Source organism: Xiphophorus couchianus, chromosome 2 (assembly GCF_001444195.1).
Source record: "Xiphophorus couchianus chromosome 2, X_couchianus-1.0, whole genome shotgun sequence".
NCBI classification, from domain to species: Eukaryota; Metazoa; Chordata; class Actinopteri; order Cyprinodontiformes; family Poeciliidae; genus Xiphophorus; species Xiphophorus couchianus.
In genome coordinates, this window is record NC_040229.1 from 22,821,207 (window position 1) to 23,289,710 (window position 468,504).

The 468,504-nt window shown below is 37.3% G+C and overlaps 15 protein-coding genes and 3 long non-coding RNA genes across 47 annotated transcripts; 10 read left to right on the forward strand and 8 right to left on the reverse strand.

Annotated features, from left to right (window-relative positions):
* Positions 1-1,723: 1,723 nt before the first annotated feature.
* parvaa (parvin, alpha a) lies at positions 1,724-22,867 on the reverse strand. The gene is made up of 13 exons (XM_028043190.1): positions 22,610-22,867; positions 15,517-15,606; positions 14,334-14,404; positions 13,734-13,836; positions 13,020-13,160; positions 10,643-10,758; positions 10,367-10,425; positions 8,652-8,671; positions 8,494-8,555; positions 7,335-7,403; positions 6,818-6,919; positions 3,433-3,505; positions 1,724-2,613 (listed from the first exon to the last, which is right to left on the reverse strand). Exons 1-13 carry the CDS (start codon positions 22,743-22,745, stop codon positions 2,537-2,539), a joined length of 1,119 nt encoding a protein of 372 aa, XP_027898991.1. The 5' UTR covers positions 22,746-22,867; the 3' UTR covers positions 1,724-2,536.
* Positions 22,868-23,838: 971 nt separating this feature from the next.
* Positions 23,839-24,873, forward strand: LOC114156134 (uncharacterized). Its single transcript, XR_003597911.1, has 2 exons — positions 23,839-24,359; positions 24,390-24,873. It is a non-coding gene; the product is annotated as an uncharacterized LOC114156134 (long non-coding RNA).
* Positions 24,343-75,518, reverse strand: mical2b (microtubule associated monooxygenase, calponin and LIM domain containing 2b). 10 transcript variants are annotated; one of them, XM_028036334.1, is made up of 38 exons: positions 75,393-75,504; positions 74,752-74,823; positions 59,747-60,149; positions 57,394-57,601; positions 56,053-56,169; positions 55,168-55,269; positions 54,049-54,204; positions 53,864-53,964; positions 49,162-49,419; positions 48,945-49,060; positions 48,499-48,625; positions 47,981-48,065; positions 45,536-45,683; positions 44,926-45,125; positions 42,536-42,630; positions 42,153-42,221; positions 41,908-42,036; positions 41,135-41,299; positions 40,761-41,027; positions 40,539-40,661; positions 39,692-40,057; positions 39,388-39,489; positions 39,178-39,270; positions 38,145-38,331; positions 37,948-38,021; positions 37,573-37,648; positions 31,626-31,781; positions 30,993-31,043; positions 29,891-29,991; positions 28,148-28,372; positions 27,826-27,995; positions 27,355-27,734; positions 26,832-26,905; positions 26,659-26,748; positions 25,939-26,029; positions 25,404-25,512; positions 25,238-25,311; positions 24,343-25,153 (listed from the first exon to the last, which is right to left on the reverse strand). In XM_028036334.1, exons 3-38 carry the CDS (start codon positions 60,008-60,010, stop codon positions 24,933-24,935), a joined length of 5,370 nt encoding a protein of 1,789 aa, XP_027892135.1. In that variant the 5' UTR covers positions 60,011-60,149; positions 74,752-74,823; positions 75,393-75,504; the 3' UTR covers positions 24,343-24,932. The 10 variants fall into 10 exon arrangements, 9 of the variants coding, with proteins under 9 accessions (XP_027892135.1, XP_027892127.1, XP_027892110.1 ...); XM_028036326.1 differs by lacking the exon at positions 74,752-74,823 and adding an exon at positions 65,222-65,341 and having other exon boundaries at positions 75,393-75,503; XM_028036309.1 differs by lacking the exon at positions 74,752-74,823 and having other exon boundaries at positions 75,393-75,518.
* Positions 75,519-78,289: 2,771 nt separating this feature from the next.
* dkk3b (dickkopf WNT signaling pathway inhibitor 3b) lies at positions 78,290-83,476 on the forward strand. Its single transcript, XM_028025717.1, has 7 exons — positions 78,290-78,542; positions 78,997-79,122; positions 79,259-79,339; positions 81,748-81,840; positions 82,491-82,635; positions 83,073-83,223; positions 83,312-83,476. Exons 1-7 carry the CDS (start codon positions 78,384-78,386, stop codon positions 83,334-83,336), a joined length of 780 nt encoding a protein of 259 aa, XP_027881518.1. The 5' UTR covers positions 78,290-78,383; the 3' UTR covers positions 83,337-83,476.
* A 3,052-nt stretch (positions 83,477-86,528) lies between these two features.
* On the forward strand, positions 86,529-111,706 carry far1 (fatty acyl CoA reductase 1). Of its 2 annotated transcripts, none has more exons than XM_028001557.1 (13): positions 86,529-86,683; positions 96,030-96,146; positions 96,931-97,047; positions 98,639-98,814; positions 99,980-100,159; positions 101,152-101,329; positions 101,993-102,037; positions 102,589-102,716; positions 102,802-102,869; positions 104,467-104,638; positions 108,140-108,269; positions 109,122-109,249; positions 109,519-111,706. In XM_028001557.1, the coding sequence occupies exons 2-13, from the start codon at positions 96,075-96,077 to the stop codon at positions 109,676-109,678; spliced, it is 1,554 nt and encodes a 517-aa protein (XP_027857358.1). In that variant the 5' UTR covers positions 86,529-86,683; positions 96,030-96,074; the 3' UTR covers positions 109,679-111,706. The 2 variants fall into 2 exon arrangements, with proteins under 2 accessions (XP_027857358.1, XP_027857349.1); XM_028001548.1 differs by lacking the exon at positions 104,467-104,638 and adding an exon at positions 105,157-105,328.
* A 3,100-nt stretch (positions 111,707-114,806) lies between these two features.
* LOC114134724 (ovochymase-2) lies at positions 114,807-127,042 on the forward strand. 5 transcript variants are annotated; one of them, XM_028001517.1, is made up of 15 exons: positions 114,830-115,258; positions 116,650-116,844; positions 116,915-117,012; positions 117,807-117,904; positions 117,998-118,170; positions 118,260-118,355; positions 119,008-119,186; positions 119,323-119,524; positions 119,802-119,828; positions 119,910-120,000; positions 120,161-120,294; positions 120,995-121,138; positions 122,368-122,492; positions 122,570-122,663; positions 123,400-127,042. In XM_028001517.1, exons 2-15 carry the CDS (start codon positions 116,775-116,777, stop codon positions 123,585-123,587), a joined length of 1,719 nt encoding a protein of 572 aa, XP_027857318.1. In that variant the 5' UTR covers positions 114,830-115,258; positions 116,650-116,774; the 3' UTR covers positions 123,588-127,042. The 5 variants fall into 5 exon arrangements, with proteins under 5 accessions (XP_027857326.1, XP_027857294.1, XP_027857318.1 ...); XM_028001511.1 differs by having other exon boundaries at positions 114,835-115,258; positions 116,650-117,012; positions 123,400-123,531; positions 126,641-127,042; XM_028001525.1 differs by having other exon boundaries at positions 114,807-115,258; positions 116,650-117,012; positions 126,641-127,042.
* Positions 127,043-127,174: 132 nt separating this feature from the next.
* On the forward strand, positions 127,175-132,323 carry cyb5r2 (cytochrome b5 reductase 2). Its single transcript, XM_028001570.1, has 9 exons — positions 127,175-128,077; positions 128,296-128,442; positions 129,335-129,407; positions 129,682-129,788; positions 130,243-130,372; positions 130,518-130,601; positions 130,835-130,920; positions 131,011-131,110; positions 131,790-132,323. The coding sequence occupies exons 1-9, from the start codon at positions 128,063-128,065 to the stop codon at positions 131,960-131,962; spliced, it is 915 nt and encodes a 304-aa protein (XP_027857371.1). The 5' UTR covers positions 127,175-128,062; the 3' UTR covers positions 131,963-132,323.
* Positions 132,324-132,651: 328 nt separating this feature from the next.
* On the forward strand, positions 132,652-138,030 carry poglut3 (protein O-glucosyltransferase 3). Its single transcript, XM_028001537.1, has 6 exons — positions 132,652-133,098; positions 133,885-134,082; positions 135,122-135,405; positions 135,488-135,692; positions 136,761-136,957; positions 137,106-138,030. The coding sequence occupies exons 1-6, from the start codon at positions 132,834-132,836 to the stop codon at positions 137,541-137,543; spliced, it is 1,587 nt and encodes a 528-aa protein (XP_027857338.1). The 5' UTR covers positions 132,652-132,833; the 3' UTR covers positions 137,544-138,030.
* Positions 138,031-139,693: 1,663 nt separating this feature from the next.
* rep15 (RAB15 effector protein) lies at positions 139,694-142,752 on the reverse strand. Its single transcript, XM_028026302.1, has 2 exons — positions 142,420-142,752; positions 139,694-142,329 (listed from the first exon to the last, which is right to left on the reverse strand). The coding sequence occupies exons 1-2, from the start codon at positions 142,717-142,719 to the stop codon at positions 141,784-141,786; spliced, it is 846 nt and encodes a 281-aa protein (XP_027882103.1). The 5' UTR covers positions 142,720-142,752; the 3' UTR covers positions 139,694-141,783.
* Positions 142,641-216,914, reverse strand: ppfibp2b (PPFIA binding protein 2b). Of its 12 annotated transcripts, none has more exons than XM_028026225.1 (32): positions 216,766-216,914; positions 199,106-199,202; positions 194,567-194,775; positions 183,672-183,758; positions 180,707-180,820; positions 173,679-173,828; positions 167,822-168,034; positions 166,383-166,475; positions 162,259-162,370; positions 162,043-162,075; positions 160,691-160,752; positions 160,523-160,598; positions 160,361-160,443; positions 160,201-160,268; positions 160,052-160,117; positions 159,912-159,972; positions 158,704-158,751; positions 157,566-157,728; positions 156,694-156,726; positions 155,938-155,970; positions 155,220-155,355; positions 155,022-155,141; positions 153,889-154,039; positions 153,451-153,562; positions 153,273-153,361; positions 153,038-153,160; positions 152,412-152,537; positions 152,145-152,333; positions 149,327-149,521; positions 146,829-146,894; positions 142,899-142,967; positions 142,641-142,770 (listed from the first exon to the last, which is right to left on the reverse strand). In XM_028026225.1, the coding sequence occupies exons 2-32, from the start codon at positions 199,185-199,187 to the stop codon at positions 142,747-142,749; spliced, it is 3,186 nt and encodes a 1,061-aa protein (XP_027882026.1). In that variant the 5' UTR covers positions 199,188-199,202; positions 216,766-216,914; the 3' UTR covers positions 142,641-142,746. The 12 variants fall into 12 exon arrangements, with proteins under 12 accessions (XP_027882026.1, XP_027882004.1, XP_027882058.1 ...); XM_028026203.1 differs by having other exon boundaries at positions 142,899-142,983; XM_028026257.1 differs by lacking the exon at positions 167,822-168,034 and having other exon boundaries at positions 142,899-142,983.
* LOC114150098 (uncharacterized) lies at positions 206,837-212,422 on the forward strand. The gene is made up of 2 exons (XR_003596667.1): positions 206,837-211,954; positions 212,273-212,422. It is a non-coding gene; the product is annotated as an uncharacterized LOC114150098 (long non-coding RNA).
* Positions 216,915-219,097: 2,183 nt separating the features above from the next.
* On the forward strand, positions 219,098-245,863 carry bmal1a (basic helix-loop-helix ARNT like 1a). 2 transcript variants are annotated; one of them, XM_028041470.1, is made up of 20 exons: positions 219,098-219,242; positions 227,140-227,321; positions 228,196-228,291; positions 229,877-230,024; positions 230,246-230,266; positions 230,422-230,454; positions 231,057-231,086; positions 231,485-231,642; positions 232,585-232,664; positions 232,762-232,854; positions 233,801-233,918; positions 234,294-234,443; positions 236,926-237,172; positions 238,119-238,225; positions 238,305-238,455; positions 238,551-238,630; positions 238,746-238,854; positions 241,083-241,176; positions 241,868-241,952; positions 242,044-245,863. In XM_028041470.1, the coding sequence occupies exons 3-20, from the start codon at positions 228,246-228,248 to the stop codon at positions 242,199-242,201; spliced, it is 1,908 nt and encodes a 635-aa protein (XP_027897271.1). In that variant the 5' UTR covers positions 219,098-219,242; positions 227,140-227,321; positions 228,196-228,245; the 3' UTR covers positions 242,202-245,863. The 2 variants fall into 2 exon arrangements, with proteins under 2 accessions (XP_027897271.1, XP_027897264.1); XM_028041463.1 differs by having other exon boundaries at positions 228,228-228,291.
* A 1,832-nt stretch (positions 245,864-247,695) lies between these two features.
* On the reverse strand, positions 247,696-262,811 carry LOC114160296 (BTB/POZ domain-containing protein 10-like). Of its 2 annotated transcripts, none has more exons than XM_028042846.1 (8): positions 262,631-262,811; positions 256,187-256,455; positions 255,782-256,097; positions 255,395-255,497; positions 252,360-252,480; positions 250,349-250,546; positions 249,472-249,582; positions 247,696-248,769 (listed from the first exon to the last, which is right to left on the reverse strand). In XM_028042846.1, exons 2-8 carry the CDS (start codon positions 256,389-256,391, stop codon positions 248,315-248,317), a joined length of 1,509 nt encoding a protein of 502 aa, XP_027898647.1. In that variant the 5' UTR covers positions 256,392-256,455; positions 262,631-262,811; the 3' UTR covers positions 247,696-248,314. The 2 variants fall into 2 exon arrangements, with proteins under 2 accessions (XP_027898647.1, XP_027898639.1); XM_028042838.1 differs by lacking the exon at positions 262,631-262,811 and adding an exon at positions 259,801-260,090.
* A 10,398-nt stretch (positions 262,812-273,209) lies between these two features.
* Positions 273,210-277,537, forward strand: LOC114134497 (uncharacterized). 2 transcript variants are annotated; one of them, XM_028001138.1, is made up of 3 exons: positions 273,210-273,438; positions 274,153-275,437; positions 276,644-277,537. In XM_028001138.1, the coding sequence occupies exons 2-3, from the start codon at positions 274,157-274,159 to the stop codon at positions 276,788-276,790; spliced, it is 1,428 nt and encodes a 475-aa protein (XP_027856939.1). In that variant the 5' UTR covers positions 273,210-273,438; positions 274,153-274,156; the 3' UTR covers positions 276,791-277,537. The 2 variants fall into 2 exon arrangements, with proteins under 2 accessions (XP_027856939.1, XP_027856948.1); XM_028001147.1 differs by having other exon boundaries at positions 274,153-275,428.
* LOC114134514 (phosphatidylinositol N-acetylglucosaminyltransferase subunit Y) lies at positions 277,208-277,738 on the reverse strand. The gene has a single exon (XM_028001174.1). It carries the CDS (start codon positions 277,700-277,702, stop codon positions 277,490-277,492), a length of 213 nt encoding a protein of 70 aa, XP_027856975.1. The 5' UTR covers positions 277,703-277,738; the 3' UTR covers positions 277,208-277,489.
* Positions 277,739-277,765: 27 nt separating this feature from the next.
* On the reverse strand, positions 277,766-279,174 carry pyurf (PIGY upstream open reading frame). The gene is made up of 2 exons (XM_028001160.1): positions 278,896-279,174; positions 277,766-277,937 (listed from the first exon to the last, which is right to left on the reverse strand). The coding sequence occupies exons 1-2, from the start codon at positions 279,096-279,098 to the stop codon at positions 277,796-277,798; spliced, it is 345 nt and encodes a 114-aa protein (XP_027856961.1). The 5' UTR covers positions 279,099-279,174; the 3' UTR covers positions 277,766-277,795.
* A 10,492-nt stretch (positions 279,175-289,666) lies between these two features.
* LOC114136575 (uncharacterized) lies at positions 289,667-306,812 on the forward strand. The gene is made up of 4 exons (XR_003593840.1): positions 289,667-289,744; positions 295,228-295,233; positions 299,111-299,117; positions 306,803-306,812. It is a non-coding gene; the product is annotated as an uncharacterized LOC114136575 (long non-coding RNA).
* Positions 289,743-423,560, reverse strand: LOC114136560 (polypeptide N-acetylgalactosaminyltransferase 18-like). Of its 2 annotated transcripts, none has more exons than XM_028004612.1 (11): positions 423,069-423,560; positions 350,744-350,951; positions 350,506-350,672; positions 345,836-346,022; positions 339,493-339,690; positions 337,646-337,760; positions 330,153-330,338; positions 328,481-328,618; positions 320,253-320,348; positions 304,285-304,452; positions 289,743-291,347 (listed from the first exon to the last, which is right to left on the reverse strand). In XM_028004612.1, the coding sequence occupies exons 1-11, from the start codon at positions 423,313-423,315 to the stop codon at positions 291,201-291,203; spliced, it is 1,857 nt and encodes a 618-aa protein (XP_027860413.1). In that variant the 5' UTR covers positions 423,316-423,560; the 3' UTR covers positions 289,743-291,200. The 2 variants fall into 2 exon arrangements, with proteins under 2 accessions (XP_027860413.1, XP_027860422.1); XM_028004621.1 differs by having other exon boundaries at positions 304,285-304,449; positions 423,069-423,559.
* Between the last annotated feature and the right edge of the window lie 44,944 nt (positions 423,561-468,504).

Sequence of the window (468,504 nt, forward strand, 5' to 3'; positions counted from 1 at the left end):
AAACTTTAGAGCTGCATTATAGGAAAAGTCCGCCTTCGTTTCTTGAGGTCTTCAATCAGGGGAATGTGGGCGTGTGTCCATGTGACTCCATTGCATAGAGCAACAATATTAACAATAATGCAATAACAATAATGTAACGGGTAATAACAAGAGGAGCTCAATTGTTCCCTGGGCGAGCTGGAGCGGAGAGGAAGCGATCATAACATGCTTTCAGAGCCTCTAGCAGCAGTTGTGAAATGAAAGCATCGGAGATGGAAATCAGCGCAGGATAATGTTACTTTTAGTATATTCTTCGACTCAAAGGCTACACTTGATACACACTCACTCTGACAAATGCTTTCTTTTCTGAAATATTTTATAGAGGCTTGAGGGTGTAATATTGCAATATCAGAGGGGTGCTGCCAGAAATGTCAATAAAAGCAGAATGTAGTGTGTGCTCTGTTTTTTTTTAATTCGATTTCAGATTATTTATAATTCTAAAAGTAAGAAATTTGGTTTCCTGTTAGGACGCTGATTCATTCAGGTCAAAACGATCTAAAGTGAGATTCTATGGAATAGATATGAGCAGTCAATATCCTATCATACACAGTTGTCTAGAGAACTCAGTGAGAAGTTTAACTTCCAGGAACTTCTATGGGAGGATATCTTTGATCTGTAAGAAAAATACAAAGAGCTGATTGAATGTTTGGCAATTAAGACAAAGACCAGGACTTCTGGAATGCTATGAAACACGTAGGTGAAAGTGTCACGGTTTTGGTTGGTGGTTGCTCAATACCGCCACAGAATCTTTTATAAATGCTACCTAAGATCGGAGGGTGGTTGAGGAAAATGTGAAACAAGCCGAGAAGTGGATCAAACTTCCCTTAAGTTGATATGAAAGACTGGTAGACGACGTTGTGTATCCCAATATTTTTCTCGGCTATGACAGTTTTGGGTTTACCTGTAGTTAACTTGACCTGCATTGAACATTTCTAAAACAAAAGGGGTGTTCACATTTTTGTCATGACAAGTATATGACACTAACTTGACATATTTACACATCCATCTATGTTTTAAAATTTTATTCTGTTCATATTACTGTTTCATTCAATTTCTCTAGGAACAAAGGCTGAACTTTTGCAGCACAGCGATGCTGAAGCAGACACTTCAGCCCTACCTTTAAAACTGAGTAGAAAATTTAATTACCAACTGCACAATGCAACAGTCCAAAAGCATTTCTCGCTTTTGTTTAGTATATTTTTGATTTTTTTTATTTTTTTAAATGGCTGTACAGCGGACACACAATGGACACCAAATTAATTGAAAAGCAACACAGAATCCTAAAAATCTCAATTCGAATGCCTGTGCAGCTCGCGTTGGCCCGTGCAATGCCACGGCGGCATCATCAATTATACATCAACACGCGCGCGTACACACCCAATTCCCCCCCTACCTTTTCAAAGGCTATTGTGCAATGTGTGAGGAGAAATGAACCTTTTCATCCATTCAGTGACTCCTCTATCTATTTCGGTCTGCGATGGGGTCAGCTCCAATTCAGAAAGCTTTTACACCACTTCTCTAACAGTCTCTCAATTTAGTGAAAAGAAAATTGTTGTGGAGGTTCACTTGTCGTTCTGTGCTCAGAAAATTTGAAGCATTTTGACCCCAATTTTTTTTTTTTTCTTTGTTTTCAATGGAAACGCATTCCTCTTTATTTCTGTAGAGGGCAGAAAGTTTAAGCACGTTCAGACACTGAAATGTTTATTGAATGTAGAGCATAAGAGCATAAACAGAAACATTACAGAGTGTTAAAACCATGACAGAGTTGTCTTTAGCAGAAAGCTGTCTTTAACATCTGATGCACATATATATATATATAGTATAAAGGTTTTTTAGATGCTTATGCACCTCAGTTAAAAAGAAAACAAATTTTATGGAATAAAATACAAAAAGGTAAGGAGTTGCTTAGCAAAGCTTTGGTCAAAAATCTTTAGGGTTTTACTTTGTCTGCAACGGAAATCTGGAGCATTAAGACAGCTGGAGCACATTCCTCCCAGTATCAAGCTGATAGTATTCACAGGTTTAAATAAAGGCACTTATGAGAACATAAACAAACCTGGAGGACATTTTTTAACAGCTGGAAAAGGGGTATCAAAATGCACAATAAATACGCACAAACGTTCTTTTCTTTCTTTTGCTTTCCAGATAAAATATAAAGATAATCTGAAATGTGGTCATGATATTTATTTGTGGTAACACACCAATGGACTTAACTAAGCTTTGATAATATGTCTGAATGTTTTTCAGCTCTAAATCTGCAAGACTTTCTTGCAATTTTTCACAAAAAGTTTTATTTTATTTATTTATTTATTTATTTTTTGAAAAGCTGCATGTCTCTGCATTAGTGAAAATAGATACAGATTTATGTGATTTCTTATCTAGCAGACTGAATGCGATTCATGCATTTGTTAAAAAATAAAATATTAAAAACACACAGAGGATACAAAACATTGATAAGAATGTTGTGGTTGCTATAACGTGTTCCCACTTGTAACGCTCAGTCCACGTTTCTGTACCTGGAGAAAAGGTTATACAGGACACGCAGAGTTGATTTAAGGTCGCAGTTCACAATATCTGAGGAAAAAGACAAGAGAGAATTAAAGATTAGGCAAATATAAGCATTTTTTGTTATCTGAAAACCAACCAGGCAAATATTTTGTTTTGCAAAAAGAAATAAAGAAAAACCTAATGTGAAGCCTGGCTGATTATAACAAATATCATTAACAGAGAAATAATCAAATAAATGCCAGAAACCTAATCAATTACTCATATTCCATCCAGTCCATGTTTTTTGAATACAATTTTAAAATATTTCAAAACTTTTTCCATTTCTAATGTGGCATATGCATAGCTTGCACAATTCAACTGAAAAGCAAGGAACTGTTAGAAAGAAAAATTTAATAACTAAATGGAAAAATCTGCAAAAAGGTGGTTTCAGAAGCAAGGACAACCTTAAAGCAATACTTTTCACTGCATTTTAAAATGATGATCTCTCTGGTCTGACCACATCTTGACCTAATTTCTGTTTCTGCCCACTTTACTTTCCATAAGTTCAGATTGCAAGGACTTCTCTTGTCCACAGAACTCTCCATGTAGCCGAACAGATTTCCATTCTAATTTAGTTCTGAACTTTGGCTCGGCTGTTCCAAAAAAATTTATTTCTTTCTTTTCTAGAGTTCCAGAAAAAAAATTGCTAGAATGAATGCATGAAAAGAGAATATAATAGATGGATACATCGCTTAAAGAAAGTCTTTTAACATGACCCAATTTAGGCATAAGATATTACTTAGAGTTAAGACAAGTACTGTCTCAGTCATTGTTTCCTTTTCAGGACACGGTGCAATTTAAAAAAGCAAATGTGGAAAGCATAAAAGTGATGAACAGGCATCTCACCCTCAGGTCGGGGCTTTGGTCGCTCCAGGCCTCCGTCCTGCATCAGCTCAAAGGAGAACGACACGTTGTGAACCTGCAGGGAGAAAGATGATGCCGTCACACTTTCTAACAGGGGAACACACACCTCAGGTGGGTTTATTCATGCACAGCTGTGCTCTGCAAGTACTTTAGCCTTTAAGAGCAGCACAAAAAAGCCAGCAGCTTAAATTATTAATGTCCACATGTCCCCATCACCAGCATCAAAAAAGGTCCAAGGTCCAGACAGTGATTCCATCTATATAGATCGCTAGGGGAGTCGGTTATGACGTCACATAGCTGGGGAAGCCTATAATAATCCCTCAACATGAATACTTTCAACAACTTATTTTAGTGAATTTAGCTTAGGGGTCATAATTATTTACTTATTTAAAATAAAAGCATTCAAAATATCATCCTAAAAAAATACAAAATGTGTCAATCTGCTTCAGCTACATTTGCTGGATTGCCAGTTTTTTTTTTTACCATTCTTTATCGAGGCCATTCAAAATTATTCAAAGCTACTGTATGAACAGCCGGTCTGATACATTTTCCCCTGAATAAATGTTTGATGATAAGTTGTACAGCTCACTGATTAATGCTGAGCTTGCATGTATTAAGGTGCAAACTTTGTGCAGCCCACCAAATCAATTTCACTTACTTCCCACTTAGTCATACTTGTGTAGAAAAATTTATGAAATCTAATTAATTAAATTGAACTGCACTCAAAAATATTGAGTACAGTTTAAAATGCAGTAGTTGGTAAGTAATTGCCTTAATTTTAATACTTATTTACAGGGAGAAATGGAAATTTATTCCTTCGCCTTTAAAGTCGTACTTATGGCTAAACAATTTCAACCACTCACACTTTTTATTTGTACATATGTATAAATATATATATTGTATTTATTGCTGTCAGTGGCACTTATACATCTAATTTACATTTTAAAAGGGCAAATCTTTGTTTGCATTGTATTTTTTAGTGTATGAGAAATGCAAAGGTTTACTGTAAAAAATAATATAAATCTTCTACAGGAAAACAATATTTGTACAAAACTGTTGAATTTAGCTTTGTTTAATAGTTATTAATCTGCAAATAACTAGAGGAAAGAAGGAAGGAAGGTCACAACAGAGGAAGGAAAGGAGTAAGAAACTGAGGGCACAAAGAAGAAAAGAAGGAAGTACCCCAGGAGGAAAAAGAGGTAATAACATAAAGCAGAAAACTGAGAAAAGACGACAGGACAGAAGTGAATTAGGACACAATGATGGAAGGACAGAACCAAGGCAACAAAGAAACAAGGAGGGAAAGACGTACAAGCAGGAGGGAGGAAAGACAAAGGAGAACAGGAAAAAAAGGACAAGAGGAAAAACACAACATTTACAAAATAGGTAAGGAAAGCAAATGTGGAAAAAAAAAAATTTCTACTTTATTTTTGTCTTTTTCCATTTGCTTCTGGACATGAAAAACACTGAAATTAAATTAGTTCCTCTTCCAGATTGTCTGGGAGCCCTGGGTGATGTGCAGACAAATTATGTCATAATTATGATGTTTGAAGTATGAGAATGATATTTTTTTTAGTCTGCCATTTTCTAAGGTTGCTGACAGACCTACAGTGTCGGATGAGCAGAGATCCAGTTGTGTTCAGGAAACCAAAAAAAGGACTTTTACAGCAATCTCTAGAGGGTAAAAAGATCTGTAGGGGAAGAGGAAGACCAATCAGGGAGAAGAGGCTAACAGTTGAAAGATGTTTTCTATTCCCTGCCCATCATTTGTGTGTGCGTGGGTGTGTGTGTGTGTGCTCTTAGTATATGTGTGTATACCCTTCCTGCTGTGAAGTACTAAAAGCTTTGCCCAACAAAGGCTTATTGTGTGAAAAGCGTGACCTAAGCCCATCTAATACAAAAAAGCAGAAAGGAAGAGCCTGAAGAAGAGATCCACTGAGCAGGAGCAGGAGTGATTTCTTGATGCCTTGTGCTACTTTTCAGCCCACCCCTGGTGTATCGTTGATAGGCCTCGAACACACACACGGAAACAGAGCCGAGCCCCTGAGCCACTCCACTGTTTCCCTGTGCAATAGGAGATTACAGATGCTGTGGGGCCGGTGCCTGTTCTTCTGGGCCAGGAAAGGCTGTGTGCATTGTAGCACCGATGCCCATTCTGCTCCGCAGCTTGGCAGGGGCTGCTGGCTAAAACCCAAACAAAAGGCTACTGTGGTGTCCGCAGATTGCCTGTTCAGAATACCGTAGTACTACGGAGGCCAGCGGCTGAGCCGAATGGGCTCCTGGGAGAACGAGCGACATTTATCAAGCTATTGAGAGGAGAGTCCTGGCTCCGAGCACAGAAGGCTCCTCCGAAATGGAGTATTGATTTAAGAGTGTTGCTTAAACTGTGGGTCAGGATGAAGATGAGCTCAGAAAGAAAAAAAATAGGAGTAACAAAGCAGCAGAGTGGGCAACAACACTTCACAAAATACAGAGGGAAGAAAGTGGTGTTATAGAGTTGTTTTGGGGAGATTTCAAGTTTGTGTCTGGCAGGAGAGACAGGTTCAGAATAGACAGGTTAGCACTCTGCAGTGTAGTGAAAATGAGTATTGCATCAGAGTTCAAAGAAATAGGATTTAATCATGTATGTAACTCTACATGTCAAATAAGCTTTCAGTCATTTAAATCAGATTATGATGGTAAACAAAAAAAAATGAATGCAACAGATGTACAGTTCAGCCAAAAAATAGTAATTCCCTTGGCAGATTTCAATCTAAAGTACTGTAATCTTTTTTTATTATATCTTCTGATTTGGAATAATATTAAGATTTTGTAGGAGCCCAGCCAGATTACCGATTTGAATCTTATAGCGACTCAGTGAAAGGAGCTAAACATTAGAATGGCAAGGAAAAGTGTATAAATTATTTCAACGTTGCAATTTAATATACATATATATATTTTTTCTTTAACAATGTATTTTGGTTCTATTGGCCTGTACTTGACAGTTAGTCGACAGCAAAGTGGTTTGTGAAAGAGGGGGAAGATATACGGCCAAGTTCAACAGGCCAGGACTCTAACCTGTAACGGCCGCCTAGAGCACTGAGGCATCCTTACATCCTTACATCCTAACCTCCTAACCTCCTTTCTGGTTATTAGCCTCTTACAACTTCTGAGTTTAGTCTAACTTCATAAAATGATTCTACGAACAGCTACGGTGAGATTCATTTTCCACACTTCCCTACCGAAGATGCGGTCTCCGTTTCAAACGGTTCTCATTCCAAATTGGATGACTCTTTAATTAATAATATACTTAAAAAGGAAACCCATTTGATGCCTTCAACTTGCTCATTGAAGGTATTTAAGTAGAAAGACAATCAAGACGTTGTACCTTTTGGTCAAAATTCTCAGGTGTGAGGAAGAAGTTGTAGAGTGGCACAAAGTATCCTTCCAACAGACCCATCAGCAACACCAGATAAACCCCATCTGCAAACTAAACAAAAACAAATGCACAAATTCATGAAGACAAATTTGACACAACTAGAAAAATAATATTGTTTAAAGAATCTAGTCAACTGTTTTGCCATCACAGTAATCAGTTGGACAGACTCAGTTTCATTGGAACAAAGGTTGTAAGAAACTAAAAGAAGCTATTCATTTCCTGTATGGCATGAGAAATAAATTCCTAATTTGTCTAGTAAAACCTTCCACATATATATATACATATATATATATGTGTTCCCACATAGTTCCCTCAGTTCCCACATAGGTGTCTGTTGATGAGATAAAGAACCCTTTGAAATAAAGATAGATCCAAAGCAGCTAGACGTAGCCCAGATCAACAAGGACAAGTCAACTCCTGAATCTTAAATGACATTTTAGCTGTGAGGGTAAAATATGTGACTCACCTGTGTGTCCAGTTCAGACACTTCTAGATTGAGCTTGTTTAGGTGTTTGTTCACAAAAGTGATCAAAGTCTAAAACACAACAAAGAAACAAAAAATCATGGATATAAGCAATAAAATGTTTAATGATAATGGCAAAAATGATATTAATTGCTATTTAAAAACAAAATAGCTTTCAATATAAAGTAAGCATAATTGGAATACATTGATTTGTAAATTATTGTACCACTAACTAATTAAAAGTTGACACCGCTATCCATTACTTTAAACAAAAATCATTTGGAATGCAAAAAAATTAGACCTCGTTGAAATTTGGAATTTGAATGTAAAACAATTAAGAATGGTGATGAAATAGAGAAAAATAACATTTAATTCTCCGAATTTCATACAACATCAGGATTCTTCAAGATCACTCAGGTCATCTTAGTATTTATCTGAATCGGGTCAAAACTGCACTAAAATAGAGTCAGAATAGAAAACTATCCTATTAAATTGTTTATTGAAACTATAGAAAATGCATCATCTGGAGATAAGAATCCCAGGGCCAGCTTCTCTGACTGGTCAGCCTGCAGCTCATATTTCAGTGATAGACTAGATGTAAACAACCGCAGACTGTTAAGTAGCTTAAATCTTATAAACAGCAAGAACAAACAAATTTCTCTAAATACCACCCTCAGTTCCCAAACAAAGAAAATGAGAGTAAAATGATCGATGATGTAACAAAAAGTTAAACATATCTCCTATCAAACATTTTTGAGAGCTTTGATGGAAGTTATCTTTAAAAGGCATTATATAACCTACTCATTTCTCATGTCAAAGTTCATACTTCCCTAGAATGACATCCTTAAATCCATTTTTAGATACATTTTAAAATCTAAAAAAGATATTAACTTGAGTCACACTTTTTTACAGTGACCAGGATGGATAGATGGATGGATGCTCCAACCTTAAGACAACAGCAAAGGCTAGTAATACCAACATTTTATATATTCTAGTTTACTATCCCACACTTATTGAGATACTGAAAATATTAAAGTTTCAGAGCGTTCAGGATTGTGTGTGAGCGCTGGGTCTCTTTGTTTCATTATAAAATGTCACACTTCTGCATGACTGTGTCAGAGATGACAGATAAATCTGTGATGTTGCTGTGAAGCCTCGCTACCTTTTTGACAACATTCAGCTTATCTGGAGCGTGGTCGAACAGGGTGTCAAAAGCATCGCGCTCTGAGGAGGATAAAGAAAATATATTAATAAATACAAAATAACAAAAGGATGCAAGAAGGGGAAAATTTTAAAATATATATTTATATAAATGCCTACCATGTCTGCCAGAAAAAGCCCTGGGAAAAAAAAGAATCAGAAATCAGAAGCAGTTTTTTTCATATTGAGAATTTCACACTTGAATGTTCATAATAAACAGGAATGTTTAAGATGCTTCAGGTTCAATCACAGAGGAATGCAAAGAATGGAGGGATTATGTTAAACAAATGACAATACAATAATAATAAAGCCAGCTCTAATAATATGATTAACAATGGACACAGATTGTTACCCTAGGTGTTTTAATAACTAGGGATTGTTATAAACAGCCACATGTTACAGTACAATGCAATCACCTCAAATACTGCAGGGTATTAAAACAATAAATGAAGACATGTCTGTGCAGAACATCCTGCTTTTCTGTGGGAATGAAGGGCCTCTTGTCTGTTATTATACCGTCCGCACTTTGGAGGAGGCTTTTGTTGGAAAGGCTCAGGTGGTTCTGGAGGGTAGGGATCACTGCAGCATGAGTGTCCCCGAAGGCAAAGATATCGCAGCGGGCAGGCCAGCGAGAAATGGCAGCCGCACAGACAAACAAACACACAAAAATCACACACACGCATGTTCACGGTGTAATCTCTGATGGCAAACGCGGGCAGGTCCGGGCAACAGTCCTGGTGGTGTGGTAATAACCCATTTCCACTGTGACCACCATTGTGTGTGTGCATGTGTGTGTTATTAGCAGTCTATCCATCCACCACAACCAAATGTGAGTGTGTGTGAGTGTTGGCCTGCTGTTATCTCCCTCGTTGGTGCTGTCAGGCTGCAGGACTCCCTCACAGGGGAGACAAAAAGACCGAGAGAGGCTCTGCTTGGTTAAAATTGTCTAATTCTTCAGCTGAGGGTGCCATCACAGTGCTTGTTTAGATACAATGGTCGTCATTTCACCTGTGCACATTTGTTCCACTGGCTCAGGGAAAGAGGGGGCTGCAAACTTCAAATTCTCAGAAAGTGAAATATATATTTAAACGAGAGAAGATAATTTTTTAGGTGGCACATGTTAGGTTATTAAGTACTAAATATAGGTATTATTTATTTTAAATTAAGCTAACACTTCCATAAAACTGATCTGCATAGCTTCCATGTTCCAATGTTTTCTTTTCATCAATGTGCACAAATGAAAAACCTTTTCATGATATGTCATAAATGCAACATATGCTATAACGATATATTTTTATGATACTATTAAGGTAAATTTTTTTATATCTTGTGTAGTAAATCTTTTTTAATCTCTAGCTGCATCCATCAGAGATTCTTCTGTTGATTTCCCAGGCACACATTAAACTACAAAAATTTTAAATTTAACATTTGTTTTGGTATCTGAATTATTTAACTAGGACAACAAAGTAAAAACAGAACAAATTCTTAACACGTACCTTTTTTCAGACCTGGACGTTTAAGTGTTAGGGCAAAACTTAAGCGACACCATGCACAAAAATCAGACATTTTGTGTCCGTTAAACCGTTTTATCTCTGGTTGGTTGTCTTGTGTCAACACAACAGTGGTTGGCAGTTCAGAGTTACGTGACCTAACACCACCCAAACATTTTTCTGAAAAGGTACAAAGGCTGAGCTATTTGCACTTCAAGAGTACAATGTGTTTTGCAAAAAGTTATTATTGGGAGGTTTCTTTGAAGCACCAACTCTAATATCTTTCAGCGGTGCTGAAGTGTGCGGTGAGGTGTAAGAATGGCCAACACAAAGGCATGTACTCACTCTGTGTTACCAGTGATTTCTTCTTGGATCTGCCGGGACTGAAGGATGCCCTCTCTCTTCTGAAAGACACAAAGGGACTCATTGTATACATGTTATGCAAACTGTGCTGCCAAATATGAGAGGAAAAAGTACAAAAAGAAGAAAAGGAAACAAGGTGTTGAAAATTAAAAGACTAAGTAAAAAAAAAAATCCAGGAGTATTAATATAAAAAGGCACCAGCTTCAGTAATCATGGTAAAATAGTGCACAATTTAGCAAACACAAAAAAGACACCAACCTGAACCACCACTACTTGAATAGAAACATGGTCTGGCAATCTGATTGGTGCTCTGAAGTGTTGTGACAGCGCCACCAGCAGGTGCAGGATGGCGACTATACTCTTAGCATGGACCGCTGATATGGGAAGAAGAACCACAGGAAGAAATAGTCAAACTTCAAGCATTAGCATGTGTAATGATGGAATAGAAAAAGTCTTCTTCCTTACATATAGACAATAAGTAATTGTTGATGTAGAGACTGTGCGAGTTTGTGTTAGTTTGTTGATGTTAGCTGAGTTACCAATTTCCACATTGTGTGAGGTGGAAAGACAAACAGCCTCATTTGGTGTAGTTCCAGTTGTTATAAACTTTCATTATTGCTCCTGGTTAAGTTGACGTGAGAAGTCAATTCTTGTAGCTATTGCCAGATTGATGAAGATGGGATGTTCTCCGGTCTTCCCCATTTTTAAGAGTAGCTTAGAGAATTTGGCCACTGTGTTTGAATCAAAAGATGCAGATTTTTACTGATATTCGGCGTGAGATTATGTTACTGAAACAGGAGATTAAGTAATTGGACTGTTTTTTACCTTGTCTTATGTTATCATTGATTTGTTAATGACAACAATATGAATAATATGAAAAAAAAATTGCCACTCTATTTTTTTGTTGTTTTTGTCTGTTCCAAGTAATCAAACAAATACTAAAAGTAGATAAAAAAACTAAGTGAATAAAAAAATGATAATCTCTTTTATTGAGGGGAAAGGTCCACAAAAAACTGAAGTTTTCTTACACAGTAAACTAACAAACTGTTATGGCAAATGGTTGTTGGCAGCTGTTTAATAGGGCAATATTTTTTTTCCACATCGGGTCAGGTGAGTTCCCACTTATTAAATGAAATCAACCTTAGAAAACTGCACTTGGTTGGCCTTTCCTCCGGTTATCTGTGTCTACTGTTTATTTTTTGGGTGATCTGACACATAAAAAAACAAAAACAGTAGAAATCCATAAGGGATCAAACACTTTTTCATGGCGTTTTGTGTATAAAATTTAAAAGCTGAGTGCACGATTTGCTCCATCACAAACAGACCTTTTAGTTTCATCTTGTGAGGCACAAACAAGCAAGCAAATAGGGTTTATAATCCAGAAAACAATCAAAGAATCAATTAAGTCTAAAGCTTCCGATCGAAGTCAGTGGCATTACTGCATCACAAAGTGAGCGTTAAAAGGGCGTTCTTTACATCGTCCCTGCACGTAAGGATCTGAACAGGCTAATTCAGGAATGAGAGTATTTCTACAACATCAAATGAGAGATCAAAGGAAAACAAACAAAACAACATTGATTAGGAAAAAGCTCTTCAAATAAAAGGACAGCGAAATCAATTACATTCCATGTTATTGACTGTGCTCCTTAGCATTTCTGAGGACATTTCACAACAATAGCTTTTCAAGGACACAGCCTCCACCAGAAGCCCAAGTAAGAATGTCAAAGTATTTTTTTATTATGAAAGAAATGCATTTAGTACTGTCCTTCTGTGGTGCACTGCTCTCACTTTATCGATTTTTTTTCTTTTCTTTGTGTTTGCAAGTTTCTTCCTGAAACAGAAAATCGGTTCATTAGTTTTCTTTTTCTCTTGACATTTTCGTTTTGGTCGAGTAAAACGGCTGTTCTCACCATTGAGGAATTCATGTGGTAGCTTAAATCTAAAGCATATGCAGTCTTCCTACAAATTTTCCATTTGAAAATTAAATAATTTCCATACATTTTCCAGATTTTTCCCAAAGATCTTTCTGATGGGGATATTTGAGTTTTAAAGACTTGCATAGTTGGGTTTTATTTTCCTTTACTAATTATAAAACAACATAAGACGGACGCTTGCCTACAATTCAGCAGTGTGTTAGGATGTTATTTTACTGTTTTTCTTTTTTCTGGAAATGCAAAAATCTGACATTAGTTTATTGTCAGATAATAGATTTGGACAAGGTTATCTTTTTAAATCTTAACCAAAGCTCAATGGAGAACCTTGGGGACGGCTTAAAATACAGAAGTAAGAGGATTTACAGGGCAAATAAAAACTGAAATCTCTTTTTGTGGAGTTTTAAATAAGTGTGTATTATTTTGAAACAAAAAAAAAAAATTCTAGTCGTGATGTTGCAAACCAAATATAAATCAAATCCAAATAATAATAAAAATAATTCTGATCTTTATTTTTTTTATGAAGGAATACTAATTTATCTTTTTTCAACACTTAAGCAGACTTGAAAGAGGACAAGATCCAATTTCACACTTTTCCAGGCCGTCCAAATAAAAACAAACTGCTCAGAAATGTTTAGAAATTGAGAGAAGACACTGAAAAGGGTTTACTAAAACTCAAATAAAATGTTATATTTCTTTCTTACAGTCGACATTCCAGCGGATGTTTCTGGTGGACAGCTTGAGCGATTCGTTGATGCGCTCCAAAACAGTCTGCAGCTTCTGCTTCTGGGCGATCTCAGATTGAGTCACCTCTGCAACGTTCAGTTTCTCACCTTCCAACTTTTCTATAACACAAATGAATGAGATAACACTCAGCAGGTGAGTCTAAAATGGGCTTAAATGAGTATTTGGAGTATTTGGTTAGTTTGATTTAGTTTTTTTAATGTCAACAATGTCAGGAGCACTAGACAAACAAATTGACACAATATCTTCATCTTTGGTTATAGAAAGAAATCTAGACTAACACAATACCCCACAGCTTGCAAGAATTTTGTTTTAGTCCTGAATGAGTCAGATGGCTGCAATGACTGCAATTTAATTTTACAAACAGTCACTTCCTTCAACCAATTTTGGCAATAACAGGAGCTTGTCTATGGCAAAAATTAGGAATCTTGTCATTATTTTATAAAGTCTTTTGAAAAAACTCAACCTCCATTGCCTGCATTTCTTATGCTTTGGGATTATTGTAGGGTTATTGTTCATTACCGAACAACTCCACAGATTTTATTAATTTGATTAATCAGAATCTTTAGAGACAGAGAACAAATAAAAAACAAATTTTAATATAACATGAAAAGATGTGTGATTTGGTACACTAAAATAGTCCAGCCAGATTCTGTGAGGGTTCAAGTTCTCACCAAATAACTTCTGCAGAACCTGCCCATCATACAGATCTTCAGTCAGGTCCTTCACAATGATCCTCTCGCCCACCAGGACGTCATTTATCCAGTCGATCAACACCTACATCACAGACAAACGGGGAAATGTTTGAGCAAATGTCTAAGTGAAAGTTACAATATTTTAAATATATAATTTATACAAGAAATGTAGAAATAATGGGGTTAGTAGCTGGAAAAGCAAGCACAAAGCAGTGAAGCTTCCACAATAGAAAACAGGTCCAAAGTTTATGTAAGATTTAATTTCTAAACCATAAAGAAAACACATTTGTGCATATCTGAAAATGACAGAACAGCATGCTATCTGCCTGAATTTGTTTTATTTCCCTGTGCATTATTGCCCAGACACCTGTGCTTGTTTCTTTACCTGTAAAATATATGTAATGCTGTAAAACAAAAAATTCCCAAGATTGTATCAGAAGAAAAAAATGTAAAGATGAAATGATCAAAGATAACAAAAAGTGATTGAATACTAATTAAAAATTTCTACATGTTGAAACATGTACATACTAAAACAAGTACTTTCACAAACAGCTTAATACAGAGTTTAAAAACTCAGACCTTTATGAGCTCCTGCAGTTTGCAATCGTTCTTGGAGTTGGGGTCCACCATGGTGCGCACTTCATTCTCCTCTGATGAATAAATAAATGTTACAAGCAAAAAAAAACTCATGAGTTGTTTCTTATCTAAAGAGTTTCTCAATTTTTTATCAAGCCATTTTATTTGTCAAATCACAGAGCTCCAAACATTTTATATTTGGAGATGAACCAATCAAACTGTCGAAGACGACTTCTGATATTTGGTTCTTTGACTGAATAACAAATTTTAATCGATTTTTATTGTTCCTTTAAGTTCTACAAAACAAACAATGAAAATATTTGTTGAAGTATTTCTGCTGATAGCCTTGGTCACTAGTTTACATTAGAGGCATCATGCATAACTAAAACTTTAAAATAATGACGAAATACTTACAAAGTTCAAATTGAAGACTTAAGCAGCTTATATCAGAATTTAGAACAAGTGTGGATAGCTAATTAACTATAAACAATGCTTCTTTGTCTATTCCCTAGAGAATAACTCTGAGATAACCACGACCGTCAACATTTCTAAATTTAGCACTATCCGTGAGAGAAACAAGTTAAAATATTAAAAAGACGATAAAAACAAACTTCTTTGACTTATTGAAAGTGCTTTCACTTTCCTGCAGCATGAAGGAACAGCAGAAATGTCTCCACAGGCTGTAGAAAATACAGTTGCTTTTCAAACTGCTTCGTTTGAACTGCTTTCCGTTTCTGCAAATGGCTAACTTTGAGTGTTTTCCACTCAGTACCGTCTACCCTTGAAGCTGTGGGGATACTTTTACTGCTGAGAATATCTTGAGCACCACGGGAATGTTGTGTCGTCTGTTGCAAAAATGAGCATTTTCAGGACAAGCTGAAACAAATAAAATACCCTCCCAACAGTGCGAGCATGTGCTTAACTAGAGTCATACCATTTGTGAAGACAGAGACAGCAGGCATACAAAAAAGATCAAAATTTTGACATTTAGAAAGATGGTCAAACTGAAACCTTATTCAACTTACTTTAATCTATAAAAAACAGCACAGTAACGTGATAAGTAAATAATCTACATGCTTAATCTGAATCTGCATCTTAATCTTATATCTGAACACAAAATATCATCTGTTTACATGTGTAGGTGTGTGTATGTGCGTGTCGGTGTGTGTGTGTGACAGAGGGTTACCTAGCATGGTGTCCTCAGGATCAAGCTCATAGTGTGAAGGACTGAGAGGAAGATTGATGGCATTTATCCCCTCCTCCTGAAGCTCGGATACTGTAAAAAAGAGAATATAAAAGAAATCAGATTAATGAACCTTGATCATAAAGTGGATAATAAACATGCTATTAAGAGGCTCAATTTACTTTTGTAAAGCTTTCCATTGTATAAATAATTTGTTATGGTTTGTTTGCCTGTTTGTGCATAACACTACACAAGACGTTACATATTTAATTAGTCAGTTTAAAATGAGAAATTAATTAGCTATTTTCTAAGCTGAATCATGTAAAATCAGATGGTTATTGTCTCTTTTCATACTCTTTATTTAGAAAAACAAAATATATCTCAATGTGTTTAGAGCTTATTTTATGGTTTCTTATTGTCCCAGTGCAACTGCAGTTGCAACATGGCAAACAAAGTGGGCCCTCCAAATAATAGTGAGGGGACAAACGGAAAATGAAATGTTAAAGTGGATAAACAATGACGACCGAAGCATTTGTTGGATATAATCTGATTACATAATGGAATAGCAAAGCGGTTCCGAAAGAATCAATCACATTACCTAGAATCATTTATTTCCCTCTCTCCATTTTCCTTGGCATTAATTCGAGATTGAGCAAATCTCACCAGTTTTCTGAACGTTAATGGTATATGTAGGGTTTGATGTTATTCCCAGATCCCAGTGCTGACTTCACGAAATGTAGACTAAGAAGCCTCAAGCACTTACTCTCACCTCTCTGTCACCTGCTTTAGTTTCTACTGGGCTTTTGGTACTTACAGTAACAATTGGTGCTAAACTCTCCTGTAAGTAACACTAAAAGCAGCTGAAGTACCACCAGATATACTATTGTCACAGTTTGATACTAATGAGGATAGGGACTAAAATATGTTTCCATATCTTGTTTTGAAAATTCCATGTACATCTAAGCTTTTCTATTCTTCCTAGGAATCATGAAATAATCCAGGAAAACACTTCAAACACATCTTCAACAAAGAACTCCTTTAGTCAAAAAAAAAAGTTCTTTTTATTATCTCTCAAGTACTTCAGCAACAGTTTGGACAACTCCCTAAACATTTCCTCGATTCCATAAACAGCCTTCAGCAGCAGCGCTCCACCAATAGCCACTTGACATCAGACAAACACAGAGAGCCTGCTTCCTGCTTCTCAGCGTGGTCTACAGAAGCCCAGCACGCCTTTCTTCTCAGTGTGTCGGATACCTTAGGAGGTTTGATTGGGGGAGATCTATTTCTGCTTTTTATGTGTGAGAGAGTGTTATAGGAGCATGAAGTGAACATCCTGCGAATTTCTCTGCCCTCACTTGAACAACATCCTCCCAATCAACACCACCCACAAGTGATTGCATGCACCCCGCATATCTGCATGAATACACACACACACACACACACATCACATCATACAGAGGAGTGTGTGAATGTTCTTGCAGAGTGATATGTGCCTAATACGGTTTATTTTCTGAATTACCACCTTAGCGGGGCTGCACAGTGGCGCAGTTGGTAGCACTGTTGCCTTGCAGCAAGAAGGTCCTGGGTTCGATTCCCGGCCGGGGTCTTTCTGCATGGAGTTTGCATGTTCTCCCTGTGCATGCGTGGGTTCTCTCCGGGTACTCCGGCTTCCTCCCACAGTCCAAAAACATGACTGTCAGGTCAATTGGTTTCTCTAAATTCTCCCTAGGTGTGAGTGTGTGTGTGCATGGTTGTTTGTCCTGTTTGTCTCTGTGTTGCCCTGCGACAGACTGGCGACCTGTCCAGGGTGTACCCCGCCTCTCGCCCGGAACGTAGCTGGAGATAGGCACCAGCAACCCTCCCGACCCCATTAGGGACAAAGGGTGAACGGAAAATGGATGGATGGATGGATTACCACCTTAGCCACCTGACATCACCATGATGATGCTCAACCAGACAGACCACATGGATATGTTAATATGCAACACAACCCCATCTATTTCTTGATAACTTTCTGGTTTCTCAAAGCAAAGACAACAGCTGGCTGGTTTCACAGATATATTTCAGAAAATTTAGATGGCGTGGACGTCATACTCCTCTGCGATGCCAAAGGCAAAAAAACATAACCAATCCCAAACATGATTTCAGTGTGCAAAAAAACATTACTGAATGGACGAAAGGGCTGACAAAAGGAAAGGAAGAAGAGTCACAGTAAGGTGAGTGTCAGTCATGTCACTTTTAAATTTTTAAAACGTAAGGTGGAAATACAGCAAATGCTATTTCTATAATATAATAATGTTATATCAAATAATTCAGTTTCTCAGACTTTCTTTCTTGCTCAGTCATTCACTGTTTTCATACTGCAGCCAGTTAAACTTTCTCTTTTTTACTTCCTGTGTTCAGTCTCCCAGCAGCTAGTCAGAGAGTAGTAATGAAGAATGAATGGAAATCAGTATGCTCTATTTTGCCCATTAAAATTTTAATCTTTGACACGGGCATATTAAATATTCTGTTAATGGACACTCCATGGCCTCTTAATTAGTTACACCTGCTGAACTGCTTGTAAGGCTAGCCACATGGCAGCAGCTCAATGCATTTAGAAGTCCAGATGTGCTGAAGATGTCTTGGTTAAATTTCAGCTCAGCATCAGAGTGGGGTATGGGGGGTATTTAAGTAATTTTAAATATGGCATGGTTGTTGGTGCCAGACGGGTTGTTCTGAGTATGTCAGAGACTTCTGGTCTATACATCCTGCTAATAAAAAACATATCTTGGGTAAGGTTAGCAGTGAGCAGCAGTTTTGTAGATGAAAATGCCTTGTTGTAAGGCAGGACTATATGGGTGAAATACTTTTTATGATATAAGCATTTCCTATCAGTCAATATTGATAATTGTCGATATCAATAATTATTTAATAGTTTTTTGTTTTAAATATCTGGAATACTCCAAAACCGGCGGCATGACCCTTCCCGTTTCATCCATAGTCTTCATTTCACTTATATTTAAGCAGCTATGGGGCACAATGGCAAAATCTAAACCTGCTGCTGAGCAAGTTACTCAACTGGTTGTTACTAGGTAACCAAAGAGTGAGTGAGACTGATGATGCCACCTACCTTGCTTAGCTTGCTGTGGGAGGTTGAGAGGCTAAAGCCTTTCCTCTGCCTACATCTCCCAGAATGCTGTTCTGAATTGAAGTTCAGTGATTATTCTATAGAATATTGAATGGTCTATCGGATGTATGATCTATTGATATTGATCATGTGTCTATTGAGTCAATATACAGGGTGGGCCATAAGTTTCAATACTTAAGATAATGTAAAATGTATATTTCTTTTATATGTCAGACACCCAAAAAGATGTGCTTGACAAAAGAGCAAAGAATTGAAATTATACTGATGGCTGGATCAGGAAGGAGTCGCATGGCTGCACAAAACTTTAACAGAAAACATGGAGCGAGCAACACACACGACACTGTGGCAAAACGTATTTGCAAGTTTCAGAAAATTGGAAATGTTGCAGAACAACCATGAAGTGGTCCAAGACGTGCAGGGATTACAGAGTCCACAAAAATAAAAACGGTTGTCCAATATACGTAAAATGTTTATTTTTTCTATGTATGGAAACTTTTGGCCCACCCTGTACATTGTTGTTGTTTTATTGTCCAACCCTACCTTGTTGATATCGGAGGTCAGAGAAGAACAGACAGACCGGTTTTGAGATGACAGAAAGGAAGCAGTAGCTTGAATAACCAGTTGTTATAACTAATGGACGTAGAATACTAACTCTGAATGCTCAACACATTGAACCCTGAAGAACATGAGCTACAGCAGCAGAGGATCATCTGGAGCTCCTCCTGTTGGCTGAGAACAGAAAACTAAGGCTACATTTCATGCAGGCACACCATAATTGCACAATAACAGATTGGGAAAAAATGCCTGCAGCTTCAGGCAAATGTAGTATAGCAAATATTTTCTTGACACGCTTTGGGCCCCTCTCAGTACCAGACAAGTATGGTTTAATCTGGTTGCTGAGGGTCTTTAACTTTCTGACCACAGTGCAGCCATGTCTGATGACTACTTCCAACAGGATAATGCACAATGTCATAAAGTTCAAATCATCTTAAACTAGATTTTTGAACATTACTGAGTTCACCGTATTACAATAGTCACCAGATCTAAACCCAACAAAGCACCTTTTGGATAAAATGGGGAATTCCCATTATGTATGTGCACCTCAGAACTCCAAATAAACCATGTGATGCTATTACATGAATGTGAACCACAATAGATGTTTCCAAATTTTTAAGGAACATTTAAAAATTTTTAAGTATCTCCAGAAGCCTTGTTGTAAATCTGTCACCTTTATTTAAATAAAAGACATATGCATTGCGTAAATTCAATTTCAATCCAGATTGAAAGGAATTGAAATGCACAAAGTGTGTCTTCGCGGTGCATCGCTCCTCCCTCCTTGCTCCAACATAAAACAAAAGGATCCATCAAACTGCTTGAATAAAGATTACAATAAAATAAAGCTACCAGTGTCCCCTACAATAGAAAACACTAACATAATGCATGCTGAGTGATGTCGTGTCCTACCTGGAGGGCAGAACGCTCCACAGCCCATGTCTCTGTTTCAAGCATCCTCTCCTGGCTACCAGGACCAGTTTTCTCCCCTGCAGCTCACTGTCCACAGACTGTGCTCTAAAATTGCCTCTGGTTTAACATCTAAACCCAGAAGTAAGTTTGACATTTGCTCAATATTCAATGAGGATTAAGAATTGTGTATTTCTTCTTCAGATTTATGAGCTGTCCTTTCAGTTTGCACCAACGTTAAATGCACAAGGCTGCACTCGTGCTCTGAAAGCCTCCTGACCTTCTCTTCTTTCATATCATCCAGTCCCAGTCGTATAGTTTCCCTCCTGTTTCTCATCCTCTACCTCCGCTCTAACATTTTCCTTTTTTTTTCTGCTTTCATCCAGTCATTACTGCCCGCTGCAGCCAGCGGCCCCTCTCTCCGAGGCACACTCAACCACTGCCATAAACGTCGCATGGACTTAAATTTATTCAATCATCAGCACAAGAGAGACCGGCCCACATTTTCCATCAAATCATTGAAACACTTTGCAGACATCCCACACGCTGCTCTGTGCGTATATAAAAGAGAGTAGGGGTGTGTGTGTGTGTGTGTGTGGAGTGAATATGAACGAGCTGAAATATAATGTAATTGCTTGAATGACCAATGAAAAAAGGCAACATAAATACTGGGCTCAGCTGTGCAACAGTATCCTGACTGACACAAAGTAATCATCTGGCTGAAGGAGACCTTTTTCATAAAGTGATAAAACCTTCAGCCTTCAGCAGTGAATGACATCTGAACCAGGCTCTAGTGTCAAAGCAGCACTCCGTAAAAAATATAAATAGCAAAACTAAATGTCTAAAATAGGCTTTTTCAAATATTCTTACCACATTTTCTATAGTTGAAATCCAACATGTTTGGTAACTGTTGCAAATACAGGTGAAGCAAAGGGAAACATCCACAACCAGAAGAGGCTCATCATCAAGAGCTACAGTTGAGTATATCTCACCACTAACACACAATGATGCTGTAAAACCAGCAAGTGAGCATGATACACAACTTTATGAGACTCTCAACACGTCTCAAGTTACCTGCATTGAGTACAGTAGTTAAGTAGTGGACACATCTCCTCAGTCTGAAATGATTTCAACAATAGAAACTTAATGTAAAAACAATACCCCCCAATTAAATCGTTATTATTTTTCGACCTCTTAACAAATTCAGTATTCAGCTGAATCCTTCCTATCAACCCCAACTTGCTTCTCTGTCTCTGCTGGTGGTGGCAGCACAATTCCCACAGCATCATGTTGCTACCACCATGTTTTACGATGGCGGCACTGCAGCATGTTTACGGTGATGTGCAAAAATATCACCACTGCAATATTAATGTCTTCAACGCTAGAGTGCAAACATTTTTATTTTTGTGGAGTTATGAACTTGCATTCGCAGCTAATGTAATATTCAGCCAGTTGGACAGCAGATACTCACAAAATGCTAAAGGTCAGAGCGTTATGGAGGCACAGGTAACAGGGAAAAGAAAGCAGCTACTCACTACTTTGTCACATACCAGTAATAAAATAAGGGTGCTGTATTTTTTCTATTTTCTGTGATAAAAATATGTCTTCTTGCTTCACAAACCCAGGCCAAAGATATCCAAAAAGATTAGGGTCTTATCCAGGTAACTACACATCCTCATTATAAAAGGTAGTTGATGGCAATCTGATATAAGGTAAAGCAAAAAAGTCTGTCTCTTAGCTTTTTGTCCATCAAGATGTGAAACATGTCTCCTTTTTGGAAAGCTAATTGTTTTCTTAAAAGGCAGAGTATTCATAATAAATAAACAAATAATCAAAACCCACGTAAATAAGTCATAGACGTAGTAACATGAAATTTACCGGACATGAACAAATACATTTAGTGTAGTGAGGATTTTGAACAGCAAACCAAAAATAATTGTAAATATTTTATAGTATAAACATTTAATCAAACCATGGGGTACCTAATAAAAACAGGGAGGTGATTATGTAAATGAAAGATGGATACTTCTGTAAATTGAGTATAAACACCCACTTTAAAATCAATGCCAATAAGCAGATTTTTGATAATTAAAAGTATATTTATAAAACTACAAGTGGCGTGGTGCTGCTGGCCTCAGCTTGCAGTAGTAGGGAGACGGAGCCTGTGTTTACTCATGCCTCATTCCTCACATATTACAGTAATGGAGGATTTACTACCATACATGGGCACAGACATAGCCTCCGGCTATAAAAACAAGCACAAGGCGCTACAGGTTGTATTTTCAGGTGTTACATCTCAGTTGACTCCAAAATCAAGGCGTTAAAAGTCTTGGGTCAGCTTTGTAAACTTTGTTGCGTAGTATCCTTTAGTTTGTGAGGGTTTGGCCTGCGAGACTCGCCAATTTTTGTTGCAAAACGTATGTCCTTGTTGCAAGATACTTTTACAAACTGGGTTGTTAAAACAATAAAATAAAAAAATATATTGTTTTTTAGCTAAATGTTTACCTTCTTTAGCTTTTTTCCTTCTCGCCAAAGTTCCACCAAGTTTTCCTAGAAACGAGTCATCTTTCTTTCTGGAGGAGGGAGACTTGGGCGTCGGGGACTTTGGAGAAGACGGAGACTTCTGAGGCGAAGAAGCCATCGTCGAGACCAGAGATTACACAGCTGACAGAAATCTGTCCGAGTTGACGTGGAAATTAAAGTTGAGCAGAAAGTATGGTCATAAAAAAAAAAAAAAAAAAAAAATCTCCGTCCCCTCCCTAAAGCGGAAACGGAATTCCAGACATTTACACCAGAGGTTGGCTGGAGTAGAAAGCTCCTCCTCTCCCGAGGAAGAGGGCTGGAAGCAGGGCGGCGGGAGAGTGTCAACACTCCGGCTTCATAGCAGGGGTCTGAGGGGCACCAGAGGGATATAGGAAGAATAAATAAGGACATAACAAAAGGTCAGGAAGGGTTAAAAGGTAACAGGGATGAAAACAAAAACAACAGGAAGGCTTTGTTATAACAAATAAAAAAAGAGATAAAATGGTAACAGCTACTTTATTTTGATTGTATCAATTATTTTACTCATTTAAACTTGCGAGTTGAAATTGTAGAAGAAAGAAATGTGAAAATAAAATTACGTAGCCTGGTAAAAACCAGTCCCTTTGTGATTTGTGAGTTACTCTTACAGTTGTTACGCAGCTTAAACAATACAAACGCTGTATAATCTACCCACTTTCAGTAACTTCACTGAATAAAAAAATTAAAATAAAAACTTTTTTGTGGTTCATAGAAAGCATTACCTTGTCTCACTATTAACAGCTGGCAAAAATGCACAAGATGCAGACACACGGGTCAGTGGTCCTCAATCATGGTCCTTGGGACTGACTCCTAATCTTTTAGATGTTATACTCTTGCCATGAATATGACAAGTTCAGGAGAAAACGAAGAGATTCCACACCTCTGTGACGTTCTGAAAGGTCCTTCAAGACGACCTAAGGTGTTTAAGGCTAGACAAAATATACAGTCTGTTTTGTGAGCCCATGGAGTTGTCCAGGCGGTATCCTAATCAGATGCCCAAACCACCTCGCCTGACACTTTTTGATGGAGAACCGCAGCAGCTCTACTCTTTTTGTTCAACTTTTTTGCAAAGGGAATGTTGCAAAAGACAATCAAGAATATACCCCTCACCTTACACACCCACAACAAAATTACTGCCACCGAGACTGAGTCATTTCAACAGTATTCAAACTGTATTTTTATTGAAGAAATGTCACCCATTTGACCCACTCAAAACAAAACAAAGAGCCCTGACACACAACTTTAATTAGACACGAAATAAAGATTAATTATTTAATTCACAGCACATGAAAAATATTTCTCAAAAAAACATGAAATAATACCAGTGTCACGACTTGTTCCAGGACTAAAAGTGTAAACATACCACTCATATTCCTATATGTATACTTGTAGCTCTTTAAGAGTGTGATGAAGCCATTGGCAAACAAAAAGTAGTAGCAGTAGATAAAAACAGCAAATCTCACTGCTGATAGAGAAGGGGAGACGGTGAATATCTAAATTTAAGACACATGAGCTCCTTCTGCAAAGTTGGCTGGTGGACTTTGATTTAGAGGATGGCAGTACAGTTTCATCCAGTAGTGTATCGGTTTCACACTCTGAGACTTTACCTCAGAGGTTTAGGGAGAAGCCATACCTCTTGTGTCATTGTCAGGGTGCAAATACTATTCTGTTTTTTTGGGGGGGGTTTTACAATGTAAAAAAAACCAAAAGAAAATAAGAAAAGAAAAACAAAAGAAAATAACAGGATCACGTTTTCACAAGAAATTACAGTCGGGTGCACAGCAGCACACAAAGTGACCAAAAGTAATTTGTACACAAGGTATTTCTGAAATCAACATATCCATTTTAAACTATTTACACAGTGCAAATTATAAAAACCTCAGTAAAGTGTCAAGTCTTGTGGTCTCCACTGAAGTTATGCATTCATAGTTGGCCTTTTACAGCAAGGCCAACCTTAAGGCTGGAAGCAGCCTAAAGTAGTCATCCAGGCAGCCATATTATTAGAAGTTTATTCTATATCTATTTATAGATAAATGTAAAACAACCTCATTGGCAGAGATGTTTTTAGCTGAATGTTGTTCCTTATTAGTCTCAAAATTAAACACAGAAACAAAACCAAATAAAATTAAGCTTTCTTATGCTGAAAAAATGTCCTCAGCTGTCAAAATATGTGCATCTACGCCACATCCAGATTTAAACCGTAAAAATAGAGTAGATGCAAACTAGAAATTCACACGGTTGGCTCAACATCATCGACAACCAGTAATCATTCAAGCTTCTCCTGCCCCCAGGTGTCGCTCCCTTGAGCCCAGTGAAACTCGTAGCCCCTGGACAGCACCAGGCTTTCCAGGTCCTTGTCTTCCGCCCTCTCCTTCAATCTCTGCTCCTCCAAAATGGAGACCAGCATATCCCGTTTCTCTACCGTCCTCATGATTTCAGCCAGGATCTCCATCTCCTTTTGCAGCTCGGAGGCGCTTTTATTTGTATCTAAAAGAACATCAATAAGTACAGAGAAATATTAAGTATGTATTTCTTGTCCCTGACCATAAAACCATCTGATGAAGGACTTACCTTCAACTGACATTCGGCGTCTTAGATCTTGTTGCAGCCGGCTTTGTGTGTCTTCCAGCGCGAGACCCTGGGCACTAAGATAAAAGAGTTGTAGTTCTTTAATGTCAAGCAATCTTAACTGTACAGTATATTTTTACATGCAGGTGGTCTCTATGCTGCCACTCACAAGATTATGAGTTCCGACTCGTAGCGCGCCAATCGATTCTTTTCCAGAACAAGCTCAAACCAGGCCTGATAGAGCTGGGCTTCGTCACGGTCGTCAGTCTGATGAGAATCTGTGAAGGGAGGAAATACAGTAAGAAAGAGGGAAGACTTGGAGTTGTGTGAGTGATTCTATGTCAGCTCCACAAGGCCATTGCTGGGAGAAATACATCAGACTTTGACCACTCACAAAGGCAAGTCTTCACTGAAAACTCCACTGAAGCACAAAGCTCTCTACTGTGAAAACATGAATCAATAATGAAGTCTTGGTGTCTGCTGTGAATAAAACCATTAACTACATTGAGGCTTTTAACCAGACAGACGTTACAAGAGAATTCTTCCTTCTAAACAGTCTGAGGAGGACTGTGCAGGCGGTGCAATTACAGAGAAGAAAAGCAAAGCTTTGATTGGAATTCCTGTTTAAAGCTGGATGGCTTAAAGCTTCCAGGCTTTAAAGGAAGTTAGGAGGGATTGATCTGAATCTCTGCACAAGTAAGTACCTTCTCCTCTGATGATCTTCTCTATTCTCACTCCTTTTTCCTCCAGGTCGCGTTGTTTCTCTTCCACCTCCTCCAGTTGTCTCTGGATTATCTGCACAAAAAGAAACACATGAGGGTTAGAAACAATGTAGGTAAATAATGGAGATAGGGTTTTAGTTTTCAGAAGATAAAATTTCTACCAATACTTTTTTAAAATAGTAATTCCTATGCCTATCTTCAGAATTCAGGAAAATACTGGCAAGAAAGAAAAAGAAACTGACATGAGAACATAATGATTTGTTTACAAATTAGCAAAGAGGTGAATTAACAGAGCCAATTCATATGTTTTAAAAAAAACTTAATATGTTAAAAAAAAAAATTCTGTCAAGTAATGACATCTACAAACCATTTTTTTTATTACCAATACAATTAAAAAAGGTTAAAGTGCATTGCCTTTCTTCTGCAAACATTGGTGCTACAAGTGTTATTTAAATTCATGTACATGCAAATATGAGAAAATAACTGCAAGTACAACAAAAAAGGGAAAAAAAGAAAACATTTCACCTCACTGAAACTCAGTCATCAAAATAAACACTGTGTTAAGAAATACTCATCCAACACAAAAAGCTCTACAGTCTGACAGATACCAGTCATATTCACACTTTTATAAGGTCACACTTTAGATGGAGTGCTTTGAAGCAATGCCACAAATATCTCTATATAGAGGAAATAAAGGAGCACCTGAGCTTGGTGAAGTCTCTTCAGTTGTTCTTGTTTAGCCTGTTGGGCCGCAGTCTTTTCTTGCTTTTTCTTTAATCTCTCTGAGGACAGCTGGAACATGACCAACAACACCTCTCAAACACAGTCCACTGGATTCGGATGTCTGCCTGAATGTAGAAATCATTTGTACAAACCTTGTTGGTGGACGTCAGGTTTTCACTTTCATCACCACTTGAGGACAGTTCTTCCAAACTCTGTTCACTAGAGGCTAGACATATATATATAAAAAAAAAAAAATCTGAAAAATTTATTATTTTCTGGAGGGATCTGAAAATAGCTGCACAGACGTCTCCATCTGACCTGATGGAGCTGGAAGAGCACCGCAAAAAAGAACAGGCAAAACTGCCTAAAGATGAGCTAAGCTTGTAGTATCAGATTCAAAAAGACTTGAGGCTGTAATTGCTGCCGAAGATGGATTAACAAAATTTTAAGCAAAGGCTGTGAATACTTATGTAAACGTGTCTTCCTGGTTTTCTATTTATAATACATTTGCCAAAATCTCAAACCTTTTCCCATATTGTCATAATGGGGTAAATGTGTGTAGAATTTTGAGGAAAAATATTAAGTTAATATAATTTGGAACAAGGCCGTAATACAACAAAACATAGAAATTGTGAAGCGCCGTGAATACTTTCCAGTTGCGCAGTGTAGACTCACCTTTGTTTTTCAGGTTGGACAGAAATGTCCTAATTTCCTTTTGAGCTTCCTGCTCCTTCCCTTCACTCTCCGATAGGCCCCTCTTCCTGAGCCTAAGAGATGAAAACAAATCTACCCTTTTACGGGGCAGCGAACAAAGTTCGTCCGGCACCCCTTCAGAGTCTCTTCGACTTTTTAGGGACACCTGCTGTAATAAGGACGGCAAGTCTCGCCCCTCCCCCCACGGATCTGTCCCTACAGAAGCCCATTCGACACCACACATGCTTGTTCTCCTCTCCGCTGTCGATGACCCTGAGTCTACATGGCTGAATAGTGAGCAGTAATTAGATGCTCCTTCAGACATGGGCCTTTGTTTACGTGGAACGTTACATTTGGGTCTCCTATTAAGACAGAAAGAACAGAAATTTCAAATGATGTTCCAGTTAAAAGTTTTTAGGTGTCGAAATAAAGTCAGAAAAAAAAAATACAAACATTATAACAGCAGCCTTGGAGCTGCTGGGTTCACTGCTCCCACTAAAGGTCCTCCTAAAGGCATTAGCCATGACCTGGATAACAGAGGAAGAAGACGCTGGCGTCTGGCACCGACTTGCTGTTCCGATCTGGCTCGAGTTTGACGGAGGCTTATCTGCTTCTGCTTGTACCTGATAAAACATCAGAAGAAAGAAAAAATGTGACCAACATGATGTGAAATTAATTTCTCTCACATTTTTAAGTCTCGATCACTGAAGGATCATATGGGAAAAAATATTAAAAGCATGAAACAAGTTTAATCTTTACTTTGTGAAATCCTCACCTGATCTTTATGCTGAGAAGTGTTTGTTTTGCTGCTATTAATGGGAGTTTCTTCTGGATTCAGACCCTCTTCCCAATTCAGAAGCCTCTCTTTGTCAGGCTGGGATAGTAACAGCCGCCTCCTAGGAGCCGATGTGCTGGAACCTGATTTCATTGCAGCCAGTGGCTCATCACTCTTCTTACTTTCCTCAGACAGAGTCTGTGTATCTGTTTTTGGTTTTGGATCCTAAAAAACCCCAAGGAAACTAGTTAAAATTAAATCATGTTCATTTTACGTCATGATCTTGAATTGCTTAAGTTTTTCTTTCCACTTTCTATTATTTCCTTATAAGCTATTCCTTTAGCTCAGTGTTTTTAGAACTTTCAGGCTAACATTGTAAATAAGAAAGTGTTCTTAATGTTTTGCCTGGTGAAATAAAATTGTTACAAGTTTTCCTTGGTTATTCTTTACTTTTTCATCATCTCCCTTCTTGTTCCTTAACCTTCTTTCCTCAACCTGCCTGCTTGGTCTCCCCTCACAGCTGAACTCTTAATTTTGATCTTTAATTTCTCATTTAAAGATCAAATTAAAAATGTAAAAATTGTATGCAGTATAGTTCTAGTCCGTTAATCTGTACTTTCCAATACATCCATTAGATTTTATTACTTGAAACAAATATTTCTGATTTACAAACAAACTTTTTATATCCCTCAATAGAAATTGCTTCTCATTCTTCATATGCAAATGCCACAAGCTCAGGGATGTTTGAGGGCTCTTGTGTTGCAATTGTCTTCCTCAAATTCCACCAAAGATTTTAAATCAGATTTAAAAGCCATTCTAAGATGTTCTTCTTAAGTTTTGGTTGACTAAAATGCTTGCTTGAGGTCATTTTGTTTTTCTAGAAAATCCAATGATCACCCAGGTTTAACTTGTCCAAAGACAGCATCCCATTCTTAATGTTCTGGCATTTCTGGGAAGCCAAGAAGCACAATAGAAAATAAGGACCATCAGATGACTTTTAGCAATTTCTTCCACAGCCTAGCATGTTGTTAGGTATTTCATGGGGCTTAAACATGACAATGATGCAGCAAATACCGTCTCTTGGCATCTTCATTTCTGGAACTCTTTACGTAACGCTCTTTGGCTGTGATAAAATTAGCTCTCTTTTTTGGACTTTGTTTGCAGGGTGGCATTACAGTCTCCAAAGGCTTGATTATGTTTTAGCTCTAATTTGGGACATAAACTGACAACTTTAAAAGCAATACACAAGGGTTTGACAAAACCAAGCAGACAACTGCTTTTTGAAACATTGCTTGCAATGCTTTGGGAATTGAATGTTTATGTTTAAGGCTATAAAATAAAATAAAATAAAAACATAAGCCTTTAAAAATAATTTAAAAATCTTCAGTTAATACAGCTGGGACAGTACTGCTGGGAACATTTTGTTTAGAGAGGAAAATGGTTTTGTTTGTCTGCTTTTACACAGCCGTCTTACCAGATTTCCTACTGTCCATCATTGTCATCTTGGACCAGACCAAATCATGTGGTGTCATCAGTTTATTTATTTATTTTTTTTAACTAGTTCTTTGGAAAAGAAAGCAGTTTTTTAAAAATAATTTAAAAATTGGTCCTTTGAAGAGCTAAAGGGTACTAGCAGTTATGATTGCAACCCTTACATAGAAAACCAGTGCCTTGCTTCACATCCTCACACTACATTCAAGTAACCTGGATGCAAAAAAAAAGATCTTTTTAAATGCTACCCACACTACGTGTCTCAGTTGAGGTGATTTCTTCAAAGTCAGAATCAACTTCATCAACAGTTTCTGGTCTTGAGCGGAAGTGTTTGATGAAGATCAGAGGGAATGCTGTGCACAAAAACAACAGAAAACACAACATTGTCAAAAGTTCAGCAAATAATTAGATGTTTTTGGCTCTACTTCTACAGTGAGCCATTTTAAACAAATCATATAATGTAAAATGCACATACACATGCGTGCACACACAAGAACTCTCAAAGATTGGGAGCAGGGTGGTGCTGTGGTTCTCCCCCAGTGACCAGACACGTGTACTTTATATCAAAGTCACATTTGTGAGAGAAGATGGTGAAGGGCACAAACAATGAAATCAAGTAATAGAAGAAGAAAAACAAACTGAAATAGGAGCTAAAGTAAAGTAAGGTTAACCAAATTAATGCTGAGAGACTAAAAGAAAAATTTTTAAAAGTTGAGCTATGGCGACATCTAGAGTTGAATATGTAGCACAACAGTTTTTTAGTACTATTGGTTCAATCTTCTTCAATCACTAAAGTGTGTTTTTAAACATCATATGCTTAAACATCAGCATCATAATAATTTGGAATATCATTGAAAAAAGGTTTGAGTAATTAAAATCCAAAATGGTAAACTGCCATTATGTAGAGCCATATAATGATTGATCTTTAGTGTTTAATAATTTGGATAATTGGGGGGTATTACCTAAGACTAATAAATAAATAAAGTCTTCCAGGACATGTAAACTATGAGCACTTAGTAGCACAATGCATCTGTATTACTTTTGGTCTTTTACTTAACACTGGATTCAAGGAATGCTTGTTAGTTATGGTTCTACCAAAAAAAAAAAAAAAATAAATCAGATCAGCATTAATTCACTCTGCAGCTTTACAAGCCACATAACACAGCCAGCTGTTAATAGTGAAACAAGGTAATACTTTCTATGAACCACAAAGACATCAAGCAAAACAAATAGTTTACATAAAATAAGATAGAGGTTAGTAACAAATCATAGGAATCAAAGGTTTAAGCTGTTTAACTTTGAAAGCAAAGAGAAGTAGGGCAGAGTCAGTAGAAACATTCATAGGAACACTCACTTGCTCGAATCTTTCGTTTCCATCGATTATTATGTTTTGTGTTAGAGTGACCTGCAGACCAAATGCAATCAAATGACCCGTGAGGAAATGTTAGGATCCCCCCACCATCGAGAACAGATCAACAATCCAATAAATACATGTATGAAAACAAAATTAAGGTCTCACTGTGTGACTGTAGACCCAATCTTTAATAATGTGTCATTCTCTGAACCACGGTTGATTCAGAAAATCCAAAAAAGATATTCTGAACGACGGAAGGTCTTTAACATAAGTCTATTTGCCTTCTACTCGAGCAGTGAGGGTTTTCTAAAGCCAAAGTCTTTGTCTTCAATTGGTAAGACAGAGATTTAAGGAAATGTGGGACAGTTTTGTCAGAACATTTTTAGCCCAGAGAAGTCAACAATAAACACTTGTTGAAACACCTGATTAGTTCCAGACCCACAGACAAAATGACAGAAAGACACAGGGTTAGGGACGTTGCACTAAGTGGATATGTTGCGAAACTTTCTCAACAGAACAACCTATAAATATTAAAACCTAGATTCTCCGTCAGAGAGGCCAGAAAAATTGGATTTAAACAGTTTCTTCAGTTTCACAAAGTTAAATGTTGGACCACATTAATGGTGTACTGACCTTTAAGGCCATCCTGGTTTCTGACTGTGGCACCTTCTCCCTTTTTAGGTCCGATGATGCAGGAAGCCTCCAGAGCATCAACGCCCATTTCTGTATCGTCAGGAAATCGTTTCACATCTTTTTTCAGCTGATTTGACTTCATGCTGGATGCCTCACCTGTAAATAATTACAGTGTGTGGGCAAATTTTTTTCCTGACTCCAAACAAACATTAGTTGTTGCTGGACTGACAAGTAGAGTGAAAGTAAGACAGTACACCCTGTTAATTCAAGAGTCATATGCATCAGGACTACATAAAAACAATCTGGGCCTGTATTCTGAAAGCTTATAATGCCATCATTTTAGTAAAATTCTGAGTATTTGTGGAATTTTAAGATTTTTCTTCAGTCTTAAGAGAGTTCACAGCATGACACAATGTTAGAAGTAGTTAGGAGGATTTTTAGTGAGCCAAGAGTGTCATAAGTAGTGACAATTCTAGAGCTGTTCAAACAGGAAGTACCGCTTCTGTCCTGTTTATTTTTCACGTCTTTTTCTTGATTTTATTTTGGTTATGCTGCCAGACCAAACAAATTTACTCAAGCAGATAATCTCATTGAATTACTGACAACCGAGCATTACATTAATACAAAATCAATGAGGTAGTGAAATTACTAGCATGACTAGAAGCTGTGAAAAATCACAAAAATGATGATGTGCATAAGGTGCAATCGAACAAGTTGATCCTGTGTGGCAATTAATTGTCATGACAAACTTTTCATAATTTATTGGATGGTTTGTACTTTTGAAATTATATTTCAAACCTAAAGTTTCATTTTTATTATGTTCTGATGTAAAACCTTAAAATTAAAAGAGGGTGTACTTTCTTCTTACCGTGTATGGCATGCATTCTGACATATATTCACAGTTACTCTGATATATTTAACAACATTTTTTCAAGATTTCACAAGTACTTTCAATCTAGGTATGTAATCCACATAACACATGAACATCTTCTCATCTAAAAGTCACACAGGCTTATTAACAACTGTAGGTACAGAAAAACAATCTGCAGAGTCTACTTTACAAAATCACAGTGATATAATTTCATGTACAAGCACCAGAAAGTTACACACATTTATATATATGTATATATCATGTGTACTCACAGAGTAATGAAGTCAACAATGTACAGAATCTTTGCAGAGGTGATTCCACTCGGCCACAGCAAAAAAATTAAAAACATGTTGGCATAAACATTATCCCGGTAGGAATACTAGACAACGCCTTGTTTTGTTAATGAAGAGGTGTTTACCGAGTGTTCTCAATTTGGTTAGATTTTTTTTTCTGTTTTATTTATGAGGAAAAAACAGAGAAAAGGACAGAAAAGACCCATTAGTAAAGCCCACAAGGAAACCGATAGAAGCAGACTGATGAGATTCACTTCAGTCCTGTTCAGATTGGTTGGGGTCAAATTCTATAGCTGAACTCTTTTTTTATATACTAATTACGCTTTTGCATGACGGCCAGCCTTTCTCTCAAGCTGTTGCATTTAAGAAATCTTCAATTTTGTAACATTTTGTCATAAGATGGATAGAATTATATCCACTTAAGTTACTGCAAAGCTCAAGCATCTGTGTCCTCTTAAAAAATAATAACAATAAAGCACGCGTTAATTGTTAAAGGCTGTGATCATGAGCATGATTTGTGTGGGTGATGTTAGGTCAACTCAAAGAGTTGGAAGAAGAATTTACATTAAACAGCTTACAAAATGTGTTAATTTTGCTGGTATAGAGAATAAGTTGTGTGAATGAACCCCATTGTGAATATTTGGTATTTTGGAAATAATGCAGTTTAACTGATGGGTAACAAATAACACTGCAAATGAATATTGCAATCAAATACATTTATTTGTCAATAGTTATATACACAGCTTCTAAATGTCATAAATTAAGCAATTTTACAAAATTTGTGTATAATAGGCAAAACAAAAATTGACTGACAGGCTGCAATGATACAACTGTGAGATAGAAATCGTACCGCTAACATGAGTTTTCAGGCAGGGTTAGACAAAAAAAGCTGCTGTCTAATTATTTCCTGACCAAAGACTAGGAGGTACATGAGAGAGATCTGGAGAGGGGTGCAGGAGTGGGAAGGTTTCCTTCTGAAACAGAGGGAACCACAGACAGACCACACACATGTGGAGACATGTTACTGTCAAATGGGCAGAAGAGAAGGGGATGCTGCTGATACACGAGTGGCAGGAAAGACATTCAAAAGCTGTTTGGACAGATGGTCAGGGTAAAGACGACATGGACAAGCATGGCACAATATCAGTGTTAGAAAGGTTGTTCTGGATAACACAACAGCAAATGAATTACTGAAAAAGTGCCTGTATGTTCATCAACAACTTTGGAAAATGGTCTGATATATATAGTGCACTTCTTACATTTTTTGATTAAGTCACATGAAAAGATCAAAACTGTGAAAGACCTGATGAGAAATCAATTCTGTGTCTCCAAAGCAGAATTAACTTTTAGATACAATTATCCCAGAGCTTAAATGCTGCTGTAGGCAGACTTAAATTATAACCAGAATAGGTACTTAATCAAAGGCATAATGGTGTGTTATCTTTGTACCCTGAAGTAGGAAATACAACTAAAACAGCTCCTTAAGTCAGAATCCCTATGAATGTTGTAGGCGCTTGAGATGCACACAAAGTATTAAAATTGCCTTCTGTTTATTTTATTAACTGATTTAAATACTGATTTAAGTGTTTGAACTAGAACAGGTAAGTATTATGGACAAATCTAAGTTTGTCCAGATGCCAACAGAGAGGACAGATTGCTACTAGGAAATGCAGCGTTGTCAAATATTTTTAATGTGTTAAAAACAACAGAAAAATTAGGAAAACTGAGTTTGTAAAAGTATGACATTTTGAAATTTAGGAACACTAACTTTGACTTCTGCAACAAGTTGAACGGCACATTATTGTCTATAAACTCATATCAAGAATAGTTTTTTTTGTAAATACAACAACTGCTCCAGAAAGAAGGTTTTGTGGTGTTGTTGCTGATCTCAAACTAAGTTATGGCCAAGCAACATAAGCAAACCGTTTTCAAGGAAATTTTTACACAAATCTTTGCACTTTTTTTCATTTAAACTGTCCTAAATTACTTTAACTTAAGAATGGCAATAGTAGTGTAGCAAGCGTATCTATGAAACTAACTGACCACACTGATAGCACAGCAGCATTTTATTTAGCTTTGGTTTATTAATGTGATTTGACAATAATTTAAAAGTAGTGACAACTACATACATTGCTGAAACATTTAGAAATACTGTAGGAAATGGCATCAAGTAGTTTATTTAGCAGCTAAGTGATTGCGGCAATTCAACACAGGCACAGTATTAGATTTGGTGTTCTACTCAACAGTGCACAATGCTACAAATACTATTTATAGTCTTCAACATGCCAGGCTTGAGGTTCATGCTGGTTTGTGATTCGTTATTTTGGTTAGTTAGAAAAAAAAAAATCAGATGGAGCTACAAAAGGCAGCCAATGCAAAAGCATTGGCTGCAATGCATACTGCAATGCAAGTACAACAAGATCTTATGACCAAATCTGGCCAATCGTCACCTTCACTGCTGGCAGGAATCAGCCAATCAGAATGTGCAGCATTGGAAAGTTGAAACAGACTGAACAAAATGAAGTGAAACAGAAGCTGGAAGACAAATTTTGGATTGGAAAATAAATGAGAGGTGGAAAAAGACGGAAAAGGGGAAACAAAATGTTCAAAGGTTTTGAGAAAAACATTAATAATACTGTAAGATTTAGTACAATAAAACATATACAACAATAAACCAAACATAAAAGTAGCCATCAGTTACAGTGCGTCACTTAAAAAAAGAATATCACTTAACAAAATAATTATGAAATAATTAAATTATATGTCGCCTATTATGTAAATAGGCTTTTTAGCTACATGAGAACATCCATGTTAAAGATAAGGCTCATTGTTTTGGTTTGCATTTATTCTTATTAAGCATTATCTGAAATATAACTGGAAATGACTATTTACTAATTTAAGAAAAAAAGAATTACTTCAAAAAGAAAGTTAAAAAAATGACAAATTAAATGTTCACAATAAAAAAAAAAATAATAGTACCATGTTGTTGCTAATAAATTTGTAAAATTCTAAAAAACAATTGTTCTAAACAGCCTACCATAAACAATGAGCCTTCAATCTTAAAAAGTAAGAAAAGTATCTTTATAAACACATTGTGTAAATACTAGAGCTTTTGATTACTTAAAATCCTTCCACATTTGATAATGAAAAAATAAAATACTGTTTTGGCATTTCCATTGCACAACTCTGGTGGGCAGTGTTAGAAAGCAGACAATTGAAACAAGTTCTCGCACATCACTGCCAGAAAATCAAAATCAAAACAGAAACCACACTCTTTACAGAATTTTCTTGATAAGAATTAGGACATGTTCCAGGTTACAATCTCGTAATTCAGGAAAACTAACATTTTAGGCAACTATAAGCCCTGACTAGACAACAAAATTAAGTGAATCTACTTCCTGGATCCACATCACCCAAGACTTATGGAGTCACACTATGGAGTGAAAGTTTCCTGGAGCATGCCCACAAATCAGATATTAATTAAGCAGGGGAGAAAACTCAGGCCAAACGAGTTATTGTTTTGACATGCGTCTAGCAGGTTCTATAATAGCTAAGCTAGCTTATCTATGTCCAGAGTCTTTAATAGAAGTTTTGAAGCACCTGGATGGGTCTCAAGTAGTTAGTATCTTAGCACAGAAGTCAACAGTCCAAACAACCTCAGTTTTGGGGATTGAGGAAAAATGTAAATTCGCTTCTAAGCTAACCTGCCTTAAGCTAACATCAGTTAATAAGCTAGCTACTTTTTTTATTTTGGGGGGGGAAAGATCAAATATCCCCTATCCAAAATTAACACTCAATTTCCAAGCTCTACGCTCAATGCTTTTCATCTCATCACTTTTCATGTCTCTATACTTAGTCACTTAGTCTATAAAAATTGCTGTGTTAGCTGCAAAGCAACCCCTGGGGCTGAGCTCTACAACCAAAAAGGGTGTTTTTACTTTCATATTTGCCTCCAAATATGGAGGCAAATTAGAAATACTGTAGACTTTATTTTTTCCACTTCACGGATGGAACAAATAAAGTTGTTCCACAGCATGGTCAGCGGACCCAGTGATTTGTAGCACCACATTTCTTTAGTAGAGAAAGCCCCAGTGTATGTCAATTTGTCTAAATCATAAAAGTAAGTAAGAGAATTTGCTCAAACTAATAGGAAAGTTCAGAGAATGAGTCATCTCAGACTTTTTCCATTCTCTCTAGTTGTTAGCAAGAATCCTAAATTTCCTGTTAATTCAAGCTGCAACTGTTGCTGTCTACTGCGGGTAAGATACTGACTGCTCAAAACTATTCAAAAAAGCCACATTTATTATCCACTCAACAGAAGCAGTGTGTCTCAATAAAGTAGGTTTTTGAGATCAATAGTTTACAAAAAGTCTAAATAACTGAGGAGATTTTAAACGTAGAAAGTGAAGGTAATAATTGGAGCTTTGACTTAAATGAACCGCTACTGATTAGGCTGCAAAGAGGTAAATATCCACCTATTAGCCACATATCAGTACATCATTCCTCTCCTAGGCAAGCCATTGGTTGACGATTTGCTGCTGAGCCAGTTGGGACTCCTGGTAGATCTGTCCCAACATCTCATGCATCATGCAGAGCAGAGGACAGCCAAGGCTAAGCAGCTCAAACAGGAATATATAGTCCTGTGAGTAGCTCCTGACGTGGGATCCCACAGCTGTGATAGACTCACACACACTTCCCAACAGCTGTTGAGGCAACACACACATAGCCCGACCAGCACGCCTCGGCCAGCTCAGACCGCGCTTAATCAAGGAAACCAGGGTACCTGCGGGTTGGACGGCGCCTGTGGCTGAACAGATCCCGCTGTCCATAGACGAGGGTTTCAGGTGGCTTAGGTTTTCCTGTAAAAATCCAGATAAAAATGCAAAAAAAATCAGTGCACATGCCTCTACAGAGTAGTAGTAAAATAATAATTTGGGTTTATTTTTTTCTTCTCAATTTCCAGTTATGTTTGTGAAATAAATTTAGTGGAAAGGTTTTTAGCAACTTTGCAAATCTATATAATAAGAATTTTAATTGTTTTGTTTGAGCTTAAGAATTTTTCACTTAATGGATATTGTTCCATATTTATATTATCAATATCTTATTTTCTGCACTTGAATAGCCGTAAAAGCGTGAAGTACTTGAAAAGCCATCTTACCGTTGTTCTTCTGAACCTGCCCCAGCTGGTGCTGTATTGGCGCTGGGCATAGTGAATCTTGCAATAAAACTTTCCTGTAATGAAATAACAAAACCAATAAAAACAAACATTTTTATAAAAAAAAGTCTGTAGGGGTTTTTTTTTTACAAATGCTCTTTATTTTGATATAAAAATCAGCTATGATGACTCAGACGTACTCTCCTGTGAATCAAATGTGTGTCCACCCAGACGGAGGGTGCAGTTACAGACGTCACAGCGGAAGCACTCGCGATGGAAGAAGTAGCCTTCAGCGCTGAGCCTCTCCATCACGTATACCCGTTTGGAGCAGAAGTGGCAGATGTCGCTGCCACCGAGTCCAGGAGGGAAATCTTTACGTACCACACACTGAGGGGAAAAGACCAGGCAAAGGTGAAGTAATAAGAAAAATGCTCTACTGAGAAGTTGCTTGGTGTTTCTCTCCAGAAACCTTTAGAAAATGAAAATGAATATTTAAAAACACTGATTCATATATCAAATGTCAAAAACAAGTGTTATATGGGGGGAGGGGGAGAATTCAATTAGTCAAAAAAGGTAAAATATGCATCAGTACTAGGTGAGAAAAGCAGCACAGCACACCAACAGCTGATAAAAAAAAAAGAAAAAAAATACAAAGGCAGAAACAGGTCACTACAAATTCCAAAATTAGTGATACATTTGGTCTTAACTTTTTAGGTCAGAAGTATTTTGCAATTGTATGAATACATGGAGACATGTTGAAAGTAAGGTTTAGTGTCAGAAGACTGTATTTGACAACCACACACACAACCAGAATGAAAGGGTATGAAAAGTCACAATGAAATAGAAAAAAAAACAAAACATGAATGTTGGATATCTAGGTAAACCAGACTCCAGGGTAGAATTGTACCATTCTTATCTTCAGATATTTGCAGCTTCTTGAGCTTTTAGCAATATGGAGATTAACTGCGTCTGTGGTTTACCTCGCAAAAAGAAAGTTAAAATTTGGGCTTTAAGGTATGCAAGTAAACATTTGCAATAAATTCTTGAATTTGTTTAGACTGTGTACACATCTAAAACCATGTGTACACTCATGCAACTGGAATGTATTCCTAGCTTTTAAATTCCCTGGTCAGAAAACTAAGGTTGAGAAATATTTGTTAGCACGCCAAATTTTCACAAATCACATTAGTATAAAGTCTGGATTAGTTTTTTAACCATTTACATGCATCTTACCAGTGAGGCATTGGGCCTGTGGTCTGTCTCATAAAGGACGGCCAGTTTCTGAGCTTTAGCATCTATTGCTGATGATACCTTTCCAACTACTCGCTAATATTTATACACAGAAGAAAGAAAAGACAAATGGGAGTGGAAAAAGCAGAATTTATCAAAGGTTATAGTGATGTGCTGTTGAATTGTGTTTGGACTTAGGTTTAGGACTTGCACCTCTTTATTGCAACTAGGAGCTCCAGAGGGACAGCTCTCAGAGCGAACAATTGATTTTGGATTACTTCTTCTGGTGCGTTCACCATCACAGGCTGCAGTGCACTAAATGAACACCACATGGTAAAGCTTCTGTAAACTACATGATCATAAATGTTGGTAAACTACCAGTATATATATAGTAGACATTATTGAATATAAAACTAAAAAGGAACACATGGCTGATTTAAGGTGAAACTAATGTATTTATCTAATAAATATTCAGGAAACAAAAGTATTTATGTAAAATAACCAAGAAACCTGTTACCTTAGAGGGATCCTTCTCAGCTAGTTTTAAACTACATCCATGAACTTTCTGTTGCTCATTTTCCACATTTTTTATCCTCTCGAGATTAGTGAAGACATTCTGACTTTTACCAATGCAAGACGAAGAGACAGAAGAACATGTTTTGTTGCTGGATGTGAATGTATCAGGATGAGAAGAAGAGTTTTGCTCAGTTTTTTCAGATTCAGAGCAGGACAGAAGAGAGGAGGTCATTTTAGGTTCAGAGGTAAAACAGGTCTGAGCGACGGGATCGGGAACAGGGTGGACCACAGGGAACATGGTGGAGCTTTTAGATGGAGACAGAGGAGGAGATGGTGTGGAAGGAAAGGAGGAAGTACATGACTCCACCTACAGAGGCAAAGAAACATGGATATTACAGACCAAGGAAAACATCAATAACTTGTTAATGTAAGGTAATTATCAACACTTTCAGTCCATCGCTACACTTAAAGGATTTCGGTAAAAAAAAAATATATTTCTAATTATTTGGAGAAAACTTCAAAATGATGATTCTGTAAGGATGTACTTAAGGTAAATCTCTATCTTAAGTACATCCTAAACTCTACACAGGAGTAAGAATATTAAAATTAACTTGTCTGGATTATGTCGTTTTACAGATTTCCTTATTTCCCTGCTTTTGATGCATTTTTCTGCCACAGCAGTTATTTATTTTGATATTTGTATATTCCTACATTTATTGTTGATGTTAATATTCTCCTCCACAGACATCCACTCTAATTTTAGAGAGCCTAAAAAATTCAAAAACGGGCAAAGAAGTCATGCTTTTTTTGGATTATTTTAAATACCAGCATCTGATCTGATACAGAACCTGTGAAACAGATAGAGAAGCAGGTGGTTTGTTGGACCCATGAAACATGGTGGACAGGAGGACAGCTCTCTCTTTTATACTCCTGCGTGAAAATTCTCTAGTCGACAACCTCTGATTTTTAGTCTATGGAGAAAGCAAGAGGTAATCAAAGCAGGAAGAAATAGAGAGTGAGATAGCGCATACGGGGTAATTTAATGTATTTAAAGGTAGGATTAAATTCACCTTCTGCTCAGATGCATCACATGACGGATCAGAGTCCGAAGCGGACAGATCAGACACACAGGTAGGACGGTTTGGGGAGTCTTCTGTGTTTGGGGTGTGCTCTGTGTGACAAAGTTCAGAGCCAAGAACACTTACAGGGATCTGAAAGTGTGAGGGCGATGGAGAACGACTTTGGCTTCTCTGATCAAAATATGAGTTAGAAGAGAGGAAACTGGTCTGCTGAGAAACAGAACTGGGATTCTCCAGCAACCGAAGGTAGATTGAAGGCTGGAAACAGGAGGATGAGGAGGGGACAGACAGGAGGACAAAGGATGAGTTCACAGAAGTTAAATGAACCCTTTTCTTTTAAAATACAGGGAAATACGAGACAATACCTGCCATTTGGGACAAGATGGAGGAAGAGGAGAAAGAGGTTGGATATATTTGGGTTTAGCAAAACGGGGGTTTTCTTCCTCCTCCTCCTCCTCCTCATCTGAAGATGGAAAGGTGGTGGAAGGAGACAAAGGAAGAGAAAAGGAAGGACTAGATGGGTCCTTGGACTGTTTCAAGGATAGAAAAGCAATAAAAATGTTATAAAAGGTAGAATAAAGGAAATTAAAACATTACTAGAGACCATAACTAGCACAAAAAAGAAAATATAGGTGCTAAAGTTAGATGTCATATATTAAGAAACATGTCATTAACTATATTGATGAAAATTTGCACAAATTAAACACAGAAGGTTGACAAAATAATTTTATATAAAAGCAGAATTACATGAAAGTGAAAGAAGCCACTTATTCCAGTTACTGGCTTCGCTTCAAAAGTTTAAACTTCTACCCAGCAAAATTTATTTGACCTTGTTTATCAATTAAGGCCCATCAGTAATTGTTTTACTATTTAGAAAGTCTTGGTCTCGTTGCCAACACAGCATACAGCAACAAAGATAACACACACACACACACACACACACACACACAAAAAGACCAAAACAAATAGTGCCAAAAATCCAGTCTGGAAGTTCACCTACTTATCATACTTTTTATCACCTTGGATATTTGAGCGTCAGGTAGTTCTTTGGTTATAAATGTTTGCCTGGCACTTTTGTTCCAGTTTTGTTGTTTTAAAAGTGTAACTGAATAAACTTGACCTCTAATGTTATTCTCACCTTAGTGTGCACCTTTGCTGTTGAGGAGTTCTCCTCAAACTTGGCCAGCAGCTGAGTTGCCATGGAGCGAACCTTGTTCTCCCGCAGCTCTCCATCTTCACCAGCAGGTGGCGCACTATGGCAGGACAACTGAGGCCAGAGAGGAGTCAGATTTAGAGCAGAGCTGGCTGATGAGTTGCTTTGTTAACCTAAACCCTTCAAGTTTTATTAGTGCTTTAATCCAAAAGACTTTTCCAGATGAATACCTCTGTGAGGTAGCCGCTTCCTTTCCGTCTCCGTTTGTTCACAGAATCATCCTCTGCTTTCTTCTCATCCTAGAGGAGCCCATATTACAGTTTAACTCACAGAGGAACTAATACACCTTGTATTTAAATAATCCTAGCATAAAAAATCAAGCATACCATCCATTGATTACTTCAAAAACAACTTTACTGTCTTTCAGGAAAATGGATACTAAACTTTAAACAGAGATTGCACTGAGATTGTATTGCACAACTTCTCTACCTATGGCTTCTCTAATCAAATGCTGAGATTTGAAGGAGTACATAGATGTAATGGCAAACTGCTACACTGTTGGGATAAAAGATAATGCCTTGCATGCACTTCAAGGAAATGTTAAAAATTTTACCCTGGGTATCCTCTTCCTGGGCAGAGGCAAGTTCAGCACTTTGTGGTTGGATTTAGGTGGATATTCTTCACCATTTTCATCTGGCTCCTTGGGGACTGTAGAACAAACAAACAGCAATTATTGGTTATCAGTTTCAGGAAGCATTAATGTTGCAAGAGAACATGGGACTAAAGTTAAAGTCTCATAATATATAAAACATACTATGATACGTGTACATTCAAAGCGAGTGAATGGGTGAATCTAGTGTGAAGTGTGATACTAACATTTACCATTTACCATTACAGGTCAATTGCCTGAATTTTTTGTAAAATTTATTATTAAAACATATAAAGCTGAGACATCTACACCAGCTTTAGTGTGTAGATGTCTACACACTAAATGTGCGCAACAGATGTTGCACACCTGTTGCACAAAGTTCTTCCAACCTTTGTGCAACACCTGTGAGGTTTGACAAGTGGTCTTGTCTTAAGCCCCAAAAATTGTCTCTCCATTGGAGAAGACTTTTGGGTCATTATGAAACAATGGAGACATTGAACTCAAGAGAAGAGCAATTCAAAGACCTGGGAAAAGTTTTTGCAGTGTCAGAAGCCTAAACAAACGCAAGCATTTATTGCTATGGCCACTACTGATAACTCAAGCAGAGCTAATAGCCAGGCTGCTGCAGTGACAGTCATAATTAGTTGTGGTAGCATGATTTTGAGCCAAATTGACAAAACCAAAGTAATGAACATTACTTTGAACATACAATGAACATTACGGCAGATGCCGTTTGAGTTTTTCATCTTTCTTTCCATCCTTCAGGCAGTATTTGCCTGAAGTGACATTTTAAAGCCAAATGACATGAGGGCCAAACTCTAGATTGACTCAAATTTTACATTGAATTAATTGCAGGGTATGTAATTAATGAATCACATTTTAATTGAAAACCATAAATAGACAAAATAACTAATATTTTCAACTAAAAAACACCTTTGCTACTAAATTATTGAATAAATAGACATTTGAGCTCAACAACAAATATTTATTGTTTTACATAGGTTGTTGAAGTTATTCAACCATCAGATTGGTGCAAAGGGCTATTATACCCATTCAGCTTTTAAATGCTCCAGGAACCCCTGATCACTCATGCAACCTCTTTGAAACAAAAACTTTTTGGAAATGTAGAATGTGGACACTGACATTGGTACTGGGGACATCTGTGCTTGCTTTGGACTAATATGTAAACAAAAATGCAATTAATTGTGTTAAAACCTTTAGCAAGTTAAAATCTATATTATTAATTAATCAAAATTAATGCAATAAAGTCCCAGCCCTAGTTCTGACAGAATGTTTATTTGAAGTAATGTTTTACTGGATTGATTATTTTACTGTGGTTCAAGTCTCTGGAGTAAAATACTGTCTGATTGGAGAAGGGTGAGACTTTCACTTAGCAACTGAAGTCAACTACTGCAAGACTGTTTCGTATAAAATTGGTGACTTTATAATAGCCACTGTATGTAGAAATTTGATAGCTGAAGCCCGCACAAGTACTTTCAAAAGAACCGATAGCAATATTGCTGAAGTAGCAGTTTTTAGAGGCGGCATCTGAATTCTTACTGAACATCTGAGAGTAAACTAATATTTACAGTGGAAATTATTTGAAAATAATGTTTTTTTAAAATAGAAATCAAAAACATGCAAACCTCATTCATGTCCTAATATAACCAACCAACCTCCTCAATAATCTGGGAGTAACATCCTACCAAACGGACTGTGAGAATGCTCATTTACAGTCTGTAATTTTTCCTGGCTTTCAGAGGTTTGAATTACAGGGGTGATACAGAAGTCTGCTGAACATTTAGAGCTACATGTGAAAACTGAAGCTGAGGCAGTCGCCAGCAGTGGTGGAGGGGGCAGAGAGGAAAGCCTCTGGAGTTACATGGATGTGACTGGATAGGCTTCCACAGACATAGCATGCATACCAGTATGGTTTCTGGCAGGGACCAACCTGACCACAGTTGTGTAACATGCAACTGAAGCCTGTGTGGCAGATAGAAAGGAAAACGTGCTCACAGTCCTTCAGGCTCTAAAGTGTTTTGATAAGGTGCTGCATTTGTCATTTGCGCTGGCTAGATAGGAACGTCTATCATTCAACAGGAAAAAGGAGAACAAGCCGGAGCAAATTTTTCTCTGTTAAGTCAACAGGATTTGACTTCCTCCTCAGACACTAGACTTAGAAATTCTGACTGTTATTTTAAACAAGTGTTAGAAAACAAGTCAAAAATTTCTGAGATCTTTTGTAAATAGTTTGAAATTACTTTAGTAAAATTTGCCTCAAGCATTTCAAGAAGATTGTCCTAACATCTCTGAAAAACTTCATGAATCAACACACAACTGTTAAAAAGACGGACCATTGTTGTTCAGCGACGACTTCCTGAAGGCCTCAAAGAATCTGGAGAGGTAGAGGACCATCAGCAGCTTGTCTGGTTCAGCTCTGGCAGCCATCTCCTTTCCTGTAGTCACTGGCTGGATGCCGAACTCGCGCTCAGCCACGTCAAACGCCAGCTGGTTGTTCCTCGCCACATCCTCCTCGTTCAAGGAGTCAAAGTCACTGAAACAGACCCAATTAGTTTTGAGCTTTTTTCACTTAAAGAAGCAATTTTCTTAGCTCTTAATAAGGAACAGACCCAACAAACAAGAAGTGTCAAGTCAGCCTGTTTATGACTGAGATTTATTTCCGATATGATCTGAACAGAGAATTTGCAAATTCACATTCAACTTTAAGGTTTGGCAAACTGATAAATGTTTCAGAAAAGGTGACTTTACAAAACCTCAGGGATTCTTCATACTTAAAGACTCGTTTTATTTGAAATAAAAGTTCAGAACGCTAAATACTGTTTGCATTACGTTTCGTAAAGGATGGGTATCATCCTGCACATTCAAGCAGACCTTGAACCACAGCTCATCATTTCCACACGCGCTTCCTTAATGTGCCGAGTGTCCGTTTGTGTGCATCCTTACATGAGTTCAGGCCTCTGCCGGTGAATGAGGGCGCACAAGGCCAGACCGTTCCTCCAGGATGATGTGAGGTTGGTGACATCCACTCCCCTATATCCCCGAGTTTGATTCTGACACCAGGTTAGGAGTCGACTAGGTCGCACCTCAGATTCTGCAAGAAATAAATTACATGTTGGTACATATGCGTCAAAGGAAGGAACAACATTTTCATGGCAAAAAATGTCCCTGTATTGCTTTCCCCCAGTGGGTTTTATTTTTGTCCGGACTGGAAAGTTTTCTGAAATGGTGCCAACACTGTAATGTTCAAACTCTGTGTTCTTTTGGACTTGAGCCAAGCGAGCTGGTCCACTTTCTGAAGCTAAAGCAGGACTAACCTTGGCAATAGAGCAGAAACTTATCCCGATATGTCCTACTTAGAAAACAACCAGAACTTGCACACTTTCATGCAATTTGACAAGCCAAACAAGTTTTCCATCCCATATCAGAATTTGTTTACAGAAGAGGTGGCCCCATTATTAATGTAGTGTATGAAAATCTAAAGACTTTTGCTTATTGTAACAGGAACAATGATGTGCTTATCTGTTGTTGCAGTAGTGTGCAGACAAAAGTAGTACAAAAAACCCCAAAGAAATTTTATTTACCAATAATAAAGCTATGAATAAAAGACATTCTGAAGCACTAAGATATCCCATAACTATAAAATAAATGCCATTTCCAGTCACTGATACTGGAAGATTTCTAGTGACAGCAGGACATTTAGGTCAGGTTGGTTTTCTGCTGGTTACTTTCAAATTGACCACATCAATCTGCCATTAGTCCAGTTACTTTAGAATGATGTCAGATGGTCCTGAAGTAGGTTTATCTCACAGAGAGTTTTCAGAAAGTGAAATTGGGACTGTTTTTTTCTGATCAGACAGCTTGTGCTGTGAAGTTCTTGGATACGTTTGTGCTCAAGAACCTGAGGTTTACAACATCTCCTGTTTTCAATTTATCACCAGGTAAATGATATAACTACTCCTTCCGGAGGCTCCGCTCACAGTGAGCCCACACTTGTCAGGACAGGCCCTTGAACAGTTTCAAAATTGGTACCAAAGCACATCACGCCAGCACACGTCTGTAAAAGGCATCAGTTCTGACCCTCATATGAGTGTAATGTTATCCGGCAGTATTGTCTGACGAGGTGCGCCAAGCCTGTGACTCAGACAAAGGTAAAGTTTCAGCAGAGAGATTGCTGGGGAAACGTTCACTCTAATGTTCATTATTTTCCCCAACACAACGTAAAAGGTTAGTCAGACTTTTCACTCAGATATTAATTAAATATAAACACAAAGCAAAGAGGCGGTGATCGTAAACATTAGACAGAACGCGAAGTCAACATGTCACAAGCTGCCAGTGACTAACTTCATGAATTAGCTTCCAGCACTGACTCAGACAGTCCATCAAATAATAAACCTTAGAGATGATGTCGTGAAGTCAAACATTTGTCCAGAGGTACATCACTCTGGGTGACTAAGCTTCCAGACTTATTCAAAGCTTAAATCACCCTGAAATGTTTATTAATATGCACAACGTTTAATAAAGTACACAGCTGCAGTTCGCCATGTCTGATTTGGATGAATTTATTTCTAAATTTGAAATTCTGAGCCCTTTGGGGTTTTTTCTACAGTATAAACACACTTTACATTTTTATTTTTTTCCTTTTTGTTACGACTGGCTCAAGGTCATAACAATAACGGGAGACCATGCAGGGATTAAAGTGCATAAAAAGGAATATTTATTAACACAAACAACAATGGATTGAGGATGTCAGTATCAGTGGTGTAATGCAAATGTTTGGATGTGGTGTATGAGTGCATATGGAGTTGTTGAAGTGCAAAAACAAAGACAAACTCAAATGTGCAAAAGGAGGGGAGCTGAGGCCTGGCAACAAAACACCGCAAGCATCAAGGCAGAGTGGACGCTCAAGGCGACCCAGAAGGTGGAGACAGCCAGGTTTAAATGCTCTGTGCTCCAAATGAATAAAATCAGCAGCACCTGTAAAGGGGAGGAGCACAAAGACAGACAACAAGACACCTGCAACCCAGCCCATAAGGGCCAGGGCCGTAACACTTTTCATCCTCAATTTTTCCTCTCAGAATGCTAAAATTCTGAGAGGAATTTGACGCCACGTACAGCTTCAAATATATCGTCTGAGCTAATTCAGACGATATTAGCTCAGACATATTTATAACCTATTTATAATAGGTTATAAATATGTTATAACCTATTTATAACATTTAGCTGCTATAGGATAATTCATGGAGCTTCTCTTTCAACAGGAACCAAAAAAAGAAAAACTCCACCACATCTTAAGAAAACCCTAATTCCTTGAAGTCTTTTTTTAAAAAGTAAATTGGTTCTAGGACTTTGGCTTATGAATGCATTTTTTTTATTTTTAGAAATGTTTACCTTTTCTAGGGAGGTTAACTGGTCTTTGTGACAGCCCTCCTTTTTCAACCAGACCTGAATGACCATCAATGAATAAGTGGCGAACCTGAAAGAAACATACAGGCATGGGAGAAAAAATATTTCTAGTTTAAAAAACTAATTTAAACACGTTTTTGAACCACTTCAGTGATTTAAGGCAGTCCCAACAAACTAATATTTCACAATAGCTGAACAAAAGCCTGCTCCGTCAGAAATCTCTTTAAAAAAAGATGTGAAATCAAAGTTTCTTTTAACAGCTTTCATTTTAACACAAACATTTCCATGCTATTATATAATGGGTGCACAGGCACTTCTTGTTTTCATCTGGAAATGCAGAGGAATGGGAGATTTGATCTCAGTTTGTGCCAATTGTTGCTGAACTCAGCTAAAACATGTCCAATCTTGCTAATAGATAAGGACGCAATTACTTTTTGCTTGAACAGGTTTTTTTGGGGGAAAAGAAGTTCCCTTGAATACAAGTTTGGAAAATAATCACCAACCTGGTGTGGACGTACACAGCTGGAGTTCAGGTTCGGGTAGCGGGTAGCAGGATCAATTGTATACTGTTCAAAGTTTTTACTGATGTTTTCCGGTGTGGTCTGAGGCAGCAGACGGTAGATGCTCTCCCTGATAGAGAAGGGTGACACATTTTAAACACAGCAGGTTAGTAGTTTATTTGCGTCTATCAAAATAATATCCTCAAATGCTACTTCCTTTCTTACTTCGAAATAAGAGACAGACAAGATTTCAAATTCAAAGCATTGGATTCTTATCCACCAGAAGTCACATGCGGACTAATCAACTCCACAAGTTGCGCAAGAATTAAACTAGATATACTAGACAGATTACACATGCATCGTGTCATTTTAACATCACTATATGTCCTTATTCAACAGAGTGATAAAACTACACTAATTTCAATCTGCGGGAAGTAACACATCTTCACCTCTCTGCCAGTATCTCCAAGGAGCCCTTTCCCTGTGCCCAGCCCCTCACCATCCAAGCAGTGTCGAAAGCAGCTAGAAAGCCTCTAGCACAACCAGTACCCATCGGCCAGAAGGGCTGCAATAAAAAAAAAAACATGTGTCAAAGAAGAAGTAAAGGGACAATGATTATTCCTGCCCTGACAAAACACACACACAAGCAAAAACAGTGCCTCTTACCTCGAGAAGACTGTCTCCCACCAGTGCAACCAGTAGCTCATGTCCATGTTTCTCCCTTATCAGGGCGGCATTCTCTGATGCATACATGCATGTAAAGTCAAACATGGTTACGTCTGGCTCCCCATAGTGATTGATGGCGTAGTCCAGCGATGGCAGCTGGTAGTTTGTGCCAAAGTCCGCAGCCTCACGAGCGTACGACAGCAACGCTTCCTGGTTAACGTTGTCAGAATTCAGCAGTCTCTCTGTTTCTATGTAGTCCTGGAACAAGAAGAGGAGCCCTAAAACTTAAGGCAAATATTTAAAAATATTACACAAGTACATAAACTGTTTCCAAAAATAACCTATTTATACCATTTAACTGCTATAGGATAATTCATGGAGCTTCTCTTTCAACAGAAAACATTTCTGATCTGATTTTTTTGTGCAAAAAGTGTTACATGCAATCTTTGCAGGAGTGTCATAATGACAAAAAGCAATGGCGCCGTTATAGGTCAGCCATGTGGCCTCTGACGCTTGTGCTGTGTGCGTGGGTTTTGACCCAGCAGTCGGACGGAGATTTCACTCAGCACCAACAGCCAATGTAAGATGAGAGGGAGACCACAGGGGGCTCAGCAGCGCAACACTTCAGGACCTGCGTATGTGCCTGGATAATGCATATGGAAAAAGTTTGTATTGTGGATTATTTCCAAAACTACATAATAAGAATGTGTGTTATTGACAAAAGGTTTTCAAATAACAATTGCAAGTCTACTCTGAAAACATTTGTTAATTGCAAATAACTATTTCTGCTGTCTGATCTCTTCCATGCAAGGAACATTTTTTTTTTATTTGCCAAGTGAGAAATGGAATAAAGGTGAGAGGTGTAATGCTTTAATTAGAGCCCTGTTTATCATCATCCACTGTGAAGTGCTATCACTCACTACCAAGGTCAGCACACAAACCTTTTTCTGTTCCCAGAAAGCCATCTGACTCCCAGCTTTGGGACTTCACTTTAAATGTTGCGATTTTCTGGCCCGTAAAAGGATGTCATTAGAAAATAGACATTTTTATTAAAAAACAAAGCAGAATAGACGAGCTTCATTCACTTTTATTAACACTAAGGTCGCAAAACAAACTTTAAGGCATATCACAGCAGTGACACTTTTGAAATAAAGCTGCATGACATAAAACAATGAGCTGCCTGTTTCCTTAAACAGTATGCTTCTACCAGTGCTGTTGGTGTGCCACCACTTAACAGGAAGAAATTAAGAGATTTATACACCACATTCTCCTCTAATCCCTGTGAAAATTATGCAAGAAGCTAAAGAAAACACAACAGCAAAAAAACAAAAAAACTCAACCACAGCTGGGCAGAAACATGTCAGATTATTATCCACAAACACTTAGGAGCCACTTCACAGGAATTACGCAACAAATGTCCCCAATCAAAACATTAAAAAGAAACGTATGTTCTTTTGAAACATAAGATTCATTTGAAACATAAGATTTATGGTTTATAAACAATAATATTGCTTGTTATTAATTTGGTATTAAGAGTTGAGTGTTTTTTTTAACAAACTGCCATGAAGTATAACTCAGATTTTTACTTTTTTGTTGAATGTCTGCTTTATAATATATTTACCACCAATGGCAAAAAATGAAATCCCTTTTCTGCAAAATTCCTAAGTAGTATAATATTAGTAGTATTTCAAAAGAGCAGAGGAAGACATGTTTTTGAACACCAACAAAATTTGTTGTTAATCTGTTGCTAAGAGATGAGCGTGTCTTCTGGTAACCAAGTGTCACAAAATAAACATCTGATTTTTACTTTTGCAAAATTGACCAACTGTAAATTTCTTGTGTCTAAGCAGATAGACAGTATTTCAAAAGAGCATATGTTTTATAAACAACAATATTGTTTATAAAACATATGGTGATATAAAACAATTTGGTGATAAGAGATTAGCTTTTTTTTCTGGTAATGAACTGCCACGAAGTATAAAACAGATTTTTACTTTTGTGTTCAATGTCTGTTTTATAATGTATTTACCACCAAAGGCAAAAAAAAAACCCCAAAAAACTTTGGAAAATTTACAAACTGCAGAATTCTTTAGTATAAGTAGTATTTCAAAAGAGCAGAGGAAATCTTATGTTTTTTGAACAATAACAATATTTGTTGTTAATCTGTTGCTAAGAGATGAGCGCATTTTCTGGTAACTAAGTGCCAAGAAGTAAACATCTGATTTTTACTTTTGCAAAATTTATCAACTCTACATACGTTGTCTATGTAGATCAGCAGTATTCCAAAAGAGTTTCTGTTTTATAAACAATAATATTACGTGTTATTAATTTGGTGTTAAGAGATGAGCATTTTTTTTCTGGTAACGAACTTCCACGAAGTATAAATCAGATTTTTACTTTTGTGTTTTAATGTCTGTTCTATAATATATTTACCACCAAAGGCAAAAAAGAGAGAAAAAAAACACTTTTCTGTAAAATTCACTAACTGCAGAATTCTTAGATAGTGTAAGATTAGTAGCATTTCAAAAGAGCAGAGGAAATGTTATGTTTTTTGAACAATGACAATATTTGTTGGTAATCTGTTGCTAAGAGATGAGTGCGTTTTCTGGTAACCAAGTGCCACGAAGTAAACATCTGATTTTTACTTTTGCAAAATTGACCAACTGTAAATTTGTTGTGTCTAAGCAGATAAACAATATTTCAAAAGAGCTTATGTTTTATAAACAATAATATTACGTGTTATTAATTTGGTGTCAAGAGATGAGCATGTTTTTTTTTTTTTTCTGGTAACTGCCACGAAGTATGAATTAAAATTTTAATTTTGTGTTTAATGTCTGTTTTATAATATATTTACCACCAATAGCAAAAAAAATAATCACTTTTCTGCAAAATTCACCAACTGCAATATTCTTTAGTATAAGATAAGTTGTATTTCAAAAGAGCAGAGGAAATCTTATGATTTTTGAACAATAATACTTGTTAATCTGTTGCTAAGAAATGAGCGCATTTTCTGGTAGCGAAGTGCCACGAAGTAAACAAGGGAGTGCATTAAAATTAGCACAAACATTAGCAGGCAGTGCCTTTTCCCTAAAATAAGCTATTAGCTATTTTTTCATTTATTAACCTTGTTTAGCACACTGAATAGAGGAAGTAAATGTAAGACAACATGCTAGTGATGTCCCACATGCCACTGGGAGCATTTAGGCTAACATTAGCATTTAGGCTAATTTTAGCTCATGCACTAATTTTAACATACTGAATGGAGTAAGTCCATGTTACTCAACATGCTTGTGACTCTCCACATGGTATTGAGTACATTGTAGCTTATGTTAAGGAAATATGGCTATTTTTTGATTGTTTAATATAGTTAATCTAATGCCATGTGCGTTTAAGTAGATCAACATTCCTATTTGGACAAAGGATAAGCTGAGGCAAGGTAAAGGGTCAGAGATAAACATTCTCCTGGCAAGGCTGTAACTTAGAGCAGCCATAAAATACTATGCTCTTGAAAGGCTTTAAATTAGTAGGCCATAAAGAATATCTTCCCCGGCTCACAGGTCAGAGGTCGGGGGTTTCCCAGGAGCTCAGAGTTGCATCTGGAGTTGATCACAACTTAGGAATCTTGGAAACACTTAGGTTTAATTTCTGATACACCTTTTAAATATTGGTAGCAATAGTGTGTTAGATTAAAGTATATTACCCAAGCTACAAGTACTAATCTAGTAAATGGAATGTATTTGAAAATGTACTAACTATGACAATATCGGAATCAAAAGGGAATGATTTGAATGTTATGTTTCACAGGTTGAAAAAGACTTCTATCTCATTATTGTTTGTGATAAGGCAAAGATTCAAATCTTTGGAGAAGCTGAGTGCAGAGGAGTAAGATAGGTTTTGTGAAAATAACTTATAACTTTAATAACTAAAATGACTCTTGATATTTGTCATTAAAACTCAGGGGAAGGTCTAAGTTTTTTCCAAGGTAGCTCTTGGTTGGTCAAAACAGGGGTACGCCCTATTTGCATATATTAACAAAGAGAAACGCCTTCACTAGAAAAGGGAATGCGCAACAATAAGAATTCAGACAACTGCCCTGTTTTGCTTTTAAGCAACAGCTGTCTCCAAAGGCGCCTTTGTTCTTTTCTTTTAATGCTTTTGTCTCAGGTAAAGAATGTACTTCTTTGTACTCTGAAGTTTCTTGTTAAATTCATACGGTGTTTTCTATTGAATTAAACTCTGTATCTCTGTGACGTCATCGCGCCTCGCCGTCTGCTGTCCAGCCGTGACGACATCCGCTCGGGACCCGGGCTAACAGGAGGAAAAGAGAGCCATGCTTTTTCCAAAATTTAAGCTAACCTAATAAATTTCCTCCTTAATACTTACTTTAGCATTGATGCTAATTTTTGGCATCAGAATACTGGGTTCCAACCAGCAGGCACACTTTGCAGGTCCCGTTTAAATTTCTTCAGAAATCTTCTAGTTATCACTTATTATGGATGTATGGATTTACTGTACAATAACTTATTAATAGAATTCCAATAGTCCATTATTTTAAATATCATTGCCTTTTTAATCCATTTTCATAAAATTTGTAGAATATTTTTTATTCAAACTGTTTTGTCACTGGCAGAATCAGCTGGTAAAGAAAGCTTAAATATTGATGCATCAACACAATACGTAGATTACTGCTAGCTAAACTCACATTTATGATGACCCCTTTGTCCAGCAGGCTCTGCTTCTTTGCAGTCATCACAAAGTAGTGGGTGTTGTCTTTGTAGTAAACAATGTTTTCCAAATCAATTCCTAAAAATGTGAGCATGTTGTTTAACACAGATCCCTTTACAGCTGCAGATCATCCATAAAATTTGACACATTTACACAATTTACCTGTATCCTCTTTAAGTTCCAGAAAAAATTTCTGGTTAAAGATGAAGGCAACGCCGCTAATTTCCTCGACTTTAGCTTCTGCTGTGGTGTTCCTGTTGACGAAGTTGGCTGTTATAGCGATTGCCAACTTTCCTCTGAACTCCTTGCGACTGAAACCTGCCAAGTAGGGATTAGGAATTAAAGGGGGAAGGATGCAAATTCATATTCGTTTCTAGTTAACACATGCGTAACCATGCAGGGAGCTATTCGCTTATCCCTCTAAATCACAGAATTTTATGTTTTCTAATAATTTCCAAGGCTAGGATGTATAGGAGAAATTTGCCGGACTACACTGTGCTGTGTTTTGGTGCGCAGCAGATCATGTGGGGGCGTTTTTCTGGACGTGATCTAAGCGCCATAGTTCAAGTGAAAGCAACTCATAATGCTTCTGCATACCAAGACATTTTGGACAATATTACTAAACAAACTTTGAAGGTCTGGTCTGGGGACTGCAGCTTCCTGTTCCAAGTCATTACACACCAGTGCAAAATAATGTCCATAAACATCTCAAAAGGTTGCACAAATCTCTGACCTCAACCCAACTGATCACCATTAGGGATGAATTAGAGCACAAACTCTGAGCCTTGTCCAAGACTGACCTCGTAAATTTGTTTCTGAAAAGAAATGGCCAAATACCCCCAAAGATAAAGTTGTACACTTTGAGGAGAGATTTCCTAGAAAAAATTGAAGCCACTAAAACTGCAAAGGGTGATCAGACATCATATTAAACCTTAGAATGGGTCAAGTCCATGTGTGTGAAGAAAGACATGCAAATACTTTTGCCAACATGACTATATATTTAGAATACAGATTCTTGAACAAACAAGCATGAGACTTATTTATTATTCTCGGACAGAAGGGTAACAGCTCTCATCCAGTTCATGAACCTTCATACACACACAACTGCATAAAAATACATTCACACGTTGAAACTATGTCAACAGGAAATGCTTCAGTGCCAGAAAGAGCTTCCTCAATGTGGGTCAGTAGCAAAACTTTCTTTGTCTCTCATGTTGAACCAGTTGTCAGCACTTACTCCCCCACAATGCTTCACAGTTCTGAGTTAAGGTCAACCCTCACCATCTAATGTGCTTCTGCGACCGTCTGCACCAATCACCACATCAAAGTCAAAATCAGAGACTGGATGATTGGAGGGCCGGAGTTCTGCTCGCCAACCAGGACCTAAGAAAACAAAAAAAAAGTGAGATTAGTGGAATACTTAGGACAAATTTAAAGTTAAAATAAGTTGGTTTCCATTCCTATCTTATTAGAATAGACGCAACCTTTATTGTCCCGCAAAGGGGAAATTCAGATGTAGCAGCGACAGATATAAAGGTTCACACACAATAAGTTTACACAATAAGTGTTAAATAAATATATATATGCATAAATAAATAAAGTAAGATTAGCAAAAATGAGTGCTGCTGTTTTAAAGTAAATGCCCTAAATATGCATGCTTATGTTTTGCCTGATTTAGGGCGGCTTATTAATAAAGTCTATAAAATTATTCTGTTGTGTTCTTTGGAGAGCTAAAATATGACTGTCTCTTAGGAATTGCTTTGGAAAACAGAGCAGAGTCTATCAATAGCTTTATTTTCCACTCTGCAAGAACTTATCTGTTCACTTCAACATATGTGACATCAAGGGAGCTTTCCTTATATAGCTGACATATGCAAGCAAGTGCCATGATATCACTGCTGGTCATGACCCTTTTAAACAGGGATAACCCTGTTTAAACATACAGAGTTCTGTTTCTGTACTTGTTGAGAACTTGTATTAGAGATCAATCTGACATTCTTAACTTAATTTAGAGATGTGAAAATACTCTCTTAAGAGTGGATTCTCAAAAGATTTGTGCCCAAGACCTTCATGGAATAAAGGTGCTTTCTTCTCCCAAAAACAAACAAAACAATGTCATCTCATAGAACTGTACAGAGAAGGTAACATTCAACGCATAGGACTCACCATCTTCCGTTTGCTGCTCCGGAGGCTCCAGAAGTTTTACAAACTCCACATTGACATGAATCTCCACTCCCAGGATCAGGCTCACCTTCAGCAGCATCAGCTGCAGCTGGCGGATACCTGGAGAGGGAGAAAACGGTGCTAAGAAAACGGGTTGTTCAGTCACATTATAGCCACAAGCGTCAATGTACTTTAGTGGGATCGTATGTCTTTTGCCAACACAGAGAAGTGCAAAACTGCTAAGTGGAATGAAACATCATCTTTTTTTTTTTTAAATAAATGCAATATGAAAAGTGTGGCATATATTTGTATTCGGCCATTTTTACATTGATACCCATTAATAAAACCCTGTGCTACCTGCTGCTCTCAGACCTCTGTCATGTATAATTTAATCTCAATATAAATACAGCTGCTCTGAGCGACATGAGAGGTTTGTTAAAGAACTCTAATAAGGATGCATTGTCTTGAAAACATAAGAATGTAGCAGACAGGTTGAAGATGGAGTTAAAGGGCTTTAACTCTAACTGAAGCCCTACCAAAATATGACCATTCAAATAAACATGCAAGGAGAGCATTTATCATAAAAGCACATAATATGCACATGGTAACTTTGATGGAGCAGAAGCAATTAACAGGACGAAGATATCCAATGTTGAAATTAGTCCAGAAAATCCTCTAGTTGCAGTTTTCCATGAATTCTGTATCCAGAATTCAGAATTTGTGGAGCATCTTTTTCTACACATGGCAAATGTGTAGAAAAAGATGCTCCACAATTTTTTTGTTTTTCATGTAAGCACTATGTGGCAGAAAACGGACACTGAAAATGATCCTGCACACGCCGTTCCCATAGTGAAACATGGTGGTGGCAGCATCATGGTGTGGAGAATCTTTTTTAGCGTATCAGCGTAGACTGCTAGATTGGTGGAGCAAAATACCGGGGTGCGAAGATGCTCAAAATCTGCTATTTTCAGGAACAAAGTCAGTTTGTCCCTTAAAAGAAATCAGAGGTAAACCTGCTGTCATATACTCAGCCAAAGATAATAATAAATAACAGTTGCTGCAGATAAGGGCAGCAATACTGACAAAAAAAATCTGGCCTGGAAGATAAGATAAGCACTCCTCTCAGAGACACAAACACGGCATCTACTATTACAGGACAAACACACAGAGATAAACTTTTTATCTCTCTGTATGTAGAAGTAGAAGTAGAAGTCTACACACACAGTAAAAACAAATCCTTTTCCTGTTGTTGACATTCATTCAGCTTTTTATTCTTTACGACTTACTTAAAGACAGCTCTATTTTTGGAATTGAAATAAAGCAACAAAAAGAGAGGACACTCACTGATGTGGTCGATGGCGCCGGCGCAGAACTTTCCATAGAACTTCTTGGCCCCGAGAGCCCTGAGGTCATGAATGGTGTAGGGCCAGAGGTGGAGCACATTGTTCCTGGAGAAAGTGTCCCTCTTCTCGATCACCACCACTTTGCAGCCGAGCAGGGCCAACTCGATGGCCGTTCGCAGACCGCAGGGGCCGCCACCGATGATCAGACACTGGGAGTAACAGAAGGTATGAAATGAGTGAGGATGAGATACAGTCTGAGCAGGTTTGTACACAGAAACTGTCCTGAGATGACGGTGTGTAAATACATATACAGTGCAGTCATATTTGTTTGAACATTTTTTTTTTTTGTTCGCCTAAAAACATATGGAGTGTAAGTACAGTAGGTGCACACCATCAGTGTGTATTAAAGATTTCTGCTCCCTGTTGCATGGAATGAGGAACAGAGGAACAAAATGCCAAACAAAAAGTTTGGCATTAGCGCTTAGCAAGTGTTTTGAGGAGCATGGTCTGATGCATGATAGTCCCCCCTTGCATGTAACACAACCAAATATGGAGACAATCGAGTTGCAGGGATTAAAGAATGCTGTCCTCTCATTTGGATTTTAGATTTTGTTTCAGAGAACACCCACCCAGCTCCATGTCCACCATCCTTCATCTCCAAATAGTCATTTCTCCAGAAAAAATGTCTGGAATAATAGCTGAGCTGTTATTTCTGGCTAGCCCTCTACCCAGCCCTTCTGTGTTAATCTCCCTTCTGCAAGTCTCTGGCCTGTTTCCCCCGCCCTCACTTAAAGTCTTATCTCTTCCTTGAGATATGAAGTCTTTCCAATACAACGTCAAAAGTGCTGCCTAAACATGCCTACACGCATAGTCAAACAACAACGCAGCACATGAAATGCCAAATTTGAGAGCTTAGTATCCAAACTGTGTTTTGAGCCTTGTTAGAAGTTATGCAGTACAGTTAAACCAGCAAATATTTCATTGCTTTGTCTGTTTGTACCACAAACCAGTGTATCCTGCTCTTGTCGCTTGGGGCTAATTGCCCTGCAAGCTCCAACCCTGTAAGACTTGATGCTAAGCTGTTGAGGTTATTCAGGAAAGCATCTAAAACATACAAAACATGGTGGCTTGCAGATCAGGACCCAGAAGCTCTGCTGTAACAAACCTATTTGATGCCTCTGCATATAAATATTGGAATCTATAAATTCCGGTTATAAATGATGCTCTGAATTAAGGCTGCATATACAATACTGTGCAAAAGTCATAGGAGCCTTGCTCCATTTAGTTGGACTTTTGTAAAATACCACATAACAGAGTTTGACAGAAAAACATACTAAGATGATCGAAGAGTTAAGTGAAAACTGGGGATAAGTGTCTAAAGTAGTCAAAAGAACTTCAATACAATCCTCCATGTGTTTATTAAGACACCTGCACATTACATCCATTATTGTTTCCTCCATTGCTTCTGCAAACAAGCTACCTTTATTTTTTCAAATGCAGAAAAGACAAGAAGTCGCTGACCAGTTTTCAGCTTTTATTTTGCAAACTTCATTGAGGCTGACGTTTCAACAGCATCATCTTCTGTTGGTCTCCATGAAGACTCCATAGACGTTTGCACTATAAAGCTGAACACTGATCAACACCTGATTTCAGCCTGATTACATATTGATTGGGTTTGACAAGGCCGCATATAGCTGCTATCAAAGACCGCTACCAAATTGGGGCACCTTTTAAAGAAGAAGGTATGCAAGTTTGTTTTTTTACCCCTCCAGGGGGTCTTTTGTGGGCTGTAGTGTACCTTATATGACAGTAGGCTGACAGGAAAGGGGGAAGGATAGGGGGGAAGACATGCGGCAAATATCGTCGGGTCCGGGAGTTGAACTTGCGACAGCCACGTCGAGGACTCAAGGCCTCCAAACATGGGTCGCGCTAACCCCTACGCCACCACAGCACGCCCAAGAAGAAGGTATGCAAGTTATCTCTGTTACAAAAGCTTGTTGAAGTGCTTAATTTTATGTGGTTGTATTACCCATTGCAAATATTTGTTGTTTTTTTCCATAATTTTTTGTCTGCAGCAAAGGGGTTAAATATAACCAAACTAGGACATCTTCAACAACTGAACAACTGGGAATACTGGTGGATCAGTTTGCTGTGATTAGTCACATCTCTGTTAACCTGTTTGTTTAACCCTTCTGAATGGGTTAAAATCAAGAAGGGTTATTTTTTTCTAATTTTACTTTACCTTCCCAAAACCAAAAACACATAGTAAAAGAGCTCAAACAAGTAATTTGACAAAACCTTTTGAAGTAAAATTTAACTGAGTTTTTAAGAATTTCTCAGCAACATGGTCTTACCCTTGTTCCTTGGCAGGCTTTATTCTGATTGTACACTTTCTGCTGTGCCCGTTTGTCTAATTTTGTCCACAAGGCCTTGACTTTCCAGGAGCTGACTGCTGCCTTCAAGGAACTGAAGAAGTTACTGTGGTCCAAAGGATCCAGCTCCAGTTGTCTGCAGAGGATGCTGAAGGCCTGCAGGGTTCCTTTACATGTGGACGCCTGGACAAAGTTCTCAAAGAGCTGGCTGGCCTGAGCCGTTCGCTCATCCTCCGTCTCACCCATCTGCTCTGATTGCAACAGAGTCCCAGTTCCTTGAAAACTTTGCCTCCTCCGTCCCTTTGTGACTCGTCCCGAGTTTCTCTTGTTCCCCACTGTTAGAAGTGAAGTTTTAGCTGCGGTATCCTTTCACGCTTAAATGTCTCTGGGGCAAGAAAAAAAAATACAGTCAGAGAAAATACAAGGCAAGTAGCATTGTTGTGTATGGGACAAATAGGTTTTAACTGCAACTATTAAGATTTGCGAACTTATGTCTGATGCTTAGTACCTTTATAACTTGGAGTGCTAATAAAAGTCAAAAGTAAAACTTACTGATAGCTGCATTTTGTAAATAAAATTAAGTAATCCCTAGGATTTTGTGTTTACTGCTACAGTTTTGAACTTTTATCAATTAGTCGCAGAAAGATTCAAACAAAAATAATAACCAGTTGTGAAAAATATATTTTATTCTAAATATTTTTGATCTTTTTAAATATAAAAACATTTAAAAAAGGATTTTACTAAAATCATTTTTCTGAGCCAATGTTTGTGGCTCACAATTACAAACCTTCACTGTCCAATGTTTTGCTGCTTTGACCAATTTTATATCCCAACTTTTTCACCTGACATCAACAAACCTGCTGCTTTAAGACAGTAATTATGGTCAACATACTTTCCTCTGGAACTAAGAAATGTTTTCCTTCTGCAGCTCCACTGAATGCCTGACAGGATTAGGACAGATTTATGCTCTCGGTGGAGATCAGCTGAGCGGTCATGGGAGAAGCTCAAACACTCTAATAATACAGAAAGAAATAATCATTTTCACAGTCACAATTTTACACCAGCAGCAAATAGTCGAACTAAATATATAAACAGATAATACTAACTGTTCCCTTCAAAGACTAGATGCTTTGTTTCTTCAAGGAAAAACAGTTTAATTCTCACAAACATGAGATTTTTATTTCCCCAATCTACCATAAATATTTTCCTGATTCTTATCCTTTTTGCCTAACTAAGTCATCTATGTAACAAACTGGCAAACATTCACATTAAAGTTTTTTTTGTAATTTCAGCTGCAAAATTATGTCTTTACAACCATACAAGTAAATCACAAATATGTAAATCAATACAAAAAGCACAAGGTTTATTTCTTAAAAAGTATTTTAAAGAACAGAGTCTGAAAATTCAAGCATTACTTTATGTCCAGTTTCTATTTCCCAAAAGTATCCAGACATGAAAACTGATAAAAGCAAACTTAATATTTCCCTCAGGCTTTTCAGGCCTGACTCGGAACATGTAATAAGGGACTATTTTCCACTCCCAAACTCCACCCAACAACAGGCATGAATTATCCACAGCCAGAGTCAAACATTTCCTGAATGACGTCTCACTCGGAGGTGAGCACCAGGTCACATTTGCTGGAAGCCTCCCGGCATTATTCTTTTACACTCATGGAAGCTGCTTCATAGTACAAGGGTATAGAGCCCAAGTTTCTCTCAGACGACACAGATAACACTGCTGGTAATCGCGTCAGACTTGTGATCATGAAGAATGTCCAAGGTCCCCTTGTGGTAGATTGTGCGTGCAGAAGGAAAACAACACCTGGTCGGTTCTTTTATTCTGCGGTGATCAGAGAGCAACCTACACTTTCTCAGAGTCCCTGAGTGGCTCTCAGGTCTCAACTTCCTAACAGTTTGGCAGCACACAGCAGCGTCTCAGTTACTATCACTCTCTTTACAAACTGACACGCCTCAGACCTTTCATGTAAGTCCAAGCCCTGCCAAGATAAAAAGCTTCCACATCTTTCCTCTTTGTATTCCCAAATGCTGACTGAAATTTGTTGTCTAGCATTTAATTCCTTTGAAAAAATTAAATATAATTTTTAAAGATTTCTGGTGCTCAGGGACATGCCACCCTATATTTGGCCATCTCTGATCATCAGACTTAATATAAGTAACCGTAATCAACTAGTCTATGTAGAAAAAATAATAATATGTGCATCTACAGTAGAGGCTAGAAGGCTATGGGAAAGAGCACAATCTTGGGAGCTTTTTTTTGTTTACATTTCAACAACTGGGAGGGTGTGCGCTGGGAGTTTTCAACAGGAAGTGGTTAAATGTATTATCTTCTTCCACATTTGTTGGTGCATCAAGTTCTCTTCACTTTAGTCTGAGTCAGGGACCAACTAAATATGATTATGCTTGGGTCCATTGTGCATTTTCTGCATGAAAATAAGAGCCTTTGGAGTCATTAGGAGTAACTGACCTACTTTTGGAGGAATGCGTTACCTTGATACACTACTTTGTGTGAATTGTTAAGTGTATCAGTTAAAAATAATTTCAGTTGATTTAATGAGACTAAATGAAAACATACTGGGCTATCCATTTAGCTTAGGTAACAAATGACTTTCTAATTTGAAAGCAAAAAAATAAATAAACAAGTAAATCAATGGTAATCAGTGTAATCTGTTCTAACTGGTGATCAAAAGTTAAAGTATTGCATGTATTGCCAGTGTAAAATATTTAAATGCATTGAAACTGAAAACTTCCACGATTTCCAGTCCAACAAATAGTGAGTTGTTTGATTTATCATTTGGCTTTGAATTTGGTAAAATAAAAATTAAAACAAAACAAAAACACACAAAAAACAGTTTTATGCATCATACTCCTTGCAAATGTTTTTATTAAAACAAATTGCTCCGTCACATAACTTTTACTTTAGTTTTATATTTCAGATATTCAGATCAAATTAATATTAGAGAACATAACATAAGGAAATACAAAAGACAATTTTTACATTATGATTTCAGTTATTATGGCCCTATGTGTCCTTTATATTTATTTATATTTACATACAGCATAGAAACAGCTTTTTTCCTCAAATTAAATAATAAAAACAATGTTGCATTTGATTTTAAAATATATTTTGATGATCTGAAAGGAATAAATAGAGAGACAAAAAGGAAGAAAGTCTAAGGGGGCAGAGGTATTTTGAAGTAGGCCACTTTGTGTCACTAATGCAGGCCAATTACTAAGTGTTCTTTCAATGCAGATCTTTCGCAAGTGACTGATATTATTTAATATAATGAAGACCAAATCATTTTCCCAGCACAAAAATACTTCAGCCAATAGATAACAGCTGCTATGCAATATCAGGAAAGAAGATATTGACATCATTTGAGGATATATATTTATACATAGCATGTTAGGGATACCAAAAGGTATCGGGTGTCAGTGCATGCATACAAGGAGGTTTGCATAATGCAGCTTGCACATTAAGCCTCTTTTAAATAGGACAAAACAGCCACCAATTCCCACAAGCATCAAATGCTTTTCAGCATTGAAGATTATTATATTATGTTAGCCAAGAAGAAATCGTTTTTCAGATAAATGTCCCTACAAGGTCTTTAGGACACTTTCTTTGCATTAACACTTTTACCATTCACCAGTCATACAGCTACTTGTCTACAGTCCAGAAAAAAGACAAAAAAAACCCCAAAGGATTCTCAAAATGATGTTTTTTGGAGATATTGTCAACAGGTAGTGAATTGTTTTTCAATTTTGTAGTTAATAGCATCTTAAAAACAATTGCTTCTTATTAAATATTCTTTTTTATGCAATATAAGTTAGTTTAGCTCATTCACCAGAAGAGAAAAGTGCAACATGTTGGCACATAGTTTTGGCATCAAATTTAAAACTTCTCTTTGCACAATGCTGTATTAATTAATCCATCATCATCTTAGAAAGTCTATATTTGAGACTTTTTAAAAAAATATTCAACTTGTAAATACTCCATGATGAAAAATGAGTAATGGGATTTATATTTACTAAACCAGGTTTTAAAAGGCAACAAAGGAAAGCTTAAACCACTTCTCACCTGAAGCAGCTTCCAGTCTCACTCATGTTTAAAGAAAGTCTGGCAGCACACCACATCAACGGTGGAAAAGAAAGAAAAACGTCCCAGTGCACAAGGAAAACTTAAAGAAGCTTTGAGGACATCTGAAATCAGGTTGTTAAAGATGCAGTCTGTCATGACCAGTTTCAGAAAGCCCAAGGCACAAATAACTGAAGCGTAGAAGTGGCAAATAGAGCAGGAAAATGGTGTCCTTGGATCACAAACAAAGAGACAATTCACTTGTAATGACTCCACAATTTAATCAATTTTTTCACAGCATGGGAAGCTGCCAGAAACAAGGTGTGAACTGTAACACGTCTCTCATTTAATACTACGAGTAACATTCAACATGATGCCAGCGAACATGTTGACAATCTGCCAAAGCAGAGATAATGTACAGGTAGGGCGCTGTCATTTCTGTATGGTGGAAAACAGTCTAAATGTTTAAATGGGAGTTTAACCATTAAAACAAAATCTACTATAAAAGCAGAGTAGTATCTTTATTTCCACCCTTTACACTGGGTGGAAATAAATGTGGAAGATCCAATGTTTGCTCTTCCATATTGGAAGATCAAATATTGGATGAGAAGAGCAAAGTCTGAAGGGCTGGCATAATAACTACCAGGATGTAAAAGCACTTTGTTTATGAGCCAAATGACCAACATGTTATATCAAAAAAGGGAAGAAGCAAGCTAGCATTAGCACACCTTCAGCAAATTGCAAAGATTGTCAACAGAGAAAGATGCATATGAACCAAAGATTAGCTATATGTGACAAGTTAGCAAGTTGTTTAGGACATAATAATAAAGATGATATGTTGTTAGAAAAACATTAAGGTAAATACTAATCCCTTTAAATTAGATTTTTTTTCTATTGTGCTTCTAATGTGACAATGGAAAAGGGTAATTTTGTAAACAAAAAACACATTTCATAGAGCTCTGACAAAGACTGAATCAGACTTATTTTCCTTCTTTTCCCATTCCATCAAGATGACAGCCTGCATGAACTTAGGTAACCCTTTCCAAAAATGTTTTTGGGCCTAATTTGTCTGTTGTCTGTCTTTTAACTTTCTATGAGAAAACTACAAAAAGAAACTTGACAGAATATAATTTTTTGCCCCCAATCATTTTAGATTATTTTTTTTATTTATATTTTGGCTCTTATTACTATATTATAAATGAGCTGCTTATTGGTCACAAATTCAGAATTGATTGCACAAACAGAAAAAAAATATTCAGCTTAACTAATAAATCTTTAACAACATTTAGTAAACATTAGAGATTGTACATAGTATGGCACTCGGTTGAAATGATTAATAATTTTCATCGTAGGTTAATCACTCACAGCAACTCAGAGCCGTCGACAGCCTGTTTTTAGAGCACTGAGAGGAAGATCAAAGCTGAGTCAACAAGTTCCTCCCCAGATTGACGGGATTTCCCAGAGAGAGGAAAAATACAGACCCAACTGCAAGAAGGAATGACAACAGGAAAACTGAAACAAACGGGAAATATTACATTCACATATTAACATCACAAGCTTAAATTCCAAGAATTTAAGCTTTGAGTGACCAGAGAGTTCAGGTCTTGGCCCATACATGCTTTTGCTTTAGTCCTGATTTATTCTGGACTGAATTCAATAAGTAAGAAAATGTGAAAGTTTGAAGTACGAGCCTCCTCGTCTCAGAAAGAAATGCAGCACACAACCAACTTTAACCTATGAATGAACTACTGTTTAATATTTAACATCAGCCATTGACAAGGTCAAAACACATATGAACAAAAAATAGGCATAATGATCATTATGATCAGGGAACAAAAAACAACAACATGCTTTTAGGGTAATTTCAGATAACTAAAGCTGTATATTAGGCCATTCACTTTCTGCTTCACTTTTCTGCTCTCTTTCAATTTAGTTTGTTGGACTGCTCCTCCAACAAACTGCAGCCATGATTCCAAAAAGAAATGAAGAATCTATTAAACCATTGATTCAGGGTTGCTTAGGTGGCGCAGGGGTTAAGCACAACCCACATATGGAGGCCTTAGTCCTTGACGCGGCTGTCGCAGGTTCGATTCCCAGACTGGCGACCTTTGCTGCACGTCTTCCCCCTTCTCTAATTACAAAAATTAGAGAAGGGGGAAACAGGAAATTACCCACTTTCCTGTCAATTTACTATCAAATAAAGGCCACTAGAGCCAAAAAAACCTTAAAAAAACATTGATTCAAGTTGATTCCTATCCTAAGCCCATAAGAAAATAAATCAAGTATTTCAATCTCAACTTTTAACTAAAAAGCCAAGAATGTCCTGCATACAAACTTTGTAAGTCAGACTGAAGGTTTGCAGAACCTCTGAACAAAGCATGTACGTCACAATGTAAACACAATCTGCACAGTCAAGCCTAGTTGGGGCACCACAATCTTCTGGGATGCTGCTCTTCAACATGGACAGGGAAGTTTGTCAGAGTTAATGGAAAGATGGATGGAGCTAGTAGCAAACCCATAAGAGACTGCAAAAGATTTCATACTGTAGTGGAGGTTCAAGTTCCAGCAAAACTATCAGTACTCATATAACTAGAACTACAAATTGTCTCTCTTTAGATGTGGAAAGCTGGGACAGACATCCTGTATTCCCAAAGAGTTGCAAAAGCAGGACTGAATACAAATGCATGGCAGACTTTTGGGAAATTTATTTGAAACAAAGAAAACTGCATATACATTTCGATACACTTCCCAATATCGCATTACTTTGTGTTGGTCTATCAGAAAATCTGAACACATCGATTGTTGTAGTTGTAATGTGACAAAGGTTCATTGTATAAACACTTTTGCAAAGTACTTTATAAAGCAACAACATATTGTGATTTTTGAATGAGTCAGAAAAGGAATGAATCTGCAATACTGGTAAAGTTTTTCAATATTTTAAGATTGCAATTTCCAATCAATTTCAAGTTAAAACACTTAACAGTTCAATATTTTCTGCTCTAATTACTGTTTGTAATTAGAGCAGAAAATTACAGAAATACCCGTGTATCTTGTAAATCCTCCCATGTCATAAAAAAAAAATAAAAATCTTGTTTTTGGCAGCACTGAAAAGCATTTCTGGAAAAGAAGCAAAAATTGTTTTTCTGAATATCTTTAAACCAAATCGCCTGGTCCACAGCTGAAAGAGACGCACCCATACTTAACCTTCAGATAAGGGGCTGTAAGAGGGACCACACTCCCATCTTCTACATATTTGTTTTTCCTCAGGGGACAAACCACAGCACAGAAATGTGGGTCATTAATGTGAGAGAATATAAAAACATGAACTTAGCCCTCTGTGACTGCAAGTAAACTGAAAAGATTGATCTAAAATTCCTATGGAACAGTGTTTAAGACACACACAAAAAAAGGAATTCAAAAACGTGAAGGTAACATATTTCATTAAAGTGGCCCAATAATGGGTTTTCATATTTTGGTTGACAAATAATATTAAAAAATGCATCTGTTTCCTTGATGCATTTAACATTTGCATTTTAACACTTTTATTTTAAGCAATAATTTTATACTTGCTATTTCCTTTTTGTCTCTCGTTTGATGCTCTCTAAAGCTCTATGAATGGTATGAATGGTGGCATGTAAAAAATGATGCCTTGCCTTGCCATGCCTTAACATTTGGAGCGTCTGTTGTTACACATTATTAGACAACTCTAGTAAGAGATGCTACAAGTCATAAAACAAAAAAACTTTAGCAGGACCCTTGAAACAGTCTGTGCCTGGAATCAAAATAAAACTTTTGGGTTAAAACTTCACATACCATGTGTATGGTCTTGGCCAGCCAGCCAGCAATCAGTGATCAAGTAGGATCCATTTCAAAGCCATCAGAGAGACACAACTACTATGCACATTCTTATGTCTGAGGACAAATTGAAGAGCTCAACTAACTAATCTTATTAATCTAGTGAATTTAAAGAGTACAGGATGAATCTTGAGCACTCCCAGAAACTCCAGATGTGGCAATCTATGCAAAATCCAAAGATCCTCCAAAGATTTTCACCTTGGATCTGCTTACTGGGCAGCAGCAGTAATAACCACCTCACCACTAAGCAGTCTACGCAAATAGCTTTACGGTATAAGGTGCATAGAGATGATCTTGATTACAATCTTTCCTCCTCACTTTTAAAATCAAGAAAGCAGGAATAGGACAGGAATATTTCCATTGAGTTCAATTCATCAGATGCAAAAAAGGTAGGTGACTCTTGCAGACCACAACAATTCAAATGTGCAGGTAGGAGTAGTTACACAAGAACCAATTCACACGACAAGTGACTCAAATTCAGATGCTGGGAAGAATCATGGCATAGCCAACCACAAACAAGAGTAAGTCAGAGCTGCAGATATTCTAATCACCAATCCAACCTTGTGCTCTTATTTTAGTTTTAAATCTATATATCATACATTTTGATATTTACCTGACAACTGAGCAGTCGCTTCTTGTCTGAACAAGCAGCTTACATGAACATCCTTGCCACCAAAACACTAGGTAAGAAAATAAGCAATACTCAAAAGTTTAAACATTTAACTACGTATATGTTGGCTTTCAAACAACCTGTGCAAGTCACTGAGATCTCTGAATGAAGTATGCAACAAAAACGCCTCTTAAATATCCAAGAGGCAAGATAACATTTGTATTCAACAGCTAATCAACTCAAGAGACAGAGTTCGGGCAATCCTTTTATGGATTTTGTCATATCTCAGCAACTATTTCTTTGAAAACAGTTTTACAATTAAGGCCATGGTGTGGATTGTCATCACTGGTACAAAGGTTGCATCTTTCACAAGGGCGTTCAAACACACAAGGCTGTAAATGACTGTAAAAGGAAAGTCTTTTTATTTTAATTGGTGCTGACCATATAAGGCATAATCTAAGGCTGGTCCAAGCCTTTTAAGGACATATACGAGACTATGCAAAAATTCTGCATCATTTTTATTTGCATTTTGTTTTCAATTGGCCAGAATTTCTTGAAATGACTAAAAATGGTCTTGATTCTTTACTTTGCCAACAGCTTTATTTGGCAAGTTTGAGCACAAACATTGAATTTGATTTCAGTTCCACTTTGGACTCAAGGACGACATTTTAAATATGAATATATTAAAATATGTTCTTCACAAGTATGTTCACATACCTATGGTGTTCTTACCAAAGAGAAAGACAAGGTTCAATTAGTGCAAACTAACAAATATAGTTTTTAATTTAAAAAAAATTAAAAACATTTAACTGAAAATTAGTCAAGTACTGGACTGAAAATGAGTGAAAAAGTGGCCAATATTCAAAGAAATTCTTTGAAAGGCTCTTCAAAAACCTGACAAAGTGCTGGTCAAGTGCTGACCACTGGATGCTTAGATACAAAATTTGAAAGAAACTAAGTCCTGTTTGCATCCTTCAAAAGTCCTTATAAGTTGACATAAGGCAGAACCTCTCTGGGGCAAGCTTTGTCTTTTAGTTGACCCAAGACTCTGCACCTCTGATTGCACAGATCACATAAGGCCATATGTCTGGTTGTGTTGAAAGAGGCTTTAATTGGTTCATGTGAGCCCTGAAATCAGACCCTTAATCCTCACAGCATTAACACCGCACAGTGCAGAAGTTTGAGGTTGGATTACATCTTCATCCTGCCAACAGTTGTGACACTAAATGCCACAGAGCTCACAGAACCATTGCACGGAAATTAGTCCACAAAAATACAGTGGGGTTAAGGATTTCTTGACCTTAAGTGACCAGTTTGATCAGCAGGTACAAAAGATTAGCTGCTTGTAACATTTAACCACTTCAAATGACCTAAGTCAGTGCTTTCAAAGTTTCAATACTGTGTAAAGTCTAGACTTCCATGTTGGTTCAGATTCAATTTCAGACCAATTTGAGGAGCAGGTTTGGACCTTCCTGTGCCCTAATGAGTATTAGACCCCCGGGGTGACTGTGTCTCATGTTTACTTCGCTACGTTTGTCACAAGAATCAAGATTTCCAGAGGAAAACCAAAACACACCAAACATAAACATCTGAAGACGGATGAGAATTTCACCTTGACGTAAACAAATTCTAAAAATCTATAAATCTGTAGGATGAATAAACTTTGACAGCAGCTAAAGGTTAGCTGAAAGGCTGCAAATTTACTGTTCAAAATGTTTTGCTCTAATTTCAAGGCTGCATCACTCCATCCTCAATAAGTAAGAGGTATATGGATTAAACAAGACAGATCTGCCTTGATTAGAGCTCAGTGAAACATTCTCCCCTTTCAGAGGACAGTTCCAGATGAACCCAACAGCAGCTATACTACTAGTTTTTCTGGACTATTATTAAACTACTTTATTTAATTTGGCCAGCATTTGTTTTTTAACCTGGATCTGAATGGGTATAAAACCTCTTTGTGCTAATAGGCTGTTAATTAAATCTTTTTGTCACAATTAACCTAAAATATTTAAAGCTTGTTCCTTGAGCTGGACTGAAAATATCCATTTCAGGGTCACTAAGCCCCTTCCAAAGTTGGTCAATCCAATGCAAAAATACAGCATCTACTCAGCTTTAGCTGTACAATATCTTTAATGGTATCATAAAATTAACTAATTGAGTCTCACATTAAAAGTTAAATGGGTAAATCCACAGATTCCATATGGAAATTTCCATTCTGCTGTTGGATCTCAACCTTTAGAAAATCCTCTGACACCCTGAAACTCAACTTGGCCTTTCTCATTTGACAGCAGCCCATCTGGTCAGCCAGTGGCGGTGAAGCCTGGCTCCCTGGTGTATTTTTGTCTTGCTGCTTCTCCCCCCACCCCTGAGCTCATATATGCAGCGACACCCCCTTATAAGTCAAAAGCTTATTCCAGGAAGTGACAGCTTGTGCAACTAGTCATTTTCTCCCCCTCAAGCCACCGATAAGGAGTAAACACCAGCATGAAACAGTCCGAGATTAAAATCGAGAGGGTCGGCAGCAGAGCTACAGGAAAAGATGAAAGCAAAGAAGCATTCCATGAATGAGTGGAGAAAGATTTGGTGCCAATTTGATTTCAAATGTCAAGGCAACTGAAAAAAACAGTAGCAGCACTAAGACAACATTCACATTGAGACTAATCAGAACTGATTAGGATGTACTGTGCTTATGCCTGTCTCCAGTAGTCACTTGAGCAAGAGGCGGAGCCCACCCTGGACAGGTCACCAGTCCATTACTTCCGGGCAGCTTAGAAGACTAATTAACCTAACCGTCATGTTTCTGGACTGTAGGAGGAAGCAAGAGGACCTGGACAAAACCCATTCACACACGGGGAGAACATGCAAGCTCTATGGAAAAAGACTGCAGGCCAGAATTCAAACCTGGGACCTTATTGGTGGATGGCAGCAGTGCTACCATCTGATTAACCATGTAGCCCATCAAAATTACATTTATTGTACAATTTAATCATTTACAAAAAATTCTAGAATTAATTGAAAAGAAGAAAAATCAAACTTTTCAAACATTATAACAAACCAATCACTGACCCAAGCCAATCAAAGGTAAAATGGCAGACATTAATCTCTGTCTGATTAATTAGTGCATCTTTGTTTTTGTTTTTTTTTGTGCGAGTCTTCAACAAGTGAAATAAGATGTGCAAATAATTTTGATGACCTGGTTAGTTAGTCAGGGATTTCCTATTCCAAATTGTTTTTAATTCTAGATGGTCAAAGAGACTGCTGCTTCCGGTCTGTGTCGGGTGAATGGCTCCGTACGCCGCAGTCAGATCATATGGCTCAGAAATCCTCAGCTGTCCCAGAAAACCTGTCCACAGCACTACTGACACACTTCAGTTTACAACCTCTACAGCAAAGCGCCAAGTTTCTCATGCAGGAGGCCAAACGCTTTCTGAAAATTGTCTGGTGGAGATGATGAGCTAGGACACATAATGATCAACAAGTCAGACAAAACTTGCTAGCAATAGCCAAGCACTAAAGAAGTTTTTTTTTTTCTGCATGAAAACATCAACCGAGATAATAAGTAAATATTATGTAGACTGTAGCTGATTGCAACACCAATCAGTTTAGGCTTAAAAGTCTATCCTTAATATCTGATAAATTAAGAATTAAAAAAAAATTTGTTCAGGATGATGCAATTTTCAAAGTCTAATTTCAAATTTGGCTCAGGTTCAGAAGCTTTATTGTTGTGAATGCCATCTTAAAAATAATAAAATAAAAGCTCAACTTCTCCTGAGTGAAATTTGAAAGTTCTTAGTTTTCAATATTTATTTTTGCACTTAAACTCAAACTTTCTTTTGCCTTTAGGCCAGACCCAAATAGAGAATTCTTGAAATATTTTTGTCAGTTTTCTGTTTTAGGAAAGGAAAGCAACCCAAATTGCCTAAGGGTCACAAACATGACCAACCAAAATAATTTCTGATGATGGAGGACACAGAAAATTAACCAAATTCTCTGGATTTTTACAAGCAGGTTTCAGCTGAAACATTTTACATGTTTGCAAGGTCAGCTCTTACCTAAATAAAGTGGATTGGCAGGGCTTACCAGCAACTAATGTTATTTCTGTTGAATGCTGTTACTGTCAGTAACAGTGTTTTAACTCAGAGGTTTCTTTAAGTTTGTTGCAAGATTGACTGCTACCATAAATCTTTCCTGCCCACAGCCTCATGATCCACAACAACTCTTTGAAGATACTTGGATAATATGAGTTATGACGACACTTAAATTTCTTTTTGGGATAAAATTTTATGTGTTAAATTGAATTGAAGTTTGTGTCACATGTGCAGACACAAGCCACTATTAAACTTTGCAACAAAGCAAACAAACGTAATTTTAAAATGAAATTTAGCGTCCTGACTTCCTGGAAAGGAAAAAGTTATCTGCTAAAACGGATGTTTTCTGATTGCAGCACTGATCAGTTCCTGCTTGGTAGTAAACAAGGCTACAGTAGTTACAACTAATGGTATCAAATCAACAGCAACCCATTAGTTAGTCTCTTACTGTTAGGAACGCCATTTAATAAGGATTTATCCAATCCGACCTATGACCTGTAAGCCGTTTGCGCTGAGCAAGCTGCTTCTGACTGACACGTTCATTCAGGAACTATAATGTCCTTGTGACAGCTGCTGCTCATTTACATCTCATCAATAACCTTATCAATTACAGACATAATTTTTAGAGCATAAACCTTATTTTAATAATAGAAGGACAGAAGCAGCAAATGTGGAGTACCGCTCCACTCTGTTCAGCGGTACTGAACTGAGTGGAGGTTTTCCCAACAAACACATTAAGCCATAACAGCGGGGGAGTGAGGATGGTACGATATGCTTGTTCTGCCTGACTGGATTTCAGCTGTCCGGAGACATGAAGCTACCTGTGGCACACACAGGAGCCGACTCCATGCAGTGCCGATCGGAGAGACTGATCCTGGGCATGAAAACCAGATTAACTCATGTACTGATACACTTAAACTTTTCCGATCACAGGATGAAGTGATCATCCAAAATGAAACTTTGATGGTTTTTAAAAACTAAAATTCGGTGCACAAAATTTTGTTTATTGTGGATTTTCTCCATTTCCAACAAGGTCAAGATTAGGCATACAGGGTCAAGTAATTCCATACACCTTAAGGAATATTTGGTCAAATGTCTCTCGGCACCTGGGATTCAAGCATTTTTCTTCAACAACTTTTCTTAACTGAATTATTATTTTAAAGTTGGTTGATTGTTTCTTTGCCATTAAAATTGATTTGAAGCATATTTCCTATGTCTTCAACAAGACTGAAGTCTGTTTAGGAAAGACCATTCAGAAAGCTTAATGTATACTTTCTTCAAAAGCTGTTTTGATGTCTTTTTCAGAAAGTTGTCCTGTTGGAACAACCAAGTGGGTTCAGGTTTTGGTCATCTACCTGATTTGAGGCAAGAACTTGAAGGTACTTTTCCTTGTTTGTCATTTGACTCAAGCACTGATAGCAAAATATTTACCCAACATCATGTTTCCCCCACCATGCTTGACAGTTGTCATAGTGTTCTATAGTTTGAAAGCTATACTGCAGGTATTTTAAAACTTTTGTCAATGCAGCCAAATAATAACCTAAACTCTATTGGAAATGTATGGACAATACTTTGAATGAAACCAAACAATTTAAATGAACTCCACCAATTACGATACAATGCAAAGACAGCTGAGACCAGAATTATGGCTGAATCTTAATGGCTACAAAACAAGTGGGTTGTTACTTGCTAATTTGACCTTATTCAAATATTACTGTGGATGTAGGCATTGCAATTAACCTGCATGTCTAATTTTGACTCAAGTAAACCCTTCATAAAATCAATGCATCTTGTTTGTTTAAAAAAAAAAAAACATCTGGAGAAACAACGCTGAAGTTGTTTGTTAGAACACCATAAAACCTTGGAAAAAGGACAGCTCAAATCAATTAATGAAACCTTTAAAATAAGATAATTTCTGACCCATAGTTGCATAAAACTGCTGATACTTCACAAGACTGTCACAAGCTAGTGACTGAATTACAGATTTCTCCTCTAAGGCAGTGGTGTCAAAACTTCTAGTCATGTTGGCTAAACTCACAACGCTGACTAATAAAAAGGCTTTATAACTATATTTACTTGGGTCTTTGGCGGAGATACAGGCCCACAGCATCACAGACCCTTAACTGTACTGAACAGCATGAGGAATTGTCTACGTATTCTTACTTTGTTTAATTCCAGACCTGACAGCTGTAATTTTGTGCCTATAGCTTTCTAACTTTTTGGGTCAAACGTTTTATCTACTGAAGAAAATAAATTTGTCAGTGAAATTCTTGTAGTAAAAAATTACAAAGGATGTCCATCTGCATCAGCTCCATTTGCTGGAGGGCCAAATTTGTGCCTACCTTGAACTATGGACAGGGGCCACACAAACCTGTTCAAAGGGCTGCAAATGGCCCCCGCGCGACACCCTCTCTCTTCGGTAATTTTTATAAGAACAAGAAAACAAAAACAGTGGAATAAAATGACAATAAGCATATGTCTGAGAGACCATTCCTTGAAACAGTAGTCAGATTCCACATTCACATATAAAATCAAAGCATATGGTGGTTTAGATGTATTCAAGTTTTTCTGTTTGTTTATTATTATTATTTTGGAAGCGTTTTCTAAAACTGAAAAATGAAATGAAGAAATGTGTTTGGGAGGAATGGTGTCGTGTTTTATAATCACATCACCCTGGCCGACTATGATTGAAGCAGCTTTCTATACAGCCTTCTCACTCAATTCCCAGAGCAGACAGTTGCGTCTAAATACAAACAAATTAATTTACATTCATGTGATTAAAGGTCATAGTCAGCGTGGCATTAATTGCCAAGCAGGGAGGCAGTCAGTCAGTTAGGAGGGATTTCAAAGAAGCATTCCTGATAAGCGTTCAGTCGTGCACTGACGTTCAGTCAAAGTGCGGCTTTTCGTCTGCTTCCATTGAAACAAAGCAGCACCAACCCGCAGTTCTACACCAAACTCCGCTGAAAACCAAAAAACTAACCTCTAGGAGCGATGAACACAGCCGCCCACCAGCAGCAGCAGCAGCAAGGGTTTCCTTTATGCGACCTGTTCTCCTTCTGACAGCCGCAGTTTCTGCACAGACACCGAGACCAACTCCGACTTCAACTCTTCTGTCAAGACCAGAAAATCAACTTCCGCTTGCTGGTTTCCACAATAAAAGTCTGCTGTAGTTAAATAATTTAGGGTAAGAACTACTGGGTCTCCTATTTCCAGACAGATATATGTTTAAAATACTTACAATAATACATACAATTCCAATGAAAAGCTTTTCATAAGTAATTAAATAACATCATAGAGCACAAAATACTGAAATGCTAAATAAAACAACTTTTCTATATAAGGGGGACTGTTTGTAACCATTAAATAAATATATTATTTACAAAAGAAAATATTAAGTTATTGGAACTCCATATAAAGTGAAAAAAGCCAGAAAACAAATCAATGTTTTATTCCAGTAGCATTAACTCACAATACAAACCTTCAGATAAATCCAACCTTTAATTTTAATTAAATCTCTCTAGATCATCTGCTTGGGTCTTTGGAGGAGATACAGCATCACAGACTGTAATTAACAGCATGAGGAAGTGTCTATTTATTCTTACTTTGTTTAATTCCAAACCTGACAGCTGTAATTTTGTGCCTAAAATCTCAATTTTAGTCTAATCTGACTGTCTACTAAACTCCACATGTGTGCTTGTGATGGTAATAGCTTTTATTAAGTGACTGATTGTTGTTACAGAAAATTATGCCACTCTTTGCTGCCGCTCTGTAACGGCGAGCTTTGGATATTTTTCCTCTCTTACTGTTTGTTTGTGTGCAGGCGTGTGTGTGTGCGTGTGTATGGGTGTGTAGGCAATATAGTATATGCCATACTATTTGTATCCCCTGATGAACAGAAGGTAATTGGCTGTGGTTCTGCTGTACCTTCTAATCAACTTGAAAAAGTGAAGTATAATTTTTTTTAAAAGTACTCCAGTTCCATTTATTTGATATGAATTGTTAGAAGCAGCCTACCAATACTCATACTAATGTTAAATCTATTGCAATAAGATAATTTATGAAAAATTTTAAATTAATGACAAGATTATGTTTGTTTCAAAACACACTGAAGTTTATGGATTATATTTTGCTTTTGTTTAAAGTGAAATATGTGTTTGTCTTCAATGTGATGCTCTAAAGAGATTTATGGCTGCACCATTTAAACAATGTTTGAGACTTTTATTTTGAAATGCGGCAAGCCACCTGTTCGGAACTGGTTTTGTGTTTGTTTCTATGCAACTTTACACAACCAGTGAGAAGTTACAACGGGTGACTACCCCACCTTTATCACAAAGCGCGTTTGCTCTGCTTTCTTTGTCACAGATTAAAAAGACACACAAAGTGGCTCCTTTAGTATTTGCAACAGTTAAATAAATTTTAAAAAACTTATTTTTAGTTTTTTTTTATATATCAAAAATTGTACTTCTAAATACTAAAAGGAAATATAGTGATGTATATGCACTTACCTGCGACAGACTGGCGACCTGTCCAGGATGAACCCCGCCTCTCGCCCGGAACGTTAGCTGGAGATCGGCACCAGCACCTCCCGACCCCACTAGGGACAAGGGTGTAAGAAAATGGGTGGATTTGCACTTACTCTAAATTATTTAAATTTCAAATTGAACACTCGGTTCTAATTAGATTTTGCTGAAGTTATTGGTCTTACGGTGCCCTCTGGTGGTGAAACGTTGCTACAACCTCTTGAAAGACATTTTCTGATTAGGTCTCAGATTTAAATGCTACCTACCATGATGTCCTTGAAGTTCATTGAAGTAATCCGGATTACATAATTCTATTTTAATCATATTCCTCATCTTTTAAAATGAAGAATATGATGAGTATCATGTTTGATATGTGTCAAGGAGGGCTCAAATTGCAACAATGCATCAGCAGACACATGGTGCAGATCTTATCATGGAAATTGGAGAAATAAGAAAAGAAGCACAGGACACAGGTTTAGAGCAACAGTAGACTCCAATAGTGGCAGACAGAAACCAAGGAGCGTAAACAGTGTAGAGATGCTGTTGTGCTGCCAGATGAGGACAATAAACAGAATGCAGACCAGCTGGTGGAGAACCTAAAGAGGAAATTGAGAGAAGGTGGAGATAGGATAAAGAGAAAGGACACAAAGAGAGTCCAATTAATCAAAAGCTAACTGCTAATAGACTAAATCAGCTGGTCATCAACTTCAGTCCTTGAAGGCTGGTGTCCTAACTTCAATTAATAAGGTTAGCAGGGCTCTGGAGAATCTGACTGCATACTGAGGAGACAATGCACCCATTTGATTTGGGTGTGTTGGACAAAGTACACATGAAAATGTTTCAGGACACCAACCACTGGACTACACGGAATTACATAGAACAGAGCAAAGGATGGAGCTAAGAAACTTGGTACAAAAAAAAGAACATGTGGAGAGGCACTAATGAAGGGAGATATTTAGCACAAAGGGAGCTAAGATACTCAAAAGAATTACAAACCAAGAATGAAGACTAACACTCATCTAGGAAAACTAAATGCAAATGAAAGAACAAGAATAAACAAACCAAACACAAAGACATAAAGTATCACGGCATCTTGTTGCTAGCAAAAATGAACTCAGAATTGAACTGAATGAGGAAAGACCTACAGCACATAAAAACCCCATAAGGTAATTATCAAAAACAGTTTTATTAACTTCAGTTTATCTACTATAGATTATGTGTTGTCTTTTTAAATCCCACAAAGTAACTAGTAGCTTGATTTTGGCATTTCCTCTTTCCAAGTGCAATCTGAAGCTTTCCCACCCCATTAAACCCTCCCACCTGCCCACCACTTTTTTGCCCCCTCCTCCTTTTTCTCTTCCTCCTCATACTTTCCAAATAAAACGGAGCCAGCTGTGCGTCGTCTGCTGCTCAGACGCTGAGCTGAGTCTGTGTAGTGGAAGGAAGCAGAGATGTCCGGTACCATGCTGCTGTTGGGGTTCTGGGCTCTGTGTTTACTGTGGACGGCCGGCGCCATGGAACGAGGTCCGGTTAGTCTAAACGAGATGTTCAGGGAGGTGGAGGAGCTGATGGAGGACACTCAGCATATGCTGGACGAGGCGGTGCACAAGGTCTGCGTCACATTTTATCCATTCATATCAGAGAAAAATTTTATCATTGAAATCCATGCTAGTCTTTTATTATTATTATTATTAATTTAGAATATAGAACGTTTAGAGTCAAAAGGGTAAAAATCTAAGTGGGTGGTATTTAGTTTGTGAAGTTTCTGCCAGGTCTGCTTTTGGCAGATTACACAGATTTTTCCATGGCTGGATGTTTGGGGAAGGTCTGTCTGACGCAGCCTGTGGAAGTCTGTTTTGGGCTCAAAATAGACACCGACAAATTTACTTGGATGAAGAATTGTCTCTGAGGTTCAGACCCACTTAGTTTTGTTCTATAAAGTCTTATAGAAATTCTTTTTAGGGCCTTCCTTTGGATTTCTTGTTTTGTCTTTAATTTCATTGATCCATTGAGTCATTGTCTGGTTTGGACAATGGCATAATATCATTACACTGTCTCCAACAGATTACTAATGAAAGTGCAAAATTCTCCTCATCCCCTTTGGATCTGTCTCCCGACTACCACAATGAAACCAGGAAGACTGTAAGGGGCAACAATGGGGAAACTCGGATCCTGGATCGAACTGACAAGGTGGGTTCTTTTCAGACAAACTCATTTGAAAGCTCGAGTCTGTAAAGTATCAAATCAGAAGCAATATGCTTGTCAACGCTGTTTTGTTGTTCAACCTCTGCAAAGCTGTCTCTCGTATATTGCTCTTTATTTGCAGGAAACTGACAACAGAACAGGAGAGACTTATACTTCACATGTGCATGTGGAAGTCTCTGGCCAGTGGAACGGTGTGGCGCATGTGAGTTTTTTGCTTTTAGAGTTTGTTTTGTGAGTGTTTATTGAAGAAGACTGATTACAATAAACCTCTCACAGATGAGACTAATGGTCAGTAATGCTAAAAAATAAAATGTGTAAAAGAACAGCAGATGGCCAGTTAAGAGGACTGCAGTCAGTAATGGGTGGAAACTTGGAGGTAGAAATTCAGATAATATAAATTTATTAACACATCAGTTGTTTGTACCAAAAACAAACAACTGATGGATAAAAGTTTTTAAGAAACTATTGGTATGGCTAACATCTAAAACAGTTTCTAAAATCCTAACACTTTTTCTTTCTTTTTTTTTCCCTGAAGGATTGCTCACCGTCATTGTAGCAGTATAATCTGTATTTTTTTCCCATGCTGTGTAAAATGAGGTCATCCAGGAAATAAACTCACTGTATATTTTTTTTAAATGTTTTTCAACAGCAGACAGCTTACTTATTGGAAACTGAGATCATTGCTGCAGTTTGCTGCATTACAAAGGTGGTTTTGCTCTCCGGCTTTCCTGGCAGCCATACAGATGGTGGTTATTTTAATAGTCCCCGCTGCTTAATGCCAGGAAAGCTTAGAAAAGGGGGGGAGTCAGCAGAAGCATAACGAAGTAAGCTCAGTTTTCCTAAAGTTGGTTAAAATGTTCTGCATCACTGTGCAGTTATTGTAAAGTAGAAACTTGTAAATCAACAAGAATGTTAGTGAATGTGTTTTGTCAACGGTGGGGAACATCTGGCTGTTTGAGAGTTTAATCTGGTTGTAAAAGTCTGTTAGTTTATGAAAGACAGACATAAAATTACCTGCCAAAACATTTTTAAATGTGCAGAAATGGTGCCAGTCACAGTTCATGGTGCTCCTTGTAAAGCTGATGCAGCCTTAAAACTGATCTCTTTGCTGGAGCCTGTTCCTTTTAATACTCTGGAACATGCATATATTCTACCTAAAAACTGTTATGAGAATAGAGGAACGTAGATTTTATTCCTGGTTAACATCTGTGATGATTTGGCCATATGTTTTGTATAGAAAAGGTCCTTTGTTTTGGTTTACAGGTGCGGTTTTTTGGGGTTTTTTTTTTATTTTTATCTTAGACAGTTCAGACGTCATGATCTAATTACAAGGCTGCCTGGTTATATGAAAGAGAAACGAACCCCCCTCCTTAATGCAACCACCCACCAGCAGTGGTGCAGCAGTCAGTTGCCAAATCTCTTGAGTCAAGACTGCAAGTGCAGGTCACCAGACACTCAGACTATTGTAAACATAACAAACTAACCTTGAGTGACCTCATCTGATTAAAGCACATGTTTCCCCTAAAATTCCCAGTAGAGCTAAGCTAAGTACAACATGTACAAACTTTTTAAAGTTTTTTTTATTATTATTATTATTATATTTTTTTATTTTAATGATTATTTCTTTTGCAGTAACTCAAATGAAAATGGGCAATGAATCTGGACAAAAATGCAACTTGTGATATAGCAAATAAATGTCTTACAAATATGGGTGAGTTCAAAAAGACACATTTTTATGTTGCGTATTCTGTCCAGATAAGATTTTTAAAAAATTAACAGTCTAGTATGTTGGATGCAAATTGAGTTGATTTATAACTTTGCACAACGGCTGTGAACTGTGCATGTCACTATATTTTGTGGAACTACAATTGAAATTTTCAAAATGCAAGCAAATTAAACTTGGATAATATTTAAAACCGTCCATGAAAGTTCTTTGCTACTGTGGGGTTGGGTAGTAGATTTATGTACAATAACTGTATAAATTACTGACAATAGAATTATTAATAATTTCATTAGTGAAACTGCTTTTGTGTATTATCTGTGCATTTTATTTTTATGTACACAGGAATTTTGGTACTGATGACTTGATTCTGATAAAGTTATCAGTATGATGTACTCATACTTATCAGCTTAAATATGAATATGAACAAATGACTAGAATAACAAGCTCTAGTTTAAGCTAGAATTAAATCCCAAAACCAGTCTTTTGCACAATCTGCCTTCCTTTTATAAAGGCATGAAATCTCCTCAGAACTGAACTGAAGACGCACTAAAATTAACGTTATGTAATTATTTATTTAAAAGGAAAACAAAGTGCACCTTACAAATTCTCTATTTGGAACTTTTATATACTTTGATTTTTTTATTTTATTTCATGCAGTCTGAAATGACATGTTTTAGTTGCATTGCTTGTCTTGTATCATGCATGGGACAGCAGTTTAGCTGTCTCATTGACGTGTAAACATTGTCTGGACATCTACAAATAAATAACATGAAAATATAAGAGGTGTCAAATGTTAAAATCAAATGAGGTAACATGAATGAACAATCGATCCACGGGGTCTTTAATCTTGCTGAAATCTGTTGACTTTCTGTCATTTGAACCTTCAGGAGTGCATGGTGGATGAGGACTGTGGGGACCTAAAATACTGTTTGTATGAGATTGAGAACTCAAGGTGCCTTCCCTGCATAGCAACAGATATGGTGAGAGCTCAGTCATCATTTTGTTCTACATTTGCTTCAACTCCATGTGCAATCAGTCATAACAGGAGCTAAAACACTGTTAACAGCTGACATTTTACAGTGTTGATACAAAGTACAAGAACAATGCCTTGTACCCTTTTTTGTGTTGTTTTTTTTTTGTTTGTTTTTGTATTATTGTTCTTTACAAGAACAAAAAAATTCAAAGACTGAATGGAAAGTATCTGTGAAAGGCAATTATCAAGTACAGATTCCCATCTGAACATAGGACTAGACTCTGACTGGACCATTCTAACACATTGATATGCTTTTCCCTAAATCCCTCCAGTCAAGCGCTGGCACTTTGTCTAGCGGTAAGCTGGTGCTGTCCAGCTGGAAGATGAATATCCATCAGTCTTTGGTAGCCAGGTTTTCTTCTGAACTGTTCCTGTATTTATCTTTCTCAACCTTCCTATTCCAAGTTCCTTTTGAAAAGCGTCACCCTGCCACCTCCAGCATTATATTTCCTCCACCATATTTTGATGCGGCTCATCATATTTCTGAAGTGACGTGGGAGAGAATTGTGTAAATGATCTAATAAAAGTTGTCATAATGTCTGCCTTTTTTTTTGTAAAGTAGTGAAACTGTTACTAAAAAGTGTGCTTCCCTTACAGCCATGCTCAAAGGATGAAGAGTGCTGCTCAGATCAGATGTGTGTTTGGGGTCAGTGTACAGTGAACGCCACCCAGGGGACAGCGGGGACTATCTGTCAGGGTCAGAGCGACTGCAGGCCAGATCTCTGCTGTGCATTTCAACGAGGTGATGTGGAATATATGTAACAAGTCTGAATTTGCATCAGATACCATAGAGTGTACACTTTGAATGCAAAAATCTGTTTAAATCTTCATTAAAAAAATTCATTTGATAGGTCCCTATTTACTGATTGTAGCAATACAATTTGTAATGTTGAGGTTTAAAAAAAAACAGGTTTCCTATACAGTGGTATTTTAGTCGGCACACATTCAAAAGTATATCAAACAAATGTGGATAAACGCACAAAATTCAAGTCAGGTGTGCATTATTCAGTCAATAGTCTACTGAATGGCAGGTTTTCTGCTATGGACTCTATGAATAATTGTCAACTATCTTTATCTTGTACATAATGAAAAGAACTAATGTGAACATTAAAGATGCTCTATGATACAGGTGGGCAATTAAAATAATGCCAGACTGACTTCCTTCTTCTGCCCCATCAGAGTTTTTGTTTCCAGTATGCAGTCCCAAACCTTTGAAGGGAGAGTCCTGCCTGAACCACCCCAACCTTCTCATGGACATGCTGGAATGGGACCAGGAGGGCCCCAGAGATCACTGTCCATGTGTGGCCAACCTACATTGTCAACCCCATGGGTGAGAACAAATACCGAACCGCAAATTTGTTGGGTACCTCTAACAACAGAAGTGACAAAGTTTTACTCCGAACTCTTTCTTTTTGCAGTCGTGGATCCGTGTGTGGAGAGTAGGACTGACGGAGTAGAGGTTTAAAAAGACTTCAGTTCAGTGCAGTGTCCCATCTGGACATCACCTGCATTCTTTATGCTATTTATGCTTAACTACAAGTCTGTACTGAAAGGCAAAAAGTAAATAAATGACTTTAATTTAGTTTTGACAGTTTCATGTTTGTTATTTGCTGGATCCCTTAAAGGTAGGAAATCTTGTCCTGGATGTTTCATTGAATTTCCAACATAAATGTCCAATCAGATTGCATGTTTTTCCAGGTCGGTGAACTGCTGAGCTAGATAATGTATCTAGCTTTATTGCTAGGTACATTATCTTCCCGGAAAAAAAACAACCTTATTGCTTGACCTGCTTCCAATTTATTTTTCTTCTTTGGCCTGGCATGTTCTCTAAACTGTTTAACCTGAGCTATCCCTCTTGGATACTTTTTTTCTTCTTCTTCTTCTTGCTGGTGTCTGCAAACCATACATCACAGCATGTGTCACTAACTTTTGCCTATTATCATAGTTATCTCATGTCTTTTACCTGATGTGGAATACCACATGGATGGCTTAAAGGTTAAATAACTTTTTTTTTAGTTTTATGCCTCTGGACAAAATACAACCTAATTTTTATCAGATTAATTCGAATCACGTAAATCCAACCTCACATGTCAGAGGTGATGACAAAATTACACAATAGATTCCAGATGGACATAATTAAAGAAGAAAAAAAGGTACATTTAAGGTGGTTGGTAAAACTAGGTGCACCCTATTCTGTGTTCTTGAGATTTAAGGAGGGAAAGAATTGGCCAGAGGTTGTTAGTTGAAACACTTAATTTGTCTTGTACAGCGAAACCTCAGAAGAAGGAGGTCTGGCAGTTTAACACACTGGAGTGTGTGGGAGTGTTTTAGCATTACTCGCCCCCATCAGGCCCATTTTTTCGTACAACTACTACATTGTGAGAACCCATTGCACCTCATGGGGCCCAAAAATACTGCTTTTGCATAGGGGATTCGGTTTAGGACTAAGGTTTGACTTGCGTTTAGATTATGATTAAGTCTGTAATGATTGGGCTACATAAATGAATGGAAGTCAGTGCAAAGTTATTGTGAATAAAGGTGTGTTGACACAGTAAAAACACATTAGAAATGACATTGGTGTAAAAGCTGTCATTGCTGTCCTCAATATGGAAAATGTTATGAGCCATTTACAACAAAGTGAAGCCCCATCATTGAACAGTGGGGGAGGGAAATGTAAGATGGCCAACCAATCTGTTCAGGAGTGCGAGCAAATTCACTCACATTAAAATGCTCAGATGTTTGTGAGGTGGGGGTCCATTTACCAAGACTCGGTATTCAGGACAGGATAACGGTTCTCAAGAGAGACTGCTTCCTAATAAAGTAGTTGGCTGACTCGGAGATGCAAAGTTGCACCTGAATGTTCCACAATAATTTACAGGTGAGACAAAAGTAAAGATTGCCCATAATGCACAGCCCCATGTGTGGAGAAATCCAATCTTGGATTGGTGGGTGGGCATCAATGATGTGGTCTTGTTTGGCAGCCACAGATGAACTTGGCACCTGTCATTAAGTTGACTATAACTTCTCTGTATAAGAATGCCTTCTTGGATCAAAAGTTAGGCAGTCTGCTGAACAGCTAAAGACTGGCCCAGAATGACTCATGTGAAACATAACAATTATACAAATGCATAATTGCACTTGCAATTGCAAACAGAAAATAGTGTTTACTTTTTTCACCCAGTGATTTCTAGATTTTTTTAAATTTCCCAATAATTTAACTTCTTACATCCCCACCAAAAAAAGATGGTGACTTTTCAAAAAAATTTAAAAAAGTCATACAGTGCTAGACTGCTACATCATTCAATATTGTTTTTCAATGATTTTTTGCTGATAATCCTCATTTGTCATTTGATAAATTGATAAATCTATATCAATTTAACATCTCTGAACACTAGGGGGCACTAAACGGCAGAAAGGGAAAGATGACTGGCTGATACCCGCATGATCATTACGTGGTCAGATACAGATCTCTGTCTTGCAGCAAGCTCTGCTGCAGAAAACAAAAGACCTTTGTCAGAAGTTTGGATTTGATCTGTTTTAAGTCACACTTTCATGTTTGACTGTGTTAGAGAAATCTAAAGATTTTCTTTGAATTTGCCTAACTGCAATGGAGCCTTTCTGTGATTAATAAAATATATTTTTGAAAAGTAATTGTGTTCAACGCTGCATGGACAGTGTTTTTTCATCAATAACAGTGTTATTGGATACAATCTGCATATTTTCCCCAAAGATGATACATGTCTGTCAGCATAGCAGTGTACACAACACAATCAAGAATTAAAACAAAGATAAAAGTGAGAATCTGCATTATGCAAGATCCATCAACAACGTTTAACTAAAAAAATGCACAAGCACCTACAGGAGAATGTAAAAAGTGGTAGTGTCTGAGCTTTCAAAAATTCCATCCCTTTTATTCACTTTGAAGACTGGCCTTCATTACACATTGATATTTATAGTACATGTATTGATTACTTTAAGCATTAATATAAGTTTCACAAATACCATCTTTAAAACAAAAAGTCAAAAATGTGTTGCATGAAAGGTCAAACAACACATACAACCTATGTATTAGTTTCTTCTATACGGTTTCAAACATTAAATTTTTTGATTTTGTTTATGTATTTAATCAGCCAGCCCTCAGTCGAGGGTATTTTACTAACAATATGTATTTTTTGTGAGTACTTGTGGCATCCCTCTTTCCTTCATTTTGTTATATGGTCTCAGTTCTTAACTGCGTTTCTAAACTAGTGGGCTTTAAGACATCAGGTTGTCCCTAACCATGTCTCCTGGCGCTTAATTCAGGCAATGTTATCATTTGCAGGATTAAGGGATACGAATGGGCTGGGGGACTGGTTGGAATTTCGTCTTAAATCCTGATGTTTTCTATTTTTCAGTGCAACCACCTGTTTGGTTATTTTTAAGATATTTGAAATAAAGGTTTTAGCTTAAAAAAAAACAACGTGGTTATGTAATTAACTTTTTGTTCATCGCATTTCTGTCTAAGATAGTAAATCAAACTTCAGTTGAAGATGCTGAGGCCTTTGTAGTTTTATTTCGTAGAAACAGATTGTGAATAAAACAAACAGGAGTGAGACATCTTCTTTTTAACATCTACGTCGGACACCGCTGCCGGGTGACGTCACGGCGGTTTATTTATGCTGCAAGCTTCCTGCCGAGTCTGGTTACTCTATCTGCCTCTTAGCGGTGCTCGTTGTTACTCCGCCTCTTCGCGGATCACACCACGTTTCCAACCGGAGGAAAAGAAAAGTCGACCTCCCGTTTTTTTCTGGGTACGTACATGGTTTACACGTCGCCGCCATCAGCTTCGGCTTCATCGGGGGCTGAAACACTTGTTACCGGTTTTCAGGGGGCTAAATGCCTGGCGCCGCTGCTACCAGAGCGTGTTTAATGGAAGAAGATGCGCCAGGAGGAAAAGGAGGGAGGGGCGGCTAAAATACTACACTGTGGGAAATACGCAAATATGTGGAGCAATTTGGAGTTCCTTTTATTAGGGTCGACCTCACATTAGCAGAAGTCGCAGCTGCTCTGGCTTTAAGCAATGTTCTCAATTTTCAGTTGTTTTTTTCCACTCTTACTATTTTTTTTCCCACCGAAATGAGGAAGATATAATTGGTTTCGATGTTTCGGTGCTCATTTAATTAGCTTCAGCTCATCGAGTTTTCTTCGCCACTCCCGAGTTTGGTGTAATGTGATTACAGGCTGTTAAAAGCGGTAGAAATGGGACAACGAGTTTTGGTCGTGATGAGGATGTTGCGTAGCTGTATGTAATGAGAATCACGGGATCCGTTGTTTGCAGTTTGCAGTTTTTGCGTGTTTTTTTTTTTTTTTTTCGAATTTACAATTTGAAATTTTAGTAAATTTTTATCCTGTAGTGCGTAAGTAAAGTCCTCCTTTTATACATCGAGAATGATTCCATCATTTACCAAGGTGCTGAAAAGATGCCAGATTTCTGAAGCATCAACTCTAAAATGCTGTGAGAGGCATGTCGACTAAATTGGCCCACATTTGAATACAGCCACTTTCAGTCAAAAATCTGTAGAATCAGCTTTTGGTTGCAGGTCTTTTTGGGGTACGACTCTTACCACATTGTCACATCTAGAGAACATTTTTTTGTGCAAAATATCTTTCTTTTTATCAAACCTGTTGAGGTATAGCCATCCTCTCAGACTGGCTTTCCTGTCTCCCCTGAGGAGAAGTTTCCCCCACAGCAAGAGGCTGCTACCACAATTTCACGAACACAATGGTGTGTTTTGCATGTATGCCAGATAATTAGATTTAGGACTCGCCTGACTGTGGCACACTACTCAGTTATTAGTTAAAACGCATAGAAAAACCTTGCACCTTTGTCATTCTACTTCAGTTAAGAGCTGCTTTGTGTTTGTCAGTCACATTAAGTTAAATTCATTGAAATCAATGGCAGTATGTTGAAAAGCAAACGGATGAGCACCGTGAGACAAGATAAGGCAATCAAACTGCTTAAGAAATACAGAATTTCTGATTGCCATCATGAGGGCGATTTGACCTGTAGTGCAAGTCTGCTCCAGTCATCTGGAAAGATGTGCTGTTGTAGCAGGAACCAGGGAGAGTAGGTTGACATTCGTGACTGAGATGAAAAATGCTGTTGCACAGGGAACATGCCATTCTCTGTATTGCTCAATCAGTGATCAATTGGCTGTGATGGGACAGCTTTTAGTTTTTTGGTTTTTTGTGTGTGGCATCACAAAGAACTGAAGTAGATGGATGTGTTATCAGTTGGGAGATTTTCACCTTGTGATACCCCTGAGTAAAAATAAATGTTTATTTTAAGTAAAAGCAGAACCTAATGCCACTGCGTCTTAAATGTAACACATTAACGTTAAAGTCGTTTCATTTTCATACAAGAGCCCAGGCAAATTTGTATTTCTAAAGTTTAGTAGTTTTGAAATGCTCACACATCAGAATTTTGCATCTTTTTACCATTCTGAAAATATAATAAGTTGTATATTGGAAGGTTAAATGAAGAAGGCTGAGTTAAAGGCAATGCAGATCTGCAGCGTAATATACATTTTATTATTAAACACTCCTCACCAGCCGCGCCTGCAACCAGATGGTGGTGGCACTCTGAATCGTGGTTTCTGACAAGCCTTGTCAAACTGGTTCTGTTTAAATGCGGAGATGATTTTAATACAACTGTTACCATCAAAGATCCTGTACTGCACACATCAACACACTGCCTCGTGTGACAGTTTTGCTTGAAATCAGCTTTCCGTTTTACTCCATAGAGCTGGAGAAAAGTCCGGTTTGTATGTCAGTTTCTTTGGTCCATCTTAAAGCGCTTAAAATTATTCTTAATATTGAACCTAAAATTCAAAGTGCTTTTTAATGAGACTCCAAAGTTTTAAAACTTTGGTCCATCTTTTTTGTGCCTGTAACTGGCCTAGCTGTCACTGCTCTGTTTTTCAAAGCGGAACATTCCCTGTTTTAAAATGGCACATTGAGATTTCCTGCATTTATTTTTCAAATTAAAACAATCATTCGGTATTTTTTTTTCTTTGTAGTGGTGGAATCACTCTCCTGAGACTACTTGTGGAACCTCTCATCTATTTACAAACTCTTTATTCCACACGTGGCCACTTTAGGCATTATACCACATCAATTATTTATCCATAAAGCATCAGGGATCAATTTGCTGCCTGACTGTAAGCTACTGTAGCTCTTTCACAGACACTTGATCAAAGGGCACAAAGGTTTCTGGCTGGGTCCTGGGCTGGCCTAAGATTACAGATTACAGCTTTGTTTGATATATCTATGTATATATATCTCTATGTATATATATGTATATGTGTATATATATATATGCATGTATATCTAAGTAAATGTAGAGAGAGAGAGATCTATCTATATAATATGTAAATACAAATTCTATATGCACAAGCTGGTGTTTACAGGTTTACAGAGTCATGCAAAAATTCTGTGACGATGAGATCTCTGTTCTAACAGGTTGACACAGTTTCTTCTGTCAATGCTATAGTTAAAATTCTTGAAGATTACAAGGAAGTGTTTTCAGAAGGGTTTGGTTAGGAACTTGGCCCCGCTCCCATCTTTCTTCCTCAATGTTTTAGAGATAATTGTACATGTGCCAAGTATCCTTAACCTTAAAGAGAAACAGCAGTTTTTAAGAGTCAGTGTTTGAAATCGTACCTAATTTATGACTTTTAAACAGTGATCAATTACTGTTTTCTGTAAAGTTAAAACTTTTGAGCGCTGAAAAAAGCTCTAGCTGTAACCGTAATGTTTTGCATTGAGAGTGAGAGTTACAACTGCACAGTATAACAATAGTCTTTGCCACAGACGCATTACACGTTAGTTTATTACAGATGAGTACACACCCACAGTGGAATGCTTGACAAAAAAAAAACTACACAGTATACTAATAATGCACAAATGCTGTATTTCTACAACTCTGATTTGCAAAGATCTTGTGATATCTGAGGGAATGTTTTCCAGAAGGCATATTCAATCCCAGTAATAGCTGAGAAGGGGTTATCATAGTGGAGAAAAGTCTGAAAATCTTATGTATCTTCTACAAATGATCTTTAACAGACATGAACTGGATTTTGGTTAATACTTTGGAAAAATGACTGTGTCCTCCTCAGTTCTCTGACTTACTATACAAGGAAATGAAAGCCTTCATGTCCTCCCATATTCTCTCCAGTGTTTTGAAGCTATTATTGACATTTGTCAAAGATCTCTCTCTTCAGATGTACTTCTTTAGCTAGAGAATGTGTCGCCGATTTCAGATGGTCATAAAGATCCTGAATGTTTGCTGAAAGCTGTTTATTCCATTATCTTTAAATAATCTATAAATGAATGTTCATAATCATCCAACAAATGGTGCAGGCAGAAAATTCCTAACTTTCGTTGATCAAACTATACAGTTAACATTTAACCTGACCTCTGCTACAGCGACGGCTCCCACTGAGGATAGAGAACTTTTCTAGCGTCGCATACAACTTGCTTTGTTAAAATATTCTGTCTTTTGTTAATGGAGAACTGGGTTGCATGGAGGGACAGTAGTTCTTCTCTCCGGTTCCCTCATGTTCACTAATGTGAAATTGTCAGCTAAGCAAACAGGTTGAACACGATGGAGAGCATTGAAGGCAGGAAAACTAAAGTGTTACTTTCTTTCACTACCTATTAATAGATAATACTATAGTGTGTCACCTCCTCTCTTACAGCTGCATATTTATATCTTTGTTTATGAAACTCTAAAACATGATTTTTATTTGCCCAATTTTACCCGTTATTCCAGGTATTGTCTGTATGTGTTTAGATGACTGTGGATTATTCAAACTATCAAAATAACTATCATAGTGATGAGTGTAGCAGAAAAAAAGATATGCAGAGGAAAAGCATGTCTTGAAGCATAAAAAATGAAGGATATCATTAAAATGATCCAAACATTTAAAAATTTGAGCTTCAAGGTTAAAAAGATGTTTTCTAATGAGCTTTATTTATAAAATTTCAATAGAAACCTCATTGTGTGAATGGTTTAACTAGAGCATAGTCTTAAAGAATCTGCTATAAAATGCTGAAATGCATATATATATATATCAGTGGTAGTATCATGCTGTGGGACTTTTTTTTCACTGGTGCTGGTGAGTTGCACAAACTGGGTGGAATACAGTAACAAAGGACTGACTTCAAATTGTATCATTTCCCCAAATCTCCAGAATCATCCTAAAAACAGCAGGGATTACAATCAAAACTCTTCTTATACAGTTGAATTGTGTACCTAATTGGATCAAACTACTCACCTTTTAGTTTATTCTTGCCAGTTTAGCAGTTTGTGTAGCTTTTCACAAACTCTCTTGCACAGACTCACTTCCCACGACAAGTCGAGTTTGTTTGCATCAAGTAGAACCAACAAAGAATGTCGGAGTTATTTTACTTTACTAACATGTCGCCGAACTATTAACCCATCAGTTGACGCTGAAAACACAGGATTTCTTGCTTGTCTGTTCTGCATTGCCTTTTTTCCAAAACTCAATCAACAGTCCCTACGCTCTGGAATTTTCCTCATTTCATGAGAAGGGGACAAGTGATGCATTCAGGAGCACTAACAGCAACTGAGCTTTCAGAAAATTGGATGCAGACGGGTAGAGGATGCTATGGAAATTTATAACATGGCACATGACACATATTCAGTATGTCGCCTCACCTAAGGAGGGCCGGGTGACTACTTTTGAGATTTAAAAAAAAAAAAAAATTATTTAATTGCTCTACCCTGTAAGAATCACTTGTGGCAACATGGTGGTGTTTGCTGAAAGGCTTGCTGCACCATGAATAAAACCAAGGAAACATTTATTGCTAAGCTCCTAAAAGTAAGGCTCTATGGTCAAACTGTTTTAAGTGAAAACGTTTCTAATATTGGCCCAACATCTGCCGTTTTTGGTTTTTTTATTTTTGTTATTTGCCAAACAAAAAGTATCTGTTGTGATTCAGGCCTGCTGTCTAGCTTGTTTCGACTGAGTGTTGTGTTTTCAGCTTGGCTGTGGTCACAGCGGCGCTCTGACAGGCGCTCAGCTGGAGCGAGACGCTTGGCACTCGATGCGATGCAGCAAACGATTCATCCACAGCTTTCAACTGTGCTGGGGACCACGGAGCCGTTTCTCGCTTTGCTCCGCAAGAGTCACCAAGCCTACGCAGCCCGTAGTAGAGCTGTTGTCATAGCAGCATGAAATACTCCGTTAATGTCCCCTCTTTCTCTAATAATTAATGTTTGTTGGGTAATTATAATCAACTGTTGTTCAGGAGCAGAAGCGGTGCATACAGAGCAATGGAGGAAACTTGCACAAAATGTATCTAGTTTCAAAACTGTTTCCTATGTAATTAATAATTTAAATCTCAGATGTTACGAACTCTGGAAGGTTGCATCAGTTGCCTTAGCTTTTTGAAGATACTGTGAAAAAGGGGAAATTGCTCAAATATAAAAATCAAAAAAAGGTGGGATGGGATTTTGGCATGCCTTGTAGTGATGTTTTACATAGTCTAGTGGATTTTTATGGTTGGTTGGCAGACAAAATGTCCTATTCAAAATGTACTTAACTGTTTAAAGGAAACTGTCTAACTTGAGTCTGAGTAAAGGTTAGTATTTATAGCTCTTATTTAGGAGGTTGTAGTATAGAAAACATTTACAACTGTTACAGTAAAAATTACAAAACAAATTACAGACAAATTAGACAAAATGAGAACACCTTTTCAACTATTATTATGATGTATTAACGTTACACTACAGACTTGACATGAGACCTTTTCTTAGAACCACCAAAAATGTCTTTATTATTTTAAACTGTAAATAAAAACAAAATGTGTTTTCGTGTGGTGTGGTGTTCTCCTGCTTTATGAATCCAGCCATTCATTTTCTAACACCCTTGTCCCTAGTGGGGTTAGGAGGGGTGCTGGTGCCGATCTCCAGCTACGTTCTGGGTGAGAGGCGGGGTTCACCCTGGACAGGTCACCAGTCTGTCGCAGGGCAACACAAAGACAGACAGGATGAACAACCATGAACACACACACTCACACCTAGGGAGAATTTAGAGAGACCAATTAACCTGACAGTCATGTTTTTGGACTGTGGGAGGAAGCCGGAGTACCCGGAGAGAACCCATGAATGCACAGGGAGAACATGCAAACTCCATGCAGAAAGACCCTGGGCCGGGAATCGAACCCAGGACCTTCTTGCTGCAAGGCAACAGTGCTGCTTTATGAATCAAGTTCTGTAAATAAATGTAATTCTTAAAACCGAATGCAATAGCAGAGTGCTAACCGTTTAACTATAACCACTGGAGTTGAAAAACCAATCTCATGTCACAGTCACTTATCAGACACAATTTGCTTAGTTTTATCTCCCACTGCTCTGCAGGCTGTCATGCTGGATGTATACAGGACAAACGCTCATAGTGCTTTAAAAATGATGGATGGTAGATAAAAGTGAAAAGATTTGGTATTCAAAAGGGAATTAAATGCGGAAATTCAGACCTGCGTCAAATGGAGAAGTCGACGCACTCGTTTTAGAACAGAGTAGCATACTTATGTTGGCGAGAACTGTGACAAGAGAGCTTGAACTGTGAAGAGGAAGCTATTATAACCCAACCTCCTTCAAATGAGTGTGGTGGTGGGAAAATGTTCTCCTTTTTTATTCAGTTCTAATTTGTTGGATTTAGGACTTCAGATATCCCTTTAAAGTCCAAATTTTCCCAAAATTGTTGTAGGTACTTTGCTTTTCAATCATCTCAGGGCTGCAGTTTTAGCCTTTGTTTCAGCTTCTTTTTTACCACCTCTTTTCTCCCCTTCCACATAACTACTTGAATTAAATGACTACGTCAATGCTTTGATGATCTTCCATTTTAAGACGCATGTGCATTGTTGAATTTAAACAGACTAGTAAATCGTTTCAGGCTCATGAAAATCTTCTATGTAGAATTTTTTTTACATAGAAATATTTTTACATTTCTATAGTTTAGGATTTCAATTGGAGTCATTTTTTTCTGTATTTGTTATTTTTGGTCATTATCTTTGATACTGGATTTGGTGAATTTCTGCAGATTAACCCTTAAAAAAAAAACTTCTCTGCAAAGTAGTTGGCAAAAGGTTGTGTCAAATTGGAGTTCAGGAGATACAGCCACAGGAGGGTTTGGAAGCACGTCAACTGTTGCAAATAAACCTTGAGCATTGTTAATGCTTTTGTTATGATTTCCTCAAAGAACTTTTCCCTTGCATGTTTTAGTGTGGCGTGATAGCTTTGCAGTCTTTCTTTGTAGATTTCTTAATAGACATGAAGTTGAGTTTCCACAGAGACTATCTAATAAAAAGGTCAATAGAACCTAAAAATAAACAAAGTTTTTAGATAAAGTAAAATTTCAGAGCCAGACTGGAGACATGTTTCTTTCTGGAAACAAGGACTCCATGAATCCGTGTGGTCGTACTTTGGTTTCGAAGGTTTGCCTTACCTTTTGTTTGAACACATGCTGTGGCACACTTTCAGCCCCACCAATTTGCACAAGGCAGTCTCCTCAGTAAATGATTAGATGTCTTATCTCCAGAATAACCTGTAATTGTACATACGAAGTGGTTGTGTTTTAAATCCAATGTAATCCCACTGATAAGCCTTTTCATATTTACATTTAATGTCAGAGCGGGCTCCAAGCTTGACTGCCAGTGTTCAGCTGCTGTGATAAGCTTTATGATGAGCTTTTTCTTTTTCTTTTTTTAAAGTTTTGATGAAACTGTAGTGTCTTTTTTTTTAACTTTGAAAAAAGTTTATTTGCTGTTGTTTTTGTCTTTTGATAAACATGTTGGATAAAAATGTGGCAAGCACACGATTTGTTTCCAGACTTTGAAAGAAATTATTTTGAGTGGAGTTTCTGGTGTAGTCATGAAGAAAATCGGAACACTCTAAAGTTGTTTTTTTTAAAAGAAATGTTCCTTCATTGATGTCTATTTTGTTTATATCTTTAACTATAATTAAAATTTCTTTTTTTACTTAATACTCAAAACTAATGCTGCTCAACAAACAAGAAATCGAAACTTTGTACTGAGGAAAAAGTTGAGGCACCCTGTCTCTTAATGTATGCTCTTACCCATTTGGTTTGAATTACTTCAGAGAGAAACTTCTAGTAGCTATTTATCAGTTTGTGACATTTGTCTGAGGAAAACTTGTCTTTCTCCTAATTTTCAGCTTTAATATATGTTTAGCTCAGTTCAAGTTGTCCCACAGAATCTCAATGAGTTCAAGTTCTGATCTTTGATTCTGGTTCAATCTGACTGCTCATCTATAGCAAGAGCCTAACACAAGTCCAGTGACGGTGTTGTAGAGTTTCTGAAAACTTCTTTTATCATTTTCTGGTCTACTTTCTGGAAGAACTTGCTTGGATATACAAATCTGGGCATCCAGTGGTTTGAGGTTCCTCCAACTGTTGACTAGTTTCTGTACATTGGAATTGCTAATGCCAAATTATTTTGATACCTAATTAATTCCCTCTTTAAACTCATTGCCTTCGACATTTGATATCACCAAAGTGTTTATACCCACTTTAACAGGGCAAATTGCCTTCAAAATGCTGAGCAACAATGTTCCAAACATGTGCAACTAAAGTGTTTTTACTTTTAAAGAATAAATTTTAGTGCAGACTAAATTATTCTACACCAGAAACTGCATATTTTAACTGTCTTAAAATGTCTTTTTGTTGAGTTTTTTGGGGGTTCAAACAATGTAATACTAAATGTCCATATACAGATATGTTTGAAAACACGTCTGTACATGAATGCAATGTCAGTCACATGTTTTGTTTTGTAATATTCTTGATTTAGGGAAGGATTGGGGGGGGAAATTCAGGCTTTTTTTTCAGATATGAAGCTTGACTGAAAAATTTGTCCCTAATCCAGCTATGTGTTGCTGACAGAGTGTAGCAGGTTCATATAAAAATAACTCCACTCTCTGCAACCTTTGACAACCTTCAGCAATCCCTCGAAGCCTTATGTTTGACATTGGGTCCACAAAGCAGTGGGTTACCTCTCTGTTCTCTACTAAGAAGTGCTTTCTTGAGGTGTTTATCTGTTCATTTCATCGTGTAGGTGGAGTGTCATTGAGGAAGTCGCCAAGGCAGCTTTCCCGTCATCATGGTGAACATCCCAGAATACTATGCAGGGAAAAATGTGCTGATATCTGGAGCAACAGGCTTCATGGGAAAGGTACGGCAGTTGTTTAGCTGGCTTGTGAAATGTGGCTGAACTTTGTGAACTACTGCTTGGAAGTCCTGTTTTTTGTCTCTCCAGCATCAGTAAAATAAAGCATGTTTTTTGTTTCTTCTGCTTTTTGCCAGCTGAACAGTGCATGTGCGCGAAGTTGCAAGAACATAATGTTAATGATGTCAGGAAGTTTTTCTTTTTTCTTTTTTTTTTAATCCTTTGACAAATGTTTTTAAGTGGTTTGGTCTACTTTTAGCTGAATAATGTCAACTAAACAAAAAAAAATGGGATCAGTACTGACTTACGCAATGCTCCAATAGGCCAGGAACAACTTCAGTCAGTTTATGCACGTTATCTTATAAATCATGAAAATGACTCTTATGTTATAGGAATGGAGTTGTAAAAGGTTTTTCGTTTTATAACACAAACTTTTTAAGAACCTTTTACTAAATGGTGGACTAAATATCCCATGTCTGCTGCTAGAGAAGGGCATCAGCTGCCTGAACAAGATTAAACTAATAGAAAATAGAGTATTAAAAAAGGCACAGAAAATAAAAATGATCTATACGTCATATGGCGACCCTTTATTCAGGATTGTAGCTGTGATCCAGTCAGAGTTTAGCGCTTAAAGTCTAGCTAATCACTGTTGATTGTTGTAATTATTTTTCATTAAAATTCCAACAATTGCATAAATGTTACTGGATAAAATCTGAACAACGCAGAGTAAATTCTTGTTCTAAATTCAGTTTGAAGATAAATAAATGCATTTTCTTGTTTGTTGTCAAAGGTTCTGCTGGAGAAGCTGCTGAGGTCCTGCCCTGGGGTCAAAACCGTTTACGTAATGGTTAGGTCAAAAGCTGGGCAGAGCCCTCAAGCCCGCGTAGCCGACATGATTAACTGCAAGGTGAGAGCTGGATGCTCAGGAGCGATAATGAATGGCTGTCACAGAGGTGTGGAAGTTGAGGAGCTTCTGAAAAGCCTGTTACACTTGTTTGTGTCCAAATACATGAACACAGTCTTACTGAGTTTAAGATTATAGTGGAAACTTCACCTTGAACTGCTTCATAGTTTATATAGTCTATTATTACTCATCTCCTCTGTTTATGTACTTTAAATAATCAGAATGTAAAACCTTATAACAGAACTGTGGCATTGCACATCTCATAAGTCGGGATAGAAATTTAGAGGTCAGCTTTGAATGCACTTTTGTAAGTTGCTTAAAGTGAAGGTTGAGGGTAATTCTGCTGAGTCTTCCTCTTTCTTAAGAAGATGGCCGACACTGATGAGGTTGGCCGCATCACAGGATCAGGAGTACCGTAGAAAGATGACTTTAGATGTTTTCATCAAAAGTTTCGCAATATCTAGCAAGACTTGCTTAAGGAGAAAGGTACATGCACCTAAAATTAACACTCAGAAAAGTGGATAAATTCAGAAGAACAGTAAATTATTTGAAACCGAGTCAACACCAGTGGCAACATGCATTTTTTATTAATATTGTTGGAAACTTTTTTTATTTCAGAAATTTAATTCAAGAAATGTCTACATCATGTGGTTTCATTAAGGAAAAGGTTTCAAGTATTTATTTTTCTAATTTATAATTAATTAATATTATTTTTAATTAATTATTGTGGATTACAGCTAATACAATTCTCAGAATGCATCTCAATTTAAAATATTACACAAGACTAAGAAATAATACAGAAATGTACAGGCCCCAGACTGCTGGTTCACTGATGCCCTGCACATAGTGAGTAATCCACTGGGAGATACGATATTCACAGAGCACAATAAAGGAAAGTTGAGTGGAAGGAAAAAGTGTGGTAGGAAAGAAATGACCAAGCAGTGGGGGAAACTGTAGCCTTGAGAACATTATAATGCAAAGTCCTTGTATGAATATGATTTAATTTTAAAGCAGGATTTGGCATGTCACAACACTGCATAAAGGATTAATGACTCCATTAGGGACAAACTTCCAGACTTAAACTTTATAGAGTATTATCAAGTGAAATGCCAAAGCCAACAACAAAATGAGCTAAAAAACATTTGAAGCAACTTAGTGCTACAAGCTGACTCATGCAAAAGGAGCGGCAACCAAATACTGTATGCATATACTTGAGAATGTGTTTATTTTTACATGAACATTGAAATTTTCTGAGAAACCAACTTTTGGGTTTGAGCCAATGCCATAAAAATGAACAAATGTACATAAAATATACATATTTTATCTGTAAGTGTTCCACATTTCGGAGCTTGAAATGGGTACATGTAGGTCAAATATTGTCCTTTCATTCAGTATAAATATTTGTTTGCAATGTCTCTTTAAGGACATTTGCTCTACTTTTTTTTTTCATTTACCACAGTATACATTTAAAATGCAGTTTTGTCATTATAATCTGTTTTGCCTTAAGCTTTTTATTTTTTGTTTTGTTTGATGACATAATAAACTTTATTTATTGTAACGCATTTCATTTCTAACATTTCATTGTTTGTCTCAGTTGTTTGAAAAATTGCAAGCAGAGCAGCCAGACTTTGCAGAGAAGATCACAGCAGTGAACAGTGACCTCACAGTACTGGAGCTCGATCTCAGCAAAGAGGATCAGAGCATCCTGGTTGAAAACATCAACATCGTCTTCCACTGTGCCGCAACAATCCGCTTCAATGAACCACTCAAGTGAGTGATTTTTTTTTTTTTTTACCCTTTCATGAGGCAAATACTCTGTGTAATTTTCGACTGTTTTCTAGGCTTGGCTCTTTTCAGCCCAGTGTTGATAGAGCATACCTTCTGTTTGCAGTATACAGAAACAGAACACCTGGCATGCCTTGCTTTTTCTGCTGAATTTAAGACACAGCTGCTTATTGAGCTCTATTTCCCATACAGTCTTTAGAAGAAACTGAGTGTATACCTATTTAAAGACATTTCCTCCAATTAGTGGTCTCAAAAAGCTGATTTTTTGCTAACAATTGTTTGTACTATGTTTTGATTTTTGCAAACCAGACACAATGACACATTAGTTTGTGACTTCACATATATATTTTTTTCGTTTAGCTATTATAGTTATAAGATATCTAATTCTGTGTTTCCATCAAATAAGAATGCTCCATTTTTTTTGAAGAATCTTTTAGCGTGTAGCTTAGTGCATGTTATAGCGTTTTTACTACAATCATAATTGTATAATATCTGGCCTCAAGCCCCCTGGCTGATCCTCAGTAAGGTGACACTCTAACATGTTAAGGATGCACAGATGTGAATATTGTTACAGATTTTAGATTGTGATCAGTTTAAAAGCTCATGCATATTTTGTCAATTTCAGATTTCTCTCTTATAAACTAAAAACACTACAACATTTAGGAAGATGTCAGCATTCAGTATATATATATATATATATATTTGCCTTTGTGTCATAAGTGGTGATTTAATTACTATTTTAGGAACAGAGGCGACATCACATTGTGTTTGTGTAAAACAATTCCACATCTATTTTGGACATAAATAAACCTTGAAGAGGAGTGGTGTTCTATATTCAGACTCTAAATATGTTTGGTTGGCATGAATGGACAATGTCATCAAAACAAAGCAACAATGAAAAGCTGGCCATTACAAATCTTACATCTTTTTACTTTCTCAGTGTTTATTTTTAAAGCCTGAGCAGATCTTGAATGATGTTGGTATAGCTGACTATTCCTTTGTATGGTGAAGTCTCTATTTGGAAAACTGACTTTTCATAATATAAAAATTTTTTTATTTATTTATTTTTTTGCAAATGTTCTATTTTTCAGTCAGTCTTCCCGGTCTTTAAACTAAATCTCAGTGAAAATGCTTGTTTTCTGTGTCTTAGAGATGCAATCCAGCTGAATGTCCTGGCCACACAAAAGATGCTGGCGCTGGCCCACAGGATGAAGCACCTGGAGATCTTTCTTCACGTCTCCACAGCTTACGCCCACTGTGACAGAGAGGTCATCGAGGAAGTCGTGTACCCGCCTCCTGTAAACTACCGCAAACTCCTTGACACTCTTGAGTAAGTTTCCAAACAGCAGATTTATGCACAATTTTGCAGATTTAAGCAAAATGGAATGTACTGTGTGACTGTCAAAAGTCCATGATGCTGTGAACACGGCAGCTTTATCTTTGTTTTACTTTGTAGCACCAAAGTTGACGGTACTACAAACTGCTTTTCAGATATATTAGTGCAACTTTAAGATTAAATTTGATGAATGGAGAGAGAATGGTGTCATTAGTAAACCTATACTATGTAGATACGCTGAGTTACTTTATGATGGCATTCAGGATGGATATGCCAAAACTGTACAGAATACTATCAAATGCCTTTTTCTCCATTTTTGTCCCATCTTCTGTTCCGGTGTTTATTTTTAGAGTGGTGCAAAGTGGCTTTCTTTGCATGTTTAAAGTACCTCATAACTCAAACCGTTTTATTTTCTCCATGCTAAGCTTATTTATAAGCTCTCAACCCATTTCTGTCCAATGCAGATGTTTTAAAAGCAACTTTGCTCATTGCATTGAAGCATTTAATAATAATTTTAAGAACCTGTTTAGCAGGTCAAGTTAGATTTTAAGCTAAGATAAATTAGCTTTTTATAAAGTTTGACTGTTGAGTCAAAGGTAACATTGCTGTTATTAACTTAGGTACAAGGGCATGGGATATTGGATAATTATTCATAATGAATCTTGTATGTAAACAGGGTTCATGTTTACATACATGAATCCAGTGTGTTTGCATCTATTTTAGAGCAACAGTGTACATAATCTTCTCTGTAGAGTAGACCAAGGCATAGAGGATTAGATTTAACTTGTAAAACGTGTAAAGTTAATAATCAAACCAAAGAAGCATTTTTGATTTTCCTTTTGTTTAAGAAAAATATAACTCTCCTCATAATTCTGGTAGTTGAGCTTAATCCCCCATTACTATTCTTAGTGCGTTTAGCATTCCTAGATGTTAGAAACTGAAACTCAATACGTCATCCCAGGTAAGTCTTGTTTCTCTGCCTTCAGCTGGATGGACGACGATTTGGTAGCAACACTAACCCCCAAGCTTATTGGCGAGCGCCCCAACACTTACACCTACACCAAAGCCTTGGCTGAGTATCTGGTGCAGCAGGAGGCTGGAGACCTCAATGTTGCCATCATCAGACCCTCAATTGTTGGCGCCAGCTGGAAAGAGCCGTTCCCCGTGAGTCATTCGAGACGCTCGTTCTGCTTTAAATTTAAATACATTATGAAAACCTCTTAACCTACTAGAGTAATGTATAAATTAAGGCTAAAAAGGAGCCATGTATAAGTTATCAAAGGAGATGATTAGCATCAATCAGAAGAACTCTTAATTTGTGTCAAAAAACAAGTAAATGCTAAAAACTCTTGTCAGAAAAGCTAATATGCAGTTTAAAAAAAGCTTTTTGGTAGCTTAAACATAATGTTGTCCATTGATGTCACTTGTGGATAAAGAAGGTATCGGTGTCAGTTCTGGCCTGACTTTTCCTCAGAGCTTTGTCAAGATCTTGGTGATCAAGCCTTTGTTGTCTATACACACATGCAGTGAGTCCAAGCAGGGATCATCCTGATGGCCGCTGCTGGTAGAATGTGAGACCTCCAGTAAAAAAGCATTATTTAATGACTCAAGAGCAAAGGTTTAAGGATTTGTCACTCAAGCAGTTCCCAGATCTTTTTTGTTTTAAAGGGGATGTATTCAGCTTCCTCCTATATTATCTTTTATTTCCCCAACATGAAATGGTTTTCATATAAAAAGACAATATCCATAATTCCTATTGTAGATTAGTTGCATATAAAGAACTTTAGTTACTTAATTATCTCAGTTCTAATACTGTCCATTTCACAGGGCTGGATTGACAACTTTAATGGACCCAGTGGAATATTCATCGCCGTAAGTAATAAAATCAATGCTCTTATTAAATAATAAGGCATCAATAAAGCTTTTTGCAAAAGCACTTGCTGGATTAAAACATGATGTAATGTCAAAATTCAGTTGTGTGATTGGTTACATCAGACTAGTATAGGGCTTCATTAGGACACTGAAAGACACTTTGCAATGAAATCCATCATTACTGTTCATGTAAACATTAATGCTCTGATGAAATCAAGCTACTGGATTGTAGACACAGCCTCCGTGGGGCAGTCTGACAGAAGCAAGACAAATAGGACTTAGTACTTCAAACAACTTTTGTGGTCGTACTTCATTCTGGTGAATTACAATGAATCCTGCCAATGTGGCAAGCTCAGAGTGCTTGTCACGCTATTCCTGGAAAGTGTCTGCCTGTTGGGAGGAACGAATGAGCCGACGTTTGGAGTCCTGACTTTCACCTTCTCAAATTGCCGCATCAACTTTCTTCATTAATCTGCAAAGCAATAATTTATCATATTTTTTAACTATACCTTTTTCTTTCGCATTAAGATCAGTTCATCTCATTGTTTCAGGCTGGAAAGGGGATTCTGCGTACGATGAGAGCATCTAATGATGCCGTGGCTGACCTGGTCCCTGTAGATGTGGTCATTAATGCAACTCTAGCGGCAGCTTGGTTCTCTGGATCACAACGAGTCAACAGGTTTAAAATCATCCACTTCTATTGTATAATCTGATTAGGTTGTTAGTCACATGAATTACAATAAAGTAGTTGCTTCCTTTTGCAGGCCTAGAAGCATCCTGGTGTATAACTGCACAACTGGTGGGATCAACCCGTTTCGCTGGGGCGAAGTCGGTATGATGTGTTTACATACCATTTTACTTCTAATGCAGCCTGTGTGAAGCCTTAAATAATGAAGCTGTCATTAAATATGGCCTCTAATGGCATAACCTTATTGTAATTTGTAATCCACTGCCTTCCACACCTAAACCAGAAGCTTATGCTAATCCATTACTAGATTGGTGAGTTGCACAGAAAGTGCATGTTAGCATTGCATGTCCACAACCTTTTCCCATGTGTTTGAGAATATGCTGACATAGATTTAGTTTCAAATGTTTAAACACTGGACTGTTCAGTGAGGAATATAAACTAAAGTACTAAATTAAATTCATGTTGAATTCCAAACAGAGGAAACCTAAATGGGAAAAAAATATTTTGCTCATCATTAAAAAAAAAACAAGTTTCAGAACAGATTAATATAAACTTATGGGTCTGGATGAAATCTGGTGTTTTCTATATATGTCATAACTACACTTTTGCATCATCAAACACAACGAGGAGAAAATGTAAAACTTTCTTTTATTTATTTATATATATATATATGTGTATATATATATCTCAATCTCTTATAGAAGGCCCAGAAAGTAGGGGTCATAAAAGCTTGGTTTTTTTTCTAGAGGTCAGTTTATGAATCTTTACCTGCAGTATAGATTTGATTCTGATTCTTGGCTTATCAAACTGATATACACATTTTCTATCCATCATGTATGAGGTTACATTGTGCTAGACATAGTAAGGAATAGGGGGAAAAAAATGAAAGCTATTTTTTGAACAGTCTCCTTTTACTAAGAAGGCTGCTGGGTTATGGGATCCTAATTATTCAGAGTTTTTAAGAGTCACATTAATCTTCTATGAGATAATGTAAAATCCAAAGTGCATCCAAATTCTTGCTCCTATTGAAAACACTTCGTGCTCCACTGAGTATTGTCAAATATTCTATAAAGAACAATAAAGCGAAGGACAAAAAATGTTTCTTTTTTGTTTATTTGCTTTGTTTTTTGGCAGTTGTGTACAGCAGCAAAAACAGTCGTCAACCCAGAAAATTATTGCTAATTATTTCAAGATCCTCACAAAAATATTCATACATGTTGCCTCCACAAGCTGCAGAGCATTTTACTGATATTCAGTCCATCACAGCTCTGGCTGTAGGTAGAGGGCTGTGGTCTATGGTATGATGTTGCCACCACAAGCAGTGTGGTGTGTATTTTATTTTTGTTTTCCTGTCACACAGAGGTTTTTGTGTGTTGGCAAAGAGTTACATTTTGAGCTCTCCTAACTAGAGAACCTTTTTCCACATGTCTGTTGGATGTAATGTTAAATTAAACATAGGTTGAACCTCTTCACTAACAAGGCTGACTTTTGAATGCAAATGGTTGCACTGAATTTTATTTAGGGGTATTAGATATAGGGTATATTTGTAAAATATTAGTGTCTTTTAAAAATAAACTAATATATTAGCAGCTTAATATTGTTTTCGTTCAGATCAGAATGAACTTGAATCAAGTCTTGTTCATTTAGCGTATATCTTTTTGTTCAGGTCTGAAGCCAAAATGCGTGAAACACATTAACGCTGGTCCTTGTTCACTTGTGTTGAACAACCTTCTCTTCTTAGAGTACCATGTAATATCCACATTCAAGAGGAACCCCCTCGAACAGGCCTTCCGTCGGCCCAATGTTAATCTCACATCCAATCACCTAATCAATCAGTACTGGATTGCCGTGAGCCACAAGGCTCCGGCCTTCCTGTATGATATGTACCTCAGACTGATTGGACGAGAGCCCAGGTAATCTCGTCATAGTCGCCTGCTCGGATGTGCCATAGCTGTGCTTTTCTAACGGTCATAGTAACTTCACGTACACACACCTTTTGCTGCTTTATTCTGTCACTTTCTTCCTAGTGTAGATGCCTAACATCGTAGCTGCAGTGTTGATGTGTGTGTTATTGCTTCTGTGAAGTTCAGTTGCCGTCAAGGAATGTATAACCCATGGCTCTCGGGGACAGAAGAGGCTGCCTGTGGGTTCTGCACTCTTTGCATTTTGGTGCTCAAGTTTGTTTTCATCAGCGTCTAAAATATTAGCTCTGCTCAGTTTGAGTTGTAAAACGGGCAGAGATGCTGTTAGTGTTGCAGATTCACGTTGGAACTAGATCAAGTCTCATGTGATGGTGCAAAAAGTGGCAGGCTGGCATAGACCAACCTGACAATCAGGACTGGCTTTTATTTCTAAAAGGAGGAAATGCGTCTTCTTCATCTCATCCTCTGTGTCCTCCATGTCCCGTCATGTGTGTATCTCTCTCCTACAGAGAACTGTATAAACATGACCTTCAAGAACAATCCCCTAGAGCAGGCCTTCAGAAGGCCCAATGTCAATCTGCGCTCCAACTCTTTTACTAATCAGTACTGGACAACAGTCAGCCACACCCTGCCGGCCCTGCTGTATGACGGCTATCTCACACTGATGGGCCACAAGCCCCGGTAAGATCACATCTGCCACAAACCCCTCCCACACTTTATAGTCCTCTTCCTGCTGCCAATCAACTCCCCACTTCACCTCAGGTTCTCTTCACATTCCTTCCTGATTTCTCTAACTTGGATTATAGAGAATATAAAACTTCTAAAGCGTCTTCTTCACCTGATCTCAGGGTGTCATCTGAACGTCGTCATGACAACATAATTTGGGTTCTATGCAAGCCTACCCTTCATTCAAAGATGGTTTCATTTATTATGGCTATCAATTCGCACTTCTTTCACCCAATCTGTCTCCAAAATTAAATTATTTTTGACTAATCCAAAAAGCGGACAGCTCCACAGTGCCACTGAACGGCAACGTCAGCACATGGAAATTGACTCCTTACAATCTGAAGTGTGCTTTGGTGTCTGAAATGAGTTTAGCTTGTACCAGCAGTGGGCTTCAATTCTGGAAGTGCGTCTTGACTCTGATTTGCTTTGTCATTAGTGGCAAATAATGCTCTCCTTTCCACTGTTTGCTGGTCATTCATGCATGTTTAAAGCTTCCTTCCAATCAATCGCATGCACTGACAGAATCTGAGTCATTTCAGTCAGCCTCCATTAGTTAAATTGATTGAACTGACAGCACTTCAGTGAAAATTATACACGCCTAACTTCAGATCTAATTCAACACTGGCTGAATCGGAATGAATCAGATTCAATTAAGGCTCTTTTCTGCACATTTCCTATTTAAATGATCATTGCTTGAATTGTGATCGCTTAATTAACACAGAATGAAGTTGGAGTAAGTCAACTGGATTTACTACACTTACCAGGAAGATAATGATGCATAAAGTGTTAATCGTTTATTGGGTTTGACGCATTGACGTTTATTTAGAGGAGTGAATCAGCATAAGGCCAATCTAATTATTGCTATTTAAGGAGATGCAAGCTGTCTTCCTGTTCTGTGCAGAATAAATCCAGTAGGCCGCTTCTGATTTTTTATGTCAACTGGGAAGAAATCTTGCCAATCACATTACCATTATGATTATTATTTGTATTTTTTTTATTATCATTAAGCTCTCCTGTATTTTTAAGTAAAGGCAGAATACGCAACTTATAAGTTACAACTGATAATTTAACAAAAATCCAGCTGAAATAGCAGTATCTTGAGTTTGATCAGTAATGCAGGTAAGATCAAATGAAAAATGTAAAGTCTTTTTTTAAAAGCATTTATCTACTTTTAATTTGTCAATTTTTATAATTTAAAAATCTAATTTCTAAAAGTGTTCACATTGTTGCTGTTTGAAAAGGTTTTATTTTATACAAGCCATCCAGGTTGAGTTAATTTTTATTCCATTTCTTCCAAAACTCAAGATTATTAAAACTGAGCTCATGTTTGAAGGGGCTGAGAATTTTTCTTAAATGCTTCTAATTCTGGAGTATTTTACAGAGCAGCAACAAAGTTGAAATCCTACAGCTTGTGTATGTTGACAGGCTCATGGCACTTTATATCTTACAGTGGCCTCCACTCTTAGTTGCACTCCTGGGAAAGATGCATAAAAACCTTTTTTTTTTTTTTTACCTCTTAAATGTAGGATTTTATATAGAACTAAAAAAAAAACAGAGTAAGTAAATCAAACTTTTTAATTTGAGAAGATTTACGCAGTTTGAGGAAACATGCTAAGGAATAGTTTTCCTCTCTGTGCTAATTTAAAGACAAAGAAATATTGTAAATTATTTTCATTATGCATTTTTAAATTTTCGGTTGCTTTTGGAATGTCTTGGAAAATTATGTGGTAATTTCCTATTCTGGTGTGTTTAACTTTGGAGGCCTGTTTCTGCCTGCCACGCCCCAAAACAGGAAAGAGGAGAAAACATTGTCTTAATTTATGATGGATGCATATTAATTTATTTTAGACGTCTCTCAAGTAAAACTGAATGTCCTCATGTCTTCTGTTGGAGAAATACCTTTATTTGAAGCTTCTGGAACTGTGACAAACAAGACTAAATGAGAATTAAGTGCATCACATCCCCATACAATGACCAGGATGTTATGGAAAGTTAAAAATTCTCCACAGCTTACGGTTGGAGAACTCTGTCTATATCAGCCAATAGAGTCTTTCTTCACACGTTGTTTGACATGGTAGTGAAAGCATTTTCTGTCATACAGTCAGAGATATGTGAACATATGAAGTTAAACCTAAATGACCTTTTTCCTCAAAGTGTTTCAGACAAAGAAGGAATATGTGGACAAGCACCTCATGTCTGCTGTTAAGCATGGTGTCGTAATATTATGCTGTGGGCCTGTGTCTGTTCCAAGGCACCTGAAAACATTGTTGGAATCCATGGTTGCATTTTTGAGAAGTTCAGAAAACTGAACAGACAGAAATGCTTGTATGGTTCACCAGATGAAAAGCCTTCCCTTTTCCCCCCAGACCAAACTGCTGTAGAAAAGCTTTGAGGTGAGCTGAAGAGTGAGGACTCCAGATGAGCCATTTCTAGGAGTGCAGTAAAGCATGGAGGGCACTGTATATTTTCTCCTAACAGCTTATTTGGTGAAGGGCTGCCCTTGGTATATTCTGAATAAATCTTTTGTTTATTTGGAAGCACTTGTAAAATTACTCGGTCAAATCAATGCAGTAAACTGCTCTCTACATCTGGTTTCTCATGTTAAATATTTGAAGTTGGAACTTTTGCCTCTGCACCTCAACAGCCATACGTGTGCTCTGTCCCGTCTCTTTAAATTTCTTTAACTGTCCTTTTCGTTCATTTATCGCTCTCATTCTTTTTTTTTTTTTTTAATCCCCTTTTTCACTGACGCATTGTTTATCACAGGATGATGAAGACAATCACTCGGCTGCACAAAGCCATGATGGTCCTGGAGTATTTCACCAGCCATTCATGGGTTTGGAACACAGACAACGTGGCCATGCTGCTGTCCCATATGAGCCCTGAGGATAAGAAGGTAATCTTAGCTAAACGCAACATGAGCGGTACATGAATGTATTTTCTCCATCAATGTGATTGTTACAGGATTCAATTGTGCTTTAGTTTGAATTTCTTTTCTTATATATAATTGGTCTCATTTTTCTTTTAGCACCCTCTGACAGTTGAATTCATGAAGGATTCTTTGATTATGAGTTTTCCAGGTCATGTTGTCGCAAAACATTACCAAACCATGACTCTTCCAGCTCAGTTTCACAGTTGGTATGAGGTTCTGTCCTGGAATGCTGTATCTGGTTTGACAAACCTGTCTTCTCAATAACTCCGTTTTTGACACATTATGTGCAAACACATGGTGCAAAGAAAATGATTCCTGAAGTCCTGGTTGTCATACTCCGTGGTAAAACTCAATCTGGCCTTCATGGTTTCATCCTTCAACACCTCTGACCATGGCATGATGACAGATCTCTTAAATTCATTGTTGCAGATTGAAGTGCGAGAGCTTTTAGAATGACATACCTTACTCATGCGTTGCTTCAGTCCTCTATCTGAAGGCCTGAGGCACGTCTGTAGATTTTATCATGGTGTTCACTCTCATTCGACAGCCAGGAGAACCAAACTAAATGTCTCGCGGTTTTAACGAAGTAACCCACCCTCAAAATATTGGGTAATAATGTTGCAAGCATTTAGCACATTGTCACAAGCCTTTGTGGTCTTTAGACATTTATAAGTTGGAATAAGTGTGGATATGTCCTATTTATCCCCCACCAGTCTGCATCGTTGAAATTTTTTTTTTCACTTTGTGTATTTATATTACATAAATTTCTCTATTATACATAATAAGAATTTTTTTTTTTTTTCTGTTCCTGAATAGGTGTTCAACTTTGATGTGCGCCAGCTGCACTGGGCAGAGTACATGGAAAATTACTGCATGGGCACAAAAAAATATGTCCTCAATGAAGAGCTGTCAGGGCTGCCTGCTGCACGCAAACACCTCAACAAGTAAGGTGGATGTGGATCTGCCTGCATCTGCAGACAGATATCTTCTTCTGTACGCAGCTTAATTTAGTTCCTGGAAAGTGTTGTGTGTCATGATTGAAAATTTGCATATTTGTTCACCTTCCAAAAATTTGAAACGGATCAGGGGAGAGTTTTTCCTGGTAGATTAGCTCAAATCAGCATGAGATTTGGGGAAAAAAAAGATGTTGTGGACGATGAGGGTTATGTGGTTAGCTGAATGAAGTCTTATGTTTCTGTGACCGTTCCCTCAGGCTGAGGAACATCCGCTACACCTTCAACACCGTCCTGGTGGTTCTCATCTGGCGCATCTTCATCGCCCGGTCCCAAATGGCCCGCAACATCTGGTACTTTGTGGTGAGCCTCTGTTTCAAATTCCTCTCGTACTTCAGAGCTTCCTCCACCATGAGATAATGAACCACGGACTCTGAGCAAGGCGGCGGCGAGTTGGAGGTGCGAAGAACGCGGCGCCTGTGGACGATGAGCGCTCTGAGCGAGGAGTGGAATGAGCTGGAGTCTGCAGTGACTTAAGAGCTTTAAATATCCAACTCTTCAACAAGTCCTCGCTATACGAAACACAGGACTTGTCTCAGATCATCAGAGATTGGGCTAATCGTTAAGAAGACCTCATCCTGTTTCCTTTTGGTCCTGCTTCGCATTCTGCAAAGCTATGCATTGAACAATGCTTTGCTCCAAAGCATTGTGTTTTGAGTCCTGCCAGGCCAAAACTTACTCTGCAAGAACAGAGAAACTAGCTCTCTCAGCCAGAGCTGCAAGAACAAAACCACATCATTCTGTTCCTGTTATTTGTGCTTGATCCATATTCTGGGGAACTCCTTTTTTTTTTTCTTGTCGTATGAAATATGAACCGAGTGTGAGACGGCGCTGGGGATCTATAAAGACTTCCAAAGAGTTTTGTTGTGGAGTTCTTGTAAAGCTTGAAATGTTCTGGCCCAAAAGAGATGTATTCTTGTTCTTGCAGACTTGAGTAAAATAAATTTCTCTGTTCTTGTGTTGTATGAACACGCCTTTATTAAGCATAGACAAATCAACCCACATTTCTTTAAGCTTTGTTCCACTGAGCTTTCACCTGACTGCATCATTTCTACTTGGAGCATCAAACATTTCTGTGGTTTTTAGTAGACCTTTTAAAGGAATGTTTATGTGAGGGCGGCGTTTGTGCTGAATCATGCCTCACTGGACTTTCTTGCTCGACTTATCCCGGCATGTTCCTGCAGGGCGGAAAATAAACTGTCAACAAGAAAGAACTGCTGCATGTCGTCAGACTGCAGCGGCTCACCTCTAAATCACAGCCAAATACAATGCAGATTGTGATGGTTTTACTCAGTGCCTATACTGACTTTTCTTTTTTGCATCAGCAAATTTTACAAAAACCTTGTTGTTTTTTTCCTCTTCTGGTTCCTTTTTCTGTCAAATAAGTGTCCAAGTTGCAGCTTTGCCAAATTCCTTTTGTGCCAGTAGCTTAGGTTGAGGTGGGAGGAGAAACTGTCCTCTTTTCAGCTCTTCTTATTCCAGTTTGTCTGGAAAAGAAATGCCTTCAGGTTCATATTATACCCTGGGTGATGCCCTATAGATCACTTTTAAATGTGGGTCTTTGCTTTTGTTGTTCTATTCCTCTAGAATTAACTTGAACTCAAACTTTGTCAAAGATTTTGCTGCTGCCATTTTGTTGAGTCTGTGTGGAATATTCTGTTACACTTTGGAGCCATTTGTTCAGCGTCTATAAAAATCTAAATGTGCTTTTTCATTTTTTTGTGTGTTTTTTTTCCCCTCATTCTCAAGTCTCGCGTTTCTCTCGGCCTTAACTGCTAGCGTCATAGAAAGTCTCAATACTGAAAACACCTTCTCCTGTTTATCCTCTGTTACCTTTCTTATTTATTTAACCCGCCACGAGTTGGTAATTGCATGCGTCTTCTAAAAGTGTCTTCATGTCTGTCGTGTCGTCATACCAGCATCTTTAAGGAATGTGATTCTCTCAGCATTAGCAAATGTACGTAAACCCCAAAATCCTGTGCCTGAACTCTTGTTAATATCTGAATGTGGAAAAGACAAAAAAAAGAGTAACCAGATGTGTTTTCTAACTCTATTGTGTACAGCTCTATTTAGATAGATTTGAAGAGATGAACAGATGTATTTTTCTGCTTGTCATCACATGCCTACTTTATGAAAGCTTACTGAAGTAGCCTCAGCTTATGTAAATAAAAGCTGCTGAAATCCACAGTTTAGTGCCATTTTAGCTTAAATTTGTAGTCTGTTTATGTGAATGTACTTGTGTCCTTCTGTCTGTTTAAAAAAAATAAACACTTTGTAAAGTCAGATGTTTTTTTTTCAGGCTTTAACGTCTGGTGTTGGCTGTAAGAGGATGAGATTTGAGTTATTGTCTGGTTGAGTGAATAAATTGTAGCTGCTGTGCCTAATTTCCTTCAGTGGTTTAAGTGACTTGGTGTGTTTTGGGATTGTGGGTTCTCTCCAGGTACTCAGACTTCTCTCCACTGCCCAAAAAACACATCTGCTGTGTTATTTACCCTCTAAATTGTCCTTGGGTGCGGGCGTGTGCATGGTTAGTTGTGGCATATTGACCTATGATAGATTGATGTCCACCACAGTTCATCAGTCCTGTGATGGACAGTGTTTTTAACATTGGGTTTTGTTTTGTTTTTTTTTAACATTAACAAATGTTCCATTAAAAAGTAAGTCATTTTTTCCCCCTATCATTTTAAAATATAAAGGTGGATTTTTTTTTCCTTTTTTGGCTATTTTAGCCTTCACTATTGTAATGAGGTTTTTGTTTTAACAAGGTTGCGAATGAAAATGTCTTTGGATTGTAAAAGTTACTCATCTTCTCTTGACAAGAGAATTTAGTTTGCCACAGGCCTAGCAAATGTAGAAGGTCTGGTAAGAAATAAAATGTAACTTTTTGACCTAAATGTAAAATGCTACTTGGTGCAAAGAGCTGACTGCATGATTCCTGAAAGCACCATCTTTACTGTAAAATATAGTGCTAGTGCCCATTGTTGGAAAGATGTTCATAAATAGAAAGCAATCCTGGAAGAAAACCTGTTGGGGAAACTGCAGAAAACTTTGTGGAAGTTTCCCATCCATGAATTGACTAAAGCTAAAGTTATGATTGATTGGTTTAAATCTGGGGTCTTCAAATCCAGGCTTCCTGCAACTTTCCTTCCATCTGTAAAAACAGACAGAAATAAAGAGGTCATCGGATGGACTGACTGCATACTGAGGAGGTAAATCAACCATTTGATTCAGGAGTGTCGAAGCAGAGACGCATCTAAAAATTGCAGGACACCGGCCCTCGATTTAAGAGCCCCTAGTTTAAATCAAACGTTTTGTCAGAATGGCCCAGACACTTGCATAAAGTGGTGTTGCTTACATTTGTTTTATTCAATGCAAAATTCTTCTCAGCCATACCCTTTGCTCAATAAAATGTGCTTAATTGACTTTTTGTTCCACATACAGGTTTGTGCTTCTGTAGATGAGACCAGCATGATTGACAGTGGAATAGATGAACCATTAGTCTCAATCTGTCTTGCTGACCTGTTTCCTGTGGTGCATAACAGATCTGTCCTCCTCTTCCGACACTGTATCTGGAAGGCAGATTAAAGTGGCATATTGAACAGCTCCATTAAGACTTAATGCTGCCTTTCAGGATTAAACCTGATGCCATGAATGGACGGAGGGGTGGCCTGCCCTCATTTTGGATGACTAAAGTCATGATTTGCTATAAATATCTATTTAAATGCCCTCTTTTGACTTATTTGCCTTTACAGATTTATTTTTTACTCTTCTTTACTAATGGGTTTTAAAGGACTAGCCATCTATAAGGATGGGTGGCATGATATGAGTGGAGCCTGGCTATTGGTTATGGAGTACTTCTACATTTTAGAGATTCTCTTAAAATGCCTGAGTTGGTTCATACTTATCTGAAAGTGTTATGAATTGGTTTTCCATCATCAGGTTGTGGCTTTCCACATCTAGACAAGTATGGCTAAAGTAAACTGTATGGAAAATGGTGCATTTTCAGATGATACTCCTTATATTAAATGTTACTTCTCCTTCTGTGTCCTTTCTTTGCTGGCTACTTTTGGCCTTCGTTCATTCCTTGTATTCTTCCCTTCAGGCTCTGGATTTGTTCTTTACAAAAGTAACTGCAGATATTAACGTAACAATAATTTGAGTATTTTGGATTTTAAACCAGAGATGACTCTTATTCTAAAAAGAACAGTAAAACAGGCACAACCATCATGCAAGGCACAAGAGGTGGCTGCTTCCTTTTGAATGGATGCCCCAAAACTTTGTTTGCGATACAATGGAAAGTTTTTTTAATGTTTTATTATCACTGACGACCCCTTGGGTGACGGCACCCTGGACAAAGAGCCACATAGGTCTCGTCAAAAACCTTATCTGCCGAAACGTTTTCAGGCCAGATGTAGTTTTCCAGTTTTACTGTTCTCTGGTCAACATAAGCATCTGAGATTCTTTGAGTATTGTACAATACTGAGGTAATTCTTATGAGATACCCCCTACTGTACTCAAATTAACTATTAAATTTAACTTGTATTAACTTTTGTTTATTTAATGAAATCAGATGACTTTTATCATATTCTGATATTTAAAACCCTGGATTTGAGAAGATCCACGTTTGTTCTTAGCACTTGTTGAAAGGCCTATAAAGGGGCTTTGCAACTTTGAATATCTGTGAAATGTGAATATCCCATTTGGATAAGTGTTTAACACAGAAGAGCAATAAAAAAAAATCTGATACTTAAGAATAAAACTGAACACAAACGATTAATCAAAAAACTAGCCAGACTTGTTTTATGGAAGACTCATATTGTTCCTCCAGGAGAAAAAAGAAACTTGGTGCGAACACCGTAAATATGACGAGCAGTGCTTCTGTGAAGCAAAGATTTTGTGCGGCAAACAATCAGCAGTTGTTTCTCCTTCCAGCAAAGCGTGGCAACAAATCCCTGACAACTGTGACCCAGCAACCATGCCAAGCAGTGAGTCACGTCTAACCATGTGAGGTCTGGGCCACTGGGCAGCATAAACAGGAACCAGTGGGCTTAGAGGGCTTAAAGTGAAATCATAGAGGCAAAGAAAACAACAGAATAATTGACTAGATCTTTGTGCTGTTTTTTAATGCATACACTGAATTTAAATGTTTATGCTTTGCAGTAATAAAGGAGCCAATTGCATAAAATGTTCTTGTAAAACACTGAGCTAGTCTCTTACCAGGTTAAGGACGGCTGCTGATCTTTGCTTACATGAGCCCCCCATAATGGTATTAATATGCTGAGTAGAGCAGAAACTAAATTGACTGAAAGTAATAAATCTACTCTTTAAAGATGCTACAACCTTGCGAACCATTTTGAAACATTCCCATTTTCTTTTTGTAATCAAAACTGTTCGTTTTCATGGGATTTTATGTGACATAGAGCAACATACTGTAGTTGTGCATAGGAGGTGGAAGGAACATGATGCACCACAGGATTGTGTTCTTTTATATTTATCCCTTTTATTTTAGAACCTTTAAAAGAAATCAAGTGTGAAGTATCGCACCATAAAGACTGAGAAATACACCAGACAGGTCAGGGATATTGCTGTGGAGAATCGTTTAGAACAATATCTCAAACTCGACATCAGTTAAGTAGCACTGTCATTAACGGAAAAGTGCAACTGCTCATCGTTGTGCAGGTTGTATTATAAAGTTACCACTACAACTTTATAAGCAGTTCTTATAACTGTAACAGAAAATGAAGTACAGTTTCTAAAGGATTTTGTCATTTTTGTTCCAGTAAAAAAAACAGAAACAGAATAGCGGGTATTTATCTTCCTTCTCCTCCCAACTTCTCCCACATTTTCTTGTTTAACTGGACAAGACAAGAAGCTTGCTCTTTTTTGCAGTAACTACGAAGACATTTCTCAAAGGATTTGATGCTTCCTTTTGGGCTGCAGGTAAGATTTAAACTTTTTGTGCTCAGTTTGTAACACAAACTGAGCACAAAATTCCCTCTTTTTTCTAACCTGCGTGAAAAGTAAGTGTGGTGTAGTCTCAGTTTTCAGTACTCACTTGTAAATCCTTGCCTCAAAGGTCAGACTTAATAAGCTGGGCAGGAACTGCTGTAAACCAGAGACAACCAAAGGTACCAGAAAAAAAAACCTGGTTTATGACCTTTGATAGCAGTGTCCAGTTCCAGTCAGTCCTTGAGTGTCAGTGTCCTGCCTGTTTGAGGACAAAGACCTTTGGCTCCTCAGGTTTTATCATGTCCACATGCCCTATTTAAAAAGTACAATATATTTATTTTTGGATTCTGATCAGAACATCTAACTTTAAATATTTGCCAATACTGGCTTTCTATGATCCAGAACACCTTTACTTAAACATTTGTTTGTTTTTTATATACAGATCTACATTGTTATTAAGCTATTGAATGATATAGTTAACAAGCTGTGGGAAATCTTACCTACAAGTTCCTGAAGTTTGATAAGTAGGTCAAAAACATTTGGCACTGATGTTTATAAAAGATTACTCTTGTTATTAGCAATTAGTGTAAGTAGCACAGTACAAGGTTCTTGCTTCAGCTAATGCTCGCTTGTTTCTCTTTACAGGGAAGTTAACATGTAAAATCGACTTTTTGAACTTTTTTGAAATCCTATAATCTACCGTGGCAACCATTTGTGTCTAAGCGCTTGCTCTCACAGAGTGGCGCTTTTTTTTCATGCAGTTCCTCCTTGGTTTAACAGTCTCCAAACTGAGCTTCCTCCTCAAGAGCACCCCTCCCCTACCACTCCCTCACCGAGCTCCTCCAAACTAGTGGCAGCAGCAATTAGAGAACACCTGGTGGAACTCAGCATCTGCTGAGATCATCATAGGAATTTCTTCTCAGCGCAATGCTCCTAAGGACGTTGTTAAAAACTCAATGGAGAAACAGTGATTTCCTGCAGGAAGTGTGCCAGAAAGAGCAGGAGCTTCTTAAAGACAGAGATTTCTTTTGGATTTTAAAGTTTCAGCCTAATCAATGAAATACATGAAGGTGTCTTGTATTTTAACAATTTAAGAACTGATACATTTTCAAATAATTCATGAGAATGTGTCTTGTGATTTTATTTTTAAAAACTACATTTTGTCCTGGTAATTTTTTTTATTTACTATGTTTTCAGCAACATCTTCAGTGTGTGAGGTGTTTCACATTATCTTTAAATATATCTACCATGACAAACTAAGAATAAGGAACATTTTATTGCATGAAAACTGATTCACACCAACAACAACTTGATCCTTTTTTCATGTCTGTTTGTTCTTCCTGACTCTTTTAACAACAGCTGTCCTGTTCTCCTTTTAACAGAACACAACCAACATTGGGAGTCAAACGTCTCATCTCTGCAGCTTGGGCTCAATCACAACCAGCGCCGCCATTTACCAGCCTAGTAACGACGCTCCACAAACTGATTCTGCACATCTGTGTCCGTGATGAGGGTCACCACTGCTCTGCTGTTTGTCTGTTTTTGGATGAACGCTGGCATCCATGCTGTTCAGAAAGGCGAGTTTTACGATTCAGTCCAAACTGAGAGATGCAAATGAAGAACTGCATGTCTCCTTTTTCTCTGTAGATCAAAAATGTGGCTCTACTCCAGCGGTGAACCCAAGGCGTCGATTCGTGAGGGTGGTCGGAGGAACCCAAGCTACATATGGATCCCACCCATGGCTGGTCAGTTGTTTAACCTTAGGTTTTCTATTTAGAAGGTGTTTATAGTTAAATATGTTCCTCAGAGATGTGTCTTAGTCATTCTTTGATAAGTAACAAAATGTTTTTGTCTCTTAAAATCTCTCAAACGTAATCAAATAATCTAATTAGTATCATATTTTTGAAAAATGTAATACTGCAAAGGAAAGAAAACAGAACCAAATCTCTGTATGGTTACTGTTTCTGTACCAGTTATAGCTTGCCTCGTAACACAACTAACTGTAGTAGGAAGTAAGAAAAGCATTGGTTTGTAACTTTACTGACAAATTTCTTAAGCTGTTGTGGGATTGTTTATGGTGTCTTCATTAATTTAATCCATTTAGGAGCCAATTGGGTGAACAATTATTGTAGTGGATGCATTCAGTAGGAGGACATTGCTGAGTGGTGCTTTTTTTTCGTGCAGTTCCTCCTTGGTTTAACAGTCTCCAAACTGAGCTTCCTCCCTAAGAGCACCCCTCCCCTACCACTCACTCACTGAGCTCCTCCAAAATAGTGGCAGCACCATTAAGCTGCTGTAATAATGATTATTAATAGACAACATGATAAAGTGGTTGTTTAGCAATGCCAGAAACAATTTCATAGGTCTGTGATTTGCCCTAAACTTGCATAGAAAATCGAGATACATCCAGATTATCCCAGTTTTAACTGGTTTATTTCAAGTCATTTTAATTTATGTTCACAGCAGCATTTTATGTTGGACAAAAATGTTGTAGCAAATGTTTTAATCTGTTGTGTGTGTGTGTGTGCTTTATATTAAGGTATCATTACAGAATAAAGGCTCTCATTTCTGTGGAGGGGCCATTCTGACTGACAGCTGGATACTGACTGCGGCTCACTGCTTCCCATCCTTATCAAAGTACCAAGATCCAGTGGTACCTGTGATCAGTCCCATAATGACATGACACACACTGAGCATTCAACAAAAGGGAGTTGTTGTTTTTCTGCCTAGAGTCTTTCTGAGTGGTGTGACCGTTCTGGTGGGAGAGTTTGACCTACGAGTAGAAGATAAAGATGAGCAAGTCTTCACAGTCAAGTCTCTGTTAATCCATGAAAACTACAACCACGCATGTCCAATGAATTATGACATCGCTCTGGTGGAACTGCATCGTCACATCGCAATGGGCAGGTTTTCATTCTTTTGAGTCGCATACTTTAAATAACATTACCAGTGGTCTCTTTGTTTGTTGCTGACATGTGACTGTGTTTAACAGGAGCTCGTGTCAGGCCAATATGTCTGCCTCTGCCTGATTTTAAAATCCCGCCATCGACTAAATGTGTTGTTGCTGGATGGGGAAAAACATGGGAAAGTCTGTATTTTTTTTCTCTTACAGTGCTTTGCAAACATATTGGAATCCCTGGACATTTTATTTTATTGTGGTTGTAGAAGGGATTTTATAAAATAGACAAATATTTGTGGAGTGGAATGAAAATGATCCATGATTTCTAAATTAGCTGACTAAATTATAAAGGCTTTCTGTGCATACATGCATGTAGCTCCTCTGAGTCATTGCTTTACACAAACGCAGGTCTGCAGGTCTTTTGGCACAATATCTTTATCAGCTTTGCAAATCTATAATTTGAATTTTGAAATTTTGAGATACAGTTGGATTGGATTGAGAGCGTCGGTGAAAAGCAATTATCAAGTCTTTCTACAAATTGTCAGTTGGATTAATTTGTTGCCCAGGCTTTTATTTAGGTTTATCAAAATAAAGGGGGCTTATTAGATACAGACTTCCCAATTTTTATGTTTTATTTTTTAATCAAATTGGAAGTTGCGTATTGTATTCATTCCAGTTTACAATTAAACGCCACATTGCATTAAAATATGTGGTTGCTATGTGACAAAATGTGAAAAAGTTCAAGGAGTTTGAATGCTTCTGTACAAGTTAGTGTGTAACAAATGATTTACAGGCCATCTGTAGCTTATTTTTCTGCTAAATATCTTCTTCTGTTTTGAAGGAGGACACATTCCTGCAGTCCTGCGAGAAGTCCACCTGGGTTTGGTGGATCAAGCCAAGTGTAAATATGTCCAACTGATGATCAAAAGCTCATTTCCAAAACAGAAACAAAAGTTCCTTGATCCAGCCATGACGATTCTGTGTGCTGGAGCTGAGGGAGGAGGCAGAGACGCTTGCCAGGTAGAAGTGATTCATTCTGCTTCTAACATCTGAACATCTGCTCAACCTTCATCATATGCCTCGTTACCCTGGAACAGTTTGAATCAGTTGTCTCATTCTGAATATCTTCCCTTCTCTTCCTTGGTGTTTCCCCAAGGGAGACTCTGGCGGTCCTCTGGTATGTCAGGCAGGGGCCGGAAGCGACCACTGGATTGTGCTGGGAATAACTTCCTGGGGTCAAGGATGTGGTCGGAGCTGGGGAATAAAAGGCAACCGGCATCCGTCAAAGAAAGGGTCTCCAGGAATTTTCACTGACGTCAAGCTGCTACTGCCCTGGATCAAGCAGAAGATGAGGGAGGGTAGGCCAAGATGGTAGTGATATGATGGAGTATAGTAGAGTTATAACAACACATTAATTCATATAGAACACTTTTGCCCTCTTGATGGAAATACGTTTGCTTTGATGATCTCACTTGATACACCACCAGGACAGCAACCATTAAAAATGCTTAAGATAAATGTAGGAACAATTGTCTTTTTGTTTTTTCAATAGAAAAAAATTTACAAAAGTATTATATATTTGCCAAATAAAATCTTCTCTTGTCATACCATTTTCGTCTTTGTGTTTTGCTTTAGCTGAGCAGCAACGACAATCAACTTCAGGTGAGTTTTTCGCTCATCACTCCAATTTTTATTCATGCTTATTTTACAACATCTACAAATCTTATCGATTGTATATATCAGGACTGTGTAGTGTGACAGATGGCCCAGTATCGGATAGTGAAGGGGTGATCAGGAACCCCACTTTCCCTGACACCTACTACGACAATAACCAGTGAGTGAAACCTTTCAGAAGAAACGCTAATAGTTGTCACATTGAAGCGACAATTGTAAACTGACGAAGGGTTGGTGTTGTCAGAAACTGATATCAAGAATGGGAAAGATAAATTAATCAGTCAACACCAAAATGAAATATCTTGTGTTTCCTTCTGCAGGTTGTGTTTGTGGAGCATCGAGGCTCATCCAGGTCACAGCATTTTGCTAGAGTTTGATCATTTTGATGTGGAAAACAGCTCGTATTGTCAGTTCGACCGACTCACAGTTTCAGGGTCAAAGAACAGGCCTGTTGGTGAGTGCTGTTACTGTATTATAGACTAAATAAAAAATAACAACAACCTTTTACGTTTTGCTCAATATGTCAAGCACTTAAAAGCATTGCATAGAAAGAAACAAATATTAAAATGCTGCAGCTAGCAAAAATGTTCTCAGGCGGAAAGGAACCAACAGTTTCTGCACAACTCAGGTTTTCAGGGAATTTGTTAAACAAGTGGGGAGCGTAACACCTAATTGCTCCCATTTTGTTCCATTCTGGTCCTGGAACCTCTTGGTAGGCAGGTATCTTATGACATGCTTCATTCTTGACAAGGTACTCAGAAATGTATCTAGGATGAGATCATTCAGTATTTTCAAAATCTATTCTTTTGACCAAATGACAGTATATGTTTGTGTGTGCCAAATGAGATCTGAGCCAGTTTAGCACAGAACTAGAGTCCCAATCAATCTCAGTCTACCAATTGGTATGAAATGATCGACTGTGTTATTTAATGAAAAACTTTTGCCATCTGTAGCAATGAGGGGCTGGAAAGCATTGAAGAACTAAACACTGAATGTGACACAATAACTTATTTCTAGTCCTAGTCCTTAGACTTACTTCTCTGTTTTGATTTGAGGAACCATTTATTCTCAATAATAAAAAAAAAAACAGGTGAAACAATTTCAACATAGAATGAAATGCCATTTAATTTTGTGCCCTGCGTTTTTGTTTACAGCAATATTCTGCGGTAAATTACTACCATCTCGAGTGCTTCTACAGAATTCCCAGAATGCAATGCTGCTCTTCTCCTCTGACATCAGTCGAGCAGGGCGTGGATTTGCAGTCAGGTACCGTGGCTTCAAGGGACCCTTTCCTCCAGGTGAGAAACATGCTGCAGACTCTAAGAATCATCAGAACAGTATTATTGTATAACTCTCTATAAAAATTAGACTAAAGTTGAAATGTTTGGCAGTAATTCGATGTTTCAAGAAAACCTTACAGTCGCATAACAGCATAAGTCCTAATACGCTGTGGTGGTGTTGATTATTTGGGGTTATTTTGTAGCCATGGGACCGGAGAAAGGTTTCAAACATGGAGCCAGTGAAGGAAGTTGTGATAGTACACATTATCAGAAAGAGACATAAAAAGTGGCACAAAAACACCTATATGTGACCATTAGGCACATTGTGGCATGTAGAGGCAGAAATTAGAAGAAGTTTCAATCTTTTTCTGCCTTCCTTCCTTGAAAGCATGTGAGCGATAGAGCACCACACTGCACCCCTGTTTACTTGTGGTATTACTCAATTTGTTGCTTTTTGATGCACTTATGCAAAATTCTTGATGATGGTCTAAAATGCACATGGAAACAGCATGGTCCCTTCGTATTAACCTTGAGAATTAAGGAGCCTAAATGTCAGGCCATTTGCCTGACAGCTGAATTTTGGCCCAAAATAGATAATCAACAGGACATTTATCACAAACGTAGCTGCAAATCTCCAACAGAATGAGTGAAAAAAGACTGAAGTCCAAACTTCCCACTTAAATGAAATGGGACCTTGAGAAGGCCGTTCAGAAACGACAAACTTCAATGAACTGAGACAGTATTGTAAATATGATGGGGGCAAATTTCACTCACAGTGACTGGAGGCTGAGAAAGTCAGATGGAAACCAACTACATAGTTATTGATATTAAAGATTAGATTAGAAAAAGAAATGACAACAATTTAAGCAAACTCCAAAGAAGCCTTTGGAAATCCTAGATAACTACCATTCAAGACTATTTTAAAAAAGATTACAAGAAGCAAAATATAATGAAACGACGGGTGAGAAGTGTTTGCACAATGTTGCGCAAGTTGAGTACAGTCTTTCCTTCTCCTCTGTTAACTGCGGTTCCTATGGCAACATATTATGTAAGCAGACTTCCCATGACGTGATAATAAGCAAAAACACAACAATCTACCACTTTATTTGAGGCAGTGAAGATGATGAATCCACTTAGTTATGAAACTTTGTTCTTGTAAAGGTGTTTAATTTTATTGCCGCCCTTGAGGTTAATAACACAAGTTAACCTCTGTAGTGTTTTTTTCCCCACCATATTTGCCCAATAAGCATGCGGGACTATTGTTCTGGTGGAGGATCAGATTTCACTCCACACCCCAAATTACCCACAGTCCTACAGTAATGACTGTGTACTCCGCTGGGTCATCTACGCTCCTCCGGGACATCTAGTTAAGGTAATAATAACCTCAATAAACACACCTTTAAAATTAAAGGCATGTAGATTTTCTTGTAATCTAAAGTTTGATTACAGCTGACGTTTGCTGATTTTGACCTGGAGGAGTCGGAGAGATGTTTGCCTGATTCACTGACAGTTCTGGGAGACGTTGAAGGAAACAAAGAGATTGGTAAGATTAAAGAATTGGATTAAAATAAATCTGATTACAAGATAAAAAAAAAACTGGAATACCGTAGGATCTCATTCAAATGTTTATGTTCAACATATGTTTATGTCTTATTAGTATAAAGCTGATAAAACCCAAAACTTAAGTTTTTCAGAAAAGTAGAATATTACACTAGAGCAATGAAAAAACTAGGTTTCTTTTCTAATACAAAAATGCTACGACCTTGTTTCAAGAGTTCTCCTTGAAACAAGGCAGACAATCATTGACACCCAAAGTACCAACGTTCAATTCTGTGCAAAAGGTGACCCTTTATTTCCTTCTAGTTTCTAGTTTGCTCCCAAGCAGCCAGAGTTTCTCTTTAACAATGACTTTGATCAATGGTTCTTCAGGTCTTCTGAAAGTATTTCACAAGTTTTTCGTGAGTTCTCAAAGGAGCATTTACTTTAAAGCCAATTTAGTCTCACCTATGAATCACTTTAAACTCTCGAATTTCAAAATAAAAACTTAAGAAAGCATGTGTACCACTTTAAAAATGGCCCGCTGTTTGTGAAGCAAAGTACTGCATAAAGAAATTAGAGACAGCTTAAAGCTTTTGCACTGCACAGTACATGGAAAGACTTGGAAACAAAAATGCAGAGCTCTTTTTGTTTTGGAACAAAAGATTTTGTAATAATGCAGAATAAAAAAGAGCAGTGATCATTAGTTTATTTGCTTCGTTTTCATTTTGATTTTTTCATAGCTGTGTTGTGTGGCGGCAGCATTCCCCCTCCGGTCCTCTCCTTCAGCAGCATCATGGTGCTTCATTTCACCTCAGACAGCCGTATCACTCACAGGGGCTTCAGCGCAGGACTGACCTTCATCAGGAAGGAAGGTGTGGTTATATCCATAAAACAATTCCCCTCACAAGTGTACATAACACCAACATGAATGCAGTATGTGGTTTGATCTGTCTTTACTCTTTACCTGCATGACAGAAAGTACATGTGTATTTAATGGCGTCTTTCTCAATCAAGAGCTCTTTAGTAAGATATTATAGCCTCTGTTGAGGAGCTGCTCTCTGGTCAGCTGTATTTCTGCAGAGGCAATCTTTCTTAAACAAGGCTGAACTTGTGGCATTTAGAGTGACTGTTGCGCATTTAACACTGAGGTGACCAATGGGACGTTGGTGTGCCTTTAAAAAATTAAGGAAGCAACAAAGTTTGCAATCAAAATATAAGGAAAAGTCAGTTATCTGTTTCCATAACATAGAAGATGGAGAGACGTCTCAGGCAAATTGAGATTGAGAAACAAAAATAATAATCTGAAAGGAAAATTAAAATCATGACACTTTTATTGCATTCTTCATCTTTTCAACACTTCAGTAAAAAGACCAGAACACCGCTAAAATGTTGTTGAAATAAAAATAATAATGAAAAGTAATGGTCTAATTGAGGGAGCGGAAAATATTTTCATTGCATTTATATATATAGTATACTTAAGAGGTTGCTGCTTTGGCTCCTGTTTCAGATGGAACCATTAAGATCAAAACAAGAATAGTGAATCATGGATCCATAAAAGCTTCATTTTTTCTTCTCCTTGCTTCTGGTTTCCTTTATTTTTGAAAGGGACACTGTGTGCATGTGAAAAGCACAGGCATGTAGGAAGACCTTGAACTGTCTTAACAATATAGTAAAAATTTCAATGATTTAGTACAGCCTCACTTTCAAAGAAGCTGGGATGTTGTATAAAATGTACATTAAAAACAGAGCACAAGATTGACAAATTACATAAACCCAAATTTTTCTCAAAACAAAATGTAGTTTACATTTCCAGAGAAACCCCTCAGTTTATACATTACGGACTACTTATTCTTATTAAACATGGGGAACCAATATGTAGTTTTATACTTTTTTTTGCTCTTTCCTTTGTTTTATTGTTTTGTTTGTATTTCCTTCTAATTCGTGTAAAGCACTTTGAACTGCCTTGTTGCAGGAAATGTGCTACATAAATACAATTTATACCATACCGTATCAATTGTTTAGGCTAAGAAGTTAAAATATGAATGTGTTAGTTTTGATGGCATTAAACAACATGAAAGCAAGTTAAATAGGGGCAATAGGGGCAATAACAAATGTTAAAAGAACAGGGTAAAAAACAGCTGGAGGGTTTTTTTTGGATCAAATTTTTATATATAATTTTCCAGAAAAACTACGTCTTACAAAAGTGGAGCAATTTTAGAATGGAGATCCTTAATAAAAAATTTGAAAGGTTTTGAACGATTTATAATCTACAGTTTGTAATTTAACAAAAGATGGAACCTGACTGGTGTAGCAGGCACCCCATGTACAGAGGCCTTCATTTCTTGATACAGCAATCGGGGGTATGACTCCTGACCTCTGGACCTTTCTTTTGAGGAACTGTAAATTTTAAAAATTTAAATATTTCTTCTAATTCTTTTAGATTAAATGTGTGTGGCAGTGTTTTTTATCACCCTTATAAGTTTTAATGGACACAAATGACTTTTCCTTTTCTTGTCTGATAAATCTTCTTTATACCAAAACAATCATTCCTCTTTCAGTTGTTTTTTAGTTTTTCTTGTTTCCTTTGTCTCTCAGCTCTCCTTTCTGAATGTCTCCAGTGTAAACTCTCACCACACCCAGAGGCTTGGAGACCTTGGTCTTGCTTTTCCCCTGGCTGTATGTCTTTCTTCTCCCAGTTTGTGAAAGTGGAACTCCACCCACTGAGATTTGCAGTGACTCATACAAGGTGTAGGTAGCAGGTGTGGTTGATGTGGTCCCTTATAGAAGCAATTCGAAATTTTGAGATTTCTTAGATTATGGACATTGTTTTTAATGCAGATATTCTGACAAAAACCAGCTAAGACATTTACAATGTATGTTTTAGTAACAGTGAAGCTTTTGGTTTAGAATGTGTGTAAGCTACTAGTATTCATAATGCACAAGGAGCAGGAGGTACTTTCTAAATGCTTCCTCACTCTTATTTTTTTTTAAATGTATTTATTTATTTTTTGGCTTTCATGTGATTTTGGTTTGTCTGCCCACAGCAGTGCTGTTTGTCAGCCAAATGATATTCTGTTTTGCTAGCTTCTCTGGAAACCAGTGAGCGCAGTGCTTGCTAAGGATAACTTGGCAGAAATAGTGACCACTTCAGGCAACAGCACATCCGTGTTGCAACTACAAAGTCTGTGTGTTTCCAAACATTTTCTGTCTGGCATTCCAGAATATTTTATTATATTTCCTACGTTTCTGTGGATGTAAGATGCCTACGCATACCTAAAAATGTTATAAATGGGTATTTGCAATTTGTTTGTAGTAAAGAAAGAGATGAGCTTAGTTTTTTTCAGTGACTCTGTATTAGGAAATAATCATATCTTGACAAAGCAATAACTCGAAACTTAAACTTAAAGCTTTAACATCTGACCTCAAGTTTTGGTGCTGAGGTAAGAAGAAAACTTTGTTTTACGGCTCCCTCTACTGGCACATCTGAGAAACTACAGTGCTAGTTTTGAAGAATTTCCTAAACAAATGCATTCTATTTTTTCAAAAAATATTTTTTGTGTTAAAATATAATAAAAAATAGACTTTTATTCATTTTCAGCTGAAGTTATAGTAAAATTTATTTCCTCTTTGCCTCAATGATGGGTGTAAGATTTTCTAGGTTCAGATCAGGACAAACCTAACAGCGTCATCTTCCCTCCTGCTCTGTTTCTTTTCCTGCTCATTTTACCATCTAAAACAACTGGTTGTGCTGGTTATAAGCAGTCTCACCATGTGCCTGCATGCCTTGCTCAACAGACCTGGTGCCATTTCTTCACAAATTAACTAAGAGTTGTGCATAAGTTGTTTGAGACTTATTTATAACTGTATCATTGTTTTTCTTAAGATAAATATGTGTTGAATGTCACGTTCTTTAGGGAATAGTAACTTAATTTAAAAAAAAAAATCTTCATCTCTTTGCTTAAAGGAACTTTTGTCTTGCAGATTCATTCAAGCAGCAGTCCAGAAGCAAAGCTCTCACCCATTAGGTGTTGAGAAACAAGAGTCCAAGAGCGGATCAAAGATTTCATGCTGGAAGGAAATCAGATCACGAAGAGCACAGGGGTGAATCCTCAGGAAATTGACACCTGTTGCTGCAATGAGACTCATCTTCATTTAGAAAGGGAGAAACTTGATTGATCAACCACTTTCTGTTCAATCGCTGCTTGGTATTTCAGGGGAAGCATAAAAAACATTGTTTACATGTTGATGTACCTGTGTAAAAATAATCTGGTGTCAAGACTTGTTAAAAACGAAATGCAACTTTTGTTGAAATAGAGTTTTCACAATGTTCATAGTCACATTTCTATTAATTGCAATAAAGGATATTAGTTGATTCCACCATTATAGCAGTATGTAAACTTTATTTCTTTCCATCTTACTTTTAAGGAGTATTTTTTTTATCTATTTGAGGAAACGATTAACAGTTTTTCAGATTTTCAGTATTTAAAAGTTTAACTTTGGGCTTTAATTTTCTGTATGATAGTGGACCTTTTGTAAAAGAACATTTTAGCGTACATCAATCTGAACTCTTTTGATTGACACAAATAATTTAGGTATTAAAAAGGAATTAAACAGCGTTGTGTCAGTGACAGACAACTTGGCAACCAACGATTTAAGTGAATCTTTTAATGTCTTTCTTTGAAAAATGCCAAGAAAGATAGTTAAACTTAAACTAATATTTGAGAACGAAGGAGGTGAGACCCCAAAGAGCAAAGTTTAAAAGAAGTAAATGATCTCTGGTCCTTCTTGGATATTATTCCTGTTTCTGAAAGACATGACTTTCAGATCCCGTAAATCTGAAAAAGATGGCATCTGAGCCTGGAAATTGTTCTAAACTGAAACTTCTCAAAATATGAAGAAATAAGAGGTGGTGCACAAGTTTGTTGCAATCAAAAACATGTTTGATGTTCAACTTTCTTGCTCAACCACTGAGCAGATCCCCTCATGCAGAGCTATTGGTCACCTGGTTGTTGCACGGCAGCAGGTTTGTTAACTTTTAGAATAAAAAAAGAAATGCACTATCTTCCTCTCTGTGGATCACAGTGTTGATACTGAGTCTCTCTCCTCCCCCGCAGTCAGTGGTGTGATTTCAAGGGTCTTCTCGCTGTCATAGTACCACCTCTGCACCATGTGACATGATCAGATCTGTGTTTCCATTGGTGCTCTGGACCTGTCACCTTTCTCCCCAGACAGGAAGCCACGCCCCATTGTAGAGACTGTGTGTGTGTGCTGCTGTGGTAGGTTAACAAGGATGCGTGTGTGGGACGGGAGAGGAAGCTATGGTTGGCTGAACTGTGTGTGGACTCTGGTCTCAGACTGTTGGAAGACGAGGGCATTCTGGTTCACTTTAGTACACATAAAGCCATGGACTCAACCTGGGTGAGAATACAGCTTTTTTTTTTTTTTTTTTAATAAAGCAACTTCTCTGTGCATTAAATGTTATGTTCACTCACATTACTGTATGCATTTTATGTTGCATATGACCCGCTTAAATGCAGGTTAATATGGCAAAATCCTAATGAGTGATGTGGGAAGCTGCAAGTTTTCTTTCTTTTTGTTGACTGTGGTCACATTAAATGTAACGTATTATCTTGCAGACGATCCCGGTGGTGTTGGCGGTGTCTGTAGTGGTCATAACAATGCTGTTCTTCCTTCTTGGAAACTCTGCAGATGGAAAAGGGAAGGGCCCTGTAACCCTAAAGGATCCTACGATCAAATACTCACTACCACTCATTAGCAAACAGGTGGGATGAACAAAATAACTTTAAATGTGTTCCCAACTCACACTGGGATAAAAAAAAAAAATGCTTACGCCAAATAAATCAGTTCAATTCATTCCAATACAGCTTACAAAACAAGACTAACGTTAGTAGCAGCAGTTATTGGCTTTTTCTTGGATAAATTACCAATTTTAGAGCTTCGTTCACCTCAAGTGTTTAAATGCAAGACAAAACATCAACGGGGATTCTCACTGCTGATCTCAGTTTTGTCGCCAACAAAGAGTTGTCGTCTTGCTATTGGAAGATTGTAAGTTCAATTCCAGCTTCTTCTTATCACATGCTGATGTGCACCTGAGCAAGGCACTTAACCTCAAGTTGTCTGCGTGGCTGTGTATGAATGGGTGTGCATTTGTGAGTGCGATTGGGTGAATTTGGCTTTATCGAGTCAGCATGACTGGAAAAACGCAATTTAAGATCAGTCCAGTTATATTCTGTTTAATAATACATGTGGAATAATATGTCTATAAAAATACGTTTAGTAAACTTAAGGGACTTCAAAGTAAGCTGCATGTCTTGTTTAAGGTTGGCTTAGCGTTAATGTCGAGTAAATGGTTTATACAAAGACAAAAAAATATGCATACGGCACAAGGATTCTTTGATTCTGTTCAAAAATACTTTGCCAATAGTTTTGTTTTAATCAGACTGTGAACAAAGATACACTAACTTCTCTTAGGTGTATAAGTGTGTTACATGAATGCAAGGAAAAATCTCTTTTTTACACCAGAAGTGCTCCTACAGTAGAAATGTTAAAGATGAGCACAATCTTAAACTGAAGTTTTTTTGTTTTTTTTATTAGCAGTCTAGTTAAAGTCGTATCGTTTGGCTGTTTCACACTCTTGTCTGCGTCCTTGTGCAGAAAATCAGTCATGACACAAAGAAATTCCGGTTTGGCCTTCCATCTGAGTCTCATATCCTTGGACTGCCAGTAGGTAATGAAATATCTCTGATAAATCTGTCCCAAAGTGTTTTGTTTAGAAGCAAGAATGTAGAAACATCTGAGCCAGTTTCACATCATTTTTTTCAACCACTGAACAGCAATGTTTTGATTTTAAAAACATCTAAATACTTGTAACTGTAAAGAAGCAAACACCTGATTAATATCGGATGAGCTGCATGGAAAAAAAAAAAGCTTAATCTTTTCCCATTTTTGCTAAACATTTATCTTTCTTTTGGTCACATTTAGTCATCTGTTTTATGCTCCAGGTCAGCATGTTTACCTGTCGGCCAAGGTAAAAGGCAACCTGGTTGTCAAGCCTTACACTCCAGTGTCCAGCGATGAAGACCAGGGATTTGTTGACCTTGTGGTTAAGGTGGGGAACCTTGAATCAACAGAGTTGGTGTATTTTATGTGACTGGAAATGTCCCAGTGTCCAACAATAGTATTGAAATCAAACGTCTTATTTATATTATGCTACCTTATACACCACCAGCTTGTCTAAAGCTGACTTACATGTAATTAATTTCTTACCCACTGTTTTACAAGGCATTTAGGAATCGCTTTGTACATTTAAAATGCTCTCATTTGCCAACACATTTTTATGTATGCATATGAATTTATTTTTAAGTAAGTTTTCTAAAGGTTAATAAATCACAGGGAACTCCTTAAATATCAAGTAATTTTTACGTGTGCATGATTGTTCCCAAGACCCATCTCCAGTTCTCCAGAGCAACAAGGTTAACCAGAGGTCCTAACACTTCCTGATAAGCAGTACATCAAGTGCATTTGATAAGCAATACATTTATGGTACTCTGCCTTTGCTTCAGATATACTACAAAGGGACCCACCCAAACTACCCAGATGGGGGGCAGATGTCTCAGTACCTGGACAACATGGCTATTGGAGACTCTATTGACTTCAGGGGACCCAACGGACTTCTCATCTACAAAGGCAAAAGTATGGAGTCTGTTGCATCTCAAAGAAGTAAAAGACACTGCTGCGTATTGACTGTTTTTACCAGCAGATGGCACTGTGTTGCAATAGGAGGATGAAACTCTTTGATTTCCACTCTCCAAGCTTGTTTTCTGTCTCTTCTTATTAGGTATGTTTTCTATCCAAGCCAACAAGAAGACGGAGCCAGTTGTTCAGAAGTTTAAACATGTTGGAATGATCGCTGGTGGAACAGGTATGTATGTTCATTACAAACTATTTCAGTTTTATCCTATTCATGCAGGCACTTTATTCAAATAAGTGGCTGAAATTATTGTAACACGTGTCTACCTATCACACTTAAATAACTCCACAGTAGGTAAAATAATTTTTAGCTGTGCATCAGCTGATATTTTTACAAAACAAGATTTATTTTAACCTTTGTATCTCATCAGCCGGGTACTAACTTTCTGGCTCTGATTGCCTCAGGTATCACCCCAATGCTGCAGCTGATCCGACGGATCACATCAGATCCTTCCGACAACACCAAGTGCTCTCTCATATTTGCCAACCAGGTCATTTGTTTTTGGTTTTTATTGTTTTAGCAAACATTGTGAGTGTGGCTGCATGTTGAACATTCCTGTGTTTATTATTGTCTATCTCAGACTGAGAAAGATATTTTACTGTGGGATGAGCTGAAGGATGTGCAGAAGAATCACCCTGAGAAGGTTAAAGTCTGGTACACTTTGGACAAGCCTTCAAAAGGTGAGACTGCAGGAAACAAAATGTTGGTCAGAGTTTCGCTGTAAAATCCCTTTGCATCTTCAACAGAACCAGGAACCAAGTAAAAGTCTTTTCCCCAAAGCACTAGAAGAGAAGATGTCTACTAAGGTTTTATTGTTATTTTTATTTTATTTTTTTCCAGAGTTCTATGTTCAGTTTTGAAAAGGCTTTGGATCACAAAAATAAAATAATTATCTTATCCCTTTACTAAATTTTGCTTAAAATGTATCAGATTTGTGAGTTTGTATTTTGTCTGTATTAGTTCCTCACATAAAGGCAACACATAGCCGCTGAGGTTTGGTCCGCTAGAGAGACACACTTGGTCTTCAGTGGGGTTGTTGTTTGGACTTCTCAGAAGAAGAGATGTGTGGTTGGAAGGATAAATAAAGAAGAAGAAAAAACAGTCGTGTTCACTGGCCTCTCTCACGCTGCCAAAAATATTTTTTATCTTTCACGACAAGATGGGTTAAAAATGACATACAGAGGAAGTGTTTAATCTTGAAAGAGAAGAAGCTAGCGGAAGCCAAAATTATCTTCTGGTTTAGATTTGCATTTTTAGTAGCATCATTTCAATGCTTAAGCTAAATATAAATAAGTACATTTCTTGATTAAAGCTGATCAAACAAGTTTCTCTAATTATTCTTTTCATCTGTATTTGCAGACTGGAACTACAGTTCAGGGTATGTGACCCTTGAGATGATCAAGGATCACATCCCTGCTGCGTCCAGAGATGTACTGATTGTCCTCTGCGGACCTGCACCGATGATCCGTAATGCTTGTCTGCCAAATCTGGAAAAACTGGGACACACAAAAGAAAATATCTTTGCATACTAGACATGTTCAACAAATGGTTATTGTTTTGTTTTTTTTAAAGGTAAAAAAAAAAAAATAAAATCTTAACAGCATGCAATTTTATTAAATGCTCAACAACCACCTAATCCAAGAGAGATTTAAAATAAAGTGTTGCTACGCTTCACTTGTGCATTGGTTTTGTGTAGCTCGTTTGTCCTACTCCTGTTCTGTAGCTTACCATTACAATCACTGTGTTCTCTATAAAACTCACTCTGAGCCACTATGCTTTAAATAAGCGAAACTGCATTTCATAAGAAATTAACTTTCTTTTGTTTGTTAATGTTATTTAATTCTGAAGTTACTATAAAGATGCATGAAGTGCAATAAAACAAACTTGAAGTTTCTGGCTTTTAATGTCGTTAAGAACAGGAAAATCTGGTATAGCGTGAGCTCAAGAATACCGTTTAACATGGGAGTCTTGCTTTTGTGTTCCTTTACTTGCACTGACAGATTTGTCATAATTTGTCAGAAACACGTGTTATTTGTTCTCAATTCACTGAAAAATAGTGTATTTTTTATAATGACTTATTTTACTGTATTTCACTCTCTATTTTGAATGCGTCATATTTAATGTCAAGTTTGTTTTTTTTGTGTGTTTTTTTTTTTTTACAAATGTCCTCCTAAATGCATAAAGTGGAAACTCTTTTGCTGCTTTTTTTTTTTTTTTTTTTTAGAACATCCGTTTTTTTCGGTCCTACAGATAAAAAAAAAACACTTCGTTTTACACGAAAGAGTTAATGACTATATATCCGACAACCCTGAACACATCACGAGTAATGCTTGCACTTTTCTGCGAACATGTCGCCGTAGGACTTTGCGTCCAAACTTTAGCGTTTATTTTGCAACTTTTTGCATGTTCGCTTATGGCATTGGGGTGATTATGCCGTGTAAGGGAAGCGCAGACTTAGTCGCAGCTATGCAGAGGATTTTAATCAGCAACTGTGTCATTTTAGTTGTGTTATTCGGCCCAAACTTGCCGGTTTCTGAGAGTGAAGGAATCAGTCCGGAGAGATGTATCGTTTGGGGTCCAGGGCTGGATCCCGACGCAGTCTTACCAGTCCGATACTTCTTCATTCAGGCTGTTAGCCCTGAAGGAAGAAACCTGACTTTATCACCAGGTAAACATCCCGAATACCCTCCACTTTGCTTGCTGTGCTTGTGTTAAACTATGCTAGCCCACCGAACTAAAATTATGGACGCCTGACTCTGAAGTTAGCATCTGATTCGCAGTGTCCAGTTCAGTGCGAGGGAAAAATAAATTATTTAAAATATTCTACTTTACCAGGTATATTCTCTTTAATTGGTTTTTGTGAGAATGTATACATTCCTTTAACTAAATATTTCCACCAGGTTACCCGATTTTATTAATGCACTACTTGAATGTAAACTCTGCAAACCACTGTGGTATTTAGCAATTTAGCATGGCTCTTCTTTTTTTAAGAAAAAAAAGTGATATAAACATTTTTAGTGTCAATGCTGCCTCATTTCTAAAGTTTTCACTAACAACCCTGGTTTTATTAATATGCATCTTATTCGGGCTATATGACCCTCAATCAAAATTCAGTTCCTTACAGCCACTCTAAGGTTCTGAAAAAAAAAACAAAGACAAAGGAATTTTCATCAATAAAACACCTTTATTCTGAGCTGAAATAAGGACAATAAAAAAAACATCTTAGTAGATAAAACTTGCTGAACCCTAACTTTACCACCCAATATCAGGATTTTGGTTAAACTTTACATCCTTACTTTAACTCTTCCAGACATGACCAAAAGAAACACAGTGCTGTCAGAAATCAGATGTCCCATTTTAAGAGAATCTTCTTCAGTTTAGAATAATTAAGATCAGGATTGGGTTGTCTAACTAAGCCAATTTAAATAACATGAAATCTGTTTGTGTTCTTTAGGTAAAGGGACATTTAAAGTGAAGATAAGTCCTCTCAACAAGGAGGAGTACATCCGCATCCACGTTCCTCCACCTCTGGACAGAGGAGACGGGTCGTTTCTGATGAGGTATCGCCTTTATGGATCTGCAGTCGAAGGTCTGAAGGTTGAAGTCCTCCACCTAGATGTTGCTGTGGCCAAGTCTCCATACATTGTCAAGGGTGCGTTTCAGCAGGTTTTAATCTTCTTTTATTTTTTGAATATCTTAATCAGTCAGGTTCTATTTAGTTTAAAATAAACCAGAAGTTATATTTTGAAGTGTTTTTTGTTGAAGGGATTTTTCTGTTTGCATTTTTTTTTTTTACAATGAAAAAATATATATATATCGATAAAGGTAACAAAATGCACAGGATACAGTCATGGTCAGTGGCAAGGAATGTACAAAAAAAGTAAAAAAAATAAATAAAATAAAGTAAATTTAAATATGGCGTGTATAACCAAATCACCACACCATGTTACAAATCTAATGGAGGGACAGGGATGTCATCTTTGGCAGATACTGGAATTCATTTGACTTTAAATGTTTTAAGCCTGCAAAAAAAAAAAAAAACCCAGCTAAAGCAGAATAATTTGACACCTTACTGTCAAAGTGTTTTCACAGACTTCAAGCACTCCCTCAGATAAACACTATCACACCTCTAAACCATCAGAGGCGATAACTTTAGAGCCCTTTACTAATAACAACTGGTATGGTGTTGAATCTATACAAATGTCAATGTCTAAACTTGGCTAAACAAAGAACATGTCATGCAGAAATTTTAAGCTTTTGCAACAAATTTTACAGTTTCCTAAAATCCATGCGTCAATATTCATGAAGTTTCTGTGTAGCACCTTAAAGTTGAAGAGCTTCCAGTGACGCCTTTTGGCACTGAGATATTGACCTTAATGCTTGAATTTTCTCCCTATTTTGATTCCGAAAAATTTGCTGAAGAGAATGCTATCTTTGCTTACACTCTGGCTTGTCAGTGAAGTCAAACCTCGATAGAAATATATGCAGCAAACGAATGGTCAACTCTTAGACATATTAAAAAACGTACTGAAGTCCCACTCAGTTAACAAAAGTTAACTTTTCTTAACTTTTGTTAAGAAAAGTTTGCACTTTAGCATAATCTGGATTGAATTTCTGTTCATATCTAGTTGATATTAATTTTTTCTTTTCACTTGAACGTAACTTTTGTCTCATTTCTTGTTGATGCCCAGGCCCAGTCTATCATGAATACTGTGTCTGCCCCGAATCTGACGCCTCTGTCTGGCAGAGCGTCCTGCAGTGTCCTGCGAATGAGCCCCAGATTCTGGCCGACTTCAAGTCCTTTCCTACCATCGACTTGCAGCATCTTAGACAGGAAGTGCCACTCAAATTTTCTAACAGAGGAGGGCTCGTTCATTACGCCATCATTGACAACAAGGTGTACCGGCGCACGCTGGGAAAATACACAGACTTCAAGATGTTCTCTGACGAAATGTTGCTGTCGCTGACAAGAAAGGTATAATTGTGCGGATTGATTGGCTTTTAAGGCCTAATTATCAGAATATTGAGTTGCCATCTAATATATTTTGTTACTTAAGGTGAGAGTGCCCGATGTGGAGTTTTTCATCAATGTGGGCGACTGGCCTTTGGAGACGAGGACGGAGGGAGCTCTTCCGATCCTCTCCTGGTGTGGCTCTACGGATACGCGCGATATCGTCCTCCCCACCTATGAGGTGACGCACTCCACCCTGGAGGCAATGAGAGGAGTCACTAATGACCTACTGTCTGTCCAAGGCAACACAGGTAGCTGGAGCACCATATTTGTGATGACTTGTTTAGAGAAAGCTCTCATTTTACTTTGTCTTAACTCTGGAGGAGCTAGGGAGATTACCGCTCTAGTAGACTTTGCCAATAGGACAGATATTAGTTATGCATCCACAGATAAAAATGTAGCAAGAAAGCCATTGTTAGACTTAACAGTCATAGCAAAAGGCAAAGCATTTTGGTGTGAATCGTTACTTTCACTCATTCACATTGTGCCTCAATGGATCTGTAACATGGTAGGAGTCGGAAGTGAATGATATTTCATAGGTTTAAATTAAGCTCTTTCAGCTGTTGTCTGAAGTTGTCGCACAATGTTTCTAAATCATTTGCCAATATATGAAATTTAGGGTTCTGCTGATGTCATTGATGACCACCAGGGGGCATCAGCATGCAAGCAACAATGTCAACTATCACCTAGTAAACAGCCATTTCCTGTAGTGTGAACTTCAACTTGTAAAAATATTTTTGGGGGAAGGCTCAATGAGGGAAGTAAACGAGCAGCAGACATAAGAACTTGTCAAATAGTTGAAAATGCAAAAAGAACTGAAAACTTTGTGCTTCCTTTGGTATGGAACAACACAGGATCTTTCACAAAATAAAAATGTCATCCTCCCACTTAGCTTTAAAAAAGTATGTTTTAAAATGATTCACTGAGTCTTCAACCAACCCTATTTAAATTTATCTAAGTTAATATTGGTCATTATTGGGGACTTTGAGCTGCAGAAATTCACACTTTATGTGCACCATTTTCTTTTTGGTCTTTGTCTTATTTTCTTATCCACGCCTTAAATGTTTCTTCTTTTACTAATTACAGAATTAAGAAAAGCCCGTCAGAACTTTAAAATCGACCCAAATCACAGAAGAAGAGCGTTTTTCTCAATTTCTCTTCATGAAATTAGGAAAGTGTAGCAATGGAAGGAGGATGGGAGTTTTTCTAATTTCTTTGTAAAAGTTTATGCAAAGATGATAATGGGGGTATATATAGTGTACTTGTCTTTTGCGGATTTTTGTTTCGTTTTTTGTAATAATGCCCAGTTTTCCTGCCAGGTCCCCCGTGGGTTAATAAAACTGCTCAGGGTTTTTTCCGTGGACGAGACAGTCGGGAAGAGCGCCTCCAGCTCGTGTCTCTGTCCAAGAAATCCCCGGAGCTGCTGGACGCCGGCATCACAGGGTGGTTCTTCTTTAGAGACAGGGAGAAACAGGTGGGCAAAGCACCACTTGTGGGATTCTTCGACTTCTTCAAGGTGAGAAAATGTAGAAGTACACATTAGTTAATCCAACTTTTGGTTAACAGATAAAAATCTAAGTTGGTTTTTCTTCTTTAAATTTAAAATGTGAAAGCAGATTTGGGACTGTGTTGCATGTAGTGAAACTTTGTACCTCCTCTTTCAGTACAAATACCAGGTAAATGTGGACGGAACCGTTGCAGCGTATCGGTTTCCTTACCTGATGCTGGGAAATAGCTTGGTTCTGAAACAGAACTCGCAGTACTACGAACACTTCTACGGACATCTAAAGGCAGGTGCTCACTACGTTTCTGTGCAGAGAAACCTGTCAGACCTTTTAGAGAAAATCAAGTGGGCCAAAGAGAACGATGCCGAGGCGGCTGAGATCGCCCGAGCGGGACAGGCAGCAGCCAGAGATCTGCTGCAGCCCAGCCGGCTGTACTGCTACTACCACAGAGTGCTGCTGACGTACGCCGAGCGCCAGGCAGGGCGGCCGACGCAACAAGCCGACATGGAGCTGGTGACTCAGCCGGACGATCACACAGCCGCATGTACATGCAGGCAGGAAGGTAACAAGACAGGACCCAGTAAGAATGAACTATGACTGCTCAACCATTGTTAGTTACAGCTTCATTCAATGGACTTTTTTTTAGGAAAAATCCTTGCTGACAAAGCGAGAAGCTGATGAGTGTTACTGATGTTTATAGGAAACTTCTCATACTTTTATAAAAAAAAAAAAACAACCTTTTTTTATCTTTGCATCTACAGGAAGTTGTGTATGTAAATAAAGAGGTTACTCTTCTAACTGTGCCTTTAAGTTAAAATATAGAACTTTTTTAAGTTTACTTGAAATACAGCTAAGTACAACAATTTTTATGCCTGTGGGAGAATTGTGTATGAGATAATCTTTTTATTTTACCATATTTCTGACTAAAAGTTGTATTCATGGTTCAAAGTGGCCCAGCCAGAGTCCTGACTGAAATCTGGGGAGGGAGCTAAAAATTAGGGTGATGGAAACGAGGCCTTCCATCTTCACAGACAGTAGAGAGATGTAATCAAAATATCAGTGGAAACATGGAAGGAGATGCTCAGCTAATAATAATGTTTTGATGGCAGCAATGCCAAAAAAGATTTTTTCAATCATTGAGAAGGATATAATTTTTTTTCCAGTGCCATTTTTAAAAAATAAAATCCAAATGAAAACTCTTTTTGCCTCCAAATTTTTAAGAAATGCCTGTCTCAGTTCCTGTATGAAACGGTTTTCCTGGTCGAAGGAAAATAATTTCAATTTGAAATCTGCCCAATAAGTTTGGACTTAACCATATAGTAGATAAAATACAATTAAATAAAAGTTGTTTTCATTGCTTTCAAAATGGTAACCATGCACAGAATTTAAACGATGAGTCCAAATTAATGCTTAATATTCAATAAATATACAGCCTAGCAGAAGGACACCTACACAGTATGCTACGCTTTTGGAAACTTGAAGTTTAATTGAAAAACAAAATCAAAGTAACAGTTTGAACATTTTTAAATGTCATTTTAGTTCCATCTATGCAGACCCCTTTCTACCTGTCCTGATGTTGGATGGCAACTTTGTCACAAAATGCGAACTTTATTAATGAATTGGTTTCTGAAGACTAGGTTCAGTTTTACGATATGGAGTCTGGACTTAAACTGGATATACTGCATTTGAAATAAATTCAAAACTGAATAGGTCATGTGTGCATTTGTTTTAACCACTACATTAAAGTAAAATGTAGATCATTTTAAGTACATACTTTAAATCTTACACAAGGTCAATTTGTTAAGTTCTTACTCAGACCTACCTTACTGTAAATTTTACTTCAATTTAATTTAAAATGCCAGAGACAGTTCCTAATATTTTTAAACTGACACACTGTCAGGGGAGCTTGACACTTGGGGGGCCATTGGCGGAAGAGCTAAAAGTCCAACAGGTTCGGTCGGTTCGTGTGTCCAGCCACACGGCAGGAGCAACACACCACAACACGAACCGATTCCAGAAGAAAATCCCGTAAAAACACCCAACATACGTGAATTTATAATAATCAAACACGGATGACGATGTAGAAGCAATAGTGATAGTTTTTGGACTCATTTTAAGCGATAAAAGATGGCGGGAGCAGCCGCTCTATTTGCTGCACTATATAATTTAGTTATGTTTTTTCGTAGTTAACATATTTAACTGAATAAACATAACCACATATAATAATGACCTTTACATAAAATAATAAACATTTCCACATATCACCTCTGATGTCCACCCATGTCAGCTGTTTGGGATTCCCCTCCGTTCTTACGTCACCGCGCTTTCTGATTGGCTACCTGTCGCATTCAACAGGCTGAGTTCTCGCTCCCAGTCAGGGAAAGCCCCACAGGCTGCGATAATCGGGCAAAGACAATATTGAATATGCCTGATTTTAGATCGGGCATATTCAACACACCACCAAGTAACACACCACACACTGCAGGACGTTGTAAGATTGTCCTAAAAGGAAAATCGGGACACAAAAGGGGAAAAAAAGGCTTTAGCCAGAACACCAACATGCAGAAGCATTATCTGACGGTTTTCCTTCACCCGCCCCCTCGGGCCGCAGCAGTCTTTACCGGTCCGCGGTAATAAAAAGGCTGGGGACCACTGCTTACATCAGATATGCTTCATATTCACACAAACTGCTAATGCAGCCTTCAGCTGGACCTGTTGCAGTCTAAACTATTTAAAACAAGAGCCTCTTTAATATTAGGATTAACATTTATTAAGCACTTGTGCATACAAAAGCAGTAATTGTAAATTAATTGGGCTTGGCTGCAGTGTTATGCTGCAGTCTTACTATGCATTGTTGAAATAATACACATTTCCTGGACAAGCAATGCAATTACCTTAATATGTATTCCACTGTACAAAGCCTGTTATGGTCGTATAGGTGCTTCATTGTACTCCTGAAGTATGTAAACTGCGAACATTGTTGCTGTTGGTCACACAGTGGCGTGATAAGACATGGAAACTAAACAAAATACATTTTGAGTAACACCAGGTAGTTCAGTGGAAGAGTCAGTCCGCGACACGCTATGCCAGGTTCGATGTCCTCCATGTCCTCCCATATCTCTCTGTCCTTCCTGTCAAGCTACTGATGAATAAATGCTACAAGTGACATTTTTTTCTAAAGAAACATTTTGTGACCAACTTATCAGCAAACCATATATTGCAAGACTAAGGACAACCAAAAGCCATGTTAAATAATCTCTTGTAAAAGCGTCTCGTGAGACAGACTGTAATTCTATCTGCAGCTGGTAAACATAAAAAGTTACCAAACCACTTCCTGTAACCTGTCTTTGCATACTGCAGTAGGGGATTCTTGACTGTGTATGGTTTTCAGTTGCTTTTTATTTTAAATATATTAACAAAAACAGACTATTTACATATTTGAAAAGAGTTACTGTATGTTTTACTAGAACAATTTTGGGACAAATGTAAGGAGTGCCTTCATTTGTAATGGGTAAAATAGATAGTCGTTTGTGCTCAATTAGGACTTTTGGGATGCAGTTAATTCATAATTTTACATACATCTTAAAGTTTAGGACAAAGTAAAGCTCAAAATTGTTGAACATCAGAACCCTAGAAATCTGCTTTCTTCTTTCTTGAGTATGCATACCATGATTATTTACTACTTTTCCTCTACTTGATCATAAGAAAAAATGTTACAGCAATTATTTTTTGTTTTAAAAGCTGTTTTAATTTTTTCATTTGATATCATTTCCAATGCAGGAATTAAGTCCACAATGATAAGTTTGAGTTTTCTGCTAGTTTATGCAGCCAGCATCAGATATTTTGTTGTCATATTTTTATTTTGAGCCTAAACTGTAAATGAGTAGACTTTTTTCTTAGCACTATAAAAACTCAAATTTGTGTCAGTTTGGCAATCATAACCTCCTTTGTTATCATTTTCTCCACTCTAAACCGTTTTATACGCTGAATATTTGTAAATCCATGGACTCATAAAATATTTAGTGAGTTAACTGAGAATTAGCATCATGTTTGTCCTACACACCATTGACTGAGAGGTTTTACTTCACATATGGGATTTAGTTTAGTTTGTTTTTATTTAGCTCTGAATTACAACAAATGTCATCTCAAGAAACTTTACAAGATGAGGTCAAGTTTATATACTTTTATGTAGGTTTAAATTAAATATAAATCCATCCAATGGATAATCCAGTCATATTCAGATTCATTTACAGTCCAATATGGCCTCAATCATAGAACAGAAGTTCAAATAAATAGTTTATTCCTGTAGCTATTATGACTTTATACTCATAGCAGCCATATCTAATGTCATGGTTGGGAAGGACCCACAAAATTATGATGTTGGAAATCAATTTGTCGCTCTAGCGTGTTTTACAGAATTGAAGAATGAATGGAATGCACCATAGAGTGGATTTCCAAACTGAATCAGGGAAAACCAATATGGTGTAATTTGCAGTGTCTTTGTTTTAGACTAAGTCAGCTGTTATTAGGAATACAAGGTGTTAGCTGTCGATTTACATATATTTTATGCATTTAAGTAGTAAATAACATGCTCACTTCTTCTTGACCAATTTTAAAACCCATTTCTACTCGTTAATTAATTTGGCCAAAAGCTATGGATGTGATCTAATGCAGCATTATACTTGGTGTCCCATAACCCTCACGATTCCATCAGAAATTATCTATTTTATAGTGTATGTTTAACCTATGACAAGAACCTTCTCAGTGGCCATCTACTTTTATTGGCCGATAAACTTCCTACATTAGTCTTAACAGTATATGTTAGTACCTCAAGTCTTCAGCTAAATTTAATCATTAGAGTGAGCGCTTCATCTGTTTTCTTTGTGAAAATGGCCTGGATCATTCCTAAGGGTGTATGGAAATACCTCGAACCTTTAAAGAAGTTCTCAAGTAGAGCTCTGTCTATTTTGTCACATTTTCCAAAAGCTGCCGCAAAGTTGTTGCTCAGGACACCATAGATATTTTCCTTGTCATCCCTTTTTCCAAAGAACAAGAAGAGGGCGTAGCAGTCCTTGCCAATGGAAGTGCAAAACTCCACCATGCGCTGGTACACGTTCTTGTTCCTGGACTCCACCCTGGCCATCTGGATGGACTCGCTGACGGGTTTTCCGGTGGTTGCTCTTTCTTCAGCTTCCTCTCTTTCAGGCAGGTGAAGGACCTGCACTGCGATCTGTATTTTCGGGTTCTTGGTGGGTTTCTCCAGGATGGCCCAAACCCAGTCAGCTCCCAGGAGAATGCGCTGCTCGGGTGTCATGGCTGTGCAGTTGAAGGTGTCGGTGAAGTCGAGGTTAACGCTTTGAGTGATGTAAGTCATCAGAAAGACCTGTTGGAGAAGGACACGTTCAATACCTGCATTCAACAAAAGTGTATTTCTTGAGATTTTGACCAAATATCTACGCGATCTGTGTGTGACCTGAGTTAATGCCAGAGGACTCGGCTGCAACTTTCCCTCTGGATCTTTGAAGACAAGGTACTCCTGGGTTCTGGTTGATGCAAAAGAGATGCAGTTGCTAATAAGACGTGTGAAATCATTGGGGTTGATTGCAGATGGTGGTGTCAGCTTGGCAAAGATGCCTGTCCTTGGCGACATGCCTGTCCTTGGTGACATGCTGCTGTCCAAAGAGGGTTCTTGGGGCGAGAAGCGTTTTAGAAAGGAGAGGAAACTTGAGTTCTTCTTTTTGTTAGAAGTTGTGCTGCTAATTTTCTGGCCCATGTTCGAAGCTCAGATGAGGACAGAAGATCAGAGGCTGGTCTCTCTGATACACTGAAAGAAGGAATTTGTTTAAACTACAAGTAGTTACCCCTTTATATGTTCCTATGAAAAAAAGACTTATATGCTGAGCACTAAATATTTGCTATAATTTGATCTACCCGTGAAATATCTTTACTCACCAGGATGGGTCTTGAGTTTCCTCCAGTATGGATTGCTGTGCCTGTTTTTGACTCCTGTCTGCTGCCCTGCTGAGATAGACAACGTCTATATGTGTGTCAGTCTGTGTGCTGTTTAATGTAAAGCTCAGGCACAGGGATGACCTTAGGTGCTCAAGTTTTAGACGAATACAGACGATTCACGGGAGGAAGAGTTAAAACTCTGGCAGCTTGGGTGTGGTGTTTGCAGCTTGGTAAGTCAACAAAAGATTCTTGTTACGAGTTAACTGCCATCGGCTTTAGAAGTTTTTGATCAGCAAACAAAATGCTTAGCTGTCCCATTTAAAGGAAACACAACTGAAGACATTTAGGTCGGAACACCAGTTTTCCTCTAAATGCAGATGAGCTGAGACTCTCCCATTTCTAAGCATATAAGAATTCTTATTCGCTTGAGTTTGTCTATAACTTTTTTGTCATTTTTGCCTTTATTTCTTAGTACTTTACCCTCAATAAGATCTTAATTGTTAAAAGGTGGCCTGTATCAATAGTTCTGTAACATTCACATGAACTCATACCATCTTGATTCCTTTGGTTTTCAGCTGTTCTCTGGACCTTTGAGCTTCAGATTGACTGAGTTTATGTGGCTGCAATTGAGCTCAAATTGTTACCCCTCCACTGCTGTGCCCTGATTTTTGAGGTTATATGCAGTCTGTAGCTATTGCCTTATCCATGGTTCTAGCCTTATCTTCAATTCCCGTTAGTTTTTTCACAGAAGCACATTTGCACAGATCCACAAATAATCGACAAGAGAATGGTAAAATTTTGTCTAGTTCAATGACTCAAGATCATCTACAACCTTCAGGTCAAAATATGGAGTAAACATCTTGGAAGCGTGTGTCCATCCTGTTTTGTATCAATGGTTTAGGCTGATGGTGTTGGTGCCATGGTGTGGGGATCATTTCTTTGCACACTTTAAGGCCCTTTGCACCAATTAAACATTGTTTAAACACAAGTATTGTCTTCCCCTTTCATGTAGCTGTCCTCTGAGGGATATTTCATGAGTCTGCTGTTACCAGATTTAATCCAACAGACCTCTTTAGGGATGTGGTTAATTAAAGCACTTATGAAGGGTGTTTCACTCTGTTGTAGCAAATTGCATCTAGCTGTAACCAGTGAATACAGAGCAACGTCTTAAGAAAAACTCCTCATTTGCAGATAGTGCTAAAATGTTCAGAAAAGTATGTTTGTGGTCATTAGAACAAAGCAAGATGTATAGTCAAATTTCAACAAATTGATGTTTATTTTGGGTGGTTTTAGGCATTGAGTCTTTGTTTTAATTGAAATCTGCTTTTTGTCTTCATGATTTATATTAATTTCATCAGATTACCCTTTAACTGATCTTTATTTCCTCTAATGAACCAACAAAAAATTTACACATCACAGTGGTCAGTATAAATAACACAATATATATATGTTAATAACGGCTGCATTGCATAGTCAAAATCGGAAAGTGGCTAAAAATCTTTTAAATGTTTGTAAGAAGCCATGACTCTTCACTGTCATCCAAAGTGTTTGAGTCAGCTTGTGTTTCCAGTTTCTCTGTGTCCACAGAAGGACTGCAGGTGTTACATGAGGTAGCAGTGGTTACAGGAAGTGAGTGGGACTGGCTCCACGCTGCAGTGTTAGGCCCGCGGGGCTGAGCTGGCTGCAGGTCTAGTAAGCCGATGACGCCGGAGCATCCGTCCCTCACACCAGCGCTGTTTGTGACCGCCTCAGCTCCTTCCGCAGCTCGTCCTGGCTCAGCAGGTACTGCAGGCAAAGCATCATGGGTGTGGGAATGTGTCAGAGAGGTTGGGCTTAGCGTTTGCACTGCGAACTGAGTTGGGATCGGTTTATGGTTACAAACGTGCACTGATCAAATGAGAAGGCAAGGTCTTTTTTCTTTTTTTAATGCTAGTTCATTTATTTGACAAAACATTTGTAAAGAGAAAGATTTGAAGGAGGAAACCTGATGCATGAAAGTGACTTGGAGTTAAATATATGAATATTTACTATACTGTTCAAAACTCTTGAAGTTTGTCTATTTTTCTTCGCTTGTAAGGCAATAATATTTTGTAATCTTGCTCAATGATTCTCCAGGCTTTTTGAAAGCATTTTAAAGTTTGTCTTTGAACTTTCTTGCTTATTTTTATTTCACTATTTTCTAAGCAACGCGTTTTTTGTAAGGTAAAACACTGAATTGAGGAACTAATGATATTTTAGCAAATAAGGCAACATAGCAACATACTTTTAATTGGATATTTTTGATTTGTTCTTGTTGCTTTAGTTGAATCATAAAAAACAAATAAATTAAACTCAAAGACAACGCTTTACCAGAAATAACACGGGGTGTTTGGACTATGGAGGTAATTTATTTTTCTATTTTTTTCTCCCATCCAGGGTCTTTTGTGGGCTCGAGTGTCCCATATATGAAAGTAGGCTGACATGAAAGGGGAAAGGAGAGGGGGAAGGAGAGGGGAGAAGACATGCGGCAAATAATGCCGGACCCGGGAATCGAACCCGCGACGGCCGTGTCGAGAACTCAAGGCCTCCAAACGTGGGTCGCACTATCCCCTACGCCACCACAGCACACCCTGTAGGTAATTTTCAAATGATTATTAGCTGAAAACTTGCAATTAGTAGTTCTCAGACTTTCAATAACAAATGCTACAGCAGGACTCAAAAAATATTTTTGAATTAAAATAAAATTATATTCCCTTTTTTGCAATCAGGCTGTCGAGACATTTCACTGAGACTGCAAAAGAAGCAACTACCATCTTTGGACAAGTTCATGGTTCCTCACTGATATGCATTTCTCTTTCTATTTTGTAAAGAAAAGCCAATTGTCGTCTTTTTCTGGTTGCAAGTCAGAAAATCAGTGGAATTCGCTACTTGTTGAGGTAAGTTAACAAGGTAAGTACAATTAGAAAAATAACTGGCATTGTTTGCATTCAGATTGTACAGCTGTCCCAATGTTCACTTATCTTGGTGTTTTTAAACACCAACATTTTTGATGGTGTTTAAAAACACTTCTATTTGGGTTTCGGTATGAACAAAGGAAGCACATTTAGACTGTTTTCAAACTGGATAAACAAAATCCAGCCATCTCCTGCCATCACTGTCACATTAAGCATTTGGCGTGATATGGTGAGTTAATATTCATCAGTACAAACAGAGTATCTGCATAGAACAGCATGAGATTAAGTAATATTATTAGATTAATGTTGCAACATTTGCACTGCATTTACAGAAATTTCATAGAAGTGGAGTATATGTTCAGTGCCTAAACAAAACATTTCAACATGTAACCCTCAAAATATTGTGAATATGTCTGAAAGAAATCTGTGACTCTCCTTCGTCTGGAGACCACATGATCTATTCTGTTCTATTTTATGAATAGTGTTTCTTTCTTAAAGGCACACCAGTCAACATGCTGTAAAAAGTGGCCAAAATCCAATGAAAAACTGGAGAATTGTTGATCAAGATCACTTAAGATAGTGAGAAAGTCTAATAAATTTGAACTGATCCCAAATCAGTCACACAAATAAAATTATTTTAGCAATGATCTAATTTTTTACCAAAATTTGAAATGTTGTTGTGGTAATTGCTCAAATTTTTAAGATGTCAAGGCTTCATTATGGCTGTTATCTAAAGCAACATGTTGATGATCCAAACAGAACCACAGGTGACTTGGCAGTTAACGAAAAGTACCACATTGTTTTCCAGACTTGTAGAAATAGAGCTACAGTCTTATTTTCACACAGATATCCAGTGTTTTATTGTTATCCTGCTGATCATTTTTTCAAATAATCAGCAGAAGTTTCCATCTGAAAGATTTGAGCTTCTGTTACTGCAGACAATAAGCAGCGAGCTGCAGAAGTCATTAACCAGCAGCTTGTGTGTGTTGGGGCTTACTGTGAGGTTGTTGATGCTTTCAGACAAAGCTTCTATTTGTAAAATGGTGCTCTCTGCTTTCACCATCTGCAACACACACACACACGCACACCTGTAACAAGTCATTATTGTAGACATGGATGGCTTCCAATAAAAATACTGAATTGTAATGCATGAATGCAGTTCCAGACAGAAGTCTATGTCCTTTCATCATTGACATACTGTATATATCACATTCGTTTAGAATTTTTAACTATACGGTTAAACTCCTGTTTACTCTGGGTGCTGATGATACAAACATGTCCAGTGATTTTTAATAAAAACAGATTCGGTGCCTTCGTTGCAGATTTTCTCAAATTCCCACAGCAGAGTCAAGTAACTCATATCGACTCAAACCTGTACATAAATGCCCACCAGTATTTGGATTAAAAATCCATTTGAGAGTTGCACCTCGACCACATGCTTTTTGTAGCCGTCAAAAACTTTCAGCACATTTATGTCTGGATATTTAAATGCTTTTTGTGGTAGAATTGTTGAGGTTTATTTGCATCGCTTGGTTTCATGAGTCCAAAGTTTAGCAGTCTAGTTGATTAGAGATTAATTTATGTCCTTCTCCATTTTTCCACTCACTTGGTACAAAACAGACCATCCTGATACTACCACCATATACGTAGTTTTACTGTTGTAATTTTGAAAAACCTTGCAAAGATGGCCCAAAATGCTCAGTCTTCACTCCGTTTGACCATAAAATGTTTTCTCCAAAAACATTTTGCATAACCAAATGGTCAGCTGCAAATTTTTTGAGCTTGAAAGCATAGAGTTTAGCTGAAGGTTGTTTTATTTTTTTTTAGGTCAGCACATTCCCACTCGCTGTGTATTTTAAAATTGCTTCACCGGTGCACCAATGTCACTGGTCATTGACAAAGTCTCAAGCCAGTTCATCTCAGGCTTGAGTCTTTGTGGTTCTTGAGAATCCTAACCAATTTCTTTTTTGTTTTGTTCCAGTGATTCTTTGGATCAGACGATTAGAATTTTGGCTCAGTTGAGTATTCCACATGGATCAAAAAATTCTTTCAAAACTGATTTTGCAAATGATGAGCCAAAGTGTCATTAAAGTCCTGGAAATCCAGAAGCTTTTTAATAATTATGAACAATATGTAAAAGCCAGATCTATGCCTGGATATGAAACAATTTCAATGAGCACTGCCATTTCTAAAAGAAACCTCGCTGATGACGGCAGACAACGTGCCTTTGATGTACATGTATATATTTGAGCTGGTGGGCTTGGTTTTGACCCTCCTTGAATTAGATCAAACAAAATTCAGTCTTGTGCATGTCATTCTAGTTTTTACAAGTCACTAGGGTTGTCCAGTTGTGTATTATCAGGCTCATGTGGAACAAATTGTTCAATACAACCTTAAAAACCCAAAATGAATGGCATTCATGCCGATGAGTCTTGTGTAAGCTTTTGGCTGAAACTGCATGTGCAATCTAAAATGGAGGTAAAACCCTACTTTGCTGACTAGAGTCAGGATTTTTGTACCTGCAGCCATGCAGATATTCTGAGCCATGCTCATGCACTTCCATGTCACCTCTAGCAGGTATGCCATGGTGTTCAGGGTTCTGATTGGTTAGTGGAGGCTGCGACGATGAGGATGATAAAGATGAAAGCAGGTTAGTGGTTGATGCAGATTACTGAAGCATGCTGCCACAGTAAATTTGTCTTTTTCTTCATTTGATGGTGAAAATATATAATACAATGTAATTCATGAAGAAATACAACGCATACTAGAAAAATGAGATATCAATGTAGAAAGAAGAAACAAATTTTACACAAGATTCATTTTACTTGATTTTTATAAATCTTGACATTTACAATTTTATCTTAGCAAAATTTCTTTGCTATAAAAATACTATTACACTCAGTTATGAAAATAATGGTATAAAAATCAACAATCAAGGTATCAAACTAAATATGCTGTAGTATCATTAGTCTTGTAGTGACATAAATATTAAATAAAATCCCTCCATATATATGTTATGCAAATATTGCAAAAGTTCCTCTCAGACTGATCAAAAAAAAAAAAAAAATCATGCAGAGGCCAACTTCTATTAAAATAACATCTACTGGTGGCACATGACAGTCTCAAAGTGTTCAGTAAGGCTGTCCATGTGTGTTGCATGAATTTTTGGAGTTGATGCAACAGGAGTCCAAAGAAAGGCCTTGCTCTCTTGCGATGGGTTAGGTTATTAGGCAAATGTCTGAGGTTGAGTTAGTGAGGCTTATTGTGAATCAGATGTTTATCAGAGCGTTTCCAGGTTTCTGGAAGTGTGAGGCACAGGGTCGGGGTGATGGATGGAGTCTAAGGGAGCAGGGAGAGGTCGGGCTGCAGTCAAAGGAAGCAAAGCAGCAGCAGTAGGGGATATCTGATTGGATGATGGACAGCTTGAGAGTGTCCATGGCGTTATCACCGGGGTTATCATGGTGACGAGTCAGCTTTGTTCTCCTTGTGCCCCACCTGGTCCCGGGTGGGTTCTCGGTCCAGAATGGGACTCAGACCTCTAAAGCCGGCGTATGGACACATCTGCACCCCGTTGGCCACAGACTGTCCTGACTCGGGTGACGAAGTCTCTATGGGACAGACGTAGTCTGTGGACTCGTCCTGCCGTCTCCTCCTCAGGTTTGTCAAGTGAGAAAAGCCCAACTTCTTTGGCTGTGGAAAGGAGAGAAACATTTAGCCTTCAAGTTAAATTTCACAATGAAAAACTTTAGAAAAATCAAACCTTTAATTTGAGTGCGTTTATTCAGAGGACAAAATTTATTGGGAAATAAGTTTCTAACAAAGCACTGGTCCAACAATTAAGGGTACATCTGCTTTTACAACTTTTACTATTAGGACACCTCTTGATCTTCTATGAGATTCCAGATCAGTGAAAATTAATCTTTAACTATTTCTTCCTTTGACAAATTCCTAGACTGTCCAGAGTCCTTAAGTTTAACTATCCACTCCAACAAGATTTTAAAAAGTAGTCCATTAGAGACCCAGGGCTCATGGATTCAGTCTAGTTAATTTCTACACGCATTTGTTATAGATGTAACTTTTTAAATTACTGATAACAGATTTGGGCTAATTTATTACTTTGTAGTCATTTCCTTATGAAAACCAATATACATTATGCCTACTCTGACTGGTTCAACGGGAGGCATAATATATGCTATGGAGAAGATAATTCATATTTATACCTCAATGAAGACGTTGTGGATTCCTAATTCATTTAAATAAGTTTGGTTAAAAAAATTTACTTTATTTTATTAGCCAGTAATTTGCGCACCTTTTGATTAGGAAGGAATAAAAATAAAATATGAAAATCCAACCAAAAGGATTTATTTCAGTGCTAAATTATAGGTGTTATAAGAAGAATAAAACCTAAATTCACTTTAAAGCTTTTTTTCTTGCAAAAAAAAGCTTTAAAGCGAATTTAGGTTTTATTCTTTTTATTCTAGGTTTTATGCTTTTAAAGCATTTTTTTTGAAGCTTTAAAAATGCTTTAAAAAGCAGAAAATAAAATACAACAATATCTGTAGAAGTTTCATCTAAGCTACTGCAGACAGAAACCCTGTAGCATAAAATGCAACTACTTGGACTAGAGGAGACAAAACATACATTCTCCCTCTGACAAATCTATTTTGGGGTGATTTCAGTCTGTGGTTTATTTAGCATACAGGCTTGTATTTAATATGGCTTTAGCATGGAGCTTTAAAAATGCCCAACTGTTTAAGACCTTAAATCAGGGGTGTCCAAACTTTTTGCAAAGAGGGCCAGATTTGATCAAGTGAAGATGCCCGGGGGCCAATAGTTTGTTCGGACATTTTTTAACTACAAAAGTTTCACACACTGTTATAAAACAATTTTCATTGTCACAATTATCTTTATTTTTCAAATGACAAAAAAACAAAACAAATATAAGCCACTCAGGCAAATGAGAACAACTCTAAAAACCCAAATTCTGCCTTTCTTTCATATCTGGAGAGTCAGATAACGTTGAACAAACTGTATGAAATACCTTAAATTTACATGAGTTTAAAAATATCTTTGCCTCAAGAACATTTTAAACAGGAGTTAAAGTAATGCAAAGTTGTCTGTTATTATTAAATCTTAAAACAAGTGAATTTTGCTCGTCATTTACTACATCTACAGGTTCATAACCAAATGTTACTCAAGAGTTTAATAAAAATAAGTGCCATAAATCCAGGTGCATAAATGTTCTTTTGGCTCTTCACTGTTGATAGTGACAGATGTTGCCGTTCAAAACACTCAGTTTCATGTCCTCAACTCTCAGTGCCACACTGTTACTGCCAGGCAAACATTTTTCTCAAATTCTTGCTTCTTCTCAGGGCAAAATGTTCTCCACCATTTTCATAACACAGTCTTTGATAAATGTACCTCCAGTAAAAGGTTTGCCATGTTTAGCTATTAACATTAACTTCGTAGCTGCTTTGGTGGTATTTTCTTTTGACTCACAGACCCGCGTGAAGAATCGCTGTTGTGATGCCAGTGCAGCTTGGAGCTGCTTTAGTTTTTCAGCACGGTCACTTCCTGTTAGCTTGTTGTATGTGTTAGCATGTTTAGTCTGGTAGTGTCTCTTTACGTTGAAATCCTTAAACAAAGCAACCGTCTCATTACAAATTAGACAAGCACAATTGGCTTGATTTCCAGTGAAGAAGTGTTATAATTCCCATCTCTTGAAAGCGGCGGCCCTCACTGTAAACTCGTTTTCTTTGCAGTGGCCATGGCAGAAATGAGTGGAGAGCGGTTCGCTGCATGGAGGCAGACTGATAGTATTAAAGTGGTGCTGCCACCATTTGGTGAAAGGAGGAATTACAGTTTCAAGTTTTATGATTTATTTATTCTGTTTCACGGTGCAGGCGGGCCATAAATAATACATTATAAGACCGAAGCTGCGGGCCGTATGAAATCTGACAGCGGGCCGTGATTGGCCCCCGGGCCGGACTTTGGACATGCCTGCCTTAAATGGTTCAAATGCAAGTTTTCTAGTAGATTACTATTGCATTTTTATTGGAGTACTGAAGGACTTGGAGCTGAGGCTGCAGCATCTTAGAGCTTTTAGAAAAAAGCAGAGGATCCTGCATTCATGCCACAGTCAGAGGATTAAACTGAGAAGAGCTCAGAGATTAAACTGAGCTGACATACCAACGTCTCACCACAGATTAAGGTGTTTTTCTTCATGCACAAAAACGGAGACGGGTTACCTGTGTGTGTTTTCTTGAATATGGGTTTTTTGATTTTCAAAAAGAGTATTTCCTCATTTTCTTACCTTGACTTTAGCTGTGATGCTGAGTGGGGAATATCCTGCTGCTTCAATGTACTCCCTCTTCTCCTGCTGAGCCTGTACTCCCACCAGGTTATTGAAATTGGTGTTTAAGTGGCGCCTCAGCAGTGTTTTTTGAGGAGAGATGTTCAACAGCATGGCCATTGTGTCGGAGTTAAACCGAGGTTCCAACATCTATCGGAGGATAAAAAAAATGTAAGATGCTTTCTTTCTTTATTTTCTGTTTGATCTCCAGTACCGACAGATGCTCACTATTAACCCTCCGTGCACACCGCTGCCCCTCAGGTTGGGAGCGTACTCTGCCAGGTCCACAGATCTCAGCCACTCCATGACCCGGTGGTTGGACCACTGCACCACTTCGCTGGGGCTGAACTCATTCTGAGAGACAGAGGAACAAGAATGAAACAGCTCAGGTTGGAATGAAAGTTTGTGTTTTTTTTAAACGTCATAATAAAAACGCATAAGTTAAAGCCTGATTTGAGTGTATGTTAACTATCACTTTAATAGAGGATGTCATGATATTCTTATATATTCACCAACAGAGTGGTGCAACCATGCTGATCCAATTCAAACACACATTGAACGTTGTGCTGTGGGTCTGCTGTGCCAAAGCTAAAGCCAAATTATTATTTTTAAGATAAACAAATCTCAATAGTGCATTATAAAAGTTGCCTCTTATGTGTCCATGAAATTTGTTATGCAAGCCAAGTACATGTTTGCAACACATGGAGGATTTTGATTTTTACACAGTATAGTTTGGAAAAAGCACAGAGACATTTATCTAATCTCAAAAATATATACATATATATTTTTACATAAGGAAACAAATTAAGCTTTATAATCTTGAAAGACTTCTTGCGCACATGGGAATCAAATACCTCGTTTCCAGGTCTGCGTTTAAGGCAGTTTGGGTTAAATTTGTTGACATGAAGAACATGAATGGCACACTTGATGCTGAGATGATGCAGCTGGCTGGTAACTTTGAGAAACAACAGATCATTCTAAGATGGAAAAGAAGAAAACAGAGCAGTGTGTTCATCCTGTAAAAGCAAATTAAATGTTCCCCATGCTGCTTTATGCCCTAAGCTAGCTGCGAAACAAAAAAAAACTCACCACAGTGAGGTACTGCAGCATCTTTCCATCCACTCTCCCATCATTAAACTGATCTTTGTACTGAGGGAGGCCGATGTCATCAAGCCAACCTGGAACAAATAAAACAAAGTGGATTTATAAAGGAAACTCTTCAGGAAACAACTTAACGCAACAAAGTATTTTGGAATTGGTTACATACGAGTGACCCAAACATAATCGAGCTCTGCAGATTTTTCTGGCTGTTTGCTACAGATGCTCTTTAAGGACAGCTGGAGCTTCTTCCTGTGGAGTGGATTCTTCATCGCTAGCTCCTGCAGACAAAATGGAAAGAATTAAATAAAAATAAAAACCACGTCGGCTGAGAACCAAAAAGGAGTCGAGCTGATTTATGATGCTCATGAAACAAACGGGCAGCTTTTGTAATTAAGAGCAGTAAAATTCACATTGATCAAGATGCAACTAAAAAGCTGGCTGAACAGCAGAGACAGGCGCAATTAAATATCAAACGGATTGACGGAGGCAATGATCAGACAAGACGAGCTGAAAATTACACGGATACACCTGCAGACATTTCAGATTGTTAGTGCCCCAGATAACATTCATATGAATCAAATATGAATATTTGTGCGTGACTTACCTTCTCTAGGTCGTGTGGGGTGGCCGCCAGCAGGGTCTGACCACTGCTGACCCAGTGGTGAGCGAGAAGGCCATACTGACCAAGTCCGATGTCCTCGAGCCAGTCGCAAACCTGCTCCGTGCTCCACTTAGAAAATGGCAACTTGAGATCTCTGGTAGAAAGACACACCACAGTTCAAAAGTTTTCAAATGAGATGATGGTTTTTGTAATGCTTGCACACAATAGGCACAGTCTGCCTCAAGTGAAACTTTCTCAATGTGTGTCGGAGCCATAAAATGCTCAATAGTTCCAACACTTGATCATTCCACCATCCCACTCTATTTATGGACATTATTTCCCCAAGCATGCATCCATGAAGCAACCCCTGAGTTTGGTGACCTTCAAACTGCCTGATAACAGTTACTTTCTGCTCCACTCAATGTTGTGCCTAATGTACATGCACCAGCTGCTTGCAAACAGAATCATTTATATATCCATCACTCCTTTCCAATTGCCCTAAATGACGTCCAAATAAGTTAATTGTTTGTGGAGGCCCAAACGTTTTGACCGTGAATGTGATTCAACCATTCATGAATGTGAAACTAAAGTTATCTTCTGCTGGTGAAACAGAGCAACGTTTTCACTTCATAGAAGTTAGATTCTATGCCACAACTTAGTTTAGCGTGTGTTCAGTTTAGATTTTGGTTGATTTTATTTGGTTGACTTTATTATAAAAAATACAAATGCACAGTGGCGCAGTTGGTAGCACTGTTGCCTTGCAGCAGGAAGGTCCTGGGTTCGATTCCCGGCCGGGGTCTTTCTGCATGGAGTTTGCATGTTCTCCCTGTGCATGCGTGGGTTCTCTCCGGGTACTCCAGCTTCCTCCCACAGTCCAAAAACCCAATTAACCCAAAAACGGTTGGGTTAATTGGTCTCTCTAAATTCTCCCTAGGTGTGAGTGTGTGTGTGCATGGTTGTTTGTCCTGTATGTCTCTGTGTTGCCCTGCGACAGACTGGCGACCTGTCCAGGGTGTACCTCGCCTCTCGCCCGGAACGTAGCTGGAGATAGGCACCAGCAACCCTCTCGACCCCATTAGGGATAAAGGGTGAACAGAAAATGGATGGAATGGATGGATAAAATAAATATGTTGTACCGTGCTTTCCCTGAACGGGCCAGTATCGGCCCAGCTGTAGCTCGGAAGCCTCCCCTCTTGAAGTCTCCCATCTCTGGATCATGAACCTGAACTGGGCTGCCCGACTGACTGCGACGAATTCTGGACACAAATGAAAATGATACATTTGTCCTTTTCTATGCCTACTTGTTATGTGTTCTGTACAGCTTTGCTACTTACCTTCCCCAGAATTTCTTAATGCCTCTGTGACTCTTCCTTTTCTCAGGTGAGACAGGTGACTGTTGTCCTGAGTCCACTCCAGAGGACAGTGGGGACTGATCTGACAGAATACACTCTTCCAGTTTCCCTGCATGGTCTGACAGGCATAAACAGCACAAGGTCACAATCAATGCAGTTTTATTTTATTTTTCTAGATTTGGTATGGGCCAAAAACTGTAAGCTTGGGTTGAAAGACAAGAGCAACCTGTAACAAAATTCAAGCTTGAATTAAAGTCCATTTTCTACTCTTTGAAAACTGGCACATTAAATACATAAACCCCCAAAACAACCTTGAGATGTCTAGCAGATGTGATTTCAGGGAATTGTGAACCAACAAAGTTGGAAAGAATCACAATGAGATGCAAAATGACCATGCAAACAGAAGTCAGCAACCACCAACAAAACATGATGGGAAACAATACCTGAAAAATAATCATAGTTGAAGAATGGAACTTCAAAGATGAACACAACAGCACAGATGTGCAAGAAGTTACAAAGTGCCAGAAATGATGCAATTGAACAAACTCAAAAACATAAACACAGCAAAAAAACCTGCTGGTTAAAAAAAAAAAAAAATCACCATGTTTTGTGCAGAAATAGTTTTCTGACCGTAAAAATAACTCCAAGCAGGACGTTTCGAGCACTTTTAGTTATTTCCCTGATGAGATGCAGTACCCACCAACATCATAGAGGTCATGTTTCCCTGGAGATCCTGAGACATTGGCGGTTAGTGCAGTGAGAAAAAAGCAGGAAGAACAAAGCAAAGGCCAGCATTAGTCACAACTACTTGATCTTCAAAAATAAATGCTGTTTACATTCTCCTTTTTTACAGTTAAGGACATGCAGATTTGTGAAGCTCTGGTTTTTAAATTTTTAAACTCAAGTTAAAGCTGTTACCTCCAGTGGTAAAAGTATCTGATGTTTCAGTTTCGCTTTTACGTCTAGATTTACTTCTTCACATTAATATCTTGCTCTGAACTACAGAGCAGACTGTAACAAAAAAAGGAAGTCAGTTCATGTCAAATTTGTTCACTTTGGTATCCTTTTTCAAGCTGATCTGCCCACATCCTTTAAGTCTGCACTCTTCGTCCTCTAGTAGCCCTTTGATTCGCCTCCTACTTTAAGTTCTGGCTCCATAACAACATAAACAGTGTGGTGGCCATGAGCTTATACGGCGAACTTAAAGTTTTAGCAAATGCTGATGTCAGAGAAGGAGCCAGGGTTTATCATCATCGGCCCTCTCGAGTCAGGAGGGAATCCTACTAATCCTAGCTTTAGAGCTGCTTGATCCTCAGTGAAAACCTTTTCCCGGCCTGACTCTGCTCACTTTGGAGGCTTTACTGTGACAGGGAAAATCCTGTTTTCTCCTGGAGCTAAGTGCTGTTTTTGTTTCCCTGACTTCAGTGCAGGGAACAACAGTGAGGACATACAGTACCTAAAGCTGGTGCGCTGGCACTCCTGCACCGAACTGTTGTCAGAACAAAAAGACCAATCCGTTAGCAAGATGACAGGAGAAGGGGAAAAAAAATGAAAAAGAGCACAAACACAAAGCAGTTGAAGCAGAGTAGGTCAAAAAGAGTTATTGGAAGATTATAATTAGGTTTTTATATAAAACAGTTGCTTAAAACAACCCAGCAAACATGAGTTATGAGGGCTCTGTGTGTTATGAAACCCTCTTTTCCTAACTATATATCCCGCATTAGCAAAGCCAGTTGGCACCCAATAAGTTTTAGCTTTCCCTCAAATGGGAAAAAATGTTAAAATTGCGCAAGCAAGACCTCTATGACTCATATGAGTTCCAATTTATAACCTGAGTTGACTTGAATCTGTGAAGTTGACAAGTGGCCATTACAAAACAGAAGGACCATTCCATCTGAGAACCCTTAGTCAACCCTTTTTGTCCATCGTCATAAAGTAATACTGTTTAGAACAAACAAAAAAGTCCCCCCTTGCATTATCCAGGATATTTATACCAAATAAACAATGTCATTTTGTCATGACACAAAAAAATAGCAGCAGTAATACACAATTTTTCCTCCCTTCCTGTCAATTTATTGACAGTAGGGTTATGGTACTTTTTAAAATTTGTATTAGAGACATGTAGGCCCATTAGCGTGGATTTATGTGGTCTGCCAGGGCTGTAGCTCTCCTTGTGGTAGACAGAAAGCATGACAATTTAATGAAATAAAATGTTTCACTTAATGATAGAGCATAGAACATGCTAGTCCACAGATTTGCCTGTTTTAAAAATAAGATTACCATAAATCCATTCATATCATCAGGTGAAAACATTCCATAAATACTCACCCAGGGTGTAGTCTCTGCTGTGGTTGTGGGCAGGGGAGAGCTGGACAGGAGATAAGTACTCTGTCTCTCTGCCTCTGGTGCTGTTTAGCTCGTCCTTGGGTTCTTTCTTTTTACTCAGTTTTCCTGGCAGAGTTTGGTACTTGCTCGGCTCCATTTGTGGACTCTGCCGAGTAGAAAACCATACAATTTAAAATTTTTAAGCCCTGGTTTGCGATAATTTTAAATCATTCACCATTATCTAACAACCATATACAGTATATACAGTATGTGTATATAATTTGTTGTGCCCATGATCCACAAAATGTGTGGCGTTTCTCCTTTTAAACAAAATCAATCCCCATGAACACAATTGCTATTTCAAGTATCTCCAGCTCTGATATTCTTTTAAAAAGCATGTTTTGTCCACTGAATTGTGTTTTGAGTCCATCTTTCTTAAGGTGAGATGACCTTCCACTCCATTGCATAACAACATGTCCTTTGGAGGTTGAATGTCTGACGATGCAAGAATCTGAGCAGGCATCAAAGTCAGTGGGGGGCTCTGAGGGAACCACTGGAGAAAGGCCAACAGACAGAAACAGCTCGGAGGCAGCGATGATGCCAAGCACTGCAGACAGCCTCTTCAGGTAGGTCTTAGCCCTTTTGTTTGTGTGTTCGTGTTTGTGAAAATGGTTTTTCTCCTGGATGTCATGCATAGAAAGCATTTGCTTCTTTCATTGAAGTAAAAAAATTATAATAAAATCAGGTTGCAGTTCATTAGAGATCAAAAGGCCAAAGTGCAGCTGAAGTGTCATGTCACAATGTTTTGGTGCAAGTTAAGTTTAGAATTGGGGACACACTTGGTTTATATAGGTTTTTTTCCTTTGCTATTATTAGTTGAAAATCAATTGTAGCCATATACTTATACATAAATAAAAAGAACAGATTTTATTTCTAAAAGGTGACATGGCATTGAGCTAAGTTCATACAATTATGTGCAACGGTTTGGTGGCACCCCTCATTTCTTTACATCCCATAAAAAAGCAGCGAAAGCCAAAAGAAAACTTCTATAAACTGTGGAGAATTATTTAGCTTTTCAAAAATCGGTGATCTATGAAGCTTGTAGTGCGAGGAGACATGTCGACATGCAGCGGATCAGTACCTCTGCCCCTACGCCTGATTCAGTTTCAGCTGGCTGGATCACTCCAGCCTGAAAGTCAGAGAAAGAGAGGAGGAACGAAAACATGCAAACACACAGAATTAGCAGGTTAGCAATCCCAGGGATTAAAAGAGTGTGGATCGAGTTAGGACCTCTTTACAAAAGATTAAGACTTCACAGTAAAAAAGAAAAATCAACAAGAATGTGGATGACCTTTATAGATACATAGACTGTCTTTCTAGTCTCTGTCAAGAATCTACTGCAATACTCAGTCAAACGATTTTGGGAAAGCATGAAACTCCACAGGGAGGTCCTGGTGGTCCCCTATCGGGATGGCAGCACATTGGCGTTTTGTTGCAGCATGGTGGGTTTATAGTAGCAGCTTATGTGGGACATGTAACCTGTTCAAAACAGTATGCATTGTTCATCAGGGAATTTTAAGCAGGACTGGTCACACTGGGCTTTACCTAAAACTCCTACTTCATTATAGAAATGCTGCAATGGCAGTAGTCTAAGTAAGTTGTTAAAATTCTTGCCACCATTGCTGCCAAATGCATTAAATCCAGCAGCTGCTGTTACTGTAGACAGAAGAAACTCAACAACAATCTACACTTTCAATGCCGTTAGAATTTCTTGCTTATACATGCACTTCTTTCACAGAGCAACATGCTCAGAAAATGCTGCTTATATAGTGCTGATAAGCTGGTGAAATTACTGGTGGTCTTCCACTGAAGTTGAAAAAAGGTTGGTGGTTTCTGCATCATTAGTTTCAACATTTCGACAGAAGAGCAAACTCCATCAGCTTCAGCCTTACTGTTTGTGTCTGTTGAAAACTGATGGTGGAGGCACTGAAACCTCCATGTATACAGGTATATAGTAAGGAAACATCAGAGTGATACGAACAAGCATTGTGGTAGATTGAAAGCAGTTGGGAAATCCCATCCATAAGTTGCCAAGATAACTATAAAGGGGCATAATTTATATATGTATAAATGCACAGAGGACATTTTCTAAAACTTTCACCATCCAGCTACATTTGGAGACCTTGGAAACTAGTCTTAACACAGTGTAAAGAGGCCCTTAGAAAGAGCTGAAGTAGTGTATTTCTAGGTGAGATATTAAAAAAGAATGATAGGAGCGAATATAGAGAGCTGCCTTTGGTTAATAGATTAGTTGCAGTTTTAAAAACTGATTAGTATCAGATAAGAGACCTTTTGAAAACATCCACTTTGCAACTCTTCGAGACTGCTGGAGAGTAATCTGCGTCGATGCCTAGAAAATAAATCAGGATATGTTTTAGGAAGCTTTTAAACTGTTGCAAGTCAAAGTGACAAACTGCAGCAGAGCTTACAATGATCCATTTAAGAAACTTGCATCACCAGTAGTCACCAACGACGTGTCTATAGAGTTCTGGAAACTGAAAGACATGGCAAATGGAGTTAATTACAGTAATAAAAATCTAGTTGGAGTGTTTCCTCTGAACATATAAAGCATTTTTACCTTGAATCAAGTTCTCTCTGAAAGGGAGATGAATACAGCATGAGTGGAGAAGATCCTCGTGATGACATCTGTGCAAAAATAATAACATTCATGATTTTAGACATCAAACTTCATACCCACTATGCAGACTTTCTTCATATTTTCCAGGTTATGAGCTTACCTCTGATCTGATGACATCAGAATGAGCTTTGTGTGTGATAGCTTTTAACTTCAAGCTGCCACTCAGCTCCTCTTCACTACTTCCTGTTGGTTAACATCAGGAGTTATTAATGTTACGTTGTGGGTTGTTTTTAACCAAAAACCCTACACAAACATGGCTTACCATGTGTAAGTGACATAATTTCCCTCATTTTTCTATATTGACCAAGCAGGATAGTCAGCTCCTCTATACGACGATCCTGTTATAACCAAATTCAAATAACATGGAGTTTGTTTTTTTTAATCAAAGAAATACAACCATGATTCCAACAGTATAAAAAGATTAATTCACCTTTTCATCATTTGAGGCCAACAAAGACTCCATCCCCACCTTCAGCCTCTGGTATTCTTGGTCTAACACAGTAAAAAGGAGACACTTTCAATGGGATCTTGGACAGCTCTCATGTAAGTTTGTTCACGCTGTCTGATGGGTGCCTGGAGCCGAGTTGGAGACAGATGTGACAGCCATGCTAATGCGAATAAACAAGCAAAGCAAACGCATGGTGACAGCACAAGTGGCCATACACCATCACCTGGAACAAACACTGCAGTTTGATGACAGAGTAAAGACGAATGAGGTCAACACAAAAACTAGCCTGTATTCACTGTCCATAAGCATCCTTTAAATTACTGACGCATATCTTAAAGAAAACTGAGAAAGTCAATTAAACAGTTTGGTTTGGACCTTTAACTACCACTAATTTAGAGCTTAGTTACATAAAATATCTGATAAATATCTATAGTTCCTCAACTGTGCCACACTGAAAGGGGTTTTAATAATTTCGGGTTTGTATCATTTTTGTTGGAACAACTGCTTCATTGCATTCCCGCTAATTTAAACTAAATCTGACATAAACAGATGCATTTTGAAGCTGGTAACTAGAATGGAACAAATTTCAGATTGACTAGCCTGGTGGAAATAAAAATATATACATTTTTACAGTCAGTGATCCCTAGGCACTAATAACTTTAAAAAATAAATCAAAATAGATTGAAATGTTTTCTTATACATTTGTGCCATGTTTCGTGCAATGTATTCTTATTATTTTTAAAACTTTCTCAAGCTGTCCCCCTGCCATTAAAATGTCAGTAAATTCTATGTTCATGAGATCCTGATATTAAAGAAAATGTTGGTAGAATCAGAGGAAAAGTGACAGAAGTAATATTCAAATGACTATATTGACTCGAGTTTTGTGTCTGAGAAGAAGTGCTGTGGAATATGATATCTGATTTTAAATGAGTTTTTTATTAATAAGATGATGACTGTAAGACAATGACTTCCCTCTTATTTAATTAGCTAGATATTAAACTTAACACAGTGCAAACAGTGGAAATTGTGCATTTCTGTTTTTTTATTTATTTTTTACCAACTTCATAGATTTAATTAAACCTTTTATAGCATAGATTACTTTTTACAGTGTGCTCATTTAAAAGGATGCAGGAAGTTTTTGTGCTTTTTAAATGTTTAGACACACAATTGTTTCTGGTCCGGTCTCAAATCAAACAGGTCTCCAGAGGCCAGATCAATAAATTATCAATTACTTCCATTTTTTTTCTCTCTAATTTTCTGAAATGTAAATCTTAATTGCAGAACGTTTGGTTAGAAACCAGATCCACGAGAACATCAAGCTCACCATGCCTTACATTTGCTAATCAGCTGCTTGATATACACCTCCTCTACAGCAGAGGGCAGCAGAGAGTGAAGAACAGGTAAAGTACTTGTCAGAGGAGAAAGGGACACGTTGGTTATGTGTTAAGAGTAATCAGAACTGACAGTCTTGCATTTCGCTGGCTGCCTCTCACATCAGCGTGGACTGATGTGAGTCTGTGATTGTGAGTCAGGTTGTCAGCCGTGCATACCTCTCTCTGCGTTGTTGTTGGCGGTGCCGCTTCTGGCCAGCAGCTGGGTCTGTAAGCACTCGATCTCTGTGTCTTTAGAGACCAAAAGCTGCTGCAGCTCTGAGATTTCTGCCTGTGAACAGAAGCAAAGTAGATAACTGTGAGCTGGTTTGGAGTTCTGGGTCACGAAATAACAAAATGGGTTTGAGGTGACCAGTGTAGCTGTAGTCTTGGCTGACCAGTAGCAGATATCTCAGTGAGCCAAGGAAATCTCCCATAAATTTGGCAAAAGCCATGTATATTACTGTTCAGCTTCCTATAAACTTTATTTTCAAATAGAGTTTTAAAGAAAATGTAAGCATGCTTTTGTGGCACTGAAATTGGTAACGTTGCCATGTAACATTAATAACCATCTGACAGATGTCTTATCTCTCACAGTCAGTAGTAAGACCAATGGGTGCCGATGCTCCCTCCCTAAAAACTCGGGGGCTTTTCATGGTGATTTTGAATGGAGAGAATGTGTGAACAGTGTATATACTTTTAAGTCTAGCCTCTAGGCTCAGCCATTCAAATAAATTCATGTTTTTTCATCTAAACCGTTCAGTTCTAGCTCTGGCTTCACAATTAAGTTAAAAGGTGAACATCCACCTGAATCGCAAATCTTTTGCACACAATAGGATTTTTTTTCTTCGCGGATTGACGGAATAATTCTGTTTTTGTCTCATTAAACTTCCATTTTCCACCAATTTTTAATTTTGTTTTCAACTTAATTATGTCATACTTGAGTTAGTCTGTCACACAAAATCCCAATAAAATATATTGAAGTTTGTTGTGGTAACATGACAAATTAAAATGTTTAACAAATATAAATATATGTTTGCATTGAATTGCATACGTGGTACAATAAATCACAAAACTGTAATGTAGCAGTAGTAGAGCCCAGGCTGAAGGTTATCTGAGGGCCCCATCTGGCTACTTCTTTGAAAACCTACTGTACATGACCTGAAATAGTTTGGAAGTGGGACCAAAAGCAATGAATTTTATACTTCTTGCTTCCACTGGGCGATGACCCCAATGGAAAGTCTACCAGCTAAATAAATAACAAATTTCACAATTAACAATTTCTTGCATCTGTGGAGCTAAACAAAATGAGAATCTAGATGTTATTTACATAAAACAAGTGCATTCCTGAACTAGTTGGTCAGCAACGATAAACAGTTTAACAGGAAGCGCTCATTGTTGAGCTGCAAAAAACAGGTTGATGCACAGACTTTTGTGGTTATTCTGGCGTGCTATGAATGTTAGCTTAATGCCTCTTAAAGCTGCTTTTCAAAAGAAGCATTGATGCTAAGGTAGGAATCTAGAATGAAGGAGGAAGCGGCCAAAATCACAGAATAATTCAAAGGGCCCACAGGTTCCACAGCTACTAGCTCATAGTTTATGTTATGTGCATGATGTTTCACTTTTATTTTGGTGTATCTAAAGGTGAATTAAATATAGTTTGAAAACAAGTAAAAGGATTCTACCAGAAAATGAAATTCAATGAAAGCCATTTGGAGCCAAAGCTGCTCCTTTACTAGATGTAACAGAAATGAAACCTCCAGGCAGACACAGCTGATGCATTCACAGTAGCATTATCTGGACACAATCCATGCAAACTTGCATATAAAAAAGTGAGGGCAGGAAAATTCATCTTCAGGAGTCTGCTTCTGGACATAATAGCACATAGACATGCTAACCTCAACTTTAATAAAACTAAAAGTAAATACATAATAGTATTGACAAACATTAAGTTACCACAAGGCGGAGGAACAACTGAGTTCATCGGTGAAAAGAAAGGCTGTAAACCCAAAATAGCACAATTTGGACGACACATGGCCGAGAGGAACACAGAGCAAAGAGGGACCGCATTGTTGGGGGCGACCTCAAAAAGAAGAGGCAGGCGGCACATTGAGATAAAAAAAAAAAAAACTCATAAAAGTGATGGAAGCGAAGAGCAGAAGGAAGAGGAGGCACCTGTGCGCTGCGCCAGCGCTCCTCCCAGTGCTGCTTCTCCAGCTGTGTGTGCTCCACAGTCAGCTTGAGGCTGGACAGCTGGGTCATGAGCGACTGGTAACACACATGGAGAGAGTAAGAGATGGAGAGCTAGAGAGGGGACGGCAGGAAGAGAGTAATCACGAGTGAGGGAGGGCAAAAAAGTGAAGAGAGCAAGCCACAGAGAGGAGTTAATTGAGGAGGAGAAGAGAGGACAGAGAGAGTGAAAGAAGGGGAAGGAGAGGAGGAAAGGAGCACTGTGAGCACAGAAAAGCAACAGCAGTTTGACCTTTAGATTAATCAGTAAGAAGCAATGTGTTAGAGATTTTTGTTGTAGTTTTTAACTTTGCTGCTCAGCAGGAAAAACATCCACAACTTATCTCAAGCGGCAAAATGGTTTTAAAAATATGGAATACATTCAAAAATTGGAACGCTCCAATTTGAAACAAATGTAGACCAGCAATAAATTTGCAAATAATTTAATTGCAAGCTGATACGGCTACAATGGCACATGCGGTGGTCCCACAAGTGAATCGACTTTCTTACAGATATTTATTAAGCATCTAAGAGAGTCAGTGCATACAGTGAGTTAGGGTGAAACATTACAAATAATTAGCAGTTTTATTAAGGTTCATTTTGCATTGGAATGTGGCCGGGCGGTTGATTAGAAGTTTCACATTTTCCACCTTAAAAGTTACAGAATTTCCAGACACAAATCTTCAGCCCTCTTAGTACATTTGAAGCCATTTTCAATGTTTTAGTCAATTTGATGTTTTTACAAAACTTCCAGGCTTTAAATGTGGAAGATGGATTTGGTTGGATAAATAGATCAGGATTAATTAATTCCAATTTTAAGCAGCTTTAATATCTGCATATCCAACATATTGAGCCACAACTTGAGGTGATAATCTGGCTTCATTTGAATCAGATGTGCTTCAAAAATGGGATTCCTCTCAAACTTCATCAAGCCTTGTTAATCTAGGATGTGACATCATACCACCGCTTTATGTCTTGTAGTACTCATAAATATGCCAGCTTTTTCTGAAGCAAATCATGTAAGGACCCATTACTAGTCTGCAAAATCAAACTATTTCTTCTGAACCAGAATATATAATCAATTAACTAAATGTGCATAAATTTATCTAAAATTTAAGTGGTAGCATGTTTTAGGATAATTTTGAAAAATCGACTATGTCAGATTAATTCTACTCAACTATGTTTTCTAATAACCATAAAGGAATGGTTATTAGTTGGCATTAATAGTAAAGTATGTAAAACATTGATTGTATCTTGTTTGCTGTGAAGGTTTTTCTGGTTAGCTATAGTCCAAAAATTTCCTTAAAAAAACATGTTTAACTGTTTACTATCAATATATTTTAAAAAATTACCTGGTTTAAAAAGTAATACTTAATCTTCAGATCTAATTAAACATTAAAGGAAAAGTGTATATATATATATATATATATATATATATATATATATGCAAATATATCCAATTTTGCACAACTGCACTGTGGCACACTTGCTGTACATATATTTACATATACATATCTGCATTTTTTTTAAATCTTTGCAAGGACTGCTCTTAAGTTGCTTTTTATATTAACAGCATTTTATATTTTACAATTTATAGCACTTTATATTTTATTTTTTATTTTATCTACAACTACTACTCAGTGGTAGTTGTTATTGTGTCTTGTCTCTATGCTGTAACTGCGAAGTAATTTCCCTGCTGGGATGAATAAAGTACTTCTATTCTATTCTATTCTATATATATATATAAAAGCACAATCTACCACATATGCTTATACTCTAGTTTATTAATGAAGACAAGAAACCTCTAGTCTCTGCTGTTTGTGTTTTTGGAAATGTCCCATCTCCTTCAACTACTCCTGCAGTTTACTTCAACCTATATTAGCCTCCTTTGTGATAAATGATAAAGATCTGATATAATGAAACAATATAAGCCCCACAGCTGATTTCCCTTCTGAATCATACTGGCTCTAACACAAAGAGGACATCTGTTTCTTCTTCTGCACATGTCTGTGGTAAAACACACCACATGTGACATGTGCATCCACGTGTGAGCAGAGCGAATCAACTCTGTGTACCTTGGTGGCCCTGAGTTTCCTCTCATACTGGCTCTTTTCTCCCTCCAGGTCCTGCACTTTGCTTGTCAGCTGCTTGACTTCTTGAAGCAAATCCTGCAGACAAACCAAACACATTACTATTTTTAGAAGGTCAAATGATAGATTTATCAACTTGTCCAAGTTTTTTTTTCTTTTTCCCCCAAGGTTTCAGAATGGGCAGTATGCATGCTAACATATGAATGGGACTGGAGTCATCAGGCTCATGTGCAGTTATAAAAAGGTTTCCAGGGCTGTACAGTGCTCTGGTTAATATGGGGAAACATGATCCTCCTGAAACAGACACCACAACGTGCAGTTATCAGCAGCCAGGGAAAGAATAAACCCAAAAAACACGACTGGAAGGCGTCCAAGTTGCACATCTGCCCGCTGACCATTATCACTGTATGAGGGAAACTTTATAAAGCCATAATTATCATTACATGACCCATCCACCTGGTCAGAGTAGGAGGAAGCAGACATAAACTTTGTTAGTAACCAGAGCAATAATCATCATGCAAACAAACAAACCACATCCGATCCAACAAAAACATAACACTGACCCAAAAACACTGATTTGAAGAGATTTATGAAAGAAAACTCATTTTAGGTGAAAATGTCTTGCAAATGTTTCAGTTATTTAAGGAGCAAAAGCAGAGGGAGATTGCTGAGGCTCTACAATCAGTCAGAGTTGCAGCAACCTTTACACTTATTGGCAGTCATGGTCAAAATGTGTAAAATGGGATAAAATTAATGCATCTTATTGTAGAAAACACATTCTCTCATCAAATAATATGAACAGTTAAAGATTTATTCAATTCAAAAAACTAACCTGACCTAAAAATAACTATATTTTGTCCACAAATCCTGTTTACAACAGTTAGTTACTCCCTGCTGTTAGCACACTGTACTAATTTGGCCCACTTTCAGTTTTCAGTCTGAGTCCACCAGATTTTTTATATATAATTTCTTGACAATTTGGGGGGAAAAAATCAAGATGTCAGCCTCTCTAACAATATCCCCAGGGCCTTCAGAAGAGAACCAGGCCCACAGCAACATATATTTCTTTTTCACATCTTGAACCGTGCCACCCACTGCCGTTTGTGGTGGTAGGCACTACAAATGCCTCAATTTTTGAAGCACTTATTGGACAGTAGCTCCTCAAATGAATGGAAACATTTGGAAAACTAATCGAAAGTTTTGATTTCTGGTAAAACCACAGCAGAGCGTCACCCCAACATCCTGAGGGCCACATACAGATGCTTCACTCCACACACACAACAAGAGAGGTTGTTAGTTTTGATTCTTTGGAAATTTCCAAATACCAGCAGAGGTTTGTGGACTAGTTAAGAGGGGAGAGGAGAAGAGAAGAAAAAATGGTGGAAGTATTGTAAGAGGAGTTCTTCCATCATCAGTTTCCATACATGCACAGTCTGTCTTTCTCCACTGTGTTTCAGGGAAGCAGAGCTCAGGTTTGACCCAGCATAAGGATCGGCGCTCTGAACTGGGTCGCCACTTGGGTCCCCCTGTCGGGCTTCCTTCTCCTCAAGTGCCTGTTTCTCCTGGATGCGAGTGCTGATCTCCTCCTGAAACTTGCACATCTGCTCCTGGAGCTCACTGATGAGATTTACCACACACTGGCAGGGAAGGAGGATAAATGAGAAGAGGCAAACGATGTCAAATGGAGAGATGTAAGGAAAGGGAAAGAGAAATACACTGAAGTTAGATACAACAATAGGAAGAAAAAAGAGAGAAGATGATCATTGGATGACTTGTTTCTTAATTTAGTCTGCAGATAGAAATATGTCTTCTAATGTCTTGAACTCCCCTGGCTGTGGATTGAAATGTAATTTTAAAGAACAGCAAGCATAATAAACAGAAAAAAGCCACACAAAACATCTATTTGACCGGGGGGTGAGTCCAAATTGTGGTTGTAACAATGAATAAGTCAGTCTTGGGTCAGACAGAGGCTGGGCACCTTTCCTCACCGTCTCACATTGCTGAAATAGTGTGACACATAGATACATGTTCAAATATGTAAAATGAACGCGCGCCAGGCTTTGTGCTCCACTTCCCCACAGGTGCCATGTGACGACTGACAGGAACGGAGGGGATGAGCTTGCTGATAGATTTCTCTGGGGTCAGTGGAAGGAGCAGAGTCCAGGTAAGTTTGGAGAGTCGAGGAAAAAAACATCTTATGGTTTAAATGGGAGATGCACACACTTAGCGAGTTGATAATTCACTGTTAAGTGGGCTGTGCTGTGCTAATTCACAGTCCTACTGTGCAAAAGTTATGACCTTCTTAATTTATCTTCTCTAAGGGAATAAGATCAAGTGACGGTAGAATGGGCTAAAAATCAGGAATAAGCACAACGCAAAACAAAATCATTTCAGGACTAAAACAATGTAATGTGATTAATAAACAACAAACTAAAAAATAAAAAGTCAACAATGACCTGACTTAAAGATGCATTTTCCTTCTGCTGATCATCCACTGTATGCAAAGCTTTAAGCTGTAAGGTGGGAATGACCTTTTGCATGCAAAAATATAGATTTCTGTCTCAGTATACTTTCATTTTTTAAAAAAATAAATTCAATGCAATTGTAACATGCTGCTCGTAAAGTGCCAAAATACCAAAATGAAAATTGGTTTAATTAGACACAAATCTAATTTATTTTAAAAAAACAACAACAAAAAAACTAGCTAAGTTGATAGTATTTTTTTTTATTTTTAATGTAACTTGACAATAAGTAAATATAACTGGGTTTTTTAACTGTATGAGTAGAAAATCAATTTCCATGTTTTGATTTTTTTAACAGTTATTTAACCCAGTGGTAGCATTTTTCTTTGTGGTTTGCTAAGTTGTTCTACATCACTTTTTGTAGGGAATATTAGAAATGAGTATTTTCAGGGATTAAAGGTTGCGCTAAATTAAATAAAGTTTACCACAGTGCGTGTGAGTAGTGTAAATTAAGGGAACATTTATCATATTAGAGTTAAGCTTGTAAGCCAGAAAGGTTCTAAAACCCATTTTGACTTAAGGATAATTTTTCCAACTTAAAAGTCAAAGGTAAGAAGGTTACAAAATAAAAATATAAATATTTTTCTGAAAATCATCATTGGGCTAAAAAAGAATAAAAAGGCAGCTAAACACCAAAGAAATACGTTGGAAAAACCTTTAGAAATCCTGTCTAACTATTACTGAAAACCACTTTAAAATATTACAAGTAAGACTGGTTGTGTGGAAGCAAAGTCTAAGTTATATATTAATCAATTTCCAGCTATTTTTAGTCTAAACAGAATGATAGTTATCTCCAAGACGAGCCTTTTTTTTGTCCCCATCTTCCAAAGTTTAGATCCACAAGAATGAGCAAGACTAGATGGGAAGATAGAAATAGAGAGCGATAAAAACAGTAGCAGTGAGGGAAACAAAAAAACACATATTCCTTGTTTTATACAAAATAACTTGATAAATGCTTGTTCAGAAAAACAGCCTCATCTCACAGTCACGTGAAATATTTTAGAAGCCTGTCGCATAACCTGAAAAATGCACCATCAAACTAAACGCGTCATTCCCAGGCGATCATCGGTTAGCTGCAACTTTTTTTCTGTGTCGTGCTGGTGTAGTTTCCTGAGGTGAAAGTGTTTTACCCCCAGGAATGCTCAGAATGGATGCCTGTCATTCCTCCTGACAGCTCACTGGAGCCTTGCAGCTGTTACAAAGTGCACATACAAACACACATCATTACTTTTACTATTCCAGCTCCGATCTCTCCAACAAAAGCTAAAGACCACAGCTTTGTAGAAGAATTGTTGGCTATGAGAGCCTTTCTCCACACAGTTCAATAAACAAAATATTTAAAAGGATACATTCTTCAGAGTGGTGCTTTGTGAAGTTGATACCAGCTGTCAGTATCTTACACCCTGTAGCAGTTAGTCCACATTGTTGTCTTAACTGTGTTTGGACACATCACAGTGTGTCCTATTTACAAGACAAGACTATTTACAAAACAACCCTCCACAGCTGAGGTCCAAGTATCTAAGTTGCCTCTTTAGTAGGGCAGTTCCTTTATGTATTATATACAGTATTTATGTATTAATGGTGAGAATCAAAATGGATCAAATAAAATTTTTTTGTTTTACTTAATGTGGGCAAGCTACTGACTGCTTGGAGCCTCTACACAAAACCCTACTTCAATCAATCAGAACCATCTACCAAGCAAAATAAATAAATGAGAATTAGTAATCTGAACCATGTTCATTCTTAGTAACGTACACATGCAAAACAGAGGTGGAGGTGCAATGTGTGACTGAACAACAGTCTGGTTGGTAACCTCACTCAAACACTCATCAGCTCTGCACTTCTCTCTGACAAACTCAAACAGTTGACTAATAATTCCACTCAAATTCTTGTATATGACATAGAAACCACAGCGAAGACCTGCAAGACCTGGCCTGAGAAGTGTTACATTAGAAGGATTAGCTCCCTTTCTGCTTGTGTTGATTCATGGTTGCAAACAGGAGGTTGATGATTAACATAGTTACTTATGATAATTAAATAATTCAAACTGCAAAAAATAAATAAATTTAAATAGCTCAGCTCAGCTTTTCATCTTCTTTTCTGAGAGAAACTAACATTATAAATGTCTCTAGTAGAGTCTTTTCACACCATGGATCACTTACAGAACGGTTTTAAGCAACAGGATTTGTATTGCAAATATCTTTCCTGGTAACGATACATGTCTTATAGGACAAGTTTGTTTTAACAGCACATCCTTTCCATTCTGGTTTTTTCTGTTTTTAATCATCATGTTACCTCCCACTTGATGCTTCCTCCTCCCTGTCTGCTACCACTGATGCTTATCACTTTCCATCCACATATTACTGGCCTCTGCACATCTAGAATGCTGCATCACGTTTAGTCAGTAGAAGCACAGCCCTTCTTAATGCGTAAATGTCAAGTCACAAGAGCATTCTTAGGATCTGCTGAGCAGCTTAGTGTCAAAAGAAACAAATTGAGCACAAAGAAAATAACTATCACAAAAAAAGACAGCTAAGCAGATAAGGCTGGAACACATTATTTGAGACCATAAAGGTCTTAATGGGATTGTTTTTACCTTCAGTGGAGCAGAAACTTGCTGCTAAGCTGAATAGAAACTCTGATTCAGAGACCCACTGCACGCAACCTTTCACTTTCTATAAATTACATCACCTCAACAGGTTTTAATCCAACTGCTGTAGCTCTTGGAATAGAATGCAGTTTTAAATTATCCGTTACATTTTCCTAACCTACTGTATTAAATCTTATAAAACCATAAATAGTGATGGCATGTCGTGTCCTCGGTTATTTTTCAGCTTAACTTTAGAATGATGTTAAAGCTTTCATTGCAAATTATATAACTGAGGGTTGTCCATTAGAAACAAATCAGATAACACAGGGAATTAAACTCCTTTTGCAGGGAGCATTTTAATCACGTTGCAATCTTGTGATATTTTGAAGGCCTGGAGGTGAAGTACGCTTTCTTTCTTTAAAAGATTTTTTAATGAGACTATTTTTGTACTTTGAACTTAATGGCTGTTGTGGAAACCACCTGATGTGTTCTGGCTTGTTTGAGAGATTCAGTGCTTAGATGTGTATCTCATCAAGGATTCCACTATTAACTGTGCCAGTGACTTTTTGTGGTGTTTGCAATGTTTTTGTTGCATTCATATTGCATATGCAATAGTTCCAAAACAAAAGAGCAGGTCTTTCATCACCTGATTACTATTGCACTTACTTTTGGCATAGACCTGAGGAAAAAACTTTATGGATGTGTGCTTTGTTGACTAGTTTTAGAAAGAAATTCAAACCAATAAGACAACAGCTGTGAGAATGAAAGTTTCAAGAGGTTCTTGTGAAACAAAAACCTGCTGCTTGTCTAACCTGTTACACTTGGCCAAAAGAATCAAACGGTAAACTTTTGGATTCTACACTATCTTCCAGATTTAATTACTGCTACTGGTGTTTTGCACAAAGTGAATGATGACCAAGACCGACATTGAAAGTCTTTAACTTCACCTCAAATCAAGAGCTGGTTAAACAAGGTTGTGCGTTCCAACCAAACACACATCAAAAGACTCTTGGGGTAGAGAAAGAATGGCACTTGATGAAAACCTCATCAATAATTTATGTACTACTTCAATTAACTGAATCTGTGCCAAGAAATCCAACCAATTGAAATTAACTTGCAAATTTTAATATAAAAGAGTGGTTAATTATCCAGAAGCTTGGTGTTTGGCTGAAAATGGCAATCATTAAAATGAAACTTTAGGGGGGAAAAAAGCCTTTTAGCCAAATACTAAAGTTAATGTATATTTATGATGCTATGGCATAGTTTGACCACTCTGAGAGTCAGATTAAAAACAAATTCAAATCTGTCCACCTGATTCTATTTTTATTTTATTTTAGAAAACTACTGTACAAAAATGACACTCTATGAAATTAACAATTTAAATAAATAACCAAACATTTTGCTTTTTAATATCTTATTTTGATTTTGTTAACATTAACACACCTTCCATAAGTCACACTTCTCTTTCCTGAGACCATCTGCCACCAGCCAACAGGTGAGTCATAACAAAGAAGATATTAAGGCCACTTATTTCCCTGCATACATTACATACAGTTAATTAACAGTTGCTTCTAGTAATCAGCTTTTTTAGGACTTCTCTGGAGACTCAGAAGACAAATAAATAAGTGACATACATAATATATGAAGCATGTCTGAAGGTCCCAAAAAGCAAAACTACACTACATGTATCTGTAATATTAGTAATGAAGTATAAATTTAAAGGTAGAAATAAACTAATACAAACAATACCTTAGAAAAAGTTTAGGAAAACTAGGATTTATAGACCAAATTTAGTCCAACTTACTTAAGTTCTTTCAACCATAGAAACTTTATGTAAGCAACACCCAGATTATTTTTGACAGTGATTATAAAGCCTGAAAAAAAAACATTAAATCCCACAAAAATATCAAAGAATAAGCTGCAATACATGCTTAAATATTGTTGAAGGTTTGTCTGTTGATAAATAGGATTTAGACATGACTTACTGTGCAACACAAAGCATAACAACCTGTTTTTCCATTCAAATCAAAAAGGAAAGTTACATACGCTGTGCTTAAAAAGCCCATCTCTTTGTGTAAAGCCTCTAAAAATTGTCATAAGTCAAGTTATTCACAGAATAAAAATGGCCTTTTTGCTATCTTTGAGTGAAGTTGGTGAGACATTCCATACCTCAGCTTTGTTGTTCTTTGCATTTGCAGCATCCTGAGGGTTTGTGTTCGTTCGTGTTTCCTCCATGGTGACCAGCTTCAGCTTCAGGTAGGACACTTCATCCATTAGATCCAGCTTCTGGGTCTCCAGAGAAGTCCTGCTCCTCAGCTCCTGAAAAACAAACAAACAATGAATGTACTCTGTAGATCCGATTGCACACATGGAAGAAAAAATAAACACTTATCTTGCTTTTAAAAACCCAGTAGCAGAAAATGTTTTACATTTGTCGCTTATGCAAGGATTCCACTCAGCACAATCTTCTTCCCATACTACGAGAAGTCTGGCTGGGGGATAAAGACCCCACAAAGCTAAATATACATGCTCTCATGCACACACAGGCTTGCTGCATACTATTAATAACGCTGTCCTTCATTGGCAGAGAGGAAAAGAAAGCATGTCTGAAAAAGAGGCAGATAAGAGATGTAGTTTCCCATGAGCATGATAAAGTTTTAGTTTTTTATGACTCATGTAAGCTTTCAATTCCTCATTCAAACTACTTCCAATTCCCCTTATGTGTCTACAAAATTCAAACTTTAGTTGTTAATGTCATCAACTTGATTAAAATACTTTTGGGAGAAATTGGAAAGGAAATTAACTAGTGAATTTATTTTTCATCTCAGGATTAATCCTAGAATATGATCTTTCTTAAGACATACATTTTTTTTCTGAAGCTGTCATCTTGGGTATCGTGTCGACCGACTTGCTTACAGTTTAAAATGTTCATTTATTTATTTATCTCGCACACCATTTCCAATTCAATTTGGTAATAATTTGTAGAATTTTCTATTCCATTTAACAAAATGTTAAGGGGACCATTTACAGAATGATCAGCACAGGTGGAATGTAGGTTTAACTTCTTACCCAAAGACACTTTAACATGATGGAAATCAAACCTTTTTAACAATATAAACAATATAGACTTCTTATTCATGGTAATACTAAGATACATACAGTAAATGGTCAATTGATTTTTGTCAGCAAGATTTCTGGTCAAACTAGAATCTAATTCAAAGTGAGACATTTTAACTAACCAAGAAAAGAGGCAGTTTTTTTCCCTTCTCATAACAACATTACAAATTCAACATTTAGATGGGCAACTAAGATTTACTTTTTTCTCTGGAAAACAAAACACTAATGTGTATGTGTATCATAGGTCCTTTTATAGAAAGTAGCATTTCGTCCTGAAAGAATGGAGATCAGAGTAGAGGAACAAGGCGCACTCCTCCAAATCGTGCCTGAGTTTTGCTGTGCTGGTTGCTTGGAGACCAAAGGAAGTAACGAGGTTTTTAGGCTGCAGCTAGAATACAGGCGGGCATACACAAGCCTGGCATTACATTCATCAGTGAGAAACAGGAAAAGCAAGAAAAGAAGTTGCAGCTAGAAGACGTAATGGGGTTCATGGTGATATTGTCAGCATTGGGAAACTTTAGCTCCTTTTAGCTGCTACACCAGGGTTTGTGTTGAGGTGTAAAAGGCTTTTAGGACCCATTCAACTGGATAAAAATGTCAGTGGCATTAAGAAAGCGTATGCTTTGCAATTGGAAATATAACAATATATATATAAATATAACAATTTCTCTATATAATTGTATGGTATCATTTTAATCGATTATTTACCCATCATTCTATTCTTTTTTGTGTTTAATGTACAAAAGTCATGTTAAAAAGTATGAAAGTCAACACTCTGACCACAAGTTCCACCCAAAGTGGACATAGTAAACAAGTTGTGTCAACACCACAGCCACACAGTCAGACAGTTAAAAGCCCATAATCACTCCAGCTCTGAAAATCTGCTTAGTTATGGCAGCTGACTGTCAGTTTGCAATCTCACACCAGCGTCACATTACAGACGGATAAGCTGCAATATTTAGAGGTAATTTATCAGACGTCTGTGGTGGTCTGCCACAGCTCAGCTGCTTGACATTTGCTTTTACTAAATTGTAAGAAGCAACACGTGCCAAATTATCCTGTCCTTAATATGCATTGCTCCTATACTCCTAATTATAGATCACTTTAAAAAAGCTTTGATCATCTCCAAATTGGGGTAAAATAAATAACACACAGAACTGTCTAAATCTGGACTCCAAAGAGGTTATTTCTATAGAAACTCAACTGGTTTAAATCAAGAGGAACTTAAAGTAGAGTTTACTTTAAAATTGTTAAGGAAAAATATATACTGTACATATTTACAATCGCTTTGTTTTATTTTTAAATCTTTAAGTTTTACCAATTTATCTGAAGGTTTTACATACTCCAAAACAAAAACTGCTTTAAATTTTTACATTTAAAATGCATTAATTGAATTAACATTCTCACTGTGGCAGCAAAAACACAAAAAAACAAAAACAAAAGCAAAAAGTGACAGCAATGACATTTTAATTTTAACTTAATGGTAGATAAGATATTACTATTCACATCCCAGAGTCATTTACTTCATGTTGTAAATACATTAACATCTAAATGTATAATTTATGAAGACTTTTCTTTTCATGTTAAGCGCTTGAGGATCAGGTAAAATACTCTTCATATGCCTTCTGAAAGCTCTGAATGAATTTCTTCTAACCCCCCCCCAGTTGTGACCTTTTATGAAAGAATGAAAAAAATTAAAAAACAAATAAAAATTTATTCCAAAGGTATACTTCAAATTAGGATTTAGTGAATGGTTAAGGTCAGTAAGATGTACCCAATGAACCGTTGGGACTTTAATGATGACCTTGTTTGGAGACATATTATTTATTGATTCATCTGGGTGTGTGCAGATCTTGCTTCCTGTCCACATCATTTCATTACAATACTGCTAAAGAATGTACAAAGGACTGAGTTTCAATTGGGAAATGTCATATGACAAAGTGTGGGAGGATGACATCAGGGATAATGATGAGTACATTTCACTGTGCCGACTGTATAACCATTTCATGTTAATTTAGTTATTTTTATGAACACAAACCTGAAATAGCTAAAGGAAAGACTGGACATGGAGTCATACCGACTCTGTAAATGCTTTTAATAGCATCCTAAAACATATTATGATTGCATAGTTTAATATGTTGACACAAGCTAAACCTACTGCTTTTAAGCACCTAAACATGGTCATTTGTTGGTTTGCAATTTAACACAAAAACTGATGTCAACAGGTTTAGGGCTCTAATAATGGGACATTTGCCAGTTTAACTAACTAGTCACTATCTAAACTAGCTAATAAATAGTATTTACACTAGTGAATACTGTAGCAATAAATCTTTACTGACACAAATGCATCTGATGAAAAACTGCATATTTTTTTAGGTCAAATTAAAAAAAAGACTTAAATTTAAAGAATAAATCAAAATCGTAAACTTTGAAAAAACATTACATTTTTCAATATCATTCATTATATTACTTTAAGAGAAATCGTTTTGCAGGTCAAAGCTTTACAAAAGTTCCTGGTTAGAAATCAGCTACAAAACTATGATTGGTGCATTTTTATGTAGAAAATTGAGTTTCATACTAGTGCATGCAAATGCAAGCACACAAATAGTGAACTACAAGAGGAAACTGAGGTCTGAAGATAATACTGAACAATTAGTCAAAGTGCTTGGCAAAGGTAAAGGGAGCAGCACTCGATTTTCTGTTTTTCAGGAACTGTCTTTATGTATCAGATTTGAGAATCATATTTTGTTACCGATTACATAGCTCAACAAATTAAGGAAATAAAGTTTTCAGGAACTATAGGTCAAATTCAGTGTTTAAAGATATTGGCTTACCTCTACAAACAGTGTTTACTTATCAGTGATGGAAATATTTGGATTTATCTGCAGTACATCACAGCCTAGCATAATCCTTGTTGCACTGAAAACTTATTTTAGCTTGCACACTGACAGAAGCAGTCCAGCAGAGAGAGCAGACATATCATCACATTTTAAATCCTTCAAATCTGACTTCAACAAATACACAAAGAGGATTTAAGAACCTGGAGAAGACAAAACAAAATACCACACGAGATGCAGACCACCTTTATCAGTCCCCACACCTAGATCTCTCTTTACCAAACATCTCGTATCCCTTTGTGTGTTTGTTCAGCGGTTAAAATAAGTACAGCAGCTGCATATCAGTGCTGCTAGAGCCTCAAATCATGACTGACTGCAGAAAAGATTTACTGCTGCAGCAATGTTAGTAATTGGCTGTCTATTTGAGATACTGTATTTTGCATTTCTACATAAAGCCAGAAAATATTAATTAAAGCTAGCAGGACGATAGAAAGAAGCATAACACCCCTAATAAGGCTATTTATTTTGGAGCTGGGGACTTTTCACACTCAATGTGGGCAACAAGGAGGACAAAGAGCCCATTGAGAAGTTTAAACAGAAGGCTGATTCTGTGGCAGTCAGGGTTGGGGTCCTTTTGTGTCCCGGCTGGCAGAACTCATGAGTTTGCTTCACTGCTGACGTCGAGAAAAACAACTGGAAAAAATCCTGGCTTGATCCATTGTCAAACTGGCTCAGAGGTGGTTTTAGTCACCTTGACCACAGAAAATGTAAAAAACACATGAGGGCAGACGATCCAATCCATGCTGTGTTTAAATGAGACGTCAGAAGAGGCAAGCGTTTCAAAAAGCCTGAAAATAATATGTACATCTTAATTTTCTAACATCTGGATGAAAATGTATTCAAAAAAGTCCAGACTGAAGCTAAAATTATTTTGGTCCACTGGACTGTAATTACTATCTGTTGAGCTAGCTGCCAACATCAGCATGTTCTCACAAATGTGCAACATGCTGACAGAAGGAAAAATGTCTGTTGTTGAGCAATTTAGTTTGGCAATTCGCTGTTTAGCACAAAACTTCAGTGATCACATCAGCTTTCATTATTAATCCTCCAGCAACCTTAAATGTGTACAAATTATTATAGCATTCACAATTGTATATATACTTTTATCATGATATCCAAATGCTGCTGCTTGTGTTTTAATTAAGTGCAGATGGGAAAATCAATATAGTACTAAAATGATTGTTCAGTATTTGTAGGTTTAGGAGTACTTAACTTACATGAGCTTCATTACAAATTAATTTGCTTCACTTGTTCAGTTGTAAAAATGAAACTAATTAGTTATACAGGCTTATTTCACACAGAACAATGCATTTCAAGCATTTACTTGAATTACTAGATAAAAGCTGGTGAAAGTCTAAAATGTTTTTTTAATGTAGAAATTTAGAATGATGGATGGAAGATAGGATATAAGGGTATAAATATAATGTGCAGTATATACTGTTGATATTTTCCCTGGGCATGAAAACATGCAATTTATCATATTAGAAGAACTAATAGTCTACTTTAGGCTAAATATCTTATTTTGCATTCCAAACATCTAAATTTAGGCATAATATATGTGATACATTCAAGTTAATCTCAACTTAATTTAAATCTGTTTGACAGCAAAAAAAAAAAAAAGAAGATAGAATTGTATATAAACTGAGGTATTAATGGGTTAGGTGTGTCATATATATAATGTTTGATTGACTGGCTGATTGATAACAATACTAAACAATGCAATTTTAATATTACCAACCATGCTAGCATTACAAGAAAGACAAGTTACCTTCATTTTTAGTTTGCTTTAGGTCAGACAAATGTTGTCTCATTCACTCCAGGAAACTGTTGAGCTTTGACTTGTTTAACCTACTTGGTTTAACGAAACTTACATCAGCTTGGAGGATAGGAGTCAAAGGAGGTAAAGACAAACTAGAATAAGCAATAAAACAAACTGCCACTCCTTTATTTATTAATTTTCTCCCTGAGCTGAAATCTTCAGCACCAACGTTTAGCCATTCAGTTCGTCAGCTGCCATAGACGAGATATCAGGTTTTAATTAACACCAGTATGACTGTTATGTTTGTAATCTAGCTTTAATTATTTTTCCTTCATAGTGAAGTTTATCTATGAAAGCTTGACCCAAGGTTTCTGAAAGCTTCAGTAACTTCAAATTAAAGACATTTTAAAATATTTTAAAATAATTAAGACATGTATGAGCTTAAAGAAAATTCTATGTTACATATAACTATTTTTAAATAATTTACTAACGTATGAAGCAAATTAACTAGTATAGCAAGTAATGCTAATTATTGATGGTACATAACCTTATTGCTAAATATTGCAACTGGTATCAAAAGTAAATTATCCGCCTCTCATCTTGTCCATCACACTTTTTGGGATGTTCGAAACGTGGATCAGTTGAGAACAGCTATTGCGATGATGTTCTGAAAAACCACAAATATTCAATACAAAGTGTAAATTAATCAGATTTGGAACTTGTTGCATTCTGAAGTTTTTTTCTATATCAACATCACACATATGGATATTGCCACAACATATTTAGAAACTAAAAAGAAAGTCATAGACTTCAGCTGCAAGATTCGGTTAGTGGAGCTAAATCTAGATTGTTGGCGCTGGCATTCTGTTGATTACGACAGATCTGTACTTGCAGCTGTGGCATGTTTTAGATATCAGTACTGGAGGCGTGCGTAGCTGTAAACGTAGGACATCTAAAAGGCCATAAAAGAAGGTGCCTTAACCACAAACATTCAGGTTGAAGCTGCGCAAGATGGATGTGATTGTGATCTCCAGCTGGCTGGCAAGGTATGCAGGTAAACATAGTGCCGTTGAGTTATGTGCCGCCCAAATACTGATACTATCAGTAGTTCTGCTCCATGGTTAACTTTTTTTTGACTTAAAATTTCAAACAAACATAGTTTACTCTTTTTTGTTGGATTAAAAATAATAAACATACCAGCAATCACAAAAGTTAAACATAAGGTGACTGACTAACATGACATTAAATAATAATCACATTTAATAGGATGCATTTTACACATCAGTCATGTAATGTGCAGCAATATTATAAGCCATGCTTTAATTTATTTAGAATATTAGATACCATCAGATGACAAAATGAGATTTTTTGCAAATGCTAAAATTTACAGCAAATAGTATTTTTTTTTTTTTTACATGTTTTACCTGTTGCAGCATCTCCTCTGTGGAAGCCAATTTCTGTCGATGCTCTTCCAAAGAAGTTTCCAAGTCTCTGATTTTCTCTCCCTGAGCCTCAACTTGGTCCGTCAAAACGCTTACCTGTTTGAGAACAAAATCCTTTAATTAAGATGGAGGCTTTCCATTTTTCTCCTTAAGAACCACAAAATAACAATGAAGTTCACTTTAAATCCCAACTGCGATTACTTCAAGCAGTACTCAAAAGTTAGTCAGGATTACTCAGCAATTGACTGGAATAGTGTGATTTTCATCTTTAGAACTCTTCCAGATAACTTTAATAGTACAAGATAAAAGCCAAAATAGTTACTAAAATAAAGTGCATCCCTCAAAGGTGCGTCTGCAGCTTTGGATACCAATGAAAAACATAAACAACATGTTCATAGCATCATGTTGTGCATTAATCCAGAATTTCCTTGTTATTTTTCACCACCAAATAAAACAATAGCAAATTTTAACAATATTAAAATTTGCATTGTTATAATCAAATGATTTATTATAAAAACATTTTCAATTCAACCTGCATTTTTTTAAATATATATATATTTGTTTTTGGAACAAAGAAGATATGTTTCTTTCACCAATAACTTTAGACAACAATGAAAACTCGTAATAAATAAGTTGATATAAAAAAAGGGGTAAAAAGAGAGTACTGACAGCCACAATAACCATAACAATGTTTAATTTCTAGGAATCAGAAGAAGATCCCTGACTTTTGTATCCGACATCCCACAGTGGGATGTCTACCCAACTTTAAGAGTTATTGCCATGGGCTGGTCAATCTATCCGCCAAATTCTTATATATATATATTTTTTTTGTGTGTTGTATTTATATTTACTTATATTCTTATATTCTATATTCTTATTCCTTGTTTCTTGCATAATTTACGGTTTTTCTTGCATAATTTAAGGTTTTGGTTACTCACATTTGGTGAGTATTAATTTGTATTTTGTATTCTTTTGCACTTTTGCTTACTGTGTGCTATCTTTGTTTTTTGCCTGGGAGCTGCTGGTAACTTCAATTTCCTGAGGGAGTCTTCCCAAAGGATCAATAAAGTACAAGTCTAAGTCTAAGTCTAAGTCTTCACCTCTAACTAAACCGAATGGAATATTTTATTGTGGTCGCAGTCTGCACAAAACCCTACCAAAGGCCACGAATGGACACCCCACATTGGAAATCAAAGAATATTTTTGTGCTAGGATGATCTATTTAAAGACCAGACTGGAAACAATTCAGGTTTGTTTACAGCAATTTTATCCGTCCAGTCGAGGAGGTCGAGGAATTTTGCACGGAGGAATGTCAAATCTGTCAGTCTGGTAGAAATGTAACCCAAAAGACTTACAAACTACTGCAAAATAAAATGTTTCTGTAAAACATTGACTCAGGAGGTCTGAAAAAACATGCATAATTTTCCTTTCACTTTGTGAGTTTATAGGTCTACCACATCAAACGTTGAGAAAATACTTTGAAGTTTGTTGTTGCGATGTGACAAAGTGTGGAAAAGTTCAAATGGTAGGAGTTATTCTAAAAGGCTCTATATCTATGAAGTTGGAAACTTTTTTCCTCCAACACACTTTCCGTAAACACTACACATTCATACGGGCATATCTCAACATTCAGCTCCACAGCAACATCCATTTACTTACCAACTTGTCACTCAGGAATGCGTTTCACAGTTACTATAATCTCCCAGACAACACATTTACCTCCTGCCAAACACACTTTAACACTTCTTTTATTACCGTAGTGTGCTAAATCCATCTGACAGCAGCTGATTCTCTGTCACTTCTCTGACTTTCAGCCCTGCAGTCATGTCTTGTCTCACAGCCAACGTTTTCACTCAACACACGTTAAATAATCTAACTACCCCTCCTTTCCAACAATGTGCCAAATGCAAGTGAATAAAAGCAATGAGTTGCTTTTAAAACACTACTAGGCACACAATCATGTAAATCACAGGTACCCAATAATTAAAATGAATGTATCTTATCACCAAAACAAGAACTACTTCAAACACCTTTAGCAGGACTGCATGAAGTGTAACTAGGAAGTTTAAAGTACAACGTCTTACCTCCGGTGAACACAAAGAAATAGTTCCTTATTACTACCCGGACGTCATATGCCAACCACAGAGTGTTTATTTCTCTCTAACGCAGAGAGAAATAAATGTTGAAGCAGAGCTACACCTCACATATGCAGTCCTGAGGCTGAAACAGGTAAGGAGAAAGTTAAGCGGAAACCCACAAAAAGGACAAACTGTCAACAGCCAATTAAATCCTCCGTCAAAGACACAGAAGCCCCGGTCATCCTTGGTTATCAGCCAATCAGAGTTGATGTCAGATGCGGAATGTGTAACAAGTAGGTGTGCATGTGGGGGAGAGGTGGCGGCAAGGAATGAGATATAGACTTTATGATAGCTTTGTGAGCTGGGGTCGTTCAGTCGAGTGAGAGCGTTGCAGAAAAAAAAGGTGCTTTTCAAAGAGCAAAACAAACACAGACAGGAAAAGGCAGCCTGAGGAGCAGCTTCATAACAGCTAATTAAATTTGAGGAATTAAAGACATACTCTGGAGATCACAGCTGCCTGAACTAGCTATTAAACTGATCTGAGCGCATAGAGAACCTGTTGACATCACATAGTTCTGAGACCCGTAATCATCCCGTGCCTAAGTTTTACAGTCTTGACATTTATAGTTGCCGTAGAAGTTGTCAGTTTTCACATGTGGTTGTGAAAGTGTCTGAGCTTGATTTGTAATGAAGTAACACAAAATATCTGGAGTTTTTTGATTATAGACTATAACAGCTGGAATGATAGCAAATCCTGCCAGAAGTTAATTTTAATTATTTAAATTACCATTTGAAAACAAACAGGAGATGAAACATTTTGCATATTGTTTCATTAACATTTAAAATTACTGAAAAAAATTTGCTCTGACCTGCAGCACCAGAGATTCCTTGTCTCCTTCTAGTCGAAGTAGTCGTTCTTGATAGGTTTCATTGTTGGCTGGAGTACAGAGGCTCACCTGGACACAACGCACAAGAAAAAACATGCAGATTAATAGGAAGCTTAAGGAGGAAGAATGAGTAGTTGCATACCGAGAGTATGCCAAAAATTGACATTGACTTTGAATTTTCTGATGAAGTCCTAAGGTTTTCCACCCAACATACAAACATACCAGAAATGGAGAAGTAGCTGCAATACATGCTGGAGGCTATTTCTTCAGAAAGTTTATTTGAAAAAGTTCTGCAAAATACGAGCCCATGAGTTGGTATGTTAAGTACTACATTATAAATTGTCTAAATTTGGACTTTCAATCATCTATTGTGTAGAAATATTACTTACTATATTGGTGATTTCTGCAGCGCACCCATGTCTTACAATTTGAAAAACAATCTGAATCCATTTGCGGTTTTACACTCACTTTTTAAGGTTACTGTTGCTGAGATTTACATAAAGAGCTCACGGAGTGGCCCTTGTTTAAACCATATGATGCATTCCTATGAAACATCATCTGACTCATCTGAGTCTCATTTATCTCAAAACGGACTCACACTGTCACTGAGGCTTGCGATAAAACTTTCATAAGACCTCTCTGATTTCACCACTGACCTTTGAGTGGAACAAAACATATCTTATATAAACTGTTATGGATATATTTCAAGCCCCATGGCAAAACAGGAAAAGAAGCTGCATCAGGCTCTTATCTAGAAATAGAAAAGGCTTCTATAGCATCTACTCCAGTACAAAAGGAAGAGACACTCTGGGTCAGAATCTCCCCCAGTTCTCACCAGAATTACAGTTTTAACAACTCAGGAGTTGAAAATGAAACTCAAGCAAAGTAACTACAGATGAAGAGCTGGACCAGTTTGTATTTCTTTTCAGATTATGCAGTCTTTTTGGTCTAAAGCTGCTACTTTCTCAACTGTCACTGTCAACAGGGATTTTCCAAAAGTGTGTTTCCAAAAGAAACTGGAAATAAGATGCTTTTGGCTTCTATCAGCTTTAGAGCTACAAAAAACATATAAGCTCACAACTTTAACTAATAAGAAATAATTTATTTGGCATTTCATATAAATAAAAACATAATAGTCAAAGCAAATTTTTCATGTCCATAATATTAGAAGTAGTCGTCTTCATTTATGGGATTATATGAAACTAGACTTTGGACAGGAGAAGCCCTTCTCTCATTTCGCAACCCTTCGCCCAAGTTACAGGATGACTTCCATGAGTAATCAGTACATCTGCTTGGAAGTGACGTCTGTCCACTAGTCCGGCTTCAGTTTCCACTGTAACCAACAGCAACACTGGCTCACAGAGTGGTGGATCTCTTTACTATTTGCATTACTGCTCTGAGTTATTGTTAGTCTAGCTTTATTAGGAGGATAATAACACTATGTATGCTGATAATATTTTGAGGTCTTATTTAACCCAGAAAAATTGAAGGCCATAAGTTCGATCCAAATTTAACTTAAGACTTTAAAGGTCAGCCTTGTTTAGCCCATTAATCAATCCTAACCAAGGGCTAGATATTATAAGACATCTTTATGTGGTCCTTTTTTTATCTTTCACTTTTCAAACAATTACTCAAGTTTAGATGAAAGGAAATGTTGGATGTATTCCTTTTATTATTATTATTATTATTATTGAAGACTTATTTGTGAAAAATCCTAAATGCAACATTTCTCAAACCAGAGAGGCGAGGGTTGTGCACCAAATGGGCTAGGACTTTACCTCAAGTGGAGGAATTTTAAATGTTTGTTTGGTTTCAAGTGACCAGAATGGAGAAGACAATGGGTAATTTGTCTGTAGTTATGAGGGAGCAGCTGCAGTCTCTCTGAGCTAAGTTGAAAAACAAAGCTCTCGAGTAAATGGTTAAAGCATTGTAAAACCTTCAGCTAATGTAAAGAGACATGGACCATGACTAAAAGAACAACATCCTGGGTGAACTGAGCTATCTTCATGCAGTGGTTGGGTTCAACCTAAAAGCAAGTCAGCGGTTTGGTTCAAGCGTTCGATGAAAATTAAAGTTTTACCACCAAAATAGTTACATTGCTATACCAGGGCTGGTGCCAGAGCTAGTTTTAAACTTGTTTTACATGGTTTGGTTTTCTATAACCCGAGAGCAGTGATGGCATAGTTACTTTGAAAAAGTAACTTTAATCAGATTACTGATTACTCCTTGAAAAAGTAACTCAGTTAGATTGCTGACTACTTGATTTGGAAAGTAACCAAGTTACATTAAAAGTAACTTTTTTAGTTACTTTCAGCAGCTGCTAACAACAACGCTGTGAAAATTACATTGATCTTTGCCAATACTTAATTGTAAGCTATTTTATAATGGTTACATCAACAATGTGTCTCCAATTATAAGGTTGAAATAAAATGGAGATTTTTAATGGTTACAGCACAAAAAAAAAAAAAAAAACGTTAGTAATTTGTGGATGTTTTTGTGTGGTCCACTATTGTCTGGAAAACTCTAAGAAGGATTTTGCGCATCTCTCTCTTCCCTCCATTGTTTACATTTCTGTCGCTGCTGATAATGTCGAATAAAAACGGCGATCACTCGACAAGACGCGTAGAGGAAATAAAATTGAATTCCAAAAGAAAATAGTAACGCGCAGTAACGCGAAATGATTTTGATAACTGTATTCTGACTACTGGATATGAAATAGCAACGATTATCAGATTACTCATTACTGAAAAAAGTGGTCCGACGTCAGTAACGCGTTACTGACATCACTGCAACCTAGAAGCTACATTATTACACCACTACTCTCTTGTATAACATGTTTGATTCTCCTACTGTTGTACAAAACGTTTCTCTAAAGCACAAAAAGATGCCAACATAATTTACTAATATGCTTTAAAAAAAAACTGCAGACATTGTGAAGGTTCTATTATCCCAATCAGCTGATCTCTGAATTGATCGGTACCAGCAAGCATGTAGAAAGAGGACCCTCAATACATATAAAGCAAGATACTCAACACTAACTGATTGTAAAATAACAACAAAAACTGTCAGAACAAGTTGAAGATGGCATTTATGGATGCAGTGGAAATATCTGAAGTATATGGTGATCTCAATAAATAGCCTTAATTCCAAATTTAGAAATATCTATATAAACAAGGCACTAAGAATTGTGACTGTTTACTAGTCTCAAAAAGACCACCTAAAACTCCTGGTGAGATAAGAAATTTCCTCTCCGTTTCCAGGTTGATGGAAACAGAGAGACCAGCCTATTGGTGCCAGAACCAGAACTTGCAGCCGTGGAATCACAAAGAACTGGTGCAAAGCATGCAGTCGCTTCAATTCAGCACTGGAAGTTGTGGGAAAACACCTCGGTCCTTTTGATGAGATACAAGTAACATTCAGCCACGGCAAATGACAAAATGCTGTTCATCAGTATTTACAACAGCCTTCATGTACCACATTATGCATATACATATAATGCATTTTACAGCTGAACTACATTTTGATGCTCCATCATAATTATTTGTGACAGTCCAGGACTTGATATGAAAGTCAGAGACATAAAATGTGTGGCTGACCCTTCCTGCCATCACACCAATGACGCAGTTTTGAAAACGTCTTTGTTTTCCACCTGAGCCAAACTGCTTTCTCGTTTCTAATACAGAGCAACATCTATCAAGAATGTTTGCAAGTCCTTAACAGACATATTAATTCTTGAACCTTTATTCCAAGCTGTATTACCCAGCAAAGGAATGTGGATATAAGCAATGTAGCCGCAAGAACAAATTACTTCTGCAATGACTTATTGTGTGTTTAAGAAAAAACAAAGTACCTTAAAAACTGAATGTAATTTTTGATGCATCATCTGCAGTTGAGGTCAGAAAAGTCTGGTTTAGCCTTCTGATGTGATTAAATGAACCTGTCACCACACTGTGATCAAACACCAAGACACTGGCACAAGGAATTGTATAATGAAACATCATTTCTTTAAGTCAGTCTTACGTCTCAAGTTTAAATTTAGTTTTGCAGTAATGCTACACTATAACTTCTGGTAAATTGCTCAACTGGAAAATCTCCTGTAATCGCTGACTTTCCAATCAGACTTCCAGAGAGGCAAAACCATTTAAGGATGGCCTGTTTTTATCTCTCTGTCAACGCCTCATGTGAGAATGGAAGGAAAAGAAGTGGACACATCAAAAGTAAATGTGTGAAAGCTTTCTCTGTTCAAATTCTATAAAGCTATTCACAGAAAATTAGTTGGAATTTAGCTCTGTGTTATCAGGGTATTTTCAGCAAAATTCAACAAAGTTGTACCAGTTAGGGGAAGTAGTGACGCACATGTACATTTGTATTTCCAAAATAGACTAACCACTATGACTCACTTTATTGACTCCCACAATTTGTACAACATGTTTAACAACAACACTAGAAATGGTTTTAGTTTTGGATGCAGGGATGAATAAAAACTATAAAAAGTAATATGAAGAGTGTGACTCCGGATCTCCTGGAAAATGTATTTTTGGAATAAAATAAACTGTCATATCAGAAATAAAAGAGAAAGCTCCTCTACTTTGACAGCAGACAGTTTTGTCATGATCATTCCAAATGTCAGGAGACAAAGTAAAAATTGACAATATCTTTTTCCAAGTTTCAGTGAATTGGACCAATGGACAGGGGTCGGTTGTTTGAAGTCCATTTTTGATCTGCTTTATGATGACTAGTTTCCACTCAGGGTAAAGTAAGTTAAGGTTCCACATATTCTCACTGCATAAATATAAAGTACTTCATAGGAAAAATATATGGGGACCTTCCAGTTTCAACTGCGAAAGAGGGTGGAACTCAGTTTATGATCCCAGTGTCTAAGAATGCATGACAGAGTGAAGCACACACCTACTTTTAATGATTTCAGTGAAAAAATATCTCTGGTCTTTGGAAAGAAAAGACAGGGACCTTTTAAATGCTTTAAATGCATAGTCCGAAACCACCAAACTAAAAAAGAAACCACATCCAAAGGTAATTTTACTATTTTCTGTGGCTATATAAACTTTTGTTTTCTTGTGTTTGTTTGTTTCAGCACATCAGCAGTGTGTGGTTAACACATAAGAAGTTTGCATGATCTTACCATGAACATGTGAGTTCTCTCCAGGTAATATGGCATATTAGTTTTACTGTTCTTGCTAAACTTTTGGGTATTAGTTTGCACAGAGTTGTTGGTCCTGACTCTCGTGTGTCTGTTTTACCCTGGTGAGAATCCACCCTGCCTCTTGACCCACTTACTGTTAGAAATTCCCAATTTCAACCCACTCGTGATGGATAAAGCAGATATTGACAATAGCTGGAATCTTTGGATGTCACAATTATTTATCCAGGTGACGTGAGTGAGAAGTGAGATACGCATTTATGTGCATAGGCACTTGAACAATGGAGCAAGCACAGCAGTTGTTTCCCAACTTTTGAAAGTCGGCGTTCACACTAGTTTCTGCTCCCCTATTTTTTCACCCAAAGAAATCTGATCAGCCACTGAGGTCAAATAAATTGAAGTCTCTGTTTGGTTTAACTGCAAAAAAATAAATAATGCAAATAATTCCCCTCGTCAATTTAAAACCCAACTCGAATGTCTGGAGTCTAGATTGGCTGTGCACAATATGATTTCCTACTCTGCAGTGTGACCTTTGTACTTAAACTATGCTGCAGCAGTTCTGGCCAGGTGTCACTCTAAAAAGCCTATGCAATCTCAATTGGACAAACCTGCATAAATAAAATTAAATGAGTGGGCACAAAATGAAATATGACAGGGCTGATAAACGACTAGAATAAAAAAGTAAAAAATTGTGTGAAAAGAAGATGTTAAAAACACCTCTTAAAATTACAAGACACTCTGTTTAATTTGAAGCACGGAATATCAAAATTAGGGGTAGTTAAAAACTATCACACCAAGTTACATAGAGGAAGGACTGATTATACAACTCATGACAGCACAACATACAGCATAAACTGTGGTCAAACACTTCTATCAGTTAAACATTCAGTTACATTTCTTAACCACTGATAAAATCTCACATGGCACATTCCCTCTCATTAAATCCTGCAGAATCAGTCGCAGCACCGTCAACAGCCATCAGCTGACAGATAATACTTCTAATCTGATACCAAAACCATGTGAAGAGTGTCTTCATGAAGCCACTGCAACTAAGAGATGTAGCTCTGCTTTTGGATTGTAAGGGAAATTACATCAGTCTGTTGCCAGGAAAGAACACAATACAATCAGGACAATGACATGCATCCTAAGTAGATCAACAACTCCCGAACTTTTGCAAAAGAGTTTCTACTTTCCCTTTTTAACAGTACTTTTCCTGTTTGTGGCCTATAAGAAAACTCCTTCCAGGCATGCACAGATTGCAAAATTAATTATGTGGAATGTGCATGACAGACATGGAAAACACAAACATGAAAAGGACGCAGCCCTCACCTTTTTGAGCCAAGAGAAGTGTCTGTAGAAATCAATGGGAGTGTCCATGCTCCCAGCCCATCACTGGCCTGACTTTTTTTCTTCTGTTTCTGCACGCGTTTTAAGTTTGTGTGTGCAATTCATCCAAGTAAACAAAAAAGTAAAAGTGAAGTCACTAACCGCTGTATAGCATTCATTTACTGCTGCAATGTTCACAGCTGTGGAGGAGGAGGGATTTTATGATCTCTGCCTCCTGAGAGGGACAACTCCCCTCTCCTTCACCCCTTCCCGTTATTCTCTCCTTCCTTTCTCTCCTCAACATTACTCTTTTTCTCTCTCTCCTTAGAAACTACTCTTCATTCCAAAGTTTCTGAAAGAATAATCATTCTTTTCCAGTGGACAAACACTTCCTCTTCTGTCCCCCTTTCTTTCTTCATTTTAGAATTGCTTACCCTATTTTTTTTTCTCTCTTTTCTACCGAGGTCCGTCTGACAGCCAAATGGCCGAGTCCAGAGAGGAGGGGGTAAGTGGGAGGGTTTTTCCTCAATCTCTCTGTCATCTGTTCTTGAGTTTGGGCCCATCGGATGCCAGAAAAGCGAACAAAGCAGCAACAGACTCATGAGCACAAACAAACACACCAAGTTTCTCTTCCCCATTGAATCAAGTTGTAGTCACGGTGCTAGAAGACTTTAAACCAGTCTCCTGTGTCGGCCCCCATCTGTGCGTCTCTGCGTCTCATCTTTTTTTTTTTTCTTTTTGTTTAAAACCATTAGCCTGGGGTCCCATTTCCTGTATATTTTGCAGACACATTCATCAAAACAATGTACGCCACTTGTCATGACAACAAAAAAAAAAAACATGTACAGATAATGAATGAATGCACCACAAGCAAAAAGCAGCAGATTACAAGTAATTTATGCTCATCAAATAGAAAAACAAAGTAGAAAATTTATCTTTGGTAACATAAACTTTTGCAATCGAACTGTAATATATTTAACAGAAGAAAATTATTTGTTGTAGGTTTATGAGTTATTCTTCAGAACTAAGTAAAAATTGCTTAATAATTTGGGTAGTTAATACATTTGCCAAATTTATTTGTTGTTTTATTTATATGTTGTAGGGACAACAAATAAAACGTTTTATTTTGACAGACAATAAAAAATACCTGTCACAATCTTTTTTTTACAAATTTTTTTGAATTACGATAATAAAGTTAAATTGAATTTCATTTTCATTTGGTTAAATTAATATTCAACAAACTAAAGAGAGAATCCTCATTGTGCCATTAACATATAAACATTGAAATGAAACAATTTCAGCCGCACTGTAGGCTAGAATTGATCTCAACTGTTTCCATACTTTAAAATGCGCATTAAAAAAACCTTGATGGAAACAAGGCTAATTTCTGGTCATAAGTTCATGAGCTTAAGCTGAAGTACACTTAGGTTTATGCTGCAGGACAGTGATCCAAAGCATTCCAGAAAATTCCTTTCTAAAAGGCTAAGCAGCAGCTGATGTCAAAAACCCAAACTTAATTCTAAAGAATGAGATCTTGTGAAATGACCTTAAGCAAGCTGTCCATCCTCAAAACCCTTAAATATGTCTGAATTAACCCATTCTGTAAAGACAAGTCTGCCAAAATACCTCCACTGTGATGAAAAAATATCCAAAGCCACCATCACAAATGCCAGATAGCAGATGTATCTGGCAAGGTGGGAGAACGAGTTACAAGTTTTTCACAGAGTCCCGGATTGGTTTGGATAGCAGATATTTAATTATGATAGCAACTTAATATACTGCACAGCTCCAATGGAAACCCAGAATCATCAGATTTGTAAGTACCAATTCCTATTTTACTAACGATGACTAACGTTTTATTTTGTAACCAGGTTGCTGTGTATTTCAAACTTCTGCCCAGGTCTGTAATATTGAAAATGAGATCCAGATCTCAATGGGGTTTACCTGGTTAAATAAAGGAAATAGAAATAGAAAGTCAAACATGTCCTTTGGTCCTGAGTATGATGATCAAAATGCTGAAGAGATTGAAGACCCCAAACAATGCTTTAAATGTGTGAATATCATACATTACATTCATTACGTGTTACTCCTAATACTATTCTGAACGAGGGGACTTTTAGTCAGTTTAATGTGAAACAATGCATACAAGTCAACAAGAAAATACACTTTATTTGTGATTACTAATCTCTGGGCAGGGAATCCGCTTTTCCAATATCTTGTATCTGAAGACAAACATTTGAGTCAGCTCTAATGAGTGGCAGTCACAAGTCATCTGATAATCCTTCCTGTGTATATGTATGAGTTTCACTGTGAAGTATCCCAGGAGAGAAGCCCCAGGGTTGAAGACTATTTATGAAGCTCCAATGTCTTTGATCCTGCTCCTTTTAGGTCAGCGGGGAGGTGCAAGAGAAGAAAAAGTTAGACTGGAAGAGTACAAGCTTCTGTTTTAGATGTCTTGATGATCTGCCAGGCGTTTATTCATCCATTTTAAAAACTTGCACATGAGCAGCTTTTTGGGGATTTTCCCAGTTGTTTCTCAGTCCATTTCAAGTAAAAAATGGCTGTGATAGTCGGGGGGGGGGGGGGGGGGGGGGGGGGAATTAACTGCCTACCAAATGGATTGCCAAACCATCACACATCATTGTTTCCATAAACTTTAATTATATAATTTTGAAAATCTTAACTGAACCTTTTCATTTGAAATAGATAACTTATAGAAGGGTGTGGACAACACCATTCAAGCTCTCTGTTTATGAAGACAATACCCATTGTCTCTTTGCAGTTGAGCTTGGTGATCCAGCTGCAGTTGGTTGTTACCATCGGTGGCCAAAATTGTTCGTGGCATATTTATCTTTTTTTGTCAGTTAAATAATTAAAATATTTAATTAAAATGTTATGCATTTGATTTTTCCCAATGCATGTCCTTTTATAAATGCATAATACCACAAGTTAGTTTTTTTATACACACACATTTTTATACCAAACTATCACTCTAATGTTTCTCTATATAAACGGTCTTGAATTTTAATGCATTATAGGAAATAAGTCTTACGGTATGCATGTGTAAAATTGGGGAGAGCTGAGAATACAACATTGTAATGTGTTGAATTGAATATTATTGCTTTCAATTCTGAAAAATAAGACAATTCAAAACCAGTTACTCTTTTCTACAATCATCCCCTCAACTGTGCACAACATTCTCTTCGCACATGATTGACAATTAAGGTCATGTAAAGTGCATTCACATTCATAAAAATAATGAACTTTTGCACTGAAAATAGGCAGCAAAAAGTAGCAGGAACAGGAAGCAGAAGACAAGAGGAAACTCAACAAAACAAAGAAGCAGAGAATAAGGGCGGAATGAGCAGTGGGTGAAAGCAACATGGGAGACATCTGCTGCTGAGACAATGCGCAAGCTGAAAATCTTCAGCAGCACCCATCTCCATTATTCTGCATACAATTTGACTTTGCTTTCTGCACAGAAAACAGCAACCTCTGCAGGACAAAGCTCAGCAACAGCAGCCAACTGCTTCTGACAGCACAACCAGCTCTATGAGAGTAATCTGATTACTAAGAGCATAAAGACTCTCAGTCAGGACCCTTTTTTTTTTTTTACTAATACTTAAAACTTCCCACTTGAAAAACACATCCAAGAACAAACCCGGCAACTACCTTTCAAACATTGCAAGACAATACTTTCAACTTTTTGGAGCAGTTTTACCTTACCTCAGAGTAACAGTCCAAAGAAATCACGTCCTCCTGCCAGAGACTTGGCTGCTTGAATATAAAGCTGCCTCATTTACATTTACAAAACAGACTTGCATGAGAAAAGAGAGGATGGGTGACTAAACGTGCATAGTCTCAGTGAGTGGGGAGACTCTGCACTACTATATAGAGAGAGAGCGAAGGGGAAAAAGAGGGAGAAGGAGAGGTAAAAGCTGACGTAAACAGAGAAGTTGTAATGACTGAGAGGCCACAAAGGGCCGACAGACGGTGTAAGGGAGGGAACGTAGTACAGGAAGTCAATAATAGTTAAGTTGTAATGGTGTCTCCAAGGAAAACTTACCAGAACATGTTCTAACTCTACTTGTTCTTTTAGTAATAAAACACTCACTCCAGTTCTCCGGGTGTTTTAGGGTGACAGAAACAATGAGGAGTGGCAAGTCAGGGTAAACATTTAACTCACTTTTTAAATGTTTTCTTTCTAAAAGCACCTTGCACCACACAATTTTGTCATGCATGCCATTTTATGGGTTGTTTAAGCATCTGATTAGTAAAATAGAGATAGTAAAATAATCCACCAATATTTATATACACTTCTTTTATGAAATTGCTTAAAAAAAGTTGAAGCAAATACATGGAGAGTGTTTGTCATTTCAGATCCTGTACTTACACTTCCAGTCTGCAGCCAATCGATGAGAGCCTGTGCCGTTTCTAGAGGCAGTTGAGCTCTGAGGTTGTCTCTCTCCTCCTGATTGGGCTGAACCTCCAGCGCAAGTTTGAGCTCCTCGGCTAACTGGACAACCTGCAGTGGACCGGCGCTGACAGGAGAACCCAGATCGTACACAGTGCTGGAAAACTCCATCGCTGCTGCCCTTGAACCTGAGTGGTGAGACGGGATGATCACTCACTATTTCATTAATTCACCTTATAAAATTGGAAAATGAATTGGAAAAGCAAATCTGTGCTAATGTCTCATTAACAGAAAATATATTCAACACACTGAGGTACAGCTAAAAGAACAGGAAGCATGACTGAATCAGATCCAGTCATCTTGACGGCAGATTCCTAAATGTTCATGTGTCACCTGGATTATTGCCCTGTAACTCATATTTAAACAGTGATGGCAACAATAGCACATCTGGATACAGTCAAGTAAATGTGGCTATATAAAACAGCCACGTTATATGGTGGCTCAGCACAATAAATGGTCTAAATCAAGGAAAAGATTGGCAATCCTGTCTTAGAGTGGTCTTTAACCCCTCCTGACCCACTCTGCTTATAAAAACAGACTCCTGACTGTAAAAGTAAAATATTAAAAAGAAAAAACTCCCATTTCAACCTAACAGCTGGCTTAGGATTAGCACCTAGTACCAATCTGCAACTTGAGTTTGGTGTCTGCCTGTTTCCACCTCCATCAAGGAACCTGCATTCTTCTTTTTGGTGGATGTTCTTTCTAAACATATTTTTCAGTCACAATATCATTTGCATAAAATAATCTGTGTGTATTATAATCCTCAAAAGAGAATCGGAGCTGGTAAAAATCTCAATTCAGCAGGTCAGACCTGGTAGAAAAGTTAAGCTCAGCAGCAGTCAGTAAATGCTTATTCGCAGGTAATGCTGCCAAATACATCCTCCATGGGGTGCTGCAGACCCCTTTGCACACCTGCTTCCCACAGTCACATACAAAGCTTCACTTATTTACAAAACATAAACTTTTACCCAGATTTTACAACAGATCACTTTAGTTTAAATTCTTCTTTTCAGTATGAACTTTATTTAGTTTCACATTCCTTAAATGTAGCCACCATTAAAGCAGGGAAAGCAATGCATGAGGAGCCTTGTTCAAGTTCCAACTACAGCACAAACCTAACTCTAACCCAACAAACAACAAATAGAGCACATTCACTTTATGTTCCCACCAGATCCAAAAACATTGTGGAATGTAATATGACCAACATATCTAAATTCTGTTGATAAGTGACTCTAATTTCCTTGTTAGTGATTGGCTGATGTTATCGCTAATGGGATTTTTAATGCATTTCTATTTGCGGTCAGTGAGAGCTGGGATAGCGAGCCTCAGAGCACTCAGTGAGCTCAACGGGTTTTGAAGCAGCTGTAGGAACTGTAAACAAAAGCATCATTTTAGTCTAAAATAAAGCTAAAAGATTTAAGGTGCTGCTAGTGGAGGTCCCAGGCTCTCGTTATTTATCGCATGGTGTGATGACAATCTTCTTGACCTAAATGCATAAATGTTTCACATGTAGTGAGGAAGAAGAAATACTTGACCAATTTGGGAAAAGTGCTAAATAATCACCTAAATTTATGATAAAAACCTTTTTTTCTTTTTTAAAAAGAAATCTTGTTCTATCTGCTAACTAGCCAAAAACAGTCTGCACCTCATAACTAAAGTATGCTCAAAAATTATTGGTGCTGTACAGATGTGTGAATGTTTGCATGAGCGGGTGAATGACTGAATGTGATATAGACTTGATAAAGCGCTATTCAAGTACAAGCCATTTATCATGTCTCCCACTATGGCAAAGGGAGCTCAGTAGTAAGGCTGAGTGTATTACCCTCCAAAAATAAAAGCATCTTTTATCCTGTTGTCCTCTTTTAGTATGGTATATTAAAGTCACTACATGACTGACTTAATTATTCTAAATCTTTTATTCCATCTGCATTTAGTCATCACAATTTTGGACCTAAATAACTCTGCAGCTGCTCCTCTGTTTGTGGAACCCCCCATGAATATAATATTAATCTGTCTCTTTGTTATTTTTAAAGTCTGACCACTGACTTTAACTGAGATAAGTGAAGCATGCCATGGTTTAAATGTTTTTTCTGGTTTCTTACCGATGTGCTCTGAGAATAACTTAGGTTGACCAGCCACTTATAGGAAAGTTCACCAGTACATTTGTAAAAAACTATTGATACAATTAACACTACTGAGGTAATTCTGTAAAAATACTAATTTGCATAACAATCAATCAACCCTACCTCAGCCCACTTGAGCTTTCACAGCTGGGAATGAAGAGTACGTTGCTGGTGGAAGCTAAAATCTTCTTTAACATGTTATGCACATTCAGCAAAAACCTTCTGTGATACTTGTTAGTCAAAAAGACAGAAGCAAAGGTCAGAGGTATTTACTGGAAAAGCCAAAAGATGTCAATAAGAAATGTTCAGCTGCAGAGAGGGGTCAAAAAAGCTGAGCATGAGCACAAAGCTGTTGAGGCATTTTAAAACTGATGGTCTTGAGATTTACTCAGTATCAGTAAAGCTCTTATATCTACACTAGTGCATTCCTAGAATAAATAGTCATAGTAGCTAATATAAAAAACCCTTTAAATGTTAATAAAATGGTCAAAGACTGAAGTGGAAAATTAGAGCAGAAATTTGTCAAAATCTGTGGCAATTAACTCTGAAAATATGGTGCAAATTCATCAGGAAGACAGAAAGTGATAAAATGTGGCTGAATACATTAACACAGGGGTGCCCAAAGTCGGTCCTCGAGGGCCGGCATCCTGCACGTTTTAGTTCTCTCCCTGGTGGCACCAACAACCTTCTCAGCATGTCAATGTTCTTCTTAGGCCTTCTAACGAGCCATCATTTGATCCAGGTGCGTTAAACCAGGGAGAGAACTAGAACATGCAGGATGCCAGCCCTCCAGGACTGACCTTGGGCACCCCTGCATTAACATAAACAATATTTATATTCCACACTTTATTTTTCACTTCCAATCCTTATAGACTTGGAAAATACTTTTCTTGATTCCATAAGAGCCCTGTGTTTTGTATATACTTATGCTACATGTTTCTGATCTCTAATATATCCAATCTGAAATGTATCCATCTGTCTTTTTCTCTCCCTCTGTGTTACTGGACAGATGCTTTCTGTTTTCCCACATCATGTTGATGGATAACATTAAACATTTACCCTTCTGTTACTCAAATCTGTACTAGTCAAGGCTGAGAGGGCTGCAGCAAACACCCCCCTCTTTTTTTTTTACACACAAACACACATCTAAATGAGCCTCTTTGAATTTGTGCTGCTCATTCCTTTGCCACTGATTAACCTACTTATACAAGTTTACTTTCTAGCTGTGTTTTTCAATAAAGCAGTGAGACTCTGCTGCATTAACTGAGAAAATTCAGCAGCCAGATCAAATGAGCAAAAAGAGATGAAAAGGGAAGCTAAAGTTTATAGTCTACTGTAGACTCTGATGTCAAAATAATATCTTTCAATAAGTAGACTGTTAAATGTTGGCTGACTTTAGAAATTTAGTTTTATTGACAATTTCATCAAGTTTGGTTCAAAGTCAAAACTATTTAATGAAAAATTTTCTTCATTTGTGGTCTCTTTATAAACAACTTGGGAGAAAGCGGCTTAGCTGACACAGAACAATACGCATAAAGAAGTCCTGACAAAATAGACATTAATATGAGCAAAAGGATTTCAAGTTTTCTTTTGAGAACAAAAGACATTAAGTCCTGCTTTCAGAATTATAATGTGTGCTCTCGAATTATGGCAGAAAAATTCCCAAATGCACCCAGTACAACACTTTCATTCTTCTGGCTGAGAGATTGCCAGGCAACAGTACTTTTTTGTTCCAAGTGCGAGCAGAAAATGATTTGCAAGCAAGCGCAGAGGTTTGCAAGGTGAGATTTGATCCAAGCAGATACAAGTTTTGAGTGCGAGGAGAAAGGTTTGAGAAAGCACAGTGAATATTTGAAAGCGAGCAGACGTTTTGAGTAAAAGGATTTCAAGTTTTGAGAAGAAAGACACTAAGTCCTTTCAAATTAAAAATGTAACTACTTGTGTATTAAAAGTATTAAAAGTTTTGAGAACAAAAGAGAAGAAATCCTGCTTTTGGACTGAAAATGTGCGCTCTCAAACTGACAGAAAAATTGAGCCTGCATTTGGGTCCACATCAAGCATCATCATAACATTAATGTGAGTGTGAAATCTGGAAAACTTAATGTAAATGTGAATATGATAGAACACAGTAGTTCAAACGTATTGAGACATTTATTTATTTTTTTAAAATGTTAATTTGTTGTGTATAAATGTGCAAAATGTGGTTCAAGATGTTTCTCTCAACTACAACAGCGGTCTCCATCACTACACCAACATTTTTTCAAAATACAGACTACATTTAACCCTTTTAACCTCTATCATCACACAGTCAACCCCTCCTGCCTCTGCCTCTTACCTGCAATGATGTCGTCCATCTGCTCCAATGCAGCCTCCAGCATGTGACTGGCCTCCGTTTCCATTGTGACGGCAGGAAGCATCAGACCGAAAATACTCTGGTGTAAATAGAGAACAAAGGAAAGGAACTTAACATCTGACTTTATATTTATTGAAAAGTAGAGCATATTCAAATGAAAAAATAATTATATTAATAAATAACCTTCAGGATAAATGTAGCAAGATAAAAAGGCAGCATTGGAGATGTAAAAGTTTCAACAAGCTATAAAACAGTGCAATAAAGAATTTATTTAGCCCAACTTTCTGTGGGTTTGGCAATCTAATCTTTGAGAATAGAGTAAGTGCTACATTCTCCCTACGGACATCTGAGTGTGCAAATAACTTGGATCCAAAGTCTATCAGTTATAGATCAACTGATCAGGCTTTACTAGCTGGTACTGATTTCTGCTTTTCTTAGCCTGGCCTGTTGATTCAGATTTTTTAAATTATGGAATATAAAAGATTTGCAGAATCCTTATGTCATTTCAATAATTAAATATAATGGAAATGTATCATAAAGATAAAAATGTGCCATAAGTTGATGTGTTTGCAGACTAAAAAGAGTAGGAGTTTTCACTTTTACTGCATTTATTTACCAGTGAAAAATTAGTAAAGAAGCAATAATTGACCTGCCGTTTACCTCTCTCAGCCGGTCAAGAGAACATTTGTCAGTTTCAATCACTACTTTGATTGTTGAATAACTTCAGTTGCAGAAGACACCTATTAATGAATCATTAGATTGACATTGCCTATATAATCTCTTACCCTCATCCTCAATACTTACCCAAATGACCGAATATGTTTGTTAAAATCAAAATTTCATGATGGTGTAGTTTTAATGACTTACCAACAGAGGTCAGTAGATTTCATTCATTCTTTACAAATTTCCCTTACATTTGACCAAACACCTCTATGCTTAATTTATTGATTTTTTAGTTTAACACTGAATATTTAATTAAATACAAGTACTGCATGCAAACATATAATGCACATAACACCTGCAGCAAAATCATCTACATCATCAGTTATCCACATATTTATTAACGTAGGAGATATTCTCCCTGTTATCACTGAATTTGGTTTCCCCTCTAACTTCTGCCACATTGGGTTTTTTTCTTGCTCTGCACCCTTCCCATCCTCTTTTCTGCCATCCCCTCACTGCCTGCCACTCATGCCTTTTCAGTCATCACTCCTTCAAGGCCCTCATCCCTCTGTCATGCTGTCATGCCGACTTACTAACAAATAGGCAACTACGTGCAAATCGAGGGGAAGGGCGGTGATGTAATCTGTGGATGCCTTGAGAGAATAAACCCCCTACATAGCAGACTAATGTTCATCTGAATTAGCAGCAACTTTCACTCCATTACGATGGCTGATGCTCCAAATGAAACACACTTTATAGAATTACAATATTGTGCTACAATAAAGATTTGTCAGTTAAACACACAAACATTAGCTGCACGGACAAACGTATGCGTTTAAGACAAGCCTTGTAATTCAATAATTTATTATAATAATATCCATAATATCAGGCCAATTGAAACCAACAATGACAGCACCATTCAGACGTTATGACAGAATGACCCTGTTTAACAGCTCTGTGAAAACATTTGACCATCAACACAACAATGTTGCCTTTGTTTCTGCAGCATGTGCCTGTATGTGAGGAAGTCAGGAAATTAGTTTTCTTGTGAGACTGCATAAACAGGAGGTGCTGATGCAGGATTTACAGTCTTGTTCCAGCACAGAGCTGACAGGACAAACTGCAAAGAGCAACAAACCCTTGGATGCATTATTCACTGTTAGGATTGTCTTCATATATATATATATATATATATATATATATACACAGTGCAGACCAAAAGTTTGGACACACCTTTCTAATTCAATGGGTTTTCTTTATTTTCATGACTATTTATAAGGCAGGAAATCCCACTTATTAACCTGACAGGGCAGGTTGACCTATGAAGTGAAAACCATTTCAGGTGACGACCTCTTGAAGCTCATCAAGAAAATGCAGAGTGTGTGCAAAGCAGTAATCACAGCAAAAGGTTGCTACTTTGAAGAAACTAGAATATAAGGGGTATTTTCAGTTGTTTTACACTTTTTTGTTTAGTGCATATTTCCACATGTGTTATTCATAGTTTTGATGCCTTCAGTGTGAATCTACAATGTCAATAGTCATGAAAATAAAGGAAACTCATTGAATTAAAAGGTGTGTCCAAACTTTTGGTCTGTACTATATATATACTGTATATATACGTATATAAAGCAATTTATATAAAGCTCTCCAAGCACCTCAAAATGTCTTCTACTTGGAATAAAAATAAATTATTGTTCACAGTAAAGACATTATCTCTTTTGGTGGGTCTTTTTTTTTATTTAAGAATTTGAAAGAAAAAGAAATCAAGCAAAAACAACTTCTAAGGAAATGAGCCAACAATGACAATGTAATCTTTTCCCATAAAGATTACCCACCTGAAAAACTAGTTTTCTTACATGACATACACTTATATCAACATCTGCCACAGTGCTACATCTGAAACATGTTCTACGGTTTACGGCAGCGCTACACACAGCTTCCAGTACTTCAGAAGTTAAACAGCCCCGAGGTTCCTGTTGCAGTAGATGTAACATGTTTCATTGTCATTTTGAAACCAACAGGATTTGCAACTCTTTCTATAACAACCACCCAAGAAAGCAAGTCAAACATGTTTCATACTGACAGTGCAGTTCATGACAACAATGCATGACAAATCAGCAACTCTGTTCAGAAGCTTCCTCACACACGCAAGCGCTCAGACACCCTGTGCAAACACCTAACGCCCCCTCTACGCTGCTTTAGTGGGATAAGCTGCTAACCAAAGAGCCACTAATCCCTGAACCTGCAGGGCAAGCACATATGTTGTCAGAAATCAACACCAGTGCCCTGCATGCCTAGAGCACGAATACAAGCATCTATTAGTTCGGGAGTGTAGTGCACATATAAGTACTCAACAAACAACACAGCACATCTAATCGGTATTATTATTCATAAAGATGCTATGTGATAACATCAAACATCTGCAAGGTGTCTGAATGCGGTCATATCAAGAGATCTGTTCCATTTACTGGCTTCAATGAAAGAGCTGAAAACAAAGAGGTTTCAATCCAGAGCTTCCTCTTTTCACCTCCGGGGCTCGTGATAGTCCAGATATAAAACATTGGTGAACATAAACTTGAAGAAGATGGGAATCAAGTACTCTGCCACAACTAACCTTGAAAGAATATAAACTAAAATATGAACATGGTAAATTAAATCTCAGTGGATTTTTTTAACTCTACCTGATAGAAGTATTTTCTCTTTTAAAATATATTTACAGGTACAATAACCACTGTGAGGTCAATGTGAACCTTTTCAGTGTATGATGATTGGTATCACTATTAATTATCCCAAACAAGCATAGGAAAATATAGTCTCGCATTTCTAGGCTGAAGACATTTTTTCATAACAAAAAAGAAAACACTACAATATCCAGTTTGCTGTATTCAAGTGTTATGTTTGATAATATTTTACCTTAACAAGCACAAAAATCCACTGTGCAATATGAAACCAACTTTAAAAGGAATGTGTAAAAAAGATCTCCAAATTGGTAAATGGTGAAAAGACTGAATATATATAATGCTTTTTTTGTTAAACCGACCTGTGAAAGTCCTTTACACTAAAGCCACATTCATCAAGTCGAATTTACAGACATTCACACACCGATGTACAGATTTGTAAGCACTTTGCCCAGGGGCATGAGACATGAAAAAGCTGGAATAGGATTTACAATTTTACGGTTGCAGGATGTCTACTCTTTACACAAAACCACAGTTACCTTGCAAATTGAAAATCATAAAAAAACAAGTAGAGCCTAAAACAGTCCCAACTCATTGCCCACTTGAGATTACTCTCCGGAAAGTGAATTAATAGCTATTGTATTTGACGTAATTAACAAAAAAAAAGTAAGTAAGTAAATTAATAACTAATTTGAAAAATACGTAAAATGTTTTGAGTTTTGCAAACTTCTGAACAACAAGCCATTTCTCCTTCATACAACGCATTTTCATACCAATATTATAAAATGTTTGTTATTTTAAAAAAAACCTGTAAGAAACAATTATACATTAGCTCCTGTATTTCAATTTTCAAAAATATATATATATATATGTTAAACTAATGCAGAGTGGGGCAGCAGTACTACAAAACCAGTGTCAAATGCAGAAAAGCAGGACATAGAGAAGATATAAGAGGATAATTTCAGAGCTGAGTTTGTGAGCTTGCAAACTAGCTAGATTATCTTTCTGCGTATATCACAGTGGGTAGGCTGTGATATGTGAACCGTGACTGATGCAGTGCTGTGGGGGGGCAAGAATATAAGTTTAATGTGCCTCACAGCACTGCAAAGCTGTCTGCTGAGCTACTAGCTCTCTTTTGTCCTTTTTAGTCTCGTTAAAGTGCATCTGACTTGCCTTCACTTTGGTTTTTCTCTGCTTAGCGCTCTCAGTGAAATGTGTTTCCTGTTCATATTATCCAATTCTTTCCTTTGTCAGTGTTCTGTGTTAAACTCCAGTCAGTCCACTTGACGTCTGCTATTAAAGCTGTAATCTATTTTGCCCTCAGAGCGAGGGTAATGAACCGTCACGCAAAACAACCCATGACTTCCAGTCAGTGATCACCATGATGGTAACAGGAAGCAAGGTAAACAGACTAGCATTATTTTCAACTTTTAAAAATAAAAAGGTTAATTTACTGATAAAAGTGGATTAAACTTAAATATTAACATGTAAAGAATTCTCTAAAACGCTGGATAAATTGATGGCAAATGCATTGGGGAGATGCTGCACAGTACTATGAATAACTTTGTGGTCCTTGCACCATTCCACTCTACATTTTGCACATGTATATGGAGAAACAACCAAACTGTTAAATTACTTGGGCAATCTGCCTTTTCACTTGTCTGAAGCAGCAACAGGTCTATCCTTTTTCAAAGATTTAGTTCTTTTGGATTGGCTCCCTTAAAAGAATCTTTTCTTATGGCTACTACAGGTCCTTAATTTAGTACCACATCGAGCCTTGTGTTTTCTTATTGCTAATGCTTTGTCTGTTGGTAAGCAACACTTTCTCCCCCCTTTCTCTTTCCTTTCCAAGTTTCCTTTTAACTGCAACCTGTGGCTCCTTTTGCCTCTACATTGGCTCTTACAGTTTTGACCAAAAATGATGTGGAACTAAACAGGTTTTTTGTTTTTTGACATACATCTTAATACAGATAGACTTGCAGTGGTTTCTCCATGTGGTTCTGGTCTGGTTCAATATCTGCATAGAAATTGCAACAAAATTAGACTATTGGAATAAGAAACACCTTTCTTTTGTTCAATCATCCACTGCCCCCCAATTATGCTCCAATTCAGGGGCATAAAACTAGAACAAAAAGACATTGTTTCAATTAGATCTTGCATTTAAGTAAACATAAACACAAAATGGGTTTATAAAATAAATTTTATATGATATAAGTGCAAAGTCCTAAGAGCAGTCAAGGATTTTAACAACCCGAGCCGAGTGCTTTGTAGAAGCAGCTGCTTATTGTAAAACTTATATTTTCATTGTTTTAAAACCTCCAGATAGAAAAGCAAATCTGGTACACATGTAGTTTATATGATAATTATACAATAAGCTTGAGCTTATAGAGAAATGTATTTACTAATAAGGTCAAAAATCGCTTTTTGCATTAAAAGTTGTTGATCGCAAAGTGAAACAGCTGGAAAAGCTTCACTGGTAAAATTTAGCTTACCAGTGAAGCTAAATTTTACCAGGTTCTTGTTTAGGTTCTCTAAATAAGAACCTAGTTTAGAGAAAACTAGGTTCTTGAGCAAATTTTCTTGATGGCACTTATTGTGAAGTTGTTTTGACAGCTAAATCAGTACAGATTGTCTCAAAGACGCAGCAGCACTAGCAGAGAATTGAGAACTGCATTAATGAAAATCGTTTTGGGGTGATTATTAAAGCAAATCGATCAACAATAATGCAAGTTTTTTTACTGGAAAACTAAAAAATTCATAAAAAACCCTACAGTGCATCTAGACTGCCCAGAAATACCCAATTTTCTTTTGTAATATGATGCATCTTTGCAACCTGTGCATCATGAGCACTATGACTGGTAAAAAGGAAAGCAAGGGGAAGAAAAAGCAATATTTCAATGATCACAACCCATATCACTGCAATATTTAGATTAAATTACAAGGGATATATTTGTGACATATCAATATATTAACATGCAGATCCTACATTTTTAAATGTCACATATCCAGAAATTGATGCAACTTGGCAAGAGGCAGTGCAGCAGTGATAAGTGTGTGTAAAGTAGAATAAAAGGGAGAACACCTGACATATATATATAAAACTTTCCTGATGCAGTCATTTTGTGTGGCTTGTATGGTCTGGAAAATAAAGTTCACAAACAATAGAAGCAAAATATACTGAGCAGTCAAAACAATAACCCCCCTTCCCCCCCACACACACACACTTAACTACCCTTGTTGTCATAAGAGCCTTCACAACACTTGATATAAGCAGTTATTGTGTCTAAAAGCTTGTGGGGATCAGTGCAAACAACACAGATGCTCCGGTCCTGGAAATCAAAACAGTCTCTGAGCTCTTCTGTCTTAATGTTGAACCACAAATGTGCTTTCAGAGTGGGCGTTTCATGTCTGAGCTACGGGTTATAATTTGAGGAGGAAATAGATAAGATTACAATTTCACTTTTCAAGGGGGACAGGCTCACTGACTTGTCTGCATCAATCCTGTAGAATTGGTCCAGTACTGATGAAGGATGTGACTGAACTGAATGGGTTTGGCTACGTACAAGTAAAAGCAAAGTAATTAATGATGATTATATCTAAGCTGGTGAAAAACTCAGTTTCTCAGAAAATTTTAAAATTACATAAGACCAATAAAAGAAATGTTTTAATACATCAAAATTGGCCAAATAAAAAGCAGGCACAGAACATACTAAAAATTTATTGCATCTATGCTGTGTAATATGGAGTCAATCATAGTTGGTTCTGGTGTGGATTTAATAATTGTTTTTAGCTTGCCTCTTTTGTTGGTTCTAGTGACTCTTTTCTTCTTCTTGACAATACTCAATAGGATCTCTACCTTTAAACTCTGGATACTTTGATTTTTAAATTAAATGCAAACTTTAAGAAGACTTTGGACCATCAGAATCAGTCCAGTAAAAAGGGGAACGATATCCAATTATTTGACCGTTTTCACCCACAATTCCCACTTGGGCAAACTCTCCATCAATCTGCAGAAGTTTAGGATAGCCAGCATGGAAAACTGGCACAAAAATATGCAAGGGAGCAAAAAATAGGAGTCTGCAAATGTAAAAGGGTAAAGGATTCATCTAGACCTTAGCTTATAAGGCTTCATGCTTCTTATAACCGAGCAAAATTTAATTTATGCCTTCTGAGGAAAACTACACTCAACAATTTAAAACAATGCAAAATAGCAGTGAACTTCAGTGACCCAAAGGAGTCAGGACTGTGGCATAAGACAGCAACCTTGGAAATAATAAAAATACAAATTCAACACATTTTTAGCTGCACACTGGTGCATACGAAACACCATGTTAGACAGGAGATATCTATGGAAGAACTTTAGTGTCATTAGAATCAGATTTATTTTCAATATTGAATTCTTAAAAACAAGATTTTTTTTTAGCATGTGCAATCATTTCTTTCAGTTTAAATATGCCAGTAAAGAGTTATTTTGGCAAAATTGTGCTGACACATGTGGTAGCCTTCTGGTAACCCAAGTCAAAGCAATCAGCACTAGATCAAGTCGAGCAGCTTTTAGCCAATCAAATTACATGCATTTGATCACGTGACACCAATGCATGAAAAATAAATCATACACATAAGTGAATGGGATAAAAATTCAGTATTATAATTTCAATGTTTAAAAAAAGTCTGATTCAAATTAGACAGTATTTCTTTACTAGAAGTTCCCTAATTTTGTCCATGGTGAGTTTCTGCATAGTTTTCTCTGTTCTGAGAAAACTATGCATTCACAAATCTATTCAGTTCACATATTAATTAAAATGTACATTTTTGCCTCCAGGAGCCTGTAAAACTGATCAAGTCGATAACTTTAGTCCAATCACGATTTTATAGCCAATGTGCGTGACATATTAAATTAATTGAATTAGTTATAAATATTATGTATTAAAAATATGAATTCACTGCTCATGTAACCGTAATATAAAGTGAAACTGCAGTGTATAGATGGGATACATTACGAGAAATACGTTTTTTTCTACAGTTTGTACTCTAATTTGCCTAACAAGAGGAGAAGGCTGGGAACATTATTCCAGAATGCACTGACTCAGGACAAGACATTTGGTTACGCATGCACATCATATGCAAATCATATATTCATTTAAAAAAAGGTTTACAGTTATATAGGAATATGAGGCTATAGCCGAGAACCCAACAAATACTTACCTTTTAGACACAGAATAAAAGGTAAAGACTCAAACCTTTCACAACAACAAACACACAAGAGACTCAACAGGTTCAGTCTGGACTTAGACTATGTGGAATCTCACTAAAGTCATCACAGTTTTCACTGAAGTGAAAAACGATAAGGTTTAAAACTTCAGGTTCCCCATCAGTAGTCCGATGTATTAGTCAGTGGCAACAGGAAAAGCCAAAATTAGTCTGACCCTGTACGTTTGACAGGGTTGGTTAAATGTTAACACAGGAATAGACTAAGGAGAATACTGCACGCAGTAACACACAGACAGACAGACGAGCGTTGTGTGTGTTAGTTTACTGTTCCTCCTCATTTGGCTTAGCCTGTTTGGATTAGAGTCACCAGCTAGAGGCCGGACCTAAGCCCCCGAGGCCCTGCTGTCACACAGAGTAAATACAACTGTGTGTGCACGCTGAGCCTCGCCAAGCCAACAAGAAACACCAGATTCTTTGGCAATTAGCATCAATGCGACAGGACTACTGACATTTAAGAGGAAGATGTTCCTTCTGCCTTTTAGTAAAGACTGAAAATGTCCTTATTTAACAGCAAATGAGCCTAACTTTCACTTTTTTTCCTAAAGTTACATCTCTTTCACTACACATGAAGTTCACACTTCGATAAGTATTACAAACTGATGCCATTCCAAGCCATTCCAGTAAAGCAGCATAAGGGAAATCCTACTGGCTTTGCAAGTAGGGATGTTAAGATTAAACGATTCACACTGATACAGCAATGTGAAGGTGGAAGACACAAGTTCACTTGTTGAGCCAGCTGTGAGAAGTTACAATTTTGCATTTTAAATGGCAATGTATTGGTTTTCATACCCTAGCATCAATAAAATGCAGTCCATTAAGTGAGATATTTCACACTTCTATTTAAAAACATAATTCATTCAATTATGAGATAGGAGGAGAAGTTCGTCTTTGAAACGTTTAGTGCCACTAAGGAAGATGAGTGAGTCGGAATGCTGAGCATTATTTCTACTTTTGTCAGACTCTCAAAATTATTTTCTACACTTGTCCAGACATTTCAGACAGCATACAAAGTCTGTGAAAGGATTTACTCTAAACTGAAATTATATTTGCTGCTCCTGACACTCCTGTGAACTAACATGTATTTTTCAAACCTTTTGAATACTAGCAAAATTGATCTGCAGCAGCAGTTTAAATAATAACAAAGCAAATGTTTTGTCCTTTGAACTAAATCAAAAGCAGTCAAGATTTTTCAAGAAAAACGTTGAAAAATCTTTAGAAAGCCTGGAGATCTTATTAATACGACTTTGAAATATTACAATAAAGTCTGGCTTGAAAACATAGTTCAAAGTTCTGACATGACTTATGAATGTTAATGCATCATATAGGGACAAGAAGTCTTGCAAAACAAATATTGAGCAGCTTCAACAGACTTGAATCATTTTTTGCAACAGCCAAGTCATAAAGTAGAGCAAAATCTTTAAAAGCATTCTTAGAACCATGTTCAAAGAAAAACAAATCTTATTACTGTAGCCTCTCTGTGCATTCCTAATGTCTGGCATTAATCTAAATGCAATAAAAACAAAGCCTTTCAGTTCTACAAATAATAGAGTATGTTTGTTCATCTCTAATCCAGAAACTGCTTCCAAAAAGCACACTTTGAAGATCATGAGATGCATGAACCAGATGCACAAGTCAAAATTTTTGACCAGAAAGAAGACAAGGACACAATCACACAAATACTCATGTCTTGCACATAGCTTCAAAATACCAGGTTATACATGAATATACAGTACAGAAAAAAAACATATTTTTGTTACTTTTCTCAAATAAGCTATTTCGAGATATGATTTGTGAAGTATTACCTGCATTATAATGTGAAGAAAGTTTATGTATATCTTGTTTCTTTCTTTTTTTCTCACTGCTGAGCCACAAAAAAATTTTAATTAAAAAACACCTTGAAGTACAGCTACCAAAATATGGCTTTTCCAACATATAGTAAACCTATATTTATTCCTAAAGTGCTTTGAAGGACTGACGTGGCCTCAAGGGCAGAAACCAGCGTGATGCTCAAAGACTTCAAACACCAGTGTCAGCAAGCCCGCACTGTAAAAACAGCATGTCAACACCACTTAATACAAACACACTAAAGACGCACACAGCCCCATGTGACTGTGAGCAGCTGAAACGAACAAATCAGCAATTAGCTAACAATCGTGGAGGCCAAAAGCCAACAGAGTTTGTAAAGAACTGCACAGAGAGAGAGTGGACTGATTCTGTTGTAGGTGTTGCATCTTAGACATCAACAAAGATGATGGGACAAGCTGGGACACATGCATAAATGTTATCAGGACATTTAAGCAGTAAGGCATAAGAATGATGCTCTGCTTTAGCGGCACATAATTTTTCAGTGAAACCTGACGGTATAACTATAACTGATTCATCAATGAACTGTGCTGCTTTTGCTCTTTGTTAAATAGAGCAAACCAGCAACTTCAGATCTGTACGGTGGTTTTGTTCAGATTTTACATTTAAATAAAGTTTTTGCACATTGCTTAGTGGGTGCACCAATTTATCGGCCAAACAGTTCCTTTTTTTCCTTTTAATTTGTATGACTAAACATGGATTTCTAAAAGACCAGTGCTGTTTGTAACATGCAGCTACAGGTAGATACCCAGTGTCGGACAAGAAAAACACTCACACAAGTGTGTCACCAAGCATTGTTTGGTTAGAGTGATGATGTAGCATGTGTTTATATAGTTACGGTTTGGAAACCACAACAATTTTCCATTGTGTTTTTCCCACAGGTTAAATTCCCTTTAAAAGGATGCTACTAGATTAAGCAGAGTTTCCTTCAACTGTATGAGCAGAGACAGTCAGAACTCAACTATTGTAAACCAGTTTAATATTTTGTAGCCAGGGAGGATTTTTAAACCAAATAACTGTACCCCACTTCTTTCAAGTGAAAATTTACTTTCCATAGAGTTGAATTCTTTCAAGGACAAATTATGGATTTTAAGATGTTATAAAATATATTAGAAGATATATTATACATTGTACTTAGATTTCATCATTACAAGTAGAAATTACATTTTAAGTAATCAGGACTAAATTCATTGTTGAAATTTGCAATTAAGATTTTTACTAGTAAAAGTATGATTTTGACTACAGATTTGCATTTTTGCTACCTGATAAATGATTTTGATATGAGTGTGTTCTTTATCAATAAAGACAAACTGGGAAACTAACAACGTAATAACAAATACATTATTTATGTAAACATCAAATCGTCATCATGCTCCCAGTGTAACACTATAGAAAGCAGAGTGGTGATTATGGTAACTTTATTATATGTAACAAATAGGGGTGCACCAATTTATCGGCCAACTGGTTTATTGGCCAGCTGACTTACCAGTGCAGATTTTCTTAATTTTGGGAGATTTGGGATCAGCTGATACTTACACGTGAAGCCAATCTTATCTACCTCAGGAAAGGTCTTAAAATCAACCACTGTCTTCTTCTACTCTCTTGTGAAAGAGATTTGACTGATAGACCTGCCCACCAGGTCACGTCTGCACATTTGCAGTTAAAAATAGTCATCCCACTGTTGCAGACTCAGCAACTTTCTTGCTATATTTAGCAACATTTCAAACAAAACAAAATTGTTCATGTATCAACCAAAATTGGAGTCAGCAAGTCAGGCTTCTTAAAGATTGGTAATCAGTGATCGGCCAGAAAACTGTAATCAGTGCACCATAGTGAAAAACATGTTTTAAAGGGTTTACTAAATCCAGTTGTTATTTATACATATTTTTGCTTTAGTCCTCTACCACTGTGTAAATCTGTTAGTCATTTAAAACGTTGTCACTCAAGCAGAATTTAATCCATGAGTTTTTTCCTGACTATCTAGCTGAGAAAATCTAATTACAAAAATATATGTGGTTCCATATAAAAGCGTAAATTATGGTAAATAATTACAATATGTTAAGTTGAAGCAATAACAAAGCCAGCTGGTTGAGATCAGGAAATATTTTCCATCTGGCAGCTGTTTCAGATAGCTAACTCTGTCAACCAACCCTGCGTGTGCAGTGAGCACCCATCCCGACTACCTTTCTTCCAGTTCCGGTGTTCTGTTTATCTGTGCTGCCCTTAAATCCGTCCTATCTTGTGGTAATGCGCACATCGATGCTATGTCACGTACTGCCTACTCAGCAGATTTCTTATAAATACGTCCTACCTGTGGAAGTTTTGTTTCATGTGTTTTATTTCATCGAAGATTACGGTAAGCTTTATTTAATGTATTTTATACCTGGCTGTCATTAAGCTGCTGTATTACTTCATGTTTTTACTTTACATGACAGGTAGCTTATAAATGGCTTTAGTTTGCTGTCTGCAAAGTCGTTACTACTGTAAACAAGTTATTATTTGGAGGTTAATCAGGAAAAAATATGTTGTTTTTGGGCTATTTTGTCCCTATATTTTAAAATGTTTTAGTTTAATTACACTCTTTATTACTAAACTTTGCTAAATAGATGTGGGATTGAAGCTGTGTAATAGCCGTGTAATATTAGTGTACATTAATCATATTCTATCATTTCAGGAACACAATGACCTGCGCAGTTCGGTGGACACATTGTGGCTGCGCTGCATCTGATAAAGTCTGTCATACAACGTATTAATGCGCAAAAAAGAGTTGTGGTGATCTGTAGTCTGTGTTTCATTTAATTCCAATAAAAACCTGTTTCCCCTGTCTGATACAGTTTTATTCTGATACTGTTTTAACACCTTTGTGTTTAAAATATTTTTTAACAGGTATGATATTCTAGTAAAGGGATTAGTGCATACATCTATAGATTTTCATTTTAAACGGGTAGGATATTCAGATGAAGAAGTGATCTTCTTGTGGTTTTGTCATGTATATAGATTGTTCCAATGCTAAGCTAAGCATAACTCCTAAGCTTCCACTTCAATCCCGTCACTCAAATAATGTTATCCAATATATTTAACATTAACACAACCCACTATAGTTTTCTGTTTGTAAACATGACGGTAGCAGTTTTGGACACGTAGCACTGACAGATAGACTTACCTATCTATCCGTACTACGGTAGGAAAATCTGATGATTTTCACTGATAGTCAGAACACCTGCTACAAGAAAGGATTTCCACTGAGTGAAACAACACAAGCAGCCAGTGAAGTGGCTCACTTCAGAGGCCAGTGTCCTGGCTACAGCAGACTAGAGTTACAGAAAGTCACAAGCTGCTAACAAACTGGACAAGAACAGCAACAGATTACATTACAAGGTAAAGTTACATTCACAGAAAGCACAGGGTGTGTGCATTTGTCTTAAAGTGCTCCAGGTGAAGAAGCTAAACAGATGCAATATACTTCAGCTTTTATAAGGTTGAACTCCAGTGGTGGTTTAGGACCAAATTGACCAGAAGGGCTTAAGTGGTACCATTGTTTTTTCATGGAGGCAGAGAAAAAAAATGAAACAAAAAAGGTCAATATTCCATAATTTAATATATTCAGTGAGCAGACCCAAAGAGCTAAAGGTGCAGCACCTACAATTTTAATTCACTGTTGAAGTAAAACTATAGAGATAAAAAAATAAAACTGGTATAAGGAACCAATTAACTACAATTTCTGTGCCAGCACATATAATAACAATAAACTGATTTAGTACCATCTCTTCAGTACAAAGGCCAAGATTAGCTCTATTGGGGAACTGGCCCCTTTTGGACCCTGTCTGGTACCATACTGAACACCATCTGTTTGGATACAATTACCAATTAAAATTTCCAATATGGCTTTTAATTTTAGTTTCATTTTAAAGTTACATGAATTGTTATATTAGGTTTCTTTGAGTGATTATGGATGCTGGTTATACTTCAGGTTGAATTAGGACCGTCTCCTCACATCACAAAAGCAAAGATACAAACTTTTTTCATGAAGGAAACTCGTAACAGAATTAGTCATTAGTCAAAAAACAGTGAATGTTTGATTTTGATTAACCTATGAGATGTGAGCGGCTGTTAAATCACTACCATCGCAATTTTCTAGCAAATTTTGAAACACATTGGACAAGAATAAGAGGTAGTCTCATTATAAATGCAACATGAGAACAATTAACCTAATGAAACCATATAAAACTTGATTGCCTTCCCTTAGATCAGCGCCCCTCTGGTGCTCTTGGTGTACTATGCTTTAACACAACAGTGGAAAACAAGTGAGGAAAGTGGGGTTTTTTCTATACCAACCAATTTGACTGGGAGTTGGAAATTGCAATTCTTCTTCTCTCGCAGATAAAAAATTGTCTGGTTGTGATCTCTGGCTGATTAATTGACACACATGTACCTTTCACTTTCATCTCTAAAAGGACTGTCAGTAATAATTTGAATAATAACTTCAGATGCACCAATTTCTTGCTTTGCTTTAAATATTTTAGCAACATCTTTGTGCATTAGAGTCGAGTAATTGAAGTTTCTACAATTCTTGATCATTTCCAAAAACCCAAAACTTTTTTAAGTTGCTTTTTTAATATATAAATGAACACTTCTTCTGACTTCATATCTGTCACTAATAATCCTGCATTTATCTCTCCCCCTCATTTCCCGAATCATGCACCCGTGTTTTCCACTCTCCTGAGCTCTCCGTGACACTCATTCGCTTTAATAGTTTTCATGCCTCTTCCCGTCCTCACCTCCTTCCTCCTCCGCCTTTCAGCTGGTTGGTTTGAGATTGTTTCTGACAACTTCAACTGTGAGATTTGTCTACAGAGATGCTCACACAGCCATTTTTAGGACATAAATTTGTGCATAATGGGTGTTCTAACGCTTCTGAAATTTCCATGCACATAAAGAAGACGAGAAAACTGCAACTTTTGGATGTGTGCCCTGTCCTTTACACTTGAAATGGATGGCTAAACTGTCTCACTAGCATGCAGTCAAACTCTCCAGAGCTCTGCTATTGAGCTAATATGGGAACCAGGTGTGCTGAAGCACAGAGGCATCTAAAATTCTCAGGACATCGACCCCTGAGAACTGGAGTTTGAGATCACTGCCGCAAAATTATATTCTTTGGGCTGTGAGACTCCAACAGTTTATAGTGACTGGCCGTTATAAACAAATGAAGAAAATATGGAACAGAGGTGAGCATTCCCAAGAGCACCTAAATTACTTCAAAGGAGAATCAAAGACTCATCCATGAGGTTATAAAAGAAACCAAAACAACCTCTGAAGCCTCCTCTTCAGTTAAGTACGGTTTACTCTTTAACAAAAGATTTCTACTATAAACCAGCAAAGGCAAGCTATCTTTGAGTTTTCTCTGCCAGTTCATAAATCATGAGTGAAGAAGATGCTATCCTGTACACTTGTGAGTTTACAAAGAAAAAAGGCTGGCAGTGAGGAATGGCAACAGGTGTCCCGTGCCATAGGCATCATAATTTCTCCCATACTATTCTTTTTTAAAACAATAGATGGAAACAGTTTTTAGACAATGGAATAGGAAATGGAGTCTAAAAGCCCACTTTTAACATACTTTTCCTGAGCTGAAAAAGATTACAACTTAATTTCCAGGCTTCTAGAAACCCTGCAGCATAGTGCTGCTTCTCCCTGCCACTGTTTTCTAATATCCTTTCTTGGCCTGACAGTAAACCAAACAGAACCTCTAACAAACTAAACTTATTTCATTTTTTATGTTCTCATCTTTTCCTTTATGGGCTAAGAAAAGAAAGGATTATGTTTTGTATTTTAAAACCTGAAATGGTTTTCCTGTCCCCCACCCCCCTCACTTTGATCCCTCTCCTCTCCCATTGACTTAATCTCCCAAACATCTCTCCTCTTATCATCTCCCTCTCTTCTGCTTCATCCCTGCCTGCCATGGAGCAGCAGTGAATTAAATCTGCCGAAACCACAGTCGTGGTGTGAGGAGCAGCAGCAGCAGTTAAGACGACAAGAACCATCTGATTCTGTATGGCTGCAGAGGAAAACGAAAGCTCTTAGAATTGCACAACCCGCTTTGATCACAGGGATGAGTGCCATCATCTGCTGGATCCATGCACAGTGCATGTATTTGTATGGCACCATCCTAAAACCTACTTCCACAGTCAGTTTGGTTAGTACTTCTGTCTGAGTAAACAGTTCAATGACTGTTGCAACAATACTTTTCTTTTTATTGTTTTGGACCCCCTCACTCCCATCAATTGCCTCTTCACCCAGGCTCCAGCTTTTATTTCCTCTCATTTCTGAGTGCTAATGCCACCCAAGTGCCAACCAGAGCAGCCTTAATCAATTCACTGTCGTCAGCAGCAATGATGCCTTTCAACTCTCTTTTTAAATGAGATTTGCACCAGAAAGAGGCACCGGCCGGCTGTATTCACAGTCAGGAGGCTCCTTCAGTTCTCTCAAGTTGGCCCTCTCTGATGTATATGTGTTCATGCCTGCGTGAGTTGGGGTGCGTGTGTGCGTGCGTGTACAAGTGTGTGTTTAGTATCTCCAGAGTTAGATGCAGCAGATGCTACAGCGGGAGGGAGCCACATATCAGCCTTGATTTTCTGTGATTAGCATATCAGCAGCAACCTATTCCTCCCCCCTATTTCTTTCAACGCATGATGTCAGAAATTGATGATCTGCATTAACACTGCATGGCTAACAGCCCTAAGCTTGCAGAACAAGACTGAGCCAGTGTGGAAAAACAGAAACAACTGGGAAGAAACAATGTTAGCGTTCCTGGAACATGTCTAGAAGTTAAATTTTCTGCCAAACCGAAATTAAATGCGTCATGTGACTATAAAATGTTGCACAACAATTCCTGTCCGGAGAATATCCACAACAAGGCTGCTGCAAATGATAATCTCTATTTTACAATTGTTGTGAAATATGGAGGCTCCACTGGGCGCCACAACAAAGGTTAAAGTTGCTTTTATAAAAATGCAATAAAAGTAATTATTTGGGAATATAACATCTCAGTCCCAAAAGCAGAAGACTCTCCTCTGTCTGTTTTTACCATCTCCCAGCACCCCCAAAAAGTCCAAAGTAAACAGAAACCTCTGCAGTAATTACACTACGTTCTTGGAGTCATATATAACTTACTATATCCGAGTCTGTGAGCTTCTGTCCTCCTTCAAATACGTTCGGTGGAACCAGGCACTAAAACAAGGCAAACTCCACAGCTCGGGCACGCATGGTCCTCTCACGCCCAGATGTCACAAGCCGGTCCGACCTGTATGAGCGGTTGACTCTCGCTCCGCCGCTGCGCGAGCTTCCCTCAACTAATGACACCAGCCATGTGATAAGCGCGATGCCTTCACTGACTCTTCGGAAATACTGCACTAAACTTGAAGGAAATAGAACATATATTTACAGTCTATATAAAACGAAAACAAAACCACTACGACAGTTTCGACATATGTTTGAAATATTTAAACTCATTTTTGCCTCTAACATTGTTAACTAGACACAATATTTAGATTTTGCGTATGGGAAGGAAAATTACTATCATATTAAATCGATTTAGTAGACATTGCCATCTAGTGACCCTATAAAAGAACTGAAACCGCCTGTCCTGTAACGGTGTTTACTGGCTTTTCACTTTAGTTTTTACCTTTCTTAAAGCCTGCTGATGTAATTTGTTCAGAAATGTCAGTTTTGTTTTCACTGACAAGGCGGCTAAATATTGTAATATTTACTAATTTGTATGATGTTTTTGTTCCGTTCCACGTAATTACATTTTAATAAATTATTTTTGTTTCATAATATGTTAGCTAGAATATATATCCTTAAAATTATATAATATTGTGAAATCCTAATTTTTGAATTAGAATGAATAAGAATGTTTCCCACAACCAATGAAGTACACAGAGATTAGAGCAAAAGTAAACCTTTAAACCTACATTCAAGTTTTATTTTAACTGAAATTTAAATTTTTGCTTATGAAAAATGGAAAAACTATGTATCATTCTCCTACGCGCACATTTGCACAGTGCCTTTTTCTTGGTACATTACAAAAAATCTCATTAAATACATTGAAAGTCATGGTTCTATCAAGAAAGGAAATTAAAAAATCAGAGGGGTATAAATCCTATTGTAATTCCATGCATTTTGAAATCACAACATAATATAAATTATTAATATGGGAACAAATAAAAAAAAAAACATCAATATTTGCAATCGCTGTTGTAATAGTACAGGATGTTCCAAAATGTGTTTTTACTTGCCAAAGCCTCTTAACCTCCCAGCACAGATCACATCTAACTGTGTGCAGCTTCTGTGCACTGTTATAAAAGAGGATGTTTGACAGCAGTCACTGGATCATTCAGTGGATAGGTTTAAGGAGCTCAGTGCAGATCTGAAAAGAGGATTGCAGAGAGCCACTTTTAAAAAACTGCAGATCTTCTGTTCAGAAGACTGTGCAGAAGTTGGTGTCACCTCTTTGCCAAGGTGTGAATTATGTGAAAATATTTCTGCTAGAATACGTGGCAACGGATGGAGTTGTAATCTGCAAGCAGCAACCAAAAATGAAATCTGTTTTTCCAATTCACGTTTTTAAGTTTCATTAATCATTTGTGCTTTATCCGAATCCAGTTACTGAAAACATATCCATCAGATTATATATGAACTGTCTATCATAAATTTATAATTACATCAAACTAAGATTTCATGTATAATATGGAATATAGTAATGCATCAAATAGCTAAGTAGCATCATTAACAAACTATTAGTAAGTAAGAGGACATTATATTAAAATGGTGTATATTCCTGATTGCATTAACATTGAATAATGACAGGGTTAAACAGAGACGTGTGCATTATGTTTTATGGGTGTGTCATTATTTAAATAAAACCCCCAAAATCATACCACATTCAAAAAAAATCACCTAAGCAAGAGAATGTCACAGCATGTATGAATATATACCCAGCAGGAGGCGTAATTGTGCAAGATGGATGAAAAATAATAACACTTTTTTTCTTGAAGTCTTAGATGATGAGAAATATAACAATACACATTTAAAAATTAAAAACGCATTCCAACTTAACACTAAAATGATAAATGAAATTCTAAATCTAAAATGGATAAATAAAAATCTAAACTGAGAACAAAATGTAAAATAAAAAATAGTAAAAATGCTTAAATATATATAAAATATATCGTTTGATCCACACTAAATAGAAGTATAGAAGAAGACTGCAAATAAATCTATTTAAAGACTGAAAGTAATAATAAGGGCTATCGGGCAGAGAGCCAGCTAAATGGCCTGTTGCATTGTGTTTTTTCCGTAACACGTTCACACACAAATTGGCCTCTGCATTCCGTTCAAATCTCACCATGATTGGCCAGCTACCGCGTCCGTCACAATCCACCATCCTGAACTTGGATCTGATTGGCTTGAGAGACGCCGACGGCGGAATGGCGAACACCATTGGTTGAAAAACTAGGTTAGTGGTCCGACAGGCATGACGGCGAAGAGAAACTGGGTCACCGATTGAAAATCGTTTATGTCACAGTTCTCCGTGTTGCTATCGCATATTACGAGCGAGTTTCAATGGACAGACGGACTTTATCGTACATGTAAGTACAATATGCTGTCGATTTTGTGCTTTATTAATAACAAGCATCTGCGGCTTTACCGGGCGTTTTATCCGTGATGGATATCGTCGATGTTTTCCCAGCTCTGTGGTCATGTCAGTGCGGTTTTGTGGAGCAGAAGGAAGGACGTTAGCTCACTGGCCAAGTCATGACAGTTTGCGTTCCGCTGCTAGCTGTTTTCAAAATGCTAATATTAGCCAGTGAGACAATTTGTACATGTGGGGAAAAGATGAACACGACACTATTGTTCCGGGAGATGGTTTCAACTGTTGCCAGAAATTGTTGAGACTTTAGTTACGGTCGGGCACAGGTATGTGCCGGTTGAAATGTTAGCCAGGCATGACCTCAGTTTTCAGTGCTGCTAGCACGCTAGCAATGTAAACAGGCCTTGGTGGGCATCTAGTACACCGTGTCTTCGAGAGCATCCATCCTGCTGCGATAACTTTTGAACTCCCTAACCAGTGAGGACACGGTACTCTGAAAGGGCAGACTCGTATTTTTGGTTATAAAACGTCATGACACATCAGAGGTGTTGACTATGGCTATATATATATATATATATATAGATATATATTTAATAATGAAAATGTGGCGATAATCTCGCGAGGGTGATAAATCAATGCAAATTTGCCAACTTTAAAATAAATTGTTGATATTATGTTCACTGTGTAATATTTTGAGCATGAGCTTGTTTTTGTTTTCTGTTTACACAAGGACTTGACCCTGATTAATTCATTGCTGTGGACAAAAGATGTATTTATGTATGCGAGTTTATTCTGAAGGAGAACAAAAAAATTAAACTGATGAAAGATTATTTCTGTAGCTTAAACTCTAGCCTTTAAAAAGTTACGACCCAACATAATTAATGCAAAAATCCTTATTGAAAGAAATTGTAGATATTGGTGCGACAACAAACTGCCTTGAATAAATGTTCTGCATTCAAGTAAATGTCACCCAATTGATCTGCCGTGGACTTCTTATGTAGCACAAAATATCACCTTCATAACTGCATAATTTGATATTTTCATAGTTAAAAACGGAACAAGATAATATTCTGCCTGGAAACAAAACATTCACCTTGCATTTTAACCCTACAACTAGGAAATAAATTTATTTTTTTATGGAACTTGAAACTGGATGTTTTGTGGATTAATTAGGATATGATTTGAATAGATTGTTTTTTGTTATATAGGTACATGATCAAAAAACCATTTGATTGTCTGGTTTCTAACCAAAACATTATTAATTAGCCCCATCTGCAAAATTGATAATAGCATAGAGTGGCACAGATGCCTTTTGTGTATTTATGTGGCCACTGGAAATTCTCGCAACTGTTATCTAAAATTACAAATGAAAGTTGTTTTTTTTTGTTATTTTTTTTAAGGTGACTTAAGTGAGTAGTGTAATCATCAATAAAGAGGTCAGAGTACCATTGGTACCATTTGAGTTATCAACACCTAAAATGAGAGTTTCAAACACTTCAGTTTTTTTTGCTTTTATATATATATATATATATATATATATATATATATATATATATATATATATAAATTTCACAGAAAAATAATATCTTGAGAACTCTGCACTACCGGCAGTGTATGATGACCAGGAAAAGTGCTAGTGGCAACTTTTACTGTATTTAGTTGTAAAGTTTGAGCTTGACTCTGCTAATGACCTCAAATGAAACTTAATGGTGTTCCAGTTAAGTGGAATTTGATAACCGACATGCTCGGTCACCGAGCTAACACATAGTAGCAACACAAACTAGTAATGAGTTTCCCCGGATTTTGAACTTGCAAACATTCAAGGTGGCTTTACTGTGTGAAGGCTTTTAAATGATAAACAAACGTGTTAAACAATGTTCTGATGGTGCTTTTGGTTTTATGTGGCAGGCGGCCATATTGGCATTTGAGATCAGGATTGGGAAGAAACATACGAACGTATGAATTTCCAGCTGGGAATTCTAGTTTCATTGGACCTTTTTACTCTGGTTTTCCAATTTGAAACATTAAATTTGTAAACGTGCATAGTAAAATTGATTTTAATAAAATCGATGTCGTTTTATTTCGACTATATGTGGCTGACACCAGGTAGATTGTAAAGTCTACAACTTTTGTTTTTTAATATAGGCATTAATTTTGTGGCTTTATTTTTATCAGCAGCTTATGTATTAACCTTTTCGTGACAGAAATTAGTTCTTTGGTGAACTTCAGACTTACACGTGTTGCTCTTTTTGTTTCTAAATAAGAAGCAATATACACTAGTGCTTATCTATGGTGGAATGTTGCCACAAAGGCATTGTGATAACATAATTTTGCTGTTATGATTTGCCAAAGCTGTTGACTATAAAGACTCGATTACAAAGACAATTAGTGATTTCTGTAAAAAAACAAAGTGACAGCCAAGGATAAAAGTAGGACAGTGGGTGGTGCGACAGAAACTGTTACAAAAATTGTGGTCAGCCTGGTTGCCCCACTATGACTTATTGTGTATAATTATGTGATTTCTCTTTTTTTTTCTCAGTATGGAAACTTGATGAGTCATACAGAAAGACCAAATTTGTGGCTAGAGAGGTGGAAGGCTTTCTCTTGTAGGTTGTCTGAATGTGCCCTCTGATTATCACATATTGTCTGCATTTCTAACGTCAAGTCCGCCAGTGACGCACTAAAGTTATCATCACGTCATTAAACTCTGTCACATTGACCTATTTATGTTTTTATTGCATTTCTTTATTAATGAAATTAAATGCTGAGTCACCACTTCTGTCTCCTTGGCTCAAGACTGCCATTTAACACTGAATGTAGCTAAATACTGTTCAATTAATGTCATTCGTATGTCTTTTAGCAAAACATAAGAAAAATATTTATTTGCGATACTAGTGCTCAAAATTTTGATGATAGCAATTAACCAAAATTTCCCTTTACCAATGTACAATGTCCTTACCAAACTTTCAACTTTAGCATCTCAGGAACCCAAAGATGTAAATCAGGGGACGGTATTAAGGGTAGTTTGTCCAAACCAACTGGACAAATATATTATTAATGTGCCAAGTTTCCACGTATTACACTTCACATATTTCCTGCTGAAGAATTTAAGCATTCCTTAACCCTTCTTTTATGTCCCGGGTCAAATTGACCCGTTTTAAAGTTTAACATTTTTTTTAAAATAGTTGGAAGTATTTTTTTTGCATGAAACTTTTTCTATTTGTCTCAATAAGTGCACTCTACATATAAATTAAAATTTTATTCATTTTACACATTTGTACCAACCCGTAGGTCTACTTTTTACATAGATACTGTTCGGGTCAATTTGACCCGGCAGTCAGGTTAAAGTGCAAAAAAAGATAAAAAAATGTCCAATTCTATATGTTTCCTTGCAACTATGAACCATATTTCACCACACAAACACACCACACGCATACATGCACACCCCGGCACACACGAGCCCACTTTCTCACTCTTCTCTTTACTTCACTAGGAAACTGCGAGAAAGCAGGTGTTCACACAACTTTTGAGGAGAACTTCTTCTGTTCCTGTGGACAAACTCCACCCACACTGAGTGGACACTCAGCAGAAGTGGAGGGAAACATAAATACACTCTGCATGACTCATTTGTCTTGATTTTAATCAGTGGGTCAATTTGACCCTGAACAGTATGTGTGTCTCAAATTCAATTATGAAGATCACCCATTGAAAAAAAAAAAGTGTAATATAAAAAGATTTACCAAAGATCAATTTCAAGGAAATTATAGTTTTTTTGTGTCTAGGTTTTTTTCAGTGGACATTAAAAATGTAAATTCCATTTTTTATGTCCAAATGAGTAAATGAGTAGGTTGTCATCATTGATCCTTAATTTCTGAGAAATAAAAAAAACATCATTGCACAAATATTGATTGAAATGGTTAGTATTGGAGTTAATAATCAGATACAAAAATGTTTTGGAGGAATTTTTTAGTTTCTGACACCATTGCATGATTAAACACTCCCCGGGTCAAATTGACCCATGAACATTTTTGCTGTACCGTAGAAACCAACATAACAGGAGGATTAAGACATGTTGTATTACACACAGATATTGTTCAGGTCTTGTGTTAACCATTGCAGGGAATGTTCATAGAGATCAAAACATGCTAATAAAATAACTAAAGCCAATAAAAGTTTACAGTGAAGATTGCAGCTTTTTACAGACCCACCAGCTTTTATGAGCATTCTGCTTGTTTGGGTTTCCGCTTTTTCATAAAAAGTTGTAAGCAAACAGATAAATTGTACCAAGGCTAATCTAGGTCTAATAAAGTCAATGTGCTTCTAAATCAAAAATACTTGTATCACAAACAACTTATTGTTTTAAAAAAAAAGACCTGAATTGCCAACATTTTAAGTGGCTCTTACTCTGCTTCTTTTTTATAATAGTTCCATGCCACAGACATGGTGACAGGATGCTGCTCAGTGTTTGACAGCAGATGTGCTATAGAGCAGCTGATGTGCAACCAAAGATGGTCGGTTGATGATGCGATGTGCAACTGATGCTGTGGCCCGTTCTGATACTGATCCATGAAAAATATCTTGATCAGGAACATGTTCCAATACCAGAGATCAGATTGTTGATTAGGTGTTTGCAAATCAGCAACAAGGCTTCCCCTCCCACGCACCTGAAAGCGTTTATTTATTGCCACCAGTAAGCAATCACAACTAGAAAGCTTTGCCAAGTCAAACAATTCATGTTATTCTGATATGTAGTGTCTGATAAGGGCTGCATTGAACCTTCCTTATTGACCATATGCTTTTTCTTCACATGTTAAACATGGTTTGTCACCTTTTGTACACAGTTACAAAAGAGTACACAGAGTAGAATGACACATGCACATTTGATCAAGATGAACTCATTGACTTATGGCTGATCATTTAGAGCAGGGGTGCCCAAAGTCGGTCCTCCTGTATGTCATCCTGCATGATTTAGTTCTCTCCCTGGTTTAACACACCTAAATCAAATGAGGGGACATTAGAAGGCCTAAGAATAACATTGACGTGCTGAAAAGGTCGTTGCTACCACCAGGGAGAGAACTAAAACGTGCAGGATGCTGGCCCTCGAGGACCGACTTTGGGCACCCCTGATTTGGAGATTATTTCACGGGCTTGTTTTATTGTCAGAGTTCAGATGTTAAAATAGCATCATATGTGATTTTTAGTTGTCTGGTGAGGTTGAATATTTTTCTAAACAACCTTTGCTCTATTCACTTTGAGTACTCAGCCTTTCCCAATATTCTTCTAGCAAAGGAAACTCTGAAAATGAGGACATTGCTGTTCAAATCTGTTTGTGGACTTCTGTTTTTAAAAGAAGCCTGTGTTTAGGACTGTGGTCTGCAGCCTTTACAATCCTAAGTGCCATTTTTGCCCTCTGTCCACATACATAAAACTAATTTTGCAGTGCAAAACCATTGTAAAAAGACAGTTTATCGTGTTAGACAAATGTCTAAAATAAGACATTTGCAGTCTTTTTTAGATAACATCACTTTTTCTTTTAAAATAAAGTAAAAAAAAACGTTTTGGAAAAAGATGCATGCAATTTTTTTCTATGGGTTGTTTATAAATATGGAATATTATATAGAAAAAAGACATGAATGAGACCCTAAAGACATGAAAATGGATCTAAAAATATTATTAGTACTGTTCATGTCACTTGGTTGTGGAAATTAAGTTCAAGTTCATTTAAAATGGCTCAAACCTGAATTTATTAGCTCTATTAAAACACAAAAAATACACACAGTTTGTTCTTTTCTTAGCCCATGATTTTTCAGGTTAGGCGGAAGATTCCTCTATCAATTTGGGTCCAAAGTCTGTTGATGAAGAAATAACATGATGCCTCAGTACTAGACTTTTGGACTACTCGGTCCTAAAACATAAGGAAATTTTCTGCGCTGTTTACCTTTGCTGTCAAAGCTTTCAGGATTTATTGAGAGTGAGTCCAGTTCATCATCAGAGACTCCATGTGGTTTAGAAAGTTCTAAAAATATTAAAATGTTTTAAAGCTTGTTTTTTTTTGTTTGTTGTTGTTTTTGACCTCAGGCTCAGTTTATGATTTTTATTTGATTTATTGTCCTTTTGTTGAACTGCAGAAAAGCATTCAGTGAAATTGAAGTGGGAAGTGGATCAGTTAAAGTGATGGGACGAGTGGGATTGATCATAAATATTGTGCGAGGGGATTAAAAAACATAGCCCTGCAAAGTGCTTGGAAGGATAACATTTGTCAGAGTAACATCTTTAATCTCAGTAAGCAACATTTTACTGGACTAATATGATGAAAGCTATTTGCTTCACCTGTCAGTAGCTTTAATTTTGTTTGGCTGATGTGGGTAATGATAAATTTCTTTTATTAAAACTTATTTTTTTCTCATCTGCCACTCTATGTGCATTTTTTGCTTTTATGGCTGTAATCCATCTTCTCCTTGTTTTTAATTGATGTGTAGATGTTACCTTGTTGTTCTCATTCCCATGCTTGCTAAACACTCATGTAATTTGACCCAGAAAAGCTTGGAAATTGTTTATTTGTAAGGAGATTAGGCCAACTTGTGTCCTCTGACAATTATAAAGGGGAAATTCCACATAGGTCCTATCTTTTTCCCCCCCAGAAATGTCTAATTTTGTCAACAGAATTTCCCAACAATGCCCTTGTGAAAACATGTCGACCATATAACAGATATGTTTGATTGAATTGTTTCCCACCCGTTAAATAAATCTGAAAACCGTCATGATTGAAGTGGAAGCGTTGAGAAGCTCCAGCAGCCATTTTGCTCTGAGGATCCTTCCTTGTTTCATCAGCAGGTCTGCTGGCTGCTCGTGGATTTCTGAGTGGGTGTGGAGTGTGGAGCAGGGAGAAAAGAGCTGAATGTCTTGCTGACTCACTGATGAGGTAGAAGTAGGTGGTGGATTGAAATCGAGGCTGACTGGTTTGAGACCATAGAGACTGAGTGACCCAGTTTCCATTCCAGCACCAGTTCCTTTTAGTATTCAATCATGACATGGTGGGTTTCCCACCCTTCTGGATCACTGCTTTGTCCCTGTAGTGGGGCGCTCTGGTCATGCATTTACCTATTATTAACAGCCTGTGATTTATTTTTTTTAAATGCCTTTTTGTGAACTTGTTTTTTTGTTCTTCTCTGTGTTAAACATTTTCCTGGTAAATAGTATAAATATTGATTAGTGCCACTTTTTTCCCCAATAAATTTTTTCAGTTTTTACATGCTAAGGGGCAGAAATTTTTGTAACATTTTAAAGTGGTTCTCAAAAATAGTACTTTAGACTCTTGGGAGACCTTTTTCCCAACTTTAACTCTCTTTTTATCGACCATATTTAAATGAATATTTTAAGTTTTGTATAGACTTATTTGATAAAGGGCAAATAATTATATGAATTAAGGAAATAGGGTATGTTTTATATCTGCACTCCCCTAAAATCTAACAAATTTTGCCCTCACTGGCATTCTGCATGTAGCTGCCTAGAAACCAGTTGGCAGAAATGGCGCCGCTGTCTTGGACTTGAAATTAGAAAGCACAGGCATGCTTGCTTTTGTTTTAAGATAAAAAAAAAATGTGCAGGCTTTATCAGATAGTGTTCTCCAAAACACAAGGACTGAATGTGAACTACAAAAAATAACTTGGAAGTCTTTTTAGCTTGAGCCACCTTTCTTTTTGAACGAGTGTTTGCACCTTACAGACAAGTTTCCAAGAGCATCTGGTTTTGTCGTCATGGAAGTTTTAGTAAGATTCTCAAATAATTGCATAAAACCACTGTAACTGCACAGATTACGTATGTTTAATGTGTTTTTATTATGTATTTTTACAAGAGATTACTTTTTGACTCCCTTTTTTCCCCCCTCTTTTTAGAGGCAGACAGGCCAGACCAGCTGTATAAGGATCAGATCATATTAAGGCAAACCACATCAAAGCGGATGAAAGTAGGTCAGACTGAATCAAACCAGACTCGGAGCAGATCAGAACGAAGTGGACAAGACTGATCCAGACGACACCAGGCGCGTCCAGGAAGCCTGTTCAAGTTTCCTTTCCAGGTATCTGAAGCAGCTCTGTTTTCCACTTGTTCCACAAGTTCCCTCCAAAAATATAACAAATGTGGACTAGGTGTTTACTGAAGGTAAATTAAGGAAACATGGTGATCCTTTCTGAAATGTTCCTACTCAGATGGATCACAAATGCCAAATCATACAGATCATTACATTGTAGCATCATCCTGTAATGGTAATCAGTTCATACACAATCATGAACTGATTGTGTACAATTTTTAGTTTCTGTGAAATTTTCAAAACTTTGTAATGCAAAGTTTTGAAGATTAGCAGTAAAGTATTTTCAGTTCAAATATACATCTTTATAGGTATGACCATTTGCCAGCATATTAATTCAGTGATGCAGAAGAATATAAAAAAATTTTTTTTGGAAGAGTTGTGAGTCTTTTCTCCAACAATTTAGAGTCTATTGTTACTGCTACCAATTTTCAAAGTTTCATATGAACTAAAGTCTTTTTATTATTATTTGGAACAATGTTTTGTGTAAAAACCGGGTCAAAACGCAGACATTTGTTTATGTTACTAATCTGCAGGTTTAAAGAAAAGCGAAAACTGCAAGTTAGCATGAAAGGCCTTACTGACATTAAAGCACAATGGTGGAATGGTAATGATCTTGGCTCAGTTTGCAGCCAGACCACCTCAATTTCCTAAAATCTGAGTCAGCAATTAATAATGAGCTAATTTGACAGATTACTCACTTGTTTGGTTGTATCTGACAGATTACCTCCTTTACTGATGACTATATTAGTAATTGAAGAACCCTGCTGCTTCTGGTTATTTTATGATTACTAGAACGTCTGACTTGCTAAACGGTAAAGTCTTTTTACTTTGACTATAAAAGCTCCACATCTCTTGTCTGAAGGTCTTAAAACGGATCCTTTTGTGTGTCTACAGTTGAGGGCTCAAGAGTGGATGGAAGGAGATGATTTTAATACAGAGGCTGTGATGAACATCTGTGGTGAGTGTGACCTCTTTACACGCTGCAGCTTTTAGCAGTAAATCTCTTAAGTTTTCCTTACATGCAGTATTTTATTCAACTCTAGAAGATTTTGCAGATATTTCCAGAGTTGATGTGATTTAAACATCATTATTTTGAGAGTTCTGCAGTCAGAACAAACATGACTAGTCCTGCACATGCTGTGGTTTGTTAGTCAGCATCGTGCCTACAAATGTGAACACTCAGTCATAACAATCATCACTCCTGTGAAACTTTTGCTGTTGGTCTGACTCACCTGTGCACTGTTTACTTATTCCTTTCTGGAGAGCATGTGATGAAGACTAAATCTTCAGAGCTTGATTCACAGAAACGTTACAGGATGTTTGCACTCAGTGAATCACAGCAATTTACAGATTGCACATTTGCCCAATTCAAATTTGCTCTGGAAACCAATTACCGTCTCTTTGCACTTGCACACTGTGCTCATATATAACTGAGGTTTCATGCACAGATGTAGACAAGAAACTGCTGATATTTATGTAAATTACCGGCTTTGCAAAAAGTACCTAGACCTCAATTATCAGTGCTGTTTGTCAGAGGCTCTGAGCAAATCTGCAGAGTTTGAGTTTTGATTATAGAGCACCCACATCTAGAAAGGCAGAACTTAATAAATTACACTTATTTCTGTAATTAACAGTGACTATGATTTTTTTCTGTTTAATTCCTTCGTTTATGGTGTAAAAGTAATAAAAACCCAGAATTTAGTTCCTCAGAAAATTAAAATAACTTCGTGGCCTGCTAAAAGCCATGTACACATACAGTTTATGCACTCAATACTTTGCTGGCATTCTTTTTGCATAAATGTCGTCTATACAGAGGCAATCAGTAAGCGGCATGCTGACATGTTAATTGTGGCTTCACAATCCTCTTAAAGCTTTCCATTCCTGCTACATAAGAACCTTCTTTCTACAAAATTGTATTTTTTCCTTTCATCAGACTTTAATATTTTTAAATACAGCGCTAACAACCATCTTTCTTAGCATGGGCCACTAATGGCTGAACCTTGCTATGTATAGTGTTAGTAACATTCAGTTCAACATCTGACAAGTCAGCGCTCTGGATTGTGTTGACCGTAAAATGGCCAAAATATACTTTTTTCTCCTTAATCTATTTTTCTAATGCTGTAATATTCAGAGTCAGTTTCTGACAAAAGAACTGATTTCCATCAGCTTTAAACCATTTTTGACCATATTAATAGAAATAAACACTTGAAACATCTCTCTGTGTGTGATGAATCCATTTATTGTCCTAGTTCCACATTTAGAATTGGATTGGTGAAATAAATATTCTTTTAATCATATTCTAATTTGGGCTGCAGCAGTAATTCAACATTTGTTATCTGATTATATTGCTCCAGGTTGACTGTGCAAACCTCACAGCACATTATGATTTCAGAACAGATGGTGATTTACATGCTAGGGAATCAGATGCTGAGGAAGAAGCCATCTACTATTTGGTGCTAAAAGCAGCTATAGTTCTACCACAACATATTTTCCCAAATCACTTTTGAGTATTTTAAAGTTTTTGGTAACTCTAACTCCTGCAGATGACCTGATGGCAGACCAGCGGATGGACATCTCGTCTACAATGACTGACTTCATGTCCCCCAGCTCCACTGATCTCATCTCCAGCTCCATCAGCACGCCTGGCATGGACTACAACCGCAAGAGGAAAGGCAGCAGCACGGACTACCAGTAAGGATACAAACACCACAGAGTTTGTTCATTTTCAAATAGCAGCAAATAGTCAGACCGTAGCAATGGACTGAAACATGTTTCCGTCTCATCTGTTTCTGTTAGCTCTTGTTTAACACAGGAAATGAAACACCTGCATCTTGTGTGTCTTCACATCTTAGACATTGTAAACATTCTCATCATTTCAGTGATATTATTAATAAATGTTTACTTTTTTTCAGAATTGATGGCTTCTCATTTGAGTAAGTTCAAACAATATTCTGTTAATTTATTTATAACAAGTCTGAAAATATCAATAAACCAAATGTTATATTCAACGATGGTATTTAATTATACTGAAATTCTGTTGCTGTTTTAAAATTTTCCAGTGAAATATTTTTTTCCCCCTCCATCTTAGTGACATGGATCCAGATAAGGATAAACTGGGGAGGTAAGACTTTTTTTTTTCTTGTAAAGTTCTGGCTTTTTAATTATTCTCCATTGATATTTTAAATAGATAATATTTTCTTGAATTAGTTTATTATGTTAGATCTTATTTTTTTCATATATTAAGCCATTTTCTTACCCATAGTGTACATAGTGATTGGAAAATACTAGTATTATTACTACACTAAATACTACACAAATGTCATTTGGTTTATTTTACTCCTTAAGAAGTCTTTAATAAGTGTCAGTAATTGTCTTGTACTGTTGGAAAATAAATTCCAGCCCTTTAGGATGATTACATATGAAAAAAAATACAAAATCAAGACCTCTTTCTAAGCAGGAAGAATTGGGTGGAGTGGAAATTGTCCCCATTGTTGCGCCTTCTTTAAAGAGACAAAGTGAAGCGGGGCTCGACAGATTGTACAGTTGAATAAAATCTTCCATTGACCTTGTTGCTTAACCATAAAATGAGGTTACAGAACCTGTTAGGTTTGCTGAGGGCCAAATTCTTCTATTCTCACTTTTTTGTCTGTGCACCTGCAGAAACCATAATGGTTTTTTGCAGGATCACTTTTTCCTTTCTAATGCTTCTTCTTGTCTTTGCAGTGACCACCAGGGCAGGATTAAGAATGCCAGGTACAAACGCTGCTCTTCTTTCCTCTCTCTCATTACTGTCTAATCTCTCTTTCACTGACTCAGTGCCACTGGCCTGATTGAAAACAGAGCTTTGTAAGACGTAGTTATTAGGAAGGAAAGCCCTGTAAGGGCACATCTAATGGTTAATTAGAATCTGATACAGCATGCTGTTGATGTGAAAGCAGAACAGACAAGTTGGTCAGTTTCCCTCAACTTTAGGCTTTCTTACAATCAAGGATGAATTGCCTACCTAAAGATTTTTTTTTTTTTTTATTGGCTTGCTAATTCACAGTACAAGAAAGCAACTCGGCTCTGTGGAAAATTAGTTCACTTCTTTGAATTCTGGATTTAGTTGTTTTGACAAGAAGAGTAACTGTTTTCTCTATTCCTCCCCACAGAGAGGCTCACAGTCAGATTGAGAAACGTCGGAGAGACAAGATGAACAGCTTCATTGACGAGCTGGCCTCTCTTGTACCCACTTGTAACGCAATGTCCCGCAAACTGGATAAGCTGACGGTCCTGCGTATGGCGGTGCAGCACATGAAGACACTCAGAGGTTAGCATAAGGGGCAAGATGTGCTTTAGTGGTATATGAACATTTGCTGAGAGAGTAAAGTCTCTATTATAAATACAGGGGAAGTAAAAAAAAGTAGATATCTGGAAGTGTACAGTTGATTTACAAAGGTGCATCTAGAAAACTTTAAATATCATTATTAACAGCAGAGGCTTCAGTGCAAATTAGGTGAAGGCCACTATTAACTGGGCTTCTTTTAGGCCTGAGTTTGAAATTAACCAAAATATTTTGTATTATGAGTTTCACATTTTTGAATGGAAATACAGAAGTATTTTTTTTTAAATAGCAGAATATCATTATTATCATTATTTTTATTTCTATTACAACTATAAAATTACTTTATAGTAGGTTAAAATGTTTTCATTTCTTTTGATACAGTGGAATATGTCTAGTCTTCTTATCTCTTTAATTGTTACTCAGAGTAAGAATTTTATACAATTTCACCTTTTATTTGATCTTAAGGAGGGGAAAAAAACATTTTAAATTAATCATTTCTTACCAGTTTTATTTTTTTAATATGATAAAATCAGTTTCCGGAAACTTGGCAGGAATATCTTTTTATAACATAGTTCCTGGGCGTTTGCTCTTGTTGACAAGGACAGAACGTTTGGTCATTTGTAATCTCCCATTTCCAAAGAGCTGGAAAATCTAAAGATTATCAAAGTGTGTTCTTTCCAAAACTGATCAGGGGATGGAAAATTAGTTATGAAAGCCAGAAATTTCAGCAGCTGCGCAAACATTTAGATCACTTTTGTTTGGGCGAGTTTTTATTAGACTTACTTCAAATATAGAACTGTATTGGTTGTTAAAAGGAAGTTCAGCTGCTGTTAGTTGATTAAAAAGAAGTGGTTTTGAATTTTACATGAAAAGAAATAATTACATGCGCAGGTGCAGTTTGAATATCCACTGATGCTCTGATTTCAGGTGCAGCTAACCCATACACAGAGGCAAACTACAAACCTTCCTTTCTGTCAGATGATGAACTGAAGCATTTGATACTAAGGGTGAGTGAGTAATGCTCCTGCAGTAGTTTTACAGTTCGAGTTTAGACAAAGCATTAAACAGCTGTCTCTATAATTGTGTTTTGCGTTTATGACGCAGGCTGCTGATGGTTTCCTGTTTGTGGTCGGCTGCGATCGTGGCAAAATCCTTTTTGTTTCCGAATCTGTGTACAAGATTCTGAACTACAGCCAGGTATGCTGACATGTAAAATGGAGAGACATGAGGATAAAATATTTGCATGTATGATCAATTTTGAGTTTTTGATACACTGTATGACGCAAATGTTTGTGGAAGCTGTTCATTTTCAGAAACCTTTTCATAAGATATCACTGCTGGAGTACAAATAACATCATAAACTGAATCACTATACAGTAAAACGGATCATTTATTGGAAATGCATGCTTTTAACAAGAGGGAAACATAATATTAATGTGCAGTGGAGTGCAGTTTGAGATGTTTAACAAACAAGGATATGGTTCTTAGAGTGGGGGAAAATGAATTACCTTTGGTATTTTCCAAGTCTAAATTATGACAAAAACAAAAAGGTAAATCAAGTATTGAAAAACATTTGTTTCCTCACCTTTCTACATATAAAATTTTTAAAAACATAAAAAATGTGTTAAAAGCTCAGAAATATGCAGAACATTCTAAGTGATTATACACAGAGTTATAAAGCAAAAGTGGAAATAATATTGAAAATGTTAGAGACAAAACAACTTTCAAGATCTTAACTATGTTCATCTGAGATGAAGAAGCTAATCACAACAAAACAAGCATGAATTCTTCAGATGAAGATAACTTTTAGCCTCCCTCACAGAGTATTTATAACAGCAGCCTTAGAACACAGTCTGTACATTATCAATAAAAGCAATAATATACTAGAAGTAGGTAAATTGTAAGATATATCTGATGTTCTCAAGAAAATATCTTCATTTTCTGCTTTAAATGTTGATACAGTAGCATAACTCTCACTTTGCTTTCTAAAAGGAAGATACAATTTGTACAACTCGCTGCATGTTGTCGTCACAGTAAAACAACTGAATTACGCAGAGCTTACAAATTTATCAGTGTTGTTAAACTATGCATATGTTCTTTCTTTTTGTTTTTATATGTCATCTGGTTCTGCTGTCGTCTCAAGAATGACCTGATAGGTCAGAGTCTGTTTGACTACCTTCACCCCAAGGACATCGCTAAAGTCAAAGAACAGCTGTCGTCCTCAGACACAGCGCCACGAGAGAGACTTATTGACGCTAAAAGTAAGCAAGGACAAACGCATGTCATCTGTTTTGCAAAGCTTGAGATCCTCCCTCTGAATTTACGTCTTAATCTGCTTTGCGATCCCAAGAGGGGGAAAAAACCCTGGCACAGTCAGCAATATTCAGGCACAAGAAACAAACTGTTCAACTTCATTACTTTCTGGGGAAAAAAAAGATCAGAAATTTTACCAAGCCTATTTGGATGAATAAGAAGTGACAGAAAATGGGCAACAGCTAAAACTAGCAACTGGATTTTGTCTCAGCAATACTAGAAGGATGATTGCTTTACAATTAAATTGTAAATCTTTTATGAAACGTGGGAAAAATTGCATTTTTCAAAGCTTTTGTCCTAATTTGAATTGTTTGTAATTTCAGCCGGTCTTCCTGTGAAGACGGATATCACTCCCGGTCCATCTCGACTCTGTTCTGGAGCCAGACGGTCGTTCTTCTGCAGGATGAAGTGCAACAGACCTTCTGTCAAAGTAGAAGATAAAGACTTCCCCTCCACTTGCTCCAAGAAGAAAGGTAGCAAGAAATTAAAAACATACATCTACAGCTGTCAACCAAAATGAATTCAGGTTTCTTACAGCAACACCTGCAGCCTTCTTGTGCTGCTTTCATAACTTACTTTTTGGCTTATATCATTTTATATTGCCAATAGTTCTCTCTTCACCTTACCTCACATTCAAAGGATGTAGTTTTGTTGCAAAACTAAAAGCTTCTATTTTCTGATGTCTTTTTATTTTTAGTTGCCTCTTTAGCTAAAAAAAGGAATCACACTTCAGTTGACAGATCGGTTTTTCCTTTAGAAAACAGAGGAAGTTTGCCTGCTTGAATTTGTTCACCTATGGTTTTATAGAAAGTTCCCTACCATACAGCAGCATTAACTGCAGTTGTTTCCTATGATATACAATAACACAATAAAAGGGAATTGTTGCATGGCTTTCAGATTTACATGTTTAAAATCTGAACAGTGCGGTGTGCATTTCTATCCAGCTGCCCCTGACTCAAGTTTGTAAAACTACTTTTTGTTGTGATTCAACTGACATTCTTGTGGGGCATGCAACGTTTGCCATAGAACCTAAGTGTAATTTTTTTATTTCGCCCCCAAAGAGAGAACAGTTTTATTAACTTATTGTTTCACACTTAAGCTGTTTCGTTCAGTTTAAATTCCTCAAAAGGTGAGTTCAGCTCATGGATGCGTTCGTCCACAACACTGATTTAACGTACATGTTTTTGGACTGTGGGACAGAGAGAACATAGAAACTCCACATTGAAAAGGTTCTTTCCTGGAATTGAACTTATGACCTCCTTGCTGAGAGTCATGTGTGAAGCTTGATATTTGACGGCGAAATCACTCTGTGTTATTTTGCAGCACCCAGTGCATTGGAAGTCCTTCCACTAAAGCTGAATGAGGTGTTTTTATAGTCAATATTCTGCATTTCCACTGCCGACCAGCCTGCAGGAATCTTGTCTCAGTAAAACCTAAATTCTCCACTTTCAAGTGTATTCCATTCACCATTATGTGTGTTTAATCTGGTCAGCATAAACTTCTTTTTTTTTTTTTACATTGGCTTTTAATACAAAATCTTCCTTAGATCATCGGAGGGTTTTCCTGAAACAAGGTCTCTGTGCTGCGGAGGCCTGAGGACAAATGAGTCACTCAGATGGTTGTGTGTGACCCAGCTTAGTCAGTGGTGGGATTTGCTGAAGCATCATTGATTTGTGAAGACATTTGCAGAGTAAAGTCATTCTGCACAATGGATAAAGCCACTGTAAATTTATTTTATTTTTAACATTCCACTGAATAGTTTAATGTGATGCACTTTGACGTCCTCCTGTTGTTCTGTGTTGGTACCAGAAAGCTTCTGTCATGCACTAAGCTACCTATTTAAAGGAAATATGTTTCAGTGGTTATTGCTTTGAATAGAGGCTGAGCGAACTAATGCAAATTTACAATTCAAATAAGCAAAGTAAGAAAGTCCATTTCTTGCTCGAGACTAAATAATCTGCACTGCTTCCTTAGTCTGCGATTTCTTTCTTTTTTTTTTTTGCAGCTTCAGATAAACAAATAAAATACACTAATTTAGACTTGATAGATTTAGTTAGAAATGAGTCTCTGTGCTGTTGCTAAAATATGTTTTTGTGTGCATAAACTTTTAGAAACAAAAGATGAGCAATAGTTTACTGTTACCTTTCATGAAAAGAACTACAGGATTGATACCTACATTTTGTTTGCCAGGTTGGAATTTTTAAAAATTTCACTTCCCGTTAAAATAATGAAGTCTACAGAAATGCAGTTTTTAAACATTAATGACTAAGTAAGGTAAATAGTGTATATACAATTAGCATATTTATTTAGGTCATTATTTTCTCATTTAAAAGTATTTTTTTATGTTTTTGTATTTAAGCTTACAAAATGTTTGTAGAAAAAAAAAATTTCAGTAAATTTTGTCATTGACATCCCTACTTATTCTTATAAGACAACAACAACAACCTTCTTGATATTAAATTTTAACATGAAACCCAAATGTGTATCATGCTAACACAAGTATTTAAAATAGGTTCGTTATTTGGTTCTCAAGACATGACATATAAGCAAATAATTGCTCTTTAAATATTTTATCTACATTAATAAGAACATAAAAACATATATCTTATATTCACATGAAATTCCTCAGAAATCACTAAAATATGTTGAGGGTTTGACCTTTGACACAGATTTTTTTCCCCCCCCTGGACTGTTTTGTATTGTTTTAGTTGTCTGACCTGATTCTAATAGGTTTTTGTGGCCTTTGAATAATAATAGTAATAATATCCAACTTTGGATTTTACATCTCTTGATACTTTTGGACATATCTGAATTTATTATCATAATTCAAGCATTTTGATTTCAACTTCATTGAATTGAATTGAAATATGTAATTTCAACCCTTAAACAAAGGAATGATTTATTAATGTTTTTAATTTTTCTTTCTCTCTCTCTTTTACTCCTGTCTCATTTCAGCTGACCGGAAGAGTTTCTGCACCATCCACAGCACAGGGTACCTAAAAAGCTGGCCACCCACAAAGATGGGGCTGGACGAAGACAACGAGCCCGACAACGAGGGCTGCAACCTGAGCTGCCTGGTGGCCATCGGCCGCCTACACCCCCACATCATCCCCCAGCCTAGCCCGGCCGACATCAGGGTGAAGCCCACAGAATACGTCTCCAGGCACGCCATCGACGGCAAGTTTGTCTTTGTCGACCAGAGGTGAGAATGGGGAGTCTTTTTTTTTGGGGGGACAAAAAAATATATATATAATTAGGTTTTACTTTATAGTTGCGTTGCTTGGTTTTTATGCCGAAATGTTTTACGTGTATTTTGAAAGATGAAAGTCTTATTACAACATTTTCTTTTTTTCTCATTTTGAGATGACCAGGTTTTATAAGGATTATTACAGATATGGTGACGATGCAAGTTAATATGTAGCTATTAAGTAAAAAATCAGGACTAATGATCATCATTTACACAAAATTTGTGTGATTGTTGTTGGATTTTGACAAGAGGAAATCATTAACTGTGGCTGCCTTAAAGACTTGTTAACAATATTATTAATGACAATGACATTGTTTCTAAGGGCAGAAACCTTTCATAATAGCACTTTGTTGTGCCTTGGATTATAAATAAATCTCTATTGTGCTCAACCTTTATCAGATTTCTACTAAATTCAAAATCAAGTGCATCAAATCACACTTGATTTCTTTGAAGCGCTTCATTTCTCTCTGATGCATTTAGAGAGAAATTTGGTCATTTCCAGTAACTTACCTGCTATTCACCAGTCAGATCTGATCAGGGGAAAATAATTGCCAATCAGTTCTTTACTAAAGGGGATTTTCAGCAGGAAATTGCCGAACGAAAATCTAACCAGAAAAGAAACATTAATCACTTAAAGCTTAAAGTTACTTCACAACTCCTGAACAGTTCACAAACATTAATTTTTAACTTTGAAACAAACTGCTCTCTAAAGCAGATCTTTTGGTTGGTGTATTTAGTTTAGTTGTTGACGGAAAGTTGCAGCTAATACCAGTAGACCTACTGGCAAAAATAAGTCATCAAATATTTTCCTGGGGGGTAAAAACATTCTACATTCTCTGTATTAAACTTGTCAAAAGTCAAAACACCATCGACCTAAAGTCAATGATTTCCATGTCTCCAGAGCAACAGCTATCCTCGCCTACCTTCCCCAAGAGCTGCTCGGAACCTCCTTCTACGAATATTTTCACCAAGATGACATCAGCCACTTGGCCGAGTGTCACAGACAAGGTATTGTCTGAAAGTGAAACAGAGTAATAATCCCATTGGAGGAGGGGGGAAGCATAAATCGTGGTTTCTGTGTCCTCAGTGCTGCAGATGAGAGAAAAGATCAACACCAACTGTTACAAATTCAAAATCAAAGATGGCTCCTTCATCACGTTGAGGAGCAGATGGTTCAGCTTCATGAACCCCTGGACCAAGGAGGTGGAGTACATCGTCTCTACTAACACAGTCGTATCGTGAGTATCCGCACACCCGAAAGCTTTAGCTTCATCTCTGCAGACCTCGCACTGGAAGGCGGATCATCTTTCCATCTGTGCTTTTCCCCCTGCAGGTGTCCGATAATGGAAGGATCAGATTACCCTCAGTCGGCTGCGTCTCCACAGAGCATGGACAGCGTTCTAACCTCAGAGGGTAAAACAGCTGAAAAGAGAAACATGCTAACACTGAAGCATACCCTGTGGGGTGAGCCTATATGTTGTTGCGCTGTATAAAGGACATATTTCCTGTTGTCGTGCCGATTTTGCAGGCGGGGGGAGACGGGCTTTGCAGACCGTTCCCGGCATCCCGGGCGGCACGAGAGCGGGAGCCGGGAAGATCGGACGCATGATAGCGGAGGAAGTGATGGAGATTCAGAGGTGAGGGGGAGCAGATCGAGCCTGTGCCATTTTTCAAAACCGATCAAGCAGGAAAACACAGATATTCCTGTAATGGAAAATCAATGAGGCCTGGTTCGTAAGGCAGATGGTTACGTGAAGCCAAGGCACGATTTAACCGCTATTAAAAGCCTTTTGTTCGAGCTGGCAGTGCGGGAGCATCTGTGGGGAAATTGTGAACAGAATTTGACCTTTGGTATATAATTTCACACAGTTTTGTGCTGAATCATTCTTCATCATATGAAAAATACCAACCATGAAGTAAATGGGGAGTCATCGCATGGTGAGTACTGGGAGAAATAGGACAACATGTTGCTGGAGAGTTTATTGTAAGGACTTAAATCTCAAACAGTGGCATGTGCACATTTAGAGCCCAGTGGAGTCAAATCTCCTCCACTGACATATTTCAGAAGTAGGGTTTTATTGTTTACAGTGGTTAATTTTAACATTAAAAAAAATCTTTGGTGCTTCCTACAAGGATAGTTCAGACTCTTTGAAGAGTCTGAGGTGAGTGAGTTTGTGTATTGTTGCAGTGGTGTGGAAACTATCATCTCACTATAAATGGGAACAAACGTGAGGTGGTGGAGTAGCATAAACACTTATGTGGTTGCCTAGACAACAGATTGGGTAACACTCATGGTGTCCACAAAAAGGGGCAGAGTAGAGTGAGTGAGAATGCTTTAGGTCAAGAGCGTTAAGCTCCTATCTTCAATGGATGATGTCCCGCTACTGTTGTCTGCTTCAACACACCTGAAGCCAATAATTCAGTCGTTAATAGGACTCTATGGAACTTGACTGCATCATAAGTTGACTATTCGTCCGTTGTTAGGTGTTAAGTCCTTCTGTTTTTTGTTGTAAAATGTTGCAGATCAGCTATAACTAACTTTAACCCTCCTGTGCCACTAATGATGGTCGGACAGCAGGAAAGCGTGGAGGGACGTTGTCCCATCAGACTGTCAGTTCCTGAAACGACACACAAAAGTACAACTCATAAAACTGCACGCGAGGTCATTTCGACCCCTCCGGACCGCGCACAGAGTAAAAATATCTTTTCTTAAGAGGGCTAACGGCTCTTTGAAGAAATGTAGAAAAGGAAAGTTACTAAATATCTGATTTCCATGTGTGGTTAATAACTGAATTGATGTTTGAGTTATAATTAAAATACATACAGTAAGATGGAAACTGTGGTTCTTTTGCATGAATATCTGATGGAAAAGAGCGCGGCATTGTGAAATTCAATAAAACCTCCCAAGTTTTTACGACTCATTCCTCGGGCCGGATGCACATAAAACGTTTCCGTTTACCGTAGGCCTTTCAAATGGGAAAGATCTTCTCTGTAGTTAACCATTATTACAATCAGCGCCTAATGCAAACTGTATGACAGGTTAAAAACCTGGAAGAGCTGTGGGGATATTTTTATAAGGCAGGTGTCTGCGTTAGTGTCTGACACACTTAGCTGGAAAACTGATTAATCTAATGAAACAAAGACGGTTTTCTACTAAAGACTACTACATAAAGTTTGTTGGCTGTGACTTGTGGGGGAAAACAGCAGATTTTTTATTTTTTTTTACCCTGTAAGACTCAGTAACTATCTGAACTGCATTTTGTTTTTTCAACACATCGCTAGCATGCTGGGTCAATTGGCAAAGTTCTGTTTTGGTAGGATATCTAAAACTAATCTTCCATCCAGTCAGTCAGTCTGACTCCATTACTGGGATGTAAATGAAAGCAATCAAAGCATCTCGACAGGTCAGTGATGGGACTTCCTCATACTGACCAGTCAGCGTGACCCTGACGAACGGTGTATGTTTTCCCTTCATGCTGAATTATTAAATAGAAATGGCTTTTGCCACCACAGGCTGTTTTCCCATTACATGAAAAATGTAATTGCATACATTCTTACAAGTCTTTCTGGGTATATTCAGCTTGCAAAACCCAGCTTTGCAAGCTGTGCATACACAAATAAAATGTGATTTATTATAATTTTTTTTAAAAATTGGTTTTCCCTTTGCAATGTGTGTCTAATACAACGAGCAGCTGTTTGTGTGGCTTTCGATCTCAGGTCGTCTGTATCGTTGAATCTTTTTGTCCGTTTTTACAAAATTAAAATGAACAAAGCTGGAATTTGTATTTATTTATTTTTTTGTTCTTTGGAGGCCTGGGAGTGTATTTTATTTCAGGAGAACTGAAGGTGTCTGTTTCTCTCTCAGAATTCGAGGTTCATCTCCTTCCAGCTGTGGTTCCAGCCCTCTGAATATAACCAGCACCCCTCCGCCCGACACCTGCTCACCGGGGGGCAAGAAGGTAACAGAAAATGACACATATTACGGCAGAGGTTTAATTTAACCCTGCAAGAGCCGTACAATGAAAAACATGGGGAAAAAAAAGTTCAACTTTGTTGATTTTTTTTTTTATAGGATTATTTACTATGGGTATGTTTTCAGTTTATTTTTACTTTATTGCCAACAAAGAAACAGGCAATTTATATACAAACATTTTAATCCTGAGACTTTGGTTTCACATCATTTTTCATACCTAGAATCCCAATTGTTCTATATGTAATCACACAAGGTATGGCAAGGCAGGGTTTTTTTTATATAACGTTTTCTGCAAAAGTAATAAAAATGACATATGTTCAAGACTCTGCAAGGTAGGGGAAGGTAATTGTATTTATATAGCACATTTTCAGTGCTGTAAAGATCACGCCCCCAAAATTTGAAAACTGTTTATTACTTTTAGAATAATCAGGTGTAGAAATTCACAGAGATCTTGACTCGGTCAATTGGGGGAAGTTCATATGCACGTTTCCTGTCCAATAGCATTCCAAGTCTACACAACATAAATTTGAGTAAAAAAAAATACATTTAAAAGGCAACATTTGTTCTTTTTTTTTTTCTTTCTTGTGATGTTGTAATCCACATATGAGTTTAGGAATCTTTCTGAAGAGCGTCTTGTCTTGCTTTCACATTAAACCTGTGAGTTTTGGTCTCTCTAGATTCAGAACGGTGGGACCCCCGAGCTGCCGAGCATCCCTGGACCCGATTCTGTGGGCTACCCTTACTCCAACCAGTCCATCATGAGTGAGTCGCGACACTACTACTTACACTTTAGGCGACTGCTGTGTTTTTGTGCCTGAACATAATTTTCTCATTAACCCTCTTGTCTGTTTAGGTGATAATTCCCACCTGAGCATAGATATTATGGACGAGCCTGGCTCCAGCAGCCCCAGCAACGACGAGGCGGCCATGGCGGTCATCATGTCCCTGCTGGAGGCGGACGCTGGCCTCGGCGGCCCCGTCGACTTCAGCGACCTACCTTGGCCTTTGTGAGGAATCCGGAAGGGAAGATTTGGAGCCACTGATGGAGAGAGTTCAGTCATTCAGATTTTTTTCTTTATTTTTTTTATTTTTGTCCCCCCGTCCTCTACTGGATCTCCTGTTTCCTGCCATCTGTACACAACTACACCGAAAAAAAAAAAAGAGTGGCGTCTTAAAAAGAGTATTTTGAGTCTGTAAATACTGAAGATTTTTATTCCCAGAAGAGATGTTGTCTCCAGTTCAGGCTGGACGGTTGTTTAGACTTTCACGCCTACTTTTTTGATTCATCATTCCTCGTAGGTGGGCCTGACAAACCGTTGGGGGATTTCAAAGCTCCCAAAACGACGCATCGTTTTTCCGGTGTTGGTTGCCTGCAGATCGGGCGCCTCGTCAGGCAGGCGCGGCGAGAGGCAGAGTCGTCCAGATCATGGAAGCATACGTTACAGAACTGTGGTGCTAACATGAGGATGCTCCTTCTCCGACTGACCCCTGTCCAACAGTGGCTCTGGGACCCTCCACCCCCACCAACAAACACAGGTCAATGACCAACCCCGCACCCCCTCTCAGAAAAATAACCCACCCAAGACTCCTGACACTTTCAAAGACTGCAGTTTGTTGTGGGATCAAGTGTCGTTCAGTGGGGAGCGCTTGATTTCCGCTCTACGCTGCGGTCGTTTATGTCCATGTTTCCCTATAACTGTGTACAAATGAAGCGCCCACCCTCTAAAGACGGCTGTTCCAGCAAGCTGGAAGCAAACTTTAATCGGTTTGAAAGTTTACTTTGATTAAGCAAGGTGCAGTTTTAGTTTTGGGCATCATTTTTAAAAAGCCGCCTTGCTGACGTTTCCTGAACTAACATGTACGTAAAAAGAGTTTCTTCCCAACTATTCTGCGTTCGATTTGACAAACGGATGAAAAGCAGAACATTTAACCCAACACAGCCTGCAGTGCTTCACGTGAAACGTAATGAAACGGTGATTAAAAAAAACATAAATTGATATCCTAGAATCCATGTGGCTCATTAGACGTCGTATCAGGTCCCCAAAACACAAGGGAAGCCAGTCCTTCGATGCTTTTTCAACGTTTAAAAAGCTCTGCTAAAGTGACACGGTTGTCATTTCTCCCTCCAACCTCGTCATCCGCTGGCCTCAAAGATTTGGTTGTAGCTCAGCTGCAATAGTTTTATTCCAGGTGAAGCAATTATATGTTGATTTGGTCTCATTTGTCGGTGTGACGCGGAGGAATGACATCCTTCTTCATAAACCTGAAGGGGACTTGTGAAGACCACCTACTACTACTAATGTTTCAGCCATCAGAATGCCACAGCTGCTTTCCAAACTGCTGCAGCAAAGAAACAGACCTTAATCCAATAACAAGCTTTATAGAGTCAGGGTTTTTTTTATATCTATATTTGTATTTCAACTCTTTTTAAGAATAATAGACTATGGGTCACAGGGTTTCCACTCTCACATCCTCCATCTGCTCTAAAGAAACACTTCAGGCTGTATGTGATTAAATTCTGTTCTGTTCGACGGATTTTGGCTCAAATTTCATTCATAACCTTCCTGATGAAACAACTTTAGTTTGTGAAGTTAAAAGAAAAAGAAGTTCACTGTCTTAAATTCGATCAACTTGACTCCTAAAAGTGAGCAGATGTTGCGTTGGCTGCACTTTGCTATCAATCAAACTACCTGCTGAATGAGACGGATCCAGTCGCGGATCAATAACCACCTTCGTTAGAGACGGCCACATAGAGCCTCTGAGTAAAGTTTTGCTTTCGTGTCTGTTTCTCTGCTCCATCATCATGGCTATCTGCAACATAACCTCATCGCCTCGCCAGAACACACCCAGCCACCGAGACGAGTTTATTTTACTTAGAAGAGGTTCGAGCATCTCGACACCTGCCTGTGTGGAAAAAGCCAAAAGTGGATTCTGCAAATAAACGTGGCTTATTTCTGAAAAGCATTGAACATAGAATATTAAAGATTTTTTTTTTTTTTTTTTTTAGTATTCTGACAGTATTATTAAAACTATATATACCCCCCCTATTTATAATGGAATTATTTAATCTAAGAAATGCTAAATACTAAAGGTGGAAGCCTGCTTTTTAATTTAAAAGAGGACTTTACAACATGCACAGAGAACACAGTAAATACTGTTCAGTTTTAAATAGTGGAGAATTTTTTTATAAAAAAATGTTTTCCCCTCATCGTTTGGCAATTTTCATCAGTCTTTACCTGAAAATGTAGGAGCAACGTGTTTATCTGTACCTCAAAGTCAACATTACAGTTACTTTGACTTCTGACAACATTAAGTTTTTTTTTTTTTTTATATGAAAGTTATAGTCTGCTGTCAGAAAACTGTGCCTTGCAGACATATTCATAGCCCTGGACTTTAGTCACATTTTGTCTGGTTCCAAATACTTTTTTTCAAATAAAAATCCGATGAGGGGTAAATTAATCTCAGACTAATCAATGCGTTTTTGTCCGCAGATTATTGTTGGCAAGGATTGAGTTATAGCTCTGGCTCCGTGTTGGTGAATCTCTGCTCTATTGTCAATCCTCCTAAAGGTTTTCCTTCAGTGTTTCAATATTTATTTTTATATGGCTTTCTTCAACAATAAAACCAGGTTTAATGTGACAAAATATAAAAAGGTTATAAAATGATGGCTCCAATGTCTCTCAATGCAAAGACACTTGGTTATCCTGCTTAGAGCAGCAGTTTTTTTCCCCCCCAAGCGGTTTTTGGAAGTAAAATAAATGAAACTGCGGTTTAGTAGTGTGTTTTTACAATATTTTACAATTATGAGCTTTTATTTTTGTCTACATTGCTGATGAAAACATTGTAAATAAAAATCAACGGATACCAATGGTTTAAGAACACGGTTAAATAATGGAGATAAAAATTGGAGAAGGGACACATTTCCCCAGATCACTGAAATGTAATTGCAGGAAATTAAAACTGCGGCTTCCCCCCCCCTTTTTTTTCTAGCTGTTCATGTTACCCTGTAGCTTGAAAATATTTGTTTTGCTATAAAATGTATTGCTTCATAACAAAAGCTGTGGAGGCGACCAAAAACACAACATTTAACCAGAAGCAGGGAGCCATCCTCTGGAACGATTCTTGCAGTGCATGGCACTTATTTTTTATGGTCAAATTAAGACATTCCTCTTTAAATGCTTTTACCTTTTAAAGCCAACAGTAACCCTTTAAATTATTTAACTCGAGATGATCCAGATTTCATCTTCTGCCAACATTGTTTTATGATTAAAAGCAAATATGGCATCCAGGCTTATAAAATTATTTTATTTATTTATTTTTCCATGCAGGCGGTACGTTTTGATGCCTAACTCTGAAACCTTCGCAGTTCTTTAAGTTGTTTTGTTTTTTTTTTTAAAATACTCTTTCTTCCCTCTAATCAGAGAGCAGCTGGCGAGGCGCCCTCCGTTTCTGTCCCACTCGGTTTCTGATTCAGTGTTTGTACTCTACACACTACAAGAAAGTGTTTCCCTTTGTTTATATTACTCTCCCCACCTGACAATAATGTATCAAATCTTTAAATATTATCATGTTAAGAGTATACTTTATGCAAATATATATGAGTATGATGAGTGTGTTGTATGTATCAGCAGTGAAATATTTTTAAAATAAAAAAATTATTTGTTTCTGTCATAGCCGGATTGTCTGAGCGCTTGTATTCTGCGTGGTTTCTACCCGACGGCCTCGGTCGGCCAATCAGAGCAGCCCGGTTGTATTTTTAAATGATGTTGCCATCCAGCAGCACGAAGATCCGCCTCAGCCAGGAGCAGAAAGAAGCGATGAGATCAGTGGAGGATGTCAAAAGGTAAAAGCAAAATAATGAAGTATCCAGCAGGCTTGTTCCGTGCCTCGTTTTATGCCCCAGAAAGTTATTTAAAGCCTGAGTGAGCACTTTGAACTCGTGCATTAAATAATTAAGGTTTCAGTGGGAGCTGTTTATGCATATTTAATTGGCACATTTACATTTCCTCAGCAGGTTGTTCCCAGTTTTCTGCATTCCTTTTTATCTTCTGCCAAATCAAACTCCGACTTGAAATTGTTTCAGCATTTATATTCAACGGCAAGACGAGAATGAAGACCATCGGTTTTAAAATTTCAGGTCAGATTTTGGGGGTTTGAACATCAGGATGAGCTGCTGTTTTAAAGTGGACTAATGTTGGCTGCTTATCCTGACATCACACTTTATTAACCCTCTGATGCACAAGTGGGTCCTTTTGGACCCGGTGAGTTCATCTCTTTGCAATATCTTTGTAATTAAAAGTTTTCATCACTTCATATTCCAGGTGTTCCTCAACAAACATGTTATTGATATCATGCAATTAAAAATTTTAATTTACCTTTTACACATTTTAAGAAATGGCATGTTTTTAATATGTTTTAACTACTTTTCTTCCATAAGTGAGTCCAAAATGACCCGCATTCATTTCCTATGGAATTTAATGGGAATCTTTGTTTCTTACCAACTGTCTGTCAGGAACACATTTTATGTGAACCATACACAGAGTCCAAAGTGTTACTCCTGAATAATAATATCTTACACAGCAAGAACTTTTACACATAAATATTATCTTTATTTTTACCTCACAAATGTGTGTGTGTTGATCATCGGTGCTGTGACAGCATTATTGCCACGAATCAACATATTGGCCTTCTTTGAAGTTAGCTAATACTAGTTATCTAACCAAGCTAGTTAACATTACCACCTATACTTAATTGTCCATGTGTATTATTTATGTGTGTGTGTGTCAATATGTCAAGCATCAGAGGGTTAATCCAGTAACTGGACTAAAACATTGTTTGCTTAGCTTCTTTTTAAAATCGACCTGCCTCTTTGCACCTTTTGGTGGAGATGTTTTAGAAAGTCCTCTCAAGTTGAGGTAAAAATTAGGTTTTGATCCTTTTCTTCAGGCAAAATGTAATTTGAAACTGCTTGGACAAAGATTTTTCACAAATTAAGCTACAGACATTGTTTGAAAAGTTATAGATAAAAGGAAGAAAATGGAGAAATGTTTGTATTTCCAAACTCATTGTTTAAATTAAGTTCGATTCTAATTTGTTTATGTTTTAAAAGCCAATTTTTTTCTATATGTTTCTTTTTTGACATCTGGACTAACTTGGGTTACTTGTTTCACATCTTTTGGAGTTGTAAACAGTTTTAGAGAATAGCCTCAGGAACAAAGATTGGGAATAAATGTCCATCCTCTTTTTGCAGATCTCTAAAAGAAACTGAATCAATTTCCAGATAGTGTAGTGAGCATGTCTTGCTGATGAGTCAAAAGACATGCTGACCTCTTTAAAGTTTATCTTAAAATTTATAATAGCTACTCATGTTCTGAAACCTACTCTTGCACTTTAATCTATAAACTTTCCGTTCCTATTGCTTTTAGTCCTTAAAAAAATTGTAATTACCTTCTAGAGTCTTCTGTTTGCACTCTGAGGTCAAAAACAATTTAAATCAACATTTCCGGAAGTTTGTGAATCCAGTTTATTTAGAAAATGTACAACATCTTTTCTGACATCTTGTGTGCCCACAGCAGTGACAATAAATCTGTGCAGAGTTTCAAAATAACAAACCGTAAACAGGAGTGGAACCTCGTCACTGTAAAACAGGATTTATAAATGCCTTTAACTATTTAGGAGAAAAGGAATCTTCACATCTAATATTAAATAAACTATGATGAGGCACTGAAAACAAATGAACCAATCAGGTGCAGTGACGACCACTCAGAGGTCCCGCGCCGATAAAACGTAAAACGATCCTCTATAGTCTCTTCGCGTTAACACGCCGCCGCTCCTTTGGTCGGATAAACAGCAGAGACCTAGAGAGGGCGTCTGCTGATGAGCTCCAGAGTTCGGCTTGATTTGGGTGATGTGTCGCAGCAGAAGGCAAAGTGGTGGTTTGCCTCTCAGCAGAAAGAAGAGGAATGGGAGTCTGTGTTCACATTAAGAGGTGCTTTTATTTTTGAAAACTTGCACTGTGCACCCGGCAGTCAGGATAACCTGGTTCCAGTCGAACCTTCAGCGCTGGCTGCAGCTGTGTGACGAAAGCACTTGTAGTGAACGTGGCTGTGTGGGAGCGGGCGGCGTCACGCTGAGGGGGACGGATTGTCGGGGTCCGGGTCATAGTGGTACGTCGGCTGACAGTGACCGCTGCTGCTGTGTGGCTGCTGGTTGGTGCGGGGCTGGCTCTGGTGTTCCTGCTGGTGCGGGCCCTCGTACAGCTGGGCTCCTGGGTGGTTCTCCAGCGCCTGTCCCATCGCCGGCTGGTGAGGCTCGTTGGCCAGAGGGGGCAGCGTGTCCAGCTCGTCCACCTGCGGGCCAGGAGGGTGCATGACCACCAGCTGGTCCTGAGGGATGTCGGCTGCGGCCGCCGCCAGGTTGGTGGTGGACTTTGACTTGACGCACTGGAAGTCCACGTGGCGACTCTTCCCTTCCTCTTTCTCCCAGGACATGCGGATGAAGGGACGCTGCACGTAGTTGTAGATGACCTCGGGGCGACCCCCGGGACGTCGCTTCACCTTCTCCTTATACGTTGGGTATCCTGGTGAGGAATGAAGCAAAGTTAAATCAACTGCTGCAGAGGTTCAACATGTTGAAAAAATTCTATACACCAGTTGAACTTCTTGGATTTTCCTCCACTTGGTCCTGCCCCAAGTGGAGGAGTTTAAGTATCTCAGGGTCTTGTTCACAAATGACAGAAAAAAAGGGCTGGTGGAGACGGCTTGTTGAGCTGTCTGCAAGTGATGTGAGCGTTGTGCCGGTCTGTCGGCTTAACGTTCATCTACGTTTCTGCCCTCATCTATGGTCACTAGCCGTGTTGGCGACCGACAGAACGAGAACATAAATACAAGCAGGTGAAATGAGTTTGAATACAGCCAGCAGCCACAGCTGATGGTTTAGATCAAAACATAGTCTGATAGATCTAGCGTTTTTGCAAGACTTGAGAAATGTATTGAATTTTGTATGGAATACTGACCAATGTGCATTACTGTTAATGGCACATCCCAACTAACTTTTAGCTATTATTATATTGATATTCATCTGGAGGAAAGATAAAAATAGCAGTGATCCGTTTGGTCATCCGAGGTTTAAGTACTAATAAAACAATCTAGACTTTGAAGAACATGTTCAGCTACAGATGGTGCACAGTGATCTCCACCAGTAGTACACTATTAGTTTAAAAGTCATTAACTATACCAAAACAGTGATTTCAGAAAAATGTTTTCCCATAAAAGTAAATTACCTTCGATTCCCAGGCGGATTTTTTTCAGTCCTCTGTCCTTCAGCACAGATTTGGCCACGTCTCTGTTCTCGATGTATTTGAAGAAACGATAGAGTTTGGTGCTGTAGATAACTGTAGAGAGAATGGACGACATTATTAAATCAGCAGGATTTAACACTCATCACTTTAAAGTACAGAGCTAAAACTTCAAAATGTGTCACTTGATGTGTCTGTGACTGCATAGATTAAACATAAAAACAGCAATGGCATTTCTTTATTTGTTGGGGAGTAATCTCAGCAGCAGGTCAATCTCTGCTGGTAGGACATGCCTTTAACTGTGCTGCTCAATGCTGGAGCTGAAATACAAACATCAGATTTAGTTTTAGTACTTAAGGGCAAATTATCTGTGGCACTCTGATCTTTTTTCCCCCCACATTCCTTAGTCCCATAGCTTGGAACACAGGCTAATGCAAGCACCGACTAAATTTACAGGCAATACATCCAAATATTAAAATTTCCTTTAGTAAAAATAAAATCTGCATCAATCTTTTCTTCAAACCAAACACAGTCCGACGGTGATTGCTCTGTTCCCTGAAGCATAAAAGGAAGGCAATCATATGATAGGAACCGGTTTGCTGACACTCTACTTAATTTTAGAACTTGTTCTTTAGACCCATTGTGTTTTTACACATTCCATTTTATTTTCAAGAAAGCATTTTGTAATATCTTTATGTTTAGTATCGATTCATATCTGACAGGTTTTTTTTTTGACAGCAGAAAGCTCTCATGTCACAGTAACCTGGTTTTCTCCTCCTCATCATGTCTTCTGCAATTAGAGTGTGACCTCTAACAAATCCTTCTGACAGCCGGCAGTAACAATATGGCGGCTATATCTTACTCTGAGAGTACTCCTCTCCCATCTGAGGTGGGTACTCCTCATCCCAGTCCACCACGTCGTCGTCGGTCAGCACCACCACGTGGCACTCCCTCTCCCCGCTCTGGGCGCTGGCGACCATCAGCGGCAGCACCATCTCCTCCAGGTAACACTCGAACTGACGCCGCGCTCCGTCGTTGGACAGCTCGTGCATCAGGGCGCCTGGGCGGAGCAAAGCCACGTTTATTAGATTATCCTTTAACGAGCAGCTAAAATACACCCACAGGATCACATTACATCAAACTGTGTGAACGTAATATGACTGCATCTTTTAGGGTTTCTTTTTTGTTAAATATATTTGTTTATATTTAGAAAAGTAGGATTTTTTTTTTTGTTTCATTTGGGTCTGTTTTGTGTGCATTCCTGTTTATTTAAAAGTACTGCTTGGATGTTTTCCTGTAGTCATTTAGGACTTCTGTGAAGACTTTAGCAGAAGCATTGGTAGAAACTAAACACTTTGGACTTTGAAGCAAAAGTAACTGATGCAACTTTCGAGAAATAAAAAACATTCAAAAATTCATTTGTTTTTTAGTGCCATTAAAAAAAACATAAGATGATGATCAGCAATAAGGATGAAAATTTGGTTACATCATAATATTATTTTTATGATTGATATATAAACAGATTTACAGACAATCGCTCTGAGAAAAAAACAGAACAGCAAGCCAATCAAATATCATTCTGTTGAAGTTCTTGCACATCCTTATTTTGACTGTTTAAGTGACTTGAAACTATAAATTATCCATGTTCCCAAAAAAAGGCTTTCTGGACAAGACAACTTATATGTATATTTATGTAGTTGGAAAAACAAATATACCAGAAGCAATTTGACAAAAAATAATTTACTGACCATAAAATAGCAGCAGTTTAAAGAAAGTGCTGCTTTAAACTACTGTTTGTCATTAAAAGACAGTTACATCTTGTCTGTTAATGAAGAGACATTATATAACTAACCTTTCTAACTGTTTATAAAGCGCTTCCTAATGTTTCACGAGTTCAATCTAAGCACCAGCTGTGATTTAAGGTTCACTGTAAAAACAAACAAAAAAATCCACTGTTAGAAAATCTTCAGAGAGGATCTGCCAACCACCGGAACCTTCTGGAAGGATTGCAGTTTTGACCCAAATAAAATCTGCTTGAATGTGACTGTGTCCATTTTAACATTCAGAACATCCTGTCTTTTTTCCTTTTTCTTTCTACTTCTACATTTCCTTGTAAGCATTGAATATCTTTAAAAAACAAAAGCAGAAGTTTTCTGAGAAAGTCTCAGTGTGAATATTCAGATCAGAAACTGATGTCAATAACATAGAGTATGATCACACTGCACAACCAAAACTAATTTTAAAAATATTCTCTATTGGGGATGGATTGCTTTGCTTTTTTTTTTTTTTTTGGCCCACATAAGCAGTAAATCTCACAGCTAATCATGGCCTACTTAGAGGCGCAAACAGCAGCAGAGCGCTGAAGCTGCTCCTCCCACGTACTCGCACACAAACAAGCGCCACTGACGAGCACGTTCTCAACCAAAATATCCCACCAACATCTCCATGTACATGTGGGATGCTGCAGCTGCAGCAAATGTGCATGCAAGCAGACAGCAATTAAGCAAACACAGATTTGTTTTGACTTTTCATTTTCTGTTCTGCATGCTCATCTTTGATACTTTAAGATCAATCAGCTTTTTTTTGCCCAACTTTGTACACACAAGCAAGGAATTTCACACGTTCACAACATCAGACACTAAATATAGACATAGAAATATAAATCTCATAGTAAATTCATGATTAATCTCATGATATCCGGGTCAGACACAGAAAATCAAACAAGTTCTATTTTAACCCAGGGATACGACAACTACAAAAGGATCAAGAGACTCACCGAAGTCTGCGCACGGACAAAAACAGAAACTACATTACCCTGCAGCGTTACACACACAACGAAATATCTGAGCAGGATGAGGAGTTGGTGTACTCACTGAGATCTCTGCACTTGATGGTGCTGTAGTTGAAGGAGATGCAGAGGTAGTCACATGCCTCTCTGAGCTCAGGAATGGAAACGCCGTCAGGGCAGCGGATTATCCCCGACTTGTAGTAATCCTGCCATTTTCACCAGCGCAAGCATGCGCACGGAGAAATAATGACACACAGTGAGGAGAACGGTCATGCGTGCACTCGAGCAGAGGAGGGAAAACAAGACGCCATTATTAATGCTGCCTCGCAGAGAGAGAAGAGGACGGAGGGAGAGATAAGAGGGGGGGATGGAGAGCAAGTGATAAAAAAAGCAACGTCACAGAGAGAGGAGGGCTAAAGAGAGCAAAAAAGGGGGGGGGGATGATGAAAGCAAAAGCTGCTGATGTCACTATGCCCTTCCTGCTCCCAGTGAGAATCTCCCAGGAGTTTCTACTGATGGAAACCAGAGGGGACGCTCCGGGCAAACAGGACACAAAGCTCTGGCACAACCCACTTCCTGCTCTGCCTCACTCACTTGAATGTGCCTCATGATTTTCCTTAAAGTCTAAAGACTCACAGCTAAGCCAAATACTTACATATATCATACAAAAAACAAACCTTGCCCCTCAGCATCTGACAACAAATTGGACAAAACCTTTTTAGAGGATCACTGAATTTACTTCTGTCCGCTAAATGCCAAAATAATTACAGAAGATAAATATTATTTTTTCGTTTCTGCCTCTCATATGCTGAGATGATCAGCCTTTAAACAATTTCTGAAGTTGGGACAAGGTCATGGCTTTGTATGATTCTGCTACGTTCAACACCTCAAACACGGCATCTGTGTGTGGCATCATGGGAAAAAAAAGGAAAGGAAATCAATGTCTTTGTTTCTCCATGTCACCGCAGGACACAATCCATGTGCATATGTGTCTACCATTACTAACAGCTCTGTTAGCATTCTCCATTTGTTGAAGGAGAACCTGTTTAGCAACATGAAGCAGGCTGTAGGGTTGTTGAAATAATCAATCTGAAGTCTGAAGTTGTCATATGCTGAAATGACCAGCCTTTAAATAATTTCTGAAGTTGGGACAAAGTCACAGCTTTGTAAGATATAGTCAATACCAAAAATGTAATTATTAAAAAATACTCATTCCTATTTGCCCATGCTGGACAAAAACTGTATATTTTCAGCACTTGTCCTCAGCTCCATCTCAGACTGTACGACCGCGTCGCAGGGTCATACAGTTGCAGGGTTGAATAATTCAACTTCACCAGAATTTGAATTCTGGTAAAACACATGGTTTGTGTCGTACTGAGGTATACTAATGTGAGAGAGATGAGTGAATCTTAAATCAAATGTGCAACCAGAAATGATTGAGGACAAACTTTTCTTTTTAAGTGGCTTTCTATTTTTTGTCTCTTTGTGATGCATTTTTTTGACAGATGTGTTCTATGTTCATTCATAACGATGGACATGAACCAATTAGCTTTGTTTGCTGCTGCAGCCGCAAGAAAAAGACACCAGGAAGACCAGACAAAAATAGTATATTTGGGACAGAAAGAAGAAACAATACTAACCATTTGAAAATATTCGGTAGATTGGATGACGCCTTTGTGGAAGGCATGTATCTAATTACATTTGGACTAAAACTAACATACAGTCAGTCACAAATTCTGGTAGTAGTGTTAAGATCTGGGGATGCTTTGCTGCTTCAGGAATGGATTACTTGCTTACTGATGAAACCATCAGATTCATACAAGCTAGCTCTAATCCTAAAAAGCAGAATTCATGGTTTCATCAGCTACAGCAAGTCATCCAGTCCTAAAGCTGCAAAGCAGACCCAGGTCTTAGCACTACTTCCACCAAGAGTGCTTAAGGTAACAAACTGATGGCTACGGTTAGAGCTAACCCTAACCCTGTGGTTATCCCTAATCCTAACTCCAACCCTAGTGTTAGTCCCAACATTAATGCTAGCAAGAGAAGGTCTGATGCACACCAAGACTTCTGGTCCACTTCTGTTTGTTTGAAAGGGACAAAATTAAGGTCTTGGAGTTACTCACATCTAACTGTGATGCCTTGGCAAATGTGCTCAAAACCCCTCCAATATGGCTGAATTAAAACAATGCTACAAACAAAATAATACATTTTCATTTCTGGGCAGCAAAAGTAACAGAGATATTGCCACTTATCGTAAATACTAGATGGTTGTTGCCAAAGGTGGCACAATCAGTTATTAGGTTTACAGGACAATTCATTTTCAACATAGGACCAGACTGATATGGACTTTTTTTTCCCCTGAAAAAAGGATTTAAGAAAATAATTTTTTTTAAACTCGCATTAAACTTGCACTGAATATGTGCTCTGGGTATCTCTGTATGTTAAGATTTGTTTTCTGGAATTAGAAATGACCACTTCACTTAATTCATCTGATACTTTTTGGCAAAAGAAAAAAAAAGTCATGGTACTTCAAAAGAAGTGAACAGCTATTGCAGACTGCATGTTTTCAGATATTATTTCCAAGAAAAGTAGATCGTCTTGCAGCCAGTTCCCAACCAGATCTTCCTACAAGTCTAAAATTAGACATTTCTGTGAATAAACTATGAAAAATAAATAATCTGATCTATCAACAGTTACATAAGTCCATCTCTAAGAGGCTTTTAACACAAAATATATTTTTATACTGACCATTATAAAAGAAAGAAGTGATGCTGGGTAGAAGGAATGAACGGATGTACGGAGAGATATAATGTACGTGAATAAAACATCAGAGGCTATCCAGCAGAATGAGCTGGAACTCATTTCCCCCCCCAGGGAGAATAAGAAAATACATAAAAGTTGGGATATCTTCAGGTTAACTGGAGCAAGAAAAGGGACAAAGGCAGGAAATAAAGACAACTGGACAGAGGGAGAAGGAGACGGGTTAATGGGAAAGAAAACATGATGGAAGAAAGGAACACAGTAGAGGACAAGAAAGAAAGGAAAGTGAGGAAACGCAGGAGAAAAGTGGAAAACAGAAAGTAAGGCAGAAAAAGCAGAACATTCTGTATAAAATCTCACCAGGATGGCGCGGAACACAGTGGAGCTGATGCCATCAGCCACCTCAAACTCCCCTTTCTCATTGGGCCGAGTGAAATTGTTGTCCCGACAGGAACCAAACATCCTGAAAGCACAGAGCTGATTCAAATAGAGTACGAGCTTCGTTCATAAAACACCAATATGAGGGAAAAAAAAAATCGGAATGAAATCTCTCTCATTCATATACTCAGAAAAGACAACTAAATACTAAGATTTTTAAATATGATGAGCTCAAATTGACAATTACCAAACAAAAGAAATAAAAGTGTGCTTGTATTGCATTTCTTAATTGAGCATCATCTATGTTTAGCAACCCTTTTCCGACTTCACTCATCACACAGATTATTGCATTCGTCTTGTGGTCATCACCTGCCCAGCATGGTGTTGGGTTGAGCTATAAAGATAGCAGGATCCACCACAAATCTTGTATTGTCCACAATGAGCGTGACTCTCTCCCCTGGTCGCAGCCCACTTCGATGCTCTTTGCCACCAAGGTCATACACGATCATGTCGCAGGATCCTGGGCCTAAAATTTTGGCGTGGTGGTCTACCCCAGAGCGGCCTAGGGGCCGTGGTATGTGAGCCCCAATCAGAGCTCCTCCTATATGTGGATAAGAATGAGAAACTCTGGGAGGACGTGGGCTGGATGATCTGGAGGAGGATCCTCCGTCACCGCGTTCGCGATCTGTGGGAGGAAAACGGATCGATAATGATGGAAAAGCCACTTATTATTAAGTATTCTAGGGTATTTCAGGGTTTTTGTTTCCTTTTTACCATGTTGTCGTGTTGGAGAAGTAATATTCCTGATGCATGGCGTCAGCTGGCTCTCCCCTCTCTCGTGCGACGAGTCCCGTGAGCGATCACTGGAGCGTCGTCGCTGTTCCCTATAATGTTCTGCTCCTCCCAATCCCCGTTCCCGGGATCCACCGGCAGCCCCGCTGATCCCCCCGCCGCTGGCACCGGCCCCGTACAGACTCATGGTCCTGACCTGATGGCACTGCAACCGGCGGCGGCAGTCCGACCCAGACAAACCACACTGCTCACTTGTGGGGAGAAAGAGTACACAAACAGAAGATCCCTGTTAGAGCTGAATGACACTGAAAAAAAATCTTGCAATATTAGTAAATAGTGCGATGAAACTGTCAGTTTAAAATTGTTTCTAGCTCTCAGACTTAAACACTAGGTTGTTTTTACGCTATGATTGGTCACTATACGCACAGCTTCACAAATCACAAGTGGAGCTTGTTCTACAATGATTTGTGTCCAAATACTCTCAGTTATTTTATTCAAGGTGGCTCACTGCACATGCAGTATCCTCTCTATAGTTATTCTGAAATATTTTGTTGTGCAAAACCATCATTCTAAAGACAAATCATTTAGAGAAAGAGAAACAAGCTAAAATGGACACAAAATCCTCACATAATGGAGGCTGAAAATGTCAATTTGCAAAATACCATCACCAAAAAATGTCAATGTGAGCACAGTTAAAAATTGATTGAATGACTAAACAGTGCAGCTCCAATTTAACACAGCATGTCCAACAAATGCAATTTGTATACAATTACCATTTTAATACAATATTTGTTACATTTACCAGATGTTAGTTTGTAATCTGTCGTCTCATAGTAAAACCAAACATGTCGCTATTAAACAGCAACCGTACAAGGAGGTGTACTCTGATGCAAAACATTTATATAATCATCTTGTTATAATAAACTACTTTCCTGCGTTTGTGCTAATTAGTGTATCCTGTTCAGCATCTGTGCAACAGTGTAGCTGACAATTTAATCAGCAGCACAGGGCTTTTACAGCAGAAACACATTCAGGTCTCAGTAATGAAGAGACGCTGGCTCTCATGGGAAGAGCTGCAATGAAATATGATGACTATCTACTGGAAAACCGGAGAGACGACAAATGGACACAGCGTGAGGTGTGGGGCATAATGAACCAGAACTCTCCTACTTTACTTGTGAATAGCTTTGTATTAAATAAACGGACCTTTGTAATTACCAAAATATCACGCATTATGCGCAGTAAAAAATAGAACTTCTCAACATGCAAGATGTTCAGTAGCTGCATAAGAAACAGAAGTTTGCTTCAACTTTAGCCATTGTCAGGTGTTTCTCAACAAACGAGACTATTCTTTAAACATTAGTTTTAGTAATTCACTTCCAAAAGTGAAACACAAAAATAAACAAAGTGATATTTTTCAAGCACTCATTTATGTTAAATTTGAGCTTTATTGGCAATAAGCGCTTTTTCATTAGCGCTTATAGCAAAGGAAAAGTTCAAATTTAGGTAAAAATCTGAATACAACATGAGACCAAAACATGGGCTTTTAATCCCAGAAATGTTAAGTTATGTCTGATGATCTAATCGATATTGAGATTGTAGATTTAACAGTAGTCAAAAGACGTTAGCTGTTTATAGAGTGCTATATGCAAGCATATTAATACAAAGTTTAGTGGAAGGAAGAAATTGTGGCAGGATAATCATAGTGTGGAGTGGTTAGGAACACACTGGCTGCTCTGTGGCAGAATGGGGGTGAATTTATCAATTTCTCAACTGCAAACAACAAAAATAATGTGTTTTCACAAAGAAATCCAAAGCAAAATTTGTCACATTATGGAATCATACATCATCTATCTTGCTGTACAACAGAGAAGGAAAATCTGAGAGAGAAAAAAAATTATCACCAAGTTCATATACTGTAGAGTACATGGATGCAGTAAATTTGGGGGGTTTATTTATTAACCACAATCACTAAAATTACCAGAAATAAATGCTTTAAAGTTATCAGTAGGTTAAAATTTGTTTGTTTGTTTGTTAATAATTTATTATATAAAAGAAATATTTTCATGTTATTCCAACTAATTAAGCAGCGCCTGAATGTTTCAACTGAGCCGGAAAGGCTAGTTAAGTAACAGAAAAATGCTTCCCGGATATTATGGAATTTCTAATTGCGCTGGATGGCTGGGATGCTGCTGCTGCGAGGACCATCTGAGCGCTGGATACCAGATTGATCGAGGGGCTAATTGGTTAACTGTCTGGGTGAGCAGACGCAGACAACAGTAACAGGAAAAACTGTGATGAAGCAAGATCAGCAAGCTGATCACAAAATAAAAGCCCCACAATTCGTCGTAGAGACAACGCGCCGCTGCTATGCAGTCCAAGACACAGAGTTTTATTCGCTTCACCACATTCCTTTTCAGTGCTTTAGACAAAATAAGCCACAAATACTACTGTAGGACATTTTTTTAAAAAAATGTCCAACGTCATGGTGCCATAATTCTACTCACAATGGCAGCATTTAATCTTGGGCAAGAGAAAAAAAAAACAAGATAGTGCGTTCTTTTTCGGCTTGTCCTTGAAGACAAGGGTAAACATGAAAAAGAAAATGGAAAGATTGAGCACAAAAACATGTAGGCACCTCAGCGTGTGCTATAATCCATACAGGTAAAGCCTCTGAAAGGAGAATAATAATGAAAAGTGCACCTTTTCTTGCGTCATTTTTATCACTGACACAGAGAAGTGATAGAATGTGATGATGTACATGATGACTTCTAAATTATGAATGCATTTTTATCCTAAATTGAGGCAAACCAAACATGAGGATCTTGCAGTTAGGACCAGCAGGACGGAGGAAACAAAGGAACCGAAGAGGCAGTTTTCCACAGAGGGCATGCAGATCTTCTCATCTTTCACACAGCATTGTGTGTCTCCAGCAGCCAAGATTTCAAACGGCCAGAATGAAAAAGACATATCTTATTTCTAATTTTCTACTGCTGGGTAAAATTAAAAAAAAAGATGTGACAGTTTTGGTTCTCTTAGTTTTCTTTTTCAAAAAGGTTAGGTCAGGTGCTTTAAAAGGCAATGCATTGAGGTAGAGCAAGTTCACACACTTATCTAAAGACAGAACATCTTAGACAAAGATGTAAAGCGCCCAGGCAGTCTATTAAAAGCATAAGGGTGAGAGTCATGAGGGTTGAGGGTCCAATCAATTATTTAGGGGCTGCTGACACTGACACAGCAATCGGCAAAGGCAAAGAGGCTGCTCTGTGGCAGAATGGGGGTGAATTTATCAATTTCTCAACTGCAAATGACAACAAAAATAATGTATTTTCACAAAGAGATCCAAAGCTAATTTTGTCACATTATGGAATCATCCATCATCTATCTTGCTGTACAACAGAGAAAGCAAGAGAGTCCCGTGGAGGATGGGATTCGGGTCGCTGGCTCTCCATCGGTCGCTCCTGTAGTTATTCACAAACAAAGAGCCGTCCGCTAACAGCTGGCAACACATCCTGCAATGACAGAGCTAAATAATAATAATAATAATAATTTTTTTTTTTTTTTAACTCCGTGCTTTGAAAAAAGCGTGCACGTACCGGTCGTTTTCACCGGGCCACGAAAAGACAAAGCAGCAGGGAACAAGCTGCGGGATGACAGCGGCACAAAAGCCTTGCGCTCCTCCGAACAAAGCGGGCTTGCCAGCAGTTTCAGCATCCTCGCTCATTACTTTCCAACTTCATCCGCATCGTTTAGAGCGGACAGGTCGGACTTTAACTGGCTGGTAACAATACACCGGCTTGATCGGAAAACGCTTGAAATAGGTCTGCGAGGCGAAGGAGACGCTCCGGCTGGTCAATCAGAGTCACCGTAGGGACCCGAAACTGTGAATGGCCGCGTGCTAGACTGAATCAGAACGATGCTGCCTTCACGGACTCTTTGTAAAGTGCCGCTTCGGAGTCTTCTGTGTCTTCCTGGGGCGGTTTATTGCAGCTGCGTGTAAATATTGATTAATCGAACGAGGTATGGGGAAGGTCAGCATAAATTATGAGCTATGTTGTATGTGAAAGTATTTAAATAATCGTAAAGAGGTAGCCGATAAATTCCTATATATAAGAAAAGTGTCATGATAAAGGACTAAAATGCTGCACAAATATACAATAAAAAACTGACATGTAGAACCACTTTAGCTAAATCAGTGCTTAGAGAGCTAAGAGGGCATGAGGTACTATTGCTTGACAACAAAAATAATGAATTAGCCACATTGCACTGAGTATAATAGCTATACTCATGTTATAGCTGTTCATGTTCAATAAAACTGCACTTTCCTAGACTAAACTTTCCAGAGAATTTACGCCTTTATGTACATTAACAAATACACAATAGAAAGGTTCACTCTGAGTTTATAGAAGATTTTGATAAAACTTCAATTTTCAAAGCAAATGAGGAAAGAAAAGATACGAAAAGAAGAAAGGATGAGAGAGGGCAAAAAATAAAATGACAAGGAAGCACACATTTGTCCTATATGCATGATTGTGTAAATATGTATCCATGTGCACATGCATAATTGCACACACAAGGACAAAATGCCAGTAATTTGGTCACTTTGTAAAAGGTTTCATAATTGCAAGATTTCCCACAAAAAAAGGCAGCATTATTGTTAAAGTTAGCACATTTAACAGGGTCACAGAAAGCATAGCTATATCTGACAAATAAATTCACATGTATTATTATTAGTCCAGTTCTTGCCCGTCATAATTTGAAAATAATGTATTATTTCTCAAACAGAGCTGCATGCTAGATAGGAGGTTAGCACAAATCTCGGCATGGATCCTCCGTGTATAGAGATTGCATGCTCTCCATATGCACTTGTGGATTCTCTCCCGGTATTCCGACTTCCTCCCACAATCCAATAACATGACTAATAGTTTAATCCAAGGATTCTCAAATCCAGGCCTCGATGATTCCACCAAGTCCACCAAGCATGAATCAAATGGTTGAATTTCCCCATTATTACCTAGTTCTCCCAATGACCTCATTATTTGAAGAGAAATTGAAAGGGAGTTCAAGCAAAGACATACCTAAAAGTTGGAGGCCCTAGACGTCTGGATTTGAAGAACCCTGGATTAATCCTAGCTGCCCTTAGGTATGAGTGAGTGTGTGTGTGCATGGTTATTTGTTCTGTTGTCTCCATGTTGCTCTGTAATGGATTGGTGACCTGTCCAGTGTCTATCCCCATGCAGTCATCTTGTCAAATGACTGCTGAAGATAGCCTAAATGGATAAGTGAATATGGGCAATGGATGGATGAATTTCCTTAACCTTTAATATCTAACAAACCAAATAGGTAAGCAATTCTAAAGTTAAACATTATTTAAGCAGTTGGTTGCTACAGCAGCCCATTACAAAAACAAACTACTTACTCTAATTTCTCTTGGACAGATCGATAAAATGCTCACAGTAACACACTTTAACAGTCACAAAATAGTTTGTTGTTTTAATTAAAAACATGCTCTAAAATATCTAAACAATTAATTCTGGTATTACACAAACAACTTTTTTTGGCCCATATTAAGCAGTGTTTGTATAGATTGGCAGGTTTCAAACTTATGTTGTCCTCCACTTGCATATTTTTCAAACTTTTCCAAGTGCACTAGGTAAAACATGCTATATATGATCAAGCGTAAGGGCTAGAAACAGGAAAAGCTCAAAGACAACCTTTCAAAAGTCACAAAGAATCATTTCTATGACTTTTGCAAAACATCAAGAAACGAAGAGTCTGTCAAAGGATTTAGTCTGAAAAAGCCAGAAATAGAGGCTTTTCATTAAAGTGATCAACTTAAAAAAAAGACAGTGAATATTACCAAAACAAAAATTACAACCTGAACTGAAATCTGAATTTTTTTTTTTTTTTTGCCATCATCTCATATTTCCTTGCCAATAGATGATACAATGTGTTTTCGAACTTGGATGGTCTAAAATATTTTTGTCTTATCTATTTTCGTTAAAACGATGAGCTCTGACATTTTATCTGGGAAAGTAACTCGCTTTTATAGCTGCTTCTAAATATGAAGCAGCACATTGAGGAAAAAAAATATTAATACATTTTGATCTGTCCTTTTTGACTTTTCCTTCACCTTTTAACTGTATATCCGCTTTAACGCTAACATGCCTGGATCCCTTTTATGCGTAAACTTGTCCAATAGAAAACAATGTAGGCGTTCTTTCGCTGAATGTAAATTTATCATGAGAGTAAAATAAAAGAAAAAATACTTCGCCTCAAATTTTGCACAAACCTTACAGCAGATAAGAGGATCTTTGTGTTATTTTGCTAGCTTAAAATAGCGCTAAGCTTCCATTCACAACCGTTAGGCTGCTAACGTTAGCTAGCTGCTACTATGAAGAAGACTTAAAAACATCCTTTATTTACCTTCTGCAGTTACATTCCAGTTTGACGTATCTACTGGCTACTTAAACAGCTAAATAATCCATCAGTTCAAATGCGGAGAAGACAAAAATTCCAGGGTTTTCCTCTGAAAATCGTCGCCTACACCAACTACTACTTGCTAGTAGATTTGTTTTGGTGTGAAATTCACGTTTAAGATATCGCGAGAAATTCGTTTAGTCTCGGTAAGGCACTCCTTTTCAGTTGCTTGGCTCTTGTTCTTTTTTTTTTTGCCTCTAATTCAACTAATAAATTAATAAAATAAAATTGACAAACAAACAAAGCACGATTTTTTTAAAATTTATTTTACCTCTCCCATATCACTATAGACTCATCTTTTAGACACAACATTGTGCTTTACAATGGCATTGTTATAGTATATAAAAATACAAAATTTTTATTTTTTTTAAGTACAGCTTATCAGGCTATCTACAGAGGGCTAACTATGTTTTAGCCCAATCAGATGGCATATCAAACATTTAATGAGTAGGCAACATGCACAAAAACAACAGACTACACATTTAACCTTGATAAACCCAACATTAGGGCTTTGTCTGCACAAAATATACAAAAAACAAAGAAAAAAAACACATAATTGGTCCAGTTCAGACTAACTCCTTCATGTTTTTTAAAAAAACAAGTCGTTCACTAAAAGTGCAGCTACAACGGAAGATCTGCCTAACAGAGGCACTGTCTCATAAATAAAAATGTCATAAATAAAGTTGAATAAATAAGCAATAAAAAAACAGATAAAAAAACTAATAAAACAAGAAATAAACTCAAAAGCAGAATATAACTGTTTAAATCTAAGATGTAGGAAATGTTTTGTGAATGCTAACTGTCAAATGATAAAAAAAAAAATAGATAAAAAAAAAAAAAAATCATCACTGCTTTGATTTGAGGAGGTTCTCCAGAAAGTCCAAAGCTTCCTTTATCTCCTCTGGTGTCAGCTCGGTCAACTCCTCAGGATGTAATCTTCTCTTCCAGCCCTCCGTGTCTCCACTGCTGGCCCGGCCCGCAGCATTGTGGATGTCCTGGATCCTAGTTTGCAGCCACTCGCGGCGCTCCTGCACCTGCTGGTGGTGTCTCAGGTTGTGCATGAGCTGCACTTCGCTCACTGTCCTTTTACTGCAGAATCATCAGAAGAGCAGCATTAACATTCCAGTAATAGTCTGTCACTGCACAAAAAAGTTTAATACTATTTTTAATCATGTGGGTCAAAATTTTAACCAACCGGCGCAATTACCTGAGAGGACGCCCTTGGCAGCAAATGGAAAGGTGTACAACACAGAAGAAGATGAAGAGAACTTTAAAGTCCATGTTTTGCATGTTGACCTTTACAACCTGTTGAAACAAATAGACTTTTTCAAAACCATGCTTTCCCCTAAATTTTGCTTAATTGAGAACGCTTAAAGGCAAGCTACCTCTTGAATGAGTGAGCAAATTAGAATTAGCTTCACATGTATATCATATACTGAAATACAAAGCATTATTGTTCTTAGATACAAAAGAGTAACCCTATCGGATTTGAGGCATTTGGCCTCCACTTGATTAGGAACTGACAAGTCGAAATGAACATACCTGTGGTGGGGTTGCCTCCTTCTCCTCAGTGTGATGAAAGATAAAATATGGTGCTATAGTCTCTTAAGCGAGCCAGTCTGGTTTGGTGGTTAGCTCCTATTAGTTATGATAAGCACTGGACTCCACGGGCTCCTTTTATAGCCCCGGTATCCAGTTGTTGATGAGCTGCTTTCATTATTGCTGTTGATGTCATACCTCCAGCTTTTGGAGGGGGCAGGACACAAACGACAACACCTCCTCTTCTCCGCTGTCATATGGCATCAAGTGAATGGCTTTGAACCCGAATGCTTTCAAACATTGGTGACTGGGGGAAAAAAACATGTCCAAACGGAGAATCTGAGAATTTTACAGGAAGCTTTATGTTAAGCTACTATAAAGTTTCTTAAAAGCCCAGAAAACCATGTTAAATGTTAATTACTCTAACAAAAGCAGCCATAGAATGATTGGAGGTTTCTTTTGTTTGAGTTTTGGACTAAACTTTTCCACCTATCCTAAACTGTGCGCTTAAAACTTCTTCCCACATTTTTCCTTCCTTGGATTTTTTTCCTCCATCTCTGAGAACTCCCCATACCAATTGGTCCACATGCGATGTGACCTTTTTTGTCCCACTCCAAGCATGCCTAACAACAATAGAGGCAACATTTGGATGGATTTATGACTCTCATTGACTATTAGAGAGTCTCCCCGGTTACATAGACACTAAACTCAAGAATTAACATTGTTTTAATGAGTTTGCCTCTCAAAAAAAGAGCTTTTATACCAACTTGACGTCAGAGGAAACATCCTGAATCCAAGGTTAAGAGGGAACTTGGGAGATGTGTTGTTGGTCGACGCTGCTGTCGTCACTGTCGTAGGCATGACTGATGGGCTTGTGTACATGAGTGTCATTCAGGGCCGCTGAACATCAGGTATTCATAGGTTTAACATTGATTTATACATTTTATCTTATTGCAACAGTTACTGAAAAGGTTAAAGGAATGTCTCAAATTCCAGTTGGGATACGTTGCAGTGCAGATGAGATATGTCCCAGTTCAAAGCTGCTGCAAGAACGTGAGCTTAAGGCAGTCATAAATTCTATCTTCGGCGACCAAAAGTATCTGCAATAGATACGTTCCCTGAAAAACCTCAGTCTGAACATCAGTCAATCAGTCAGTCTGGGGTTACATGAAGAGGCAGAGAACTTCGAAAGCTCAGAGACACCAACGACCCTGAAGTTATTAAGAATGCTTGAACGAATATACCTTGAAAAACTGATTGATTGATTGTTTGCTTTCTTTACTTTATTTTTTTAGCTTATGTGGATTAATACCACAAAAATACATTATGTCTTTCAGATGTTCAGTGGATAAATTTACCTCACAATGTGTCTTTTCATCTTAAAACCATCAACACTCCTCCTTATAAAACTGGAATGATCATTAATCTAGCAAACATCCCCATTCCTCACTTTGTATCTGTCATATGATCATCTGGGTTAAGCCCATCTATAGCTCTTCAGCTTTCAGGCAGGTTTCCCCCTCAAAGGTCACTGATCTGCAGCAGCAAATAGCTCACACTGAAAAGAAGCCCCAAGCTTCTTATTTTGGTCGCATACATTACATATTACATAACAGTGATGGTTTGAGTTTTCTAAATATAGCAGGAGCAGGGTATGGCTCTGTTTATGTCCTGCAAGCTTTGAAATCTGAGGTGATTCCTAACCAAAAAGGGTGAAAAACGTCAATTAGACATTCCTGCCAGTGGTTCTAGACTCTAGAACCACTCAAGCGGTGTAGATCAAACTCTCTAGAATCTAGAGCGTTTGATCTAATTATAGCGACTACTAGGAAAGTAAAAGTCTTGCTCTAAAATACCAAACCAGTGTTTTTTCAGAAGCCTCAGAATGAGTTCTGCAAACACTCTTGCATTACAGCCATCCAAAAATATTGGCATTTATCATCCAGTAGTCAAGCGTTCACATAATTGCCTTGACTGGATAACAGATAAAATTGTTTACATACCACGGTGGCACAATTTGTGGTGATCGGCACAACCCCTAAAAGCCTCTTCTTGCTTTTCTGTGATACTATTACTGACAGCACGGGTCGCAGCTTGTTGAGAGCTCATCTGCCAAAGACATTAACCTCCAACCTTTGCTTACGTCCTACAGCTTGTCGTTCTTATTACCTCATGCTCCCTCAATGTGCAGGGGGTTCACCTGCGGCAAGCAAAAGCAGCGAGATGGATGGGATGTCTTAAGAAGACAGTAATCCCATATTGACATCCAAAGAAGTCCCACCAGCCTCATCCTGCTTGGTGACAAGTGACAAGCATGAATTAACAAGGAGACATAATGTGACATGACTGAAACTGTAGTGCAAAGTGGGGCTGTCAACATGGTAATTCCCTGCTTACATGCCAGGAAGCACCCGGACATCCCGACATCCACAGCTGCTCCAGGTCAGGTACACCAGAAGGGAAAGCCTCTCAACAAGACTCAAGAATAGTTGGTGGGCAGTAAAGAAGGGAGGTGCTATTTTAAGGTTAAAGCGTTGACTTTTTGAAAATATTTGGCACCATGTTTGGGATGAGTAACTTCAGCAGTTCATTCCAAATCAGATGGAAGAAAGTATGAGAACGAGAGCAGCAACTGAGATTGGCCAAGTAAATAATGTTGCTTTGCCTTAAACTTATAGTGTTAAACTAAGACCTTCACAAGTCTGCAAAGTCTCTTGCAAAAATATGTATGCGTACCTAGTGCCACGTTTTACATTTTATCTCACTAACGAGTAATCTTTTCTGTATAGTGAAGATCTATAATAACCTTTTCTCATTTATCTATCGACAAAAAATTCTTTTTGCGGTATGTGTTGCCATCATTTAATTGCTCAGCTCTATTTACAACCAGTAACTTCAAAAGTTTCTTTTGAGAATTTATGTGATAGATCAACAGAAGGTATTTCATATACTGTATGTGATACATGGTTTCACTTTTTTTTTTTGAGATAATCAGAAATGTTACAAAAAAAATCTGAAAACTTTTTTTGCGATACAGGAGTAAGTATTTTGTGTTGCGTCTCCACCAAGTGTTACAACAATGTCTTTACATAAAAATATATATCTTTATGCCTGGACAGAACACAAAGACATGTTGCGTCTGATGTAAAAATCACAATTTAATGGGAGTCACCCTCGTGACCCACTCAGCTCTGACAGACTAGCGACAGCAGCAATTAGCAAACCTGGTGGAACTGGGTATCCACCGAGCTTATTATATGAGCTACTTCTCAGTGCAACACGGGTAAAAACCTTGTTAAAGGCTTAACAGAGAAATGTTGCGAAGGCAGAGTGACAGAAAGAGCAGGAGTTTCATAAAGAGACGGAGGTCCAATTTTAAGGTGTTAAATTGTGAAGTCAAATTTCTTTTAAGTCATATTTTACATAGCAATTGCATAGAAAGTCATGGCCTTTACTTGTTACACTTTACTGTTGTCAGTGTATTCAGTCGTTTTCGATATTTGTTTTGCTTAGGACATTGATATTAGCAGTTAACAGCTATCACAGTAAAGGTTCCTCCAACAATTTTGCGATGACAAATGATAGTTTTGTTGAGACATGATCAGAGCTGTTGAGAAGAAAATCTGCAGACATGTTCAAAGAAAACAGAAAATAATTGCTGCTGTGCAAAGTTCTGCACAGTCTCACCTAAAAACACATCTTTGATTATGTTGTTAATGCAGAGATACCAGAGTCTAGCCCTAAAGAGCCACTATCCTGCAACTTTTATCCCATTCTTATACATCTGAATGAATTTGCTGAATCCCCTCATCAGACATTCAGCTCTAGAGAAGTCTACCAAAGCCTTTATTTGATTCAGGTATGTTGGAAAGGGAATGCATCTAAAAGTTGCAGGAAAGTAGCTCTCATGGACTGGATGTGGGCACTTTAATGCAATCATGTGTACTTACTAGCCTGAAAATCTCCTCAAAATGTTAACTATAATTTAAAGGTAATACCGAGAACCTTAAAACCTTTGAAAATTTACATGAGGACATTTTTTTAACTGCAGAGCTTTTTTCTGATACGCAAAACAAAAGGCAATACAATATAAATTTACTGCCATCAGACACCACTACACTGCACTGCTGCAGTCATATTTCTTTTTTAAATGACAGAACTGGAAATAATAAATAATAAATAAATAAAATTTGCAGAAAGATGAGAAAATTGCACTGGAAATTTGGGTGGGTAGGTGCATGGATGGATTGATAAATAGATATCTGTCTGTCTGTATATATATGCATTTAGATATAAATATTTAGATGTAGATATGTATAGAAAGGTAGCTATCTATCTGACTATCTAGTCAATACATTTTCTTATTTCTTGACTTCTTGTCAATAAAAGAAATATGACCTTTGAATTGCTCTGTTACTTTATTTGATAAAGAAAATTCAACTTTAATTAAAAAAATAAAAAATAAAAGTCCTTAGTTTTTATGTTAAAAATTAATTTTTTTTTCATACAAATGAATAACTTCAATCATTTAAATAAATGTTCTTTACATTTTATAATAATGGATTACAGTGACACTTTTGTAGCTGGTTGTTGACATTAATTATACTGTAAGCAGAACAGTAACAGTGACTGATGGGATGACGTTCACATGCAGTTCATCAACCCTGACTGACCCTTCTTCCCGTAACTGCAGACTTTCCCCTAAGGCAGTACAATATAATTTTACTGCCACCAGGCACCACCACACCACACTGATAGAGTCATTTTTTTTAAACAACACAACTGGTGCTACTGCAGCAGTATTTTTAAAAAAAGAAGATTTGAAGTAACATGACAAAATTGCATTTGAAAGAAAGTTTAACAGGAAACTAACGGGCTGTTAAACACACACATACTGCGCTGCATTCAGTTCTCTGTCTAAAACTGATATTTCAAACCAAAAGAGGTCAGAAAAGTCATAGTTTGGTATTTGACAAAAATCTATTTGACAGTGACAACTGCAGCCGACATAAAAAAATCCTAGGAACAATAAATTCACGGGAAAAGTTGTGTCAAGGAAATTATTTGTTCAAAATGTGGCTCAATATATGCAAACCTCATTTTTCAGCTTTCATTTGCAAAGAAAGAAGAGGATGTTTAAGTTCAATCAATCTGAGAGGATTATTTCCAGGTTTATACCATTGGCATGGCAACAGAAACCTCTGCACAGGCAAAATTACAAGACCCCAAACATAAATGTGGGCGCATAATGAGCCCATCAAGCTGGAGGATTATAAGAATTTTTAAATCATATTTCCAACAACAAAATTGCACTTGGAGAGCTCCAAATGGGCTAATTTTAGATTATCAAGAACCACACAGCTGCTTTCAGTGAAAATTATTTGAGCAATTATTGTAATGCCTATTTTTTTTTTCTTTCATCCTATAATTAACTGACAGGGAGAGAAAGGGAAAGAAACTGAGTCATATATTACTCACACAGCAGCCAAATCAGAGTTATTAGGGTTATTTGAAGCTTTACTACTATAACTTCAAATCAAAAATAGGCAATATATTTTTCACTGCAGTTTGGCTTGACATTATAAAAGTCCACAGATGATGAACAGTAATGTTGGTTCATACATCTTCAATGAATGTAAGCATTCAGTCTCCTCTATGAGGAATCTATCAGGAAGAATTGCTTGGTTTGGCAGTATTTACAGTCTCTACTGTACATTGTAAAAGCTCTCCAAATATTTATGGTTGTGAGGATATCTCCTCCTTGGCAAAGAAACCAACCGAACTTTAGAGCATAATGTTGCTACCATCATGTTTCACTGTGAGTTTGACATTCTTTTGTTGGACTGATGCTTAGCGCAAGATCTTTTGGTGTTGTGGCCCAAAGGTTTGAGTATAGTTTCATAAGACAGTAACATGTTATCACAGGTTTATGGGAGATTTTACTCAAACCAGGACGTTACTTATTTTATTTTTTTTATTTTTTTAAATGAAAAGATTTCTCTCTTTCAACTACCAACAAATATAGGAGGATATGAAGAACAGAACCAATACTAAGAAGAAATTCTTACAGCTCCTACAGAGTTGTAAGTTGTCCTGGAAGCTAACAGCATAACATTTCTATAACTTTCTTCATCAAAGTTGTAGAAATGTTCATGTAAAATCACCATCATCTCATGTTTTATTCTTTGACACTATTTTTGTGCATTTTATTTTTTGTAGGAGATAATAGGTTTCTTGTAACTTTTGCAACTATTCCACAAACTAAAGCTTTATCCAAAAGATATAAATATGCCAAAGCCAGAAAAACCTTGCAAGAACTACTGGACATTATTTAAGGTTCTTCAGTTTCACACTAAGTGATGGCAGGCATGATAAGAACAATACTTTCATTTATCCGTATTTTGAAATGAAGCTGGTAATGTTAGTTAAATGATAACTAAGATTACCAGATTGCTCAATAAAATTTGGTTGATTAAGCAAAAAATAATCTGTACATTTTTTGTCATCCTAGGATTAAACTAAATAAAAAATTTACCCAAAGTGTTTTACCCATGGAGGAATTGTTGAACATTTTCAGGTGAATTCAGAGTCAAGGCAGGTAGATCCGCAGAGTTGACCTTCCTGCATAAATTAAGCAGAAAAAGAAGAAAGGGGCTTGAGGATGGTACAAATCTGCAAGTTATAATGTGCAATTCAACACCTCAGGCAAGAGACAAACGAGTTTATACAAAAATTTACATCAATCTAATGCATCTGTTCAGTCTCTCTTTGCACATCAGCAAGGCTGAATATGTCTGAGAGCTTGCAATGACCCAGACATTTAAATGAATCCTATTTTCAGTTTTCGATAGATTAAACAACTGTGGTATTTTCTTTGCAGTTTCTGCATCCTTTTATGCCTATGTAAAAAAAAAAAGTATCAGTGTCTTGGAGTTCAATAAAATGATATCACAATAAATTAAAAAAGTAAAGTAATTTGATTTCATCATGTTTTGAGAGCCTGCTTCTCTCTGTCTGAAGCCAACTGTTCTCAGCTGAGAAGGAGTTCAGGTGTCTTGTTCACAAATGGTGGTAGAAAGGAGGAAGATGGATAGACAGATTGATGCCTAGTCTTGTGACTGTAATGCTCACTTTTCCAGATTGTTGTGGTGGAGAAAGAACAAAAAACTGTCAGTTTCCTGTTCTCTCTTTGTTCTGACCATAGGTTAGGGTCAGGTTCTTTTGAACATGTAGAACATGACAGAAAGAATGAGATAGTTTTCTCTCCTTGATTTATTTCCCTGGCAGCCCAGTCTCAGAAAATCAGAAAATAACTGATGGATGAAATATCCAGGTCTTGTAGCATACTGTTTTAAAATTGATTGTAAATGTTGGTTAGAAAATGCAGTGTTTACTGAGATGGTACTTGTTATAAAAGTTATAAAATAATTGTGTTAGATGATTGCGACAGACTGGCGACCTGTCCAGGGTGTACCCCGCCTCTCGCCCGGAACGTAGCTGGAGATGGGCACCAGCACCTCCCGACCCCATTAGGGACAAGGGTGAACAGAAAATGGATGGATGGATGGTGTTAGATGATTGAAGAAAACATTTACATGGGTGCACGTGCTACCACTAATGTCAAATCCCGGTCGAGGCTTGCATAGTTTGTATTCTGTCTCTGCATGCCTAGGTTCTCTCTGGGCACTCCAGTTTCCTTGCACAGTTCAAAACCATGCACGTAACACTGTAATTAATCACTCTAAATTGCTGTGCAGAGTGTAATCTTCAGAGTGTTTGCATTCTTGTATGTCCTACGTATCTTTGTGTTACAGTGTTTAGGACTGGTGACCTGTCCAGGGATGTCTATGTCTGGTCCACAGACAGCTGGAGATAGGCTGGAGATACCCCTCCATTGTAAATATACTAAATGATAGAATGTAACTTAGCAATTTAAAGTAAAATTTCATTACTCACAACCATGTCCTTAGACAGAACAACAAAAAGAAGCTTTTGAAAATGCTTTAGGTAAAGCTTTTGAACTGAAAAGTAAGTTTTCTAAGAAATGAAGACTTTTTGGATGAGATTAGCATCCTATTGGTATACAAACCAATCAGTGGGCTTGAACAATATCACTAAAACAGGCTGCCGTGTAGTCTAAAATATTTTTTTAGCCCACTCAGGATCACCCCCAGGCGGTCTCTGTCAGAGAAAGTTTCAAGCTTTAACTGAGTTGCAGAGAAAGTCTGAGTCACAACATTTCAGTGAGTGTGATCATATAGAGTAGGAGGAGTGGAGGTGGACGGTTTATTTGGATTATTCACGCAGTTCAACAGAAATAATGTGCGAATGCAAAAAGCTAATTACAAATGACAAATTCTTGATTTTTATGCTAAGACTCTTCTTAGCAGATTGTTTAAGATTTCAGAATAAGTCAGAATATTATTGAAAAGTCAATTTATTTCAGGTACTACATGCCTATAGTTCTTGGTATTTTCCAAACTTTGTTTCTCTTTATCATGATGATTTTATGTTTTTTTATTTTCAGTAAGAAAAACATAACATAAAATTAGAATATTACATCAAACCTATAAAAAAAAACATTTGATAGTACAAAAAATTTTTTTAAAATGAAAAGTATGTTTAAGGGTTATTTTAATAAGGCGCCTTTAATGTGAAAAGTGAGCCTGATCCGAACGCATTTTTTGAATGTGATTGTGTGTATACATATTAGTGAATTTCTTGTAAACTGAAAATGCACATATTAAGCTCCCATGGCGACATCTAGTGGTCCAAACTATTTTTACAACATAAATTGAAAAGATTAGCCTCCTTCGGGGGAAATTAAGCATTGATTAAAGTCTTACACTCATGAGTAAAACTATATTTTAACAGAACTCAAATTAAATTTTCTCAAATTATAGTTAAATAAAACGTATTGCTAAGTTTAGATTTAAAAAGTGAAAATGCAAATAGTTAGACACCAGCTTTACGTGGTGTACTTGAAAGCACCACGAGCAGAGACGGCGGCCTCTTTGAAATAAAATCGCTCACTGGGCCACTGAAACTTATCTTCGGGGTAATTATAATACCAGAAAGCGTTTTATATCGTTTTTACCTAAATTTCAACCCGTATGAAGCATAGAATTTGTAAAAAGAAGCATTGAGTGGTAAAAAAGAAGGAGAAGATATACTGTTGAGGTCCGAAAGACGCCAAGTCTTGTTGGCTTCAGCCGGTGAGTTTGCTAAATCCTTTTTATCTCATAGATCCTACTACCAGCAGTTCTCTCGTAAATAAAGTAAAATTGAATTACCAGCCTGGAAAATCTTAGGGAGCTAAAAGTACAAGAAGAAACTAGATGTGTAAAAAAATATTCTTTTTTTTTTTGTAGAATTTTGTTTGTGATTGGTAATTCTCTAGACCGCGGCAATTTTCAGTTGTTACTTTTTAATATGCAACAGTTCGCAGTTAGCTTATTATAATAGTTCCGCCTTAGAAGTAATTTTTATGTGAAACATTTTCGAGGAGATGTTGCAATACTGAATATTTCTCATTGAAGTGCTTAGGAAGCACTAGCTGCTGTATCAGGCTAAGCTAATATCCTGAATACAGGATGTCCTAATAAACATTAAGTCTGCAATGATGATTTTCTGAGCAGTTATTACTGTTTAACAAGCTGCAGGAATAAAGTGTCTGATTTTTAAGAATTAGTGTGGAACATTTCCCGGGTGTTCTGTTCACTCGATTTCATCTCAGTGTTTGTAACCTGTTTCACCTTTGGGCATGCACGTGTCTTCAAATCTTTCCAATTATAAAAAATGGGAATATGACAAATCTTTTGAAAGCTTTCAAAACTACTGATTAAAACTACTCTGAAATGTTGGTAACATCTCTGGATAAAGTTATGCATGCGTTTGTCTGGAATAATGTGTCTGTCTTTTTGTCTAAGAGTCATGAGTGACTATGAGGATGCAGACTTCTTCAAAGAACTTTGTCCTTCACCATTGGAAAGTAAACCAAAGAAAGACTACAAGAAGAACAAAAAAACTGCAAAACATAAAAAGCGCAGTCCCACAAAGACAAAGGAGAGTGTCCAGAAGAAAAAGAAAAAATCCAAATTCAAAGAAGCCATGATGGCACAGAAGGAAAAGAAAAAAGAAAAGAGGAAGGAAAAAAAGAAAAACAAATTAGCGTGTAATCTTGATGATGATAAACTCTTTGAGGGTGGTAAAAAGCTTTCCATTTGCCAAAACGAGATGCTAAGTTCTTTATCTGAAAAATCTGTGAAAGAAACTAAGAAAAAAAAGATGGTGGCGTTTGGTTCCTTACCCTCCTACATACGTGTCAAGCGTCCAATCTTCACCTCTTCATCACCAAAAGAAACGGAAGCCGCTAGAAAAGGCGAGAGCTGCGACCAGGTGATGGGAAAGACCCAGATTAAACCACATGACAATGACTTTCAGTACGACAGTGATAATATAAACAGCCAGGACCTGTTCATCACCCAGAAGATGTTCAGAGCAAGAAGCCCGGAAACTTCCAGCAGCGAATTCAGTGACGGAATTGTTTCTGCATCCCCTCGTGTGTTCACGCAGCAAGACAAGAACCGGCGCACTCCTGTGGGAAAGAGAAAACAATGTAATGAAACATCAGATAAAGGACAAGACAGAGCAGTGCATCTGTGTTGGCGGGAAACAAAAACAGACCAGGAGGAAGAAATTGATCAGCTTCATAAACACTCGAGCCAAGCTGGAGACAAAGCAGCGCCTGAACATGAGAAGCACAATCCTTTCTTGGATGATCCGATGATCATAAACCCAACCCCGGACTCTGTGTTGATCAAACAATGCTGCTCATACCGTCCGTACATTGGTGTGCCGCCCCCGTGTCCTGCTTTCGCAAGCACATCAACTCAGACAGAAAACTTCTTCACCGCCGAGCTCTCCTCCTACCTCAGCTTCTCCCAGAAAAACAGAGCCACTTTGGAATCTCAGAACATGAAACCTTTGGATCTTAGCTTGCCACAGAGAGCGAGGGGAGAGCAAGGGAAGACACTTGAAGTCTACAGAAAACACAAAGCAGAGAAAAGTCTTGAGCAGAATGCAGCAGGGGGTAAGAAGGAACCCTCAATCGAAGAGACTCCAAGCCCTCAGTCAGAGGCTGAAACCAAGTCGGCCAACACCACTACCTCCAGTGAGGACGACCACCACGCTGGGAAGAAAGATGTGAGCCAGGTGACACCACTTAAACGCAGGCATTTACAATAATATCTTTGAAAATAAGCAAATGATTTATAAAGTCTATAGAACATTGGATCTGGTCCTGTATTTTGTGTTACAGTAAAAAAAAAAAAAACTTTTCTTTTGTGCAAACTGGTTGGCTGTAAAAACAAAATTCTCTACTTTAGGTGAAATTTTAGTTGATCTTATATAACACTGCAAATGCAAAATAGTTGATTTGTGTGCTACCTACTAATGCTAATGGTGTACAGTTTTGATGAACAATTTAAACAGACTCATCTTAAGAGCCTTGAATCTGACTTGGGGCTTCTCATAATTTATTTGAGCCATTTATTTTCCAGCATTGAATAATTGCCCAACTTTTACTTTAAAAACAAGCACAACATTCATAAGCTTGAATTTATTTATTTTTTTGAATCCAGACAAGGTCACATTTTACATACAGGGTCAAATATATCAAATTAACAACCTTTTGCTATAATTGTGGGCTCAGTGTTTGATTGGTGGAGTCAGTTGAAACCAGCTTTGATCCGAGTTTGGGATCATTGTACTCTTGGGACACCCATTCATAGGGAAGTGGAAGAAACATCCAAGGAGCATCAATGTTGTTTTCTGCACCAATACCACTAACAGCATTATGTGTGAGCGATGAGGATGAAAAGGTTCACATTGGCTGCTCCAAACAAACTTCTTGTCATAGTTTCAAGGTAGATGGTAGAAACCTTGACTCAATTGGATGCTTGATCACAAACACTCATCAAATTCAAATTGGATTAAGTAAGTTAACATTATTCTTCTGGAAATTTTTTTTCAATGATATTCTAGTTCATCAAGATGCACCTTTAGATAAACATATTGCTACCTTTTGTTTCTGAGTTTTTATTTAGGTAAGGAGTTTGAATTGTTTTACTAGACTAGCAAAAAAATATCTCATTCACAATCAAACTTGAGAGATATTTAAATCATTTTTAATTGACTATAGATACATTTTCAATGCACAATTTATAGATTTTGTCTTTCCCCTTTAAGGATGCAGGGAAAATCATTTCTGCCTCATTTAGACTTGGAAAATACTCCGAGCAGTTTCTGCACTTTCCATACCGTTTTTCGCAGTTAGATATCTTACTATTATGTTTACACAAAAACAGAGTGGGCGATGGTTGTGCCACTGCTGATCTTTTTCTTTTTCTCGAACTTCAGGTCGGAGTGGTTCAGCTGAGACTCAACAAACCCTTCTTCTTCAAGACGAAGGGAGAGGGGCAGTCACCTCGTCCATACTCGCCGTTGATGAAACTCGCTCAGGGAAGAGATGTTGAATCCAAGAAGTGCCGTTCAGGAAGAAAATGAATAAGTTTGAACTCATCTCAATTTTGTAGCTAGAGGGCTTAGACCATCTGGATTTCCCTCAGCATGCTTGTGACATGAGCTTAAGAGCCATTGTTGTAATATCAATTTAGCATGTACTATTGTTTTAACTTGCACTAAGCGGTTAAAAATCAGTTGCCTTTTGCAGTTCCAACCGTAAACTTTGTATGAATTTCTAGTTGATTCTGTCAATGTTACATTTTCAAGTTATTTTGTTACAAGCTTTGAAGTTAGAAAAATTCTCTAAAACCAACATTTATATTTGACAAAACTTACATTAAACTGTAGTTTGTGGATTTGTTATGTAAGAAAATTGCCTTTTATCTATTAAAGTTAATTTATTGAAAAGATAGGGCAGTTCACTTCCTTTCACTATAAAAACAGGCCACAAATTTCTCAAAAGGATTCAGCACTGAGATTTATTTGTTTAATCTATAGAAACAGAAGTTTTAGGTTGTATACACAGGCGTTTGACATTTACAGAGACTAGTGTAGGGGTACATATTTCTACCTGCAGTTAAAAAAATACAGCAGAATACCTCCATCTTGGCAGATTTCTAACAGCTCTGCATTGTTGTTTGAAAAATATGTATCAAGGATGAACTCAAGGAGCTGAAAATTTCCAAGTTACGTCAGAAAATATTTACATTTTTCTGGATGAGAACATTTAAGGAGAATAGTCTAGTTGTGCCTGAAGAGCTTGATCCCCATCCAGCTCCAAAGGTGGAAGAAGACATAGACTGGGATGGTGACCGGCAGCAGCAGGCTGTAGAAACACAGACTGTTGCTGCTGGTGCAGCCCTGAGGGAAGTTCTCATCCACAGCGGCAGAGAAGAACAAACCACACAGAGACACAATGGGAACCAGTCCCACCATCATGGACAGGGAGAACATTCTGGCAGTTCAACAATAACCCACCGCTGGATTCAAATCACTAAGTCAGAGGATAGATGTATGTTAGTTAGAGTTCGGTCCAACAAAGATATTCTACTCTGCAGGTGTGCTTGGAGTTTGAGTGTCTTTCTGTATCAGCCTGGCCTCCTGCGGGATCATGTTTGGAATGCCATCAACGATGGGATAAGCAATGCCGAGCTCCTCGTTGATCAGCTCGTTGGTGTTGGCATCATACCTGGAGATAGAGAAGACGTGTTATTCTGCCATGACCACGTGCTAGTATACACAAGCGAGAAGCTTTTTATGAATGCATTCTAAAATAATCCTTTCATTTTATTTCCTTATCAGTTTGCTTATTTCCTGGTGTGAAAATAATACTACCCAATGACTTCAGAAAACAAGATATAACTTGTCTGCTTGCAATCTTATGCAGTGAGACATGGGTTCTAGATGTTTTAGCGTTTTGGCATTTTATATCGTAGCGGTTTGGGTTCAGATTACAAAAAGGCAAATTCTAAAGTTTTTTTTTTTAGCCTGAAAGCTAATCGGTGAGAAGAAAGATGAGCTATAGCATCCTTGATTTTTCACAAACTAAATACAGAAGTCATTATTACTGCATACTGGAAAATTAGCTTATAACAAGTTGTTTAAGTTTTCTATTCAGGATTGTGAAAAAACCCTCCAAAAAACAAAAGTTTTACCTTGGCTCTTTTTTGAGATATAAATTTAGTACAAGTTAATTAATTAAAAACACAGATTTTCTATAAGCTGTCCTTAGTGTAGAATGACATTTTCGACATGTCTAAGTAGCACATCTGTGTGAAAAAGAAAAATAAAGAAATTAACAAAAGGTTGTTTTTCATGGTTATTTTTTGGGGGCAGTTTACAGATTACCTCTGACTGAGGTGGTTTCAAGATAAAATCAATAATTAAAGTATTTTTTAATGTTCACACATAAAATAAAGCAACAAAGAAACTGCGTTTATCTATAGTCAAATTCAGGTGAGCATTTTAGATTGGGGACTAAGATTATAGTTTGTGCAGGGCCGTTAAAAGCAGCGGAATGGTCCTTTAAAATCAAGTCGGATGCTGACGTCAGCGCCGCCCTGTTTAATTAGTCTCACTGTTTCAATCTCAAATGCACCTTCTCTGCCCCTGACGCCCTTCAAAGACAAACTCAGCCACCGGTTTACCTCAGTGGCTTCTTGGACAGCGGACAGACCAGTACTTCCAGCAGGGAGGAGTCGAAAGGAAGCTGCACCTCGTCCTTCACCTCGGCGAAGCTCCTCGCCGACACACGGCAGGCCGTCAGCGTCTGTATGGACGAAGCGCGATTCACACGACGGTGAACACGACCAGTTTCTGTAACCAACCTGCTCAGAACATTCTTCAACATGACCAACACACTACGCTGAGCAGGCTCCTCTCCAGCAAGTAGCGTTGGGTTCAGTCCAACTGGAATACAAGTCCGACTAGCAACATATAAACGGCTCTAACAAGGTTCCGCTGAAAGACTGTTCTAATTAAAACACAATAAATGTGACTTAATAACTATTGCTGTATAATTGTATGTGTGCAATTTAATTTACAATGTTACAAATGACTATACAATTAGTTATGTTAGTCTTTATTTTTAGTATTCGTCGTTTTTATATTTTACCACATGATGGCAGTGTTTCTCTTTCACTTGACCTATTTGAACCCATTTTCTCTGTTAAACAACTGTAGAGTTGGGCCATGATTATTTTAAAAGCATTTGAATTACACAAATGACATTTAATGACAGCTCCCTTTTTATTAATAAATGTAATTCCATATGAAATATCTGCAACTTACAACTCATAATTACATTTTGTTTCATTATAATGAAAAATTACACGGGTCACATCTGTTGTTTGGAAGAAACTATTGTAGAACAAAGTTTGTGGACGTTTACAACAGCTGACATTTGAATTCTAGTTTTATTGAAGCCCCACAGACCTTGTGAAATGATTTCCCAGCAGGTAAAATCTATACAGTATTAAATATTGTCAGTAACTCTGCTGCCAGAGCAGCAGCAGCAGCAGCAGCAGAATGCGTTTTCCAAGCCATACGACTGAAGATATTGCTCTGAGACTTTCCTGGAAAGGCTCCAACTTGTTTTAAAACTGCCTCCAGCTGTAATATATCCTGCCACTCGTTACATGACAGACCTGCTAATACACTCTCTTTTTTCCTTTTCCAGTCACCATGGGACGTCTTGAAAATGCTGTTGAAGAGCTGTACACTTTTACTCTATCTTTTTTTGGGTGGGGACCTGTTTACTCATGAGATACCCTTCCTCTTTGACAGATCTGCGGGACACTGTGGTACAGATAACACCAGACGCACTCAATGTGACTCCTGGTATAAATAAGCCAGAATTTCCCTTTTCAATAAACAAAACAGTAAAAAAGAAAAAACAAAAACCTGTAGATAAAATTCTGAAAGCAATGTTTCCTCTATGCACCATGAGTCTGATAAATAAATAAAATCAATCATACAATACTTCACTTTTTTATTTTAGCTACTGAAGCTACATAAATCTTTAGAGTTTCTAATATCCAACAAGGGATTTTACAATTGGATGAAGAAATTTAGTATAAAACCATAAAACCCTTTTCTAAAACATTTACGAATTTGTTGAAGATTTCAGAAGCAATGCAAATTGGATCATAAATTATGGGTGTGTCTTTACCAGTTTGGCACAATGAAATGTTTAGAACTGAAAAAAAAATTCATAGACCAACATTGGTTCAAGAAAGTATAATGTAGAAAAAGAACAAATAACACAAAGTGGGGAAAGTTACAAATCTTGACATGAAAAAAGTGGCTTAATTTTCCAGAAGTGTCAATAGCTGTGAGCTGAATTGTATGCTCTTTATAAGTAAATGTTTTGCGTTTTTGTAAACAATAGTGATTGTTGCGTTTCATTGCCGTTTTTCAGCTGTTTTAACTTTGTTGTCTATCAGTTGTTTTTTTATGTTTGCTAAAGATTTTTTTTTTCTGTTGGGTCATATTTTATAAAGTACATTTTGTTGTGCTGAGGACCTCAGCAACACATGCTGGAGTCAGCAACTCACAGCAAAATCCAAATTCACTGGTTGTCAAATTCTTCATAAAGTTATAAGCTTAAATACATTTTTAAAAAGTACAACTTTGGAGTGCAATGAAGAATAAAAACACTGGCTTTATGCCTCTGGGGTGACAAAGCAGCCCCCTCAGCAAGAAGCAGTTTGGATCTGGCAGCGGAGAGTCTCTCCCACGCTGTTAAACACTAATAACTTAAGAGATTTCTGGCCCAGAGACGAACTTCTCATAACTTCTCACTTGTCTGCACAAATAACTCCACTTCACGAGAAGCGGTACTTTGCATCGCACCTTCAGGGCTATATGCATGAGGCCCTGTGTTTTGATTTGGAAGAATGTTTATTTGTTAGATGCTTCTGACAGTCATTAGGTAACCAGACACAGTTACACAACGCTCGCTGTATTGTGGTTGTATGTCTGTGTGGGAGGCAGAGTGGTGTATGGAAGGAAGCGCAGCAGACAGAGCAGAGTGTCAGGCATCTTCCAACCTGCAGGGAGTCTTCTGACATCCTTCATCAAGCGCCACGCTGCTGACCTTTTAGGGGTCTCTCACAGTTGCATTGGAGTTGTCGTTGACAGCTTCTTCCTCAGGTGCGCTGTGCAGAAAGGTTCTTCAGAGTCAAGCGTGTTCTTGGCAGTGCTTTTTACAGTATGGTGGGCTTTATAAAAATCTTTTTTATTTTATTATTTTTGTCCCCCAGTTTGAAAGCTGTCACAGTAAACAGACAGAATCCTGCATGCTCCATGATGTCAGGTTGAATCTATTCAGGCTGCAAACCTGTATGGGAGCTCCGTCTGCTTCCTGATAAGTTGCACTCATTAGTTTAATTAACCCTGACCTAAATACTGAGTGTTTGATGGTGGTAAATTATGTCTCTCAAGACTTTCCAGCATGATAAAATATATTTATTTTCAAATTCTGTTATCTCACCTTGCTGTTTGCACAGGAGCCAATGTTTTGTCCTTGCAGCCATGAAAATTAACATTATCAAATGGTCCACAGGAGCCCATATTACTCTAAATCAGGTGTATTTTTTAAGATACTATATGGAATCATTTTCTTAAAATGAATTTATACTGACATGAAAACATAGATGGGCATTCAACAGTAGGCTTTCAAAAAAATTAAAAAAGCACAATGAAGAAGAAGAAAAAAACTCTACTTTGTCTGAAGCAAACAGTGATGTACGTGGCTTAGATTGATGTTAAAACTTTTCTGTCTGGTTTGTTAGAGTGCAAATTCACCTCACAAAATGAAAAAATGACATTCTGTACTCATAATCTGCAGTTGTTGCATAATTTTCCAGTACTTTGACACGGATGCTGCCTAGGAGGACTGAGTGCTAAAAAATGGGATTTCTTACTTCTTCCAGCTGGTGTAACCTAGAAATCAGACAATACTTTTCTTGTTTCCCTGTCAGTAAGGTAATACCCAAACATTTCTAGATGCTACATGTCAGGGTATTGAGTGACAGAATGCTTTATTTAAAATTTCTCTTCTTTCTTTTTAGAATTCAAAAGATTACTGGACCTTTAAGCCAATATTTCTCAATTCTGGTCCTCAGAGATCCCTACCCTACACGTTTTAGGTGTATCCCTTCTGCCAAATACCTGACTTTTAAAGTGGGTGATTAACAGGCATCTGCAGCACTTGATCGCATGCAGAGGAGATAATGCAATCATTTGAATCAGTGCAGAGACACATCTAAAATGACTAGAATTGAGCAACACTGCTTAAAGCAATTTATTGAAAGCCTAATAAAGACATAGCCTTATAAGTTTCTGTTCATGACAGCTGAGAAAATTGGAAGCACACCTGTGGGCTTATATTAAAGGCACTACATCCAGACATCTTAACTTTTAAATGTACTTCCTATCATCTGATGAATCTAAAATTGAAATGTTGGCACACAGTGGGCATTATTGTTTTAAGAAGAAAAAGGGTGAAGCTTGTATACCGAGGAATATCATCCCAAATGTGAAGAACGCATCATGTTGTCTGGGTGTTCTGCTGCAGAAAGGAGTGGTGCACTTCAAAATCATGGGGAAGAAGCATGATGGGGTGGGGTAAATGTTGTACGGAAACATCTTACGATATCAGCCAAAAGTTAAAGCTTGGATACATTTAGGTTTTCCAAATGGACAATGGCTATCACCAAGAGAAGAAAGTTGATGTTTAGAGTGGCCATCACTCATCATTTTAGCAGTCACAGAATACAAGTTAACTGAGTTTAACTTGTATTCATTGAGTTTAAATATAAACATGAATGAAGAAGAAAAGAAACAAAAAAATTTAAAAGATCTCTGATAGGTTGGTTTGTTTGATCTCATCAGAGGCATGTATTTGTGGAAAGTTGGGAGAAATTTGTCTTGGTTATTAACAACATAGCAAAGAAAACTCTGATAATGCTTTGTAGAACATAACATATTTCTAATGTAAGTTCTGTTGGTTTTGCAGAAAAAACAGGCTTGCTGCTTTAAGTTGAACAGAGCCAAAGAATTTCTGTCATTCCTTTCAGCTTCTGATCTTTTCTCTGCTCAGCAAAGATTTTACCCAAAAAGAAGATTAGGTCTTTCATTTTTTCTTCCTCCCCGTTTAATAATTTTGCTGATGTGGCATTTGTGGTTTAATCTGATAATCAGTTCTCTGAGGACTTTCATACTCCCATGGACCCTCCTCTCCTCTCCTCTCCTGCGCTCCACGTTTCTCTCTCTGCTCCTCCTCCTCCTTCCCTCTCGTAGTCAGCACATTCCCCTGCCAGCGAAGACAAAGAGCCTGGCTCCTGCTAATGCACCTGATTGATGGAATGGCACAGATCCAATAGAGCGTTGGCCTTCAATTAAGCCCCTCTTGGTCACCTGGCAACGCCGTTAACGAAGTGTACCCTTCAATTAAGTCTCAGTGGTTACTCAGCAGAAGCCTGAGCCAATGAGGCGTGAGCGAAGGTTGGCGCCGCGTTGTTAACGCTCGCCTCAAGGCCTCAGACTGCTGCACCGGCTTTAATCACTCAGCCGGCCTTTAGTGCTACCAATCTGTGCGTGATGATCGCTGTGCACACTCATGGCTCATTGAAAGTGCTGGGTTACAACGCCTTTGATGTTAGAAGGGCTCAGGCTTGTTTATGAGGTGTTCAGGGTAACTCCCTCAAACAATACGAGCACAGAGATTCCGATTTTATGACAAATTATCCAAGGGGATGCTTTGCTGTTTTTGGAGAGGATGTTTTGATCGCTGAGCATTACTGTAGCTCTTTAAGAGGCCAGTGTGTGAAAGGATGGGATTCTCTTTAGCGAAGATGCATATTCTCCATAACGGTACCTATTAAAACAGAGGGGATGGCAGCAGGAGGAAAGGGGAATTAAAGAGAGAAAGAGCAAGGAAGAGTGAGAGGAGGAAGAGAGAAAAAAATAATGACAGAGTGAGAGACAGAGCGAGTCCAGCCAGCTTTTCAGCACCCTAACGAGAGAGTAGGATGCTGCATGAGGGTGATAATTAGAGTGTCCTCACAGGATACAAGACTGAAGAGGCCCACACTTCTTCTGCCCCTGGCACATCTGCACTACAGAGGACAAACTGCCCTAAGGAAGTTTTATTTAGCCTGCTTTGATGTCAGAGTTTTAAACCCCAAGCTTTGACATCATCAGAAAAAGCAGACTGTCCACTAAAACTTTGCCTGCTGTCATCTTCAGGGTTAAAAAAAAATAAAAAATGTAATCAATAAAGAATTTGCCCCAGATGCTGGTGTAGGTTGTCTGGCTTGATGATTTTGAAAGCTGAGCTGAAGTCTACAAACAGGATCTCAGTGTACAAACCCTGGGTGGCCGAGGTGGTGTAGCCTGAAGTGCAGCCCCGAGTTGACTGCATCATCTGTTGACTTTTTTGCCTGGTAAGCAAATTGCAGGGGGCCCAACGTGGGGTAAAGCAGGGGGTCTGTGATGTTCTTCAAATGCTCTAGCACTAGCAACTCAAAAAATTTCATGACCACAGACCTCAGGGTGTGAGAGGTCTGTCACATTTGATCCTGCGATGGGGCGTTTTTTGGGAGTCAAGATGGTGGTAGGACACTTAAAGCAAAAGGAAACCTGATGTAGCTCCTGTTTACACAACAACTGCATGCAAATGTTTTGGCCTCTTTTAATTGTTTGGTATGGCAAAGTAAAATCTGCCCATTGTTGAACATTTATGCAGTCAGTGAAGATGCACCGATGGCATGTGCAAAATCCTTTTTGCACCTCTGAACTTGTGCTGTGTTGTGTCCTTTTCTTCTGATCTTTTAAGCATGTTGTAATCATTTTGTGTGTATCAAAGTTTTATCATTTCCAGAGCTATTTGCATTTCCGAGACAATGAACGTATCTCTAAACGTATCTTTAAAAAGTTGTTGCATTGGGCGAGGTTATCACAGGATTGACTGACGGGCTCCTGCAGTCAGTGATATCGGATTCTGTTTTTTCTTACTTTCATTTTCAACAAATGCTAATTTGGGGGATTTGATAATTGGAACAAGTAATTTCTTGAAAAAATGCTAATATGCTAATGCTACACCTCGTTGCTTGTACTTGTGACAGTGCAATGACAATAAAGTTGAATTCTATTCTATTCTAATATCCTGCAGCCTTACACATGATGCAACAAAAAAATTGGAAGCTTTTCTAGGATTGTCCAGTATTCTCATACTCCATATAATATTAGTTACAAAGATACAGTCTTGCCAGGTCTGTCTAATGAATCAACAACTTGCGGGAAAATATGTTTTTATGAGAGAAACTTCTGTTTTCGGCTCTTAAAATGAGCAGGTACACTGCCTTGATATTCATATATTTAAAAAAAATATGGTGGAAAAATATCAAACTGAAGAAGTGTTGACATCATCCATTTTTATTATTGGTACTTATAAATATTTTGTTTAAATACACTAATAAAATAGCTTGGACAATTTTCATGACTTGACATTGTAAAAGCTTCCCAAAAATTGAGATACTTCCAAAAATTCAGGATCTACATACCTGAGTCACAAAAAAAAAAGAAAAAAAAGAAATTGAGGGTCAACAAAAGAGATGCTACACAGTAGCCAACAGACACAGTCGAGGTCCAGTCTTCACCATGGTGCAAAACCTTTTCCCTCCACCATCTGACTAATGATTGACAATGAAAAGTTTTCAATATCCAACTGGCTTAAATAATTAAAACTCATCCAGCTTTTAAGATGAATTATTCACACAGGTTGTTGAAGTCTGGTTTCTTAAATAATTGAGAGGTTGATTGCAGATCTTTTATGGCAATGCCTAATTTCTGAGACCAGCAAAAAGAGAGAACAGATTTTATAAGCAGCAAATGCCAATTGAGCAAAACAAACAAACAAACAAACAAACAAACAAAAAAAAAAAACATGCCTGTACTTATACAGAAAAACCAAGACTTGATGGCAGAGTTGTTTTATGGACATAATTCAGCCTCACTCTTGTACAGAAGAAAAATAAAGATTAACATGCTAACAAATCCTTCTTTACATATTAATTTATCTGTGTTAGTGTTTTGGTTCTTCCAAAGAATTCTGCTTTTTAAAGCATTTTGACAATAAAGAAAAAAGATAGGACTAAAAATGCTCTTTTATTATTATGCAGTAGGTCACCTAGATGAGGATATTGTTTGATATTTTCTTTGACCACAAGTAACATAGAAAAGATTTGTGAGCTAAAATTCTGAGGTGCATTTTTTGCAATGAAGGATATAATTTTTCTGATAAGAGTAGTGAACATTTAGGCTGAAATATGAAGTAATGGTCATACGTAATGGTGACAAAAAGACATGTTTTCAAGGTTTATTTTGCTAAGGGAGATTAAATCAAATATTAAAATACTAAAGTGTATGAAAGTTACAAAAGGGGCCGATGCCTTTACACAGCACGGTATTTGAGCCTAAATATACAATCTTAACAATGAACAGGGAAGAAAGAATCTGCACAAAAGTAGAATGTTTTTTGTTGCATGATAATTCCAATAAATATAAAAAAGAGCAATTGAAATGCGAATTGAAATGCATCATTAAAAAACCCAAATGTGACATGAGTGCCTGTCATTCAACACATTTCAGTAACGATGTCCTGCGCCCACAGTACCTGAAAGTGAGGAACAAAGAAGCTACTTTTGGTTCTATAATGTGTTATCTGCTTAGTGTGTCTCTTTCATGTCTGTTTTAACCTCTAGTTCTTTTCTGCAGCATGTTGTGATGGAAAACTGAGAGGCACATTGGTCTGAGCTGCTGCAGTCTCATTACTGGACAGAGGCAAGTGGTGAATGGATAATTCATCCACTAACAGATTGCAGATTTACTCCTACACAGATTTACAAAAGTTAATTAGCAGCCAAACACAGTCATTTATCATAGTGCCAAAGCTAAATGAATGAGAACATTTTTGATTTAGTGTTTGAACAACAGTAAAAGTGCTTACAACAATTAGAAGCTACTTTTTTGACATTGAATTTAGATTTTACGGTGAACAAATTGATTGCCGACACATCTTTGTTTGTTTCCTATTTATCTAGATTGTTTAACCTTCACCACCACCACCACAGCCACGAATATTGAATCTAATTGTATTTCTTGCAAATGCAGATATGTTGCCACTTTAAAAAGAATAGTTAATCAAATATTGGCACAAAAAAGCCAACAAATCTTGACGGCACTAATATAAATAAAACACAATGGATCTTCTCACTGTTTTATAAAGCAGATCCATTATTTAAAATCGTAAATTAAAATGGATTTCTCTGGCAAAGTGAGAACCTCTGGGGTCTTTTGTTCAACAGAATCTGCACAACTATATATCGAGTAACAATGTGTCACATGGAAACACAGAAGGCAAGGGCTTATTGTAGCTGATTGTAGTAGAAGTCTTACCTTTGTGTCTAACTGGAGTAGTCACTTACTGGAGGGGATGCAATTAAAGATACCAAAAAAAGTCAAGCTTAAAACTAGGCCATACAAAAGTTAATGCAAATAGTAACTGCCTAATTATTAATCTGTCCAGTTGAAATCAGAGATATTGGCATTGAGATGGTCAAAAACAAAAACGCAGCGGTACCCTATTTGAAGGCTGTGTGTCCCCTGGCAGCTGTAAATAACCAATTGTGATATTTAAGGGATGAATGTCAGCAGGAAGCTACATTCAGTGGTGCGGTTGTTTATCAAAAGCCAGCTTTAAACCATGCCAGGCAAACAGCTGTGCTGCCAGGCCTCCGTCAGCAAGCAACACTCAGCTCAGTGTATCCTTACTCAATCAGCTATTTGCTTCCTATGCAATCCTCTGTAACAAGTAGTCTATCATTTGTCATGCTTTGCTTCCTGGAGCAAAAAAGTGTCTGCAATTTAGGAAATTAAAAATGATAAATACCAGTAGTCAATATTTGTACTTGATTTAATTCATACCCTCCATAGCTATTCCTTTTTTTTGCTTTTAAAGGTTTTAAGAGGACTATGTTTGCAGATAGAAAGGGACTCGTACATTTACAATCTCTAATAAAAGCTACAATCTTAACCTTTCGAACAAGTCTGTAAAATCTGCCATGAACTGTTGAGAGGGTGGGTGTAAAATTATGATTTCACAGAAGTTTTTTAAACTGGCTGAGGAATAAGGCAACATGTTCTGTTCCAAATTCGTTTTATCTGTGAAGTCTATTGATGTTGGACACTCGGCTGTAGAGCTGTAACTGACTGAATTAGAGGATAATTAAAGAAAAGAAATGTACCAAACATCAGCTCACATCTTTGCATCTCTCCAGTTTCTGAAGTCGTTTTAATATCATGTGTGTTAATCACTAGCTTTGTTTAATTTAAGTCGGCAGGATGCAGAGTTCTTCTTAACCAATGTCTGGCATCAGACGAACCAAAGTGCAGGCTAGAATATATCCAAATTTCTGCTGTAATTTTCAGGCAACACTTGAGCTTCAGAGGCTCAGAGCATTTTGACTATGATCAAAGAAACATGTCATTGAAAACTGATGTCTGTAGGAGAGCCAAGTAGAGAATCCACTTCACAACTAGTCTGAAGTCCTCATTTGGGTTCACACTTTCCTAAAAATAATTAACACTCCTGCACCTGAGGACCTCACAAAGTTTTTACATTAGTTTTTACATCTACAGTGTTTTATTTTCTGTAGAGAAAATAATAACTCCCTCTACAGTATTCTGTTGCAGATCTTTTAGTTGTTAATGGAAACAGACAGTTATAGCCACAAATTTGGAACAAACTTCCAGAAAACTGTAAAACAGCTGAAACACTGACTTCCTTTAAATCTAGACTAAAACCCCACCTGTTTAGGATTGTATTTGAAACGGAATCAATTACAAATTTATTGATGGAACCTGACTTAATGTCGTGTTTTGATTGTTGATTCTATGTTGCATTGTGTTTCTGTGTTTGTAATGATGCAAAGCACTTTGAAATGCCTTGCTGCTGAAATGTGCTATACAAATAAAATTTGTATAGCCCTGGCATTTAATTTCTTTTAGAAAATAATTTACTGTTATTTTGATGTTTTAAAATATTATGTTGCACAATAAGATTTTAATAGAAAAAGAGATTTTTTTTAAGAATCTTGCTTATTGTGTCATTTAGTTTTTAAAGTCTTGTTTAGTCGATTTTTACCGTTTTCACTTATTTACTATTTTGTGTATGCTGATATGGTTTTTAAAGTTTTATGATTGAAAACCTGAAGGTTTAAATAGACTATGTTTAATTTATTTCTAAATTGGTTTCAGAATTCTGAGTTTGACCAACTACAAATTAAATGTAAATTCGGCTTCAACTTTCCCTAAAAAAAGAGGCCTAAATATAGTGTTTTTACATAAATTAGCTGCATGAACTTAAGACATTGGAGACCCTCTGACACCATTAGTAAATAATCAGAATTTTGCAACCTAAAATTTTACTTTGTCATAGGAGAAGAAATGACAAATGGGTATTTTTCTTTCTTTTAGCTACTCTTGAAAATGAAAATTATTAAATGCCATCTATGTGCCAATCCATTTTTTGGAAGTCATGTCAGGGAAAAGCATTTTTATTCTATGACTTCAACATATGCTGCTGGTTGACAACTACAAGGGCAACTAGTGGTGGTGGGTTTGGCATAAAGCAAAAAAATCTGGAATGAAAATATGGAAAAGCAACTGTTCAGTGACTGTTCGTGGGTGGGCTCCATGAGGTGGGGAATATGTTTCTCTTCCAAAAAATCTTGCTAAAGAAAAATTATGAGGCCGATACCATGAATCTGAAAATGGGTTTTCATTTGGTCATTCAGCTGCATAATGTTCCGCAATGAAGGAGTTGTATGTCAGAAATAAAGTTCACTGTGAAATTATATTACTGAGATAAAAATTAGTTCCTCTGACATTTTACCCAGGGTGGCTATAAGTGATGAAAGTCCTACAACATAAAAAGTTTGATTGTTTCATTTTTAAGTGTAACTTCTTTCTTGGCTATGGCCAGTCTTGAAAGAAAGTTGGGTCCTTAACAAAAATTGTAGTTTTTCTGAAATCCTTATGAATTCAGGTCTTTGCTGCCCAGTTTCCAATTGAGTTGGTCTTCATTATCACGACAGGGTTACCCAGATGTTTCATAAAGTTGCATCAAATCTTAAAGTCCTTGTCTCTGACCACATGTGTGCGGTCCCTGCAGGACTTTCATCTAGTTTTGAAACGGACTATAAAACTTCTGAGGGGGCAGAGTTTCTATCATGCTGTGAGTTTAAATCACTCTGTCGTTGCTCAGCATTACACTTTGTCAGGTTTTTGTGATACAGAGACTTTAGAGCTTCTTTGATGTCTTCAATCTTACGCCAAACAGGACGATAACGACTAATGACTGCCTTCCATGTTTGATTTGTGCAAAAACATCAGCTGCTTTGCATTCTAGCAGGTTTTCTGCTCATTCCCCCAACTATCTATACACTCAGACATTTTGGAATTATGGTCATAACTTTGTTTTGCTGATTCTGCAAAGAGACAGATGGGGTTTCAGGCACCATCTCAAACTGACAGGGACCCAAAATAACAAAGCAACCCCACTCCTGCAATAAACAGTCTGCTTCCATGGTTTCATGAGAATTTCCCCTTGAAGAACAAACCGTAATTTATCTCATTTTAATGGCAGGCTTAATAGCTTGGACAGCATCTTCTCCACCTGTGAGTGTCTCCTTGCTCATTTCATTGGTAGAAAAAGGTTGTTAAGTTACTGATGGTCCGGTCATGATAGAAGCATGTGTATTGTTGTCCAGTTTCTGGGTAAAAACTCATCCAGAGTTAATTTCTTTTGGGGTTTTTGGGAAAAGTCCCCCTCTGTTTGGACTCTAATAGTTTCTTAATGGGTGTCATAACTCCATCCTGACAGATTTCACTGTGGTAGGACAGTCAAAATGTTTGTGATAGTCCATTTCTGACCAGTACAGTCCTGAATGGCCAGCTGGAAGGTGAACGCTGACTGCTTGCTCTCCACCAGCTCCAGACAACGCTGAGACTCAATATTCTGGATGGCTCCCCCCTGCAGAAAAAGGAAAAAAAAAAAAACAAACAAACAAGATGAAGGAAAGCAGACATTAGTTTGACACCTAAATAAATAATCTACCACCGACCCACTTGTAATGAATGTTTTAGCTTTCTCTAATACCCTTCTGTTCTTGGAAGCGAACATGTTTACCTCTGTAAACATGAGCAACCCCATTTTTAATGTTGACTGGAGAACATTTTTCAGTTGCATTTATGTCCAGCCCATTTGCATTTACATGTATGGAGGTTATCAAATGTCCTTGTCATCCATTAGATACGTAAAAAGAAAGAACTTCATGTTTTGTATTTTACAGTTTGCATAACAGAACATAATGAGACATCGTCTGGTTGTCAGAAGGGCTATAAAGTCAACACAATGAGATAAAAACATTAAATGCAATATAGCTGTAATGTTTACTTGGCACAAACTAATAAAAATAGCAAAAACCGCATATGGAAAAAAAACACACTTACTGGTTCAATAGAAATGAGGAGGGCAAGTATATTTTTAATAAAATGCATTGATAAACTTAGAAACAGCAAATAGGAATCTTCTTTAGAAACAGATATTTTGCAAGCTTGAAGCTCTGAAGCACACAGGAGAAAGCAGTAGCTTAACTAAGATCAAACTTGATAAGTGTGCTTTTTCTCCCTAAGGAAACTTAGGTCAAAACAAAAACCTTAAAGGCACAGATGCTTAAAAGCCATTTTTACCAAATCCATGTCAAGCTTTAAGATTTCTGAATTACAACATAATAAAGTTGGATGTTGTCTGGAGGGAGAATGAGACAGAATGTCAATGTCTAATGAAGACAACAGGAAGGGCTTTTGATAATCCGGGAGCAAGAGAATAGTGTTCAACTGGAAAAACACATGTGTGATCATTATTATGAAGCTAAAGCAGATTATGATGAAACATCATTAGCTGATTAATTGTGTGCACCCTTTCACAGGAAAACATGAGCACGCACAGCATCACCTGTCATAGCTGCAGGCTTGCACATCGACTCACTTTCACTCCTGATTATAAGTGAAGAGATTGCTAATAAAACTTGAGACCGAGACCACAAATTAAGTCTCAAGTCTTTGTTTTTACAACATTAGCGCAAATGGAGTCCAGATTAGGTCACTATGTCTCCTCATACAGAGAAACCTTGCATAACCATTTCATTTAGCTGTCTCTTTTCAGAAACTTATTCTTTATGCTACCTGTAGAGAAAAGCAGTTTTTACGGAATCAAGTAAGTGGCAAAACTGCTCTATGTGGAAGTGGTGTGACCCATGTGCTGGATGCGCTTACGATACACACCTGTTTGGATCAATCAACTCTAAATGTAACTCTTTAGGTTTTACACATGAACGAGGTACATTTTAGTGAGTGAAAAGTCTCTAGGTATGTTTTTTTTATATAAAAAAAAAAATGCAGTGCTTTTTGAATACTAGGTGACACATGCGAAGAACATGTCTTCAGGGGTCCAAAAACCGAAACCTGTCACTCTAGAACCACACGTGACTCTTTGGCCCCTCCACCTTGGCTATTATAAACCCCCAAAATAAATGTTTTTAATTATAAAGGCAATAAGAAAGGGCAGTTTTTCCTGTATATTTTTATGCAATATATGAATAGAATACCTACAACAGACAGTCACCAATGGTACAAGGCTTTTCAAAATAAGATTTTATGGCTTCAAACTTTGTGGTTTATATTCTTAAGGTTACCTAAGATGCTGCCAATCACTTTCACCATCCATCATTGGATTGTTTTGGTTGAGAGTAGTTTATTCTACTCTCACATAAAAAAACATAGAAACATCCAAAACAATATTCTGTATCTGACTGCATGTGCATGCAAATGATGTTTGTACAATAGCAGCTGGGTGCAAATACATGCACTATTAACCCTCCTTTATGGCTACATCAAAGTATGGCTACAGCAATTTTTTTTCATTGTTTTTAATAGTCCACAAATGTGGCTGGTCTTGTACTGTGTTTTTTAATAACCCTTAGATTTAAATTTTGGTAATGACATGTATTCACATTTTACTGTTCAGAGGTACATTGTAAATATTATAATACATTTCAAAATCAGCAAGGGTACACACTTTAAACCATGGGGAGCAGAATAAGCCGAGCACTGTTGAAACCATGCTCTAACACTGAAGTAAACACCTGCTTATATGATGTCAATTAATCTGATTAAACAAACAACCACATACCAATATGAAGCATCATGCATTACAAAATAAATCTTATAATTGGTAAATGGCTGTGAATCAATTTACATCAGTGGGTGATATTCATCCTACTATTAACCTTGTCATTAACCGCACAATTAACACTTAACTTCTGGGATCTTTTCCAACAGGCAGCCCACCAGCTGCTAAATATGTGCTGTGAAAAATAGGTAGCTGTCAGCCATAGCCAACATTCATTTGACCTTGTGTTTGAAATGTCACAGCTTGTGATCACAAATTAATACCAGTTTACAACTGCAGAACAAGGAAGGACAGGAGGCAAAAGTGCTGCCGCTCTTCTGGTTTAAGTTATGAGAGTCTTCAAGAACTTGAGCTAAATGCTGAGAAAAATACATATTTAAGATTTATATTAACATGTAATATTTATGCTAAATATTTATTAGGCTAAATAAAGTTTTTGCATAATTGAAATAAGCAAAATATAAAAACGTAAGCTTGAGCTGAATGTGTTTTTTGCACATATCATTTTGCTATAAAGCCTCTATAACACTCCGATGCAACCAAATGCTTAATGAAATTAAGTTCACCTGTGTGCAAAGTGTCACATCACTCAAAACTGGCAACTGTTTAAAATGTTTTCTGCTCATGAATACTCTCTCTATCTCTGTAGTGTGATGAACTTCAACAAATTGTTTTGAAATGGTTATTGAAAACCTTCCTAGATTGATCAGAATGACCAAGTTGTTCGTTCTGATCTGTTCAGCTGTTCAGCTTTCCACCTTTACGGTGGCCGACAGGTGCAAATGCGCAGCAAAAGAGAAAACATGCAAACAAACAAAAAACACGCGCACAAATTAAATGCAGCAAGCAAAAAGCGAATAAAATGCAGCAAACAAAAAGAGAGACGCAAACAAAAAAGAATACACCCCCGAATGAAATGCAGCAAACAAAAAGAGAGACGCAAACAAAAAAGAATACACCCCCGAATGAAATGCAGCAAACAAAAAGAGAGACGCAAACAAAAAAGAAGACACCCCCGAATGAAATGCAGCAAACAAAAAGAGAGACGCAAACAAAAAAGAATACACCCCCGAATGAAATGCAGCAAACAAAAAGAGAGACGCAAACAAAAAAGAAGACACCCCCGAATGAAATGCAGCAAACAAAAAGAGAGACGCAAACAAAAAAGAATACACCCCCGAATGAAATGCAGCAAACAAAAAGTGTTGAAAACGGAAGTGCTCCAGACCACTAGGGGGAGTCAAAGAAAATAGTATTCATTTCTATGGGACCAGATGCAAGATTCAGAGAAAGAAATTTGAAAGAAAGTAAAGGTACGTATTACTATATTTCTTTTCAGATACGCCGTCTTTTATAATATTATAGAATAACAGAATAATTTATGGGTAGCGTGATAGACTTTGTGTCAGTCATACCGTTCTGGGCTCGGTTTCTACTCTTTGACTCCCCCTAGTGGTCTGGAGCACTTCCGTTTTCAACACTTTTTGTTTGCTGCATTTCATTCGGGGGTGTCTTCTTTTTTGTTTGCGTCTCTCTTTTTGTTTGCTGCATTTTATTCGCTTTTTGCTTGCCGCATTTAATTTGTGCGCGTGTTTTTTGTTTGTTTGCATGTTTTCTCTTTTGCTGCGCATTTGCACCTGTCGGCCACCGTACACCTTAGAATTGTGTTAGCACACACCTGTTTGATCATCATCAGTGTGGCCACTTCAAGATAAATAAGGAGTTTTGGTGCTTTGCTGCTATAGACCAGTTAATCAATGCACTCGATAAGCAGCTCAAAGCTGCTATTTTCCACTTAAATCCTATGGAAACACCAAGGAGGTACTTAAAACTTTTCATTATTGGTTTTTTAAACGACTGCATGTCACTCTAAGATTGAAATTTTGTTTCTTTTGGTTGTCCATTAATTTTAAAGCAATTTTATTAACAACTCACTTATTTCAGCTTCACAGATTTTTATTTTTGTCACAGTTGCAATGAGTTCAGACATCCAATCTAGTGAAAACTAAAGGAGTTCAATGGGCTCCGGAACATAAGTGGACATTATTGATTATGCTAGTTAAATTTTGGCATATGTGTAAGCACAAATAATTGTTATTTGCATTGAATCTCAAATTCTTAAAAATTATTTGGTCCCATCAATTGTTATCTTTAGTGACATTATTAGCAAGGGTACACAAAGGGTACAAGCTTAATGTTTATATGACACCATGCATTTGTTTAACATTAAGATGTTTGACAGCATTTAAAGTGATGTAGTGTTAAAAAAGTTGAATAAATATGCTGCCAAGTACTTTAATGTTATCTAGTGTAATTGTAGTTATTGCTTAACACAATATGCCTCTGAATAAGGACTGTGCTTTCACTTAATATGGGCCTGTTTCTCTCCCCTGTGCGTATGCATGTGTGTTACATCTTATTCTCTTCAACAACAGGCTGGAAACCAAAGTAGGTCCTTCGTTTTTTTTTTTGGCACAAACAGTAATATACTTTAATGAGCTTGGGCCCCGTGAGAAAGAAGACGAAACTCATTTGTGTCAAACTCGCTGTGCTGTTCACGAGAGCTGCTTTCCATTAAAAACAGTATGCTTTAAAAATCTCACCCACGTCCAAGGAAATAAAAACAAAAACACACACTCAATAGAATGACTATCAGTGTGAGCCTAGAAAATGAGCATACAGCAGTTTTTCCCCCAAGATTCTGAGTCTTCATGTGAACATCATATTTTGGGCTAAAACATGAAATTGTTTATGAGTGAAGTGTTCTTCTCTTGATGGGAATAGTTGTTTCTGCACAAATCATTTTATCCCCACACTGTTCTGTTTTTAAAATAAAAAATATAAAGGTAAAAAAAAAAATCCTATGTGCTATTATGGACATTTCTACGTCAAGCAACACATGAAATAAAATATCAAATTTAACAAAACACCAAAAGAATAATTAACATGAGGTGGTTACAAAAACCTATGTAGGCTATGACCTCTTCACTAACTTAAAATGTTTTGCTGTACAAACTACAATGCTAAATATCCAGCCTAAGTTTCCTTTTGAATTAAAAACCAGGAAAAAAGACTGGCCACTTCATAGCATTAATCTTCTTGACCTAGAACCAAAATGCCGCTGGGGTATTTAAGGTTGAAGCACCCATTCCAGCATTTTCCATTCAGTTAACATGACCTGTAAACGTATTTTAATATATCCATAAACATATGAACCCTGATAATAATGCAGTAGATAGGCCTGGGCCACCATGCTTCAGTATATTGTGGGTTAAATTCAATGTTTCTATAAGTGGGCTAGTTAAAAATAACTTGTCTGTAGATAGGCATCTTTTAATAGCAATAGTGTTAACAGATAACTGCAGGCCTTCTTTGAACACCCTGGAGGTGATCAATGGTCACAGAGCTGTCACAGAAGGTACGGCTAGTGCATTTTACTTTATCGTCACTTTTGGCACTGCAACTGCTGTGAATATGTTATGTCATAATCTGGTCCGTTTCATTTAAAGATTGGTACAAGTAGTGCTTCAGATGGAAGAGGGCTCTCAGCTGGGGAGAAACATACCTCCCACTTTGTTGATGCTTTTGCCTGCAGTTTTAAAGGAAAATGTACATGTCAGAGACCCCTGGCGTTGTGTTAAGGAATTAGAATAACAGGAGAATAGCAGTGGGCAACAGGAACAGCACAAAAAAGCAGATTTGAAGTTGATTTGATGACCTTAGTAAACATTATGGATAAAACACTTACCAGTTTTAATAGTTATGAAAACATGTAAAATGTTTTTGCTTATGCAGAACTTTAAAATGATATTTATTTGTTTATCAGTGAAAGCCAATACCTCTGGGTTTCTTTTATATAGTAACTCTGCAGGTAAGATGATTTTTTCTAAAACATTCAAAAGGAATAACTTATCCAAATCCATGGCTGCAGCTCACATTATTTTACATTACTGTGACTCGTATGAAACAACTTTAAGCTTTAGGACATCGGTGTGTTTTTGAACCAATCCGCTCAGAGTGATCCATAAAACACAGATATTGGGATTTGTGTTCATGATTCTTTCTGATCAGATTATTATTTTAGTGCAAAATGGCATGCTCTAGAGGAGCTGCAAAGTCCCTTCATCAGCACTTTCTTGAGCAGCTGATAAAATTATGAAAGTAGAAACTGCTGTGTCATTCTCCAGAGTAAAATGGATGGTGAAAGCTCACAAATGTCCCTCATTTATAAGGAAACTTCATTAACTGTGATATCTGTGCTCTCACAGGTGTTGGCATTATTTCAAAGGTCATGGAGACTCTAAAGACCATGTGGTGATCTTGCTCAACTCCTTTACTGTAAGATTATAAGACTTCAGTTTATTGTCAGTAATGTCTCATTGGTTATTGTGCAAAAACTTCTGTGAACTTTGCTAAGGACTAGGCAAAGAACCAACTCAGGCTGAGGTCATTGTGGTTCCCCCATCAATCACTTATATGGGTGCCAGCAGTGTGACACTTTTTATGATCAATTTCTTAACAAGGTCACAGGCTCAGAAATTCCCAGTTATTAAATTTGCTGTTTGAAATGGCTTTCTTAATAAAACATGCTGTGTTAAATGGTGACTGATTGTTTTTAATTGAGGAAAGCGTTTTGTTATGTTAGTGCATCCAATCAGGACAAGTGCCTTGCAAATGCTGAAATATGTATAAAAATACTGAAAATGCTCGCGATTAATTATTTAATACAAGAGATCAAACAACAATATGCAGAGTAAAAGTGTGTACCCTGCACATTTACACTTAGATTTATGCTACTGTAAGCAGAAGCGTAAATCTACTGCCTCTTGAAATGCATTATTTAAGTTAGTGTAAAAAAAACCAAAAAAAAACGCAGCATTTTTTGACACATATGTAAAAAAATACAAAATAAAAAAGTAACAATGATTTCTAAAAAAAGCCCTCTAAATTTATTTGTGAAATTTAGAGACATTATATTATCTTATTTACCTAAATAATAAAAAAGATATTACATGAATCCTTAGCTGGTTCCAGAAAACCTTAGAGCACCGGCTTTAGCAATCCATGTTGATCATAACTTGGTGCTGTGAGTGCCAAAGGGAGATTATAGAAGTATAGGACTCAATGATTTTGCTATTTCCTTCATAGATTATAATAAAGGAGAGGCAGACTTCAAGTAAGTAAAATAATCACAAAAGTCTTCCTTGTCTTTTGATCTCCAGAAAACTAGATTATTTAAAGCGTGTGAATTCCTGACAGACTTTCAACAAAAGGCACTGAAATCTGTGCTCTACCTGAGGGCTTTTCTAAAACGTCGGCTCATCACAATAAACACGCAGGCTAAGTTAAAATCTGCACTGGAACACACATGCTACAAAAAAAAAAAAATCATCTCTGTTAGAGAGAAAACCATTTGGCATTTATCCACCACACTTTCCTCTATTCTGTAGTCGACTCTCCTGTCATTCTGCAGAGTGCAGAGTTGGATTGCACTATTGATTCGTTGCTATTAAAGTGGGAGCGCTTGTTAATCAGCCCCTCAGACAGGGAGTCAGTCGGGGAGCCATCAGATGGGCTGGCGATGGAGCCGGGCTGGCGAGTCAGGCAATCTGTCAACCGGACACTCAATCTTCAGGTCACTCAGCTTAAAGGATGTGCTGAACGAAAAGACCCGGCGAAGACAAAGAGTAGAAAATAGTGGAACAGCGTGCATTAAGTGAATGTTAAAAAGTAATTAAAGTAAAATCAAAACTCTGTTCTGTTTTTTTTTATGTTACAATAAACTTACTTCTGAGGGATAAACCTACTTACCTGCTAAATAAAACAAAAGAATAAAGAGCATTTCATTTAATATAATTTATTGTAATGCAAAATATTGTGGCTTCACTACATTCCAACATTCTTAGTTTTAATTTTTGTAACTAAGTTTAAGTGAACCCTGATTTAGAGTGTTTTCAGCAACCATTTCTAAGCATAATTTTTGTCATATATTGTTGGTTAAAATGTACAAACTTTACTAAAAGTTTGATTAATGAAAGCACAAACATAACCGAAAATGATTACATGTCTAAAAGTTTGATGGGTGTAGATTGAGTGATGCACCTGAGAAACACATTCATTATCATACACCGAGCCTGATGTTGAAAATATGTAACATGCACAAGGTAATGTTTGGATAGTTTGTGATTTTCTACCAACGCCTTACTTTTGATTGCTGGTATATTTGGTGGGATATTCCAAAAACAATGAGCTACCAAGGTTAATGGAAACAGGTGTTTTGTTTGAGCACACAACAGAGATTTTTACAGCTGAGCATAGATTCCCTCATGATTCTCATAACTCTGACTAGAGATGCAGTTTGAAATAAAATCTTCACTGTTCAGTTGATGTCCTGTACACATTGCATTTCTTCCTGAACTATTTGAGAAAACTACTTGTCCTATACCTCAAAGACTAAAGGACTGTATGAATATTAGGGAAGAAGGAAGTATAAATAGTTGTATAAAGTCAATTTAGCAGCAATTCTTTATCCTTTGCATGGATGTAGAGAAAAGGGAGAGGAATGACTACCTGTTCACAGAAAAAAAAAAACTTCTGACAGTTCTTGAACCACACCTTTGATGCTCAAGAGACACAACTCTTCCACTGGAGGTCTGAGTTCCTCTCCCTATCTTTAAGGCCATGGATGTGACCAGGATCTCGTTCTGTCATCATCTGTACGTATATTGGTAACTCGAGACCAATCCTTTTTATAGCTTGGGTCTCTCTTCGCCCGGACGAACTGAAGCTCTGCCAAGATTATTGCAAGCAAAGCCACAATCCATCTGTCCTTCGCATGTATGCAGAAATTCGACACACCCAGATCTTCCCACATGACTGCCACCGGGTCTCTATATCACCTGACCTGATGTCCAGTCAAACCTCAGGAGTGAAAGCTTGGTCAATATAGTACTACTGTCACAATAAAGACTGAGTGGAGACAGGGATATTCAGTAATAACAATGTCTCTGATTATAGCCTCTGTTGTATTTGCAGTGTTAAGAAAGCAAGAGTTGGTGTTCATCGTTTAAAAAAAATGTGCTTGTCAAGTGTGCTTGAGCACTGATTTTGCACTTTAAGCCATATTTAATAATAGACAGCATTTTTCTGCTGCAAATTTGACAAGTGCTGCCTCATATTTAGTGTAGCAGAATAAAAAAGAAACTGCTGTTTCACTTGATGCGAACGCTTTGACTTCATTTGAAAGCAGGCAATTTTTGCTGATTAGGCTCTATGTGGGTCAGCCTGATGGTGCACTCTGACTCTGCTACTTTACTCTCTTGTAAATCTAACGAATAGTGACAAACTCCTCAACTCTGTGAAATGAAACTTTTTACTGGCTGTCCAAAGAATAGGTTCTGGCCATTAACAACCCAATAAAAGCAGAACAACTAAGATGCAATGGGCATCATATCAATAGTAAACTCTAGTTAGTACAATTTAGAGGATTTACCCAACTGTCTGTAATGTTTCTTTGAATTTATTTTTTCTCAGCTCCTTCCCCTTTTATCAGATATCCCCTTCTGGTATCTGCTCTGTTAGAATTAAGTTGACTTTAATATTTTAAAAAATCTATTTATTAATAATTCAGACTGCATGCTTCAAATCAGATGCTGCCCATGGTCTGGCTTGCTTCATTTCTTTTTCATCACAGTCAAAAACCTTTGTTTTGTTTTATTTTTTTCATTGCCCACACACTACAATTTTTTTTTATCAAACATTTATCTCCATTTTTAGCTTTCCTCCTCCTCTGTCTGCAGAAATCCACCCAACTTCTATTTCTTTTAGCTATAGGCTTCATTCATTTTTAAGCAGAGCTGCTATGGATCACCTGCAGCCTAAAGATCAGTTGTAGAGCTCTGTAAAATAATGTTTTTTATTATACAAAACTATTTTATGAAACAGTTTTGAAAATCGGGTGAGGGTATGCAGAATGCTGGGGTCAGTGGTTTGTACATATTAATAATTTTGAGAGAACCATTGCTCTATAGCAGTTTGCGTTTGGGCTGCCAAGCGTATCTGATGCACGCAACAAACCAAGTTTCTTGTCTTGTGTTTTTCACCCTTGTCCCCTGAGGGCCTCTGTAAGAATAATCTAAAAGCTTAGGAATGAAATTCCATCACTGAACATGTGCCCTCAAGTGATCAGATAACTATTGACTAAATTAGTCATGGCATATGTCAACATGTCAGTTTCACTTTCAATTTCAAGAATTTGGGAAGTCAAGGGGATTGATTGACATTAATGCAGACAACATATTGCAGGAGTGACCAGCCTGGGCACTGAAATGTAATTAATTAATTAACTAATTAATTAATTAATGTTACCATAGAATCATTGCTCATCACTTTAGTCAGAATTGTTCTACTATCCATAACAATAAAGACATATGAGGGATTCTTGGCATATGGGAACAATAGTGGTCATGTGGTAAAATATTTTATTTTGATTTTATTTGATTTGGTAATCAAATTGTGCATGATACAGTGTTAAATATACAACCATTATTTTCTTTGTGCCTATTTTTGCAGTGAATCTTCCTATTCTATTGAAATGAAAAGCAATCAGGGCTTTAAAAATGGCAGTAATGCTTAATTTTACACACACACACACACACACACACACACACACACACACACACACACACACACACACACACACACACACACACACACACACACACACACACCCACACACACACACACACACACACACACACACACACAGCTATGAGTGTGCTGATTTAGCTAAGAACCACAACCATCACCTTGAAAGAAAAGGCACTGAGATTTGTAAGCCGAATTAAAAATTATTTGTTTAGCCATAGATTTTGTTTCACATTGAGCTGATGAGGGAAATTCAGGACCAACTCCAAATAAACAAAATAAATTTGGCTTTGAAATGCTCTGGTCTGGCTTGACCTTTTGTGATTGTTTTTCTTTCTTTCAATAAATTTGGTGGGACTGGTGGCCTTTATTTGACAGTAATCCAATAGGAAGGGAGCAGAGAGAAGGGACAAAGGCATGTGGTAAAGGAACCGCATGTCTTTGCCGCCTCTATGTGACGTCTAGCTTGGGACCGCCAGGTCGAAGTCTGCAGCCTCTATGTACGGGACGCCTGCTCCAACTACTGCGCTGTGTGACTCCCTGTGATTCATGTTTAAAGGAAATCTTGTCTTCCACAATGAGAGTATGCCAGGTAATCGCTGATTGTGGTTGAGCATTATGCTTGTGATTGACCATGACTACAATCTACTTGTGATTATAGAACTACCAGTTTAATAATTGATGATAAAAGTAAAAAGAGGCAAAGAAAAAGACGACCATGAAAAGGATCCTCGTAGAGATGCTGACAATTTTACATCTGGTCAACTAGAGACTGCTAGAACACAACTTGGATAAACTTGAGGGGAGAAAGTAGACTTTATTTTCTATTCTTATATAATCTTTCATTTTGTTCCAAGTTAAAAAAAAAAAAAGAGAAACTGAATTAAAGCTTAGTTTTCAATTTCATAAAAAAAAAAGTAACTCACTTAATGACAAAACCTATTTCTATTTACAAAATTAAAAATATGTGAAATAACTTAGTAGTTATTAGTAAAATATAACATCTGGTAATAACAAATGGAAAATTAAAAACCCACAATATTTGGGGCAGCTCTTCCAATCAGATAATAAAAAAAGATGAAAGGAAAGTTTTCTTGTACTTACAAAGGTAAAAGTGGTCAAATCTCACATTATTCATTCATAGCACTCCTCCTATACATTTAAACTTTTTAGACATCTAAACTTTCATCTTCTCTTTTAGAACTAATTCCGTCTCAGGGCGTAATTTAACTTCTTCAAACTTTTCATGGAGAAAATTGAGTTTTCTTTTAAATAAAAAAACCTGTGGGGGTTTGCCTAATGTGTCTCTGATCTTTGAGCCCAAACGTGAATTGAAAGAGAGAATCTTTCTGATTCAGGCTGATGCTAATTAGAGGCTGATTCCCCTGCCAGTCTGCCCAGAAACCACACAAACTGAAGGACCTAAAGCGCTGGAGAAAGGTGAGGTTGTATCGTTCTCTGAGGATGCTGGATGTTCAGTGGGGGCAGAGATGAATTGTCGGTATGACTGTAAAGTAAGCCTATTTTCCAATCTGAACAACAGTCTGAGACTAAAAACAAGGCACAGATATACAGAAAAATATGTACAAGTGCAAACAACCCGGAGAAGCCCGGAGCTTGAATGTAGCCATTTCTTCTTGTTACTAATTATCCAGCTCCCTCAACTAATTTGACACACTGTAAGTCAGCATTAAAAGTGTGAAGATTATAAAATAAGAGAGGGTTGTTATAAGCCAGGAACCGTGAACGTGTGGAAGCTCATTATCCAATGGAGGTAGATGTGCTTTTAAAACGCCTGTCACATAAAACGGCAGATGAATGATCTGTGTGCTGACAAACCCGGGGGGGGCGCCTTGAGTCGGAAACAAATTGGAGAGGAAGAGGCCAGAATCCAATTTAATTATTTAAAGCATTAACATTGCTCGGCAAAGCAGACAGAAAACAGAAAGTAACAGCTTCTTGCAAAGTGCCAGAAAGCGATTCAGTCAGATGAAGCACAGTGGTCATTTTAAATGAAGGAGCTGACATTTTTAAACCATGTAGAAATCTGAGGGTTGGTGCTGAGACTCACCTGAGCAAAAGTCCAGGTGAGCTTCATGTGTTTGGTGGCTGCGTAGCTGCACTCCAGCAGCCTGGGCCTGCTGTTCACATCCACCAGACACTTGTTATCGTCGTCGTCGATGGTTGGACTGAGAACGCCGAGGTGAATCTGCTGGGAGCTGGTGAAGTACACATTCTGCTGGGAGACAGATACGACTGGGAGTCAGGAGGCAGGACTTTATTCTGGACATATTTTTAATTATGGGATATTGTTCGAAGCCTGTGAAATATAAAAATAATACGTATGTATTGTATTCATTACATAATACCATGCAAATGTTTCAGGTAAAATGTAAAATTTTTTGTAAACTTAAAATGCTTTCACAAATGAGGAGGTGAGCAAACAAAACAAGATATAAACCAGATTAATACTTAATATTGCTACACTTTCTCTTCATAATGGATCTGTTTCTGGGTGTTGAAGAAATGACCTGAAATCATTTTTGCACGTAAAAAGACTGTGGCTAATTCTGAGCTACTATCACATAACTCATACTTAATTTAATTTGACTAGATAACCACTGAAGAAAATGTCTGCTTTTAATTCATTTGTGTTGTACCATTACCTATTGCAAACAGATAAAAAAAAAAAGACAGAAAAGAAACTCTTTGGTAGCACTCTTGGGAAATGTTATCACACTCGTTGCTCAAAATCTAAAACACAACAATAAGGCCCACCTGCAAAGGCATTTATATCCATCTCCTTGGAGACGTAGCTGCACCACTTTTAGCTAATTCAGACTGTGTGAATTAACATTTACCGTGTCAGTCAAAAAATATGTCATGAATTGGAAAAAACAAGACTTGTGTAAATCGCAGGACCAGCAAAATTAAGAAAAAAGTACAACACACTGATTTTAATTTGCAGTTTTGTAGAATTCAGTATTATTGCTCATCTACAGCATCTACTGTCTGTTTGTATTAATAATTCAGCTATAAAGTTAATTTTTTTCTGCTGAGCATTGGTTTATTCTCCAGGGTTGCAGCCTGAGTGCATTTTAACAGTCCCATTTCCTGCAACAGCACTGAGAGAAATACACAGGCACTCATGGATTCACAGCTTTGCTAATCCAACATGAAGGTAAAAACAACACAACATGGACTTCAGGTATAATGGAAATCATATTCGCAGGCTAGTCAGACATATATGGTGACACAGAGCACAATAAACGCTGCTTGAGAGCAGGTTAAAAATTTAGCAAGTAATGTTCAGTTTAACTATGGATGAAAATGCAATGAAGATGAAACGGCAGTCAGTTGAGAAAGTGAGCAAAGTCTGTTCGGCTTAATACTAAAAGTGTTTTTTACTCTACAGTGATAAATGTAAAGAAAACATGTTAAAACATGTTTGTGCTTTAAGTTACCTTCTACAAAATGGCTATTTACTGCAAAATAAACTGCAAAAATTACTGTATTAATAAAAACTGTGAAGGCATCTTTGAAAACAAGTGTAATCCTACAAGCTCCTCTATGCCTTGACCTGCATATTACTACAACCAAGAACACCTGCTTGCCAGAACCTCACACTGTTTGTAGATTTGAGACTTCATTTTCCTGGTTCAAATTTTATGAGCTTTATGATCTGACAGGTAGGAGAGAGAAAATCCATTTAATGATGTCAAAACTGTTAAATTTTATATGTATTTCTACAATAAATAGAGAGGTAGCCAGTACAAAAGAGCTACAACAATGGGGAGTTCTTGCTCCTGTCAGAAGTTGAGCTGGAGACTTTTCAACAAGCTGCAGACATGAATTCACAGGATGGCTAACACCAAAACACAGGCTGTCAAAGTTGTCAGATTGGGGTGAAATCAAAGCATGACACACTTTCTCATAGTCAGGGGGAGAAAGAAATGACCGTGCAAATTAGCAGACAAGTAAGTGTTTGAATTGATCAACTTTCCTTTGCCAGAGGTAATTAATAGGGACAAAATACTGTGTTTTCATGAAAAAAAATAATTTTTCTGGTTAAAATTTTATTAGTTTTTAAATACACATTTGATATTTAGAATGTATGTTTAAAGCCCCTATTGTAAAGGATTAGGGCTACTGAAGTGTGGCTACAAAGCATTTATCAGGCAGGAAAGCAATCATGGCCAGGTTTGCACATGATATCAAACATGCATTAACTGGGCTGTTCTATAAAGGAGTACATTTCAACTCAGTGCAAATGCTCGCCAGAGGCCTTTAGGAAAAATATGTTTTGTTATTAATATTTAAGTAGTTTTGCAATGTGTGAGCAGGCTGTCAATCTTTTGCCACTAGTCCAATAAATTTGACAAGATGGCAACACATTAAACAGACAAACAAGATCCTTCTGAACACCGATTATATTATCAGACACATGTGTCGAAGCTTAACAAAACTTTCCAAAAGATGTGTTTTTTCTGGTTGTGTGACGTTGCAGGCAGAAAACATTAATGTCTTTGCTTGAAAATACCTGTAAAATGTTAAGGGCACCAATAAAAATCATCTACAAATTATAAGAGAGTTTTACTTGCATTCTGAAATCCTAATTTTAACAAAAAAAAGAGAAAAAGAAAAAGAAAGAAATCTATAATTACCATCCAATTCAGTATCAATTCCAGCTTGGTTCAAATCATTACTCAGCTAAAACAAAGGGATAATTTTGGTAGCTTTGCTTGTCAAAACGTACATTTTACTAAATTATAGGTACCCGATAAAACAAAGATCACATCCATCATCACTGCACAAAAAAACAATGTTGCAGTAACCTATGTTTTTAAAGAGGTTTAGGGTTCATCAATGTTAGCCCCAGGAGGTTCTCTTAAAGTAGGCTAATTTCTGAATGCTAATTGTGCGTTTCTCTGTTCACCTGCAAAATTAACCAACATACGCCACATTATTTCCACTTTTCATGTTGTGAGAAATAAACAAAAATCCAGGAGCTGTTCTAATTAGGATGAAGAACAAAAAGGAATGGAAAAAGAAGGAGTGGCAAAGGGTGGGAGAGTGAGCAGAGAAAAGTAGGTTCAGACTAAAAATTAGTTAGGGAAAATATTTAGATACCTGGAAAACAGAAACATAAGGAGACAATATGCATGCAAGTGTTGACCCACTTTTCCAAGCCCGGAGAGGTAACTTGAAACCTTTTCATTAAAAAAAAGTGAGATATGTGAAGCATCTAGCTGAGTCTGCCATTAAAAAAAGATGAGTAACGAGAACAGAGAAGGATCAAGGACAACATGAAATCTGTTCAAGCGGAAAAAGTTTAAATCGGGGTGAAAAAGTAAGGAGAAAGGTGACAGAGAACAGAACAAACAGAAACTCTGACTTGGTGTGTGTGTGTGTATGTGTGTGGGTGTGTGTGTGTGTGTGTGTGTGTGTGCTCCCACAGGCGTGTGTGTGAGGGCTCACAGGAGGTAATTGATGAGAATGATGACCGTCTTACGGGAACAAGACATTTCTAGATAGGAGCCATTATTGCACCGTGAAACAGCCAAAGAACCTTTCAGCCTGCATTTAAAAACTCCTTGAGACAGACAATAGTTCACGCCGATGAAGCTGATTGCTTGAATGTGCATAGTTTGCTAAGAATGTATGAACGACTTGGAAGAAGGGTTTAATTCTTGGTGTACGCATGTGTGCTGATGCAGGTGATTAAGCTCGCTTCTCTCTATAGATCCAACAGGAAGCTTACTTCCATCTCCTCTCCTGTCACAGTGACTTACATCTGATAATAGAAAGATTAGTACAGACCTTTGTTTGACAGATAACAATCTCTCCTGACAGATGTACATGTTAACAAGTGTGGACAACACAGGAGCCGTCAGCTTTAGGTGGATTTGTGGTGCTTAAGTCCAACGTGAGCAGATGACATTTCGATTGAAGGGAAATCTTCCTGCAGTCATAAAAGACTTACAGTTTGATGATCTAATCTGGCCCTTCTGGTTCATCTCGGGTGACTGACTATAATAAATTGGAAGTTACTGGACTGACCAGGTATTTATCGTTCGAGGGGGTTTTATGGTGCTCTAATGTCAAGGTGCAAAAGATGTGAAGATTTTTTTTATTTTTTGTATTTCTGTAGTCCAGGAAGTTGCATAATATATCCTGGACCTTATTTAAACCATAATTTTTAATGTAATGTAAATAATGTTTAGAGGTGTAGCATTATTTTACATCCCTAAAATAAAGTTAATGTGACATAGCAGGCTATTTTACTTATTTTATGAGAGGTGCATTTGCTTCATGGTTCCTACAACTGAGTGCCCACACCTCGCATCAGGCTGACACTGTGCAACAGCACCTGCAGAGTCACGCACTGGTAATTCTTGTCGGTGTTTGCTTGGGTGTAAAACACATATATGCTGAAGATATTTTCCAACAATACAGGGTTGAGGTTTAAGCTGAAATAGTTGAAGGAAATAAATCAGCAGAATCTCTCATTCACCACTGATTTCCAGGCCATTTCAAAGAAATGCATGCTAAAGTTTCAGCCCAATGGGCTCCATCAGGGTCAAAGTGTCAGCATAAATTCTTTGAAATTGTCTAGAACATTAATGGTGAATGAAAGATGTTTTATAAAAGCTTTCCACTATACCTGAATTATTCAAAATAAGGTAGGATTTCAGGATAGACAATTTTTACTCATCAATGTGAGGTAATCACACAGCCTGAACTATATTATTGATGTTGGCCCTTCGTTATAGGAAATTTATTATAAATCCTAGGAGCTGCTTCTGCATCTTTTCCCAAAATCATCAATATTTTCCATTGACAGGTTAATTTTGTTAGCTTTTACTGAAAACATCCTTTGGTCTCTCACCAATTAGCATACTCAATCACGGGTACAATTTGGAGGTGTGTGTGCTACTCCAAAGATGGGAGCATAATTCTATGAGCAAAGCAGCACTCCAGTTTAAGCGTAAAAGGGGCTTGTAGAGAATTTGGATTGTTAAAACAGATAAACCCTTTACAACTGCTTGGGTGTTCACCTTTCTCTTTAAAAATAGAAAATTATGCAACTGTGTGATGAAAATATGAACATTCCTTGTTTGTACTCAGGCCTTGGTGTTGTGGGATCCCAACAACACATACGCTGGCTTGGAATTAAAATGTTAAAAGAAGTACCCTGACCCTAAAATCATAGTAAGACATTAGTAATATTAACATAAACTCTAATCCTTCCCCTTATTAAAATAATTTTCAGCTGTAACAGTAAAAGATGCAGTTGTGAAAAAGAACAACCTGATTTCAGGCAAATACACAATATTGGCGTTTTTCATTGTATTCAAGAAAGGGATTACAAAACACAGTTTATTCTTCCAGATGGTTTTACCGAGGTCGTGCTGGTCGGAGTCAGTTTGAAAACAAATTTTTCCCTGCCTCAGAACAGTAGACACAAAAACATCAAGAAAGATTTAAAAGCACCACATGGAAGGCTGCTTCAAAGCTATGCTGACTTATCTTTTAATAGCTTTTGTTTGCAATGACAGCCATCACTGGATTGCTTTGATACTGAAGAAAACTGTGATGATTCTGAGCCTGAACCCTCCAAAGGCATGTTCAGATTTGACAGCATCACAGCTCTGGCAGAGCATTTAAGTTGTTGAACCAAGAAAAGTTCTTAAATTGGCCCCACAGGCTGTGCACCACAATGGCTTCTGCTATTATTGACTGTGCTGCTAACTCACACAACGTGAAAGTCAAACAATACCTGAATTTGCTTTGAATTCTTTTTAAAGAATCTTGCAATATAGTATACATAGTAAAGATCCTGTTTTAAAGCATTCAGCATTTACTCCCACACGCTCATTGTGCTCCTAAATATAAAACATTTTCTGCTCACAAGGCTAGAAAAAAAAAAAAAAATTCAGTCTAAAATGGTTTTATATCGTTGGTCCTAAAGAGTAATTATAATCGGGTGAAATCAGTATTAGTAAGATACAGTTTTATAAAAATCACAAAAAAGTATTTAAATTCAGAGAAATGCATCCATCTATGCCAGGGGTCCTCAAATCCAGGTCTGAAGGTCTGATGTCCTGAGACTTTTAGATGGGCCTCTGGTCCAACACACCTGAATCAAATGGCTGATTTACCTCCTCAGTCTGCAGCCAAGTTCTCCAGAATCTTGCTAATGACCTCATTATTTGTCTCAGGTGTGCTGAAGCAAAACCGTCTAAAAGTTGCAAGACATCGACCCCTGAGGACTGGATTGGAGAAGCCATGCTCTGTACTGTTTTATTTCCAAACAAATTCTCCACCTCTCTGTAGACTCGCTTCACTCTGCAGCCAGACAATTTATGACAACTGCTGTAAAAACTGCAAAAGCTACACAAGTTACAATTGATTTCTGCCAATGATGGTAAATGTAAAGAGATTGAAAATCATACAATATAAAAAAACCTAAATGCTTATATCTGGTTGAGGCATCTTTTGGACTTCTGTGGATTCCCAAATAGCAGATTGTAAGAGCTCTGAACCAAGTTCGTAAAAATAGGTAGCCTGGCCATTGCCTGCCTAAACAATTCTGCTGGGTTCTCCTCTCCCTTCGGTGCTCTGTCTGGGACAGAGTCCACACCTCCAGCCAGCAGGGTCCAGACCCTCTGTACAAAGAAAGCAAGGGGCTGATTTTTACCAGACTAAAAACCAGGTAATTTGATGTGATGTACTTGGCAGAACCAGGGGAACAATGTTATTGCTGACATATTCCTCACATTTCTGCAACAAAGTATATCTACAAAATAAAAGCAGAATTTGCCATGTGAGGTCAAACCTCAGTCTTTCCTAAATTAAAATTACCTTGCAGTGTTGGAGGATTATTTGGTTCCTCCTATAGCGAAACTTTTATGAGGGTAGTTTTCCATTGTTATCTTACTTGTTTGTCCTTCTGGGTTTTTGCTTGATCTACTGTGAGGGTTTTAATTTTCATATTTTGTTAAATGGAACAGAATTGTTAAAGGAAAAGAAGATGAAAATCACCATCACACTTCATTGCCTTTCTGCTCTCTTGCAGATAATGAGATAATTGAGCCTATGTGGCCAGACAGAGCAGCAGTGGCTACTGCTGCTGCTGCTTCTTGCTGTGAGAGTGACTTTTCCCTGTCTGAGGCTGCTGGTAAGCTTATTATTGCCAGCTGTAAATGTCGAGAGAGACAAAGCGCAGGTGTTTGCCTAAAGACCATCTGCTGTGATGGCAAGGAGACAACAGAAACATTATGGATGCAAGAATGTCCAAGAACATAATTAGAGTTCGAGCTAAATGAAAGGAGTTAGAGGGAGTAAAAGGGCTGGGGAGGGATAGATGTTAACCTGCATTTATAATGTCTAACAAAATTATTTACACCCCCTAAATATTTAGTCGAGTTACAGGCACACATTTCGATGCGTTTTATTGAGTTTTTACAAGATAGACAAAAATTTGTTCTACCATGCACCGTTATGAAAATTAGGGTCAATATTAATATTTAATCTCACTGATCTGGATGATACTTACCAATATCCATGAAAATTTTATGTATAGCTCCTTGCCCTCTTAGCACAGTGAAAAACCAACCACGCTGCTGACATTGCCCACAATCCTGCACTGAATCACTGTTACATGCCCAAAAAATGCTGCATTGACATCTGCCTCCCTTCTCCATTCTGAAACAGAAATTGCAAAAAATTAATAAAGATTATTAATGTTAGCCTCGTTTTACTTGTTGAGGCAAAACTGAAATGAACAATTGACTAACATCAGCTGACACAGATGTCAATATATCCGTGCAGAGATCAAGCATGTCCATATGTTGGGGTGGCCTGGTCAAAGTCCGGATCTAAATCAAATTGAGAATTTGATTCTCATTTTCCTCACTGTTGCTCTCTGTCCAACCTGACATAGTTTGAACTATGTCACAAAGAAAAATAGGCCAAATGCAACGTTTCTATGTGCATAAATAAATAAATTGACAATCTTATGGGTGGGCAACCCAAATGCAAGCCACGGTTTTCAGATTTTTAAGTGCAAAAACAAAAAGCTAATAAAAACAAAAACCATGTCATATTTTTTCCCCCACTTCACAACTATGCACTGCTTAATGTTGGCATTACCAGCATGACTCCAAGTTGGCAACCAAAGAGGACTCCACACACCTTACATTTTATTTGTCAATTAGTTTATCTAAACAATCTATATATTGTAAGATGGGTGATGGTACAGATCTGTGGTGTAATGTCATGTATGTATAATTGTAATGTAAAATCATCCAATGTAAATTTACTTTATAACAAAATGTTGTGAAAGGAATATGTGGCTATATATCTATGTTGATAAACATTACAGGAGATGTTTTTATTGCTTCTCTCACTAACATACTGGGCTTAATTTTAATTGCCTTGCAGAGGCTGTCAGGTTGGAAATTGATCCCTTCAGTCATAACTTCAGTGCCTGAAATATTTCCATTTTCTAAAATGTACATTTTAAAGGGTTGAAATATTAACCAGCTGCGTTTTTGTATATTTTACTGCTGGCTATGCCTTGGGCTGTTTCTTTTTAAATGTCAGTAAGCCTGTATGAAAGTCTTTTACGAAGGTTATTTGTTTTTAAAATCAGATTCTGTATGAATAAAAGAGGAGTTGGATGGCCAGGTGGCAGCTGTGTTTGGGATTTTTTTTCTCAAATAATGAAAAGACAGAAACAAGTCAGTCTTAGTCAGCTATACATTTTTAGAAAGTCAAAAGGGTTTTATCCTCAAAGAAGAGGAAAAGTTTCTAGCTTGGAGACAAAACACTAAACTTGACTCCCCACTGGAGTAACTCCATTTAAGCAGTATCTACCTGTCCACATATATAATAATAAATCTAACTCTTTATAACAAAACAGGTCTAACAGGGGAAACACTTCTCTCTATCCCAAGAAACACTGTTTTAAAGTGTAAGGCTACAATAAACCTGTTCGGCTGCTTGGTTTTTAGCCTCCTACAAAGCAAATGGAGCTACAAGATTTCTGGCAGCTTGTTCATTTGCACTGGAAACCACTAGTTCAATATCCTGGTAAATTACCGCTGCTCAGCCTCTCTGGCTCCAAGGCCGGCTAATGCACTTCCTGACACAATTCAGTCTGGAGCTTTTATAGGAGATCAGCATCAGACACCTTACGGCAGTCATTTCCTAGAACAAGCATGTACAGATGAAACAAGTCTTGTAAGTTTCTAACTGGTCTTAAGGAAAACAGAACTGTGAAATAAACACATATAGGAACACGGAACAGTGTTTTCCTGACAAATAACCTTAAAGGTCTAATTTTCAGACTATATTGATCAAGCCACGAACCAATTTTCTTAGAGGAGCTGCGACAATATTGAGGCACAGATAAAATTTCTATTACCTGACGGAGTTACAAAGCAATTCCATATTAGTTTGTCAGAAATATCACCATCCATACTGCCTGAAATTTGCTTCTGGCTCATTGGATGCATTTTCTAAAAATCACAAGAAGTAAAGTGGAAATAATTTGTTTGTGTTCATCAACCAGCAAGATTTCATCTCCAGACAGGTGTCAAACAAACCCACAAACGTTTTTATGTTTTTCAGTATATAAACATGAAACATTTGCACATTCTTAAGACTTTTTTTCAGTTACTTACTGAGACAATCACTGCATATTTGTTCGCAAAGGCAAATTGAATATTAGAGCTATAAAACAGGCAGTTAAAAGGTAAACAACCACCTCCAATGCAGCAAAGGCACACTCCCACGTTTTGCTTCATTCTAAACTAGTTTTCCGATCAACAAATAATGAGTTGATCAGTGCATTTATGAACTTACCATGCATCTAACAATTCAAAATGTGCGCCATGTTAACGGCTTGCAAATAAAATCATAAACAATGCCTTGCTAAATTAATCTGATGAAGTTACGTATTGATCTGTTTGCTTAGTGTATTGTTAATCTATAAATGGGATTTTTTTCTAACTATTTTTTTTAACAGTGTTTTTTTTTTTCCCTTCCTCTTTTCCATAAAGGCCTGATTTGTTGAGGGTACAACTGCTGACAGATTCTCCATTCTGAGATACAGATCTCTGCAGCTCTACAACCTCTTGGCAGCTTCTTTGATTAATGCTCATCATTCCCAGGCTGTCAGTGGAGGTGGATGGCCATCTTTTGGTAGGTTGCAGTTGTGCGGTACCCTTTTCATTTTCAGGTGATGGATTGAGTGGTGGTCCATGAGATGTTTAAATCTTAGACTCTTGTTTCCCTGTCATACTCTTGTTTTAAGCACTTCCACAGCATTCTCTCTGCTCTGTCTGCAGTTTTTCCTATTCTTTAAAATATTTACTCTCTGATGTTCTACAGCAAAACGCTGATTTATTACCCAAATTAATTTTATTTACTTATTAAATTACTTCTAAATGAAATTTGCGCTGGATTTTATTCATGGGTGTCAGTGTAAGCTGGGCAGAGCATTTTAGGTTTTTCTTTATCAGACTTGAATACCATAAAAACACAATCATTTTCCTTGAACTTCCCAATAATAATCTCTCACGTAAATTATTATATTGTTTGTTGCTGTAATGTGACAATAGCAAAAAGAATCCCTTTTCAAAGCACTGTGAACATCCCTCATAAGTCCACATGTTCACACAAGTAAGTCAAAATCATGACCACCTTAGAATTTTGGTGTGAGGGTGCACTTACTTAGTAACCATGAACACAAACATGTAAAACTTAAATTATTTGTGTTTCTCATTATGGTTTTACTCCAAATAAAGATCAAAGCACACTCTCAGAAGTAATGGCTATTTATAAATGTTATCATGATGAGTCAGAAAGATAAGAGACATCTTGAAAAATCTTTCTTATTAAGAACTAATATCAGTGAGTGATGATAATATCTGCTGGAGGCCCTAAAGAATCCAAGTCTGTTTACCTGTCATTAATCACAAAATATTTCTAGTTAGGCTGAAAACAAACAAACAAAAAAAACTCATCTGGATTCAATCAACAGGAACCAAATATTAGAAATGCAAACTTCATTTAGGAAAGATAAAATTGAGGAAGAGTGGATATGAGTCAGATTTTCTTCTGCAGCTTTCAAAGCATCTTTGCAGAATTTCACAAAGTTATCAGCTTGGAGAACAGATGAAAACACACAAACACACTTTAATGTGTGGCTTGCTGAATCTTTTTAGGTTTGAGTATGTCAGATTATTCCAGCCTGAAACTATGATTAACACGATTCCCTTGGGCTTTTTCATTTGCAGAAAGCTGATCTGACACCAACAGTATGAGTGCGACAGCTTTAGTAGTTCTACAGCACATCTAAAGAAGGCTTTTCTAAATAGCACCTCAATGAGACTCCCACTACGACATGTCGTCTACTCCACTGTTTCTGCTTCATTTCAGTTTTTTTTTTTTTTTTTTGCCGTCATCTGATTTTTCTTTTAATCATCTGTCCTCTTATCGATGTGAAAGAGTGAGAATGAAACCGAATAGCAATCAAGCATCACTGGGGATCAGGTGATCATCAAGTATTCAAGCCCACATCCACCCATCTGCTTGGACCAGTGACGTGAGGTGAGGTGCAAAGCTGGTGAGACACTGACTTAGTCATGATCAGATATACAAATATAGACCCCCTGCATGTTATTGTTTACATAAGGAAATTTCGTGCATGTGGACAACACTGGAGGGCAAAACGACTATTCGACACCATCCTTAGCCGCGCTGCTGTGATGGAATAATTCAGTTAACTCAATGAAACTTGGAAATGTAGATATTATTAATTTAGTGCTGTGCTCCACAGCAAATGCAAAAATCGTTAAAAGTACAACTCAGAACCACGTCTTTCTCGCTCTCTGCACTGGCCAGGCTACACACAGACTCGTTGAAATAGCAACTAACAACGCGCCCTAAAAAAAACACTGACATATTTCCCACACAAAGAGCAAAACATTCAGTCTGTTGCAGTAATATGGTTTTAGGCTTATTGTTTCTTTTGCGATTATTAATAAGTGATTGCTGTAGTACGAGGAGAAAACTATAAATATATCGCTGCACTTGACTCTATGGCTAGCTAGCTCGCCGTTACTGTCTCTTACTCTGCAGCTGTGGAGTCACAATGTCTGGGATCATGAGCGCCCCCTGCCATGAGGCAAGAGAACTGCCTGCCTCACCTCGATTCTGTTCTCTGCTGCTTCTGATCGCTCCTCAGCACACGAAACACGTTACACAGTTGGTGACGAAAAACACTGTACATTATATTATATAAGCTAAATTATAAATTATTTTAGCCATTTTATTGGTGACGTACAGACAGGAGGAACATGCTCTCATAAAGTGGCAGTCAGTGCAGTTAGCCAGAGGTTGATCAATCCCAGGTGAAGCTCAGCTCGCTGCTGCCTCACCAGCTTCGTTTCCGAGCATTTGAATGAGAAAATGCGAAGTCAGCGGTTTTGAAGAAAAAAATAATCAAAATTGGTTAAGCTAAATAATAATAAAATACTATACAGTACAAACCACAGGGTGAAAACAGCAATCTAAATTATTTTATTATTATATTTTTCCATTATGACAGATGAGGCACGTCACTGGCTTGGACATAGCAGTTCAGTCATTTTGTTTAAGAAGAGACAACTCAGAGGTAATCATTAGCGCTGGAAAGAACGGAAAAAAAGAGACCAGAATGGGGATTAGTACTGTTCAGAGTAAAACTGCTAAAATGTATTCCTCATGAATAAAGAATGAATGCGTAAAGATGTGAAAACACCAGAGAAGTTGTCAGGAAGTTTGACATCAGCTATGAAGCATTACACCAGCTGCACACTTTCAGCTTAAACCTCTCTGATACAAACCCTGGTTTCAAAAGTATTGTTTTTAATGAAGAATAAGGCTGCCAATTGTTTCACTGCCTGTCAGTCAAAGCAGAGATTGTCACTGGAGCAGAAAATTTCATTGGCTAATTTAAGGAGTGGCAGTCTGAAAGAGGAAAATGCAGAAAGGATGATGTATTTTACTTATTCTACTCTAACAACTCTCTAAGCCGTCACTTATTACAGAAGAAGGTACGCTTAAAAAATACCCCCTGCTTCATTCATGCTTAGTTTAATGCATGCATCTCTGATTCAAATACCATGATGAGCTGGAGTTTTTAAAGTGATTAGTTCCCCTCGATGATTTCATAATGTGCAATAGAAATTCTGCAGATATCTTGACACCTTTCAAACACCCTAGAAATCCTTGTTATCTGAAAGCATGATGGAGTGCAGTGGCTGAATTAGGGCTCACTACAAGTAATTCATTTGCATAAATTGAAATTCTTCCAAAGATATAAGTAAAAATAATCTTTTAATTTGCAGTAAATAAAATATTAACTTCCAAACTGAAGAGGCAGAGCTCAGCTTGTGTCCAAACACTTATGAACTCATGCAACACACAGCGGTCTTGATGCGCATAGTAAAGACGTGTAAAAAGCCTTGAAATAAATTATTTTTCTTCTTCTATTTATTTATTTATTTATTTATTTTTTGCAGTAGCATGATCTATGACAAAACAAAGCCAAAAAAATATTTGAGATGCAATATATATAATTTCATATATTGTTCTGTAATCAAGCATTGTCCTATAAAACTTCACAAATTGCACATTATTTTCAAAAGGAATATATTAATATATTCCTATATTTCTCCATATATTTTGGATTATCCTATTAAAACACTCAGAGAGAACACTTTAACAGTTTTCTGGAGGAAGCCACAATACTTGTATTTAACAAGTTCAGTAATTCAGGATACCTTGAGCTCTAAGAAATCTCCCCAAGAGAAATATGCCCACAGCATCACAGATCATCCTCCATACCTGATTATGGATATGTGGTACTTTTCCATGTTACTTTGGAGTATATTCAAACCTAATGGTTGTTATGGAGGTTTAGAACTTTTTATCAGGAGCTGAAAGGTGCTATTTGCACATTTTGCATGATTATATTTCAGACATGCACTATACCTGGTTTCAAATAAATTTTTAATGAAGCCTTATAGGTGTTTTGGCAAAACAGCCACTCAAACTTTAACACATAATCATCTCATAGGTCAGATGAAGATTAATGCATCATCTGGTCCCTCAGAGAACTGGAACAAAGATGGCCCATAGGTCATAGTTAACTGGGAATGAAGGCAGTCTGCTCTGCCAGAGGCTGAATACATTTACTGGGCTTCTGTCTGTCCGATTCATAATGAGCCTGAGCCAAATCCATGAGGTGGATATGAAAACATTTCAAGTATAAATCTACTGGGGTCAAACTAAGTAAAAAGCCGTCGAAAGAAGCCGTTCCTGGAGGGAAAAAAAGAAAGTGCAAGGAGCTTAAGAAACTATGCTTCATGCATTCATAGAAGTAGGTAAACAGCAATGGCAGTGGGAGAAAAATCGGCCAATACAAGTCAATTCCTTTATCAGTACCTGATTATGCGGAGTAGAGTACATGTGAGAGGCAAAACGAAAGGAGAGACACAATAATGCACAAACTACTGTTTCAGACGTCAATGTGCCGGTCAAAGCTATTAACATTACTGACAAAGGAGACAAAGCTCTTCCAGATACCAGGCCTGCAACATATAGAAGTCTACATCTTAATTCGTAGCACTATTTATGCAACATGGACAGTTTTCTTTTCTTTATGCTGCAGAACATTTCAAAGTCGTGAAAACGTGGGTTGGTTTTTAAATTGTTTTTCTGAAGTCTCCATTAGGCAGGCCATAAGCACAGCTAGAGTCACACATTGGAACTAAGAGGTCTAAATCTGCAGTGAGCTGATAGAGCAGACGACTGGGCTCGCTTACTCCCTCATAACTTTTCTGCTACTTCAGCTGTAAGAGCTGAAAGACTGAACTGAACTGAAAAAGCCAAAACACATCATGATGATTCAATAATATGTTATGTTGGAATTATATATATATAAAAAAAAAAAGAAAATTATTCCCATAGTGGCCAACTTTCACACAATGACAATGTGACTTTTTCCACTCCAAATCATCTGTGACCAAATATAAGATTAAACTACTTTATTTGAGCTAGGAGGCCCAAAAAACATAAATAAAATAAAGTTCAAATATGCACTTTTTTGAAACTCCACAGCCTTTTAGTATTGTTTTGCTTTACTGGTCCTCAGGGCTGTTTTTGGCAGCAGGCAACAGACAAACTAATTTAGCAACCAGCTGTTAAGTGCAATCAACCATTTACCAGCTAAAGACCTGGAAAAAGCTTAGAGAACAATAATAAATCAATGTAATGCCTTTTTGTTCAGCTGTCCTCAAGGAAGAAGCCACTATTATTTATATAAAAAAAAACATTATTGAATGGATTTTACTGAAAGAAAATGGGACACCCTATGGGAGCCTTTTTCTTTCTTTCACAAATTTGGTCATTTGGGTGTTTATGATAAAAAAGTAAACAGAAAATAACATACAAATATACAAGTAAACATAAAATAAATTTAAAAAACAATTTAATTATTTCTGATAAGAGTAGTAAACTTAATTTGTGGTGTGATACAAATTAGGACACCTCAACATATGTTCCTACTTTAATGGGTTAAATTTGCACTTGCTGCTGTATGATCACTAGATTACATAATTAGAACATTGTTGCTCAACACTTTGAAAGAGGATTTACTTGTTTAACACGCTGAAATTATTACTACTTAAAGTGTTACTTTTGACTGTGCTAGGAGGACCTCTCACACACGTTGCCACAGGTTTCTGAAACCGTGTTCTCTGGATAGATGAGTCCAAAACCTTACTCAGAAATCACTTCTAACATCCTGCAAAGTTTGCTCAATCTAACCCACCTATTCAAAATATTACAGATAATGAAGTTCCTCCTACTATCAGCTGCAGACCATGTCCCTTTGGATAGCTGTGTGATGGGTGTTTGCTGCCGTTTCAGGAGATCAAATTGACAGATGAGAATAGAAAGACTTGGGAACAAAAACTCACTCACCTGGGGTGTCATTCCATGACAAAGATACATGATGGGAATATTATCAGAGTCTGGCCCCTGGTCCAAACATAGCTCATCTCTCAGACTGTTCTTTAACTGGAAAAAGAAAGAAAAGCAAAATAAAGAAAAAAGGAAAGGGGGAAAATAATTACAGTAATAATGTTTGAACACGTTTAAAAAGGAGAATGTATTGTGGAGCACAACATCTGCTAACAAATTGCTCAACATTTCAAATTTTAATTTTGTTAGAAATATTTAGGGAATAAAATGTAAATCACATTGCATATTGTTTCATATGCTTCTTATTCCTTATTAACTACAATTTTATGGTGTGCAGTAACTTAAGTTGGTGTATTTCATGGGAAAGTGGAAAATCCTGTGTTGGTATTTACATTTTGTAAAAAGAGTACATTTCAAAATTTAAAAAAAAACCAAAACAGTCCTGGTTTTTATTTTGAATGGTAAAGAATCTTCACGTCTTATTTCTGTTTTTGTTTATGTTTAATGAATTATTTCTTGAGGCTAGAAATAATTTGTATGACCAATGGTTCCAGATAGAAATACACACCCTGCACACTATTTGCAAAAACTAGGTGCAAAAATGTGAATTTATTGTGGCTTTTTCTTAGTTTACACTAGGTCAATAAAATACAAACAGGATCAAGTAAATACATTTTACATCACTGTGGAAAGCCAAAAATGAAGTCCTTGCTCCCAAATTGACACCTTCAAGCTTGACTGAAATTTGTAGCTGCCCACATGTGCAAGCTAAGTTCCTTATGGAGAAACATTTTGTGAAAAGATGGTACAAAGACTGAGCTATTTGGCCAAAGTGACAAAAAATATCTATAACAGAGTCAATGTAAGGCTTTTCAAGCCATATATGGCTTCCTCTAGGAAATGGCACGCTGCTCCAGCTGCCTCAGGTTTGCCTCCTCCAGATGTTACATTTCAATATGATTTAGATCAGGGCTCTGATCTAACATCTTCTTCCTAATCTCCTGAAACAACTCCTTCTTTTCCTTCCTGTTGTCCATGTTTAGTGCGGTACACACCATGTCACCAAACAGAAAACTGACTCCTTGTCACCCTTTAAATTGACAGACTGCCTGATTAAAAGCTTGAACACACCTGTTATGCTAATTAGTAGACACAGATTAGCTTAACATGGCCCCATAGTCAAATTATTTTCAGTCTTTTATCAAGGTACCATAAGTTTTGCCAAGTCCTGTTTCATTAACTCTTTTTTTTGAAACAGTTCAAAAGCAAGGTCTGATTTTCATTGGTTAATTTTTAGCTATTCTATTGAAATTATTTTTTATTGCCCTTGTCAGTTTGAAGTTATTTCAGTGACTATTGTGGGGGTTTTGGTCTTTATCAGAGGGGTACAAACATTTTTGTCCACATGTGTAATGAAAAATTCTTTATTTGTCCTTCGGTAGAGAAATGTTTGTACCTCAGCAGCAAATAAGAGTAAAAAAAAAAGAAGAAAAAATCAAAGCACACCGGTACACATACATTCTGGAAAAAGTGATGTTAAATTTCATGTACTCTTCCAGTAAATACTGGATTGAGTAAAAATATTAAAAACTTAAGTCGTTGTTTACTTAAAAGTTATACCTTTAATAAATAACCTGCTGTTCGGTGCAGGAACATGATCTATGTGTTTATATCTAAAGAGAATGAGGTTGTGCGTACATTTATATACGAGTTGCCTCACTGGGAACATTATTAATTTCTAAATGATGCCTGGCACAGAGAAACAATCAGTCATGATCTAATTTGCTATATAAAGCACAGCAACAGGGGAGCTTCCCACAGCACTAATACTTTATTCATGTTCACTGGTTACAGTTGCTCTATAAGATTGAGCTGCCTCAAGTTCTTTATGTCGAAATTCATAACTAATAATTTTCAGTGACTTTTTGACAATTTTCTTATAGATGGAAGGATGGATGGACAAGCAGACGGATACATGATAGACAAAAAGGGTATATTAGGAAACCCCAACACCAGTCCTTGAGATCTTTTGTCCTCCAAGTTTTAGATGCGACCCTACGCTAACAAATCTAAATCATGTGATTGAATAACCTCTTTAGCATGCCATCAAATTTGGCAAAGACCTTCATTTGATTCAGGTGTGTTGTAGCAGGGATGCATCTAAAACCTGTGGGACTGTAGATGTTAAGGACCAGAGTTGGAGACCCCTGGGAGAGATGAATGAATGGATGGATGAATAAATACATAATAGGCAGACTGACCTATCTCAGGCACACCTGACGAACTCAAAGATAAGAGAAATCCTCTCAAACACTCAACATTTGGGTAAAAATGTTCCTTTAAACTTTATACTTTAAGATGTTACTTTTATTCTTTTTTTTAATTACGCAAAAAAAAATACTGCCTCCTGTGGCATCTCTGTCTCTCTTTTGTTTTGTCCTTTGATGTTTTGACAAAAATAATTAATCCATTATGGCAGAACGGTGCAGCACAAGGCTATAAGTGGGTGGCTAAAATGGGAATAAATGGAATCGGTGCAGGATAATTACTGCCTGCTTGCAGAAAGTCACACAGACACTTTCAACTAACCTTCACCTTTTTTTGGCAGCTCTACAGAAATTTTTCAAAAAGAAAATCATCATTTGGATTTGCAGCCCATTCATTTAGCTTGGCTGTACTCCACAGAAAAGATAGCAAACTAATTGATCAAATTACATAAATTGTTGCTCAGAGCAAACCTTCAGGCGTAATTTTCTTTTTTGTTTTTTCCTTTTTCAGAAAAAGAATGAAGGCATATTAAACGACTCTCCCTTATTTCAGAAATGGTGTCATGTTTACAGATGTATGCAATTGCCTTAAACAAGTGTACAGATGATCTAAATGATAGAAGCAGTTTGCTAAAAAGCTGCGTAATTAAAGAAAAGGTGGGAAATGAACTGAAGAGACTTTTACATTCAGATCAATTATACATCTGGGGAAAAAATACATATAAAAAGGAAGCAGGATGTGATTCTGCAGGTCTTTATGTTCTCTGCCTTGTCCTTCTAGTACGTGTTTTTGCCAACAGCTTGTGTCAAACTCTGATGAGATATTTGTTATTAGAGTGGATAGAGCCGGGAAAAGCCTGTGATGGAACAAAAAGATGGCCTACGGTGCAGCATGAAAGGCAGATTTCTTTTATGCTTTAAAAAAGAAGAAAACATCTGAACAATATTGTACTGGCCCAACCTTGGCTATGATGAGAACATTTGCTGAGGCACAGATACTGCTATGCATAATCTCAGACTGCCATTCTCATTCATGTACACCCACCACATAGATTCAGAAAGGCTTTGAAAACCTTTTTCAGACGCTTTTGTCCACATCGACTTGATCAATGATGTAAATCTTCTTTTTCACAACATCTCAAATGTGCTCTTCTATGGTAAAAAAGGGATGGATATGGTAGGATATAACACACAGGCAGGCCGTGACTTTTAGAAATGCTCAGTGTTCCCACTGCGTTGTCGGAGAAATGGTTGTAAGTTTGGTTTGGTTTGGTTATAGGAGATGACTGGATCCAGTGAGCGGTGCCTTCTGGGTGTCCTCTGCCAGCTGGTATTTTCACAGATCACTTCACTGACTCAAATTCAATTCAAATTCTTAGTAGCTGCTCTTTCTAAATGTTTCTTCCAAGTTTTGACCTTAGATAACTGGCTGCATTAGTGACTTCTTTTTCTCTGTGTCTGAGCCAAATCCAGCTCACATGCCAGCAAATTCCTTAGCCGTACTTTCCTTCTTGAACTTCCCCTACAAACACCAGAAATCATTGGCTTTGGTGACTTTTTAGTGGTAATGATAAGTTATGACAAACTTACTATCACTTTGAGAGTGTAACTTTAGCAGAACTAAACATTCAGGAGTAACACATGAACCAATTGTGTAAAAAAGCGAGGCTTTCAGCTGCCTCTATTCACTGTTTCTACATTTTAGTGAGAACATGCAACTGAGCAACTGGTCTGAAACAGATGGGAAAGTTCATCTACCTTAATGTTGGTGCTAGAATTTAGCTTTCTTAAATTGGAATTGGTCCCAAGTTGTCATTCACTAAAGTAGTCAATTACAATCAGATACAAACAGATTATATGTAATCAGGGGTGCCTTATAGGGGGAAAAAATTATGACAATTCTAAGGGCCCCTGACCAACAAGGGGCCCTCCACAGTTTATTCATTTATTTTTTGTTCATAGAAAAAAAAGGGCCCTGTCAATTACAAAATTAATCATATTGTCTTTTCAAAGATTGTTTTTAGCTGTAAAAATGTAATTTTCCCACTCCCAGACCAAAAAACACACATCTATATTGGCCCTGAACCCCCCTGGATCTGCATAAAATGGTTCGTTCCTGCTTGGAGCTTGACGGTGATGATGTTCAGCAGCAGTCAGTAGAAAACAAGAACAACTGTGGCTGTAACTATGCTGCTAAGGAAAATGATAAAATCAGGTTTTTAAAAAAATAGAGAAAGGGAGAAAGAGAAAAAGGCAAGAGTCAATTTATAGCCCAGTTGTTCTCAGAGGTGGGTAGACTGTGTGAGATTATCAACCATTTAGCATAGTTACCTTAGCTACAGACTACTGTTTGCCTCCTTTTCACTAGCATTTAATCAATTAAGAAAAAGAATTACCAAGATATTCATATATTTAACTTGTCCCTTGTACCTTTTACCACTTAACAACAGGTGAGTCAGTCAGCAGCAGCTCTAACCCACCTGACCCGCCTGACCCGTCCTCTCCTGAGTGAAATTAAAACTGCAGTATGTCACTTTTATAAAAATATACTTTTTTCACATATTTGATAAAACTGTCATTATGTTGTGACAGTATGATATAAAAGATAATCTGTGAAGAATCTATTTCCTCTGCTTTCTCAGAGTGCTAGAAGCAACCAATCAGTGGCAAGAGAGTTTTAGTGCTGTCAATCACAATCTCATGTGGCTGCTCATCCCTATGCTGCAGCTAGCATAGCCTGTTGTAAATGCTTAGTCTAGTTAGCATAGCTACCAGTGACGGCAGATAAACGATTTTCCTGTAATGATATGTTGCTTCTCCACCATTAGCACTTTTAACAGTGAGTGAATGAAGTTGATTGACAGCACTAAGACCCTCCTCCTGGTTCTGATTGGTTGTTTTGGCCGGAGTGTTGCTGTGTTCCAACCTCTTTTGAGCTTGCCATCTTTCCTTTTATGTTTTTTAACACATTTTACAAAGTTATACACGCAGCCCCAAACAGAACTGATGAAAAGTTGTAAAAACGATGATTCCCTCCAAAGGATTTGCTGTGAATCTTTTATTTACATCCTGAGAACGGTAAATAGTCTGTTGGATCCGTCTTATCGCTGTCATACAAGTGACCTTTTAAAAGAGATGATTTGAATACAAATGCCTGTTTAATCCCTCACAATCTTTGGCATGACCTTTCGTCTTCCTCATAAAGCACAGCATCATATGCACATTCAGATTCTGAGATGAATCAAACGTCTACTAAATCAGATCCCCTAACTGCCAAATTCGGAGTTTTAGATGAGTGGGTAGTTCGAATGACATTTCTTCATTTACTGCAAATGTCTGTCCTAGGTAGAGCTCTTTTTCTCCTTCTCTAGACAAGTTATCATTCTAGCTCCAAGATCACGACTTCATTTCTGCTTCAGATTTCTTACGGTATCCCACCGTCTCTCTGTGCTCCTCTGCAATCATATCACAAATGGTCCTGCAGGGGTTTCAGCGTAGTGCTCGAGCTTATGAGGGCTGATCTGAGCTTTCTATCTCATAATGTTTCATGTTGGTGTCACATATCAAAAAGCAATTCACAATAATCTGATATGTTATTGATCCCCTGAGGGATTTCTGCTCCTGCTCCATTTCATGCACATGTCAGAGGTCAAGTCCACACATAAGTTGGCAAATCAACTTCTTGCTCAAAGGCACTAAGGTTAAGTGAGCCTCAAAGGAAACACTTATCTTAAAATTCAGCTTCTAAAGTTCCAACCAAACACTGTCAGAACCTACAGATAATTTGCTTCCTGGCAGCCACATTATAAAACTGAAAAAACAGACTAATCTTATTTGGAAAATTTCAGAAGGTTGTATGTGGTCACAAAATCTGCAAAAAGTATAAAACCAATATTTTTCTCTTTCGAATATTAAGTTCACTTGCCAATGTTTTATTCGGATATGATTTTTTTCTTGGTGGAAGAATGGTTTGGGAATTTAAAGATGACTTAAGGTATGACTCCCAGATGAGTAAACAAAATAGCAAACATTATTGTCTGAAAGCATGTTTGAACATGACTGATACAAGGCCGGAAAAAAAAATGCAGATGGCAAGCTTTTCAGCCAGTATCCAAATGAACCACAATTTCACTAAAATACAAATAAACATTTGTATTTAGGCAACTCTTCCACGACTCATTTCATCAGCACCCCTAATATAAAAATTCGGAGTCACCCTCCTGTCTCTGACTGCTGATATGCAACACCAAGATCAGGAAGAGACTGTGAACTTTACACAATTCAGATAAAACCAGGATTCTTGCACAGCAATAAAAATATCTTGTGAGCAGACACGTTAGGAATTTTTTACATCTCGTCTCAGGATGAGCAGCCAGAGGGGTGGAAAAACTGTCACTTCTTAGTGATGCAAAAAACATCATACAGACAACTGAAGAAATCAGCAGAGCAAAATCAATGGATGTAAAACCTATTGTTAAGCTTCTGATACCACTCTCTGGCAATCCAGATTGGGGAGGACAGCATTGATTACATGTCATTTCAGGTGTTCCACCTGTTGTGAATGTGAAGATTACAGTTTAATTACTATTGTTTGAATAGCATGTCTGGTCATAATTTATTTATAGGTCTATTTTCAGCCCCAGTTTTAGACTTGTCTAATCTGTTCCTGTGTAATTACAGGAGCAGGTAGAATTACAGGAACCAAACAGATGTAAACCAGTTATTAATGCAACTGCCTTTATTAACTTTTCATACGATATGTTGTGACTTATGGAGAACTGGTGTCCACAAGAAGCCATCCTTTGCTGCAGGCTTCTTGAGGATTTCTCTTTTACTATATTGCTCAGTGTGTGTCTGATTTAATGGTCAGGGATAAGATTAATGGGCTATTGTGTCGCATCTTATTTTTATTTCATGAAGCAGAGCTCAGTCACTCATTCTGAAATAAAGAAAAGGGTTCAAGAAACTCTTAATTTAAAAAGGTAAAGTTCAAATTAAAAATATACTTTATTTTCATGTATTTTGTGGATGCAAACATTTGTGCTAGATCACTGTTAAAACAATTATTTACTAATGTGGCAACTAAAAGATTGGATGTTTCTCAGGTTTTCAGAATGAAAATGTTTTCTGGCAATAAGAGATTAATTAAATATTTGACTATTTTTACATCTTTATTGGGGGTCCAGATAAGAGTGCAGGTTGTTGTGAATTAAAGCTTTTCTCAACCTGGCTATTTGACACCTAAAGCACACAAGTAAAAAGCATAGTCTTTTCTGGATTCCCGCCAAACTCTTTTCCTAGAAAGTTGCTATTACCCTCAATCCTAAAGCTCAAGGTTTCAACTTGACACCGTCGAGTACCATTACTATAAAAAAGTTTTTATTAACAGTATGGGCATTACAAAAACTGATAAAAAATACTGTAAGTGCTGAGTGGTGCGGAACGTGGTCAAAGACTCCAGAAATAAAACTTGAGAATCCTGCGGACTGCAGAGAGAATTACAGGCGTAATCGGCAGTGTGCCAACCCATTTATAAAAGGCTCGAACGTAACAGAGACTCATTAATTTGGACATGTTTAATTGTACGAGTCCAATAGATTTAATTAAACTGTTTAATTAAATGTCTTTAATTGAAAAAAGGGGAAAATTACAGTCTCTGAAAAGACAAAATCTGATTTGAAAGTATTAGAGTCTAAATGTATAACAAGAATAAAAATGGCCACTTTTTCATTATAAATGTGAATAGCACCAAATACTTCATTTCCTGTTTGGAGGAGCTGAATATAAACCTCTGGGATTTGAGGCGGAGGGAAATTATGGTGCACTGCTGTGATTTTGTGCTGCCTTGATATTTAATCCAAAAGTCTCTGAAACCGTTTTGTGGGGAGTCTTTGTAACCTCAAATGTTATTCACATACAGACTATAATTCACTGAAATCAGGGTTGTTACAGGAAACTTACCACTCCATAAGCAACAGTGTCGCTGTACGAGCGCAGCTCTGGGTAGATGTTGGAGAGGAACCAGCTGAACGGTCGACATCTGAGTCGGGACCGCAGGGCCTTCCTCTCAGAAATGTCCCCGATGTCTATCCCTGAGTTCTAGGGGAAGGAGTAAACACAAGCACATTAGTTTTCCAGTTTTAGCTTTTCACTAATACTCCACAACCTCAAGCAATGCAATAAAATACAATGCGCTTCAACCCCTAGATTTGAAATGCTGCAGTAATCACGTAGCTGAATTCAGGGCCTCTGGCTCCTTCCAGCTCTGCAGCAGTTCTACGAGGCCAATTTGAGAGCCTTAAATAATAAAGGAGCCCAAAGAGGACAATAAATGTTTGGAGGGGAAAGTCCTGGTGGGATGGCATTCGTTTAAGAGACCCATTTTTGTCAGAAAAGAAGGAATGAAGCCTGAGAGCTATTAAACAGCAGATGGTTAAGGGACCTTAACTAACAAATTAAGTATTCTGATAACTTTCTGATTTAATTTTTTAGAATGGATTTAAGTGGGAAAAAATGGACAGCATACACCATGAATTAGAAAACAAAACTGAAGTCCAAGTTTGACAGAAAATGTTTTTCATATTACTCTTGAATAAAACATTAAAGCTCTTTGATTGGTAGCTGCTTGCTGAAACAAATAACAAATCAACCAATCCCCACTTATTGCATTTATGCGTCCAGCTGCATTTATGTATCTAGCCATGTTACAAATTACTTTCTGAAGTTCAAAGCATCAGGATGCAGAAGGTGATTTACGTGACTTTGAATGTGGCACCGTTGTTGGACTGAATATTTCAGAAACTGTTGGTCTGCTGAGATTTGCACACACAGCAATCTCAGATTTGCAGACAATTGTCCAAAACAGAGAAAATATCCAGTAAGCAGCAGCTGTTAGGACAGAAATGCCTCGTCATACGTCGGAACAGAAAAGGTTGGAGACTTGTTATAGATGACATGAAGTTAATAGCAGCAGCTGGGAAGAGGGGGGAATGGACATTTGCACCATTGAGAGGCAGGCGCAATTATGCAGCAATTGAGGGGAACTGCAACCTATTTGGGGACCAAAATCTCAGTTTCACACATCTTGTTAAGTCAGTTAGAATTAAGGCAGTTGTGATGTCAAATTAAGGTCCAGCTCATTAGCCTGAGAATGTAAATTCATTGTTAGAAGAGTTAGAAAATGGATGTTTGATGTGATTTCATTGTGTTGTATAGAGTCTAGAGGTGGAAACTCTTAGCTGCTGCACCGTTTGTTTTAAGAAGCTTTGAGGTAATCAAAAAATTGCAAATGTTATTAAAATAAAGTAAGCCTGAACTTGGTTTGGAATATTTTATAATCTAATGGAATTCATGAAGTTTTGCAAACATTTTCCCCAAATGTTTTGTCAATAAATCCCACTTTTCAAACTTTTATTCATCAATCAGGTAAGAAAAAGCTAATTTACTCAGGAAAGGGCCAGTGCTTGGCTCGCATATGAGAGAACTAAGCAAAACAAATGAATAAAAAAATCTGGTTTAAGTGTGGTTGCAAGAAGATTCCTCATTGCAAAAAATAAGCACATACACAATTACTCCAACCCTCAGTCTTTCACCCACAAGTAACATGAGAATGATACTCCAAGCAGCTGCTCACCTGCAGTGGAACGTTCCAGGCCATGTAGACGTGACTCCTGTACTGGTCCATCCACACTTCAGCCACTCTCAGAGCGTTGCGGCGCACGTGGGCTGTCAAGTTCTCTGTATAGGGTTTGTGAGCACGCTCGATGTGGGCGATCCTGGAGCAGGGCAGGACCTCCACGCTGCCCCCACATTGCCACACCTGTCGGGATAATCAGAGACTGTTTGGCAGTTCAAAATGAAAAACAGCAGGTGTTTTCTGCACCTGCCAAGTCAGAGCGAGTTGAAAGAAGCAGATTAACTACTCGAATGCGTTGACTCAACCTCTTAACAGAAGAGTAACAGAACCGTAAGACCATGCTGAGAATGCTCATCTAGGTGCTTTGCTATTTTTACACCTTTTTACACCTTGTTGACAGTGGAAAGTTGTCAAATATGTGCGCAAAGCCAAACTAACATTACGACAGCTTCATGCAGGATTCATTAAAAATAAGAACGAATGTACAGACCACCAGAGGTTCTATGATGTTAGATTTTTTTTTTACTTAAACAAGATATAAAAAGGTAAATATAAGTCCCTGTTTGTACAACACAAATGAACTTGGGAGGAATTTATCTAAGCTGAATTCTCACTCAGATCAAAGCCATCTATACAAACACTGGTGTCTTGTGTCTGTGCCTCATGTTCACACATTTCTAATAATATTTAGGATCAGTCAGTAATTATCATTGACATAAATCTTGTTATTGATTTGCTTAAAAAATAAAAATGCTGAAAGTCAGTTTCAGCTGACTTCAAGCATATGCTTAAGGACAATACATAACCTACAGGAACAGAGAAATTTCTACTTTTACTGAAGGTGGAAAGAATAAGAACAAAGTTGTTTCTGGCCAGGATATCCTATACTTTATAAAAGGAAAGTGCAGATTTCTTGGGAGTCCTCATGGGTTCCTCCGATTGCAGCATCTGTTTATAATAGCCGTTGCAGCAGAAGATGTCGTGTCAAGGACAAGCTGTGAAAACTCCCAAACCAGGACTACAGGAACAGAATGATGTCCTTTAGTTCTCCCAGTCCTGGGAGAGAGAACACATTTATCTGTTGTACAGTATGGACTGGCCTTTAGAAACGTTTTCATGCCACATCAGTAGATTTCTTCATTTACACATCTATTTACTAGTGGTATAAAAAGAAACCAGTGTTACATTTCAAAATAAAACTGAAGATGATAACAGGACAGACTAAAGGTCATATGTCAAACCAAAGGTAAATGGCTCTCTTGCAAAAAAATTAAAAAAGAACTAAAGAACTAAATGAAAACAACTTCTCCCAAATAAATAAAATTATAAAAAAAATAATTATCTTACTATCTGGTCTACTAGTTGTGAGCCAAGTAAAGTTTAGTATCTACTTGGATTGTAAAGCATATTAAAATTTTCCTGTTAGACTAATATGCATCATCTGAGGTGTTTGAACAATTAGGATTTTATGATTGAAAGTGAACACAAGCACAAATTTAGTCCTAATGTGATGCTTCTCAGAGCACACACAGACTTGGCCAGGTCTGAGTGTATATATATATATATATATACGTATATATATAATACAATATTTTGACAATTTGTTATTTTAATTTTAATTATCTAATTGGGTAATAAACAGATGCGCATACATTGTAAATATGCCAAAAATATGTGCTACTTTATGTCTTTAGCCTCCAGTTGGCCAGATACAAATACTAAATTAGGAAAACAAAACAATGTCAAACATCGTACCACAGCCACAGCCTTAATTAATTTCAATGCTGGGTTACTGGGTTTAGTTCTTCAAATGGCATGTCATAGTTTCTTGTGGGTACCATCATCTCCTAGCCTGGCTGAACTTTCTCATCTAATGGCATATCCGCTGTTGTTTGAGTTTTGGAGGTTGACAGCAACTTGGCAACTTTTTCTTTTATTATTCACAAAGATAATAGATGATTTGTGACCCTTCCCTATAAAAAACATAGCAGCCTCAACATAATGTTCATTTTGTCCAAACACTGATAATGCTTATAGTCAGAAACTGTCTGAGCCATTCAGAAAAAGGCTGGCGTCATCATCCTGTTTTCTTTCAGGGAACTAATGATAAGGAAGGAAAGGTCACCCTGATTAACAAATAAAGAAAGAAGGACCAGCTTTGTTGCTTTCCTGATTTTTACTCTAAATGTCTTTGTGCAAAGACTTGTAAAAGTAGTAATGAAATCTTTCACATTTTCTCAACTAAATGCCAGAAATGTCAATAGATTTTGTTCTTTTGTTGTGCTAGACCAACACAATATACAGCACAATACAGTGGAATGAAAATTATAGTTTTTTTCCCAAAACTTCTTACAAATAAAAAGGTAATCAAGTGTGGTGTGCACATCTATTCTGCCTATTACTATTACTGATGTAATAGTTTGTAGAAACAATTTTCACTGCAATTACAGAAGTAAGTCTCTTGGATATCAATAAGCACACACAGAAACTGACATTTTTAGCTATTCTTCCTGTTTGTAAATATTTTTCTAACCAAAAGCTCTCTGTTAGCTTAAATCTAATATGTGGGTATGCTTTTATCTAAAGCATCTCAATCTTGACTTAACCCACTATTATGTCTTTTGCAGGTTTTAACAAGTATACTGTATATATACAGTATTTAACTTGATCCATCTTCCTATAACCTCTGACCAGCTAGTGTCCCCACAGCATGATGATCCCAGCACTATTTCCACAGTGTGGGTGGTGTATTCACTTGTCCTGCATACCTAGTGTTTGACTATGAGCCAAAAAGTAAAATTTCTGTCTCATCTGACCCGAAAACCTTCTTTTACATGCATGTGTGGCTCTACATTGCTTTTGGGAAGCTGAAAAGGCAATCTTGTCACTCTTTAATTAATCATCATTGTCACGTCAACGTATTCAGTCTCCTGATGTTGGATCTCTGCAGCTCCTCCAGAGTTACAATGCTCCTTTCAGCTGCTTTTCTAATTTATACTCTCCATGCTTGACCTGAAGGTATAGGTGGACCCCACTTTAGATATTTCCATAATTTTATCCCTAACTATCTGCAGCATTGTCCATTAAAGATCTCTAATGAATCTATGTGGCTGTAACAGAAGAGCTGAATTCATACTGAGATTAAACTACAACACACTGCTGAAAACCTACTTACTAGGTAATTTTTGAAGACAGTTGGCTGCACATGATTTTATTTAGTGATATAAGAGTAAAAGGATATGAATAAATATGCACAACAGACTTTGTCAAATGTTTTTTTTTTTTTTTTTAAATCTACATATAATTTTTCTTCTACTTCACAATAGCGCCCTGCTTTGTTTTGGTCTGTCACACAAAATCCCAGGAAGTAAAACAGAAGTTTGCACAGTTTTTGGGAGCTATGTAGATGTATGGTAACGGTGCTCTAAAGAGATTATGGGGAAAAGATAACTGAAAGTACTTCTGTTTCAGAAACCAAGCTTAGAAAAGACGTGAATTAATATTCTCCAAAAACTGTCCCTTTCATAGCTGCTTTTACAGCATTTTTTGCAAAGGTCCCTTTGCTACCCATACAAATTTAAGAGGTAAACCTTTGCGAATTCCTGTAAAGGTGTTTCTTGGTAGGTTCAGCATTTTCAGACTTTCGTGGATGTTTTTGTTAATTTGTATAGCAACTCTTGCAGTGTTTGTGTGTTAAATCTTTCCTTCAGGGCTGCCTCATTGCCTGCGTCCATTCAAAGCAAAGAGCTGCTGCAGAGCAATAACTAAACTGTTGTACTGGCTCAGAGCCCAGACAGGAGCATAAACCAGAGCCAAATTCTGAGGTGGTGAATGCCACTTGCAGAAATACCTCGGCGCTCTCTCCATCCAGGATTTACAACACGGGGTGAGAGCATGAGGAGGTATTCTTCAAGTATAGCAAACAGTGTCTGAGAAAGTGGGTGTGCAGAGCGAGATAGAGACAAATGTTAAAAAAAGACAAGAGAAAAAAAAGGAGAAATTGTGTGAAACATTAAATAAAATGTGACAAAGGGAGATAAACTGGGAACTACAGAGAGGGGATAAAAATATGAATAGAAGGTGGTGGGTTTTGTTTCTTTCTCTTTCAAACTAAAAATCTGCTCCTCCGGGGAAAAACAGCCATGCAGAACATTTACAACGTATGACTGTTTTCTTAGTCTTCCACTTATTTTTTTTTTTGGTTCATGTTCACCAAATTGTACTTACGGACTTTCAGAAGTTTTAATGAGAAGATAATAAAACAACAAGTGAAGTTGCCTGTTATAAATCATATCAAGCAAAGACTGCCTGTAGCGATAAAGAAAAGCTGTCTTGAGACAATGAGGATTAAATGCGCACCATTACGTGCCGAGGCGCAGATGAAGCTTCATGAAAGCAGTTTTTATCACAATAGGGCCAGAAATACTGAACGCTTCGGCGAAAAAATAAAATATGATGTGGGGGGGGAAATAAATCTCAATGATAACAAAAGGCGCCACTGGTTGGTAAGACGCAGATAGAAATAAAACAAACTGGCTGTTCTCTGCCTTAAGCCTTGGGCTGAACTTCACACGCGATGAATTATTTAGAATAAGAGAAAAGCCCTTGAGACACAAGGACAACTGATTCTGTCAAAACATCATCGCTGATTTGCATAATCATTGATCTAAAAGAGGAGCAATTTATAGTCTTATGGTGCTAAGTCAGCAAAAGAATGAAGATATTGATTCTTCCCATCATTCCTGATGTGTTTTGGTAAAATAGCCGCGATGAATAATATATTTCTGCGAAAACAGGCAAGTTAAAATTTCATTTGATCTCATGTTTCGTGGGACCATTTAGGTAGGAATGGCATGCCAATACTAATGCTGCACCAACCATTTCAATGGATCACAGCAACAGACACGTCAAAAATAAAATAATGTTAATCTCAGTTGAAATCTACAACCGTTTTTTTTTAACGCGAGTTTAGATTTTTGCCAATGGCTTTCATTCTGTTAAAGAGTAAGGACTGGAACATCTCAGCTTTAATAAGGTTGGAAAGGATCAATAGCTCCTATAAGAAGAATTGGTAAATCACAGAATCACCTTTTCCAAACAATGGAGAAGAGGACAAAGTGCAAACAGCTAATTTATTCACGATGAGATATGCTCTGGCCTGTACAAATCAAATTAGTGTCTATATGCTGTCCGCCATGGGGCCAGTCCAGTTGGGCTGTCCACAAAAAGCTACATCCTTCGTTGGTAATGTTTGATGCAAGATGACCGATCTAAATTAAATCTCGGTGCTTTCAAGATCCATCTTTCACCTGCGTAACATTGACAACCTTTCCATAATGTTGCAGAAAAACTACTCCATGTCTTTATTTTTAAAGAATAAATTATTGTGATTCTTTAAAAGCCCCCACTCCCAAATTTAAAAGCTGTCAGCTGGTCCAAAATGCTGCAGCAAGAGAATACAAGAAAAGGACCTATTTGACAAAAATTTGCTTCCCCATTAAAAACAGAATTCTTGAATTTTGAAGTTTTATCATATATTAGAGATCTGATCTACTATATAGGATTATGTTCTAGGTTTTAAGTGGCTAAAAGGAGGAGGCGGACCTTTCAATTACCAGGCTTGTCTCAGATTCATTGACACGTTGAAAATATGTGTTTAAGAAGATCTAAACCTCAGGACGCTGTGCATTGTGCTGAAATAGTCATCAGAAGATTGGTACACTGGTTATTAATGGGTGGACATGGCTGATAACAGTGGCATTTAAATGATAATGAATTGGCATTAAGAAATCCACCTGTAATTGAGTCAGCTATTTAGTGTGCATTCTTGCAACGCCCATAGACATAGAGGAATAACCTATCCCATTATTGCCCACCTTACATGTCAAACATGTGAAGATCAACGCAGTAAGCAGTAAGCTTACTAAGAGCTTTATAGAGCCTCAGCACTTCTTTCTGCGTTTGTCACCATTTTTTTTGTTTCAGAAGGTTTTGCGTGACTCTGAGCCCTATTCTAGCGCACAGGCAGAAGCGGATTGTGCGCTGAGCAGCCAGCAGCTGGAGGGAACGTCTGACTTGATTCATAACAGCACACACTGTCAGGGTCGTGACTGCAACACTGAGCGCTCTCCTGCAGGGTGGATGTATTTTATAGTGAGCAAATAATCCTTTATGCTAATATCAGTGTTCAGATAATTAGTCTGTACAGTGGTGGTGTTGGAGGGGGGCTTATTTGGATCGATAGGATTCCAGGAATTTTACAATAAAATATTAAATAAATGTTCTAATTTTCACAGAGGCATTTAAGGATTTCTCAAAACTGAGTAACAAGGTTGGCTCAGACTCGAGTTGCATGTTAAGGGTGAGTCCACCATTGACGTAAACTAGAGTGAGTTTTCCAACTTGTGACCCTTTAAATAATTTATAAAGTACCATCACGGTACGGTCAAAATTATATAGAATATTTTGTGTATTTTATTTTGCTTGTTTGTTTCAGAGAGGTGAAGCTCCTGCATCCAACATAACCGACCCAAAATTAGTTTATCACATTTGGTTAAGAAATTACCAACAAATAAGGAGTCCCTGTTTCAAAGTAGAAGAACTCAAGTTTGACAGAAATATGCAAGCCGCCACATGGTCAAGCAGAATTTCATGGTAAGTAAAGTTTATGATAAAAGGACATTAGGATTAAGCTGTTTGGCTACACTGACAAAGATAATATCTGAAGGAGTAAAGGTGAGCATTTCAAACCCAAAAACACTGAAACATCAAACATAGTTGTCATGGTGAAAGTGTATTTCACAGTCAGTGGTGAACTGAAAAATATAGTTGCATAAAAAGAGCACCATCAGACTACCTGCTTCAATGTCACGTAAAATTTATTTCAAGCTGTCTGCTTGTACCTTTGAACCGTGTAAAAATACTTGTATCTTTGTGGGTCTAACATACAACTTGAGACAACTGGCTGAGCAACAGGATCCATTAAAAAGTATACACAATAAATATGGTGCAGATATTTACAGTCTCAGTCATATCTAAATAAATATTGTGTAGCTATTGTAAATGCATAAATCTAAATCTATACATTTGAATTTATTTAAAGTCTAAAAGCAGATGTTATACTGAAAATAAATACAGCACCTTCATGGCAATATAAAGTAAAATATGCTTTTTTTTTTATAGATGTTTAATAATATCATTGTCCTTTTAAAGACTATGTTAAAATTTTTATGTTACATTTCTCTTGCTGCAGTTAAATCATTAATAATCGGCTCGATTTGCTTGAGTCAGGCTAAATGAAAAACGTGGATGACAGATAAAGCTCCCATTATGTCAAAGGAAAGGTCATTTGTCTGCCTTTGCAGGAGGAATGAAGCTACAATTAAGATGATTTCAATTCAGACAGTGACCATGGCTGCAAGACACTTTTCCAGATGGCACCATGCAACAGATATTATGAACATCCTCTGGTGCTGAAATTTTTATCTTACTCTGATGCCGAGCTCCACATTTTCTCCACCATAAATTTCCATTCCTTCATCGAGCAGGCCGATCTCCTCAAAGTATTTCCTGTCGACCACAAAGCAGCCAATCAGGGCAGGACTCCTGAAATAGAAAGGAAACGGAGGAAAGAGAGGTGTCAGAAAAAAAATTTAATTTAAATGCAAAGCAATAGGGGAGCTTAAATGCAAATATTCTCTGAAGCCCACATACAAAAAGCCTTATTCTAACCCACAATTAGCCCACACTGGAAATCGCACCCCGAGGAGCTGTGTTTTTATCCCAAGAACGTTGCATATTCGAAGCTCTGGAGAAATTTTTTAGCATGTCAAACTCAACCTATGTGGCATCATACAAACAAACGGCACAGTTGTCAAAAGGAGGGATCAACATCAAACTGAATCAACAGGAGTGGAAAAATAACTCCGATTAGTATTCATCCCGTCAGTCCCACACATCTCCTCATATCAATATGTAATACAACAGACTGACAAAAACAACTTGTTGGGGGGAATTTTTCTTCCCTGAGGATAGACAGATTGGCAAACAGACAGCGCTCCCACGGCAGGGTTTCAACATCAAACATCACATTGAGATCACGGCTCTTATATAAACTACGATCGTTTTTATAGCACAGTTATCTGTGAATAAAGGTGGAGAACTTTGCTTTTTCAAGATGATGCGGTTCTGCTGGCATCTTCAGGGACCTTCAGCTGCAAACGGAGCAGTGTGCAGCCACGTGAAACCGTCCATGATAAAAAGTCAGTTCCTCTAAGTCAGAAGGTCATGGCTCTGAACCAGAAAGACAGCTCCCTTTGGATACGGGGTCAGTATCTGCCTCAAATGAAGCAGTTCAGGTCAATATTTGATTTTTAAAGACCAACAACAGGATTGACTGCAGTAATGTGGGTGATGCCACAGTCAGTTGTAGTGAACATAGCTTAGCTAACAAGTGTAAAACCTGAATCTACTGATTTACTGGTCTTGTAACCTTTTAAGTTTCACACAATGTCATCAGATAAAAGTCACGACTGAAAACACAAGTTGTGGATACAAGCAGCTGAAATTTGGATCACCACTGCTCAGATCACCCTCATCCTCCCATGCACCCTGGTATCTTGCTAGCTTTCGCTGCATACTGCATGCCTTGATTCTGCATTTGGGTTCTCACCACTCCATTAATAATGGAAGAATTTATGAATGTCTTTCTTGTCTCTACTCTGAAAATCAGCTAGTCAACTATTTCCTTGCAAGTAAGGCAAAGTTTCAGACCACACTTTGTCAAACAGCTGGAGGGTTCTTGTTCTCAGGTATATTGTAATATAGACAAGCAAATAGTTGGGGCTATTCATCTTTCTTGGTCATAATATTGAAGACATGTCTTTTCGTCATAGTCTATAAACATCGTGTTTGTTTGCTTGCAACTGCAGAGGTTTTTGCAGATATTGGTGAGTAAGCAACTTTGCTTTTATTGCTGGGTTTATTTCTAAAGTCAGTCCTGCAATCCATATTAATCATTCAGGCCACAGGTATTGAATTTCTGGTAATATCCCTGCATTGCCTTGTAAAATTGCATGATTGTTCTATATTGCAATTTTGTTTCAGAGAAGTTACTGCTAATGCATGATGAATTTTGAATAAAGTGTTTTTGAATTAGAATTCAATCATCATAACGTAAAATTGAGTTTAGTATGTGATCTTATCAAAGACACTTCAATATGCTTTAAGGGAAGTTATGACTACTTAACGCTTGTTAATACAACCAAGATTTTTTCCCCCACCAACATTGTTGGAATGTTCTCAGTAGAAATGCACAGAAAGTTTTTTTTCTGCTTACCTGATGGGAGCTGTGTGGTTGCGTAGCATCCACCAGGACTTTGGTGGGTTGAGGTATCGACACCAAAGCTCCCAGTCAAAGCCCTGAGCAGACAGGGGGTACTCCTCAATCTCAAATGTGTCATACTTGATGTTGTCAAAGGAAGGCAAGACCACTCTGGTTCGGTCCTCCTTTATTCTCTGCAGGATCGGTTCTGCCCTGTAAAGGTGACGGAGCACAGGCAACCATAGCATTTAAAGCTTAATGTCAAAATGGATCTTTCTAGAACTTCAATATATTTTTTGCGTGTAAATGAACAGAGAAAAAAAAGCTGGTGGCTGGAAATAGATTATAATTATTTTAATAGGCACCTGAATAGTTAAAGTGTAAAAACAGCTCCTTATGTTTTAAAAGCAGCAGAGAAAACTTGTGTTTTTGGTCTCCCTTTTTATTGACCCAAAACCAGCTAAAAATGCATTTTAATTCACATTAAATTTTTATAAACAAATAAACAAAACGGTAAACATCATAAATAATTGCTCTGTTTTATTTCCACTCTTCTTCAAATGAGATGTGTCCCACAGTCAGTCCCTGTATAAGCAGGTGTTTAGGCACCACTAAATGGCTCTTAACATTTAAACAACTTACAAAAACAAATGACCTTTGTTTCATCTCATTTTAAAGTGATTAAAAAAAAATACCCACCAACTCTAAAGCTACTTGAACCTATTGTCTCCATTATCTGTAACAGTTTTGATTTATGACATTTTAAAGGTCTGTTTTAGTCTCACAACATTAAGTTTTAAGGACATCTGGGATTTATACAGAGAAACTTAACTTGAACTTTATGAGCCTGAATCTGATAGGTGTGCTCTTAAATTGTGCAAGTGATTTATAATGTCTCTTCTCACTCATTACTCACTCATTAATTCACTTTTAGACACACTCTTGTGTGACTAACTTAGTTTTTGACAGCCATACTTTAGCCGTAGCGGGCAAAATAAGCCAACTACACTTGTCCTACATAAACTTTGTCTACAAGCGATATGAGATTGAAGCAAGTTTATCATAAATGCTTTGATATTTTTTGCCATTTATTTATCAGTTTCATGTTTACTAGGATTAAAAAAAAAGAGAACAACTCTTACCATTATTGAATATCCATAAACCGCTATGGTGTAATTATTGTGTGCAGTGAATCGATAGTGCAGAGTGAGTCTGGATTAGAAAGTTCAGATCCACCTTTAACATAACTGAATCTAAGAGGTGAGGTGTTGACTCCTTACAGATGGCAGGGTGCCATCAGAGAAAGGAATAAGTTCGGTGTCTAGAATATAAATTCCCAGGAAGATCGGTCTAAACTCTGTTTAACCCTTTGATTTGAATCAAAGAGGGTGCAAGGGGAAAATCTGATACTCTTGTTGATGAGGTTGGGTGTCATACAGGAATCTGGGAAAATCTGAAGACTTCAAAGAGCAGAGCCAAGATTATGAATTTATAGATCAGGTCACAATCAGATAATACGGGACTCTGTGGATGCAAATGCAAATCTGCAGGAAGAGTGAGATGACTTGGTATTCACCCGGGTCCACTTAGTTTAACAAGGACAGATATCACCAAAAAAATGGGGGAAAATGTTCAGCATTTTTAGACAAGTAATCAAGTTTTCTGCATCAGGCTCAGCTGTCATATATAGAAGCAAAATTCAACCTTGATTCAGTATTGAAGGCAAAACCTATAAATCACTTCTTGTCTTCTTTATACTAGATCGGCACGTTTTTTTTCTAAAGGTTTTCACTAAAAAGATACGTTGCAAAACCAAAAGCCTCATCATGCCTCAACTGAAAAGCTTTAAATAGCTTAAAAGATAACACAGGTCTCTCATAAATAAAATGTCTATCAAATGTTCAATGGCAATGAAAAGAGACCTGAAATCACTGCACAGTTACACTAAAAAGCTGGAATAAAGGCAATAAAATGGAGAAACAAAAATCTAAATCTTTCCTCCTATGGGAGAGCTTACTGATGAGGGCTGTCATTTAAAAATGCAAAGTGTACTTAAATGTTTCCTGAGGGAACTAACAACTGTTTATAGTGCAATTATTCTTGTTTATGTATTTAATGGGAGAGCCAGGACACTGATAGTAACCCACTACACTACTAATAATTTCTATAAAATTTAATGCATAAAATAAATGGGCTTAAACATTGTGGGAAACAAGTCTCATGTTTTAGTCTCTCTCAGAAATGGGAAAGATCAGATAATATTGCACTACAGTAAGAATAAAGGTGAATATGTGGAAATCATCTCATAGCCACTGTGGTGGAGCCGTGTCAGGAAATATCAGGATATTTTGGATAGCATTTCTTTTGGATTGAATGGAAATTAGGTAATCACTGGGTCCTTCTCCAAAATATGTATAAAATTAACTCAGAAGGTGCTTTGCAGATATAGGATAAAAATTCTTCCACTGTCATTTTAGTCCTGCAGATCTAAATAATTCTAATAAAAAAACTCTGAGCTGAGCAGAAGGGAAGAGTCAGGACCCTCTCTCTGATTGGTACATTCTTGTGAAATCTTACAGAACAAAATGTTGTCCTACAGGAAAACATGGGGATGCACAATTTTAGCATTATTATCATTGTGAGTCTTTGCCACTGCAACAAATGAAGACTTTTACACATATTTACCCAGAGTGCCAATAAGTATGAACGGATTATTAATAATACTCTGACGTTCTGCGATTAGAGATGAGAGGAAACTCCTGTGTTGTTCTGTCTTTTCCTTACAGATGAACCTCATCTCTGGAAATTGATACTTATACTACTACACAGCAAAACAGAAACATGGTCAGCATTTTTAGCAAGCCCTGTACTAAGTCAGAGGGGGAAAAAATCCATAATAATGGGGAAACAATTAGTGAGACCTCCACATTAAGAAATCGTAAAGGCTTAAAAGCTTTAGAAAAAAAAAAGATGGTTTCCTCACTACTGAATGCTAAAAGTCTTTGGTGCTTTGAATCTCTGGGAAACTCTAATTTAAATGAAGCGTAGCTTCAGTAAATGCCAATTAATTATCAACCAATTTATTGCAAAGGAAATGGAATTATATTTATTACCCAAGAGCAACAATGTCTTCAAGCAAGTTTTTGCAAAGATAAACTTTCAATTTTATTTTTTTTTGTCAAATTAATTAAAGTCTTGGAATTAATTTGCATCTGCTTGACATTTTTAGCTTAATCTTATTTTTAAGTTAAAGTTTGAGGTAAATTCTACATGACATTCCATCTATAAAACTCCAGGATTTCAATATGCTCAGTTTTAATTTTTATACATACTTCTTTCTTGTTCTTTATTTGACTTTTTAGAAAAGAATAACTCTAATGAACTTGATTTTACAATATTGAATATCAAAGTACTTCATTTTGAATCTACAGATGAATATTTTTTTTAGACTTTGATGAAAAACCATAGTGTGAAGAGGTAAAATGATCATTGTCCAATTATTTGCAAATGTAATATTTCCTAGTAATTAAGTTTATGAAAAAAAAGAATGAATGATTAACATCCACCCATCAGCAATCACCACAACACTAAGACAGAAGGCAGTTTAGATAGACAAAGTAACGTATTACATATTACAGTAAACTTAAAACGACACATTCAGGGATTTTCAAAACCAATTTGATTCCTGTTTGAAACATTTTATTCTCCCACTCCACACCCTGGATGAAGACTTTGCACTGTGAGCTACAGCTCAGATTGTCCCTGGATGACAGCTAATTTGAAAGTCAAAGATGACACTTCTCTGCTTCCTCTACATGACAGACAGGTTTTTACATCTTTCTTTGACAAGATGCCCTGGTCCACCATCCCACAACAACCCTCCCATGTTATATCACCTTACGACTCTATCGCAGTATGTATTTATGAGCTACACACTGAAATGATAATTTAATGGACTCTACAGCCATGGCTGTTGTGCTTGAGCTAGCAAGGATTATCTGTAAGTTTGCTAAACTTTCTTTTTTTGCATTAAAAATGTGACTAAAGGTTTACTGGTGCTGTATTTATTAGTGAATGGACAGGGCATCTTAGTTGTAGAAAGGTAGCGACAAGTGCAATGCAATAACTTACTGATGGTACTGCCAGTATGGTGTGAAAGGGTTTTATCACAGCCAGTATTGCTTTAAATTCTCAAAGACCAAGCCAAACCGGTGAATAAGAGTACAGTATGGTACACTGGCAGCATTTTCCTACATGCTGGTCTGGACCACGTCAATTCATCACCATGAAAAAAAAAACAAAACAAAAAAAACTCACAACAGATATACTCAAAATTCTGTAAACCCCGGATTATGCTCCAAATCAATAAATATACATTTCACTTTCTGAAATGAATGACAAAAAATGTTTAACTTTTGCAAGGTGGCCTATTTTCGTCTGCTATATGTATTTACAATCAATTTTCAAACTAATATTATTTGGAGATCATCACAAGAGCTGATTCATGGAGTTCCAAAACCTGCTGTGGGATCTTGAGCCAATTAAAGAGCCCACTGAAAACAGGCACCACAATGACTTTGAAATATTTTTTTTTGAAAAATAGCAAGTGTCCAAGATTATGTTTAAAACTGATGTTTTGGTAACTAGATCCAAGTTATGCAGATTAATCAAAGTTCCTTCTTTTCAATGATTTGCTTCCAACCCCACATATTCACCCACCTTATTTTATCTCATTGTGCAATCATCCTATTTTGCATAAGGAAAATTTGTTAAGATGACAGGAGAGTCACAGATAAAAGCATCGAAGATAAAGGAGGATTAGCGTGATAACAGCTAGACAATCACTCTGACACAAAACACCCTGTAATTATTTGTGTTTGACTCAGAATAGGCAACATTGCAGATAATTACAATGTGGGAAAAAAAAGACAATTAGTAGATCCGGCAATCAGTTCTTGGAGGCTAATTATACAGCAATTTCTCAATTTCCACGAAAAGTGATAATTCTGAGTAAATACGAAATCTGCAAGGGAGTGGGCGTGCTTCAGAGCATGGAGGATGAAGGATTAAGACGAAGTTGTTAGCGAAGGAAGAAAAATGAAAGTGAGAAGAACTGGAGGGGCAGGGCTCACCATTTCTTCATTCCTCAGTGTGTATTCGGCTGTGTTTGTTTGAGTGCTAATAATGCTGCCGCGAACGTAGTTCCAACTTATCCGCAGACTATCGGCACCAAACCAATAAATATTTCAGCACAATTTAAAAAATATATATATATTAAAAGTGTTATAATCAAGCTGTGCTCTTTTGCGTCTCTGCCAAGAAGGATTTCATTAGTCATAGACCGGTACCCCCACAGTAGCGCCATGTAGGAGGTTCGTGTGGGATCTGTGTGTATGAAGAGGTGCGTATACAGAGGGAGAGAGTAAGGGATAAAGGGCTTGTGTGGGTGTTAGAGTAGCAGGGTTAGGAACCTTGTAAGTGTCTCTTTTCTAATCTGGAACACAGCAGCCAACAAATGCTCTTTTGGATCGAACCCAGACACTATAATGCAGTGCGAGCGAGAACGCCTGCTCTGCTTACACAAGTGTGCTTGGGAGCAAACTGTGTGCATGCTTGTTACTCTGATTCGAGCATGAGAGTGTGATATTTTTTGGGCTGTCAGACTGATTAACAGGGACAAAGCCCTGTTGTTGTAGCAGAGTATTTTTCAAGGGGGGACCCCGAGGTGAAGATGGTGCCAGAGTAAAACGAAACTGACATGAAATCTGTGTGGAAAGAGAAAATGGCACTTAAAATGTTAGAGAGCCTGAGCAGCCTCATCACCATGACAGATGAAACATAACAAGCAATGTTAATAGGGGCAATAATTAACTACTGCTTTGTAATTCAGTCTTTAATGGAATCATTAGGAAATATTCCTGCTTTGTGTCATCGTCCTTGTCTTGGTTTGGTTGGCTGGTATTATTCTACCATCTTCTCAGGAAGGGTTCAGAACAAGAAGAATTTTTTGTGAACATCACGTATTTGCTTTTTGTTTCCTGTATAATAAACTATCCCACTTCTATAAATCTCCCACTAATCTCCCACTATTTCCTTGAAATGTATGTTCTGTTTCTTCTCTGCTACATTTGGTTTCATCCATTATCTTTTTCTGCTGTGTGTTTGGTGCAACCCTTTGAGCAGAAGAGCCATCAATGTGGAAGGTGAAAAAAATCTCATGTCAGTCATTCATAGGACTATCCTGATCCAGGTTAACAGTTACAAATAATAAACTCTAATAGATTCAATTTGTTCAAATAGAAAGGCTAATCTAAACAAAGAATGATTTATTTCTCTTTCCGTGAAATCCTCTGCTCACCATCCAGTGTTGAACTCTACGTGTGCGTCGAATAGAGCAACCACAGGAGCAGTGGCCACCCTCCATCCACTGACTCTGGACCGGATCAGTCCTTCCTGCTTGGTGTGCCGGACCACTTTGATGAACCCCGGTCCGTGCTGAGTGTTTGTCTCATCCACAAAGCTCTGCAAGTGCTCCTTCAGCTCCACTAAAAAGAAAGAAATACAGAAACATACCTTGACGTTAGGCTGACGTTATTGAACCTTGTTTAAACACCGATCTGATCAGTTTTATTGACTCGCATAAATCCAAAATATAAAGTTGGCTAAAATATCTTAAAACACAACATTTCAGGCCCCAATCTACAGAGATTAAAGAACAGATGCCAAACAATGTCATTGACATCATTATTGGGGTCTTTTTTCATAGATGATTTGCTAATGCACAGTCACTGAAAAACACAGACGCATACACACTGGCCACAGAATATTTTCATTTCCTTGTTATGATTCTTCAGTGTAATCGTGCCTACAGGCTATGGTCGCTGTCATATTCTCTTTATTCGTTAATGCCATCAGCCTGGAAGCACTAGAATGTGCTTGCTTTAACGAGCAGCCGTGTGTTTCTGACCTGGAAGTAACATGGATCCATTGCAAGAGATTGGAGTATCACAGGAATCACCTCATTGTGAAAGTATACGACACTCTCCGACATATATTATTTAGATTAACTGTAAATGTGATGCACTCTATTTTTAAACTCCGAGTTGCCATTGCCAAAGGTGCAGAAAAATAAAATATCTCTTACAGTTTTGGATGGTAATAAAAATAAAATGTTATGTTTAGTTTTACTTGCCAGACAGTGGGATGTAAGAGGGCAGATTGTTCCAAGTTGGATGTTCAAAATCACGAGGTAGATTGGAGTGGACTAATAAATACAGATAACTGCATGCCAAAAAGCCAGAGTGTTAATGTTAAATATAATTTTTTTAAAAATGAAATTAATTTTACCATGGCGTCAGAAGGATTTATCTTCTGAGAACATAAAGTTTTTCAGCAGAAGGAGGCATGGCGTGCTCTAAAATGTCCTGCTAGATGACTGTGTTGACAGTGGACTTCAGAAAACCCAGACATGGCAACCCAAATCATGACTGACTGGAAACTGCACACTGAATTTCAAACAACATTCTGTATCTCTCCTGTAAAGCAATTTACATCTGAAAAATAACACCTTTTGAGCTGTGAGCTGTGGTCTCTTGTTTCTTGTGAAACTTTTCCTACCTCTGCTTTTTTCCCCCTAAACTTTTTATAAATATGCTTAGATACAGCACTCTACAAAAACAACATGCTTCTTTAGTAGAGAAATTATGCAGGTTACCCTACTTAGGAGGCGTCAGTGACCGAACATCTCTTTTCCTGTGTAGCCTAAAGACCAAGAATGAGAGACTATTTACAGGTTTGTAAAACTTTCGCAGTTGAGAGCCATTTAGTTGATTAATGATCGGTACTATGTATTTCCACTCATTTTTTCACAATATTCTGATTTCTGAAACCCTTTTCTATCATCTGTGAGCTGCAATCATCAAATACAAAAAATAAATGCTTGAAATGTTTCACACTGCAAGATGATACATCGTAGAGTGAAATCAATACACAATATATTGATTTCACTTTATGAATTAAGTGAAAAATATTGAGCCTGTTCACTATATTTTAACTGAGATGTACCAGTAGACTTAAGTGGATAATTTTGCTATCAAGCCAAGATCAGGGCCTTTTCCTGACCAAATTTACTTTATCCAAAGACAATCCTAATCAAAATGTTTCTAGCATTTTGATTTGGAAAATGATAGAAACATTTCTAGCATTTTCTAGTATTGCTGCTTTTGTAGTTCTTTATATTTTTGGTAAACAACTTAACAATTTTAGTGCTGCTAAGCCAGTAACAGCAACATCAGCATTTATACCACTCATCTTAAGGTGAAAATATATGAACTGGGATTGGCTATGCTCTGAACACTTGACTCCCCCATGACAATTAATCCCTTATTTTTCATAGACCCAGGATTGTTGACCGCTGCTGGTAAAATACTGACAGCTCAAAGCTTCTTAACACACACACACACACACACACACAAAAGAAAAAGAAAAAAATAAGCCATCTTTTTCAAACAGGTTTGTGATTTCAAAAGTGTTTTTTAATGTCCTAGATAATTTACAACTTACTTGGCAGTGCACAGTAAGTGCTCTTGCATTTCAACCAGCCTTAGCTAATTTGTCTTAATTACACCATGTAGATCAATAACCAGAATTTATTATTTAAGCTCTTACTTTTCTTCACCTATCTTGAATGTTACTTACCGCCATGCAATTGAAAGTGACTGCAAAGCAAGAGGATTAAGTCACATTTCTTAGAGAATTATAAATACTTGTAATGAATTAGGGGAGAATAATTTGAGGAAATTGATGAATGTATTTATCCCACTAGTTGCTACACTAATCAGCATTCAGCTATGTGCAGCTATCATAACTAAACCGTGATATATTGTATTACAGAAGAACATAAGGGCAGTGGGAGACCCATAAAATCTGCAGGCGATGTAGCAGAGACAGATTTCTCATAATAGTAATTATAGATTTGGCAGCTATGAAATACAATATGCTCCACAGAACGTGGAACAATTAATAACACTGGCTCAGAAACGGAACGTCACACCCAGGCCTTGACTGCAACTGTCTTAGCAAGGTTTGTAAATTTTTTTTATGTTTTCACACACTACTGGTGAAGCTAATGCCCACTCATGTCCTAATTTAGCACATGGCCTAAAGCAGAAAATACAATAATCACTAAATGAAGTACCAAACTTTGTTGCAGTAGCTTACCTGAAGAAGCCAGCACTTAATTGGACTCAAGGACTGGATCGTTGCCTTTTAATGTGACAATAAAGTCTTTAATTTCTTTGGGGGGATTTAATCAGCTTCTGTTTGATTATGCATTGGCAGTAATGCCAAGTGGTATACTGCAAGTTCATCTGTGGATTACAAAGACTATTCTGTGGCATTAGAAAAAAAGTTGTTTGTTTTTTTTCAGCTATTCATCTTTTATTATTGCCAATACTATTTTATTTTTCAGCCATCCAGAGGTGGACTTGCTTTAGTGCTTTGGATCACTGTTATACTGTATAACCTAAGTGCAAAAGGGGTGTCCTAAGTGTGCCCCAGAGGCAATTTGTTGCCTTTGAATGGCTCCTGGCTGCAATTTAAAAATGACACTAATTTGGCACTCCAGTCCAGCACAGGCGGTAATTTAGAGGAAGAATTTTATTTTCAATTAGGGCAAACTTGTTGGAGATATTCTAAAACTGTGGTAAAATGGAAAATGTTAGGAACAAAGTTGTCATCTTTTACCACAGTCTATTTAATTTCATAGCAAACAGGATCACGACTAGCCAGTGACTTTTACTTAAAAACAGGCTTTGATGCACCCAAATCTGCTTTTAATTAACTCGTTAACCTTCGCTAAATACAGAAAGCATATTCAGAGAAAGAGTTACCCAAACTCTGTTTTTACTACTCAGAACAGACTTTTTTTCTATTTTTTTTAAAATAAGGAAGGGATGAATTAACTCTCCAGTTAATTTTACACATCGCTTACTTTTAGTACACTGTAAAAATAAGCAAGCAATTTAAAATAGGGGGTCATTAGTTGTCCCTCTTCTCCACCAAATTGAAATCGTTCTAAATGTCCAGGTATGGGCTGGCTCAGACTATGTTTGATTCCTCTGCATCATAAATCTATGTCTGACCAACAAATTAGGGAGTTAAGATGATTTTAATTGTCTCCACAAAGATAAATGCTTTGAGAAAATTGGTTGACCTGTACTTTCTGAGGAAATGAAGGGAACAAATTGCAGTATTGTAAAAGTTAGAATCCACTTTTATTCTTTTAGTACCTGTAAAAATGTTTTGACACAATGTTTTGTTTTTAATTGCAAAGTAGCTACTTTCTTACTTCCACACTTCGACACAGATGACTGTGTTGAATGTGTGGGCAGTCAGGATAGTGGGCAACAAACCAAAACATTGTGAGGCATCATGGCTATCTACACGCAGCTCCAATTATTTATGTGAATACCAATTATATTGGAATTACAGTATAATGAGAAAATAATGATCAATTGAAGAGAGGAAATTAATCTTTTTCCAAGTCAAAGGAGTCCAAACTCATGTTTCTTTGCCAAAATTTTCACATTTTTATCCTTCCAACATCAGGGTGAGGAAGACGGTCTGTGTCATTATTTGCTATTCCTGCCAGCTACTCCTGGGAAATCTGAGGCTACACAGTTATAACAGTACAAGAGGGAAGAATAACCCATCCTCCACCATCCGCAACTACAAGCACACGGGCCGGGTATAAAGTAGTGCAATAAATCCATATGTCATCAAAGAAATATTGGCAAAGCTGTAAAGTGTATTTTGCTAACTCACAAAAATTGGTTTTAGGACAAAGAAAATCATTCCAAACAGAGTTATCCAAATACAAGACATCTTCTTATGTGAAGCATAATGGGCCTTCAGGCAGACTGGATATATAAATGAGTCGACATTCTGTCTTCAAACCAAAAAAGCAATGTTATTGCTGAAATGGGACATATCAAAAAGAAGATCAAGAAAGAGGTTTAGGATTCTTACAGCTGTTACTGTTGTCGTCCACGAGTATGATCTCTTTAAGGAGGTAGGATGGTGTCCTCTGGATGACCGTGTGAATGGAGCGTAATAAAACTGACAGCGCCTCGTTGACAAAGATGAAGATTACACTGAGCTGAGGAAGGTCTGACGAATAAGACATGTTTCTGCATCTGAAGAGAAGGAAAACAGAGATTCAGACGCTTCTCTGTCTGAGTAACAGCACAATTTAAGGTGGACTGACCCGTCCGGTCGTAAATCTGCAATGGGCCTGGTGAGGGAGATGCGGTCGCTCAGGTAGCCGTTGTATCCGAAGTAACGGAACTTTTTGAGCGCGACGCGTCGGCTCTCTGGGCCCAGGTCACGACCCCAGTGATTGAACAGTGAGGCGGCGGGGTCTGCGGCAGAGTCTGAGGAAGACGCTGCTTCTTCACCGTCCTTCAGGGGGGTTTCTGTGGAAACACACAAGGAAAATGTTCTTAACATTTTTTAACAACGTATTTGCCCATACAAGCTGCTGCCTTTTTCAGCGTTGTAAGAACTGACTGGAAAAATAAATGTCTTTCAGCTCTATTAGGGATGCCTCTATGGGAGAATAATATTCCGACTAAGCGTTAAGTATGCTCTATGGTTTTCATGAAAACCTGCTTACTTGCAGCTTGAGGGATAATGTACGCAACATGAGGGAAAAGGTTGAAACCCAAATGCAATTTGAGGTGACAGGGAATTTCATTGTCATAACAAACAACATTTTCAGGTCTATTTGTGCAGAGGCATACACAAAAACTCTAACATGACCAGTGTAATACCTCTTTTTTAATGAGCACTGCAAGCCTGATTTTCATTGCTATGTGTGAAGCAGTAAGCTGTTTACTTTACATGATTAAGAACAATAAAAACACAAACGATGCATAAAAGCAGCTAATTTCAAATCACAACAAAGCTTACTAGGTAGTTTCTAATATTATACATGCTTTAGTTAAAAATAACAGCATGAAAAGAGAACAGCAGCCTGGAGATATTCTAGGCAAAAAAAAAACAGGCAAGTGTTAGAGGAATTTGAATGTTGGGGTTTGTTGTTTTTGGAAAAAGGTGATAATCTGAGAGTGAATATTCATGAACTAAGACATGGGAGAAACTCTTACACAAGAGCACTGATGCAGACACAGGAAATGTGTTGAAAAGCTGACTGAATAAAAACCCCAAAGCCATTTTATTTCAGTAGAAACGACATTATCCTCTCTTAAAAATTTAAGGACAAATCCATCCTTTAATTTTGGCACGATTATTCAGTGGGGAACCCACATTAAAAGCATAGCTTCATTTTTTTTGTTGTTGTTTTACGAAATCACAAGATCGTTGCAACTTTTAATGGCACCCTTAAGAATTCATGTAATATAAAATGAAACTGAAGCGCTTTTCTCATTTACACTTCTTAAGTTCTTAATCATTTGTTCTGGAACTTTTTAGTTATCCAAACCTTTCTGCTTCCCCTGGTATTGGATATCTCTTAGTGCCTTTTCACTAAGGATAGCAAAGAAACAAGAATATGTCAGACAAGTGAAGCAGATGAGTGAGGATCTGTGATGGAACAGCTGGCCTTTTTGTTTCTCTAGGAAACCTAGAGAGAAGAATGGCATGGACCTCCAGAACTATAAAATAAAAAATCTGTTAGATCTTCTTAGAAAACTGACAATGGTTTATCACTATAGGAAAAAGATCAAATTATACAGCGAAAATCAATGCAGAAATTGTTCGCTAGACACAAAATCAACGACCTCTCTCTCCAGAACTACATCATAGTGAACACTTGTGGTTTGGGGGAAAATGAAAAGTCCAGCAGTTTCATCCTGTTACTATTTTAATTAACCAACACTGACTCATAAGCAGTTTAGGATTATGCTTATATGGATTTTTGCATGGATCTGTTGAGTGTACCAACAGTAACAATGGGCAGCATTTCACACACACATCTCATGAGTAATAAAACTGTTATTGGAAATCTGCTTCACTTTTCGTATGCAATTACAGATATAATGATAATGTTCACGGCAGAATTGGCTTCCGATACATTTCTTTAGCACAACACATAATATTTTACTGCTACTGCATCACAGAGGAATAAGATTCAACAAGATCCAGTGATCAGATGTTATGTACTAAGATGAAAGCTTCGAAAATGTACAGTATAATGTTAACATGAATGCTACTTAGAAATTAAATTAAGTGATGTACCTCTGTGTCGTTCGCAGGACCCCAGCAGTTTGGAGTGACAGCTGTGCTTGTTTTTGTTTTTCTGCATTTAATTAGCAAGAGTATAATTTTAAACTCATTTACAGCTTGAATCTTCTGTTGTATGCAACAGTGCACAACTAACACCGGAACCAAAACGATGTGTGTCTTTCTAATTCTGCAACAAGACGCGTATACGTGAACATTACTCCCATTAGCGGGATTTGACAGCCATGTTTGCATCTGCATGTACTCAATTCAATCTGATTTGTAAAATAAAAGCAAATGTAAAACAAATGCTTAGCATTTAAAAAGTCAGCAGCAATCAATCTCACAGGACATGAGTTAAAATTATATTCAGCAATGTCAGCAACTATGATTGAAAATCTGATATCATGCAGTGCATGTGGACCTAAACTGAAACCGACCAGATTAATGAACAACATGCTGGCAAACTCTCTAGTGCATTAAACAGCAACAACAACTGTTTAGAAAGATATGTTTAAGTAACTGTTAAGAATTAAATGAATAAAACCTAAAGAGTTTAAATTTAATTTGTGTGTGACATTAAGGTTCAAACTCAAATCAGACCTCACATCTTTTTTCTTTTTTTTTTTTAGTTTTTCTGCCTTCAGCACATGACTGCAAAATGCCTTTTCCCTTTCTAAGCTCAATGGCTTTTTTATTAGTTTGAAGAGAGGTACTTCCACCTCTGCCAATGACGTGCTTAATGCTCTCGTGTGTGAAATGCTACCTCCCTCGAAGGCCCCTCACAGTCTCATAATCAGAATCCTAAAAGCTCTGCAAATGGCTTGTCCTCCATTTTTCTGAATAGTGAATCACTAAAAGTTTTAAGGACTTCTAAGCTGCTCTATTTTGTCCTGCATTTTCACTTAATATGAGCCATTTATATTTAATGAAGCTTTTAGCTGATGCATTGTGCTTTTGAGCAAGAAAAAAAAAACATCTATGTGTCACTCTGCCCTCATGTGTTCAGCAAACTTCCTTATTATTTTATGTGAACCAGGATTAAGTTCCTCACATATCTGGAGGGCACAGTGTAGAAGTCAGGAGGAATCAAAGGGAAAAGCGTTGAAGTTGTATGTGTGCATTGTACAGCACCTTCAGGAGAGTTTGAAGAAATAGGTGTTCAGACATGAAAGTGAAAATCTCTACTCATCAAATGAGAATAATATATTTTACTAAATGTAAACATGTCTTTTGTTTTTTCTTTTTTTTAATACAAAATCATTTCACATTGTAATGTTTTTGTTGTAAAATGTGCAAACCAAAGACATTGTAAGTTTTGCTTCTCCAGTCGTATTGCAATGCATGTAAAATGCTTGTAAAGACTGAAGTAGTATATGTCTACATGCAAAACATTCAAACAGACCTCATTAAAACAAGACTTGGTGTAAATAGTTCCCTAATTATTAGCAGTTCACTGCAAAGTCAATTAGAGTTTATTTATAATGACATTGATATTTAGCTTTATCTAGGCTGCTTCCATCACTTTCTAGTTCATCTGACACTTTATCAACTATAGAAAATGTATAATTGAATTCAGTATGACTAATATGTAATACAATAAATAAATAAAACTCATAATACATAAGATTTGTTACAGTAGTTTAAAGACGTAGTTTTTTTGTTTTTGTTTTACATTTTCCTAATAACTACTTTATATAGCTTTGTTGCAACAAATAAATGTTATGTTTAAATTTGCTTTGCACCCCAGCCAATATGGCGGTCTAGAAATGCATTGTGGGTAGCGGGTTATATCAGCGCAATTTGATCGATTTTGAAGAAAAAAATAGAAGAACTAAGGTCAAAGCTGCAGAAGATTCTCTTAAAGGAAAAAACCAAAACTGGATTGAGAAAAAGATCTGAGGATGAATTTTCCAAACTGAGAGTCTGAGGAGCATAAATCTGTATTTTAGAAAGATCAACTTAAATTAAAGCAGGGAGTCTCCAAACCAGCAATTTCTGATCCGAACCCAACTATTTTTAAGAACTGGGAATATGTTAATATTGGGTTGCCACTCACTTGCAGGACATTTTGTTCCAACAGCATCTATAAGAGATCAATTGGAAACTGTACATTTCTGTTGAGATGGTCGTTTAGACTGCTTTAGTTGTTTTATTGTTCAAGCAAGGTTTTTTGAAATCTAAATAAAGGGTTGGTATCCAGCCCATTCTCACTCCCTACTCGTCATATATTTACGCATCGGACGGTCCGTCCTCGTCGCATATTGACGCGCAGGGTACCCTTTTGCGTCAATATGTGACGCGAGGTGTTTTACCCTATGCCTTACCGTAATTTTTGCCCTAAACCTAACCAAATCGTCGGGTTTTGAAGTGTCGGCAGCGGTTGCGAGAACCCTTCGCTTCAATAATCCACGTAAAACATGTGACCTACCCAAATCGTCAACATGTGACGCTGAAGGACCCTGCCCAAGTCGTCACATATTGACGCAAAGGGAGTACCCTTCACGACAATATGTGACGCATGGTCAGAAATCGTCCCATCTCATCAATATATGACGAGTTGGGAGTGAGAATGTGTTGTGGTATCATTCAGACCTTAGAAACTGTGGTTATATCTACTGTATATCTGATGTATAATTTCTCTTAGACGGAACTAAAATGCACGCTGATCATTTTAATTTTATTTATCTCTCAAGTTAACACCAAACAGCATTATTTCCTACTGCATATGTTCATCTTCTACCAAAATACAGAGTAGATAAGTACACACTTTCTAAGATGCACTTAAGCCACAAGAAACTGAAATTATGTCCCTGGGGGAAAAAATTGCAAACATTTCTCTTCTTTTTCTTGGTCTTCATCTCAGTTTTGTATGATTCAACATTAAGAGTCACAGATAGGGGAACTCATGTGTTTGCATCAGCATGCATGAGGTGCTTTGCATTGTATAAGAAATGTGGGTGTGAAGAGTGTTAGATGAGGCTGATTCATGAGTGCACATTTCCAGTGGCACGGTGATTTACAAAAGAAACACTGCCTACAGATATGTGCAAGCACAGTGTTATAAATCTGATTTCCCCATCTAGTGTATGTTGGTTTGGGTTTTTGTGCCTGTGTACACTCTGATATTTTCCTGAGGTGTGCTTTATAAATAAGTAACCTCCTCTGGTTCTTTACAGTTGCCTTGATATTTTCTTTAAATAGAGAAAATAAAACAAATGTAATGTACTTTTTATAGATGAAAAACACCTTGCTCATGGTCGACTTTAACAGCAGTCTGGACTGCATTGTGGCAGCAAACAGTGCGACGGTGGACTGTTAGTCTTGGGTGGGAAATGCGCTCCACATCAATGTCTACTCAGCAGTATTTACATCCAAACACACAGAGCACACACAGGGCGCGCAAATTCCTCACAAATAAAAGACCGAGATGGAAAACTTGGAAATAAATCTGACTAATTTGACAAAGCCAGCTTTCCTCATTGGCAAAAGAACTGGAAAATATAGCAGAGCATAATAAATAAGACATCAATGCTATTTGAATAATTAAAAAACAGGGGCACAAGAACAAACAAACAAATCAAATAAAACCAAAATGGTAATGAATGAATTAAAGGCGGAGGATCAAGGAGAGCAGCAAAATAAAAGTGCCGACAGGTTGCTGAGGGAGGTGCGAGGGAGTGACGAAGAGGAGGAGCGGCAGGCCGAGAGACGAAGAAAACAGGAGAATAAAGCGGTTGTGACAGAAGGTATTCATCTCTAGGCATCTGTAAACCAGGCGACTCTGAGCTCCGTCACATCAGCTTGCAGAGACACCCTCTTTTATAAGCTCAGGCACCAAGACAGCTCCCTGTCTACACACATGCACACACACATCCCTCCTGTAGATCCAGGAGCATCAAGTCCAGGCTACCCACAACGTAATGGATTCAAAACGGGCCGGGTGACAGAATTTCACCTTGTCCTCAAGTCATTTTACAAAGAATTGACAAGCTACTGGCTCAGCAGGTTGGAGGCTACACGCTGTGAAACAACTTTCAACCCGGAGCCCGAACTGTGGCGTGGTGGCAATTATGACTGCTGCAGCTAGATCAAATTAATCCTGACTAAAGCCAAGAACTAGTACTGAAAAACGGGAGCTTTAGGGTAGGAAGTTTAGTGCCACAAAGCGAGATTTAATCAGGAATGTCACAATGTCATTACATGCTGGACCAGAGTATATTCCACGGTAATACATCTGACATGTAGAACAGTCAGGCATTAAGAAAACAACTGTTGTAAGAAATGAATATTTTTTAAAAAAGACACTTGTAGCATTTTTTTAAGGTTAGGATTTTTAACATTTTTACAAGAATGCATCTTTATGTGATGAGACAACCGCACTTAAAGGAAAAGTCTGTGTGGGTAGAAATAAAAACAACTTTCTATAAAATTACTTTGATTAATATTAAAATTAATATCCCGGTCATGTCCAGATAGGGCAGTGGCCCTCCAGGACTGGAGTTTGACACCTGTGACCCACATCTTTCACCTAGAACAAAAGGGAAAAACACTAGGAAAAAAATCTGAATCTTCTACACAGTCTGTGAAAGATGACAATGCTGAAAGAATTTGATATGTACCTATTTTTTGTTTGTTTTCCTCTGCATGCCAAAAAAAAAAGCTAAACAAATCTGTCATGCTGTGTGAGTTTGAGGTTGTACCAAAATGCAGATTGGATATGGGAGCATGGATCATATATAAAAATGAAAATAGACAAATTTACAAAAAAAATCACAAGAATCCAACGCAAAAGAAAAAGAAAAAAAAACAACAACATAGTAACAGGATTAGATGGTACGACCAGCAAGGAACTCAGAATGAGTTATACACTAAAGAGGTTGATTACTGAACAAGAAACAGATGGCTGATTAGAAACAGGTTGCAGGTGTGATGGGAGAGAGAGAGTGAGAGAGAGAGCGACACAGGAGGCGAGGGAGAGTACGCAGGGAATTAGGAAATAAATCTAACACTAAATAATAACTAGACCTAAGAAACATAATTAAACCAGAGTAAAGAATAACTAGACACAAAATACACAACTAGAATCACTAAATAAGTTAAAGTAAAACAGAAACAATTCTGGTCTAATAAAAAAGAAACCAAGGAATTCAGATTTATCAAACTAAAATGAAATAATCAAAACAACCAAAACAGAGCCAAGTTTGTAATAAAACAAAACAAACAAAAAAATAAATCTCCTAGCAGCAGCTAGGTTTGTTCAATCTGAAAGCTACTGCTAGACAGCATTTTTCCTTGACTTTTTCCTACACATTGGATAAACTCTGATAGATTTTCACTTTATGAATTTAAACTGGAGCTGAAACCTTATCACTGCTTTATGATATGCAGTGTGTTAGGCCTCTCTTTGGCAACTTCCGCCTGGATTCTGCGTTCCTTTGTGCTTCCTTTGTTCTTTCATTATTTTTTTTCACACAACTTCGGACATGAAAATTAATAACCATCATGCTCTATACAAATGAAAAGGAATAGTTGTGAAAATTATGAGCCAAACTCTCGCTTAAATGTTATTGCCAAAGCTCATGTGGCAATAAATGCAACTTTGTTCTCCCTGCATCAGCTCTGCCTACAGGCCTACAATACCATTCAGTTTAGGTTTACTTGTCAAGAATAAATGTGGTTTCTGTGTGATTTGATTTGACACCCCAGGTTCCCTGCTGATTGTCAAGCGCTGACTGGGTAAAAGGTTGATCTGTGGGAGCTCACCATCTGAGCTGTCACTGGAGTTGTGATTGGCAGGTAGAGACAGAGATAAAGTTTTAGATGACAAGCAAGATGCAGATGAAGGCTGAAACCTTAAAATAAATTTAAAGTCTACTGTGAAAAAAATCCAAGTATCTCACAGTGTGAGTGCAGAATGTAGTTGTGAGCCACAGATCCGTTTTTGCTTTTTTACTGTCAACCAACCAAACACTGACTCACAAACATTCACAGTAAAAATAAAAATATTCACAGTGTTTGAGAACAATTCAAAACAAAGCGATAGAAATAGGATAACGGGGCCTTTAAATGTTTGAGATGCGATAGAAGAAAGTGCCAGCACGTTGAACTTCTTTTAGGAAGCCCTTTTTCTTCTTACAAAGATACTGGTCTTAGTGTGACGGAGAGAAAGTATAGATATCGGATTTTCACATAAGTAAACTCTATAGCGCCTGCATTTCATCTACACAAAATCTGCATCCCGATAAGTATTCATGTATTGATTTGTGTGGGGGACAGATTCACATAAACAGCTTTTAAGTGTTCAAGACATTAAATGGGACATGAGCCTGATTTGTTAAACAGCAAAGCGCGGATGTAAAACCGCTCAATTAGACCTCTGCACATCCTCCGTACACTTTCAAGTTGCACATCAGATCGCACTGAAACAGTTGCTGCATGGCAGGAACCGATCCCAGCAGGCTTTGCACTTGTTACACAAACACACACCCACTCACACCCGAGGATTTGAAAGAATTTGTTTTTGCGAAGAGAATCTCATTTGCTCTGCAAACCCTGTGACATTATCTCCCTCCGAAAGCTTTTTGTGTTTCAGTATTTAAAGAGGCATCAGGGAAAACACAGGCGATTCATTTGCCTTTTGTACCCACTCCAAGTCCCCTTTAAACCGCACAACAGCTCCTTTTCAAAACACAACAAGCAATGAGTCACAAAAAGAGGCTCTTCAGTTGTTTTTTTGCCGCTTCATGCCATATGAACAACACGCTCCCTCAAGAGTCATTTGTAAAGCGCTGTGATGCTCTCAAGTGGACAAAAACGAAAAACTCATGGGTTTTTCTCTGGCGGGACTTCAACAACTTTTGAGCTGCTTATTGAACAGGGAAACAAACACACACCAAAAAGGGTTGATTTCCCAGACTTTAACTGGGAAATCAATAATCTATTTTCATCTATCGCCCAAAATATGCTCAAAAACATACAGTAGAGTCTATGTGGTTTTATTCATATTTGCATATTTATTTATGCTGCATGTGTTGAAAATGACAAATCTAAACGTAAAGCCCATGTGCACAGCTTCTGTTCTCAGTCCCTTCACAGTCTTTACCGTGCCATTTTAAGCCTGGATAGGTCGTATCAGTCATTACATTGAAACGTAACAAAGACAAAAAGTGAAAATATTAGATTGTAAATTAATTGTAATTTAAATGTAGATCACAGTAGAACAGATGCTGCAAAGAGACCAGCTAAAGCTAAACTGGGTTATCATTAAAAAAACAGGCACTTACATTTTCATAAATGTTTGAAATATTATCTGCGTAGTTCAGAATAGTTTTTATTCAGGCTAGGTTTGACCAGTTAAAGTGTCTTGGATCGTAGACAAAAGTTGAACAATTGTAACCCTGAATATTTAGAAACAAAATGTCCCTTTTTGTCAAATCAGATAGCAACGTCAGTGCTGTTGCATCCATTCACTGTTGCTTCTGACAGATAAAATGATGTATTCTTAGAAACCGTCATTCATTAAGTCTTGTTGAAACTTTCACTAAACAAAAGCTAGTTTTACAGAACATTGCAGCCCTATTATTTATCAAAGAAAGAACACCAAAATGGAACAACTTTGAGTAAAAACAGCTTTTTGTGCAGAGGAGTTCACCTTTGTTGTTAGCATGGGATTAAAGAGGGAGTGCTTACCAAATGCATATGATTATCAATGACTGTGAGCACCTTTATGACTTTAAAAGTCTCAGTTAGCATATTAAATGTTAATGTCAATGGCACTACAGTAAGAAAAAAAACTGTAGAGGTAGAGTTTGTTTGGAAACATGAGTGCACCTCCACTCTCTAAAAACAATACGTCACCGTGACTTGACTGAAGCAGTGGCTTTTGGATAAATGAGCCTAAAGTAGAGATAATTGACATAAAGTTTCATCAAAGATATTTACAATAACCCAAGAAATCAATGCATGCAAAGAAGTCACAGCACATTTGTCCACTAATGAAGATAAAGGTAAACAATTCAAAAGACACAGGAAGTTGGTTGGATACAAACAAATTTGCAAAAAGCCATATAAAGCAAGAAGATATCTAAAATCTGTCAGCATTTATAAAGCATTCTAGCAGCTATTTGCTAATGAAAAGCCGCTGGTTTATTATTAATACAAAAAGGTGTCTCATTACAAAAGTATTGAACAGGTAATACAATTGGTAGGAAAAGAGACTTTCAAGGAAAGGTTTTGCTGTTGCAAAACTCACTGCAATACACTCAATGGCATTTATGAACACTCACTGCACAAGACTCCTCTGCAAAAGAAAAAGAATGGTACACCCTGTTTGAAGTTTGCTGCAGAAGATTTAGGCAAACCAGTAACATGTTGGGAAAATGTAAGACAGAACAAACCTGAACTCTTAACGTCATTGCACATCCCCATAAACATTATGCCAAAAGTGAAGTTTGTAAGTGGTAACATCATGGTGTGGGCTGTTTTACAGCATATTGTACTAGCAGAGTTCATATAAATAAAGTATGGGCGCTATATATGCTCTGTTATTTTCTGTCCTTGAGTAGTTGACAGCAGTTTGTATAAATTTTATGTTGATGGTCCAAAAGAAAATATTTAAAATGAGAAAAATGATGCATTCAATAACTATTTTCATCACATCAAGTTATAATTGAAGAATTTCAAATCCTTTAGTTTATTCATAGTGAAATGTCACTCCAGACAAAAATGCAAGACAAATTCATAATACATACAATCCGATCTGATATGGAGCTGCATGATAGCAGGACATCTTGGGATGATAATGATAATGGTAAATATGTTGATATCAGTTTCTAAATTTCCACTACAGTACCACTTATGGATTTTGTTCTGTTCTCTCTTTCTCATCTGTGTTTCCATCACTCTGTGACTTTTGGCTATTTAAACAGCTAAGTGAATAACTCTCCTAAAAATTATATTGCCACATAAATCTGAAGTTCAACTATAGTGATATATTGTTCAGTCCAAATGTTTTACAGCTGTTTACTGTCCTGATCTTTTATGTACACATGTAAATTCAGAAAGGAAGCCTTCTAAGGTCCCTTCATTTTAGAGAACTGAAGCTGCTTATTTACAGTCTTTAAGAACAGATTATGCATTTAGGAACCTTACAAAGATGAAAAACAGACTAAAAGAGGGATGTATTATTTCCTCTTAAAGGGATTTAGGGGAGAGAATTACCTGTTTGCTTTTTCCTCAAGTGAGAGGAGAGGATCAGAAATAATGTCATGTCCTGTCAAAACCAGAAGCAGAACAGATTCAGCCTAGCTGATCTTAATTACTGAATGCAGAAGAAATAAAGCTCACAAGGCTCTCAGTTCAAAGAACAACCAAAATAAATCTTCAGAAACTTGCTCAGTCTCCATGTACGTTAACAGATGAAACAGATTTGTCAAAATCCCTGATTCACTGACAGAGGATAAGTCTGAGGATGATAACATGGACTTTCATCTCTGGCGTTTGTCACAATTTATTAGAATTCTCAGCTCCTCTGAGCCTAAAATGTAATCCAAGTAATGGCATCACTGACTTTTATAAACACATTTAAATCCAGCCCGCTTTGAAATATTAGAAAATAATGGAAATAGATGTTTTTTCTTTCAGTGACTTTACAGTTAAATATAACAGTATGAAATCATTAACCATGTACTCAAATAAACAACACAACCTTATTTACCAACTTATAAGGGCTGAGAGTATTGACAAGCAGATTAAAGGCAAATATCTATGAAACTAGACAAGCCTGTTATTATCCTTAAAGGAAAATGTATTTTTATGTTTTAATGTCTATGCTTTTCATGGCAAAATGATGTCAGAAAGCACGTAAAAGCAGGCGTGTGTGCATGTGTTTACCCTGAACCATTTCCTATAGGAGACTGATTATATTAACAATAAAGTTAACATACATAACTGTGTTGTACATTAACAATAATATTAATATTGTTGTATCCTCATTTGTCATTTCCAGGTTGCTTTGGGGAAAAGAAAATATGCCAAATGCATAATCATAAACAACTGAGTGAAAAAAAAAGCATCTTTCCTGATTATACCAGTAAAAGTGAAAACAATGATTCATTCTGCTTCTCTTTGTAACCGGGACCGGGTTCCCTAAAAGAGAAAGTGGCATCCAGATTTAAACCACAACGAGTTTTTATCTAGACCCAGATAGATTTATTTTCCCAGCTGCTGTATTGAGTTTATGGCCCACATCCTCCCCCCCCCCCGTACTGATGTCTAATTCGTTATTATTTGACTGATTTATCAGGAAAAAAACAAAAAAATGTATATGCACATACACACACGTATACACATGAAAGAATGTCCTGCATTATTTCCAGCTGTTGTTTGTGTGACTCAACTTATCTAAATTTGTACTCGCTTGCTTCGATAACTCAGACGTCGTGGTTTGCTATGCTGAGCAACACAGTGTGTTCTTTTCTCTCCAACAGAAAGTCAGCCCGGCTGCAGATTAAGCATTAGAGTGGTAGATTCCATTAGCAAGCCATTTCCCCTTCTTAACAACCTTTTAAATCCATCAGCCATCATTTTCTCTTCATCTTGCTGTCTTCACAGCGCGATGGTCTCAGAGATGAAAATCGTTCCCAGTGTCTCTCTCTCTCTCTATGTGCCTGTGTTAGAGAGGACTGCAAATTGATTCCTTTCCTCTGCCGTCCCACAAACATAACGCATCACAGCATTCAGAAAACACATACAAAGATTTTTCAAAAACTTAGCAAAGAACTCAATGAAAGCAAAGCTTGCATTTTGAGGTGCACCAGGGCTAGTCAAGCAGTGCAAAGTAATCCTTATTGCAGTGCCTCTGCAGTTTGAATTCTCCAAACGTCTCCCTTTTAGAAATCAATACAGATTGAGTGAGTCCATATGGGTCTCTGCTGGAACAGACGGCTTCACTAATTACGGTACGTTACAGCTCAGCTGATAAGATTTTATTGTCTCATCCAAGCAAATGAGCAAGGAAACAATGTCTTTGCAGTACAAGAGATTGCTTAAAGAAAAAGGAGGAGACAGGTAAAAAACTAAACAACAATGGGAGGTTTAGTATCAGAGATAATTGCGTCTCTTCAGTGGATCTCATTCTGCTGAATCGGAAAGAAACAACTCCGGAATGATGAGACTAAATAAAGTAGATTATGCCAGTTATACTGAGAGGCAGGAGATTGTATTGGATGATAAATAATCTCATGTAATGTTGCACTTCATGAAGCTAAATCTGGTTTGTTGTTCCAAGTATCCAACTAACCAAAGGATCTTAAAACACAGATAAAAGGTCAAAACGACAGGTTTTTGAAACATATGGAAAAGAAAAGCACTCTAAATCATTTGTAATCTGTTTTCACTTTTAATGTGATGCATATTCTGCACAATGAAACTTAAGATATTTTGCAGGGGGATATGCCGACCTAATTTCTGGAGGGCCTTACAGGAGCAGTCGCTACTTGCTCAGGACAGAGCAGCAGTCCTGCAGAGCGTTGTCACCATAAACGTCTAACGACACCGAGAAAAGTCACTAGATTTATCACTTTTGTTTTTTTTCTAATAAAAGTTGATAGAGGTGGCTGGAAAGTTGCTAAATATAGCAAAGAAAAGGTGCTTTTTTATTTCTGACCACAGTTCTGCTCAGCCCTTCTGTTCATCCCCACACGGCTCTCACGGTCACTTTGCTCTCCCGAATTTACTGAAATTTTTCAAAATTAGTCAGAGGCAGGGCTATGCTTTCACTTTAAAGTTCAATTAAGCTTAAAAAGAACAAAAGTCTGCTGAAGATGACAGATGGTCACAGATTAATACATCTATTAATGACCTTGTTATTTTTAAGCATTAGGATATTTTCCTACAGTTCGCTTTGCTTACAATAAACACTAGAACAGTTTATGAAGAGCTAAAATATGAAAAGTGTTGAGGACTTGTGGTTTTAGTGGCTTGAAGTTTTACCGAAAGCTCTATAAGAGCAATACATCTGTCCACAGAATGAAGGAAGATTTTAATTAAAATGTCTGCTGAGCGCTTTAATTATATTAAAGTGAAGTCTTGCTGCTGACAACCACTCAAAACATTTATCAACGAGGACATGACGAAATGGAAACCTCACAAAACAAGGTAAATTTAATTAGAGCTTAGAGCTTATGAGCAAACCTGATGGCTAAAGTCCCAGAAAACCAAAAATTCACCAGTAAAAGCACTTAACACGGGGCTCTGGGATGTTTAACTGAAATGGAGACAACATTTTTAATAATATTTTGTCAGATAACACAAAGTAAACATACTCGAAGCTATCTTTCGTTTAAAGAGATGGTGATAAAATAAATTGTTTTTAAGTATTTTTGTGAATATTTAGTTGACTATTTACATGCAGAGGATTTCTATATATTTCACTGAGGAGGTTCAGCATTGTCACCATTCTCTCTATTGTTTTTTTAAAAATCTTTCTTAGTTCCTCTGAAACATTTTCAAATATTAAAATTCTGCAAACGGCACGCGGCAAAAACTGCTCCAGGAAAAAAGAAACAACAGCCACGTTCTGTTCTGTGACCTTTAACGAAACAAAAGTGCTTTTCTGGTAAACAGAAATAAGCAAGTTAGGGACAGAGAAATATCATTTTTAGGCAGATGAATTACTTCCCTTAGAACGACTCTGTCCTTAAAATATACATCAGCAACTGCAGCTGTGCCATGCTTTAAAATATTCAGCAAAACAGATTGGAAAGACATTTGCATTTGGTCTGTTTGCTCCAACAACTCAACATGCTTTGCTTTTGGGAGGTAATCATGGAAACATAGGGACATGTATGTTCACTAAAGACAAAAATGACCCTGGAGGCGACAAGGAAACATAAAACTGCTAGTGTTTTGTAGAGTCAATTACAAGAAACACTAAGATCTAATATATTATATCTAACATTATAAGAAACGATCCAATAGATTTCTTGTGAAAGGAGATTTACTCTCATAACACTTACTGTAAATGGTAACAAAGAGGACTGGTGGTATCAAGGCTACAGTAGATATCCGCTGAAACCAGACGTTTATGTGCATCAAATAAAACAGCTTTATTTCTCTTGCTGACTAAAGGTAAATCAGAATATTCTCCTCATGTTTTAGGTCATTTAGAATTACCAACATTATTTTTATTTGCTAAATGCCATGAGAAAGACAGAATATAGCAGAGGTCTATGTATTGATTTCAGAGTCATTAGATGATACTATTATGTTAAACATAAAGGGATTACCTAACCTTAAAAACAATCATAATTACGGAGAATAGCACTGAATATGGCAAAACATACAAAACAAAAAACCCAACCACCCAGGGAACGTGACAAACATTTTAATAAACGAATCCTACATTGTAGGAAGGCGGTTTAAAAAAAAAAAAAGCTTGCGATTTGAACAGCCTCGACTTTATTTATGAAAAAAAGAAAATGGAGATTTTTTTTTGTTTCCCTCAAAATATTGATTTCCTCCTTCCTGTGAACCAGCATCATGCATCATCTTGTCTTGTGAGCTCTATGTACTGTTGCACAGCTGGTTCTTAATGTGTTTCTCTCCACTCTGTATGGTCAAAACTAAAGAAGATTGTTAGTTTAATGACATAAAAACCATCAAAAGTAAAAATAAATAACTTCCTCTGTTTTCTCTGTATAGCTGACACAGTCAGTATTGAACTGGGGCTTCAGCCTTTCATGGGTCTGAGTTTCAGGAATATTTGATTTGTTTTTCCAACTTGAAACTCAAGAATGATAACTTTATGGTAAAATGAAACACACAACAACAATAGAGGTGTAATACCTTTTGGAGATAGAAAATAGCACCTTTTGTGCTGAATCTGGTATCAGGTCATTTTGCCGTTTGCACACCCATCTTATCTCTATGCATTGACATTTCATCCCTTACTAGCATTGCTTACCTTCTGTAAACAAATAATTTATATCTATATAAAAGAACAAATATAAAAACAGTTTACATTTCTTCAAAGATACATATTTTCTGAGCAACCTTCTAGAGGTTGATGTGATTTTTCTATCATAACAACAAACCACCACGAGAATATAGAAAATTACTGTAAGTCCTTTCTTGTAAAAAGGGTTGACTTGTCTAAATAGCATAAATAATTTTACAAAGTAGCATCATTAAAAAACTGAAATAATGGCGACTGCTTCCTAACAGAAAGTGCCTCATTTGTTATGGATGGAATCAATGTTTTTACTTGTTTTCTATTGTTTTGCATGGTGACTGATACATTTCCCAGTCTCTTTCAGAATGCCTCTGCACATTGTTCGGAAAAGAGCCAATCCAGCTTTTTGCACATTTTGCCAACTTACTCATTTGCTGACACAAATCTGCAAATCTTTTGTTGTTTTTAAAATTAAATAAAATGGCTCAGGCTCAGAAGCAGCCTTAAGTTCAGATCTCAATTTTCATAATTTACAAACTAAAACCATCCGTCTAAAGACCTTCTTTATTTTCATGTTCTAAATACTTATTTTAGCAACTTGTCATCACATTAACTAGAATAAAATTTGATTCTATTATAATTTATATAAAAAAAAGAACATCCAGCATCATGATCCCAAAAGGAAAAACACGAGCTTGCCTTAAAACAGAAATCATTCACTATTCATTTATCTTTGTTTATTTACTTCACAACCAGATCATAATATCAAATCAGATTTTCTGTTTGCTAGTTCAGCTTTGAGCTGAAGCAAACACAGCATCCATCGCAGCATCATCCTCATCACACTGATAAAATGTCAACATGAGCTACACCCACTGCCGTTACAGCTCCCACACGAGCAGATAAATTTAAGGCAGCATATAGCATAATTCCTGGGGACTATTAAAACGTTTGACAGAGGCCCTCAATTCCTGGTGCTATGGACCCATTTAAATCTATAGTGGGTGATCAATATATGGAGTGTGTTATTTGTGACTTTGTGCTTGAGTTTTATTGCAGGAAATCCTAAACATCCAGATTTTTACAAAAGGCAAGTTACTCCAAAAATAATAATAAAAAAAATATTCCACAAAATGAAACCAAACCAAGCAGAGTAACTTTAACTTTATCTTTTACATGTTGTCTGTAAGATTTTTAAAAAGCAAGGTTTCAAAATAGCAAAACCTTTCTGTCACAGCATTATTACTGTTTGACATATTTTCAACGAGATGCAAGATAATCTCAGCAATTGGCTTGGTTAGTATTAAATGCAGGGTTTCCCCAGAGGATTATAAGCCTGGCGGGCCACCAGGCTTTACTTGCCCCCCTACCAAGCTAAGCATAGTTTGCTTATTTTAAATTGGGCTTTTCCTACACCACTACCAGTAAAGACGGATTAAGCAAGGTTCATAGTTGTCACGTTGAACTGGGAATACATTCTCATGCTCAGCATGTTAGAATTGTTGTAACACAAAAACACAGTGGGACACTAATGGACTGCTCTAGTGCCCCCTACCACTGGACTTAGCAAGTTTTCTGGGGGAAACCCTGAAATGGTCATTTCCTTTTTAGAGACAGCCATGAGTTTCTTCTTTAACTCTCAGTATTCTTCATGGGCCAACCAGTGGCACCTTAGAAAATTCATAGGGGTAGATAGACCAGGCCAGAAAAAATGATACATGTCAACTCATGGCTAAATAGATATAAATGTATCTGTTTATTTACTTACTGGGTTTCACATTTTCTATATGTCCCCTTGGGCACCTATTAGGTGACACTGGGGCCAGTGCATCTCAACCCAATCATCTTTCCACTGACTGATTTCTCTATGCAGACACAATAACCTTGTTACTCATGTTGTTCCACACTAGATACCTAAAAATCTAGAAAAGCTACACACTAAGTTCCTAGCTTAAATGCCATAAATGATATGCTAGAGAAAGTACAATGTGGCCCTAGTTATAGATTTGTTTAGTTTTTGTGTTCCTCCGGTGATACTGTGGAACTTTTACTCAAGGCAAGTATGAAATGACAGTCTTACACCTTCCCATAGTTCTTTCTGAATGAATTTAGAAGCTTTTTAAAAACTCCAAATGGCTCATGTGGCCTTTGGCTGAACCTATTTATGTAAAATGCTGCATTGTGAGTCAGGGTTTCACTAACAGCAACACAAAAACAGACTGAACGCATCAATTTCTATAAGGTGGATGCCCAGAGTCAAAGCAGCGTTGTGAAGGACATTCTGAGCTTGTTTTTGTATCCCTAAGTGATGCAAGTAGCTGCTTAAAGGATATTGGGCAGCAACATAATGCACAATGACAAGGTGACTGTTACTGGCCCTCTGAAAATACCATCTCGTTATGAATGCACTCAACTCAATACTTGTGCAACTGGACTGCCCTTTCTTCGTTTCGCATTCCTCTCTTCTTCCAGGGACTTTCCGCAGTTTTGTTGGTTTCACTGTCATCTTCACTGATCACCAGCTTGAGACGGCAGCACACTTGTATAATGCTGTTCATCACAGATTTTCTTCAGCGCCCGCAGAAGTTTCTGTTCCAGCGACTCAGAAATAAGTCTTGTCTTCTCAAATTGTCTCCTCGCTCGTCTCCGTCTTTCCACATTCTTCCTCTGATTCATCAGCATGAGAGACACGGGCAATATCTGACAGCCACTGCGGGTCATTGGACCGTTTCTCCACTGTTTGTGTGTATGCTGTGTTTCTGAGTGTGAGACGGAGGGAGCCTTGGGCTAGTGAGGAAGAAAACGAAGAGGAAAATACTCGGGGCAGCATTGTGTCACTGGTGGAAACTACCAGAATCAAAAAGACTGAGTGAGTCTAAAAGGTCCTTCAGAACACATTTAGGGTATCTACAATGAAGTAGTGAAGATGGCCTTATCTGCATGTTTAGATGAGAAGGTTATCAGTGTTTTTGTTTCCTCAGGATGGTTGGAGCTTGCTTCTGTCCTGTCCTGTTCTGTCCTAGTTTTAACCACATCCACCAACTCCCCTGCTGTGCTCAGTCAGATCGTCTTCCTTTAGTTCTCAGCAGCTATTCAAATGATTAATTTGAGCTGTGACTTATGTGATCCTCTCTAAATGTACACTAGTGGAATTTATGGAACATCATCTGTGAGCAAAGAGAACGTGTCCTTCATTATTTACAATTTGTTTGCAGTCTCAGCTGTTTTTCACTAATATGATGAATAATGGACAAACTGTCTCTCCCCAAAGTATGAACAACATTTGCAACTTTCTTCCTGTTTCCAAGCTGCCTTTCCTCAGTAAATTACTAGAACAAAATTGTAGGAAACCAGCTGAGCTCTACAAGGGTTGGCTCTGGAACCCTTAATTTTTATTTTTCACGTTCTTCCACTAGCTGGCATTATTTTGTCCTTTTTTGATATTTCTTATCACATCTATGCAGAGGACATCTAGTTGCGTGTACCTTTTAAACCAAATTGCTAGATAACCTGCCCTTGTCCTTCTGTTTATCTTGGGTCAGTGGTTGGCTCTTCAGCTATTTTCTGATTTTAAGCTCAAACAAGATAAAGATTTTGATAACAGCTCCTGGTCACCTGCAGTCTAAAATCAATTAAGGCCCAGCAACTAAATCCAATGTAAAAATCTAGGAGTTACTTTGACTCCTCATTAGACCTTGACTTACACAGCAGATGTTTCTCATTCATGTTTAAAAAAAATAAAATAAAATAACACATTTCCAAAAAATATGACAACATACATGGCTGAAAACTGAGGGTCTTTCAGTCTGTGGATCCTAAACGGTGGAACGGTTTGCCTCAGATGTTTGTTTTGTTGACTCTGGAGGTTTATAAAAAAAAAAAAAATCAGCTGAAAGCCTTTTTGTTCTCCAAAATTGTAATATTGTGATTTTATTGGGCTTTTGTGTTGGTTTTAAGACTATGTAGACCTTAACAGTGATTTATGTTGCTCAGCTTAAATGCATTTATAAATGCAAGATAAATTTGCATTTATCTTGCAAATATGAAAGGTGTTTAATACATTTAATTTAATTTTATTGATAAATACATTTAACAGACTAACTCACTTATTAATTAAAACAATACATTCGCCTTTTTTAATAAAATGAACTCAAAATTGAGTTGTATGAGCTTTGTTTCAACTAACGCAGGAAACATTATGTCCTATCTTGCCATGTTTATTGATGATGTGCAGCAATATGGTTTGGTTTGGCTACATATAACTATTTATTAATGTGTAAGCCAATTATAAACAAAAGTAGTAGTTTAGATCAAAATTACCAAATTGGGGCACAACTTGATTAGCAGAAAATAATAAGCAAATACTTTTCAGTCTCAGTGGAATATTCAAGAAATGTCTTGAGTCCATTGATGGTTCTTTGTCTGGTAACTATTTTTAAGTCTATGCTTGGCCACTTTTATGTTTGTCTTTGCGATTTGATAATAAATAACAACAACAAAAAAGCTACTTGGATTGTTAGAACCCATTTATGATAGTATCAGCAGCATCAATATGGACTTTACTGCTGTTAGCAAGGCTATGATTTAGCATTTGGGAGTTATTTGGACTGACGTTTTATGCTAATTTTGAGGCTTAAAGTTGCAATTGCAAATTATAATTGGAAAGAATCTTTTTGACCAAGGACTGTCCTGCATTTTTTGTTAAGTAAAGTAGATATTAGAGGTATTATTAAAGTACACATAAAAGCCTAAAACCTGGGAACCTCGGGCAATTAACCCGAGCTTCAAACTTTTACAGCACTTAGCAAATCCATTAACTTGTCAATCTCACTTTAATGTAGTCTGAGTAATTGTAAAAAAGGATGTTAATGCTGAAGCTAAAGAGGAAGACAATCCTCTGGCTTTCAAGCAGTCTTGTAGTCAATAAATGTGCATATAATTATTTTCTGTATATATGCGGTCAGAAAGTATTTGATTGTAATTTTTATAAATGAGACTTGAGATTCATAAACATTCCTACGTCAAAATGACAAGGAAAGAAAACTGGATGGAAATATCCACCCAGCACATACACCTGTCATCCTCTATGTTTTCCTTTGTCCAGATGTAGAAATTACTTGAAAAATATTTTAGATGTTTTAGACTTTGTGTGAAATCCTGGATTGTGTCCACCGTCTTGAAAACCCAACAGCAAAGAGGCTCTTCTCCTGACTGCTGCTCTGTGAATTAAATCAATACAAAAAGGAATCGAATTAAAAAGAAAAGAGAGAAGAAAAGATGCTTAAGTTATTCTCTGTTGTTTGAGTCGAACCTGATTTGTTTGACACAATCTGAGCAAAAAAAAAAATCTTTCCAAACTTTGTTTAAAGAGCTATTTCACACTTAGTTCTGTAGCTTGTTCTCTTACAAACTTGTGTATCTCAGTGTGTGTGTGTGTTTATGATCATTGGTGATAACTTTTCACCAAAGAAAAAAAAAACACAATTAGGTATTCAGCACTCATCCTACAGAGCTTTGTTTCCACGCTGCACTGCACAATGACAGGAGCTGTTCGAGGCGGCTGCAGTGATATTAAATCATTTAGATAATGTGTTGACCTGGGGGGAGCTCAGACACAGATAACCTCAGCAGTTACAATAGCAGGAGGAGAGGATGTGACTGGACAGTCAATACACACTGCTCTCACAGACATAGAGCATCACTACAGCTCCATAAGAATTCATATATTATTCATATTCGCTGCCGGATCACATTTAGCGCTCGTCTGTGAGGTGGAAAGGTCTCGGCTTGGACAGGTTAGTTTATTTAGGAGTGCCACAGGGCAGAGCCACCTTAGCTGATATTACAAAGTTTTATGAGATTTGAGGTGTTCAGAAGCACTTGACTGAAAAAGATTAGTTAATCTCAAGTATACCAAGTTCTTCTGTAAGCACCACTTAACACTATGTGTAACAAGGTGCTTTGCTGCATAGGACAAAAAAAACCCAAACCGAATGGACTTTCTTTTCTGAGAAAGTTTGTGAAAGAGTAGGAAAATGCTGAGGAGGACAACAACAAAGCTCCCCTGTTTATCTGAGAAAATGAATTGATAGTAACGAAGCGACTTCTTGCACTGCCAGGCAGTTGAGTCTTCCTGTTGCAAGCAGAGTGGCTCTGCCTCTCACTATGGATCAGTCCTCCCACTCTCACTTATTCACCACTATCAAAACTTTAGTTTTTCTTCTACTGACATTTGCTCTTATCAGATAGAGAGTAAAAGTTTTCATAAATGGTCCCACCTCTCATATACAGTATATCTCTCTCTATTAGTCCTGACAGAGTTGCAAGTACTGTAAGTGAAATACTGTCAGCTCCTGAGGTGCTTGCTGATTTTCAAATGCACTAAAAAAAAGTTGCTCAACATATATTACAAATGTTTAAATTGCTGCATGTATTCACATCAAAGCTGCAGCTTCTTCTTCACAGCAGAACCTGTCATGAATGCTCAGTTTAGTTAGCATGGTCACCGATAATGTCAGATGAACCGAAAAGTTTCCCTGTAGCAATGTGTGAGCAGAGGGTAAATGAGCATTATTGAAAGGCTATGATTGGTTGTTTTTGAATGGGAGTGGTGCATTTCGTCAGTCAGCATTAGTAGGTCAGGGAGGAGCTTGATCTTTTTACTCACCGTCATGACAGTGACAGTTTTAACAGATATGTAAAAAAGCACTTTTTTTCTTGTTTAATAAAAGTTACATTCTGCAACTTAAGCCCTCCCTTGCTGATATTACAGATGTAATTATTTTGGTGTGTCCCTACCAGTTTTGCACGTCTAGAAAATGTGTGGCTCCAGCTTACCCAGAATGAATAAATAATATAATTCATTAACAATTTTAAAGTCTTGCCCCAGATTTAGGTATTCATGCAAAAACTGGAACAAATCCTGAAGACTCTGAACTCTAGCGTCACTTTAAAGACCTTCTAGTAAATTATCTCATATCTCTGACTCATCATCTGCACTCTGAGCCTAGAGTCACCCCACTGGGTCAGTCCTACTGCTTCTGTCGTAGTTATGCTTTGGCCTCAGCACTTTCTTTTCCATCCTTGACGTTATAAAATTCTTATGCTTAGATCTTCTAACTGCACTGCATGCTATGCTGGCCTGAAGCTCTCAAGAAGCTAAAAAGAGGAAGATTTCTTCAAGGGAACAGCTTATTCACATAGATCTACCTTCCCTGCAAATTAACAACAATATGGTTTGCAACTCACCAGCTATGTTTGACTCACAAACACTGACTGGTATTTAGCGTTAAGAATTTTTTAATACCTGCTATTTAACCGCTTATCAAACTGTTTTCTATCTTGTCAAATGTGCTGGCATATTAAAAAACAGCAGCTGCAAAGATCTAACACTGAGTGTATGAAGCAGATTTTGAAGAATATTAAGTCCTGTCATGTCATGTCTTTCTGTGTCACTGTTGATGCGCTCCTGTCCTGAATAGTGCATGTGTACTGGCAACAAGGGTGGAATCAAGGGTTTTCTATATCTACAAATTAACTGAATTCAAATGGAGACATTTTTAATGCTCTACAAATGCCCCAAAGTAGTCAGTAAATCATTTGCTGAACGTACAGTTACAATAACTAGCCCAGCTATACAACTTAACATCAAACAATAATTGCATTCAATCATATTTGTCAAATGTAATGAGGAACTTGAGAAATCAACAGTGAATAAAACACTTCAGACAGAAAACAATTTTAGATTTACTGTCTGCTTTGTGTTTGTTGCAGACATCATAGATTATATAAATCCAAAGTCATATCAGAATAAATTACTGCCATTGACTATAAGTGGTACAATAACTGCCAAACTATCATTTAAATCAAGGCAGGATGAAAGTAATTTATCTAACTGCAGGAGCCATTCACTTGCCTCTTACATAAGTATTAACTTTCATTCACTGCAATGTCTGTGAGTGGAAAGATTTTTATTTTTCCATAGCATTAAAACTGGGGATGCACATTAGAGCAGGTTTATCCAAACCAGGTTTATCTGCATGGAATGTGCTGCTTCTCTCAGATTGTCTCCTTCTGCAGCCCAAAAATATGAATTTTATGTTAATTGGACTCTCTTAATTGTCCTTGGGTGTAAGCGTGTGCATTGATGGTTGTGGGTTTCCATTTTGGCCTTTGATTCACTGGGGTGCTCCACCTTTTGCCCAGTGGCCACTGGAGCCATCATCACCTCTGCGACCCTGGACTGATAAGTACATGTAGACAAGAGGGTGGATGGCTAATTGGCTAGATAGACCTATAAAAGTAAGTTGGAGCAAGAAATTCCTCCTTAATAAGCAGTGGTTTTGCACACCAATGAGCAACTTGAGGAAACCTAATTTTTTTCTTCTACTTCCTTAAAATCACAGTCATTTTGATGAAGAAAGTTGGCTCTCTCCCAAATAAAACTGTAGCATGAAAACACACTGAGCTGCTTTCTCTTTTGCTCCTCGTCATCTGCCAGGTTTCAGACTCATGCGGCGTTATAGATTGGCTGACACTGACATCCTGCCACCCTCCTCCAGCTGACTTAATTAACAAGTGTACCTCTGATACCAAATGAAGTTCGGTACAGTATGTGGGTGTGTGTGTGCTCACTCAGAGACGTGATGTTAGAAGCCCTGTGATGCAACACATCAAGGCAAATGATGCAGTAGGACGCTCAAGCCTTCCACATGTGTAAACTCAAACCCTGACTCTCAGTCCTAGCTGCCTTGACGGGCCTGTTGGTGTATTTATGACCCACACCTGGCAACATCAGCAGATCCTCAGCTGCTGTAGTCTAATGCTTTCTGTTATCAAGGTTGGATCAAAGAGAAAACTGTAATTGCCTGTACATTGGACAATTTGTCCAAACGGTCTAACTACAGGAAATATTTTTGCTTGGGTTTTACAAATAGTGTAAAATTGTTAGTGCTGTGTGTTGGACAGGAAATAATATTTTAAAATTAAAGGAAAGATCACAGTCAATTCTCAAAGTTTGACCAACCAGTGAACTTACAAAGTTCAAATAGGAGAGTCTGAAACTGCATTAAATATTTTTTTTTTATTAAAAAGCACTATAGTATGCAATATAGTTTATATATACAATATTTCCAATAAAATAATAGAAATAGAATAAAGGTAAATGGAAGCAGTAAAAATATAGGAACAGAGAAATAATACTAGAGTATAATGTATGAGGCAAATATAAAACGTATTCAAACAAATAGCATATTCATAACCAAAGAAATGTGCAATTGAGCTGGGTAACTTAAAACTTGTGCAAGATGTGTGTATTTATGCATAAGCAAAAATAGACTATAACAAATATGGAAAATACCGTGAAAATATCAGAAGGGATTTTATTGGAACATTGTTTGAAAGTAACATTTTCAAATGTATTCATTATTTGAAATGAAGACTGTATAAGAAAATAAAATTTACAGTGTAATACAGTAGTTGTTGATGATGCTAATATTTTCTTTCCGCTCTTGTTTTGGTTAAAAAGCAATATATATTATAACTGATTACAACTGAGTCCCAAGTTTCTTATGGGTTAAAAGTAATATAGTTTACAAACAATTAAGAATAATATTAATTGTACCATTTGGTAATAGAACAGTCACTCTTAAGAAGATAAATCTGTGTTGTTTCATCCAGTAAACTCAGATTTTTCATTTGTTTGGGTGAAAATTATCACCATGATCTCCAAGTAACATTTCCTAAGGTTAGGTGGACCAAACAGCTTTTACTGAGTTTTTGTTGTAGTGACAAGAATATAATTGTACTGGTCTTTGCTCGGATTGTTGGAAGACTTAAAAATATAGATAAATGGAAATAACATTTTTAAAACCTTTAAATAGGATATTAGAGTGATTTTTGGATTGAACATATTTCAGCAGACAAAATATATTTGCATGGCTTTTTCATCTACAACGCTAATGTCTTTATAAATATGGCCCTGAAAATTGAACATTTTAAGGGTTAAATGCTGTAAAGGACCTGAACCTTTCCCCTTCATCACAGAAGCAATTAGGACGGCGTAGCTCCTGACATGAATGTTAAAAATGTTGGGTTAGGTTAAAGCCTCAAGGAAAATTGGATGAAATGAGCTTAGGTCAAAACTATTTACTAACATTTGTCATTTCAGTCTAGTCATCAAATCTCTATTTAAGGGAGCAGGGACAATTTTCATAAACCTTTCGAACTGCTGACCTATAAACTAACCTCTTCAAGATTTCCTGAACTCAGTACTGCTAGTTAAGCTCTACATGCCGACTCATGCTTGTAGCAGCAGCAGATCCAAAACATCATAATTATGAAGGTGGTGCTAGCATTTACAATACTCTCTGTAAATTTTATATGTTATACAAACTTACAGATAAAGTGGTTGTACTGCAATTAGGTAGATAAATAAAATGCAGTGCTAGGTGTATAAATTAAAAAAAGAAAACATAATAAAGTTTAGTATAAATCAAAAAGTTAGCATCGTATAAATTAGGCTACTTACAATATTTGACAATACTCAGCACATGTTAATCTTTTTATTAAATTCCTTCCAAGAACATCAAACCTTCAACCCCATTGATTATGAAGTGCAAGAGATGTAAAAAAAAGGTAAAAACTATGGTATAATTTCTTATTTTTAAGCATACAGTTCTTTTGCAAAGTTGCATGCAAATGTTTGCTGCTGGTGTGTATGGGACAGACAGATTATGGTTTTGGGGGTAGTCTGGTTTTGAGCTGGGTTAGGGCTGGATTATGCCTGCCTGACTGGGCTGCTTTGTGCCTTCGGCTGAGAGTACAGCTGATGGGCAGGGGAATGCTGGGAGGAGATAGAGTTAAGAGCAGGGCCTCGTAGCTCGGTGTAAAAATTTGTGATTCAAAGCTGCTGCAGTCTTAGCAAGATTGCAGCACTGGTGTTATTGCTGCTGACAATACTCTGCATCAAGAGTTAATGCAGAAATGTCAAAGTGAGTCCATTAATGAATGTGGTGTCAAAATCTTTTCATATTCCTTGAAGTTTTCCACATTTTTTCATACAAAAACCACAAACTTTGAACTACTTTACTGAGATCTTGGGTGAGAGCAGAAGAACTATGTTGGTAAAATTAAAATATGTCCCACTTTTGAAAAATGTTTCTTAATTATATTGACTTCACTCCTCTGTACTGTTATCTGCTACTTTTAGCAGGCATTGGCATTTGAGATTACAATGCGACAAAATGTGTAAATGTTCAAGCTGCGTAAATACTTCTGCACCTCACTGAAACAAACACTGAGACGAAGGCAGTGATGCCATAAATCATGAGGGTGTTCTGTCAGGAAGAAACATTAACAGGGTTGCTAACATGCATTTTATTGAGACAGATTGTATCAAAGGATGCATGTGTGTGTGGATAATTTTCATAATAACTAAGTAAAAAAGTGAAAGCAGGGATTCTATTTGATCTAAGACAGTTACATGATGAAGGCCTCGTCAGAGCAGAAGAGAAAATTCTTAAGGTGTTTTTGAGATTCCTCAGAAGCCTGTCAAACTTTGTAAAAACAATAACAAAAACAAGACTGTCTGAATGTACTGTACCTTCCCGGAAAGTATCAAGTGGCCTCTCGTCTGAAAATAGCATAACAGAATTGAAAATGTCACAGCACTTCCAAAGCAAAGACGAGAAGGTTTTGCCCGGATGTAGACAGAGCTCTCTGTCAGCCGGCCACACATAAATAAAGGGTAAAAATGAGCCTCAGCCTTGAGCCATGTAGTGTATAGGAGACGTCTTTTTTCATTCTGCCTGCCATCTTATAGCCCCAGCCCTTGCAATCTTGCCATCTGTCAGCTGTGACCTACCGGTGGCATGAACGAGGCAGTGAGCCAAAGGCTGCAACTGGAAGGAGGCGAGCGAATGAAAGAAATGAGGTGAGCTGGAAATGGAGGAGGAAGAACGGAATGAGAGATGCAGGGATTAATGGACAATGAAAGCAAGTCAGAGGAAGCATGAAGCAAGAGGAGGAATGATCTGAGTACACACATAATCCCTTGACCAATAAAGCCTCTGCTCAACATCCCATCTGTTGACTGAAATGTTTTCATATTTATAAAAGTTTAACATGCTAATAGCTGCAGGCCCTTAACAGATTACTCAGACATTGCGAAAGATGGCTAAAAACAACAGGAAACAAATTAATAAACAACTGGAGCAGTATGACAGTTTAGTCCTTATAGAAAAATTAGCAAAATACTGTTTGCATAAAGAGAAAAACCGATCAGACTTCAACCTGAGTTGATGTTGTGATTCTGACTTTTATCAATTTTTTTTTACATCATTTAAGAGGAAGAAAATGTGTATCATTTTTTTGACAGAGAAAGTAGTCTTAAAACCAAAAAGAAAAATACTAATGATTATGCATCAAAGCATAATTTCTAAATCTCAGCTGACCTTTATTAAACTAAACAATAGCAATTCATGTTGCTGTTGAATGCTATAGATTAAAAATAGAATGAGTTCCAAGTTTTAATGCATTCAATAACTAGATAAAAAGAAGATATATTTATTTGTTTATTGGTATTTTATCTATCTGTGATTACAGTGGCCTACAGCTCTAACTGAGTTACAGGAATGGGTCTAAACTCCAGCAAATTGTTTTGAGATGGAAGGACAACCAAAGTGCCTAAACTAGTCACAAAGTTTAAAAAGCAGCTTTACCACATATGAAGGAAAAGAACATAAATTCTCCTGTCTATTACTCTTGTATTTAGCCAACAGAAATAAATTTGATACTCCTGACATAAAACAAGAAAGGTTTAATCTGTTTTAGTGTGAAAGAACAAAGTAAAAAGAAAAACAATTGATGATTAGTGTGTGATGTATTGGTGCATTCTTAGGACAGCATTGTGTTCAGCAAAGCAATCTGGCTGCGGATCTTGCATAAAGTCCTGCTTAGTATAATATAATATTTATTCTCTTCAGGTTGTTTTATATAGCTTTCATTGCTTTTTTTGCCAGAATTCAAAGAATCACTAAATGTTTGATGTATTATTGTAATTTTTCTAAAAATCTTGAGTTGTTGTGAGGCCCTTTCTAGAAAGTACCTTGCTATGGCTGTTAGAGACACAATCCATGACTAACACACAAGTGATGAATTTGATATGATGATGAGAAATGTAACAGACAGCTTGAGACACAGAGTCTCTCGCCTGAGATGTGACTTAACCACATCATCATGGTCAAATAGATTTGCAATGATATTTAAAAATCCAGAATGAAAAGCAATTTGCATTGGTTTATCATGGAAAACCTCTTCAGTTCTACAGACAGGATACCTACGTGTTTAAAGGGAACATTAGCAACCCTAAGTGAATATGTCCATTTGTTTTGTGTCTAAAAGTTTATGTGGGACTGTACCTTTAAGAACTGTGATGCTCTACACATAACTATTAGTCAGGGCTCTCCCAGGCATATCACAATGCAGCATGGCTTAAATGCCAAGGAGTAAAAACCAAGTTGTAAAACATCTTTTAAAAGTGCAGAGGGTTGAAAAAAACTTAATATGAAATCGCCTGTGGTTTCAAAGTTTAGGTCACAGTAACATTTAAAGACAAATCTCCTCTATGCTCGAATAGATGCCAAGGAGTGTGCACAGTCTGAGAGGTAAATGGGGGCCAGTCCAAATTATGCTATAAAGACAAAAATGTCTGAAAATAATTTTATAACACAGAAGGAATCAATGCAAAGAAGACAAAACAGATGTGATGTGTTTGTATGTGTGTATCTCTCTGGGGTCACGCTGGAGCATTTTAGACTAGTGACAGATAGTCTACCAGCTAATTAAAGCATGAAGTATTTCAGAACTCTATTCTACATAAAATGAATTCAGGAATCCTTTTCTCATAGCCTGGAAATGGTAGAAATCCTTGAACAAGACCTTCAGCTGCAAATAGTTGGTTGAAACTGTACTTTTTGTTGGTCAGATTAAAATATATAATCAAAAATGGCACAAGTGTTGTTTTTGGAAACACACAGACAGATGTTCCAGGTTTTTGCCCACTTATACCAATCAGAGTTTCATGTTTAGCTAAATCACAAAGAATACAACGTGGTTACAACGGACTGCATGAAAGTGACATTGTCAGATAAGGCAGATCTCCGATATGGTTTCCAGGCAACACCAGAGAAGCTTCTCTACGCCTACATGCGAGGACACTGACCTTACCAATCCTGACAGGCTCTGCATGGTTATTGAAACAGGAGTGTTTATCCCAAACTTCTATCCACCAAACAAGAGGAGCGTTTAATGAAGCCGACAGTGGGCTCCTGCTGTGTTGTTGTTTGCCTGCTGTGATTGCTGCTCTCGCAAGAAATAAACGCAGCCCTGGAACTTGCATTCAGAGCAGTTTATCTCATTTGTCTATAAAACCGTTTTATGATTCTGACATTCAGGATGTTATATTGGATATCTACCTACTGCTGCTTCTCAGTTGTCACTTTTATACTGTCTGTTTTTTACACTTTGCTGATTTCATATTAAAGGTACTCTAATGCAACCGCTGTAAAATAGTCCCAGGAGTAGCATGCAGGGCGATATCACCGGCTACAACATGTCACGGCTCTTTCAAGTCTAGGTAAATCCACTGTCTGAGTTTTATTCCTAAAAGGTCCTCTGGGTCTTAGTTATTCATGAGGTTTAGCAGTTAAAATGTTCCCTTAGAAAAATTGACATTCTTTTATCATAGTTCTGACATCAGCTGTGATTAAAAGCCATGTAGCCACAAATATATGGCTACTTATACACTTTATTTCCACAGTAATCAGGCTGTTTAAATATATATGTGTTTGTTCTTTTAAGGGGCTGTGTGTGGCTTTATAGTGCGTCATATTTACCATCCAGACAAACTAAGGATTCATATGATAGTTTAGATTTTTCTGAGAAAATATCTTAGCAGTAATATTTAATTTAGCCATAGCAGGCAGATATTATATTGCAATGAGTTTGAACAAATCCTCAGTTGATTTCATCTAACTAAAAATGTGTGCCACTTCAGCAGATATCTTTTAAACTTTCACAAAGACTCCTGTTTTGTCAACATTTTCCCAGCTGACTAACTTCCATGTTACAACGTTAAGTTGCATTGGTTGGGCCTGCTGGTTGTAACAATCTGCCTCAACAGCTGGTATCAAGTAAAATAATGCATTTTGAAGCAAGCTGTCATTTGTGCAACAAAATCAAATATGGTATTTAAAAATGAAAACAACTACAAACTAACATTCTCTTGTGTTTACACCAAATTTCCTATTGGGTGAGAACGTATTGAATTCGAGCTGTTTTAAATTGCTAAAATGTAAATAGTTTCAAAGTGTACGAATACTTCAGGAATACTCTATAAAATTTGAAATCCTCATGTAGCCAGAACTACACTGGCTACATGATCTTTCCAATAAAATATTAGTAAAACAATATTTCTTATGGCCTAAAATGATCTATCTAGCATGAGATTTAGGCCTGTCACAATAACAAATTTTGCCAGACGATATATTGTCCCAAAACTTATTGCGACAAGCAATAATATTGTTGTTTTGAGACCATTTTAAAGTAATATAACAGTAATAATGGACAAACAATGCAAAAATATATTCTCAAGGAACAATAAACTTTAAATTCTGATGAACATTTAAACATTGAAACTGGAAGATATTTTAAATATCCAAAATAAATAAACAAAACAACAGAAACAACAAACAAAATTAATTATAAAGACTGTTGACAAAATTGTCTTTCCAAAAATGGGATAGCTGAGACCAAGGCAACAGCCTGAAGACCAGTTTTGGTAGAAAGACAGAGAAAAAAGAAAAACGATAAATCAAGCAAATAAAAATTAGTGAGTTTGTTTTAGTTTATCATGCGATTAAATGATTTATTGTGTATTATGTCAGGACTAATGAGATTAAATTAATAAGGTAAGATAGCAACAAAAATGTTTGGTTAATTGTAAAACATGGGACTTTACTGCACAGATACAGAAAATGAAGAATGCTAACTGCAAGTAGCAGAATTAAAATACAGATTCTAGCCTTTTCATGCTCAACAGAACCCCTAAGAGACATAATGTTCGGGATTAAAATCAAGGCATCAACTATCAGGTTATTCATGCCCATCTTTGAAAGGTTAATCTGAGCTTACTTTATTTCTGTTCTAAGATTTTAACACACAGACCTGAGATTGAAGGCAACATGAGAAAGTGTCGTCATAGGCATTACACCGGCAGCTGTTTGCACCAAATAAACCATTAGGCAATTCCTTTCGCTTCAGTCTCCTGGCACAAGTTGAGACTGCCAGCTAAAGGCTGACTTCACCAGCAGCTTACCTTTCATATGTTATTGTAAAGACTATAAAAGGAGCATACTTGAACTTGATATCCAGGTGGAATTGACTGTCCCCTGGAGAAAAGAGCTGTGTATGCAGAACTAATAGCAAGGAGAGATGCAGAAAGGCATGCAAAGTGTGGGCCTAACGGGGATAGCTACACACTCTTCAGCTGCCAATCCCTCTGTCAAGCCTTCAAGCTCTTTGGCATCACAGGACCACACAGGGAAGAAAGCCATCAGAAACATCACAGGGAAAAAATACCAGTACACAAGCCGTAGCCTGATCAAACAGGAACAGACCAAATGGGCATCATTTACTTTGATGGTATACCGTCTGAAAATGGGAAAAACGTAGTTCAGACCAGAATAAAAGCCAAAACATATTGAGAGTTGTGTGAATGGTATCAAAGAGAATGAGAAAATGCTGCTGAGGGGTGAAAGAAATACTATCTAGGAAATTCAATGTGAACCTCTCTAAACAGCCTCAACTCCTATTACCTTCCAGACTCCCAGACAAACAGAGTCTGGAAGATAAGTTGAGATGCATGTGTAGGCTTTCACAGGACAAGGATAAGCACACAGCAGCCTCCTGTGTTTGAGTAGCCCCTCAGCATCCTCCCTCTCCAGCCTCCCTCTCAGTGGCATGACACCCTGACTTGGATTTCCAGACAAGCTCCAATTCTGTCAATCACCTTTAATGCCTTCAAGACAGCCCCTGTCTGCTGCATGTCTCATTGCATACACTCTTTACTCATTTACCTCAGTAGATTGTTTTCTTCCTCACACTGCCGACATCAAAATCGTCTTCCAGCCTTTTTGATATGTACAAAATGGACCGATTGTACTTCTCTGTCCTTCAGTCTGATTTAATTTGAAGATTATTTCACATCCAGGTTTTCCTGTTTCATTGTACTTTCTTTTATTGGATAAAGTTTAGAAGAGTTAAATCAACACAACATCAAGACAAAAAAGTTCTTTATTTCTAAAAGTGCATTTGTGCAATCTATCAACTGAAGCCAGACTCTCAACAGAATCACGCCTGGAAGTTCATCTCAACTGTGAAGAATGTAGCTATTATGGCTCATTAACCTCTTCTGCCCCTTTCACATAGAGCGGGGCAGTCCTGAAGTTATAGACGAGCAAGCCCAGTAGAGAGCAGCCTGGCCTGGGCAGATGGCAACTCACAACCCCCTGAGGTGAGAAGGAGAAATGGGAGGTGCTTTCAAAATAACAGAAACTAGTGAGATGTGTGGGGCTGATGGTTTAAAAAAAAAAAAAAACAATAGACAAAGAAAAGAGAAGCTACTTTTTTTATTTTCACAATTAAAACTGGCAGGAAAAGTTTTATTGGTAAGATGAATGCTAGTTAAAAACAATACATCCGTAATGTTTGGTTAGCGATATTCCATCCGTAGATAGTAACAACGGTGGAGCAACCTTTCCATTTGTAGGACTAACATTGTTACTAATCAGCCTTTTGCATTTTCTCCAGTATTTAATTTGTGAGCTACATATGGCATTCAAGCTTCAGTGAGCATTTTCTGCTGAATATATAAATCCTTAAAAGATGCATGTATGCAGGGTCAGGCCGTTGCACCAACATCTTTGTAGGGACCTGTTGTTATATGTGAATCTCTTATGGGTTTAAGCTAAACTTAATAGAAAAGTCATGGACTAGCCATAAAAACGAACTATGCTGCATTGTTTCTGCGCCCTGTAAGTTGTGTGTGCGTGTATATGTAGGCGTGTGTGTGTGTGTGTGTGTTTAAACATTTGCCGTTAGTTGTTCAGGGTATGCCTAGTGTGTGCACCTTTTAATCAAACTCATATACTCAGGTATTTTTCCCACATTTTTGGCCTAAATATGAACCGGCGCAGAAAGCTTTTTCTTTTATCAACCAGAGTGTGAACAATGAAAAGCTAAAATAATGTGTGGAAAATAAACACACACCCTCAGGACTTTGTATACACATGTGTTGGGAGGTTTGGGCTATTATTTCCCAGACACAAACCACATTAGGTTTGTCTGCAATCACTTCCACCAAGCCTGTGATGCATTTGCAGTTAGATTAGTAAAGACAGGCAGTATATGGATGATGCTCTTTTATGCAGACTACATGTGTTTGAGATCCAGAAAGTAATTGGAGCATGTCTGTGTCTGTGTGTGTCTGTGTGTTTATTTTTGTGTCGAGAAGCTTTTACAACAACAGTAAGCCAGTGTTGCTTAGGCAAAGGTGCAGTACAATAAATCACTTTTGCTGTCTATGCTTCTTGACTTTATTTGCTGAAAGGACATCTCAGCTGCATCTTCTTTACTTCGGGTGAATGAAAATCAACATTTTCTGCTTTCTGCTTCAAACATCAGGGTTTGCAGAGATACTTTTGACCATTTGCTTCGCTGTGCTTGACACCATCTTCTTCTAAGTTTGCATTTCAGCAGCCCCTCAAAGTCTCGAGGAAAAAAAGTAGGAAATTATTCTACGACACAGTAACAGTGTTATTCAAGCAGCGATGACCTTGGGAACCTTATGTGTTGGGAGAGAGGCTTCATGCATGAAAAGCATTTCATTTCCACACTCCTGCATTTCAGGAGCCTCAATGTTGAAAATCAAGATAGATGGGTCATTGGCACACAGTGTTTGCACAGAAGCCTAGATGCGTTTATCAGAAATCTGACATGTCACAATGCATAAACAAAACTATTTGAAATGTGACAATAGAAATGACTTCTACCATGTGATGTAAAAGGCAGATGGTAGGTAATCTAGTAGCATTGTTTGGGTCTAATTTGCATTATTTCCATTTGCTTTAATGTTTCTGATTGCCAACTAACTCCACAGCAGTGTGTTGAAATAAAAACACTGCAGTAATGAGAACCGAGAAGCAGATACTGGGTCAGTATTTGCTTGCCTGCAGAGGGATTAAGATTACAAAAAAATAATCTGGTTGGCACAGATGGGTGAGGGGCCCAGTGCCCACACACAAACACATATTCATGACTTGTCAGCATTCAACAGAGGACAAAGTAAACTGTGACAACTCTTTTTGTAAATTCCCTCCCATACAAGTCCACAGTCCTGGTGCTAATAGGAACATGCAGTTTAAAAAAGTATGTACAGAATCACAGGTCAGGAAGAATAACAACGCAGGTGATCATGGCAAGGGATCTAGTTTTGGTAAGGACAACTTGTTAAAATTCAAACTGTTTTAGAACGGGGAAGGAAGAGAATATAAGGAGCTTTGAACATGGAATCGTTGTTGGTTACAGATGTGCTGGACTTGGCCTTTATTTTCATACATAATCATCTCTCGAGTTTATAGAGAATGGTCTGAAAAGAAAAAGGAGCAGGAGACGAATAAGCAAATTGAAAAGCAATGGTAGCTCAAACAACCACTTGTTACAAGCAAGGTATACTGGATAGCATCTCTAAATGCACAACACAAAACCTTGAACATGCTACAGCAGCAGCAGTCCACACAAAGAGCTGCTCTGTCAGCTAAGAAAAAGAAACAGACTGCTATTCATACAGGCAAAAAAAAAAAATCAGACAATTACAGATTGAGAAATAGTCTGGTTTGGTGACTCACAATTTCTGACCCTTTTTGGTGGTTTAATGTTGTGGAATATATTCTCTTGAAACACTTTGAACTCTGAGCATCATTTAAGCATAATAATCTACTTAAGGACCAACTTCACCCCTTTGAGCACATTGCACCCCTCTTCTGATGGCTGCTTCCTGCCTGCATGATACTGCAACCATGTCACAAAGCATGATTAACCCCCTCATCAGCAGAGGTCTTAATTATTTATTCCTATCGGGAATAAATAATTTTGTGTTTCCCCTCTATCTCTTTTAGCTAGTTATATGCTCGGACACACATAGTACAGAGTTCAAACAACTCGTAACGTTACTGTAGTTAGGGAGATAAAGCGTACATCTGTAGCAAGTTTCTCCCACGCTCTCTACAGAGAAGCAGTGGCGCATACTTGTGACATTACTAGCAATAGCTTAGGATGTTTTAAAGAGACACTACACAATTGCAGCTGTTACATATTCCACTAGCCTCCACAGTCACTCCATCTCAATCAAATGGAGCATGTTTGACATGTGGGAGAACTGGACACTTACATTGTGATGCAACCATATCAATTAGGAGCAAACTTATTCTGACAAATTGTTGAATCAATGTCACAAAGAACTAAGCCAATTCTAAAGGGTATCCAGGAGTCCAACCCAGAGCTAGAGGTGTACCTAATAAAGAGGCCATGGAGTGCATATTGTCACCCAATGTTTATGGTGCCATGTTGATTCTGCTCCAAAGTTTAACATGAAATTGCTTTCTAGCAAACCGAGCGAGACAATTTAAGCCACTGCAGATATCATCAGAGACTAAAACTGTAAAAATTACATGCTAGGAAGTGCAATGTGACCTTTTCTTTATAAGGGTCCTGATTCACTCAGGGATAATATGCTGCTTGTTAAAAGTGCAACCCAGTTGTTTTTTTTACTATTCCCACCGCTCCTCTGCATCTTCCAGTCAAATCAATTCCCTGGTTCAATGTACTGGATTTCTTTTACCATGAGATGAAACTGTTGCAGCAGATAATAACTGCTTCCTACCAAGTTATGAAAAAATGTGAAATTCAGTCCAACCAGCTACCTGACCAATAAAAATAATGAGTCGTATTCGATTATTTCCTGAAACAGATTTGTAAAATGTCCAAACCCTTTCCAAAAATTTTTGGAACATCTACACAACATTAAGACTTAAAAACACATAAGTATTCACCTGTGGGAGGATCTTCAGCAGCAAACATCATCAATAAATGTCATTCATATTCCTTTTACAGCAGAAAATGTAATTTTCTTAGATAACAGAGTAACACTCACTCTCTGCCTCTAAAATGGCTGTGAACTGTCAGTCAGCGGAGTATGATGGAACAAGGAATGGAAACTTCCTCAACTTTTCTGTTTTTAAAAATAGATGAAAGTCAGTAGATGGAAAAACATGAACCGTCATGGCTGGTTACCCATTAGCTGACACCCATTTGTATTTCTTAGTATTTTTAAACAAAAGCTGCTAGGCATCCTACTACAGTACATTAGACTCAGTATCAAAATGGATATCCTTGCTAATTAAGTAGCTAACAATCAACAACATACTTTCGAGATACTGGTAAATTTATCTTGTGTTTTATTTCTGTATTTGTTTTCCTTCTATGACCTTTTCAGTCTATTCAACACTGTTAAAAAATTAAAAACCTGCTGGATTCCTGTCGTTTCAGCAGACATGTACTTTATGATTCTTCCAATTTATCGGATTAAATATTTAATCAAATCTGAGCCAAGGTTTACCATCATAGTGTTCCTCAAGTGTATTGTATAGAAATTAACAAAACACCTCCATCTATTAAGAAAGTGCAGTTTTAAACTACATTTAGCAATCTGCAAGCAACATATCTGTAAAGCTACCAGAGCAGACAGACTGAATTACTAAGTGACCAGTTAAAATTGGCTTAATTTGTTACTCTATAATGAACAGACTAGTAAAATGGTATAATATTCCGCATAATAATGTCTTGAAAATTAAGATTTTAGCTGTTATTTAGTTATATTTGCTCTACATATTAACATAAAGGCACAAAAATATCATAGATAAAATTATACCATAATAAATATTTCATTTTGCAGCAGTAGTAACAACTGATGCTTTGCTACTTTAAATAAAAAGATACTTCACAATTTTTCTTTCACATTTTTGTGTTATTTCTATTAAAATTTGCTCAGGTTATTGTACCATAAAAATCTCCTACCAACCAATAGAAATTAGTAAAATATACACTAAATAGCATTTTCTGATTTTAAACTGGTTTACAGTGGAACTCATGTTCTTTAGATCACTGTGTGTATTTATTGAGCAAAATAAAAATAGGCTTAAAAAATATGACTATCAAAAATATTCATAATATCAGTAAATAATCTCAAGGTGGCAGTAATGACACTATTATGTTTATTTCTGTTCTGTAAACAAAAACAATTTGGTCATGTAGTAGGTTCCAATCAAGGTTATTGTTCTGTCATACCAGCCCAAGCCAAATCACTTCACACTGAAAATAATCCTTTATATCTAATCTACTCACTTTCTGTCAGCTTGGTCGGGTGGGTAAAAAGCTTATTCAACAATGTTCATCTGTGGACACAAATTTGTAAAATACTGAATCTTGTTAATCTTTGAGCACATTTCTTGTCCAAGAAATGCCTTCAAAATCCCTCAAATGTTTACATGAATAAACAGCATGTAAGACTAGCAATATTTTTTCTTTACTCCAAGACCACTTGAATCTGGGACTGCCTGCACACAAGTCATGTTTTTTTATAGCTCCAAACTATATTTTACTTTTCCTAGGGCTTCCATCGGGCTTCTACACAGACAAAAGAGCATCTGTCAAATGTCAATAACAAATAAAATATGGATTATTATTTCTCCTCCTCTTGCAACACAATGTAGATATTGATTGAAGAGTATCAAAGGGTATCCTCAGGAACGATGAAACATAAAAGCACACAAAGACATGAGAGAAAGTCTTTTTCATTAGCCAGTGCTGTCGAGGGAGCTCAGTCTGTTTATTTTTTATTCATCGTCTTTCTGTTGTTGTGTTTCTCTCTTACATTCATCTCAACTTTGTTCTTTGAAAGCCATATATATATATATACTACTATATATTATTATATAATAAATATATATTATTAGATATTGTTTTAGTTTATTAAGGGAAAAACAGCAACTATGAGAAAGATATTTGTCCCTCTTGTTAAATTATGTATTTTTTGAAAGCTAGTTTCAAGTTTACCAGGCAGGTCAGATTACGGCCTGAGCAGAAGAATCAAAGCAGCCCCAGAACAGAACCTGACAACATGAGACTGTTACGATCCTGGAGTGTTTGAGCTTTGGGTTTCATTAGTGTTTTTATCGCTTCCTTGTTAATGATGTTTGTGTTCCTCATTACTGTTAACAAGTCTTGCCATATTTAGTTTCATTGATTTGCATTTAGTTTTCTAGCTACGTGTTCTGTTTTAATTCTTATATTTCTGTATTTATCTCTCGTAGATTTATTGCCAGGTTTTCCCCTTTGGTTCTAGATCATTTGAGTCCATATTCCCTTCTGTGTGACTCATTATTCATCTTTAGCACTACAGAAAAGTGGAAGCCGTCATCCACGGTGGGGTCGAACATCCCCAGAAGTAGCCGACCTACAAAAAAGACCCAAACACTTGATTGGCTAACCTGCTCAGAACTGCAGTCACCTCTTCCATAGTTTTTTTTTTTTGCCCTGTTAAGCGACTAAGTCTACAGTAATGTGGAGGAAAAAAAAATAATTCATGATGCTGTGCAGAACAATAAAGCAAAAATAATTAACACAATTTACAACATGAGATAGATTTATTAATTTGATGCATGCATCTCCAGTTTTAATAAAAAGTGCACATTCATGACTGTCCATTTTAAATATGACTTAATGACCAAATGATTGAATTGTGGAACTCATGGCTTCCCATACATGCTTCAATCCAAATTGTTTTTTATTTTTGTCTACCGTTTGTGTGGCATGTTTAGATTTTACCTCTAAATGCTATGAGCCAAGCCTTCTTTTTTACAGTAGAGGCTCTACAGCAGTATCTTCATTTTGTTTACAGGCACTCACCTCCAAGCCTCCAGTTTAGGTAGAATAAAATAATTGTGCCCAAGAAGTGTGCCAAGATTCCTCCAGAGTGATGTAAAAAGACTCATTGCCAGGTATATTAAAAGGATGATAGCAACTGCTGTCACCAGGTGGCACAACCAGTTATTAGGTTGGAATAATTGTGTTTTTCACACTGGATTCAGCTTGTATTGCTTGCTTTCTTTTATAAATAAATCCAGCGTCTAAAAGCTGCTTTTTTTAACTCAAGTTGTCTTTGTTTGATCGTAACTGTTGTTTGCAGATCTACAACATACACAAGAAAAGCAAAAACAGGGGAAAACACTTTTTCCCTGCACTGCATGTCTGCAGTCATTTTTCACTACTTCGTCTCACTTGTCACATCATCATCTCAAGCTCTATTAGATCTCTCCTCCTTGTCTCCAGTTACCTCCACAGAATCTCCCCTTTCCTCTCATGTTTTACACAAAAAGATCTTCCCAGTCCAATGAAGGTTCGTTGTCTCACTTTCCTGTCAGAGACCATCTCCTCAACAGATATTTGGAGGCTGAAATGTTGACAGCTGACATGCTGGATGTTATCGCAGGGACCCCTGCCGAGCTTATTCATGCCTCTGAGAATCCCAGCTTAGCACAAAAACACACACACATACACACTATTGTCATCAGCTATGATCTTGCCTTATACCATACAATAAATAGATACATCTGAGAACTCATGTATAGGTGGTGTATAGGAGATGATTCAAGCAGACAAAGTTTCAGCACATTCGCATCATGTTTCTAGATTTAGACAAAGTTAAGCCAAATCATATTTCACAGTTCCTGGAAAAGCAGACTTTAACTTCCTAAATCATTCTACAAATAAACCTTAAAATGGAAAAGATTTGCACTTGATGTTCCAGTCATCCCATTATGTCACTAGAAAATGACAAATGTTTGGAAACTGACATTAGACATCTCACTAACGTCACCTTTTGGAAACATGCTGATAGTTCAGTTCATTCACATTTCAAACTGAGTGCAAGGATTCTTTTTTAACCTTAGAAAAGATAAAAATCACAACTTTGTCGGAGTGAAATAAACAAAAAAAACCCCACTGAATTCCCTTATTTTAAATTAAAACCAAAGTAATGCAACTACAATGCAAACAAAGCACATTGCAGAGTTCTTTATCTTAACATTATTGAATGTGTCATTTAAACAGACAATTAGCAGTACAACACAGATGTTGCTAACAGTTGTAGAAAACCGAATCTCTACAGCAGCTGCTACCTGATGTGGTTGGATTCAATCACTCTCATTATTTCTCATCTTTCTACCAGAAAAAACCCTAAACAACATGATAAAATAACTATGTATGCATTAAATGCATTATAAAAAACTTACATTTTTGTGGGAATATTGATAAATAAATATAAATTAATTTAAAAAACAGCATAAAAAAGGCTAATACTATTAGTTTACTCTTAATTCATTAAGTAATAGTTTACCTGTACAAGTGTTAAATCAGATATTGTCAACTTGTTTTCTTGTGCTTTTTATTCAATCTTGCATTAAAAGCTGTGCGCCTCCTTCCAGCCATCAGAACTGTGCACTCACATTCATATTGATCCCCACCCTCTTGTTTTAAGATGCATTATTTACGTGTCAGAAACATAAACTTATTGAATTAACTTTGTGGACATGTTCATGCACAGTAGACAGAGGGTGGAGGAACCCATTTTGAGTTGTTTGTGTTTATTTATAAAGCAAAAATTGACTGCATGGTGGATCAGTCGTTAGCTCTGTTGCCTGCATGGAGTTTGCATGTTCTCTGACTTTTTAGCACTCTGGTTTCCTAATACAGTTCAGCTTTCTTGTCTATTGTGCCAAAGTACCTTTTATTACTGAAGAAAGAATTTGGGTTTCTTTTGGAAAAAAAAAAAAAAAAAAAAAAAAATCAAGACTTTCCAGTTATTTGATTAATTGTTCTGTGTTTGGTTCTGTTTTCTTACAGCAGTACAACTTCAGAATAACTGTCAGAGGAAATAGCTCAAAGATAATTTAAGTCCCAAGCTTGACTCCTGTCACTCAGATGAGATTTTACATGAAAGATCCGCCATTTTGTGCCTCCAGAGACTAAACATGACTAAGACCTACTGACCTGAAAGGATAATCAAAATGTACCCAATTGGAAGAAATCTCAGAAGATCTGTCTCTATTTTCCTCTCATACGGAACTAAGGCATTTTTGATTTCTGTGTGTTTTGATTTTTCTTGCCACTGCAAGTTTGTTCATTGTTTTCCTCATATGGTGGCCAATGCAACGACTCCAATTTGATTGAGTCGAATCAAGTAAATAGAAATGCGTGTAATGCATGTTTTCAAATAAAAAGGTTTGCGTTTCACTTGAAACTTTGTCTCCCAGCTTGAGCAAAGCACAGTGAGCAAGTAGCAGTTTTAATCTCACTTGCCACATGCATTTCAAAGTCTATTCTTGCCAGAAATTTGTTCCACATGATAAGTAAAAAGGTGTGAAAATGAATGTGAGGTGTCAAAACATCTCCATTCTGATATACTCATTGAGTGAGTGGGCTGAAAGCAGACAGCAGTGCTGCAGAAAGCAACAGAGTGAGAGGAGTTGCAGAGGAGTCGTTTGATAAACTGAGTGAATCACGGAAGTGATGGGTGGAAAATGTTCAGTTTCCCAGGAGGGATTAAACATTCTTACCAGCGCAGAGGGCATAGTCAAATGCAGCCGGTGATTTATAAAATGTCAAGCGCTCTTTTTTCCCCATACAGAAAGGTTTCTGTATTACTGCTACGTGATGTGTGAAGTGGGGAAAAGAATTTTTAAAACCAACTAAAAAAAAAAACCAAGTGATTAGATGTAAAACTGTATAGATATAAATTATTGTCCCAAAGAAAATGCTTAGAGCTCCTAAAAATGCTAGTTTGATAAAATTTCAGACACAATTTTGTTTTACTAGATATTGCAGAACAGTTAGTATCACTCCTGAAAAAGTTGTGAAGAATGAATTTTTAATGTGAAAATATTTATTTAATGGAGACAACAAAATCTCACTTTGAGAAATAATTTTCTATAAAATCACTGATGCAAAGTTATTACCACTTCTGTCTATCTTCTACTCAGCTCATGCATGTTATAGTATTTTTTCTCATAATCTTGTACAATATATTATTATTGTTGCTGTAAACATTGTTTTTATGCATTTCTGACACTTTCTGATCTTGATGTTGCACCAAAATTTCCCCACTATGGGTCAAGAAAGGCTATTTATTCTGTTCTGTTCTTCCATTCCATCACAGATTTATGTGTTTTTCTGTATAATGAAGCACTTCTTGGATCTACGATTATTTTATTCTCCTGAAAGAAGCAATGAAAACCCATTCAGTTTTTATTTGCTTAAGATGTCCTACTATTTCAAAGGTCTCATGATGTCATGCGTACTAAGATGTCTTATACTATCTGCATCACAGATGAGGATGGTTTCCATACATTCATTTTTCTGTTTTACGCCAAAACCACATGCTTGGTGTCAGATAAAACATACAGATCTGCCCAAGGTATCGATGGCTTTTACAAAACTCCATGTTTATTTTTGTCAAAAAAGTTTTTGCCATTCACAGAGAATCATCTTGATGAGAAGATTTGGGAAATGTGGGACCAGTTTTGACAGATACTCCTGAGTGCCATTGATTTTTTTTTTTTTAATTCTCATACTTGCACTCTGTGAACCTGGATCTTGGAGCTCGTGTGATTTGTTAGAAGAAGTTGGAACATCAGACTTAATCAGCTAAAAAGCAAATAAGCAGCAGTTCAAAGTGATTGTTGATAATTAATTCTGGCATGACTAACACAGCAGATTTAATTTAATTTTTTATTTTTTACAAATGTCAAATTAATTTGTGGATGAAAGTGGAATCCATGATTTTACCAACCAAGGAAGCAGATTTTTCCATCACTTTGTGACAGTAATATTTGTAGAACCTTGTAGATCTGCCATGAATTCACATTGTTTTTGCTTTTTCCATGTTAAATAAAAAAGCATCACTGAGCAGATGCTCCATGTTAACTTACACAAATGTGCTTCAAATCAGCACAGACCTGCACTGAATACCACACAGGAAATATTAGCAAACAAGAAAAGTTCCGGATAGTCAAAAACCAGCGTACTGATATAATTTATAAAGGCTGCATCCTGTACTCTTTACTTTTTTTATTTATTTTTTTTATTTAATATATTTATTGCTTTCAACAAATTAACAAAACTGCAGGACAGTTATCAAAATACAATGATATCCGGATCATCAATCAGACTGCGATGACCAGTTGGTGTGGGTTGACGCTGGCATTGGGATCTTCTACATTGTCATCATCAGTGAGTGAGTCCAAACAGGATTGCAGTTACAAATAAATTCCAGAATACGACTGTCCAACTGTCATTTATGTAACCAGAAAATAAACAACAAAAACAGCGATACCCCAACCCAACCCAGGATAGAAGATAGAACAGCAAATAGATAGATGGGGGGAAACAGAAAGAAAGAAAACAAAAAAAAAAAGGGGAAGGGTAATATGTACAACTAAAACAAGTAAGATAACTAAATAAAATGCATCCTGTACTCTTTATAGTTGTCTGCTGTTATTGGTATTTTTAAATACTTTTTGCAGGCACTCTTTGTCAAAGCAGTAAAATTATCTCCGCAAAATCAAATAATGAAAACTAAAACTTTCACTGATTGCCAATTTTTACAAAAACAGACAAGAAAAGCTTTCATGGATTTTCTTTACTCAAGTCAATGTAACATTTAATCTGAGAACATCGGTTTTTTTTAAAGCCATTTATATGTTTAGTTTTGACCTTCTTGCAGATAACCTGTGTGCGACCTTCAATAGTAAAAATGTACATGCTTCTTTGGATTATTGTTGACTTGTCTAGAGCTTAGCTTTTGAATTAAAGCCTCCTGCATGAGACCCCCCAGTGTCTCTTTTACAGCACAAATTAAACTGACCTTTGGAGGTTTCCATCACATGTACAAAGAAGAGTTTTCATTTGTGCGCTAAGGTTTTTTCTCTGCTCCCCTCTGTATTTCCATGCCACCTCTCAGAGTAGTAAAATATTGAAATTAAATTAGTTGCAGCATGTAAATTTATGAATAAACGCTTTCCCTTTCAGTAGAAGGTCAATTGATTTTTCCTTTTATTTTATATTTGTTGCTGATTCTTGATAGGGACTTAAAATATGCCACTGTCTTAAACTTTGCAAGATACAAAGATTGTCTTAGCTCCAGTGCCAACCTCCATTTTATATGTAATAAGATAAAAAAAGAGTTTTCTTTCAATTATGTCAGAGATGTCTGTATGTGGATGAAAACATTTGAAGAGGACTGGTTTCTCTTCAAGCACAAAAAGGGACCACTCCATTGGCCTACCTTTTTGGATTATGAAAATGTTAGAATCTAGGATTTTAGTACCAGAACCACATTAAGCTATGGGAAAAAGAAACAACACCAAACAGTCGCCATGACTACCAAAGATGGCTTTGGTAGTCACCAAAGATTATAAGACTACACCTGGTGACTGTGTTTTCTTTCATGACTTTTACATGATTCTTGATTTTAGACATTGAAATACAGGTAATTATTTTGAGCTACAACCCTGTACGCCACAGCAAACGTTCTAAAATGTCCCTGACATTTCTGGCTTTTAAGACTTCTGCTTCCAAAGGATGCATGTTCAATCCAAAGAGCTTAGATTAATCTGCTGACTCTAAAGTTTCAAATATGTGTGAATGTGAAGGTGAATGGTTGCCATCTAGCATGTCAGCAAAGTGATTGACTCTCTACTGTGTCAAATGATTGGCTCCAGTCCCCCTGGAGTCCCTCCAGGATCACCTGCTAATGGATGTTTGCAGAGATTTATGCAGGTGTTGAATTGAAAGTCACAGGATCACTATGGCGATTAAATTTCATCCGAACAGGGCATGCCTATCTGTGACGAATTTCAAGTGATCTGTCCACTGCCAATCAAAACTGTCCACTGAAAATGTCACAGGAAATGTCAAAGTATCATCAGAGTCAGAAGCATAACTGCCATTCTTTGAAAATATTTTTTTTCACAATGGTTTTAATGCACTGCATCATTTCTTTTGTTTTTTAATTGTGTCCAAAGTCAGTCCTTATGGATCAGTATCATTAAGGACCGTTTTAGTTCTTTCCCTGGTTTAGCGCACCTCAAATAATGACTCCTTCTGAGGCTTCTGCAGAACTTTATGAATCAGTTGTGTTGAATCACAGACATCTAAAACACCTTCAAGGCCTGAGCTGGACATCATGGTGTCCGAATCATTTCTCAAAAAAATTGATCTTTTTTTCTACCACGGAGAGAAAAAGTATTTGCTACATAGTAAATTTGTATATTTCAAATATAATTTTGTACAAAACATGCTTTCATACAGCATAGAATAACTTTTTCTCATCTACCTCTTACTGTAATGTGGTCAGGTCTGAACGAAAGCTAGTTTTTAGAGACAGAATTTGACAACTAATATTACCAGATTTTAATCTTCAGTGTTGGAAAAATGAACGTGAAAAATCATGCTACTCTTTGTCGGACCATATCTGAGCAAAGCAGTCCTAAGAATGCCAAATAGTCACTAACAGCAAGACCTTTACATAGAGAGAAATGTTGCTCAAGAGCACGAAGGAAACAATAAACTAAAGGAGTGGTTGCTTGTTTTAATAAGAGAACAAAGAAAATCATTTGTCATGAAAGAGCAAATCTCATTAATGCACAAAATCAAAAAGTCTGTTGCTGAGCAAGCAACAGACATTAAACAGCATAGATATTAATTTGTATGGAAACTAGATACAGTGTTGTGACACACTTCAGCAGATCGAACCACATTAGCATGCACCAAGTCGTGCATATCACAGTATTACTTTGCTGCCCCGACAGAGAGAAACCTATTTGAGAGACAAACCGGAACAACATGGAAATGAGTCGGAGCAGTGACCTAAAACGAGAACACTTCATATCCTCAGCATGGAGTCTGAACACCAAGAGTTTAATGGATGGCCAACCGGGAAGTAATTACAACTTGAGAGCCTATTCTTACTTTATATCGGTGAAAGCATATAGAATACACAATAGATGTGTTTTTTTGTGGTGTGTGTGAAAAGACAATGCACATACATCTAATCTACAACGCTTCAAACATTTACTCTGCTTCTATTCTGGCACAGAACTCCTAAAAATAAATCGAAGGTATTCAAAAAAATGTTTAAGGAGTTCACTCTCCAATCAGCGGGTTGCCGGTTCAAGCCCCTGTCCTCTCCATTTCTACCACTGTGTCCTTCGGCAAGACACTTCACCAACCTTGTGGTGATCAGGAAGGACAATGTCGACAAATAGCAACCTCGTTTCTGTCAGGTCAGCTACAATCCAGTGGCTTGCCATCATCAGCATGTGAGTGTGAATGGATATGACTGATTTCATGGCAAAGCATTTTTGAGTGCTGTGTAAGTCTGATTTCATTACATAACTCATATTTTAACAACATGTTAGGACAAAGCACATCTCTGTGCACAGTGTGTACTGTGCACAGAGGAAACCCTGCAACATAAATGATGGAGAACTAATCTAAACTGATACTGATTCTCACTCAATTTAAACTAAATAATTCAACATCCTCCAAGATTATATGTTAAATATTTTTGTTGGAGATTGCACAGAAAGGACCATTAAAAATTATACCTACGAATCTTAGAAGAAGCTGTTTACTACTGTATATGCATCTTTTATCTCAACCTTTGCTTGTGTTGTTGGTTAATTGCTGAGTCACCATCTTAATCACCTCCACAGATGGCGCTTTCATTTTTACCAAGAAGAAGAACTCATCTGTCAACAACAACAGATTATCGTGAGCAGACAATTTATCTCTATCCTTCCATTTCTGCACCTGCTGCTCTGGTCAAAGCTCCAGATGTGAATCAGTATATTGCTCTTGTTTTCCTCTGTGTGACTAAACAGAAGTAGTTTTATTACGCTGCAGCATAATATACTGAGGTTTACTACTACATGTTATATGATGTTCTTGTTCTCGTCTTATTCTTAGACAAGTTTAAGCCATGTTTTTTTTTGTTTGTTTGTTTTTCCTTTTAAACATTTTTTCAACACCAATGTTACACTACAATGGAGCACCTGGGAGACAGAATGTGAAAAACTGAAGGAGCAGACATCTATGACATCTACCACAAAATAGATATCTTAATCTTTGAAAAACTCTGCCTCTGCTCTGGCACATTCGTTTTGTTTAGTGTTTTCCTATGCTGCTGTTTGGGGGGCTCTCAGGGCCGCCAAATCTTCTAGCAGCAGTAAGCACTTGAAAAATTACTTCATTTTTTTTCCTTTGCCTATCTGACATGGATAAAGACAAACTAACAGTCATGACTTCCTCTCCAGCTCTGCCAGAGCTGCATGACGATGGTTACATCCTGATGAGAGAAAAACCAAGTGTGACAAGTATTTAAAACTTACTGTGAACTGATGCCTGAGAATATATGCTTCAATATAACCATATCTTTAATTGCAAAGAAACAATAATCAAATATTACATTTGGATGTGAAAAATCAAACAATGCCTGGCCTTCTTCCAGTCCTTTTTGCCAGGTAAAACCCTGACAAAAATGTTTAAAATGGAAAACATAGGCAGGAATGACGAATCAATATGGGAGATATAAAAAGAGCATTAACAGGATTCTGATTTCCAAGGACCGATTCAACCAGGAGATCGAGTTTCTGTCATAAAAGGAAGAAAATGTGACTAAGGAGGATTTAGCTTCTCATTTTGTCTGGCTGAAGCCAGACAAGCCTGAGGATGTGACTAATGCGATCAGCATGCTGCTTCCTTGAATCATAAAGAGAATTATTTAAAATTGATTGTCTTTTTTTCAACCTGACATTATCTTAAATCAGTCAAGGATATCTAATTTTATTTCAAGCAGGTTCTAAAAAAAAGCAATCAAATCGTCACCTGAGAAATGCAAAATTATGTTTTATTTTAAAAAATGAACCATAGTAAACAGACACAGGCTGCTTACAAAGACAGTTTTTGTCAGTAATTAGCCATTTTCCTGTACTTTGCAATGACTCTGTAGGTGATGCAAATTTCCACAAAGTTGAAAAGCTGGAAATCTTTATTGGAAATTAACCGGATTTAATGGCAGTTGACGGGAATTTATGGGAATAAATGGAAATACACTGGTATTGTAAAAATATATTAGCCCTCAACAAGAATTTGAAATGTAGTTGGGGAAAGATATATTTTAGTTTATTCTTTACTAAGACAACCAGATTTCATTCAACTATCTTTCTGTGTGTCTATGCTATCCCTCAATCTGATGCCCACAGCCTGCTGCTTAGTGTACTGACACACAGTGCTTGTAACAGAGATGATCTGAAGAACCCTGCAGGCTGGAGTTTTGAGCCCAGACCAGAGAACTATTATCAGTAAACATTTAAACCTGTGGACTATCATCCAGTTCTTTGGAGTACATCTGCTTTTTGGTATTTTATCACCACTTCATTTATTAAAGTATTGTCACGTAAGGGCTTAAGAAACAAGAGCAGCTGCAAACCTTATAATCAACATTGTGGGGAGACAATGTAAAAACAGAATCAACAACAGCATCCTCTAATGCTCATGGGTTTTGCGTATGCTGCCAAATTATGCACCAGAGTTATCCAATTACTGAAGAAACCAGGAAGTTTTTATCGGTTAAATGCATTCAACAAAAGGATAAAGAAGGAAAAATGTATATTAACATACAGTACTACTACTTTGAGTTGACACCTCCTTTCTACAATAGTTTCACCAAAAGAAAACCACAACCGAATGAATTATTTTTGAAGTTTGCTCATTTTGGACTTACATCAAGTAAAAGCTATATACCCACATGCCATGTCTGGCACAGACTGGTTGTTTACCTATAACACATCTGACTCGAGTTTCTTCCTCTGGAACTTTATTAAAAGACCTGAATGACCTGAAATTCTCTTTTAAATCTCCCTTCCAGCAATAACAGGCCAATTTCATCCAAATAAACCAGTGCAGCTCCACACAGGCCCGCTGTATGTCAAGTGGATGAAGTGGATGCCATTGCAGATGCTGACAAGAGTCAGCTAAACAGAACCTCAGCAGCAAGTTCAGCAGATGGATCATCTTCTCATGTTAATCTACGTTTTAAACTGATGAAAATGTCAGCAGCACCTGTGAGGATGACTGGTATAATGGTTCAGAAATGGGCCTTTCTCATGAACTGGTCCTTCTTTAAGCCAGCGTTGTTTTACTACTCTAAGCTCTTTATGTGGCAGTGCCGATTTAGAGTTCAATAAAATCTCTTAGGTTCTGAATTTCTAATGTGTAGGACAAGCTCTAGAAGTAAAGGGACAGATTGTGTTAAATATTATATACATAACTCATGTAGAGAAAATTTATTTGTAGAGTAGATATGTAAAAAAGCAAAACAACATTTGAACTTGTATCTTACCAAAGAAGACATAAGAACGTCCATTTGAAGAAAGATGGTGCTGATCTCCGGCAGTAGTTGGACAAGAGGTGGGCACAACACCGACAGGTCATCAGTTAATTAAAAGACTAAGCAAGCTATGTAAAGATTAAATTTATTGTGAATTTTACAAGTTGTCTTATTTTTTTATTAAAAATTTACTATGCTACTGTAAGTACAGAGAAAGAGAAACATCCTTGTTTTTAAAAATGTGGTCTGCCTGATTCAAGCATGAAATTTAAACACTAACACTGCTTCAACACGGGCAAAAAAGAAACTTCAATGTTTATTAGTTCTATTTAAGTGGTGAAAGAGGAGAAAGAGGCAAAGAAATGTTTCCTCAAGGCTCACAGGTGAACATTAAAGCAACACAAATTCATTATGAAACCTGAGTATTTCTAACAAGGACCAAAAACAACCATTAAAACGGTACAGTGTGCCCCACAAATGAAATGGCCTCCAGGTACATAAACTACAAACAGGTTATTGTGTTTTGATGTCCAAACACGAGTAATGCCGAGGTGAAAATGGATCTTTCAAGCTGAGAAAGTAAACCATGTTGGGGTGTGTTTGCGTGTGTGTATGTGTTCTCCTTGGCTGGTTGAGCAGGATATTTTTTTCAATCCCTTGTGACATAAAAACACATCCAACTGACTCCCTTCTTTTGCCGCCGCTTCAGGCAAATATTCTAGCCTACCTAAGTATGTTGCAGGTGAATGTAATATAATAAGCTCTTTCATATTTTCCTTAAGGAAATTGGAACATGAATATGAACAAAGCAGCATCAGCATTGTTTACAACGATTTCAATGTGTTTGTGTGCAAAGGACGAAAAAAAGAGTGGATGCCTATTATTCTTGAATATTCTGTCTACATCCTTGGGGAAACTGAATTGCAACACCTGATTATCTTTGAGCCCGAACATCAAGCCCAAAGCTAATTCTCCAGAGACGGATTCAAACTCCTTCACCCACTTCTTAAGTTTCCTTATTCTCATTTTATTTCCTTTTATCTCCTCTCTGAATCTTCTGGGTTCACTTCACTCCTCTCAATGCCTCCTTTCTTGCAGAATCTTGTTTCCTTCAATCTGCTAGTTCTTTCTTCCCCTCCTCCTATTACTCTTTTGTTATTTACTCTTCCTCTCCATCCATTGTTCCCTACTTTCCCCTTTTCCAGTTCTCCATATCTTCTTTCACCATTCCTATTCGGAGTCCTTGCAGTCTGACTACTGGTATGCAACAGAAATACACCTGTAAACTCCTAGGTTGACTTCAATCTCTTTACCACTAGATAATGTTGTAAAAATCCCTCTGAACAGCCTGCTTAATGATCTTTTGTGAAGTTTCCAATCATCTGCAGCTGTTCTGTGTTATTCATCGTCAGGAGTGGAAAAATTTGATTTGCCTCACTCTGGAATAAAACTGCCTTTTATAAGATAGCTCAGGTTCTTTGAAAACTCCAGTCATGCTAAACCTATATATGCAGAAAGATTGCATTGTAGTTCTTCAGGAAAGTGACAGCTACTCAGGCTGAAATGAACGAAGCAGCATGCAACCAGAACAGCTTTTGTATAACTGCACCCTTGGTTCATTCAGTTGGATTTCAATTCCAGTTTCTTGCCATTATCAGAGAGTGAATGTGTGCGTGAATGGGTGAATGACTGAATGTCGCATGAAGCGCTTTGGAGTCCTTTCAATGTGATAAAGTGCATTTAAAGATGCAGCTTAGGTCATGTTGAGCTACAGTTATTATGCAGCTACAGGCCATTTAGCTCATCTGTGTTGGATGTAGGAGTCACTGGAGTCTAAATCGGCAACAGCATTCATAATGCAGCTGTAGAATCTTATATTGTTTTACAGCATGTAGCGCTGTAAAACAACGCGCTTGGTGCTATAAGTTGCAATAAAGGACATGCGGGAAATTCTGTAAATAATTACTTTTCTTTAGATTAGCAAAAGAAAAATGTTGTCATCTAAAATGACTGATGGACATCTGCTTCATAGAACTGTTCATAAATATTACCTTATTCAAAACTTTAATTTATGGGATCCTACAGATTTGCCAGATTTGTTCCAATATCAGTATTATCAGACCCAATACTGATTCAAATCACAGCTGAGGCTCAAGATTCATAAGGGGAGGTTTAAAATTATTTCTTTTTGTTAAAGGTAATAGCTGGATATGACAGCTTGAGCTACCATTGTTATGCTGCTTCAAGCTGGAGGATGAACTGATCACTTTTCTTCTGCTTCTGTCACCCAGTCACTCTTTTAGACAAAGCCATTGATCAGGCTGTGTCCAAAAGCCAGCCTCGAGTTGTTCTTAACATTATTCAGCTGCTACAGAAATTCATTTCTGATATTCTAAATGAAGAGATATTTGGTCAAATTTAATTTTAGCTAAAATGTACTTCATGTACGACGATATGGATTGCAAACATATCGAATAAAAAGCTAAAAATTGTTTGGTTTTCAAAGTCTGTGTATAAATGAGCATAATGATGAAAAGATTATCTGCAACCTTACATTCAGTATATGATTATTCTTCCAGCCTTTTTCAATCTGTTAGTGCTGTGTTTTGTAATTTTGTTAATTACAAAACACAGCTGAGGCTCGAGAATCTGTGACCAATTTAATGTTTACATCTCTGTTTTTACATTCTAAAATGAACCACTTTTGCTAAAAATTCATTTAACTACATGTAATATAAATGTACCTTACTGTTTTTTGTTTTAGTTTTAACATTTTATATGTTGTAGAATACTTTCTTGGTGATATTCATTGTAAAATATCCCAAAAAAGCTCATGGGGCTTCCTAAACTGTCACTTAAATCACCACAAGAGACTAAATATGCCAATTCAAGGCTACTAAGGTCGCTTACTTTGCTAATTACTGCGGTAATTACATTTTCTTTTTTTTAAATGGCAGCACATAACTCATCTGTCATAGGAGGGCCGTAACCTCATCCGCTCCGGTGTTGCTATCGTTTCATGGAACAAAATGTTTCCTCATTAAAACCTTGTCAACAACACAAAAAATGTTAATGTGTAAAAAAAAAAAAGAAACACACAGTTCAAACACCGACTCGGATGCAATTAGGATACAGAGCAGAAAATGCCCAGGGAAATGCCTTGTTTTAAAAATGGCTGGCTGGAGAAAACACCAGAGAGAGGGGGAAAAAACTGATTGGAGAGATGTCCCAAGTCTCACTGTCCCAGCAGTTTGCTGTTTGTCCAACTGAGAAGCAGCTGCTCTGCAGCAACAGGAGATCTCCACAGTGGAGCAGAGCAGCTGCAGGGCACAGAATGTCATGCAGAAACCCATCAAGGGACTCAACCCCTGTGGGACAGCCAATAAACACAGGCTACCTGAAATAACATACGCCAATCTGATCGGACTTACAGTAGAAAGAGAACTATAAACAGCTGCATCCATCCATTTTCCACACCCGTTTATCCTTGCAGGGTCACAGAGGGGCTGGTGAAAACTTCCAGCGGTCTTCGGGTAAAAGACGATTTACACTCTGGACAGGTCACCAGTTCATTGCTGCATATTAATGCAATATTAGTAATATTATTATAGCTATAGCTTTAAAAATGATAAAGTTTAGATTCTGATGCATTGTTCTATTCATGGAATGTGACTGAATATTATAATTACCCAATAATATCAGGATATTCAGTAATTTGAGTCACACTTGCATACATTTTGCAGCAGTGGGCTGCAGGAGTTTCATGTGGCACCTGAGTTATGATGCTCGTGCTTCAAAATTTGTCAACATGTCAAGAGAATCTGTGACAGCATGGCGTAGCTGGAATTCACATTACCATCTCTCACCAGAGAAAGAGTTATGTAGAAAGGCTGGAGTGTGGTTTATTTAAAGTCATGCACCTTCATACACCACAGCAGTGCAAGGTGTGATGGAGGTTATATATAAAAAAGATAGGTGTTGCTCTGCTCTGACAGCAAAGTTGTCAACAGACAACTGTTGACAAAATGATTATTTTTATGTTTTCACGATGTAAAACACTTTGAATTGCTGTGTTGTTGAATAAATGTGGTTTACAAATAAACGTGATTGATTGAATATTCCAACTTTTCAAATGAAAGGGAAGGTTCTGGAGAATCCCCCTCCATCAGTGTTCATTCCCAGCCGATTAACACTGAGATGCAGCTATAAAACATTACTGCAGTCTGCATTACATACAAATGGAAAAACACCACACTGACTTTACTTTTTATTAAATCACCGGAAAAAGCTTAAAGCACACAAATGCTATGACGCAGAGACTGAGTTTAATGTTTTCTTGTTTTGTTTTGGGAAATGGGGTTCTTTAAAAAAAAAAAAAGTTCCCCCTTCAAACCAAAAACTGACTTTCAGGGCTGTGCAGGGTTTGGTTCCCACCTCCAGCGATCATTGGGTGAAAGGAGTGTTCACCCTGGAGCCACCAACCCATTACAGGGGAATATAGAGACACAAACAAGCATGAATTCACATTCATCTAAGGGTGATTTAGAGACCAACTAAACTAATAGTCATGTTTTTGAAGTGTGGGAGGAATCCAGAGTATCTGTAGAGAACCCATGCAAGCACTGTATTAGAGCTGCACAAGATATTGTGAATCTTGTTATTGTAATACTGAAATTGCAAAGGACTTGGAGTGTATATTGTTGGCCAATGTATTTTACAAGTTCTGAAGTTGTTGTTTTTTTTATTGCTATTGCAATATTTAGTCAGTAGAACAAAATCTCACAGTAGCTGAAGCTCACACTACACCCAAATGACATTGTCAAAAATGTGTAAAGGTCACAAAGAGTAGGAAGAAAGGAAAGAAAGAAACGGGCATATATCACACTTGAGACAAGATTTTCTAATATTGTGCAGCATGCTAAGTTTAGCACATTAGAAAGGGCATTTCTGGGTAATTGAGAATGAACTTAAACTCATGTAGGAACTTAATGCTGCTTTTAAGAAAATCAAACCCTTCTCTCGACTTACGTAGTAGCTGAGCAATATATTTCTGCACATCAAATCTCACATTTTAAGTGAAGATTCAGATCAGTATGGTTTCATCATACCGAGCTCTGACATGACTCGCATGAAAACTTTCAACTAAGTTTGTAAGATACCCTGCTAAAAGACAAGAAAGCAAAGTAAGCCTTAAAACCTACTTGGCAGAATGATCAGGCTCTGGGAGGTCAAATGCTTAAGCATAAAACTATTATGTGCAAAACTCTCTGCGTTTAAAACACACAATAAAAAAATGATCAGTGTAGCACATAAAATGGTTCAGAAGTACTTATAACAGGTTTATTTTATTTGATGCTAAGAAGGCAGTCAGAGTAGTCCCTTAGGGCCCATTGTGTTTTGACGAAAATACAAAAAATGGTCGCCCTTTAAATTTATTTGAAAGTGTCATCCTGTTCTCCAGCCTGCAACCATCCTGTGAAGCTGGATCTGACCCTCTATAAAGATGTAAGAGGTGCAGTGAAAGATGGCTACTTAGTTTATCCTTCACGCCAAAGACATTCAATAATAAGCACTTCTTTGAAAGTTGATGGCGCACAGAGGCTGCTGCCGGCATCAAATGGCAGAGAATGGCAGTGGGTGTAAAACTCATTTTAGATAATCTTTTCGAAGCAAAAGGCAAGTGTCTCCTCTCAGGAACAACTCCTGCTGAGTTTGTGGCTTGTAGTGCAGAGCCCTGCATCTTACAGCTGTTTCGTTCTGGGAGATTATCCCACACAGAAAGCAGTGGTGAGCGGCAGTGGAACGGAGTAGGTTGAAGAGCTCAGGTGCTTCTTCAGATGACTCTGAATGTGAAGAAAATCTATGTCATTTAAATCTGGGTCAGGGCTAAGAGATTACTTTGTATACTTACAATCATTCTAAGTGCTAAAGAGCTTTCTGCATCACCTCCATGTTTACCATTACGGCACCTCACAATTTATAGCACTTTAGACATTTCAGTCATGCTGACATAATATGCTTTGACATTTCAGTCCAGTCTTATTCAACCCCTTATCCATGCTAAAATATTTAGGGGTCCATTTTATGGCCTTGGTAACTACCATGCTGTCATGTCAAAAAGAAAAGGAGGAATCTTGCCCGTGCTTTATGAAGATACCAATTGTTTCTCATCAGCAAAAGACCCTAAGATACAGGATTTTTTTAAAGTCCTTTAGGGATTAAAAAAAAAAATCATTTTAGTTTCATTCACTAATCTCTATAATTTTTTATTTTAATGTTTAATTTAACTTAGACCTTCTAACAATGTTCCATACCACTCTTAGGTTTGTAGATATGTAAAATAGACCAGTTATAAACATGTGATCTTTAAGTGAGATCTGTGTCTCACTTATAAAGTGAGACACAGATTTCATGAAGACGCCGGTGTCCTCATGAAAGAGGATAAAACAAAAATTTGCACGGCTTATATCAGCTCTTCAATATTTTTGATAGCATTTCAATTTAACTTTCCTTCAGGGTCAATTGATCCTTTGGAATCAATACCATACATTTATTTCTTTATTTCTTCTACACAAACTTGTTTTAATGCAACTTAGGTTAGAGTAGAAAACAAAAATTAACTATTCCTATCTTGCTAGGGTGACCAGACGTCCTCTTTTTCCTGGACATGTCCTACTTTTCAGACCTAAAAAGATGTCCGGGGGGAATTTAAAAATCGTCCGGGATTTTGGACGGGATTTAACATTGTTAGGGTGACCAAACTTCCGTATTTCCCGGGACATGTCTGTATTTCACATCCTGTCCCGGGCGTCCCGGGTTCTTTTTAGAAAGTGAGGAAATGTCCTGTTTTTTTTCATTTCCTTCATTGAACCATTAAATTTACAGGCACTAGGGCACTGCGCACGGCGCTGCGTGTCACGTAATCCCTGAGCCGTGTCAGTGCGGGCAGCCCTGTTCTTAATCAGAAAATAGTCAGTACGCCAACAACATGCCAAAGCGCAAATGTATGAAGTTTCCCCGCCTTTAGAGCTCCCCCGCTCCAAGGTGTTCTGGTTCCACAACCCCCCCGTTGCAGGTTGTCCTGGAATTCCCAAAGTAAAATATGGTCACCCTATATCTTGCAGTGTAGTGAGAACTCTTTTGTAATATTGCAGTGAGGTGATAAAAAATAACCTTAAGGCACATTGTGTTTATGCAACTTGTTACCGTGTAACAGCTGACTTAGCACTAGCCATCTAAATGATTCAGGAGTTTCTCCCTTGACCTCGTTGGTAACCTTGTTCACTTCTGCATGTGGCTTGTCTGTATTTAGCTACAGGCTATGAGCTGTATAAACTCCCCTGCTGTCAGTAGGACTTTATGCAGAGAACGCCACGTTGCATAAAGCAAAATTGATTGATTTGGAGAGACAAACAGACACATGTGAAGCTGAAATATTTATTCGCTGATCAATATCAAAACTAGACCAGGTGGTAGAGGCTCATCAGGGGTTGTTTTTGGACTGGCAAACAGGAAGCAGTGGACAGCAATGAATCAATAAATACTCCTTAGGAACAAAACAGAAAGAGAAGTTGTGTCCAAACTCAATTTTCACTGAAGCCGATTGAAGAGCCGACACCTGACACGCTAGCTGACAGACTGAGTGACAGAAACAAATTATGTCCAGTGAAGTCATTCAGTTCTCCACTGGCACCAATCAAGAGTATAAAAAATCCCTTTATAATATGAGCTGAACTCCAGAATGTTCTCTCGAGCACAGACATCATCCCACTCTAAAATGTTTACTCTAAAATCCTTCAAATGTGAGCCATATGCAAGATTATTGTACTAATGCCTCAGCATTAGTACAACGCTGTTGGATGAGACCACATCATGAAACATTTTTTAAATATCAGCAACAGGTTTGGTGGGTGAAAAAATGCAATAGGAAGTCACATTTAAATATAATATATACTATGCATACTTTAAAGGTTCAAAATATGTAAGCAAATGGAAGAAAAGGATAGTTGTTGATGAAACATGGTGATTTTTTTTTAAAGCAATTACTGTTGTCATAGCCATCCATCAAAAGCATCTTATAAATGTCACTGAAGTTGCAGTTTCATTTTGGAAGCATTTTATATTTTATATTATTTACATTTTATATAAATAGAACTTAATAGTTGGTGCAGACACATTTTCTTACAACTACAGAGGTGATACTTCCTGTATTTCTTGATCAGATTTGCACACAATGCAGAAATAATTTTTGCAAACTCTTCCATACAGATTTTCCAAGATCTTTGAGGTATTGAAGCCGTCACTGGTCAAAGCAGTTTCAGCTCCCTCCAAAAATGTTCTGTAGCGTTTGGTCTCATATGACCCCATGACCTTCTCCCATGCTTTCTCTGGATTATCCAGATGTCCATTGGTAAGCTTCAGGCAGGCCTAGACTTGTTACTAATGGTAGCCTTTGAGACTGTAGTTACAGCTCTCTTCAGTTCATTGACCAGTTCCTCCCATGTAGCTCTGGACTGATCTCTCAACTGTCTCATGATCACTGATACTCCATGATCTTGCAAAGCATCCCAGCCTGAGGGAGACTGAGTCATCTTGAGTTTCTTCCATTTTCTAATAATTGCACCAGTAGTTGTTGCCTTCTTGTACAGAACATTAGCTAGTTGTCTAATGTCCTGTGACCCATCTCAGCCTTCTACAGATCTAAAATTCTGGCTCTCGTGTCCTTAAGCATCTCTTTGGTCTTGGCATTGGTGGAGAGGTATGGAGTCTGATTGATTGAATGTGTCTCTTATACAGCAACATTACATTTGAACAGGTGCAATTAATACAGGCAGTGAATGGAGGGTAAAAGGGATTCTTAAAGACAAACACACAGGTCTTTGACAACCAGTATTTGATAAGAATTTGAATCTGTATGTACAATTTTTACCCTATGTCGAGCAAAGGAGAATCAGTTCATATAATTTTCTTACATCCAACATATTTCTCTAAAGATTCATTGACATTTGCCATTTCTTTCACTCTAAAAAAAGAGTGGTTAAAATAAATCATCAAAGGCCTAAATTACCAATAAAGCAATGATAGTAGTACTGCTACCATACACAACAACTACTTATGACGAGTTCTATCTATGGCTCAGCCACCGCTCTGAAAACAGGCCTAAACCTAATTGTCTGCAGCATTTCCAGCAGCCCCCAGAAGACAACTCTATGAAGGTGACTGTCTCAGACAGCCCTCCCAAAGCATTGCTGACAGAATTTAGCTGTGGGGCAGCATGGAGGAAAGCCTCTCCTCAATGTTATGCTGCAGCCTGAGGGCGATACACTGCAGAGTTTAGCTGCAGTGAGTGACAGTGGCAACCAGAGTGTTGGTTTCCCTGTTGGACACACCGTGTGTGAAATCTGAAGAGGCGATCATGCAGCCTGCCACTGTGAGAAAATCACTGGCAAATGAAGAAATCTGAAACAGCATAACTTGTGTGCTTAACATAGCAAAAAACATAAAGATCCGAGTATTTCTTTCTTATAGGATGAATCTAGTGTATGCATAAGTGGCATTTGGAGCAGCTTGCTTTCATTGTATTTTACTTATACTTAAAAAGTGTCAAGTTTTGTGCATTCCAGTCTGCATATAAATGTGAGATACACTCCACTAATTACTACTTGCACAGTCTCTGTGGTAAGGATTCTTCAGAGTGTGCGGCTGAGTGTTTATGCACGTGTGAATTCACAGGGTGGATACCTGCCACCATGAGCACAGCTTCTTCTTTAATGAAGCAGCGTGTTCGCCGCCCTTGGTCATCACAGAACTCAGAGGCATGTTTTGCATTTCTAACAAGTCACCTGCAGTATACATAGCTAATATGGACTACTAAATTGGAAACCATTAAAATAAGCTGGACTGTTTGAATGTGCTTTTTCTTCAAAGAAGTTCAACAAGCTAATATCATGGCCAGATCGGGACATAATGTGTTTATCAAGTCAGCTCTTATTATGGAGGAAATGTTAATAACGGAAACACCACTTCAATATGTAAGCATATGTAACCATTGGCTTTACATTCAATTAAAACCAGGCGATTAGAAAGTACTGCAGTGATTGATTTAGTTTGATTTAGATTGGAAGTGACCTCTGTCAATGACCACACCCAGTTTCAATAAACAATTTGTCTTTTTGAATGGAAATAATCTGGAGACCCATCTAGATGTACGATCTGTGGTAGCTTTAATAAAGAAATTGCATTCACACTTGTTTTCTCAAAGAGTTCTAATTAACCAGCTCTCGGCCTCCTTGTTTCTTACAATTTTCTGTATTGTGATTTTGTGGTACAAGGACCCAAACACAACAACATAGGAGGCAGCAAATTGTGAACTCAAAATAAAACTTTCATAACTAAACTTAGCCACAGAAAATCCAAAGCCCACAGGCATCAGTGGAACCAAAGATATGACCACTAGGCGACAAAACCAAAAAACATATACACTAAATGTGCATAAGATTATGAACACCAGACTGATAGTTTGTTGGTCAATTGTTGCTAAGCAGACCTTTTTAGTGTTGGCTCCTGAAGCTGGGTTGCAATATCTGGCACCAAAATTCAAAGCAGTAGCATCATTCATGTCCTGTTGGCTGCAAAGAGGAGCCTCAATGGATAAAAACATGGGGAATTTGGAGGAAGAAAAAAAAAAACAGCACCACAAAGTCATTGTAGTAATCCTCAGATCTTACTTTGACAGTTTCTGCTCTGTGACAGGATGAATTATGCTGCTGAACGAGGCCAGAGCCATCAGAGAATACTGTTTCCATGAAACGACGTACATGGTCTGTAACAATAGTTGGATGGTATGTGTCACAGTGACATCCACACGGATAGCAGGACTTCTTCAAATTTCAAGGTTTTTGATATGTGAAGTGGGTGTAATGAAGCTAAAATTGGCTTTTAAAAACACTAATTTCTTCGTAATTATTTGCCAATTACAGTTGTCAGTTTGACGTTACAGCACTGACAGCCTGAATCCAAGCGACATGGTGAGCAAGAAGTTTCTGTTCCAACATACTGAGCAGGTGTGATCAACCAGGCGAGAAGGAAAAATGTGGATTCTGACACAATATGGCGATGATTAACTTGTGAGTGTTAAATTAAGCCAGTAAGAAAAATTAACTTTTTCCTAGTCACAAAAAATCTTCTCCAGAATTCAACTCAGTAAAAGTGGCTTTTTACTGGATGTGAGCTAAAAGTGGGAAAATGAGAAATCATGGACTTATTTCATATCTTTAGGTTGCTGTCGACACATTATTATTACTGACATGTATTTTTGGTTAAAACTTATACTTTTGTGTTGGACATGTTACATTTGTTTCATGTAAATTTTTCTGGCTCACTTTTTGATAAACATTACAAGGTTTGTGGATTTGTTAAAATATTTCCCCTCGATGTTGTGATTTCAATGATTTTAATGGCATTTGAGTGGAAAACTGAGGCTGTCAACTGGTTTTCAAAAAGCACTTAACTCCCTGTTCTCTAGGGGCCTACAATTTGGTAACAGCCTCTTAGCACCGTTGTAAACAGATTTATTTATAATGGAAAAATGAAAATAGGTGTAAAAGTCTATCCATAATTCTCCAGCTTACATAATAAACAGGTGGCATGAAAAATAAACAACATAATCGTACAACTCTGACACCAAAGTCAAAACAAAAATTGTATAATATGAATTATGTTTTTCTTTCTGAATCATGTCTTTTTATACTCTGGATTTATTCTAGATGAAAGGTTAAATTAGGTTAAATAAGGAATTGGAGTCGTTTAAAGAAAACTGGCACAAGCCATGTAATGGTTCTCAATCTGTTTCATAATCTGACTGGTTTTAAATAAAAATTATAGCTAATATTGACTGTGTTTGAAAAACCGATTTGCACACAATCTGCTTTCTTGTTTTTGTATTTTTAGATTTAAGAGGGATTTCATATTTATGTGTATGGATTTATTGATCAAAGAAAGGCTGCATGTTCTGACTGATTTGGCTCAGAGATTAAACAAAATCTTTCATGTCGGGTTCCTGGAGTTTGATGTTTTTCATGTATTTTATGTTTGAGCTCTAATTTCCACTCTCATTCAGGATATTGTGTATCTCAAGGGAAATGTATCTACAATTTGCAATTATAATATTCAGTCTGATGTCAACAATTCAATACTGCTATCATCTAAAATGCATAGTTTGTCTGTCAGCCCCAAAACATGTAGTTGGCCTGAAATTATTAGTAAACTGAAAACATGAAACCAATGGTGGAGAAAGACAAGAATCATTGGCAGTTACTGTAGATTGGAAATATGTAAACATTGGAAAAATATGTAAACAAACATGTTGGTATAACTGTTGTAGAGAACATCATAAATAATAAAAAAGTACAGCCGAAAGCTCCTGCAGGAAGTGAGAAAAACAGCAACAAGAGAAACTTTGTTTTTAATTGTTTCTTGCACACACAATTGAAAACAAAAGGGCTGCTATAAAAATATAACATCCAAAATCAAATATCACCTTTTTATTGTTTACCTATAGCTATCACAAAAACAGGAAGTTCAAAATAGATCTGTAAAAAATGTGGTACTTCACAAGAAGTAGACACAAACAATATTAGCAGTAATAGTTTCGATGAAAACATACATGAAATAGGCCAATGGATGAAATTAAACATGCAGGGCTTTTTCCATTTTTTTGTACAAGCTACAAATAGCAGTTTGACCAAACCTTCTTCTACTGGAAGACATAAAAATAACTAGTTTTAAACTAACCATAGATATTATGTCACAGGTTGTAAAATAAATTATGATCTGAGCTGATTAACGGTTTGCTGTAGTTTATGGAAAGTATTTTAACATACATTTGTAATGTTTAATATTGTGCAGGATGTTGCTTTAACAAACAAACAAATAGAAAATTTTATTGCGCTAGACTTATGCTGATAGTAAAACTTCAACCAATGTAAATGCTACCATTATAGATTTTTGTTACAGTACTGGTCCCTGATGGGATTTAAGGCCTGTTAATCTAAACATAGAAGATTAATGGTGCTTCTTGGAAAATATAAAGTAATATGCAGCTGGTACACTTTTCTTTATATCATTCTGCTAATGAATTAGTCTGTAAAATGTTGACAAAGCAATATAAAATAACTTTAAATTGTTCCCTAAATTCAAGCTGCAATTGCCAGAAAGCCTGTCTAACTAAATATTATATTTATTATTCAATACATAGCAGTAATTTTTCTCCTCAAGCTATTAAATTAGTAATTTTCTATAAAGCAGACATCACCATCTGCTACAATAACCCACTTTTTTCAACACCTAATGGTGCATTTTCTGAGAGCTCAATACCTTTGTGATACTTGAAAGCAGATCACAGTAGCGAGTGTAGCTAGATTTGGATAGATTTTAAAACACATTCAGTGTTTCTCTATGATTTTATTTTGGATCATCAGATGCCTGAGGTGTAACATCAGCCCATGTCATTTCATGCGTGATTGGCCTGTTTGCAGACACTGATTGCTCTGTGGAAAGCAGCTTGAATCTCATCAAAGAGAAGCATCCCCTATCATCAATATTGATGCTTGTCGAAAAAGTCCAAAATCAGTGAAGAAGAGGGGCTAACAATTTAACACTCCCATGATAAAATGCAATTAATATCTCAGTTGCTGAAATTTTAAAATATAAAATGTGTCGTTACATTTTGCCAGGTGAGATTAGCCTCCTAAGTTGTATGAGAAAATGATTTCAGGATATCAGATTTGCTCAGTTTTGCTTATCCAAAACACACACAAAAAAAAGCTATTTTATTTTACAACATGGGTAATTCTACCAAATAGAGTTTCAAAGACCTGGAACTGAATTGTGAGGTCCTTAAAGGCTCACAAAGACACAGATCTGTCTATGGCTTTTTTCACAGACAGATCTGAGAAAAAAAATGGAGCTCCTCTGCCTTCTCCCAGTGCTCTCAGTACTAAATGCAGAAATCTCACTGCTTGGTCAGAAACTATCAGTCAATCAGGAGGAGGATCCTAGTGTTGTCAATCATTCATGTGTACACACTGCTCACACGTTCCTCTTTTCTCCCTGCCAGGCTACAGTGTCTTTCCATCAGCAGAGTCGTCTAGTTAGCATAGCCACCGACGACAAAGACTAAATGGTTTTCCTGAAGAGGTAAGCTGTTTCTTCAACATTAGCACTTTGAGCAGCGCATACATGATTGAAGTGCCAAGAAGACCTTCCTCTTGGCTCTGATTGGTTGTTTTTCACCAGCAGCAGAGCATTTTTGTAGATCGCTGTAGCAGATCAGGGAGGAGGCAGAAGGGCTTGATTTTTAACAGGTTGTCTCATACCACACTGTCACAACATAGTGACAATTTAACAAATATGTTTAAAAAAACAGATTTTTAAAAAATATAGGTTACATAGTATAGTTGTAACAACACCTAGCCTGACACAGGTGTGATCCCCCTATGCTTTGTTTCATTTATACATACTGTATATTATATTATAGTATACTGTACTATATCAAAATAAAATTACAATATTTTTTAACTCAAATTCATTTGTACCTTTTTCAAAATTACCTCCATTTTAGAGATACAGTATATACTGTGCATTCAAATGTACTTCAAGTGAACAGAGCTGCAACAGACTCTTGAAATTTGTATAAAATAGGTATTGGAAGAATTACAGTTCAGTGCCCTTTAATTAAACTCTTCAAAAAGTCTTTAAAAAGAACGACAAAAGAAACAGTGAACATTTGGCTGCAGACATCGATCCACTGTCTCCTGGGTGAGAGATCTGCTCTGAAGTTGTTCATACCCAATGAACAACCCTTCTTTCGATTTAGCTGACTTCCTGAAACTTCCTGGCAGACAGACTTGAAGGCAAACCTTTTCCACTGCAAAATAAATGAAACATTCTGTACCCTCAATAGGCATTTCAAGGTTGTGTTTCCTTTACATAAAGAAAACTGAAAGCACAGGAGGACACGTCTAAACAAAATTCTTCTTTTCAAAGATCTGGTATTTAAAATTGCTATTTAGTACTTAAACTCTCATTTGGGCAATTAATAGGCAGAGGGAGTCAAAGTATTTCACTCACACTGGGAACACTGCTGTTCATTCTGTCACTAACGTCCTAGTCAAAGTAACCCCAGATTGCAGCAGAAATTTATCAGGCTTCATCCTTGCCTTGTTATGGAGCTGACTGTCAGTTTCTCTATGCAATGACTAACAGTGGACAAAAGTTTTTGGTTAAATGCAATTCTCAGTGTCCAAGCCTGATGAAAATCAGAATAAGGAGAAGCAGCAGCCTTGTTAGAACAAAGGGCAAAAAAAACATTCGGTTCATTAAGTAAACATTTAGCATTCACAGGCAAATTCATAAAGTCATTTGTGAGAACTACAGCTATGCGTTCTTCAGTGTTGTTTTATGTTGAGGGTCTGCTTTATTTTTTACTTATCTAGTCTGAGAAAATCTCAATTGCCTAAACATGATACTGCATATACTGCTGCTGTGGTATTATAAAAGTGTTTTGCAATGTCCCTTATTTTATAGCTCCATGATCTTTACTAATTAATTTATGCTGAACATGTCCAGTAGTCTCTCTGCTGCAGCTGAATGTTCTGCTTGAACTTCTCAGTAAAATATAAGACTAGTTTACATCTGTCCTGGACAGGAGGACATTTTTGCCACTTATGTCCATCCATGCAAGATTGCTATGCAAGCAAAATAGACAAATCTTTAAAAAAAAAAAGTATACCTCCATAGAGACAGAAAATAATAAGAGTCGTAACTTCTAAAGGGATCCAGATTGTGTTTTTAATAAGGAAAGGGGATGGTGGGGAGAATGTTGGGGCAGCTGAAACCATAATCTCGCCTAAGGCAATAAAAAGGTTAGAGCCGGATAGATCTGGTTGCACATGCAAAACAGCAACAAAATCAGGACGAAATTAAACTGCCTGTTGAATTCCCCCTTGGTGCTTTAAACGTACTGCACTTTAGAGAAAAATGCATAAACGTGTGTTAATTTTGTCACCTGCCAACACCTGTAAGCGCTGCTGAAGCATAACCTAAACTCTGTAAGCTGCCATCTGAGATTGACAGAGATGCAAGTGTGTGGAGAAGGTGCAACAAAGTCATCTGGCTTCAATCTGCAAAAAGTGACACTTTCAGGATTGTGAGTGTCACACCTCCCTGCATTTGACAGATCAAAGACGAATGTAAAGGTGGGTTCATTGCAAATTTATGACAACTTTCTTGCCACTCTGCTTTGAAAGTTGGTGGTGTGACGGTGGACAGAGAGGGAGGTGAGGAGAGGTTTGAAACCTTCAATGAGACTCAGGCAACTTTTAATGTAATATTCAACAAACCAGCAGCTTCTGGCTATCCGTGTGGATCTGTGTTTCATTGCTTCCTCTGGTGTACCCCTAAACTGTATTATATCAGAATATCCTAGGGCATCTGTAGTACAGCTGGGAGAGAAAAAAAAACAAACAAAAGAAGAAAAAGATGGGAGTTTTTTTCTCCTCCCCAAGTACTTGTGTGTTACACGGTCATGGCAGCCTAAACTGACTAATGTCAGGATGTTAACAGAAACTGAATTGCTCATGCAGCAATACAGAGATTCCATAAGGAGGCGGGAACATCAACAGCAGCTCTCACATCACTGGCATGAATCTTTGATGGCACGGGAGACACACAACTTACACCGAGACTCACACACAGAGCCTCAGACGCCTACCACGCACACTCCTCTTCCTCATAAGACTGTCATAACAGATCAACTAGCATTGACTCATAGAAAGACTTCTAAAAATAAAATGTGTGGTTGGCAGGATGGGAGGGAGCTGAAAACTGATCCAACAAGTCATAACACTGGGAAAATAATTGTGACCAGAAATTAATAATTTTGAATTAATTATCTTGATCATGGACATCGCACATGTCTGGAAGTGTAGAAACAAACACCTGCGGATGTGCAAAAACATGCACAGTTCTGAGGGCTAAATGTTCTCAGAAGCAACAGGGGAAGGTGTCACCTGTCCAAGACAACAGATACAGTGAAGTAGAGCCATGGGATCTGGTTTCTGATTAAACTGACTTTCTGTTCAACATCGACTCGTACTTCTACAAGACAACAACAAAATCTTGTGGTTCCTGTTGGTCTTTGAAATGTTTAATATTTGAAGAATAACACACAAAACGTCATAAATGACTTGTAAAAATAATATCACCCTTCTTCAGTGAATTATTTTTAAACTAAAAGGACAAATATTTTTGTAAATGCTAAAAATATTCTATAAAAACAATCCACCGGCAAGAAAAAATATTTCACCAAAAGAAATATTTGTCACTGAAAAGAACAAAGCAATTCAAGAATGAGGAGTCTTTTTTTTTACCCACCTACTAGATTAGAAACTAAATTTCTACATAAAAAAAGAAACAAATAAAGAGTATCTTTTGACATTTTACTGCCAGACGAATGGCAGTAAAATGTCATAAACCATTTAAGTGGTTTAAATCACTTAAATGGTTTAAAACACTTAAGTGGTTTACACTATAAACCATTTATACTATATGGGCAGTTGCTTAGGGCGGCATCAGAAAGCGGTGAGGAAGGCACCCAAGAACAAGCAAAGAAATACATCTCATATGTCAGTGGTCTCCTGCACCAGGCTATAAGCCACATGGTTCAAAGCGTGGGAAAAAAGTAGCGGCTTACAGGCCGAAAAATACGGCACATACTGTATATCACATGTAATATATTAATGGAACAATCCTTCAGCATCTGAAAATCCCTCTGATGAGCACTGTTTTGGTGAGCATAAGTTAAAGCAGTCAATTAAATACATTTGTTCATCTCCTGCGTCTACATGATAAGGCTGCAGTAAAGCCTTTTTGTATCAGTAACAGAGCATAAACATATCAGCCGCTGGCTGCTCATGTAATTTGGCACCAGCTCCAATGGCCGAGTGAAGTGGAGGAGAAGAGTGAGGCGAGCGCTCATAAAGCTAAATTTACTCCAACATCCATACAAATTCTGTTAGACCTTCTGAACTGCTGAACTGGTGAGCCATCAGCCTGCAATTAACTATGCAAATGATCAGTGAGTTTTTATCATAGCAAGATCTCTGAGGACCGATGCAAAAGAAGAAAAACCAAGGTAGAGAACTGGTTAGGCTAATGCATGTTTAAATTAAAGATACATAAGAAATTTTAGGCTATTTTTTTTTATATCTTCACATCTTTGCATCTCATTTCACTTAAGAAAGTGTTTCTGAATTTATGGAAATAAACTGTCCAAAATGGTAACAGAGTACAAACAGCTGGAATAATGTAAAGTTCTAAGTTGAGTACTTCTGTATTTTTGAGAACCTGCATAAGAATAATAATAAAATAAAATATTAAAGTTTGTTAAAATTTTCCAAAACGTAAATTATACATCATGCTTATTTTTTGAACCCATGTAAAGGAGAATTAGACAGATCCAAAAGAAAAATTGCAGCACAACCCAGTACTTGAAGGGTGTACCTAATAAAGTGGTCAGTGAGTGTTTCATAGCCAATTGTCTCAGTACACACAGTGCAGATTTTTTTCTCCAAGTTTCAGCCTTGAAACATTTGGCTTAGAGAACACTTTATAGTTAACCAATTCTTTCTGTAAAAAAATATATAAATAAAATAAAATTAGTAAAAAAATATAATAAAAAATAGTAAAAAAAACAACAAAGATATAACTTAGCATGTCTGTTTGTTTCTTTTCACTGTTATACTGCGTTCAAACTGAACCCAACCTGAACAATTAGATATCTACCAATATTTAATTTAGATATACCTCTTAGAGGTGTCTGTTTGATCAATGTCCATTCATAGATATCTTGTCTGTGAAATTGCTGCTCAAAGAATCACCTGTTAAATTATTCGCAGCACTGTTAAAAGGGATTCTTTTATGTGAAGTTTGAGCAATTTAAAATCATCACATTTCCAACTCATTAAGTGATGAAAGAATAATACTGACAAAAATGGGCAAAAAGAAGGTCTCGAGCATTGTTATACTAGAAACACATAATTTGCTGCTCAAATGAACCAAGTCACTGAAGTGTAGCAATCTCTATGCTTGTAAGGTGGCCTCTGCATGGAAAGGATGTTTCCCTCCTAAGATTATTAATTGAGTCTTGACACTGTCTTACTCCTGATTGAGATTCAGTTCCCAGCAAGCTAATCTGAAGCAAAAAATAATAATCCTGGATAAACAAAGTTTCTCTGCTTCTTATCTTTCCCGTGAATGACTTTATGATGATGGGAGTATTAGAGAAGAAACCTTGCCCCAGAGAACGTGAGCTTTCATTCTGTTGCCGTTGCCACAGCGGGCATCTCTTCACTGAAATCTACGTTCAGTTACAGTATTGTGTCCTATTTAGTTGTCCATACAAGAAGGGTCTGTCCCACTTCCTATTTTGTGTTGACTCGTTGCTGTGCTGATCTAAGGAGGGGAGTAATTAAACATGAAGGACCCAGGAGGAAGCACTATCCCTGCCTATGTATAACTGAAACAATTTAGCAGTGTGCAATATCATTTTCTGACAACAGTAAACAAACCAGTTTGAGCTCTTGTTTGGGTCCCAAAAGCTATTCTGCTTGACAACTGAACTGACCTAGTCTGATTTCTGAATTTAGATAAGAAATTGGTCAGAGACTGCTGCAAATGGGCCAGTGACACAATCACAAATAGTCCTTTAAAGTAGGACACTAACCAATGGATTTGATTCTTCAGTCAGTTTTGATGCTCTATAGGTCAAAGTTCAGCAGAATTAACACAACAACAGGTCACTGTAAAGGCAATCTCAAACAGGATGCAGCAAAAAATTTTGTTCTGAGTTCAAAATGTGTTTTCCTAACAAACAGCTACAAAAAGTGTTTTAGTGGTGGGAGATAAAATGTAGTTTTACATGCATCTCAATGCGAACGAGGATGATCTCAAGTCAATTTACCCAGGCTGATTTTCTAATCTTAGTGAAGCCAGAGCTCAGGATTGTCCAGGTGGAGAAACTGGACAGTTTATGGTGAACAACACGTACAGTGTCAGTGTCACTGGGAGATGGATGAGCAAGAAATGCAGTCAATACACTTTGTACTAAAGAGAAAATGACTTTGACAACAGCTACACAGGCAAATACAAAATTCAAATTGTATTTGAAATGATTTTTTAAAGAAGAAATAAACATGAAAAACTGAATAACTAAGGCTGCAAATTTTTAAGAAAATGTTTAATTGTGACACAGCTGCTAAAAATTCCCACACAAATGTTCCTAACACTTTATCATTACGCAATGTTCCACCGATCTCCGTGAGCTACAGCATCTCAGCTGCTAAAAACCAGAGCAACAAGAGACGGTCCAACTGGCAAAATATAATATTAAAATGCACAGTGTGATTGCCTGATTGTCTGTTACTACAAAGTGTAGCTTCCTACCAAATTTTGAATCCAACTCATCCTTTGCTGTATTGCACAGTGATGTAGTTATGACAACTCAAATTCAATATTTTGTGCAATTCTACATATTACATTTTCAACCTGAATCAAAAGAAAAACAGCTAGTAATGACTGCCACAATCAACCTTTCCAGGATCAATTCGTACCCGCTTTAACAAGTAATTTTTCTCCTTCTAGTCATAATCTATGGGTAAAGGAAATGTGAGTGAGTCTCCAATAAATAATAAACACCAGATTGTACTTGCTTTGAGTTAGTTTGGCGTGTCTAGGGGTAAAGACACGCCAAACAATAGGGGTAATATGTCATGTTTAATAATACCTTTAGGTGGGCTTTGAACCAAATGCAAAATAAACAGAAAAAAGTATGTAACGCAAGATTTTCAGAAAACAATATACAATTTAAATAAGTTATAGGTGAGATTTGGTACTGAAAATATTGAAGTTCATAGGTTCAAGTACATTTGAATACAGGATGGATATTCCTTAAGGGATCTGTGGCAGCCATTCTTTCAGTGGTCGTAATGTTATTCGTGACTAGTATGGTTTTCCAGCTGGTAAGATTTTTCCCTATCATTCCAAATATCATGTAAGATCACCTTATACTTTCTTGCCTTCAGATGGAAATGCAAAACTGAGTTAATTCATTAAGCTGATTTCCACTTCAGTCAACAGTGGGGCAAAGTTTCTCCAAGCAGGTGACATTTTAATTTAAAGCATCATTTTGGACAAATTGGACTTTTTTCAGATTTCAGTTCTTTATACGACCATTGGCTGGATTTTTCAGAAAGGGGGAAAAGGGTAATTGGATGCATTTCCAGATCCTTTTAAAAATGTCTGCAGGGGATCATTAACTCACATTAATATGAAACACTTTTAGGGATATCTGGGCTCTATTGGGACAGTTCTGCTGCAGCCTCTTAAAAAACCCACTTCACACAGTCTTCATAAATTAAGTGGTATGAGGGCGTACATATGGTGCAACCTACAACAGATGCCAGAGTGACTGTTGACATTTAACCGGCTTCATATTATAAGTGTAAAAATTAACATAAGTAGCTCTATAGTAGAACTTGAGAGAAAAAAACAGCAAAGTTTCCCTTAAGAAGCGAGAACAGACCAAAGTTTCATGTCGAGTTGTTTTTCAAACGTTAATCTAAATGTCGATAAAACTGCTGGGCTCTTTGAAACACCTCCAGCTGTACACCAGAGCTGCTTCTGACCCGCTTAGACCCTCAGCGGAACATCACTGACCTTTAATGTGCTCGTTCACGACGCTCTCCAGACGCTCCAAGCGCTCCATAATCCTCAGCGTTTCACCTTTGCCGTCCTCCTCCAACTTTCTGTCCGTCTCCCCGCCACCGCTCTCCGCAACTTTGCTCCCGGTGTTGGCCACATAGTTGGTGATCCAGCCGACGTACAGCAGGCACACGATGTTGGTCATGCCGCTCAGGATCACGCACGTCGACACCAAAGTTTTAGTTCTCCTTGTGCACAACATCGCGACATCCCTCCACGGGCTCCCTGCGCGCCGGCAGGTGGATCGAGCGGAAGACGCACTCGGGATAAATGTGTCCAAACGCGCAGCTCAGCCCGTCTCCGCGCTCTTCGTTCTCTGCTGCATTGACAGAATGCTCCAAATGCGTTCAGCGGCCGTAATGAAAGTCACCTGATAAATATGATTCAGAGAGAGCCCACGCTGTGCAGCCGGAGAGCCACGCTGCGCTCAGCCGCTGCAAAGATGTGAAACACAAGCCAGCAAATCCCCCCTGTTGCCTCCCGTCGGGCCAATCGCAGCAGAGGAGGCGGGATCTGCTGGCCTCTGCCGGTCCCCCTCACAGCTGGAGAGCACAGATGAAGACGCAGGGGTAGGACGGTAATGCATGGACGCAGAAATGCAATCGATCCGGGCAGATACGGAACTGCTGGGTGCAGTTCAGACAGAGTGCGGTGAGTGGGTTTAAAGGTAACAGGTGGCTTGTGGAAACTCGCAAAAGTACAGGGACATCTAATTACATGAAAATAGTGTAGAAAAGTTCATTAGTTTCTCTCTTTTACATATTCACTACTGTTGGTCTGAATAATGGTATGTTACAGTCAATGGGAAGCAAAAAAAATTAATTGTTATAATCAACAAAATAGAAATGTGAAGATAATGTGCTCTTTGTGTTATAGCCAACATGGAGACTATTAAAGTTACAGTCATCATGCAGACATACACCCTGCATAAGGAGAGTAAGCAACAAAATGCTATTGCTAAAGAGGCTGGCTAGTCATAGAGCATGACATGGAAAGTTGAGTGGAAGGAAAAATGCGGTAATAAAAAAATGGAGTGCATGCAACAAAGAGTATAGCAGCCTTGAGAAGATTGTGTAACAAAGTTTTTTTAAGAGTTTGGGAAAATTCACTTGGTGCACACTGCACCAGGAGTGCTTCACTAACACAAGTATCGAAGTATTTTTCACCAGACATTGTTATTTAGGAAGACTAAAACAAGTTAAATATTTTTTGAATGACAAATGAATGTACACAATTTACTTAGATTTTTACCTTTTTTTAGGCTGGTTCTCCACCAATAGCTACTAAGTTTGAAATCGACCTTTCTAAGTCATTAGGCACTCCATTTAAAATTCTAGATCTCTATGGCTTACAGTAAAAGCCATCTGCATATTTTCTCCCAGCTTTTATTTAATGATTTAGCACTGATATGCAATCCATTTATACATTTTGAAATACAAAATACAATGCAGGATATTCGAATAAAAAACAGAAAAAAAAATATTCTTGGACATATAGATTTGATTTACTTGGTAGAGGCTGATGATTTTTTTTTTTTATCTGACAGACAGGCAGCAAGACAAGATGTTTTTTTTTTTTATGTAAACCGATTCTCATTCTGTCCTGTCAAACAAAAGTTATGCCTTCATGGCTTCATTGGACAAGATTTGCCTTCTCATTTGCATCCACACCCCTCCTTCCTGAGACTTTTCCTGAGCACACACACACACACACGCCCACACACGCCCCCACGTGCACGCTGACTGTATATTTGTGATCTGACCACCTAAGGAGATTACCTGAGAGCAAAAGAAACTTCAGAGCTTTACACCACTAGCAGATGGATCTTGCAGTTAGGCCCTCCAGGCTGCTGCTTTCATCTTTGTCTTTCATCCGTTGCTCCGCCGATCAGACAGACATCCTCGCAGATTCACACACGTGGCACAGAATCGAAAAACTCGCCATTCACCCAAGAGCGCCCTTCCATATTCCGCCACTTCACCCAGGGTGTAAATAATGCATTAGGTGTGAAATATTAAGGCTCTCTGCACTTTGCTTTTTGTTTTTTCAATCTCGTCTGACCAGCTAACTGTCAGTTTGTCTGCTCCTTTTCTGTTCTGCTGCATTTTCATTTTGACCAGATAAGTCAGTCAAAAAGATTACAGATTTTTTGTGCTTCAAGTAAAAGAAAAAAAAAAATAAAACAGATTTTAAAAAATAAAACTTAATAAGCAGCCATCACAGAGTGATTTTTCACTTAGAATTTTTCTAAGAGAGAAATTCAATCATTTGAATTTCTTTCTTAGACCGCAACCCCCTTCCTCTATTATTATTATTATTATTATTATTATTATTATTATTATTATAGTCCCTGGCCTGGAAGACCCTGGAAAAATGATTACCAGGGTCTTCATCAAGCTAAAAATGAATATTTTAGTCTGAATCTTCTGCAGAAAATTTCCTTTGCAAGTTTTCCACAAGTTTTTGTTTGATGAAATTAAAAGATTTCCTTAAAAAAAAAAAAACTGACCCTCAGACACAACAGTAGAAGTGGGGAAAAAAAGAAATTAAAAATTGTGAATTCTGCTTCCGTAATTTGAATTCTGATAACTGATATGAAACCCTTGATGTTTATCCACTGCGGCTACAATGCAATGCTTTACAGAAGTAAATTCCTTGCTAAAGTAATGAACCTGCTTTTATTATGGTACAGTCAGAAACTTCAACTTATTTTTCAGGGATTTACATGATAGGTTAAGGCAATGCGGAGCATAACTTTGAAGCAGAAAAAAAATAGTACACCATTCACATTTTACTTTTTTGATAAAAAAAAATTTTGAAGAATTTCCACTTAGATGGGGGAACATTTCTAAACATTAATTTACTATTCTTGCTGCCGATTCACCGTTTAGATCTTGACTTTGAATAGACCATTTTAGTTTGAAAGTAGGTATTGATTTAAACCAGAAGAATTCAACTCCAGTCCTCGAGGGCTCTGGAGTGTCACAGAGCTTTTAGATGTGTCCCTGGTCCAACAGACCTGAATCAAACAGCTAAATGACCTCCTCAAGTTCTCCACAGTTGTGCTAACCTGATTATTTGACTCAGGTGTGTTGATGTAGAGACACATCTCGAAGTTGCAGGACACTGGCCCTGGAGGACTGGGATTGAATACCCCTGATCTAAACTACCTGTAGCTCTGGATGTATTTTTAGTTTTTCACTTAACTTCACCTCTGCTCCTGTCCTGAATCCTTTGCTGCCTCTAAGAGGTTTTCTTTCAAATTTTTGAACCAGCATTTCTGCCCCTCATCACAGCACGATACTTTCTGCACCATATTATACCATGGAGTTGTGGTTCCCAAACCTCAAGTAGCCCTGGGTGGCATGGTTTAGGTGTCTCTGTGCTTCTGAAAAGAATGGGTGATCAACAGGTTTATGCAACACTTGGTGGCTGCAGAGAAGGTCAGTCATGTGAATCAGGTATGCTGGAACAGAACAGAGAACATGCAGGGCAGCTACTTGAGAACCAGGCTTGGGAAACACTGCCATAGAAACAGTGCATTCAGTGAATGTTAGTTTTCAGGCACAAATAGTGTTTTTGTCCAGAATGTTTAATACAGATCATAACTGACCAGAGCTCCTTTAACCCACATGTTTTCTCACACGTCACCTACAGTACATGGAATTTGTCAAACTGCAAACTTTTTTTTTTCTTTCAATAAGAACTTAGTGTTTGTCATTCCTTCAAAGAACGGCAAACACTAACAACAACACTAACAACTAATCCCAGGTTGATTATTCTGTCAACAGATTTTCCCACCTGAGCTGTGGATCTCTGCAGCTCCTCTAGTGCTACCATAGGCATCTCAGCTGCTCTCAATAATGCTCTCTTGCATTAATGTAAAGTTTAGATGCTCCGCCGTGTATTGGTAGGTTTTCTGATGTATTTCTTGGTTTTCGTGACGCTGTTTGTTCACTAATATCTTCACTGTGACCTTCACAGAACAAATGCATTATGTCGAGAGTACACAGCCGCAGACTACCTTTATTAGTTAGATGTCTGAGAGCTTTTGGTTTTGTTGTATTTTATTTCAAGGTTTCAAAGCAGAAAGGACATGATACATATCCACACCACTTTCTTTCAATTTTTATTTGCACAATAATTTAAAAATCATGTGCCATTTTTTCCACTTCACAGATAGGTACGCTCTATTTCCCTGTTGCTTGTTCACGAAGAATTCAAATAAAACATGACGACGTTTTGGATTTAATGTGACAAGAATGATACAAAAAATGTTCAAGGCGTATAATAGCCTTATATGTAAAAATCAAGAAAGCCTAACTATACATTATATGTGACAAAAGGAAAAAGCTAACGTTCTGAGGAATAAAAGCACATTGTAAAAATGCTCTGCATAATGTCAACAACCGTCATTATTATAGGTAAAAGTATTAAATAGAAAAAAAGTTTAAGCAGCTGAATCTGATGGAGGTGACTCTTTTCTGAATAACTTTTTATGGACCACAGTTTTGGGTTTTTTTATGTGCAGAGAAATAATTAAATTTTTATTCCCAGGACTCTTTCTCTGGTCTTTGATTTCGCCTGGGCTATTGGATCATTTGAACACTTAATGAAAAGGGAGAGAATGAACAAGAATATCCCAAACTGGTAGAGCTTTGATCAAACAACTCACAGCCATCTAGAGTGAAGCCAAGACCGCATAATCTGTTTTGAAGAAAAGTCAGAAAGCTGGACTTTAAAAATCAGACTCCATTAATGGGAGGGAAGACTGAACAGAAGGATATCTGGGAATTTAAAAATGGTTTTGGGCCGAGTAAGACCAACTCTGACTCATTTCAGAGAGGCAAAGACCGTACTGTTAGTCCAAAATTTGCACAAAATTTGAACTCACTGGTTAAATGTCGACATGTTGGATTTACAAGGATGGTTATCAAGCCATAATGCAAAACCTTCAACTTAAAAGTAAGCTGTGAGTAAATCTGTCGAGTAAATGTGGCAGAACAGAAAATGCAATGTTTTCTCTTGGAATGTATCAGAGCACAAGCATACAGAAAAGAAACATTACACTAAACTACACTAAACTTAACTACATTTCTTGATTAAATGAGCTGTTACTTTGCAACACTGCATGTCTTTGACATGAATCACTTAAATAATGACTGAATCGTTTTTTTGTGTAATTCTGTAAAGACTTCTATTGCCTTAGGATCCTGAGGATCTGTAAAATAAGAAGCATCTATATCCTAAAAGCTTACGCAGGGAGTCACTATCGCCTCTGAATCTAACATCATAAGAGCAATATTGATTTGGATTTCAACACAATGACACACTCATATCCATCTTACACTCTTATGCCTCATGTGGTCGTGAAGGGTGCTGGTGGCTATGTCCAGCGACCAACAGGCGAGAGGCGTTGTCACCCTGGACAGGTCACCAGTCCGTCGCAGACACACTCAGATATTATAGAAGAATTATCTCCATTTATGAAGAAACAAGGCATTTCAACTTCAGCTCAGGTATTTTTTATTTGTCTTTTACTTTGATGATAATGGCTTGCAGTGAATGAAAATCCTAAATTCAGTTGCTAAAACACACTGAAGCAGCACCAGGAGATAAAGATAATGAAACACAATAAATCCTCGTAGGAAGAATGTGTGTTTTAATACCGATACAATCTTTAAAAGGTTACTTTTACATTTAGCTTTAGCTTGCTTGTCTTAAGATTTATCTTGCAGATGTGTAAAAACTCATACTAGAAGTGCTTTTTTTTTCTATTCACAATCCACATTTTACAAGTCCTTTCCCCATGCCCTTTCAGAAACATATTTAGGTTATTTTGCAATGATTTAATGATAGAGATGAAATTATAAAATCCATAATGTGTTTGGGTTCCTACATGTTGGTCCCTATGTCACAGAACCACATGCAACTGGCTGATTTTACCTGACGGTTGAGTTCAACTGTGCAGAGTGAGCTACAGTCATGTGATTTTGTTGTTAAGTTTGCTGAAAAGCAAGAGCATTTGCTGCAGCACAGATCTGGATCTCTGGTGAAATGAAAGATAATTGCGAAGGAGGAACCGTCAAAATTTTCTTTCCATTTTGGCATGACATCTCAGTTTCATAGCAGCGGATGCCATTTCTCTGAATTGCTCTGACAATATAGAGCTGATTATGTGGGGCCATGCCCGAGTGCAACAAGGGCTTAATTAAATCAGTTTGTGAGTGAATCAATTGAAAAGCCCTCTGTGGTGAAAAGCGTTTGCTCTGACAGAAAGGACGAGAGCTGCAGCCCCCTGTGCAGCAAGCTAATAACCTTATAAGCTCAGATGAATGACAAAGAAGAACTGAACCATGAAGGTTGGACGATGAAAATATCAAACTTTTTCTTTACTTTAGGATGTTGGCTTTTCTTTCATTAGCATCTGGGTTTCGACTATCAGAGCTTTGCAAAAAGTCTCACTTTATTGGAGCTATTAATGTGTAGTTTTGTGTTTAAACATGTTATTTCTGAATCTGCTGAATAGAAAAAGGCAGTATCTCTGCAATCACATTTCTTCTTTATAACTTGCTGCACTTTACATCAAATGCATTTGCTTCTAAATACCAGTTCAAGCTGAACAGGAGGTTTGCTAAGGATTTAATGGTCCTTTTGGGCTCTTAGGTTATTCACAGAGTAAGACTCAGGGCATATTTAATAATTATCTGTTGTTTCATTACCAAAACAGCATGTATGCACAGATGTGCATCTGCGCATGTGAATTATTTTGACTACACCATAAAACAATACAAGCTGTGCAAACCCTGTCAAATTTTACTCTTATGAGTCTTATTTATGAATTAAGCAGCATCAAAAGACGTGATATTAGACTTGCTTTAGAAAGGTATTTAGCTCTCAAGCATGGCTGCTAGACAGTAAGTTTTGTATATGAAATGGGATTTTTTTTTTTTATGTATTTTCATCATATCTCGATTAGCCATGTTTGTTCTTGTCTCAATCTGTCAAACTTTGGTTTTCTTTGACCCGTTTCTGTCTTGGGTCTTAAAATAATTTTCCACAGCATTTTCTCATTATCTCTTCCCTGAGTTATACAACATATTTCTCTGTTAGTCAAATATGTAATGTGACGATTCCCTTAAAATTAAACCTAAATTATTAAAAAACAAAATTCTCTAGATTGCTGCGATAGTTTTTTGTTATAATTCTTGTTTTTAAAGTTGTTGACCCTGTTCCTATAAATACATAGTGCCCTTGAGGCAGAGTGTTTTCACACTTTTAATTGACTTCAAAACTTAAAGCAAAGCACTATTTAACACATTAAATCACTATATCTCAAATCAACAACCAGACCCATCTGTTGAGCAGAGTCAGAGCAAATTATTGTTACCAGCTCTTTTCTAAATCAGGCAAGTTACAGTCCAGGAATATCATACTTTAAATTTCAAACTGAACTAAGGATCTGTTTGTATGTTCATACAGTTTGACAGCTGTAATCTGTGGCTTAACAACTAATACTTTAGATTTACTACTTGAGATGGTGACCAACTTACCAGCACACATCTGACATTGATATTCCAAAGTAGATGAACATCAATTTCATTAACCTTTTGGTGGGAAATACCCGATGCAAGCATTGGATGTGTACCGTCTTTGCAAATAATTAAAAGACAATTGACAGAGAGGAAATACTGAAAGAAGACAGTGGTGGGGTTTGATGAAATGGTTAAAAGAACTTGTAAAACTCACAGACCAGATAGTTCCCCTTAAACCACAATCAGACAACCCAAAGCTGAATGGCTCAAGTTGGACAGATTGACAGAGTATCTGCTGACAGAAATACTTCCTATTTGAAACCTAACTTTGTGGCTCCAGAAGAGATTAATCTCCTTGACGAATGCCTGCTTCCATTGAATGACCCATGTTTGATTGCACACAAAATAGTCAAAAGTAGAAAAAAATATATATTTAAAGATGTCTCTGCTGACCTGAAGTTGGTAAATTATTCTAAAAAACCAAACAAAAAAAAGGTTTGGTCCATAGGAACTAAAAATTATGTGTAAGCCTAAATTATTTATTTTCCATATGCTTGACATCTTGCTATTTACTTTTTTTTCAAAAAAATAGTTCAATTTGCTGCTGAATAAGGTATAAAAAAAAAACCTTGATGTAGCTTTTAAAATATAAGATACCTTCAAGGTAAGCATGCAATCTTTATTGAAGGCCGAGCTAATGGAAAGAATAGGTAGTCGCCATGGTGACATGCACAAAAACAGTGTAAAATCTAAAAAAATATATACAACTACAGGCTTGACAAGCAGGAACTAAAAGATACTCAGTCACAGGAAGTGCATAGAAATAAAAAAAGTTCAAGAAAACAGAAAGAAATCCTTGTCTTTTACTTCATCCCTCCTTGAATCTCATGTCAGTGACCTAATAATCTCAAAACCTCAAATCAAACTGACCATTTATGTCATTACGTTTAAACGTCTTTGTTTATGCCACAAGCAACTGCAATGAGTTGTCTAAATTAGAATTGGGAGTGCAAATTTGAATTTGTGAAGTTTCAAAACGATATGCACAGGTTCACATGCTTCATAATATTTTCTCAAGTATCCCTTTGCGATCTGCAAAGACACTTTGAACTTTTAGTGGCCTTCGTATCGTGTTTCCTGATGATTTCCTGACCCACATCCAGAGTCATTAGAGGGACACATAATGACAAAGTTAAAGCTATTAATACAGCGTCATGAAAAACTGAGAGTGACTTCCAAGTCAGTGGTTCAGCAGCATGTGGAAGGGAAGAGGAGCAGTTAGTGAAGGACAAATACTGAGAAAAACAAAGTCTTCAACCTGGAAGACATGTTTAGTTGAGTTAAAAATGTAAGGTAAACCAACTTAACTGCTTTCTTCCAAGGATGAATGAGATATTTAAAGAAAAGGAACACAATGGGTCTGGTTCTACCAGGAAGGCTGATCATCAGGCAAAGATGATCATCTGATGGTCATCTTCATCAGGCTGTCCAACAGCTCTCTTTGTCTCCAAGGTGAGGTAGCTGCAGACAGACACAGCAGGCCAACCACTCCTTCCAACAGAGATCCTCTGGGAAAAGACACAAACTCACATCCAGACACCAGAATCATGACACATCAATCTTCTGGCATAAATCTGTGTGGATAAAAAAACTACTCTACTCTTAGAAATGTCATAGTAATTTTAAATTGATTGATCTTTCTGACACACACCAGATTTTCTGGCATAGTAGACGAATTTTTTTTACAGGGTTAGGTTTTAGGAAAGTCATCATTCTGAGCCTGCTTTATTCATTCCAAAACCAGTTTTGATGTTTAAATTATTCTGCTGTTGTCTTGGCTGAATTTGTACAAATATATTTTGAGGCAGAGTAATATTATGACAATGTTTGATCAGGCATTTCTGTGACTAATACACACAGATGGTGCATAAACTGAAGAACCTCCCGAGATTTTAAGGAAGACAAAGCAAGATGAATAACTGGTCAGTTTGCCACAAAAATAAAACAAAAATCAGGGTTTACCATCCTTATTTCTTTTTTAAAATTTCATTCAAAGAATTTAAAGCTGTTCGGTCTGGAACACTGAATTCAGCTAACAATGTTTAAGCAGTGAACTATTTTAATTAATTCCATCTTATTTTTTCTTGAGTTTGTTTTGATGAAGGTGAATTGGTAAAGCAACTCATAAATCATCATAAAATGTAGTGCAGTGGTTGCCAACCACCATATGGCTGATTAGTGGGATGAGATACAGAAATATGTGACAAAGTACAACAATGCTGTCTGTCACCTCCTCTAGTTGGGTGTCTGTCTTGCAGTTCAAACAACGGTATAGCGTCAACAAAAAACACTTTTGAGTCCATCGTAATTAGACTCCATCCACAAACTGGTGTTTATTTTCTAAGAGCTTTTTAACTCTTTGTGATCTTTGTCCACAAGAAAACAACATTTTAAAGGGCCCAAAGAATTTTATAAAAAATGGATTCCAGAGTGAAAATTTCACCCTTGTCTTTTCATGTGGACAGCAAAAACGCATCTTTTGTGAAAACCGTTAAACATTAGCCCAACCTCTAACTTGACCTGTACCTCCATACAAGTCATACAAAACCACCACAATGGTATTGTGGCGTCATTGGTGGATAATAGCTGGATAGATCACCTGCCTTGGGTTTTGTTGGACCTGTGTTAGGCTCCAAAAGAGGACCTGCGGTTTTCTTCAGCTGAGTTGGTCCTGGGCCAGCCTTTGAGCGTACCAGGGGAATTTCTTCCGGGTTCAGCGGGTTCGGTTGATTCCCAGGGGAGTAGAACAGTTCTTTTTTTTAAAGGTTTTGTTGGCTCTAGTGGCCTTTATTTGTTTGACAGGAAACAGGGTAATCAGAGAGGGGGAAGACATGCGGCAAACGTCGCCAGGCCGGGAATCGAACCTACGACCACCGCTACAAGGACTAAGGCCTCAACGTGGGTCATGCTTTGCCCCTGCGCCACCACAGCACCCCGGAGTAGAACAGTTCTAAATGGGGAATCTAGATCTTTTGTCCCATTGGCAGCACATCACTGCCTTCCACAGGTGTTTGTGCCAAAGGACCTAATGTCTGCTGAGTATCTATTTATTCGCCATGACTCACATCGCTCACCACTTCAGCCTCCTTATGATGGTCCATTCCGTGTTTTGGAGAGGGGACATAAGGATTTTTTGGTGGAGTTGAGGGGTAATCAGGAGAGTATTTAGGTGGACCGTTTGAAGCCAGCTCATGTGTTACCAGGGGACCCAGTTGAGTTTGCTCAGCCACCTCGCCGTGGTCGTCAACCGGTTTCTTTATCCACTCTTCCGGGTCCTCCCCTTACAGCTGGTTTGTTCCCCCTAGGTGGACAGTTTGGTAGCAGTCGATCCCGAGAGCCTCTTTCAATTTCAACCCCTGTTCCTGCGAAAAGAAGCCGTGGTGGCTGACTTATTAAACTCCCCAGTCGTTACCGTTAGGTATTTCAATTGTTTTGTTTGTCGCTGCTGTTTAGTTTTTCCTTTGTGTGTGTTTTCTTTTACGTACTTGTGATGTTGTTTCACATGTTATGTGTTTTTGTGTTTGGGACATTCTGTGTGTTCAGGGGGGACCTGTGTGGCCTAATCAATGTATATATTTCACACCCAAATGTATAATTTTATTGTGACGGTTGTCCTACATTCTATTTTTGGTTTTGAGTGGAAGACATTGAGAATAAAACAAGACTCAAATTATTATTTTGTCTTTTTCTGCTGACTTCCACAGTGTAATGGTATAATACATGTTTGTGGTGGTTCTCCAGCTCTACAATAGACACCACGCATGTTTTGTTTGCTTGCCATGTTTAGCGCCACTTACTGGTCTGGGAGAGTTCTCTGTTTTCCGGATGGATGAACGCATTACTGAAAATGGTTTCATATGGACACAACTGTTTTTGAAAATAACAACCTGTTTCAGAAAAAAAGCAACACAGTGTGGACAGGGCTTCAGAAGGGGGGGGGAATGAATTCAATGCTTTTAGAAGGCAGTCATGCAGTGTATAGCTGAAGGAAAGTGCCCAGAAGATGCTTCTTATCTTTTGTTAAAACTAAGGAGGACTAATTTAAGCTTTTAACCCTCATTAACTCTTGTAGACATATTGACATGACCTAATAACGTTCATTCAACACCAGAGCACGAGTTCAAGGAATGTATGAGTAAGATGACTTAAATTAATTACCGAATAATCAGTCTATACATATCACTTATCTTTATCTCATGACTCTGAAAAATGTAGTCTGGTTTCCTACTAATCTCCCAAATGACTAGCTCTGAAGTGAATATGCATGCACCATTTGCATTCATTCAAATTTTCTTGATTTGATAGCTATATACAAAATATATAGATATGAAGCCTAGATTACAAAATTGTAAGGGGAACCAAGACTTTTGGCACAAGTGCAATAAAATATTATTTTATTTCAAGGTTTAAAAAAAAAACATCTTGTAGAATGTGTTGTATATCTGAACATAACAAATGGCAGCATTATTACTATTATAAGTAACATAAAACCATGAAGATACAGAGATGCTTGGCTTGTGGCTGTATTACCATGAATCTATGTGAATATGTTTATCTGTGCTGTGCTGCTGTACAAATTTGTGTTGTTATGCATGTCACCCCTCACTCTCCTCCTCATCCTAGCTGCAGAGTGCTTACCTGCACAAACCTTCCTCGCATTCATCCTTATTTCTGAATCTGTCTTGTAGTACTGGGTACTGTGGATATAATCTGACTAGCGTGAAGAAGTAGCCGTCTTTAGCTTTTACCTTAAAAGAATCAGTCTCGCTGTCGTAGCGACTTTTTCTCATAAATGTCACCGACCGACCTCAAAACAAGCCTTGTGGTGTTCTGTTAAACGGTCTCCAAATCGTCTCTGCACCCTATGACAACTGAAAGCAAAGATGGATTTTCTGAAATAAAAATGCTTTGGGGCAGAGCACCCGGAGATCTGACCTTTATAGCCTCGATTCCCACAGCGTTTATAAACACCATACTTAACTTGAGCTCAGATCTTAAAAATATATTTTCTAACAATACAAGTTAGCAATAAAATCCATCAACAAATGCTTTAGATATTTCTGAATGCATACTTCAGTTTAAATGTGTTATGTGTTATGCTGTTAGTTCACCTCATGCCATCGCATTTCAATTTACAGCTTCTTTTTTTTAGTGCTACAGCCCTGCCCATGCGTTAAATTACTTCTAGCAGTAGCACTCCCTTAGGCACTAAGTATGTTCTTCCAGCTGTAACAGAACATTCTTCCTTCAAACCTAAATATGCTTTAAACCACAGATTTAAGAGTTGATATCTAAAATGGATCCAATTTTTACTCCTTACAATTAATATACACTGAGCTTCAAAGATAATTTACCACTGAATAAATATGGACCTCTAAGGTTGTCACTCCTAGACTTGAATATAAAGTCATTGTTGCAGATGGCCTCGGTGCTTGTCGACAGAATCATCATTTCTACTCCAGTTACATAAAAATAAACAAAGAAAATGAAAAAAATATGTGTAAAATCTTTAGAAAGCTTAGTTTTAATGTATTCATGTGTATTTCAGAAGTGACATATTAGTGAAGCAATGTATTTGTACTTCTCAAATGGAAGGCTAATTTTATTGTAGCTTCTGTTGGAAGGTTATGATTAATATATTATTTAAGTACAATACTCTGCTATCAGTTTTTGTAAGATAGATTTTACTTAGCTTTTCTGCTCTAAATTTGGCTCAGGACCAGATTTAAAAATATATATTTATATAAATAGAAATAGTACTTCTCTTCCCACCGGCCTGAAAGACACTGTGTGAAAGTGATGCCATGGACGTTATTTTTAAAGCAAAATTAAGTTTCTGAGCTTTTGTTCCCTGTTGCAATCAGAGACAAAGAGAAGAGATGCAAACTTTTATCATTTACACGTCACAACCACAAATCAGAAGTAAACAAAGGCAATAGAAAGATGATGAGTTGGTTATAATGAAATAGTGCTTTTGTGGGAAGTAGTTTAACGTGAATCAACATCATCAAAAAGCAGTACTTAGAGGAGTGGATTCCCAGAGACAGACGCCAGATGGTTTACTACTACTTGTGGTAACTACCATGGTTGCTGTGCTAGCACAGACTACTTATGATATTAGTTACCTTTGATCTTCCCTTTCCTCATTGATACCCAATGTTCAGCTTCCACGCTGATCCTTTGGTCCAGTGGATTCCTGCTCTCTGCGTCTCGTTCTCCTCGCTGCTCCCGTTCAGAACACCCACCAGCGGCTCACCTCTGGTCCTCAGCTGCCTGTCCACCCTCCAACTCTCTCTCGGCCAAGGAACCTATAGAGCAAACCAATCACGTCTCACAAGAAAGCAGCCAACTATCAGATCTGTGGATGCTCTGCACCCCTGCTCGATCGCCTCCGCCTTCATAAAATAAAATCCTAACTCCTTCCTCCGCATAACCAGTTCTCCTTTGAATCATCTCCCTGCCTTCTAGTCAAGTGAGGATGCAGCCCAGACTTAGTGTTCGCCCTCCAGCAGAAAGATCATTCAAAAAGATTTTTTTCTGTTCAATATTCAACATTTAACTTTGCTATTCCTGGTTTCTTTAATTGTTGCCAGAGTCATCATGGCAGTTTCTAAGTTGTCTTGTGACCTGCAGTTATGTATTTCTTGTTATTTTGGTATGTATTTTTGTTGTTGTTGTTGGTTGTTCATTCTTCCTACAGTCTTGCCCATTTCTAGTCTTTATCAGACACTTCTGTTTGTGACCAATCTCATCCATGCTCATTCTTGCGTCCAGTGGGAATTTGTATATTCTAGTTACTATTGTTCCTGCAAGTTTTGGACTGCCTCTTTTCTGTCTTCTCTCAAGTTAGCAAACACTTGTAGTGAGACACCTTCAGTACAGCCACCAAAAGAGCTGAATCACATCTCTCGACTGCAGAATCTCCAGTGAATGCTGCAGCGAACCCCAGACAACCCGTAACTCATTTGCACGACGGCACTGGGCTTAATCCCTTATGGAATTTCATTCAGAATGTGTCACAGCTGGCTGAGCCCAGTGTTGACCCCTGCAGATTTTTCTTTCTGTTCCTCACACTTTCCCTGCATAAAAACTGTCTAACTCATCTAAACTCATAGGTCTTTCTTGGAAATACTGAACATGTGATTTCTTTTTCTTTCTCTTTGTCACACCATCCTCATCACACACAAATGAATACGGCACTCCTATTCTCTTTATTTTCAGTCAGAAACGTGACGGCCCCTTGTTCAGCTCACCAGGCTCTGACAATGACAGCCGCTATGTGCCAGAGGAGATGCACTTTAGAGCCTTGGAGAAAGGCTGACTGAGTTCACCACAAAGCGCTCTCTCCCTCGCCATCTGTTTTAAAAACTCTTGCTACTTTCATTTCTGTTCTCCATTCACCATCACTGGACTTCTAGATAAAGAGAGGCACTCCCAGGGATGTAGCTCATTAACGACATTTATTGATGTTTCTAGTCTCATAAGACAGCAAATCAAAAATCCATTAATGATGTGAAGATCAAGCTGACCATTTCAAAGATTATGTGTTAGTAAGTTATTTGTTTCCAAAACTCGGTTATCTCATTAGGATTTTGTTTTTTTAACCATAAATAAAGACATTCTCTTGAGTATGCCAAATAAATCAGATGAACAATGTCTAAATACAGCACCTACTTTGAATTTTTTCTCTCTTCAAAAGTTTCCCATTACCTTGAAATCCTGATTGAAACAAAAGGAGCTGCACATAATGTCTGAGTCATCTCACAGTTAGACATCCTCAAGCACTTTACTGCAAGACAAGAGACATTACTGCTGACGTGTGTCCCAGGTTTGTGCCAAGATCTTTTTTTATGTTGCAAAGTCCCTAGAAGGAATCCCGGAGGCATGTTTGACAGATGCTTCAACCGCTATAGTTGTTTCTTTTGATGTGGAAGGGAACCAGTTTCTTACGGAGGATCACTTCTCTCCTTATCTGTCCTGACTGACATTTTTATCTTTCGTAAGATGTGGTGTAACATCACCCAAAGTTTAAAACTGTGAGTTTAATATGGAGTTTGATGCTTTGTATTTTAAAAGGGAAAACGTGTGCCTTTTCAGATCAGGGATTTCTTTGGCGTGTACAGGAAGTTCAAGAACACAAAGGAATCGATTTATGATATTCGTCCTCCTTCATATCCAATTATAGCAAAAAGTCAGAGGTGCATTTTCTCTTCAACAACTTTACAAATAAAATAAGAATGTGGATGTTTAAACACCCACCTACTGTATCATAATGAATGTCCTAATGAAAAAATATTACACCAGACCAATAAAACTAAACATTTTAATAAATGTAGGCTTAATGAAAAGTATGCTTAATACATGCTCAAAAGTTGTTATTTTTCAAGAGGCACTTTTAGTCTCATAAATGAATCTCAGTGGGAAACCATTGAAAGCATCATTCTAATTGAATATGAATACTAAGAAGACAAATTATGTTAATGGCATGTTTTTTCACCAAAAACAGGTCATTCTTAATTAGTGCTAAAAAAAAAAACTTATCTCAGATTGAATCTATACTTGTGTTTCTGTGAATACTTGGAGGATAACAGTGTTTTGGATGGTAAGAAATTCTGAGTTTTAAGCCGAGAGTCCAATGGAATAACTTCTGTAGACATCTGATTTCCTAAATCAGTGCTTTCCCATCAGTTCTGACTGTGTACAGTAAAGGTAGCTGCATTAACAATCAGTTTGTAGCATACATTAAAATACATAGCACTGTACATATTCTATTTGTGAAGTTGTTGCCACAGTACTTTATTGTACAAAATACTAAGAAATGCATTTATTCCAAATTGTTATAAGCCTTGTGATAAGGCTTCAATCAGTAGTTTTTCACATTGCAAGGGGAATACGGTTGGACCATTTCCAGATCTGACTTCCAGAGAAAATGGATGCATAAACATTATTAAGACACTCAAAAGGCAACTTAGTCTTTGTAGGGAACAGGATTTAACATCTGACTAGCTAATGACTCAAATTATTTGAAATATCTTTGAAGTATGCACTCTTGTGAACATTTCTAAATATAATCCACTGGGACTCTCACTCAAGCATTTAATTTACTTGACAACCGAAAATGTTAGTTTTTATCTCCCGCTAAAGCTGACTTTAACAGATTAAACCGAGGTTTGAGATTTGATTCCAAGACCTTCAGTGGCCTTTGAGGAGCCAATATCCCCACAAAGCTCTGCTAACGTCATCACTCTGACCCACAGAGTCTTTGCTATGGAGGTCAGCAACAGCAAGTTACACAAGGAATTGCTGTTTATTACTACAGCCAGCCAGTTGGCAAAGAAGCAAAAATATGGGCATTATATATTTTGGGCTCAGTGCAAATGCCTGCTCAGGTTCATGTTGGGTTATTAGAAGGTGTAAACAGGACCTTAAAAAGAGGCCGTCTATAAGGCATGGTCCACGTCAGGAAGGGTATAGCTGGTATACAAAACAAGTTTACTGTAATGTGTGACTGAAAGTCTGCTGGTAGAACAATATTAATATAATGTTTGTCACAGATCACAAAATAAAATAAAATCAGGCTTGTTAGACTTGTTTTATTTGTCATTCTTGGACAACATCCCCACAAATATCAATATGTAATTGATAATTGGTAGATTGCGATTACTATTCTGCTCGTCGTGTTTCTGGTGAAGAAGCTCTCTCCTGTCCTCTCTAGGCCAATTTATGTATGACAGTTTGTGTGCTTATTGAATCACAAGCAAAATGTAAAAATGTTTTTTGGTGATGATTATCACCTACTTTAATCAACCCACATGTTAAATTTTAGTTTAACTGATGTGAGTAGTTTTGAATAGTATGAATAACATTCTCTTCTTTTTTGCTGTTTTAGAAATGGGTTTGAACAGAGCACTTATGATGTATCTGATCTACATTAGATAGCAGGATCAAGGTACGAAGTATATACAGAACATGATCATTATGTTGCACAAACCTGATATGTATATTGTATAAATATTGTATGAATGTGATTATTAAATTATATAAATGTGATCATTGTAGTAACAGTTTTTGATAGTCTTCAAAAACAATTTTTCCTTTGTGACAGCAATACATTTCCGAGGAGGAGAATAAAGGAGAAAAAATCTCTCTTTTTTTCTAGCTGAAGCCAGATTCATGTAAAGAATAAATTCTGGAAATAAAACTTTAAAATAACTTTTCAAAAATTTTCCAATCATTCTACATGATGCAATTTCATACTTCCTCAATTTGACCTAGTGACAGTTTATGCCAGTAAAACTACTGTATAAGTGTAAGGGACATGGGTGGCAGTGTCCTTAAAAAGAGTCTCACCAGTATGACACTGATGATGGGGTTGTCTCCAAACATCAACGTACAGGTCTCGACATGCCTTGGCACACGCTCACTGTGATTGCTACTTTAACTTTAACATCTAAAAAGAAACCATTGATAGCACTATGGCCAACAACACATTTCTTTTGGACATTTCAAATTAATGTGATTAAACATTTTCAGCGATACATGACTGTGACTTCAACACTTATCTCCATTTAAGCTGCCATACAGTGCTAAAGATTTCTCATCAGTCTTCAGAAACACACCTCTCAAGACCAGTGACGTGCGGTGAGGTGCAAAGCTGGTGAGGCACCGACTTAATCATAAGTCATCCCCTGCATGTTATTGTTTACATAAGGAAATTCCACTCATGCGGACAAAGCTGGAGGGCAAAAAGACTATTTTTCTACATGTCATGCATAGCCGCGCTGCCGCCGTAGAATAATTCCGTTAACTCAATTAAACTTGGACACGTAGATATTATTGATTTCGTGCTAAAATAGCAATATAAATTATTTATCATTATATTTTTCCATTATGACAGGTGAGGCTCTGCCTCCCCTGACCGCATGTCACTAAGCAGTGACGTGCAGTCAGTGTAGAAGTACAAATATTTCTGAATGGGATTTATTATTTCACACCAGTAACCAAGCACAACTTGAGGTTGTAAGAGATCAAATAAGCTTTTTTTTTTTTACACATATAAATCACTATATTGGGTATGCATCTTCATTTGGTGGTTCAATCATCCAGTCTCAGAGTAGCAATTCAGTGAATTCAGACATCTTGAGTAAGCAACATCTTTTTGATGTCAGAGGTCAGAGGAGAAATGCCTCACTGGTTCAGGATGAGAAAGGCAACAGTTGCTCAGTCAACCACTGGGTACAACTAAGGTATGCAGCTCTCTGAAAGCAAAACATGCCAAACTTTAAAACAGACGGGCTACAGCAGCAGTAAATCTGACCTGATTTCAGTCAAAGGGAGAAAGGGTTCAACCCAGAACTAGCAAGGCCTCAAGTTATTTCTAATAACGTAGGCGGCAAGTACACCTTCCACTCTAAAAGAAAAAGAGAAAATCCATAAAATGAACAAAGCTCTTATTACATGAACTATGCAGGATGCATATTGAAACTACTTCTACCTCTCAGCCAATCAGTCTGAAATCTGAGCTGTAGCTTTGTTCAGCAATCACTTTAAGAATTTCCACAGAAATTATCGTTAATGAGCCATGAGTTTCTAGTAGGGACATTTTTGTCATTATCTTAGAGCTTTGCCTATTTCTCTGTCTATTGTAAAATAAATTGCGATGTAAGTTGATCAGGAAACATTTCTATCAAGGGAATTTCTGCGAACAGACCAAATTCAATCATTTCTTCCTGCTCCCCATTGGCCAGTTCACCCATGCATTACATTAAAGTCACTCACCACAAGCAAGAACAGATGGGAATGCTTTCACATCAACCTGAGAACAGGGGTAGACAAAGACCTCCTAATGTTAAAAATAAAAATTAGATGGATAGAAGATGTTTCAATAATGACATAACAATTAAAGAATATGAAGGAATGAGTGGAGGGCAACACAACATACAAAAAAAAGCAAAGTATGACTAATTTTTGGGTATAAATATGAATAAAATTCATATTTACACAGATGTGACATGTGTGGCTCTGGTCTTAGGTAGAACATATGTACTTTTTTTTTATTGAGACATAAACGACTAATTGCCACATTAAATTAAAAATCTGTCTGTTTAATTCATTCAAATGTAAAAAGATATTTGTGCATTTTATACACAAATATAAAAGGCATGTCATCCTTATGTAATGATTTAAACTGTTGGGAGTATTTCTACTTTTAGAGAACATGATGTATAACTATACTCACTGGGAATTTAAAAAAAACAAAACAAAAAAAACATTCATAATGGATGTTGATGGCCCCGTTTCTATCATTCATAAGAACCACCGCTCTATAAATGATAGAAGTAGATTTTGGGGTTTTAATGGTACTAGCTTTACAAATCACAATTAACCTATGTATGGAAGAACATTCTTTTAGAGTCACTTTTAAATCTCAAAAATTCAAAGCAAATTTAAATTACATATATACAGAGCAATGCCATGAAAACATAAGTATTTTTGTTTTGCATATATTTGAATTAAACATTAGAAAAGACAGGTGGAAACAAGACCATTGTTGTTTATACATTCCTGGTAAAAATATGTGTGGTTAAATTCAACAAAAAAGAAATACCTGTGTAATTTGTCATCTGCCATCTGATAGTACCGCAGTCATGTTTCTTAAGTTTTGCTATGTGCCAAATGCACAGCAAAGTTTATGAATCTTGGACTGTAAGGTTAAGTTAGATACAGACAAGTACTTCATTTTCTGAGAGGGAACATTTTTATTATTCCAGTCTGGCATTCACTCATGAAATCCCTCTTTCTCTCTCTCTCACACACACACATACACACACACACACACACACACGAAGGAGTACACACAAAATAAAATGTGAAGGTCACTGATTTGATCAACTCAGCCTGTGAGATGTGTACGCTGTAATTTGGTGGTAAATCTAGACATTGAGTTTGAGTAGGTGACCACGTCTGTTGGCTATGCACTCATGCAGAAGATCATAAGCTGCTCCCTAAGCAATAAACACAACATAAATTAATTCTGATGCATGATAGCTGAAAGTAACAAATAAGTCACTACATTTGACATGCAAGCGTAACTTGTTTTTAAATCACACAGCATTCAACCATTTTAGACGGTGTGTTTTTCACAGTATTTTCTTAAGTTATACTTTGTCAGAAATTTGAAAAGAAAAATATGAATAAAAAACAGTCTGTTTAATGTATTTTTATTTGTAATTAGTAACTGCAAATTGAAACTTAAAATAATCCGGTCAATATTTTTTTTTAACTTAAAAAATGATGTGTACCAATTTTTCAATCAGATTGATTAAAGTTTCAATTTGCAGTTTTGTTCTGTTTAACAATGTTTAGCCACAAACCTATCGTTCAAATAAATCTTCTAAATTCTTTAAGAAAATAAAACAGCTTTTCTCTTTGCATTAAGGTGATGTGAGGTAATAAAAAATATACTTGCAAAGAAGGGTGAAAACAAGAAAACATTCCCTGCTGAGTTGTTATGAATGCAGCTCACACACAAAACCGAATGCTGCCAACAGCACAACACCTGATCTGGTTGTGCCGAACATAATTGGATCAACTTTGGCACTGTGTAAAGTGCCAGAATTAGTGCTGTAGACACTGCAGATAACTGCTGAAGAGTGCCGTGAGATAGATCTGTTTTCTCAAAACGACAAATAAACAAGAACAAAAAAACAAACTTAAACATACTTGTCTAGTCAAGAAACAGACCTGAACTGAACTAAGCAGAACAGAGAATCTAGCAAAGAACAAGGGGAAGCCAGGAACCTAAAAAGCTGGTGAAGCAGGTGAGTGACATAACTAAGACGGGAAAAAGCAGGTGAGTTCAATGGAGTCGGTGGCTGGAATAATACAGAGGAACTAGAACCAAAGGGAGCAACACAACAAGAACAACAGGTTAAGTTCCTGTTTAAGTCAGGGACTCAAACTAGAATGAACTAAACACAACATGAACTATTTAGGAAGGTAACTTATGAAAATAGACCTACCAAAAAAACTAGTAATGCAAAAAGTATGAACCATAAATAACCCATGACAAAACTACAAATCAATACGCCCAAAAACCATGACAAGTAATCAGAGTGCTCATGATTTTAAAGAAAGTAAAAAGAAAATCTCCACATGTAGCTTTTCTGTATAGCTAGTGGAAATAATATTGGTTTTAGTTTTAACAGAATAACTTTCCTATTTGGAAAGGTTTATTCTCATTTTTATTCATGCTTTCCTTGGCTATAAAATTTTTATGGTCATTTTCTAAATGATTTGATACACATAAAGATTAACAAACATTTGTGTATCTGTGTGAAGATGTTTGATAGTGCCTGTTCCAAAGACAGGGACTGCAAAATCAAATAAAAGGAAGGGAGAGTTATTTATTGTATGTTTTCTGTCATAATTCCCTGATTGTTCTGTTTTGCGTTTTCTCCACAGTAAATACAGAGAGGCAGTAGGCACCAACTCAGCATGTTTTAATGAGTAGTTCTCACCCGTACTTTCAACATCAGATGTTCCTGCTGTTCTGACGGCTCCAGAGGCCGGTACAGATAGCAGTCATTTCTGGAAGTTATGAAATCAAAACCACTGCAGAGGTGATGGAAAATACAGATGGATACTTTGATCAGTTAAAAAAACTCCAAAGGGTTGCAGCTCAAAGAACAAAGTCTAACCGGTTGGATGAAAATAATATTCAGGGAGTCCTGTGCCGTGTTGTCAGAGAAATGAGGTTGAAGGTTGAATTCATACCTTTATTTTAAAAATACAAAATCCTCCTGTCATTGAAATTATCAGTGGGGGAATATCAACCATTTTTTGTTGTTGTTTGTTTTTATTGGGTCCTGTCTGGCAGTGCAGCACTCAGAGTTGTTGTCTGAGTCCCAAGGAGAAGAGCTACAGATTTATTTTCACAAGTGGAGAGTTTCAGCTTTTCATGTATTTGAAGTCTGCTTGTACACCTACAACTTGAACAAACTGACTGCCGAAAGAGAGGAAAAAAAAGAAAACCGAGGAACCAAAACGTATACATATTTAACAACAACAACGTCACTGAAAATGACACATTAACAATTTGCAACCACAGCCAAAGAGAAAGTGTTTGCCAAAGATTAGTAAAAAAAGTTATCTTTAATTCTTAACCTTTCTTGTGAGAGAATGAACGTACTGAAAAGCCAGACAGATACTCCACAGGTATAACAGGAAAGCAAGAATTATCAATCAAATCCTCTTTCAACAGTTAAAGGATGAAACATTACCAAAGGAGACTGATGAAATGTACAGAAATATGCCTTGCAGCGATTCTGAAAGCAAAAAATAAAAAAAATACAGAACTTGAACAAACTGTGTAAAATTCCTCTGAAGCACTGGCAAAATGAGAAATATGCTCAGTAAACTTGATATGAAGTATTTGTGTTCCTAACACGGAGACATTGATTTCAGATTTCACAGCAGCGTTCTGCTTTTGCTCTGTCAATAATGTGACCTTTGAGCTTCCACTTGCAGGAAGAGTTTCACAGCATCACCTGAGCAGCCCGATGTCTCCGAATGCCAAACATGACACATTTGGCATGTTAATGAGGTAATTAATGAAACTCATTATTGTCCTCATTAAAAAGTATTTCAGTGTCAGTTGAGTCTCTGCATATATAACAAAACACATGAAATAAGAGTGTTAATGTGCTCTGCATGGATGTTTGTCTTCTTTTATGGACCAAACAAGTGAGTACAGCAAGACGGAGAAATTCAGACTATAAACACAAACTGAAACTTTTCAGTTTTAGCATTTACTGGAATTGTCAGCAGGGCCTTAACATGAAGCTACTATTACACTGCACATATTCCCCAAACTAAAAAGATGTCAATGAAAAGTCTGCAACTTTCTTCAATTCTACAAAATTACATAGTCTTTAACATTTTTAGAACATGTTTTTAAGAGTTGAAAATTATATTAAGATCAAATTTAGCCAATTGTGATGCACACCTGCTCTGTAGAGAACCAAGACTGTCTCAGCTCTCAAATGAATGTAGGAGCGGAAAACATCTCATCACATTTCATGAGCATTACATGGTTTACATTAGTACTGTATCTATTTAAGACTGTTCCTACTCACCTGTGACTTTTTGGATGTTGCAGCCTTTTGTATTTATTGTACTTTGCAGTAGCAGTTTATCTCAACTAGAGTTTCTTCTGTGATGTGCTTCTCTAACACCAGGTTGACTTGTTTAAGTATGCTAATGTGATGCTCTGACAGTGCATTACTTTAGACAAGCAGAGTATTTGTAACAATGTACCTGACTCAACACTATCAGCATCAGTAACAGTCATCAATAAGCTGCGTCTGTTTACAAACTTCTCAAGTGAATCCATTTGCCAAATGAACATGCTAGCAGTCTTTTAGCATGAATCGTCATTTAAGCTTGAAACATTTCAATTTGATTGCAGTTATTTGTTTATGACAAACTTGCAGGCCATGTGGTTCTCCTGTGCAGAGCACCTTAGAATCCAGGATTCTTATAGACCAGTGTTAAGTGTGACCAGTGCGAGATTGTTTGGGATGATCTGCTAATTTTATTCCATGGTGTTTTATCAAATCCTCACACATCTCTCTGCTGACCAGCTTTGTGGAGAGGCTGATTTTACTTTGGTATCTATAACTTGTTTTCTTAAGCCAGTTATACGAGTATGAATGAAACTACTGACAATGATATTCAATGATATTTTAAGATATAGAGATCCTCCTGTCATTTACCGGGGTTTACATAGGATTGTACTTTGCAGGACTGAAATGAATTTGGGATCTGTTGCCTCACAATGCTGCAGCTTCCGGTGGACAGTCGTTTAATCATTTGAATTTTTAAAATTACAGCTAAGGAGCCATCCCTTTAAGTCTCTAAAGACTATGTGTCTCAGCATTTAAATGCTGTGTCTCTTTTGTCGTCTAACTTTAAAGCCTTCTTAACACAACACAAAGGCTCAAGCTCTTCAAGGACAATGATGACAGAATGTCAACAGAACTAAACACCATAAACCATTGTGAAGGATTTCCAACCATTCACTGACACTGAGCAGACCGTTTATTACATTTTAAGACAACCTCTTCATCTTCACAAGCTGCTTTTGAGAGTGTTTATTATGAAGCACTGCTTCAACATACAGACCCACAAATCCTTTTGCATAACAGCAAACTTTCCCAGTTATCATTTTAATTAGTTGCTGCCCTTGACTTGTGCAGAGACTTATAGTCAGGGTGTGACCTTAGGCTGAATCTGCTTTGTGAAGAAGAAAATGGAAAAGAGAATGTAATATAGAGAGACATAGACCAGTAGCACCTTCTTGACTCCATTCAAATCTGGAGACTTTTAAAAAGTCACAGATAATTATGATTAAAGAAAAACAAGACAGTCAAGCTGACAGGGACTCCTTTTAGAGTGAAGGATTTCTCTGCCTTGAATGCTCTGGAGCGGTCCAGGAATTCATAATAAGTTAAACATTAAAGTCAGGCAATATTTACTTCATCTTGTTTGCTTTTAAGCTTAGTTTTATTTTTTAATCAATACATTTTTTTAGAATTAGATATTTTTTTCAAAAAGCATAGATGAAATATTTCACAAACATTTCTGTATAGACAAAGACATTTCTTGAAATACTATCACACCTTTTTGTGTTTCCATTGTGAACTGTGTCTACTGCGTATTTCTCCTCGTCTCATACTGATTCTGCCAGGAATCTAGAGTCACCAGGCTTTTCTATTCTGAACCTGCGACACAAATGTTCATCACCAATAAGATGTCAAGTTTTTTTTCCTTGTATGAAAAAAAAATATGATACAGAATTGTTCACATCTACAAGGTGGAAAAGTGCAGCAATTTAATATACGACTTAATCGTTAGATAACCACTTAAATTTGTACTTATATTATCAAAACTGAAAAATATATAAGTTATTAATTGTATATATATTTGTGCAAATTACAATAAGTAAGTCTTGCATCTTCCACACCTAAAGTAGCTAAAAATAACAAGCTAGGCTTTATAAAACATTACAAATTTCCATAATTTTTCTATCCAGAACAAACAAGTGGTAATGGACGGATTGGTTCTTAAATTAGGTCTAGACATCATTCTTGTTTTGATTCATGATGTCAATGAAATATTAATGCCTTACTTTTTTTAAACTAAAGATAACAGGCGTTATTGCTTTCTTTATAAATGTAACAATAAATCTACAGTTTAGTCTTCTCCACTTGTACAAGCATCACTTTCCTACCCAACTGCTTGTTATGGTATGTTTCCTTTTACTTATAAGTGAAGTTTGTAAATACAGCTCGACAAAGATTAGGGGAGAAAAAAATTTAAAACCAGGGAAATGTGTTTTCTCATAAATATGACAAAAAAAAAAGACTTTGTAAGTACCTAAATATAGCTGTGTCCCTTTGCCTCAGGTGTAACGTTACCAAAAGCTCTGCTCCATTTATGTGTCCTATTTAGCAAAGACTGTTGACAGCTACTTTTTGACGGCCCTCTTTTGCTTTATTATTTTAACCTGTGTTGTCCCAACAGTGACAAGGATTCATGTTTTCTACATAAAACACTAAAAGTAGATTCTAACAATATTGCAGCAGATACGTCTCATCGTCTCCCTAAACTCACCAAGACCAAGAAGTTGCAACATCTTACTCAAAGGCAAAAAATGGCATCCTTACTGCTTGGATATCATGTGGGATTTTTGAGGAATCACAGGTTTATGTGCTAGAAAATAAAAAGCTATCAAAATAAATGAGATGCAGTACAATTTGCAGTGTGGCTAAAAGATTCATCACATATTTGAAAATGTTCCAAGTTTTACTGTCAGCTATGTATCTCTGCATGTTGAAGGCACATATATAGAGACGCCGTCAGAAAATGAACAACACATAACTGAACCAACATTTTAGGTCCCAACGTGGCTGCTCGAACTCAAAGGCAACAAATGAAAGGTCAGGATTTTATTGGATGATTTTTTTTTTTCTCAGGCACTTAAAGTTTTGAAGTTGAAGAATGAAAGCCATTTAAAAAAAAAAAAAAAGCGCATAACTACTCTAAGAGTACGATGTTCTTTTGTTGGGTTGGGAGCTGATGGAGTAGATGTCAGAGAGGGTAATTTGCTGTTGTCGGTCTTGGGATTGGCAAAGTTTTTTTGTTCCACACTGCTTTGAAATTAAAAATGACCCCCAAGTCACATTGTGGTGTGCTGGTATAGGATATCTTTCAGTAATCTGTCTGAAAGACAGATGCTGCAAATGCTTAACCAGGACAGGGAATCAATGGGAGTGAGGTGACAGGGATGAAAGGTGGCTTTCTCTTTTTCAATTTGAGATAGAAAAAAGTGCTCCATTTTAATATGTTTAAAAATATTTTCTTCCCCAACATCACTCTTCAGCAGCTACTGACTCACACAAGTTGTCAGGAGTGGTAAAAGTTGTTTTTTTTTTGTTTTTTTTTAATTGAACGACAGTTCAACAGGGTCTTCTCCAGCCAGCCTCCAGGTGGAAAACATCTGAAGGATTAGTTTGCCTGCAGAACTGAAGAGGTTTGTCTGGATTTGATCTCTTCGTCGCTTTCTTTCCCCGCTTCTCTCAGGGCCTCTAACACCTCTAACTCTTTCTAAATGCAGCAGATGATGGGGGGGATTTTTAGGTGATGCTTGAAAGCAGGGAACAGATCACCCCATGTTGGTATTTCCACCCTGGGGTGAGCTGAAAAAATGTTTTGATCATTTTCAAAAATGTCCTGCTTCTGGCTACAGTGCCACTGAAAGTCTTTAAAATGTGTCATGTACAACCTACAACCTAGTCTATTGAAAGGACTGCTTTTTTACTTCTTTGCTAAAACGTGGCTTTAGCAAAACTATTTAAAAATTAAACTGAAGTAATCTCGTAACTAATGCATGTTGTGCACAATGATAATGCGATAGAAATAAATTGACAATATATTGTGCAGTGCTGCAGGAAACAAGAAATTGAGTCTTTAGTCATGCTTTTTGTAAAAGCTGTGAGGTCTTCCACAATATTGAACTATTAGTACACATAAATACTATAAAAATTTAAAAAGGACATAAAGTCCTTGTTCGAATAAAGGCAACAGTGGGAGCACAGCTCTCACAGATTATTAGTGGTTTTTATGCAGTAATTCCAATATAAATATGAAGTGCATCTTGTATATTTATTTAGAGTGGGGAATATTAATTGAAAAGTTTGAGTCGGTGAGTAAAAGCTCACCTATATGTTTTTCTTTTTAGCAGGGACATTTCTGTTATATTTGCCCACATTGCTTTATTACTGCACTGATTAAATGTCCGCTTGAGCAAAGACTGGAATTAAGCACATCAGGCTTTTTGTCACACTTGACCAAAAATATAAGAAAGTAATGCAAAGTAAAGTCACGCATTGATCAATTTTCTGCTACACACTTTTAACAAAGCCATACAGTATTCTTTAGGGAGCTAATTATTTTTGTTTTAAATGTGATACTATTAACACAATGAATATATCTATAAACTCAGTGATATTACTGCATATGTGAAGTGAATGAGATTAGCCTCCGTAGACTCCCCCCCCAATCTCTGCTTAATTATGAGGGAAATATTTCTGTTTAGGAAATTATAGTGAACCAGCAGATTGAGGGTGCAGCTCTCAAGCATGTATGGCTAAAATGTTTCCTCATCATACTGTATTATGCCTTAAACACTCAGATTCATGCACAAGCCACCTATAGGTGGATGTAATGACTTCGGAGTGCAGTGCTCTTTCTGCAATAGCATGCAAACTGATTGCTTTTCAGAGTCTCTTGGCACTAACCTCAGCTTGTCAGAGGAAATATTCCCAGCAAGTTCAACCCTCGTTTTCCTCGACTGTTACTCTGAACGCTCTCTGTTAGTAGCAGGTATGAGCAGCACTGAGATTTAAACCTGGAGGATATGATAAAAATATGGGGATTTATCTTCCCTATGACGATGAAGGAAAACCCTAAATACATGTAGTCATTCAGCAGCAGACTAACAGAAATGGTTCCAGAATTTGTTCCTTATTCCTTCCATTTCCTGATGGAGGATTTAATTGAACGCCAAGAAATATTCAGTTCCTTCAGGACCGGACTGATGACTTTCATTCATGTTTTCTCTGATTTGTTTGGAGTGTTGTATTGTCTTCAGGCTTCCTGCAATTGTTTAGACCTCTGTTAAATGAAGTTAGTCATTTTAAAGGGGGAGAATATTTATGCAACCCCTTATTATGTGGAATATTTTTACTTGTCATTTTGTAGACATCTGTATTCACTTTAACATTAAGGGGTGTTTTATCATATTTTGTAAACAAAAAAAAGAGAGAGAGAAAATTGTGTTCATTATGATTGATTTATAAAAGAAATAAGCAGGTTGAAACATTCAAGGGAGTGCATACTTTCTATGAGTACTGTAAATTAATATACACGTTTCACACTTGAGCGTTAACAATCACTTTTTATGCCAAACACAAATGCACTTGGGTTCAAAGAGACCGGTAAATGCAAAGGAAAATGTGAGCCTCACTGTCCTTGGAAATTGAAAGGGGTTGCAGCCCTTTTTAACTTCTTCAAAGAAATCTGTTTCAGCTAAAATAAACGCATCTTATATAACCAGGTATTAATAAATGTTTCAAGCAGTCAAACTTTCCATTTGACTTACATTGATGTTTTTATTTTCCTTGCTCTCTTAGCACAGGTGCAGGATCCCAGGGGCATGATTATGTGTTATTGGTTGCCTAATCAAGGGGCTGAACGGTGCTTGAGGGACTTTCTAAAAGTAGCACTTAGTGTATGGGTTGCCTTTGCTGTGACATTTGAGTTGATTGTGCTTAGCTGCCTTCTCAGTCTCAAGGGCTCGGCACCGAGCGTTCAGCATTCACCTACTGAGTCTGTGGGCGTTCTCGCTCTCTTTGTCCAGCATTCTTCTTTGTTTTCGCCGGCTTCACATTAACTTTGACAGTCCAATTCACCTGAAAGGAGGGAATTCATTACTAGAAAAGCAAGGCTGCTGATGGTGGCGGGTTTAATTATTGCTTCTAGGAGTGAAGTAGTGTTACACTGTTTCCTTAGAAACAATATGACAACCTACATTGTGGTGTTAAAACGTTGATATGGCATAGCCGTTTGAAAATATATAAGGTAAGCAGTGGTAATCACATGATTTAATGTAACTGTGTTTGTGTGCAAAGTATGTTGTTATTGTTGGCATGTTGATGCTTTTGAACAAGATGACAAGAATATCAGGGAGTATCGATTAACCAGTAAACAGACATTCCAGAAACAGGTCTATTTATATTATAATCACTTCAGTTGATCTCCAATTTAATTATTGTGAGACTAATGGTTGGACTTTTGTTGAATTAGGCCAGTAACTTAAAAGAAGCCCTGCGACAGACTGGCGACCTGTCCAGGGTGTACTCCGCCTCTCGCCAAGAACGTAGCTGGAGATGGGCACCAGCAACCCTCCCGACCCCATTAGGGACAAGGGTGAACAGAAAATGGATGGATGGATGGATGGAACTTAAAAGAATGAGAATATGCAAACACTTATTTAATGTTAAATATTTTAATTGAATTAGTATTTTGATTTGTAAATACACTAGAAAGGGGAAAACATCTAAGCGTGTGCATAAGCACCAAAGAAACAAAAAGTAATGGATTATTAATTACAAATTTATGGGACAATTTGATCAAAGGAATGTACACATGACAACAATTATTCTGTATATTTACATTTGCCAATAAATGGAACCATGAGGACTTCATTAACAATTACTATTTTGTATCAACACCATAAACTATGTGACTTTGATTTCAGTGCCATTATGGATTATACTGTATCTTAGTAGATTCTTTTGTTTACTCACGCTCTGTTTCGTGGTTATTGTATCATCCACATGTTTTCCAGTTTCAGTTCATCTTGTCATCTTGTTCAATTATTTCCCTTGTGTTCCTTTGTTGTGTTCTCCCTTAGTGCCTCAGTTCAGACTCTCTCGCAGCTCTTCCACGTTAACTTAATCAGACTCTCCTGTTTCTTGCTCCAGTTTTTTTACATTTAGTCACTAGTCATTAAAAGGATCCTCCATGTTGTGTCTCCTGTTTACATAGATGTGAAAAACATGATTGAGACACATCCACACACACTACATGTTATGATTGCAGACAGAGGTACATTCACTGAATACTGACTTGAAGAAGGTGAAGGTATATGTCAAATAGTTGTCAAATAGTTTAACCTTTCTGGAGGTTTTGATAAGTTACTGGGTCAGAGAAAGAAGAAAACAGCTTTGTACTCAGTTCCTTGTATCGATACACATCTCCTTCAATTATGCTGCTCTATGCTGTTCCACTATCAGTAAGGTGCTTGACTTGGAAGCTAGCTGAAACACTGCATCTACATCAAAGAGTAAAACAAGTTTAAAAGTCCACAGCTCAACTTTTCACCACAGGTAGAAGCCACAAACTGCTTTTATATTTATCAACTACTGAACCTCTTTTCTGCAACGTCTTGTAGAGTCTCAATCATTTTAAATTCCTCAGATTCACAAAAGTTTGTATAACTTGATATTTTGCAAGGTTACATTCTCTGCAGTCATTCAGCTCTTTTCATCAATGCCACATCTGAGAGATGTGGCATTGATGGGGTTCAAGTAAAGGAAATCTTGTCTGTTTCATTGGGTTTTAAGTCTTTAAAATATAATTTTGCATGTTTATGCAAGTGTAAATTCACACATAAATTACATTTAACACCAAGAAAGCCATTCATTCTTAGGTACGCGTTAGTCATGCATTAAATTGTAGATGCAGATTCTGAGCAATCTATTGTCTTACTTTGCAGTCATTATGTTGTTGCAGTCTGTGGTGTCTGTGCAATACAATTCATCTTAACAGACAGGTTTTCTTCCTTCCAGATCTCTTTTGTTTTAACTTTTTATTTTTATATCAAACAAGATAATCAGAGTCAATTCAAAATGCAGTTTTTGTATTATAATTTGATTTAAGGGACAAAACCTAAATCAATCTCGCCCTGTATAAAAAGTAATTGCCACGTAAAGCAAAATCCTCCATTTCTATTTCTTGATTCTTTTGACAGTGAAAAAGACCTGACTCTATTGAAATGCCTTCCTGATCTCCTCATTTGTGGTTATTTAGGGGAAACCCTGCTTAACCGCTTCAGACATTGCTTGGTGGGATAGAGTTGCTGTCTCTATCCTTTAACGAGACTAAAAATATGCCCATCCTCATGTACTCAGTGGTGGCACCTGCAGTGATTAGTCAAACACGTCTTCTTGAAATCTGTAGAGGACAATTAGATTCAGGCGTCTGATTCTTCCCTTTTATTTCCAAATGAACTATTTAAATTCAGTCTGAGATGCAAGACTAAAATCAAAGGGGAATTTTTTTCCCCCAACCTGAGCCTGAAATAAATTTGGTTTCTTTTTTTAAACTTTCCTTTTGTGTATAAAGATTTCCTGCTGACATTCTTCCCCCCACAGATTGTTCACAAGGTGCACATTCTGTGAACAGAGCTATTCAAAGCTTCACATATTTAGGATCTCTGATAAGTTGGGTGTTTTTTATGTCTGTGCGGGTCTCTGTGTTTCATTGAAACATTTTATGATAGCATATTTAAAACAATATTGTATTTCATCAGCTGATAAATTAAACATTTCACTCATGATTTTCAAATATAGGATTTGTTTCTGTTTATTAAGTCTGTACATTAACTTGATATTTTGCCTTGGTTGCCTTATGTTCCCCTAAAACCACCTTTTAAATAAAATGCATTCAATCAATCATGTTTATTTGCATAGCACATTTCAGCACCAAGTCAGCTAAAAGTGCTTTACATCATAAAAACACAAAAATGCAAAGTCATAGAGGACATGCAGTCAGCAATCGAAACATTACATTCAGTTATTGACCATGCTGACCAACATCAAAATTTTTGTCAGCGTCTCATTTACTATAGTTCAAAAGCAGGGTAACTAGATTTAAAGGAACTCAGTGTTTCTGCTGTTTTACAATCTTTCCAGAAGTTTATCCCAGATTTGTGGTGCATAGACGCTGAATGCTGCTCCTCCATGTTTGGTTCTGGTACTGGGGATGCAGAGCAGACCAGAACCAGAAGACCTGAGTGGTTTGGAAAGTACATACAACGGTAGATCTTTCATGTATTGTGGTGCTAAACCATTCAGAGATTTATAAACTAACAACAGCATTTTAAAGTCTGTTCTCTGAGCTATAGGGAGCCATTGTGAGGACTTAAGAACTGGAGTGATCTGCTCCATCTCCCTTGTTTTAGTGAGAATGCGAGCTGAAGCTTTCTGGATACAACTACTGATGCAACTTAATAAGTTGTATCAGTAGTAGTACAACTGTTGTAGGCTACAGAAGATAATCTTCTTTGGGTGCCAAAATAGCTGACTGTATGAAGCCGGCAATCCATCACTATTAATGACATGAACTTGACCGCATTGTTTGATAACCAGGATCAATTGGAATGGACGTATGATGGATCAAATTGATTTTTCTTGTTTGCCTGTTAAGTGCCTGAGATGGCATGTGTTGTGAATTGACACTATCCTTAAATAAAAAGTGAATTACAGTTAAAATCCCAGTGGCATTTTGGCACTTAGAAGTGTGGATAAGTGTGTCTCTGTGTCATGTCATGTTTACAACCCAGGAAAAAAGAAAGATTACTTATCCAGAGTCTTCTGAGACACTCTCATGAACACAAAAAGTTCCAATTACCAAAATTGCTTGGGTTGCATTTATTTTATAGGAATTACTGAAGACGGTCGGTGAGTTTGGCACCATTAACTTTTATTTATTTTTTTTTTTTTAAGTGTTGATCATTGTAACCTTCTTAAAGAAATGCCCTTAAATTTAAGTCCAGATATGTGTAATTTCTTCTGTGTTAGATTATTACATTTGCAATAAAAGTTTAATTTGTTAACGACTTTTTATTGCTGAAGGTGTTACGGCAATGCCAACCTTGAACCATCTACAATTATTGTAGTATTTATATGGTCTGCAGCAGATCAGAGTACAGGAGCTCCATGTGCTCCTAGAATAGTAAAGAGTCTGTTTGTCATTCAGCTGCTGGGTTCAATAATGACACCAAGAGCAGATGCTGATAACGCTCTGCACTCTGCATGACACGCTCCTACATTTAAGAGGGAGAAACCGGTAAAAAGCTGCAGAGAATGAGCGCCGCAAATAAGGGACCGGAAAGTAATGGCGAGGCTGAAAGGGAAGCAGGAACAAATAAACATATCAGAAAAGAGACGGAAATGGTTACTCGGCTCCAAGATGTCACTTCAAAAGAAAGAGCTGTCAGTTGAGGTGAAGCTCTGGAGCACAGCGGGAAGAATGGATGGGGAGAAAAAAGGTTTCTTTGAGACTATACTTTAAACTTTTCAGTGGAGTTTTTATTTTATTTGCTGTTGCTTGAGACAAGGATTTGGTTTCAGAGTTTTCCCCCAATTGTGTTTTTCATCCCTCTAACCCTGTGTGACTCTGAAGGTTCACCTCGCACTTTTTCATCTTCTGAAGATTTTAAGCCTCTTAAACCTCGGCAAAAGGCTGGGATTTTTTATTTTTTTAACAGAAAAGCCAAATTTTTGATTGAATAAAGCAGTCGTGAATTCAGGCCTGACAGAGTAGTGTTTCAGAGAGATGACATTTTGGTCAAGTGTGACTATCAGTGGGTAGCAGGAATCTTTTATTTTAGCTCTTTCAGTCAGATGTAGAGTGTGTGAAATGCAAGCTCATCTACACAACTCATGGTCCACAAAAACCTGTTTGAAATGCCAGGTTATGTGAAGTAAAAAAAAACAACCTTAGTAACAAGCTTCACCATCAATGTAACATACTTTCTCAACTTTAATTCAACCAAATCAGTTACAAGAAAATCAAAAAACTGAAAATGAAATATATATATATATTATTCTGATTGCATAAGTGATCTTTGAACTAACCTTGAAATAGTACTTAAGTGAAGCACTTTTTAAATTATTCAGTATTTTCAGAATCAAAATACTGAATCGTTAATTGTATTAACTTTGGAAAAGCTAAACTCGTGTTCAGCTGTCCTAATACCCATATTTCTGCTTAGGTTTAAAAGACTCCAATGTCCTAAAAAGTCAATTTCCAAGTAAGTCTCAAGTAAAATAATAAAAAAATAGTCTGACTCCCCTCTACTCTGTTTAGTTTGCAAAAGGTGGGGGCTTGGAAACTCTTAAAATCCATAAGCTCTTGGGGGGTTTTTTCTGCCTGAAAAAGCAAATTCATTGAATGAAATCACATCAGCTGAAAAGGCAAATGGAGCAACATCGCTAGCTTTATTCAGTAACAGACTCTTAAAAAAGAGGCCAGTTGTAGCAGAGAATGCCTTTTGTCAAACATAACACCTTCTCAGAAAATTCACCCAGTAATTGCTTCAGCTTCCCACAAGTAATGATTATGATGGTACTAGATAATTATCCACTTCACTAACTGAACATTTGGCCCAAGCACAAAGGCTCGACTGACAATATGGCATATTATAATACTATTACCAAACATGGAAACACCCCTACACTTCCAGGACATACAAAAAGCACATTAATCATTACATGTTCAAGAAATAAAGAACCTACATGTAGTGTCAAAGCTTAAAGAGCACATCTTTCTATGGAGACATGGAGAATCTGCAGAAGAAGCAAAATATTAAGGTGTCGGCAGAGAGTGATTCCAACTACTAATACTTGCCGCTCATCATCAAAGATAAATAGTGAAAATACCAGCAGAAACAAGCAAAAAGCCAGCAATTATAAAAATACTAATAAAGATTTTTCTATTGTGGTTTGAATAGGGCGTTGCTATATTTCCCTATTTTTTCCTCACTCTTGTATTTGTCCCTCACTCTACTTTTGTTACATGTGTTATGTACACTTTTTTTAATTATCACCTTGAACACAAGAAATGTAGAAAAAATGATCCTATCCAGTTACCTGTTTCTTTGAACCTGAGTATGCTATTTTTAATAACTACAATATTTTTTTACTTATGTTCTAGACCTGTCCTGACTGTACAGTCTCCATTTCTTACTTTTGTTACTATATTTTACCTGTGTGAATCACATAGCTTCCTTCACTTTTGCATATGACTTTGCAGCTGGCAGATCTGAATTTCCACACTGATGAACAATAATGAATATTTCTTTTCCATTCTAGTTATATATATATATACATATATATATATATATATATATATGTATATATATATATATATATATATATATATGTATATATATACAGGTAAAAGCCAGTAAATTAGAATATTTTGAAAAACTTGATTTATTTCAGTAATTGCATTCAAAAGGTGTAACTTGTACATTATATTTATTCATTGCACACAGACTGATGCATTCAAATGTTTATTTCATTTAATTTTGATGATTTGAAGTGGCAACAAATGAAAATCCAAAATTCCGTGTGTGTCACAAAATTAGAATATTGTGTAAGGGTTAAATTTTGAAGACACCTGGTGCCACAAACTAATCAGCTGATTAACTCAAAACACCTGCAAAGGGCTTTAAATGGTCTCTCAGTCCAGTTCTGAAGCCTACACAAACATGGGGAAGACTTCAGATTTGACAGCTGTCCAAAAGGCGACCATCGACACATTGCACAAGGAGGGAAAGAGACAAAAGGTTATTGCTGAAGAGGCTGGCTGTTCTCAGAGCTCTGTGTCCAAACACATTAATAGAGAGGCAAAGGGAAGGAAAAACTGTGGTCAGAAAAAGTGTACAAGCGATAGGGATCACTGCGCCCTAGTCAAGATTGTGAAAAAAAACCCATTCAAAAATGTGGGGGAGATTCACAAGGAGTGGACAGCTGCTGGAGTCAGTGCTTCAAGATCCACCACCAAGAGACACTTGAAAGACATGGGTTTCAACTGCCGCATACCTCGTGTCAAGCCACTGTTGACCAAGAAACAGCGCGAAAAGCGTTTCACCTGTACTAAGGAAAAAAAGAGCTGGACTGCTGCTGAGTGGTCCAAAGTCATGTTTTCTGACGAAAGCAAATTTTGCATTTCCTTTGGAAATCGAGGTCCCAGAGTCTGGAGGAAGACAGGAGAGGCACAGGATCCACGTTGCCTGAAGTCTAGTGTAAAGTTTCCACCATCAGTGATGGTTTGGGGTGCCATGTCATCTGCTGGTGTCGGTCCACTCTGTTTCCTGAGATCCAGGGTCAACGCAGCCGTCTACCAGCAAGTTTTAGAGCACTTCATGCTTCCTGCTGCTGACCTGCTCTATGGAGATGGAGATTTCAGGTTCCAACAGGACTTGGCGCCTGCACACAGCGCAAAATCTACCCGTGCCTGGTTTACGGACCATGGTATTTCTGTTCTAAATTGGCCAGCCAACTCCCCTGACCTTAGCCCCATAGAAAATCTGTGGGGTATTGTGAAAAGGAAGATGCAGAATGCCAGACCCAAAAACGCAGAAGAGTTGAAGGCCACTATCAGAGCAACCTGGGCTCTCATAACACCTGAGCAGTGCCAGAAACTCATCGACTCCATGCCACGCCGCATTAATGCAGTAATTGGGGCAAAAGGAGCTCCAACCAAGTATTGAGTATTGTACATGCTCATATTTTTCATTTTCATACTTTTCAGTTGGCCAACATTTCTAAAAAATCCCTTTTTTGTATTAGCCTTAAGTAATATTCTAATTTTGTGACACACGGAATTTTGGATTTTCATTTGTTGCCACTTCAAATCATCAAAATTAAATGAAATAAACATTTGAATGCATCAGTCTGTGTGCAATGAATAAATATAATGTACAAGTTACACCTTTTGAATGCAATTACTGAAATAAATCAAGTTTTTCAAAATATTCTAATTTACTGGCTTTTACCTGTATATAAAGTCTTAGTTTTATGTTATAAAACTAAAAAAACTGCCATCTCTTGCTTGATAGGCAGGTGCGTACACCAAACCTGTCTCAAACGTTTTTTCAACAGCAACAATCTCTCATTAGCCTGAGGGTTCCTTCCACCTCCAGGTTATTGAGGAGAATTCAGGAGCTGAGATCTCTGATAGTGACAGTGAAGAGAGCGTTCTCCTCCACAGAGCCACCTGAGAGGACTCTGACATGTTTATAGGCCATGCTAAATGTGTCTTTTTGTGTGGGCCTAGTTATTTTTCTGATTGTTAAAACTCTGCATGAAAAAGTTTTGACATGTTGAGTCCTGAGCAAACAGCACTCTGTCCTCTGCATGTCTTGTGGTCAAGAAATCTAAAGTGATGGCAAAACAAAATGTGACAAAACGGTCGTCACATTTGTGACCTGTGTCTGACAGCACTTTCTTTCCCAGGATGGACTGTCAGCTCAAGAGCTGCCAGCAGGGGTTCGACTCAGTGTAGCTTTACTAGGTTCAGGTTGATGTTAGCTCTCTGCTTGTGCCTCAGACAGAATTCTTATGACACCTATTTGACTTGTTTTGTGCAGTTTCAGCAAAAATTATTTATGTCTCTTGTGTTGTTAACATTTGGTGGTAAATTTTACATAGTAGGCAATACATTTTAAGTGAGTGCATTGAAAAAACTTGACTTCTTGTCCGAGTTAAATTGCATGGGAAAATCATGAACATTCAGCTTCTGTAATTTACAGTTTGAATAACTTAAATTTAATTTATTTCATTGGATTGTTCACACAGAGCGTAGAACTGATCTCTGGGTTCACATATGTCTGTGCAGACTTGCACTCTGTGATTTTTTGTATCCTTCAAGTTTTCATTTGTTCTCATTTCAACCTGTATGACCTTAGCTTAGATCAGGGGTGTCAAACTCCAGTCCTCAAGGGCCAGTGTCCTGCAGTTTTTAGATGTGTTCCGGATCTCTACTCGCACCGATAGCTCCCCTAGTGGGAGCCAGGTTGTATTACACTCTCTACCTTCATCCTCTTTTTGAGCTTCAAAGCTCTTTTCTGTTAATTTCATCCCCATCCTCCCAAGCTTCACAAAGTAGGAACATTTAAACATGTTTGTTTTTTACTGTATTGTACCTTAGCAGAACAGTAGTACATTTTCACTTGTCTTAAAGAAAACTGATGCCAGTATGAACAGTAGTTATTTACATTAGTTTTCACTTTATTTTACAAAACCTGTTAATTTCTCGTGACTTCTGCACACAACCTCAATAATGTCATTTGACATTCTCTTTTAAGTTATATGGCTGCAGTACATAAAATTGGCAAAAGCGGCCAAGAAAATGTTTTTTAAATAAATATATGAAAGCAAAATCAAGCTAATATTGTTAGCAAGATTTACCTCACATACTTTTAATTCACACAGGTCACTGTTGTGCGAATAGCAGTGACCTGTGTCAGCAGAAATTGAATAATAGGATATTTGTTACTTCCCCAATTACAGATTTTCTTGATTGCTTTGACCTGCTTAAGGAAATGGGCTGCACTCAGTTATCACAAACCCAGCAGACCAGAAGACGCCTCTTGCAAATGAGTTTGCCTTTTCTCATTGAATTCACACATATTCCTCACTCTTTTGCAAACAGATATCATTCAAGCAGTCAGAGTTACATTGTTCCAACTATGGTATCCAAACAATTATTGGAAGCTACCTAGATCACTATGAAAACCTATCACAAATCTTCAATCAGTAACAAGTGTGTATGTGTCAAAGTGGATATATAATGATTTTACATCCTTCCCTTTTGCATGTAAATCATTGTTTTATGGCCTATATAATATATATATATATACAAAGTATGGCCTATATAAGGTATGTATATAGGACTACATACCTACTGTATATAAAGGGGCTAAATAAGGGCTCCACAGACCCCTCATTTATCCCTGTTCTGAGAAGCCTAATAGAGCATCTCATTTTGCTGATAGATATCTATGCACCACAGAGAGAGAATATAATTTTTTTTTGCACTCCTATACACTCAAAGTACACAAATCGTGAATTTAAGGGTTAAAAAGTGGACTTTATATGATATGTCCCCTTTAAAAGGTGTCACATCAATGTTCTTTACCAACATAGGTGGAGACAGAGTCCAACGCTGAGGGTCAATTCTGGGACTTGTACTGCAATATATATTTTTTTCCTACTTTCTCAATTTCTTATTCTCTGATTTCATTTTGGTTTTCATTTACAATATTTTCTCCAATGCCTATAGTATTCCAGTTTTCAGCCACAGTTTGAAAAAAATGTGATGGGATCAGTAAATTCTTTCACGAGAAGGAAACTTTTGACCAAGCTTGTGGCATTGGCATGAAAGTGATATATGTGGCTATAATGATGCATTCAATGCAATGATGCCTTTTGCAAACAAAACTTGTCACTTTGACCATGATTGTTGCTGTTTAGGCTGTTTGACAGCTGCAACAAAGCAATAAAGAAATCTGTAAGCACAAATCTAGATTGTCACATCAAAAATAAAAACTTAATTCTAACATGTTTCCTTGAAATTGAACAAAACAGTTGGTTTAGATCAGAAAAAGACTAGATTAGCATAAAAACCATATCACACTGACATTCACATAATTTTGACACTTCATATGTGAATGCTTTGAGGAGAAGTAGCAGGTCTTTCAAAAGGAAATGCAATAAATAATAAAACAAACATGCCCCTGTTGTGATTCTTTCATGTTCTCATTTAAAAAAACAATATATTTGTAATATTGATGAAATGTAGAAGATATATATATATATATATATATAACAAGTGTAAAGATGTCAGTATTTTCCAGTTTCATAAACACTAAAGTTAAACATTTTTTCCATCAAAAGTGTAACTTTCATACAGAAAGTTCTTTGACTACTTATTCTTCTTCTTCTGTGGAGTTTAATAAAACTGCACAGCAGAAAGAATCCACATAAGTGCAAAGAAATTTATCCTCCTCTCTGATCATTTTTCATTGGAGGGGACTGAATAAGCACTTCCTGCAAAAGATAATCATACCAAGTGATCCCATCTGTGAGCAGCAGGCTTTCATGTCCCGCTCAACTTTCCACTGAGTTGCTAGATTAATAACACCTGGGAGCCACCTGCTGGTGAAAAGCACATAAAAGCAAAAGCATATTATGTTTTCTTTTTTTGCCTAGAAGTGTGAAAGCTTTCCTTGGCTGGAAATGACTTGTGAACCATTTGATTAAAATGTCTGCAGGGATATTGGTTGGGGTTGTAAAGTAGGAATGTCTTTCTTGGAACTCCATAACAATTGATGTGGACACTGGTGCTTGTTTGCCCCCTGCTGGTTTTTTACAACCCTCTACCTCTTTTTCCATTAATTTTCATAGATGTTTAATCCTTTCATGGTCATTAGTGCCACTGCATTCAACAATTTTTACCTTTGGTTTTAGCAAGCAGGATGTCTCCCTGGTGTCTTGTTTTGAACACATCCCACTGGGAGGAAATCCAGAGGAAAACTCTGGACTCTGTTTCCTGGCCGGAACGCCTGGGGATTCCCGTGGAGCAGCTGGCTTGAGTGGTTGGGAAAAGGGAAATCTGGGTCTCTTTGTTTGCTGCTCCTCCCACGACCCAACCACAGATTAGGTGACAAGGGATGGATGAATAGATGGAGTAACATTTCACCCATTGTGTTTGAGATTAATGATTTATGTTTTAGTTTATAAAATAGCAGTTATATGGTTAACAGCAGAGATGTGTCCATTTTATATACAATACTGATTAAACTGCTTCAAAAAACTACGGACAAAATGTCACAACTATACTCATTCCTCTCTGTCAATATACATTTTTTCTTTGGAAAGTGTAGACTGTATAGCTTCCTAACAGCAAATAAAATGATAGCAGTGTCATTAACAAGAAAAGAAATTCAGAAACATTTTTCTTTTTTATTACAGGTAGAATTCAACAGTTCAATTATTTAAATTTTAATAAATTGTGTAGTAGTGACATTGAAAGTAAAAATGTTATGTTTTTTTAGTGTTTTATATGAGAATTGGAACATTTCTATTTAGCTTCCTTACTCTGATACTCCCAGATAAATCCAACAAAGTAAAGTGTATTCTAAATCAAATAATCCACTAAAAGAGCTCACCTATGTGCAATTTAAACTTGACATCAAGCCAGCTGTTCTGTAAAGATCTCAGATTTGATGGAGATCATTAGCAAATAAAACAGAATCATAGAAACTAAGAAACAAAGCAGATAGATCAGGGAGAAGGCTCTAGAGATATTCAAAGCAGGTTTTGGTTATAAAACAATATCTAAAGTGACAAACATCTCCTGGGATAAATTTCCCAGCAGGACTCTGGATGATGCCTGATGTAGCCCCCGCCTTAAAGCCAAAAACAATGGGATGCCTTTTTTTTTTTAAGTTCCCGTATTTTTTTTTTCTTCTTTTTTTCACTCTGAATTTATAAAATATCTGGAGGATTTGCAGAAGTGAGAGTAAATAGTATCTGACTTTTCACATGGCAAAATATAGTTTTTGTATTGTATTTGTATTTTAGGATTTATCCTGGGAAATGCATTACTGAATTGAACTCCCCTCACAGAAAGTTGTGAAGGGGATCCCCTTCAAAATTATATTCCACATTGTGCTGGTTGACCACATAAAATCCTTAGAAAAAAAAAACTCTTCAGTTTTTTCATACGTTTATTTTTATCTAAAGCACATTTTCATTTTCTCATGAATGTGTATGTGTATGTCTCATGTATTATGTATGTGATACATTATATACTTCACATACATGAAATTGAAGGATGTTTGGTTAAGCTGGTGTAACACACACTACCAAGCCAGCAGAAGGTCTGTAACCAGACATATCAACACCAGCTACCAAGCTGATGATGCAAAGCACAAAGAGCTGTACTTAGCTAAATCTGTCCCATTAATCAAACAGGAAACTCAAAAACTGTGGGCACATCCTCAGAAGTAAATCAACTGACAAATAAAAGAAAGGAACATAAACAAGTGAAAGTCTAAAAGCTATAAATTATCATCATGCAGCCAGAATGGTGCATGCTCAGCTCATCCTAGCAGAAAGCATGACCAAGGCTGGTGATCAATCTTTGATGCACCATTGGCTGACCTTGGTGTGACTAGTGATCCACACAGCCTCTGATCATGGAAATCTGAAGGAATGGCCACTCACTGACTGCAGCTGTACTGTGATTCATTTTCTTTCTCAATCTTTAATCTCACTAAGCAAACTTCCCACTTTTAAACTGCACACAATAATAAATGCAGTGAATGTAGAGTATAATATTTCATGCTGCTGGATGATGTCAAATTTCCACAGGAGTCGTTCATGATGAAAAGATTCTTAGTTTTATTATCGAGACAATTAAAGTGTATTGGTCATTCTGTTTACACAATGGTTGTTGTGAAAAATATTCCACAACAAATTAAGTCAACTGAAACATTATTACATCATATTACAGCATATCATGGTGACCTGAAGCTCTTTTTCTTTGGTGGGTTTAATACGACTCCATACAAGATGCTGCCATCTTCAGGACTGACAGAAAAGTTTTAAAACATTCCTCTGAATGCCACTCTCCAGGTTTCCTTTCCAAGGCGATCACATAAAATAGTTACACCTGGCACTGCATGGATTTTGGCTCTACTTTTGTTTCTACTCAAGTGATCTTTCTTGAAGAGCAGGATTATTTACAGGGAGAAAACAGAAAAATCTTTTCATGCACAAAGGTTTTTTTCAGTTGTGCATTTTTTTGAGAAGCAAATAGTATTTGACAAATAATATTTGTCTACTGACCGCAAGAGCACAAGCACATGGACAGTTTGAGAGGTGCAGCTGTTGCAGCCATGTATGCTGCAGGTACATAAGGTACATTTTAATACAACTTTTACAATGTTATGCAGAGGTTTTTTTTTTCTAAGTTCTGATTAAGTGACTTTACAGTTTCTCTCTAGACTGCTGCTGCTTTGCTTGTTGAAAGAAGTTGTTTATGGTTCCATATTTGTAACTGGGAGGTCTGGCTTGTATTAAACATTATGCTGAATTAAGTTATGTCGTGCATCCTGATCATCTCCAATGACAACACAATTATTTAAAGACAAAATGTAAAACTTTATGTAGAGATTTATTACATAATGTAATGTGTTTTCTAGGATAGAATAAATGCATCAAAGATGCAGTCTGGACAGTTGCATCAGTGCAGCATGGCATGGAGGCCATTAGCCTGGGGTTCTGCAACGAGCAGTATAGTACCTTGGGGTTTCTCATTTCTCTCATGGCAATATTATCCAGATTTCTATGGGGTTTGGATCTGGCCAGTCAGACATATTGGTGTCCTTGTCATTATACTAGGTATTGGCACTTTTGGAGGTTTTGGCAGGTATCCAGTTCCACATAAAAATTAAATCAACATCTCCTAGAGGCTTTCGTGACGAATTAAGTGCTGTCAAACTTCCTGGTAGATTGCTGCTTTTTGGACCATCACCAGTAGATGGCATGGCTCTGCAGATCATCTGACTGTTCAAGCTTCACATAGGAACCTAAGTAGTTTGGAAATTTTTTCTGTTTACTCTTCTCTCAGTCTCTGGATGAATTTTTTATCTGAATTGCTAAATTTAGTTTTATCTGAGACCATTGTGTCACCAATCTAGTCCCCTTTCTCCTTAGCTGAGATATGACATTTTTGAACTCTTGGCTGAGGAGCGGCTTTGGTAAAAATAAAATGATATTTGAAATCCATGTCCTTGAAATGCCTTTTTTTTTTTTTGCATGGTGGCAGACAAAATACTGACCTCGACTACTGTGTATTTGTTGTGAATCCCATCCAAACTCTCAAAGGGGCTTTGCTTCAACCTTAAGATTGTTTTTTTTTTCCTCCTCTGAAATACTTGGGCATGGCGGCCACTAGCTTTTTTTTGTGAGACTTCTTTATATCTGAATCAGCAGCCACCTGAGATACCTTATCAACAGGTTCAGCTCCCCTATCAGCAATCGCATAAAGTTCCTGACATGAAACATTGACATCACAAGACCGTCCTGTAGAGTAGCCTGAAGAGTTTGAAATTACCCTAAATTTACCTCTTCCCTACTTCTCAAAGTATAGAGGAGTCACTATAACCACTGCAAAATCAGATGATGGCATGGTGGTACGTCACAATTCCCCTCCCAAGTTAAGCAGGTTACAGAGCCAGGATGATGCTGGTAGCCATTACTGGTTTGGCCAAAAGGGTTTCACCAAGGACAATGTAAAACGCAAAAGAGGTGTGATGTTGCCAGGCCTGGTTTTGACTACAGTGTGGTCACTCCTTTATTAAGAGGACTTCTTCGAGAGAAATATTTTAGTTCAAGCAGACCAGGATCACGTGCCTCTCTTCTTGGCAAGTTGAAACCAGGCTAACAAAATGTAGTTGAGCATGGACCAGGCTGGATCCTTTTGCAACAAGTTCCAAGACCCAGTTACCCCTATATAGATTTTGAACATCCACACCAGAGTCAGTCAGGCTGCCCCAGTGGTTATCACTGTCCTCAACATGTCCATCACCAACCTGTCGTCCATTATGTTCTTGGACACAGCCATCAACCCCTGACTAATGTCTGGTCCGAACAAGCTCCTTCACAGTTGATAAATGTTCATCCTAACATATATCCTAGTCATGTTCTGGGTTTTCCACCAATACAGGAGAAAGTTAACATTCCAGATCACACAAACCTTCCTGATGAGAGCCCCACCAACTCCCCTTTGAACCCTCAGACAGCTCA

Bases quoted from the DNA above. Each gene is read 5' to 3' on its own strand.
- cyb5r2 (XM_028001570.1), top strand. The intron at 129,408-129,681 runs GTAATGAAATAT...TTTATGCTCCAG, and splicing joins TATCCTTGGACTGCCAGTAG to GTCAGCATGTTTACCTGTCG. The intron at 130,602-130,834 runs GTATGTATGTTC...TGATTGCCTCAG, and splicing joins AATGATCGCTGGTGGAACAG to GTATCACCCCAATGCTGCAG.
- LOC114136560 (XM_028004612.1), bottom strand. From the start codon at position 423,315: ATGTTGTGCACAAGGAGAACTAAAACTTTGGTGTCGACGTGCGTGATC. The intron at 339,691-345,835 runs GTGAGCAGAGGA...TCACCTTTACAG, and splicing joins GTAGAGTTCAACACTGGATG to GGCAGAACCGATCCTGCAGA. The intron at 328,619-330,152 runs GTGAGCAGCTGC...TCCTTCCCCTAG, and splicing joins CCTGGAACGTTCCACTGCAG to AACTCAGGGATAGACATCGG.
- ppfibp2b (XM_028026203.1), bottom strand. From the start codon at position 199,187: ATGCTTCCTGCCGTCACAATGGAAACGGAGGCCAGTCACATGCTGGAG. The intron at 155,142-155,219 runs GTAAGTAGCAAA...ATTTGTGTCCAG, and splicing joins ATTAAGAAATTCTGGGGAAG to AATTCGTCGCAGTCAGTCGG. The intron at 153,362-153,450 runs GTATGTAACCAA...TATTTGTTCCAG, and splicing joins CGATTATGTTTGGGTCACTC to GTTGGCTTGATGACATCGGC.
- dkk3b (XM_028025717.1), top strand. From the start codon at position 78,384: ATGTCCGGTACCATGCTGCTGTTGGGGTTCTGGGCTCTGTGTTTACTG. The intron at 78,543-78,996 runs GTCTGCGTCACA...TGTCTCCAACAG, and splicing joins TGGACGAGGCGGTGCACAAG to ATTACTAATGAAAGTGCAAA. The intron at 79,340-81,747 runs GTGAGTTTTTTG...TTGAACCTTCAG, and splicing joins AGTGGAACGGTGTGGCGCAT to GAGTGCATGGTGGATGAGGA.
- LOC114134514 (XM_028001174.1), bottom strand. From the start codon at position 277,702: ATGTTCTCCCTGTCCATGATGGTGGGACTGGTTCCCATTGTGTCTCTG.
- LOC114160296 (XM_028042838.1), bottom strand. From the start codon at position 259,928: ATGAGCGAGGATGCTGAAACTGCTGGCAAGCCCGCTTTGTTCGGAGGA. The intron at 256,456-259,800 runs GTACGTGCACGC...TCTCCCCACAAG, and splicing joins TGGCCCGGTGAAAACGACCG to TGAGCAGTGTGGTTTGTCTG. The intron at 256,098-256,186 runs GTAAAAAGGAAA...TTCCTCCCACAG, and splicing joins TTCTCCAACACGACAACATG to ATCGCGAACGCGGTGACGGA.
- LOC114134497 (XM_028001138.1), top strand. From the start codon at position 274,157: ATGAGTGACTATGAGGATGCAGACTTCTTCAAAGAACTTTGTCCTTCA. The intron at 275,438-276,643 runs GTGACACCACTT...CTCGAACTTCAG, and splicing joins GGAAGAAAGATGTGAGCCAG to GTCGGAGTGGTTCAGCTGAG.
- pyurf (XM_028001160.1), bottom strand. From the start codon at position 279,098: ATGTTGAAGAATGTTCTGAGCAGGTTGGTTACAGAAACTGGTCGTGTT. The intron at 277,938-278,895 runs GTAAACCGGTGG...CTCTATCTCCAG, and splicing joins CTGTCCAAGAAGCCACTGAG to GTATGATGCCAACACCAACG.
- poglut3 (XM_028001537.1), top strand. From the start codon at position 132,834: ATGTTCGCTTATGGCATTGGGGTGATTATGCCGTGTAAGGGAAGCGCA. The intron at 135,406-135,487 runs GTATAATTGTGC...TTGTTACTTAAG, and splicing joins TGCTGTCGCTGACAAGAAAG to GTGAGAGTGCCCGATGTGGA. The intron at 136,958-137,105 runs GTGAGAAAATGT...CTCCTCTTTCAG, and splicing joins GATTCTTCGACTTCTTCAAG to TACAAATACCAGGTAAATGT.
- mical2b (XM_028036309.1), bottom strand. From the start codon at position 60,010: ATGGGTGAGACGGAGGATGAGCGAACGGCTCAGGCCAGCCAGCTCTTT. The intron at 40,662-40,760 runs GTGAATTTAATC...CTTTCTCCATAG, and splicing joins GTGATGCATCTGAGCAGAAG to ACTAAAAATCAGAGGTTGTC. The intron at 37,649-37,947 runs GTAAGATGGCTT...GGATTTTTACAG, and splicing joins GCAGGTTCAGAAGAACAACG to GAAAACCTAAGCCACCTGAA.
- bmal1a (XM_028041470.1), top strand. From the start codon at position 228,246: ATGGAAGGAGATGATTTTAATACAGAGGCTGTGATGAACATCTGTG. The intron at 232,855-233,800 runs GTATGCTGACAT...TGTCGTCTCAAG, and splicing joins AGATTCTGAACTACAGCCAG to AATGACCTGATAGGTCAGAG. The intron at 241,177-241,867 runs GTAACAGAAAAT...TGGTCTCTCTAG, and splicing joins GCTCACCGGGGGGCAAGAAG to ATTCAGAACGGTGGGACCCC.
- far1 (XM_028001557.1), top strand. From the start codon at position 96,075: ATGGTGAACATCCCAGAATACTATGCAGGGAAAAATGTGCTGATATCT. The intron at 98,815-99,979 runs GTGAGTGATTTT...TCTGTGTCTTAG, and splicing joins CGCTTCAATGAACCACTCAA to AGATGCAATCCAGCTGAATG. The intron at 102,717-102,801 runs GTTTAAAATCAT...TTCCTTTTGCAG, and splicing joins GGATCACAACGAGTCAACAG to GCCTAGAAGCATCCTGGTGT.
- parvaa (XM_028043190.1), bottom strand. From the start codon at position 22,745: ATGGCTTCTTCGCCTCAGAAGTCTCCGTCTTCTCCAAAGTCCCCGACG. The intron at 13,837-14,333 runs GTCTGAGTTTTT...TCTGTGATGTAG, and splicing joins AACTGCAGGAGCTCATAAAG to GTGTTGATCGACTGGATAAA. The intron at 8,556-8,651 runs GTAGGCATTTAT...TATCCTCCTCAG, and splicing joins GGCTTTTTCTGGCAGACATG to AGCGCGATGCTTTTGACACC.
- LOC114134724 (XM_028001493.1), top strand. From the start codon at position 116,830: ATGCTGTTCAGAAAGGCGAGTTTTACGATTCAGTCCAAACTGAGAGAT. The intron at 120,001-120,160 runs GTGAGTGAAACC...TTCCTTCTGCAG, and splicing joins ACCTACTACGACAATAACCA to GTTGTGTTTGTGGAGCATCG. The intron at 122,664-123,399 runs GTAAGATTAAAG...ATTTTTTCATAG, and splicing joins TGAAGGAAACAAAGAGATTG to CTGTGTTGTGTGGCGGCAGC.
- rep15 (XM_028026302.1), bottom strand. From the start codon at position 142,719: ATGGGCCAGAAAATTAGCAGCACAACTTCTAACAAAAAGAAGAACTCA. The intron at 142,330-142,419 runs GTCACACACAGA...CTTCTCCAACAG, and splicing joins GTCCTCTGGCATTAACTCAG to GTCTTTCTGATGACTTACAT.